General features: G+C 36.0%; 1 protein-coding gene across 5 annotated transcripts; it reads left to right on the top strand.

The window, feature by feature from the left end:
- Window positions 1-97,188: 97,188 nt before the first annotated feature.
- PCDH11X (protocadherin 11 X-linked) lies at window positions 97,189-537,027 on the top strand. Of its 5 annotated transcripts, XM_048959957.1 has the most exons (8): window positions 137,637-137,921; window positions 145,659-146,242; window positions 160,131-160,178; window positions 162,688-165,174; window positions 296,237-296,308; window positions 406,461-406,659; window positions 534,199-534,438; window positions 535,427-537,027. In XM_048959957.1, the coding sequence occupies exons 1-8, from the start codon at window positions 137,831-137,833 to the stop codon at window positions 535,456-535,458; spliced, it is 3,753 nt and encodes a 1,250-aa protein (XP_048815914.1). In that variant the 5' UTR covers window positions 137,637-137,830; the 3' UTR covers window positions 535,459-537,027. The 5 variants fall into 5 exon arrangements, with proteins under 5 accessions (XP_048815915.1, XP_048815916.1, XP_048815914.1 ...); XM_048959958.1 differs by lacking the exon at window positions 137,637-137,921 and adding an exon at window positions 97,189-97,698 and having other exon boundaries at window positions 534,199-537,027; XM_048959959.1 differs by lacking the exon at window positions 137,637-137,921 and adding an exon at window positions 137,376-137,613 and having other exon boundaries at window positions 534,199-537,027.
- The last annotated feature ends 39,689 nt before the right edge of the window (window positions 537,028-576,716 follow it).

Genomic DNA, 576,716 nt, shown 5'->3' with positions numbered 1-576,716 from the left:
TGAATAATCCCCTTTGTGGTCAGTTATTCATTTTGCATGATACTGTTCCGAAGCAGCACCAAATGAATGATATTACATCCTAATATATGCTGGACTGAAGAACACTGGCTGCTAGAATTAGAGGAGATAATGACATAAAGCAGAAACCTATGCGGGTGGAATAGAAGCCAGAAGCTCAGGAAAACTCCATCTGAATTCCAACACTAGAGTTAAGAAACTGAAACACAGAATATCAAACATATAGGGGATTTCTTTTGCCATTCCACATAAGTGCTTCTTTTATTGCATACATTCATATCCCTCTTGTTCTGCCTTAAGTGAGGGATGAATGGTACAGCAGACTGCCTCACGGATTTAGTTTTTACGCAGCCCGGAAAATGACAGACTCCTAAAGGACCACTTTCAAGTGAACTCACCCACTTCAGATTGCTTCTGTCCTAGCTGGGCGACGAAATGAGCACAGGCCATGGCTAACAGGACAGACTGCTACTGCTAAACACACAAGGTTTGACAGGTCATAACCCTCAGATGCATTAGTGCCCTCTGCTTCTGGAAACTGAAAAAAGGAAATTCAATCTTCTATGAATGTTCTATAAGTGATTAACTTTTTTTCATGCAATTAGATATTCTGCCCTGATATTTTAAGGTTAAGTAGGTGTACCAGGCTATAGATCTGACTAGAAGTAGCCTTAACTGTGTTGGCATCAAACTCTGTTTTCCTTCAAAGTGAACTGCATTGCATAAAAATATATTAACTTTAGAATTCAATACGAAATTGAAAAAAGACATGCTAAAGTTGCAAAACATTCTGCCAGTGACTCCACACGGAAGTAACGCAAGCACTTTTCTTGTTCCTACTGTAAGTAGGAACAAAAAATATAAGCCTTTTTTTCCTTCAAACTTCTTCCCCCACGGCCACAGAGATGTTCAGACTGCAAGTAACTGTATGGCATCCTTCTCTTTGATTGTTCCTTGTTAGGCACTCCTGTAAGCCTAACTCTCCCCCTGCTACAAGTAATCTTTACAGCCCTTTCTTTGGTTATACGGCACTTGTGTATTTCAGTAGATAGTTGAGGCGCATGAGGAGCCTCCTGGAACCAAGCAGAACTCACCAGGGCTTGCATAAATGCAAATATTGAATTGGAACATCTCAAAGATATGAATCCAAGCCCTTACAGAAAAACTAATTGGAAAACATCATTATATTTTCATATTTCATTAGGAATAGCTTATAAAAAGATGTAACAACAAGAGAATTGATGATTCCCTTATCAGAATTGCTGTGTTCATCTATACATATCAGTTCCAATCACATTCAAAGCATTGCAAAACTGCTGTCCACAACTGGCAGGTGGTACCTAGCAGGGTAAAGCGATAAACATAGCTGTTATTCAGGTGGATTTCAACATATTGAGAAACAGGCCACAGGGAAAAACTCACAAAATGTAACAGAGCTAAGTGCAAAGTTATGTTTTGCATCTCAAATGGAACAACCCCATGCAGGAGTACAGGCTGGGCAATGCTGGGCAAACAAAGGTACAGCCATCCTGGGGAGCAATGACTTATTCGCTCAATCTTTATCAGTCTGCAGTGCCACATAACATCTGAATTTTCTCTGCAGGACACTTTTTGTGAGCGCTTTGTTGCCTCTAACACTGGTAATACTTTGCTTTCCAAGTTGCTTCATTTAACAACCAGACACTGGCTTATAAACGTGAGTTGCTTACAGCCCCAGGGCACCTGGTACCATCCTGTGCTCAGTAATGGTCGGCCTAGAGAGTTCTATACTAAATGTCAAGGTAAATGTGGCATCCATGCCCTTAGACAACCATAGAGCAGAAATAAACTTACCAACCTACAATTTCAAGTGCTTTCACCAATTTGAAATTACATGTACATCTCTTATCTCTGTCGAACCTCAAAGAGTTTTGGTGAGTCTCTCCAATTAATAGGGAAATACAAACTTTCTCCTTGTGAATAAAAGTGCTTTACCCCTTTTTCAGAAGATCTCTAACCTAATCATTTTAAATAAACAATTAAACTTACCAGCAAATTTTTTTCAACTTATCATTTTTTGCATATTTCTCCCACAGCAACTCCAAAAGTAAAAATGGAAATGCACCAGGTTCCTTACTGCATAATCTTGCAACTTTCCCTGCAGAATACTGCTTTTTGATGTTTGAATTAAAAACAGGCTTTTTTTCTTGACTAACAGGTTTCTCATTTTGTATTATGTTCACATTGGCATATATATAATTCTTAAACTTGATCACAGAAGTATATATTCAGCAAGTGATCCCCTTCTGTGTTTTCTATACGGTGTAAAAATACAGAGATGGTTGGTTTTTGTTTTTTTAAATACTTTTTTTTGTGTGTGTGTGTGAAACCTCTATAAAATACTCTCATATTATTCCCTGCTCTTGTAAGTATCAGCCTTAGAAGGAGGAGGAAGAAGCCAAGGGCTGGTCAGTTCTATCATTTCCAATATTGCCACAGCATATTTATATGAACGACTTTCAACCCATCCTCCCAGGCAGTCTCTATCAGCACCTCAAGAAAGGCTGGAAGCAATTTTTTTGGAGCATCTCCAAATTCAGGCTTAAGCAATGGAAGTACAGTCAGCCTCTAACAAAAGTTTCTCAGCCGAAAAAAATCAAATAGTTTATCATATGAGAGGTGAAACAATAATCATTCTTTTCCCTGTATAATATGTGCCTGATTACAAAGGTTTGATTGCAAGGATGAGGGAGAATTGAGGGTATTCCCTACACCCATAGGCCACAGCCAAAGATCTCTTCTAAATATAAGTCTATCAAGGCGAATGATGTACAAATACTGGGTGAGGCTGGCTCATCTACGTTAGATTGTGAGGATGCAGTTTGCCTTATTTTATTATAAGTATTTACAGGAGCAAAAAGTAATGAAATGCTTGTAAAAGTAATGAAACGTAGAAATGTTGCAAAAACAGTATCAAAAGCAAATCACCATTGTTAAAAAGGTGTGGTCTTTGTTTTGTTTTGTTTTTCACTTTGTTTTCTCCAGTTTTATCCAGAACTGAGAATCCAAAGGGTACAAACTACTCCTACAGAAAACCTTCATCATAAATACAATATTTTATTGCAGGTGATGCTATCTGTAAGATTGTTTCCTCCGGCCAGCCTTGGATTTAAAATTTATATGAAGAAGAGATTTATGTACTGATCTGGGATCTTAATTCACTACAGTGTTTTTAGAAGCATTGCAAGTCTTAAGGACAGGGCCAGGTTCTCCACGTGCTTGGGTTAATTTCATATTGCCTTTACAATCTCTAGAATATAAGGTCTTCCTGCAATATAAGGCAAAGTTATTTTCAGTCTTCCTCTAACAAAACGTTGCTGGTATCACCAATGTTACATCTGTGGAAACGTGTGCACTGGCATATATGTGCACAGGTATGTGAAGTACAGGTAAAGGCCTGATTGTCATCAGCAGCCATCAGACTTCCAGAGTCATCAGCAGCCACTGACTACAAAAGTTAACTGATGATCTGACTGAAGGGGGAAACCCCAGCTCTGACCTCGAGCTTCTTTTGCAAGAGCTGTTTGCCATGAAGAGTCAATATAAAATATTACACATTTTATCTTTTAGGCCTTATTATAAACAAGATCCTCATTTCACCAAATAATAACAACTCACTTCTTATATTTGAAATTGTAGAATAGAGTATTATGCTAAATAATCTGGTTTTTTAGAAGTTTTTAGAAACACATAAAAGCATTCATTTTTAATCTACCCCTACACAGTGACCAGACAGTTGGCCACTCCACATTCATAGAGGGAAAAGCAGAGAAGTCATTTTCACTGTCTCAATTACTGATCCTTTTTAAAAGGACAAAGGATGTGTGCCTCGAAAACACACAGAATCCAGAATCCACAAAGTGAAGTCAGGTGTAAGGCTTCTGTCAATGCCTGCTGAACAGTTCTTTACTGCTTCATCAGTAAAGAGGCATCTTCCCTACCCCAACAGCTTGTTAAACCCCCTTACAGTGTCCTGCATTATCGTACAGAGCGCTTCTTGCAGCATGGTTAGCATGTAATAACTGCAATTTGAGCAAGTTAAAATTCGTTTCTCCCTTCATATTTCTATGAAGACTGGACAAACACTAAATGAAATTCCATAGTAAGAAACTATTCCATAAATAGCTTCCAAATCTCACCGTTTTTGTTCTTCAGCACACTGCGTTTCTTCCATAAATACAGAACTTTCTCACAATTTGTGTCAAATGCAATATTTCAAAGCCCTTTTGCAGAGCAAAGCTCAAAATGGAAAGCACACTTCCCTGTGCAGAGGGAAAATCAGGCTGCCTTGCATAGATGGATCTTTACTTTGATGCTGCTTTATGCACTCCTTTCCATTTCATTTATCTGAAGCTAACTAGCTGATAAACAGAAAAACGTATCTTAGAAACCAAAGATTATTCACTGGGGAGAACAAATTACAAAACTGTTCCTCATGACCGGTAATCACTTAAATCACAAACCATTAGCAGCAATCGCACTGACTGCATAAAACAACCAGCTAACTGTAATCCTTCAGAATGCAGACTATTTTTGCGACCATATGATCTAGTATTGCTAATAGATAATGATTTGAAAAGGCTATTAAAGGACTATAAAACCTCTTCACTATGAAGCTTTGACCTTTGAATACTGAATACAGTAGTGCTTTAACCAAATCATTCCAGTGAAGCTCTTCTCATATAATCACTGTTAAGAATGTAGTACAAAGACATAGCATGGTGTTTGGAAAAAAATATCGAGCAATGAAAACACTCAAATAACAATCTGTAAATGAAAAATTTCCGCCAGACACTGTAAGATATTACTGATCAAATCACTAATTAATTTACAAACCTACATGAACTTATTATATACGTGAAATTTCAAATTACTTTCAGAATCCCAGAAAGCCATGGGACATATTCATCGCTATTCATTTCTGCTATAAAGAATTTTCTTGGGATTTTGAAGAGTATCCAATGAGATCATCCCCAAATATCACTGCAAAATTCAGTTTTATTGCATAACTGACATATCTTTCACATCCTTCAAGCTGCTTCAACACAGAATATATAAAAGATCCAAAAAGATATTAGAATTCTTAACATAAAAGCAAAGAGTACTTGTCTATTCCCTATTTCATTCCCTTATTCTGGGTGTTGATAGCATCCATCCCTGCAGTAGGTATCTGTTCAAGCACTCTAACTTAAAAGCAACACACTTGATCAAAAAGGAAGGGAAAAAAAACAGGCTCAGGATGAGCCACCATAAATAAATGTGTCTAAAATTGAAAAATCGGGAAAAAAAAATCCAAAAGAGAAAATAGCAATGACAAATAAGCAACATAGCAACTGAAACCAGCTGGTATAACTGCATGAAACGTGGTAATTGCCATTATGCATCTTTGAATACTTTCAAGTACTTTAAATTAAGATCTAGCTTTCCTGCAACATGCCAGATAAAACAGACATGAATGATTTTACATCATTTACTAATAAGGTATTTCAGTACTACAGTCAGACATATCTGGATGTGAAAAAAATCAAGATAACACATAAAGATGGTAAACCATAAATAATATTCGACTGCAAAAAACTGCAAGCAAGAGGTAGATATAAGAAATTCTACAAGGTCATAAATTATAATCATAAGAGTTCAAGTTTAATTTACTATCTTTGATGTTTTCATTATCTGATCCCTGTCCTAGCATGTTCTACGCAAAATAATATTTAATATTAACAATAAAACTAATAGCCTCCTATTACATAACTATATTAAGTCAAACTAAATTGATATTCATGTACTGCCTGGTATGAGGCCATTTGGAACCGTAAACAATTATAAATTCGCGTGGCTGAACACAGAGCATTCCTTGCCTTTGAAATGCATGGAGAACAAACTTACGACTGTAAGTACAGTCAGCCATTAGAGATGAACTACTATATGTTTACTTTACTAACTACCCTTATGATTCTGTAATCCTCAACTTTTCCACATCTCAGTCCTCTATTCTCCTAACCATCAGCCTTTTTAGCTCATCCTTGTAAGATTGCATTCTCCACCCTCTTGGTTATTTTATATGTCCTTTTCTATATCCTATCTCTACTGGGTCTTTCCCAGAATATTCAAAACACAGTAATAATTTTTAAAATAACATTAATCTTCTTACTACTTTACCTGATAATGCCAAAGACATTCCTATCTTCCTTGAGAATAGGTATTACTGAATCAGTGGTTTCAAAAATCTGTTAGAAATAACTCCAAGTTTTATTATCTGAAATCTGTCATGTCTAGGTCACTTTTCTCCTGATTCATTACTTCAGAAATTATCTACATCAAAATTCATACGGTACTTTTCTTCATTCATTACAGTTTGGGTAGTACATCTGGTACAGAGGGAAGACTACCCAAAAGAGCTTGTTCATTTGCAACCTTGGAGAATTCAATGCATACCAAATCACAACTCATCACAAATTGCAGTCCATTTCTCTGCTAATTTTTATGAAAGGAGCCCACTGAACAGTTGGCAACATTTCCAATAATTATGAGACTAGAAATGGCATTTCAGCCACTTACATATTGTATAGACTAATAAAACTAGCTGTAACTTGCTATCGGCTAACACCAAGTGCACTACAGATAACCAGGATATTTTAGAAGAAATCTCCCAGTTCCTAATTAAAACCTCAAACAAGGAAGAGTAATAAAGTGATGACACAAACCAATTCCCTGTGGGCATTTTGTGGCTGAACTCCAGTGACAGTGAAGCCTCAGAACTCTCCGAGGTTTGGTGAAGGCAGAATCTCATTACGGGACTACAGATACATGAGCACACAGGGAATGACAGAACTGAGCTTACCAATAATTAATTACATAAATATTCAGATGATCAAAGTTTGATGACAATGTTAGGTGACTATTAACTTATTTATATTAATTCTTAATGAATAGATGCACAACAGGATGCATCTCTTAAAAGAGAACATGCATACTTTCTATCTTCAGTTGGCAAATTCACAACAAAGCTTGTTGTGAATCACAGGCAGACAGCAAGAAGACTTGTACACTAGGAACAACTCTCTTGATGAAAAACAAAGTAGCAAAAAGTTCCTTACATTACAGCAAATCACATCTTCCCAGAAAGTATTTTTCATCTTTTAGATGCTGTAAGCTCTCCTGTGTAGAGCAATACGCCCTAAAGCCCCCAAATTCTAGCAGTGATTCATTCATGTGGTACAGCTTTGTTGTCTGTGACTGTAGAATCAACCAGTGATCACCACTGCAGACAGGAGTTCTTATTGTTATTTCTTTTTACAGGGAAAGAGGCTTATCTGCTGTTAGAAAATGCTCATCTCTCAAGCTCCCTCTTTAAGAGATTACATTTTATGTTAGCACTCTGTTTTTCTAATAGAATGTAATCATCCCTCATTTCAGTAATTTAGCTGGGTTGCTACTGATGAAGCTAAATAAATACAAATATGTATGCATACATTAAAATAAAAACAATTTCTTAACTATGTAATGCACTGTTATACATATCTGTATTTTGGCAAATTTTCGTTTAACATTGCTGATTATTAACTTCCTATAGGAGCAATTAGCAGACAATAAAAATGTATCACTCGTATCTCTTCATAGTTGCACAGATTTGTACAACTTTACATTTCTTCTCTAGACAAGAAATACTGTTCCATGTCATGATGCCATTCAGCAAACAGTCCCTCTCACTCAGTAGTGACAGAAGAGTAGGACTGGGTCTCTTCCAAGTCACGCTAAAGATTGGTGCACCAAGCAATAAAAAGTCCACCAAAGTAATTGGGCCATTTCCACCCCGGTGCCAGACTGAAATGCTGCCTAAATCCTCAAAATCAGGATTAGCTTTCATGATGTCATAGCAAACTACCACGTTCTGGCAAAATGTCTAACATTAGATTTAAATTTATAAAATCAGCAAGATAAAGATAATATTTACCAAGTAATAATAATAATAATAAAATGTGTATTAACCACATAAACAGGGCAAGAATAATTATTCTTAAATGAAAAATACACCAGAGAAGGCTGAGAGGAAATTAATTTCCCCAGAATCTAATGCACTAAATCACTGAACTGCATTTTGGCTCAGGGCTAAATTGTAGTGTAGGTGGACACTGCAACACTAATTCTGTCTTGACTTCTTTTCTCCTATTTAAAGACAATATAAAAACGTAAAGCAGAAGTTCTAGAAATCTGAAGAAAAATTAAGTAAATCTCACCTAACTTCAAACAAAGCTCAGAGACACTGTACTGAAGGGAAAAAACATGGTCTGTTGGAAGACTTCAGCGTATGTGCACCAGAACATTTCTAACTATAGTTGAGACAAATGGTAGAGAACGCTAGTTGAGATAAATGCCAGCAACTCAGAAGTCAGGCTTATATTTATGGACATCCCTCAAGGACTGCTCATGGCATAACATCTTAACACACCATAAAAAGATGTCAGTGCTAGAAAGAAACACTTAAAGCTATGCAAGCAGTCAGCTCTAACTTCTGCTTCCTTTTTTATGTTCTGCTTCACAGTGAAGCCCTTCCCTACACAAAAGAGAGCTAGCTGTGAAGGCCCAAGAGTTCCTCTGCTCCTGCACACTGCTGCAGCCACAACTTAAAAGCAAAAAGCAGAGCACACAGGAAAAATAGCTATCAGTCAATATTTAACTCTGATCAACTGTTTATATTACAAAAGTATCTTTCAGAACAGATTTTGGCACCACTGAAAGCTGGCAGTACCATTTCCTAGTGTCTCTCTAGATTACAGATCCCGTACCACAAAAGCGTTACCACTTAATCCAAATAAAGTTCAAACCTAAACAGGTTTCCACAGACTTCAATGTGAAATGACTAAGACAATATATTTCAAATTGCTCCTATGCATACTTTCATCTCATTTTCAAAGATGAAATTCCAGGCAGAAATTTATAAAGAGCACTTTGGTGCAGAACCAGGAGGAAAAAAAAAAAAAAAAAGCTTTAGAGAAAAGACCCTTCAGGCTTCGAAAAACTTGAGCTTAATGTCAAGCTGTTACTTTGGATGAATTGCAATGAATTTTTTCGTTGGGCAAACCTTAAGTGATAAGAGAAACAGAACTTGCAGTACTAAGCCTTCAAACTGCAGACAACTGCTTTACCACCTTCTCTTTTGGCTTTCCCCACTCCCCACCCCCACCCCAAAAAAGAAGCTTTACAATCTTTTTCATTTTTTCATTTTTTATTCCTTGTGTATTACTTTACATTCATGACAAAAAAAATCATTTATAAAGCTACAAGGGTCCATATAAGCCTACTGAAGCCAATTTTTCATCTTTAGGAAGTGTTAAATGCATTGAACGTTAATTGTTTCATAGATAAGATCTTATTGTCTGCTTCCTAAGAAATATAACTGAGTACCAGTGATGGGCTAACTGACATCATAAAAAAAACAACAACAACAAAAAAAAATCCCTGAAATCTGTGCAAGAGAAATAATTCACAAAAAGGTAATAGTTATGTTTTTGGTGATCTATAAAAACAGAAGAAAATAATAGAATTCTCTGTGTAATAAATTCAATATGATATTTTAAAAACCATCCTATGATTCTAAGAACAGCAGGTAGTAACACAGACAAGGAAAAAGCATCGTTGGGCAGACAGACAGCTTGGTAGCCTACATCATGCAATGCAGCTGAAGCTCTTGGCCAGGTGAAGGCAGTCCAGTCATTGATTCTCTCTCCTTTGCCTCCATGTTTGCATTTAACCCCCTCTACTTGAATTCTGCAGCACATTGCCCTGTACTGTACTGTAGTAGAGGTGGACTGATTTAGGCCTCAAGCAGCTAAAAAGGAGAGGCAAAAAATTACTTTTGGAAAAATTCAAAATTCAAGTCACACAATTCATGTCTCTTCAGAAGGTTTATATATACTATATGAGTATGCAACATTGTTTTCAGGTTTTTATCGGTTTTGTTAGTGCTGGTAGAGTGAGGTTTATGGGCCTTGGATCAAAAATGCCACAAGCAAATCCCACATCCTACAGTCAAAGCTGGTTTAGAACCACCATATCATTGAGTAGAAGTCAAAGAGTACCAACAGCAGCACAGACTAGACAGCCATGAAATAATTAATGAGGTCTAGGTAACTTTCCAGACCTTGTTAAGAGCCTACTTGAAGACAGAAGAAGCAAGATTAACGTCCATCGTTGTTATTGCAGATCTTGCATCCTTTTAAATCTCATCATTAAAATCAGGCAAGGAACATGAAAAGGACTATTGCATAAAACCCAATCAGAGGAAGAAAAAAAGCACACTGCCTTTGTAAAGCACTCCTCTCCAGCTGTCTTCCCTTCTGTGGTGCTATAGTGTGACAGCACAAGACTCCCCAGGACGGGAGATTAAAAAAGAAACGTGAAAGGCTCAATTCAGAAGATTATAATGGTACTTGGGAGAAAAATATGCAAGAAGGAAGGTAAGGAGAAGACTTCATAATATTATTCAGAGACTAATTTAATCCTCTCAGAATCAGGAAGAATCTCCTCACCATGAAGAAAGGAAAGCAGCTACTATGAAGATAGAGGGGCATTTGATGAGAATCCTTCATCAAGACAAAAAACACACTTTCACCTGAAATTAAGAATTAGGACACTAACAAAGATCACAAACCAATCCACACAACTGTAAAAAGCACCAAAGAGTAACACCACGTGTTGCAAAGCAGAGATCAAATAAAGACTCTTGTAACCTTGATTTGAATGTTAATATTAGCATAATGCTGAAGCTCTTCTTAAAACGTTTAAAGAAAAACAAACAAACAAACAGGCCCTGCATAGATCATTTGTGTCACTCTTGCTTCCCATGCTGGGACCAAATGCTATACAGAATTAGTTTCACAACAATGCAATTCATAAGGCAGACAGTCCAACTGTGATCCATCTCCTGCACAGTGATTATTTGAAAGTCAAAGTGGCTCTGCTGTGACGTAATGCAAGAACCAGACCTCCACCAAAATCGTTCTAAAATTGGAAGAGAAGGATAAACAAACATTGAATTGTGGTCTGGGGAATATTATTTTTTAATTTGTGAGGTATGGAATAGTACAGGTTTGTACTGACTCCCATAAGTCACTCATAATGACCAAACAATGAAAATAAAGCCAAACAGCCTCAGTGAGCTTTATGAATGCACACTCCTCTTCCCTTCTCTGAGCCCTGTTTAATATGCAACTGGACTATAATGTTTCTTGTTAGGCAGACAGCTTAAAATTAGAACTGTGGGAGAAGTGATTGATGACCTGTGTTCCCACAGCCCTTTCAATGAAACATATTCCATTTCCAAATACGTTTATTATAAACTATTGGTTTGTCACTGGACTTGATGAAAGTAAATTTGCATGACTAACTCAGACCTCTGCAGAGGAAGCACTTTAATCAGGCAACCTTCCCTCAGTCTTTTTCATATATAGAATCAGACACGCTAGCTAGAATTTTACTCTTTGCATCCAGAACCAGTTTGAGCAGTGTTCCTTAGTTTGGAAGCCACTTAATCAAAGTCAAAAAATGTTTTGACCTCAACCCTTTATTCTCAGAATAAATCATTAACATCACTGTCTCAGGCAAAGCTTCATACCGTTTCTAAAAGCAATGAAAAAGCATCTTCGCAGTGGATTAGAGAACAAACATCTTCTTTAAATGACTATATAGTAACAAAATTGTCAAGAGGAACAGTCTTTGTAGTACAAGTTGATGGAATTTGTTATATTTTTGTTTATTTAGATGCCTCTACTAAGTACACAATCATACTACAGGTTGCCTCTGCTTAAACAACTAGCATTCCCTGGAGTTCAAGGATTCTCATCACTCACATTACAGTTGTTAAACTGCCTGTGTTAAGGAAACTGAAACCTAGTTGAATTTGGGTATCGGCATCACCTCTCCGTCACAAGAAGTAGCATTTTGTCAACAAAAAGTGCTATGGAAATGCTTCTTCCCATCTTACACAGGAGTGATTATGAAGGCAGGATTTACCTTACTGAAGGAGCAATAGCTCTCACTGTGTTCCTGCAAAAGAAACTAACTCTCTGAGGACGCTGAATGATGAAGCAGTTACATGTTCAATACACAAGAACAACTGTAGGCACTGCCTTCAAACTCCTCGAATTCCCTGGCATCAACTGTTAAGTCAGCAGTCCAGCTGACCACAGGTCTCATTTAAAACAGATACCAATCATTTCCAGAGTGGGATGAAACGTTTGCAAGGCCTGTAGCAAAGGATGAATTAGATTGCAATTATAAGCATATAGGAATCAGTAAAATGTACCCTATGGAGAAATTAAAGGAGTTTTAAAGTTTCAGGTCACTGCATAGTGTTTAATGTTGGCTGAAGATCCATGTCAGCACAAATGACATCCACAATTTCCCTGTATTTTAACATATGCTTCTAGAACCTTCGAATTGACTTTTCACATTTATCAGAAGGAAAAATAAATCCCCAGGTTTGCAGTAGTTTTTTGGGTTTTTTTAGGTTTTCTTTGTTATTAAAACAAAGCACTACACTATCATCTTCATCATGCTAAACATTTCCTATACACCTCACCTACAATGAAAACCACTTGCAGTTGGAAGTTTAATTCTTGAGTCACTGATGTTCCCCACTCTTAAGAAAGGGAAAAAAAAAAAAAAAAAAAAAAAAAAAAAAAAAAAAAAAACACAACACCCCAGAATCAGGATAAATTCCTCAGTATCTTTTACATGCAGGGAATACAATTTACATCTCTTTAACAGTATTATCAATACTTTCTTTCTAGGTTAGATTTCAAAGCCCAGTGGCGGAGGAGAAGGCAGCAGGACTGGATTAGATCTGTTATAGAGAAAAAAACCCTCAGTGCTGCAATTAATATATCTCATTGATAACTGCAAAGTTTCTCAATCTGGTCCACCTACATTCAACTACACCTTCAAGCACAGCAACATCTTGAAGCTTCCTCAAGTTGGTCAGTAAAAATATACTACCTTCCACCCTAACAGTGAGTTCAATGTAACATAAGTTGGATGTCTGTGTATTTTATTATTTTTATGTTAAATTATAAAGTGATTTATACAAACTATGAATTATGTATCTCAGCCTGGGTATTTCAACATGCTGAACTCCAGCAGTAAAAGTGATCTCAGCAAAGCTGACTGTTTCCTTACTGTAAAATTGATAATGCAACAGATGCAACAATACCAGAGAAAAAAAGGCAACAAACACCAGATATGAAACTCACCACTCTACTTTGTTGTTGCTGTTGTGATCACCATATCCAAATGTCCTACCTCATTTCCTGGTTTGTTTCACTGAGCAAGACAGTAACTACGGTGCACCAAGGCAATATATTCACTGATTCCAAACAAGGTGTTGCACACCTGATCTATATCCACACGTATTCTAAGCAAACAATGTATTAGCCTATCTCTAGTCAGAATCCCAAGAAAGAGGAGGTAAGTTAGGATAAGTAAGGGTAAATTAGGTTAGGTAAGGTTATACAAATTCTGGGAAAGGTAAACTAGGGTAGGAAAGGTGATATGACCTGTGTAGTCAATGCATCCATCGTGTGCTGGGGTCTGAAGGGAAGGGGGGATCATGCGTGCTGAGGAGGTCTCAGGCCAGCTGAGGGGGGCTCCAAAAGCTGCCTCCAGCATCCTGAGTTTACATCCCTTCTACTTATCATTTACCATGATAAGCAAGGGGGGGGAGGGGAGGGGGGGCAAACTGTTACAAACTGTGCCAACTGAGATATATACAGATATCTAAAGAGATACATGAAAAACACAGACTTTAAAAAAAGAAAAAATCAGAGAAACTTCTGTTCTTCAGCAGGCCATGTTTGGGCCATCTGCCACACCAAGGCGATTTAACATGAATCAGCATTCTTGAACTGGAATTCTAGTTCTGAATTCCATCTCTGTCTGCATTTAATTTACACGTAACAGGGACACCTTCCTCTTTTTGTAAGACATCCTTCAAACTACAGACCAAAACCACATCTATTTCTTTCATTTTATGTACTTTCAGTTAATCCCTAGATAAGACTGTCTACAGAAATGTACTGTTACATATAATAAATTCAGTACAATTAGAGTAGGACAATACCAGATGTTCATTTTCATCGATAAGAAATGCTCCAGAATAATGCTGCAGGAAAGAATACATCTATGATACAGAAACAGCAGCAATATCTGACTTCCTAACAATAGAGATTTTTCTAAGGAGTTAATTTGGATTTTGGTTTCATTAGGACTGCATATTACAGCTCCTGCTTACAGCTGATTTGCTTAAGCATACACCAGAGAATAGCCAAACCAAAGAATGTTATTGAGAGATCTGCTAAGCAGTCCGGCAGCAGTCTGAATACTAGCAAAGTGGATGTGATGGATAGTAAATAGCAAAACACTTATTCCACAAACAGCATGACTTCAGTTTTAAAAATCATAATCTAATATGAAAAGAATAAGCATCCTCATTCACTGGTGAACAGCTGCTCTCAATTAGCTCAACAAGTACATAGTATGCATGAGCTGTCCTCTCCTTCAATGAGGTATAAACATATAATCAGAATGATATTTCATGTAAATCTGCACCTTTCCTAAAAATGCTGCACGTGGCTTCCCTTTTCCCACTTCACTGAAAGCAAACTTCACGGTGCTGAATTTTGTCCAGATGAAGCACATTCAATATGGGGTAGTGAGAAGAAAAAGAAATGGGAAACACTGGAAGCTTGCTCCGAAAGTAATGCCTCCTATCTATTTCCATGAAAACTACAGCAGATACAAAAAGCTCAATCACACTATTTGCCAAAGAAAATTCCCCAGCTACAAAACACTGTTTTTCATCATACCACCAAGAGCTATGCATTTTCACCAGCAATAAACAAGACCCTGCATGCTGTGCTTGTAAAAGCCTGCATCAGTGGATGTGAACCAACACTGCCACTGTCACTGCTGAAACACACCACCCATTACCTCACTGCTCACATCCACTGTTTGGTCTCCATGAATGTTCAGCAAGCATCGATGAATGTCACTGGATGCCATTTTTTTCTGCATGGAGGAATTCAATTCCACTCCTTTGCTTCATACTTCCATGTTAGACACCAATCTGTCAGACTGCCCCTCTGCTGCCACCCGTCACAGAAACATGTTACAGAATACTGGTGGAAGATTCAACTTTTGTTGCCATACTACCAACATCCACCTAGCATGATAAAACAGGAGGTATCACTTGCAGAACAGCTCTTGTATAATAAGAGAGGTAGCCATATTTTTTTTTCTGTAGTTATTCATCTGATTAAAAACAACATATATATATATGTATATAAATGTATATATATAAATATATATATATATATATAAATGTAAGTAATTTTGAGCAAGTATTCTTTCTATACTACAGGCAAAGTATAGAATTTAAGATTCTCTCTGGTTCTGAACTGCTATTTACCACTAACATGTCTGATTTCAGTCTTACTCTCTCTCTTGGGTTTCCAGCCAGACAGAGCTTGTAATCTGATTCACTCCAGAAGGCAGTTTGTCAGCAGCTGATTTTATTTCTTCATCTAAAAATTGTAGAGTGTGTAATTTTACCTTCTATATTGTATGCCAGTGGACATAGAACTGACATGATATTCCATCCCAGTATGCAAGATCTGAAATTTGTTAAAATATTACGTGCACAAATAAATACTTGTTCATTAGAGCTCAGATGACCTTAGTTTTAAGGACTATCTTCTCATAATTTGACCATGAGAGAACCATGAGCATTAAATTCAAATCATTAAATCTAAACCCAATTCATTTTTTATATCTGTAAGCACATATCTAGATGGCTTCCAACTTAAAATTCCAAAAGATTGGTTTGACTTTAGTTTAGTTATTTGTTTCTAGCAAACATGTTTTTCTCCAGATACTTAGAAGACCAGATGAGCTAGAGGTGCAGAATACAAGGGAGCTTTGACATTCATGAGAGCAGTACCAATGGAATAAGGAAGACACATTCTGCCTCCCTGTTTTTTCCCCTCTTCAGCACAGCAGTATGGCTATTAAACAGATTTATTGATGATATGTGTGATTATTTCAGCAGAAATGGGAGGGAGCAATGGATCAGCATTCACACCTCATTTCCCATCTCATCCCACCAGAACTGATGACCTCTCGCAGTACACCCAGCTGATGGATAGTACCACAGAATGTGAGAGAATAGATGTCCAAAACAGAGTTACTATTTGTCTGGCTTTGTCACAGGTAAGAGCATGAATTATACCCCCTATGTGGAGACATGTTTGTTTGCTTTGAATGTACAAAGCAGAGTTGCAACATAATTGCCATCTGCCACATCATCAAGGGAGAAAAATAGCTTTTAGTTTTTTCCACTTTCTTCAGGTTTGCAACCTTTTTTAATGGTTTTAACATAACCAAGACTTACACTACACAATCACTATGAACTAATACTGAGAGGTTTTTTAAGTAACATTGAGCAACACTTGTAAAAGTTGTTTGATACTAGCATTTATGCTCCAAAGCCTGCAGAGCTAATCAGAAGAGTTGAAAAATGCACTGTCATTTCTGTTCAGCCAGGACGCATCACCAGTTGTCACAAGTTAAAGCATGCTTGCAGCATGTTTTAAATACTTCATATCAACGTAGTCTCATCCTATATATTTTATACTTCCCTTGCAGCATGACAATTCTGCAAGTATTGTAAAGGTTTTGTCCACTTTGTTCATTCCTTCCTCCTTTCCTCTGAAGCAGTGTTCTTGTGAGATGCTGCAGGGGATGTGAGGCAGCATCCCACCTGTAGCAGCTATTAGATGTTTCTAGACAACACACACGCATTAACATATAGAAACTGCACTTCCCGGTGCTTCAAGAATGTTACTTTTCTTCAGGCTTCTATTTCAAGCATTGTTAAATTCTCTGAGTCATCACCAGCCTCAGTCCTGCACTGTTTTTTCAGTCAATGGAGGGAGGGATGTTTATCCCCCTCTATGCCCTATGAGGAACATTTGGAACAACATGTTCTGTATCAGCATAGTCTGTTCAAGATGGTATTTTAATTATATGGATTTCTCTCCTTAACATTTTTATTTCAGGAACTGCAAACGTATGTATGTCACAGTCCTAAAACTAAACTAAAATGCAGTGAACCCAATTCTTCCTTCCAACCTCCAGACTTCCCAGCATTAGGGAAAGTTAAAACTCAAGATCTTTGAATATGTCTTCCCAACAGGAACTGTAACAATGGAGATGACTGATGTAAACCATATGTTTGTAGACAGATCAAAGTAACTGCATCACTGGGCACCAGCCTACGCATTCAAAACATAACAAATCAAAGAGCCGGTAATTCTTGTTTCTTTCATACATAACTAGCATCAGTGCATTGAATTATTTCATTTAGATAAGCTTTCAGGAAGAACTATCTCCGATCAGAATAACATCTGTCTGCTAGGAGCCCCCAGAGAAACAAAAGGACGCTTTTAGGAGAAGATGTAATATTTCCCTGCAAGTTGTACCAGCCACAGCTCTACATTTAACCCACAAGAACTGTGAAACTTCAGAATACAGTTTGCATCATCCCAGCCTTCTGCAAGAGACTGAAGACAAAAATCTTCACTTTGCCCAAACATAAGTAATGTCGTTCTTACATCCATCCTAATCACAAGAGTGAGAGCAAAGTAATTTTGAATTTTTCGAATAGTTGCTACTCATGATAGGTTTTTTCTGACAAATTTTTCCGTGAATAAGAATGTAGAATTTCTCCAGAGGGAAAAGATCAGACATTCACTACAATACCAGGTTCATCTACATACTCTTCATCTACACACTTAGGTAACCCAACACATGCATTTCTTTCATATATAAACACTTCTGTAGTATATCTCTCTCGTTAATGAAATCTCATCCCAATTATGACTTAGTGATAAGAATAACCTGATATAGACTATTATTCAGTAAGGATACAACCACTACAATAAAAACAGCTTAAAGTCAGCATTTGGAAGTGGCTATCAAATCCAGCTTGTTACACAGTGTTACCATCGTTTGTAGAAGTGCACTCTAATTAAGGTAAATGAGACAGCAAGAACACAGTGACATTGTTAGCTTAATGACCCACAGCCAAATTATTTAAAACTTCTTTGAAGTTCAACTTAATTGTAATGGATATAATATTGAAGAATTTAAAGAAGCTCCAGATGACTTAATGGATAACCTTAATGATCTTTCTCTTCTTTCCCTTTAATTTTGGTGCCTATATTTACGTTCAGAACACCGCTTATAAACCATGTATTTAGAATGGTTATGAATTCCACTGTATATTTGGTGCCATTCTCAAAACTAATTGACATCCCTGCTCCCCAAAACATGTTTTAAATTAGTAAGGTACAAGAGCTTGGCAGTTTCAATGACAGTTTTGATCAGACTGTTCTGTCAAGTGAGATACTGTCAATATCACAAAGCATACTTTTACAGATTCTAATGGTACTTCAACATTTCAAACAAAAAGGATACAAAAACCACTTTAAATTAATTATCATTATAAATGTATTTTGCCTTGTTCTAGAATGCAGCCTCAGATGCACTGGAGAGCATTGCAGGATTCCAACCAAAACAAAACCTATTAAAAAATGCAGCTTTACTGCAAATGGCAAGTTTAAGTTACTCTGGAGACTCGTAGTGAAATCCAATGTACTTATTTTTCTTACCTAAATTATGAGTGCATTGTTTTCATCTGCACAGCAAGAATGGATATTTTAAATGAATTTGCTGTAAAGCAGAAATAGGAAGAACATTTTATTCATTTCTTTTAAATTATTTGATTATGAGTTCCAGAGGGAGAATTATTTTAGACCTCCCACGTAAGGCAGAACAATCGGATCTGTTTAAGCTCATTGGTACAACTCATGGAAAAAATCTGGAGCATTCAGGCATGTGCATTTCCATACCAGTTGTTATGGAGTAAGGAAACAGACAAGAGTGCAATTACAGAGGGGAAACAAAAAAACCACAGCTTAGGCTGCAGTCTTTTGGTGCTGAACTGCATACAGCCTGTCTGTCCACTAATGAAGGGTACTGTTAAATCACTCATATTACTGTTAGGGAGAGTTTCTGGATGCCCTTAATACATTTATAATGATCTCATTTCACACAGAACAATAAAAAGACCCACTAATATTCACAGAATCCCTCTGTTAATGCCTTAAACCATAAACGCAAAAGGTATTAGTCTACCCTCTTTGTAAGTCACCCCCTCACCACAGGATTGTGGGTGGCAATTTCTCAGGTTGCACAGCTGCACTACCTGAGCTCTCCACGCTTTGGATCTCAGCATGCAAAGCACAACTGGGGGCTTCAGCTTGTATTCTGTAAGCCTGCCCATGCAAGGCAGAGTGCTGACCAAGCTGCATTTTAGAACTCTTTAGATCTCTTCGCCTCTCACATTTCTGTTAACTCTTATTCCAGAATGTCTTTAATTAAGATTATCTTCTCACATGATAGATTTTGTTTTTTATTTCAGTCCTAGCCTAGAGCCACAATTTAAGTACAAGCAACACATGCATAGAGGAAACAGCAGTGAAGATTCCAGTGTAGCCTGTAAAACACATCAAGACTCTGGATTTGCACCTGGGTCACTGGAGTTTCCATTGCTCTCATCACATATTTACTAATGCTACTCACAGTGACATTTGTTTGAATTTGCTTGCTTATACCTTTCTTTAATAGAACAGATATAAAACCAAACCTTTTCAAATGTATGTTTTACTGTAAATACATATCCAAAGAACATGGACTGTTCAACCAATGGTACTGACTATAATGTCCGCAGCAAAGCCACTTATTCTCAAGATTTGACTATGGCTGACCACAAGCTTCACTTCAAGCTCCTCCAATGCTTTCCTGGTTGTAAATCCTTTCTCATGTGGACTGTCAGCTAGCCAACCAAATTTAAGTTCCAGCTTAGGCTTCACCCTCATTTTTCCGAGTTTCTTCTACAACAAAAAGTTATTTTAATGAGATCTGAAGGAATCTCAAACCCCAGAGATCTCTATTCCTCTGCTGAAAGTTCACAACTTCAAGTTACTAGAAGTTCTTCTTTTACTCCCACACACAAGTTAAACAAGCATTCTCATCTTAGAGATCTAATCTGAAAACAGAATGTTGGAAATACCAAGTTTAGAAATAACACAGACAATTCCAGTACAGAAGACTAGCAGTCAAGGGAAGAGAACTAATTCTAACAGTTCATATCCTCCAATTAGCTACCTTTTAAAAATAACTTCCCCAAAATCAGATGTAACAAACAGACACTTCCCACTGTTATGAATTTTCTCACTTCACTGCTTTATAAAACCTGACTCTAAATCCAAAATAGTGCCATTTGAAGAATGACACAAACAGTAACACGTATTTATGTTGCATTTTAATAAATAAATAAACAACTAAACATTGTTTTTTTGTTAAGAATTTTTGGTTTTTAAAATGCATCACTTTCAGTCTCTGAGCAGTGAATTCAGCAGCACAACAGAGTCTTACCACCAGTCTTGGAAATGTCTTTTTTTCTCTCCAGTCAGACCAGGTGAATTATCTAAAATTTCTCCTTTGTAAGAAATATACTTTTACAAAGCAGCTTCAGAAATTTCATGGTGACAAAGTATTTTCTCTACAGAGAAATTCACTCAAGGTGAAAAACATGACAGCCTAATAATACATTGAAGCTGCAAAGACAAAAAAAAAAGCTCAAAAACAAGTACTGGAAATTGGATTATTTAACTTCCACATTTTCAGCACCGGTGGAAAGGCGTTGTCCTGCTAGGTGGCCCCATTCTCTTTTCAGTCATTTCAATATTATTTGAGAAATAAGTATTTGCCTTTTTAAAGCATTCCCAGCACAGTGCTGTCAGCTCCCTTCTTACTGCCTTTGACACAGTATTTGCACTTCAGCATTAAAAAGCGCTATCTCTTTAAATACCAACTTTTCTGTTACCGTAAGTATGAACTCTAAAGATTGGTTTTATTTACACAAGAAACTGCTTGTGAGTAAACAGACAACAGAGTGGAACTCCAACTTCTGCCCAAGGGATAGCAACTCTAACTGAAGAATCAATAACTAGTATTTGAAAGTACTTCTCTCCAGGTTAGAGCCACTGAAACCCTCCATCCTAGAACTATGCATCTCAGAAGTACTACTGTTGCATTGCCTACTACAACATAATACTCCAAAGAAATAAAAAAAGTACATGCAGATGTAATCTGCATTACTGAAAGCCTCCCTCTCCCTAAGGCTAAATCCTGTCCATTTACTTATAGGTGTGGATGTGGACGTAATACAGCAATAGCACAACAGGATGTTAGAAATAAATAAATAAATAAATAAAAAAGTCAAGTGGTGAAGAAGGAAAGATGAGTTTCCACTAAAACTGCTCCTGGCCATTCTTTCCTTACAAAGCAGCAGCACACAGAGACCTGAGGAAAGATTTGAAGAGTTCGCTATAGTAACACATCAGTCACTACAACCAATGCTAAGTATTTATTTAGAGTCAGAACTTTCCCAAACCATTAGGTTGACATTCAGTTTTAAGAATCATAACAAAGAATTGAGATAATTCTTAAACAGTCTTATCTACTTTTGTCACTGACAAATGAAAAATAAAACTTAATTGAAGACTGTCACTGATAGCCCACATGCCTTTTGCACAACAGCACTGGTTTTTCAGTAAATTCAACTCCCAGATTTTCTTCAGATAAGTATGTCAAAATTCATTAATATTAATTTCTAGCAAGCCTTGGAGAATCTGAGAAATTCTAGAAGGCAGGAATATTATGACAAAAAAGTATTAATATTCAACACAGAAACCCAATGAAATTGAAGATTTGAAGCATTTAACTTCTGTGCATATAATATTGTCAGTAACCACAAGTCATAACTTTATGCAGTTACTATAGGGGAAAAATCATTGCACTTCATCTTCTCTTCTTCTATTCACAGAGAACATTACAGTGTGCCAAACATACACCATGGCAAGTGATTCCATCATGACAACTGTCAACCTTTCCACATTCGTTAGAACAAAACTGGTATGAATCAGAGCTATTTGTTAGTTCTAAAATGCTTGCTGTTGCAATGCCTCTTAGGATTTCATACTGTATAGCAAAATTTATTTCATTTTCTATGATCTAACTACTCCTTCTGCCTCATGATTCATTTTCTTAAGCAAGCCAGTTCCCACTCCCATTGCTTTATTATTTTAAAACTCTAAAACTCTATTGAAACATATTGTAGAAATCTGAAGAGTTACCACTGCACAATCACTTGCACTGCACAGCTAGCATCAGCCTGTACTGGATTTAGATGGGATAGAGTTAATCTTCTTCAGAGAAATCAGTATGGTGCCACGTTTTGGATTTGTGACCAAAGTAGCTTAGGACTTAACCCATTTGTTTCCCAAGTTACACTTACATATAGTGAAGCCCTGCTTTTCTGGTGTTTTCTTACTTCTGCCCTTTTCATTCCATATGGGGCTGAGCTGCCTGTGGCAGATAATTCACAACAAAACCTTACAGACTTTTCTGAAACATTTATTTTGACTCAATGAATCTGTATTAGATAATGCACGTGAAAATTGATGACAAAAAACATTTTGAAAAAATGAAATGTACAAGATTCTGAAAGATATTTGCTTCACAGCTGCTTCTTCAATCCATTGATTTTGTCTTAAAAACCCATATGGACCTAACAGAATAAAATCAAGCAGAAGTATTATGAGCGTATGTACTGACTTTTCTATCCCAATATCCCAGAGCAGAAGGAAGCAAAGGGTTCCTGATGAATGAGTAAAATTTACAGAGCATTCATGATAACACATACGCATTTGCACTCTGATTTGTAACATCACATTCTATTCCTGCTTGAAAACTCTCACCTTGAGTACTCCATGGATTTGTTTTCCTTTTTCACTGTGCTGGTATAAATCAGAGTCATTTGTTCATTCTGAACACTCTGTTTTAATACATGTCAGTGTTTCATACTGCATAGCAACATTTATTTCATATTCCAAAATCTGCCTACTTATTCCACATCATGATTAATTTTGATCAGCAAGCCAGTTCCAGCACCTATTCCTGGATCATACTATAATTTCTTCTTCTTTAAATTGTAATATTCCTTTGCACAACACATCTCTGCACCCAACACATTCTGTTCGTTTAGACAGAAGATACATTTGGGGTGATTCTCCTCATTAACGAAAGGCCTAAACAAACTTTGTTCTGTTTCCACAGAAAAAAAAAAAAAAAGAAAAAGAAAAAAAAAAAAAAAAGAAATTGGAGTTTAGAGACAGAAATGCATATGGATAACTAAAATAGAAAGGGTAAAATGTAATCAATGCTTACTAGCTTTCATATAGGATCCAGAGACTTTTACTTTAAATTTGTTTTACACTGACATTATAATTGGCTTCATTAGTCTTGAAAATTGTCGCTGCAAGTCAGACAGGCTGACTGCCTGGCTCCTGCAGTTAGAAAATAACATTAGAAAATGCTAATTGCTAAATGAAATTTCAGGCTAAAATATCCTACATGGAAACACATTGCACTTTGAGCACACAGATACAGTGCTTTCAAGCAAACAAGCAGAAGAGAAATTTTGAAATACTAATTGAAATCATCACCAAACTGGGAAATGGGATGCATTACAAGTTTTAAGATTCAGCTAATTTGGGCAAGTACACGTAAAATACCCAGGAAACACCAAGGCCTCCCATACATTCATAGAGTAACAAACCCTGCATGCTACGTTAAACTGCTCATTTTTCACTTCCCATCTTTTATAAATTTCTACAGAAAAAATATATATATATATTTATGTCAAAGAAAAATATTGTTAAACAACAAAAATGTGGAAAAAAAAGCTTTTTTATATTCTTTGTTTAACATACACTTACATTCCTGAAGTATTTATTAATAAATTGCACCAACACTTTTATACAAGGCAAGTGATTCAATGGGAAAAATGTGAAGGAAGCAATTGCAAAACCTAACTTACATAAAATGGTTCATTTTGCATGTTTGTTTGTTTTGTTGTTGCTGTTTTTAAGCCCCAGTAGACTTTCAGAGCTCTGTCTCAAGTTCCAGATGTAAAAACCCTGATATATAAAACATTGTGTGGAGCAGGATTTTCTTTAGAGTTGAAATGTAGAAAGTTTCAGGAGAAATTAGTGTAAGTAATATTGTTATTTTTAATTAAAATACCCTAGAAGCATTTTAAGAAATTGCAATTAAAAAGGAAGAATTCCAATAAATTCCACTCTTCCGCATAGAGCCAAATCTATTTCTGGGCCCTGCACTTCTTGTTAGCAAACCCAGTAACAGAGCTCCTGTCCCTAAACACAGAATATTTAGAAAAGCAGATGTTCACATTAGAAGTTTTCTTGAAGTCGCTTCATCTGGACATTCTATCATCAGCTGAAAGTAATGGTAAGATTATTTGCATACACATAGATGTTGTATGTAGTTACTGCTTTGGCTTGAATATAATCACAATGCATTTGTTTGCCAACAAAAGCTAACATTAAGCAGCACCTCTGACACTTCAGAAACATTCTGTGTTTAAAAGATCATAAAGAAATTCGCATTTATACATTATGTAAGAAAATAATCCCGCAAGATGCATTTTCTGTTTCCCCATGTGCTTTGTAAGAGATAACAATTACAAATGTTATTTTCTCTTGTAAAGCTAATGTAGTTTTTAAAGTAATGTTTATGTATCACCACAAAATATGTTTTCCTGCAATTGCTGATAGCTGGTGGAGACAAAAAGTAAGTTTTGCTTATTCCAAGACTCCTGCTTTAAAAATAAATATATAAATAGGTTAGCAGCAGACCATTATGATATGTAAAGGAAACATCTTTTTTCTGCCTAGCACTGTGAAAATAACTACAGAGCTCTCTGTTATTTCACCAAACCCAAGTTCATTTGAGCACTGTGGTCTGCAGTGCTGTAATCACTTTTTTCTTCCACAGTAACAAAAAGTTGATGCCTACAGAAGAGTCTTAGGACAAAGCAAGGAATACAGTACTTATCCTTCTCAGCTTCTGTACTCACAGATTCCAAGCCAGAAATGGCCCACTTAACTGCCCTCATTTCATGAACCTGCCCAGTCTCTCACTGAACCCACACATCCTGCAGCATCTACAACATCCTACAGCAAGGAATTCCAAAGTCTGCAGATTCTCAGAGCATCCATGGATTCAAATACTGAGTTACTATCATTAAGTGAATAACAGATGGATCATTACTAGTCCTTCTGCAGAACTTTTTGACTTTATGCTCTGAAACTGTTAACGATATGGGCTGTATCAAATATTGTGTGTTCACTGACACAGATCATTGCTCTGTATCTGCAAGGCCCTGACAGAAGTAACTTATATTCAAGGAAAACTGCTGAAGACACAAATACAATGATTAAACATTTCCATGGCACAAGGACTTCAGCAGCTGGTACCATTACTCCTGAACAAGGCTCACCAAGTTTAGTTAGTTGAGAATGGAGAGTACTGCATAAAAAGGAGATTAAGAAAAATAAAAGGACGGCAAATCTTCATTTACCTCTCATAACCGTTAACTGCCTAATGTGCTTGCAGAGCCACGTGTTCCCTAAATGGGCTTTCTTTCATCTTCCACATATCAATAGGAGATTCATAACCCTGAGCCCAGCAATGGTTCAACTTGACAAAATATGAAATTCTACTATTCACATTCACATCAAATAATACACTTCTTTGAAGAGATCAAAGTTGCATCATACAGAGAGCTCTGAATCTGATTAAGAGCACTTGGTTCTAGAATGACAATAAACAAACAGGAGTTTATTTTGCACTTAGAACAAAAATATCATCCAGTGATAGGCAGAGACAAAAGGCATTCAACTTCAACTTAAAAAAAAATAAAAATCATTTTAGAAAATAAGCAAGCAGCTGGAACCATACAGTTCACATTACATTTTTCAACTTTTCTCCATGACATAGATGTTTCAATGGAACAAAACAAGTAAAGCAACAGGGAATACATTAAGAACAAAATTGGGCTGGTAGATACAGTCAGCACAGTTCAGTCGGTAGTTACAAACTCAGTATGCTTTCAGGGATTATTATTCTTACTTTAGCATTCTGTTTATTGTTTTAGCCCATCTGCAAAGCATGAACACTTGGAAGTATGCTATTCTTTTCTATCACAGATTTTGTCTGCACTTAAACGTTGCCACAATTCAACAGGTGCGCACTCTCATATCTACTCTAGATCATGGAATTTCTCCTACAAACGGCTAATCCCTGTGAAGGAAACACAGTAATTCAAGTTTGTATTTTCTGTCCTTCATACTGAGTCTGCTACACCAACAGCGTGGATTTCCAATTCAGAAATTGCCCATTTCTATGTATAGCAATCAAAAGAACGCTCTGCACTCCGTTTTTAGTTTTAAAAGACAAAGTAGAAGTTACCGTAATACCTAATGAGGATCTAGGGGAATACATTTCTCACTGCTGCAAGCACAATGCAGTTCTCTGGTTGAAAGCAACCACTGGCACCGAGTCTGCAGGGTTCCCAGTTACTCTATCGCTCACATGATGCCTGGTCATACAGTGTGGTACTCAGAAATTTCACCCAGTGCTGCCGGTAGTCACATCACTTACAAACACATCTGATGCTTGCAGATACAGAGCAATGATCTGTGTCGATGAACACACAATATTTGATACAAAATCGCTTGATCATGAAAACCCCAGAGGTTTAAAAGTTTTATCTGCGCCAACCTTGTAGTTCTGCCACAGATCTTTCCGTTTAATAAGAATGCTATATGATAAAAGGAGAATGCCAAAGAGAATTACGTTTTCTTTTAGTGCAGAAGATCAAACACCATTAATTTTTCAGATCTGGTCACTTTCAGGTTCAAAAAAACAACACTGTAGCAAAATATCCTACCATAGTTCAGCTTCTCCTTAGGCCTTCAACAGCTTCGTGGATATCAGCATCACTATCAGGCATGTGTTACCATGGCTTGTCTCAAAGGCAAGATTAAATTCATATGGTATCTACTGGACCAAAAAGGTTGTTGAGAAGCAAACAGGCGGAGCAACTCTGCCCCACCTCTCACCTTAAGCCAACTTATCAATGCTAACTGTCGAGGCACCACAGGAGGTCCTTTGTTGTTTGCTTTTTAGTTTGTCTTCTAAACTCTCACCTCCTGCCTCTAACTTTAAATCTACTGCTCAGTACATGACAAAGAAGTCTGATAGCAGGTGGTTTTGAGACTTGCTATTAAAAGAAAAAAAGGCAGTTTGATTGTTAATTATTATGTATTAAGAACACAGAACTTCTCCAGAAGTCTTTCAGCAACTGAATCTTTTATTTTAGGCACCATTTGTATGTAAAAATCAAGGTAAGAACTAAAGCTACCATCTGAACTACAGCTGAAAATCTCTGCAGTGCTGGACTACATAATTACCTCAGAATTCCTGTCATTGAAGCTGAAGATAATCAATGCACAGTGCAAGTCCTCCTGCTCTGGCAACTGGAACAATAGTACCTTTGTTAATGGCAGAAATCATAATCTGCTACTCCAGCAACAACTGTGATGACACAGATCAAAGATAAACAGTAACTGACAAGGAACTGGAAATTAAAAAAAAAAAAAAAAAAAGGCTACTTCAGATGTAACACTGTATTCCATAGTGAGCACTAAGCAGAGCTCAGAGAAGGGAAAATTCTGTACAAAAAGGCAGATCAAACCTGCTTTCCAAAGACTCTTCAAACATGAATCCTGAAGCTGTAAGGGTAAATCACAACCTGTTGTTTTGAATTAACTGCTCAAAATACATATTTAATTTTACTCTTTTCTTTTTCCTCAATAACAAAGAAATTGCACTGTGCTCTTGGCTTATATAAGGAAAGAATTACTTGACCTGATCTGAATCCTCCACTCCTTTGAGAAGATAGAAGCCCTATTTTATTTACAGAGTAGTCGTACTCTGTGGTCTTGTCACATACCAGTGATGCAAAACAAGCGACAGAACTGTCTGGGGCACTACAGAATAACTCAACAGAGATCTCAACTGTGCCAGCATCCCATTACCCCTCAGCTGTTCAGCATGGGGTGGCTACCACACAAGGAGCATGTTTCAGGGTAAAAGCAAACACAGCCCTGCTGGCTGCACATGCTTGCAGACACTTCAGACTATTCTTCCATTGCTACAGCAGGCACACATAACATTAACATACTCCCAATACAGCTTCTACAAGAGGCAAAAATGCACCTGCACAAGATAGGCCAAAGAAAAATTAAACCTAGATTACTCAGAAGTGTAAGAATACGAAATTGCAAATGGTGCAGACACTAATGACTTTAGCTTGAGCAACAATCAATTTTGGTCCAGAAAAATCAAGATGCTCTAAATAAGCAATTAACAAATACTAATCTATGCAGCTTTTCAATGGCTATAGCCCTTGTCAGCCACTAGAATGGATGTAAGAACCTGAATACACTTATTTCTCATTTTGGGACATAATCACAGAGACGATGCTTACTTTTAGTCTCATTATCTGTAACCAATATTTACAGTGTGTATGTATAAAGAAGGAATCCTCCGTATTCCAGGAGGCTAACAGAACTGCAATGTAGCTGAGGTATCTATTAGATCAATATATTTGCAGCGGAAAACGAGATCACAAACAGCACAAAGCATCAGAATCTACATGTAAACAGTACCTTCACTTTGAGCAAAAAAACCCTACAGGTGAAGACTGGACTCTTCAAGCTGCGTGCACTGATTGGAAATTCAAGTGAAGAAGCTATCAGATGCAACTACAGCAAAATATCAGTCCAGTAGCTGCAGTAAAATAGTTCCCCTAGTTCAGCCTTGAAATTGCAATCGTGTAATTGTGCTTGCTCTGTCAGTCGGTTCTTTATGGGGTATTGTGCTTTATGTATTTATTTATATTTAAATAGTTATGTTACTATGTCTCCACACTTAATTATGCAGAATTCAAAACAAGGAAAGTAGAAACCTCACAGGATATAAACAATGTTACATTAATTTGAGCTGAGGACCTAATCCCAGATGTTAGCATCACTGCAACTAAACCTAAGCAGAATTACCTCCCAAGAATACCAAAAATAAACTGCAAGCCTGAGTCCTTTTACCTTCAAAGTCAATTAAATGAATTTTGCAAACAGATCCTATCTGGTATATTTTTACACAGAGTAAAAATTAAAGAATAAATAAATAAATACAATTAAATTGATTTAAACATTTCAGTTACCACTTTGTCTCTCTAATTAAAAAGTTTGTGTCTCAAGTTGGTCTGGACCTTGGGATTTTCTTAGAGCGACAACAAAGGGGGTGCTGGGAGGGACAGTTCTCCCATATTTATAGATAGCACTTTAAAATAATTTCTAATAAAGGGACAGGACTAGATACTGCGTGTCATAGCTGTCCCACTCACTGCAACTACCTTCTTTGTTTTAGAAATAATGATTTAACCACCAGGTGTTTCTTCCACCCACAGTAAGCATATGAAAGGAATAAGCCTCTATATAACAAAGAAAATAATTTCATGTTCTTTGGGATTCATTTGAAAGGGTAAAAGATGCTTCTGAAAAATAAATCGTATTTCTCCTTTCCAATGAAATCTAAAATTGATTCTAAACTGATTTACCCAAATAATTACAAAGATTTTTATTTGGCTCAAATCTCAGCTTAAGGCCTATAGACAGAATAATGCCTTGCACAAAAATCAGACCTTGGAAGAAATGAAGCCATCATGCTTCAGAAAACCAAAATCATACTTCAAAGTTTTTGGTTTTTTTTTTTTTGTCCTTGCTTTTCCCAGAGTGAATGTATTTTGTGTTGATATTCTTATGTAAAACAGTAAATGGTTTACTGTTTTCATTTCATTACTAAGGGCTTCTGCAAAGCTCAAAGAAAACAGTAACAAAAATACTGCTCTCTGTAATGTGGGACTGGCTTTTCAGTCATTTTTTACATTATTACACTGGCATACCAACTGAACAGTAAATTGTCAAATTGCTAGGTGGATAAATCTACAGGAGATCAAACGAGAAAAACCTAAGCATACACTATAAAATAATATACAGCAATGTATGTAACACAGCTTGTAGAAATTACATAACATTTCTTCATGAAAAACTAATGTTTTTTTGTTTTTGTTTTTTAATTTACTCATTCCTTTCTAATGCCACTTACATAGTTACATGTAGGATCCAGCTACATTCTGCTCTTTCTTCAGATTTGAGAATGCTGTTCCTGCAAGTTTCAATACTCAGGACTGCCAAGGACACGTTCATTTCCCAGAGCTGCTCTGATCCACGCCAGCTCATTATGAGCCCCACAAACCATTTGTTTGCACACAGGTAGCACTGCAGTACGGCCGCACAGTTACGGAAGCAGTTGCCCTGCTTCCCTTCCTCATTACATGGAAAACTCACAGCACAGTGAATCTGTGTGTCCTGCTGGGTCTCGTGATACAACAATTATCACTGAACACCAAGACTGGTAGCATCTTGTGCCACTAGAGCCTTGTAATGGAGCTGTGCTGGAAAATCTGTTGTCCACCCTTCAACACACACACAGCAAGGCATTCAGTGGTCACCTAAAGTACATTCCATGCACAGTTTTGTGCATGTTTACTCCAAAACAAAGAAGACTTGCTCCATATTATAGGAGCACAACTGCTTTTTAGAGATGAAAAACATGACTAATAGAGCTATTGTACACAATATGCATCAGAATACTAACTTCAATGCAAACAAAAACCAGCATCAAGCACCAGGAGTTCAATGTGTTCAGCCTTGCAGTGATTTTGCAGTCATTTTCGAGCTCAGCAAAAGCTATGGGTGTTCCAGTGGACAACAGGTTGGCAATGAGCCAGAAGTGGGCCCCTGTGGCCAAGAAAGCCAATGGTATACTGGGATGCATTAACAAGAGTGTGGCCAGCAGGTCAAGGGAGGCGACCCTCCCCCGTGAATCAGCCCTGGTGAGCCCACATTTAGATTACTGTGTCCTGTTCTGTGCTCTCCAGTTTAAAAAAAAAAAAAAAAAAAAAAAAAAAAAAAAAAAAAAAAAGAAAAATCACCCAGGTTTCTCCTAGAAAAAGTCCAGTGGAGGGCCACAGAGATGATAAGGGGCTGGAGCATCTCCCATATGTGGAAAGGCTGAGTTCAGTCCGGGAAAAGAAACCAAGAAGGGTTGATAATATTATTGTTTATAAATACCTAAAGGGAGATAGAAAGCAAATGGATGAAGCCAGGTACATCTTGGTGGCGTGCAGTGATAGGACAAGGAGAAATGGCCTAAAATTTGAACATAGAAAGTTCCTTTAAAAAATGCAGAACTTCACAGTAGGGGTGACAGAGCACTGGAACAGGTTGCCCAGAGAGGTTGCGGAGTCTCTTTCCATAGAGTTATCCAAAACCCATCTGGACACCTGCCTGTGTGAACTACTGCTACTGTAGGAAACCTGCTTTAGTAGAGGAGTTGGACCCAGTGACCTCCTGTGGTTCCTTTCAGACTCCCTGATTCTGTGATTCCTCAATTTCTGACCATACTGCAGAAGGCTGCATGGCAGTAGGGCATGAGGGAAGTGGAAGCCCCTACCAGCTACAATTCATCAGAATGGGGCTGCCCAGAGCCACTGATGGTGCTTCTGCTGAGCAGAACTCCCACCCAGAGAGACCAGCATAACCACAGAGGAATTCAGAACATGGAAGAAAAACTGGAGAAGGCAAGGGACAGGGAAGATTATAACATTTCTATGAAGTAAAGCCTTTCACCAAAAACTTGAGAAGACAACGCTAAAGATAGGACATTCAATTCTACAAGGCGTGGCTTAGTTGTTTGTCTAAAAACATTCAAATTAAGGTAGAAAAAAAATCATTACTTTAACTTGACAGTATTTTTTGCAGGACACCTTTTGTCAGAGAATGCTAGCTGATCCTGGTTGTTGTACAAATCCACTTCTGGGATCCAGTATACACAGGTAAGTAGATGGCAAGGATGTTCAAAGTATCACCAAGGCAGCAATTCATATGGCTGATAAGGGTTACCGGCTGTCTCCCACTGTTCTCCTTTCTGCTCTCCTATTACTCAAGTCTCTTAACTAATTTTATTTCTCTCTAGCGAAGAGAATGCTTCTCATTGCATACAAAATTGTAACAGCAATACTGTTTTCCTTCTTTTGGCAATGTAAATTAGTTGACACCTGTATTTGGCAAACACCATGAAAGGCTCTTAAACATCCTGTTAGTGGCCACCTTACTGCTCTGATCCCTTCAAGCTGGTAGTCAACTGCTGCTGCCATGGTCTCTCAAGACTTTTTACTCAGCATTAGAGATGAAAGGAAACAGATTGTATTTCTTTTGTTACTTGCCTCTTAGATGTATGCTTATATTGGAGATCTTTCTCTGAATATCACATTACATAGCTAACTGTTAGTCAGAGGGAAAAATATAATCTTGAATCTTTTCCCTATCCCTGAAAGGAATTATCAAACACTGTCAAATGGTACAAAACACATGGCTGAGTTTCAAAGCAAACAGTGGACTTGTTTTAAATATAAATACTCTGGGCTAGATTTCCTACTGATAGAACCACCAATCTTTGTAAGAACAGTGCATGCATAAAGCACTATTGAAGAGCAATACATGCACTGCCCAGAAATTTGGAATCCACAACTTGGTGCTTCATTCTGCCCTGAAGAATGATCCAGCAGCTAGCACAGCTGATGGATGGCACACTGGGTAGCTTGAACATAGGCATTACTGCAATTAATCAGTAAAACTGTCTGATCGAATCATAGACAACAGTTAGAATTTTATTTGAATACTTAAAAAAAAAAAAACAAAAACAAAAACAAAAAAACTATGAAGTTTCCCTTTAAACCTGAAAACAACATTCAATTGTCATCAAAGTTTTTACCACCAACCACGACAGCATATGCAGTTCCTACCCTCTGGGCCATTCTTTGCTTATCATCTTTTCCTTGTAGTTGATAACAAACAGTGTATAATTGGACTCTGATTTTGTGCAAACTCGTTAAGATATAGCCAATGGGTGAGTCAGTCACAATGTTTTTAATTCTTTGTAATGTTCTGAACCATGAAAACCTTCTATTCAATGAGAAAAACAGGTCAATAAGAGGGGAACAGAAACAAAACTCTTAATGTGCTTAAAAGGAATGCTTGAAACAAACTAGAATTTAAGGATGACCAAGAAAACAATCTAACAATCATGAAGAACGATTCCTCCTATAATATACCTTAACCACTAGTAGGAGGAATGTAAGAGTAGAATTAATTGCCTGCCTGCTCCATGAGGGGAGGTTAAGACATTGCAGCTACTGAAACAGTCCAGTCACATCATACAACAAGAAAAACAAAGTCCTTGGTGATTTACAAGTCTCATTCTCACCCTGCCCCAACCACCCCATTTGACAAATGTGACAAAGGTAGGTAAAAGTCTGTTAAGCATGAAAATTGTGGTATGAATGCAGTGATCAAACTATGGACAGGGATCTTGAAGACAAAATAAATAAAAAACAGAAACTCATCAAAGTAAGGAACTGAAGTAAAAAGAATGTGCAGTTTATTTCATCACCACCAGTAGCTCCTGGGATAAATAGCAAGACTAAAAGATAAGGCTGCTAGCACCTGCACAAACCAGGTTGACTTGCAAATAGCTGTCCACTGCTAGCTGCTGCCACCTGGCAGTTGTGTGAACCGCATCCTAGGGATCTGTGTTCTTAAAATGGCAGCTAGCTTTTTTCACTGATGTTGCAAAAATTTGAGTTGATTTATAGTTGTGTCACCCATCTACAGTGTTGTTTCAATTTTGACAAGGTTAAGGGTGTGGTGAGGTTGCATGCTTTGTTGTGCTTTTCTTTTTTGTTTGGGTTACTTGGGGTTTTTTTTGGTCTGTTGGTTTGTTTTTTTTTTAAGAGAAGTTGAAGCTTTTCTTCTTATTCTGAGATGTGATTCAGCAGCACACTATGCAGATCTTTTCAACAAGGAAGTCAGAATTCTTCCATCCATTTTTAGCAAAAGAAAGGGGCTGTGTGGGAAGGTATGTCGAAATTGAGGGAGTTCAGAGAACATTCATTATGCAACTCAGCAGGGAAGAGGAATTCAAGAAGCAGAGGAGAAGCCAGCAGAGTGAGCAGTCAAGTCAGCAGTACGTAAGAGCAAGCGACTGCACCTTCAGAGCCTTTAAGACAGGTGTCCTCCCTTTTCTTAACAAAGCTGTCACTTCTTCAGATTCAAAGCCAAAAAGGATCCTTAAAAATCTTTAAGCCACCACTGGAAAGTTCATAGTGGCCAAACATCAGAAGTATAAAATAACTTTGAATATCTAGAAGCTTTTAAAGTAATCTACACTTCTCTGTGCTGCCTGTTCATCTTGAATTCATTTTAGCTGGATATGCATTTATTCTAAATCTGGCATATTCAAAAATCTGAAGACGGTTTCACAGAATCACAGAATCACCCGGGTTGGAAGGGACCCCAAGGATCATGTAGTTCCAACCCCCCTGCCTAGCAGGGCCACCAAACATACACATTCAGATCAGGTTGCCCAGGACCCCGTCCAACCTGGCCTTAAACACGTCCAAGGACGGGGCATCCACAACCTCCCTGGGCAGCCCGTTCCAGGGCCTAACCACTCTCCTTGTAAAGAACTTAAAAAAAGAAAAATCTTGATAATCTGAACTGCTTTAACTACAGCAAAGTACAGTGAAGTTAGAATGTACATGGAACCTTCCCTAGCTGGGAAGCTGTGTCAAATAAAAAAGCAGCTGTTGCCTAACCTCACATGTAGTGAAAGACAAATCTATTTCTGCTCTGGAACATCTACAGCGAACCCAGCAACGCTCCTGGATTAACAGACTGAAAGCATGGCGGATTGATCTGGATGAACCCAGTACCCTGTGGCCACTCAGACATCAAGTATTCTACACCTGGGCACATGAAAGCTTCAATGTGATAAAAACATGAACCAAACAAAACCTAACTTTCTCCAGAACCACAGTGTTCAGTGTAAACATGGTGTATTTTATAGCTGCAATTAAATACTTTCTCAATCATATATTCCTGATCACCCACAGGAATGCAATTCCAGCAAACAAAAAACAAAACCCAACACAGAATAGATCATAAAAATTCCTCAATAATTCCTGCCTGTAATCTTGGAGGCTCCATAAAACATTTCAGTCATCTCATCAAGAGCATGTGTACATGTTACTTCTGTGACTTGAACAGGAAAGAAAAAGTTTCTCTTTTGAAAATGGAAGTGACAGTTTATACAGAAGCAAGCTGAAATGTAAAAGTCAAAATATAGTGCCTCTTTTCTGGGGCATCTTGTGCTAGAAAGGCTCCTGACAACACTTTTTTCCCCTTGTTGGTGCTTAGACCACATCTATGTAATATACTGTGGGGATTTCAAAGATATCTCTACATTTTTAACTGTTTTCTGTTAACTTCAGTACATTCTTGTAGAAAAGCACCAGCACCTCATGAGTACATGAAAATTCCTGAAGCCAGCTGTTTTTTGTATGATAGGACAGGCAAAACTGTAGGCATCTCTTAATATATGACCAAAATTACCTAAAGGGAGAGGTAAAGATTACTGGCACAAGCTCATGCATGACATTCCACATTTAGAGGGCATATTAAAAGTTTAGGTTGATGATGGGACTGCCTTGTTTATGCATTTAGATTGGAAAGAGTAAAAATGTCCTTTAGTGAATAAATACCCAGTTTCTTCGCTGTTCATACATCTTTGCTTCTTGGATTAGTTTTGACCTGTTGCCTATTCATTCTCTTTCCTGCCCCCGCACACTGACAGCTGCCTCCTTCCATTCTTCCTAACCTCTTCCTGCATGAATGTTTAAAAGGGTAGAGAGCCTTCAATTTCTTACTAATCTGTCCTCCACTGTCACAGTAGTTTGCACACAACAAGGAGGAAGCTTCGTAACAATCAATTAGTTGTTGTCTTTTCCTATTGCTAAGGAGATTAATACACTGCATCAGTCATGTTTCTCTGATGGCTTCCAAAGACTCACAGAACACATTATAGAAGCAATAATCATTTTGTGTTTCAGCCACATGGGTTTCATGGTCACTACTGCTCTCCCAACTCCTAACAGAAGCACATTAGCACCAGGACAGTTTATTTGCCCTCTGGCAAACCGTAAAGCTTCAGCTGGAGCAGAGCACAACTCATGTTGGTGTGATGCAGTGCTCTACAACTGATTGCAGTGCTCTACAGTTAAAGACACTCAAGTGCCAGCTAAGTTCTTCCCAACAGGGTTTCTGCCTTCTGTAGATCTTTATATAGAAACCATTCCATTAGTGGTACATGTGTGATCTCAGTGGACAACAATAACAGAAAACAACACTGTACAAGAAACAAACTAAACATAACTGAGAAGGAAATCACACACAATAGTCTCATTTACTGTACAAGGAATTCTTGGTGAAAACTCTATGGGCTTTAGCTGTGGGTTTTTGCATTTGTTTTTTAAGGGAGGTTGTTTTAATTTTTCTCTTTTTGCTTCTGACTTTTTTTTTTTTTTTTTTTTTTTTTTTTTTTAATCACCATGCAGTTATGTTTCTGTTCAGTCTGGGTTGCAAGCGAATGGCCTAATTATCCAATCACTCCAATCACTGTTTTTCAGCTTTATCACGAGAGGAACAGCAGGATGACAGGAAAGCTATTCTGCCTTTCGTGACAGGCTGCTGTTTGGACAACTGTTCCACGAAACCAATAAACTGCTGCTTCCTTTTAAGCAGTTACGCCACTCATTAAAGAGAGGCTTATTTCTAAGAAACTGAGGGTTGTACCCTGACTCATCCTAGTGGTTAGAGAGTTTTAAGAATTCAGACAAGTTTAATTCCATCACTGTGAGTCTGGTGTCTGACGACGATAACGAAGTTTCTAAGTACGTGGCAAGAACAGCTCGTAAATTCAAATTGCTATTTTCAGCAGTTCACACATCCAATATATTTATTAAATACTTCAGAAGGAACATTGTGCTTTTCTGGTAAAATGAATCATTATCTTACAAATGACTGAACAGAGTTACTTACCTCGGTAGTGGAGCTTCTTTTACATTTCTGCTCAATACAAGTAAAGCATACCTGAAACTCAGTAATCCATTTACCTTTGAAAACGTAAAAGGCAAAATCCTGTAATATTTATTCTGTAATTTCATTTTAACCTTCTTTTTTTTTCTTTCCCCGGCAGTATGGGCAGTAAAGGAAAGCTGCAATTTAAGAACATCACTGCTGCCTACACTGTGTCACACAGACTGGATGAACTCTACAGAAGCAGATGAACTCTTGGTCAAGTGCAATTATTTCCATTCTGTGTAATGAACACTTTTTATTTAAGATTGTAGGGGAAGTTTCCTTGCTATAGAGATGCACATATGATGAGGTGGTTTTTTTTGTTTGTTTGGGTTTTGGTTTAGTTTGTCTGGTGTTTTTGTTATTATTATTCAATTTTATTTTGTTTCGATTTATATAAAATGGTTAAACATCATCAGCAGTTATGTGCTGCTCAGCCATTTGATTCCTTTTGATCACAATAATGTTGTGATCAGAATTTTTTTTCTTAGCTGATTCAGACATGAGTATGAATTACCTCAAGCTGAAGGCTGAATCCGAGTCTTCAATATTCTGGCTAAGATACATGGAAAAGGACACTTCTCTCTTTCTGCAGCAGCAGTTGGCTGTTGTACCTGCTAAGGCTGTCACAGTAGGTGAGTATTTCACAAAGCAAGGAGAATTACTTTCTTTATTGACCCAAGGAGGAAGAACATACTAGCAGCATTACAAACACCAATAACTGCTTACTTCTGAGTATGTGACAACAATAAAAGTAGCTAAATCACACAGTAATGAAAGTCATCTCCAGCCACCACGCTTAGCTGGCTTAAAATTAGATGTTGTGACTAACTCCATTTATGGTCTCAACACTCCACAGAAACTCTTCTTAACTATTATTTTTTGTGCCTGTGCGTTGCCCTGACTCTAAATTAAAGTATTTTGAGTATTTGAATTGTTTCCCTATAAGACAACAGCGAAAGATAACTGTTTATCTGAATTATAGTAACGATCTCAGGTGCCAAGACACTATGATATCAAATTTTATGGAAGTATTATTCTGTTACGTGCAAAGATGAGTCAGCCTGAGCTTTTTACTTGTCTCTGTTAAGCATTTATTGCATTATCTTTAGCTATTTGCCTATACAAAAGTATATTCATTCATTATGAACACTCTGTTCACCCTTTCATCTAGAGTAAAACTGAAATCACAATTTCAGTTAAAAAAAAATCTGAAGTTCGTGAAGTTGAACCCTGTCTTTGGACAAGCCTAAACCTGCTTCAATGGAAATGCTTTCATGTATGTCAGTGCAAGCAGATCTGGATCACAGTCTTTCACCATACAGACATTTTTTAATTGAATTTCCTAATAGAATATGTCTGAATGCATCTGAATGAGACTGAATCAGCAATCTAGAAGGCATAATGTGAAGAATACTATGAAGTGCAAATAGCTGCAAGGCAGAAGCAGTGATACTTTGCTGTGAATCCATTTCTGGACAATACTTTACTAGACAGCTGATTTTGAAAGTTCAACTTACATTCTGTAACTGTTCATTGTTCACTGTTCACTGGCAAGCCACAAAATGTGTCTACAAAACAAAATACTTAAGAAGAAATCCTTATAAATTAATAACAGCGAAAGGCAATTATCTGTACTGTGCTTTTTGGGAAGGGAAGGTTCAAAGAAGAGAAATTTAATATGGAGGTGCAGAACAACTGGCTGTTCTCTGAAGAACAGAATTTTATCCACCCACTACAAAAAGAACAAATTGTACACTACGTTGCACTCTCTGCTTATACTTGTTCAAGACCAATATATCCTTTCTGATATTTGAGAGCTGTGTTCTTCTGTCATCGTTAAAGTGCCCTAGCATTTAGGCAGCTATCTCAATTGGCTTAAGAAACAGTTATTGATGTAGTCCCTCTTTTCAGCTTCAGGAAGCCTTCTTACTTCATCTTAGAGATAAGCTCCAATTTGAGCTTGCAGTCTTTCCTGTTCCTTACACTTTTGCGACTACCATGCTACATGGTGTTCTCCATCTTACTCCTTCCTGTTAATTCTTTTATACATGGCATGAACAAATGCTTACTGGTGAACACTGCTTACCAGTGAATATCTGAGTCATCAGAAAAATCATACACCCTTCATTATTATTATTCCACAAATATATGCATATTTTAATACAAAGTGAAGCAGTGGTTTTCCATTAGCAGACAGGAGTCTCCCATCATCATGCTCCAGAGCCTGCCACGATGAGGTCATTTCAGCATATTTCAGCACCTGATTGCCTATTTCAGAAATGCTGATTGAAATCTTTGCAATTAAGAAGGCAAAGTAAGAAAAGACAGATTTAGCTCACATTTGGACGGGTCCAAACTACAGTTTCATCAATGGAGTTACTCCACCCATTCATTGTTCCAGTAATTATCTCTACTTCTGCATTTTCTTTGCTTTTTAAATGCTGAAAGAGAATTGTTCCAGTTCAAACATAGCATTTTGCCTCTACTAACTATTGGTCATTTTCACAAAACAAGAAACATTAATCTGGTTCATTAAGTGTTATGACTTCTATATGCTGTTTGCAACTCAAACAGACAATCTGTTACTAGATGTCATTTGCTATCAACAAAAAAGGAATACATACATGTTCTGGCATCACATGGTGCCAAAAGGAGAACAAAGAAATACCAGGTAGATGGCAACAGAAGGATTTTGCTTTTGCATGCTGTTACCATTGGTAGTACAGTTACAGAAGAGTAGGGTTTGGGGGAGTGTTGGTTGTTTGTTTGTAAGGCTGATTTCCATATAGGACACAGTAAAATAATATTACACGCTGCAGTTAACAGATTGGAGTACAGTTTTTCTACTCATCTTTAGAAGTTAGTGAAAGACATGAGGAACAAGGCAAGGCAACATACAGCACAATTTAGTGCAACTCTGAGGTGCTCTGCTGCCATGCACTTGCTGCTTTGCTTCCTCTTTACCTCAACCCATGAATTTTCTCACTTCCACCCTTCTGGCTGTCTTTCCCATCCCATCAGGAAGGTAACAGAAAGTGGATGAATGGGCCTTAGCTGCATACCGGGATTTAATTACAACAGAGCAAAATATCCCTATTCAACTTATCTACTGAAAAATGACAGTGTTAACAGCTCTTCTCAAAGACAATAATTAGATATGCAGAATAAGGAGCAGGAAAAGTGAACAGAAAAAAATGCGTATTATAATGAGAATGACGTCTCAAGCCACAATTTTTCATCAATATCCATTTTTCATGCAGTAATTATAATGTTAATCTGTTCTTTTGTGACAAAAAGGCACCTCCAAGTTATTAATGACAACTAATATCTGTAATATTAATTTTAAAATAAATAATTAATGCAATAATTTATATACTAATAATGTAATTAAACCAAGGTTATGATCTCTGAGCAGTAGATCAGTACTCAGTTCATATTGGTGTCTACTTTATTCCAGCACAATGTTTCTTGAGGCTTAATTAAGGCCTGCAGCATGTTTCAGCATTTATTCCGTATATAAATATTCTCTAGTCTATTCTTCTATCTGTTAAAATGACTGCATTTAACTTCAGTGCTGCACAATTTGTAATAAGGTAGAAAAGCAGGTACAAGCCAGAGTTACACAGAACACGAATCTCTGTTGCGTGTTAACAAGCTTTTTTCCCCAACAATTCTTCACTTTGTGTAGAATGCATACTACAGACTAAATGTTAAGCCCACCATGAAGTTACCTGAGGAACTGATAACCTAAGATCAGACAAGTACCTACAGTTATTCTAGAAAGAAACAACTTCTGCGTCCTTCATTTAATAACTTTCACCAGTGCCCGCTCCTAGTACCAGTATGATGTGATCAGGGTGAGGGAGGTGATCCTGCCCCTTTGCTCTGCACTGCTGAGCCCTCACCTGGAATACTGCATCCAGATGTGGAGTCCTCAGTGCAGGACAGATGTGGATCTGTTAGAGCAAGCCCAGAGGAGGGCCATAAAAATGATTTAAGGGCTAGAACATCTCCCTGTAAGGACAGATGGAGAGAGCTGGGGCTGTTCAGCCTGGAGAAGTAAAAGCTCCAGGGAGACCTGATAGTTTTCCATTAGTATCTAAACGGGGCTGTAAGAAAGGAGGAGACAGACTCTGTAACAGTCTGTTGTGACAGGACAAGGGGAAATAGTTTCAAAATAAAGAGGGGAGATTTAGACTGGATAGAAGGAAAAAGGGTTCTTTTTTTTTGTTTTTTGGGGGTTTTTTTTTTGTTCTGTTAGTTGTGTTTTGTTTTTACAATAAGGGCAGTGAGACTCTGGAACAGGTTGCCCAGATAGGTGGCGAGTGCCTCTTGGAAACAGGCTGGACCACGCTCTGAGCAACCTAGCTGTAGATGCCCCCATTCACTGCAGGCAAGTTGGATTAGGTAACCTTTATAGGCTTCCTCCAACTCAAATGATTCCATGATTCTACTGCTAGAGTGCCGGTACCAGGAAGACATTTTAGTACCTGTGCTTTGGATGGACATAAAAGCAACTCAGAACACTTACAGCAGAGCTATAGCAAGTAAGGAAACGGGATAGATAATGGAGGTACTCCTCACCATCACCCTAATAGAAAAGCTGAAGCTAATGGCAGAACTGAAAGGAAAATACACGACTACAGGTGGGTTTGGTTAACATATCGCAAATTACAGGTAGACAGTTCCACCTTAAAAGGAACACCATGCAGTAACTGTTAGCTAAGGATGGACATTTTTAAGCCTACAAACACAATTAGTTTTTCATCCTCATCTGTGCTGTTATGTAGAGTGCATAACTTACTGTCCTGAATCCAGAACACGTTTTCTTTTTGGCCCTATTTCATTGAATGAGGAGTTAGCCTGCCCACATGGCAGATATCCCAAATTCAATCTATCCTGTAAAGTTCCACAAAACCATAAAAATGTTACGTATTCAAAATGTACTTAGCAGGATTTGAAAAGCATCTTGTGAGCTCTGTATATTTTTCTTTTGGCTGCTAATAAATGCCGCCTTACACAAGAGCAAGTTTAAATAAACCTAATCATGCAGACTAAAAAGTACAAGAACTACAAATGGGAAAAGATATACCAGAAACAATGATGAAGTCCAACAAATTAATTCCACCATTCATGTTCCCCATTTACCTCTTTCCTGCATAGCAGGGTTCTGTGAATAAACAAACTGTTAAACAAGAATCACTGCAACCTTATGATGGTTCCCAGAGGCCCACAGGTGTCTGTGCAAAAATCTGTGTGGCTCTTCACTGACCAAATGACCACTCCCACTTTGTAAAGTGAGGGGGGAAAGAAAGCAGTAAGTTCCTGCTTTTCATGCTTTTGAAATGCCACCTCATTTCCAAAACATCAGAAGGAGATGGACACAGGTTAACACTGGTTAACACTGGTTAACAGCTACAACTGGACACCTAAAAAGCACTTTAAATTTTTCTCTGCTCAATGCCAGTATCTATACTTACCTACATTCGTCCTATGGGCAAACCACGCATCTACTTAATTAATTCAGATTATGTTTAGACACCGCCAGCATTGTAATGAAATGTTTTCTCAGTGGGCCATAATGACTGCTGTTCAATTCCCAGCCTGGTTTGCGTATCATACACTCTATTTATCAGGACCCACCTATGCAACTCAGACTGCAATAAGCGTAAATGAGATGGAAAAATACTGTTCTGTTTTCCATCCTTATCTGTGTATCATTCACATGCTTTCTGGATAGCTCTTGGCTGATTATTCTTGTCCTGGTTCCCATCAACAGGAACCAGATAATGCATCTGCTTTTCACCCTATGGACTGACTGGGAAAAAAGGTATTCTTGATTGGCTGAGAGTATCCCATCTCAGTCTAATAATACAGTCATTTAGATTAATCTGAAAACATGCTTTCTATTTCAGAGCTCCAATTTCCTAGAAGAAATCTCTTAAATATATTAGCAATATGCTGTTCAAGTCTGCTTGGCACAGATTTTGTCTTCTTTCTACAGCTATTATATGAATTTATGAGGGACATTTGGAAGATATTTCATCTTTATAAAACAGTGAAACCTAAATAGTAAAACCAGAAATATTTCCAGAGTTGCCACTTCTCATCTAGTACTGAAGGACAATTTCACCGCAGTGGCTGAACCACACTGTATAGAAAATTGTTTCAGTCAGGACCCCCTGCAGTAAGGAAACTTCTGAATCACTTTAAGTCACTAGTCTTAGAAATTTTCAATATATGCTATGTCTTCTTTCAAATAAAACTTCTCTGGACTATTAGCCTCTGGTGACCATTTCTAGCAAACAGATGGATGTTCAAGAGCACTATTCATTCCAAAATACTGTACATGGGTAAAGTCCTGATGTTAGTACTGATTAAAAAAAAAAAAAAAAAAAAAAAAGATGTCAGTGTTTCCAAAAGCTGCATGACAGTCTACAGCTGGGAATTAAATTGTTCATTTTTCCTCAGGATGGAGAGTAAGAAAACAGAACAAGCAAGCACTGAAGGACGGTTCTGACACGCCAAGGGACAGTGATGGAACTGGTCACTTCATCAATGACAATTACTGATGCCATGTCCTGCCAGGTCACTACAAGATATTAGCCCCCTGCCTGCAACCTGAGATCAGCTCTTTCCTACTGAGCTATAGAAAGCAGAATCAGAGAGAAGGGGGGAAAAAAAAAAAAAAAAAAAACAACACAGCAAGCTGGAATAGAAAGATAATCACTGTGTACTAGAGATTTACTGAGTCACCGAACGAATACCGAGTGTACAGTGAAAACCCCAGACCTCTGAAATCCTGCCTGAGTAGGCTGTGATGGAAGGCAGCTGACAGAAGTGTTGAGCAGAATGCTCTGTCTCATCAGATGCGTGTCAAATCTGAAGCCTCTTACAACACTGCTCTGATGGCTGTGCGATCCACTGTGATCTACGCTAATACGGCAGTTGCTCATAATAACACGATACTCCTCAGACCAGCAAGTGAAAATGAAGCAACATTACAGCGAACCACAGTTACACTAACATTGCTGCGTATCTTAAAGTTAATAAACTAAGTTTATAAGCTCGAATACACTACTCGTGTTGATTAGGAAACTGCCTGACTCAAAACCAAACAACAACAACGAAGACTTGATGCAACTTTGGGGTAAAGCTTACACTAAGATTTGGGAGCCCAAAGGCATAACGCTTTGGATGATTCCATACCAGAATGAGATTCTGGAGTTTAAAGACCCTTATTGTAACAGAAACTGACATCATGGGAATGACAAAGTGAACGAGAAATCAGTGCAAGATACCTTGTGCATGACTCATCCAGGCTAACTGTTGATGCCACTAATGTCCACATCTCTTTCATGAGCAGGTAGTTGAAGTGTTAGGAGTTTCCCACTAGCATTCATTTAATCCATTTAATTAGCAGAGCTCCCACAAATAGACCTGAACTTGTACTTATTTCAAAGAAGTTCTCAATCTCAGCCAGATGGTACGGCTGTTTATTCCACAGTACTTGTTGCTCAGGCCCTTTGCTAACTCAGACCACCTTCAGATAATCCAACACATCTGTACTTTTACAATGCTGCCCTTCAAACTATTTAGTTTGTTGTGTTCTCAGCTTAGTCTGGTACTATACTATACACCAGGCACTGGCTATGAAAATCCATAACTAAATGCTTAATTCCTCCAGTATTTATCTTTTATACTCTGAATATTAGCAAACAGAAGAAAAAGAAAAAAATTGTAACACTTTAAAATTTTGCAATCCAAACACGTTGCCATGGCCTGCATGGCAGTCTCTTTCCCAACATGCACAGTACACAGGAAAACATTTTCCTAGGAATTGTGTCATTGTTCAAATAGAATACTATAATCCCAAGAAGAAAATTTTGGTAGCTTAGTAAGAGATCAACAATGCTAATCTACAAAAATTAGGTGACTAATATTAATATTACTTTTAATATTTTAAATATAGTATATTAATATAACTTTTTCCTCCGTTAGCTGAAGTATTTAAAAAGGCAGTGAACAAAGACAGATTCAGGACAGTCCAGTCTTCCAAGGCACATAAACGCACTCCTGTAAAGGTACCTTTCGAGTAAAACACTGCTTTTCTCATCGTCTTAGAATTAGCGTCTACTATAACCAAAATCATAGTATGATTTGGAACAAGGAGCTAAATATTAAGCTACTCACTGAAGAAAAATCAGACTTCTAAGAAGCATTTTTGATCATAGCCAATTCTCATCATTTAGCTAATAATGTTCTTTTGCACTAAGACTCAATCTGTTAATACTTTGAATTCTATTTTTGCTTGCTTATATTGCATGAAAGGTCCCTTCTACAGTTGTGGCCTTAGGTTTCTGTTTCAGATACATCCAAAACACCATGCATGCAGACCCAGACCTCTTTTCGGAGAGAACTCATCAAGGAAAAGAAGGGACCTGCCACTCATCCCCCTGCAGCTTCCCTAATTGCTTACAACTGAGGGCACACTGGAGAATGCGTCTACCCAGCAGCACACAGAAAGCTCTGACCCTGGAGGGATCAAATCTTACACAGCTTGATGGTAGATCTCAGTCAAAGCTGCTGGTTGCGCTTACCATCCATCACCTCATGTCATTAGATAAATGCTGCTCCATTTTTCTTAGTTTGAGCCAAGAACCAGATGCACTGCAGAGTAAGCAGGTTCCATCCAGCAGCTACTTTTCTTCCCTTTCAGTAGCATTTAATTTTTAATGTCAGAATGTATTTGTCTTTCTCTGTTCAAGCAATATGTAACCCTTTATCTCCCTTCAGAATCCTACCACCGTTTTTCTCAACTCAAATAAAAATAGCTTCCATCTAACAATACTGGTTTTAGGTAACTTTTATTCCTGTTTTCCATTGCTATTAAACACATTCAAGCAGTTCCATCAGTAAAGAGTTATGCTCCATCAACAAATATGTCAAATTGTTTAAATTCTAAAGGGCTGGTAGAAGAGTGAATGTGTACATATATATATGTATACACACACACACACATACACATGCACGTGTGATTAAGGCATAGGCACAGTTTGAAATATAAACTCTATTATTAGAATATTAAGAATTCATACTAAGTTATCCTCAACAAACAGCCAAGGAACAAACTGAAATGTCCTAAGGTAAATGACTCAGACATCTGTAGAAAATGTGCATGGTCTCAGTGACGGCCTGTTCCTGTCCTGCTGCACAAGGCACAACAGAGGCTGCAAGCAGCTCAGGGGCTGTGGCACATCCCTATTCTGCAGCTACAGTGGATATCTGAATGTCTGACAGTCATCCCTACCAACAAAATTTTTCACACGCTGATAAAAGCAGCTCAGCATGATGTAATAAACAGATAGAGGAAAATACTCTGATAAGCGATAACCCAATTCCTCCTGTCTTCCGCTCCAAAAAGAACATAAACAAGATTTTTATATATACATAATATATACATTGTAACAGGTATGTGTTTCTTCCACAAAAACACACAATTGGCAAGATGAATGCTTTCCCAAACATTATATATAGCTAAAGCAACCAAATGTATTCTCTAATTGATCCTTTCTTACCATGAAGTTATTCAGTAGGTTCTTATATGTGCAAGCTGAGTTTTGTTAATTACAGAATTGAACAGAAGGAGGAGGAAATAACACTCAACTTCAGGAAACTATGCACAGATTTTATTCCTAAAGCTCTTGTCCATTGTTTTTTTCTCATCATAATATTCTTACGCATTTTATGTAAACATTCCAAGGAGTCAACAAATTGCTGATTCATTATTTAGTTTTCATTTATGCTCTTAGCAAAAAGCCTGAATTCAGTGTTCTTTATGAAAGCTGATATTCAATCCTTAAATCACTCTTTAATAGAGAACACTGAAAAAAAATCACATCAAACAGAACAAAGATCATATATGGCAGGATGAGAAAATCCCAGTTACAAGACTGGTTACATGGTTAATACACCAGGACATTGTGTTAGGATTATTTGATTTTTAAGAGTGTGGAAGTTAAAAATTTAGAATAGTGAATTATGTTGCCTGATTAATTATAGTTTAAACATGGCTTCAGAAAGGATGCAGAAGTCATCCCTGCACAGGTTTACATATATAGCTACATATTTCTCTTCATATAAGAAAGCTTTCACATCCAATTTCACTTAGGAAAATACCAATAAGAAAACAGGCCAATTGGGCAACATGACATCTAGCAACAAATACAGTAAGGGCAAAATGTTAAATTTTTAAGAAAAATGAGTAATCACTGCACACTTCTTTTTAACCTACACTTGAGAACCAGGTGAATAAGAGATCTCCTCTAGCTAAAACACCCATCAGCCTAATTTACAAATACCAACGCAGTAGAAACAAAACTGCTCAAGAAAAAAAAAAAAAAGACTAGTGATGGTTTACATGAAACCAATATTCACATTACAGTACAGATTACAATGGTCAAACGTACAATCTAGTCAAAGAAAAACAGCTGCAATAATGAAAAATCAGTCTTCTAGTAATTACTAGTTTTTACCAGATATTTTAAACAGAGAATAAAAGGTTAAAAAGAATGACAGAACACCATCCTATTCTGCTTTTAAAGGGGGGCTGAGAAAATGTAAATGTTCTCTTGATTCCTAGTAGTTCAGTAAACATATGGGATATATTTATAGCATAGTTTTGCACAAGGAACTACTTACAGAAATGTTTTTGAATAAAATTTCTTATGAGATGTTTTGAGGAAAAAAAAAAATATTGACTTAAACTTCAAGTTCTTTTGCATTTTTGCCTTTATAGAAAAATCTAAATCAATCTAAATCAGACCCTATTTGGTGAAGGTAAACTAATGACATTTTCCTACTCCCTACTTTTTATGATTTGCTTATTGTGATACAAACTGATAAATGTGTTTCCCGCTTGAAAGCAGTGATGTTTTCTAATCACCTATGGTGAGATAAAGTGACCAAATATATCATGTTAATGCAAATGAACATTATTAGATATGCTCATACTTCACATCAGTTCTTCAATAGAAGAAAAAAAGAAATTACGACTTATTTCTGCTCCTATCAGGATCGCAGTGGCATCAAGGATCTCCTTGCAAAGCTATGGCTATAGCAACAACCACATCAGGCAGTCAGTACTGCACATACTCTACGACCATGTAGAAAAGATAGCTGCATAGTTCCTATAGTTTACTCTATACACATACTACAAATAATTTTTAACAGTGAAGAACTGTTTAAAATTTATTTTTAATATTTACTGAAAGTTTACTTCCCTTTCCACTAAAAAGGGAAAAAAACTCTCACTTTTTTCCTTTTTTTATACATCCTCTTTATATTCTCCATACCTTACTTGGCTTCTTTTCCTCAGCTCAGTAGAATAATTTTTTTCCTAATTGTTCTCAAAGCAGATAAATGGTTAAATAAATATTCTGATCTTTGCTAACAATAAATAAATTCTCAGCCCTGTGGCTATCTTCCATTCTCAGGACCATAGCCCTCAACAGATTCATTGATCCTTAAAAATATACCATTCTGGGAAGTCATTAGCACAAAGAGATACTTACAAACACCTGCTACCTACTACACAATTAACATCTAATTGTTGACTCAACATTGTAGGAAGTGAGAACATCCCAGCTGAAATCACTACAGTTAGTCAACCCAGTTAAGATACATATCAATTAATTTATGATCGTAGTCAGCATTAAAGCACTACTGACCATCCTAATACACACAAGCAACACTCGGGATTTTCTGGACTACCTCTTTTGGACTTAGACTGTAATATGGAATATTTATGCTGCAGGAATAATTCTAATCTTATTTTGCTTCACTTTTTGTACAGAAGTTACTCCAGCTTCCAACCCCCATGGATTTCAACTGAAGACTTTTTTCCTATAAATTTCAGACAAATTATACTACCTAAACAAATTTCAGATAAAAACAAGTTTTGTTTTAAAACATAACAGAATTGTCGTTGGATTATAAAGAATTTTATGTTCATTGAATAGTCCTGCTTAGAAGTGATCATTCATAGGTTTACTCTGTGATGTTCAGCAGCAGTCACACTACTTTATCTTCCCTATACTTTTGACAGCGATTTTGATCAAGTAAATACAATAACCACACAGTTGTTCTCTTCAAAGAAATTTTGCATGAGCTCTAAAAATTGAATAAATGAAAACAGATGTGTTGTTTTTCTCATCCAATTCAACTTGAACATTATTTCATTTCTATACATTCCAGGGATTAATTCCTTGAGGTTTGGAAGAAAGAATCAACATGAAAGGAAATCCTTTCCATCTCTTAAAGGCATACCAAATTCCATTTAAACAACTTAGTTCAAAATGTTATCACTGAATATCAAGACATCCAGAAAGGATAACATAGATAAATTTAGATTGATATATCATCATAGCCAGGCATCTGGTAATTGTCTGACAGACCAAAGTAGCTGAAAGGAATGCACAGCTTTCTCAGTGGAAAAAAAAAAAAGCCAAAAAACAACACACACCTTGATTTCTTCTGAAAACATCAGTAACATCTAAAAGGATTTTTAATGTACCATAACAGGCATTAGTATGTTAAACACAGTGAGATGTTTATAATCAAGATATTATCATTCCTGGGGTCCAGAACAGTAGCGGAAGTTTGCACACATGCAATGTTCCAGGACACTTAATGTAAATTTACAGCTCTGTTAGCTTCAACTATTTGTCTCCAATGAATTGCACCTGTACAAAGCTGTGCTGCTGGTTGAATATAAAATTCTTAGTACACACCTGCCATGAGAATTACTGAAAATATGTAACTTATAACAGCTTATCACATCAGATGGCTAAAACCTACGGCAAAATGCTAAAGATGAATGCAGTGCAAGAATTCAAGTTTCTGCTAAAAGAAAGAGAAATAGTGGCCAATGTCAGACACACTACTCTAGAAACAATGATTTTGTAAAAAGGATTAAGACACACACATAGAAAGGCAGATGCAAGGTCAGACCCATGCTTTGTTATTTTAGTCACCCCGTGCTCCACAATTAAGCTGCAATAGTCAAGCAATATTTTTAGCAGTTCTGAATGGGCTGCTGTTGCTATTTTCACAAGTGCCATCATTAGCCTGCTAAAAGTGTTGGTATACAAAATGCATTTCTACTTCCACTACTTGGGGCTTCCTCTTCAAATTACTCAAGGAAAACAAAGCAATTGGTATTAGAGACCATCTTCTGGTATTTGCAATTTCCTTTCATTACATTTGTTCATTTAAAGACATAAAGCTGAAAACAAACAAAAGGAACCACTTTCAAAATCATTCTGGGAGAGGCAACACAAGCAATTATTAGATCTGGAAAAAACTTGTCCTTTGCCTAAAGGCAGAAATTTCAAGGTGTGATATATTCTAGGAAGCTGCGACTCCAACAGATACTATCTGCTAACTAACATGAATGCAAAACAAAACTGTACCAACTAAGAAGCAAGACCATATGACACCAAAGATGCCACATTTGGTGTTTCTATTATGCCTGTTATTTTAGAGTATTCACCATGATCCTCCCTCCTTGTATTGAACAGCCTTTTCCACTCTACAGTCTTTTCAACTGCTTTAGTCTGTTGGCCTGAGCTTTTTCCTCTCCATTCTCCTGCTGAATTTCCAGGTGCTGATATATACCTTGTGAAAGCAGCATCCCCTCTTGTATCTATCTCTCCCAACGGATTTCTTGTTTCTTGTGAGCTCTCTCTCACCCAAACTTAGATTCCTGGACTTTCAGATTAGGGTGGTGTTAGATAGAAAACCAAAGGATCTTGCTTGATCTCTAAACACTAACAAATAAAAAAGAACAAAAAAAAAACCTCAGCACATTAGATAGGGGAAGAACATAGGACTTTCTCAATACATGAAGTTCTAACACAGATTTTAACTTATTACGGTGGCCCTCACCAAACAGCGATGGCTGTATTTCCCTCAGGTCACTGAGGTTTTACTGTAATGCTAAGGTGAGGTATTAGTCACTTCTCTCTTTGCAAGCCACAGTATAATATTATTAGATGAAAATATTTTTATTCCCTAAGACCCTGTCTGCATCTTGAATTTCTTTCTACTTACTGTGGTTACTAGAAATGAAAATTTCTATCTACAGTATATAAAACCATCCATCATAACACAGGGTTATGCCCTTAATTTGTTGCTTCATCTAGCCACTCTACTTAAGGATGTTATTCACAGCCTGCAATAATTATTTTCATACGCTCTGACAGTGTTTGTAACGTTTCATGAGCTGTTCCAAATTCAAAATCACACCAGGAATCCTTGCTTGTATTTCCAGAGATAGAACTTGAAGACATGCAAGGTTTTTACTGTCAAAATGTGTAATGTAACAGTTACTGGATTCTGGAAATTAAATAAAGCAAGACTTCATCATTTACTTCATGCATGGTGAGTATTTTCATGAATGGCACACAGCTGAAGAATCATACTTTGTTTTGGTTGACTTATACAACACTTCAGGTGTTCATCTACGTACAGCTTAGCTTATTTTCAAAAGAATGATCAACAATAGTCCTAGAAGCTGAAATCTGTGCCAAAATGCCCAGTTGATCACACCCAAGGAAACTCTCCTACAAACACTATTTGTCACAGCCACAACTCAGTGAAGGTTTTATAACTAGGATACAGAAATATATAAGAATAAACAAACTTCAGAAAAACTGTTTAAGTACTTCATACTTGAGTGGCGTGAGACCAACATTAACTGTTCTGAAATACAGCCTGCGCTTTGCTGCAATAGTAGTTCAGCCTTCATTTCCTAGCACTTTCACAAAGTGAAAAACAAAACTACAGCTGAGTCTTCTAAGATCATTGCTTTCACATAAAAATGAGTTTCCAAGTTTGGGTGGTGCATCTACCAGATGTACATTGGTCTAAAATCCTGTTAGTGTAACTATTAGCAATGAAAACCAATCCTTTATTTTTGCTAACTGGCAATGAAGTTTGACAGACTGAATGCCTTCCTTGAAGTTATATTACTCATGCACATCATACCACAGAATCAGATTTTTCAGGACTACATACACTATGTTAACTTTCCAGCAAGTCAGGTTATCGACAACATTTATTGGGAGTCTTGAATTAATAGCAAATGCTGCTGAAAAGAGCACCTAGAATGTGCGTCTGCACCAAAGTCCTGGTAGGAAGAGTTATGTTCATCCAAAGAAGGAAGGAAGGAAGGAAGGAATTGGCAGTCTGACACCGAAGTCCCTAATTAAAAAGAAAGCCACTGCTAACTAGTGACTAGAATCACAAACTATCACCTGTAAAGGTATAGAAAAAGATTGCAACACGTAACGATGTTTAAAACGTTTTCATAAGTAGTTTACAAGAAACAAACAATCCAAAAGTTACCTTACTCAAACTAGATTACCATCATCTTGTTTCAAATATTTATTATTATAATCAAGTTTAAGACTTTGTTAATTAACAGCTATAGATTCAATAAATGCCATGGTTGTCATCTTCTAAATGTTCTTACTGCTAAGACAGCAACTTCTAAGTATGCTAGATCTAAAATACAAAAGGTTACAGAAGCAGAACACAATAAGTCCTCCAGACTGTTTTAAAACAAAGTGGTTTTTCTGCAGTGCCCCCACTTTTATCACATGCACTTACTGATTTTATTGAACCACCTCTTTTGGGAAGCACATGCAAGACTTCTCACTTCACCTACTGCCTGTAAAGTAACAAGATACTATTCCTAACAAAGACACCAAGAACTCAGATGGAGTTTTGGAACCTGTAACAAAGTTTAGATGAATTTCTACTACTACAGCCTTAACTTTCATTTTATGTAGTAAAAATTACACACATTGTTCACATTTACTGAGCCTGATGAGGTTTCTCTTGGCTTTTTCTCACTGACAGTGGATGCCAAGGCTGCTTTTTAATATAAAGCTTCCTTAGGTTCAAATTCCTGAAGTTTGCTTTATCTCAGCATACAGTCATTCCCATCTGTTCCTCATATACCATGAACAGCTTCTTGCTTTATACTCATTAGGGCAGCAAAAAGAAGGGTTTATCTGTTGTCAAGATAAATTCTCTTCCCTTTTATCAGCAAAGGTCTGTCAAAAGGAAACAGATGCCAGTGATTCAACTCTTTATTTTAACAAGCAAAAAGCTTAATGTATGCTAGTGACCCAAACACAGTCAACTCAGCAGATTTCTGGCTGCTACTCGAGTTGGAATCCTTAATCACGTAGTTTAAATATAGCTTAGATACGTTAACATGAGCTACAGACCCTTCCATTCCAAGAGTTTTTTGCATATAGAAGCGTCCCATTAACAGTTTCCTAGACTCTTCCATCTCTCAGAATGACTTTAAAACAAGATACACTGTACCTCATTTTAAACTGGACATGAAAGTTAAAGACAAACTAATCTTAATGTACCCTCCAGAAACTATTACAATTCTCTCCACCCAATCCAAAATGATGTATTACAGCTGCACAAGTAAAGTAACTTGTCCAAGACTGAACAAGATCCAAAGATAATCATCAGGTGACAGAAAAGACAGACTGTTCATCGTATCATTCTCACAGACATCTCTCTTCAAAAAGAAAAGGTATAAACTCATTTACTTCTGTACAACTACAAAAGGATCAGATCAGCTGCACCTGTCAAAAGAAACACATTTTCTCCCAGATTTTCAAGAGTTTATTAGCTCTGGAAATTTTTTTTGCACGCTGCAGATAGATGATACTGTAATTAGTTATGACAGTTTGGGCAGAAGGGTCAGGCAGACCACTCACAAGAAAGCAGACTTCTGACAAAAGAGACAGAGATTAAGGACCAGGGAGAAAAATAAAAGCCCCCACAAGGATCTTCTAAAGCACCCAACCGATCCCAGAACGCAAACCCATTTTATTTCTCACTAATGTTCTGGGAAATAACCTATTTCTTCATTTCTACAGAATTAAAATTGGTTAAACAAATTTAAGCTGAAAGAGATTTAGCTGCTTAAAAATAAATAAATAAACAGTCTATAGTTGAAACAAATGTGTATGTGTTCACTGAAGATCTTAAGATGATGGTATGACCAAACACTCTACTGCTGCTTCACCCTAAGCTGTCACTTGCTGCTCTATTTCTTCCCATTAGTGAATATACAGGTTTTCATCATGGAATAACTGCAAAATAATGCCAGAGAGTACAACAGAAAATTAAAAAAAAATAAATGTAATTGCAGTGCAATTTAAAGTTTGATAATGGATAATTAAAGTAATGAACATATAACTTAACAGTGTTTCATAATTATCTTCCTTACTAGAATGTTTGCCATAGGAACCACTTAATGTAATCAATATATTTTTAAGCCATTGAAATTAATTTTAGCAGTGTATAGATACACTATGCAATTATTAAATACATGTATACTACTAGCACATCCCACTAAACATAAAAGGCTAAGTGAGACATACAGAAAACTTGTTAATTTTCATTTGAACTCATCTATCGACAGGTCAAAGGCATTTCATAGTCCTCATAAGGACAGCTGTCTGCAACAGCAGTGGAGTGAGCAGTACAGATCTGCTTCTACAGCAGTCCCTATAAATAAAGGAATACTGGAGGACAAACAGGATCTCAATCACCTCACAGGGTGATTGAGCTGTCAGTGCAACATGTACTATTTCTGCTTTAGCGACCACATGTCTCCACACTGGAACAATGCCAAACAGGTTGTGGAATGTCTCTAAGAGCATCACAAGCCAAGAGACCTGGTTATACTGCCCTGAGAGACTCTTACAGGAATTCTGTAAATACCACACTGCTGGACCAGGGTCGTGACATCAAAATGATTTATTTCAATTCCATCTCTTCTTTTTTGATATGTGCTTGGGAACTACTTTAATTTATTTCCAAGTTAAGCAGTTCTGTTTCTAGAGATATATCTACCATTGTTCTGATCATACCTATACATATTACATGGTTATTCAAAGTAACATCATGATGTAGACACTCTATATTTAGAAAATACACAGAGAGTAGGTCTGCAACTGGCTTACAGATTCTAAGTCTTGGTAGGAATTAGGATGTTTAATATAAAAGCCCCATTTCTACTCTGCACGGAAGTCAAGAAGGTTAACAAAAGCTATACTGAAAAGTATTTGTCACAACATCACTATTATGGCTAGTAGATTGAAAACGCATTCAAACACATCATTTCCTTTTCAATGAAAAGATGCACGAAGGCCGAAGTTTTTAAAATTCTAGTGCTCAAAGTCAAGGGGAAACCTATCCACTCTCTTCATTAGTAATAGATCATCCTCCCAAATCTCTGTAACTATACTTACTCAATCTGTTCAATCCTCTATTCATTTACATTCATTATACATTTCTAGTCATTCCCTTTAAATCCAAAATTCACCCTTCTTAGTACTGCCATGAATTAAGAATGTGGGCTGGGGGGTCCTTAGGTAACACTAAAGACTGTAATAAAATGCAGGGGAGAAAAACTTCAGTCAACAGGAGATACACAGACACACATACAATAAAATAATATTGTGACCTATACAGAATTTTAATTTTGTTCACCTGCAGAAAGAGTTATCAACATAATAAGCAATCATCCCCTTTGATTAAATTTTGTATTGCATGCCTCCTTTAATCTCTATTAGGTAATTAACTGATCAGTTGCACAGCAGCACCCAAAGAAATACCAACATTTTACATTAAAATGCTGCAAAGCTAATTTGAGTTTCTAATGGGCAAATATCTGAGGCAAAACAACATTGAAGGGGAGAGTCAGTGTTGGTGAGACAGTAATTAGTTCTGCTAAATGGCAACGTCATGTTCAAAACATATATTTAATCAAATTTCACCGAGTCAATGCAAATTTTATCATGAAGTCTGCATAGAGTCACAGCTGTAAAGTATAGGATTTGTAAGTCTATTGAAAACAAATTAATATGTAAGTCAAACTTAATTGAAGTCTTATAGTCTTAAGTTCCCTCTTAGGTACAAGGTATGAGGCACCTATGAAGTATTTCAAGAAGAAAAAAAGGCAGAAGGAAAGCATCTTCCTGGTTGTCAGAAAGTAAGAACACAAAGGAAAAAAAGGAAAATTTACTTCTGATTGAAGTCTAATAAATGTATCTGAAACATTTGACAACAGCAATTAGAAACCCAAGCCTGTTTTGTTTACCTGGATAGTTGCCATAGATATTATTCTACGGACTGCTCACCATGGTCTTACAGAGCCACTTCTTATGTGGCTATAAAATATACACAACTAATATTAAAACTTTAAATATTAATCCACATTCTGCTCTCAAAATCCTCATTCTAAGCTGGCTCCTCTCCAGACAGACAAGCCAATTCACTTCAAAACAAAACAAAGAACTCTAGAACAAATGCAGATTTATTGGGGAAACTATAGTTGGGTCACCCAAGACGGAAGTTCCCATTTTCTTCACAGTCTTATCTCCACTAGGAATAGCTTAGTATTCCTTTATGCAGCCTCATAAAGAATAATAATAATAAAAACTTCTAAACCCTGACTCATTTGTTGAAATAGCTTCACACAGCTCTCTCAGGATCACAAGGAGACAGTACAGCTTGAATACCAGCACAGCTGAACCATCTACTCCTCATCCTCTTTGCACCAAAAAGGCCTGCAGATCTGGCAGGCATTAGATGTGACAATCTGCATCACTACTTCCAGCCTTTTTTCCTCTCTGTCCTTGCTTCTCAGACTTTCACCTTCCATGAATTATCGTTTTTTAAATCTTTTCATATACTTCTGATGCTGTTAGTATAGCATGAAAATGTCACCATATAGCCATAAATTAATACTTTAATATATAACTGATGTTTGTCACTTTATAGCTGTGCCCTACAACTTGCTATTTCTAAGAACACCCTTTTAAGATTTTTAATTTTTGTCTCCATTGTTACAGCATGCTTTTTAGGTGGAATAACCTGTACCTCTCAATTAGTGCACTGGTGTAACAATTATCTTTAACTTCTAATATGAATAGTAAATTCTTTGTCACTACTTGAGTAGACACGAGTCCTTATCAGACCGACCCCTACAAAAAGAAGTATTCCACTTTATAGAAAAGGTTGAGTGAGAGAAAAATTAAAGGTGACCTCAGCTAGCTTTCCACTTTACTTGCTAAAAAAATACTAAGCACCAACACAAAAGATTTTTATAAAGGCAAAATTCAAAATTACAAAAATGGTACCAAAGATGAGTAAAGAAGTCACTAACATTAACAACATTCACCACTGTTATAGCTGCAACCACAGGCAGAAAGTTTTGCGCATGATAGCTGACAAGTTACTTGGTAATTCTGACTCCCTTGCTCATCGACCTTGATACTTTAATTCTGACAGCTTGAAGAACATTTCTATGCATACAAAAATACCTTAGAGAAGACACATTTGAGAGTTTTACATTAAAAATATGAATACCTGCTAACAAGAACAGTTAGAGAATTTAAGCTTTAAAGTGATATTTTACTTAATATTGTCTAGAACCCTGTCCTACTGTCAGATAATTATTCTGTTGTGCACTTTCATTACTTGGGGCACACCAGGATTTGCAGTGTGGTGGGCAGTAAGCAGATGTGGTCTTCCTAATGGCTCTGCTTGTCTTTTTTTTTTTTAACCTTGCTTCAGACACATAGCTGCAACTGTATGGTATTATCAAAAAATTAAATCAAGAATTAAAACTTCGGGGAGACTGAATGTCTGGTTCTAGTGACATAACATCTAGTCAATACCTATCTTTCCAATTTTCTAGCAAGCTTGCCTTTACCTTAGCATTTAATAGCTTCCATGTTGAATTATACTGAAGTACATAAGGGCCAGTACAATAGGGCTGCTTTGCATCTCCACAGCCCTTTCTCCATGCCGATCAATTTGACAATCAATAATCTAAACTAATAATGTATTAACTTATCTTTCTTCATTAAAATACTTCAAGGAAGGATTTGCATTTCTATTTATTCCATGTTTTCAGTGATTCAGAAAACCATGGCCATATTGACTGTTGGGAACTACCAATTCCTACACCGGCTTGGACAAATGAAAGTTTTCCTTGTTCTTCGATATGCAGTGAAATGATGCGTATCAGACAGACACATTAATATCCAGTGATGAAAATATCACAGAAGACTAAGGTCTTCCTATCTGTTTAACTAACGTACTTTAAGGCAATGATGATGAACTGTCATGGAAACAGAAAGGTGAGTAAAAGCAGAAGGGAAAGAGGTGTCACCCAGTTTAGCCTGACTTACTGACGCCAAATGGTTCAAATCATCTTGAATAATCCCAATCTAAGAAGAAAAGCAATCAAATCAAAACACAGAAACATCAGTCCACAGAACAGCAATAAGAAAAAAATCATTAGCTGAATTTTGAATGTCTTGCTTTTGTTGATTATTCAAGTGCAGAAGGTTTTTCTTTCATTATCTTTTTTTTTTTTTTTTTTTCACTAGGTATGATGACACATTGCTTAAAAAGGAGGAGGTCTGTAAAGTGCAATAAAGTAATATCAAATACTTACATACACATTTAAATGTACTTCTTCCAGTACAGAATGAAGGTACTCAAACATCAGCTATAACTCATAGAAGAGGAGTATTTCCCACAGTTCTGTGCAATTACGACTACTGCCTGATGTTAACAGAGGACCAGACCTTCTCAACAGACTTGGGTTGGTTTGGGTGAATTTTTGTTTCATTTCAGCAAAGCAGTTTGTTGGTTTTGGTTTGTTTTTGAAACAAGAAATGGCTGTGACCTTCAGCAAGAAGGCTTTCTGACACAATCTGCTCAAGGGCTTTATCACTTACACCAATGTCAGAATTGTAAGTCTACTGTAGATTTGCCACTTTTCTAAGACTCTCTTTAAAAAAGTTAGTTCAAAATTTCTTCAGAACTTCTTAGTTTAGTACCCACACACACCTGCTTAACAGAAAGTTACTCAAGAATGTGAGAGTGAGAACTATGAATCACCTTTTGAAAAGCCACCAGCAAAGCTACAATGAGATGCAAAGGGTACGTGCTGATACACAAATTATTATTAAATCAGCACATTATCAGTAAAAAGAAAAACCAAAGACTATAAGAAAACAGGTATTAAAGAAAGATTATTCTCCTTTATATTAACAGGCAAAAATAATCTTGGCAAAGTTTATTAAAAAATATGGGTTTTTTTTTTTTTTTTTTTTTGTTTTTTTTAATTTATGGCATATTTTGCCTAACCTTGGCTATGTCTAGAAGTATTTAAGTTTGTAGAAAAAAAAAAATAGATTAAAACAATTACGAATTCAGTTTCTTAAACAGAATAACTCCAATGCTATTAAGTAGTAATAATAAAATACGTTTTTTGGTCTTCCTGCCGGTTAGAATCTACTTAGCCTTTACGCTCTTTTGGCTCTTTTCTTTTCTGTCTGAATTTGTTATTTATAGGAATACAGAAAAAAAAAAGCTCCTCTATTTCTCCCCTGCTTTTTACAGATGGGCTGCAACTTTTCAGTTTTACAGAACGCTATCTTCTGCAGCTACATATTTTTCAAGCACTTTGCACATTTTAAGTCACACCAGCTCTTCTGTTCAGCTGCTGCTTCTTTGTGGAAAAAGATCATTAAGCAACTTCACTCTTTGCTGCTTACTCTTCATCATTTCTAAGAACATAGCACAATTTTTCACACCATCTGAGAAAGGAAGAAAATCCTTTCACTATGCTTTCTCAATCTGCACCCAGAATACTCTTAGTAAAAACCTTATGACAACTTATGTTACTTGGGTTGCCTAAAGAATCCTTGAAAAACAAGCTGTTTTCAGGAAAAAAAACAAAAACCAACAAACAAACCACATGATTAACTGCTTAAAGAAAACCCAGAGAAGCCAATCATACATCCCAGATTAGAACAAATAGAGTCCAGATGCTGAAGGTTTATCTTCCAGACAAACTCAGCTGGCACCCACTGACTTGCTACTTTAAGGCATTTTATGAATATTACAAAACATGCATAAAGGCAACAAGATATGTGGGGCTTTTCTTTTCTTCCCCTTTCTTCATGTTTCTTCAAGTAAGGGAAATGAACCAACCCAGCAGTACCTAGATACTATGCCATTATTTCCTTGAACAAACCGCTACTTCCATGCTACTATACTTTAAATGCTTTGATGTTTTTTGTTTTTTTTTCATTCCTACCCGTCATGGATTTTAAATGTATATTCAGAGAAGTGAAATTTTTCATGCACAACCAAACAGTAATTCTCCTGAGTTATACTAAGGTTTCACTTGTTTCAAAGGCTATTATACTTGATACAAACTACTTTTTAAATGGCAATATAAATTAAACAAATATTCAGTATGCTGTGCAAGGTGGCCTTTTCAGTTTTTCTTCACAAAGCAAAGCAAATCAAAGGTATACAAAGAAGATTTGGTTGTTTTTAGTTTAATCAAAATTTTTGTCCTGGTTATTTAACTGACTTTCAATAGTTAAATCACCAGAGCATTTTGGAGTGTCTGCAACATCTATCCTGGAAAAATCAAGAGTTTTGCACATAGGTAACAGATTTCATTAAAGCCAGACTTAAAATCTTGAGATCAAAAATTCTAAAGCATAACAAATTAGAAAGTGTACAGAGTGCCCAGCTGAATAGTTTTGTTACATTACCTGGTATTTTGTCCATGAAAAACAGTACTTCTGATTAATCCCATAGGACTGAAATTGAATATTGATCTTGAGTATCACATAATGTTGAGATTAATAAACCTAAGAACTTCTGTTATCCCACCTCATTTATTTGCTTTTTCTTCCAAAATGGTATATCAACACTTCTGGAGTAACCTCAAAAACATAAATAAGTTGTATATTTTGAGTTAATCATACTTACTAGAAGAGAGCAAAAAACGTTAAAAAGGAAGGCCAAAATATTAATCCATAAATAATCTGATTTTCTCTTAAATGTGAATAGCAATTATATTTTAATGCTTCTGCACAATATTTCATTCCTTGGAAAACATAAGGAAAGTGCTGCAATTCAGTATTACTTCATTCCCTTTATGGAATGGGGATTAGGAAAAAGGAAAGCTGGGGATTGCAAAAAAGGAAAAGTGGAGAGGTATACCTAACAAAACTCCTGCAACGTTAAGACAACCCCTGGAACTAAGATTGTAGCAGTTTTTAACAAGCCAGATGACTCATGAATGGGGAAACCTTGCCACATTCCCTTCCTCTTACTGGTCCTACACTGTATAAAATTTACTTGTAATATTAATCTGCCCATGTGATTGTCCAAAATAAAGCACTACTACGATGAAAATTCATCTGAGCAGTTAAATGCACATTTAATGCACACGTGTATCTGTAGTGAACAGGTTTCAAATACCTTGTATTGGTGGAAGTTGCCTTAGATAATAAAAAAGGACACCACTAGGTACTGATTAATAAGCAGGTTATCATTTAAGAGGCCCATTTCCAGAGAGCCAGCAATTGAAGCTAATTGAAATTGGTTCCCTAGGTTCTAGCTGGAGTTCCTAAATTTCCTCTTTACTACAGTGGCATCATGGTAAAGTGATTAAGAGCATGCCACAGCAGACAGCAATTCACTTAGTCTTTCTCTACTAGTGAGACTATTTCACTGTTACTCTTGGTAATACCTTACTCAGCAAGAACTGTCACCATAATCAGCACAGAGGTCAGCAGAATGGGCCTAACAGCACCAGATTCTTGTTGCAAGTGAGCACTGACAAGGAGTCATGGAATTCAAGACTGAGCCGTGTTCAGTTCTCCTCATCCCTCACCCCATGAGCATGCCTGCCTCTCATTACAGTCTCAAGGAATTACGAGCACCCACACTGAAAATGGAATGTGCCCCAAAGTCTATAAATTCTTTGAGTAATGAACTGTAATGTGAAACGGGGGCAACAAAAGGAAAAGGTAGAAGCTGGCAGCGATTGGACAGAAGTTTCCCATAACAACCCCTGGTTTGCAAAGTCTGCCAAGCAATTTATATCCTCAAGAGGTACATTCCATTCCCTTAGCCTCCAGTGTCTTTTAAAGTTAAAACTTCTTTCTTGCTGCAGTTTATAGTACATTTTTACTATGTGTACTTAGGAAGCAAGCAAGGCTGACTAAACAGATTTCCTTCATGACCTTTACTACTGTCGGCTGAAAACAATTTAGTCCATTTTAAGTCATTTGAGAGCACTGTAAACATTATCCAAGGGGCTTAGAAATGACTGCCTAATCCATGACCTTTTGAGCTGACAGATGACAAAAAATTCTCCACTTTAAACCATTTTTAAAATATATGATAAAGGTTTCTTGCCCTGCTGAAACAGTAAGGAATCTTCCTTTTACCACTACAGAGGAAAGATGCTTTTTGTTCCATTTAAGAAACCTTCTTTGAGAGAAGCGTGGAAAAATGAGGGAAATAACCTCAAGTACTCAGGTCCTTTTTCCTCTTGATTAAAACCTCAATCCATGCAATTAATACAAACTTTATTTTGTATTAAACAATACAATTTATTTTGTTTTGTATTAAATAATACAATAATACAAATTAACTAATACAAAGTTGGTAAGAGGTAAGCAAGCAAGGAACTTAGGCCCCGCATAGAAGAAAAACCTTACAGTCAAAGTACTTCAGCTGGAAAATGGAAAAAGAGAGCAGCTATCCAAGCCAATTTTACTGAAGTTTTGCATTCTCACTGCGCATTCCCATTTTTCAAGTGACTCATATGCAAAGATAAACATAATTTTATTTCTTGTCATTCTTACTCACACTGCAAGTCAAGACATTAGTCATCAATAAACCCAGGGTCACAATACAAGATCTGCTATACTGTGCTATATTTTAAAAATAAAAGTCAGAAAATTTTACAATTTTGGCTCTGAGTCTCTTAGGCTCCTAATAGCACCCCTGGCTCCAGTAACTCTTTTGTTCTAAGAGGACTGCAGCTCTCACTGATAAACAAAGCACTCACTTGGCACACTTTTTGGGCAATGACTACATTTTAAACTCCTGTGAAAGTGTGATCAGTACGCAAGATCCCAGATGTAGTGCTCTGTGGGCTTCATGGCTGCTTAAACACATTCTGCCCTAGAATTTCAGTTACACAGATGGTTCGAGTCTACAGTTTCTTTCTTTGTTCTGCACCTTGGCTAGTCCTAAAGTTCCAGGTAAGGCCATTAAGACATACAAATTCACACACGCCTAAACCCAGCAGAATGCTGCAACAGTTTTCAGTAGGAAATTAAATACTGTCATAGACGCAAACCTAGTATGGCATTAAGGCAAATTCCACAGAATTTTTCAACTGCTGCTGCTTATTGCTTGAATTCATTCATTCTACTAATACAAGATTAGTCCAGTTACTTTCACCAATACTAAGTAGAAACAGATCACTTAATCAAGGTATAAACTAAACTGTTGTACTCATTACTATAACAAGTATCTTATTAAGGTATTTTTGAGATAGAAAACTTAAATGCTGACAAAAGCCAGAAATTTAGCTTTATGAATCTTTCACTGGTATAACAAATACAGTCATAAATGAGGACTGCCTTTTTCTAATGAGCACAGTTTGTTGTAGCTGTGGAATATGATGCTGATACTTTGGAACATAAAACATGTAGAACACAGATTCTACACTTCATGGCAAAGTGGGAGAAAGAAGCTCAAGACATCTGAGTTAACCAAAATATAACTCCAAGTACTACTAGGTGCTGATGGTTCCAAATTCTTAGTTTTGAATTCATAAACTATCCTCACAATGGTTATCAAAACAAGCCACACAACAGATTATTGAGAGCTACAGAAATAGTGTTTTTCAGGAATCTCTCCTGCATTTCACCAGGAAACTGTTTCCATGCAATCACTGGCAGGTACTGATTTCAGGCAGCATGGAGCTATCCCTTAGAAAACAACAGGACTATGCCTTCCTAATTTGACTATTACTGTGATAGCCTGAACACGTCTTCGGTTTTTCACCTTTCAGTTCCTGCCTAGTTCAAATTGCCATTCTCTACTTCGGATACAGGCTTCTGGATAGCACCCTACATTTTATATTATTTTTTCTTTTACCCTTTTCTTCATAAGCGTAGACTGCTCTCTTCAAAATGGACATATTTAATACATAAGCCAAGTAAAAACTGAGTACATTTATTCCCATCACTTCATTATACATACACAACAATAGTTCGGTACAATAATTTTCATCTTCGCTGGGAGAAATGTTTGTATTACTTGCCTCTGGTTTGCATCAAACCACTACTAAGTGGACAATAACCCTGAGACCAATCTCACTCTCATTAAAAACAGAAGTATTACAAGAACAAATGAGTTATTGAATTCCACAGCAGAGCTATTCGATCTACCAGGAATTAGTCTGTCAAAGTTTGACCTTCTTTTGACTTCTGGCATGTAATAAATAAGCTATTTTATCACTTGGGCCACAGTTTTCTGTGACTGGATCCAGGAGAATCAGAATTGCACTGTGGATCTAATCACTGAAGAGATGTTTTTCAAGTCAAAGGAGAAAAAATCCAGAAGCTCTTCAGTCCAGAAGTGACACCTAGCCAGATCTTCAATAAGCCCTCAAAGAACTGAAACCAAATTAGAAAAATCACAGAGAGAGATATCCAATCTGTATTCCCAATAAGTTACATAAACAACGTGTCTGATTCTGACATCAAACAGCCAGATAACGAGACACAAGATTTGTTAATAAAGATCTGACTTTGTAAGAAAATGCAAGTGGTCAGCAGAATCAAAAATACCACTGGTGTTACTACAAAGCTAGTGGTTCCACACATAGCAAGTTTCATAATGTTTCCCCAAAAAATAATCAGAAATCCCAAGAAAAGGGATTCTGAAAGAAAGCTCTCTTTTAAGAAGTCCCAAACTAAACTACTTTGGTATGATCCAACAGAAAAAATTGCTATAATTATGGCCCCCAAAGTGCAGCTCCATCTTTGCATATGACAACATTTTACTCTTTTGTTTTCTTCTGTTTCATGGAGCAAGCTTGCTAGCACAAATGAAGAGAAAAGGAACTCAGGCTTCCAAATACAGTGAAAAGTCTTTAGCATTTGTTTGGACTTCATACCTCACAGGGACAGTACTGAGAAATTCTTATGTGGGATACATTCTAGCATTAATTTTAAAACTATATGAACTCCAAGACAATCAGTTTATAGTCACCCCACCTTCTATTAAAACAAATAAATAAATTGCAGCCAGTGACAACCCTGAATTGTAATCACTGACTTTTTTTTTCTTATGTAAAGTAGAGAAATTCTGCTATGTAGATTTACTTGGTACTCTGTGCTACCACATAGTTGAACATTATAAAAACCCTAAGGGAAAGCAGAAAAAAAATCCCTATTTAAATCATCTTGTTACTTTTAATGTCACTTAGCTTGATACTGCAACGGTCTTTGTAGTAGCACCCTGTTGTGTGTGCTGTCTAAAATATTCTGCTGTAGCCTAATCAGCTAAACATTCTTTGTTTAACTCCTAATCTTTTCCAACTTTCTCCTAACTGCAGAACACCTGCGGAGAGCTCCCATAGTTATCTTTGTAATACAGATGAAACATGGTGCGTGCAAGAGAAAACTATGCATACATGACAAAAAAACTCAAAGTATCGCCAGACTGTCCATTTACCATGGGATTCTTCTTGTAGCTCCTCTTTTGCGCAAGACTCACTTAAACTCACTAAATAGCAGTGAGTAGTTGTTTTATTAAACAATGAGTGAATAAAATCCTGTCCCCACCGCTCAAACACTGAATGTCACTTACTTAGTAGTTAAAATGAAGGAAAGTAGGAATACAAATCTACACCACCTACCTGACCTTCACTTCCTCCTTTATTTAAATTATATTACGTCACTTATTTTATCAGGTCTTAATTTCATTACCTGTCTCATAGTGGACACTGTTCCTTCCTCTGCTGAGACACAGCTTTTTGAGTAAAAGCAGAATGTAAACATACACTTATGCAGAAGAGCTCTATCTTGCACATTCTCCACATTGCATGAGATTTTAGCAATCTGCCTCGTTACAAAACATTCAGTTGCATCAGGACTTTCAAAAGCATGTTCTTTGGTGCTTTCATGCCATTTAGAATCATTCACTTTTCCCCTCCTTAGATGTATTAACACAACCAGATTCTGCTTTTCCCACCCCCAGGATGAGTGTGGTGCCCTGAACTGCTCTTCACACTAGAGCAGAAAGCAAGAGAAAAACCACAGGCATGCACTGAAACCAATCTTAAGAGCACCAACACACAAAAAAACTGTAAAAAATTGAATACACCAAACAGTTCTGTGCCCTATTCTAGAAAATAGCACCGTTTTCTAAAACAGATTAAGACTGGCTTAATTCCACATAAGGGAATTGGAAACAGTTTAAAGAATTACGGTTCCTTCACTAAGAACAGATTCAGAAATTACAATTGAATGCGTATTTATTTTTATTTAAGAAGAAATATTCCCTTTGCTTGGCCTAATTTCTTCAAAAAGAACCAAAGACCAGAGCCAAGCCATTCACAACACAGGTGTAAGGTCTGTCCAGGAAAGCAGTAAATCAAGAGAGCAGGGCACACAGCTGGATACAGGTACACCTATGATAGGCTCCGGCAAGGCCAGAGCGTCCTGGATCAGCATGCAGACTATACAGCGTATTGCAGTGCAAAGCCGCAGCCGTCAGAGCAATTAAATAGCCCTGACACAAACCAGCCTGCAGCCTCTAGGAGAAAGTGTTGTATACTTCACTGGCTCACATACTAACATCTGTTTCAGTTTAAGTCCGTATCAGTTTCCATTTTAAGGATTTTAACTTGAAACCTTTTGGTAGGGCTCAGCAGTCAGAAATACATAAGAAAATTCTCAGCATTGTTTTAGGAATAGATAATCAGAAAAATAAAAGTACAGGACTAGGAAAAAAAATCTGTGCTATTATAAAGTGATAAAGTATCAACTCCAGTAGAATAGTTATGATGTTGCTTGCCAAAAAATATGGTACTAGCTTTTCTACAGTATTTTCCATTGAATAAATATCTGCATCTATCACATACATCTATCTGCAACAAGAAATAAAGATTAAATGCAGTAGCATACAGGTTTGCATCCTGTCACAATAGCCATGAGATATGCAAATCATGGAACTTCCCTCTCTTCTCAGGCAAAACGGGTACACGACCACTTGAAAGTATATTTACTACAGTGAAACAAGAAAAAAAGCAACTATGTCATGAACATATCTGGGTACAAATAACCAACATTGGATAAATCAAAACACACAACATTAATTAGCAGCTGGCTTCTGAGTCTTCTCAGCAGAGTAGGTTGGTGACTAAGTGGGCTCCTCATCACAGCACAGCTGTGAAAACACACAACGTGAAAACAGTCAAACTCTAAGGTTCCCAGCCAGGATCCTTTGTCTCAGATCCTCGCTGTTCAATTAACATGGTAACCTATGTCTTAACATAAAACAAACTCTGAGTTTAGTGAAGCAGGAGAAGCTTCTATGCTGAAGCCCAGCTCCCTTAGCAAAGCCTTTCCCAGAACACGTTTTGTTTCTGTACCTTTACAGCATACTGTAGGATGCAAGAATACAATAGCCTTTCCTCACAAAACTGTCTAATTTATTCAGTCATTAATAAAGAAAAATTATAAAGCTATTTCGGGCACTTAAGAAAAACATATTTTACAAAAAAGATGCAAGAGAACATAGTCTGTACGCATTTTCGCAAAGCTTTAGAAAAAACTGTATAAAGATCAAATCTACAAAGTTACTTTACAATATATGAATTACTGGAGTAGATTAATAAAAGCAGATTTCAAATCAAAGGAGACTTGCAAGTGGGAATAGTTTTGAAAGAGTGCAGCAAGTATAGGACTGTCACAAGAATCAATATTATGATGAATACTGTTCTTTTCACAATCTTTTAAGATTTATACAATGCCACACAGACTGTAATGACAATATTCATTTAAACTACAAAGCAGGGGCAGTCAGCATTAAGCACAAAGGTTAGGAAATTCACATGCATAAAGGGTTCATGCTACTACGAAGGGGACAGTGATGGAAAACAAAAAGAAACATAACATTTTAATGAGTTATATCCTACAGAGATGTGCAGGAACAGCCTATTCTCAGAAACAATTGTGTTTTCTTTGCTCTCACGTTAGATATTTGGTACAATTACCACCAAAGGAAAAGAATGATACATTTGCGAAGTTGCAGTTATACAACCAGTTTCTTTTTTTTTATTAAAAAAAAGCAATGAAATCAGAATAGCTTAGTACAAGAACAATGGGAAGTATTTTGTACAAGTACCAAAGCTCTCTGAAGACAAGGAGTATTCCTAATAGCAATGTCATTTATTTGTTAACTCAGATGAGAAAACAGAATGTATGGACAGAATCCCCATGTCTTGCCAAACGTTACACCTTGGGTTTAATAAAGTTTGACTAATAGGATCATTCCAGTCAAAATCCTGCTTCACATTCACTGTCTCTGGGAGGTCTCCATCACTATATACATCTCACTTTCTGCCATGTTTTCTTTCACTTTCATTAAATGTTGCTCATAATGTTAATCAATCTCAGGATAAAACAATGACAAATGTCAGCTCTATCATAAAGATGTACCTAACATTACAGACATCTAAAACTTCACAAAACACATAACAAAACCTTAACTTCTAAACTTACTGGTCAGTAAACTCTCTCCAGTTTCTCTTTGTTACAGATGTAATTTCAGTGGGCAAGGCTTCCCACTTCATCATCGAATTTCAATGAACTATCAGCCATTACTGAGATAAGCCAGGCACACAAGTTTATCTGCAAGCACGTGTTTCAAGTCCACCAAATTGATGAGCATTGAAATACGCAAAAAATGACACATACACAGGCATACAAAAACTCATAGACAAATCAGTAATATTACTACTTAAAAATATGTATATGTTTGGCACACAATGTAAATGCAAGATAATTTCAGTTCAGACATTTTGATTATGGGAAATATTAAAAAAAAAAACAAAACATTACTACCTAAACAATCTTTCAGAAGAGAAAAATAAAAATTCTAATTAAAAATTGCCAACTCCCATTTCAACCAATCTAATCCCTTAATTTGTCAACCTTTCAAACACTGCTATCAGCCAAAAATGACGCCTAAGCTCAGGAGAAAGCTGTAATTACTGCAGTGATTTTGTCAGTGTTACAAAATGCAAGTATTTCAGCTCTCAATTACAACTGAAGGAAAATGACAATACTCGTACAACAAGCTGTTGATCACAACACGAATCTTCGGGTGGCTTTTTTTTCTGTTCCCTGACACATTTTCAACTGGTACGCTAGGGGTGATGAGTGAAACAGAGCAGGCACCTTCCCCTCTCTGAATGCGCAATGTAGCTGTAGCACAGAAGCGATCCCACTGAACAAGAGACAAGCACACCGCCATCGTGCGCTTTGCAAACCCAAGTGGGCCAGAGCCACCTCACAATCTTCCGCAATGAAAATAAAGGCTGATTTTCGGAACCTCACACTGAAGAATCTTTAGTGTTCCATTGCTCTCTAACCCAAAGCATTCCACGGCTTTACGTGCCCTAAGCAAGGCAGACAGAAGCGCACACCCCTGCAGCTGCGTGGGCACCAGCCCTGCTCCGCCTGGTTCTGCCTCATACAACCTAACGGAGACACCAGCTTCAGGTTAGCAACGTGCACAACCATATCACTGGAAATACCTAAATATAAGCAACCATATTAGGAATCTCCTGAAATTAAGTCGCGGCACCCAAAAGACACAGCATTCTTTTTCCTTGCACAATCCCGAGGAAACAAAGTCAGAAGACTTCGTGGAACCACGGAATAACTGCTTCCTCTTAGACTGGCTAAACACGGGTGGTTCAAACACTTTCAAACCGGTCTACGCTGGCCATCTTCAAACAGAGCTGAGGTAGGCATGAAAACCTCCAACACCGCGTGCCACGACCACCGCCAGACCGGTCGAGCCGCCCCTCGCAGCACCACGCGGCCCCGCCACCGGGTCCTCACCTCTACCCGAATCCCGGGGCCGCTGCCAGCCAGAAATTCTGCTTCCTCCTTCGCTTGAAGGGTCAGCCTCGAAAGGAAGGGCAGCCCATCCTGCTGCTCGCTTCAGCTCGCTAACCACCGCGGGCAGCGCAGCACAGCGCACCTCAGCACCCAGCGCCCGCGCGGTACTCGCGCTGCGCCTGGAAGCTTCGCTCAGTTGGGCGGGAACGGAGCGGCGCAACCCGATCGCACGGCCCGGCAGCGGCGCAGGGCAGGTGCGTTCGGCGGCTTCCACACGTGCCCTCAGCCGCCTCAGTGAGGAGGGGCATAAACGGGCCCCAGGCCGGCGGCACGCAGAGCTTGTGCGAACCTTCAGGTTTTACAGCGCCGAGCCGCCGGGTAACTGCTGCGTTCTCTCTTCTGAGCCTCCTGTGATCGCACGGAGAAGACCTCCACTTCTCCTGATCTTTTACTTGGCAAAACAGGATGACAGAGAATAATTAAACGTGTGTGTTTAGGATCAGTAAGCTTCCTGTCAATTACATGCAACCACCGGGAGCTTTTCTAGTGGTAGGCCTTATGTTTTTTCATTATTTATTAAGTAGAGACGAGCAAAGTAACCCAGATATTAATGAGGCTCAGAGTTTGTGAACTGTGATACATGCCGTGCTGTGAGCATCCCACGAACCGCACTACCTCCACACAGCAGTGTTTCTCACACATTCGCTCTTGTGCTCACGACGCTGGCCTCACGGGGCAGCAGACATCACATGCTGGCTTCTCCATGGACCAACCGCATTAGGGTCTTCACTGGACAGCCTCTGATGTGGTCACTGCTCTGCTCACCCCAGCCCTCAGGGACTGCAGCTCGAGGTGAGGGCTGCTGGCGGTGTGGGGCAGCCCCCCGCAGTGACCCCAACCTCCCTCTTCAGCCAGCTTAACAACACTGCCTCACGTTCACGTCCGCCCACAGAGATGCTGTGTGCTGTTTGTCCTGTAAGTACTGCCTGCATTTGGGGGGCTAGATGTTTTATACCTTTACATGAATACATAGTGTTTTTTTTAATTCATCTCAGCAATCTGGATCAGTGGCCGTGCCTCTGTGGTATTTGTCTTAATGTAATTCATGGTAATTGTCATAGATGATTTCATGTTTTCTTCTAGCTCATTGAGAAAAGCTGTGAAGGACAAAGAACATTAGGATCCTATCAGACAGATGTCAGCTGGATGACTTTCCTTCTGACTTCTCAGTTATTAATCCCTTAAATGTAAAATTTTAAGTTCCTAATACATAATCTTCTAGAACATCACATTCCTTGTTAGATCTGGGGTTTTCTTGTGTTTATCTGTTCTTATTATATTACTGTTTATTCATCTAATAGTTTTGCATTACTGACACAAGGGCATGATCTTAAGTAAAGACAAGCAGTAAGGTGGGCCACAGCTCTTTTCTTATCAAGGTATTTGGCCTCAAGTTGTATGTGAATAAAAATACCCCTAAATTCATTGCTTAAGGATTGTTTAAGGATATTTCTGCTAGCCTGAAAGAGTCTGCTGGTGTTTTTATAGAAGAAACAATGATTAAATCCAAGATCTTTTGTAGAGACAGAAATGTAGAAGAGAGCACATAGGAAATCCCAAACACACAGGGACAAGGGATGACTATAAACACACCAAATAGCTTCACATTAGAGTAACGAAGAATCTTCAGCGTAACAAAACTTTAGGATGATAATTATTTTTTTATGTATTTATTTATACTGCACTTATGAAATTAAAGAATGGGTTCTTGACTATTAGACTTGTTTTTTTGTGTATGTATTTTTGTTTGTTTGTTTGTTTTTAACTTTAGTTTATTCTGTGGTACTTTCCTGAATATATGCTCTATATCACCTCTAAAATATCTTTATTACTTTTTATTTATTTATTTGTTTGTTTATTTAATAGTAAACTGGGAAAAGTTGTGAAGTATTTTTTGTTTGGTTGTTTTTGGGGGAGGTTTTCTTTCTTTTTTTTTTTTTTTTTTTTTAATTGAGCCATACCAGTTAAATGGAAGGGAAGGGAGGAAGGGAGGAAGGGAGAAAGGGAGGGCCATTGAGCCATACCAGTTAAATGCTTCAAAATATATTTCACACTGTTCAGGATATATATAATTTAAACAGAGTTGAATAACTTGCTATCTTAAAAACAAAAAATATCTAGACAAAAAGCATGAAACTGATTTCTGTTCTGTGAAGTGTGCAATTCAAGCTAGTAACAACAACAAAAAAAAAAAAAAAAAAAAGAACTGTGTGTCTGTTCATAGCAGGAGGCAGGACTCCTCTGATGGACTGAAGCTGTTGCTCATCACCTTACACAGTGATGATATGTGGAATTCTATGTAACTGAAGAACAGTAAGAGCAGTTTCTAAACTAGTCATCTTTATCTCAGATATTCATACCTTGAATCCACGCATCGATAATCTTCTATTATAGACCAGTTCCTACAGTAAGATAGGCAATGTACAAGTGGGTAAAAAGACTGTTAGTAATGAGCCATCAAGTGCAAAAACGTAACTACTTTTCTATTGACATTTCATTTTATTTCTTTGTCACTCAAAAATTAAAAGGAAAAGAGAAACATTGAAATTAACAACAACAACAACAACAACAAAAAGCATGCTAAATATCGCAACTTTCAGGTTTTAGCCAGCTGTTAATTTCACTCTAGCTTGTGTACAAATGTTAGGCATAGTATCTGTATCCCCCATCAGCTGTTTTCTTATCCGCTTCCCCATGGAAACCACTCTGCAGATTTTCAGTGGTGTGGGTAGGTATTTCTTCAGGTCTAAAAAGCCTGAAGGATCAGGCCTGTTGTCTGCTCAAAAATGCCACTTGGTTTTTCATTACAGGAACAAACTGTCATGCAAATAGTAGGAGATAGAAACACACCTCTGTGCAGTACCTTCAGTTGTTCACTGCAGGCACTAAAGACAGAGCAAAAGTTGGGCAACTCGTGTCCTTTCCACGTTTCTCAGGCACAGAGCAAAGAGGAGTGTGAATTTGTTTCCTACCCAAATGTCTCACCCAACAGAGAAGGGAATTAATACAAATTTAATATGCTCCTGCTCAAAGTTCAGCACAGAATCTTGTTCTTTTCTGCTGACTAATACACACTGATCTCAGGTAACTCAGCTGTGTAAAAGAGAGAAAGAAGAAATTAAAAGTACAAAGTGTTACAGCTTTGTCCTTTGTTCAGGTACCTGCAGTAATTTCTGAACTAATTTCAGTGTCTTTTTCACAGTAGCATCATATTTCAGTTTGATTCTGCATTCTCCTTGAAATTAAGTGTTAACCAAATTACTTCTAAATAAACAATGATTTTGATAGAGTATTCCCTTCAAAATCCATTATAATTCACTCTCTTCTTCTCTGAAGACTATATATATATTAGTATTTACTTTTTTTCTCCTGCAAACAGGCAGCAATATTTGTAATAATCAACATACTTTTCTTCACATTTCAAAATGAAAAAATACAGAGTGCAGTCACAAAGTAACAATCACCTTATTCCAAAAGAGTGATGGTGAACCACCTTGCATTTATTTCTTGCTGCTACAAGCAATGCAAATTGCAGGTGTTTGTACTGACATTTGTTTAATATGAAAACATATTTCCAAGGAAATACATACTACATGGCATCTCTAGCAGTCATTCTCGCCATTCTCTGTCAGACTGTAAACATGTGGGTGCAGACAAAGGAAGCGTAATTGAAGTAATATTAGTAATCATTTCAAAATGTTTGTAAATGTTGATGATGTTCTTTCACCTTTTTTCTAGAATAGGTTGTTCAGTAAAAAAACAAAAAACCCTCAAACAATGATGTTCACAGCTGGCTTCTCTCTCTGCTTCTGTTTTCTTTATTCTTCTGCTCCCTGCACACCTTTTACACAGCCCCACGGCAGTGCTTCTTCACACCAATATGAAGCGCCAACGTTCTCTCTTTGTTTTACAGCGCACAACCTGTCGTTCTGCTGCACAGTCTACTATAGCCTCCTCATTTCCCACACAGGCTGAGATTCAGGTCTCAAATGAGATAAAATCCCAAAACATTCCCCCACCAGTTTCATGCAGTATGCAGCACTTCAGACAGGTGTTTATGTGGAAAGCCAAAGCTTGCAGTTTGCAACAAGATTTAATGTCTTTGCAAACAGAAAAACTTGAGTTTTCTACCCATGTCATGATTAAAATTAAGCTTTGTGTAATGGCATGTCTAAGTAGTAGCCCATGTATTCTTATACTGCAAACAGGTATACCCATATGATCAGAATTGTAAGAAAAATTCTTGGCAAACATAGAAAATTTTCTTGTTTTCCTTTGTCATGCTTTTGTTTATGTACATTTTTTGAAAGATTACTAAATGAAAGACTATACCAAAAAAAGCTGCCACCACTGACAATGGAAGTCATATTTTGTTGTGAAGGATTGTCTGTTTCTTCTTCTTTAGTATTATTAGTCATGAACAATTTAAGCAATTCCATATTCATGGGATTTTTTTAGGGTATGTGTCAAAAAAAGGTACAATTTAATACAATTAGTAGTTTATCTTCAGCTGATCTAAGCCAAACTCTGAGAAATCCATACACTTGTGTTTAAGTCAGGCATTTCTTGCCCGTCCTTCTCAACGAACTCTCCATAATGACAACCAATAAAAACAAACTCCTTGTTGCCATTATCTTTTAAGATCCCTCTCTGTAATGGAGTTTTAGTTGATTTTTTTTCACCGAGATAGTGGTGTGTTAGCAACAAGCAGACCTTTATTGGGGGGAGGAGAAGTTGTGGCTGGTATATGTGATTTGGAGAACTGGTATATGTGATTTGGAGAACTCAGTGCTGCTTCCACAGGAATGGAGGCTGATAAAGATGAAGGGACCTGTGAGGGGCTCGAGAACCACGGATACCTCTTATTTTATGTTATTCTAATAAAAGCATAGTAGCTTCTACAATTCAGCTGTCTAGTTCTGTTGGCAAGAACTATATTTTTCAATAAATCATTTTCAGGCCTTTTTTGATATCTGTTCCCTTGTGTCAATGATATGTTTCCGAAAACGCAAAAGCAAGAAAAACAACTCTCCTCGGCTTTTTTTCAGTGTTAAGTACTAGAGGAAATGGATCCCCAGCGCTGCCATACACTTATAAACAGTTGTAACTATATGGTGTGTTTACAGTAACAAAGCTCCCAGTAATGTCTTGGATAATATTTGAGGTACTAGTTGAAGCCTGAAGGCATGAATTTTGTTATCAGTTGTTGCTCTCTTTCTCTCCTGTCTGATTCAAACATGTCACTCTGGGCCTCTTTCCCATCCTGTTCCTGGTCTGCTTCCTTTGCAAATTCTTACAAGAAGACAAGATCTCTCTTTCATGACAGTCCTACCAAAGTGAGGTGTCAGTATTATTTGAGAATTGTGTACTACAACGTTCCTAAGTGGATAGTAATAGATAATTAGTTGCTCGTGTGTAACGTATCCTTATTGCTTAGCAAACAGCACAAAATGAAACTTGCAGTTGGCCGGTTGCCAACCTTACTGCATAACTCCATTCCCTCCCAGCTCCCCAACCCCCCCAAAAGTCTGCTTTGTTACAAAGTTTACAGTCTGCCCAAAGCGTGGCAACTCTGATGACACTTCTGACATTTGTCACTGCCATGAACCTCCTTTATTGTCAGTGATAATAGAGCTCAGGTGTGGTGAATGTCTACCTGAATCATAGCATCGTAGAATTATAGAATGGCTTGGGTTGGAAGGGACCCCAAGGATCATCAAGTTCCAATCCCCTGCCCCAGACAGGGCCACCAACCTCCGGGCTGCCCAGGGCCCCATCCAAACTGGTCTTGAACATCTTCAGGGACAGATCTTCCACAGCCTCTCTGGACAGCCTGTTCCAGCACCTCACCACTCTCTCTGCAGAACTTATCCCTGACATCTAAACTAAACCTTCCCTCCTTGAGCTTAAAGTTATTTTGAAGTTAATCTGAAGTTATTTTGAATCTGATACAATTCTTCTTCCTAACTTTGGAAAGAGAAGGTAATACTGAGAGACTCTTTAATAAATAATAGGATTTGCTTAGCTTGAACACTTTTGTCATATGTGATATCATAGCTGGAAGTATGACCTAAGATACAGAGACCCTGATCAGCTTACTTCAAACCTTTTCTATCTACCCATATGTAGAACATCTATCATATTATGTCTCTTCCCAGACTGTTGCAAACCTTAGTAAATCATAAACTTTCAAATTAAAAAAACACCTGTAATTATCATAATTGATAATTAGTTTACCTGGTCTTGTAATGTCATTTATCTGTCCAATTTCTAGAAGTTCTGTTAAATCTAAATGTAATTGACACAGACTCATGGCTTAGTAAATTACTTCACTTTGGAATGAAGAGAATACAAGTAACTAGACTGTCTAAAGAAGAGAATGTAGATACAAGTATATGATATTTTATATTTAAAATAACATAAATATGATGTCATCTCACTAGTCAACTTGGTATTCATATACATTTCACACGTAAACTTTAATGTGTTAGGCATTTTGCTATGTCCCACGCTGACCAAGGACTACTTTCTCATGCACTACATTGCAAACCATATTCACATTCATTGCAAACCAATGCAGTATACAAAATTGTATCTATTTTTTTTGAGGAAATATTTACATTTGTTTGAGGATTTAATAACAGATATCCCAAATGGCTGCATTTTCTAATTTATGCTTTTTTGCAGTAATTGCTTCACTCACTATGTAATCTTTGATGATTTTCCAATTAATTGCCAACCCACATGGCCACCTTTACTCAGTCTTTTATTTCTGGCTTATAACAATTTTTAGCAGATGTAAAAAACATCATTGTAATGCTTTTGACTGCTTATGATCTGAAAATGCTATGCAGTCATTAATTAACTCACATAATGCTATTTATCACATGCTGTCATTGATGCAAATACGCTATAGAGTGCATGTATATAAGCAATTTAAAGCACAGTCGTGGGGATTTCCAAAGCAGGGTTTCATTGGTCAAGTCCTCTTGTTAATTAGTGGCAAATTTAACTCTCAATTTCAACAACATGACATAGAACTTAAAAAAAAAATGTTGCAGAAAATAACAGCAGCCTAAAGAATACTAAATGGAACTGAAATTGCTCATTTCTTTGGGTCTTCACACATTTTGTATTCACACAGACCTCGCAGTACAGAGACTGTAGAACTACTTTTCTCTCCAGAGAACAGGATAAGGAAGGGTGTCTTGTGCCACAGTGCCTTGCTGAAGGAAATAACAAGTACCACAGAAAAGAGAAAATGTTACAAAACATAGCTGTATGGGCTCCTTTGAGCAGTTTCTTTTTAGGCCTTAATTGCAGGAACAAGGTCTGTTCTAAATTGTTTGCATTTGCTTCTGAATGTCTGGAAATTTGCTCGTTAAGTGTTCAGGTGGAGGAAAAAGCTTTCTCAGGTGCAGAAAGAAGTAATGCTGTGCAGTCAGTGGAAAGGAACATTCAAACAATTATACACCCTACTGCTTCAAGTCATATTAAAACAATCTATAAGCTAATTTAATGCTAACACAATGTCTCATAAATGGTAAACGGGCCGGATGAACATCCTGGCTGAGCAGGATGGATGAACACCCTTCCAAGTTAAGAAATATGGTATCACTGCGTTGTTCAACAAGCTTTTAACTGCTAGCTCTGCTTCTAAACCTGGTTTATATAATCAGAGTTTCTGGCAGAGATCTGTATCTGAAATGCGTCAGACAACTCAGAAAGGATTATATTCTCCAGTACTTCAAGCAATTTCCACAGTGGTTCTTTAATTTATGTAAAATGTACTTTTGGGGTACCTGTGCCTCAGAACAGACTTGCAGCCCATAGACTGTAAAGCAGTGCAAGGTGTAGGAACTCAACTGAGACTGAGATTTAATCTTCAGTTTTTCTAAGAAAGGCATTCTTGATTTACTTTCTCTTTCTCCTCAAAGCACAAGAGAACAGTTATGTGAACATTTGAAGGGCTGTCTTTGAGTAAGAATATCTCTATATTTGGAGGGAAAAGAATGAAAAAGTGAACCTGAGATCTCAAATAAAAATAAATTAAGTTGTAGTCTCTTAATTTGGTAACATTCAGGGCTCTAAAATATTAGTTTGATTCTTTGGCTATGCCTCTGCGATGTTGAACAACCTGTCACAGGAAGGGCTGGCTAGGAGTTTAGCAAAGGGCTAATACAAAGGTCTATTAAAAGTACCAGGGTAAATCAAATAGCTGCAAACTCTACTAATATTTTCTCCTGTTTTTCTGATTGCCTAATTTCTTCATCTCCAAGTGCCCATTTTCAGCTCACATCTGCCTTTTGTAATGTAATCATGCTACTATGTGCACAAATTGTTCAGTATCAGAGAGACAGAAAGACTGTTTTTGTAACTGGCAAATCTTTGAACTGATCTTGGAATGTGAAAAGCACACTGAGCTTTTTTTTGGTACATTTAGTGCTTTGTTATCTCTAATATGAGAATAGCCAACGTGTCTCATGAAGTATAGTTAAAAATGTGACTATACTTACTATTTCCACATACCTCAAACTAAATATTCTGCTATGAACTCACTGATTCTTCTGTTTAACACTGGTTAAATACAATGTCTTCTCATGACTGTCTTGATTCTTCAGGGTGAGTAGGGGTAAATAAGTATTACCATCTTTCTACTTTTGTTGTTTGTTTCCTTGCTTTGAAGCAAAAATGTTTGCTCTGAAGTTAAAAAAAAAAAAAGTACTTAAAGAAAAATCAAGAACATCACAGCAATTGTCTTAGAAAACTGAGGGGACAATGAAATTTGTGGATGATGCTTAATGAAGCCTTGAAGGCTTCAGTGGAAAATTCAGCTGGCTGGTTAGACCATGAGATATTTGAAAAAAATAAAAAATAAAAAACAAACAAACAAAACAAAAAAAAACTTGCAAACACTTTTTTTCATAAAATTTCATAGTGTTTCCATTTGATGAAAAAAAGTAAAGTGAAACAAGGAAACCTGTACAGATAAACATGAGAGTCATGAATGCTAGAAAATCGGGGAGTATCAGTAAGGAATCTTCATGTAGATGGAATGAAAACATCATCTTTCATATCCTGGACTATCAGTAGCATTGACTTTATTATTTATTAGCTGGAATATATAAAGAGAAACACTTGGAGTAATGCTTATGGTACTAGCATGAAATTTATAGCCTCATGTTTGTAAAAGTGGGGTGTTGTTATTATAGAGTTAAAACCTACAGATCTAATAAATGAGAAAAAAAAAAAACCAAAACACTTAAAGTTAGAAGTATCTTTAAATATTATAAGCAACTTCCTGTTTTTTCTGGTTACTCTCTGCTCACCAAAGTAAGTTCATTTATCTTTTTCCCAAAAAATAATTTTAGATCTGGAATATATCTGGAAAAGTCAAGACAAGAAGAGACTGCCCCAAAAGACAAGGTGGTACCTTCCATCTGTCAGGCATCCCCAAACGTTAATGACTTGCGAGTAAGATTGAAGATTAAAATGAACATGATCTTGAAAGAGTAACTGAAGAAGCATGGCTATAATTCAGATGTCTGTATGATTTGATCCTTTTTTTTCCTAACACTTCAGTCAAAGTGTGATTCTTCTTTTTACAGACTATATCTTTCAGCATATACTACTCATCTGGTACAACTTTCAGTAGCTCTAAGGAGCAGTGCCTATATGCAATGAATATTACAGGAAATCACATTTATACAAGGGTCAGGTTGCAATTGGAGATATTTAAACAGGCACTGCTGGTACTATTTAAAAAGAAACAACAGCTAATTTCTTCATATTTCACTGATATTTTTAAACCTACAGAATGCTTGGGATAGAAGAAGACAAAACTGTTAACCTAATTTTGAGCCTAGAAAAGTGAAGTGATGGATCCAAAGCAGCCCAGCAATTCTGGTTCTAAGTTGCAACCCAAACTGAACAAAATGTATTATTTTACCCTAAGATATGGAAGAGTTTTTATAATAACTTCTGTTTGCTCAAGATTTTGCCCTGGGAGGAACAAAGACTGCACAAAAATATATAATCTTCAGAGGCTTCTCTGCTTTACAACAAAAAATTCCTGCACAGACAATAATCTCTCAAGAAGAACTTATTTACTCAGCCCTCAGGTAGAGGAGTTTATGCACACACAAAAAATCCAGATAGTGTTTTAAACTGTCTTGTAGACCTCACATACAGCCTCTATTCACTGCTCTGAAAATGAGTAACAGAGCTTCAGAGCAGCTCAGTGCAGGCATCTCTCTGGAAAGAGCTGAAGCTAAGCATATCTATAAAATGCTTCCCAAAAAGCCTAATAACGTTTTATAATAGAAAAAGGACTGTTTCTATGTATCCGCTGCTCGGAAAAGGCAAACTGGCTGCTCAAAGCCCCTTGTTTTGCTTAGGAATGTTTTTGTTGTTACTGCCCCACAGTGGCTCATTGGAATATGTATGCAGGGCGGTTGTTTTTTTCTGCTTGAGCAGGCATTTGAAGAGGGGGAGGGTTGCCAGGGAATCTTTTATTTTTCACTGTCTGCCTTGCTAATGATCTACAGGCAATACAGCTATAATCCAAGATCACATTTTCTTTCAAGTCCTTATTAAAGAGCTAATGTATTCCTCTTTTCGAGGTATAGATTATATTTTCCACTTGCAAATAGTTCTTTAGGTTGGATGTAATAGAAGGATTTAGTAGCTAAATGGAGGACTGATTCCGAGAACAGGCATTTCATTGAGTGCTAATAGTGACAGAGAATCCTGCAGGATGTCCTGAATGGTAAAAACCTCAATGAGTTTATCACACATCCGTGTGTGTAAGTACTCTTGTTCACACACTGTTCCTCTGTGTATACTTTTCTTTAATATGACTTATTCTGAGGAAGAAGAAAAAAAAAAAGTATCTTACAATCTCAACAAATGTAGTTCTGTGCTGTATATTTAAGACATACATTCAACAGTCAGGACCACATTTTTAGCAGTTAGGTTAGCGGTCTGATAGTTTCACTAATAATTTTATTTGGCATGGCTAACACTTTGCACAATGGATCAAATTCTCCTGTGCACTGTGGCTTTGGACGGTTCTGCGAGTGCCATCCATCTTCTGAAGCAATGAGGAGGCTTCAGTCACATGCAATCTCATACCACTACAACTCTTTGCTGTGACAGTAGTGAGTAAAAAGAAGGGTTAGCCAAGAACATTACATTGCCAATTTAATGTCCTGGTCCTCTTAGCAGCGAACACGGTACCTTAATTCTGTGTGGAGATACTGGCCTGTGTGCGCTCAGCAGCATCAGCATTATGTAAGAACAACAATAACATACACATTTTTAATTATTTTCCTTCTACTTCTTGCACATTTGTGTTTAGGTACAATTAGTTCAATAGTCAAGTACATGTTCGAATTGAAATCAGATTAAAACAGGAAAAAGTATCCTGGAATTCATGACCGTTTTCACACAGTGAAGCAGAGAGACTGTTACAGAATTCTGAGTCACCCTTCATTCTGACCTTGATTTGCAATATATAATTTAGTGAATCTCACATCACATCAGATGTTCACTGGGTTAAAAAGATCAGTGAGCTTACCTGCCATTACATATGTAGCTTACCTCTTTGTTTTGAGTTTTGCTTGTCAGCATACCAGTGATCTGTGCTCCATCTGCACATGGAGGGAGAAACGTTTCTCATAGTACATAGGCTAGCTCTGCACTGTTTGTTCCCTTTTCAGCTGAAGAATCTTTGTGTGTCTGAGCATACTTCTGCTGTCATCCTAATTTTTCTGCATTTCTTGTTGTACTAGCACAAAGTTCTTAAAATGTGATGTTTAAAATGCTGGTTGCTCAGCAAATAATCTAATGCACACAGCAATGTAATAATACAGAAATCTGCATGTTGAATTTCAATTATGCTTTAAAGCTTTCTAAGCAGACTGCTTGTGCTTTCTTTTCAACATGCAATGAAGTGTTAGTTTGGTTTGTGTGGTGTTTCTTTGTTGTTGTTTGTTTCATTGTTTTGTTTTGTTTTCTTTTTCCAGAAACATCAGCATAGCAGGGCACTGAAGAGCTTCCTTCTGTTTAAGTGATTGTTTACTGTAGCTCCTGTACCCTGTGGAAAGCCTGCCTAGTGAGTGACCACATTATAAAAGAAACTCACTCTGTTTTCAAATCAGTTAATGCATTATATCTCTCTCATGAAAGAGAAGAAATTAATTCTGTGAAATGCTTTGTACTTTGTGTTTACCCAGTGTTTAAACAGTGCAGTAATGCATTTTGGGGTTGGTACAGAGTAGAAGTATGCCCTATTACACAATTTGTTTGCAGATATTTGTCACTGATGCATACAGACAGCACTTGATAGGGATTGACTATATAAATCATGAAAAAAGAATCCTTATTTACTACTCCAGACTGAGACTTGCAACTCACTAGCAATTACTGGTTTTGTTATGGGAAACATTTGGATGCAACCACTCTCTGCCAGGCTGGATTTAATTGCCATTCTCATAGGGCAAAAGTATTTTTAATAAATTTAATAAAACAGAAAGGAGAAATAATAGTGCAAGGTTTGGTTCAGCCATGATGGCAGGGAAGAAAGAACAGAGTTTTGTAGCAGACTGTTACAAAACATGGTCACTTTTTAACCAATTTAACACTGGAATGCAGTAAGTTTTCACTAAGACAAGTCACCAAGGAAGGAGATGGGCCTGAATGCCATAATGCAGCAGTGTGCAGAAATATAGACATAAAGTCTAAAAGTGATATAATCATATTAGTGTGGCTGAATAAGATTGTATTAGCCCAGTTTGAAAGGCAGAACTAACCTGTCCAGCATCAAATTGCTCCCATGAAGCCTCAGGGATCTCTGCACTCTACTGCGGTGATCTGTGCAGTAACTGCATGATCTCCCAGAGGAAGGTGAAGCAAGTTGGGTTAGGGTAATTGCATCATCCTCTTTAGTAGCAACTATATAGGCTGAGAAATAAAAACAGAGCCTTATCGAAGTTGAAGCTTATTAAAGGAAAAGCTAGAACGATTTAAAGATAAAAAAATGTAAAATACGAAAGACTAGAAGCTTATGTCCCCTCTGTAGGATTCTACCTAACACTGTGTGCTTCTTGAAACTAATGGCCAGGGGAACAATGAGAAACAAAGTTCTCACTAACAACATTCAAGCACTTCAATAACCTTACTTACAGGAGGTTATATAAAAATATTCTTGCAGATAATTCTAAGAATAAATAAATACCGTGCAAAGCTGGTAGCCAATAAGACAAGCTGGAGGAGGAGGAAAAAGTAAAGGAAGTAAGATTTTAACTTGCTTCTTGTGGAACATAAATTAAAAATGTTATTACTATAGTACAAAAAAAGGTTGTCAGTATATTTCAAGGGCCCTGGTGGCAGAACAAACAACTTTAATCCTTTTTTTTTTTTTTTTTTTTTTTTTTTCCAGTTTAGCACAGTGTCATCAAAGTCCATTGCTGTGAATAGCTTTATACCACAGAAACCTGCAACATTAATTCTAATGCGTGTCTGCATGAATTCTGCTTGTATGAAGTGAAAAAAAAATGAAAGCAGAACTAGAAATTCAGATTTTTCGTAAGAAATGAATCCAAGAGTAATCTTGAAACACCACAATATTCTTTTGTTTCAAATTTTGGATGTAATCTGTTTAAAGCACTTTACATTATGCATCTTGTTCTTTTAAAAATGTACTTGAGGGGATTACTCAAAAAAAAAAAATCAGTAATAAAACTTCATTATTTATGCCCAGATTAAGTTTTATATTTGTAATAGTTTAATAACAAAAATAATTATCCATTAACTCATCTCTGAAGATGATAAAAGGAAAGGAACTGCATTTTGGTGCAGTACCCCAGTTTCACAAGGCAAGGCATTCAGAATTTAAAGCTGAATTGTGATAAAGCATCTTCTCACTGCCTAGAAGACAAACTCAGTACAGAAATCATAACTCCAGTCTTCACCTCACAGTCTTCTCCAGGCTGAACAGCCCCAGTTCTCTCAGCCTGTCCTCATAGGGGAGGTATTCCACTCCTTGGATCACATTTGTGGCCTTTCTCTGGATGCACTCCAACAGGTCTTTGTCTCTCCCATACTGAGGACTCCACGTCTGGATGCAGTACTCCAGGTGAGGCCTCAGTAGTGTGGAGTAGAGGGGCAAAATTCAGCATATTAATTTTTGTTGATCCCATTCTGCAAGTATAACTCCTACCAAAAAACTATGTAAGAAGCCTAGGCTTAACTTTGTCCTTTACTTTCTTTTTCATTTTTTGTCCTATTAGAGATAAAATTAGGTAATACTTTTTAGTGTTCTGTGCTATCCTAACAATACAAATCTGCTTGAAATTTGCTCACTGTTAAGCCAGATCTGGGTCTGTTTGAAGCAGTTGAACAACTTAGAGCAGCCAGAGCTGGTAGGGCTGATCTGTAGACTGTTTTCTTCTGGGACATAACTATTTTTCCATTTCTGTTTAATATGTATGAATATATTTAAATGCATTATGATATTACATTTTTTATTTTTTAATAATTAAGATTAAGAAAAATATCTGTAAAAACATGGTATTTTTGTGACCAACTCTTCCAGGTTTTACCGTTGTGAGAGGTTAAAATGGTTGGGGACACCTGAAGTAGACTAATTCTGACTAATTTCCTTTTGTCACTACTACATGCATATGTGCCAGTGGTTAGTGATTCATTTCTGAGGAAATGACTGGCAAATACCAGTCTAAATTGTTACAGGAAGTAGTGGATAGACAGAAGGATAGTGATTTCTCATGTATTACAGGGTTATAAAAGCAAGTTAATGTTAGGGTTCTTTGAGTGCTGGAAAATACTGTGATAGAAAAAGGCAAGTATTTGTTTTTCTCTTACTCACAGGCAAACACCAAAAGCATTTCAGAACCTACTAAAATAACTGTAGAGAAAACTTAACACTAGTCTGAAAAACACTCAGCTTCACTTTCATTTCTTATTAGTCATTGTGAGAACTGTCTTCTGAGATACTGAAGGTATTATCATGGTTGACTACATTACACTTAAAACCCTCAGGGTAGCACTACACTTACCTGTGCATAACCTGCAATCAAATATGAAAAATAAATATTAAGGAGCATTTTGGAGTCCCTGAGGCCTTGTTTGAGTGGCTTATGCTGTCAACTTTAGTTTATATCATGTTTTAAATTTGGCAGATATATCAGCAGCAATGCATACTTTATTTTCAGTTCAGATAAAGCATTTTGTTTAACTATGGATAAGAATATGACCTGAATTACATGGCAGTACAGATTACAAGCTGAGATTTTTTTTTCTTTCATAGACTGAAGTGAGACAGTTTTAGTTCAGGTCTAATACAGATCACAGCTTCTGCTCTTCATTTACAACACATTGCAAGGAAATGTGTTGTAAGAAGCAGAAGTGGAGAAAAACTACAGTAGTATTTCACATTTGCCTTCTAGTATATTGACCCATGGCTTTGGTCAGCAGAAAATCATAGTGTCTAAGGAGATCTGTGCTCTGTTTCTCTGTTCCACATAGCAAAAGAATGCAGAACTCATTGGGAATTGTAATACACAACAGTATATAGTTATAGACAGAAAGTGCCATAATGTATATGTATATGCTCTGGTGGTAGTCATAAATTTGGCATTTATTGCTGCCATGCGTGTGGTTTTGGGTTAGGACACCACTGTCTACAGCATAGCTAGGGATGGATGTCTCTGACTTTCATTAAATGTGCATGAGGGAAGTTTTACTAAATCACCTTCTGGTCATACTCTGCTCTCATGCCCAGTAGGCCTGGCACATTACATTCATTGCCATTGTCAGAGGTGGATAAGATTTAAGCTTGATCTCATTTAAATTTTGTCAGCATGTTGATCGGATGTTGTTATTCACACATCTATCCTGATTCTAGAGTTATGTGTTTAACTGCTGTTGTACTGATGCCAGGGTATGCCAATAGAAAGACTCTTATACCTGTGTAATTGGATCTACACTGAAGTGATTGAAATAATGATAAAAGCAAAAGCTGGTCTTGTCTGTGGAGGGAATCACAGAATACTATGAGCGGAAGTATTTTGCTATAAGCAGGGGTTCAGGCACACCACTGACTGTAACAGCAATGCATTAAAGCATAGGATAAGCTTATCCATGGCAACTGCTAGCTGTTTGGTCAAAGCCGTTCTAAGTGCAGCATGGGAGAGTGTTGTTACAAAGCTAAGCTAACATATTTTACCAGGCCTTTGCTGTGGGCAGAGGGCAATGACTTGGTCAGTTACTTAAGGTCAGCTGATGAATTATGTTTGTTTAGCTTCAATAACTTGTAAGTAAATCAGAGCTCTCTCTTGATATAGTTAAAGCAATTCAAGTCACTCAGTGGTAATGTTATGAAGAAAGAGCAGCTTTCTCCTAGTTTGCCTTGTCTTGACTTTACATTTCTTCAAGGTATGCAAAACAAACCATCAAAAACATGACAGTGATTTCTTTTAGATTCTTCTTCTTCTCAAATTACAGTCATATTCTATATGCTTTAGGCTGAGACTGTTCAGCCAGGAGAAGAGACTCAGGGGGATCTTATCATTGTGTACAAATAGTGAAGGGAGAGGGCAAAGAGAGAGGTTGTGGAGACTCCACCTTGGAGACCTTCAGACACTGCCTACACATGGTGCTGGGCAGCGTGCTCTAAGTGCCCTGCTGGAACAGGGGTTGGAGCAGCTGCATGCAGAGATCCCTTCCCACTTCAGTTAGGGTAGTGTGGTGAGGTTGCAGCTGGTCTTTTCCAGCCTGAGCAATTCTGTGATTCTATGGTTTTGTGAAAAGATTCCAAATACCACAGCTAAGAATATGAGAAAAACTCATCAACATTTAATCCAAATTAAAAGCAAAAGGTTTCTCTCTAGGAATTGGCCTCATGTCGTATATGGGATTAAAATTTAAATCTCTGATCTAATCCACTGAACACGAATACAAGAGCTGAGAAATGTCTTGATATCTATTTTTTTGTCCAACAGCTCTTAACACCACTTGCACTACTCTGAACACCACTTCCTAACAGTCTGTAGACCTGTTCTTATTTCCAGTTACTTTTTAGATTTTTATGAAAATTAACTGCTTAGAGTAAAATCAGTTGCTCGAGTCTGGCAATGTATATTGATACAGCTAAAATAACAGAGAATAGAAATATTTGATTAACATCAATCTTAAAATAGTTTAAATTCAGGAGTTCAGATGAATCCTTTTTGCACCAGGTCAACCGCTAGGGCTTTTATTACCATGATTATGTCTAAAAAAACATCACAACCATAAATGCCATTGGGGTACAGCTAATTGCACATATTTTTAAGCTGTATACCTATGACACTTAAGAAAATCGTCACCAGTACGTTTTTTGTCTCATGTTCTTTTCAAACAATGGGCATAAGTAGCTATCTTTTGAGAGCAAGCTGTGCTTTGGTGTTATTAAGTATCACAAATACACAGTTGCTTGTTTCTTTAAACTGCATTTATTATTAGACTCCAAAAAGAAGTACACCCTGGATGAGAGCTAACTTAAGATCTTCAGGCTATGTTGGTAGCTACCAGTTATAGAATCATAGAATCATTTAAGTTGGGAGAGACCTTTACAAGTCATCAAGTCCAATTTCCCTGCAAATAACAGGGCGATCTATCGCTATATGAAGTTGCTCGGAACACCATCCAACCTGTCCATGAATGTCTCCATGAACAGGACACTCACAACCTCTCTGGGCAGCCTGTTCCAGTACTTCACTAATCTTATTGTAAAAAACTTTTTTTCCGTATATCCAATTTAAATCTTCTCTCTTTTAGTTTGAAACATATCCCCTTGTCCTGTTACAACAGACTCTGTAATCTGTCCCTTTCTTTCTTATAGCACCCTTTAGATACTCAATGGTCGCTATCAGCTCTCCCTGGAGCCTTCTATTTTCCAGGCTGAACAGCCCCAGCTCTCTTAGTCCTCATAGGGGAGGTGTTCTATCCTTCAGATTATTTTTGTGGCACTCCTCTGGATGTTCTCCAGCAGGTCCATATTCCTCCTGTATTGAGGACTTCTCATCTGGATGCAGCACTCCAGGTGAGGTCTCACACCACAGAGTAGAGGGGCAGGATCACCTTCCTCACCCTGCTGATCACAGTGCTGTTGGTGCAGCCCAGGATATGGTTGGCTTTCTGGGCTGTGAGGGCACACTGCTGGCTCATGTCCAGCTTATCATTAGCCAGTGTCCTAAGTCCTTTTCACAGGGCTGGGCTGTGCTCCATCCTTGCATTCCCCGGCTTGTATTGATAGTGGGGGGTTGCCAAGATCTAAGTACAAGACCTTGCACCTGGATTTGTTGAACCTCATAAGATTCTCTTGGGCTCACTGTTCAAGCTTCTCTAGGTTTCCCTGGTTAGCATCACATCCCTCAGGAGTGTTGACTGCACCACATAGCTTGAGGCCATAAACTTTGTTAAGAAATCTTACGTTAAAAATAATAATAATAATAATATATATATATACACATTATATTTTTTTTTATGATTATCTTATTATAAATCAAATGTGTTATCTACAAACTATGACCGTAGATGAGCGTATTATTTCATTGCATTCAAAACTTGCTAGGATTAAGGACAAGAGCAATATTCTTTCTCCTAGTTCTCCTAGTTGTGAGAAATTTTGTGAACTCACAACTTGAATTCAACATGGAAATTGTCTAGGACAGCAAAAATTCAATGTATGTATATATGTTTCCCAGTGAGCCTTTTTGTCCTACTGCTACATAAAACTTGAATAAAACTAGTTTTGTTCTACTGCACTGAAATCTACATTTTAGACATAAAAGCAAAGGAGGCCCTGGGCTAAATGTAATTAGACAAAGGTGCAGAAATCTTGGTAAAAATGACTGACAAATACACTTTTAACTGAGTTCTATTTATGTTTGATTTTTCTTTTGCTATTTGCTCTAAAATTCCTGTGAGCACATTCTAAGCACTGCACCCACATTAACATTAACTGAGAAATATGTTAAAGTCTTATGTGGGACATCTATCTTGCTGGTTTGTTGTGGTTGTTATGCAAAATCATGATTTGTTATAGGTATCTTCTGAGACTAAACTAGTTTCATTAATAATCAGTAACTAGGCAGTGAAATTAAATTACAGATACTGCAATTATCTTTGTTGTTGTTGTTGTTGTTTTTGGTTTTTGTTTTTTCTTTTCTTTTCTTTTTTTTTTTTTTTTTTTTTTTGCTAAATATTACCTAAAATTCTTTTATAATTTTTCAGTTGCAAACCTGTTCGAGATCCTGAAGGAGTATCATTGCCTATGACTCCCTCTAGCGATTCTGCTATGAGAAATGCAGCCGTCTGCAGATAGCCATACAAAATCACCTCAAATTCTTCATTCAATAAATTATTTACATCTTGCATAATGTTTTGAATAATGGCAGTCAAATTTTCAATAAATTAAACTGGTTTTGCAGGGGGTTAAAATATTCTTCAATGCACACTGTTTGGGGAAACATATTGTGCAGCAGTTTCATATGCAAGAAGCCTTTCTTCCTGCTCTTAAATGGAAAACTGATAAGCCAAAAGAAGTACGAGATCTGATGTTAAAAATGAACAGTGCATCCCTTGCTTGATATTGTTAAAGGCACTTGATTTTCAAAAAAATGCTGAGCATTCTTTGTGGGATGATTGGGAAACCTCCATGCACAAATCACTCTAAATTATTTACTGCATGATATTGTATATCACTTTTTATATTCATTTGTGATGCAGTAAGACACAATGTCCTGATATGATCAACACACAGCCTCTTTACTGGGTGCACCTGTTGGGTACTGGGAGAACTTACATTCTCTCTATCATTATGATTCCAAAGTCTTCTATCCAGTTCTAATAGTTGCCAACCATTACCTCTCATTGGTATCTTCACACTATCCCTAAAACTTTTTACAAGCATGTCTTTAATTTTCATAAGCATTTTAACAGTGTGAGTTTTATTAACTTGTTATATTACATTTGTTCCATATAAACTGGTATAGAGAAAGCTGACGTTTCACCCGGTCATAACTGGATGTCACATTTGTGGTCAGGTTTGGAAACACCACCAGTCAGTTCTTAACAAACAGGAGCCTGCATTCAGTTTGCCATGTGCTCTCTGGGAGAGCTCAAAGCATCTGGCAATAGCAAATGTTAGCCTGCTTTTCTCTGCATTCAGGAGGATAACAAATATAGATATTTGTTCAGCAGTTACAAAAACATTCTAGAAACAAGAGGAAGTTACCATCAAAAAATTATTTGCTGTGTATCATAATAAATAATGATTTTTGTTCTGAATAGGAATTTTCTGCCTGCATGTATCTCATGATTTAATTTTTATGGATATTTCACAGAAGTACAGGTGATGTCTTGATGAAAAACAAAAAGCACACATAAAGGCAATTTCAGATTTTGTTTGACAAAACTATTTTTTCAGCAGGTAGATACAGTGTCCACCAGTAATAGCCAAGACTTAAATGACAGAACATAATGTCCTATGAGGTCAAACAAAAGCCAGGTAAGAGTGATACGTTAATCTACCAGTGTAGATTAAATGCAGACTGAATCCTTAGTTTTCTTGTCAATAAACCTCTTCATGCTCTTGTTTTGAAAGGCATGTTACATAATCCTGTGGAAAACTTAGTAATAAACATCTTGCTATATAAATTGAAGGAAAGGAATCCATCTCTCAGTGCCATGCATTTCTGCATAACTCTGTCTTCCAAAACAATCCCAAGCATTTTCCAATTGAACAACCTCACTCACTACTATTACACAGCAATCTCTGGAATGGGAATTATTAAGCACTTTGTAGCAGTACACAGCCAGAACTATTTGTACAGATTCTCGACCAGTGTGCCTGCCTCAGACTTTTATTCACCATGTCCTATCAATTTTGGTTCCTCAGAAGTTTTCAGCACTGCCATAGTCTATTAGGTTGTAGGTAGAAGGAAATAATCCTGCAGAAACTCAGCTATAAACCTGCAGTACTGTGAAGTATGCAGATATACCGTAGTCCTGTAGATTCCGTGATTCGTTTTCTTTCATTTATTTTTCCATTCACTTACTTATTATCCTGAAGAGAAGAACACAGCTTAGTCCTCTATGCTTGGTGTTCCATACATGCTAATTTTAGTCAGCAAAATTAAAAAAAAAAAAAAAAAAAGAAAGAACATAAATACAATGAAAATTACTCTGAGCTTAACACAGATTCCAGTTTGATTTAGATGAGGTCTTGAGTCTCTGGAATTTATTCTGCTTCAAGGAAAAATTAGATGAAATCTTCATGACAAATATTATTCTTCAACGGCACACAAAACTCAGCTGAAACTAGAAAGAGAAAATACTTAAGACCAACCGATATTTGAAGACCTGTAATGAATATTAAATAGTATTTAATTTTGTTTATATGTTGAAATGATTAAACAACAAACTACAATATGGGAAAAAAAAAAAAGAGAAACACCCAGAGTGTGACTTTTCATAATCCTAAATTAAATATCCTGAAGTTGTTTGGAAATAAAGTTATTATTTCTTTTTTCTTTTATAGGAAATCACTGGTAATTGCATTAACTCTGAAGGGATTTTATATTTATAACAGCAGGTAATATAATTGCCTCTTAGTATCTTTTGTTTTGAATACTTGAAAAGGTACACAATCCTTCTAGTGAACATCATTCTGAAATTTATAGCTTTCCTGTACAAACTAATTTAAAATAATGAAAAAAATATTGTTTATTCTAGCATTTTTACATGTCTAGACTGCTTCTTAAACACAAGCTGTGCTGTAAAGTACAGCAAAAGACACAATATATTTCAGTTTTCCTAGTTTGTTTCTATTTTACAAGACATAAATCCCCAAACACTCTTAAAAATGCAGAGAACACTGAGTAACACTTGTTAAGTTTATAAAATTAATTTAAATGAGTGCTTTGAGCAGTTTTTTATTAATAAAATAATTTACTGTTCTCAAAGACATGGCAAATATGCATTGTACGAAAGGTATGCAGGAATTCCTAAGCTGGAGACTCAGCCTGATTTTTATCTCATCTAAGTCAGCTAAAATAGCAGTGGTACTGTTGCTGGCATGGCTCCTGACCGGCTCTTGTGTAATTAAGCAGGGAGCTGGGTTCACAAACTCCTTTGTGTGCACTGTGTTCCGCTTTGAATCTTTCTAGCTTGTCGTCTTGCATTCCCATCCCAAAGCCCTTCTGGGGTGGGTGCGTGAACTCTCAAAATGTTCACTATAAAGAATAAGTTGTTTTATACATTATTCATGACATTTATAAAACATTGTCACTTGACAACTGGGATGATGAAGTCTGTGTGTTCTACCTGCTGCTGTTAGGGACTGGACTTCTTAAGTTCCATATTGTAACCATTTTGGCAACAACCCCGCCAGACAATAACCACCTCTGGTACCTGGCTCTCACCCAGCGAGGGATGCTTCAGGAAATCGTAACGCTTCTAAAGCCATCCAGTCTGAACTTCCTACACATTGGCTGTAGATGCATGGTGTCTCCAGCTCTTGGAATGACAGTGATGTGTACATGTTGCCACATGGCAGTGGTTCATCTAGATTTGTGGCTGTAGCCATCTCTGTTTGATATTTCTAATTTATACTGTATTCGTTTGATAACAGATAGCAATATTTTTAGTGGTGTAAAAATATGATTGCAGCAGAACGTTTTATGGCAGTTCTGCTCCAGCTCCTCTGAAGTCAGGTTTTCAATTAGCTCGCATTTCAGGTATGAATCTGAGTGGGAAAAAAAAGTGATTTGTAAATTTCTTGGCAAAAATAGTTTTTCTACGAATATTTTTTAAAAGTTAATCAGCCATTATAAATTACAGTTCACTGCAGTGGAGGAAACTGTAAAAGAACCACTGTATTCAGTGTTAAGTCCAGATAGAGTATCAACTGACATTTATGAAGTATGGTGCAATGTAGGTAAGGATTGCTCCTACAAAAGGTAAAACTAGGGAATATTTATTATCAAAAAGGAGAAGTGAAAACAGTTCTAGAGTTCAGGGATCCCAAGTGAAATTTATTTTACATTTCCATTAAATGAGCATGATGGAAAAAGGAGAAAATGGAAACTAATTTTCAAATATGTGCACAGAGAATAACTTGGGACTGAGGCAAAATCCTATTAAAAGATGTAGTAAAATGCAGTTACAATTTGTTTTCTGCATTCTTCTGTTGCTCTGAAGAGAAACAAAAAGAAACAAAGCAAAGCTACGCAAGGCCTTCAGCAGAAAGACCTCCAACCTTATCTGTCACTCCTGCAAGAGCAGCTCCCTTTCGTTCCCTATGCCAGTCTCCACATGTATCCCCTCCCCAGTAGTCAAGGGAAGGCTTTGTCTCTTATTTTCCTGCATAGAAACGTAAAAGTGAATTACAGTATTTCCTGAAGACCGTCATCTGCTGTGGTCTCCCTGTGACTTATCTGAGTGGCCAAAGTACAGCCGCTCAAGCAATATATTTTGTACGACCTCTGCAAAAATGCTGAGAATTCACCGCAGGGCCAGTGCATTTTTTGAAGGGGTTATTCTATAACAGCTCTAAAGCCAACAGTTGTATAATATCTATGAGGCTTTTCTCCTTTTGTTCTGGGAAGTTTACAAAAAGTCAGTGTGAACAGAAAACATAGAAACGATCCGGGAAAGGCAGGGACAGCGCCCAGAGCTGCAAGGCAGCGCCTGGAGCCAGCCAGCACCGTAGTCACAGGGCCAGAATTACACAAACTGCTCTAAATCAGCCACAGCACATAGAGCATCCTGGCCGACGACTGAAGGAGAAGAATCAGCTGAAGTTTCTGTATGGAAACCATATTTCGGAGAGTTTTTCTCTAAAGTGCAAGTCTTACAAAGGAAACAAGCTTGACCTTCACAGTATGCAAAACTTTGGCTCTGGTCCTAGCTCTTTTCACATGTGAATAGTTCCTGTGGGGCCTCCTCATGTGCTTAGAGTAACAAGCAATTTCAGGATTTAGACCTTGATCTGAATCAAGGGTAGCAGCAATACATTCCAGTATGAGGAAATATTTTTGTCCTTAGTAAAGTGATGCTACGTGGACACAGTTAATCCTATCCTGCCTTTGACTCCTCATAAAAATGAGAAACGTGTTTTGTGGAGAGTTTTTGCCCTTTTTAGAGGTAACAGCTTGCTTCCCAATTCAGTTATGTGAGCCATCAATGCCTTGAGCTATTTTTTAGTTACTTTTAAGTGAAATAACTTTGTTATTCACTTAATATACTCAAAAACTTTGAGTTTTGGCCATGTGTTTCAACATAGTTCAAACAGAACTGTGGGATCGATTGCAGCTCATCCTCAAGTAGCTCTGTGAGGCACCCACCAGCCCAGCACACCGCCTGCTTCCCTTCTGAGAACGGCTCAGGACAAACCACCATGTAGGTCAGTATGTCTCCCACTAACATTCAAACTTCTTTCAGGTAAACATATGTTCAACTACCAATTTTTATCATATTCTTAGGCAAGGTGGGCATGTTTCCAGATATCTCTTGACTCTTTATAAATGCAAAACTGTGGTCTGGTAGAATGTGCCTTCATGGATTCGACTGGTTTAGAAATCATTGTAATGACAGCCAAGTGAAACAGGTATTAGCAGGACTGACAACCACTCTTAATGCGTGTGCCATCATCACAGCGTACACCAAACATAGCTGCACACTTCTTTCATATTGTGACCTTTTGTTGTTGTTCCCATATGTTTATTTCACACAGTATTGAAGAAAATCAGAAACGTCGATAAATAAGTGGAAGCGGCTTGTAGGCACTCAGCACTGTGCTGCACTGCAGCTGGGACACTAACTCTTAGCTGTGGGTAATGTTCTGTTCGTGCATAATGAGGCACCTCTGCTCCCTATATATATGGCACCAAAAAAATGAAGCGACAGCCGATTCATTGCATTCACAGAATTTAGCACCCAATATGGTAAAATACCATGGGCGTTCGGTCAAACTCAGGCAACTGAAATACAACAGGGAAATATAACCTAGAAGAAAAGGAATTACGTCTGTTCTGTAGTAGTTTAGCACGGTTAATGGCCATGCAATTGTTCATTCCAGGTCCATATTCAAGGAATCTCATTGAATGTATGAGTTAACAAGTAAAAATGGATACAATTCACTGAATGACTGGGGAGTTTTACAAACTGCTTTTAGAGCTCTCCTTCTCTCTCTTATCTCTCTCAGATACTTTTTCTTTTTTTTCTTTTTTTCTTTCTTTTTTTTTTTTTTCCTCTAGAGAAATTGTGTTGTTGAAGCCATATTTAGCGATAAATTGAGACATTACCTACATGCTGCTTTGGTGAACAAGGTGAATTAAAGCTCTCGTGTACATTTCCACACCACTTTATAGAAGGACGTGTAAAATTTTGTGCTGGTAGGGTAAATGCAATTTCTTTTCTTGTTCATCAAAAAAGAGTTCAAACCCAGTTGCAAAGTACAGAGAAGACGCTAAATTAGTTACAAATAATTACTGTGTTTGCAAGAAGCGCCTACTGTAAGCATTTGGCAAAATACTGCAAATACTTCAAAATACTGAAATTATTAAAACAGATGCCGCAAATTAAGTATTAATTCAAATGTACGTTCACGCTAGCACTCATAAACGGCAGAACTCACCGACACACTCACACGTGGCACTTTCCGCACACAGACCCTACGGCTTTGGCACGGCCGGCGGTTCCCGAGCGCGGGGCGGCGGTGCCGGGGCCGGGGCCGCGCCTCCCGGGAGAGCTGCGAGACGCGCTGCTCGGGCGGCTCCGAGTCCGCGGGAGGCGATGCGGGGCTTCTGCGCCCCAGTTCCGCCTCCCCGGCGCCCGCTCCCGGGTGGAGGTTGCGGCACGACCGCGCTCCTCGCGCCCCCTCGTTTCTCCCCGAGACCGCGACCCGCGCCGCCTCCCCGCGCCCTCGGCCCCCCGGCGCCATCCCGCCGCTCCCCCCGGCCCCTCGCGCTCCGCGGCTCCTCGGCCTCCGCTCGGCGCCCCCCGCCCGGCCCCGCGGCAGCACCCGCTGCGCCGTGGGGCTCGACCGACGGCTCCGCCGCCCGCCTCTCGGCTCCCTGGTCTCGGGGCCGGGCGCGGAGCCGGGCGCGCGGCCGCGGATCGGCGGGTGGTGCGGGGCGGCCGGGCGCGGGACCGCCTCCGCGGGTACGGCCGCTCGCTCAGCGGGCTCCGCAGGGCGCTGCCGCCCGCCGCCCCCCGCCGGCAGCGCCACGCTCCGCTCCGAGACCTCGCGCGGGTCAGGGGGCCGGTCCCGCCCGGCGGCCCCGACCCCGGGGCGGCCCCTCGCCCCCTCGCTCGGCCCGAGGGGCGGCGGCGGAGCCGGGGGCTGCCCCCTGCCGAGGCGGCGGAGCGACCGTACCGCCGCTTTCGGGGGATTCTCCGAGAGGAGAAGGCAGGGCGGCGCCGGGAGGGGGAACCCCCCTCGGCTCGGCTATTCGCATCCCCGGCGTCGCTCCTCCTCCTGGCGCTGATGTCAGCCGCGGGGAGGGCCGGCTGGCAGCGGCAGAGCGGGGCGCGGGCGGCCGCGGCAGTGCCGAGCCGGAGCCGCCGCCGCCGCCGCCGCCGGGACAGCGCGGGCTCCGGGCGCCGCCGGCAGCGCGGCTCAGCGCCCCCAGGGGCGCCGCAGCGGCCGCGCCGGGCCCGCAGCCCGCCCCGCCGGGAGGAGGCGAGCGCCCAGTGGCGGCGGCTGCCCTGCGGCGGGACCCGGCTCCGCGCTCCCCCAGCCCACGGCCGGGCGCTGCCGGCTGCGCTGCCCGGCGGCACGGAGTTCAAAGTCTCCCCGCGCAACTTAGGTTAGGCGGCAGGACCTCTGTGGACCGGTGCGGGGCTTCCAGGGCGCGATCGCGTTTCCGGCCTTTTGCCAGCTGCAAAAGCAAATGATTCACAAAACCCAACAAAAATAAAACAAACTCGGGCTTACCTAAAAGTTAGGAAATCTTTTTTTCTTTTTTTTCTTTCCGCCCCCCCCCCCCCTTCCCCCCTTTCTTTTACTATTTTGTTCCCTATGTGGAAGTCGCTTATGAATCGTGCTCGGTTCACTGCACGGGAAGAAGCAGCTTGTGTTCTGGATCGAGGATTTGCTGTTGCAAAGCACTCCAACTTGCATGCAGTGGGGCAGCCTTCGCTATTCTAACCGCCGTGGTGATGTGCTGAGGAGCCCGTGCATAGGGATATCTTTTGCAGCCACGGCACCGAAGGTAAGAAGGGGCTTGGGGAAAAGAGGGATTTTTGCATCCTTTCATATTAGAGCTCATGCACAGTATCCCCCTCCAGCAGGGCATCAGCAGTTCGTTCACAGCAGTATGAATAGGATGGAACCGATCGAGTAAAATGTTCTTGTGGAAAGCACATGGAGCTGGCAAGTGATTGCAAATATATATTTATTTTTAGTCTGGTAACATAATGTTTTACGATCTGTGCTCAACAGCGAGGACAGAGCTAACTTGCATAGCTCAGGAATGAGGAGATCTGTGGGCTCAGCCTCTGATGGGCAGTTTGCGTTGGCTGTTACATTGTGTTGAATGTGTACCCCCCACAGCCTCCCTAGAGCATCCTATCATCCTGTTGGATTTGGTGGGGTGTTTTTTTTGTGGTATTTTTTTTTCCTTTCTGTTTTTTTCTTTTTTCTTTTTATTTTTTTTTTTTCTAGATGGAGTGGCTGGTATTAATGAGAGAGGGAGAGGGATGAAAAAAAAAAAAAACAACCAAAAATAAAAACCATATGGAGCATTTTATTGATGTGATCATAATCCTGTAATGGAGATTGCATTAAATGAGGATTGCATCAAAATGTCTAGCTGCTGTGGGGAGACAAGAAAGCAGAAACTATGCTGGATTGTAAATGAAGTTCTTAGATTGAAGGATTTTCTTGAACCATGGAGGGATATCTGTGAGCTTAAAGTTGCTGTGTATGTGGAGTACTGGAATGGGATAAAGCAGAGATCAAGCTGAAATATATTTTAAATTACTCAAGCTCCGTATGCAGTTAGAATTGGTTAGAGAAGCATTGCAGTGATGTCCAATGAATACTTGGTTTCAGCTATGGAGACCACAGAAAGGCAAGGAAAGAGAACACAGAAAGGCAAGGATAAAATATTTCTTACCATTCAGGGAAGGGAAGGATGGTTCATTTATGAGTTTTGCCATAATGGCACAAAGCCTACAGCCTGCTGGTCACACACAGAAGCCCTGTAGGCTGTAGAAAGGAGAGGATTTGTCTTCTATTCCTTTTGCAACCTTGGTGTAGTTGCCTTTAAGAAGTAGCTCTGAATTCAGTGACAAGAGGCAAACAGGGACTTATTTGCCCCCCTCGGACATGAAAAACAGCTGTAAGCTTGAGAAAGGTGGACCCAACTCATCTGATCCTGTCTTTTTGAGCTTGAGTTGATAATGCATTTTGAGTAATTGTTGCTGCTTATCACAATTGGCAAAGGAGGGGGAAGATGTTCAAGTTTATTGAACCGAAGCAGAGCTGAGGACAACAGTGGATAACAGCTTACCCTTGCCTTCTTTTTTGCTGAATTTTATTCTGGCAAAGACAACTTTGTGGCATGAGCCACAGAGAGCACCTTCTTTGAGTCTTTTTGAAAGGAAACCCAAAGAGAACAGAAAGATTAAGCCAAAGATAAATGTTCAGTTTTTGCTTGTCAGCAGTGGAAGCAGTGTTGATCTGTCAGACTGCACAGGTCAAAAGAGGTAAGACAGGAGAAAAGTTTGTCATTTATTTACAAACTTCTTCACACACAATGGAAGTTGTTATACAAATAGGCAGCATAGACTGGGAATGACCCATTTCTTAGAACCACCTACACTGTAATTTAAATAAACAATAGAGAAATTTCCTCTAAAGATACTCATTAGTATCTTTGTATAACTGCAAAAGAGTTGGTTAATTATAAAATTATGTAGATTAAAACAAAACAAAATATCCCAGGTTGTCACAAATAATTTGTTTTCCCATTTGAGTTGTGTACAAAATCAGAGGTAATAGCTCCACTGTTGAGTGTCTCTCCTGCTGTATATTTAGCATAAAGTTTAGACAGAAATTATTCATTTAAAATAATCAAAGGAAGTGAGGAAAAGCAGCTTAAGAGTATTGAATTCCTCTTAAGTGTTTTATTTTGGCAAACGGAGACTTCTTGTGATTTGTAAGAGATGAGTTTAGAATATTCATGGCTAAGCTCCAGGGAGCTTAGTGTAGGCTCAGTAGGCAGACGGTTCTTCTGAGGAGATATCTGGAAAAGATGTGCTTAGATTTCAAGCCATGTTCAATTGAGACTGTTGATATCCACCTTCCAAAACAACTGTTATGATGCTGAGGGGAACGATGCTGAGTCTGGAAAATAAGGCAAGCATTCCTGCCTCACTTTTTAATGGAAAAAGTAAGCGGTGTTCATTAATTATACTTCTGTATGTACAAATGTTCCAAAATTGACTCCAATTTTTATCAAGTTACAGCTGAGACAAAATTTATCTTCTGAAAACATGGTTATCCATGCAGATCTGGGTCTGTAATTTTTCTGCAGAAGAACTCTTTATTGCTTCATGGCTGCATTGTTCATCCTTGCAGCATTTCTTTGAGTGTAAGCCTTGCTGTAGTTAAAGGATAATTTATATTCAGTGTAGTACTGTCTGCTCAGTGGAATTGGCTTTATACATCACAGCCTCTGCGAAAAAGGAGATCAAAGATCTGAACCTGCGGTCCTGTATTGCATTTGTAGTCTTACTCTGTAGTCTTTCACACTTCCATAGTTAAGATATGTCAATCATTCTATTAGAACACCCATTTATTTAGTAATTTAACATTTAGTTTTGCAGATGGGATCTAAGCTTAATGCATTCATATGGTATAAAAGAAGTTATCCTAAGTAATGAAGTGTAATAACAATTGACATTTGCTAATATAGCACTGTAAAGTTGGATTTATAGAAAGCTTGGTAGAAAATAATTCCAGCCTGAGCAATTTAGAGAAGAAAAACAACAACAACAACAAAATAATTTATTTCCAATCTGGAAAGCCTTATGGAGCCAGGTGGGTGTTTATAGCGGGCTTTAAAGGGGCCTGGGATTATTAAGGAGGCAGTAGGACTCTCCTTAAAGTAGAATAGCCCTGTCTTACCACGGGAATTAGTCAGATCTCGATTTACTGGTTCAATCTGAGGCTGTTTTAGATGCCCTTGGCATTATTCTAGATATTTCTTCTAAGGGCAGAGTTACAAAAACCGAGCACAGCCCCCTGTCTGTGTCTGAACCCTTTAAGTTATCCTTATCTCAAGAAGCTAACAGGGACCACACTTTTTGATTAACATTGAGTGTCAGACACAGGTGTTAAAAGGATTTTGGGGATGCAGTGGCTGAAGCACGCTCACCAGATAGTTCACTTGAGAACAGCAGTGTAGAAACCAAGTCCTTCTGTCACAGGTGCAGGGGTGGTACTAATGGTTAGTGTACACTTTGAGACCTTTCTTCTAAAGCATCCCCAGACCTTTTCCAATTGCCTGTCTGTTAGTCAGCTGCCTCCAAAGAGCGAGGTCGTTGCTCCCAGGCTCGTAACCTCTTCATGGGTATTGCAGGCTAGAAGTTACAAACTGGAAATACATGTGCAATCAGTGCTTCAGCTGCATGTCCTACACGGTGCCTGTGACTGGGCACAGGCCCCAGATATCACATGCTGTTTTCCCAAGCACATTGCAATAGAATAAATGGGTGTCCAATTCAACGAAAGTTTTGCCCCTTAAATAAAAATTGATAAGGAGGATTAACAGTCTGCTGTCTCAATTGCCTCCTTCTGCAGTGAGATCACTGAGGGAATTTATAGCAGTTGTTAGTCTTCAGCGTGGCAAAGGAGCGATGAGCGTTTCTTGTCTCTTCTGAAAATTCATGCTCCCTGCGTATATAAAGGCAAGTAATATGAAGTGGGAAATTTACTGTGGAAATGGGAATTTGATTATCTCATAAGATCTGAAGGGAGACTCCCATTCTCATTATCCAATGGTAAAATAAGGAAAATAGATTTAAAAGGCAGTCTTTTTCAATTACGGGCTCTGAATTAGCAGAGTGACTTGCCAGGAAGCATAAAAGCTTCTGTAGCTTTTGCACTTCTAAAAGCTTCGCTGTAAGAGGAGTTTAAACTGTCCTTAAAATTATCTTAAAGGTGTCACACTGTGACTAATAGTTGAATACAAGGAAAATATATTCTGAGTATTGCTGCTTGTTACCCCTGGCGCAAGTGAAAGAATTTTTAATTCTCATAAAACTTTTTAGAACAAAACCCACGTCCAAATGAGGATGACAAACAATATTTTTCACAGTAAGATTTTATACTTGAATGGAAAGAAAAAGCCCACCCCAGTTGCAGGGAAGGTTTCATTAAGGTCCAGGGAAAGTGAATGTAAAAAACAATATTGCTATAAAAGACCATGGAATTTAAACATGCAGATAAAATCAAATCATGGTTCTGACAGTAAACAAGGAACTGTAAAGAGTCGTGTCAGTGCTTTTAATAAATGGCCTGTTGAACATCAAGTATTTCAGATACTCTTAGAAAATAAATGTTCTTCCACAGATAATGTAAGACTTCTTGATCCAACACAGTGAGGGCCAAAGATTCTTGTCTGCAAAAGCATTTCTATTGGAACAGAGCCTTGAATAATTTTTGCATTATGAAACATAGATACCTTAACACCTGACACTTATTTAGGAGCTAAACATGCTAACATGGTATCAAAGGTATTGTTGTATAGAAGTTTTGCTTGAGAATGGCAGAACTTAGGCTACTGAACAGCAAGTGCTTTTAACTTTGCAAGGGAAGTTCTTTTGAAATTAATGTTGTTTTCCTTTACATAAGTTGTGATATACAACTAGGACTGTATCATGGCAAGCAAATCTACGTAACCAGCTCAGCAGAGCTGAATATGTTCTCAGAGAGACAAATGAACCTTGAAATTAATGGTGACTTCCAAATTTAATAGTGAAATTATAAACCGAGGTGGTCCATTGTATTTAAAACCCATCTCTGTGGGGTTAGATAGAGGAGTTCTCTGTGCTAGGAAACTTTGCCTGCTTCATTTACCTGGCAGAACATCTTGCATTGTATAAGGCTTTGATTTGATAGGGCTGTTTAAGGGAATGCTTTTCTGCTGGTGTAGAAATAATATGTCACTGGTGATGTAGTCAGCAGTGTTTACATGTTACATCCTTAAGGACGTGGTTTTATTATTTTTGTAAGAATTTAATTTGTAATTTTTGAGCTTTCTGCTGTCTACATATATATACATACCAAATTAAAAAAAAATCAAGTAAAAGTTTGCAAAGTCTAGGCACAGTGTATTTCATTTACTTACACCATCAGTATTACAGTTCCATGTGAGCTCATTAAATTAATGAATGTGTACACATGGAAATCTACAGTCTACCAGATCACAACCCTGGAAAGCCACACACAGGCTTCTTTTAGCTTTAGTTCCTGGCAAATATACGTAGATGTCTACTGAAGGGAATGTGAATGCTATTTGGAGAATGACACTATTACAGATTCCATTAAAATGTGAAGTAAGAAAAAACTATTAGCAGAAAGTCACCTGCCTGCTTCTTGCCTGTACCTGGAGTTTCACTAGAAAGTCACATTTTTTGATGGTCCTTCTGAGAAAGGAAGTTTCCTGACTTTGAGCAGAAATTGAGTTTAATTTCTGCTACTGGAAGTCATAGTTTAAGCTCTTGTTTAGTCAATTGTGTGGATCTGTGATTGCTTTGTAATTTTATAAGCACATTTCATCCTGTTTCTTGACAAACAAGTATGGAACTGTGTTCTAGCAGGCACACGGTCATTTGGATCACTGGTTTGACTTAGGTGTACTGCAAGGTTATTTTTTCTTGAAAGGGAGGGGAAGCATTATGTCGAGGAGCAGGTTGGATTCAGATACTGGAAGATTTTCACCCAACAGTTATTATGTTTGTGATGAAATGCTGATGTTAAATATAGGAAGGATGTGCCACAACCTTCCCTAATCTGCGTAGGGAAAAATGCAGAACTCCAGTGGTTTGAAACGCCCCCATTAAATAGTGATGTAAGAGCATCTGTACTGTGTATAGGAACACTGGGCTCAAATGATAGAAAATCTGAACTATAGCCCAGAGTAGCAGCTTTTTCAAATTATAGTTGATGCAAGTGGTTTATAAATATATTCAAGATGTAGGTAATGAAACAAAAGTTACAATTAAATGGACTAACCATCTCGCTTTGTCCGTCATTTTACTGACCCTTGGAAAATGTATGTGGCAACGTGTTTTAAATTAAGATCAAGAACACAAGGTAACAAAGTAATAATTTGGGAGATGAAAAGTGGGAATTAAATGCGTAAAATTCATTTTCTGTTCATCTTTCTGCCTTGTTCACATGTGAGACTTTATCAGAATAAATGGATTCCTATAAGGGTTTTGTAATAGTTTCCTGTTCTCTGAGAAGTGTATTCAGAACCATGAGGTTAAGTGCTTGCCAGATTAGTGTACGTGCATGTCCAATTATCAAGGAATTCCTCCTAAAATTAATGTTCAAGAGATCCACATCTTCATGACTAATGTACAACTGTTTATGTTAGTTCTATCTGAGGAATGCAAATTACAGAGGGGACTTTAGATATTCCTGATGATAACACTCTGAAGGACACTCCTAAATACCCTTAAGTGCACTTAAATTGTATATAATCCAAAATAACGATGACTGAAAAATGGAACTGTCGTAACATTCTTTGTGTTCACAGATTTTTACCTAATTCATTTTTCATGTACAAGCCCCTTAAAAAAACAATACATCTAGGAGAACAGCGTTAACTATGCTTTCTTAGCAAAGCTTATCTTTAAAATACCTTTAAGACATTTACATTTACCGAGTGGTGAACCATTAGTCAGATATTTCTGACATTTTGGCTATCAGTGCATGTCTTTAAGAGCTAAGTTTTACTTACATATTTGCAGAACTTTTACAAGTTTTGAAGAACTGCTCTGAAGGAACTCTAAGGCATTATACAGAGTAGGTCTGAGATGAGTTCATGGAACATTAACTCAGTGTGTTCCAAATTAGAAAGGAGAGGGAAAAAAAGTCGTTAAAAAAAATCAGCTTGCAAAAATATTTGGCAATTCAGGGGAAATAAAGATGGTCACTTCCTGAACGCGTCTCAGAAAGAAAACACACTGATATTTCATGTCGAAGAAATGAATTACTGTTGTGAAGTCAGAAAATGTTGTTTTCCTAACTGGAGTTTAGGGACATGTCAAACATTCGTAGCCTTACGATGAGAAATGAACTAGCAACACCTTCTGTAGTTCTGTAGTTCTGAGACACGTGAGTGTCACTGCACAATCTGAATCTCTTGTGCTAAAGGAAGAGATGATCTTGGTGACTAAATACCACTGATTTTCAAGAGTTTGGGAGTTGCTTGCTTGTTTTTGAATGTTTTAATGGAAAAGTTTTGCTTTAAAATGATCACTTTCTTCTCTGAAAACAAAGAAAATTGTACTTACATGATGTCACATTGAAATGAAAAAGAATAGACTGAATTGTTTCTTAAAGCAAAATATTGTAGAATTGAAGGATATTTTCTTATAGAAATAATAGTGTCATTTTAATGTGCAGGTGAAAGCTTCTAAATAACATCAGACTTTTTAAAAACAATGAGGAAAATAAGTATAAAATAATAAAGAATTCATATTCTTCCTTAATGAAAAAGACACTTTGTTTGGGTCGTTTGAGAGCGATATGTCTTTGAAATAACTTCGTTAATTGAAGTTAGAAATCAGTAAACAAGTAATGTTTATCATGCAGCTGTGGAAGTCCATTTGAAAGGATTTCCACAGTTTGGATGAGTGTGTAATAGGACTCGGATGTTCAAAGCGAGTTGAACTTTGAAAGAGCCTGAAGCTTGTCTGTTGTCAAGAAATATACACATATATACAGCACAAGCGTTGTTAAAGACTATTGATAATAACACTTTGTACCTTATTCATGTTTTCTAATTTTTCTTTAATATTGGAAACACTAAAACTAAAAGTCACCATCTGATATTCGAAAAATATTGCAGCTCAAGTGCAATTATGCTACCAATAATGGGTGATCACATTCTTTTCACTGAACCTTTTCTATTGAAGATTTTAAATACTTAAGTACTTTACATACTTAAACAGAGAAGAAGGAGGAGCAGAAGAATTAGAAAAGCTGTGACAGAAAATGAATCCATTCTAGTAAGACTGTATGGTATCACAATTTGTGTTCAGTTTGGGGCCTATTGTGTCTTATTTTACTTTCTGCATTTTGTGTCACTAAACAGGTAAGTTTAGGCATCAACCAGCCTGTTAAGTTTCGTCAGAGTTGAATGAAGATGATTCTGATTAAACAGAGACAGTTTTAATTAACACTTTTACCTTCTATCTTCTGCTTCCATTCACTGGGTGCTTTATTTCAAAGTTTGGGGCACAGAAATGTATTTGTGTGGATCTTGACTAAGTTTAGAAATGCTGCTGAATTCAGAATAGCTTCTCTGTGTGTATTGCTTCTCTTAATGTCAGTGCGAGTGATGGAAAGATGTGTGGTACAGAAGGCTCACCCTGACTGTTGCTAAGCTGAATAGCCAGCACTGGAAAAAGTCCTGGTTGTATTTTGAGGCAGTCATAGTAAGCACGTATTCCAGTCAGAAAAAGAGATCTCTTCTACTTTCTGTCACTCTAAACTTTGAAATCCAGTTAGACAAACTGACACAAATAAGCATAAGAGAAAGATTTCATTTATTAAAGGAAAAAAAAAAAAAAAAAAGAATGAAATTTCTGAAATTTCTGTGAATTTCTGATAGCTGAACTTGTTTTTTATTCATTAGAATAAAAATTCATATGGCAGACTAAACCTGAGATCTTTTTTACTATCTCTTAAGTCGGAGAAAAAAGGTAAACGTGCTGGAACCTTAGTTGCAATAGGACAGTGCTTCAGAGATTGTATCTCTTTGCTGAGCTCAAATTCAGTAAGAGGTTTATAAAAATACAAAATGAATTTCTTTCCAGTTTTGTGTCTGAGTGGTGTTTTTCTGAATTACTGTGTAGGGTATTTCAAAATTACTCCCTAAATCTTAATTGACAAAATATTACTGCTATTTCAGACTGTTTATCTTCATACAAGATATATAATTTGTTCAGCGATTGCTTGCTGCATGTGCTTTTCATCTTGGTAACTTAAAGCAGGTTTAAGTTTTGGTTACTGTTATTTAACATCAGTGGAAAAACATACACAAATGGAATGTTTTCCTTCTGAGTTTCATAAAAGCTTGATCTGGCCTCAAATAAGTGCCTTCTTTTTTTTTTTTTTTTGTTATGAGTCCCCTTTACACTTAATGACTGTATTTTCACTGAGATACACTGAACAAAAACGAGTATTTAAAAAATCATGGCTGAATCAAAAAATAGCGAAACATCAGTCCGCAAAAAAACATTCACGGTCTCAGTTACTTATATGTAATTCATTCTGACAGGTGCAGTACTTTCATGTTTTATTGTGCTATAAACGTTAAAAAAAACATATTGAAAAAAGTTTAGAGTAAGTGATTGAGATGAAGCTGGTTGGTGGTGCAGTACAGCGACTGCGAGGTAACTGCATGCTAAAAACTCAGTCACTTCTGCGAAGGATCTGTGCCTTGACTTTGTCAGTGCCAACCAAACCGCAAGGCAGTGATTGATGGATGCAGCAAACAATCAACAGAAGCTACTTTTGAACAGTTTAGGATACTTTGGTGATTTTGGATCAGAAAATCTCTTCAATTGCCACCCGTGTGGTTATGTGTATATGTAAGGAATATGCATCAGCACGACCCTACAAACAGTTCTGACTGGGAAGACAGACAAATAACGAAGAGGGATGTTAAAATTTCAAAATACTCTTGGAAACGGCTTCAGTAAGCTATTATGGGAATAAAACACCTCTGATAAATCTAACACCAGTTAGACATGCTCAGATATTCTTTAGTCACATCACCAGGGGAATTACCATTTTAAAGAGATTAAGGATACCACTGTCTTTTGGAACACTGTTGTGTCATTTTCTTCTCTTTCAATAAATTTAGCTTCAACTGATGCAACTCTTACAACCCTGGCTGTAAATGTTTTGGAGGGAGAAATATTTGAAGTCCTTTCTGGGTTGGATAATTTCTTTCTCATATTTTGGAGGTGTTAGGTCTACGAAGGATCCTCTAAAAGGCAGCCCCAGTTGTAGTGAATAGTTCTGTCAAGATGGAGAGTTGACAGCTGTATGATTTTAGGCTATGTTTTGAATGCCAGTTAGCACTAAGTCAGATTCCTTTTCCCTTTTCCTTATACTGAGTTTCTTAGCAATAAAATTCAGCCCTGGATAAGTGTGAATTATTTGAAGCTCAAAGGTAAGATGATGTTGGCAGTAAGATAAAATACTTCAAGAGGTTTCTGCTTTGGTTTTGCATAATACAAAGTGCTCATTTAATATTCAGAGGAATCCTTGGAAAATTTCTAGACTTGGCTCTTAGCAACCTGCTGTAACTTAGAAACTTCAGGCAAGTTTGGCTAGACTGCTTCTGCAAACATGTCTTCTAATGTGAACTTTCCTATGATTCTGTGAAAAAGCCAGGGACTCCTCCATATAGGTGATACATTTTCACTGTGCTTTGGGTGGGATTTTTTGTTCCAGTTCAGGAGCTTGCTATATCCTTGTGGCTCTGGTTGTTCAAAGGATAATAAAGAAGTGACCAGGACAGGAATGGTGAACAGGAGAGAGCAGCTATTTTTGTTCTTGGACTTGGATCTCCATTTTGTTTGCTATTTCTGTCTCAGTGTGTGCTATCTCATGTAATTTTTGGAGGCCTCCTTGAACTGAGGTTATAAAGACAGATCTACACTTCTACAAGTCATCTGTTCACTGCTTTTGTGCAATGCTGTTCTAAATACAGTTTAAAGTACTGCTTTTGATCTTGGAAGCACTTTTTAGTTTTATTTCAATTTCTGAGTAAAACTTGCTGCATGATTTAGTTCTTCTGTAAAAGATAAAAGTAAAGCAGAAGTCTCAGCTTTATAAACATTGAAGCCCAGGGGAAGAAAACCTGAGACTAATTCTTTTCCTGTGGTCCTGAAAGACCGAAGTTAGTTGACATTCAGAGCTGTAAGACAGATCTGTTAATCCATGTTTTCCTGAGGGTTTTCTGGAGTGGACACATTAGGTGGAGTGTAATTTTGTTTGTATTTATGAAGAGCATTCTGCTGATGCTTCATATTGATGGTTAAGTGCTCTTTACTCCAGGAGTGTCTGGAGGTTGATTGACATTACATGTCCACTGCAGAAATGCAAAAGTGAAGTTTCTGAAAAGAGACTTAACATATTGTATGAGCTGAATGGATATGAGAAAATAAGGAAGGCTTAGAAGAGACAATAGGTTTATGGACAGAAATGTAAGTATTGGAAGAAAAAAACCACTGTAAATTAATCTAAAGTTCTTAAAAATTCCTATAAAACCAATAATTTTTAAATTACTCAAAGGACTGCCATCTTCTAGACACTCCAAAAATGAACAGTTTTGTTCAGTTTCCTCATTCTGCTAATTATCATTAACTCACTGTGTCATTGTTTCTAAATAGTATTCAGTGATGGTAATGAAATGAGTGATCTAGGTTCACCAAGTAAAGAAAAGCAACTGGAACAAGTTGTGTAGGGAGAATGTGCTGTCCTTGTTCTTGGAGCTTTTTAGGATCAGACTGAATAAAAAGTTCAGCAGCCTGCTCATACTTCATAGTTGACCTTGCTTTGAGCAGGAGGTTGGGTAGTTCATTTATATAGGCCCCTTCCAGTTTGGATTATCCTGTGATTCCACGTCTTATTAGCTCATAATGTAGGTAGGATGTACTAGAAGGTGTAACAAGCCTTCCAGTTTGTTCCTTAAGAGCATGCAAATTCTGAATTTTCTCATCTGACTGTATAAAGCCAGGTATTTTTGAAGAATCTCTACTGTTAATAAGCCTTTTATTTATTCTTTGTCTCATCATGGAATTATTTGGCAAAGCAGTCAAATAAACCAAAATTGTGCACTGAAAAGTAGTTAGGAAGATATTCTGAGTCTGCACTACATTTCTTTCTTTCTTTTTTTGTTAAATCTAGATAAGACTCCTTTTCATTTAGGTACTTCCACTTATTTTCTCGCTATCTGTATCATATGAAGCCATTGGTACATTTTTTAAATCTCTACAAGAAATACAATACTGCATGTACTAACTGTAACTGAAATTTAGAAACTTCCATGCTTGTTTATTTTGGCCAATTTTATCTGAAACTCAGCAGAATACTGAATGCACGTATTTAGCATTTTCCACCCGTGATTCTTCTCGTACCATTTAATTATCCATTTTGTTTCTTCTATCTGAACGAGAACTTTCTCTTAGAACTTTCTCTTAAAAAATACTTAGATTTTACTGAAATATTTCAATACATCTCTGCTGTCTGCAGTTTATTTGTAGCTGTTTGATGGTTAAACACAGTTGTTACACAACAATGGACTGTTTCCTGTTATACTAAGGAAAACCTCTTAACCTAATTATATGTTTATCTTAATAAATGGGTGTAAAGGAATGTATTGCATTTGAACCAGAGACCATCTCAAGCTGATATTGTGAGATTCCTTGGATTTTAAATAGGCAATAACAGCAGATGGAATACAGGCAAGTGTCTGCAAGGCCACTAGGATAAATCAAAGTTTTCTTGAGTTCCAAGAAGGTCCTAGTTGGTTTTCCATCAATGGGAATTTAATCATGAAGTGCTAATGTAGAGTATGCTTTAAAACTCCCTAAAAACCCAGAATATTCCATAGGAAAACTGTATTCCATAAAAATAGACCTGTGACATTCACTATATGCTTTTTAGCATGTACTTTAGACGTGGGGCTTAGGCTTGCTTCAAGATGATCAACTCTGATAGTGCTGAATATAAAAATGTCAATATAATTATTCAGCTTCAGCAGAAAATCATTTCTGCTGTTTTTTTCACTGTGTGGAGGAAGGGATGAACTGGTTTTCTATTACTCTTTATCATTGAGGTTTTCTATTTTTGCCATCAACTGGGAACATTTCCCAATTACTTTCTTTCCATCTTGTATTCAGGGATGGGCTATTTTGTAAGACAAATCTTAATGAAAGAGATGCCCTGATGTGCTGGTATGAAATAGTGGTAATTCAGCAAGAGCTGTTCCTTGACTGATGATCAGAAACATGGTCAGCTTTGGATATAAAGTGAGCTACTTACACTATTCTAATGCTAATCCAGCCTGCCTCTATAAAGGTATTACATGTATTCCACTGTAGAAACTTAATAGTAAATGTTCTCAATAAGGCACATGCATATGAACAGATTCTGTTTATTTTACATTAGTAAAAGAAAATAGTGTTATGCAAATATAAGTTGGTATCCACAGACACAGAACCCTGGCAGTTGTTCTGATCCTTCCTTCGTTTGTTTCAGCAAATTTTGTTTCAAAAGATACTTCACTGCAATCCCAGCTAAGCAAAACAGTGTGATTTAACTGTATAGTTGGCATCATGGATGATATGTTTATGAGGTGTATAACCGGGGGGAAATCACAGATTTTCAATTTCTCATGGAATATATTCATTATTAGAAGGCATCAGGAACAATACCAGGGTATTGTTTCCTGTAAGAGAAGAAAGTCCTGTTCAAGTTTTTAATGAATCTCTTGGGAGGATGATCAGATGTCCAGGTTAAAAAAGCTGTAAGCATTCTACTGGGAGTAGTCATTAAAGACAAGATGAATGGGAGCTATCTGTACTTATGAAAGAGAAATACGGAAGATAATTTACAAGCCAAAAATCTCTTTATCTTTAAATGGTCTCCAGTGCTGCAGTATATAAGGAAATACAAAGTAAGGGTACAAGTAAGTCTTGTTTGTGAGGTGAGATGTGGTTACCTAAAAGAATCTCCAAACAAAATACTGAGAAACAGCACTGACCTGATTTTTTTATGAAAGAAGCCTGCAAAGATTATTTCCTTGGTTTCTAAGTTAGAAAAAGCATTAGAGTTGAAAGAAAACCTAAAGTTATTGCACGGTTAATCAACTTGGAGGGCCTTATGTTGAAAATCTGATTTTCTAAGTTAAATAAATATGAATTAATAAAAGATCTTAGATGAAACAAATGAATTCTGTGAAAACAGCTTAATCCTCTGGTGAGTCACTTTTTTAGTAAATCAAAAAGTGTCAGCACAGGAGTGCTAAAAGGCTTTCCTTTCCAAAAGGCACTTCATACCTTTGATTATTCACTCAGGCTTGACCAAGCCAGAAGCCTACTTGTTAGACCCAGAATTGGTGATGAAATCATTTGTTTAACTGTTGCTTTTTCCTCTGAAGTGTTACAGATGCAGAATTTGGAATGCATTGTGAACAGCAACAACGTAAATAAACATTTCTAAATTAATTCCTCAAAATTTGTTGTTCAGACTTTCAAATTGGTCATCCAAGATGCACGTAAACATTTTATTGCCATGAAAAAGCCAATTTGTTTGTTGTTTGGGTGAATTTTGGCTGTAGTTTTGTTTTGTTAGTGTAACTCTTGAATGGAGTACAAATGTAGTGAAAACTTGGATAACAACAAAACATGAACTGTGTTCTAACCGCATCTGTTGAACATAACGACGGTAGTTTTGCATTCATTCAGCTTTTGGAGAGGTCACACCCTTTGCAAATAATATGCATGAAAAACTGCTGTATTCACAGTGCCTCATCATTATGAATAGTGTGTATTGCAGCTGACACAGCCATTCACAATGCTCTGTGCATGATGTGAATCTGGGCTTTTTGTCATACGGGAAATATTCCGGAGTCCAAAATAAAAACACGACAACAGCAGGACGATGGAAGCTTCTCTTAGTACACATTTCTCAGTATTTTGTAAAGATTGCCTGCAACTTTTTTCTTTCTCATTTTTCAAGATATGTGTAAGTGCCTTTCTCTTTCTGTATTAAAATCATGCGTGTGTTTCTTTTATGTATGCATGAACATGCTGTTGTTGTGGAAGTCATTACTTACATCCTTGGTCTAAGTTACACACTGGGCTTATGGGTTTTGAGAAGGCTTCTTCGTGAAGCTTTCCCAGCAAAATTCATCTCTGACTGGAAATACCCATGTGTAGAATCCTCTTGAGCAGACTGCCAGTCATGGCATTTTTAAATGTGTGACAGTGAATGTAAACCAGGACAAGAATAAGGACATCAAGTCTGTTCTGGCTTAAGACTGAAATATCACAAAATGTAAAGGAACGTGCTCATGCATGTACAACTATTTTTGTGATGTAGAAAGTTACTAAAAGATGATTAATGATCATGTGTTTTCTAGTGGCTTTGTCTTTGGGTGTATCTTAAAAAGCAGTGTCACTGTTGCAACTTGTTAAATGCTCATGTTTCTTTTTTTATATGACAAAAAGCATTTTGCTGATTCTCATGTACCCACTATCCCCTACCTTTCTCTGCCTGTTTGTCTCACACTGACTCCTTCTTTTCTGTGAGTATAGGCCCTAGAAGCAACATAACATTTCTTGTTATGAAGGCAGTAGGTACTAAAAAGTTATTTGAAGCCCTGTGACTGTTTCCTTTACAAAGGCTTGCAAGTATTTTAGGAAAAATGCCAGCTAGTGCACAGACAGTTTGGCTCTCAGAACATAGTGTTAAGGTTAACAAGTTGTAAATAGCTGCATGTTGCCATTATCTCAAAACCCCGCTGTTTTTAGGACACAGTGAGGAGTCTAATAAGAATGTATTGCTTTTTTAAAAATTTCTTTTCTTCTTTTTCTCCTGCTTCTTTTGTACAGCACTTACAGAAGCATAAGTTTTAAAATTTAGATGGGCAGTGATGAGGTCTTACAGTTTTGATGAAATTCTTTCATCTTTCTGACCAGTATGACAATCATTGAACTGAGATGGGAGAAAACCACAGCCCAAAACTGCTGCTGTCCCTTACAGAACTATATATACTAAGGAATCCAATTGTAGAGTAATTTATTTTTCTACAAAATTAAATTCAGCGTTAAGAGTGCTGAATATATTTATATGTGCAAACATTCATATGCATAAGACTTTTTACAGCAGCATAAATGTGCTCATCTCGATTGATGTCTGCTAAGTTTTGCTGACATAAAAAGCAGGTCTTCTCTATTACATATCATTCAAAGTTGCAGGATCTGTTTTTCAAACACACAAAATCTGCGTAGCGCATTAAGTGAAACAAGATAGTTTCAGTGCTTAAGAGCTGTTTGCTCTCTTCTGAGATGATCTGATGTGTTAGCTTTTGGATGTTTTGCTCACTGAAGTGGCCAACTTTGGAAAAAAGATTGGTAAATGTCTCCTTATTAGTATATTCTTGTCATTAAACAATCAGTATGAACTTGACACTGATCCAGGAATAGTTAGTGTACTATATATGTGCATATATATATATACACACATAGTTCTCCCTGATCATTTCTTTTCAAAAGCAAGCACCAACACTGAGCATTAAAAAAACCATTAAACTTATGTGTACTGGGAAAAGAATTGAAGCTTGATGATTTTCAAACTATTAGTGTTTTATACCTGAAGGTGTAGAAAACCATCGCATAATTTGATTTGAAAAAAGAATGAGAATAGTTGAAGTAGCCATAGAATAGTAATAGTAGTAATAATAGTACTATAAGAGTGACCAATCTAACAGACTACCTAACCAGCAGTAACAAAGTTCCCATGATAATTCTCTTTGCAGGAGATTGTGATGTGTCAGAATAAGAAAAAGGAAACAAACGGAGCAGAACTTACTGCTTAATGTTCTGTGTCAGGAGCTGATGCTCAGTCAGTAATTAGATCTTGCCCATTTTAGGTGGGAAAAGGATTAGTTCAGGAAAAAAAAAAAGTAAGAGAGTACATTGCATTACTCAGGAACACCATGATAGGCCATTGTCTGGGATATGCTGGACCCTGCCTTAAGTCTGGAAGATTTAGAGCTGAAATGAACCAACTATAGAAAGAAAGAGTTAGAGCAAAGTCCTGCCTGAAAATTTCATAAAGACAGGGCAGAAGATACACATGGTCTGAACACCAAAGAACTGAAATTAATGTGCTGCAATACCAAGGCAAAGTGCCAAGATGAAGCATAAGTTTTCAAGGAAACTATGACATTGAATCTTCATAATAAAGAGAAGCTTTGAGGCAAGACATGCAAATACTGAGAAAAAATATACAAAACCCTGATACACTTTGCTAAGCTATCAGACAGCAAGAAACAAGGCAAAACATTAAATTCTCAAGGAAAAGCACCCAGTGTTGAAGGAAAATGCTAAGATGCTGACGAAAACATTGATGGCTCTAATGCAGAGTACTTAACTGGCAAAAATGAGCTGTAGAATAGCTTCAAACTGAATGGCAGAACTGTGAAAGTGACTGCCAGGTTAGTTCTCCTCTGTGGTACTACGTTTTGGGTGAAGCTGTTACAGCTCTGGTATTACATGTGTCCTATGCTTTGGCGAAAACAGCATTATTATAAAGTATTGAGTTTTTACTAAAAAGAAGAGGTGTGTGAAGGGCACAGAAGATCTATTTGCTGTGTATGAGATTCTAAGGGAGAAATAATTCTGGTAAAAATTCTCCTTGAGAGGCTTGTAGTCCACAGAGTACAACCCAATGTCACCAATGTGCCTTAGGATCAAAGGCATCAAAAGCTTGTTTAATAGCTAAATGACCTGTTGGCAATTTTACAGGATGTGGATACTGCTGTTAACAGATCTTCAGGAAAGGTTACCCTAACTTACACCCATTCAATTTCATTTATGTAAAGGAAGTGCATGGTAATACAATAAAAAGGGCTTTTTTTTTAATATAGCAGAAATGTACAGTTTAATTAATATTTATCTCATTGAATACTCTTGGTTTTTTTTGTTTGCATTTATTTAAGAAGTAGCAAGGAGACTATCAAATAAATGGTGTCCTGTAGCTGATGTGAAAATCTGGTGAGGCAAGAACAGAATTCACTGCCCTTATTTTCAGGCAGAATGTTATAAAACTGCAGAAGGAGGGATCTGGGTATAAACTATCCTAAAGTCAACTCAACCTGAAGTAGACTCGTCTCACTACAATAGTGCTTGAAGAACCAGAGTGGTGACAATTTATGTTGGAAAATGCATCAATGTAAAGTAATGTATAGTTGCTATGGTTCAGTGCACCCTGAAAGAGAACATGAACTATATACATGCTGTCGTCCATAGAGCTGCTAAACTGCTATTTGTCTATGCATTTGTTTTCATTAGAAACTGCTGTGTTGCCAACTGAATAGATTATAAACTATCACTTTATGCAGGGACTGACTTGGACTGCCAGATATACTTCTTAGATAGCTGCAGAGCTGTTCATAAAGAATTTAACTTTATGTCAGAAGAGACAGTTTATTCTTCCCTTTTTCTTTAATTTAAGGGTTTTTACACTTCTGATTATTGTGTCAATTATCACTAAGACATAAATACTACCTAACCTGATAAAGACCAGTGTTGTTTCACTTATCTTCATGTGTTTTTTCAGACAGCAAATGACCTACACTTCCATAGTATACAGCATCTTGTGTTCCGTGTGGATTCTGACAGATTGATTGCAGCAGAGTATATATATATGTGTTTTGCTCACAGATTCAACATGAAATATGGAAAAAGGATTTTGATTACCATCTTCCAGAACATCCTTTTCATGGAAGGAGAGATGTTGAGTGCAAGGTTTTAAAATCTTCAGAGCCTAAATCACACAGATGCTTTAGGAAAGATCCCTCACATTGGAAAACAATGATTTTGTTGCAGTTGGAATTTCTCTTTACCCTTCAAGTGTTTGCAACATTGGTCTGCAGCACTGAACACATTATAATTTTATAGGCTTTTGAAATTTGTGGGAGAGTTACTGGAAATACAGAACAGAATTTGTACGTGATGAAAGTGTCTCATGGGCAAATACAGCATGCCGGAAACTTGGGAAGAGGATAAATGATGTAAAGACCAGATTTAGAAAGAAAGACATTTAGCTTCCCAAAATGAGAGCTGGTGAAAGAAATTTTGTCTTGACCAAATTCTCAGCCCTTGCAGTTTATATTCAGCTGTGCTGCAGTCAAGCGCCTCTTTCTGCTCCATCCCATTCTGCCCAAACAATTCAAGCAGTGTATTTTTTATTTTTTATTTTTATTTTTATTTTTTTTCTGAACTGGCACGTGGGTTGACCCTGACAATTAAAATTATTTTTTAAAATCATTTATGCAAGATTTGGCATATTGTAAAAACATAGAAACAAGTAAAAAAAATACTTCAGTGATGAATTTGTGCTGTAACAGACAGCTGCAGAATGGAGTATAAATGGAGTATGTTAAACTATTCAAATATTCCAAATATTATGTACAACAGATCTTGTACTAATTCATTATGAAAACAGCAATTTTCTTTAATCATTTATTAGCTATTTATAAGGTGTCTGCATATTAAACACATACAGATTATTGTTCAACACAACAGCCAGTATAATGATTGCGTAAGTGTCACCTATGTGTAATCACTAACACATTTTTCTTTGGCGATCACGGTTTTCAGCTACTAGAGTTCCTAGAGTGAACTACAGGTCATGGTTCTCAAGCATGTGTAACAGAGTCAGTGAGTCTGACCTCCTAAAAAAAGAATTTTCTAAATGGTACTCAAATTTTAACGTAAGTTTGTTATTGATTTATACCACTTTCCTAATAGAGGCAGTGAAGCAGGTTGCCCAGCAACCCTGCAGAATCTCTGTCCTTGGAGGTATTCAAGGTCCAACTGCCCACAGCCTGAGAAACATCTGGTTGGAGCCCAGCTGACAAATACCTGTGCAGGAGATTAGTCCAGAGCCCTTTCAAAGGACTCTTCCAACATGAGCTGCTCTGTGACTTGCCACGGAGTCACCATGGGACACCAAGCAGAATGCTGTTTGCTTGCTAGGTGGCTGAACTTAATTTTATTGTGGGATATGGTATTAAATGATAATTTAGAAGAAAACAAGTCCAAAGGAAGAAAATACCCTGTTTTCTACATTGGTTTATCTTAATCATTGGTACTTCTAACAATTTTTTTCAATGCTTTTGTTTTTCACATGAATGACATTTGGGTTTCAGCTTCCCTTTCGTGATAATGAGTTTCTTTTCTAGGCCTCACTGTAGATGTAGGTTACTGTAGAATCCAGTTCTTATCAGCAGCATACGAGTTGTTACATATCTTGCATAAGTATCTGAATAAACCTACTTATCTGAAGATTAAAGCTTTGTGAACTTTAATCAACAATCTTTTACTGAAGTTAAAAATATAAAAGGATTTGTGTTACCAAATTGTAGAGCACAATTCCAATCTGTCCCATAAATATTTACCATTTGGGAAATCATAGTGTGTATCTTACACAAATTGCAATAATCTTAGTGTAAGCTCCAAATAGCTTTAGAACATAATATAAAATGCAAATACTGATGATAAATGTAAAAATGTTCAAAATCAAACATATAGCCATAGTGATAAAATTCAGCTGATCATGTCAAAATAATTATCTTCCAAGCCTGGTCCCATGCCTATCCTCCTCCTTCATAGACCAATATGCTCATTAAATAATGTGCAGATTGAGTACGACTCTTAAAATTCTTTGAGAGTTCTAAGAGGATTATTTATCACATGTATTTTCACTCCTGTAATGAGTATGTGAAGACAGAATTGAGTTTGTGGGTCTTAGCAGACTTGGACTTTGCTACTGCAAATACCATATCATGTAGTCCTTTTTGTATTTGTGCATACAGATTATTTATATCTTACTAAAAAAAGTGGGAAGGGGTTAAAATTTGATGAACAGAATCCCTTTATTACATGCTTTAGAACTTCCATTGTTTATTTTTTCCTTCCTAAGTAGATTAATATAAACATTTCTCTTGCTAGCAAAGAACTGACAAATTTCAAAATTCCATCAAAATCCCATGGAGACCTGTCCTTTTGTTATATCAAATTTAAACTCTCAGATGCAAGAATTCACAGCTGACATATTTGACATTAACTACACTGCGCATTTCTTGTGAGGCGAACTGTTTCTAGAAGATAATGTGAGTGTGAAATATGAACACAGAGTTGCTGTTGATTTGTGATGCTACATGCAAGTGCACCTGCGCTAATTTCAATCTTTTAAATCCCTGTGTGGTTCCCATATAGCTGAAACTAAGTTTATGATTTAAGTGCCTATATTGGTAGGTTCCTGTTTTGATTTATTTTGGGGTCATTTTCAAGGGTGAGAAAGAATTCTCCCTCTTCAAACTGCTTGTTCAATGGAAGGACAACAACAATTGGTGAAATGCAGTGGGAGATAATGGCAGAAAACTGTGAAAAGCCAGAATCTTAAGTCACACATGACTACCTGTGGGCATTGAATAACGTGGCACAATATGGCACTAAGTCAAAATGAGTATAGCTTAAGCAATAGCAATTAACGTAAAGTTTTGGGGGATTAATGACACATTGAAAGAAGCTGATAGTTTGCAGTAATCAAGAGAGCTCATCTAGCTATTAATTGCTAGGAAGCCCTGCACTGCAGTCCTCTTCATTGCTATTAGAAACCAAAATTGATAGAGCAAATGATTCTTCTTCTGTTTATCTTTTTTTTTCAGAGTTTGTTCCTATCACCTGAGTATGTTTCCTCATAGCAGTGTAATTTGTAGTGTTCTGGATGGGAAAATGGACTTTTGTAGGGGCATTTCGTTTATGGTAGCTTTGCATAGACAGGCATGACAATAAGAAGGGTCTAATATCTCAGATATTGTATATTATTATAATTCCAAAGGCTTAATGCCTCTCTTACATCAGTGAAAGACTTGGCCCTTGCTACAAAATCAGTTAAATTATTAGAGCTTTCCAGAAAACATATCACTTTGGAAAAGCAGATACAGAAGGGAATATCTAGTGGGAACATGGACCATCCTTTTCTTTAAGGAACTTTGAAAGATAATTGCATTACAGTTAATGGGTTTGCATTTATTTATTTATTTTTACACCAAATTCTGTCATTTCTAAAATAATGTGTTTTTGTTCATAAAAATGTTTCCATATCATCTTGCTCAGCATCCCCAAGTGAGCTCTTCTCTTTACATACATTTTGGTACTCTGAAAATATAGTTTGATGTGAAAAGACATAGCCTATATGTCCTTCTTTTGACACCTCTGCACTTACGCTGACTTAAATGAACTTACATCCTGAGGAAATATGAAATTATATTGTCTGTGGTGATAATTTGTATAAGATTAACTTCCAAAAGCCCATTACCTGAAGTTTAGAATGAACTATTCCTTGAATGTATGACTGCAGTGCATTGTAAAGCTCTGTCACCAAAATTATGTAATGCAAAGCGCCGAATGCTGAATGCTCAGCACTGAGTAGTGAGGACCTAGAAGTGGATTATGTGACAGACCATTTATGAGTAGCAGAAGTGGCAACCAGTGTGTAATTCAGTTTCAGTAAGCAAGGAATCCAATAAGTTAAGTTATGATCTTGTATTCTTTACAAAGCAAATCAAAGAGAAGAAAAATCACATTTGTTAGTTTAACAGAACTTGGAAGCCTCTCACTCTATAGCACTGCCCATATGTCAGGTGAATATCCTTTTATTTGCCACTAACAAATAATCCTTAGATTCCTTGTCAGTTTATACTTAGCCATATATCTGAATGCACACAGAATAGGAAATGATACATTTTAACCCAAAATGTATTTATCTATATTCTTAGAATTTGATATCTTTCTTTATTTTTTTTTCATGGAATTTCCATCACAATTAGTGGCAGAATTACATCCTGTGAAAGTGATTGAATTCCCAAGGTTTCATGAGAAATAAGAAAACTGTATCTTGCTATCTTTTCCATCATCAGTTAATGCTAATGAGATAGGCATGTGCAACTACACCCTTGTGTGTTCAAACTGACTGAAAGACTTGCATGAAACTGGACTGAAAGCTAGAGTTGGATGAGATTCCATGAGTAATTCATGTCTCAAAGGAAATACTTTTTGTTTGACTTCTGCTTCAGCTGCTGAATAATTTTTAATGTTTTACTGTTTTTTGTGGGATTACTGCCTTTAATAAGAATGTGAATGCATCTGAATGTTGTGTAAATTAGATTAATTGCATAAGTATTAGCTCTGTGAGTAACTAAAATTAGCATCATGCTTCCTAAATAAAATGTAACCGTGTAGATAATGAGTTTGTTTCTTTAAAGGCTACTCTTAAGTTTGAGGAGTTACACCTGTTAGAACTATCAGTCAATCTGAGTATGGTTTCAGGTGCATCAGTGCAAGCAATATACAAAAATCTTCACTCTCATTTAAATTAAAATATACTGCAGCTTCAACTCACCCAGTTTCAAAATGTACCACAACCTAATTTCATTTTCTGTTTCTAAGGTAGAAGCATGGAATATTTTATGTTTTTTACGTGGCTCTCTAACCTGTGGTAAACATTTGGTGCCTCATTTTGCCAGATATACCAGGCAATTTGAATTAATAGAGGCGTCTTATTCTGCAGGGGATGAAAAACCCAAAGAAAGATCTGCTTATTTAGTCTGAGCTGCTATACAGTAATACACTGTGTGCTATACACTGCGCAGCTGTTTAAATCTATATGGTGAACTGAAGCAAGTGCAGAAGGAACAAAAATGGAAGAATACTGAGCTACACTTATTGAGATTGCAGTTCTGAACTTTGAATGGCTGTATTTTATCTGGGAGAATTAGGGGAAACTGTTGTGTCCTGCATGTTTTCCTCTTCATGCTGCTTGAATTTTGAGTCCTGTAGAATAACTCTCAAGACAAATTTTCCAGGAATGACAAAAAATGTGAATGAAGAAGAAAGTTACATCTGAAAAAGTATTTACTTTTTTGCAGTTGTTGTTTAGGTGAATTGAATTCTATGACTAAAAACATTTTTATTCCATTTATTTATTTTCTTTTCATAGTCATGATTCTCAGTATTGAGAATATTCTCTCTGACATAAATAACAGTGGGGTAAAATAAATCCTTTGGAAATGAAAGTAATTGGAGCTTTAAAATTAAGATTCTGGAGAACTGAAAAGTTCTAATCAGGATTGATTGCTGAGGGTAAATACACAACCCTCATGAGGAGAATCTAGGAATATAAAGTGGGTGTAATAAATATATTTATTCCTGAATAACTGGAATGAAATAAAAATAGATACTTTATAAACTTTATTTCTGGTCCTGGCATGAGAAGAGTTGCTATGAATTTCATAATTCTGTCCTATTACATTCTTAGTAAATTGGAAAGGAAAAAATAAAGGTGTTTTTTAAAAAAATCAGGTGATACTTAGATCTTTATATTTATGTAATGATTTTCAAGTTGTGGTAATAGATTAAAAAACAAGAGGAAAATAAAGATCTTATAGTTTTGACCTTTTTCTTAAATTACACACGCCTTTCCAAATTGAAAATGCTATCCCATAAATCTGCAGATTTAGATTTTCCTTCGTATAAAAGCACTTGCTACTTTAGTATCAAAGATATTTCTCTGAGCTATGAGTACTAAGCATACAAGGCAAACATCAGCCAGGGTGAGTGTACCTGTGTGAATATTGAAATGCTCATTGCAAAGAGACCATGAAGGAACGTGCCATCCACATCAGTTGTCAACTGACTAATAAACCACCTTTAGGATATTATTTTTTAGAAGTTGAAGATAACTTCCATTAAATGTCATGTTTCTGACTTTGTGTTGTTCATATTTTAAAAGAACAGACATAAAGATATTTTGCTATTTCAGGATTTTTGGTACCGTATTCAGCTTCAGTGTGTTCTGAAAGTGTTTAACAAACCTTTTTTACACAGTTTTTACTACTTCCATTCAAGCAACAGATTTGCAAGAAGAGAACTTTCTGATATCTAGAAAGCTCTTAGGTTCTTTCCAGAGTTCAGATTCATAGCACAGCTTCCTTTTAGATTACTGCGCAGATCCACCAGGGTAGTGTAGATGACAGTGACACCCAGGGATACTTTTATCTTTCTTTTGTGACACATCAGAATACCTTCATCCAAAATTTCTCAGGCAACTGAGCATTGAGGGGTGTTGTCAAGAATTGTATCTACTTGTTGGTGGAGAGTTTGTTCATTAGAACATCTTTATTTTCATCTTCTGATTAATGCATAACGTCTCCTGCTTGTACTTTCTTGACTTCTTTTAGACTATAAATGAAGGATTGGGCCATTAAATACGCAGCAAAAACCACTCCAAATTAACAAGAAAAAAATAGGAGAAAATAGAATTGGTGTAAAAGTTGTGTAAATGAAGTTTCTTAGTATTTTTCTTTAAATAGTAAATTATTCAGTATTTTGGTGTTAATAATTAAACAGAACCAAAAGTAAGATATCAGCAGGACATATGTGGGATGGGTGGTAGTTCAAGTTTGATCTAAAAGGCTTGCCTTTGTATCGAGGTTGGGCTGAAGCTTTGATCTATTTATAATGAGTATTCTAAGGGTTTACTAATTATTTTAAACCTGAAGAGAATCTCATAGTCCATTTTTTCACTTGGAAAGGAACCAAAAATAAACCTTGCTGGAAGATAAAGACAGAAAGTCATAAAGTTCAGGCATGTTTTTTAAAGTTAAAGCCTACTGGCTATAATTTCAGATAAGTTCAGAATATTTTCTCTCTCTCATTCTGTAGTACAAGAAAAATTTCTGAAGTACTTCTAACTTCAATGATATGGCATCCTTTATTTATCATGCCCATTTAAAAAGTTTGCAGTCATAAAGCTGAAATCATGAATTTTCTTTTTGTCTTCCTTGGAATTGTACGTAGACAGAAACATGAATCGGTTTCATTACCCACCATATTTAACCTTATAACACACTAAATTAAGTAGCATACTTGTTTATGAGAAACAGCAGGATTGTAAATCATTTATACAAGAAAATTGTATATAATATGTTAATGACTGCACAAATACATCTTGAAAGATAAATCTGAATTTATCTCTGCTTAGAACATTGCTCCTGATTTGAGAAGCCTGAATGTTTAATTCCATCTATAAAGGCAGAAGACTTATTCCTCTTCATTACAGTTTATCTGTAGAATAATTTTGTCATTTCTCAGTGGACAAACTTTAACGTCTGCAGATGCACAGTACACAAATATCATTTCCTGAAGTGATTATTATGATATGGCAGTGAAAGGAATCAGGTGGACCTAACAATCTCCTCTAGCTTTCTAACTATAAGCACAGCGGTTTTTAAGCTGCACAGCTGTAACAGCTGGACATTTTCATTGTGTTTGTCATATAAATATTCCTCATAACACTAGTAACCAGGCTAGAGACCTGACACACACTGCCATCACAGCTAGCAGAAATTCATTTAGAGCAGTTATGTACATTCTAGCTTTGAATCAGACATTTCAAAATCTGGAATACTACGTAAGGTAACTTGTTCTGATTATGGAGCAAGTAGATTTTTTTTTTGTTTTTTTTACAGAGACTGTTATTTTAACTTACTGGATGATAAGCATGAATTGTTTTCCTTGCTGAAAATGTACAGTTATAACAGTGAAGCATTGTTTTTGAACTGAACAGAAAATGGAGTGCTTAACTTTGGTAATAAGAGCTACTTACAGCATGGGAGAAATATTTTTTTCCATTTGCTAGGAAATTTTCCAGTTTTCAAGGTATTCTGACTAGTTTAATAAATCCATAATACTTTTTTTCCCCTTGAATCAGTATTTCAAATTAAAGATGAACCTATTTTCATGGTTCAAATAATTTTCATTAGCAGAAAGGAAAAATATGCCCAATAAGTCTTGTAGAGCTAAGAATTATTTAAAATAGTTCTGAGAAGCAGTTTTTGCTTTTTCAGTTGTGCAGAATGCTCAGCAAGTTTTTGTCTTTGATAACCTCTGGCTGATATTAAAAAAACTGACACGGGTTCTTTGACTAGACACAAATGTGATAGCAGGGAAGGTTGTTTTTTTTTACCTTTATCCTGGCACAAGATTAAAGAAATGAAAGTACTTCTACCTACACATCAAGCTCATATTTACACCTGTACCTTATCCTTGCGATTAAATTTTTATAGAATCGTAGAATAATTCACAGTGGAAGGAACCTTGGGAGTCTCTAGACCAATATTCACTTGCTCAGAGACATGTCAGCAATGAATTCAGAACTGGATGCTCCAGGCTTTATCCAGGCAGGCCTTGAAAACATCCACAGACAGATTCCACATCATCCCTGGCAACCTGCTCCAGTGCTTCATTATCCAGAGTGATACTTGTATCTATTTGCCTTAATATTCAGTAAGAACTTTTCCTGTTTCAGTTTATGGCTGTTTCTTGTTCTTCTACCGTGTACCTCAGTATAGGGCCTTGCTCTGTCCTCCTGCCAGTAGTTCTTTTCGTCCTTGAAGCCTGTCCTTAGGCACAAAGACCTTTTCCATAAAGACAGAGGCAGAAAGGTGAGGTCTTTTCTATGTCTCCTTTGATGTCTGTCTCCACTTTCATATCCTGTGTATGTCATTTTTGTACTGGAGTTCAGACATGTATTCCCTCTGAAACCAAGCATGTCTCCTGCTGTGTCTGCTCATTTTCCTGGCTTATTAGAATGGAGCGTTCTTCTTCTTGCAGGTTGCCCTTAGAAGTCTGCCAGCTCTCTTGAGACCCTCTTCTTTTCAGAGCTGCCTCACACAGGATCTCACCCACCTGAGCTTCCCACCTAAGCTGAAGTCTGCCACTTTTAAGTCCAGTGTCTATACTACACTACTTGTCTTCCTTTGACCTCCATGCCTTAACTGAATGTTGACAAGGTAATGTGATTTCAATGGCACCATAGAAAAGTTCCCACTGAATGTAGCATCCCTGGCCTTGTTTGTCCACCTGCTGTGTCTGATAATTCTGTGCCACGGTCTCTGGTTCAGCCACAAATACACTGAAGAGTCAGAATCTAAAGAGGGAATATAAGGAAGAAGGGGACAGACTCTCACATGATCTGTTGTGATAGGACAAGGGGAAATGGTTTCAAACTAAAAGAGGGAGATTTGGATTGGAGATAAGGAAAAAGTTTATTACAAAATGGCGAGGCACTGGAACAGGTCTGTCTGGAGAGGTGGTGGATGCCCCATTGCTGGAGACATTCAAGCTGGATGGGGCCTGAGCAATCTGATCATTGCAGGGAAGTTGAACTAGATGACCTTTAGGGTTCTGTTCCAATTCAAATGGTTCTACAATTCTATGATTCTGTGGCAATATTCTTACATTATTTCCTCATGGGCTAAGCACAAGCCCAATAATACATCCATCTTTTGAAAGAGCAACTCACATATTTAGTGAACCTAGTTCTAAGAAGGTCAGCTGTCCACACTGTAGAAGAGCTGGATATGATCCTTCTGCTTAACCACCATTGCTGAAGTAGTGTATTTTAAAAGTCAGAGTGACCTTACTTACAAAAGAAAAATGGAAAAAAGGTTAACTTTTCAGAGAAACTGAGAACATCAAATCAATCAAAGAACATGCAGTAATCTGTCTTTTAATTAACATTCTTGTGTTACTAGCCACACCTTTACCAAATTCAGAAAGGTGTAGCTATTGTCTGCTAATTAACTACCACTTGACCACATAAGGATTTGTCAAGGGGATCTTCCTGGATTTAATAAAGAGACAATTTGTTACAAATTCAAATGAATCTAGATGTAAGTGGTAAGTGCATAACCCAAAAATATTAGAGATAGAGCTAACCAATTTCTTAGCTGCACCAAAAAAAATTTGATAACCAAAAAGATCTGTGACTGTTCACTTACAGGATTTCACATAGGTGCTGTGTTTTAAAACAATGTAACGCATATGCTGGGCCCAGGAAAGTAGAGTTATCCAGTGTCATCAAATCTAGCATTTAGAGAATAATATTTATAATGCCAAAATATTAGAGATGGTTTATGTCAAAGACCTGGAATGCTGTAACAGTGAATCTCTCACTCAGCACACCAAAATCAGCATTGACTCCAACTGAACAACACCAATGGGAATCTTACCCAAGTCAATGGAACATCAATACACATCAGAAGAATATAGTACAGGGCCGTACTGCTCTTTGAAATTAATTACATCTGTGTAACATTAGCTTTATAAGGTGGGCTTTCGTTCGCGTTATTTAAAATACTTTCATTTAAAAGTCAAGTAGGAAATTGAAAGAAGTGGGCCATACTTTTCTGTAATGTATTTATTTTAATTTCTGTTTTACTAATGTCAGTACAAAAGGAGTTATTAAAAGCTCCTAGCATCCTGTCTGACTGACATGCAACTAGAAACCATATATGATACACTACAGTACTGAGAAGTCATAGTTTACTGAACAAAAAGCATACTTAATTCTAATTTATTCTGATTAATTCTACAACTTATTGATGAATTCAGACGTGCTGTAGTAATCCACTAGAAATGGAATATACAATAAAACTGATGTCTTGCTTCTCTGCTCTGTATTTTGCCAACATAGCTAAAGAGACAAACATATGGCTTGTAGCTTATGCACATTTTCCTTGGGGTTGTGGTAATTTCTGTCTCAACAACAATTAAATACATTGCATATAAAAGACAACAGTAGCTTGGATATATGTAGAATCCTTATTAAATTTTTGTTGTTGTTGTTCTCAATGTTTAACTTCAGTCTTTTAAGCCAGTCTTTTTTTTTTCATCATATGTTGTGTTCTAGTATAATGGCAATTTTACATAGTTATATCAGAAAAATATTTCATTAATTATTATTTATCTCAGTATAAGAACACACTAACTCACATTAAAGAAAAAAAGTTTTGCCGTGGCTTAAATATACACTGATAACATAGGATATACCAGCTTTTGTAGCTGATAAAAACAAGATTTCACAGATTCATTCAAGAAGCACAGAGATATTCTCTGTTCATAAGAAGAAGAGTTTTTTAAACACTGAAAAGCAGGCAATTTAGAAGAACTGAGGTCTATTTCTCATAATTACTGTCCTTTTGTAACATAAAAATATATTTGTTTTTAAAAATGAAATGGAAAAAAAAAACACATTTACATACCAGTGACAACTGAATAAGAAATGTATACAAATAACTTTCAAAAACTTAGGCTTATTTAACTCAGTATTTACCATGTTTAAACTCCCTAAAGACTACTGTAATTAGTTTTCTGCCTTACAAGTAATTATGAGCACCTGTAAGTTTAAAAAAAATATTTGTGTCTGAGATACGATCCCTTGAGTATTTTTATTTTAGAACTTTCCTCATTTGCTCTTCGAAGTTTTTTCCACTAAATTCTACTCTGGGGATACTTTAAATGGAAGGAAATCCTTCTCTTTAATTGCTTTTAAAACCAGATGAGACCTGAAATTATACTAAGAATGTTTTTCCTTCCCATGATCACTTCAGAGTGAATGTCATACAGTCAAGATAGTTAAATATTGCCTGATAAGACAGTGAGATAAGCAAGGCTACACAGGTTATATTCAGACAAGCATAGCCTTAAAATGGTTTCACATTCCTTGCATTTAAGTTCTCTGAACATTTCATAGCAGATAGCAACAACATATGGGTCCATTTTAATTGCTCTACATAGTTCACTCCACAGTGTCCATATCTTTTGAAATAATTATTAAGTAAGCAGGAATGTTGCAAGACAGCTGCACAAAATCTGCCTTGCTGTGGATCCCTGAATGCCATGGGATACCTAACTGATGTCTTGATGTCCTACTGTATGAACAGGATGGTGGCTCATCAGTCTTACTAGCTATATAGTGACAGAAGTGTGAAATTTACAAGTAGGTGGATCTTAAGGAAGATCTCTGTTAAGGAACGGTAAGTCAACACTTCATTTTTTCCTCACTGTTTCTTTCACCCTTTCAAAATAGACTCTTTGGGAATTATGCAATACCACAAATAAGAACATGCTTTTGACATTGAAAACCCAGCTATTATGTGTCTATACTCTTTTTTATTTTTAGATTTGTAGTAAATCAAAGCCTGAAGAAATAGTTCTTCCATACATGTATGTTGGCTTTTATCTTTAGGCTGAAAAATTTCCTCAGTAAGAGAATTTTCTTGATCTGAGAAACAGACACAATAAGGCATAAAGCCTACAAAGAATTATCCATTAATTTGGCAAGCCTAAAACACTGACTTTTGTTTTGTTTTGTTTTTCCACTGCATTGATCATAAAATGACTTTGGCATTCATTTAAGCATAGTAGAACCAGGGAATAATATTTTCTTAAGATATCTTCCGATTTCTGTGCATTGAACTACCAATCCAATCTGATAGAACTACTTCATGCAAGCAAATTCCCAGTGACAGATAAAAATCACTAGAAGTGATTTGGTTTAAAAAGAACTTTGGATTAATGACTATCATACATGCTCCTAAAACACACTCCTCTAATTTCACACGACGGTCAGTAAGTGTCCTTAGAATATGGAGATGTGTAGCCTTAAGATTTTAAATCTACGATTAATTTAAAAAAAGACAAAATGACCACCATGAGAATCTTCACCAGTTTGTGGTGGTGAGGAATTCAGACTTTTTCACTTCTCTATTCTGCTTCTTTAGAAAGAAATACCAATTTCACAAGCTTTATGAAGAAACATACTGGCCCAGTCTTCAGCTTGGCTGACTGAGAAAGCAGGGAACAACTCCTGTTATACAGCTCAGTAAAAGCCTACCTGGCTTTAATTTTCATTTTTGCTCCTCCTTTAATCTCTGTTAAAGACACTATGTACTCTATTCTTGGAGGAAAAAACATCCACTGTTTTTAAGCTATAGCAGTTTCAGAATTTTTCTGGCTTCTGTAGAAGTTCAACACTAAACTAAGAAAAGGTTAATTAATACCAGATCAAGAAGCATAGTTTGCTTCAGAATGCTTTTCCTGTGTCTTGTCATGCAAATACTTAAAAAGAACAGGAACGGTATAAAGCTATTTATCAGCCCAATTCTTGCCTCAGAAATTCCCCATAGAAGAAGGTCTTCTTGAGGAGCCCTCAATATTGCCAGAGTATCAGCTCCCCCTTGTAACATTCAACCTAGTTAAAGACTGCATTCAAAGGGGAACTAATCTAGATTTCTCAGAAAGAGTAGAAATGAAAGTGGTTGCTGTTTTTTCAAAACTTGCAGTGGTCCTGGCTAGGTATATTCACCTTGCAATTGTATTTTCCAAGAGTCTTTCTCCCCAGGAAGAGGCTGGGACTCTATTGTAATGTCAAATCTGACTCACTGTTACTATTAAAAGTTACCAGCTGTAATTAGTGGAGAAGTTTAAAGCTGCAGTGTTGTATTGTCAGTTGTAACAGCTTTTAATTATCTTATTTTTTTCCTTAAAGTGATCAGCTTTGCAGAAGTTGAATATGCTTTTATCATTTTTTACTTGAGAAATGAGCTGACACATTTAATATAATTTAGATAGAAATACTGTTACTTCGGAAAACAATTGGAATCTGTTAACTTGTTAGAGGATTTTGAATACAGGAGGCAGCCATAGTACTTAGAGGGATTTTGCCATCATCCAATTAAAATAGTCCTCCATTCTCTCTAATACCATTCTATCTGGTCTTAAAATGCATAAGACTAATTACATTAGTGTACAGAGGCTTGCGTGGCTAATACTATTGGCCGTTTCCTCAAATAGAAGAATTATAAATAATTAACCACTTTGCAAACAACACCAGTGTTTCTCCTCCCGGACTAGATTTGATACATAGATATGCTGTCACTTCTGCACTGCTTGCAGCAGCATACAATACTTAAGCTTAGACCAGATGCCAATGTTGAAACTACAACTGCCCGTTCTATTCTCCCTCCAGCTTACTTAACTCATCAGAAAACCAAAACCTTTTGTTGCTATTTCTAATCTGGTCTTATGCTGAGGATAGAAAGAATAAAGACTGAGCCTTATAGATTAGCCTGGTAATAGGACAAGCCTTGTTATGCATGACTTGACTCTCTTGAAGACCCTTCCCTCCCTATCAGAAAAAAAAAGAAAGAAAGAAAGAAAAAAGCTTAAGATTTCCAGGGAAAGGCCACTGGTGAAAAAGCCTGAGTTAGCAGACTGTTCTGGTGCATGCAGCAATCTAGGAGGCTGGATACAGTTGTACTATGTAGTATTGTCATTTTGGGCAGGCATCGTACTTGTCAATGTGCACAAGCACTCCGATAAATGAGAGAACCCATCACCCAAGGGATGTCACAGCGACAACACGGTCACAGGTCCTCTACTTCAGACATATATAGTTAAATCAAGGAAGTTCTTTAACAGTTGTCACTCTTAAGGAAGGAAAACTGCTAGGCAGAAAAGGATGGGCTGCATTGATAGCGCAGCCATCCCTGCAACCATTACTGATAGTTTCACTTCCTGGATTCAGCTCCACAGTTGATTGCTCAAGACTGGAAAAAGTAAAATTTGTCAGCTTCTTGAGCCCACACACACATACACATGTATACACAAAGATATGCCTGAAGTAAGTTTACAAATTGAACCAGAAAGAGAAGATTCAGAGTATTATGCTTCCAAAATAAATAAGATTTTGAAACAGTACTTGACCTGAACTTCAAGAGCACTGGATGAGCTATCCAGCACTGGTATGTATTTCCCAGTGCCGTGGGAACCTGAGTCCTGCTAAAGCTTAGGAGGGCTGATTCTGATTAAATCATTTCCAGTTTCACTTACTTTCACACTGACATATCCAATTAGAGCATTTGAAAACTAGTTGATAGAATTTGAATAATAAGGTAACAGTATTTTCAGGTTCAGTATTTTCTTGTAACTTTGAACACAGCCTTACCACAAGTCTCACTGTACCAAGGAAAGCACGAAGGGTAATTTATAATTGAGTAGAGAAATGGAGTAGTCTTCTTTACTTTGAGGGACTATTGGCTTCTTCTTGAGATGATTAAATTTTCACTCCAATGTACAAGAAAGCAGTATATCACCAAGATGAAATGGAAAGCTTAATAAGCACTGTATCTCTTGATGTTTACAGAAACCTTGCCAACTATTTTAGAAGAAGCTCAACTGAACTCTAAAATACAGACACAAATGAAATTAAGAGGAAATAGCCCTTGCAATGGTAATATCAGATATACCAAATTCACACTATTAAAAATCTACACTGTTCTCCAATCTACTAGATGAAATGAGAATTTACCTGTCTGGGACTATTAGAAAATCCAAGTTGCAGAAAAAGACTGGCATTTATTTTTTTCAGAAAAATGTAGAAACCATACAAGCAGTTTAATTACTTACAAAAGAAGCTTTTAAAGAAAAGTAACTGTTTTTTTCTTAACAAGAAAAAGCTGGGTATCTCATATTCAAAAACTTTACAGGAAATTGTCAAAATCCCACTCTACAGAAAAAAAATCTCCTATTTTTGCAGATTTGTAACAGGATAATTATTTTGAAATCCAGTCAAACAAGCAAACTGTTCTTGTAGAACTTTTAAGATCATTATAGAGTACTTGTTATTGTTAGGCACTAGGTGGCCTGCTTGCTAAAACATAATAATATAGACCTACACAAAGACAATTTGCAAAAGCTCTGGATGAAAATGAATAAATAAAAATGCATCTTTCATTTCCAAGGGAGGATGTTGCATTTAAATTATCATATGCAAAGTAACGTATGATGAGAATCTTTTGACAGTACAACCTGCCTAAACACAACTTAGTGCATGTTTATTTTGCTCTTCTCTTGCAGATAATTAATATTTAGTTCATTTCTGTATGTCATTCATATTTGCATTGAAAATATTCTTCTCTTGCCCTGCAGTGTCTTACCAGTGCTGACATCACTGAGACATCACCTACATGTCACTTTTTTCCTCCCTACTTCCACAAAAGGTTGAAGTTGCCCACAAACAGAAACGATACTGATGTGTTTATTCTCAAAGCAAAAGCTCTTGCTTCTCCTGTGAAAAACACAACGTAGTGGTAACATTTGTCTTAGGAACCTGCTTGGGTTACTTAATTATGCTCAGAAACTTAAAAAGGGTCAGTATTATTTATGATTTCTGAAGAGCAGATGTAAAAACTAACAGTTGTTCACATATACTCTATCTGATGCCAAAGTAGCGGTGTACGAAACAACATCAACAACAACAAAAGAAAATTAAACAGACTACACAGTGCAACATCTCACATCACCTTTATACATATATATGCATATATATATATATATATTTCAGCAACTGAAGGAAAGAAGTTACCAGTACTCCTTAACTCTTGCAACCTGAGTCCTGTGCTGGAATAAAATGTGATCAACTCTTAAGCAATTTTAACATTTTCATATGTGGTGACTCTCACTAGTATCAGTAAAGATACTGACTTGAAATGGCCAGCTTTGGGGCATTTTAAAATTAAACAACAAATGGTATATTTTTCTTTATTTAAAATTTTATGAAATAAATGTTTTGGTGACAAGCTACCGATAAACAAAAATAGCTGCGTTGCTCAACTGAATGGTGAAAAACTTAACTACAATTTTATTTCAATATATTTATTCATATCTTTCTTTTCAAGTCAAATACAAGATTAATGAAATAGCTGTTTTTCTAATGATTTTTTTATCTATCTCTGATGGAATTCTAAGTTATTAGTAGTCAAGGAGATTGCAAAGCTCTTACTGTTTTCCAGAGAGCATGTTAAAAGCATACATCTGAGCATAATCTGCATTCCAGACAGCACTATTTTGGTCATCAGCTTGGAAATTCATCATATTTTTTTTTTTTTAACTGCATTCTCCTAATGTCTCTGTGATAAAACTAACAAATAACAGACAGCCCATGCATTGATGTCTAATAGTATAAGAAAGGAAACTGTGTGAGCAGCATAGCTACTTGTTTCATTTTTCTCCTGAAATCTTCTTGAAATCATATGAATTTAAACAATTCTGGTGACTGAATGTATTTTTCTAGGACAAAATAAGTGGATTTCAAGGTGATTTTTGTATTAATCAGAGTAAAAGTAGAACACATCAGCAAATCTTTGGTAAAACATGCTTGACACGTTATGTTTCATGAAGAGTTCTCATTTCTTCTGTAACAAGAAAGCATTGCATGCTGACAGCAGAACTACAAGTATTTGTATTTGTGTGATTTGATCAAAAATTGTATGCCTCCGTATTCCAGCCAAGTCTGAACATAAACCTCTTGAACTGATTTGAAAAAATCAGACTTGGCAGTATTCCTTGGATTACAGAGAATGATTTTCCATTTGAAACAATGCAGCATTCATCCACTGTGCACTGAGGGATAATATATCTCCTCAAGCTGTCAGAAAAAGAAAAAAAAAAAGTGATATGTGGCATACAACCAAATAAATAAATAAATCTCCTCACTAATGCTGTGTTGGCAGTAGTCAGCAAATAGATGATATGCATACTTCTACTGATGCATAGAAACACATCACTGTGAGACACTGCGCTGCCTCTAGGAAACCATCACCTCTAGTTACGAGAAAATAGGTGTCATGTGCAGAGTCATGTAAAATACAGCAGAGTTGTGTTGGACAAATAGGGCTGCACATCCCATGGAGATGTAAGACAATACATCACTCTTTTTAATAGTCTCAGCTTTAAGAATGTTCAAAATACATCGTAATACTTTGCCGGGTAAATGGGACTAAAGTCATTAAATTCCAGCAAAGTATTCCAGCAGTCTTGTTAAGCCATCTGATGTTTTAGTCCTAATAATTATGTTGTTACAGAAACTGTGGCTACTTTTAAATACAATAATACCATAATACTTGCAATCCCTGTAGCTGAACTCCTCTCTGGGAAATTTGCTGTATTGCATTTAATACATATCAAAGTTGATACAACATTGTAACCCTGATAGATTTTGGTAACATAACAGCAAATTTTCTTTACTAAACACTCTGGGTTTGAATTTTGAAAATTCTGAGCACCTGTAATTTTGCTGGAAGTCATTAGGAGATCTGACTGACAGTTACATAAGCACTGTTGGGGTTAAAGATTTAAAATATGATTTTCTCTATTCACTTAATCACAAATCAATATTTCTAATTCCATCACCACAAATTGATGGAGCAGTAAATCTTGGCATTGTTCTTATCCCTTGTGAAGCAACATATAATTATGTCCTTATGTCATTTGTGTTGATCTTACTTAAGTCATTCACAACAGCTTCTCAGTATGAAGAAAAACATCAGTTTTCTTGGTAGGTCTTAGATTTGGAGGCATAATTAGCTGATGAAAAGGAATAATGTATCTGCTGTGTTTTCATGACATCGATATTACAACTCTAATAAAAACATCTAATCTCCAGAAATAACTGAAAAGTATTTGGTCATTTTTTGTGAAACAGTGAGTGTTATCATAATGAGAAGCAGGATGAAACTTACTAATGATACCAGCATTTAATACAATCCCATGTTATTTGAAGATCTTATGTGTTGTGATTGCTTCAGCTAATTGGCCAGTATGTGTTTTTGGGGGTTTTGGGTTTGTTTGTTTGTTTGTTTGTTTTTTACACATTCAAAAAATAAGCTTTATTCAAGGGTTGAAGTAACTTTGTTTATATGCAGAACCAGCTTTTTCACACGTGTTTGTGGAGCACTGGCATGACCACCACTTGTGTCTAAATTCTGTGATTCTGTGGTCATTGGTAGTAGATTGGCGACACCGAGCCAATGAACATGTGTATTTGTACACAGGAAATCTTTGTACACATTCAAAAAACTTTTATTTCATTGTAATTGTTGACAATTCTCAGTGAGAAGGGAGTGACAAAATGCAACTAGCACAATTTCCATTGCTTCAGTACAATTTCATAGAAAGGAGCCTCAGTGTCTTCAAAAACTTACAGAACTTGGCAAAACCTCTATTTTTTATTTATTTATATAATTTTTTTTGAGACTTTGTTAAGCATCTGGTTTACCATGGCAGGCTATAGTTGAATGTATAGCTTGTTCAGATCTGGCCTAACATTTGTATTAGAATGTAAAATGAAGTATTCAATGCAGACGCATAACAATATGTAAATATTTCATAAAGTTCTGTTGCTGAGACGTGTGGGCTCTCTCACATTACATTTGAGATAATCCATTCCATTTCCAAAGCTACAGTTCTGGCACATTTTGTAAATCTTGCAGAAGAAGCCGCTGATTTCAGTGGATTTGAATCGATTTAGGAAATCTGAATCAACAGGAAACTCTCTGCCACTTTTTATAGCACATTGACTATGCAGGTTAAAAGAAAACTTAAAATAGGGAATCAAGCCCAGCACATCAAATTACTACAATAGATTTTATAGGTATTTTTATAATAATGTTCCATCCTGTGACTTTTTCCTGAGTATTTTTAAGACAAGTGTTTTTGGCATCTGCCTTCTTCCATGTCTAAAGTGCTACACTCTGCCACTTCCACTGGATAAGCTAGTTTTCAATCCCTTTTCCAGAACCACTTTACTCTAGTGCTCCTGGCACAGAATTTCAGTGCTTTGAGAAGCAATCCGTGTGTCTGCAATCTCTAGAGCAGTTTGGGTCTCTGTCAGGTTGAGAGGAGCTATGCACTAGAGCCATATATGCACTAGAAAGTATTTTCCCAAGAGAGTGAGAGGATTATAGTGGTGTTTTGTTTTTTTTTTTTATTTTTACTTTAATAACGGGAAAATATTTTTTAATTGTATCTATAGAAACTACATAATTTTAGACTTTTTTTCTTATGTAACAAAAATGCATTATACATTTTACTAATAAAAGAAACAATTCTCAAAAATTTATACTAATTCACCTGTCAAAAGTTGGCATATCTTTATTAGTCATGCATATGGTAATACTGAGTCATTAACAGTTCAGTCCTACGCTGTTAATATACGAAGTATTAAACAAAACTTTGTTGCAATTCCAGCATATTTTCCAATGCCTTTTCTGATTAAAAGCTACATCAAACATTAAGAAAACACAATTTTGCAGCAATCGGAGTATAAAATAGCCATTACAGTTACTGCTGGCTTTGATTACAGTTGTGGAATCAATGTGTTGAAGTAAAGGTTGCTGTATGGTACAAGGGTACAGCAAGGAGAGAATTCCTCCTTAGACCAGGAAGAACAAATAGCTACAGAGTTGTGCCAGATGGAAGTAAGGGCATTATTTAATGTGATTGGTGGAAGAGCATGAGAGACAAATGTGTGTTGTTGATAATGTAAGATAGGAATACGTGAGGCTTGACCTTAATCCTGCTAACTCTAACAAACTCTGCTCAAATTCAGACACTCTCATTACAAGCAGCTTTTCATTTCCTTTTAGATACTTTTATTTTCTGCAGTTATTAGGAGAAGGGTGGTTCATTTTCTCCTCATAGGTTTTTCTCAAACTGCACAGCGCTGCAGCCGCTATCGCTGACCCCTTCTGTGCATTTAGCACCTCTCATCTTGAAAGATCCCCAAAGTGCTTCACAGACTCTAAACATGGAGATAATGTCTTGAAAATCCGCACCAAAACCATCGTGCTGAAGGAGCTCTGGGGAAGGGGGCACAGAACAATTTACGCCGTGGATGCTATGGAACTCAGACTACTTGGGCCAGAATGCGTAGAGGGCCACAGTGTAAGCACTTATTCATGTAACAACTTTCGAAGCCCTCTAGCCTAGCTTTCTTCATCAGCTGTGTGCAAAAAATGGTGCACAAACATGCACCAGTTCAACCGAACAGCTTTGCTCCACTGCAGGCAAGCGGTGCCTCAGTGTTTTACATTAGCGCTGCTGTACTCATACCTGCTTTACTCCCACGCTCTCAGCAGACAGTGACGGGACGGAGCGGGCCGCCTCGGCCGCCAGGTGCGGCGCGCAGCGGGAAGCTTGAGGCCCCCGGCGAACGTTCTCGAAGGCGGGCGCAGAGGCGGCTGTTCCCGTGGCGCCGCTGCCCGCCCTCAGCCTGGCGGAGCGGTGAGCGCGGAGCCTGGTGAATTCAGGGCGGGAAGGAGCCGACCTGGACGGCGAGTGAGGAGCGCCTGCCTAACGCTTCTGTTTTGCTTTCTCTCCTGTGAAAGGTCCGTGGTTCTGACTTAGGTTCTTATCGGCAGGCGGTTGGTTTATCCTTGCAAAACCCGTGCTCACGTGTTCTCTCTGAATCTTTTGCCTTTTGCCCTGCCATGTTTTATTGCTGCTGGGGAAGTAGTGAACAAGCTGCTGTGCCCATCCGTAACTTCAGAGTCTGTTTCTTCCGCTGTGCAATTTGTGCCTGGTATTCTTACAGCTTCTAGGCTTATGTTTACATTTATTATTTATAAATATTTATTCTTTTGTGCTGTATCCGCATGGCAGATTCGGACAAAAATGCTGATTTGGCTGTTAATTGGTGAGAATTATACACTGAACTATGGAAAACCTCCTTTGTGTTTTCAACTCTTGACCGGTACCTTCTAGTTTGAATCTCATTTCCATTTAAGCAATCTGTAAAAAGGACCAAAAAATCCCCTATGAGAACTGGTAGCTGTGCGGCCAGTCAGTGAGGAATGTGTTCTTGTGACCGAAGTGATTCTGCAGGATCTGAGGCAGCATTAAAGTTTGCTTTCTTTCTGTATTGTGTAAACTTCTGCTTAAAGGCAGTGGTTGCATAAGGAGCCATTTTGCTTCTTGTGAAGTTCTTTTCAAGTGAATTTAAAACTACCTAAACTATTCTGTTTTACTGGGAAATAAGAAAATAAGCAGAAGGTCTTCGATTCTTAGTTACTTGTTAATTATAATTTTGAGTAATGAATTATTTTAATGAAGACTGTGTAAATATATGAAGATTGTATGTTGGAATGTGGTCATTCCTGAGCCTATCAGCATCAGAAATGGAAGTGTCCATTTTTAGACAGTTTGATGGGAGACTGGAATAAACAAATATTACAATTTATTTTATAAATGCTTTCTTAATGCAGTATACTGGTCTTCCATCATGATAGCACACTGATTACTTGCTGAGCAGGCAATATTTAGAAAGTTCAGCAGTCTTTTCCTTTTTGGCTTGTGGGAATACTCTAAGAACACATTAAAAAATCTGAGAGTGACTTCACAGGAAGCTTATGCTTTTGGGAATGTATCATGAGAGAGTAACTGATGGAAATATGAAAGTTTAACCAATTGAAAAAGTAATTTGTAGAAAAAAGGTTAGGCTCTGATTTTAATCGAAATTTAATACATGAGTACTGCTGCCCAGGAGAGCATTTACATTTTCATTTCTTTTCAGAAATGGTTCAGCTGTTGCAAAATTTCATATATCTTGAATTTAGCAAGAATTTCAGAACATAAGTAGTTTTTCTTTTTGAACAACAGCTCTTTACTAAAAGAAAAAGAGGCATATGTATATGTGTATTTATTTCTAAAGTGTTTGGAACAGTGTTTTCTCAAAACATCCAAAAAGTGGATCTTTTGAGAGGCTTATGTTAATGCAACCAGGTCACTTCAATGTCTTGAACTGAAAGGTGTTGAGGTAAGAAAGAGGCTGTTTTCTGCTAGTCTACAATGAAGAAATGTCATTATGTGCGTGCCTGGGCTCTCTCATCAGAGTTGTATTTGCTGTGAGTAGGTAATAGAAAGTACAGCATTCAGCTGTAAGCAGTATTCCTGTCTTTATTTAGAAATGCTTGAATTGTTTGTAGATACTGTGAAGTGTATTTTCCTACTATGCAATAATGAACGTTATGAACTGGCAGTAAGTCAATAAGGCAGAATGCATTATGTATGAAACAGGTGATCTTGACAATCACTATTTCGAAGGATTTGACACAAATGACTAAAATCAGGTTTACTTTCCTTTTTGAATAAATAAAACATGCTTGAAGTTGAAATACATCCAGCAATCACATGTCTGTGTAATTTCTTATTGTGATAGCATGTGCTTTTGTTACTGGCTCATGGATGATGCTTTTGCTTGCTTTAGTAGACGTCTGAGATTTGAGTCACGAAAAGATTTTCAAGGAGCAACTCTAATGCAGATTTCACTTAATGTGAAGAGGTGTTCTTGTGTTGAAATGCAAATAAAAAAAGCAGTGACATTGTGTATCATGCTATTGATAACTTGGGGTTTTTTTGCAAGTAAATGAGTTTTAGTGAATATGTATACATACATACTCGAACTTGTAGAGCGATGTTTTGGCATGGGAGTTGTGGCACTCAGACCTTTATACGTTTATTTGTTTTCTTAGATAGAGACACTGATATGTTTAAGATAAAGTTATCCATACTTACCATCAGGGAGATCTTTTCCACTATTTCTGACCTCTACCATTAGCTTTCTGTTCAGCTCTAGATCAAAACTGTTTCTGATGCTAACATCAGGAGCAGCTGCTTCCTAATGCTGATGGTATATAAATAAACTTTGTACTTCTTACTCTCACAGGTTTGAAATTAAAGGATATTTTAAAAGTCTTTGCTGAGTAGTTGGTACATGCATTCTCCCAAATGTGGTCCGTGGTTACCATTTTAGTAAAACAGCTTTACAGGGATTCATTTGGAACAATTAGAAGAAATTACTATTTATGCCAGATACCAATGTGATTGAGTACAGTTTGTCCATGTGGCGTGATTATTGCCTGTTGTGTTTGTAGTTCTGCCCGCTGTTTCCAGCATCTTGAGACAAGTTGTAATAAGCACTCTTGCTTTTAGTTGCAGATTAGTATCAGGAACATAGAATTCTGTTTCGGTAGGAATCTAAGAATTTCTTCTTTTGCACACCTGGGCAGCTTCCTCATGGAGCTGCAGGAATCTGCCTTTTTCTCCTCAACTTTGTTTAAGGAAGGAGTGTTTCTAACTTCCTATAACGGTGGGGGTGGAGAGGTAAAAAGTAAAATAAATGGGGGGAAAAAAAGACAAATACTGTCTTTTGAACAGTGAAAACTGTCCATAGGACAGTAAGCAAGTTGTGGTTTATGCTCATTTAATTCTTTTGTTGCCTTCAGTGGCTGTGTATTTTGCTTGGTGAGACAAATTTCCAGTTCATCACTGGATAAGAATCAAATTAAAGTAACCTCACTGAAGTCAGTACCATCACGCTAATAAAAGATAGATCAAAGAATAAATCAGTCCCATAGCGGGTTTAGAGTAAAATCATATAAGGGAATGAATTGGAAAGCCCTGAGAATATAACAAACTGTCTATTTCTCTGTGAGGCAGGTTTCACTCTTTGAATATGATCACAAAATGAATTATGTGGGGAGTGTATTATGTGGGTAAATAGTAAGGGCTGGAAAATAATTTCTCTTTCAGTTCGGAGCATGAAAGAAAGTTAAGGATGTTTGTTACCGTTTGTTTATCATTATCTTGGCATTATAAAGAAGAGGGGAATTCTTGTCAGGCTAAAGCTTTATGTTATTTTTTTCTTGTCATCAAAGATGATAAGAAATAAAATAAGGGCTGCTACCTGTCATAAAAATCAGTGAGTTTTTTAAACACAGCATGATATGTGTGATGAGGAAGGCAGGTGTTACCTAATCAGTTATATTGGTGACTTATGGCAAAAATAGCATTCCTGGCAATCCAGCAGCTGAGGTTTACCAAATAAAGTTGTAATCCATACCAACATCAAACAGGATTCAAAAACTGACTAGTGTGGGACTTTTTTATTCAGAGGGAGCCTTTGTGAACTGGAATACTTACAAATTGCTCAGCCTTTAGTTAAACAGCATTATAATCATGGAACTGCCTGAAAGAGAGTTGGTGTTACAGGTGTTGTGCTTTGAGCACAAACTGTTTTAACAAAGCCATTTAATTGCGCCTATTTAAGGGGTCCCAAGTTGATTAGAAGCAAATGAAAGGAATGTTATATTGAAAACAAGTGATATACTAACACAGTTTGTCCATGTGATTAATGTGAATATGATAATTTTTCGATATTTAGGTACTGTAGGAGTTTGGGATTTCAGTGTAATGTTCCTAAAGCAATCTATGGTGCATTTATCTTCAAACTTGTAGTTGCTACAAGGTATCATCAGATCATATTTATTCATCAAATCTGACCCTAGATATCAAGAAATAGTGCTCCCTTTACAGCCTGTTTGCTGCGTTTGCTACCGATCTGTGATTTTCCTCAGCAACATCCATTATTCCAGTCCTATATTAAGCTTTGGGAATCCTTACTGGAAGGGAGCAGGTAGAGTCTTGTGTGTAAAGGTTGAGTTTAGTTCTACCTTCAAGTCTTACTCCATGAGGTAGCTGTAATATTTACATTCTCATTACTTCTCAAGGTATGATTTGATGGCTGCTATAATAATATTTAGATTATGACATGAATATTTAGTGTATTGAACAAAACAACAACAGCCTAACAGCTGTATTTATGAACATAGATGCTCAGATGTTAGAGTAGATTAGTAATTGTTTTTTCCCCTCCTGCTTTCCATCAGAATTCAGCATACAGAGACAACAGTGAATTCTTTTAAAAGCTAGGAAAATAGCTTGGAAAGCTCAAGGTTAGCTCCTGCTAATCAGTTTTTAAACATTACCTCTTTCAGTTCTATTTCTTATTTTTTCACCTTAGAAGTGTAGATGTTGGAGCTTACAGAAAGTGCTTCAGAGTTGGACTACTCTGCTTGGCCTCTATATTTCAGTCATCAGGAGACCCTGTTTCCCCACATGTACTGTCACTGACTTTCTGCTCTGTTCCTTTTTTTTTTCCTTTTTGTATTTTTATCTTGCCTGATAACTCTTTCTGAGTTCATGTCTTTTTCCACCATCTGTTACCATTCACATGCTCTCTTTTGACAATTTCTCTTAATGTCCCATTTTATGTGGCTCCGTTGTCTCCATTTGTAATTCCTTTTGCCTTCCTTTTCTTCTAAGATTTGAGAATTTTGGAAGTACTTTGATTTTTTTTTTAAAGGTCTTTCAGAAATGTGCTTGGTTGATAGCAAATACCTCCTGCTCCTCTCTTTGCATTGCTGTTGCCATAGTATTCCCATCAGTGCTATGACATAAATGACAGGCAACATACAGCTATGACTATATAAATAGGTTGCTTAAAGAACAACACTCTTCCCATGGCATAAGATGTTCCATCATATGTCTAAACTGAAAACTTGACTAATCTTTTTTTGCCACTTTAAAGGGCTGTAACTGTAGAACAGTTCTTAAGGGTCCAAAACTGTTCCTAGAACTGATTAGAAAGACAGGTAAAAAGTATTAAAATGTAGTACATTCTCCAAAACTTTAAGAATTATGAATTATGAGGTTTTATATGTGTGTGTGTGTGTGTGTGTGTATTCGTGTCTTAAGGCCAGGCAGGTTTTGTTTTGTTTTGTTTTGTTTTCTAGGAGTTTTAACTCTTTAACATTGTGTACTTCATGTCTTTACCATTTTGTTTTTCAGGAAAATGTATGGGAATAACAAACACAGTGACATTACTATTTATGTCATGGTTACAGTAATAGTGCCCTCCTGTTTCAGTGTTTTACTATATTTCTTCCAAAACAAAAATAGCTTTAATGGCACGATTCAACATTGTATCCTAAAATACAGTGGGGAAAAATATATGTTGTAATGTAAGGAGTGGAAGTTCCACTTCACAGTTTCCTGACTAACCTACTTACGTATTACAGTCTCTTGCAGCCCCATATCTGTCACTCAGTATCCCATACAGGTTTTTGTTGTTGTTTTGTGTGAAAACAAAGTAAATTTATTTCTTTTTTAAACAATCATGTATACCAAAAAGTAGATTTCTGAAACAAGGTCCTTTTGCAGCTCGAGTATACATGTGCAATTCCTTTAGCAGGTGTGATGTTTGTTAGAGAGTTGGGGACAAATACAGCAAACGTAGCTTAGAACTATTTTAACTAGCTTGGTATATTTGTGCAGTTTCACCACAGTTCTTTCATTAAATTCATGCTGCTACCGTAGTGTTACTGTCAATGATAACCAGTATCTGCTGATGACTTGCTCATTTACATATGTAAATGAGCAATATTGTAATGGATTTATAGAATGGCTGTTTATAGTATGTTGTTTCTTCATTCTTGAATACGTTTTTAGTGTTGTGTTATGCCTGATGTTGAACTACTGAATACTGCAGGTAATGCAGTACCTGTGCCACGTAAATTGCATATCCAGTTTTCACCCATGTCTGTAATCTTGTTCAGGTTAATTGAATAACTCTTGTTGGTAATGACTTTTTTCATAAGTGAGGACTTGCAGAATTGGATTTTTCTTACGTGTTGCTCCTTACGTGTAATCACAAAGCCAGAAAATGCTTTGCAGTTAAATCATGTTGATGTAGAAAGATAACACCTTGGAATGTTAGAAGTTGCTTTCTTTATCTGCTACTTACTCCCACTGAAAAGCAGGTTGCAGAGTTGAAATGGAATAATTAAATTTGTGTTCCTAATCTGTTTCACTGCCAAGTCAAATGTTTTAATTTAAATTGCTTTGGAAGTGATACTGCTGAAAGGCAGTAACTAAAGGGTGAAGATAAATACTGGCTTTAAGAATTCCTTAAACCAATGCAGCTTGACCCACAGTTGTAAATCACTTTGTACTATGACAGGGAGAGTAGAGAATAACGTCAGGAAAGAGAGGGAAAAAGTTAATGGTTTTAACCCAAGCAGTGAAAATAATATAAATAGGCAAATAAAGCTGTATTTGAAAAAGACACTGAGCTGGTAGGATCTGAAATTTCATTAACTATGAAAATAAATTCAGACCGAACTCTTGAAAGTTATCTTACTTAAATAGTATTCAGGATTATCCTGCATTATGTGAAGGCAGATTGATGTAAAGATTAGGCAAAGCAGCATATTCTATGCGTGGAACTAAACAGTGTTTTTTCTCTAAATGTTGTCAGCTGAAGGTATTTATCTGTATATACCTATAAGTCATTCCATTCTTCAGTCCTTCAGTAAATTTAGTTCAGTTGCTAATGATCTTGAAAGGAGAAAATATGGTTATTCAGAAATTAGAATGTAAAGTACATAATGTTCTTTTACTCAACCCTAATCAAACCTGTGTTTCACTTTAAAGGTGTTGGTGTCTCAGAGTGCTTTGCTCATGTATAAGTAGACTTCACCAGATTTAGAGTTGCATTAAATTTCTTTCAATTGATTCTCCAGAAGACACATTAAATACAGAGGGGAAATCCTTCCTGCACAGTCTCTCTCTCTCTAGGTTTGTTTTTTTGTTTTTGTTTTTGTTTTTTAATCAAAGAAAGCACAATACATCCCACTGTATTGGAGATTAATGGCAAGAATCCGAGGTAGAGATTGTTTGCTGGCCTGGTGAGCTATTGGATAGCTGAGGCCGCTACAAGATTATGCTTGCTGGTAGGAAAAATGTTTTAGCTTTAGTGCTAGATTGAAAAGTTTCAGTGTTTTGTTCTTCTCCTTATTTTATGTTGGAATTTGTCCACTCTTGTCATGGGTTTTGGTAACAAACATAAATTTGACTGAATTGAGTAGCAGTTTATTTTTCAAAGACCAAATCAAACCTTCTCTCCTTGGAGAGTGCTGTATTACGATTTGTTTGCTGGAAAGTCTTCAGCCTGAAGAACTCTGCACTATCTGCTAGTTTTTCTTGCTAGTTTAAGTTCTTTTATTAAAAACAAGAGCAAATAAATTTGGTCAACAAATATATAACTTTATAAGCCCCAAACCGGGAGGCAAGGTAAATGCATGTTCTTAGTTTCCCACCTCAAAGCAGAAGGTATAAAAAGCTCCTGTTCCCGGCAGATGGTTGCTTCCAAATTCCTTGCATATACTTTTACTGGAGACAAAAATTGAGGACAGATGGCAGGGGGTTCAAGGGAAAGGATTTTCTTCAAAAAGAAAAATCTGAAGCTGGATATAGAAATAATTATTTGTCTTTGTTGTTATTTGTGCTTGTTAACTCTGGTTCAGTTCCAGGATTCTTTCCTCAAGTTAAGTAAGTAGTTGTAAGTAAAAATACATGCAAGACATTTTATGAGTTTTCTGAAGGACTGTTGAGTCAAATACCATTTTATTAGATGGGTTTTCAATCACTGCAGCTTGTTTGCTATGGGAAAGGCAGTCCTTTCATGCCTTCACCACTTACAAACCACAATATTCTGTATATTCTTAACATTTTTTCTCTTTTCCTTTTTTTCCAGCTACTCCTGGTGTTCTGCATGAACCTTCATTAGTCAATTTGGAAATGGACTTGCTGTCTGGAACCTACCTCTTGGCAGTCTTATTAGCCTGTATTGTATTTCAATCTGGAGCGCAGGAGAAGAACTACACAGTGCGGGAAGAACTGCCTGAAAATGTCCTCATTGGCAATTTGCTCAAGGATCTTAATTTAACACTGGATCCAGATGTCCCCCTTTCCTCGCCACTACAGTTCAAGCTTGTGTATAAGACTGGGGATGTACCACTAGTACGAGTGGAGGAGAACACTGGTGAGATATTTACAACTGCAAACCGCATAGACCGAGAGAAGCTGTGCTCTGGCATCTTTAGTGAGAATCGCTGCTTTTATGAGGTGGAGGTTGCCGTTTTGCCTGATGAAGTCTTCAGACTGGTCAAGATCAGATTCCTAATAGAGGATATAAATGACAATGCCCCCCTCTTCCCATCTACAGTTATTAACATCTCTATCCCTGAAAACACAGCGATTAATTCTCGCTATTCTGTTCCATCTGCCATTGATCCAGACATTGGTGTGAATGGTATTCAGCATTATGAACTACTTAAGGTGAGTTTCTTCTCTTCTAATGTGTTGTTGTTTGTCTTTGCTGACCCGCAACTATTGTCAGTTCTCATCAAATCATTAGAAATATGAAACTGTGAATTGTGGTAGTGGTACACTGCAGATAGCTTTTGAAATCTTATCCTATACACCTGAGAGCATTGTAGTTCATCTTCTTGGAGAAAGCTGCTTGTGTGTGTGTGCCTGTGTAACTGAAACACGCACGTCTTCCTTAACAGTCCACTGACATTCAAATTATTTGTACAGCTTTGGCTGATAATCTTCTTGCACCATCAAGGATGTGCTCTCATCACCACCAATATAATAATATAACAATATGTTGCAGTGGGTTTGTGCCTCCCTGTTGCATGACTGTTATATTTGAGCAGTAGTGCTTAGCCCAGGAGATTAAGTAATGTGCTCTCTTATAGAGAAGCCATGAAATAGTAAGACAGACTATTCTGTTCTGTAATAGCTGTTCTGTCTATGCTTTAATTACATTTTTCTCTTGTGTGCTTTCTTATCAGGTAATTTTCAAGTTATGGTTTTACTGTCTTTAAATAAGACAGAGATTTCACGTAGCTTGGAAAGTATCTGTATATTGCCAAAACAGTTTTCATCAGACAGACACTGTATGGAATAGTAGCATCAATGTATTACTCTACTCAATTCCTGGTAGTTTTTACAGTGTTAGTATCAAAAGTGATCAAAAAAGAAGGAGAAGGAAGTGGTAGAAATGAAAGATGCTGTTGAGCAGGCAGGACAGAGCGTATAAACAAAGATCCATCGTTCACTGTGGAAGATAAGGGAGATGAATGGGGAAGGGAAGAGGTGCATGAGAATTTTTTCCCATGGGTTAACAGTGTTAGGAGGGAGAATGAACACAAAATGGTGTTGCTTGCATTTTCTTCCAAAATGCATCTCATACATTACTCTGTGCCTCTTGCTGGGGGTACGCTGTGAAGTTACTGATGTCTTCTGATGTGTTAATATTTTCCTTCACTATTTAAGCAGCATACAGAAATGTGACAGCATATACAAATGCACAGGATGAATTTAGCAGGGGTAATGTAACAGTGTTGTGGGGATTTGGGGTAAGCAGCGGATGTGAAGGCAGGGCAGTGAGCGTGGAGGTGGGAGGTGATTAGATATGCATATCATGTCACTTCACGGAAGCACAAAAGCTGAAGCTTTAATATGCATGCAGCAACAGAGTGAATATGTTGCTACATACTTTAGAGAAAGTAATGGCAAATTAACAAGCTGTTCAATGAAGGGAAATCTCTTTAGTTGCATTTCACTTGTAAAAAAATTTAGCTAAAATACTCTACTGTCTGTACAGAGCCAGGCCTATTTCTCAGAAAAGGTAAAGAGATTTCTGACATAACAATTTTCTAAAGACACCAAGCTGTTAACTACAAACTCATCTGTGTAGCTTAGAGGTCGTTAGCACATTTTCAGCAACTCTGTACTTTATTTGAAATAATCAAATGTTACAGTATTTCCTGTATGGGATAAAGGTTGCATTTAATTGTTGTATTCAGTTTTTTTGCAAAACAGATAATTAATGCATTACAAAGTCATTTAATTAGGTGACTCACTTTATTTGAAACTCCTACCTCTTTCTAAAAAGAAAACAGAACATCTTAAAATGTTATTCTTTTGTTTTGGGTTCAGACTTACTAGCAAGTTTTGTAACACAAGGTTTGATTTGTCTAATGGAACACTCACAGTTTTGTACAATTTAAATTACCACTCAAATTAGCATTTGCATATTTTTTCCTTCCTGCATTTTCTCAAAACATCTGAATAGAAGAAGACTTTTTTTGTAACTGATTCATGGTATGAGAAGCTCAGACCTTCCCAGGTGTCTGTGATTGAACGATATAATGTCTGAAAACTGTGAACTCTGAGAAAATAACAGTTGTTGATAACCTCTGTGTTTGTTCCTGTCCTACTCAGGAGTCATATGGAGGACAATTCTAAGGAAAACAGTGTTTCTAGTTTTCATCTCAGTGTTTGTAAGAAAACCCAAATATGGTCTGTAGGATTCCTTTTGAATTGTTTTCTTATTTAGAAAAGCAGTTGCAACATTTTTGAAGATGTGATAGCAGTGTGATAGTTCTAGCAACTGACCAAGTCATTCGAGTTGAAGTTTACAAATACTGAATGACCTAAAAATAGTCATATTCCAACAATACGTGAAGCTTTCTTTTTTGCCACAATAAAGAAGATTTCAGGAAACAGTCATGCAGTACACCTTGCTGTTAGCCAAAGAAATTGTGCATAGAGCTATAAATGTTCATGATGCTCTACTGCAGTGCCCAAACTGTGGATAGGATAACATGAAGTGTTCAAATAGCAGATGCTGTGTAGTGTTTACTGTGGACAAGGCAAGGGAGGGTGAACTTAATTAAAAGTAATTTTAAAAAGAAAATTATTTACAGTGAACAACTGCCTTAAGTCTAGAGAGGGAGGAAGGATGGCATAACATTGATAGTAGGAGGTGATGGAGAAGAAAGCTACGACAGATGGTGAAGCAGTTCAGGAGGGAAATGGCCAGATAAGAAAGCAGTGATTTTTGTCTTAGTTGAGCATAAAGTGGGAGTTGACAGTGCATGTTTTATTCTTCTTGCATCACGTGGTTGCCTCCCTGAGCAACTACATGGTCCACGGGTCTTTGCTTCTTCGGGTGGTCAGGCTGCTCACAAATGTACATAAAATGTTTACGCGTTGTGTCTGGTAATACCATCAGTGTGTTAAAAATGCATGCATGCTGTTGTTGATTACAGCACATGTTTGAGTTCAAGGCAAGCTAATATTTAGTATAACCTGATCAGTAGACTTGGAATTTACACAGGCCTGTGCTTTAGCTTTGAGGATTGCCATGTGAAGCATTTTGTTATTCTCTTGACTGTTAAAAATGAGAGCTGTTTCAGAGCAGTTTTTTAAACAGGATCTCAGAACACTGTTGTGGAGAGTCAGCTTTGTTCTTCCAAATGGATTCATATCTGTGCCTGCTTAAATTAAATCCTATTATTGACTCCTTAGCATTTCTTGTCAACCAGCACAACCACATAAACTACACGGTGCGTATTTACAACGTGCAATTAGCAATGGACTAGAGTGAAAGCAGAGCTCTGCTCTTACAGGAGCAGAGCATTTTCTAATGTGAGCTAATCCTTTGTTCTGATAGTTTGTTGCTTGTTTAATCTGTGTCAGTTTGGGGGAAATTAGGTTGGTGTTACTGCTATAGTTCCATTACTCTTACTTGTCAGAATATTATTCCTGTATTTACCTATCATCAGAAGCAGCTGGTGGATTCCTTCTAGATTTATATAATAATCTCTTTGTAGCTGTCAGTTCATACATCTGTAATCTGACAAAATAGATTCTTACTCAGTCTCACAACATGTCAGTCTTGCCTCTGATGGGGAGAGTTACCTCTTGGTACTGTAAATCATCTCTTGCAATGTCTTTCAGTCTAAGCTTTTCCCTGCTTTCTGATACAATTTATCAATTCCTTGACTTATGGAAGATGGAGATTACAAATCTTCATCAGATTTCTAGACTTCTCTTGAAACTAGTTTCTTTTCTGAGCCTTGCAGGAGTTTGGGATCAAGTAACTAACATCACTGCTTGTCTGTGAAAATTGGGAATGTAAGAAGATATATTTTATGTAAAATGAAAGCAAGGAAGGCAGTTAAAATTACAAAGTGTGACTAGATTTGCAGTTAAATAAGAACAGAATAGTTAGATTTATGAAATCAGTATTGAAAATCATATCATAGACAGAATTACAAATTTGATAGCAAAAAGACTGATGCTGAAGGTGGGAAAATGGAAATTCCCTATGACCTGCTTGCTTTTTAGTGTGATACCAGTATGATCTTAGTAGTTGAGTACATTAGACAGAAGGGAAGGAAGCACCCTGCAAACAAGTTGCATGGTGACACAAACAGAGGCTGTGGATGCTCATCCACTTGGAACGATCTCAGCATAGGTGTTCACCAGAATGTCTACATTGACCCAATCATCAGCTGCTTAAACCTCCTGTCTTTGTGCTCCTGATTTGTTTTTCTTACTTCACAGTCCCTTAATTGAGTTAACATAGGGACTTTATTAAGTGTAACATTGCAGGACAAGTTAACTTCCATTATCACTGTAATAGCTCTTATGCATTATACTTCATGTATTTGGGGAACACTGCTTTGTTTTCTCTCTTACTTCACGTGCCAGCAAAGGTGGGAAAGATAATAGATTTAGGGGGCTCTAAAGTAGATTTAGGAAATTTTTTGCTCTAGAGGTGCGCTCCTGCCAAGCTCTAAAGTCACCCTCTAGTGCCTGTAATTTAATAAATATGGAGAGTTGGATGTGTTGCCTTTCTAAGGTAACTTTTAGCTGCCCTTCAGCAGAGAAAGGTTTGCTAGGACACTGGGTCTGTATTTTGAAGGATGCAGAGTAATTCTTTTGAAGTCTGCAGTACTTATAAGGAATAGGTCAAAATTGAAACATCTTGCACTTTCTCTGTTGCAGCTATGGATCTATGTATTTCTTTGATGTTACAGTGTAGCTTCATTTAGTCCACATAGGTCGTTACCATTGTAAAGCCGTGTAAGTCCTAGAAGTAATGCCTCCTCTTTATTTCCATAGAAACTACAACAGATATAAAGAGCACAATAACACCATTTAATATAAAAAGTCTTGCTATAAAACTCTATCAGTGCCAGTAGTTGATTCATGTGGATGAGTTGATCAAAATGCTCTTCATTTTGTGTTGTGAGAGTTGTGCTTGGCTGTCAGGAATGTGGCTTATCTTCCATGTAGCTTTTTCTGCTGCTGAAACTTTCCATCCACTGTGATGTGGATGCTCACATCCACTGTTTGGTCTTCATAAATATTCAGCAGGTATCAATGAATGTCAATGGGGCAATTACTTCTGTATAGATGAATTCAGTTTTACCTGTACTTCATACACTGATCCACGTCAGATGCCATTCTGTCAGACTGCCCCTCTGCTGGCATCTTATGCATAGCCTGAATATTGCCTGGAAGACTCAACCTCTACTGCCATCCAACACCCTCCTCTGGCATCATGGGCCAACATAATAAAACCGGAGGTATTACTTTTGGAGCAATTCTCGTACCCTTTAACACAAATTGTGCAGAGTTTTCCTGTTAAGTTTCCTTACGAGGTATAAAATATTCTGAAATAATGAGAAATAGTTCAAACAGAGTAGAGAGTTTATGCAGCTTTCAGCTTAGGTGAAAAGTTTTGAGTGGGTGGATGACATGACATGAGCTGAAGTTAGCTATAAAATGAGATGTGGAAACTTGAGGCATGTTTAAGATTGTTAAGTGACATCCTAAAGTCTCAAAAAGCTCCTCTTCTAATATATGAAAGGGAGAAATAACTTTCATTTGATCTTATTTTCTATTAATAATCATAGGAAGATTGGAGAAATTTGTATTATAAATAGATAGAATTCTTATCCTTCCTGTTTGTCCTTACTCTTGGAAATCTAGCAAAACGTATTTTTATTCTCCCTGTTTTCCCATTGCTTAACTTCAGCTATGTAAGCAAATTTCACACAATAATAGATTTGTTGTCTTCCCTCTATATAGCTCCCTTTCTTCAAAATATTTTAACTTCAACTTTCCATCAAAACCATATTGTCACTATTTTATTATATAATTCAACGTTTGCCTTCCTACAAAACCCTTAATTTGTCAATTTTTCTTATTATATGAAGTATTAAAGTATATTTCATTGTGAAAAGGTTTGTGGTAGAATACAAATATTGCTCAATAGTAATTTGTTCAGAGAGATCTTGGAAGGTTAAGTGGTCATCTATGAGCTTTTTTTTTTAAATAGTCACTGTCTTATTTTTAAGGGGGAAAATAATCTGATTTACATTCTTACAGTTGTGAATTACTGTCTCTAAGTAGATAGAACTCTGCTAATGACCGATGGTAGTTTGAATCCAGTGAGTCAAGAGTCAAGGTAATTGTTTCTTGTTGGTTGATACAAGGCTCCTTTAGGGTGGTTTATGGCATCATTACTGTAAAACTGTCAGGTTCCGTTATCCTGACATCCCTTTCAGGGGTTGACTGAAGACTGGAGGAGAAAGTCTTGCTTCCAGGCACAGTAAGTTCAGTGAGTTAGGGTGAGGGACAAGTTGGTGTATCTTTTTGCATTCAAGGCTCTGATTTTCACACTAGCTGTCATGAAACAATAATATATAACTTAGCATGTCTCTGTGTGGGCAAGATGATAGACTCAAGCTAGAAGGCACAAATCTGTCAAATGGAGATCTTCAGTTCATCCATCTTATGTGAATATTATCATTTGCTGATGTCCAGACAGATCAGTATGTTAACACAGATGTGGTGATGCTGAGCATAATTGACTTGGGATATCCTTACATAGTCCTTTGAATCCAACTGCATAGGAAACACACTTAGGGATAAACACTTTTTTAAGCTCTTCCAAAAGATATTGAATAAAAACCTCACTTTCACTTGTACGGGCAAATTGACAATTTAAGAATTATTTGTAGTTTTCTCAATGGTAAATCACATAGAAGTAGAAACAACAACAAAAAATGTTTACTAGTAATTCCTTAAACAGATAAACACTACTCCAGGTACAATGTATTAAGCAGTTGTAAAGTTTAGTTGATAGCTTTCTATCTTATTTTGGAGCTACTGAATCTACATTTCTAGTGAAATAGATCTTCAGGTAGCAGGACGTGCCTTGATTTTGCAGCCATTCAAGGGATCAGGTGAGGCCTGCAGGTTTCCAGTTATTGTCTATCCTCAGATCTGCTAGCTGAGAAATATGTGTAACAAGTTACCTCTTCTGTTACAAGTTACCTCCTTCCAGAGGAACATGTGATGACTGAACAGTAAAATTAGGAAGTCAAACTTCAGGAAAGCTAACTTCCAGGTTTTCAGGGGGTTAGTTAACAGAACACCCTGGGAGACAGTCCTCATGATCAAGGGTGTGTGGAGCTAGTGGAGCTGACAGATCTTTAAGGAGACTTTTTTCAGGGTGTAAGAGCTCTCCATCCCTGGGTATAGCAAGTCAGGAAAGGAAGGCACGAAACCAGTGTGGCTGAACTGGAACCTGCTGGTCAAACTGAAGGGCAAGAGAAAATGCACAGACAGTGGAAACAGGGACAGGTACCATGAGAAGAGTGTAAGGAGGCTGCAAGGTTTTGTAGGGATGAGGTCAGGAAAGCCAAGGCCCAACTTGAACTGTACTTGGCTAGGGATGCCAGAAAGAACAAGAAAGGCTTGTACGGGTACTTCAACCAGAAAAGGAAAGTCCAGGAGGACATACTCCTCCTAATAAGAGACAGAGGCAGACTGGTAACAAGAGACAAGAAGAAGGCTGAGGTACTTAATTTTTTTTGCCTCAGTCTTCCCTGATAACTGCTTGCCACACAGCCCTCATACATTTGGTGTGGCAGGAGGAGATAGGGTCCCTCTCAGTGTAAGTGACGAATCATAGAATGGCTTGGGTCAAAAGGGACCTGAAGGATCATCAAGCTCCAAACACTGTGCTGCTGGCAGGGCTGCCAACCTCCACATTTAATACAAGACCAGGCTGCCCAGGGCCCCATCCAGCCTGGCCTTGAACACCTCCAGGACAGGGCATCCACGGTCTCCCTTGGCAGTCCATTGCAGCACCTCACCACTCTCTCTGTGAAGAACTTCCCCTGATATCCAGTCTAAATCTCCCCTCTTTCAACTTTAAACTCTTTCCCCCTGTCCTGCTATCAACCCATTTTTTAAAAAGGTAAAAAGGGTGACAGTGAGAACTACTGACCTGTCAGTTTCACCTCTGTGCTGGGGAAGAGCATGGAACAGATCCTCCTGGAAGCCATGCTAAGGCACATGGAAGACAGGGAGGTGATACAGGAGAGCTAGCGTGGTTTCACTGAGGGCAAATTCTATTTGACCTACCTAGTGGCCTTCTATGATGGTGTTACTGCATCAGTGGACAAGGGAACAGCTATTGATTGGAAACATGGATTTGATGAGTGGACTGTTCAGTTAATGAAGAACTGGATGCAGGATTGAGTCCAGAGAGTGGTCGTCAGTGGCTCAATGTCTGGATGGAGATCATTGACAAGTGATGTCTCACAGGGGTCAGTGCTGGGGCCAATACTCTTTAATATCTTAATCAGTGACATCAACATTGGGGTCAAGTGCTCCCTCATCAGGTTTATTGATGACCTCAAGCTATTGGATTCAGTTGACACACCAGAGGAGTAGGATGCCATCTACACAGACTTGAGCAGTGAGCCCAGGTAAACATCCAGAGAAGGGCCACAAAAGTGGTCCACGGAATGGAACACCTCTCCTTCAAGGACGGGCTGAGAGAGCTGAGGCTGAGAGAAGGCTCCAAGATAGCAGCCTTTGAGTGTCTATAGGGGAGCTACAGGAAGGTAAGGGGGACAACTCTTTAGCAGAATTTGTGGTGATAAAGCATGGGGAAATGGTTTCATACTCAAAGAGGGTAGATTTAGATTGGACAGAAGGGAAAAATCTTTTACAGTGGGAGTGGTGAGGCACTGGAACAGGTTACATCAGAGATGTGGTTGATGCCCCATCCCTGGAGACTTCCAAGGCGAGGCTGGGCAACCTAATCTAGCTGTGGTGTCTCTGTTCATTGTAGGGGAGTTGGACTTGATGTCTTTCAGAGGTTCTTTCCATCTTTGAGGATTCTGTATCTTGTACTACTTGTATGTAGAAGAGGAAGTGACTGCGGCTTAGACAATATATTTATAGCTAGGAATTTATATTTTGACCATCTTTTATTCTGGAAGGTTGCAAACAGTGCACTTAGGACATGCTATACCTGTAGTTTCTACTATTATCTAGTAATCTAAAGTGTTCTAGATTGAGATGGTGATACTAACTTTGATTTTCTGTTTGATGTGTTACTCTTCACCAGTGTATCCAGCAGCGGTTGTGGTTTTTTTTGTATTTTTCATACTTCAGATGTTTGTGACTAAACTCATTGTTGCTAAATAAGAACCTTATTACTAAAGCAAGCAACAGCTGTCTCCATCAGGAACAATTTCACTTGAATACCATTGTTTTTTGACCGAGTTAAAAATTGTTCTCGCAAATTTTGATGGGAAGTGACTAATCACGCTTGTATTGCTGCAAGGAATCTGCAAGTTCTCAATCCATTCTAATTTTAGTTTCAGAATAACATTGTGAATATTATTTTCTGCTCCTTTTATTTATTGTGGGTGCAGCAATAAAAATTTTCCTCAAAACTTGGATATCTGTCTTGAGAAAGCTTGAATTATTTTTCCAATGGGGTTCATATGAATCCTAGTAATATTCCAAATCTATTATTAAAAATTCTGAGTTACTTCATGGCTAGATGTCTTCTCTACACCTGTGAGTTTTTTCTTTTGGCCCAAATCATTTTTCCATAAGCCCTGTTTTTGGGGTGATAAAGATTTCCTGTTTATAAGATATGTTTTGAATATGGTAGAGGGAATTACAGTTTCTCCTAGATTTAGATGTCATTAATTAGATAATTCAAATATTAAAGAAGCTTATACAATTATAGTGTTCTTGATTTTTAGTTCTAGCTTTCAGATCTTTGATAGTGATAGAGAATTAAATAATTCCTGTAGTTGTTACTCTAAATACACAGAATGAATGTTTTTCTTCTTTTCAGGAGGAAACACAGGGAAGAAAAATGCTAAGTCCAAAATTATAAACTTATAAATATCAAAGAATACTTTTAAATCCACTGTCAACTGTAGATTGTGGCACTTGACTGCATTAGCATGGTTATTTTTATTCCCGAAAGAAAGGTTTATTGCAAAGTAATTTATATTCCCTAGCCCAGAAATATAATGGGTCTGAACACTGAAGTCCTGTAGAGCTTTTGATGCTGGGACGTGTAGCAAAGAGCATTTCAGACAATTTTAAGGAAACAAAAAAGAAACATTGGTGAAAGGAAAAAATTCTGAATCATCAGCTGTCAGTGTTGAAATACATTTTTATCACACTGTGCTATAATTGCTGTCTCTATTAATGTGATGTGTATTATTGCCATGGTTATTGCTGATGTTCCAAAGTCAAATTATTGTAATTTTTTTTTCTCTCTGCCTTATCAAGCATATTGTCTTTCTTTTCTTTTCTTTTTTCTTTTTTTTGAGTCAAGATGTTCTATGTTTTTAAGAATGGAATATTATATGACTCTCTTTGAGGTTTTCCACTTCATTTTAACCCTAGCTGTATAATATTATCCTCATTTCCATTATGCATCTTTAAATACTATTTGTTGTAGCACATTCTAAACTACAAACAAATCAGTATTTTCATTTTTCCTCTCCATCCCGTTTCCCATGGAACCTCAAAACCAATTTGCTGCCTGTTATGTATTAGTGGAATAAGTTTATTTATCAGAAAAGGTTTTAAGGTATTAAGTTTTATTGTGATTATCAGGATTTTCTGACATTGTTTTCATTTTGAATATTTGGTATCACTTTCAAAGCAAAAGGTGCCAGCTCTAACTGTAGTGCAATATGTACCTGCCCCTGAAATGAGTGAAAACTAAATGCAAAGAAGTATGTTAATATGTATATTGCTGTGGAATGATTGGTTGGCTTTTCCTGCTGGGCAGCTGTTAAAACTAATCAGATTGTGCTTAAGAGCATAATAAGGAATAACTTTAATGCTGCTTAACCATCATGGAAGCTCTGCATTCCAGCTATCATTCTTGCTTTTGGTAAATCAGTCTAGGTTTTGCTGATTTGTTAAAAGCCATAATACTGAATTTCAAAACTGATTTCATTTAATTTTCCAGTTTACAGTGGGTTTTTCGTATATATCCATGTGTGCCTCTTCTTACAGTAACAGTAAAGTTAATTGAGGGTGGAAGTAGAATAAAAAATCTGTAGGTAGAATGCATGACATATCTAGCAACTAGTTTTATTGTGTGACCTTAAGATTTTGAGATACTAATCTAATCCTTGTAACAACTGAAAATGACTTTGTTGTAGTGAGTGGTCCTTCACATTTCTGTGAAATAATTGACTCAATCCTAGATGTTATTCTGTCGTTTTAGAGAGTTTTGTCTTCTTTCAGTATCTTTGACTTTGCTTACATGTTCATACATGCAGTTGATAGAAGTCTTTGTATTGCTGTAATATAATAAATTATTTCTCTTTCTGTGCAGTTTTATTGAACTGCATTGAAGGTAGGAAATAAATAGAATAATAATTTCCATCTGTAGTACCATCTTGAATATGAATACTTGTAAATGTGTGTATCAGATACATTTTAAAGATTTTTTTTATTCCAAACAACTTGCAGAGAAGGCATTTTTAGGAATATAACTCGTAGTCAAAAGTCATGGTGGCTTATAATGTGAAATTTTCAGTGCACACAAGTATTACAGGGTTTCAGAGGTGGGTCTCAAAATGGGATTGCTACCATACTGTAACACAGTATTCTCATTTTTTTCTTTTGCTGCTGTTCTACTGAGTCACACAAATGGGAATCAGTAATACTGGAGGAGGAAGAAGACAAATTGGCTTTCTGATGAAATCCAGCACCAAAAAATACATTTTTGGTTTATCCCCAGCATTCCCTGATGAACATAATCAAAAGATTTCTATTTAATGAGTATTAGAATTTAGTCTCTGTGGAACTACTTTCAGTACTCTGTTACTACTTCTGAGCAGCTGTCTCTGATTTATTAATCTGAAATTGCAGTGTAATTTATTACCTTCCAGTATGTAGAGAAGGGGCATCTTGCACTTGTGTTTCATCATATATTTTTACAGTTCTATTTGCTAGCTCCACTGTTTTCTCAGAATAATGTAAAAAGGATGAGTTTCATTGTTCGAAAAGCACAGCTTCGTGTCTGTAAAAACCAGGAAGTGGTTGTTACACCTCCCACATAAACTTCCTCTTTTGAGTTTTGGAAAACTTTCCAAGGAGTGAAGGCCCTGAGAAGGCCTTACGGTCATCTTCAGTTCACCAGTATTTGTTCCAGACCGACAAGCCCAAAAAGCTGTGTGTTAGTGTTGGGAAAAATGTGTCCATGTGAAAGAATGGCTTTCTGATATTAATCTGGAGGACATCGGATTTTGTTCATTTATTTTCTTTTTTATTTTTGGATACCTGAGGAGAGGTGTATCATGACATTCAAATGAAAAATTTTATCAACATTTTGTCCTCAAACATAAACATAAGAGGAGGATACAGTGGTTTCGCTTGTAGCCAAACTTTCAGTTTAGATGGGCCTCCGATCAAATAAGTTACTCATGCTAAATAACTTTCTGCTAAAAGCACGGCTATGGATTTGGTGCAATGAAGTTACCACCTGTTTATAGAAATCAGGCACCTTTTCAAATGAAATTATCTTGAAAATAACAGAGAACAAAATAATTCAATGAACCTTAACTTACATTTAGTACTTGTTTAGTTGCTTACTTGTTTAACAAGTCCTGTCAAAGGTTTTTTTTTTTCTATTTAATTTTATTTTTTCCACTTGTCATGAGCCAAATCTATAAATGTCCATCATGATAAATTTGAACTAAAAGTACTAGAAGCTGAGGATCCTGGGCAATCTCTGCTTTAGGGTAATTTTCAGAAATATCTCAGTTGTTTCTATTTTCTTGTATACAAGTGACTGTCAGTTTGAATCCCCTTCTGCCTGAGAGTACTGATATGGTTATAGTGCAGGTAGTGAATAGGGGGGCATTACGGATTCACACTGCTCCAACACCCAGTCAGCATTCATCTGAGAGCTCTAAAATGCGGGATTATGAGCCTAAGGTGTCTTGTTTGGCTGTCAAACAAGATGAGGTTGTGATTTAGGAGCTGGTTCAGAACTGTTACTTGTTACGTCCAAAAACACAGTGATGTGTTAGGGAATTACATGGCTAAAATACAGTCATTTCTTTCGCTTAGTTCTTAGATTTTTGGAGCAAATCTGTAATTCTCACACACATGTAATGTGAACATAAAAATTATCTTTCTAAATATATTAATGCCTAACAACTCCTGTTTTTTCCTTGTTTTTATATCTAGAGATATAAATATAGTGTTTACTTGAAGTGCAAAGTGCATATTGGAGGACAGGGAATTTATAGCATATCTCAGACATAAATATGATATCCCTTTAACTGTCCTTCAGGTTTTGTATCAGCTTCCTGTCTAATAGGATGCATGTGAATGTCTCAAAAATTGTTATGGAGAAGGTTAAGAGGCAGGCTTACTTAGCTAATTGCCTTACTGGCAGCTGTTAACTTTCCTTCTTTTGGAAGGAGTGTTTCTAAAAGAAAAGGGCTTTGAATTTTGTTTTTGTTTAGTTGAAATGAAATGATTAGTAATTTGGTAGAAGTGTCTGTCACTTTCAGACCAGCTTTTGTAGAGCCACTTTTGTTATTGGAAGCTGAAAAATAGTGAATTATTATGTAGATGTTGGTAATACATCGTGTCCTTATCTTCTGTGTATGGGTGAAGCATGTTAGGTTTATGACTACACAGATTTTAGTTTAGATTGGTGTATAACTTCCGAGTTTTTTTTACTGTGGATTTGAACATTTAGAGCAAAAACAAACAAGCAAAAAACAGTCGTTACAAAGCAAATGTAGGCAACAACTAATGAATTCAATCACATATTGTGAAGAGAGAGTGTAATAGTGCCTTGTGCATGTCTAGAGGCAAGTTAGGTGTAGACTATGTACTATGTACACCTTGCTACATGCAGTCCTGATTGTAATACTTTGACTTTTGTAGGTTATCACATTAGATATCTATGTTTAATTGATTATGTATTTATTAACTTACCTAAATGTTACAATTGTTTTAAAACTCTCTAATTTTTTATTTTACATGACAGCCCAAAACAGCTCCGAAAAGGACATTTGGATCAATTACAAATGATCAGGTAAATATATGGCAAGGAGTGTTCAGCAAGTATACCAGTTTCATCATTTCAAATATTACCTTAGGCATGAATCAACTGAAAAGGATGTTATGAAAATCCAGTAAGGTTACAAGTTGCTTAAACCACTGGTAAATAATATTGTGATCAGAACTCAGAGCTTCTTAAAGTTGATGTTGGCTCTGAAACCTTGTTCTGCTTGAAGTAGTTAGATTACATCATTTAAACTGTCTTTTTAGATTGAAAATTCAGCGTTTTATTTTTCACTCTCTAATACAGCCATGGAAAAAAAACTAACAGGTTATTTCTAAAATTAATTTAATGGTGAAAGGTACTACATAAGTGTTAATTACCTATTATACCACTTCTAAAGATTTATAGCAGTACTCTAGCGTGGGTGAAACCTTCAGATCACTGAGATAATGAGATGATTGAGGTTCAGTTCAAAACCAATTTTATTGTAGGAAATTTTGATTTCACTGAGGTTTTGGTGATGATAGATCCATTTGCTTCAACAGTAAAAAATTTGCACTGAAGGTTTTTTTTTCCTGTTTCTCTTTTTAACTCTTAGTTTCTTTTCTCACGAGGGAGAGAATTATATATTTGTAATCTTCAAAATACGCTACTTGAATGTGTCATCATTTTGGGAATGTTTGGGATGGGAGCACTCTCTCAGAAAATTCATTTGATAAAATGTGGCGTATGGCTGTATTTAACTCTATCCCAATGTGAATTAAGTTAGGAAAAAAAAATTAAAAAAAAAAATCCCTTTATTTTAGTAGTTTAAAAAGATGCATGATCCTCTAATGAACAGCAAGAAATTTTCTTAAGTAACCTTTTTTTTTTTTTCTTTCTTTCTTTTTTTTTTTTTCATAAAAATTACTCAAATGGTAATAATTGACCTGGAATTGTTCTTTGCATTCTTTTCTGTTTCTCCCTTAGTTTATGGTAGTTATGGAGAATCAAATCTATTAATTTTATGATATAATGAAGAATTGCGTTTGACTTGGTAGTTGAAGAAATGCAGAGATGTGTATTCATTTGTATAATTGAACCTATTGAAAGTCTATGAGAAATTTTGTTGTAGTTGTGAGATACAATGATAGAATAATTACTGCCCATCTGTCAATTTGTGTACAAATAAAGCAGTAAAAGATAGCTGATATGTCCGCCCCCCTCCACCAGCTTGTTACATTTATTTTTTTTTTTTCTGGAATTCTATATTAAAACATATATAATTCATTATTTCTTAGTAGTTATGCAATTTATTACAACTAACTGCTAGGCTGATTGAAGATGAATAGGAAACCCACACTTTCTCTCAATAGAGAGATAAATGTAGAATTGCTATTTGAGAAGACATTTCTTTTAAAACTAATATTTTCATGTCTTCTACTGAATAAGTAAAAGCTGTGTTCTTATTTATTGTTTCAGAATGTGCTCCACTTCACTTTAGACTGCCCCTGGTTGCAATATAATGTTACAAATACTGTGCAAGTTGCTCAGTTATGCTTGAAATGGGGATGGATAGTTCTTTTCCATGAAAGAAATGTTTGTTTATGTCAAATTCTGACTGGCAAAACACTTAAACAAAACAGTCCATTCTTACACAGAATTTGTTTTGTTTCATTGTATTTATTTTAGCATGCTCTTTTCAACGCAAGGCTTCTGAAGGAAGCCATGTTTGTCAAATATATATAGTATTTCTTTTCCATTACAGGAGTGTTATGTGTTCAACAATCCCTGTGAAAAGAAGTAATTATTTTCAAAGTGAATGTCACAGTTCTGTGATTTTTTTTTTTAATGAAAAAAAAAACAAAACAAAACAATCCAAGTGAAAAAAGAAGATAAATATAAAGCAAATCATGAGGAATAATGGAATAATTTTCAGGTGTTTTTTATGTATTTCTAATAAACTGTTATGGCTGTATAGTAAACGATTTATTTTTGTTTTTTTAAATTATGATGGCTTCAGATCATGTCCGGAGTTGTTCCACGAGGCAGTCCCTTTAACTTTCTTGTTTTCCTTCAAATTGAAGATTTGTTTAAGTCCTTTAGTGCATGCATATTACCTTACGTTTGGACACTTTGAACTTTGGCTACATTGCTCTTCTCCACACTCAATGGTACAGTATAGAAAGCAAATCACATCTGTCCCAAGGATTTTCTCTTTTCTTTAGGAGGAGAGCAGTTGGTTTAAAGAGCAAACGCAGCACCAAGAAACCAGCAAACAAATCACGTGTACCCCTGCCCCCCCCAAAAAAAAAACAAAAAAAAACCCTCATAACCTGTTATTCTGAAGTATAAGTTCATTTCCATGTATGTTCTGAAGCTTTTTTTAAGGTCCCTGGGTGGCTTAGAGCAAAATTAAATATTGCAAACAAGGAGTAAATATGAAAAGTGTTAATTCCTGTATAATGCTTATATATTTTGTGATAATTTCAGAACATTGAGATGATTCTCTGCTTAAATGTACTACTATGCTAAAGTATCTTCTTTCTGTGTCTTGTAGGGTCAGAATGTATTTGGTCTTGATATAATTGAGACACCTGAGGGAGATAAGTGGCCTCAACTGATTGTCCAGCAGATCCTGGATAGAGAGCAGAAAGATACCTATGTGATGAAAATTAAAGTTGAAGATGGTGGAAGTCCTCCAAGATCTAGCACTGCAATCCTGCAAGTCACAGTGACTGATGTGAATGATAATCGTCCAGTCTTTAAAGAGAATGACGTTGAAGTTAGTATTCCAGAAAATGCTCCAGTGGGCACCTCTGTTTCTCAGCTCCATGCCACTGATGCAGACCTGGGCTCAAATGCACAAATCCACTTCTATTTCAGCAATCAGATCTCCAGCTTGGCCAAAAAGCTGTTTGCTATTGATAATGCCACTGGTCTCATCACCATAAGAGAGCCACTAGACAGGGAAGAATCTCCAGTACACAAACTAACTGTTTTGGCAAGTGATGGCAGTTCGACTCCATCGAGAGCAACAGTGACTGTTAATGTCACAGATATTAATGACAATGTCCCATCAATTGACACAAGGTACATCATCAATCCAGTGAATGGGACAGTGCTCTTGTCTGAGAAAGCTCCACTTAATACAAAAATTGCATTGATAACAGTAATGGACAAGGACGCTGATCTGAATGGAAAAGTTACTTGTTTTACAGATCATGATGTCCCTTTTAGACTAAAGCCAGTGTTTGATAATCAGTTTCTTCTGGAGACAGCTACATTTCTAGATTATGAATCCACACGGGAATATGCTATTAAAATAGTAGCTTCAGATTCAGGTAAACCTCCCTTAAACCAATCTGCAATGCTCTTGATCAAAATTAAAGATGAAAATGACAATGCCCCAGTTTTCACACAGCCTATCATAGGTCTTTCCATCCCTGAAAACAATGCTCCTGGTACTCAGCTAACCAAGATAAGTGCTACAGATGCCGACAGTGGGCGCAATGCTGAGATCAGCTATATTCTAGGTTCTGATGCACCCCCTATTTTCAATCTTGACCGCCGTACAGGCATTCTGACAGCAGTGAGAAAGCTGGATAGAGAAAAACAAGACAGGTACTCCTTCACTGTACTGGCTAAGGATAATGGGATGCCACCCTTGCAGACCAATGCTACTGTGACAGTGTCAGTCCTGGACCAGAATGATAACAGCCCTGCTTTCACACACAATGAATATAATTTCTATGTTCCAGAAAACTTACCCATGTATGGCACAGTAGGGCTTATCACAGTAACAGATGCTGATTCTGGAGAGAATGCTGCAGTCACTCTGTCTATATTAAATGGTCGAGATAATTTCATTATCGATCCACTTACTGGTGTAATAAGACCTAATATTACTTTTGATAGAGAACAGCAGGGGTCATACACTTTTCAGGTGAAAGCGGTAGATGGAGGAAGACTGCAGCGTTCCTCAACGGCCAAAGTGACGATCAATGTTGTTGATGTAAATGACAACAGGCCTGTTTTTGTAATTCCTTCATCAAATTATTCATACGAGTTGGTTCCAACATCATCCAGTCCAGGTTCTGTTGTTACTAAAGTCTTTGCAGTTGATAATGACACAGGAATGAATGCAGAGCTCCGTTACAGCATTATAGGAGGGAATTCAAGGGGCTTGTTTGCAATTGACCAGTTAACAGGCAATATTACATTGAAAGAGAAGGTAATCACATCAGATCATGGCTTGCACAGACTGGTGATAAAAGTCAATGACCTGGGTCAGCCAGAGTCTCTTTATACTATAGCTCTTGTGCATTTGTTTGTGAATGAGACGGTCACCAATAGTTCCTACATACAAGAGCTAGTGCGCAGGAATATGGAAACTCCAGTTGGCCAGAACATTGGGGATGGTGAGATAACCCCACAAACCAATGATTATGTCAAGATCATAATTGCGATTATTGCAGGCACAATGACAGTTATTCTGGTAATTTTTGTTACTGCGTTAGTACGATGCCGCCAGACTCCCAGGCACAAAGTTGTCCAGAAAAATAAGCAGAGTGGTGAGTGGGTTTCCCCAAACCAAGAGAATAGGCAGATCAAGAAGAAGAAGAAGAAGAAGAAACGCTCTCCAAAAAGTCTTCTTCTCAATTTTGTGACTATTGAAGAATCTAAGCCTGATGATCCTGGCCATGAGCACATAAATGGCACTTTAGACATTCCTGTAGAACTAGAAGAACAGACTATGGGAAAATATAACTGGGCCACTACACCAACCACATTTAAGCCTGATAGCCCAGATTTAGCAAAGCACTACAAGTCTGCTTCTCCACAGCCAACCTTTCAAATTAAACCTGAGACTCCTGTACCCCCCAAGAAGCACCATGTCATTCAGGAACTGCCTCTGGATAACACCTTTGTGGTGGGCTGTGATTCACTCTCCAAGTGCTCATCAAGCAGCTCGGATCCTTACAGTGTTTCCGAATGCAGCTGTCAAGGAGGCTTCAAGACCCCAGGCCCCATTCACACCAGACAGGTAATGGAAATTTTAAGGTTCTCTCTTTCTCCTTCGCCTCTTTCTTTTCCATTAATTTAGCTCTAATTCTAAGCACTGCAAAATAAATTTTTCCACAATGATTAAAAGTTACGAAAAGTCATGTTTGATAGAAGCATAAAAAAAAGGTAAACAATTTGAGATTCTTCAGTGTTAAGAAAAAAATTAAAATGCTGCAAGGAAATTGAGCTGTGAATTATTACACTGGTGGGTATTCTGGACTGCAGATGGCAGTATGGCACTTCCTGCATTACCTCTGTACGCTGTGCAGCTGTGTGAAACAAAGAGGGTTTATGGTACTGTCCTCTGTAGTATTGTGTGCTCAAGAGTTGAAGCAATCTAGGCCAGGTGGAAAACAATAAAGCTTTACAGGACCTCATAAGTGGTTCTTAATATTAATGGTGTCTGGAATTGCAGCCATCATTTGGGCATAGCTTTACTTCAAAGTCACTAAAAGCAGGCAAGGATTTTCATTGGAGAGATTCAGTGCCATTTTCCAAAGTAGCAGACTACTTGAGTAGAATGGCACTGTGAGTAGGCAGAGCTGTAGGAAAATAAGAAGCATTGGTATAATTGTTTTCACATTTTTGCTCCTATGCTTGGTAAACCAGATACTAACTTCTCAAAAATTCAGTACAGCATAATGTCTAAAGACTTAGCTTAAAATTAAAAATAAGATAAGAATCTACAGGACACTACAGAAACACTGCAAGTAACTGAAAATCAAATATAATTTTTATATATATTTTTGAAGGTTTCGTAAGTAATAAATTTTGTCTACTTGTCTGTTTTATTTAAGAATATCACAGTGTTTTCAGTGACAACAGTTTTCTAGTCAAATTTTAAAAGAATCAATTATTAAATATTTCAGAAGAGCTTATTATCTCATTGATGCTACATTTTAGTATTATTTTTTGGGAACAAATCCTCAGCAAGAGTTAGTCTGTTAGACTTTTTGTTCAGTTGAGGTTTTAAATTTTCTGTGAGCTTTGTTTTGTGAGCAACATTGATAACAAAATGTACATGAAAACTGCATGATGGCCTGCTTGTTCTACTTAATTTTTTCCCCCTTAACAGCACTGATTTCTTTGATAACCCATGTAGCTGTGTATTACAAAATGGAGTTTTGAGTTCCACTAACAGTTAAGGAAAAAATAATAGAATTTCTTATTTTTATGACAGCAGTAGAAAATGTGTACTTTTCCAGATTTGAATATTTTGTATCAAAGGTATTTAATTGTGTTAATTTAAATTGGGCATTAGAAAAGTTTCTTGCTAGTTTGTTCATCTGTTATATTTTTCCTTATGGTGAGGTGGGTGGTGTTGTTTTCAGCATCTCAGTAGGCCTGATCTAAGTGCTCTGTAGGCCTGATCTAAGTGATTTTTCAGTTGAGTTCAGGGACTCCAGTATACCTCCTCCAAGCCAAAAAGATTCTTTCACTGTCTGCTCAAAAGCAGACTTTGTAACGCACTAATTCTACTAAAAAAAGAAGGTAAGCTCATGACACTCCAGATTTTTATAAACTTAGTTCTTCCATCAGAAGGGACATTTAAAGTAGAATGGAAAGCAATTATCTTCTACAGAAGTCTTTTGGGAAAAAATCTTTTAACTATACCTAAAAAGTCATTCACAGGGTTTTCCTGTCGTTGAGAGAAGAATAGAACTGTTTTTTTGTTTGTTTATTTTCATATACTCATTACCTGATATAACTGTACCAGAAATTGCATTAGTATGGCACGTAAAAGGTTAATTTTTTCATACAGAAAAGTGACCACATTATTGGAGAAATTGCAACTCCTCTCTGACACTGGCCCTTTCCACTAGTTGGAAAACAACATTTGCCTTTAACCGTTACTTAATTTTGTTTTATTTAAATGAGTAATAAAATATTAATGCATTTATTTACATAAGTTGGGCAAGAGAAGCCATTTGAGTTTAATCCTTTGTGTTGGATTGTAATTACAGCGTTGTGTTTTATGATAAGCAAAACAAACTATATTTCTTTAATCTCAGTATTTTTTGTAAAAACGAGTCTTACTCATAACCTGTTTTTTTGTATAATTATAGTCTGTGTGGTTTTATCTCCTGTGAATGTACACTCAGGACAGGCTGCCTTAGAGTTGTCACTCTTAGCCAGTAAAGAGATGAAACAAAAGAAACTCTACTCAGTCTTTCAGATGTCATGTTGCCCTCAATTCACCAACCTTATAGACAGGTGGGATCTTTGTGGTTAGTGATACCTTCATGTTGTGCGCTCTGAATTTTCAGAAAATGCAGGACAGCAAGGAGAAGTGGGATAGTTTCAGTTAAAAAGGCAGATGTGCTAGTTTGAGAAATGAAAATAAGAAATGAAAATAAGAAAATACATTATTCTACTATGAATAATATGAATAATGTGAAAAACATTATTCTACTGCAATCATTACTGTAATACTTCCCTATTACAAGCCAAAATCTCTCTGAAGGAGAAAACTAAAGATTATGCTTGCTGTGAGTTTATTTTCGTTTTCAATTAGTTATTGATATTAACAAGCCTCACATCTCAATAGCTCTTAGCTTTGTCTATGCAAGACATTTGAATTACTGATTTAAAGATAAAAAGTTACGGGATTTTTTGAAGCTTTAAATCAGAATGATATCAATTGTCTTTAAATTGAAAAAAAAAAATCTTATGTTAAATTTGTAGAAGCGATGTACAAAATGACAAAGTCATTATAACAGTTGTACTCAAAAAAATTGCAAAAGAGAATCACAGGGTTGGGAGGAACCTCAAGGATCGTGAATCTCCAACCCCCCTGCCACATGCAGGGCCACCAACCTCCTCATTTAATACCAGACCAGGCTGCCCAGGGCCCCATCCAATCTGGCCTTGAAAACCTTCAGGGACGGGGCATCCACAACCTCTCTGGGCAGCTGTTCCAGTACCTCACCACTCTGTCTGTAAACAATTTCCCCATGACATCCAGAACGTAAAGGATTTTCTACTAAAAAGCCCAAAGAATGTCTATGTGGGCTATGTGGGCTAATAAATACTGGAGTAGCAAAGCTCAGAGTTTTGTGGGAAAGGAATCAGAAGCAACTGAGGACACATTGGATTGTTGACTGCGGGAAGCTGAAGAGGGAAAAGTGTGGTGCTAATATAATGCAAACAAGGAGAGACAGTAAGCTTCTCTAGTTCTTCTGTGTGGGAAAGGGTAATAGAAAGAGATATTAATATTATTTTGAAGTCACATGTTAGGTGCTAATACTAGTGAGAGTAAATTGGTACCTTCAGAATAGCGTGCTTTCCTTTGGGATGCTGTAGGTAAATGTATTAAGGAAGTTCTATCATATGCTAAACTGTGAAGGGGCTTCTTGTTCATGATATGTTTGGGTTTGTTTTGTTTTGTTTTTTTTTTTTTAAAGTAAGGTATATAAAATCAAGCTAACTTTCATTGTCTTCAGAAGAATGTATTTTTTTGGAGAGAAACATATACACATTTACAGCTTGTCTGTCCACAAGCTTTGTAAAAACTCAATTGCTTTTGACATTCACCTTAGTGAGAGAAGGCTGTATGAAATATATACTCTCAAAAATCTTTTTTTCATTTGCATTGGAAAGTTGAAAAGGATGTTTTTGGTTTTTTCAATCCATTATTCATATAATATGTAACACAATATTTAAAATCTGGAATCTTTGCTCAGGTGTTTCAAACAACATTCAGACAATTCGAATGCCTGCCGAGGGATCAACATATTTAATCAAAACATTCATAGTTATAGTATACATAGTATACATATATACATATATGCATATTTATACAATGTTACCTCTGGCAGCTGGGTTCTGAGAAACTACTGCAAAGATTGATTAAAACTTCACATCTCCTCCTCCTTGTCTCTTTCTTTCAGTTAATACTGCTTGTGACATTCGTTCATTTGAAAAAACAGTACTGCACACTATAGGAACAGTATAAATATCCTAAAATAAACAGCTGTTGACTAAGGAAGGGTACCATTAACTTTTTTATTATCACTTTTTCTGGCCTTTTGTTAGTGAAAAAGTATGACTGCATGAAAGCAGCGATGGCAGGACTTGGTTTAGTTTCAGTTCACTCCTTCAGCTGGTACAGCTGGAATATGTAGTCATTCTCTGAACTGTTTGAATATATATATAAACATACTGTTTGAATGACAAATGTATAATCATGCTCTGTTTCTGTGCTTGGTGGTGGTTATGCCTGCTTTGCAGTGGACTCCCATCTATATGTTAACATTTCCACTGTTAGTACACTATGCCATCTTCAGAAAAAAATGGTGGGAATGAACAGGTATGAAGATTGATTTTCTCATGTTCACTACTGTAAAGCTTCATTAATTCATTTATTTGCAAGAATTCTATCATGTTTGAATGTACCTGTGTGTATGAATGGAGATTTCAAATAACACTGTGATCTGAACTGTGAACTTGTTTATTGGAAAGTAATCAGAGATAGACATTAATTTTATATTAGAAAGTAGACCCTATTTATGGTGCGTTGCCTTTTTGGGGGCCACTTTCTTACTACCAACTGCTTACGCAGGCTTACAGTTATGATACATATGGTTTTCTGTTTCTGATTTGAAATGTGAAATGCCATTACTGTTTTTCACTCAGTATGAGAGCAGTGTGCTTAGAATGCAAATTAAAAGAATATTGCACTTTCCTGAAACAAAAAGCTCTGAAAACTCATGTGATATGCAGATCTTTAGATGCGTGATTTAGGTAATTTGGGGTAATAAGTGAGAGTAGTGAGTTTAATCCAGTATCCTGTAATTATCAATAGGCTTCTGATGTGTGAAAGGGTGTATAGGTAACGCTGTGTTTTGCATTGACAAATACAGAGTAAATTACACTCAAGAAACTAAATGTCAGACAAATAGCTGTTGGTATAACCCTTCCCAAAAGCTGTCTCAGAAGTGATCACTACAACTCTGACTATTCTTGTTATTTTCTCTTAATTTTCTAGCTGGTAATTTAGCTGGCAATTCTGGTATGATTCTGTGTATGAACATTTCAGTAAGAACTGAAATTTGTATCTGGAGAAAAAGATGTTACTGAAGGATAAGTGAAATTTGCAGACTCTTATGTTAGTGAGCAGTTAATTAGATATGTAGTACTACTAAAGCAAAACCGGTCAAGGAAATGTTTTTCCTCTATGGAATTCTTTGTGGAAGGAAAAGTCAATTTTTATTTCATAGATGTGTTCTTTACTGAAAAAACATGGGGAAGGAAGTCTGGAATTGATATTCTGCACTTCATGGTAGAAAACAAATACCAAGCACAAGTTAAAAAAATAAAAAAACAAAAAATAAATTCACTTGTCTTTTAGGAAAAAAACGAGAACGATTTTAAATGTGGCTTTTAAGTAGAATCATAAAATCACCAAATTACCAAGGTTGGAAAAGACCTCTGAAATAACGCAGTCCACCTGTCTACCTACCACAGTATTTCCCCACTAAAGCATGTCCCTCAGTATAGCATCTCCATTTTTCTTGAGCAGTAAAAAGTGCTTTGGAGAAAACAAAGGTTGGGTGTTTTTTTTTTTTTGGTTTTTTTTTTTTGTTTGTTTGTTTTTGTTTTTGTTCTTGTTTTTTGTTATTTATCCCAGTAAAACCTATTTGACTGAGTTTGTCCTGAAGTTGGTAGGCAATGTTCCAGCATTACCATTTGGTGATTGTTTTTCAGGCTACAATGATTCTCAATTCTCTATCCAATAGCAGCTTGTTTTGGGATAGTAGCAGTATAAATACATATGATTTTCCCCAAACATGAAGCATGTTTCACCTTCATGCGTGGTGAAGCTGAAATGTTTACTACTTTCTTCTCAATTCCTTTTTTTTTTCTTTTCTTTTCTTTTTTTTTTTTTTTAATAGAAACTAATGGCTACCAACCATTTGTCAACAATGAAATCTGATTTATCTTTAGTTTAATTTTCACACTTATTTCTTTTCCTATTTTCTCACAGAAGGTATTACACTCAATGATCTTCAGTTGATAGCAATTTCCTGACCAGTGAGTGGCTTGTGTCTTGGTGACTGCTATTGATAGTGGGTTTTTTTCCTTGAAATAATTGATCTGAATGGCTTTATTTCAGTGAATTTTCAAGACTCTAACTCTGTTGATAATAAGTACAACTTCAGGAAGCAAAATAACTTCAAAATATTTTATGCTCTTAGGAACTATGCTCTTGAATGAAGTCTACTAAAGCCCTGTAGAATGTATTTTAAGTAGTGTGGTAGTTTTCTGATAGCTGTATGTTTGATACAGCACTTGGAGTTTTGAGCTGATAAAGAAAAAAAATATTAAAAACCTAGAATAACATACATAGAAGCCATTTTTGTGGCTCCCATTTTAACACTTCTGTTGTGTGTGTATGTAGATGTGTGCAGGTCTTTCTGTGTATATAGGGCCCTGCAAACACACACACTCACCAAAGGTGGTTGGTTACATAGAAATGCAGTAGTTTGGTACTTCTCAAACTATGTGGTTGGCATGGTTGAAAGTTGGAAGCAAACTTTACAATATATGGGGAAAATTATGTAGGAAAGGGCTTTTCTCATGCTGTTTCTCTGTTTGCCAGCTCTGAACGCCATCGCATCTGATGTTATATACTGAAGTCGTACGTGTACACAATGATGTTAAGCCAGCAAACATGAAAACAAGGAAATAGCACGAGAAAGCCCTTTGTCCTCTCTCTGATTGCCGAAGAAATTTATCGTCTGATCTCCAGAGGGGTTTGGAAGTGATGATGAACTGTTCAAGCTGCCCTACTGAAAGGTATCAAGGGCAAGAATTTTTTAAAATGAAAAGACAACAAAATTTTAGTACGTTGTGCTACAGTGTTCTATAATGTAGTTTTGCTAAGAAAAAAGTAATGTGACCCATCATTCATCGCAGTTGGCGATTATGATAAATCTATTGTTTTCTAATTTTGCTTGTAACCAACTTCTTGTCCCAGATTTTTTCCTTATTTATTTTAGTTGAACAAGTAGAAGTTTTGATTATATAAGTATAATAAAAGGGAGCAATAAATTTTATTCATACACTGAAAGGAGAATGTAAAGTTCTTTATACTCCCTGCATTAAAAAGAAAAAAAATTGTTGTCACAATATAGCATTGTTACATGTATTAAGAATCAAGTGTTATTTATATCTATTCCATAATATTTTTAATGATAATATTGCTGCTGTGGTTCATAAATGGAATTGATCAAATCACTGCTTTCTCATTTCATAGGCACAATATTAGTTGTGAACAATGAATACTTTCTTACCCACAAAATTTTGTAATAAATGATCACGTTTTAAATAACTCAAAAATATTCACTTCCTAAAACAGAATCTAATTTGCATTTTGCTTGCTGAAATCTAGATAACACATAACAGGTGCTATACACCTAATCTTTTGAAATACTTTCTTTTTTAATTATTTTTTTAAATCACAGATCCAGTGTCTTGCTTTTCACTGTAATAAAATAGGAAATGATAAATATTTGTTGCAACCTAGACTTTTTTGCACTGTAACCTAGCACACAGGGGAAAATATGGCCTTCTGTTTTTTGTTTCTCTCCAAATTATTATTATTATTACCTTTCTTATTTTAATTTCAATTTGTTTATGTAATGTTTTTTTAATTTAGTATGACTCATTTAACAAATGCAGTTTGAGTATCATTGCTTGGTTTGCAGCCTGGTTGTAAGTTTCTGTATATTTTAGGGAATAACGCTTAATATGTATCATCTATAATATTAGCATTTCACATGCAATAGAAAATCTCTTAGGAAGCAAAGGAGTATAAAGAACCCTGTTTTCTGCACTTATGTGAAGACATGTAATATTAGTTTGCTAGAATAAAATGAATAACACTTCTAACTCGGATGTATACCGTATATATACTTAAAGAGAAAGTTATTAATGATTGATCAATTAGACTACAACATGACATTCTTACACCTTCCTGTATGTTTGATGTAAAGATATTTATAGGCTTGTACTTAATATTCACGTTGCCTCAGTTCTTAGACTGCAGAATGTCTACCATGACTGTTGCCTATAGTATTCTCCACATTGCTATCTGGCTCTTTCAAAATTGTGTATTTGGCTATTTGATCTGTAAAATAAATTCTATTAATAATGAAGTACGTATTGTAATTTAGCATATTGTATTGCATAATTATAGATATGACTGTTACAGGAAAAATTTCCTTCCTATACTGAGATGATTTTCTTGGAAAGATGTTTATGTATCTGTAAGACAGTTTTGCTGTTCCTATTACCATACCATACCCTTGCAGCATTTATGATTCAAATTAAACTACACATTCAGTGGTTAGACATATAGTAACAATATTTATTGATTCAGTGCCACAACTTAGCCAGTTGCTTTGGTTTTATACTCCATTCCAGACATAGTAAAAAGGTTATTCAAGAAGTATTGTTTAGCATAACTAAAGATGGGTACTGCCTATTGCTATTACAGTTGTTTGCTTAGGTGCCTCATAGTTGGGTGATGGGAAGCATGCAAGGATATTTGTTAAGAGTAATTAACTTTTGGCCTAGTAGAGTTGTTCAAAATAGTAGGATTTCACAGACTTATTTACTATGTTTTGTTTTTTCATTGAATCTTTGGATTTCTGTTCTTGCAGCAGTTAGGTTTGATTTCCTTGATGAGAAACCTTGTACATGTAAAATTCATGTTTGGTTAGGAGGAAAAGCACCAAATAATAGGAATGCTTATCTTGAGATTTTTTTTTTCTTTTAATTGATGAATACTGAGCTGAGGTACTGTACTTGGTTCATCTACGTGCTAGAGGGCTGCATGCTCTCTACAAGTGCCTACTTTTTACAATGAGTATGAAAAGAACCTTTGATAACTTGTGCTTGTAGTTTCTTGAGATGAATGTTGATTGTTTGTGAGAAAAATATTTCTCAGGAGACTTCTGTTTCTTTTTCTTTTAGCCAAGCTGAAGATCTGTCATTTTCTTGGTATTTCATTGGTCATATCATTCTATTCTAGAAGAATCTAGTCTGATTTTTAACCTTAGAAGAGACACACGTATGAAATAGAGGCTCATCAATTGGTTGGATTATTGGTTTAAATCGATAATCCCTCTTCTAGTTCTCTTGTGAGCTAGGTCAGCCAAATATGGTAACTCTTCAAATGCACTATTGGAAAAACCAGCAACCTCTTAAGTAATTCGGTTTCATATGTTTTTCTGTTGCCATTTTTGTTTTCTTATATCTAAATATCACTTTTTAAAGAGTGGTTTCATAGGCCTAAGACTTGTCAGAGAGCTTATTTCCTTCTGATGATTAAGTGCATTCATGAAAGTCTCATGAAAGCCTGATGTGTACTTACCAAATGTATATGTGCTGAATATTAATTTCTACACTTTTAAAAAAGGTAACGGATAAGTGGAGATCAGTCAAAAAATTCCATATTTAGATTTTTTAATGAATATTAGAATCGTGAATCAAAGCCAGGCCTACTTCAGTGTTTAATATAATTTCTTTCTTGTGCTTTCACCTAAGTAAATGATTTTTCTGACTGCATGGAAGTGAGGGAAAATGAAGAGCAAGAATTAGTGACTTGTCAAAATGCTGCTTTCAAAATCGAAAATTCATTATATTTTTCTTGGAAATAGCAGTCACACTTTCTATGTTGTTTTCTAGTGATTTAGACCATAATTATTACTACTCACTATGATCTCAGTAAACTTATTTAGAGATTTATGCTTTTGTTTGGTGCACATCATTGTCCTTGTCACCAATGCAGAAAAATCTGTGCCTATAGAAGTTCTAGAGTTTGTTTTTGGTTATTTACAGTGCAGTGTCTGGCTTAGCATAAAGAACAGTTCTTTATTTGTTGGTAGTTTTACAGTGTGCATTAGTTGCTTAACATCTTTTAGATCTGCAGTGCCAGCAGCCAAAGATGGCTCTCATATTTGCCATTTTGCATCCCGTGTCATACTGTCAATGCCTGGATTTCATATGAATATGTGTCTACCAAAGCTCAGTGCCACTTGATCTCAAACAATCTAATGTCAAACGAGGATCTTTGAAGAAAAACTATGGCACACAATTACAGTTTGTATGCAAGCTGCCTGTCATATCAGAAAGTACATTGGACTTTGGAGGATATCTCTATATCCTTCTGAATCTCAATGAATACTGCTAAATGGCAGTAGAGTACTGTCAAAAATGAAACAGTTTGTGATGTAAACAGAATTATTTTTTTAACGTAAACTGTAAAGCAGTTTGGTTTTGTTGTTGTTATTGTTGTTGTTACAGATTTTTAGTGATTTCCTCTTTTATCATAGTGTGAATATTTATGGCATAGCCTGATGTTATTATTTGTAAAATCTTTTTAACAAGACTTTTTGAGCATATATTTTTGATTTCATATTGAATTATCAAGCACTGTTTCTTTATGTCTTAATCATCTATTTCTAAAATAAATTTTGTTTAAAGTTTATATTTATATATCTTTTGAAGAAGCACTGTTTTTAAACACACCTTCGATCTTTTTTGGCAGTGCATGCACTGTCAATTCTATATATATACCAGTGTTTTTTTTACAGTGGTTGTAGTCTATAATTATTAAACTAAATTTACCACACAGATTACTGGCAAGCATATTCCTTACCAGTACATACATTTTGTCTTCATTTTCTTCAACTACATGTGCTTTAAGCGGGACTTTCCAAGAACTGCACATCCTCTAAGAATGTTTACATATATGTGTGAGTGTTTATATAGTGTTTATAGAGAGATATATAGTATGTCTTTACATATATATATGTCTGTGTATGTATGTATTCTCTGTGCATGTGTATGTAAAGAGAGCATGAGGATGAATGAATACACATATATCTTATGTTCAGTTAACGCAGTTTACAGGCAATATATTACATTAAAAAAACCGTAGCTATATGCCTGTCCCAGTACACAATATATCCTGCAATGAAAGATAGTCAAGCACTAGGATTTCACTTTACGCATTATTTTGACGTTGGTCTTCCCTTTGAGAGTGTACTGTGTTCTAACTGTATTAGAAAATGACTCTTGTTTAACTTCGAGGTTATGATACAATATGATAAATACAGTTTTCAGTTTCTGTTCTCTTTCTTCAAGTATTTCACTCATTCCAGTACTAAGTTTACTGGAATGTGTTGTGGAAAATCTCTCTTGCTATTCTAAATTAATATATTTTTCTGTTGCATAGGCTCTCTTAAATCTTGCCACTGAAAATATCATGAAAATGATGCTTCTGTATTTTCTCCAATGTAAAAATCTGCCTCTGCAGATTTAATGAAGAGACATATGTAAATCAAATTCAGTTATTTAAATTAATATAGATAGATATAAAGTAATTGTGTTACCATGAATTTTCCAGGAGTATTTCTGGCTTCAACAACCTTTTAAACAACCTTTATTCATTTGTATTTATTATTTATTTATTTTTAAATTGAAGTTGTTCATTAAAGCTCAGTCAACTTATTTCCAATAAAAGCTAAATGATGATTATCACAGATTTGAGGTTTGATTTCCCATTACTGAAGAGCACCTCAGAGTTATCAACTGAATTCCAGTCTTTTTTATGGTTTTCATCTTTTTCTCCTATGAGATGTTCATAGTTGTCAAATGGATGAACTTACCTTGGCTTATGTACTAGGCTGTGATGTTGTCTGTCTTTGTTAATGATCTGATCACCAGAGTTTGACGTGAAACTTGAATCTAACATCTTTCTTCAAAAATATTTCTTCCTTTTTAGTGTCTGACAGTTCAAAAATTCCCCTTTTATCTAGGTGCGTAAACCACAAATAAGTTTCAGGCATGTAGACAACTTCACTCTGAAACACTCAACAGGCGTACTTTTCTTAGATCCTTACCTAAATCATTGATAGGCGGATCCATTGTTGCTTCCTCCTTTCTTTCTCTCCAACCTTCTCCCAGCAAGACAAGGACGGATGACGCTAGAGTGCACATATATTTCAGATAAGCAAATGAGCAACAAACAGGCGTACTTCACACTTCGAACTTTTAAAGTACTTGAATGACTAGAAGATGCATTTTCCTGAATATTTCTACTACTTGGACATACTTTATGGGGAAAAAAGCAATTCAGGGAAAGAAAATCTTATTCTCACCAAATAGCAAGGATCACAAATTCTATCTGTGGAACATTGCCTTCTAACTTGTATGCGAAGACTTGGATTTGTGTTCACACATGATTCTAACGTTTGGTTTGTGTCAGGCTTACCACGTGATTGGAAAGTAAGACATCTTAATTGTATTACATGACAAATTTTTATTGATTTTTAGGAATGTTTTTCCCACCCTTGGAAAATTAACGTATTTCAAACTGAAAGTGAAAAAGTGATACAACTTAGACTTGAATGCTGTATAGTACAGATTTCACTGTTATTTTAACTGGATGAAATTATTTAATTGTTAATGATAGTACAGAAGAAATTGTTGTATGACTTACCTTTCTTCCATTTTTAAACTTACCTGCGTTATAGTTAATATGTAGAATAAATATATGAAAGAAATAGACTGTAATAATAATATTGACCCTTGCAACTGTCTTGTGTCTTTTTTACATTTCACTTGTCTAAATGTATTTTTTAAAAGTAAAAACATATTCTCAACCAGTTGTATGAATGTATAAGTATACATATTTAGAACGTATACTATAAAAGCGTAAGCTTTTTCTATCTTGTTTCAAAAGCATCTGTTTCGGGGATTCAACAGAGACAATTTATCAGTGGATCAAACTGAAGCTGTGAAAATGTTTTTCAATCTAGAATAAGTATATTTGTAAACAAATCTTCAAGAGAAGAGAAAAATATTGGGTTATGTTCTCAAGCTTAGCAGAAAGGAGGTAATGACTTCTACAACCTGCTGAGATTTTGATTGCTATTGATTTCGAAGTTAGAATCCTGAACCACTGCAATTTAAAGGAGAAATCTCTTTCCCAACTCATGCTATACTCAAAACTCAGAAAGAGCTGCAGCTGAGAGTTGCTGCTGCTTGTAAAGGTCTGTCTGAGACTGTTATTATCAGCAGTAATCGGCATTGCTGTATTTACTGTCTTACAGTTCATGCAGAGTCAGCTAGATCTATAATATTTTTAGAATTGAGTGGGAACAATGGTTTTATGAGAAATCCTACGGGAAAACTCTACTTTCCTCCCTCAAAATACATTAGGCTAATCTTCCAAATACAAATATCTAATACTTTTCAGAGGTATGTCCCATAAGACACACTGAAGTAAGATAAATAGTTTCTGTGAGTTTTATTCCTCACAGAAAATATTTACGCTATTAACTCCTATTTTACACATTATAGAGCTATAGAAGCTTGTATACAGACACACAAAAGCAAGTACAAAATTACCTTTCTGGTAATTTTGCATGTCTAATTTCTATGTCAGAAAGTTTTCTAAGATATTTCTTGCTCAAATATTGACTGGTCGGCTCTGGACCTCGTACAGTCTATCCTTGACTAATAGTAAGGGTGGAGATTCCTGAACCTTTCTGAAACACTGGTTCCTATTTGACTACTTCTCATGGCAAAAAAATGTTTCCTTATCTTAATTGGAATTTCTCTTGCTGTGTTTAAGTTCTATTGAAAAAGCATGCAGCTATTTTAGAGATAGATATGAAGTACTTGAGTACCTGTGAAACTTTTTCAGGGCCACTGGAGACAATCCATCAAAGTCTGTTTTGAACATGAGAAGTCATTAAAGCTGATCACAATCATTCATTTTCTTTGAATTATATCTCTATTTTTTCCTTTGACAAAGATGTGTGTTGTATCCCAGAAACTGTACATGCTCAACCGTACTTTGAGTCTTCTGTTGTGAAACTGAGAGCTTGCTCTCCCTGGTTTCATGGTTGAAAATGTCTTAGTGGGATAAGATTAAAATTTCACTTCAGCTCTAATGAAGCCCTCACGTGTTCAGGTGACCTTTCTTTCTTAATTCCTTCCAGTTTCAAATGCTTCTTTCTGAATGAGAAAACAAAACGACTTCACGTCAAGAAGATGCAAAATAAGTTGGTTCCTTACTCACAATCTGGCTTTTGTCAGTAGCTCTACCATTCTCTTCACTTTTGGATCTTGAGCCATCTTCAACTTTCTCATAGTGCTTCACCAAACTTGTCTTCCATCTTTTTCATCTTCATGTCTGTCTCATGCAGTGCATGTTGTATTATGTTACCACTCTTCATATTATGATGACACATTTTTACCCAGTCATTACCCAGTTGTGGTAATATAGTCTCTATTAATATGTACACACACTATTTTATATTAATGCAGTAAATTCTATTTGTGCAAATTTGGCTCCTTGCCATTGTTTTCAAGGAAGTACTTTTTCCTGTTCATCCTATTTCTGAGGTTCTACTTCCTCGGGAAGCAGTATTTAGTATCAAAGACTCAAATACTATGACTCTTTTGGAGTTTTACCTCATATTGGAACTTAGCATAGCGTAAAATTATCCCAAAAGAACGTAGCATCCCATTTTACAAAAATACATACTTGAAATGTTTAAGTTTTTCCACTAACATGATTGTTTTGTTTGTATTATCATTTACTGATAATACAAATTTTCTTTAATACAAATTTTTTTAATACAAATTTTCCATTTTCTGACATCCAAAGGGATATTTTCTCTTTTGGGCTTCAAGTTTCATGTATTTTTCAGCTACATATATGGTTCACGTAAAAGGACAAAAATATAAAACTAAGAACAGCTGCCACGACCCTAAGTCTCTTCCAGAATTCTCTAAAAGTAATATATTTCTATGTCAGTTCAAATTCTTAGTGTTTCTGTACCATCAAGTACATGTAGATGTTTTAGTAGAACTCAGAATCTCATCTGTTTTTATGGATAAATGCCAAATAAATTTAATTTACTTATATTTGAAATATATCTATTCATATGCATTTTCAGAGTACAGTCCAGTGAAACATTTTTTGCTTGCTTGTGTCACTCACCGGCTTTTATGTTTAATTTATAAAAATATTGAAAGTTTTCACTTGAATTCCATCTTGTTCTACTAATGTGAACATTGGTAAATTGACATAACATCATTTCTTTGCTCATAAAAAAGTGGATCAAACCTTTTCAGAAACTTATCATGAAAGTTGAATGTTAAAAGCAGATAGACTAGTGCATTCAATTTGAAAAACAATGGGAAAAAGAAAACTTAATTGGAAGGAGAAATATTCTTTTGATATGTTCTGTACATGAGACACACAATGGTGCAATTACATGCTCTCAATCAGCTACCAAGAATGATTTATTAGTTACAGTATTTTGGCTTTGAAACGCTAAACATGGATAAGACAGCACGTGCTCAGTTGTGTAAGGGTTCCAACATCTGTCCTGAAAATCCTCTTACAGAAAGTCCTTCTGGAATTAGTAAATGACAATGTGAATTCTGAAATGGATATGAAAGAAAAAAATGAGTGTTTGAGGGAACTGGAAGGAAATATTTCATTATGTCATTGCCCCCTTTTAACACATTAGCTGCTTGAACTGTTTGTTTTTATGATTCCAGATGGTAACAAGATGCATATAGAAGAATAAAATGAAATAGAACAAATCAAATGCTTGGCTGCTATTCAAGAGCAGCTAAGGCTAAGCTTTATTAAATTCACATGAGGGTATGATAACTGTGGAATTTCACAGAGTGAACTGTAGTAATCTTAGTTGTGAAGAACATCATTCTTCTTGAGATAGATGAGAGAATGTAAAATTTTACCATTAAAATGAGCTCTTTTGAAGTTTTATTTTCCAAGAACGTTTACTACTTGTGTGAAATGCACCACAAGCAATAGCAACATGTACAATCTATTTTTACATATTGAATATTCTAAGAATTTGTTCATTCTCAGCAACAAATAAGAGAATTCTGCAGAGAAAGTTAATTTAACGTGCTTCACTCTGTCATAAAAAGCCATAGGGATAAGCATATTTATATTAAAAAGGGAAAAATATTGGATTTTAAAATTATTTTAGACATATTAGGAAAGGAAAAAGTACAAAGCTGACTAAAGAAAACTTTTTTTCTTTCTTTTTTTTTTTTTTTTTTTAATTCTGGTTTTAAATTCTCCTTACATTTCCTTGGCTAGTTAGTCCAGCATGGTTACAGTGCAGTATGTTCTGTACTAGATGAAAGGATGATCATAGCATGGGTGGAAATGAATGGAGAAATCTACACACCACTTTGTAGCATCTGAGATCCTCAGAGGAATTTTTCTACAGTGGACAGCCAGCTTTATTTAGTGGGTTTTTTATCAGTCAAATAATGATATTGAGCCTGCCTCAATATTGTCTTAGTTTCTAGCTGTATATTTATAAGGTATTTACTCTCTGTTATAAACAAATGTTTAATTTATTGTTTTCCCCCTTTAACAACATAGAAAATAAGCCAGTAGTATATATGTAAAGAGATTAATGTCACAGCCGAAGCTTAGTTACTTAAGTACAAATTTCAAAATACAAAAGTGCAAAAAACCAAACAAGTCCAAATGTGTCAACTGTTTGTCTTCTGGTAAGCCCTTTGAAAATGAAGTAAAAGACACAGTCTGGGTGATGATAGATTGAAAGTATTCACCAAAGCTACAAATGCATAGCTTACTTGAGGTCTGTCTTGACTTACTGATGAAAATAATAGTCTTATCATCTATATAAAAAATAATGGCCAGAAAAAATCTGTCATAACAGATAGATAACCTTTTCTCCTTGTGAAGCTGGCCCAAATAAAAACTCTTGGATTTAATCAGAACTGTTTTTTTTCTCTTCTTGTGTCAATCAAACCCTTCCTCTTGATAATCAGAACAAAATAGGGTTGAGAACACAAAGTCTGCTTTTGCCTTATTAAGATGAAAAGATTCTGCCAGGGTTTGATAACATTTGAGATGCAGAGGCTGTTACAAGAACATAATGAATATCAAATATATCTGCAAGAAAGACTTTTTGTCAAGATAAAATCCTGATGAAAAATGTCATTTATTCTTTATTTTCCATCAGACAGGTTTAAAGCCTGCAAATCAAGAATGTAAATCTTTATTTAATGAAAGTATTTAGTTTAGTATTATGTGTGCTGAAATATGAGCCTTCAATTCAGTCAGTTCTCATCTCATCCAATAAATCAAAATTAGAAGATGTTCTTCTATATTCAAATACAGAATATTCTATTAATAAATCTGAATTTACCAATAGATGTCTGAATCTTATGGGTAAATCTTTACAAGCCTTTGTTCCTAAGGAATGCTGTAATATTTGGTCTAGTTTCAGTATAAATATTTATTCTGTGTATTGTTTCCAGAGGAAAAAGGATCTAAGAAGTAATTTATAATTTATGCACCTCCATAGTATTAAGTTCCATGGGAGAAGAAATCAGATTGGATGTAACGCACCAAAAGTTGTCGTATTTCATATAATAGTTCAAGGCCATCCTTATTTTATTTGAAGATAGAAGACAAGGGTTATTAGCTTTTTGATAAGTGTTTAATTATTCTCTGTTTATTTCTGCTTTTATCTAGCAGTACAATACATCTGATACTTCATTAAGGGTGTTATTCAAGACTGGATGTGGGAAGCTGAAACAGTATGTTCCACTACTGGTCAAAGAAAGTACTGCGTGGTGGGAATTTGCAAGTAAACGTATTGTAATCTTCCATGGGGATTGTGGAAGATTGTCTTGTGCTGTTTCCATTCCATGATTTGTATGTGGTTTTAGGCTTTGTATGGATTTTCTTTTTGTAATTGTTTTTGCCTTGGCCATATTGTGGCTGGAGATTGAAAGAAAACAAACAAAAAAAGGTCAGAGAAGCTTGATAGTAATTTGGTTTTTAAAAGGAAGAGACCAGTTGATCCAGCTTAAATGTTTACAGCTGGATCAACCAATAACCTCTGAATTAAAGTGGCAAGTGCAAACTGCAGAACCATACAGGGAAGCAGTACACAGACTGTAAGTGAGAAGAATATAGTTAGGAGGAAAGGTGAATAAATAGGGCATATTGTGACAGTTTTTTGAGAAGGTATCTTAAAACAGATGGACAACAATTTAAGTAAATGCCTAACAGATAATAAAATAAAATTGAATTTCAGTGCTAATGATGTTTTTGAGGAGGAGTGGAGTTCTCTTGTATGAGTTCTAGTTTGCAAAATTATAAAGATGGGAAAGCCTTTACAGAACAGTATGCAAAGGGAATAGATCGTATTCAGATCTTGATAAGACTTCACCAAAGCAATGGACATAGTGATGTCCTTAGCCTTATACAAGTGAATGTTCTGAATCTTTTTGTGGGAAAAATATGATAAGGTATGAGGTAATGTTTTCTGTTTCTTTTTACTGTCTTTGAGTTGCTTAATTCTGTTCTGCAAATAAGAACAGATTGACTGACACGCTGGATCAGAAAATAGGTTGTATCATGCCTAGGTACTGGATTTCAGTGAGCTGAGGCACAAGCTTAAGAAAGGGAGAATAAGAATAGAATAAGCAGAGCTTGGAGCTGTATCATTCACTTAGTATTACATAATGGTTGGTGGTGAAGAAATACATCAGAATTTCATTGTGATTTCTTCCAAGCGATAATACTTTTTCTTCTGAATGGCTCTAGAGGTAACAGAAATACGTCTATGAAGGATTTAGGTTTGAAGTGAAGGAAGAGAGACACACCTAGAAAGTCACCCACTGTAGCTGTGTCATACCTAGAAAAAGCTGAAATGAGTCACTCTCGGTAACACTTTTCTCCATATATTGTAGGAGGAAATTGTATGAGCACTTCATTTTCAGACAGCTAAAGAGGGGTAGGATGATTTCTGAAATCTAACACAAAAATGATTTTAAAATGTAGGGCTCAAAAAGCTGAGTATTTTTAGGAGCTATGACTTTTGGTGCTAGAGGCATACATACTGACTCTGGTAGAAACAGCGGAAGCAATCAATAGTGGATAATCAATGCAAAAAGAAGTTTCTAATGTGAATAGAAGTATTTTACTCAGAAATTTTCATTTCCATTTAATGTAATTGTAGGCTGATTATTCCACTATTACTGTATGTTTTTTTAGAAGTTGCTTATAACATTACTAAAATTTACTACATATACGTGAACAGAAATTAAATTATACAATAATTTTGCTCATACTTAAATAACAAATATTTTGTATGCTAGATTATAACACTGATATTTGTTAATTTTTAAATATTTTGTCTTCATTACTCTACTTTTGTATGCTTATTTCCAGCAGTCTGGTTCACTTCCTCTGTTTTTTTGCCATAAGCTGATATTAGTCACAGTATTTTCATTATGTTTGTTATTTAAGCGTTTAATTTGTCAGGATATTTACAAATCAAAAGCAAAGAAGAAGGATTTTGGAGAACACGTATTTAGTAGATCAGCACACACCTCCATACTGCCATCAGATAGTCTGCAATGGATCCCAGTCCATTCCAGTAATCCAAAAAACATGTCTTAGTAGAAAGTGAGACCTGTTGTGCTCAGCTTGCATTGATAGTGTAATCACTTACTTGATTGCAAAGTTCACAGGTGTCAACATGCATGTTTTTGTTTCTTTTGATGGCATTTAACCTTTGCAAAAATGTCATTCACTCTGATTTCTGACAGTCATCACTATGAAATTCAGTCAATGAATCATTGGGCAGTTTTGTGAGTTTCTCTGGCAACACATCATTACAAGATAAAGTTCATGTCACATTGCAAGAGTGAAGTCAGTCAGAGTCTTTTTGAGGGTTTTTTTTTCCCTATACTGCTTTTAGTAACTTGCAGCAGAACATTCTGGGGAAAGTTCAGCTTGTTTTCAGGAAATGTTAGGTGTTTTACTGTGTAAATACTATCTAAGTCTAAAAGATGTTTATAGCTATAAAGAGTTCACATTACTTTTAGACAATGCCACCAAGACTGCTTTTGGAAAAACTGGACTAAGAATAATAATTCACTGGTATAATAATTGTGAGTTAAGACATAATTTAGATAAAATTCTGTATCCCATTTCCTTCTCCCACCAACCTTTGGAAACTGCAGCAAATTTAAACTTTATGTGAAAGTGTAGGACTAAAAGTTGGAAATAGAGTAATAGGAAATAGAGTAATAGGAAGACACAGAGTAAACGCTGTGAAGTGGAAGGATTTTATCATAATTACTTTATTTAAATTCTAGAAAGTCCTAAAACATCACAAGAACCTTTGAAGCGAAATGAACTTATTACTTTACGCAGCTTTTGGTAAAGTCCAGGAATTTTGATGTGTGTTAAGCAGTTTTTTATTTTGTCACTCATTTGGAAGAAGTACTGTTCAGGGTGAAAGAAACCTCATGATGTGGGGAAACTGAAATTAATCTCCACTGTAATACAATTCTGCCTTTTATCAAAAAAGTCTTAATATTCTTTTACTGTTTCCAGAGATATACATCCCAAAGCTCAGAAGCTGCCATCCCATGTCACATTAATTAACACTTTTATTGTGATGCCCACAAGGATTTCAAAGTGTAATTAGCATCTGACAGCTGAATGATCTTTTCAGCATAAGTATGGCTCCCATCGTGTAAGCATTTACATGTGCTGCAGTGCCATGATAATGCTGCTGATACACTGTGGTGTATTTTCAGACTGGAGAGTTTTCTTGGACCTTTACATGGGTGATATAAGAAATAGAAAAAAAGTAAAACTGTGTTGTAACCTGGTTTCTGTTAAGGTAATTAAAAGTAAAAAATGAACTTCCATTACTGTTCATTATATGTTAATTTTGATTTCATCAAGGCCGTATCTTACATTGATTTTAATGGAAAATCAATAAGCACCATTTTTATTTGATGCTCCATCTCTTTTGCTTTCTGTTTGTTGGTAGAAATAACTTACTTTTATTCATACAATAAAAGTCAAGAAAATATATATAATAATGAAAAAGTAAAATGATACTCCTTACAATACCATGCATTGTATTGCATTACATGTGTTCATAACTTTGCACAGTAAAAAGAAAACTATAAGGGCGTGAAACTTCAAGAGAAAGAGAGCTTTGAAATAAGAGCAAATGTTACCAGAGCATAAGGTGTCTTCCCAACCTTTAAAAATTTGGTGCAGTCTCATGCAATTTTCTTCATTCTTCATTCAGGCAATCTGTGGCTCTTTAGCACTAAATGAGGCAATTGGGTTCTCACTTTATAAAGTGAGTTGAAATGTAATATTAATATGGGTTAATTTTCAGTATTTGCATTTTTCTTTCGTTAACTATGGATGTGGATTCTTTGACATGTATATGAGTAACTACATGAATATTTCTACCCCTGCTCCCTTCTGGTGTTTTTTTTTTGTTTTTTTTTTCTATTTTTCTATGTTGTTGGCTTTTTTTTTTCATATGCTTTGAAATCAGTTTGGTAATCTCTGCTACTCTTTTCTTCCATCCTATTTTGCAGTATTAATATGAGCTACATATTTTTATGGGTTAAAAGTTTAGAATCATCTGTCCTTCACTACACTTTCATGTTATATTTTATTTCTTTGTTCAGTGATGAAAGATTGCTATTACTTGATAGGAAAGGACTTATTTGGAGTTTTATATGAAACAAAGCATCTTTGCGTGATCTCAAATACCAAATAACAAATAGCAAGTGCACGAAACTAGTAGTGAAACTATTTTAATAAGTGAATTATTGAAGTTCAGGATCTAGGGTCATGATCTGCGTTTAGGTCATATCTGCTTTCAGAGACTCAAAGCACTGTCACTTGATTATCATAGGGAATGAGTATTCATACTTTACAGTGAATTAGAGGAAAGTACACTTGCTTAGTAGATGAAACTGCTGAGTGTCACAGGTAGAGTATGAGATCATTCCTATTCTTCAGAAAATTGCTCTCCTGTACGTGCTTAAGACAGGCTTTTGAAAGCTGTGCAGGCTAATAATTCTGCTTTCACTAAAGAAGCATAACCATCTGGGGTAGCAGTGTAAGGTCAACGCACAGAGCTTTACAAAATTCCATCTATCCATTTTCCTTTCAGGTTATCATTAACAAAGTAGGGCAATATGAAGCAGGGAGGTTAACTGTGAATGCAGGTGTCATTGAAATGGCGAGAATTACATATGACTCCATTACTGTCAGTCTTTCATCTAATATCACATTGATTTAATTTTAAAATAATTACTTCTTCTTCAGTGTTCTCTGCAGTTTAGAGATCCATCCTTTTAGCCATATGCCGATCTGGTGTGGAGTACACTGAAAATTACATGTATCATTTATGACATTATATCAAATCAGATAATTCTATATGTGTCTGTATAAAGCAGCATTACATTAACTTAGACATAAAATTAAACTCTAATTCTGAAATTGGAAGCAGAAATTACTTCAGTTTCGAGTAATCAGAGAGATTGTCTGTATATTTATCCCACTGGTTGTTTAGAAACACCTCTGGTAAAATAAGTAAGAATAATTGGGATTTAAGCTTTCAAGAATAGAGAACAGAAAAACCTTCTGTTTATGTATTTACTGCTACTTACATTTATTTACTGGATATCTTTTTTAGTAACAGATTAAACTGGATGAAACTAAGATTAAGCAAGACGTCTCTAGCTTGATAGGAGAGTGAGACGATGGACCTTGCTATTTGAAGAGGGAAGGAATTGTCAGCATAGAAATGACTATCTGCTTTTTTTCATAATGGAGAGATTACTAACAAGCAGTAGAAGGAGGAAAAAAAATGACTTCCATTTTGGTAGTGCAAGTTACAGTGTATACAGATTTGAATGGTACAGACAGATGATCAGTGTGATGCTAAATTCTGCTGGTCACCCTCACCAACTGTCTTTCTAATGGGCATTTTGTGGTAAATTTTAGACTTACCTAAAAAGAAACGTTATTCTAACAAACAAAAATAACAGGGGTTCATTCAAGGTATTGCCTATTATTTTATATACTGAAAAATGTGGGAACAAGATTTAGATAATTTGGATGATAGAGACGTTAAATGTAAGATGATATTTCTCGATCTGTTTTTGAAGAGAACTTGTGCACTGCATTGCTGAAGAATGCACCCTGTCCTACGTCTCTTTACATTTTGCAATCTTAAATCTAAGGACATGCCAGAATCAGACAGTAATTAAAAAGAAACTAGAAATGACTAATCAGTTTATCTGTAATGTGCTAAATAAACCAATAGAGTGGTGTTCATTTGTGGAACTATTTGTTCAACCCTAACACCAGATACTTTCTCATGAATGATCTCTAGCAGAAAGGCTAAGTCATGGCTTGAAATGGTGATTGAGCACCTGAGAGCAATGCAGGATCAATCCAGGGGAGCTCAGGTGCATGCAGTGCACCTGAGTGACCAAAAGGGGTGGATCCTGGCTCCACCATTGAAGGGAGTCTTTCTGGAGGCAAGGGAGTCTTTCTGGAGATCTGTGTGCCTGAGGCCTATTGAAGGTAAGCAGCTTCTTTCCTTTATTTCTGTGTCTTTAGCTGTTGCATTTGAGCAAATCCTTACTTGCTGTAACCTAGGACTTTGCTACTCTGCTGTCATTGCCGTGCTTTCTATCGTGTAAAGATCACCAACCTGTTCACAGAAGAGCCTAGCCGTATATATATATATATATATATATATATATATATATATATATATATATATATATATATAAAAATTAGTGTATTTCCCTGCAGTCTAAAGTACAGTCATATGTTTTCCTAGTTCAGATATCTTAACAACTCACCATTTGGAAACCTGGTGTTATTTTGACTACGTCTAGAACGCTCTGAGGCTTAATAGCCTTCAGTCTCCCTTAGCTGTATTATGTATCAAGGATACTTCAAAAGGCACTGCAGGCCTTTTGAAGATGATTTTACAATAATTCCTCTTGTTAAGTTAGCTAGTTTTATATAATGGGGGACTTGTTACCCATTTTATCTATTATTTAAATGAACTGCATCATTTAAGAAAGAGCATCCTTAGGTGTCCAACAGAAAGATTTTAAGTTGAAGGAAGCTTTGTTAATTATCACTTGACAATTGGGTTTAGAAAAAAAAAAGTAGTGTTGAAATCTACTTTATCATATTTGGACTTATTAATGAATTATGCTAATAACTGTATGATCTTTAAAAGTTTTTGTTAAATGCATCCTGAAATTCTTCCCAGCCAAGTGGAGTATATGAAGTTTGAAGTTCTTCTGTTACAGTGCTTTCCTTATGTTTTGCTTCTCATAAATCTGTAATCCCCCATTTCCAAATTATGCCTGTCTGCATCTAAATGCATAGTAAGAACTTGAGAATCCTGAAGTCTATATTATTACATTCACCTGGCTTGAACTAGAAAGGGCTTATTTAAAACTGTTAGGCTAACATTCAAATAAATCCCGATAAAGGATTTACGCACCGAGCGTATGAAACTGTTTCTATGCCCTTCAAAACAGACATCTAGAAACCAAATCTAAGACCTCCTCTTCAGTATTAAATGATGCTTGCTTGAATTAACTTATTTATAGAAGCTGTCCTGAGGTAAAACTGCAGTAAAAGACCATATTACTTTTACCACAGTGGAAGGTGGATGAGGTCAACCATATGCTGAGGCATATTACTGGCCTGGTCTAATTTCACTCAGAATTAAGTGACAGGGTATTGTTTTCTTAGTTTGGTGGGTTTTTGTTGTTGTTGTTTTGCTATGCTAGTTTTTTTTTCCTTAGAACCGCAAGTTGTCATGCACACTAACTGCACAAAAGCAAGCTTTATCAGTGAAACCATGTGAAATGTATACCTTAATTTCCCAGTTTCTCCAAATTAGGAAAGCGTCAGGAAAAGGATGTTGCTAATAGCTTTGCTTGGCGTCATTGGTCAATGTGAGATTCCAATCGCACAGATATTTTCTGAAATTTTTAAGCTTTGCTGAACTCCATACTTTTAATCCTTTAGTGGTTAATTATGTTTTTCTCTCAGTTTCCTTAAAAGGATCAAATGTATAATTTCTTGTTGTCTGGCTGGAAGCTGCTCAACTCTTATTCTCCTAACCGTCCTTCATACTCACAGTAAGGATTTAACATAGCCTAGTTCTTTTTTTTTTTTTTTTTTTTTTTTTTTTTTAGTCAGAACAGTGCCACAGGGAGTAAATCCAATCCACTACTTGATTATCCAGACAATAAAGTAGCTTGAGTTTCGTAAAAATGGTAAAACTGGTGTCCTTAAATGCTCAAAATGAAGAAGTTAATATGCATATGTAGATATTGGTATGCCTTGGTTATTCATTCATTCTGCTGTAACAAAAGTAATTCAAAAGAAATTGAAATGCTGATTTGACAATATGTGGACATTAAAAACCATTTTCCACCTGTGAAACTGTAGACAATGGTGTATAAACACGAATGTAGTAACTTGCTATGTAAAATATCATTGAAGTATAAAGCAATTGAATATCATACTTATTTCTAGTTTGGGAACAATGATCAAGGAACTGTAAAAGGTGTGCGCTATAAAACATTCCTTTCATGTAGGCAGAAGTTCCTTTGTTGAACAGACTGGAAAAAGTCATCAGACAAAGGAAGTATGGGTTTTAATTTTATGGCTTAAAGAACTGCAATAAATTCATTAAAAGAAGCAGCAGAATTTTGAGATATGCTAATCTTAAATAACAAATTTTTTAAAACCTGTTGACTGTGTTAAATGTAAGTTCCATTTTTTTTTTCCCATAGATGTTGAAGCTTGGTATTTATTGAAATCTGCCGTTATTTAGAATGAAGTGACAACCAAAAAAAGATGGGATCTGAGTATCTTTCCCATTTTCCTATATGTAATAGAAATTCCTGTGAAACAGAAATACAAAATCTGGCCATTTGAAAGGTTCCAGATGAAAGTCTGAATCTTCATTAAGACAAGTCTATCTTAGATTTCCAGACTTATTTGCACTCACTGTCAGATATTATCTGTCAAATTTTCATAATTAAGATAAATCTAAGGAGTTCAATCTCAGCTGAGTGATGTTCTCCAGGTTCTGGTTTTATCTACCTGCTTATAAAATAAAGATGATGAATGGATACTGTCCACATCTTTATAATAAGTACACGGCGGCTGAATAGATTAATCTTCATCTTTGCTTTTATTTCATGAAGTTCATCCACTCCTGTTCTGATAACTTTGATAGTATCTATGCAATAGCATTTTAAGGCTTTATAATTCACAAAAACTGCAGCTGTACACAACCTTAATTATAAGTAGGGAGAAAAAAGTTTTTCTTTGTGCTTTTCTGTACAAGTAGTCACACAGAATCAAGTACCCCAAGCCATACTTAAGGTATATAAAGTAAGTGCAAGTGCACACCATGTAATTGATGACATTTAGAATAGGCAGTGTGGTTGTGGCACTTCCTAAAGACATTTGACAAAATGTAGTTGTTAGATCCACTTGCATGATGGTTACCTCATTATTTATTTATTTTTTTCTCTGCATTGAGCAGAATGCAGGGAATGCACAATTTGAATGATGTACTGAAACAATCCACCAGCATAAATTAACACAGCTGAGCAGTTATTTTAATTCAAAGTAAGTAGCTGTGTAGCGACATTACATGGTGATTACAGAATCAGGAATGTCTCTTAGACTGGCCTTGTATTCTGCTAACCCAGAAAAATGTGTCTCAACCACTCAAGTGAGAAACCTCTAGATCAGTTTTTATTTCAGCTGCAAATAAAAGAATAGTTCAGTTGTGCTCAATGAACAAGTGACTGACATTCAGGTTAGGCAGACACACACTTGAGTTAAGGGAGCACATCTCTGTGTCTTAGTGAACAGTGTAGCTGAGGCTTGGTCCTTAATGTTACAGGTAGGCTGATAAAAGAAAACTGATAAATTCCTTACCACCAGATAGTCTTCAAAACAATAGCTGTACTGTATAACTAATTGCTTCAGTTATAAGTCTGCTTTCTAGGGATATGTGATGGGAAGCGCATATCCATTACTTGGCCAGCAGTCCTTGCATAATTTCATGTGAGGTTTTAAAGCTTTGTTAATCTTAATACACCATCTTAGAGATGAAACACAATAGCTACCATCTAATATTTGTAATTTATATACAACAGTGTATTTTGTTTTATGTCTCTATTTGCAGGGAAATCATCTGGCAAGTTTCAAAACACTAATGTGCGTGTGAGTTCTGTAAATGTACACACCATTTTGCATGGTGTCAGTAAAAAATTACGGAATATCAGTATTATTTAACTACTTTCAGAACCGAGTAACGTACTTGATCATCTGCAGTCTAGAAAATATAGTTGGAACTTAGCAGCTGATGGCTGGAAAACTGTAAGTGAAGTGACTGTACTAAGGTTAAGAATAACCTAATGATGTTTTAATGGTCTTACTGAAATTGGAAATCAACTGCTAGTTTTACTGTCAGAATGAATCATTTAACCAAGACTTGATTGAGCAGAGGAACTGACCATATATTTTCAAAGCTAGTTTATGTATCAGTTTTATTTTGAATTGCATTTTGTTTATCTGCCTGCATTCTATGAATATATCTTGCCATAATGATTGCAGAGGCATCCCTAGTTAAGAATGTAAGTGTATGCCTATGTATTACAGCATTCCAGGGAGAAATATTTTGATATCATGAATCAATATGCACAAACATGCTAACACTGTTTGTGTATTCCATTGGAAATTCACTCACTGCTTTCCTACCAATCATGTTGGTGCTGCTCAGAGAATGAATGGAGCTTAGTTCACAGCATGAAGATTCCAAATGCTTGTCTGGCACTGTTGTTCCAGAGAACAAGAATCAGAATCCCTCTTGCGGATTTTCTTCAGTGCTATTGTGCTTCACTTAAAAATCTCACTTAAGCTGTGGTTTAGTGTTTCTTTCTTAACTTTTCAAGTAATTTCCTCAAGAACATTGTGTCTCAGCACAATCTGCATTTAAAAGTTATTTTAAGGATGTACAATATTAAGTTTTCTTGCATTTCCACAGTAACAGGTCCCAATAATCACCTTGGTTTACCCTGTACTCCTTCAGGCAAAGTTCTCAGGGAAGTGTGACTTGGGTGAGGTTATGAGTAAGAAGTTCTGAACAGGGTTCATTATGATTAAGCATATATTTTGAAAAAGTTTTCAATGATAAGCTGTGCAGTTGCTGTATTGCTACTTTATTTTATGTTTAAAGAAGACCAATGATGTGTAAGGTCATCTGAAAGAGGAAGCACTGTTAATAAGAATTATGTTCTCTTGCAGTTTTCCTGAAGGCACTCTTTTGTCTAACTCTGTCATGCTCAAAAAAGTGTAAAATACATTGTTGGAAACTAAGTGAAAAATTCTACAAGGAGAATCTGTTTTTTTTGTCAGTGTAATATAAGATGTAGTCTTCTGAGAATTTATAAGAAATATAGTGGACTGAAGATTAAGAAGCTAGCAATAGTACAAACAAATAAAAGATTAAATGGGGTTATCATGCACACAGACAATGAATAATTCATATGAGTGTCACCTCCAGAGCTGAAATAGTTGAAAAAGTGTAGAATCATGGTATACTGAACGATGGTAATAGCACAGATTATGAATGACCAATATAGCCATTATGTTGATTAGCTAACACAAATTAATGAGCTCAGTGCTTATGACTTCTAGGGAGTAAAGGTGGTAGGAGGAAGCATGGAGCATGGCATCAGGTACACAACTCAGCAGTCTAGCTATGTGTCTTGCATTGGAGCTCAGAGTCTGGTTTATAAAACTAAATCAGACACTTAATACTTCTATTTTTCTTTGTTTGTATAATAATTGGTCTTCTCTGTGGCGCATGAGATGGAGGACATTAAATAGCAGTTGGAAGTGAAACAATGCTAGGCAGACACTGGATAAGTAGATAGGAGTGACAATGATTCTCTCTAGGGAATCATGTACAGGGTGTCACCTGCTGGCTGCAGCACAAAGGAGTGCCACAAGGAGACTGATAGGAAATAAAAAGCATACAATTAGGAAATAAAAAAAGTGAAAATTACTTTGAAACTCAGTAGGGGTGCCCAGCAATCCACTGCTCAGAAGCAGATGAAAACTACCTAGGTCAGAATCAAGTCATCCAAGTTCCACATGGCACTACTGATAATGAGTCCGTTGCCAGTGAATCAGTCAGTGCAAAACTATTTAAAGTGTCAGAACTGTCAAGGACATTTTGACTCATCTCATGACAGTGTTGAACTCATGTCAGTTAGAGGCAATCAGCAAATTAAGTTTGAAATCTCAAAAAGATTATCTCAATTTAAGAGACGATGTGTGAATCAATATCCTTTTGGATCTTTTAGTAGAAGAGGGATGTACGTTGATTCAAGCTTACAAGCTGCAGACAATGGCCTGTTAAAGCGATTATAGTCAAATGTCTGGCTGGTTGAAATCAATATCTGCAAATGTGAGATATTTGCATTTCTTTCTGCACAGTTTTATTTAAAATAAACTAATCACTTTTTCCCACTCCAGGCTTTGAGTTACTGCTGTTTAAAATGTTGTCCATTCTACATTCAGTATTCTTAGAATCGGGTAATGCTATTAAAAATGGTGTAGGAAGAAATTAATGCCAGACTCTGATTATAATTGCTATCATGTACGTCATAGGAAAGAACTTGAATATTCTGTGAAAAGAACTTGATTTACTGTCACTTGTCTTCACTTAGCTTTCAGGTAGATTTCAAGAACATCAATACAGTGATGCTAGCTTATTTTAGATTTACTTAGCCACACTTTCAGCAATCTTGATGGAATATTTTGATTCCTTTAGTCCTTTCTCAGAGTAATTTTGAAGAAACACTAATTAAAGCTTTTCTTTTGAATAATGCATGTGCTTCACACTCAGAAGTTTAGCTTAGGGGACTTGGATTGACAAAAATACATTATATTCATTTCACTTAATTTCATTAGTGGGATTTCTCTTTGACTTTGTGGGAACATACGGATTTTCCTTCAGAGCATGTTAGAGCACAGAACGATTAGCAGAGCATTAGGAGTAACCACAGCTCAGGAACAATGTCAGTGAGCCCTATGCAGTTCATTGAGTTCTAGGGCGATTTGTAGATGTTCTGTTCAATGGTGTATGAAACAGGATACACTGTATTGTACTTGAGGCAATTTCTCTAGAATTCCAGTGGAGACTGCTACACTAAATAATTCATACTTGTAATTTCTCATGTAACAAGTAATATACTTCATATACTTTATTTACAATGGAAGAACTTAAAAACCTAACTTAAAAGGGATTTTTTTGTATGCAAACCTAGGAAAGATTACTTCGTTCTTATGTTTTTGCTACTCAAATTCAAAAGTTCTTCTAAAAATCTAGAGATTAGGGTAAAGAAGAGGAGAATCATGCTCTCATGAGGGAAAGGGTAACAGTAGAATATCATTGGTATTCTTCTGTGAAACTAAGCTTCCTGCAATAATGAGTGCATAGCAGAGGCCAAACAAAGCAATACGTTTGGGTTCAATATCACATTCACCTTTTGTGGTCTGAGAGCACATGGGAACAAAAGAGAATACGAGCAGTGGTTTCAAATATTTCTTGTTATCTTTTTATTTCTTTACTGCTTTCTCTTCCATTCTGTCAGTTATCAGTGATCATCATTTTAAAACTACTTGTAGTTCTGGGAACAGCTCATACTCCTTTGTTGAGGCATCTACGATTGTCAGTAAAACTTTTCAGGCAATCATTTTATTTAATGTAAGCCAGTTTTACTCTCTTCTAGGCTACCAGAAGATTTTCCTGCTTCATCAGTCAGTCAGGGTTCCTGGCTGGGTCATATGTGTGAAGAATTCTGAATTGCTCTGCATTCGTTCTCATTTTAGAGGAGATACTGCTCTTTGTTCTTGGTGTTGTGTATCTGCTTACCATCTACACACAATTTGTCAATGTTGATAGAATTGAGATATTTTCTTCCAGTGCGAAGTTTAAACAAGTGAAGAAATGTGAAAAAAAGATTCAGGACCATCCATTTGAATGTTGGTTTTGTCTAGTGCAATTCACAAAGTTTACGTTACACAGATATGAACTAGTAATAAGGCAGATATTTTAAGATTCTCTTCCAACAAGAAGAAACAAAGGAGTTAAGAGTTGGCTGATATTCCACCACTGAGTTACTTAGTGAGTATCTGAAATTACAGCTGCTGTTTTACAGATTTGAAATTACAGTTTCAAAACCTTTGCAGTGCTGTCATGACTTCCCTCACCTACTCTTTCTCTTCTTCTGATTCTCTGATCATTCCTTTATTGTGTCATCCAGCTGAACATCATCTCCTCTTTCATCCTCCACTACACTTTCAGTGCAGTTTTGTCACTTCCTTTTTTGTCTCTCTGAAGATAATATGTCTCAATATGGTGAATTTAAAGGCCATCACAGTACCTATGATTCTCAATTCTACGTTTGTACTCTACATCCAATATCTCCTATAGACATCTAGTTGAAATGTAATGGTCAGAATTATGCTTCTGATTTATTTATTTATTTTTTTATTTTTTGTAGCCTTGACTACCACTGTATGTTGCTGGGCTGCATCCAAATTTGTCATCCTTGAAGATAGGATAATAGACTAAACTGAAACAGTGGAGTATTAACTCATACACAAGCTATTACTTTCCCTTCAAGGGGAGGTTGGGGAGTGGGGGGAGGAAAGTACTTATGTATGTAGCAATACAAGTTCCTAGAAGGATCAGCTCTTCCTATTCTAATGTGAAATGAGGGAATGATGGAACTAGTGTTTTTTGTTGTTGTTGTAGTCTTAGGCATGCAGTCAAAAGACAAGCCTACTCATGCTATCCGGTTGTTATAAAGCAAGTGTGACCCTTCACAATAGCTAGAGTTCATATTACAGAACAAGTTCCTATTATTTCTTGCAATCCCTCAAGACGAGAAATTTTCAAGAGTTTCATTTCTACCTCCACTGTTTGGACACAGCTTTCTGATAGCATAAGTAATGTCTTCATGAAACACAATTAAGCTGTCCATGCAACCTTGTTTTTGTCATGGGTTTTGTTATGCCCTGAGGCAAGTCCTTCCAATGTTGCATACCTTATTTATCCACAAGTAGTCATCTCCATTTGTATTCCTGTGGCTTCTGGTTTCATCCCCTGATTGCTCACTTGCTGTGCCACATTATTAAAGGCTCACTGACAGCTCTGTAAGATAATGGTTTCTTAAGTGTGTGTATGTATGTATGCATGTATATATATATATACACATATATATATAAATATATATATTTTTATATATTTATATAATATATATATATTGCATATATTTATATGCAATCTCAACATGATATTTTTGAGACTTTTCTTTGATTCTCTTCAGGTTACAGTATCTCTAAAGTGCCTGCTTCTCACCTGGTGCTCATATTGTACTTGAATCTTCTAAGCTTTTCTGGTGCCTGCATCTTTCCTTGCAAGATAAAATCCAAGACTGGGGATGATTATTGTTTCAGATCTAAGGTGGGGGGAAATGATCTTCCTCTTTAGAAAGAGGATCATTAAAACTTGTGCAGCAGATGTGCCATTTTGAAGGGGCACTACTATAATTGATGAGTACAGTTTTGATATGAAGGTAGCTCATCTCTTCATATCTCCTCAGGCACTTGTTGTCTTTGTAGTCAGGATTTTTAAGTAACTTCTTGTTTAGTATTTTTTGAAACTATAGAATGTTCTTCCTTTTTCCAAGGCAAAAGCCCAAAGTAAATGGTGCTACTCAGATGCTGTCCAAATTTTAACAATAGCAGGGTGATCCTATAGAAGACAATAGATTTGAAAAAAAATTATTTAAAAATACCTGTCTTCTAAAAAATTGTACAGCTTTTGAGAGTCGCTGTGTTAATTTTAGACATATAAATGTGACTAGCTGTTGTACATCAGGGTATTAGTATAAATAATTATGTTCTATAGGGGAACTATACCTTTATAAAGCCGAGTGCTTTGGCTGTATTCGAGGAACAGTTTTCAGCTGTTCTTAATGTCTGTCTTCTGAAAAGAGTCTTACTTCTGTGTACATCTGTGGAAGTGAGTCTCAGTGTGTATGTATACTGCATTCATATATACTATGAACTGTACTATATACTATACATATATACTGTATTCAAGATATACAAGTTTAAACAGTACAACTTTACTGAGTTGCCATTAAACTGTGCTGCTGCTAGATGTAACAGCTTTTTCCTTTTTTAAGTACAGAAAAACTCAGTTATATCTACATGGAAATGTTGTTCCAACTAATAAAGAAAATTTCCACAGTTCCATTCCATGCTTGGAATGTAGGAAAGTGGAATAGGATGTAGCACATCACCGTTCCTGCAAGCTTATGAAAGTCAAATTTTAGTCTGTCCTATTACTGTGCTGAAACATTTACACCTGTGTTTAGTTGCACTCAAATGTGTTCAAATTCTGTGTGGTAGTGTTTAGAAACATTTTGCACACTTCAAGTAGGTATAAGCAGGCACAGAGAAAGCTGGAAGCAGTGGACAGTCAGGCCAGATGTGTTTGTCCTAAAAGAAGCAATAGTCATTTGTACTGAATAAATATACAACTAGTATGTGAAATCTGAATTAAAAATAAGCAGTTATTATTCTGTCCTTTTTGTATATTGTGGATACTTCATTCCCAATCATGATATCTAGATTTCTTCTCCACAGTCAGAGTTCCTTCATCACTATATTTGCTTTGTTTTTTTAATCTTATTTCTTTCTATTGCAAAGGCTATGCTTTGGAAAACATGTAGCTTTTAGATCTTTTCCCCTTGAAACAAACACTGTGTTACTTGAAAATGTAAATGGAAAATGGATACTCTACTATCTTCCAATTCAAATACTCCATTACGTAACAATTTCTGTTAGTCTGTGACCTTTTTTCTGATGGTTATGGGATAGCCTTAAGAACCAGTCTTAAGAGACTTAAACTGAGCTTTCTCCCCTGAACATCTAAAAAGGAGATCCAGTCTCCGTAGTAAGTGCTTCCCCTTCCCTCTCACTGAAATCCACTGTTTTAAAACTGCAAATTCTCTTCAATAACTGTCTTAATTTTAGTCTGGTTTATTATAACTTTGTTATAACTATTATAACTCTTATTATAAATGTTTCTTTGTCACTGTTAGACATAAAATGTACCGGTCATTATAACTGAATACCATTAAAAGGCAGTTCTTATTGGATTCCTGGCCTTTGTTTTCATCTTCCCCCAGATCTACTGTGCTGGTGAACTAAAAACAAGCAGCAACAACAAAAGCAATCTCACAGATGTCTCAAGATTAGAATGCTCAAGTTTTATGTTTTATTTCTTGATTTAAAAAAAAAAAAAAAAAAAAGAGCAATAGATTATAATCAACATTGTTTATTTCACTGCTTGATTTCTTAAATACTAAGGACTGGATTATGAGCTTGTCTGTGGATAATCAGGAAAGGCCAAGAACTGCCTATTTTGAAAATCCTTTCTAACCATTGGGCAGGAATCTGTATGTAGCAAAGCTGCTGGTAGCTTTTAATTCCTGATTAGTGCCATTTGAAAAGCTGTAGAATTTAACTGGCTGGACAGTAATCAGAAAGCAGAAACAAACAAGCTGGGAATGCTTAGTGGATAAACGTCATGATTATTAGCCTGACACTGGAAACCTCGCTGCAGTACTCAAAGAAAACAAGGATTTTTATCTTAAAGAAGTAATGTGCACTTTTAGTTAAAAAATAGTTGAAGCAACTTGTAATGTTAGTAAGACTTTTTCTTGCTATTTATGTAACTATGTACGTATAGTGGAATGAATTCCCATAGCAATAGGATTGTCAGTTCTTACTTCTGCTGGCCCTTGAATACTTGGCCTGAAGCATATGTTCAGCTGCTTGGCTTGGTTACACTTGAGTCTCAGATTAACCTCTAGATGCTTCAATATGTGAATGCCCTCTGCTTGCTTGCATTGCAGACCCACAAACAAGAAGGGAACAGTAGATATCTAAAGGTGTTCTCAGAATAAGATGTATTTCTTTTCTGCAGCTCTTGAAAGGATTAATTAACATTTATGCCCATGAAGGATAGGAGATACCACACTCTTTACTTTACACTTCACATTTTTAATGTATATTTATGCTTCCACATGTTAACCAGGTTTCTGACAGGCCGAATATCACATATGTATACATTACAGAACGAGTGGTTTTCATGCAGCAAGTATAAGAGCAGGAAGTTTAAGTTTATGATTTAAAACTTCTTCTGTCATATTTATCATACAGTTGTTAATACCTCAACATAATCTGGATTTTTTTGTACATCTCTTGTTCAGCCGCAAATAAATTAACTACCATAGTACCAATCAGTCTAGTTGTCTTCTCTTCAGACTTGAAATACTGAATGCAAGATATGTTTGGCTCTTAACAAAGCAAAAAGAGTAAAAATAAATGAAAGACTGAAATTTGATGTAAAATATAATGGGCTGAACAACGTCAGAGCTTACAGAGGTGATGAAGATGGGAGAAGTAGTAGCTTTTGTCAAACTGAAAGATATGTCAAAGCACAGAAGCAACAAGCAGATTAAATTATAAATTACAGTTACAGGCAAAATAAGGCTTACTTACAAGAATCATATGAACATTACTCATTTAGAATTAATTTAGAGAAATGATTGTTTACATTCATTTAAAACATTAATGCCTATGTGAAAAAGAAACTTCCTGGAATGGTAACCTAGCATATTAAGTTTAAAAAAGTAATAATCAGAAAAACTGACAGAAGGAATAATGAAATTAAATTGAAATTAATGTGGATGTCTTTGAAGGTTTTGTTTTTTTTTTCATTTAGAATATTTCTGTGATAACTAAGACTTGCATGTCGTACTGTGTAAAATCAAATCATGTTCTGTATCTTAGTTTGCAGAAGTTTTTTATTGGAATAGTGGTGATCTGATTCAAATGACAATAAACCTATTTTGATGAGATTGTCTAATTTTTATTAAGTGTGGTTAGAAACTCCTGCAGAAAATGAGAAATAGCAAGAGGTGTATTTGTGATCTTGTGATTATTTGAGACTTGTCTATGAATTATTGAATTGTGATGAGTATTTCATTAATATAGCTTTGACATATGCTACTATAATAATGATTTTGTGCATGTTAACCAGTAAACTGAATTTCAACAAGTTAGTTAATGAAGAAATATGTTTAAGGAGTGGAGAGCTCATTTTAATACAGTTGGGAGCATTTTATAAGGCTCCAATTGGAAACAACGCATAACGTGATCAGAGCACTTCTGAAGTGTTTCAGTTATTTCCTTGTTAAGAAATTGGTCGCTCTTTGGGCTGTTGATATGAGGGAGACTGTTGTTTTTCATTAAATGGTCCATCCATCTGCAGGCTAAGAGATAAGAGGATCACAGAAATAACTCTAATATCTATTAAACTCCATGGGTTTTATTTTTTTTTTTTCTTCTTTCTCTGAATGGAGAGAGGTATATTTCTATTAGAGTTTTTCTCATTAGGATGAGATTTTCTCCCTGTTATCAAGTAAATTAAGTAAATGGTAGGACTTGATCATTCTCAACCTAATTTTCTGGGTCAATTTGGGACATAAATGTGTCCAGGCTAAGGTGTAATTTACCCACTGGATCTGTGCGTAAGTATTGTTAGTATGGTCATAGAGGGATATGTTAAATGTGCAAAGTGGATTCTTTATACAATAAATGAGAAATTGTCTGCTTTTGATTAATATAGTTCAGTTTGAGAGTATGAGGAAGAGGCAATTTATGGAAGTTCTAGTGATCTTGTTTTGCATCCATCTTACACAGACTTTGAAAGAGAAAATAGCAAAATAAAATAAGCCTTCTTAAGATAGAATAATTATAGGCAAACAGTCTTGTTTTTAATGTGAATTTTGACTGGCAATATTTGACACAGTTATCCAGAGAAGTGCACTTTCAAAAAGTGTTACTAAAAGTAACTTTAGCTTCTGTTTGTGGTAATGTTTAGTAAACTTTGTTTACTCTCCTGTCTGTAGTTTCGGTTCAAATGCAATAGCTTATTTCTTCTAACAGCTCATCTCATTGATTTTCTTGTGCAAATATGTTCTTTCATTTTCTTTAATTAAATTATGAGCTTGTCTGGCCTTTTAGGAAAGGCAAAACATTATCTGAGGAGATGCAGACCTGTAGATTCTTTCACTGCTTATTGGTTGGCTTTTTCAAGAAACAAATACATGTTTTTCTTACTTTTTCATCTCATCATTTGGCCAAAAGTAGTTTGCAAATGTACTCGTTGCTACTAGCCCAGCTTCTTAGAATGCTTTGTTATAATACCATTAATTTTCAAGAGAGACTGACAGGCACCCTGGAATTAAGATACTGCTGACTATTAATCAACACTAGCTATGCCACATTTTCCCCCCATGTTGGGCAGTCCATTTCCTTACTGTAAAAAGACCCACTTCAAGATCCTAGCAATGTTTCCCATATGCCATGGCCACTATTGTTGGTGTACTAAATAAAATGGAAAAAAAAGGTGCATTTTCCAACAAAGCATCCAGTTGAAGCAGTTGATCAGGATAAAAAAAAATAAAAGGGAACAAGCAGATATTTACTGTGTTCTATTTTATTTTCAGAATTATCTCTTCATCAGTTAGCACTGAAGACAAACTGCAAGCATCACAAATAACAGTGTAGTAATATGTGGCATTACTAAAGGAAGAGCTGTTAAGTCCTTGTAGTTGCAATGCCCACAGTTGTTTCCTTTTTTTGTTTTTTTTATTTAGTGCAGTCTTATACTTTTATCTGTGTCAATGCTGGATGTGCTGAAGCACTGAAAAATATAGGTACGATTTTCGTTTTATTTGGTGCAACCATTTTGGATTATATTTTTATGAGTTTTTTAAGCTCCTTACTTTTAAAATAAAGATCAAAGCTGTTGGCATTATTCATCACATTTTTTCCAAAGCCAGATAAATCACAGAAGTGAAAGTCACGCAGAAGATGCAGTGTATCTACTCACAGTAAGATTGAAAACTGAGAGTAAAGCTTTTACATAAAACACACACAAAAAAAAAAACTTGACAACAACAAAAATCAATCCTGCAAAGTTTAAATATTGCACTCCTTAATAGATTGTAGAGGATTTGAGAGGAACATTTATTTATGACTTGTGTTCGCTGTTGCTATTAAATACACATGATCTCAGTAACTCTGGATTGGTGAGACCCTCTCATGTCCATGCACAGAAATAAAATGCTTGAGTTGGAGAAAAACTTCTGCTGATGTTCTTGAAGTTGTTTTATGCCAATTCAGAGCTTTGTGTCTGATACTTATCACATCTACCTGAATCTGTGTTTCTGCAATGCTTTTCAAAATTGCTTATCAATTTCTCTAATGCATTGTAGAGAAAGCGAGGGTATTTTTTTTTACTGTGTGCTATTTTCTATGCTTGAATCACCATGCTTGCTTTAATTTAGTGAGTATTTGTTCATGTTTCTATGTGTTGTAGAAAAATCTTAAGTAGCTCAAATACTATGTTGTTTATTCATCAATTATCATGTTTTACATGTTTGATTGAATTTCATGTATGGGAGAATAAAGCATGGGTTGTTTTCTAGTGTAGCCATTCCTTTTTTCTTATTTTATAACAAGATGCATCATTCATAACATTCTGTAAGAGTTTGTTTATCCCTCTGCAAGCATCCAGATTGCTCATGCATTTTACTTGTGCTTGGAGTCGTCCGGTTCTATATTACCACCATGGCATGTGCTTAAAACATTTGTGTAATCTCATTTGAAGATCAGCAGGTAGTGATTTCTAATTCTTTTTGTAATCTGAAGTTTATTTGCATTGTAAACCTGCAAAACATCATGCTATGTCTAGAATTAAACCTTAAAAAAAAAAAAAGCTTCTTTGATTGTAACATAAATAGAAAAGGAAGAGTCTGTGGAGGTAGTTTTGGAGTAATTTCTAAGTTGTAATGAAAGACTTTTTGGGCTTGTTAATTATATAAGGCATTCTGGAAATGTTAGCAGTACTGTTTCTGACTAGGCAGTCTTTCTCACCTGATCATAATTAAATAGTTTTGTTCTCTGAAATCCCCTTCTTGTTCAGAGAGCTGTGATTCATGTAGCATACAAGTTGATAACCTGGCTGTAAGCTGCTGTAAGCACCAGACAGATGTGAGCTTTGTAACCCCCTTTGTAACTGGGAGGAGAAATAATGTTGTTTGTCCTTCACTTGCTAAGTTCAGATTAATTTTATTTCTGATGAAGCTATTAATTTAGATGTGGCAATAAATGAATAAAGTAGTTCTGTCCAGAATATAATGCATGAAATCTATTGAAAAATGATTCTTTGCTAAGTTTTTTTTTTTTTAAAGCTTTTTATCACATCTTGTTGTTTGTTATTCTTTTCTAAAGCCCCTGTACTGCACAAAATTCTGTGAGAAGTTTTACTGAAGCCCTTGCTTCAAACACAAGGTTTAAAAGAAAGGGGAAAACAAAAGAAAATGAAGATGAAGAAAGCGGTATTGATTCTCCCTAAGTGAGGATTAATCAGTCAGTGATTGGCTGGAACAAAGTCACTTGTCCCATCATGCTGGAGTTTGCCTCTTGTTCATTGCTTTGAGACCTGGGTGCACAAGCCTCTCACAGTGAGTGCTCAGAGCTCCACCTGTCCTGGGGTGCCCATTACTGCAGTCCACGGCAGTAAGAACAGCCATCTAGACTTTATTTTTCTTGATAAAAATCAATGTACCACAAGCTAATTTTTATTTTTTATATCCCCTTGGTATGTAAAAGAATGTGCCATATCTGGCAGTATGTGCAGAAGATTTTCAATAGTTCTCTTTAACAAACAAGCAGTCCTTCATTTTTCAGCGTTCAGAGACCTTTTAAAATGGCTGGAGAAAGTAACGTATTCTGTAAAACTATGAAATTCAGCTGAGAATGTAATGCTTGTAGCAACAGCAGTGAGCCTGAGTACCAGCATTTTAATGTACTGAATACTACACCCATCTTTTGCAAAGATTTTATATTGCTTTTGCTATTAAAGCTATTGAAACACCATTTGTTAGAGAAGTGGTTTTCACTTTCCGTTTTTCATATATATCACTGTTTTGAAATAAGGCTGTAGTATGCTTGTAGTGTATATCCATAGAGCACTTCTTTGCTGCTGGTGTAATCAGCTTCAAGTTATACTGCCTCAAGGAGAATTAATCTTTGGCAGGTTGGTTGAAGAAAAAAAAAAAAAAAAAAAAACAACCCAAAAACCAAAAAAACAAGAACAGCCAGATGGTAAAGGAAAATAATATATGATGCTCTGTTTTACAAATTGTGATTAATTTCAATTTCATTTTATAATCCTTGAAGACTAAGGCTTTTAAAGTCCAAAACCTTGTTTGAGGAAGTATGGTGACACTTAGAAACTTAAACTGAAATACAGCATCAACTGATTCATTCTACCATGTACATAAATTTTAAATTAATTTGGAAGGCTTTAATTGGCAGAGAGGAAATACAATAATGCATATGGAAGAGAAGATTTATTGTTAAATGGAAATGAGACTATTTTAGCTTCCAGTCAAAGCTATGATTGGTTAGTAGTTTTGATAAGCTAGTTCAGTTTTTCCTGCAAATATTAATTTCAGCAAACATTATTAGCTTGCTCCCACCTTCTTTCACATGCTTCTTTGGTCTTCCACAATGAAAAGAAATTCTTCAGAATGGGAGAACTTGGGCATGCTGCGAATTTATCAGTTTGGAAACTTTGCTTAGACCAGGTCACGTAAGTATATACATGAAGAAGGACAACTTAAGAACAAACAAACATGTAAGTGAAAATTAAATCTTGTACTCATTGTACCCCAGTTCACAGAATAGGTTTTTTTTTAAGTTTCTTCTTCAATACTGAGGGGCATTGCTTTAGTGGGTTCTTAGGTATAAAAGGGACCTGTTCAGCTGCTTCAGCAGTAGTTAGTAGTTGACCTCCTTTTCACAGTATTTTTTCTTTAAAAAAGAGGAAGAAAACATAGAAGTTGAGATTGGTGGAGTATGGCGATAGCAACACAACAAATTATATGCAAAATCTGCCGTTTGGACAAAGTGTGCATGAAGAAAGTAATGAATGCTGATGCATCTCTTATAAAAGAATAAGTATAGCTGAACTCTTAAGTTAAATTTGCTTGTTTTCCTACAAAACTGTGAGCTGCATTACTCTGTTTTAAGGCACTGTTTTATCAATGGATGTTGATGTCTGAGATGAATATTGAATTATTAAATTATTATTCTTTTCATAGTTTGCTTACTAATAATTCCATTATTTTGCTTAAACCTAACTGGAAAATTGGCTTCCTGAAACTATTAGAATTTAATAGTGGGTATGCTTGAATACTCAACTTTCTGATCTTCAAATTTTCTTAGCTTTTGGAGAACAGAATCTCTACAGCCGCGTCACAGTAGCAGATAATGTAGAAACTTACTTTAAATGCTATGTATCTTTAAATGAAAATAGTTTCAAAAAACTACTAAAAATATGTAAAGGGGGTTACACACAAAACATGTTTTAGATGCAAGTTGTCACACAAAAATAAAGAAAATAAGGAAAAAAGTAAGACTTTTTCAAGAAGCTTTTTCTTCTTGTTGCCATAAAAATATTGTCTGAATATTGTGCTTTGCAAATTGTTGTCATGGAATAAAACAATACGAGCTGTCACCAAGTTGGCAGCAAAGAAGTAGAGTCTTGCACAAATATAAGAAATGTTTTATTTGCTAGCATTTGTTATACATAAAAACTTACAGATGTATATAAGCACACATGTATTTTTATTAAAATTTAATCTAAGCATAGCAGTGATTGAGATATAAATACAGAAGCCCAATTATGATACCTATTTCCCATACTGAATGCATTAGGAAAACAAATTTGATTTGTGTGTTGGCATATTGTGTTGCAATGTCTGAATTAGTAGATACATTGATAACAATAGGAAATTGGTGTAGATGACCTTTAAAGGTTCCTTCCAACTCCAAGGATTCCAAGATTCTGATAGAGTAATGGAAGTACTTCCCTGAGAGCACAGGAAGAAAACTGCTGCTCAAGTGAGTTTAATTTTATTTAGAGATGTTGGGAGTTTTTGGTGTCTTTGAATCCTTGGTGCCATCTTCACTATATTCTAAATTACAAACGTGATCAGCCATTGATTATGATGTTCTCTTCAAAACATGTAAGCTATTCTTTTGCTTGGATCCATTTGGATTCAGATATGCACAATAACAGGAAAAGGAAATATTCAAGAAGCACACTGAAGATTTAATGGCATTAGTATCTCATGGTGTAAGATGCTTTCTTTTCTCCTTTCTTTTGTGATTATTTATGCACATATATGCGGGTGTGTGAATAATTCTGCCTGGGATGTGACTTTGAATTCTGAAAAAGTTGAAAAAGAGTAGATTGATGATAAATTTATGCTTTGAGCTGCTTCTTGCTAAATCAAGTATGTTATTCTTTTGCAATCTTGATATCTACAGTTCAAGTCAATTTATACAAATAATGATTTTTTTGTTTGCTTTCTGGTTTGTTTTATTATACAAGTTTTTGAGTTTAGGAAATGGGTTTAGGAGTGTGGGAAATATTCAAATCTTAAAACCAGATTTTGTGGTAAGTGGGTAAGTGTTGGTAGCATCAAAGACTGAGGCATATATTTTCCTGATAGTTATTATTAATACTTAACAGGTTTTCCGACTTGTCATAAAATCAGAATGAAAATGAAGATGCTTCAATATGAAAAAGTCATCTTCTACTGATTCATTTTATTCTTCCCTCAGGACAGATGACTTGCTACACAGCTAAATGCTAAGTATCATGCGCTACAGTCTTGTACAACTGATGCCTCTCCACTCTGTGATACACAACACTTAATTACGTACTTAATTTCAGTGTATGTTGGTCCATTTTGTCAACTAATTAGATTGTTTGAAATGCCATTTGGTAGAAACAATCCAATCTGCTTTGCCATTTGGTACTTTGTTAATTTACTTTCAATGGTTTGTTTTTATTGAAAATGAAAGAAAAGAAGAGAAAAAGAGAAAAAGGTGGTGTTTTTTTTGTTACAAGATAGCTAAAATATCAATACGAAAACAAACTGAAGAATGCGCACAAGTTTTTGGTAGGTCAGCTCTGCACTCCATTCAGGACTGCTGTATATGTTCACCCGTCCAGAACTCTTCTTCATTTCAGCTCTGTGTGAGAGAGAGCTGATGGTCTCGTAAGGAATCACTTTGTTTTTTTCAACTTGTGTACAAAGACAAGCTTCCTTCCAAGCTTCCAGAACAGTAGATATCTGCAGCCTGTGATTGTCTGCAATAGTGTTTGATAACTGAAAATATTCCGTAATGAAAGAAAGCTCCTCCTTCAACTTTTTGGTTTCCAATGCTGATTGCCTGTGGCATGATTGTTTTACCTGTGTTTGAGCAAGAGACAGTGCTTACTCAGTGCTTTAAGTCAGGGAACCAGCCTTGAATAAAGAATAAAAGGTTGCCTTCACTCACAGAGCATTTTGGGCTCTGGGCACTTTGGACTACATATGTGTGTAATGTGAAGTATGTTTAGCACCCATCAATTTCTTTTTGCTAGAACATGTAATAAAGCTTCATTTTGTCTAGAATTTCTAACATTTCTGCTCAGAGGGAAAAGACAAATTCTATTTGTAGGTCACTTGACCTTCCTTTTTGATCTCAGCAGTGTGTGAGCTCCCTATATCGCCTCACCTCACATTAGAGCAAGGCCTTTAGCTTTTGGACACTCATTTTATTTGATTTATTAGCTTCAATTCTAACAGTATTGTATTATAGTGTGTTATCTTGCTTGCTCGCGGAACTGGGCCAAAGCAGCCCATAAACCATTGACAGACTAGAGGGGAAAATCTTGGATTTTGTGGATGCCTCTTCCTTCGAGACATTCAATGCCAGGCTGGGTGGAGCTTTGAGCAACTTGTTCTATACCCCCCCTTCCTATAGCAGGGGGGTTGGAAATAGATGATCTTAAAGGTCCCTTCCAACCCAAACCATTCTATGATATTTGTGATCGATTTTTCACATAAAGTAAAACAGACTTATTCTGAGGTCTGAATTTATAGAAAGTGGTCAATTAAAGCACATCTTGTTGGTTCTCTGCAGAAGTCTTTCACAATACTCGGAGTAGGGAAAAAATCTTTGTTTTTAATAGCTCTTCCTTCTCACAGGCTGTTCAAACACACATTTCTTTCTTCTGTTTGAAGGCTGTTGCTTATATCAAAACGTGTGTTAGGATTCATCAACCTTGAGGTATGTCACATCACCATGAAGAAAAATGCAAGTTGTGTGTTTGTCTTCTGAGGAACTATGCTTTTGGGATGTCCCTTCACTACCCTGTTAAGAATCTGAAAAACTGAATGGACATAAAATCCAAGTCAGTTCCTTCCTTGTGATTGGCATACACAGAGTCAAACAACAGTATGCACTGATGAGATGGCATGGAAGGTAATTCTACACAAATTTTTATACATACAGTGATTTTGTGTGCATGTGTGGTTATACTGAACACTGACTAATGGAAGAAATGAAAGATTTGATGATTTTTTATTCTGGAGTTTGTGTAACGTTCAGGAATGCTGCTTTATGTTAACATTAGACTCTTTCCCAAATAAATGCATGAATGGAAAGAAAGCTTTCTGCAAATATAAAAGATGACACTCATGCTTGTCTAAAAGAGTAATTTTGGAAAACAGACGAATTTTTAGCTACCCTTCGTTAGTACCCTGCAAGTTGCTTTCATCTTAATATTTCAATTCCTAGGAGTGCTTGGGCGCTGTTTCCTATAGAAAGTGTATTTATCTTGCTCCTTTCCCAGATCAAGTAATTCTCATGCTCTTAGCTCTCCAAAGGATAGGCACAGCTAACAACAGCTCTAGCCTGAGTCTTCAGTGCAACTTATCTCCTTCTGAAATGAGCTGGTGTATCTTGGGCAGGAATGGAGAAAGCAAAGTGAGGGATATTGGGAAAGCAAAAAGAAGGAATTTTGCTTTGTAAGACAGCATTGCTACTTGGAGCTCTATTTTATCTACTACTGAACCTCCCAGATGTGTATCCCTACCAAATCCATTATTTTGCAAATAAGTTAAAAGTATTTAGCAAATACAGTGGTTTTTTTTTTTTGTTTGTTTGTTTTGTTTTTTTTTAATTTATTTTTATTTTTATTTTTTTAGCATATGGGAGGCTAATCCAGGATTTTTTGCTAGTTAGTGTTTATATACAAATATATAAAAAACACCACTGATTCAAATTTTGTTGAAGGCAATACCAAATTGAGCTCAGGGGGCTGAAAGCCTGAAGGCTGGCTCTTTAACATTTTGAAGTATGTGTTGTAATGTGAGTTTCCCATCAACTCATCTGCTAGTAGAAGTGAGATGTGGCTGTTTGTAGCTAGAGGCAGCAAGAGTTTTGTCTGAGAATTGTTAATGTAAACTAAACAAAAAGCTGTGAATAATATCTTTACTAGTGATTTAAATGAGATTTTTTTTCAGATTAGACTAGTACAAACTCTAAAATCTAAAAGCTCTAAAAATATCACAGTCTTCATAATACAGTACAGTTTAAAGTAATTAAAGTAATACATACTTATTAATTATTGATACTTCCTCTCACTCTACAAAGCAGCAGTTCTTCCTATGTGAATATCTGTATTTTTAGATGACTCACGCATAGTATTTAACAACTCTCATCTCAGCAAGTATCTGAGAGATTGGCTCTGTTATTTGGGGATTGACAGAAAACTATCAGTTTCTGTAAATAGCCTATTTATTTATGGAAATGTCAAGATCTTTCTAAAAGCTTTAGTCAAGGAAAAATAGCATTGAAAATTATATGAATTAGATTATATTATTATATGAATTATATTAAGCTATGTTAACCAGGAATTATATATATTTTTTGTATTAGTTATCTTTAAATGGTTGCACCAACATATAGTAGATATAGATATAGTAGTTACATGTTGGAGAAGACTGTAAAATCAATTTTTTTCTTTAACATAGATGCTTTTTTTTTTTTTTTTTTTTTTTTTTAAGTGTTTCTGTTATGTAAAGAGAAGGGTTTTAGTGTTTGTTTGTTTTTTTTTGTTTGTTTTTGTTTTTTGCTTTTGGAGTTACAGATGTAACCATCAATCTTTTGAAATCTGCACTGCAAATCTCTGGGGTTGGGTACCTTGACCTCTCTTCTCTCCCTCATTTTTTTTGGAGGCCAATCTCTGACGAGCTTACTGGGAGATACAGGACATCGATACAATATTTTAAAATTATATAAGATCTTCTATGGAGAAGGTGTTTTTGTTCCCAGTGTTCTCTTCCATAAGCTTTCAGCTGAGAACTTGTCCTCTCGTTACAGAGTAGAGATACACTCTCTGTTTCTATGAACAGTGAAAATAGGGTAAAATCTAACACATTTTCATAACTGAAGCACAAAGGGAGTTCTCTTACCTAGAAGATGACTTTAAATTCTGGTCCTGAGTTTTCAGGTATGTGTTTCTTAATTAGTGAACTCCACCTGTTAGCTTGTAATGTCTCTCATTATAACCTAAAGGTGTGCCCATTCTTGTTTTTGCCATGTGGATTGTGGGGGGATGTGAGAACTTAGGGTGTTTTGTGTTGACTGAAATGTGGCTACAATTAGAAAAAGCTGTTTCTTTGCCTGAGATTTACTTTAATCTGGGGAGGATCTCTTTTGAAGCCTGTGGGCATTTGCAAATATTTCCACATGTCAAGACAGTTTAAGTTGTGGAAGAGTCTGGGGCTGTGAAATGAGTGACTAAGTGCAGAGACCTGGTTTGTTTTAAAGTGTTCATCTCAGTAATGATGCGTTGGCAACTTAGAAATCATTCTTCATTAGTTTCAACTGAATGCAAGCCAGAATGCATAGCTCAAGAGAAAAAGTATCTTGTGTCAACAAACTAACCACAGGAGGCTCTGGCTTCATGGTGATGCACAAAAATGTGCTAAAATGTTATAAGAGTATGGGAAGCCAAAAAATAGAACCTCCTCTTATGTGATCTGACACATAAATAAGAGCATTGATCTGACTTAAACAAGTGGATTAATCTGAGTTCTGATGGTCTACAGTCGTCAATACACTTTTATGATAAACTGGTACTTTTGGGGGCAAGAAAAACCCTTTACCTGCCCTTCACTGATTCTTATCATAAAAGAAAACATTAAAGGAACAGCAGGACAAGTTGTATATTTCAAGCAAACCAGAAGAGGTTTTCTTTTCTGTTTGATTTTGCACTTGGGGAATTTTACTTCATCTCTCCCTTCAAAGGTACCAGTGAATTCATTTACTATAGCCTGAGGTTACAATAGCAAAATAAAGGCTTACAGCTTAACATTCTTCAGAAAAAAAACCCACCAAAATAATTCAATTAGGCTAACTGACTTAGTCTTAGGCACTTGTGAAGTTGGGAAGGACATGTAACTTCTGATTTTAAAGGAGGTAGTCAGTAAACTGAAAACAGAAGAGATTGGAAGAGAGCACTTGGACAAAAAATGTCATTTGGCTTTCAGTTCTTTACCTGGTGAGCAAAGCTTTGAAGTGCAAGACCAAGAGGTCATATGGGTAAGACTTGTTAGTTCTGCAGGTAGTGAATTTAGTCAGGAAGATAAGATGTTCATTAAAGTGGAGGTAGCTGAATATTTTATACAGGTGACCATACGATCATGAGAAATTTGTCCTAACGATAATACAGCTGTTTCTTCTCTAAAGTAAGTTACCTAACCTTAAGTGAATAATTTGTCTTCAAGACTTGATGTATTATTTTTTTTTAAGTGTCTTTTTCTGGTTTTCTGAAATTTCATTTGATGAATTTAGGAGGTGAACGTATGTCAGACAAACCTTCATTATTTCTAGATTATTTTGATCAGATGTATTGGAGATATTTAAGGCCTTAATATGTCTGAATATCAAACATGTAAATTTGTCTTCATAATGTCATTTAGGAGTCTGCTAATTTTTATATTTTAATATTTTTGTAAAATCTTGTTTCTGTGCACAAATCTGGTAGAATTTTGAAGTAAATCAGATTTATGGTCATCTGGATTAAATCTCATTGATAGACCTTTCCTAGTGATTTGTCTTGTATTTCTTTGAACAGCACTATCCTTCAGTTCCAAGACTTCAATAGCCAAAGCAAGTTCTACCTATCTATCTATCTATCATATTCTTCTAGCCGACATCCCATTGTGCAATATTTCTGAATGCTAATGGCAAGTTTCATTTCTTGGCACCCCTATCTAATCAAGTTTTCTTAGGTTTCCTAATTCACCGGTATATTTTTATCTCTGTTACAGGGTGAAAAATATCAGTGAATGAAAACTCAAATTCATAGTAGGGAATAGACATCAGAAATGTATACAAATACAATACACGCCACTTAAATTCGTATTTGTGGGTCTTTGCAGAAAGTGTGTTGGCAGCCTTGTGCACGGTTTCCTCCCTACATTCTCAGTATTATTTTCCTGAAAAGAAACCTTATGCATTCTTGAGCTTACATGTGGACGCTCAAATCAGGATTTATAAGTGTGTGGTGTGATCCTTAGGATGCTTGTGCAAATGGGCAGTTCCTTCTGCCTTCTTTGCCAACTCCTTCTTGTCTTGCTGGATACTTTCCTGCTGCTGCACTTGTCACCTTTCTGTGACTAAACTTAGAGATTCTTCAGAGAGTGAAGGGGAATGAGCTTTGGCTCATCTTCTCAACTGTGATATTTTTCAGGCTAACAATTTAAATAGGCTTGACACAAGTTGTTCCTTAACTTTTATATAAAAATAAATGTAATGGGAAAAATATTTTCCCCTTCTTTCCATGCTGTTTCATTTTCTTTCATACGTAGCCACCACCCTAGTGATTTGAGATATCTTTTTTTAAAGCAGAACCAGATACAAGTAGAATTCCTGCTCTTCCTGTTTCCCTGTGGGTTTCTTTTTAATCCGCTAGTTTCTGTGATGCTCAAAATCAGTTTTTAATCTCCCCAGTTAAAAATAGAGTTGAGTTCAATAAACAAGAAGATGAAATCAATTTATAAATTTATTTTCTGGGACAGGTAAATATATCCCTCCCTAATTGTATGTATGTATTCAATTCCTCCCCAAATCTTCACAAGTAATCCTGCTTTCACAAACATATTTAGTTTCCTTTTTGGAGATGAGTGTTGCAGATGGTGAGATTTTTGTTTAAAAGAAAAAAGAAATTAATCTGGAAATAAACCAAAGAGGATTTATAACTATGATGGGAGAAAACCGATGAAGAAAGGAAACTTGAAGTTATCTAGGTTATTTAAAAGACATTTGAAGTCTGTTATAACTGTTAGATTGTATTTATCTTCCATACAGAACTGTCAATTTAAATTTTAGAACTTCTTGTGAGGTCATCATATATATCATATATATTTTGTGGCATGTTTTAATACTTAAAAATTCTTTTTTTTTTTTTTAATCTTTCTGTTATTTTTGTTCCTTAAAAGCTACAAGGCAATTTATTTTTCTTTTTAATACAAACACATACTTTCCTGATTACTATAATCAGTTCACATGCAATAATAGCATTAGCTGTGGTAATTATATGCATCACCTGGACTTCCATTTGGCTTGATGGAAAAAAATCAATAATTCAAGCAAGCGGGAGTGTGAAGCTGATTATTTGTTTAAGTGATCAGTGATAAGATTGCATTTGATCAAATTCATCTGTTAACAAATTTTAGTAATTATTATACTTTTTTAAAATACAAAAAACTCCTAAATAAAGGTGTATGCTCTTTTTGCTGGGCACAACAAAAGGATCAAGTTCTGAGGATAAACCTGTTGAAAATTGCTGGCTTTACAGTATCCATAGTAACTGATGTGTTAGAGTGTTCTGAAGCCCAAAGAGTTAAAGCACCTGAAAAATACTGAATGCTATCAGTTTGTGTTAAAATAAGTCCAGAATACAATTTCTAAAATAGTGAAGATACTCATTAAACAGTCACTGTATATCCAAATTGTGACAGGACATTCTGTGTCAGTGGTGTTCTATTAGGGCACGCTGTAAGGAAGAATATGAATAAGCCTATGAATAAGCCTATGAAAGATTTGTCATCTCTGTCTTGGAGAAAGTAAGGAAGTGGTGAAGAAAAAGAGGTCTCATGACCTTATGACATAAAAACAAGCAGATGAAGAAGGAGACCACTGAGATTAATTATGCCACATATTAAATAATGTGTCTGTCAAGTATCAGCTCTGCGTGTGCTAGACAGTTAAGAGAAATGTGAGGAAAAGTCAGCAAAGCAGTAAGTTCTTTCATCACAGGGCCAGTTATTTGCTGAACATTGCTGAAGGCCTAGCTCTGCATCCCCCAAAAGAGTTTCTGGGATAAAAGGAGGCACCTTGTAGTTGCGTTCCATGATGAGCACATCCATGACCAAAGAGAATCTGTAAAGAAGCATCCAAATACTGGGTAAGAATGGAATAGGGATTGAGAAAATACTGGACAAGGTATTCAAGATTGTTAGTTCTGTAAAGTAACTTCATGAATTTACACTCACTCTGCTCAGCAAAACTAGATTACATGAAAGTGCTGCTTTGCTAATTACACATCATTCTAAAACAGCACTAACTTGAAAAAAAACAGCCTGAGGTGCTTGTTGCTGTTGTTTCCATAGATGTGAAAAGCGCAGTAGAATGAGAGGTTGCTGGCAAGTGGAGAGAATGACCAGAGATCATTGGAGATGCTTCTCTCTGAGGGGTGGCTGCAAGATACAGAACTCCTCAAAGAGCAAAAAGGACACTTGGGTGCGAGATGGGATGTGATAGAGCTCTAAACCTTCAAGTCAAATGAGAAAAGGATATAGAGCAGCTAGTCATTGGTTTCCAAAACAAGACCTGGAAGGCTTCAAGTGAAGTTAGCATCTGGAAGGTTGAGAAAGATTAAAATTCCCAGTTATAGTTAAGCTCTGGCATTACTTCCCACACAGCACTGCACTCTTTTTCCTTTCCTGCTACATTTTTTTTTCCTCTGCCATGCGCGTAATGAATACTAATTTAATGTTATGCAACTTCCAGATCTCCCAACAGTATACAAATTTAATCCATATCAATATAAATCAGATGAGTGATTACTTCAAGACTACAGTTTTTAACATTGCTTTCATTCTGCTTACTATCTCTTAAATTATCATAAAGAAAGGAGTATTTTAACAGCAAGTTCACTGCAGATGCTTTGTTTATTTTGTGTGTTCTGGGGGTTTTTTTTTCTTGTTTAAAAGAAACCAATTTCTCCTATTTACTATTAGCAGAGGAATTCTTTGGATTCACTTAACAAGTGGTTCCTTTCAGTCATTCCCTGTTGGAAAAGCTTTTGAAGCCACTATCTTTAGCCTATTAAAGCTGTAATATTAAGTCCTTCAGAAAGCCATTTCATATTCTAAATTTTATAGGATGAATCACTAAGAGTTGTCTTGTTCTGTCACGTTTTCATCCATAAGTAGCAATTTTGTGGCAGATATTTCTGAATCTCAGAAAGATTCTTGCTCTGAATATTAGTGCTACATCTCAAAACTTTTCATTAACTCCACTGTAATTTTCATGGAGTTCACTAGACTTCACAGTGCCTTTAAAGACTGTAACAGTTGACCCTGATGCAACAAAATCTGCACTCACAGAAGGTTCAAATGTGCTGAGCATCGCTGACTGAAGAAGTAATCGTGATTTAGGAAATCAGATCAAACATGGTTTTGGTGGCATATGCTTAGTAGCTTTTTTGTGACTAGTAATTAAAACACATGTCACTGGCATAAACTGCTGTATCTGAACAGAGAACAGAGAAATTATGCTAGTGCACAAAGACTCATAAATTAGTTTGAAATGAGGAGGTGAGGTTCAGCATCCTATCTGCTGGAGAAAAATGCAGGTAATTTTTAGATATAAATAAGCATTCTTTATCTATAATCTGTGCATTTAGATAGTCTCCGTACGGATATTCAGACAGTGGATGATAACAGCAGAGGTCCTTTAACTGCTCATTTTGCTTGCATGTTGAAGAAAATGAATAATGGTTCTTGAATTTGATATAAGAGGTCGGCAGTAATGGAAGCTTTAGACGGTACCAAGTTTGTGGATCTTCTTGAGATTTTTTTCCTTTTTTACAGTTTTGCTGTTGTGAAGCAGTTTATCTCTAAAATCTGCTTCTTTTAATATATCTCCTTATCTAGGCTAAGAAGTTTCTGCATATGCAAATCTAGTTTCTATCTTCTCACCTTTGCTGGAATCTAGTTCAGCTACAATTAGCACCTGTGAAATTTTTCTCAACTTTTTTTAACACCAAAGAGAGAAAGAGAATCTAAGTGAATGAATTATGTTGGACAACCTTACAGCTATCCCCCAGATGGGGAAGGCTGGCTATCCATACTCCCTGGGACAAGCCAATGGATAGAGCTGCCAGTTTTCAGGTCTGCTTTCCTCCACTCCTGGGCTTTCCAGATTTTATAGCTTTTTAAATCAGTGTTTTTCCTCTTAAATCCTTGAGCCAGTAGCTACTAGCACCTCACTCTTCACTATTCTTTTCTTGGCTCTAGCCTATTTTTTCACACTTTCTTTCTAGTAACTTATCACCTTTCTCAGTAACCGCAGCCAGGGTCATACAGCCATTCTGCTTCAAAGCTAAGCCTTGGATCACAGGCAGCTGAACCCTGGGTTGAGAGTTACATCTCCAGGATAAATGAAGTGCAACAGGTCTAGGAAATAAATTTTCTGGACAGATCAGCCTGGATTGACACTTCAGTGAGTATTTAAACATTTTCTTTGGTTTATGAAATGGAAATGGAAATGTCATAATCTTTTTTCTAAATAGGCATAGAGTTTGAAGAATTTGGAAATCTGAAATTATCTATCAGAAACATTGTTAATACCTTAAGTTTTATTTCCTTGATCAACATGCGTTAAAGATCAGTAGTGAATTTCTTGTTGAAAATGTTCCAAGAAGCCATGTTTTTCAGGGAGCTGTGTCTGGGGAGAGTTTCTTATAAATCTGCGTAATTCATAGCAGTTTATCAGTATTTGTTTAAAAAATTCTTGGAAGATTTTTAATCTGTGGTTGTCTTTATTGGAGAATCCCTACTCCTGTTTCAAAAGGTCAGGGACTGTGCAAAAAGTTGATGACAAGGAGTGACTCATAAGAAGGAGCTGCTTAACTTGACAGCTGTTGTTTCTGTTCAAAATGGCCTATTTTCATCCGCTACTTCATTTAACATTCCCGTGTTTGTGAATCAGCTGCTTAACCACTGTGATTCATTTCATACTGTTAAGCTATCACTGATTTTTGGTTTTCATTAATAAATTTTCTTGCAGTTTTCAATGATTCAGTGAATAGTAAATGAGCATTGGAGCCTACAAAATGGAGGTTTTATAGAAATCGCATTTGGTTATACCTGCATGTAAATCAGAGTCTAAACGATGGTGAAAAAAAAAAAAAAAAAAAGAAAGGTATTTCTGTCATACAGTAATATACAAAGCTTCTTCATACATATTTCCTAGCTATTTCTGGGTAATAAATGATCTTGCAGTCCTTGACCAGAATAAAATGACAGCTTAGTAAGGTCCATATGAACGATGACAGGAGAGAGATACATGTAAAAATTGTATATATTTGGTTGCAAGTGTGTGCTAGCTTTTATTATTATAAATATTTAGAATAAGTGTAAGTTGTAAACCATTAGATCCTCATCTGCTGCGGCATTATACTTAGCCTTGTGAGCTTATCCAAAAGGAAAGTGATGGTTCTTCATTTCCATTTGATCTTTTTTTTTTCCCTCCAACATAATGAAGAATGATGATACTTTTAGGTGTTGACATTTTAGAAAGCTGAGACGGTATGTAGTAGACTACAAATGATGAAAGCTTAATGAAAGTTATTTTCTCATAATAGCTCAAAATTGGCTATTTTTGCAGAGTGGAGTGGGACCAGTGGATTGTGTTTGAACTTTTTACCCCTCTGTAATCTTGTAGTTACCAAAAGTAATGTGGAATGACTTTAAATGTTTAACTTTTTGAAATCCAGAGTTAAAATAACTGATTCAATTTCAATTTTATTTTTATTCTTATATGTAGGATTTTTATTTCCTAACATACTGTTCAAAATGTTTTTATGTCAAAGACTCAGTCCTCCTTTAATCATTATCAATAGAAAAAGTTTGTTTTGAGACTTGGGTATAAGCAGCCAGTTTTGCAAAAGGCTAATTAATACACATCTTTGTTTTTGAATTTGCTCAACTGTATTACTTTAAATGGCTCTGTAGGTGCCATCATTTAAAAAAAACAAAACAAAAACCAGTAGCACTTGTTCACACTGTTGTGCATACATGTGAATCTCGTCAACATTCATTCATGGAAGCTATGAATGAAAAGCAAGAAGATTTTTCTGAATTTTTTTTTTTTTTTTTTTAATTGCACAATTTTGTCTTTTGGAAAGCCTGGAGAATACTTAGAAGATAGCAGAGAAGCAGGGAAAGAATATGATGCTACGTATATGTCACTTATGCATAATATTAATAATACACTGTTTTTATTAAAAACTATCACAGTCTTCAGGAAAACAACACCATGTAGAGTAGGATTTTTCACAAAGGTAAAAAAATCACTCAGACAAAGATGATTAATCCAGTAAGTTCTCTTTCAAAGATTATCGGCTTTGATTTTTTTATTGAGTAATGTTTAAGAGAAAAAAAGCAGTAGAACACTATCAACAAATACCCAGCAGTTGCTTTCTGTTTCTTTCTCAGACGGTTTGTGTAAGTATGTATTATATAGTCTGACTGAAAGTTTGAAGGGCCATGCTCCTCTTTCTCAGTTATATGTAAGCACCTTTGAGAAGGTTTTAGTTGTACTTATTTTAGTGTAAATTTCTTTGCATTCAGCAATTAGATGTAAGTCTGTTTTCTCCTAATTACATCAATTTGAGTAAATAGTATTTTGGGGAAATTCAGTAAATAAGATTATAATCATTTAATGGATGTACAGATTGGATGTGCCTAAATGTTGTTTCTATCTGGAGAGTTAGGAAAATTGTTCCCCAAAACATAATAAAATGAAAAATTTCCAATAGTGTCTCATTAAAAAAAAAAAAAAAAAAAAAAAAAAAAAAAAAAAAAAAGGCACAAAACCCTTATTTCAGCAGAACCCTTTTTTAATATCTGGAATTCTTGGGGATTATGTCATCTTCATTTCCACAGACATTCTCAGGGCAAAATGATGTCTCTTGTTTATGCTATAGTGGGCAGTAGATCCTAGATAATAAACCTGAGATACATTAATGAATTTCCCAAAAGAAGCTGTGACTTCTCTGTTCTCAGATGTTATTATTTAGATACAAATCTGTATTATCTAATTGATATATTAATATGTAATACATTTGTATACATATATGCATTTATAAGAAAGGTTGACAATCTTACATTTGTCTCAGTGTGCAAATAATTTTCTAAAATTTCAAAATTCTTAAAACATCATCAGCATCCTGGGTAAGCACATAATCAGAAATGGAAATACTTTTAGACCTAATGAAACTATCAATTTATTATTAGTTTCTATTTGTAGGTGATTGATGGAATTAGTTAGAAAAACTATGCTTTTTTAAGCCTTCATTTTTCAAGCCTGAAATTCTTAGTAAACTATTTATCCTACCAATTTAATAGAAGTATGTAGCTGAACTTCCTAAAGATACATTCCAGTTGCTTGGCAATGAGTTGTGGAACAATTCATTTAAAGTTCAATGAACGTAGAACTAGAGTAATTTATTCAAATCCACCACTTATTAAATCAGGATTTGACTTCTTTTTTTTTTTTTTTTTCTGACTAATGAAATGGACTTGAAAAGAATTAGCTAACCCTCTCTGGAATTGCAACAAAGTAATTCTGATGATTGTGTTGTCTATTAAAGTTTTGCTTCCTCTAAGTAAACCAAATGAAGATGAATACATTTTCCATTGTTTTGTGGATTGTCAGAAACGGATTTATTTTTAAACAGTTTATTGTCTCAACATCATCCTCCTTTCAAGATAAGAAATCTACTTTCAACACTGAAATAATATACCTGCCTTTTTAGTAGGCATCTGAAGCATCTGAATATTTCAAAAGATGTGATATTTACTTCCTCTATCGCTACTAAACTGAGTGTTGAAATACAAAGACTTTGTATGTTTTCTGATACTTTCTGAAAGACTTGATAATGTTTGATGGGCATGAATAGTCTAGTTGCTTGAGTTTTAAATCTTATAACAATAAATAGATTTTATTTTAAGTACCAATTCTGGCCAAATTTATAAATACATTTATTTACAGTTGGCTGGTTGATACTTCTTTGATCTAAACCTACACAGACACATAATATGACAGATGCAAGTCGTAAATATAAAACAGTCACTAAATTGTAGATCTCTGGAGACTTGTAGTCAAATGTATAAAGCATATTTTATTTCTCATTTGGACCCAAAATGTGGGTCCAGCATGGGATTCTGAAAGGATGGGAGGCATGGGATTCTGAAGGTTGTGTTGCTATTATAGCAGTAATCTCACTGTACCAACAAACCTAATCTGTGGATGAAGGAACCGTAGCCCTCTGCCCACTAGGAGAGAACAAAGCAATTCAGATCCAGGAGCTAGAAACAACTGATGAAACAGAAATGGATTAACTAACTGCTTATCCTTCCTGAACTTGATTCACTTTTATAGATTAATTCACAACTAAAGCGTATAAAATATTAGAGGAATCAATCAGTTTTGTTTCTTAGTCAGACGCATTCAGTCTCTGAAGAGCTGATGACCACTTCTGACACTTAGCAGTTTTATATACCAGATTCTTAGCTAACAAATAGATTAGTAAATCATTTAACAGATATGTACACCTTCCTTTCTGACAAGGCTGAACTTAAAGATCCTTAAAAATTCATACAAGACCTTGATTATTATTTTGACACTGCTCAAGTGCTACCTCATTAATGATAGAGTATCTTTATAAGAAGAAGATTCCGTCTCTAGTGTCTCAGTGTTGAAAGTCCCATAAGCGTGGATTCGTTTATGAAATTTCCTCCAAATGTGACCAGATACAAAAAATGGATTAGGTAATCATGACTAAATTCTGTGCTGTAAAGTATGCTAGCAGTATTCCTCTGAGTGCTGTTTCATTTTCTCTTTTTATAGACATCAATAATTTACTTCTCTTCCCGCTTTATATATCTAAGGAATCATTGATTAAACTGTATGTTATACTCATTGAATATTATTTCCAGGTCAGAATTTGGTAAGTCAGCTTAGGGAAACCCACGCAAAATTATTTAAAAGAAAATTCATTCTAAAAGCATGGAGGAGAATATGATGAGTGAAATCTAAAAATTGAGGCAACATGGATGTTCTGTATTTTCTTACCTGGACTGTAAGCACTTCTGAAAAGAGCTTCCTTGAAAATGACAACACAACAAAATCTATTAAATCCATAGTGAAGTCTTTAAAGTATGTGTGCATAGTAAAATCTATTAACATCCTGGAATAAAAATCAATGCCATGAATCAAAGCAGACTGTGGTAACTCAGAACGTGTTAGAAGGAGGTGAGTTGAACTGGGTGTGAAGTGGTGGATATTTACTGAACACATTATGTTTCATCTTAGTATGATTTTTATAACTGATTAATTACAGTTCTTCATCATTTCTAGTTGACACTGAAAGAATACCAGGATCATTTTCTATTGATATGGCTTCTGACTTATGCCTGATATAAAATAATGATGGTAACATGAATTTTAGGGGAATGGTCAGGCAGCAATACACTGTGTTGTGTCTGACTGTGTAGGAACAAGGAAATTTCTGAATTTGAAAGGATGTTCATGTTGCTCTCTATCTAGTAGCCTAGTGACACCACCATATATTCTGGTACTTATTGTGCTATTCTCTTTCTATGTACATTCTATTATTATTCATCAGCAACTTCTTTTTTTGGAAGTAAACACCAGCTCTGAGAAAATACACGTGAAGGAACATTTGCTCCTCTTTGGGTAGATAGAGAGTGAAAATCCAACAGGAACCACAAATCAACAAGAATGCTACCAGAAGGCAGTTTTGGTACATTCAGATGTACAGAGTAAAATACATAAAATCAAACTGTAATTATGGAAAGAATGCTAGAAAGAAAATGTCTGTACTCCATGCAGATACAGTCTCAGTTGTTGTGCTGTATCTGTACAGAGTAGGAATGAACACAGATCAAACTCAAGTATAACAAAACATAAATCTACCTTTACATTTAGTGTAAGCTATTATGAACTGTGTCCAAGTGGTGGTGTAATTCTCTGACTATCCAGGTAATTGGGGAACAGCCTTAACCATCAATTTACTAATTGCTTGGAATGATAGTGTAAAGAAAGATGCAGAAATATGTTCAAATTTTATTTCAATCTTAATAGTTTTTCTGTGCTACAAGTTCACGTTTTGCTGAGAGTGGAAGGAAGAATCTTTGCAAGGAAATGACGCAGCTTTTATTACTTGCAATGAGTTTAAAAATGGATGTGTTGTACTGAATGGAGTGGATATAGAAAAAGATTTGTTCTTTCTCTGACTTATTGTGGTTTTTAAGGTGAATTTAGGTGGTGTTTGGAGCTCTTGCAGAGGTGTAAGTAAAATAACCATGACAATTATGGAGGTTATTCAAATGAGCCATTTTGATTGAGTGATTGAATGGATAATGATAGAAATGTGATTCTAACTAGAAAAAGTTTATTTCAGAATTATAACATAAAATTAACATTCATAATTAAAATTAAGATTCATAATTCTGTCGATTGTAAAATCGACATGGGTTTAATACGTCCCTGTGATCTTGCACTCATTAACTCCTGTAGAAAACTCTTCAAATACAACATTATTTATTGTTTTTTCTTTCTGTTAAAGCTGCCTAATGGTCTCCTGTATTTCAGAGATGACTTTTTGCTGAGGTGTCCTTAATAAGATAAAAGAGCTTCCTGTTTTCCTTAGTAGTCCTACAGACTTAGCCAACTCTGACTACTAAAAAAACACTACTCACTCACGGATTCCAGACTTCAGACTCTCCAGCTTTTGTAGAATCTGGTCAAAAAGTATCAGTGTATCAGGGTCTCCACCAGGCGAAGTGCAGCTCTGCAGTCGTCCAGTCTTTGTGCAGCTGCTCATTCAAATCTGGAACAGTACCTTGTGCTTTATTATGTTTCTAGTGCCTAACACCATGAGGCATGGAAACTACTGGCTGAAAGCGGTTGCAAAATGCAGGAAGATCAATGGGCTTGTTCATCTTGCAGACATCAGCAGGAGTATTACCATCTCCTTTCTTTTTTACGAACTCTTTGTATGTATGTGACTTCTTTAAGCATTAGCTTGAAAGTCTGAGCTCAAATTGTTCTGTTACACTGCCTTGCATTGTCTGTAATTTAGATATTTAAGTAATAGAAAAGACATCTTCTGTTTTTAAAAGAGTGTTTAAAGAATATGTGACCGTATTTGTAGCATAATAGGGATAACAACTTCTAAAGCTTAATGACAGAAGAGTGCCAATTAAAAAGTTGTTTTAACTTTTCATATCAGTGAGAATATAGGCAGGTCTTCTTTAGAAGAACAGCAACTAAAGAGCTTTAAGAAGAAGAAATATGTTTTGTTCTGTGTTTCTGCAGACAGTTTTATTAGAAATTTAACTACTTATATACAAAGGACAGCATTTCTTACCAAGAAAATGAGATTTAAAAATAACTCACATCAGTGGTCAATCCTTGTTATGTATGTTTGAGTTCTAACAGCTGTAATGATTTGTTTTAAAGAGGCCATGTCAACCTGTGCTGATTTTTAAGCCTTTGCTGATTGATTTGGCTTGTTTGATGTATTATAAATCACACAGCTATAAAGTCACAGTAAAAATTCCATTAAACTTTTGAGGTAAGAAAAATATCCATAAATAAAACACTATGAAATGCAAGACAGCAGCAAATGTGGTATTTCTTCTTTTTCAAATTGAGGTTTAAGTTTACAGCCAAGGCCATTTTCATGTGAAGAAAAACAATGGCAACAAATAAAAAATCTTCAGTAGAGTCTAGCTCTGTAGGCACCTGAACTGGAAATACAGCAATATTTCTATTTCCTTCACATTGACACTGTAAAGGTGGTTTTTGTAATTTAATTGATCAGAACTGGCATTACTTGTTTTCAGACTAAGACTTTTGACCTAGAAAGTTGTTATAAAAAAATATTTAGAATAGGCTACTAGAGGTGAGGACTTTTAAAGATAGCCTATCTTCCTTTCAGTTCCTTAATTCTTTTATTTCTAGCCTAGTGTCATCTAGACTGACAAGCCAGCGACTATGATGCATCTTGTACCAGCCTCTATTCTTAGCATCATTTCTTGTTGCTTTATATTTTGTCTTGTGAATCATCCCTTTACATTTCCACATTTAGGCTGATCTGATAATTACTGAAGTAACTCTTTAGAGTGACAAACATTTTATGGTTAAGGACTCAAAAAAAAAAAAAAAAGTCTTTTAAAAAATAGAGTGAGTTGTTCCAACTTAGCAGAATCCTTGCTGTTATCTTCACAAACCAACCAACCAGAAAAAGCTTGGCCTAAATTTAAATTTAAATGATTTTTCAGTTAAGTGGGGAAATAACGTTTGAATTAAATGTGTTTTGTTTAATTTTCTTCTTCTTATATCCATAAATTCAGGATACATTCAGGTTATTTCCTTGTATCGTAGCAGTTTCATAGATCCAAGTCATAAAGCTGAAGATACAAGATTCTCGTTCTGAGTTCTGTTGTAAAAGTGAATTATGGCAGTATATGTTCTGCTTGTTAGTTAAGCTGCTCTTGTTCTGTAAGGCTAAAGGTTATGTGTTTGTGTATGTGTGAAAATGTGTTGTCTGGTTATAGAACATCTCCTGAAATATTTTAAAGCCAGTAACTACGTCTGTTCATCTGCAGGCTACATTTTTATAAGTAATGATACCAGTGGTGACGGTCCATCTGTCTTTTTATTAAATCAGTTGGTGAGATGTAGCTGAAGAGCGTATTTTCTGAGAAACAGGATACATTGTGTTTTATCTGCAAGCACCACCAGGTGCACAGTAACCTCAGATTGTTCCACCCTGTTGTGCTCGCTCTGCCTCCTGCTGTTTGAGTTGTTAGCACTCCACTGTCAGTGCAGTTTGCTGCATCAGCCCAAGCCTCTGCCATGGTGCAGTTTGATCAGACAAACAGGAGAGCCTCTGAAAAATGTCAACACGGTGTTTGGGAAAGTCCGTGTTTGGCACAGTGGTCAGTGAAGTTTGTGAGTCATTTAATGGAGGTTGTCTCCAGAGTTGAAAGCAACATACGTATTCCCATAATAATTGCAGGAATTGAATAGAGGATGTTTCCAAGCTGCTTGCAGAGATACACAAATATCCTACGTATATTATTCAAAGCAAGTAAGTTTAGGAAAAAATACTTTTCCTACTATACAGACCTTTAGAGGCATGCCTGTAGAATTCTTAAGGCATTCACTGGTAGTTGAAGCAGGCATAGGAAAAAGAGGACAGAGATGTCCTGTGCACCTCCTTTTTCATGTGACCAGCAATGAGAGTTGTAAAGAAGAGTCGATTCCTGTGGAAAGCCCAGCCTGTGACAGCCCAGTATTCACTCTCTTCTCTTTCTGAGTAATCTTCATGCTGAGAGAGCTGCATGCCAGCAGGTCAGCAACATGTTTAAATGTAAACTGAGCATGTAAGTGTTGGCATTGCTCTTAGGTGATGTGTAGCATGCTACACTACATGGTTGTGGCACGCCATATAAATCAATGTAATGAGAAATCAAGGGGGAAGAGAAGAACGTAGTCACATAGTCATTATCATTGTTCCAGGACAGAATTTGCTTTTAGAAATCAACAGATATAACTGACAGATGTATTACCTGGCAGGTGGGGATGCCTGCTTAGCTGGTTGGCAGGTATATGAAAATGTATGATTGATTGCATATTTGGACTGGTGCTTTCTGTGCAGATGAAAATGTTGATAGTTTTAAAATAGTGGATATAGAGCTGCCTTGAATTAGTTTAGTTCAAAACAAATATAGTGAGTACCTCAAGTATTGTGTAACATTGTAGCTTGTGAGTATGTGAGGATAAATACACAAATTCAGTGTATTCCCATTCTCTGCTTTGTCTGTTGAAGACAGACAAAAGACAAATGCAGAAGTAGTTTCTGCATTTTCTTTTCATAAAATTCTGCATCTCACTCATTTTTCACAGGATCATAGGATCTGATTAGAAGTCTCAGAAGCACTCCTTTATCTCCACTGTTGTTCCTGTCTATTTTCTTTAACATTTCCTTATTCCCAATTTCAAGCATATTCATGAATATGTGGAGTATATCTTATTAATCTGTTATTAGATTCCCTTTATTGCTCTACTGTCATTTTGTCCACAGCTTCAGAACCCTGACGTCAACTCTATTTTTGACAGGTCTAGTATTTTTTCCAGAAAGAAAACTTGGTTTGGTATGTTTTTCTGGCATTTGGAGGCACTATTGCAATTAAATAGTAATGAATTTTTTTGGTTGTTTTATTCAAATGACATTTCTTCATTCTGCATGTACGTATACACTGAGGTTATTATCAAAGAAGGAATAGTTGAATAATTCTACCTTTTACCATTCAAATAATCTTTGCAGCTACTGCAGTTTTACAAGGTGTGATGCTTAGATACTGCAGTGTAAGAGAGACCATTTATTTCATGCACTGGGTCTGAAACCACCTGGTTTTGCTGAAGAATTTTTTTGTATGTCTTTTGACAGTTTAACCGATAAATAACCAAATGGGAATTGCAAGTAGCAGTGGTAGCAATGTGAGGTCTGTCATGCCAAGAAATCTGAGAGACCACCTGGAATTACCACTGAATGGGAAAAAAATAAAAATAAAATTATTACTCCTGAGTACCCTTCCTTTAATCACTTTATCTTTCCTGTACACTGATGTCTAGCATCCTTATCTGATGTTCTTCCTGCAGCTTCTTACAAACGCTTTGTTCAGTATTCTTCTTTTTTGAAGTCGTGGGTTTTACTCATGTCAGCCACAAACTGCTATAAGATTATGACTCTGAGATTAGCATGAATCTATACAAACTTCTGGACAGGATTAGTAGGGGCCATTGCTGTTTCAGATAATGAGGACAGTCTAGACTGCTGAAACTGCAAGCATGGTTTCATGGAGGTATGAATACTAATCAGTAAAATGTTAAGACAGTCTATTTACTGCCTGAAAGTAGAGCACGAAAATGGCAAAACAGTGTAGATGTAAATGCAGTATGTTTGGGGAAATGTGGGAGGGAATTGAGATACCTGCATTTATTTCAGTTACCCTGGCTGCATGTACTCTCTTCCATATATATTTGCATTTAAAAACTCTTCAATAACCACAGCAGTGCTTACTTCTGAATGTACTGGATAGTGAGATGTGGGTAGATATTTGTGTGTGTGTCAGATTAACATAGAAAAGAAGTTTCAGCGTAAAGAATCTCTGTGGTGAAATCATGACCCTTGCTGAAATAACTGCTGCATGGCAGAGGCATCATTTGTTGTCTCCAGCAGAGCTTCCCTAGTAACCCAGGGGCTATTGGCTCTGCAGAGATATGTGCAGAGTGCAGGAAAATGTTCTGCATTTGTTTTGTTTTTCTTTTAGATTTCTGATGCTAGAATGGCCAGAAGAAGCCTGGGTGGGTGAATACTTCTTGCTGAGCTGAGTAGAGGATGGCAGGCAGCATTTTCTCTTTGATGTCTGCTGCATTTGACAGAGTTTCCCGGGTGGCTAGGCTTCTTTCAGGATGATGTTCCTGTTAGAAATAGCTAAATTGGGAGACATCAAATGGTTCCCAATTTAGCTTATTTTAAAGGAACTCAATATTGAAAGCAAAGCAGATACCAGTGAGATTGTAGTGAGAGCAGCAGGTGGGTAAATGTATGTGGGGTGAATAAGTAAAGGAGCCACTTCAGAGTACTAAAAAAAAATCCATTTGCCTTATGCTGATTTGGCTTCAGAAGTATATCTTCTTGTTTCGTAGGTGTAAGGAATAAAGGTGGGGAGGCTGATACCCTTCATTCAAATACTAAGTATGGCTGTGAGAACATCAGTCACAGGATATGGCTCTTAGAGAAGTGATAGAATGCAGAGTCCAGTTTTGAGCTAGAATGTGACACCTCTCCTGGCTAGAAGAAAGCCTTGAAGACAGTTCCAGTCTCTGAGGAAATTTTCCCAACTGGTGATACATAGCATATATCAGGTCCGTGGGTACAGTCTTACCTGCAGCCTTTTCCTTTCCTAATGCCCTTTGATGTTATTGAAGTGTCTAATCTTAATACACCAACTGGTTACTAATTTTTAGCTCCTTTTTAGAGATGCATTTGCCTGTGGTGACAATAGAAGTGGTGATCTGGGAAGAGTACTCTTCCTGATCTGTTCATCCAGCTCACGGCTCACTCCTTAGACAACAAGACAGGCTGGAACTGACTTAACCTGGAATTGGATTCTCTCAGTTGTGTGCTCTTCCCTGGCCCATTGGATGCTCAAAGAGAGCAGATGCCTCTTGCTCAAGCAGAGTGCAGGTAATTTATTCCTGTGACATCCTGATGCTTTTGTAATGTGCCTGACCAGCTGCAGATTTGCCAGTTACCTGTGTTCTGCATGAGAATAAGTACCTTGCTGCAGTATGAAGGTACTTTATACATCCAGAATTTCTGAGATCTTGGAATGTTTTCTTTGTTGTACTCTATATTATCTCCTTCAACAGAATTTCTGAGAAGTTAAAGACTTTAGTATTGCAAAATGTGCTTGTTGGGCAGATAAAGCTTTCTTACCAGCAGTTGCTCTCAGAGTAAAGATCTTCGTTGATCTTTGACACTGAAAACTTGGTGATAAATGAATAAATGAGGCACTGCCCACTGAGGCAGTTATTTAGCATTAAAACTGTGACAAACCTAAATAAGAATATATTTAAGATTAACTAACATAATCAGTTTTTAATGCATGTAAAGCAATAAGCATATCCAAGCAATAATAATTTTGTGTGTGTTTCCTTATACAGTTTTGCAGTTAAAAAGCCAAAAGCCTTTTTGACATTAGAGAATGTTATTATTTCCTATACACAATATGCTATGTTTTATTCAATTTCTGTTCAGTCTTATTTTATTTATTTTCCCTTTTCATTAATCTGGAGTTGGATTCTGAAATGTATTTATTTTCCCTTACGCAGGCATATGCTGAACCTGATTAGATCTTTGGTCACATCATCCATTCTTTGGCATAAAGTCAAAAGGCAAAGTTTTCTGAGCTGGGCAGCAGTGTTCAAAAGAATGCAAAAGAACTTCAGACCACACTGTCTTTACTAGTAGTCCATATTTAAGTGGAAAGAGAACCTTCTCATAGTAAGAAAATGAAAAGACAATATTGTGAGGACAGAGTGTGGGCCTTAGAAAATAAAAATAAAAAATCCAGATAGCAAGCCTTGCCTACTCCCTGCAACATTCAGCTGTCATCTGGCTGCAGAAATTGGGAATTTTTCTCAAGTGTCAATGATTTAACCATCTAGCTCTTTTTGTAACTGCGATGGTACTCAATGTGGGGCACTGAAGGAAAGAGATGTGAGCAGTCCTTAACATTGATGTCATGTAGATCTTTGTGAAATTTTTGTAATCCTTATAATTAGACACATTTTTCAGGCGAGTATTTTGTGCCAATCTCTTGAATCACTAGATAGGATTCACTATATATTTAATAGAACATCAGTAGTTTATCTTCTATTTGTTTTCTTTATTGGAGGAGGCTTAACCTAAATACACTAACAATAACTGTAGTTCAGAAACGGTGGCTATGAGTGGCTATAGGATCTTATGAGAGTTAGTATTTTCCAGTGACTTACTATCTAGATTTTTTTTCAAACTCGTTTGTCTTTCTGCTGTGTAGGTGCAGACCTACATTCATAGGTCTAAGTGCCTTCTACTTACAGCCTTGCTGAATATTGCGTGGTTATGGCGAGTCGTAAGTCTACACGTTTACACTGATGTTATACTGATATGAAGAGGTGCTTGATAACATATTTGAGAAGTTCTAATAATAAATGAAATGAGAAATACAGGATTTTTTTTATCACAGAGATATTTAGCATAACAGAATTCAAAATGGAATGAAAAATAACTTCTATTATTTTAAGCCAAATTTATGTTGAAATCTGTCGTGAGTTGGTGGAGGAACATCAGAAAGAGCTCATCTGTATCTGAAGTTCTCCATTAATGAAGAGCTATCATTTAATCCAAACTTACTGTGACTGCTGGAAGAAGATCTTACTTTAATGATTTTGCACATACTTAAGGGTATCTTCAGTATAACACCATGATCTGGCTTTACCATTGATTTGAGGTAAAACATACCAGAATCCCAAAGAGCCGAAACACCGCTGTACCCAGGAAAATAGCACAATGCAGTTTATGGACTGTAAAAATGTGAAATGTTTCTTTTTTTTTTTTTTTTTTTCTTTTTTACATTATGAAATCTATAAGTAGCTGGGAAGTGTTTCCAGATAAGCTTACAATCTCACCTGGAAATTTATGTTACAATCTGGAGCAGAAAAAAACTGAGTCCAAGTACAAATTGAAAGGATCCAGTATAGCTATGTATGCAAGTAAAATTGCTCTTTTCCTTTTGTTCACATGTTCGAAGAAGGGAATAAAATCCTTATAATGTTCTTTGATGGCAATATTATTGAAATTTCTACAACTCATTCGGTTGAAAAGCTCAGGCCAAAAAACTTACGGAGTGCTTTATTCCTTGCTTTCATGGGGTCTCTAAGACATCAGCTCATCAACTTGAATGCTTTATACACAGACAGAAAATACTTCTCAGGGCTCAAGAATCAATTATTTTTATAGTTTCACTACCTGTTGGCACACTTGAGAAATGAAACAGAAAATTAAACATGTGGTAGATATTTCCATGAATACCTTCAGATACTGCTTTCAAGAAATATTCCAGCTTTAAATTACATTTTGAAGAGGTACTGGGAATGCTACGCTTCTCATGTATGATATTCTGAAGATTTTTCTGGAAGAATATCTGATTGTACTCTAACTGAGATGTTAGAACTTGTTTGCTAAACACTCTATTAATAAAATCTCTGTAACACGAACTCCTGTTCTGCATTCAGTAGGGTAGAATTTCTGTGTACTTTAATCATAGTAGCAGTTTGTGAGATAATCAAGGTAGTCTTAAATTATTTAGACAGCTGCTACTGTCTAATTGTATCTGAGTTTTTTCTTTTCCTTTTTTTTTTTCATTTGTGATATTGTGATGCATCTGCATTGCATTCAAACATTTGTCTTCGTTTTGGAAGAACTGCTTTATTGAAGAGAGATTGGATCAGGTTTTTAGCTTGTGTGAGCTACCATCCCCTTCATCACACTCATCATTCCTAAGTGATAACATGAGAAGTTTCAATTCTTCAAGAGAAAAAATCTCCCTTTCTCAGTTGCAGTTAAAAAACAGTGAATAATGAAGACCACATAATGCAGATTCTATTATCAAACTTGCAATCTTGTTCTTTTCACTTGAGGAGGCTGTCATGCTTCCTGATGTCAACTGATGTTTTGTCATTGAAATCAATAACGTGAAATTGTTTTCTCCCTTTGTTTCAGAAGTTAGGAGTCCTGTTTTGTCCCAAAATCCCTTCTTCAGAGAGACAGTTACTTTCACTGCCTGTTGGAATATAGTCAAAGTTATCTCAGATGTACTACCAATATTGTCTATCATTGTTCTGAAATGTAAAAAAAAACACAAATGGGCTGGTGAAAGGCCAATGAACTGGTTTGGAATAAGGTAAACTTTTTTTTATATGTAGCATTTTATTTTATGTGCTTTTCATATTTTCAGTCTACATTCTGTGAAACTTTCTGTCATAATGTAGCTCTGTGAGAGTGGCTGTATTATATTTTTATTCTGCATCTACTTTATAGTTGCTAAGTTTGACTTCACACTAGCATGGTAAGGATGACAAAATGAACAACAAAAAAATTGTGTTCTCTCCCAGCACCATCATGCGTGTGGCTCTGAAAAGCAGCTGTCAGGTAACCGAAAAGCACCACTCAGTTTCTGTGTTAAATTTTGTCTTTCACTTGGAGAGCAGTTGGTTGGTGGAAGAAACGGACAACTATATATTTGCATTTCAGCTGTCTCTTTCCTAAAAGTTTATTTGTAATTTTTTAAAAAATATAGAATTGTAAAAATAAATAAAAATTGCAGTATATAAATTACAGCTTTCTCATTGGAGGTATTTAATGTCAGCCTAGCAAATTTTCCTTTTTCTGACGTAATTTTTTGTCTTTGTATAGTTACAAATATAATAAATTAATCAGTAAACCTTTATTTTTTAGGAGTACAGTGTCTTCACAGATAAAATGACCTATAGATTCCACATTTAGTATGTATCTTTAAGTGAGCAGCTTTATTGAGCATGACTATGGAAGACAAACCTGTAAAATTGTGAAGCACAGACTTTATCAAAGCAATCTGTAATATTTAAGCAGAATGAAATTAGCTTTGTAAGAATGAGATCAAAGCCTTAAGTGAGGTTTGGAGGGTAAAGAAAAGACTGCATTGGTGAATAGCAATTGCTTGTAGTTAATTTAAACTTACTGAAAGATTTTAGGGATCAAAGTTGGGTCTTTTGAGGAAAGGAATTAATTCATTTTCCTCTTCATATTTTTCCAACCTAAATTAATCTTGGTAAAGTTTATGAGCCGCTTACAGTTTTGTAGGAGCAGAAGCACTTCAACTATCATCTATCGAAACTCTTCAGCTTTTGCTTATTCAAAAGACAGGAGTTTCTCTACCACCTTCTTTGAGCTTCCAGGCTCTAGACCTTCCCCATAGCAAAACACAAGAGTGCAGGCTCAGAACTGTGCTGTTAAACAGGGCTGTCTCACATCCAGATAAACGTGAATGCTCGAGGTTTGGATTTTCCTTTCTGAGTACCCTTTGATACTTAGATGCCTTTGATATTCAGATATTCAGGTTCCTTTATGTAATTTGATTTTTTTTTTTTACAATAAAAATTATGTTCTATAACATTTTTTCACTATATGTGATTTCTCAGAATGCAGATTAAAGAAATAGAAGTTATCCACTGCAGTGCTGTTTCTAGTTTAAAGTAGCAAAGCTCAGTATATGAAGTAAAGGAAAAAAACCAACCAAACAAAAAAACCCAGAACATTTCTTACTGTATTTCTCACTTCTGGAAGCATAAAGCTATCTGATATCTTAAGTATACAGCATGGCCAAAAATGTAAATGTTGTTTTCTCACCTTAATTTAATTGAAGTGCTATTTAACATAACAGCACATTGTCAAGTTTTTGCTTATTTTCTGCTTAGCTTTTAATGCCTCAAAAAGTCATTGTGACCAGTTATTTTATTTTTAAAACCTATTTTTGTGATAGTAATAAGAATAGATCTTAACCTGCTACTGGTTGGATATTGTATATCTAAAAACCCCTTTTTAATGAGATAATTATAAATAGAGTTCCATATTTGAAACCTAATACATAATACATCTTCAGAATACATTTACTGTACACTGGTGTAAAGACTTATGAAAGTCTTACCTCTGAAAAATCTTTTTAGCCTGTTCTTCATTTTCTTTTTCCTTTGAATCAGAACCATGTTTAAAATTTTATCCTTAATTATAAAAATCACAATTGTTATATCTTCGATTCATGAGCTTCTTCCACTTTCTAGTAGTTACATCCTGGGGAATAGAAACTTGTTAGGCTAAAATAGGAAGTCAGGAGTTTGTACAATACTTGAATGAAAGCAGTGCCATGCTGCTTTTAGTTCTGTCCACAAGACTGCTAGTCATTTCCAAAAAACAAGGAATGATTCTTAAGGCTGTACGTTACTCCGTAGGAATTATGCTAAGATACTTCATCACTCATGCATTAATCCATGTACTGTGTGAAAGAAGTGACCTTGACAAGAAGACTGAAAAAACAGCTTCTGGTCAATATTTGTAGAATGTGCAATTTTGTAGTTCTAAAAATCCAAATATCACATAAATGTCTACTTTTTAAAAGAAAAGTATTAAAAATTCATATGAAAGACTGGGATAACATGACTGTACATAGATAGCCTAAAACCTGATACCTTTTTACATTGTCACAGTAGGTTGGAGATTTAGATTTTGGAAGGGATGCAGGGAGTTGCATCTCTGAGTTGATGGTATCTGTTGACTTTAAAAACATGAAAGTGTGCATTTTCACTGAAGGTTTCTGATGATGATATTACAGTCTCCTCGAAGAGAGTCATATTCTGAAACTGAGTCTTTAAAGTGAATTCTCATTTCCATATCTAGTTTCAGTAAGCCACATGGCATAAAATATACTTAATCTTTGTTGGAGTTTTTATAAAGGATTCTATGTGTGGATTGATTAAAAATTGAAGTGTAGTAGATACACACAGTTTTTCCTATCAGTTACTTGCAGATTCTGTCTATCTGCAGGTTTTTGTTTATCAGATGAGTAGAGGAGAAGATCTTACTATGTAACTTCTTACTGGTCATTCATGTAAAGAAAGCTTGCCTGGTCAAGGAAAACAGTCTTTACATCTCAGTGAAGTAATAAGATACGTAAAATTTTGATACATTTCATAATTGTTTCATAATTTATGTAAATAAATGAGAAATAAACATATCTGAGGTAAGATAACATCCTTGGATGGGAGGAATGTGTTAAATCTGTTCCTCTCAGCGAGGAACTCAAAATGGAGATTATCTATAAAAGCAAACATGCTCCGCTTTGAAATAGGCTTCTCTAGCTAAAGAAACCTGAGGAAGTCAGAATCTCTGAGGAGATTTTATCAGGAAATCATCTATAATAAGTAAGTCAGCTGGATAGAGGAAGAGAGAGGCCTTAGAGATAAGTCCTAGTTTGAAAGTTGTTTTTTTTTTTTTTCTCTGTACTATGAGCACCAGTAATGTCTACTTTTGGATATTGCATAAGCTGCTTTTGTTTTCAATTTACTTTTGACCAAGGTTAAGGTTAATGTTAAGGTTTTTCTGCTCAAAATCAAGCTGTCCACCAAAGGGTATTATGTGTATGAAGAGGTTATGGAAACCTGAATAATACTTAACAATCATTAACACTTTACTCTGAAGTATTTAAAAAATAATGATGTGTATCCTCTTAGAAATTTCAATTTATTAATGAGATTTTCAGGTATGAAAGAAGTGTCTTTTAGTGAGAAAATTTAGCTTAGATGTGTCTCTGGAAAACAAAATGATAATAATGCTTGTGGTCAGCAAGATATCATGATGGTCTTCAGAATCTAGGTGTGTTGTTTGACGGAAAATTTAATGTCCATGCATAATAAAATGGAATACAAAAATCTTAGGACCCAAGACAATTTCCCAAGTGATTTTTGGCTTGTGAACAGAGTGCACTGCTTTACAGCAGCGTAGAGTAATGTTCTCTGTTTGGAAAGATGTCCACGAAAAGAAGGAAATTCCTTTAGTTTGAAAATGCCAGACTATTTACTTGCTAAATAAAATATAGAGAAAGCTGTAAATATGCTTCATTACAACACAGCCTGGTCTTTAGAGGATTTTGAGTAGCTGTTGTGCACAGTGGAAGACAAATTAATCTCTCTGAATCTCTCTCAGTTGAAACATTCTAATGTTAACTAACAGTTTCTGGTGATCAAAGTGATTTAGTTAAATTATTTATTTACGTATGCATTTAAAAGTTTTTATTGTTTTAGCTCAAGGGAAGAGAAAAGAAGGGGAAGAGTCTTTAGATAATTACCTGAGATTTAAGAGCAACTGCCCCTGCCTTGTCCTACTTCAAAGGATAGAGATGCAGTGTTTTTTGGCTACCTGAGTTCTGGTTTCCAAATGCTCTTTGTTTTGACAGTTAAAAGTGCAGTCATATTTGCCTTTTCTCCTTTTAACTGATCATCAAGGTAATCAATAATCAATATTTTCAGCCATCAAAAAACAAGTTATCTTATATTCTATTCTAGTCAAAATGCTTACTTAAATTGCAAATCTCTTCTTTCCTGCAGATTACATTGTTGCTTTATATATTTTATTTTATTTTTTGTTCTCCCTATTGATCTCTTTGTTAGGAAAATTAAAATTTAAAATCAGGACCAGGTTCTATTTGGCACACAAGAAATCAGTGGAAGATTAAGACTGTAACATTGCTATATGTTGTGGGTTTTTTTCCTTCAAGTTAATTACTTAAAAATGCATATTGCTGCTTTCAGATAGTTTAACTGGTGTCTGCTGTGTGGGTAGTGTACTGCCCCAGGAAACAAACCGATAAATGCCAGCTAATTGGGATGCAAATTTGTTTGTATTGGCGTTTGAAGCCTGAAATCAATGCTATATAACAAACAAAGCAACTAAACTATCAAATCTTTTATAGCTGAGCTTCAAAAAGGCATCAGTTTTTTGGTTATTAAAATTATAAAAAATGATGCAGAGAGAAAATTGCTAGTTCTTAGTACTTTGAGCATCATTCCTATTTCATTTTTAGTTTTAACGTGTTTGAAAGTTAGATAAAGTAAAATTAAAAAAAGCAAAACACAGCAAAACAAAGCAAAGAGGGAAAACATTTAAAAATGTCAAGTGGAATCCCTTTTCCTACCACCTTAGCAACTATTAAGATAGTTATTGTCAGAACTGATAGGAGAAATATACTATTTTGGATTTTAAAAAATGAAATGAATGTAAAAAGAATACCATTCTGCATATCCTCAGAAGGAGGAGGCATCAATCTACGCTTTGTCAGTCTATACTTCTGTTATCTTTGGGACAAAGGTTTTAAATGATTGTCTGGCATACATATGCAATAAAAAAAATACATGAAAAGAGGGCCAAAACTGTATTTAACCTGATTTTTTTTTTTTTTTTTTTTTTTTTTTGCTCCTATAGAAGTTCTTTATTAAAAAGTTACTGCAGCTCCACGTTTCGATTTTCAGCTATTGTTCAAAAAGAGGAGTTCCACAAAGAATTCTAGGAAATAGCCACGTATATATTGTAAGGCCCTCTTATCACTTTTTCATTTCTTATAAACTTCAAAATAGAAGGATGAAGTATTTTGTGACCATTTGGTTATTCTTCATTTGTGACCCATTCCTGAAGTGTTTTCTCCTTGCCCTGTGAAAAACTTGGCTATGTTCAGAAAAACACTCACTTCTTTCCTCTTCGTGTAACTCTGTTTCTTGTCTTTCTTTCTAGATGCAATTAATTCCATATCTATATATTATGTATTTGATCTTGAGGTACATATTCATTCCACTGAATTGAAACTCTGAATTACCCTAACGTGATAACTATAAATTATTCAAATTTCCAATCATAAATTTTAATTTGATTCTGAGCAACATACTAATCTAAGGAGATGTTAAGTAACCTTTGCAAGAAATGTTGACATATAAATAGTGGCGTTAGTGCCTCTAAAGATCTTGGTAAGTGTTTTATGGCATCATATAAACTCCATCTTTCTGTTCTAGAAGCTGTTGCTAGTATTCGTAATTTTGAGGGGTTTTTTTAGAGGCTGATTCCTTGTAGAGCTGCTCTTAAACTGTTTTTCATTGGTTTTCTTCATGTGAATAGAATTGTTAGTGAAGAGTTTAATAAACCACTTATCCAGTTATCATCAAAGAGCTACAGAAGGATCGAGGCAATGAAGAATCTTTGGATATCTTGTAGTTCAGACTCCACTCAAAGCTGAGCAAACTTTGATGTTTCATTAGATTTCTCGGGAACTTTTCCAGTCATTTAAAAGTGCTTCTGAGCATGGTGATCCCATAAATGCTGGGCAACTTGTTTCAGGTTCTGTTCTTGAACATTACAGGATCAAAGACAAAAAAGTTTTGCAGTATGATGATCAACATACCTGTCCTTTAACTTCAAGAGGAGCCATTTGTTACCATAATGAATTCTTCTATGTGCCATGAAAACAGTAGTAAATGCATGTTTTTATCAATTGAATTTCAGTATTAATTATTACTATTTCCTGTTGATCTTATCATTTAAGAATGCCCTTACAAGTAACTTCCAGCAAGATGCTGTATAGAAAAAGCAGAAATATTTTTATTTTTAGTAAGAAAGGCTCTTATTTTAGTTAAGAATCAAACAATACTTTCTTGTGAATCACCGTAAACTATAAGGCATTGTTTGGTATTAGTAGCACAGGATTATTTGTAGCAAAAGAATTGAACCACAGAAAACAGTGCCAGGAAGAAGAAAAAAACTGAATGTTTTATATTTTGGATATTTCCTAAAGTAATTCTTAACCATGATAAAGTAGAGGCAGATTTTATAGCACTGCAGTATACCTGACAGGAAGTATGTAACAAACAGTTTCAATTGCTAATGCACTGGCATTAAGAGAGCAATCCATGAAGATTGTTCTATCAATAATTACTGAGACATGGTAAAAAATAGTGTACATGGCTTGATGTAGCCAGCCAAATGGAAGCCCAGTAATTGTCTGCTGTATCAAACTGTAAAATATAATGACTTTTGAAGGTTGAAGTTTATGACAGCAGTTCATTATGTGTTCCAAACAATGCTTTATTTTGCTATTGTTTCTTCATTATGTGGATAGGAAGCACTGTAACAGAAATTGGGCTCAAGGGATCCACTGTCTACCAGTTGTTTAACCTTGTGACTTTCCACTAAAAAGCACAGATTCTTTACAAATACATAATACATGAACTTCTCTGACTGCTTAGCATTGATCAGTACTCAAGTAAATTGCATTACTATCTTATTAACATGAACAGCAAGGCTTTAGTGATCCTCGTCACCCTCCCATGGTATATCAAGTGGCTTAGATATTTCTACATCTTTAAAACTGAAATTCAATTGTTAAGAATCAAATCAAAACAAAACAAAAAAGCCAACAAAGTAACAACAAGGAATTGTTAAAAAGTGCTTTAGCAAAGGCAGAAAGGTATTTGAAGCAGCATCTTTCTGATTGCAGATGAACCCATTTTAACCTCAATATTCAGTTTCCAGCATCTCAGACTTCTCAGACTTCTTGTCTTCTCTTGTCAGGTCTGTCTGTCGTCACATTTTTCTCTCTCTCCGAAACAATACAGATATTGTGGTCTTCTATATAAACATGAGTAGCCTGTTGCAGTGCTGAAGTTAGCAAAAATTCTCCCCTTTATGTCCTCATGAAGCAGAACATTATAAACATTTGCCTTACTCAGAGAGAAACAATGAAAACATGTTTTAGAAGCATGTTATCCTTTTTTTTTGTTTGTTTGGAGTGTGACAGTTGAGATACTTTGCTTTACTATGTTAATTTTTAATCTTTCCTTCACCTTTCAAGTTGCAGAAAGCAAATTGGTCAAAATGGGTGGAATGTTTTTAATGTAGAGTAGACTGTTAGAGTCTACTTTTATCGTCAGTTGTACATAATTATAATTGTCAGCTTTTATTTTTATCTCTCAGCAAAAGGTCAAGATGAAATAATATGTTGAATCAAGGGAACATTCAAGATTAAGGCTAACCATGTAACCAAGAGCATTTCAACTCTGAGGGAGGCATTTCTGCCTAAATTAAAATTTGATGTTGTGAAACCTGACTTTGATTTCGTAAGGTTTTGAGCCAGTCATCCGAATTATCAAAGGCAGTTTCCTTATAAGAGGTTGAGAAAATATCAAAAAGAAATCGTTCCAAGACTAGCCCCTAGATACTTGATTGTTTGGCATCTCTTACAGTTTTGAATCCCACTTTACTTGTCAAACATCATCTCGGCTTTTTCAGATAATGTTCAGATCTTTAGAATTGCTGTGACAAAGGAATTGTAGGGAATATGCCAGGTAGCATAATCCCAGCTTTTGTGGCTGCTCTTTTGCAATCTGATGATGCTGAAGCTTATTTCTGAGAAACAGCAAGATAAGTATCTCATAGATAAGTGGAATTGTGACATAAATATATGCTATCACTATTTCAGAATGCAAATTTAAACTTTTGTATGAAAAAAAGAAAAAACATTGCCAGAACTTATAAGACACTGTGTGTGTACATGTGTGACAAAAGTTAGGGAATATCAAATCAGGGAAATTGGTGTCTTCATCTTTGTTTGGTTATCCTTTCAGTCCTTTTCTCCTTCAGTTCATAAGTGTCTTGTGTTTGATAAATATCTTTATTTCTTCTATTCATGTACAGACATTCCAAAAGTGAGATAATCAGCAATGGGATACTGATTTCTGGATGCACAAAGCCTCCTTGATGGTTCTGTGAGATGAGCTGGTATTGTAGATCATTTTGGAGCTCTCTGAAGTTAATGTTTATTTGCAGTATCTGTAAATTTAAGCTGTCATCTAGGCACAAGAAATTGAGAAACTAATCATGAGCTGGTTGCTCTTAGACTTCAACTGGGTAAGGTTATCACAGGCTTCAAGAGGTCTTGGGAATGAGTTACTTGAGTGAGGTGCAGCTGTAAGTAAAGAGTTCTGTGCCTTCAAGGGTTGTGATAGGCACTTATACTATTTGGTAAGGCAGTGACGTAAGGATGCTCTCACCAGTGTATTACTATTAAGTACTCTGTACTCTTTACTGTGTGTCAACTCTGAGAGCTCCTTAACAGATGGATATGCCAGAAGTTTTCACACTCATTGTATACTAAATGTAAATGTCTGTGCAAACATTGTGCATTGCAATGAATTCAGTCTCAGGTCAGGCAGTGGCACGAAGTGGTTCTGTGAATTTGAATTTTTTACTCAGAAGAAACTTCTGGATTGACTGAATTGGCTCACTGTAGTAAAGAATGTGAGTGTACTTGTGTAAAAGCTTCTTTCGTTAGTGTTTGCAAGGTTAATGTTGTTTGCTGGACCAGAGTTTCAGGAGTTAAATTTCTAATCTAACACACAGAATATTTTCCCTTCCAAATGATGAAACAGCAGTTATTCCTCTATAGTATCCTTTTCCTCTGGGATACAATATCTGATTTATCTGTATAGCATCTATCCACAAGCTCCATTTGTTTTGTTTTGGCCTAGCACCTCTATTGTTCAGTATCAAGCATCATGTCATGTAGTTCATACTTCTGCCTAATATTTATTGGTCAGAATATACTAGGGTATATTATGACTGAGGATAATAGCACCAATTTCTGAATTTCAGTAGTTCTGACTTGAGGTGAAAGGTTAAATTACTGCTTCTACAGTTTGTTTTCAGACTGGCTGAAGCATTTCAATTCAGCAAATACAATTTGTTTAGATATATTTTGTTCTCAATATGTAAAGAAACTAAGTCATAGTAATTCCACTGCAGTAGATGTCTTAGCCTGTGCTTATTGGTCACCCATCTTTCTCCATTGTATTTTTGACAGACTACTTAAATGAGAATAGGTGAATCTGTGGTTAAGAAATATGAGATAACTAGATATAATGAAACAAAGAATTCCCGAAACATTTTTGATCCTTTTTTTAATTATTATTTTTTGACAAATCAATACTGTGAATTGATCTCAAAACTTAGTTTCTTGAGTTCTATTATGCATTTATGCAACTATTTGGACTTTTGGCTGATTAAGTCTATAGTGGCATGTCTATGATAGAAATACATTGTATTTCCTTTTAAATAGATTGATCTCAGGACTCACCTATTCCATTTGGAAGCGCAAATAAACAAAACGGTGAAGAATCAGATGCTTATTATATTCTTCCTTTGTACAATTTAAAATTACTTTATAACAGATTAATTTCAATGGACTTAGTTATGAATATAGTTTAAAGCACAAGACACTTAACAAAGGGAAGTTGCTGATTTCATTTTGTGTAAATTGTATGAGATTTACAGATGAGCTCTGACAGGTGAGTCAGAAAATAAAAACAGTCACTGGGAATGTGTTAATAACAGCTTACAGTCCATGTGGTAATATTCTTCCCATCTGTACAGAGGAAATAATCAGGCTCATTAACGGAGTAAAGTTTATCAGAACAACTGACAATTTTGTAATTACATTTTCATAGAAAATGATGAGAAATGCTAGTGAATTGGTTAGGAAGCTCAAAAGGACTTGTTGAAGAATCATGTTTTTGTTATTTCTTTACCTGAGATCCCAGGTAACTCATTCTATAAAATTTTTCGTAGGAGGTCTGATATCAAACATTTTGACTTTCTAATTTGACTAAATTACTCTTACTACTGTCATTTGAAAAAGAATTCTAAAATGTCATTTTAAACAACTGATCATTAGATCTGTTTTGTGAAGTTGGAGTGAAACTCTTGGCTTCTGAAGATTTTTATCCACCATTTAAGAGTGTGGTTTTCTAAATATTAAACTAGAAGATGAAGAAACGTTTCTGTGCTTTTTTGTGTTATTTGTATCTGTAGTATTTTATTAGAGATGAGTCTCCTTAGATTTGGACGATGTGCCACTTGAATTCTGAGTACAAACTTAAAATCTGAGATGGTTTTGAATCACTTAATAGATTAATTTTATTTTAATCATTTTTTTCCCCAAAATGCTTAAGTCAGCAGTCCTTGCTCAGCAGATAAGGATATTTTTCAGAGAGAAATATCAATAAAAAGTGGTCTGACAAATCCATATTCATCTCTTTTTTTTTTTTTTTTTTTCTGTCAATTTGCAAACAAATATCCTTAGAGTGAAATAGAATTATTACCGGTCTGCTGATAAGTTTCTCATCAAAGCCACACAAATTAAATTCAAGCATCCCTTCTAGGGTTCTTACTCTTTCATTCCTTGTACCATACTTATTTGAAATTCTCACCTAGTTTATGCAGAACATTTTTGGTAACTTTATATTTTTAGACCTGATTAGTACTGCATTTTCAGTGGATGAGTTTTCATCAAAGTTTCTGCTGTCTTTGTTTCCTTCTGCCCTTTTAAAGGAGATTCATTCTTTTTTTTTTTTTTTGGCCAGAACTTGTCTCCCACAAAATTATAACTTTTTTAAAAGAAAATCTTCCTCATATTTTTGCGTATTATAAGTACAATGAGAAATTGTCTTGGCAAAAAAAAAGCATTTACTTATTTTCCTACATTTTGACAAGAACAGTTAGTTCTTGACTGGAATTTAAAAAAGCTGGCCTAAACTGCAGGCTCTGCTACAAAGTGAAAGAATAAATAAATCATCTCTTTTATTATTAGGGTTATTAATTCTTAACGTTTTTTTTCAGACAGTTTTAATAAGTAAACTGAACACACTAAGGTGTACAGATACATGCATATACACTTATTTAGGTAAAAAAATTCTCAGAAGTTGAAGTATTCTCTTCTTACAGGAAATGACTGAAAAATTTTGGTTTTACTTACATTAGAAGAGAAGACATTATTAATTTTGACCAGACTGTACTTGTTATATGAAGACATTTATTGAAAAAAATGTCTGAGCAAAACATGAGAGAGCTGTCAGCCTCTTTTCTATCTGAAGATTGGGTTGGAAAAATATTCAGTGGATGATGATCATACTGTCAGGAAGGCGTTTGTCAGATATCCTGGAGTTTTTTAGTGCCATTTTAAGTTTCAATGAGGTTTTGTCTGTTGATCTTTTTTATGTCATTATACTTAAATTGGTATAGTATTTCATAATTATTCCTTTCAAAACTGTGGTTTTCATGCCCTCATGGCAGTGCTTTTTGGGAATAAGTCATTGTTTCTGAATGGTGAATGAGAAAGCATTTTTTAATTGATTTTACAGAGCTGCCTTTCACTACTTGCACCCAAGAAGTAGAATTTTAACATTTTCTTCTGATTATTGCTGAAAATTGCTGAGGTTTTTTTTTTTCTTTTTTTTAATTCAAGATACTTTCAGAAGCTTCAACTATAGGAGAGATACTAATATGAGTGATCTTTCAGCACAGATTGTTAGCTGATTTATTGATGGTAACAGACCATATAGTTTCAATTATATTGAAGTGTTATCTGCTTAGACTTTCATCAGATTGAAATTATGAAGGCTTTAATGGACCTCTTCTGTTCTGTAACTAGGGAAATACTGGTTGCAACACTACACTCGATGTGTAATGTACTTTTTAGCAGCAGATGCCATCACTGAAAAAAAAAATACAAAACACCAGGTAAAGTAGGAATAGGAAAAAAATATGGTGTATGTGAAGAATTCAAAGCCTAAAAAATATTAATTGTAATGACCAGAACTTTTTGGCAAAATAAAGATGCCCAAATGGCAAAAATTCTGCCTTCCATTTTGTTGTTATGGAGTTTGTGAAGAGGCTTACTAAAATATCTAGTTCTCCTGCAAGGAATATATTTTGTAATATTATCTTGTAATGTTTGCTGGAGATGGATTCATTCAGTAAGGAATGCATTTATTAATTTAACAACAAACAGATTAAACTGATACGTTTTTCAATTTCACCAGTGAATAAGAAGTCCTCTTAAGTCAATCAGCAGAAAAATAATGAACTCAGATGCTTTGAAATGGTTACGTATTTAAGTTTCCAGTATTAATTCAGAGTTGTTCTAATGATAAGTTCAGTGATAATATCTCTGTAAAAGAAGAATTTATTTATTGGCTAAAGTAATATATAACTTCAGCTATTAAATAGTTACCAGTGGTTGGTCTTTGTCTGTAGGGACACGTGTTCAAATGGAAGTCCTCAGTGATCAACTACTAGTGTATGTGAATGGTACTTACAGATGTGTGGGTATAAATGAGTCTACATCATGTGCATATTCAGGCCAGTGTAATGATCTGAAATAATTCCTGCTGGTTTTGTGTTCCTTAATAAATAAGTTTAACTATGATTCGCATAACTTGATAAAGATTATTTCAGCTTGCATTCCAAATATAGGATGTATATCACTGAAAAATAACATTGATTTCTGATAAGTAAGGGAGCATACATTTTCTTTGTGCATTTTGTTTTAGTCTGTTTTGTTCTTCAAACTTCTTTCACTAAGTCTGATAATTTTAATTATCAAGATTTCTCCTTACCTACTTTATATACCCCCTTTATTTTCTGTCAGTGAGTTCAACCCAGGTATACATCTGGCACTTTTACTCTGTAATGAGCATTGATATTATCCCCAGACTCCTGATAAAAAAGTGACACCTTCAAAAGACTGTCCCTAAATCAGTGCTCACTGTGATTCCTGAGGAGCGAGGAAGGTGAGAGATCTATTTGCTCTTTGTTTGTTCCCTAAAAATTCACCTGGTCAGCTTATAGTGTTGATGTCAGCATGGTAGCTTGTATTCTGAAAAGATACATCACTGCACAGAGTATGTGGTGCCTGATCAGTGCTGGTGCTGCATTTAGTAACTGAAACACAGAATTTTATCACTTTAAACAAGTATTTTTTTTCGAGGCTTATTGTTTAGCTTAGATGGAGAAGCCTATTGTAAATGATTAGAAGGGTAGTTGAACGCTTGATACCTGTTTTCTATAGTATATGTCTAAGCCACTCCATTCCTGCATGGAATTTGATTGCTGAGCATAAGACTTGCAGCATTCTTTAAAATAATTATTTACAATAATATGATTTCTGTACATTTTCAGCATTTGCTTTTGAAGGTATTAAATACAGAACAGAATTGTGTTGAAAAAATATTCTGTAGTTAGACAGGACAAAACTTGTTGTATTGATAGTTAGGGAATTGTACATCTTTGGTGGCACCACTTCAAACAATCATCTCTGAAGTGTAGTCTTGATGTGCTGAAATTCCTAACAAAAAGGATAGCAAATTGTTGGGATGCTTTCAAAGTACTTGTCCTACCAGAAGGGTTCCTTAGGAAAGACATAATTAGTAACAGGAAGAAAGAACAGATGAAGAAAATTAACTCAACAAATACTGCATGGAGAAAAGAGTCTCTATCAGTATCTGTTACTCTAAGTAGTAACATTTCTGTCTTCATTAGGTCAGAGGCTTAATGAAATACTTGAGGAAAAGGTTTATTTTCTTAGTGTTGAAAAAACTGGTGCAACTGAACCACCTCATCTCATGGGTAAATTTTTACTCCTCTGCTCCTACAGTGTGAATGTCTCTCCAAAGTCTTAGAACTTTTACAGCGAGATAAAGGACTCATTATTTTTATCTCAATGTTCTAAGTGGAACAAAGACCAAGTTGTATCAGGAAGCTACATTGACTCTTCTTCCTTACCTTAGGTTGACCGTACCTCATTTGTCTCATCATGAAGTAGAGATATTAAATCTATTATGACTTTATGATTCTAAGTAGTAGATAAATTAGTTAGCTCATAGTAGAGAAACACACCTTTTTATTTCTTTTTTCTTTAATTTCCCAGTAGTAAGTTCAGCTGCTTTTTTTGCACTAAAGATAGGATATTGTTCCACATTTTAAGGTTGTAGTCTGTTGCGTGGCCATTAGATATAAATTGTTTAAATAACTTATATAACTTCTGTTGGCAAATTATTCAATCTGTCTTACAGTACACAGAATTAGTTGGCCTAAGCATTCATATTTGGTGGGATTTGTTGTAATGCCTCTTGAAGCTTAAATTTATTCAAACCTGAAATGACTCAAAAGGCTAATACCTTGACTGTAAGTTCATCTTATTAGTTACTGGTGACTTTTATAAACAGCATCAGAAAAAGATAGATTTCTCTGCACTTTTGCAAACCTTGAGAGAGAGGGGAAAAAAAAAAAAAAGAAAGAAAAAAAAGAAAAAAAAGAAAAGAATTAAATATGCAGTAGCACAGGATAAGCTAGCATCAGATTTATCTGAACAATTTAGGAGGAATTTATGCTGAATCCCTTGGACTTCCAATATACCGTGAAGTTCTTCAGTATTTGAGTGTTGTGGTTACATGGTATTTTTCTGTATCCTCCTTTAAGTACTGTACCGCTATTATGAATCACTAAAGTTCTGGAAGTAACTTTTTAGTTCTTAAAAACCAGGGAAGTTTTATAATTAGTTTCAGAGAGGAGCATGGCTGGAAAGCAGCAGATAATTAGTTACAAAGAATATGTCCCCCATTAGCAGATGAAGAATTTGGTAGAGTTCTGATTGCAAATAACATTGGCTGCTGCACGCCAGCTCTGATACAAATTATGCTTCTGAAAAAGGAAAACTCTGGCAAGTGATTTCCATAAAACAGCCAACTTCAGAACCAGCTTAGTCCAGCAGGGTCATATGAAACCACAAGTAGTGATGATGGCCCAACTTCACTCTCCCGTTTCTTTTCAATCCATATGGTATTGGTAGAAGCCAGGCACCAGCAGAACCTGTGTGTTCATTTTGGTATTAAGCATAACTGTGCTTGGAGAAAGAAACTACCTGAGGCATCATTGAATCTTAAGAGCTTTTCAACAAGTCACTGAAATGATTCCTTGGAGATCAGTGCTTTTGAAGTGGCTGGAGTTGCATTCTTGGCTTGGCAAGTTCTAGAACAGGGTAATGGTTTAAACAGTGCAATCGTGCATTCCTTCTGACTCCTAAAAATAATGCATCTTTTTCTTCCTAGCGTATCTATAGCTAGTCATATGTGCTGTTGTTACCATTCTTGTGTAAATTGTGTAATATGTGTCATGAAAAATTTTATTCCCCTCAAATTGGAAGATACTGGTCTACAACATCCAGCTTATTAAACTTCTGTGCGTGCTGGAAAAGTGAGAAAAGTGATTTTTTTACATTATTTTAGATCAAAATTACATGTTGATAAGGCATGAAATTGCCACTCTGAACTCTCAAGTTACATGTTCACAGTATGAGATTTTCGGAAATCAGAAGGCATTTGTCTCATCTTAAATGGAACATAATTTTGCAGTGTATGTCAGATAAAGGGGTTATATGCTGTCTCAGGCAATCAAGTATGCTACTTTTTGTTTCTGCTGCTTGTATTTTACCTTCTTGTAAACAATATTATATCTCTTTTCTAAAAAATAATGCTACTTAATTGCTGTAATGGACAAAAGAGCAGATGTCATTTTTCTTAATTTCCAATTCATCTCTTCTGCAGGAAGTAGCCTAGCAGAAGAAGCATTTAGAAAGTGTTAGCTATTACTGGCTGCATCTTTGCTGTTTCATACAGAAGTTTTCAGAAAAAACAGGATTCTAAATTTACTTATACATATTTTCAATCTAAAGGCAATTTTTGGAGTTGTATCTAGAATGATCATGTGGATTTTTTTCTGAAAAGAATCCTCATTTCTCCACCTGCTGTACAGTGCACTCAGAGATAGGGTACCTGCTATTACATCTGTCTTTACAGAAATAATGCTGAAAAAGAGGAAGGAGAATTTGTGGGAGTATTTTGTATAGGGGCCCTGGCATCAGTGAATGTGGAATTTCCAAGCAGACACACTGGTGAGAGTGTGTGGAAGACAAGAGGGATATTTGCTTTCTTCAGCTTAGGATAAATCTGAAAGTGCAGGCATCTCGTCAAACAAAAATGGCGATTAAGGGTTTGTAAAAACTTAGAAGATGTTCTGGGTTAAATGGCTGGATATACTGGGTTGTGATTCTAAATAAATCTTGCTGGTTTAGCCTAATCTCCAATGGAATATTAACTGTTTTATTCTTGTGAGCTGTTCTTCATGGCTCTGAAACTGTGATTTTAAGAAGTGTGTGCTATGAAAATTTCAGTGAATTCAAGAAAAAACAAAGATCAGAGAAACTGTGGCCTCTGAAAATCAGTCTAATTAGAATATCAGTAGCTGCACTTTCAGTGTAACTGCAGTAAACATCATGGGAAATAAGCAAGATAATTATGGGAATTGTTGCTCGATGAACTTGACTGCTTATTTGGCAAATAGTCCATTTGCACTGAGATGCTTTGTGCTATGGGAAAGACATTCTACAATTCTCTTTGAAAATACTCTTAGATTCTGCTGTATACTTAATCCCCAAAATACTTCTGCCTTTTTTAAGCTCTTAGTTAAAGAGATAAAGTGTAAGGTTCATTTTTAAGAAAGTAATGTTTTTATTTAAGACAGGGTACAAGATTTTAGGCTCTAATTTTATTATAACTAAGTAAATAAATATTGTGCATGTTTTTTCTTTTAGTCCTGGTGTTTTTGGTGTGCTTTTGATTTTACAGTTGCTGTCAATACAGTTCTTCCTGCTTTCTCTCTCATGCCAAGAGATGATTAATAGTGCATGTAAGAAAATAAAAGAGTTACTGTACAGAGTTTGACTCTCAAAAGAAGTATTATAAACCATGAGCTCTGACAGAAGCATGCAGTTATTGCTATTGTTTGGCATTTATTTAAGAGCTACCAGTCTGCCAGTATGTTTGATACCATCCCTGTAGAAGAGAAGCTTTATGCTATTGCCAAATAGCATCTATGTGATTAAACACATTAATTAATTCTGCTGTAACCTAGCAAAATGGGGTCCCTTTCACTTTAACCTTTGTTAATGTGGCATGTCTGTTGCAGACAGGAATGTTTTAAATTGATGAAATAACACTGTTCATACTAAGGAGTGCTAATTTTTGTGTGGGGTAGACCTTAACTAATCACCTATATCTCCATCTCTCCATGTAGTATGGTGTGTGTTTAGGTAGCACCATTAGCCAGTGACTTGTAATTATTGTGGACAGCCAGTATTGTTTTCAGCAGTTGCAGGGCTCAAAGCCTGCAGTTTTGGGGGTATTTTGAGACTCACAGTAAATCTGCAAGAACAGTATGGTTCAGCCCGGCTTTCAGTTACATTCTACCAAGCTACAATTTTCTTGTGCTTTAATCTGCGGAGTTTCACTTTGTATAATCCATCTTTGCACCACTGCTGGCAGGGAAGATGTGGCAATTTATGCAGGATATCAAAGCTCTGCTGTAAAGCATTCCTTTGTCCACGGATTGCATGTATACGATGGACTTGCAAATGCTAAGAAGTTGCTACACAATTCCCTTAATTTCTGTGGTATCTGAAGCAATCCTAAGGAAATGGCCCTGTTCCTCGAAGTTCTGAAATCCATCAGTAAGTAAGGTGTAGTATCTATGGGCCTTCTTTAACCGTTGTAGATTCATAATTAAGGGATAGGAAAATATTGTGGCATTTCTCTTTTTCATCTAAGCCAGTTTTCCAATAAAGTCGAGTAATTACTTGAAAGCAGAGAGAATTAATGAATAACAGACATCTTGAAATTTATAAAACTGTGTTAATTTTCTTGTTTCCTCCTTCATACAAATTTCTTGTTTGTTTTTCTGTTTCTTGTTTGCTTTTCACTAGGCTTCCCTATAGACAGTGCTATGACTCTCATCTCTTTCAGATTATCATGTATAGCTCACTGCTTCCGTCTGAGTTTGTACAAATGTGCAAATCTCACTGATGAAGTAACAGAAAAATGCTCATGATTTCTGCTTTTGCTGAAAATGAAGCTCAGAGTGAACATCTGTCTGACTTCATTTTCAATTTTTTTTTCTTGTAAAGCCACTCAAAATCCTACATTTATAAATCAGAGAACAATGTCATATAATGAAAAGTGTGTAATCCCATCATATAGATTTTAGATGTTTTATAAATTCTGGTGATTGGTTTATGAAGATGCCTACTGTTCCCCCACCCCCACTTTTAATTTGGTCATGGTTATATATTCCAGCCCTGAGTTTTAACCAGGAATTCATGATGAATTAACGTTTTAGCCAGTAAGGTAGGTTAAGCTTCTCACACATGAGGTTTATTGAAATTTTTGCTCTTCTAATAAATGCTGCAGTGCATTTGGTTTAAACACAAATTATTTTTTAATAATCATATACTTCTGTGTGAAGACTTAATCTGCAGAATCTGTGATGTGCTTTTTATGGTACATACGGGGAAGATGTGCCAGCAAGAGACACAGAGTTGCCTGTTCCTTTTTTGATGTTTTATCTGTACTAAAAGGCCATACGCACATTGGGAGTGAAAAGTCTGAGTCTAAAAATTGCTTGAGAATTGAAACTGGTTTTAAACTGGGTTGGAAAGGCTCTTTATTTCTCCATGGAACTGACAAATAATGAGTTAAATGCTGATAGTGCAGAGACTTGGCAGGCAGAGGTACAAATATAGTATGCTAAAGAAGAACTCACTGCCTTGGACATTAACTATACTGTTAAGAAAAGATGTGTTGGCTAGTGGGATTCTCATTTTAGCACAGAGGCCAAAACATGATCTTTTGTGAGTTAGAAAATGAGTATATAGTTTGAGCAGATTTAGGCCTCTATATACAGATTATAAGCAATTTGGAAATGGTTTTCCTTTTTTTTTTTTTCTTTTTTTTTTTCCCTCTTGTTATTTAGCTTTAAATTTTCTATTTTCTTTCAAATTGATTAAGCTTGTAATGTTGAAGGTCTTCAGCTGTTCTGTAGTATGTTCATTTGCTGTTTTCTGCTTTTTACTAAACTGATACACATCCACATTTAGTATTCCTCCCTTATTAATGTTAAATATACAAAAAAAAAAAAAAAAAAAAAAAAAAAAAACGCTTGACTGGGACAAGTTTTGAATGAAATCGAGGCTCTACCAAGCATGGATAAGAAATTATGCTCTGGCATGTCCTGAGTTCTGGTGTTGAACCCACAGAATTCTGATATTTACTGCTGAGAGATAGTCTCATCTGATGAATACTTCAATTACTTTTTATGCCAGCTCAAGACATTTGTCATTAACCTTTTTCAGTTTTTATTCTTAAAGTTTGTAGAAGGTTTTAAGTAGTCTGATATGTTGCATAATGGTAATCCTTTGTTGCATAAAAGGTTGTAATCCTTTGTTGCATAAAAATGAACAAAATTGTTCAAACGAGAATAAGAAAAAAGCAATTGGATAGTGTAAGTAGAAGTTCAGTTAAGTGAGTCAGGTTGCTTCTTTTACCTCCTCTAATAGTTAGGTGATCATTTTATGAGCAGTGATTTGTGAAGACAAAGGTGCAATTGCTGCCTTCAAAAATGAATGACCAATTCTGGGAGGTCAGTTGATCATCTCTTGGATTTAGGATTCCCACTGGTAACTTATAGAAGAAAGAACATTTTTCTGTTTTCCCTCTAAAGGAAGGCATATTGACTTAGTCCCCAGTGCTTACTCTCCATGATTTTAACAAGGCATATAATTACAACCCATCACCAGTGAGATATCACAACTCTGAGTGCTGTAAACACTGAGCAAGAAGGCTTGTTTAGTATGTTGTATGTTGAGTACCTAGAAATGGTGACTGGTATCTGTAGCAACAAAAAAATACCTGTGTGATATTTTGTCCAAGAAGAAGTGATAATACGTGAAACAGAACAGATGGAGTAGTGTTGCATTGCACTAGTGAGATGATTTATGAATTCTTCCTGAGAATTTTCTCAATCCTAATTCCAGAATAAAATAAATGGATCCAAGGTCTCATGCTTCACTGTGGTTGGAAATAGAAAGGAATTCATAGCAGTGCCAAAAATCCCGTGTAGTACGACTAACCTAAGGGCGAAAAAAAGAAGAATGTTAACTAACCCAATATAGAGTGTGAAGTGTTAAAAGGTCCTTTCTGCCCTACTCTGTGTTTCAAACAGTGAAATGCTGGAAAAGATAATATTGCCCAGATTTTATCACAAGAAGACTTAGTACATAAGCCTGCACATTTTCTTTGTAACAGCAACTTGATTTTCTGTCAATCTGCAGAGCACACATGAAAATTCTGCAGGCCTGTAACTGTATTCCTGTAGATTATTACAAAATACTCAAAAATTAAATGGAATTGCTCCCCAATTGATTCAAATGCTGCTCAGAATAAGAACTGTCCTTTTCGTGACTTTGATGAAAAATTGTACATTACATCTTGTGTTTACTGAAGACAATAGCCAGATAACTGCTTCTACCTTTCAGGTCAACTTGACATCTCGTGGCTTTATTATAAATTTACCTTGAGGCATTGGCTCTTTCATTTTGCTTGATTTAGAATAACAGAATTTGTTTTGATTAAAAGAACCAGTCAAAGCTAACTTCAGTGTTTACCCTGAAGCATGATCCCTGTTGAACACATGGGGTTTATTCATCCAACCATTACAGAAAATGGTTTAAAAAAATTACTCTTATATTCACTGATTTCATTGTAAATGAAGGCCCACAGCCTTCCCTGAGGGCCTGCCATTACAAGAAAAGGTATAGATTGAAGAAGAGGGGAAGACTTGTATGTCTAACTCAAGCATGTCAAGCGTTCACTTCTTTGCTGAAGAATAATGCATTTAATTAGACTATCATTATGACAAATTGGTTGTGATGAGGCCGTCTATCTCAGGAGAGAGATGCTAATCTTTCCTGTAGTTTAAAGGCTCTCCTGTGTTGGCACAAGATATATTACTGTTCTTTTGGGGGGCTGTGGGAGAGCAAGACATTTTTCCTATTACAAATAATTCAACACTTCAATTGCCTTGTATATATATTTATTAAAATGAAGAATGTTTGTGAGGATATAACAGTTTTGCAGGACTAGATCCCATTAATAACTTAAGCAGTACATAACTCACTTTGTGAATGCTTAAAATCTCTATTCTGGAATCCTAAAGCTACAGTTTAACCTTCCTATGCAGCAAGGAGGGAATTACTCACCTGTAGAAGCTGATCCAGGAAGCTACTTTCTGACTAAAGGATCACTGTGAAGGAGCTGAAAAGAACTGCCGAGCATCATGGCCTGTGCTTCACAACAGAGGCATTTTGTGCAGTGTTGCTATCTTTGCTCTGCAAAGCCAAGAAACCTTTCCTAAAGAAGAATCAACAAATTTCTTTCTCAGTATTAAGCATGCCTGTTTTCATTTCAGCATGTGCCTTATACTGCATCACTTCCAAAATTCAACAATGAAAAAAACCTTCACTAATCTTTATAAGCTTTTATTATTATGGGGCTTTGCATAAAGAGAAATGAAGTATTATTCTGCAGTGCTTGATGCAAATTTTGAATGAATGCTTTAACTTGATAGGAGTGATCCTTTAGGATCTTCTGAAGTTCAGTAAGAGTAAACAATACTGTCAAGACTATTGTAGATAATGTTGAATTGATAGAATTCGTCATAAAAGGCAGACGATCAAATAGGTCATCAGTCTTTGGTGAAAAACTTAAACACTCCTGACACAATACTGTAACCTAAGGACAAATATTCTACCATATCTAATGCTCAGTCTTAGCCTTCTGTAAATGATCTCTGCATTCTGAACTTTTTTTTCCTCTGGCTTCAAAGTACAATGAGCAAATGCTGTTCTACCTGAAGCCTCACTGGAGTCAAGTGAAGTAATAGTTTTCTGTCTTTCTCATATAATATTTCCAAAAAGAAATAGTATTTAAGAGCCTCTCTGTTGTATGTAATTACAACTTAAATTTTTGGCACCTGTATTAATCTCTAACTTTCAGTGAATTTACCTAGTTTTCACAAAAATAGGTGGCAACTTCTTGTCTTGTGACCTGACTGCCCCTGCTAAGCTTCTCTGAGCAGGCAGCTGCAGAAAATCAACTGGAAAATTGAAATAGTAGAAGCATATCAAAGTTGGCATTGACTAACAATTGTCAGCCCAACACATTGGCTGTTGCTCCAAAAAGATCAAATAGACTGGGAGGAGATTTGGGATGTGGAAATAGTTTGTTGCTAACACCTTGGAATGCATAGGAATGCTCTGAAGTGACTAGACTTACCATTCAAGGCATTCTGGGTAGCATGTAGTTATTGACTGTCTTTCATTTATTTATTACAAGATGCAAACACCTGTATGGTACAGCTGGGATGCATGAAGATGGATATACTTTATTGGAATGTTAATTAACTCTTTTAAGTAGCTAAACTCAATTGAACTGACAGCTACAGTGTTAAAGCATTAAAGGTCATGGGAGTCTGTTGGATGTGTGGTAATTATTTCCTACTGTTATGTACTGAACTGCTGTCAGCTGTACCAATAGAGTCAATGAGATTACACTTTTAGAAAGAGCTGTTCCGTCTCTTCCTGTAGGTTTACCCACAGAAGAGTAACAAAATCTGCAAAGACTTCCTCCTGTTTTCAAAGTGACTATATATTGCTTTAATTCTCTTATTAAAATGATTCTTATAAAACTGAAGCTTATATTGATATATTAATCAAGCGAGTAGTGCTATTGAATAAAGGCTTCAGGTAACCAACTTATGTGGAAAACATTATCCATCTAGACAGTTGGTATCACAAAAGGAATCTTGTTATTTATTTGTACTGTAATTGCAATAGTACCAGGGTATTCTGTAGTTAAGAATGCTTGTGTGAGCTGATCTTTATGCGTCTAACTAATTGTCACTTTAATTTGTCCATGCAAAATTGCAGATGTGGAGGTTCCAGTAGAAGCATTCCATACTGTTGGACCTTCCAGTGAGCTGCTGGAAGAAATAGACGAGAAGTTCTCATGCTTACAAGAGCAGTGATTAATCTAAGCTGGGTTGTTTGTAACAGGGAAATGGTGTCATCTTGTTTTGGTCTATGTTTGTTAAGTATGACATCTGCTTTGAAAAGCAGGAAAAAAAAAAAAAGAAAGAGTAAGACTGTGTTTTTCTGTGTGTGTGTGAGAATAATCTGCTTGGAACACCTTGTTATTCCTACTGAAGAATATTTGTTTTTTCTCAAAGATCAGATTCAGGGGCTTGAATAGCTCTGCTGCCTGCCTAGCACAATATCATTAGCTCTAGCAGCCAATGGAATGCATGTGCTTGTGAGATAACTTATAATAAAACAATTCTATTTTCCAGTGATAGTTTCAGAAATCATAATGTGTTTACATCTAATACCTTTAAAGGAACTTTGCCATATTGTTTCCCTCAACACACGTTGGGATTTTGTACACTTACAAAATGTTCATTTGCTGGAGTCAGAGTGGTTGATTTTCATGAATGTGTGAACATCTGCTTAATGAGATTTGATTGCTTCTATACTATTTAAAAGCCTGACCTTTGTCAACATTTTTATGCTGTGGTATATATTGATATTAATTTAGTTATGACTGAAGACACACATCAATTTTTCTAGGAAATAATATCATTATCTAATAAAAGACAGCTATTCTTCTTCTACCCTTCCCCTGTTCCAGATCTTTTGGCATTCCTGGTATATCGAAATAGGAGAACAAAATCCAAAATCAGTGGAAAGCAATGAAGCAAGTCTCAGAGGAAATAAAAGAGAAATAAGTGGTTTATCAGAGACTGATCTGTAACTTGAGATGTATTTTATTTAGAAATAGTGATTTCTAAATAAATAATAATTTGGGTGCACCTATCAACAAATTTTCCTTGCAGACAAAAGCAGATATCAAAGAAAGAAACCGGGGACATTCTGGCAAGAATGTCAAGTACATAGAAAGTGGGGAAGCATAATGGAGTTTTGCAAAGATTAAAACCCAAAAACAATAACAAAACAACCGTAAAGACCCCAAAGCCAAAGAAAATATGTCTTTGGGACTTGCTTCATGAGATGAACAAAAATAGGGTTTGGCAGCTGCAAGCATTTGTGTAATGCATTTGCTGATTGTTTCCCTGATTGATTTCATGTATTATCTGTCAGATCGGGTGGATAGTTATCCGTCCTACCACAGAAGCACATCAGATGATGTGCTAGATTCCAGTACGTATGAAGGAAGTTGTAGTGCTTCTCTGGGAGTTATTCACATGGTCTGCCTGTGAATATCCCTACATCTCTGACTGCAATGTGCTGCTGCAGATACGAATGAACTGGACAGGCATCTTATAGCAGTGCAGCAGTTTCTGTGCAGTTTCTTTATGTGACACAGTTGGAGACTCTTGTTAATGAAGTCTGTTTCAGTAAACAGTACTTGCTTTAAGAGAAGACAAAGAAAGATGCACATAAAATGCAATCCTAAATATTTAAAGCGGTTTCATGACTGCTTGTCTATTTATTCAATTTTAACTGAATAATTGAAATTGTGTATGAAACTAATATTTGACTTCTTGAAAGGAATGTCTGAGGACTCTCTTAAGCATGGCACCAGAAATTAACATACTGTGTGTCACAGCAGCAAAGAACTTACAGTATGGATTGCTGTGTGAAAGCATCATCTGTTAAGCTTTTTCTCTGTTGTTCTACAGTTTTGAAAGCCCATTCTTGCAGGCTGTTTGTGAGGTGCACAGTAAATTTCAGTCAATTATTTCTGACGGGTCAGATTTTTGCACTTTTGCAAATAAATACTGTGGGAAATCCTCTTTGTATATCAGATAGTATTCATGGATTTTTATACCAATAGAGAAGATTTAAACCCTATCTAAAAAAGTAGATGAGAACTGTATGTATGGTCCTACACAAACAAGAAATTATTCTAATTTATGGATAGAATTTGATATACGTGGTATAATAGCAAAGCCTAGTCTTCTGCAGGAGTTAGAACTGTGCTCCCAGAGGTATATCCTGAATCTTTCCTATCTGGCCAATGATTTCCTTTCTACCGAAGGTCATATTTGTGTTATATTTACTGCTATGTAGGGAAGGGAGGCTGGGCATATTTTCCCTGCAATTTTGAATGATTGATGTCATGAATAGGCACAACTCTAACAAAAAATATTCTGTTGAGTGTTTTGCATTAACTTTCTTAGGTTTTAAGTGCTACTGGTCTTGCCTGTAGCTTACAACTCTGGTGAGAGTTTTTTTTTTAAATGGTATTCTATAATGTGAACATTTTGTACTGCTTGCTGTGAGTTTCTCAAGCATGGCTGAAGTCCTTGAGACTTGAAGCGTCCTTCGTCTAGGAGGAACTGCTGCAAGTCAAATGGTTTGTGACCCAGCAGCTTACCAGTTGGTTCAGCTGCACTTGATTCTAGTAAAAATTTTAGTCATTCATTATGTTAGGTAGTAGGCTTTTGGTGTTAGTTTGCTTTTCTAAAAGTCAGTCTTGGGAGCCCATATAAATTCAGTAGCGAGCCACTTCCCTGAAGCCATGAGAAATACTTCAGAAGAGGTTTTCTGATAGTTTAGAAGCACTGTCATGATGTAAAACCTGCACAGCTATTTTTCAAGAGCTCCTAATATAAACCTAATGTGCAAGTGAGTATTGTATGTTGCATTAGTTTCTTGGAATTGCTACCTCTGTGATGGCTTAAGAGCTGTTGTAAGATTGAGGCTTTAAGTATTTTGTTTTGTGGTGTTTATGGATTCTGCAGCTGTTGTTATAGATGCATTAGATGTGTTCAGCTGTTTGAGTACAGTGTGACAAAGCAGCACTGCTAAAATTAGACATTGGCATTTTGAAGCAGAAAGTCAAAGGTTGGGTGACAAATGGGTACCTGTAGGAATTCCCAGTAAAGTGTGTTTTTCTGTTTGCTTGCTGTATTTAGTCTATTGACTTGGCTCCTTTTATGTTAGAGATAAGTTTGTGTTTTATGAATACAATAGATGTATTTTTTTTTTTCTGATATTTGCTGAGTTTTTACTTTTATCCCTAGGGAAGCTGATTTTATTAATGTTTCTTGGTTTCATAGACTTTTTCTCAACATTTAATTCTGATGGAGATTTCTAACCAGTTTTGCTTACATATTAAGTTTCTCAATACTGAATTCTGGAAGTAGGGACTAGGTTTGTACATATTACTAACGCATTTGTTAAATGAGTATCTAATATTGGGCAAACCTCAGGCTTGAGCTGTTTCTTCAGCTTTTTTTCATTTCTTAATCAAAGACTTGTATATTTTCTTTTTTTGGAGTGGCAGGGTGAGATTTGTATTACCCAGAAAGAAAACTGCAATTCTTGGTGGAGCCTGACTACGAGCTGGAAGCTGAAGGAGTTAAGGAGAAAATGTCAGAACTTTTGTATACTTTGCTAGCTTGTAACCGAGTTAAATTCATGGAAAAACCTTACTGTTGGTCTTAGCTTCATTGTGATCCTATGCTTTAAAGCTATTCCTTGTTCCCGTAAAGCCCAGCTGGTGAGAGAGGTTACAGTGCATTTAGCATGGTGAGTTCTGCATTTCAGTTTTTCCTCAATAGTTCCTTTTCTTTAAACAAACAAGAAAAACACACATAAAAAAACCCACTCTTATTTTTTTTTTTTTTTCCTTTGGTTGTTACTGACAAGTCCTGTTCCTAGGTCTTCCCTTACATTTCTCATGGGCAAAGTGAACTTTGGCAAGGTTTGTCTGAGGACTTAATATGGTGTAAAAGTTACTTGTGCTGAAGTCTCCAGCCAATTAAAGGTTAATTGGTAAGAAAGGGGCAAAAGCTGCAGTAACAGGTTTAATGCACGTAGCATGCCTGTATTGCTGGCCTGTATTAAAGGACATAGAAATACTAGTAGCAGCTAATTTAAATAAAAAGATTTTAAGATTTTGCTGGGGCATTTCAGAATCCAGGGCATGGTAATTCTTGGCAGATGATGGACTTTGAAAAGATAGCTGTTTGTTCCATTCATTCTGAACAACTATCATCTAGGGAACAGAAAATCATCCAGAGAGAAGAATTACTGTAATTTTCTTGACCTGCATCAGGTCAGGGTCCAGCAGAGAAGTTGTCAGAGGTTCAGTTTGTTAGAAGGTTGTTTCACTTCTCACAGGGGAGATGCAAAGGAAAGATTTCAATCAAAGCAGGTTAAAACTGTCACTGTGACTCCATGCTAGTGGATGGCCCAAGTTTTACTTTTACTTTTTCTTTTCCTATTTGTTTTTAATGAATGCTAAGCACCTACTTCTCAAATAAATAATCTCGTTAAACAATATATTTTTAATTATTTGCTTTCATCTGATCATGAACGTTTAAATTAATTTAAATAAATATAACATTTTTTCTGTTGATACGAAATTTTTAGAATAATTTCCGCTTCTCCCAATTAGCTTCAGCACAGTATCTTTTCTTTTTCAAACACTTGATATAATCACATCAGAAACATAAATCTCCTTTCTTTTCTTTAACCTTGTGCATTGTTTTGCCAAGTAGACTATCAGGAATTGTCAGACTTGCTTTCAGATTTATAGTGCTTTTTGGATTGTGCTACTTGATACACTGCTTGTATCATATGTGTTGATTAAGTGTCTGCATACAGACTTAGCTTAAAAACTTTTAACCGACTTAAAAAACACAAAATTCCAAGGATTAGATTCACTAGAAGCACTGCAAAAACACTGGACCAGTGGTAAAATTCAGTCCTTTCATTGTATGGAAAAGAACAATTTGATTCAAATCCTGAGGAAGACTATCAAATAAATATGTCACACGAGTATTCATCTCAAAAGCTAAATAAATGAAATGTGTCACCAATATCTGTCCTCATATTTTAAAATGACCCAAACTCCCAGCTTCAATCCCAGAGCACTTCTAAGGCTGTTCTTGTTCTTTGTAGTCTACAGGCCTCAATTTGCCTTTGCTGTCAGTTCTTTTCTCTTTTTCTACTCATCAAGTATAGAATTTTAAAATGCAAATGTTATCCACTTCTCTTCAGAGCTTCTCCTGAGGGATGAAAATATGAGATTTCTTGTGATAAACAGCTCCTCATTCATCCTTAATATTCTGACAGGTCACCAGCATGAACTGAGAAAGTTTGAGATTGCCACTCATTTTCCAGATTACTTTCTGGAGTGGCATACAACTGTACGTCATCAGTAATCTGAGGATATATATTTAAGTAATCAGCACAAGTAATCATAGAATCATAGAATCATAGAATCACCAAGGTTGGAAAAGACCTAAAAGATCACCCAGTCCAACCGTTCACCTATTCCCATGTATTCCTATGTAATAAATACATAAAGGTTTGTTTTACGAGAAAATTAACTTAATTATTCAAGAAATTTATGAGAGCACAATAGCTGTGGAGAATTATTTCTCTGTTTTTGCAAAAAAATAATATGGGTTGGCCAGTCTGCACCAAGAGAGGGGTTTTTTTGTTCTCTTAGTGCAGGGAAAGCTGTCTTGTGTGATTCCAGGACTTAAATGGGAAGCAAACTTAAGAGCATTTTGATATGTCATTGTATCCCATACCTTAATTTATATTTACTTTATGGTCTATCTGTGAATTTACTGAAAAATCAGTTATTAAAATACTGTAGTTGACTTTAGTGGTTACTTTGTCTTCATTAACTTGTATGTTGTCAAAATTTACTTGCGTTTGTCCATTTTTACATCTGCATTTTTACATCTGCATTTTATTTTAAATTGATGATCTTATTACTGTATCTCTGGAATTAGCTGACATAGAAATGCCTGTTGCTGTGATGTGCCCTGTCACTGTTCCGCTCTGTCGATGAATACTTTAAGCCTAGGGTAAGTTTTATCCCTAATAAGCAGAAATCCTGCACGAAATTAAAAGCCACCATTAAATTCAAATAGACAAAGCACTGCTAATAATTTGAATGGAATGGTTTACTGAATTGGGGCACTGGCTCAAGGCCAAATGGATGGTTATCCGAGCATAAAACAACACGGCAGGTTGAAATCACTGTCAGTCCTTATCGACTGATAAAACATGTGGGGGTACTTGCTTGTGTGTCTGGTCACGCAGTTCTTTGGAAACTGGGAGTTTTAGCACATTTTTCCTGCCTGCAACAAAATGCAGCAAAAATGTCTGCAAAACATCTTTTAAAATTTAATGTATTGCATTTAAACGCAGTAACAATGAGCATCATAGCCCTTACGAACCAGAGAATGCATTTTTCTTCTGTCAAGCTGTGGCTTAACAGAGCACTGGATTGTCAAACTTAGACAAGATACTTTAGTTCTTCTTCCCTAAGCTTTTTTTCATTATTTTTATAAGGTAAGATAATATCAAGGCCTCATCTGAGCGGAAGGATGGTGTGTTAATAGACCAAAAATGAACCTGTCAGCCATATTCAAAGACAATTCTTTACTCCGAACTAATTAAATTGTCTGCATGTGTAATGTTTGGGGGCTATAACTTCAAAATACACAGTCAAATGTTCCAGAACAATTTACACACGTACTGTATCCAGTTGTCAGCGGGATAGATTTTATTTCTCTGCTCTGCTTAAGTATTGCAATGTGGAAAATTCTAATGTTTCAATTAAATACTGTATTTTTGTAATTGTTTTCTTAACTTTATCCTTTCAGATTTTATAAACAATAGTTGTTCTGTTTACTTCCCCCCAACCCTTCTGGCTTTGGAAGTCAATATGATTTGAGCATTTCAATAAATTCTTCAATTCCTCCTGGATTTGTCTTTGCCTATGTCAGTCATATTGGAGAAGTTGACATGCACATAAATCACATTCAAATCAAACAGAAGCTAAACATCGTTCAGATTATGCCATAGTTTAATTAGAGCAAGTTCTGATATTTCAGGTAAACGGTGAGTACATCATTCACAACTTAAGGAAGGATGTATCACTTTCCTTATGGAAAACTGTGTTTAAAATTAGGGGAGATTTTTGTGTGCTGATATTAAGCTTCTAGAATCACTTAACAAACGCTGCCGAGACTGATCTAGAACTGTATTTATTTTATTGTTGTGTGGGAGTTTTAGATCTTATTATATTTATCCAAGTTTCCATGTTGTTTGAGCAAGGAGCCGTAAGTCAGACAGCAGCAGTTAACAGGCCTGGGACTGCAAGAGCTGCAGTGTTCTCAGGACTTCTAGCAGAAGTCCTGCCAATTCTCCCATGTCAAACAAAACGTGCAAGAAGAAAACAGGGCTGATAGTAAACATCCGCTTACTGAGGTAGGAAAGCTTAGGTGTTGTGAAACATCCCGCTACTTTTGTGGAGATAATCAGCAATTTTATAAAAGCCTTTTTTCCTCTAAACTTTATTAAAATACATACAAATTTGTCAAAGAAATGTAAGAAAACATGTGTGCATTACCGTTCCATACTACAGAATAACAAAAACCAGAATAAGACTTAATGTTGAGTTTCTATCTGTATAACAGTATGCGCTCTTTTTCAATGTCTTGAAGTCAATCTTAATAATAATTTATATTCAAGGTTTTTGTTGATTAATGTTGTGCATTTTTTCTTAGTTCATTATTTTGCAACAGCTTTATAATTTACAAAACTTGGAAAACTTCACTACACATACCCTTAAGGCATTACCTTCTTAAGGATCTGCATTTACACTGAATTTTCTGGTTTATGAAAATGGACATCTTAGTGTTTCACTGTATGAACGTGTTTGTACATTGACATAAATTTCTGCTTATATGTGTAGTTTCATCAGAAGTGTTTCTGGATTCAGCTGTGTGTCCCTAAAAGTAAAAGCTAGACACTTTGCCTACACTGCTCTCATTACTGAGTACATTCACACTAAAACAAGAAAATTACAGTACCTTCTACTTTCAGTAGATCCCCCACATACTATTAATTGGATACGACCTCCTTGATTTTATTTTGTGAACAGTTATGTAGCTTGCTTTCCAATGTTAAATAGTTTGTGTTTCACCCAAGAAATGCATGAAGTGATTCATAAATATGAAAGGGGGTCATAAGATCACTTTGCTGGTATGAAATTGCAGATGGTGAAAATCAATCCAGAAGCACTGTGTACCAGCACAGGTGGTTGAGAAGGTGAGTGCTTGTGGGAGAGGGAGGGAGCTGCGCTGAGCAGAGCAGGGGATTCATCTAATAGAGTGTTCCTCTAGCCATCCCTCCTGACCTCTGCTCACGCCCATGGTGTGAAAGGAGCTTCCCTGGTAACTGCAGAATATCGTTTGCAGATTTCAGAAGATATGTAAGGAGGCTAATAATGAGCTAATAATGTTCTGCAGAGCTAGTGCTTATCCGTGGTTTGTTTTTTTTAATTATGCTGACTGTGTAGATTTGTGGTATCTTAAAACTCTGAAGGTTCTGCTGGTGTCTTGCAGGACAGACATAATGCGTTGTGTCACTCTCAGTTGCTTTGTCCAACTGTTGTTGCTTTTTCTTTGTTCTCATTCATTTCTTCACAATGCGGAGCTTAGAGTTAGCACATTAAATGCTCTTAGTATCTTAAACAGAGCACTCTGCAAGCACTTTAAATATGCTCACAGAGCTAGAGAAGCCTCCCTTGTTTTTTTGGGTTTTTTTGCCCCCATTCTTTCTGAGCATTTCCTGTGCATCTAGCCAATCTCATGTGTCACTCTGCATTTTCCCTGCTAGATATGTGTCTACTTCATTGTACGTTTTACTTTCTTCTATATTTTTCTTTTTTTCTTTCTGTCAGTGGTTACTGGCAACATGCAGTAGAAATCAAGCTTGTACAAAAACAGTGGTTTTAATGCAGCAGCCAATTTATGGCTTTGCCTGAAATCTTACTTTGGTGTTAAGCCAAGCTAAACCTGGTTCTAATATCTCCTGTCCCTGTTGCTCATTCCTTTTTCTTGCACATGGATTCCATGTCTCTCTTGAGAGCATAGTTGTTTCAAATATACCAGTCCTGTTGTGATCACAACTGGCATTCATATATTTCATCCAGGGAGAGAAAAAAAAAAAAGCTTCTCATACATTTTTGCCATACTTAACAGCATTCAGAACAGTTGAAAAGGGGTGTTACCTTGAGGCCTAAGTAGAGTTGAAAATATGAGCAGAATCCTGCCTCCTTAACGTAAATTGTTTTCTGGAATAGACACACAAATTTCATATTAGTTCCTGATAAATATTCATTTCAGGCTAGGCTCAGTTCAGCTATGTATATTATGGTGTAAGGAAGCAATGTGCTTGCTATTTCACCAGACATGCCACAGAAATCTTCTCCTTTCGTTGTACAGCAGAACAGTATCTTGCAGCCCAGTCAGATACCAGTCACTTTAAAACGGCTAGTCTATAAAAACCAGGGAGTTATTCCATTTAATTCCCATCTAGAATAGGATAGCTTTTCTGAATGAAGATTTGATTAGAGCTGGAAGAGCTAAGCCTACATCTGAACCCAGACATTTGTTTTCTTTGATAGTAGCCAGTCTTAACCATAACAGCTGAACGTTCACAAAGATTATTATGCTTTCATTTTCAAATAAGTTTGTGGGTTTTTTTTCATCAGGTCCTAAGGAGCAGATGCGGTCCTCGAATCCAGTTAGTTTGTACTCTTATACTTTGTTACATACATCTAACAGCTTTTTCATGCATTTTGATGTTTGGGTTTTTAATTTTTAAACCAAGTTCTCTATTACTGATGAAAAGTCAACATCAAAGATACTAATTTGGAGGCAGGTCTTCTCCTTGTCTAAAAGAGAAACAGAAACATTCTACCTGTCTGATTTCCAAGGGAATGCTTAATTTCATTATGACAAATGCAGGTGCTACATATTAAAAAATAAAACTCAGCTAGCAACAGTCACTCAAAATTAGAAGGCCATGTATAATTTAATTTTAAAATGGGAATGTGGGGTTTATGCATATGGAAAAGGATAATAAAAATTCTTGATTTTTTGTATTGCCATTTGCATAGTTCAGAAACAGAATGTCCCTAGTCTGTAGTTGACTGGAAGGTCAGAGGGTTTCTGGATTTAATGAGTTGAAAATCTTTTTGTTATGATAAATCTTACTTCTTTGAGCAAATATATTTTCATTTTGCCATGGCTACAGTCATTCATGTTGGATATAAAATGTCATGTACTACTTCAGCAATCCTAATGCTGCTATATAGTTGGGCATGACATCCTTCTTTATTTTCTTGGTTCAAAGGCATGGTGTCCATACTCAGACCATCGTAAGGACACCAGTATAAGTATGACATTAGATCAGATAAAAAGCTGTCTACGTATGAATATTGCGGCTGATTTACTGTATTTATACCGTCACTCAGGCCTTCACATCCAGACTTGGAAATAGAACTTGGAAAGAAGTTGTAGACTATTGTGTAGTCTGCATCTGACAGTATGCCTTGGTAGGTGTAAAGATTGGTGTCTTGTTCTTCCCCAGTTGACAGGTAAATCCATAACAAAGTGGTATTGTTACATATCTGTGCAAGTGTTGTGGTTTTATGAGTGGGAGAAGCACTATTTAAGCTAACAAGAATGAAACAAGTTTAAAAACCTAAAAAAGAAAGATGGAGAATGTACAATCAATGGATATCAAGATGTTACAATCACAAAATAAACAAGAGAGTTAGGCGAAGTAGATTATGATAACAAAAGAGAATAAATAGAAGGCTTACCCTTAGTTGGGCTCACCACAGAACACCAGAAGGAGGGATCTCTAGGCAAGATCCTTCCCCACTGGCAGCCAGCTCTTAAATAGGTCTAGGAGGGGTGGAGCCTGGCTGAATTGCCTTCACCTGTGCTCCTCTGGCTGACTCATGGCTCACCTCAGGTGATCAATCAGAGGTTCAGGCTGTGACTCAGCAGTTCCCATACAGAGAATAACAAGCATTTGTCTAGGGCAAGAAGCGCTGCAGAAGATGGGGAGGCTGATGTTTTTTGTTTTTTTTTTTTGAATAATATAACATCTAAGATCAATACAGAATCTAATTGTTAAATGTTTTCTTTCACTCAACGTGTTGTATTTAACTTTTTTTTTTCTTATTTGTTTCTAGATTTTGTAATATTGAAATCACTAATATACTTGTTGAGTAAACTCAAATATGAAAGGAGATTTTTCTTTTTTCCCTACAACCTTGTCTGTTGGCAAGATTGATTTCTGAAAACTCTAGCATGCTCAGTACCTGTAGCTTTTAAAGAGAAAATCGTTCTGTGATTGTAACTGCAGAATGTTTGCAACCAGGAAATGTCAGGAATCTCCAGTGTTGGGACTTCATAAGTGAGTTAGCTGTGCAGATCTTGGGGAGGGCTAATTGACTGTAGTAATGGAACAGTGAGAAACAGGCAGCCACAGCTAGGGAATGTTCTCCAAAAGTGTATATTAAAAAATTGAATGATCAATCATTTTTTTATTTTTTTAATACTTCAGTAGTACAGTAGTAGCAACTTGTGCTATTTATCTTAGTATTATCTGCTCGTTGGCTCTTTAAATCATTGTACCTTAAGAATCTCAAGCAGAATAAGTGATTTTTCCCCAAGGTTGTTAAACATTATAGCAGATTTATGTTTGCTTATGTAGCTTCTGTTACGCTTCATGAACAGTTCATGAATGCTTTGAATGCTGAAAATGTCTCAGACAATTTAGGGAAAGCTAAAAACCATCATTAGAGTTTGGGATTCTTTTTCCCCCCCCTATGGTGTTTTGCTTTAGATATTGTGGCATTTGGATTGTTTACTTACCTAAAATAAAATTGTCACAGTTCTTCCCAATCGTAGATTTGCTTTTTATCAATCAAAGTGTACACTGCTGAAATAGAGAACTAAAATGCTTTAGACAAGTTTTGAGTAAGTTTATTTTGGTTAAAATTTATTCTAATTCTGCAAAGCAGATTTCTAAATCTTGGCTTTCTTTTCAGTAGCAATTATCTTTGCTGTTTCATTGAGCAGCAGTTTTCTTTGGTACAAGAGAAAGATGTGTTGCGCTGAGAAGTTCCGGGTTGATACTGGGAATCATCATTTTGTATAAATGGCCTGGGAGTTCTTTAGCCACCCAGGGAATTCATGGGCAGGTGTTCTGTCAGTGCTTATACCCAGCAGCACCACATTTGTAACTCAGAGGCAACCTTGGTTTTGATACTTAGATCTTTATACCTTAAATTACACAGTTCTTGCTACAAGAGCTAAAGACTTCCCAAGTAGAAATTAGAAGTTTTTGGAGCTGATGAAGTGCGCCTTTAGTGTTGCTGTGTTTTCTTGTTTTTCTTTTTCTTTTTTTTTTTTTTTTTAGTCAGATATTATCTATTTCTTTGAAGACTTTGGTCAATGTGATAGCTATTGCAGTATCCACATTATGTAAATCAGTACAGATTTTTTCTTGTTACGCCTGTACGATATAAATGTAATTATCTTTGAGGAGGGGCAGAATATGGAATTTGTTGAACTGTGGAATTCCTTACACCTTGAAGAACAGTAACAAAATTTAAGTGCTGGCTGAAGAATGTTATTAATTAAATGTTGATATAGGGGCAGATAAAAATACTCTATTAAATGCATGCTCTTTAATTAGGTCTTCCCTTTAGAGTCATGCAAAACTCATATAAATTATTATGCTAAGCATTGTACTCTCGCGCTATAGAAATATGACTTTGTATTTAATATTCCTTCATGTTAACAAGTCCAGTAAGTTGTTTAACAGTTTTAACCCTTAAGAATGCTGCTGTACTTGCATCATTCAGTACAGCAACATACTGTTGAGTGTGTGAGCAAAACAATTGTCAGATGCCTTGTTCAGTGGAAGAAAGAAAAGTATCATTTTTGTCTTCTAAGCTGTGTAGTTCACAGCTATAATGTAAACTCTTACGGATTTCCAAGGCGTTTCACAGCATTTTTAATATTCATTCTACACCACAAATAAATCGCCCTTGGGTTACATTATCGCCTATGTCAGAATATTGCTGCATTAATTTTGTCTTGAAAAAACCATGGGCTAAAGGCTAAAATGTTCATGCATGTACAGGCAGAGTACGTTATTCTGTTTATGTAGTTGCATGTAAATGTAATACAGGGCAAATTGCTTGTATTATTTTGCTAGTGCATTCATTTATGTACTTATATTAGTTGTACACTTACACACGTCTCTTGTAGCAGTATTCTTTAGTATACTAAATGCAGCACTTTCTGGTTGGGCTTTCAAAATACTTCCTGGCTCTTATTTGAGTGTCCTCACATCTATTATTTCTGGGGACTTTAATATCTGTCATGAATACCCTATGAGAGGCAATAAGTGTTTGACTTCTATAAATAATTTAGAACATTTCAAACCTCATTAGTTAAGTAGGATTTTTTTATTTTATTTTATTTTATTTTATTTTGTAACATCTAGCATATCTGCTAAGGAGAAACTGCTTTTAGCATTTTGTTTGATCATAATTACTCCCTATTCAAGAACTTAATCAGTGTTCCTGTTATAAACCTGCTTCATTCACACCAGTTCCTGTGTTTTCATCAACCAATTTGTCTTTTTTTTTTTTTTAATGTCTTAAAATACCAAATTTTTAATGATAAAAATGTCTGTGTCCTGGGGGGATACTGATAATGATGATTAATTATAGTTAAGGCAGGAAAAGACTTCTTGTGCATTGGTGACTGGAATGTCATAAGGATACTTATACATATTTTATACATATTATCAGAATGTTAAAGTATTTCTGTGTTGAAATATAATAAAATGTACAGAGAAGAATATAGAGAGGCTTCAATTTCTAAGGCTGCAAAACGTCGTATGTGAAGCTTTATGCACGCATACCTTAGCTGGGCCTCAATAAAAATAACTCACACTGTGCTCAGAAGCTTTGCAAAGGTATCTAGTGAAGTTATGTTTCTAACTTCATGTAAACAAGTAATCCATTTGAAATCACAAGGATGATTGTTTGGTGCTATAAGGCACGTGAGCAGGAAAGACAGAAGCTGTTCCAATATTGGAACTCATTATTCTTCAGTAAGATCTGAGGTAGTCAAAACTACCATCTTGATATTTTTAAATTGGAGTGTTTAAATATTCTTGATGAACAACTGACAGAATGCAGGCTTTGTTTGGCACTGGACATCTCATAGCACAGAGTGAGTAGCCCAGCATGCAAGTGGATACTCCAGCCAGGGCTGGATACTGCTGTGGGCACTGGAGAGGAGCTTGATCAACAGTGATGAAACCAGAAAAATATTTACTTGTTCTCATAATATCAGTATCATCATGCTCATTGTAGTCACAATATGAGTGTGTGAAAATGGAGAGGAATTGTCTCTTTTAATTGCATCAAAAACATCCCTGTCCAGAGAAAATGATTCCTAAATACTCCTCCTATTGAAAGCATCTCATAGATTTGTCACAGCTACTGTGCTGTCTATCCTTTGAGATAAGAATGGAAGCAAAACAACCTTTCCCTCTCACATTAACTGTGTCTAAATTAGGGCACATTGTGTACACTGACAAATTGTTTTGGTTTTTTTTTTTACATTTGAAGCCTTCTGATCAAGTAGTGCTTGGAAATGGCTTAAGCTGTGAAGGGAGTTCAGCAAAGAAATGCAGTGAAGTGTAAAGTGACAGCAGAAAGAATAAAATACGCTGCATGTGTGTTTGGAAATAGTGAAAACAAAAGTTGTTAACTATTTTTGTACCGTGTTTTGGTAAATGCTGTGTAAACACAGTTAGACGAAACTGTGTTGTGCTAGTAACTACTAACAAGTGGTAAATCACTGGTGATTTAAGTAAGTTCCTGGAAACCTGTGTCATAATTTGATGTATTTCATGGGCAATTTATTAAAAACGGAGGGCTTTTTTTAGTACTAAGGCAGTAATATTCCTAAGGGAGCCTATAAGAGCTGCTATGTTAGCCCTTATTTGGGATAATACCTCATTAGCGTCAAGTCATAACAAGTTTATTTTGAACATATACACAAGTGGCAAATGGATGACATTTTTGTGATAAAACATATATTTCTCAAATAATTCAACCGAAATTTAACTCTCCAAAACACCAGTAGATAGATGCTAACATAAAACAGACACTAAAAGTTAAAATACATCCTTCTTCACAGGGAAACAAAAGCACGAGAAACACTGCTTAGTTTCCTCTGGTAGATTTCCATGACTTTAAAAATGCAGAATACATTATTAGCTTGTGAATTGTAACAGAAAATGAGAAGGTAAACACAACCGCAGTGAGTTAGACGTTTGTGCTTTTGTGACACATTGACTGGCAATGTGTAATCTGTTCTACTGTGTGCTCATATGTGCTACTGCAGTGTTACAGTATCACAGAGTATTATTGGATAGATATGATGCATTACTACAGGTATTCTTACTGCTTTTAAGTGACTGAGTAGTGGCTCACATCGTAGTTCTGATCTCCCAGTTAACTGTCATTACTGGTAACGGCACATAAGCATTGTGAATAGAAGTGGTAACCACTAATGTGCTCAGCCACTTTGCCTTCTGAACTCTTATCTTCTGGAAAGGCACTTTTTCTTGGGTCTGAAACTTATGTTTGCAAAGTTACAAATACTCAGTCTAATAGGAGTTCTGTGCATGATCTTTTTTTTTTTTTTTTTTTTTTTTTTTTTTTTTTTTTTCCAAACAATTGCATATGTGGTACCTATGTACAATGCTTTGTAATGATGCTATATTGGTTTTTGTGTGACAAAAAGCAGTGCAGAGCTGTTGTGCTATATGAGGTAGGCTCCAGTGCTATGCTGAGGTGTTACATTCTTGAGAAATATTTTTTCAGCAAATGCAAGTCTCAAATTAAGTCTGTTTTTCATGAGTACATCAGCTGTTTTAAGTAAAGCCTTTTCAGTCTGATACAATTCCTATTTACTGGTAGATATTGTGATTCATAGGCTGATAGTGCAAAATAAGTAAATCGTGATGGCTATGTATAATTATATTCAGCCTGATCATTCAGGATTGATCCCACAAAGTGCTTTCTTGAATACCTACAAAAACTCAAGAAGGTAGAGACACTCTTTGCAGAACTGTACACATCTTCTGAACACAGGCTGTTAGAGTTAAGAAGAATTATGTGCGTACCACATTTTTGGACTGAGTGATGTTACTCAGCAAAGAGTTGATTCACAAAGGAGGCATTGCAAAGCTAGGGAAGTTTGCAAAATTCTGCATAATGGAACCTGTATATTTGCTAACATTTCCACTCATTCAATAGCAGCTTCAATTCTGGAAACATAAAACACTTTTTCATTGTGATTTATAGGGAGATGCTTCAAGTAATTCAGTTTGATAAGTAGGTCTTTCAGAAATGATTAAATGCTTCCTGTTCTCTAAAGAAGAAATAGATACATGCTTTAGGTTATTATATACAGGCTGGCAAATTGCTTCATAATGCTTTCTGTCTTATTTCTATGCTGTGCTCTGAAAAGCAAGTACCCAATAACTCCTCAGACATCAGCATAAATGATAAACAAACTTGAAAAGGAACTTTAATAAACAGAAGCCTTTAGAAATCAGAGTATCTTCTTGGCCAGGCCCCATTGTCTTTAACATCTCTGCTAAAAGAAATTCGTACCTGACAAAAGAGGCAATTAGTTTGCTGAATGACAACAAGAGATGTCACCACTGGTAGTAAACTGATGACTCTATTCTTTATTCTGTTGGCAGGTCGTATTATTATGAACATTAAAGTAATCAGTTCCCTGTCACTTAAAATCCTTACCTGTGTTGCAGTTGCCTGCTACATACCTGCCTCTTTCTCTCCTCAAATTCAGTTGCTGGCACTATTGTGGCATTTATGTACTGTTTTTACTAATCCTTGCTGGCCTGAAACATTACAGTCATCTTGCAGTCTGAGTAGAAATTTGTCCTTTAATGGGCACGAGGAAAAATGACAATGCTGGCATATAATCATTGCTGAAGTGCTGTTTATAGCTTTGTAATGACACAGGGGACTTCCACTGATTTAAAGATGAAAAGAAAGAGGATATAATTTTAAAATACAATAGTTGGAAAAATTTATTTCCTAATGAAATGTAAATGAGGTGGATTTTTTTTTCCCAGTTGTCTACAGCAGCTCAATCCCTTCTTTCATGAACTACTTTCTGTCAGTGCATTATTTTCTCCCAGCTTGACAATGGTTTTGCTCCTCATTCCAGTTTACTTTCTGAGACTGCTTTTCTAAAACCAGTAATTCCAAAACTGCAACCAGATGACTTTAACTGATCTTACATTAAAGGTCAGTTTACTGTAAATTAGGAGTTATCAGCTAAAATAAATTAGGCCGATGATCCTGAATTTACCAGTTTTCTAAATGTGGAAGGTTAAGTTAGCATTTTTGTTGGGATAAAGTGGTCTCTAATTAATCTACTGACCTTCACTTTGTGAAATGGTTTTGAAGTATGCAAACTGGATTTAGTTCTAGTTGAAACTCTGTCCTTCACTTAAGAGGACCCTTTCTGTGCTTTGGTTTAAAGTCACTTAACAGTGAGGCTGGACTAGAGCAAGACAGAAACTGCTAAAACACACACAAGGCAAATATCCAATGTGGGCCCTGGACCACTTCCCAATGCAGATTTCACTCCACAGCAGACTCCAGTCTCTTCTGGGATTTGGTCTTTCTCCTCTGTCTTGATATTGTGGTTTAAGCTCTAGCTCTTCCAATTGTTACTTTGAAATATTACGCTCAGTTGAAATGTATCAACTTAAGTGTCAAGAATGATCTGGCTGGTCTTTTCTTATCTTTTGCTGTGCATGTTGCACATTGTTTGCCCTCAGCCATAGAGTTGCGTCCGAGCAGTAGTTGGTTCTGCTAATGCTTATTGAACTCTGAGCATTTTCTCCCACTGTAAAATGTTAAGGCTGTGCTCTGGTTATCATTTTTAAGTAGGTTCAGGGAAGGATGTAAAAATAAGCCAATATATAAAGAAATAAAGATTGATGGTTGCAAAAATTGTTTGCCTAACCTGTGAATTTAAAGAACAAAACCCCTGTATTTCACCTCTTGAGTTCTGTGGAAAGCACTTTAAAAGCTGTACTGTTGCTCTGGCTCTTCTGCCGCAAGATATGTTAGTATGGAGAGAGAATCTTAAGTTAATGACATGATTCATGGCAGTTTCAATTTTGAAATCCGTCACTGCTATAGCACACTAATGACTTACCATAACGTCGCTTATCCAGTGAGCATGCAGTTCTGTTGTCGAGGCTGTATATGTCTGTGGCTGCTGGCCATATAAACAGTCTGCAGAGCGATTAGCTAAATACTTTGATGATAACTTTCAAAAAACAGTCACAAGGTAAATGGTGTAACTCCTTTTGGCAGTTGGTGATTTACAGGAACATTAACTTTCAAGCTCAATTGACAGCCTCGGAGCTATGTTTCATATAAAGTATCTGCAGTTTGGAAAGAAAGTCACAGAGGCAAAGAAGTCATCTATTCCATTAGAGGAAGTACACTTTTAAAAATAACTTTAGCATTATCTAAAGGAGATATTAATGAACTATTATTCTTCTAACTTTTTCTTAATCTAAGCAAAAGCTAGACTTGCTATTGTAGACACTGCAAAATGATTGAGAGTTTGGGAAATCTGTCACAGAATAATCAAAAGCAAAAAGAAGAGGAAAAAAAACCCACAGCACAACAAAACACATCAAAAAGCATTGCAAGTGTTGGAAACTTTAGTAACACTTAAAATGGTCTTCAGAATAGAGGATGACCATTCTGAAAGTGTGTATGCTACACAAAGAGATATTGAACTGTGGAAAACACTCTTCTAAGATTAAGCATCTCTTCACAAATACTTCAGAGAGTTTCTAACCTTCTAATTTAGATCTTTTTTTTTTTTCATTAAGAGACTTCCACTTTTTTTTTTTTTTTTTTTTTTTTTTTTCCTGATTGGATTAACACTTCCAAGATGAGTACCTCATTACATTTCCTTAGCTTGATCCTATTTGCTTCTTTCTAGTTTGGTCTGTATTTTGTACTTCAGAGAGAGAAGAGGTTTTTGCCCAACTTCTTACTACTTTGGTGAAATCAAGTGATCTTCAGTAGATTAAATAATTGTTTGTGTCAAAAGAATATAACTGCAATTTTTGAAGTTATTTTCTCTTGAATTAGAAAATAAGGTAATATATGGTGTAAATGTTTCACTTTTGTGTCTGTAATATCTAAAACTGGCATAAAAATCAAGTAATGGTTCTTGCTAATAAAAGTTATCATCTGAACTTGCTTCACATGTTTTCAGGCACATCTCAGTGCTAAAGCGTGTGCTCTAGAAAAATGTATTCCTGTCTGAATAAAATAATTGATGGGAATGAACTGCACAGTTTCATCCTACTGTTCCAATAGCTGGCATTGTGCGATAGCTGGCTTTGTTGTCTTAAGAGGAGTCATTAGGAGTTGTTGCAATGTTACTTATTGTCTGAAACGATGTGTTCCTGACACTCTGCAGAAGGGCTGTCGTATCTTTCATCTTGCGTATTTTTCAGTCTGCTAAACTAGCTCTAGGTTTTGATGCTAGAAACTGCTCCTTCCATTAAGTCTGTTTCTGTTTATTACTCAACGTACCACCTTGGACAACTCATTTAATCTCTCAATTTTTCTTTTTCTCATTGCAAAAAACAGGATAGTAGTCTTTACACAGAGTAAGAATTATTTGATTATCTGAAATCTCCATAGCCTTTGTGCTTTGAATAATTAATTAAACAAATTCAGAAGGGCTATAAAATATTGCCAAGCATATTTGTTCTTCAAAAAAATTCATCTACCTGATAGGAACCCCAAAGAAATCAGTAGATTTATCAGGACTGGTCAGTTAATATTGCAGGTGCATTCATTTTGCTCTGACTGAGCATAAAATATCTAAAGCTCAAATTCAAATAATATTCGAAGTGCTTACTAAGATTTGGAATGACAATTTTCTTTCAAGAAATAACAAAGTCAGCTTCTGTGACAATGTTACTTGATCTGCATATCATATGCAAGGTCGTGCTTGCCTTTTCTCATGGTGATACTTGAAGTTTCTTGCATGGTGACATATAAGAACATTAGCAGAAATCTCTACTTCACATTTAGAATACCTGTTGACCCCGTAGTTAAAAATACTCATATCAAATTACCTGGGGAAAAAAAAAAAAAAAGCTGCCTTTTTCTATTATTTAATAATCTGTTTAAATTAAAATAGTTGTATGCACACACTCATATTGCTCTAATTTGATCTCTCTGCTTTTTTTCCAAAGAAATATTCCTGTGTTTAGAAGAGAAGCACACGTTATTTGTCTACAAGGATGAATGAGCTCTGTAGCCAAAGTGCGTAAAGAGAAAAGAAAGATGAAAAAGAGATTTCACATAAAAGCAGACCTGTAAGGAAACCAGGCTGAGTCTGTCACTTCCACAGCATTGTGCTTCTAAGTCTATGAAGTCTTTGTGTTTTGGAGATGTGAGCAGTGGAGAGGAAGAGGGTATAAGACAAAGCTTTCAAGACAAAAGAGGAGTTCACATTTTTGTCTTCCAACTCCTGGAATGTATTTACTGGAGTAATTCATTCTGGCACTCGCTAAAAGTGCTTTCTGTAGGTTTCCAGTTGCCTTGAAAGTTTTCAGGGTAGAACTGTTGTACTAGCTTAGTAATCATATGTTCTTAGTAATCACGTGTTCTCTCCAGTCGAATTTCAGAAGGCTGTATCTCACTGGTTACTCCATCCAAAGATCCAGGAGATTGTTGCTTTATAATTCAGTTGTGTTGTGAATTCTCCTGTGTCTGATTCATGGGTTGGCTGAAATACAGCTCTGGGTCTCTGGGGAAAAATCTGGCATTACATTTTCTGCCACGTGGAATGAAATGCCTGCAGGGAAGCAGTGATGGTGAGAGAAGCTCTGTGGTGATCGGGGGGTGCCTGGAGCCATCCCTGGTGAGAGCTTTTGTAGAAAGGGATGAGGAATGGTGCCAACATCTTTGTTTATTCTTCTGTGCATTTGTGCCCTGCTGGAGGGTGCTGTTCTATGGTGTATTTTGGAGTTTGGGATGAGCATATTCTTGGGTATCTAGTCAGTAGTTGTGAGTGGAGCCCACATTCCTTACATCGAAAGAGCAAAGTACATATAACAGTATTCACTGTTGTAATTATTTCAGTTTAGGCTATAAATTACAGCTTATGTATGTGGATGTTAAGTGTTTCACACTGTTGTAATTGTGTATCTGTGTAACTAGAAGTACAGTCTTTTCAAGATGCTGACCCCCATCTAACAGCAAAAATCAATGTTTTTCTGATAGTGGAAATCCAGATGTTACTTACAGATAACTAAATGCATAGAGGAACAAGTGAAATAATAAACATTTTACGTTCAATTCTTAGAGCAAAGTTTAGTTAAGTAATTAATATGTTCATTAGAGGTCCTGTTTGTGGTTTTGTACTTGAAATGGTGAAGAAGTTTGTCAGCTTAGAAAAGAGAAAATCTGAAAGTATTTGAACATGTCTTTAAAAAAAAGCAAACAATTGCAACTGTAATTTCTGAGAAAAAAAAAAAAGCAAACAAACTAGAAAACACGAAGTCACAGAAAGCTTTTCATCCCTTCTTAAAATACAGTTACTCCCACAAGGGCTGATAGTGCCACATCAGCCCTAATGGATTTTTATAGTTAGTGATTTCTGCAATTATATTGTACCTACAACGCTTTAAAATACTTTTGAGAGACCGGAAAGGACTCTGATTGAAAAAGGTCTCCTCCAAAAAAACCCAACAACACACCATCAAAACTAGTTACTTTGAAAGCTGTTAAAGTTCGCAACGGTTGCATAATTGAAAGAAATGAAGTGGCTATTGTACGCATACATATTTTAGTAAATTATTTTGATTTGCTTATTTACTTTTAAGTGATACTGCACTGCACTATCTCAACAGATATATATACATAAATCCAAAGAATACGAAAGTGAGATAAGTGTTAATTGTGACTCACGTTTTTATTCATACACTAACTATAAAAAATGATAAAATACTTGATAAAATGATAAAATAAGTTGATATGCAGCACACTACGCGTTGTATTATTTCCCCTAAGAAAATAGGCTGTTAATATTTTATGGCATGCTGAAGGCTGGTGACAGTTAACATAATGTAAATAAACCCTTGCACAGACATCTATGGTCCTTTGATTCTTCATAAACATAGAGGGCACAAAAGACAAGCTTTTAGAGTTCCTTGGAAGGGGGGATCTAAGCTTTGGTTTTATTCCAACATTAACAAAAGTGGAGACTAGGGAATTTAGATGGATTTCAGCTAGGTTGAAAGAATTGCTTTCTGACCACAATTGTTATGAAGTACAGACAAATTATGCTGATTCATACTGGTGGGACATTCCTACGCATACCAATTTTTGGCAATCAAATTTATTCTGAATAGGGCAAGTCTCTTGCTGATATCTTCTATGCAGTTTTCTGCCAGATACTACAGGGTGTGTCCCATGAAAATGGACATATGTTCCTGTTTTTCCATAGTAACATGATATTTATGGGTATGGAATATCACAGGATTATTCTTCACGGATAGGAATCTTAATAATAATAATAATAATAATAAAAAAAGCCTTTGTACAACCTTACTAGAAAAGTCTGGAAGACTCTCCCTCACCCATGCTTTTTATCATGGGGTGGTAACTATAAATAGTCATCTTTAAATGAGAGAAATCTAAGCACAAGTGCCTCTATGTGTTTATGTATATAAACTATGACTTAGCAGATCTCCAGATTCTGAAGCCAAGGCCATCTCTGTGTGTTGGCAGCTGTGCAGGGTGATAATAAAAGGGATGCCTTACGAATGTCAAGGGCATGATTGGAAGGGACCTGTTGACATCTACAAGCAGAAGAGTGCAAGCTGAACCTCTGAAAACCTTTTTCTTCCAGTGAGTGCTTACTGTGCATTAGGGAGCTGACCTTAATGGCCCACAACATTTATTTATTTTTCTTTTAAAATCCCTGAAACACTCTTTTTTAAAAAAGCAGACAAAAATACAACAACAACAACAAACCAAAGAAATAGTTCTCCATGTTAAAACGATTCTAACCAATGTCTTGCTCTCCTTACCCTTGTGCTTGATTTCCGTGAAAGTCAGAAATACAGCCCAGGATTGGAAACCAACTGTCACAATGCACTGGAAAATGCAGAGCAGTGTATCTCCCATGGCTACCTTATAATTTTTTCCATGAAGACAAAATAGTCGTGATAAAAAATAATTTTTATTATTGCTGAAGCTCCATTTACCAAAGTGTGTAACTAACTGAAAAGGTCCTTGAACATGCCTCTTGGAAAAAGTTTACTTAGATTTTAAACTGGCTTATGAAATTCACAGATTTTCCATTTCTTCCTGCTCTTTTCTGTCTTGTATGACAAGTTACAATTTCCTAACTGTGCTTCTGTACCAAGAACTTCTGTTTTTCTAGCAAATTGATATAAATATTTTGATACTGCTTAAAACATTTACTTTCTAGGCGAATTACTGTGTGTCCTTTATGGTTATAGATCTAACATTCCTTTGAACTCTCAAATACAGTTAATTTAACTAAGCTTTCAGGAATATTCCAGGTTATGAATTTATCCAGTATACGTTAGTATGTTTTTACTAACAAAAGAAAATATTTTGCATGTTTTACAGACCACTGCGTTAGGAACTGCGTATGTGGTTATGAAATCTGTTCTCTATATATGTTTAGAGACTGCTGATGTGCTGTGCTTGAAAGTTTGAAACACTCTGCTCTAAGACAGTAATTCTGCTCTAAGACAAATATTCTTTGTACATATTGCTTGCTTCCTTAACCCTCTTATTCCCAGGTAATAGCCTTTTATGTGAAGTGTGATTTGAAAAAATCTGTTGGTATAATATAAAGTAGAGGTTTTGCTGGTGCTACAGTCTTGTGATCTGTCATGATTTTGAAGTGGGCTGGGATGAGAACCATGAAATGGGCAGCTTCTGTCCTCAGAGCTCTGATTTGTAGGTACTGAAATTAAGTCGTCAGAGCGCACACACAGTGACACCTTGGCATCGCCTGCTTGTCAGCAAGAGAGCTCGTGTTGTTCAGGGGGTTGTTTCACTCTGGAGACAAGCTATGGTTTGCCAGCTTATATCAAACGTGTGTGGACAAATGCAAATCTGCAGAAACAGGAAAAACATTGTGTTGCTAAAACTGTAAAGCACATCAGAGCTAACAGGGGCAAATGCGAGTTACTTATGAAAAATGTGTGAGAAGTGCCAGAGGGTGGAATTATCACTTATAAAGATCTCACTCCCACAACTTAGAAAGGCTTAGAGGTACTGGAAAAGGAGATTCTACACTGCACTCTGGTGATTGTGTCTATTTTGTCTGTGTTGTTGCAGCACTGAATATTGCTACTCTTAAATGTCATGTTGTCAAATCCATGGTCTTGCTGGTGATGTCTCAGTACTCTAACCGTAGATTAAACAAGGTATTTTGTCTTATTCCCTTAAAATCCAATATGTTAATTAGATCTCTGCCCTTAAAACTACTGTTTTGCGAGCAGTTCCCATGGAATTTACTTGATCTGCAAATACATACCTGTGTGTATCAGTACAGCCTGCTACAGCATGACTTTCTTTTCTTTTTTTCTTTCTTTTTTAACTTGGAAGATGAGAAATGCCATTTGCTTGAGTACTTCTGTAGGAGTGGTTTGTTTACCTCATCTTTATCCATTTTCTTCCTTCTTCACCAAACTATTTAATGTGTTGTTCTTTCCTAGATAGAAAAATGTCATACATGCAAGTGAGTTATTAATTTCCTCCAGGATGTCTGAAAATTGAAAGCGAAAGAAGTATTCCCAGAAAGCAAAGCTGTAAAGACATTATCCTAAGAGAAATTCTTTCATGCATTTTTGTGTATGTGATAGTGTGGAGAATCCTTAGTGGTTGAAGCAAGTTTTTTTATTAGTGGAGTGTATTTGCAGTGCTCCTGCATCTTCCAGCACTGATGGACACTAAGTCTGGGAGTGCTGACTGGCTCATTGGTTCTCTGAACTCAAATGTGATGGCAAATGCTTAATATCCAATGATAATGTGCAGTGAATCTTTCTCCAGTGACACAGAGAATTGCAGAAAAATAGAAGGATGATTCCAGTTTTTCTCTTGCAGTCAAGAGATAAACCTTCAGAAAAACCGGAGGAGTCAAAGAATTGATTTGATGGGAAGGACAGTTAGAGGAGGACTTACTGAAGTGAGAAGTTTGTGGGAGGGTCTGCTGGAACTGCGACTGGGGAGGACCAGGTTAAGTGATGCCCCGAAGTAAAACGGTGTATATCCATTCTGAACTGAATGGAAGGAATGAAGAATTAAATGCTAATTTCAAGGCAGCCAAGAATGTGCTGTCGTGGTGGGGAATTTATGATAGAGGAAAACAAAAGAGGTCAATTATTGACAGAAAAATGTTTGAAGAAGTTTTACGAATGAGAGACATTTTAATAAAGCTTCAGAAGGATGACAATAGAAGGAAAACAAAAGTCAAATCTCAATACGTATCTGGTAGACAAGTATCACAATTTTTTAAAGTGAGTCTAAGTTCTGGTTGTGATATATTATTAAGTTTTGTTAGATGACTATTTAACAATTTACTTGAGCTGTGTAATTTTCTTCATAGTCATTTTAGCTTTTCACGATGAGATTCTTCTGCACTACATTTTGCTGAAACAAACTGGTTTTCTTAAAATGAACCATTGGAGTTTTCTGCTCTGGTAGAATATTTCTTTAAAGTCAGAGATAAATATAGGAAAGCCTTGGAAACAAGGAAGTGGAAAAATGATTTCCACAGTGTAAATCTTGTAATTTTGTAGTAGTTGATGCATTTATAGCTATATTTTGATGGGAAGTGTCAGTATTCTGTATTATTTTCTCTAGTGTTTTATTCTAGAGTGATTCTAGATTCTAAGTTTTCTGTGTCTCTGGTGGTAGGGGTGGGTCACGTAATAAGAGTGCATGATACTTTGCCATTTTATGTCTATTGCTATTGATCTTTGAGATTATTTAACGAGTCTAAAAGTATATAATATAGCGTAGTTCTTTGAAAATTTCCATGAAACAAAATTCTGAAGTCCCAAATTTCTTTCCTCTTTTCTCTTTCCTCTTTCCCTGACTTGTTCTGTTTATTTCTAATGTGTTTCTATTTCTTTCCCAGTCCCCAGTTCTCCCAGTAATCAGAGATTTGTGAGGACACACTTGTTTGTTGCCTTGTAGTTACTGTCTGTGGAAGGAGAGCAACAATCCCATGTGTGACAACCTAAAAAACAGCTGGAATATGAAAGAAGGTGGATAAGTTGGAAAGCAAACTAACTTAAAAATAAGTTGCAGATATCCCTACTGTATATCTTATTTTCTCTCTATAGAGGAAGGCTTCATTTATAGTCTTAAACTTTTGTTCAAGTTTAATTGGTACATTGTTATCATCTATTATTTGAGTAACAAATGATGAACTAATTGTATGGCTTTACCATCTACAATTTAGCTGAGATTGCCCCTTACATTATGCCTGTTTGTTCTCTTTATGGTTTTTTTCCTAATCCCCTCAGAGAAACTGTTACTAACTTCAGTTTTTCAACTGCAGGGCTGGGGCTGGCACTTCAGCTGGAAGTAAGCCGATATTACAGTTTTCTGTGACTTTCTTCAGTCTATTTGAGTAGCTTGAAAATATGTAGCTTTTTTCAGTTTTTGAAAGGACTGTTTCGGAACACTGAACAACACAAGCAGTAGTCCTCTGGCAGGTAATAGTGGACAAATGTGTCTGCTGAGGATTTAATGTATCCTTTGTTGATCTGTCGGCACAGAGCGTTCTGTTACTTAAACAGAGAAATTGCTGTCACATGGCATAAAGCCTTTGGCACCACTGTATCACTGCAGGAAAGTGCATGAACTGGCAGTTACTGATGATAAAAAAAAAAGATAAATGCTGAATAGTCATTAATAAGCTCGCTATATTTTATTAGAAAGGATGAAAGCATAATCTGATTGTTATAAGGAACAATTTTTAAAATAAATTCCCAAGGTTTAAAACTGATAATTTCTCTAAAACTTAATCTTCTGAACAATGTATTAATTTTAATATGGCATTCTCGTTTTGGGTTGTTTTTACTTCCTGTTATTTTTACTTAACTTTCAGTCAGTTGGGAACCATGCCTGTGACTGACCACAAGACTGCATTTAACATGTATCTGTCATTGCAAAAATAAACCCACAAAAATCCAGCATTGCTGTTTTATAAAGCTAAAGATAAAATACTGTCCAAATTTCGTACTCATTCACAGTGAAGAAAGGTCATATAAAATTTCTCACTCAGAGGATTCAGGACAATGGAGGATTAGGTCTGTTGTTCCAGGATTTTTATTTATCATACATAGGAAACAGTTTTGTATTTTTTTTAATTTGATATTCAGCACTCCACGCGTCTTCCTCCATCCCTGCCCATATGTCTTTTGTCTAACATCAGTTGCATGACACCTCCTCATTTTGCTATATATCAAAAGCATCTTTGTTTGAAGGAACTCTTTTGTTATTTTCTTTGTATGTCATTTATAATTTTTATTAATTATTTTATCTGTGATTTACATATTTCCAGCGGGTAAATTTTCTTTGTATAATCAGTGTTTGTCTAAAAATGAGAACAAATGTCTTTTCACTCCCCCCTTAAAAAATATTCATCACTGGGGGCTTTTCATTTCTCTGTATTTTAATCTGCAGTGTCTCTTAGCATCCAGTGAATGAGCAGAAGTGGCATTTTCGTTTTTCTTCTTTTCATGTTTATTTGAAATTATTATTTGCTGAAGAAAGAGAAATGGATGATTGTTTCAAGATGCTGTCAGAACAGACTCTCTGGGCTGACCGGTGTCAGTCTGGCTGGGTGTACTGAGCAGCCTGAGTTGCTCAGTACTGCTGCACCAGAATTGAGCACAGACATTTTGAAGGACGTGAAAAGTTTGACGTTTGCTTTCTGACTTCCACTTCACTAATATTGAAATGCAGCATTTGTTCTCAACTATATAGAGAAGGAAGGAGAAGTTGCTGCATTAGTATAGTCAGCCTGTATGTACTGCGTATTCTTACCTGGAAAATTCTATTTGGTTCAGTCAACAAGTTTTATGTGACATCTTCTTTCCTTCTTACTGCTCCCTTTGAGATAAGTTTAGAATAATAAAGAAAAGAAAGATATATTTTACTTTGGCAAGCGAAGCTGCCTATCTCTGTGTATACAGATAGTAATAGCTTTGCATTCTTGTAATAGCGGTGTTGTATCTTTACTTAGGTACAATGGGAATAACAGAAATATTTAAAGTATTGAGGGAGGAAGAGATTTTTATTTCCCTACTTCAGAAAAAGACCATTTAAATCATCTTTATTTGGTTTTTCTGGTCAATAGGTGTTTTAATTTACACAGAATAAACTATAATTGCATTTGCACAATCAAATATTCTGTAAAAATAAAAAACTTTAGACTAAGATCTTTTCTGTTTGTTTTGGTTTTTTGTAGTAAGCCTCACACTAGAATTGCTCCTATAGAAGTCACATTGAGTGAGTTCAGACCTCTCATTTTAGTTACACTACATAGGGTGCTGGAATCTGAACAGTAAAATGTGACCTGAAAGGGTCTAAGGAGCACTGTCATGTGAGAGTGTTTCTTATAGTTAGGATTTTGAACTTACACCAACAAGTCTACCACAGTACTCATGAGATAATTGAATGTATATTTCTGAAACACATAAATAATGTGTAATACAGAAGATCACAGAAGACTTGCTTTTAGAAAATTGTCTTTTATAAGTGAAGTTATTCTCAGTCTGCTGTGTATAGATAAAGTGCATATATGTATTTCATAATACATTAATAAAAGTGGCTACTGTGTCTGATTTCACTGCCATATATTATTTTACTGAAAGTGGGCTTGGTGTAAGACAAACAGCAATTCAGTGTAAAGACTTCAGAAATCTAGTGATGATAATTTCCTATGTTTTTGCCTTTCCAAATGCTTATTTGCAAATCTCTTCTGTTAAATGAGATAAGAAAATCCCTCAGATTCCATCAGAATGATGCTCTAGTGATTCTTATCTTAATAAATTGAGCTTTTAGAAATAGTTATTCCTGGAATACATCCTGTGAAAGAATTAAAGCAGTGCCCCTTAATAATCAATCTGCCTCTTACTTTAGTGTGTAAGAGCTCAGTGTACAAAATAGTAGCTTCTCTGATTGTGTTTTTCTTAATCCTTTGTGATGTATATCTTTCTAAAAATAACAAAAAACATGTTTTTGCACTGTCTTCTAAAACTATGTGGAGTTTTCAGAAAAGAGCAGGACTTATGCAGTGTGTTGTCTAGTAAGAATATCCTCTGCAATATAGTAATCTATTTTATCAAAGTGCTTAACAAGAATATATTACAATTTCATGTAGCACACCCAAAATGTTTGAATTTTGGAGCGGTTCAGGAACTCTGAGGTGTGTTAAAGACAGAGCAAGCATGTGTGAATATGTACCTGTTTGAAAGGTGTCTTTTGTCAAATTCTTGTGTTCTGCATTATGAAATTTGCGTGCAGTGCTTTGTTACTTTGTGACAAGTTTTCTTCCCAATCTTATCAAAGATCTTTGTCTCTCATCTAGGCAAAATTGAGGGAGATAGGTTGTCTGCTGCTTTAGAAATGACTTTTTGGCACTTCTAAAAAAAGGATGATGATGCTTTCAGAGGAGTGGTATTAATAACAGTTCTTTATGTGCTAATACAGAAGGTCTGTGTTCAAAAATTTTTCAAGAACAAGGCTTATTAGCAGAAAGGGACATGCATAAACTAAGTTAATCCTATAATTGTGGAACATTTCATTTCATGTGGAGTGTTTTGGAATTTCTTTTTTCTTTTCCACCTGCCCTGCCCGAAGGGGAAAAACGATTTTTCCTCCAGTAATTCGTGAATAACAGAAATTAAATGATGAAACATGGAAAGCGTCAGGAGAATTATTTGAGAAACTGTATGTGTCAGAGTTAAACTTTAAACTAGAAGGTGAGAATGTACTCCGACCTAGGTACAACACTGTAGGAGGCATTCAGAAAGTTAAGTGAAGACACCTCACAGAATTAAGTTCAGACATCCTTAACACCACCCTAGCACCCATCTGTAGTGTTCTTCAGTATTTCTGAAATACTGTTCCTGCTTTCCCATTATTTAAAAGACTCAAATCTAACCTGATCCTTGTGCATTCTCCATTCTCACCTCATTTAAAAAACCTATGGAGAGCACGGCTTTTATTTCTACTTGTGTTCACTGTATTACCTTCTAAGCTCGAGTTAACTGTCTTCAATCAGAATAGCAATCCCATTTTGCAGCAGCGTGGGCAGCTGGTGCCACTCTTGTGCTGGGTGCAGGTGGGAGAAGCTGGGCTCTGTCTTTGCTGTCTGCCTCGCCTCAGAGCAGATTTCTGATCTGAGTATGGTTAGGATATAGCAGTTGCACCACAGTGCTTCTCAGCCTTCCTGCTTTTCACTCTAGCCACCAAAAGATCTACCATAAATACAGAGGCACTTAAATATCAGGGAAGTTCTGGTGGCATCATGCCATGGGCTTCTTTCCCTCCTTCCAGGAGGACAGTGTAGCAGACAGAATTATATAGGTCAGCAAGAGAAGTAATTTCATACTGTCATTCTTTATTATGTTTGGCTGAAAAAAAAAGAAGTTAAAATTTTAGAATCCTTCCTGAAGTAGAATGTTTATTACCTTGACAGCAAACACTATTAGCACAGCTAAGTGAATAATATCAAAATAGTTTCTTTCTTGTAACTTTTGGAGGCATTCCTGATATAGGGTGAGGGTAAGGTTTGTGTCTGTGGATAGTAGACTTGCCATTGGAAGAAGTAAATAAGTAAGTATTTGCCTGGTGCTTATCTTAATGGAAAGCTGATGTGCATAGTTGTCCAGGGGAAGAAGCTACAGAGGCAGACAGGCACCGGTTTATTTTGGTTGACAAGAGTGTAATAGAACTTTAAATTGATTTTACTATCATAATATTGAGATTTCAAACTCCCAACTAAATAACAAAGGACAGGAGAATGTGATTACAGAAGTTTATGCTTACAAAAAGACTGGTATATACTTTTTCTGCTGGTATAGCCTGCAGGCATTCCTGACTTCAGCAGGGTGATGGATCCACCTTGCATCTATCTGCTGGAGAAGAAGATGGATGTATATTGCCTGTACTTAGCCTTGGTGACTCCTATATGATTTTCCCTTCTCCTCTCTGTTTTAAAAGTTACACTGTGTATATTCAATCCGAATTCTGGGTCCCAGGTTAGGAAACACGCTGAATAATTTACACAGACTAGATAAGAGAAAAAAATTCCAAACACACACACAGACACATACATCTATATGTACGTATGTATATATATTTCTTGAGAGATTTTGCCCAGAACAGACACACCATAAATACTTTGCTACCTGAAGTCTGAAGTCTGCTTATTTTACTTCATATACTAAGAACTACAATAGGCACTAGAAAAATCAAACACTTTTTAAAGACAAATAGTCGCAGCTGGGGATAAGGAATATAAATAGGATGACATCAAATGAAAAAAGCTGATGATCCAACAAGGCTTCTATAGATCATGTTGTCTCTAATGTCAAGAGAATTGCAGATTAGTCCTGCTGTTCTTCATGAGTAAGCCTATTTATCAACTTTCTGGAAAAATCTAATTTAAGGTGGCACATCTTCCTTAGTTCTGCCACACTTCAAAGCTTAAAGTGCAGAAGTTTGTCAGCCATTCTCTCTGGCTGTAATTGGCATGTGAGATTCTCATTCAGGCCTTTCTCCACCCGCTAGGCCCTAGCCAGTCCTGGCTGCCTGTGATAATGTAATTTTAGTTTGCTTGATTAGTAAAGTAAAAAACCTAGGAAGTCTTAGCATTTAACACCTTTATCCAATTCAGACTTAATGTTGAGAGAGAAAGCAATTTAAATTGCAAATATTTGCTATAAGAAGCTGGATTTCTGTAATGTTCAACTCAGTCACAGCATAGATCAAGAGGATGACAGGCCCAAGGAAAAAAAAAAACCAACATTTGGACAAGGTGGATGCTGGCAGAGGTTATGCTGTATTTTCTGGGTAACCCACAGAAAGAGAAACACTTTTTCCAAAGGATATCACAGGAAATGTCTGGAAAAAATATGCACTAACATAAAAATTCATACTCTTGCTACTATGTATTACGTTTTTAACATGATGCTTTATATCTGAGTCAGGAAACAGACTTGAGTACATTTATATTTACTCTTTAAAAGCTAAGTAGAGACCAGGCAGCTAAAACAAGTTGTTTGATACTACGCTTTTTTTTTCACATTTCACTTGATGACAGAATACCTTAACATATAATATCACGTTAGTTTTATATATGTAAATACTTTCAAGTCAAAACATGCAGTGTGAGCATATTTTATCAGCTATTTCCACTGAGATTTTTACATGTACGATCTAAAAAACTGTTTCATGTTGATAAAAATTTAAAGTAACTTTTCTCTGTTAGGATTATCTGAATTTGTGAGAATACATTTGTTCTTACAGTCAGCGGGAATTGCAGCAATTAAGAAATTCTTAATTTTTCTGATACTGTGGAAGGTTGTTTTAGAATGTTAGCGAAGAAGAGCAAGATAAAACAGATGTGAAACAATCTTAAATTTACTTAAATGTAAATCTTAAAGTTACTTAAATGTAATAAATTCAGTTGAAAAATGAAGTCTTGAGTAGCATAATACAGATAGGAAGTTTTCTTAGGCATTGCAGAATGCTGATGTTCTTACTGAGAGCTTTAGGATAAATCCGAATAATTCCTATGTGCGACATTTTGAAAAGCCCAGAGCTGTGAATATCACACCTGATTGCTTTTAAGTCAAAAGCTTTCATGTGCAGGAAATAATGCTTCAATTAAAAAGGGAGAGAAAGGGGAAGTTATTTGACTTTGCTCTATTGCATTCAAAATCATGTACAGAAAATGAAAATGAGAGCAAATTCAATAGGCTGCAGATTCAGAACAGACTAACATATTTGTATCAGCTGTTCGTAGGATTGTTAGGTCACAAGTGTAATGACATTACTGCGTCAAGTTTTTGAACACAATGGTTTCATTCTCTTGATTATTGAAGTTTTTCTGTCAGTCGTCACCAAATACTTTTATTTCTCCTCACTTCAACTTTGTCAGCGCCTAGTGCCTAAAATATCTAAATTCTCTCTCCCATTTGTAGCAGTACAATCGTGAAGACTGTGTAATGTTACAAATACTGACAGCAGGTAGAAAGATTTTCTACCCCTTACTGTTCTGACATTGCTTTGTTCTCTTCCATATGGAGTGTATTTGATTTACAATTAAAAGTATATATGTGCACTTGTAAGATTAGTGAGCATTTTAATTTTTAATACCACATACAGTATCTGACATTTCACAGGGGATTCAGAGGAAATCCTTTCTCCTTGCATAAAACCAATAAGGATGCATTTACCCTAAAATTGCCCTTGAAATAGATACTTTTTCTAGTAATGTTTGGAATAATTTCTCCCCAATGACATCTTCTTTCCTGTAAGATGTTGAAATATAGATCTGGCTTTGGCTTATGGTTGGGTTTCTTGACAGAGCCACTAAGAAAAGGAATTTGCCATGTGAAAATTCCCCATGTATGGATTTGCTAGCTGTATAAAAAGCATTGTTCTTGTATGGATGACCTCCTTGTGCAGAATGATAGTTTTATCCTTCTCTACATCATTATGTTTGCTGTACAAAAATCCTGCTGTGCTACATCATAATAACATGTAATCTTCTTGCTCAGTTTAGCTGAGATTTAAGGAGCTGCTGCTCATGGAAGCAGTTTTCTAAAGTCTGATCTATAATTTACCCGAATCAACCAGGCAAAAGAGCAAGAGGCTTTATAAGAGGGATACAGCCCTTAAAACTCTTAAATGAAGATTAGTTTAAAGTTTTACAATCCGATACAGAACCATCTGGCAAATCTCATGTCAGGCTTTGTTAAACCTCTGAGCTCTCCTAGTAGCTGCACCACTCCTCCCCCTCAGCCCCACAGCTGGCCCTGGTCTCCCATCCCCCAACTCCCACCGGACACCCGCTGTGTCTGAGGGCACCTTTCAGCAAAAGGAGGTCAGAAGTGCAGGAGGAGCCGCTTCTTCTAGAGTAGTAGTGTAACAGCTCTAAATGATGGAGGCTGCGCAGCACCTCTGGAAATCCTGCCCTTATAATTGCTGCCTGACTGTATATGCACTAAGTGATTTATTGCATCTTTGAAGAGGTAATTGCAAGATAAAGCTGCCTGTTGGCAGAACCATTACAGACTTGCTGGGTTAAATTGTTGCAGTTGAGGCCAAGGAATCACTGGAGGACATGCTGCAACATCACAAGGCATTCTGGTACTTCCAGCAAGGGAGTTGTGGTTGCTGCAGCCAAAGCAGTATTGTGTAAATGGTGATGCCAGGTGGCTGTTTGGCATGGATAGCCAGTTGTTCTCATCGTTCCTAAATCACATTTCAGGGGTCTAGACTGTGGGTTCCCTACTGACAACTCCACAAAGGGTTTAATCTGTGAGCTCTAAATTGTCTTTTTGTTCTTTGGCAAAAGGCGGACCTGATGTGTTTCTCAAATAGAAAACAAAAGCGTTCCCATATGAATCTCTTCTAACATCTTGATTTCAGCTATCCTAATGGCTTTCCCATAGGAAAACTTACTTTATACAGATTTATTTTCATATTTATCTAAAGCTTGGAGGTATGGAAAAAAAATCTTTTTTTTTTTTTTTCTTTTTCCCCAGCAGTCTGTTACATAAAATTAACCTTTTTTCACTCAAAGTGATCACCTTTCACCTGAGGGATTGCAGAAGCAGACTGCAGGAATCCAATTACCTGAAATCAACTTACAGGCAAGAAGGAGGCATTGTTCATGGAGATAATCTCTTTCTCAGGCTATAGAGATTCTCTGGCTCAGTGTGATGATAAAGATGTTCTCTCTGGACAGTGAAATTAGTACACATGATTTTGTAATTATAGCATGGGATACAAGAACAATAAATGCTGCAGGTCTAAAAAGTGTAATTTTTGGCTGTTTAAAAATAAGCGCAAAAGACAAAAGCAGACCGAAACAAACAGATGCAATCCTGGCCAGACTTCGTACTAATATACTGCTTACAGAATGTCTTTTGCTGTTTGTTTCCTAAATCTCACTTTAAGCAATACAGTATTTTGGCTTGAAAGACAATTCAATAAAGTCCTTTTTCTTTTTTTTCTCCTTCTTGTATAGTGTGGAGTGGAACACTTTCGAGTCAGACAATCTTAATGCTGCCATAGCAATTTTGTAAGGCACCAGAGAAAAATGCATCATATTATCTTTGGATTTCAGTCTGCTTTTGCTTCTCACAGCAATCAATAACCATTAGTATTATTGGTGGTAATATCCTTCTAGATAATTTTAGGGCTTTTCCAGAAATCAAAATACATAAAACAAAATTGTCACATCGTAACTTTTTCTCTTCTTCTTAACTTTAATAAATCTTGATTTCCTTTGAGGAAAAGCAAAAACCCGCCAATAGGGAGGTGGGATAAAGAGGCGATGACTCCTAGCTGAACAAATCCAGTATTTAGTACTGGAACAGAGAGCTTAAGGGCCAGAACAAATTGCCTTTGTGGTCTGGAAAAGTGATAGTCATTGAAAAATTGGTCATACCCATGGGTCAAGTTACTGTATATTTTTATGATTACTTTAATAGCCCAGCTCATGAAGCTCAGGCCAACCAGTTGAACATAATTTCACAAAAAGGGAGGAACTTTCCCACGGTTTCAGAGTATGAGTTCTGCATTAAAGGCTGCTAGAGCTCGGGAGCCCGGCCAGAGGAAGCCAAGAGCCAGCACTGTGGCTCAGCAGAAGATGAGCGTGGGCAGCCACCAGCCTCCAACAGCTCCCAGCACTGATGCCAGTGCAAGTGGGCAGCTTGCTCTGTTGGCTGTAATGCACTGTGGAGAGAGAGGCAAAAGGGAGAGCTTGACAGGTAGCTGTCAGACAGGGTCACAGGGAATGGGTATTCCTCTTCCTCAGTCAGCCATATCTCCTCTTCCTGACCTGCCTCTCCAAGTCACAGGGAGCAGTCTTAGGGCAGAGAGCTGAGCCTGCTCAGGAAATAGGCTGAGCAGATGAGCAGTATTTTGTTATGGATCAGCCCAACCTGAACAGCTACCTGGAGCTGAGTAGTGTTGGGACAGGATGCTCTCAGAAGGGAGATCTCTGCATATGCAATTGTGGTAAGATTAGTTTGAATAGTCTCAATTGCACAAGAGATTTCCCCCTTATATTTCAGAATGGAGATAGCAGTGTGGCAACTTAAAGATAAAAATGAAACCTGACTTAAAAATGATGACTTTCATAACTGTTAGAATCCATTTTACAATTTATTTTCTCTTGTAGATTTTGGAAGTGTGGATATTACCTGCCAAACTGTCATAAGTAATTATATGTTTATTAACTCATTGCACCTAATAAGCAACAGGAAATTTTCATGATGAATTTCATTTTTGCCTAAAAAAATTGATGACTACTTTGATTAAATACTAAAGTTTTGTTTTGCTGTTACACTAGACAGAAAATTCCAAATATCAGCAAAATGCTTTACTCCCAGTAATTTCAGTATTTCAAACCTTTGTGCTGGACTTTATTGATTGCTGACATAGTAGTTCAGGGTACTTTCTAGGGGGTCGGGCAGAAGATGATGGATGTCACTTCTTAAATGAGAAAATACCTGAAAGCTGGACTTTCTGTGGGTAGGCAGGATTGCCTGGGCTTGGGGAATCGCTGCTAGAAATAGTGCATTTTCCACTGGGATCTCCAAGATAAAGGAAACTTTTAAAGTCAGTAAAAGCTCGGTGTTTTTTCTGCTTTGACTGCTGCCTGCACCAGAACAGCTGTATAAGACAGAACAGTGGGAACTGAATCAGTTGTCCAGAAATGCCCTGTGCTTGTGGGGTCGTTGGCTGTACCAGAACTGACAGACATTTCATCAGAAATGGAGGGAACCTCATTTATTCTAGAAGTCTCACCTGCCTGCTGGAAAGAATCTAATCTGTGCATGTACAAGAGCTAAGGGAGCTCTAATGGCACTGCTGAAACCATAATATAATATCCAGGTTGAAATCATTCCATCTTTATCTCATTATGACTACAATTTTCTTCTATGTGCGAAACTTAAATGTCAAATTGAGGAAGTAGAGAGAACGTAAACAAAAGACTGTGGGCATATTCCTATTGTTTCTTTAGAGAAATTGTACAAACTGCAGAAACTTGTAGGATGATGCTCCAAGCAAAATGGGGGGATAAAGTCTTCCAGAAGCTCCCTGCCTTTAGTAAAGAGCTTTTTATCTATGTTGGAAGAAAGATGCTCACAGGAGTATTGTCTGTCATTACCACGTTCCTCTTCTTTTAAAAATAAAATAAAAAATAAAAAAAATAAAAAAGGAATAGAGAACTTGTGGATAAGTGTATCTCAGCATGCTGTAAGTAGGCAGCGTACAGACTAGAAGTACAATTGCTGGTTCAGAACAGTTATTTGCACAATCTTAGTTTTGTAACATGCTGAGTTTGAAGTTGCAGCAGATGTGCTGCTTGTAAGCAGTCCAAGTGCTGGTATTTGAGAGCTACCTTGCGTGCAGTCACAGCTCACAGAGATGTTGTGTGTCTTTTTTATTCTGCAATTAAAAAAAAAAAGTCAGTGACTTCTAGGTTCTTCAGTACTTTTTTTAAGCTTTCTTCCATGTGTTACAGCATGCAGAATAACTAGTAGTTGCCCCAAGATCTGCTCTGTGTGTCACTCTTTTAGTGTTATGTCACCGATGCTCCCCTTTGGAGGGGGAAAGGTACTCATGGTTTCTGGGTAGTGGGAGCAGTAGCTAGCAAATGAGTAACCCAAGATGCTAGTCAATGGGAAGCTCAGCATTAAGATGTGACTCAGTCATCATACCTAAAAGGCAGAGTGTTGTTTTAAAGTGATACTCCAAAGTTTTGAGTGCTATCTCACCCAAATGTACTTTTGTATCCTTTATGCTTTATGATCTCATACACATTGTTTTTGCTTTTTGCTTTTCCTCTGCTCTGCAACACTAATTGGATCAATGTTGTATAAAAAAAAAAGATGTGAAATTCAAAGGAAAACTACTTATAAAGAAATACTCAGATTTTTAATGTCACTTCCTGACAGGTTATCCCATATGGAGTTATTACGGTATCTTAGTACCACAATTGATATGTTTAATAATTTTCAGTATGTGTTTGGGTCCTTTTGATGCTTGATTACTACATTTAAAGAAAGATTACAAGGTAGAATACAGTTGCTTTTGAACATATGGAAAACACAGCCTTCCCTTTCCAGATGCATTCATTTTAACTCTTTTTAGCGTTCACTGTATCTATGGTTATTTCTTTTTTCTTTTGAAATGCATTTATTGTTCTATTTCAAGAATGAATCATATTCAGTTGCCACCCCAAAATATAGCAACAAAAATGGTACAAATGATTGTCTGTAATCTATTATTACAGACAATCTAACCTGCCAAAACAAAATTTCCATTTAATAAGGTGTTTTTTTGAAATGAGCCTTGTGAATGTTCCGTGCTAACTGAAGTTGTTCACAAGTTCTGTATTTCAAAAAATTGTTTTATTTCAAGAGATCATATTTTACTGCATATGACAGAAAATCCAATGGCATATGACTTCCACTTTGACAGTCTTTGCAGTCTCCACTGGCATTTAGATCTCTCTAATATGATATCCAGATAAGATGATATTTATATTGCATATTGTTCAAAGGCCTTGTCCAAAGAGTAACATAATAGAGGTACTGTATTTCAGAAAGGGGAAGATTCTGGCACCTAAATGCAGCATATATCAACAGAAGATCTGTTTTGTGAAAACCATTTTTTTCATTTTACAACCTAAAGGAATTAGGCAGAAAAAAATGAAGGAGACTGGTTTGTATCTCTGCAGCAGAGCTTCTTCCTTTGGAAATTCATATGGAGAAAATTAAAAGGAGCTGGCATCCTATTCAGTACTTAGTCCCAGTGCTTACTACTCTCATGTATTTATTTCTGAAGCAGAACAATTACAGAAAATAACAATTATTTGCAGCATGTTTCAATAATATTAAAAAATGGAAGCGAAAGTGTGAAGGGTCAGCAAATCTAATTCTCTGAAGACTATTTTAATCTGTTTGATTACACAGACACTTGCTTTGAGGCAGTCAATCTTGAAAAATTCCAGGGTAGTGAAAAGCTGGAGAACACAAGTGATTCTCTTGTAAATTCTGCTGCTGGACCTCACTGTGATGGCAAATAATTTCAGGCTTTTGTTTGAGGTTTTTCACCTGCACACACAGATGGAGGTGTGCACCCCCACACCTGGAAGGTTAAAGCCACTCTATGAAAGCTAGATTACTTGGCAGCAAAAATATCCAACCTGCAGTCTACTCTAAATGCATGCAGTCATCATATATTTTGATTATTTTGTATGAATTTTGTGCATGAGTATTGTTTCATTCCCTCAAGGGAAATTAATGCTGAATACTGATAGAGTGGTTGCACGTATAACCTGAAGCATACTTTTCTCTCCTTAAAGCACACAAAAGAAATGGGAAGGCCACAAACTCCTTTAAAAGAATCAACGCTGGAGCCATGGACTCAGCCACAGGTAGGGTGGAATGATTTTTCTCATAATGCTTTTTTTCTAATGGTGGTTTTTCTCAGTCTTAATAAAATCAATCTAAGGCTCTAAAGAAACATTGCTTTTAGGGTAGCTCTGTGGTTCTTACCATCATATGTCAAAATGATTTGTTTTGTTGTTTGGCTATCTGGATGATTGCTAGTGTTTTTTAGTTAAACTCTCAGGATCTGATTCAGCTTTTTTCTAGTGTAGAAATGCCACAATTATCTTTCCTTCAGCTTGTGTTCCTGACATGCTTGAAAGACTGCAAAACCTTACGAAGCCAAACCACTTTCTGAATGGAATGTCAAGAAACTGTGAGCGTCTTCTGGCATAGAAATGGAATTTGTGGAGTGTTATTTTGAAAGGAAGGTTTGAGGTTCAGCCTATTGTGTAATAGGATTTCTCTGAAAAGGAGGCAATACTTAATTACACAAAAAAGATAAAGAAAAGGAGAGATTAATGTGCAGTACTTATGTTTCTTTACACAGAGGGGTTTGGATTTTTTGGTCTTGCATTTCTGTGTTTTCTGTAGCAAATCGTTATAAATTTCTGACATGCGGAAGTTCAGATGCATTTTTGCTGTTTATTTCCTGTGTATCAGTGCACTGTACTGCATTTTGAAATATGTGGCTTCTGAGTGATGGGAGGGAAGGAAAGAGACAGTTCATTGTGCAGATGAAACTAGATGTTGTTCTGGGAAAAGCTTTGGGTCCTAAAAGAGGAGATGGAGCAGGGGTAGAGATGAAGTGGGGAGCTGGAAGGCCCCACCTGGAAAACCAGATTGCTTCTAAATTTCCAGGGGAAGAGAGCTGCTGCTTTTATGGATGTGGGGGCATTTTTTCCTTCAGCAGCAGGTTTGTAATTTGTTTGGTACAGTGCTTCTTCTTGACACAAGAACCTTCCTCGACTCTGCAGTGCTCACTTGTTGCTAAAGGTAGTAGTGAATCTATATGTGTAATGTCAAAGTGGAGAATTTACTGGCAGAGATTGAGAGAACCAGGAAGAGGTAGCAACCTTTGCTCTATAATTACAGCATCACTGTAGTCTAGAGCAGGCTCTGCCTTGTATTTTTAAGCTGTAAGCAATCCACCCAAAACAAAAATTATCTTGTTTAGTTTTAAAAACTAAGGAATGAGAGAATCACCAAGGTTGGAAAAAACCTTCAAGATCATCCTGTCCAACAGTCCACCTACAACCAGTATTTCCCCAGTAAGGAATGTCCCTTAGTACAACAACTAAACATTTCTGTAACACCTCCAGAAATGGTGACTCAACCACCTCCCTGGGCAGCCCATTCCAATGCCTAACCACTCTTCAGGAGAATAAATTTTTCCTGATATCCAGCCTGAACTTCCCTTGGCACAACGTGAGGCTGTTCACTCTCATGCTATCACTAGTTATGCAGGAGAAGACGCCAACCGCCACCTCACCACAACCTCCCTTCATGCAGTTGTAGAGAGTGATAAGATCTTCTCTTATCTCCCCTTCTCTTCTGCAGACTGAACAATCACATTTCCTTATAAGATCCCTCACCAGCCTCCTTGCCCTTCTCTGGATATGCTCCAGGGCTTTGACATCTGTATTGTAGTGAGGGACCTAAAACTGGACGTAATACTCAAGATGTGGCCTCACCAGAGCAGAGTATAGGAGAAAGATTACCTCCTGCTCCTGCTGGCAGCACTGTTCCTGCTACAAGCCAGGATGCCCTTGGGCTTCTTGGCCACTTGGGCTTGCTGGTGGCTCATGACAGCGTAGCCAAGAGTTGATCAACAGTCTCAGGTCCATTTCTTCCATAATTTATAAAGATACATGATCTAGAGCTTAGGCTTGTTTTAGAGTCTTGTTGACTCCAAAAGCATGTGACAAACAGTATAGGGATTTGGAAATAGAAAGAACCATGCGTCTTTACTATTGCTTATTTTGTTCGTGCTTTAGTATGTTTGCTTTAAAATTAATTGTGATGCTAACTGTGCAGGCTTTTGTGGGATGATCTGTACAGCTGATTCCAATTTGGTAGCATTGCTGGTAGTTCATTAAAGGTAAGTTCTTCACTGTAATCACACGAGGTATTTGTGCCTCTCTCCATGCAGAAAGAAGGCTATTATGTGCAGTCACAGAAACTTTGTACTGCAGGGAAATCCCTCAAATGTTACTCTCCTCTACTACTTCCTTACTATGGAAGTTGTTACTGTGCCTACATGCAGCATGCACCCAACCTGTTTCTAGGTACTGCATAGCCAAAATTCCATGGCCAAGACTCCAAGCGCCTCTATCCAGACAGTTGCTAATCACAATCATTAGGAGTGCATTGATCTGTGTCTGCAATCAATAATGTTTATGCACAAGACCACAGGAGCTTGCAATGTTCTATAGTTGCTAATAGGCAGTAGCTTCTTATGTGCAGGCACGAAAATATTGAGGAAAGTGTTTTGTTAAAGCAGTTACTGCTGAACAGCTAATGAATCGTTATGGAAGGATAGCAGATTCCTCCTGCTCCCTTGCTTGCACAACGTGCTGCAGGGAGGCGAAGATCCTGATGTTGGGGCTGAATTTCAGCTTGTTGGCACTCAAGGGAGAAGCTGAATTTCTGAGCTGTGAGGATGTTGGAAGCAGTGTGATGCAATGATCACAGTGTGCTGTGGTTTGGTGCATGAATGTGGGTGAGAGAGGTGATCTTGCGCAGCCTGTTCTCCAGTGGCTTGTGCAACTGCTGCCTGTGTTGGTGAAGAAATATTCTGTTGGACTGTAGCAGTGCAAAAAACAATATCTGTTTTTCCATGTTCTTTCACTGTGTTACATGATCACTTCTGAAAACTGTGTTTGCCACTGCTCTGCTTAATAGGTACATGGATTAAAACGTCAACTGCTTTTGTCATTCCTGTTCATTTTTGGGAAAAAAAATCCTGCCTTTAAAAAAAGTATGCACAAAGAAGCTAACACCCATATGCCTTTCTGTTTCATGGAGAGAAGAAATGTAATCAACAAAATCAGAAACTGCTGGAGCCATTATTGTTGCACAAAATTAAATTAGTTGTTAATTCTTTCACGGATGTAATTCTGGCCCTTGCAAATCCCTCCTTAGATATTTTGTATAAAGTGAGTAAAAATTCATGGCATGAATAAAAGCTTTGTCTATTTTATGAGCGACAGGCAAATGTTCCAAATGGTACTCATAAAGCAAATGGTTCCCAGCTCTAAAAGGAGGAGGAATATATTTAAAAGCCACCAGAATGAGTCGTGAGTAAAACCAACTCCTATTTACAAGATGGTATTATTTACATGAAAGTTTTTTGATTTTTATTTCTTCTCCCCCCTCCCCCCCCCCCCCGAAGGGAAGGACTCACTACTTTTGTCTACTTAATAATAACAGTAAAAAATCATTACATTTTCTTGGGCTATTTACTGCATTTTCTATGTTCAGAGTTGCTGTGGGATACGTTTTATCAACAGAGTGAGTGAAAAAAAAATAGCTGAGAGCACAGCTTCGGTGTTCGGGGCCAAACAGTCAGTGAAGCAGAAAGCACCACATCTGTCCCCTAATACCAAGAGGTGAGAAGCTGATCCATATTAGTGGTTGGACAATTTCACGCAGAGTCTGACAGAAACAAACACAGTGCTTTCTGCGTGCAAGGAGGGAAGGCTGCGTGTTTCATACTCTGTCACGGTTGTTTTTCTTTATTTGCTCAAGGATTCACCTCAGATGTAGCTGCTTAGTTGAAAAAAATTTGGAACTGAACTGCTCAATTGTTCTTCGAAATGAAGAACTATGGTGCTTTGTCAGATTGACTTCTTTAGGGTAGGGGTTTTTTGTTTGCTTATGTTTTGGGTTTGGTTTCTTCTTTTTTTTTGTTTTTTTTAATAAATTCTTAGAGCAATGTGTCATTGCCGAAATGGCAGTTCTTTTTCAAGGCCGTGCCCTTTAACTTGTGTTTTTCTGCATCTTTTTCTGTGAACTCAGTGAATGGAAACTGATGTCCCTACCTGAAAAGTGCAAAACTCATTGTAATAAATGTAGGACAAACCCTTTGCACATAAAGAATGTGTGCTAGTAGTTGACCAAATAGACTTGTCATTGGTTTACAAGCTTTATTTAAATGCTAAGTACCATGTATTCCTCTGGTTATATTTTTGCCACTTTGTCTGATTAAACATTTAGCTGATAAACACTGCCAAGGCTGTTTACAGCTACTGCAGTTGAGAATACCTGCTTATAGCAGGTATGATTATGGCAGTTATACAAAGGGCAATTTAACATCAAACCAATCTGTGAGGTTTAAGTTATTGAACTTAGCAGGTACTATTTTAAAATCTGAATTTTGTATGGCAAAGCTAAAGAATATACTGATTGGGATTATTCAAATTCAGAAGCAGTTTTATGCTGACAAATTACTAATTGGATAAAACTAGAAAGAGAGAATATGGATTTACCAAAATAAAGAAAAAGAGCAATGATTAAGATTACCTGGCTTAAAACTGTTTAGTAGCAGAGTATTTTGATTTTAACTTTGTTGTTGTTGTTGTTGTTGTTGTTGTTGTTAGATTCTTTCATGACACTCTGTTCTGCATCTAGATAATGTCTGCAAGTGATTCCAGGAGGTGTTTCACACAGTGCAATATGAGAAGACAGTGTTACTAATGCTGGAGCTTTTCTTTACTAATTCTAACAGCTCCAGTTGCTCTTAGTAAAAAGCCAGGGTGAAGTTGCATTAATTTTCTTGGCCTAAATGTAGTGTAATTACCTTAATGAACACTTTTGTCCTCGTTCCTCATGCTCTTCCTTTTCCACAGTGCTGCATGAAAATGCAATCCATGAAGGTTTATAGTTCCCCCAGGAGTTCTCAGGGAAGGATGAATATCTGGGGATTAGAGATCTGTCAGTCTCAGGTAGCATACATCCACATGTGCCTCGTAAATAAGCACGATCCAGCACCAACATGGCTTTATTACCACCTGGTGTCTTACCGCAGCAGTGAGTGTGACCAGCAGGAGCAATAAGGTGCAGGCTCAGGGAAACATTTGTCTCTCAAAAGCAAAGGGGGAAAATGAGTTGCAACTCTGGCTTTCTAGTTTTGCTTTATCTCTCTTGGTGTGCAGTGCACATTCTTTTTTTTTTTTTCCTTTTTTGTTTCTTTTTTGAAACAATTACTTCTTGTGGAAAGGCAAAAACCCCTCAGACTGAAATCTAATTACAAATGATAGAGTGCAGTATTTTTCTGCTCAATTTTAAAGAATCACTTTATAATCTCGGAACAGTGGATAACAACATCACTAATCCAATATTTTAACAGTAAATACGTTTGATGATGGGAATTGCTACACTAATCTTATATCCCTCCACAGTATAGTTAAGAAATCCACAGGGGGTTTTACTAATCAGTTTTTGTGAAGTAAATCAAGTCATGTAATTCTCGTTCACTCTAAATGCCCTGCAACTGCCAGCAGAGCTATGTGCATTATTTTTTATTCTTTTCCCAGCTTTGTACTCCCATTTGCAGCCAAGCTTTCCCTTTCAATATGCAGAAAAGAGACTTTGGAAGAGAGGTCTCCAAGCATCCTCTGTAAGATAAGGTTTGTCTCACAGAGAGCTGGCCATGCACGATGCTACAATTCCTGCTGGGGGGGAAGGGAGTCCTGGGATGGAAGGGTTTTCCATAACCACCGCAGTCTGACCATACACACCGCTGCATTTCCGAGGCATACAGTTTTGGTTACTTAGATCCTCATTTTACCGAGCAGAGTTTTTTGCAGTATGACATCTTGTGCTCCTCTTCAAAGAGACTGTCAAAACTAAATCAAAAGTTTTTCTACTTTTTTATAAACAACAGAGCATTTTACATAGGGAGAAATATTAACTATTGTGGTTAGGTATTTGAAGAGAAGCAACCAATGAGAATTCTATGCCTATTTTCTCCCACAGTTTGTGGGAACAGAATTATTCTCCATAACATCCTGGTGTGCTGTTTGCTTGGCTCACAGCTTCAGCTTTTAGGATTTTAAATCAGCAAAAAATCAAAATTAAAGTAAAGCTTATTTCTGACTCAGTGTCTTTAGCCTAGATACAAATTAGTCACCTAAATATATCTACACAGCCTAGCTATACCCAAGCTATACTTAGTATTTAGGAGCTGTATGCTTAAAATAATCCCGTTTTATTTGATGCCTTAATAAATTTACATATGCCTCAACTACATTTTTTTTTGTTTGAATGGAACTTCAATTATAATCCTTGATTCTGACACAAAAGACAGTAATTAAAAAAGAGAGAGAGGAAGATCAGTGCAGAAAGTGTTAGTCTTCTAAATGCAATTAGAATTGCCCACAAAGCTGTTTTCGAGCACTACAGACCTGCTTTTTTGTCTCTTAAAATGGAGGCTTCACAAACTAGAAGCTAACTGATAGCAGCCAGTTGTTTTGATCTGACTTGAGTACCGATAGGGTTGAAATAGTCTTTTATTATGAAACTTGAGAGAAAAACACACTAATTTTTGCAATTTAAAAGTAATTATAGAGGGTATCCTAATAAACATTGAATCTTTCTGGTATGGGCTGGTGCAATACCTGGCTACCCAAAAGTACAAAGCTGACTTCTTGCAGCTAACAGTGCTATTTCATTTTAGCTGTGACTCTAGGCTATGTTGTGTGTAGCATTCCTGACGTTCTATGGAAACAATGCATCCAGAAATCAGGCTGTAGTTCTAAAAGGAAGTTCATTAATTGGAAATGAGCAGTAACTATTTCTTGTCTAGTGAGCATTTTCCCTGACTGGAATAGAAGAATACCAATATACCATATATAAAATACTATATCAATATAATGATGTGTGGTTGAATTAGGCCACTAGGGCTATTGAATTGCAAATGTAATAAGCTGATATATTTTTAAAATGTTTATCAAAAGTAAAAAATGCAGTTATTTCTAGAATTATAAATAAAAGAATACTTCTTAGTGTTCCTGATTTGTATATTGTTTCTTTGCAAGAGACCCAGGAGATTGTTGATTGCATTGGTTACCCCATAGCTGAAGGGCCACTGAAGTTTATCTGGAAAACTGTCCAAGATTTATGTATTTCTGAGAGCTAGTGAGAGTAGTATGTCTTGGAAAAGAGTGAGCTTTTGAATTTTTTTGATGTCTTGAAGGTTGAAAACCTTTTTTTAGTGACAATAAATAAAGAAGAATAGATTTCCTTAAAGTGGTGCCTCAAAGCGTGATAGGCGATATAAATATTGTGGAGCTTTGTATTTTTTGTATGCTATTACAAATCAAAACTAAGAAGATGGCAAAATTTGCAAATAAAATCTAATTTATTTGAAGAACTATTCAAAATCTAAATAAACACTTCCTCTGCCATGGAGCAGTGTTGCTTAGATAACCTGGGCAACAATAATTCTCTTTTTAATTAATATAGTAGGATTAATTTGATGTGCTTTCTCTGTGTATATACTTATACAATTTATACAATTTATATGTATGTAAGTATGAATATATGTATGTGCATAATTTTTTTCAAGATCTACTTTTTTTGCTATAGCATTTGAATGTTGGAGGTTAGTAGCTGATGTAGCTAGAAAGTCTCTCAGAGAAAATAAGAAAAAAAAAACAGAAGATACAGAGCCTTGCAAGCACTGGATTTGCATTGATTTCAGCAGGGGACACCATTATAGAGGCAGAAAAAATTCCCATTTCATTTTTAAGTTTATCTGTCTGTTTTCCACATCAGAGTACGATTCTGTGATTAAAAACTCTTGGTTTGATCTAAGCTGCTGTTCTCTTATGAGTTAATTAAAATAAATGAGAACTCAAAAGACAGTTTCCATACTTGCCTTGTTGTATTTTCAGATGTTCAGATCTGTAAAAGCAGAAAGCCTGTCACTTTATGGTTTGTATCTCTGTGGACAGACACTTGCATGTTTGTCTGTGTCAGACTGTTCCATGTACTTTCAGTTCCCAAATGTCAAAACTGCTGGGTCGAAAAGTGAGGGATAATGAAGGTTTCAGGTCCTTACTACTTTTAAATATTTAAATCTTTTTAAACTCATTCACTCAGACACTGAAGAACATCTTTTCCTTTTTCACCCACTGCAGCAGCAATGTTCTGTGTCTGGTTTCTTTGGCTCACACTGCTAAATCTTTTCCTTCCTCTTGCTTGTCACATGTCTGAATTGTTGTTACAGACTTGAACAGCGGTGGAAATGGGGAAAGAGTTGTTAACAAGGGAAGGGAGCTCAGCTGCAGAGCATTACCCACAAGTGCAGTCACTGTGCATGAAAACAGGTAACCCAGAAAGCATGCTGCCAACCTGCTTCTCACTGGATCCGTAGGAGGGGAGAAGACTGCTTATAACAGGCAGCTGATTTATTCTCCTTTGCTGTATGCTGAGGTGGATGAGATGGGGCACTCAGTAGTGAAATATCCAGTGAAGGTGTTTAAAAAGGGTGGGTAGACAGCTACTCCTTCATCTTGTAAGGTGCTGGAAAGCCCTGTCAGTGCTTAAGTAAATCACCTCAGAGCAGCTTTCAGAAAATGTAGATGAGATCTTCAAGGTGCTTAGTTATCTATTGGGACTGTCAGAACGGCTTTCCTTTCCACAGTATTTTTTCTGGCATCTCTCCTTTTTGACAAGAAAGCAGAGACGGCCCCATTATGCAGGCGAAAGCGTTAAGAGAATCACTAAGTTGCATTGGACTGTAACTTACATGCTCTGAGCTGTGTTCAACATGCATAAATCTTAAAACAGAAAACATAAACTGGGCATATTCACAGAGGTGTCAGTTTTTCCGGTGTCCGGTTCAGTGTCCCTCACAGAGCAGTCAGTGGTACCACAAGGCTGAGTTGTGCTCAGGAACAAAAACATCCCTCTGATTGCTGCTGCTGATGGTGCATCCTGGTGCATCTCAGAATGGAGGGAGTTGGCTGAAAAGCTTTAGGAAAGCATGTACATAATAACAGCATTCTTGTGTTATGTTTTAAACCTTAAAATTGGCATCAGAGAGGACCTTTGCTTGGCTGAGTGCGTAAGGGAATGACTTTGGACTTGTTGGGCTTTTAACTGTCAGCTTCCTGAGGTTTTTCTCTCTCTGTGGTTTTGAGAAACTTAACCACGTTTTCTTGGAGGTGGCTTTTTTTTTTAAATTGTGATTTATTGTTTTTTACTAGGTTTAATAAGAATTTTAAGCCTTCCCTCCTGATGCATTAGCTATGCAAATTTTATTTTCCAGGAGAGCAAACACAGACTGCCATAAAATCTTGTCACATGAGGTACTAGATATGTCATGTCATAGAATGGCCTAGGTTGAAAAGGACAACAATGCTCATCCAGTTTCAGCCCCCTGCTATGTGCAGGTCACCAACCACCAGACCAGGCTGCCCAGAGCCACATCCAGCCTGGCCTTGAATGCCTCCAGGGATGGGGCATCCACAACCTCCTTGGGCAACCTGTGCCAGTTCATCACCACCCTCTGATGTGATGCACACTGGTCCTGATCCTGTAATGCTGAACATTTTCTATTGATGATAATGGAAAAAGAACAAAACCCGATGCGAGCATTTATTTAAAATGCAAATATCAACAATTATTCACAAACTCAGTGAGGGCCCTCTCTGTACATAGATCAAACTGTAGTTCGTGCATCTTCAGTGCTGGAAACTGGTGTTTAACTGAATTTTGTGAGATGAAATAAGATATTTCTTCAGTCCGTTAACTTATATTATTATTGTCGTGCGTCCCTTGTGTAGTCTGTGCCTCTCCTGATTGCTGTTGCCAGGTCACTTCCCCTCGCAGTCATTTTCTCGGCTACAAAATCAGTTGTTTTTCTTGAAGGATGTTTTATGGACTGATTAATTTTTTGGCTGCGAATTATTGTGTATAAAGCAGATACACTCCAACTTGGTTCGCCAGTGGCAATCCAGTAATGGATATTACGTATCCATTGAAAACCCAAATGAGATTAACACCACTGCTCTCTCCATCTGCCTTTGAGAAAGAATTCAATAAATAACGAGTTATATAAGGGAAGATTATCACATTGTATTCAGCATTTACAGTTGCTTAATTGTAAATTGTATAAATTAGTATAGTTTGTGCATTAATTCTGGCGAGGAGACAGGAGCCCACTGGGAGCAGGCAGGCACTGTACCTGTGCTGAGCTCCTCACCCAGCCCAGCCTTGCAGGTAGCCGTTGTCACCCATCTCAGTTCCTCAGGCTGGGCCTCTGCTCCTCAGGCCAGGCCTTGTAGGCTTGCAGAAAGCAAAGTGTCAGGTGAATTTTGCATGCGTCTTCCCAACGTCCTGTGCTGCAGAGCCTGGACAACTTCTTAAAAGCTCATGTTAAGTTTTTATTGGTTGTCTTGATCTGCAGGGGACTGCAAAGTAGGGAGAGGATTGAATAAAAAACAACATTATAGAGATTTTGCCTGTTCTGATTGCTTTGGGCTGCAGATTCTGATGCTGTGCTGGGAGTGCAGAGTCTGGCCTGACCACATGGCTGCCTTACAGGCGCCCCCTGATCTACAGCCAAGTGCCTGTGCAGTGTGCACAGAGGATGTGTATCCTCTCAGAATTTAAGAAATAAGACCTTCTTCCATCTTTCTTTCATCCTGTGTCGTGTTATCGCATTGCACCTCAGCAGCAACTACTGATTTTCATGCAGGCCATCAAAATGAGTAGCTGTAATACATACTCAGGAAGACTTTCATCTGAAAGGGGAGATTGCTCGGGTGGCAGCTGGAAGATGATTTCAAGCCATTTCTGTCAATCTGTCTGAGCCCACTTCTGTCTTCTAGCATCACAAGTTTTTGTACAAGTACTTGTCTTCTCTTAGAAACTAAAATATTTTTATTTAGTAACCAACCAGGAGATGCATGCAAAAAATTAATTCCATCATCTATCATTGCAGTCATATTTTTTCCTAAATAATTGAATGAGCTGCATTCCAATATAATTTATAGCTTTTCATGAGGTTTTACTTAAGTAGAATCTTCAAATTTTTCTTAGCAATTCAAAATCCATAGTTATTTACAAGATAAAAAAATAGCATAAAATCTGAAAACTCCATAAAGAAGAAAGTAATCAGGGAGATACTTTGGGTATACATGGATAACATTGATAGTAGAAATGCAAATTTTATTTTGAATATACTAATAACATTTGCTTTGAGAGGAGGTATTTCCCATTAAATATAACTTGCATCTGAACACCATGTTTTTCACACTGTTATAAGGTAACTAAATTCTCCTGGCCATATGTTGTATTCCATTTAGGAGCCATGCACTCTGCTTTGTTGTCTGGAGGTAGCTTTTCAGTACATATTATTCTTTTTATATGTGAACTGTTATTTGCAAGGCTCACACAACCTTCCTTACTATGTATAGGAATGTTACTAGTTAATTTTAATTGGTTTATTTATAAAGCTGGGTTAAAGAAATGCTTAGAAAAGCATGTCACATTCCAGCTATTAGATTCTGGTGCTGTAGACCAAAACTATAGTCTGAAAATGATGACAACAACAATTTTCTGTTTTGAATTTATTTTGACGTGCCTCTGTGCTGTCCCAAATACCACATAAGGATAGTAAATATATTTATTGTGTATTATACTGTTTTTTTCTAATTCTAATACATTGTAGAAGTAGATCAGACACAGAAAGGAATTAATGTTTCAAGCACTGTGACAGCCATCGGTGTTTGTAGTAGAATCCATCATCCCTGAAAAGATGCATATTCTACTGTTTTGTTTTTAAATCCATAAATTTTCACTAGTGACAGAGTACTTGGTAATGTGATGAATTTCACTGTATGATAGCAGTATGTACGGTGTAAGCCACAAAGCAAAGGAGAAATTGTACCTTATTTGTCATGATGCCATGACTTCTTTCTTGAGGTGCCCACTATTACTATGAGGGCCGAGATTATTTTATTGTTTTACACTTTAGGTTTTCAGGGCTGTGTCTTCTTAAAACTGAAGTACTAACATTTCCATAAGTATCTGCAATTTGGGGATATTTTTAGCACTGGATTGTTTATCTGATAATATTCTGCACTTAAATTTGTTATTTTTGCTTGGAATTTACTCTCCAGATTGCTGTAGTTTTATTCTACAGTGTACATCTGTTCAAAGATGAATGAGAAAGTTCTTCCTTGTCTATACTCATGTTTTTTCCTTTGCTTTATCTTGTCATTTCTGCATGTGTGAGTTGTGATATTCTCCTTCTGGATCTCATTTTTGAATGCTGTTGATCATTTGTCAATATCTGTACAACTTCTATTATTCAAAATAGATACTTATGATTTGTATCCGCTGACTTTACTTTTGTCTTCATCACCTTGCATATGAAATGATGGGACAAAGCAGTCTGGTCTGGTTGAGAACAAAGCTCTTGGTCCTTCTGAATTCAGATCTCTTTTTTCTTTAATTGTTTTCTATGTCAAACACAGATCTTTGTGCAAACAAAAGTAATGATGCTTTGTAATCCATTTTCTCCATTTCAGGATTTACTTTGTTGCAACTCAAGAAATACCTTAACTTTCTTCTAAAGAGGAAAAACAAGAGGGGCCAGGTTGCTTTATTTATTTATTTTTCAGAAAATTGCTGTAATGGTAGGCTTCTAGGCTTGGCAGTTTCACAACAACTTGATAAAATAAAAATAAGCGTGCCATCACTATTTTATCTTGCTTCTTTCAGATGTGCTTCCTTCAGAATTGCTTCTTTCTTTCATAAATGTGGAACTCTGCTCGTCAGAGCTGCAGTCTGTTCACAAGCTCTGCCAAGTTGAGGATTTGAGAGAAAGTAAACAACTCAGTTGGAAACATGGATAGCAAGCACTGCACATACTCTAAGAAGCAGAGATATGCTGCTGTATTATACAAGAGTTCACTTAATGGAAAAATACTGTTTTCCTTGTAGAAGGAATGAATAATTCTTGCTAACCATTGTAAAGTAAGCCAATCATGCTTGACAACTGCACTCTGCTTAGGCAACTTTTCTATGAAGTTTTTTATAGCATCTTTGTTGAATAAGAAAAAGAGATTTTTGGCTCTCAGTTGTAATATAAAGCAATATTTATATGAAATAAATCATGCTAGAAATACCTAGGAAAAAAAAGAAAGAGCTTGGAAATGGGTAATTATTGAAGTCTTTCATTACATATGAACTTGTTGCTCTTCATATATCCCTAGAATATTTATTTGTTTGTTCTAACCTCCCTGATATGGGCAGGGAAACATCCCACTAGGTCAGCTGGCCAAAAGCCCCATCCTGGCCTTCAGCACTTCAGGGATTAGATATCCACAGCTTCTCTAGGCAGTCTGTGCCAGGGCATCACCACGCTCTGAGTAAAGAATTCCTCCCTAATGTCCAATCTAAATCTCACGTTCTAGTTTAAAGCTGTTATCCCGTGTCCTATCACTACACTCCCTGACAAAGTCCCTCTCCAGCTTTCCTACAGGTCCCCTTTAAGTACCAGAAGGTCTCCCCAAAGCTTTCTTTTCTCCAGGCTGAGTAACCCACAGTTCTCACAGATTGTCCTCGTGGAAGAGGTGCTGCCCTCTGAGCATCCTAATGGCCTCCCCTGTGCCCACTCCAACAGCTCCTCCTTCCTGTGCTGGGGCCCCGGAGCTGCTCCAGGTGGGATCTGACTAAAGAAGAGCAGAGGGAGAGAATCACCTCTTCACCCTGCTGGTTATGCAGATATCTTGCAAAATAGTGCTCAGACTCTGATAGATTTTGGTTTCTGCAACCAGGCATTATTTAACTCATGCTTCTCAAGTAATTCCTTATGGCTCCTGTCTTCGCCAAACTTCCAGACAGCAGTAAGCTGAAAGGCAGTTCATAAAATTATCTTTGTAAAAAGAAGGTGGGACTTCACTTTAAGAAGCACCTTAAAAACACTGCCTAAAACTGTTTTCCTGAAGCAGAACTGCTGTTAGATTTCCCCCTTTTTTTCTGCCTTGTTCCTGGGCAGACTTACTCTCCCACTTTTGTATTTCCACAATTAGAGATAGCTGAAGATCAGAGCAGACCCCAAAATTACTGTTTTCTTTTACATCAGTCCCATAGGTTTGTGAGGCCTTTTGACATTGATATCAGCTTAAGAGACTGTATGTTTTACTGAATTACATCACGCCTCACAACAGCAGACTTTAGGGCTTAAGGGATATATTTTAGCTATAGTAGAAGTTGCCCTTAATAAGCTTCTTTCTGTCATATAGCTTTTCTTTAGAAACCTTGGAATGGCAGTGACACAATACATTTAAAATAATATTTTGATTGCACTCGAATCAGAATTATCAGAGGGTGTAATTTAAGTTGCTGGGAAATATAACAGCCTCTTTTTTATACAGTAAAACTCCCGTTCTGCTTAAGTAGCGTCTTGCTGGAGGAGACATCATATTTTCTAATGAAATGAGCATAGGAATATTTTAAATGTTTTTTAGTGACTGCTGAAACTCTTATATGCTCCTTGTGTGGTGATCATTCTGCATGCAAACCAAGATCGCTTACAAGGCACTGGAAGCAGGAGTGGTGATATAGAGAAATACTCAGAATGAGGAGGAGGCACAAAACAGGATCGGTCATACTGTAAGCAGAAGCAAACTTGTGTTCCTTGAGAGGGAACAAAAACCCAACCTATATAGCAGAAGATGAAGCAAATATAGCTTTAGAAAATAAATGCTTCTGAATAAGATTGTTTGGGTATGATAGATGCATTGTCAACCTGCTGCAGCTAAAAGCTAAATACCTGAGTTGAGGAGGAAAAAAAACCCACAATTGAACAAAATCAATCATTGGGGTGTAGGCTATTAAATGTTGACAAGTGGTAAAGGCAGGTTATACTGCTCTAAAACTTTGGGGGATAGCAAAGCACCTTTGAGTAAACTTACACTCTTTAAATCAAAAATGAAAGTTCATTGTTTTCTTTCATAGCATTATATGTCAGGGGCCAGTATTCTCAGAGACTGTTTCACAGCATGAAATTACTGTTTTACTTGGTTCTTTATATTTTTGACCTTGAGATCTTGATCATTACAGTCTATCTACCTGACAACTGCAGAGTTCAGAAAAAGTTTAGATTCTGCAAAGATCTCTTTTTTTTCTTTTTAGTCAAATAATGAGCAATGCTGGTTATGCAAAGTGAAGGTCAAAAAAGCGTATTCATTACTTTCTGTAGAGAACATTACACAGAAAACCCACACAAATCATTCGTTTTTCTTCTACAGCCAAAGAATTCACCACAGAATTGCATGAAAATGCAAACTGAAGTCTTAAGGAGGCAATGTTTCAGACTAGTTAGAATTGCTTTCTTAAAATAACAAAGCTTCCATTGATTTCTACTTCTTTAATATACTTTAGACTGCAAGATTTAGATCAAATTTATGTAGAAATTAGGGGGAATAGATAAAATGTGCTAACACTGTGCAGACAGTCACGGGACTTCTCTTGCATATGCATTGATCTGACTTTGGTATTTTGTGATTCGGTCAGTTTCTGAGGCCTGAGCACCAATTACCAAAACTGTGAGACAATGAAGGGGAGCTAGTAATCAGATTTAATGGTGACATCCTGCTGCCCTCTTGTCTTATTAATGGCTAGGAAATTCACTTCTTTGTTATGCCAGTTTGTGCAGAGTAAGTGGAGGAATACTGGGTGATGAATAGTAGTCATAACTTGAAGGTTTAGTTTCGTAGATCTACAAGGAAGTTACACTAAAACTAAAAATAAAAAAGTCTCATCAGCTACTAGCATTGCTGATTTTTTCAAAAAGATAATTGAATCTCCCTTGTAATTTGTGTTCTATTACTCTTTTTCTCAGAGTTATAAGATGTGATGCATACGTTATTTCTTACACACAGTTGTGTCAAACTGACTGAACGAAATGTCAGGTCTAGAATGCTGAAGGAAAGCAGCCTTTGGTCACTTCTTAGCCTTTTCTGATATTTCAGTCAGCTGTTACAGGGGACAGTAGGTGGAGAAAGATTACTTGCTTAAAATCATTACATTACATAATTACATTGCATTCTTCTGAATATTCCTCTGTAGGGGTAGCTAACTGTCTTACTAAATGTTAGCTACTCTTTCCTAATACGAAGAAGAAATTGCCTGAGAAGAAAAGCATACTGGAAATTACAAATCTTCCATAGTTGCCATAAGATATTGGAACTGAAAGGAAAAAGTAATATTGTGTGTTAGATAGCCTATTACTGATTTATAGGCATTATTACATAGCAGTCAAGGCTTCTCTATGGAGTGGAAGGAACTGAATGTATAACTGCTAATTAAGCCCAGACAAAATAAATTTTATGTGCTGTTTCCTATAGGTAACATCGTATGGATGTGGAAGACTTTACAGTAAAATAAATGCAAAATGAAGAAATTGCTCTGCTGCTGTGCATGTATTAGTTTTCCTTAGAAACAAATTTCAAGAAACAATTTTCTGATGACCTTTTCTGCTGCAGTGGGGTGTGAAGCTAGAAGGAATTTTTCAAGTGCTACTTGTGTCACCTAAGCGAGTGATAGCAGCCTATTTTATGTCATATTTGCAAGCCCTGTGTGCTGAATGGAACCTAGGATAATTTACTAGATTACTTAGAAAATCTTTATTTTAGATCATTTTATTAGATTTTGTGTTTATTTGAATTGTTTTCATCTGATAATTTTTTGTTAACATGAGTACTTTTTCTTATAGTAACTTTCTTTCGAAAATGCTGCATTATATTGTCCTCTTACAGTGAGTTTGGACACTCAAAAAGAGTAAGGAGACATTTGCTGCTCAGAAGTTTCCAGAAGGCAAAGACAGCAATAGAAACTCCACAGGTTCCTTAAGTGCCTCAGAAATTTTTACACCACCTTCTTTAAATTACGGGAAATGTGAAAGTTTAAGAGTTTGTTTTACTGGTAAAATCTTTACTTTAAAATAGTCCCTTGATGTAATGCATAAGATAAATCATTGCTCTGGTTGTTTTGACACTCTGGAGTGTAGTTATATTATGCACTGGTTTCCCAAGAGATCTTAAAATTTAACAAGCAGAGGCCAGCGTGAGTGATGAAATGAGGCAGCAGCAGAGCCATTTCAATTATACTTTTATTACATGGCCATTCTTTGTGGAGCACTTCATACTTTTTGTAATGCTTACTAGAGTATGAAGTGCTTCATGTGAAGAAGAGGTAGCTCTGATTTTATGAGTAAGTGGGCAGTGTGATTTCAACTTGCTCTGACAGCAGTGCTTTGGTTGTAGCAGCAGGAGTAGCGCAGGAGAGAGCAGGGAAAAAAGGCTGCTCCGTTCAGCTGTAATGGCTGAGGCTCTCTATGGAGAATTGTAAGTTTTGAAAATTTAGAAATAATCTAGTGAACTGAGATACATGTATCTTATATTTTTTTTTCACAGCTTGTTGCGTAGTTATCTTTTTGTACGGTGAATTCTTTCTGAACATTTATTTTTAATGTAGGTTGTCATCTAGAAAGCCTGTTAAATATTTTGAAAGTGTTAGAAGTGTAACTTACACATTAGATTTCTCACTGTAAGTTCCTGTTTCATGTGAAAACAATAGCAGGTATGTTACACTGGTTACATGTGTAAGTATCTAAAGGTCTGGAAGTTTAAACCATCTTTCTCACTTGCTACGTTTTAAGGAGCAATTTACAGTAATCATAAGGAATTAATATTAAAGTAACTTCCCATTCAAGACTGCAGTAACAGCACCAGGCAGTGAAAATCCTGTTAGGTTACAGAGTTTTTCTTTCTATTGTAAATTTGTCTTGTGCTTTCTACTTGCTTTAGGGTATGTAACTTTTTGTGTTGTTTGATGTACCCCTTGAACCCTCAGCATGGTCAAATTCACTGCACTAAATGCACAACCAATGCAAATGTAACCCAAGCGGAGAGATTCACTAGGCATTTGTAGGACAGCAGTTCAGGAGGGAGAGAAAAATCACAGCTGATTCTATTGTGATCAAGCTGTTGTACATATTCTCGTAAGGCTACAGTTGATGGTGGTTATTAGGTTCCCATCAGAATATACTAACTTCCATTCTAATACAGTGTTATTAGAAATCTCCTTCGATGTCTAACGTAATTGTTAATTTAGACCACTTGTGTCTTTCTGAGATGAGTGAGAAGGGAATCTATTTTTTCTCCCTTTACAAGCAGTCCTGTTAAATCCTTTGGCTGAATGGATAACGATTACAAGTCTCAACTGACAAGCTGCAATTTTTTCAATTCCTGAAAGGTCGTTTATAATAACAGAAATGACTAGCATAGCACACCTACAATATCTGTGTTGTGAGGGAACTCTGATTAGAATTTCATCTGGAACCAAGGGATACACTTTTTGTATGCAGAGGGAGGCTGTTAGACTGTTATTCATGTCCACAGCTACTCTGGCCAGCAACAAATGCTCACACTCCTTTCTTATGAATAATAATAAGAAAAAAAAGTGATGATATAAATGCAAACTGCCTCGATTGTTGGAATGGTATGAAGTTCTGATTAGAAACAGATGTGCAACTTTTCCTATTACAGAAAGAATTGTGTAGTATAGGCTAATGCAAGAGTGCTATATGAGCATATAGAAGAAGAAGGAAAACTCAATTTCAAAATAAGCAAAGGAAAAGGATTTATTTTTTTTTTCTTTTGTGTTGTATTAGTGCTCTAAATAAAAGGCTAGTGCTTGAGAGCAGAGCTGTACCTCTTTGCCAGTGTTTGGAGAGGGTCTTTCTTTTGTGGCTTCCTTTTCTACTCCTGCTACAAAACTCTTAACCGTTTCAGATGTGGTTGGAATTTTAGGGTTAGATTGAATAGGTCTGATATAATTGTAACTTTCTCTAAAATTCAGGAAGTTGTGAACACCACCATTGAATATCAGACTATGAAGTGTCTACTGTTGTGCTTTAGAATTTCTTTGCAGGTCATAGTGAAATTTGCAGTGTTCATGTTTTCATGCTCCTTCTCTTGAATCTTCAGCTCCCAAATTCAAGTTTTCTAATCCAGGTGTTCTATTATTTACCTGTAGCTCCACATATTTTAGTATCTATTATCAATTCTTATTTTTACTTGTAATATCTGTGATCTGAAGTTAGCCACTTATTATTCACTCGTTTTTACTTTGCTTCTGAGGTGAAATAGAAGCATTTTGTTGGAGAAAATGAAGCGAACATCTTGATGCAAAGATGTTCAATCAGAATTGCTTCTCAGCAATTCAGCCATCTATTTTGTTCAATTTTGGATGAATGATGTACTTCTCTGTTTCATTTTACTTCTTTTTTTTAATCCTTCCCATATAATAGACTGGTGCAGTATAAAGAATGTTCCATCTCACAATACGCGCACATATTTTCCAGGAATGAATTAGAACATTTCCCAGTGCTCCAGCACATCACTGTTTAATATAGGCCAATAGATCAAAGACAACTGCGGTAGTTTCCCTCCTGGGTCTGTTAAAGCCATTATAAATGTGACCCTTTATAACATGTGCTGTATTATTTAGAAAGCTGCTGTTTCCCTAGAGTTAATCTATTCAAGAAGTTATTGAATTTGGGCTTCTTTTTAAGTACATCTTTCTATGGCACATCCACTTACATATCTAGTTAGCTAGCTAGCTTATGTTATGTATCCGTTGCACCAACCATACCATGTTGCATTTAGACTGAACCAGTGGCCACAAATGTGTTCTCCAACTAGTGACTTCTCATTTCTGAATGATATAGACAATTACCAATTTTTTAAGGAATCCAGAGAGGAGTATTCTGAGATAATCTTCGATTCTTGTTTTTACATATGTGTTTAACCTATGCAAAATAAGTTCTACTTGTTAAGATTAAATTACATCATATGAAATCTGTGAGAAAGTTCTGCTATTCTTGTGAACTAAATCAAAGTGATTTTCCCTCTCGATATCGAACAAGTAAAATTGCTCTGTGCGTGTGAGAGAGATAAAGAGGACAGCATATCTATGTGATGTATGTGAAATGTTTATATGACTGAAGTATATACACTTGTCTTTGAGAGATTCCTGTTTAGTATGTTACTTAGCACATTAAGCAGTAATAGCATCATCTCAAGAGCAAGAATATTTGTGGACTTTACTAGAAAAGAAATTCTTCAAAATGCTGCATCATTGAGCTAAATATTAGCAGAAAGAAATGTCATCTCAACAATAGGAATGAGTGATCACTAGCTTAAAATGACTTTAAAATCTTTCCTAGCATTTAGCTGATGCTGTATTACTTTACTGTGAAATTACTATTAAGCCACAACTGTGGAAAAAAAGGAACAAGATATTTTGTTATCCTGTGGAAATCAGAATGAAGAATAAAAAAAGCTTGTCAGTTTTTTAATGCAACTCAAGGATTAAAAAGACAAAATCATTTTAGCATCTACTCGGTATTTAGTTATCAGATTGCAAAATGATGAAAGGCAACTTTTTTATAATTTGCAGGAGGAGGGGTCCACTGTCAAAAAGATGCCAAATTTTTAGGTACCAAATTTGTAACCCAATTTATGGTCATGTTAGTTAGCTTCTAGATAGAAATAATAGATGTTAGGATTTAAATTCCTGATCAGACTTTGTAATAGTATTTAGGAAATGGTGTTAGTAACATGAATAGAATTTACTCCTGGTTTATACAGAGTAAATGGGGTAAGATGACTGATAGTATTGCTTATTTCTGTAAATTTCTGAGATGTTTTTGTTTTCATCCTCACCCAGCTGAGGAACTGTGAGTCCCTAGGGGTGCACGTGCTGGATGTCCCGACAGCTGACAAGATTGATATTCCAGCCTTGAGCTCATGCATTAACTGACCCAACTGTCTGACTGAGCAGTGCAGTACAACTCTGCGGTGTTTTATTCCCACTCTGTCATGCACTGTAGTTATTTATTATCCTCTCTTACACAATTTGGCACACTTTGGCATATGCTCAGATGAATTACATCAAAGATCGGTTAAGGTCTTTTTATTTTCCCTTGGAGACCGCAACTTAATATGAAAATTAACGAGCATTATTTTCACCACCCTGCCCAACTCACAGGATGAAAGTTGAGAATTATTTGCTTAAATTGACACTGAAAAAAGGTACATGCAGTTGGAATTTCAGATATATTAAAAAATGGCTGATCTTAGAAATCATTACTTTCTGCAGGTAGACACAGTAAGTAGTTTGTATGCTTTGGATGTTAATACAGTGAGGGTATACGTGGCAGACTTGCTTTTTCTGAATTAGTGAGACATGGTCTTACAAGTGATTTGTTATTTAATGAAATTTCAAGTAGCTGAGATAAAGCATCAAGTTCGCTATAAACAAATCTTTTATTATATAAACAAATGAGATTTAAATTACAGTGATTTTTCACCTGATATAGATCATTGCAAAGTAAATAGTCATTTACATTACACCTTGTAGCTGTGGTGTATGAATATGTATTGCGGCGCTGATGAGCAGAGGCTGTTCAGGAGGAAGGGCTGCAGCTTTGCTCCTTATTCTGGGGGTTCTGTCTGGGGCAGGGGATTGAACAGGGCTGGGTGCAACCAGAGCAGCCTCATTTCTCCTCCTGCAGTCTGTGTGGGGGGGTGGTGGCAGTTGAGCCCTTACATATTAAAGATTTTGTGTCAAAGGAGATAAAGGGTCCTCAGTTGTTATCTTCAGTCCCATTTCCTCTCCTTTCTTTGCACAGGATTTTGATCTGGGAGAAACAAATTATTCTTTCTGTAAAACCTCAGAAACCATCAGTCAAGAAGGGGAAAACCATCTTGGATCTGACCTTTCCTTACATTAATGCTACAGGGCTAAAGCAGTTCGAATTACTATTTTTTAACAACTGTGTATTTTATAGACAAGATAATTACTCGTTTAACTCCTACTCATTTATAATAATAAATTATATAATATAATTAATAACTCACTTAAATTCCTGTTGGAACCACATAGACCACTTTGAGCTGTCTTTGGGAAATGCCGGAAAACATGGTGCAAAAAACATGGCTGGTGTGGGCTGGATGCGTGTTGTAGGGGAAACGTCCACCATGCAAGACTGGCTGCAAGCAGACATGCATGAACTATGGATATGGTTTTAATATTGCATTTCTTTTTAGGTGAAAAAATCTTAATACCCAGAAAAGAATTCTCTTTTTTGGTTTGATCATTACATTAATTGACTGATTAGCTACAAACAAATTTTTCTACCTTCTTGGACAAACAGTCTTTGTTTATCTCTCAGGTGCAGAGTAAGGTGGTACCTGAGGTTATCATCGGGCAGAAAAGTGATTCCTACTAGTAAGTTCAGCCTTCATTCAAGCTGTCACTACAGCTGAGTTGTTGGAAATGCACATTTGTTCTAACCTGGTGCATTGGAGAACATCTTCCTGACCCATTTGTGCTTCTCCCTTATACCCATAGCATACCACTTGTAAATTATTTTCCTTTCTCTCGTGCTTTCAACCTAATGATTAATAGTAAACCTAGTGATGAACGTGAACTGAAGGGTAGCAATTATAATTTCATTAATCACCTAATAATTGGGGTCCAGGGCTCAACTGTGACTTTAGACTTTTACATCCTAAGGAATTAAAGAGAAATTTCTATTAATCACTGTCCTAGCTGCTGACAAGGCCTGCTCTAACAATAGATATAATCACTTTAAGATAGGCTACAATTAGAATGAAGATGATAAAGGAGTTCATCGTCTGATCCCGGGAGGTAACAGGAAGGAACCTCTCTATTACACCAGTGATATGACTTTAAATGCTAGGTATTAAAGTCATGTTTCCCTGGTGATTTATAAATGTTTAAAGCTTTTAATAAACTTAACCTGACTGCAGGAGTATATTCAAAGCCAGATGGTTTGTTATAGTTTGATCTCTGTGTGGTGATTTGGCATCCCAGTTGCTGGATCATGAGCCCACACCCCAGCCTCCTCCCTGGAAAAAAAGTTATTGAAATTAAGGATATGTTTATTTATTTTTTCATCGAAAAAATGAAGTTTGAACCAATGTGTGATACAATGGTAAACTGGAAGAGAGTTTGCATACCTGATTTTGTATAACCGAATAGAAACTTTGCTCTAGAATGAAAAGCAAGTATGTCAGGCTACTGAAAATAGTGAATGTATTGTATGCTGTGTATTTCAGACCTCCAGCTGGGAAGATCATATTTCATATAAATCCTCTGGAGATATTCTTCAGGTTCACTTTCTCTCTGTTATCGGAATTAAATGAAGCCACCAATGTGCAAGCAGCATTCAAAGAATAAAGACTCCATGCATAGAAAACTGAAGAATTTTCTAAAATCTTTATGTAGAGATAAGCTACAGGTATCTGCATGCTAGATACTGAAATGATGTAACTGAAGCAACTGGAATAATAATTTGACATCACAAGGAGGCTGGTATAAATGGGATACAAATGGCAAAAGTAGCATGTCAGAAACATGGAAATATGTTACCATATATATGATATAGAATTATCAACACTTTTATCAATCATGAGTGCTTGAGATGGTAAATCTCTGCATTTCTTTGTTTTAGTCAAACACAAGTAATTTCCTAAAAACAAACATAGGTTTTAAAGTATTTGCAAATTAAACCTTCTAAGGCACAAATAGTACAAGATTTTGTAAGTCTTTCCTAGTTAGTGTATTCATAGGATATCACATAGTCATTGCAAGTACCAGGATATAAAGCTGCCTGCCCCACACAGAAAAATTCAGCTAAGACCTCTCTGGTGGCAAGATTATTGAAAGTATTATTAAAGGCAAATGAATTCTGGACGCTGATTTGAATTTTGAAGCATAATCATACATGGGGTAATTCATCTTGTAGAACAATGTAACTACTTTCTATGTACATAAAATACTGCTTGGATCAAATTGTTCATTTCAAGGCAGTATTAGAGCTGTACACTTTCTAAATTGCACCATTGTACTAAAGAGTGGATGGCTTCCTGTTCGTAGCAGCTATCTAAAACAAGTGTAGGAAGTAAACTGAGATGGAACCAGCCTAATGAAATGTTTTTCTATTGAAATAGAGATTTGCAAATAATCGGATTGTAATTTTCTTAGTGAACTTATCTTCCTTTTCAACTCAAAGTTTGTCTGAAACAAGTTTTGGTTTCCTTCATGATGTTTGTTGTCCTCTTCATTTAACTCTGTGAGGCAGTGAACTATTTGCCTTGGTTATTTGCTTCATCACTATCAGATCTGAGTCGTTCAGCTCAGTTGGTGAGGCTTCCTGCACTGTTTGGTGAAGCATATGACTCAAAGCGAGGATTTGATGCAACTAAGGAAGCTTTATTTGCTTAGTCTAAACTAACAGAATCTAAGTTCAGTAGAGTTAAAAGGGGCTATACCTCTTGTGGTATATACCACTTACATCCCTGCTTCTCCTGGATGGGTTTTAAGACCTTTTCCCTTCTCATGTGTAAAACCATATTCCTTCTCCTTCAATTATGCTTGCACTGAAAGGAGAGTTTGGAGATAGATAGTTTTCCATGAGAATTTGTACTCAAAGAAGTCACTGCTTGGCAGTGTGGAGAGAGGAACAGGTTTGAAGAATGGAAACTTTTAAATTCAGGTGAATTGGAGTTCATGTGGCATTAGCTCATTTTTCCATAAAAATTCTTAACAATAGAGGGAAAATCGATAATCTTTCAGGAGCAAAGGAACTGAACTGCAAAGCGATTTGTTGGTGTAATACTAACAGACTGAGTTATGTGACTTTATTATTATGTAGAGGAAAGTCACCTTTCCTCCGTGTAACCTTTTAAAAACATGCATACTATATGTAGCAATGGAAATAATTTGAAGATCATAAATTTAAACCTCAATTGCTGTTATTGTACTCCTTTTTTCCTTTCTTTATGAGGTTTGAAATCTGTCAGTTATGTTACGTTGAGTACATACTTTGAGCAGTAATGTAAGGAAATATTATAAATGTGAAGGAATGTTGATGTTGACTGAAAAGGTTTTTTTGCTTCACTAGCTATAAAACATATTTTGCATTCTTGCTATTCATCATAAAGTGATTGCACACAGAATTTTGAGAATTCTAAGTGGAGTTCAAAATTAGTAGTCTGAGAAGAGTACACTCTGGGACGATGTGCTCATTTCAAGCGATAGTGTAAACAATGGAAGTCTCAGCACAGACCAAATGAATAAAGTAATATGAATTTATATAACAGCATGGAAACAGAACATGAGGAACAGAAATACTGAGATGAAATATTTACAGAAAAGAAATTACTTTTTAAAGTCTTCGCTAACTATTACTATTACTGTTTGCTAAATTTTTCACAGTGCTGCAAGTTCCTGAAAGGCTTATATAACACTTTTTTACAAATACTTTTTTGTCTCCTTTTTCACAGTGTTGATAGCACTTTGCTGCACAGGAGGAACTAACTACAGCAAGTAGTTTAGGATTGAAAATAATCATCATCTTCACACTTGCTACCAAATTGCCATCTTTTATGTTTGAATAGTTAAACTTTATAATCTTTTGTCTAAAGTTTGCCACAAATTTTGTCTGTGCATGTTTGGATGCAGTCCCAGTTTGTCAGAATGGAATTGAAATGGCATATAGCATTTTTTGTTACCAAGCACTTATATTGAGTAGTACCTGACGGTGTGGACTTTATATATCATCCTCAATTAACATTCATGACTATGATTTTTTATATATGTGAACTCTGTTATTGTATTTTGATATATAAATAATTCATAATTTCGTATAAAACAAATCTGAAAACAGTGATCTCACTTTGCTGATCACATTGAGAAGCAGAGCGTGAACAGTAAAGAAATGAAAAGAGCTGTTTTGAATAACTGATTTCTTCCCTCTTCTATTATTATTTTCTTCATTCTTTCCTTCATACTTGCACAGATTTTTATATATGCATTATAAGTAGTAAAATAGTGAGATGCTACAAATTCAGATGAGAATATTGAAGATTAACATACTTCAGAACTACTCTGGAATGAAGTTTCTCTACACTGTAGTGAATGTTTGTGTATGTGGTTTTTTGGGGGTGCATTGAGATGGGATATCTCATCTCAGGGCAGCCAATTTCTACTATTCTGTGGGTTATGAGGAAAGACTTCTTGTGTTCTCATCCATGAGGACTACAAATAATAGAACTTCCTTATTTGTGCCCTGCTTGTAAGGACTGAGAATACCAGCAGCAACTGTATTATGACAAGTATAGCCATTTGGGATCCTGCTATCACATAATACAGTGTAGCAAAAAGGTGTCATAATGATGACTCGTTTCACCCAGATTGTGAAAGGCTGTGATTCATTAATGACAAATACATGCTCCAGATCATGACATCTACTGCAGATTGAAATCTTATGATAATGGAAATGGAAAGAATGAAAAAAAAAAAAAAAAAGAGGGCAAAAGGAAATCCCCCTGCCATCAGCTGAATGTATTCATTTTCACTTGATATTGATAAAATGAGTAAGTAATAAAAATAAAAAAATAAAAACAGTAAAAGAAGTGGTGAAACAGAATCTATGTAAAATCAAAATATGGAAGAATATAGCAACAGGGAATATTCACACGCTCTTGCATAGCGTCCTTTTATGTCCTTCATCATTTTTCTTTCACTCTGTCTTTCCAGGCACAGGAATCTTGGTTTAGAAGATGGTACAATGTACAGTTTATTTGATATATTTAAGATTCTCCAAAGATCTGTATGTTGTTCTTTATTTTTTGTGTGAGAATACTTTGCTTTAAGACTTGTTCCTTGAAAACAATTACAGATGATTTAACTAGATTCCATAAAACCACTATCGTAAGTCTTGTTGCAAAATTAGCATGTAAGGCTTTTCATATAAATTCTGTGAGGAAACTTTATTCAACTTTACATCAATCCTTTAAATCCCTCAAACTTTTCTTAACAAAGGGCAGAAGAATAATAATTACTTTTTACGTGGAGTTTTTGTTTAAACAGAGTATGTTTTTGTACTCTGTATCTTACATTTAAATTAACTTCAGAGCTTTCTCAGTTTTTCAGCATATTTAATTTGTTCTTTCAGTAAATTTTGTTGGCACTTTTTTTGCCTCCTGTAACTTATGGCTTTAAATTCACCTTGAACTTAGCTACATACTATCTGAGGAAATCTTTCCATTTGTTTCAATTTTTGGCTAAAGGCGTATATTTGCAAATACGTGTAGGGTGTTTGTGTATGATATCAGCTCTGCAGCACTGCGCATGAAATGTTTAATGATTTTTAGCAATAAATGTTTGCTTTTTCATTTTTCCCTCATGGTACTTCGCTCTATTGTTGAAGTTGTCTTACAGGGTTTGTTTTCATTATAGATGCCATCTGTAGAACTTGGCTTCAGATTATGTTGGAGAATATATAACCATTTCAATAAAAGTAATTCTTATGTCAAGACATGGGCATGTTATGGATTGTAAATTTTGTTTTTACTGCCAGCCTCTACCAGATTTTCCTTGTTGCTCTGTGCAATTCTGTGTTGTATTTCCATTGTTATTTTCTGAACAGTTAAGGACTTAATTTCAGGGTTAGAAGTGAAAAGGTATCTCAGTGTTGTTTCCTTCTTAGGCTTTTTGGTTTGTTCAGCTTGGTGGTGTTTTTTACTCATTGTGGAACAAACGAGGCACGGTAGCTTATTAGTAGTCTCACTAAGATTCATTTGTTAATATTTTGAAATTCAAGTATCAGAGGAAGCACCTTTCATACTCATTGCTAACCATTGCTATTCTGCTTTGAAGTGTTTTATATGTAAGGTTGTTCAGGTAGAACAATTGTGTATCTGAATCTGAGCACCTTGTAGCAAAACATTTCCATGGTGAAAGCGTATGTCAAGTACCCGTGAAACTGAAGGTGAAGAGCTTGGAGTTGTTGACGGGCAGAGATCCGCTTCTGTTCCCACACAGATGGACTTGAGCTGCACTATATCTCTGTCCCATAGCCAAGCAGCAAGGGCAGGGTCTTTTCACTCAAATTTTCCTGCGTTTGTTTGCAGATTTGTATTACAGAGCACCATGCTACAGCATTGAGCCACACTTGAAGCATCTGAAGCATGAGGATAAATTGGCCACTCCTATGGTGTTATTTCCTTAGATGCTCTTGCATCCTCCTTCATGTCCTAGTGGCAACAGAAGAGATGTGGCCAGATGGTAATGCTTTATTGATGTACTGCTGCACTCTGAAATGATAGTTAGGTGACCTCTACTGCACAGTGAATGCTTCAGCTGCCTGAAGTCTGCTCTAACTTAGCTAGGTGACAGAAATCTATTTTCTAACTTTCTTTACTGCGTTCTCGTAGCCTTATATATAGAACAGTGCAAAGATGATTCTGCTGGTTTTTTGCTCCATTTAATCTTCTGCTGAGTGACAGCAAAGGTGAATGACAAGCTCGATGCCTGGATTCCTTGCATAGGGATAGATAGTAATGTCACTTATTGTGTCTTAATGTTTATGAGAAAGTGTTTTCATCTCCTTACTGTTGATCATCTTTGTAAATCTTTGAAAAGCGAAGATTTTGGAAATGTATTTCCAATTATACTGCTGAAATGGTACTACAAATGCATTGCGAGTGCCTGCTTTACTGAATTATGATAATAAGTGGAAATATTTAAACTCTGAATTGTTAACATATTACTGACTAGGAGGTATTGAGAATTACTTGCTTGCATTCGTCACATTAGCTTGCTGAACAGAAGTAGATATGCTACATGATTTCAGTGTATGACCCAACCTTTGTAGTGCTTATGTTTCAAATGGTCCCATACTGCTTATTTACCAAATAATGTGGTACTTTGGAGTAAGTGCCAAGACTCTGAGATTTTTCTGCTGGTCACCCTTCATGTTGTAATTGTGGTCAAATTGCTAAGTAAGCAAATATTTCCAGTGATGTCTGCAAGAAATTTTGATGCACAACTATTTATTTTTGGTGAATCAGACTGATCTGAAACCAACATTTCTGTTCTATATTTTGTTTTTTAAGCCACTATTATGATGAGCTCAAACAACTTTTTTTTTTAATCCCCTAGTAATTCTTTCTGTAGATTTTCAAAATTAAAATACCATCAAAAGCTACTCAGGTGGAGACCTTACCGAGCCTTACTTTAGATATTTGACGTAAGGACCCTCCGTGCTTTCATTTTCAATTTCCTTACATTTAGGAATAGCGCAGTTCAAGGAAGGGTAGAATGATATTTTATCTCTACAGGAAACTCTGCAGATACAGTGGAGTTTTCTTGTTAGGCTTAACTAGCTGGTATTGTTAAATAAAATGTTACAGCATTCTGATGATAACAATAAACAGCATTTCTTGAGAACATAAATACACAGTATGCAGCACAAAAGAACGCAATGTGAATTAATCTGTAACTCTGTATGCCAGTGAACAGAGGGCATGTGTAAATAAATGTAAATGGTTGACAAACTTCTTTGGTATAAAAGGGTTTTTTTAGGGGAATCGTAAGGATTGCAGTTTTTCTCCCAAGCATAAAACCTGCTTGGTCTGTTTCAGATGACAGTTCTATCATCTTGCAAAACATAGTAAAAACAGGTCTTCAGTGATTTAAAAATGGCTTAGGATGGGTGTGCAGAAGCTCTGTGAAGTGTATCAAACCATCAATTTATATTTATAAAATTAGTAGCTTAGTGCAATCAGTTGCACATGAAACTTTGTTTATCTTTGGCATTCACTGGAGACTCTGTTAGGCTAAGTGCAAAGGATTATGAGAGGAAAAGGTTGAACTTTCCTCTTACCCACCGGCCTGCAACAGTGTTGTAAATATGCATTACAAGTAAAGTATTATTGAAGCCAAGAAGGTGAACTAAGGCAGACGAGATGTTCAAACAAGGATGTCAGTCAGTGTGATCACTGCGGCTCATCATGCTTCACTCCCAGCAGATGGTCTGATAGCACACTTTTAATTTATTAGCTAATGTGAGACACCGTATTGATTTAATACTTTGTTATACTGGCTTACTGCTATGTTGTGCCTTTTTTTTTTTTTTTTGGAGCATGACCTCAGTGAAATCAGCTTTACGTCTGTAACAGCACTAAAATAAATCATGAGTTTCACCAAAACACTCCTAAGTGTTGACTAGTAAAATTTGCATGGAGATGAGTGTATATGTGTGTATCTTGTCATTGACGTGAACTGTATTTCATAGCTTTTCATGTTTTGAATATATTCATTAATTAAACTTCAAGCTCTTTGTCTATCTTTGTAAGGGTGCATGCAGTCTTCATTTGAATACATAAGAATCCATATTTCAGGCATATTTTCAGAATCATTTGACTCTTACGTTTAACTGTTTTCAGCAGAGAGGTAAATGTCCAGATGCCTTTGAGGATTTGAGAAGATTTTGCATCTTTATTTTTGCTGAAAGAGTTTTGTTGCTTTTATGAAAATTCAGAACTTGCTTGAATTTTTCTCTTGAGCTAAGAAAGTCACAAGATATTTTTTTTAAATTGAAGAAAAAGTTAGGAAGGCACTTTTTCCATTACCTTAGAATTAATATTTTATTTATATTACTGGCTTGAAGTGTATCTCCATCAGTTTGAGGTATGTGGTCAAGTGTATTCTTTTCATTCAACTGCAAGTTTTCAAGGTTCTCTGGGGATGTGGTATCCAATATTTCTATTAAAAGAGAGCACACAGAATACAGTTTGACTTCCCTAAGGGAAACAGAATGAAGTTGGCACAGATTGCTCTATAGATTCATAAGCAAAAAGGGCAAGAGTAGGAAGATGTGAGATCTGTGTTCAGTTAGCAGCATGACTTGGTTGCATTGGTGACATTCAGTGCTGGGTCACTAGTCTTAGGAACGTCACTGGTATAGGTGAACGATTTCACAACTTGTAACAGCAAAGAGTCACATAGGTCCTTGGATTTCCAGCCTGCATAGACTGGGAATTTTATGACTGTGCTTTGACTTTTGCTCTTCATCATACTCTTGTAAAGACATAGTGTTGCTTCTTACTACGCCTTTATTTCCATGTGTGTAGACACGACACAGTATTTTGTCTCTCAGTAATTCATCTGATTAGATAACTGCCTTTGAGTTACGCTGCACATGAAAGCTATGTAAAATTTCAAAGACATAAGGACTGGTCTTCTGTATAAAATCTAACAATAGATACTAGATAGTAATTCCCCCCTAACATTTAAAATAATGTGTTTGTAATCTTTGTACTGCATCAGAATTTATCAAAGATGTGGAGAAGTATATTTTTGTAACTGAAGATTCCAGTTAGTCTCTCCAGCACTCTCTTAAGTTTCTGGCCTTTAGATGGGAGTAAGCAGTATGTATATGAATAGCATTCTGTTATTTCTTATGCTGATCAGGCAGTTATGATTTTCTCTTTGTTTGAAAAGGAGATTTTCTTCTGAAACTGGGATCGTGCAAAAGGTATAGAAGCTTTTCAAGATGAAACTCATTAGAAAAAGAAAATTAAGCGTTAGCTGAATGTTGATGAAGATGAGAATTTTTTTCCTGAAATGCTTTTGCTTCATATAGAAATGTTGATTTCTGTGAAAGAAGTGTTTTAAAATACTAATGTCCGATACTCATCTTATAAGCAATTTTCAGCCTGTCTTTATTTTCCCACCAATAATGTATTTCCCGCTGTTTGGAAACTACTTACAGCTGGCAATATCACTTTGAAATATTCTTATATTAAAATGTAACACACTGTGATAAAGTGAACTACACTGATGTTAATTTTCAGTATAACCATGTCAAAAAATTAGTGACTAGGAGCTATAAGGTAATGAGAGGGATTCTGAAACAAATGTGATAAAATGGTTATGAGGTTGGCCTTTGCTGTAAGGGTAGCTAGAATATCTGTGTTGACGCTGCCACTGAAAAGACTTGATCAGTCCTAAATTAATTTTGTCTTGAATAGGTCCACAGGCTGATGCCCTTATTTTTTTTTATGAAGAACAAAGGTTTTACAGTACAGGCAGTTTTTCAAATCCATGACAAATAGCATGTCACTAGCACATGTTCCTTAACTGGGGAACTGAGAGAAAATTTCAAGTAAAATGTCACTAAGATCTTAATACAAAGCAATCTACTTTTCACATTTTTTCAGTAATGGGCTAAGTGGACATGGCCATAAGAGATCAAACGGAACTGTTAACATCTGGTGATGTCTTTATAAACAAATATAAGGAAGGCATAACCCAGAAACTGTTAGGCAACATCAGTAATTCCCAGCCTGACCAGCTCACCTTGCTTCAGCTCTCTTGGAGTTATCTATAGACAAAAAGAACCAGATCAAAATGTGCCTGACATTATCACAGCCTCAGGTGTGCCCTTGCAAGTAAAATGAAGATGTTTGGTAAAGACCCAGTAGTCAAAACCTGAGCTTAAAATAAATGAACTCATCTGGCTGACAGTGATTAAGGAAGGCGCAGATCTGAAGGGGGTTTATCAGTGGGGACTGGGCTAATTTGGTGGAAAGACGACTTCTTCTTCGGCAGGCACTGCTGGAGTCAGCAGAGGGCACAGCCTAATGCTTCCAAATTAATAAAGTCTGAAAACATTTGAAATCCCAGGTGGTTTCTTATATCGGTCTTTTGCTTTAATATGATAAAATAATGTATTTTTATATGACAGCTGACCATTACAGATTTAGAATAAAGAAAAATACTCTTAAAATGATGCACGTCTGTATTGCAAAATATTTTTAAAAATTACTGCACAGGGAGATAAATTGTGACTTGATTTCAGAATGCTGATTAATTTGGTCCTGAGTGTACTTTTCCCAAAAAAGGTTAATGAATCTGTTGAACTAATGAACTTTTCTTAATTAATACAAGTTTCAATTTTCTCAGAGCAAGGGCATTAGAGAAGAGAGCAATGAATACCAGGCAAATAAGCACATATTCACTGTGCTTTTGTCAACTCTGTATACTACCCATGCATAGATGATGAGTTGTTTTGCTGCCTCTGTACAAAACACCCAAGGAATGAATCTGTGCATGCATATGTAAATATAAGTAGATAATTCAGGCTCTGTCTGGAATATATTTATAGGTAGAGGTTTTGTCCCTCAGAGACTCTTTTTCTTTGTTTAGCTGTTTCAAAGAGATGAAATTCCTACAAGCAGAAATCAGTTCTTGCAGTTAAACTGCCCTATAGATCCTAAGGTGGAAAGGCTTCTGCTCAATGTGGCGGCATTTTTTCCTTACTAATGTCTAAAATTAAATCGCCCTGAGGCCCTGAGCAAATGGCCAGCCTTGTAAAGGAGTGTGTTCACCAAAGTGCTAAACGAGAGGTGGCAGGAACTGAACTGATGGGGATTCTCGGCGGAGCACATTACGTACTGCTGCGTGCTTGCCTGAGGTGAAGTTACAAAGTGGTTTCCATCCGTCGAGGCAGGCAGGTAACTGAAATAGGAGCTTGGGAGCTGGCAATGTAAAAGTCGCTGCCTGCCCCTGGCCAGTTGCCTTTAAAGCAGCTGTCACCACACAGTCGGTGTGTTCAGACCGACATGAAGGTGTGCGGAACCGTTGGAGGGTTTGGGAGAACATATGTTCCAACGCCAACTTCCCTGTTTGCCTGCAAGCATCACACTGTACCTTTTCATCCTGAAGTAGCCAGCTAGCCACTTCATATCTCTATATAACAACCAGACACTATTTCCTGTACTGATCTCCTTCAGTTTTTGACAGTTTCTCCTGGTCTAGTATTAACTAGGGAAGCTGGTGGCCCTGCCTGTGGCAGGGGGGTTGAAGATTCAGGATCCTTGAGGTCCCTTCCAACGCTGGCCATTCTGTGATTCTGTGATTCTGTCACTCTGTGCCTTGAGAGCACTGCTCTCGTTTGCTCTTTGGGCTCGGCACCTCTGTTCTCCTCAGCTGGAGGCTGGGCAGTAGCTGGTGATCAGCGGAGCAGATCCCTCAGACCCAGCGTTGTGGTGGCAGAACAAGAGAAGTCAGATTTTTCAGTGCACAGGCAGCACAGCTGGCTTCAAATTAGGGAAATTTATTTCCTCTATAATTATATTAAATACCTTAATAAAGGAAAAGGTATTAAATAGATCATTCCTATTTATAAAAGTAATATTTATGCTGTTATTCTGCTAAGTAGCTATTAAGGATTGTCAAAGATGATTTGTAAAATAGGAAGTTAGATCTTAATTATATAGACTTTTGTGGTTAGCAAGGCTCCCTGTTACATCCTCTTTCTGTACTGGAGAAATTTACTGAGCTAATACCCTCAAGTGAGGTAACTAGGTGTGAGGGAAGGGAGGAGACACAGCAGTTGTGAAGGGCCTTTCAGCTGCATCTTTTTCTGAGAAATACCCCAAGATGCCTGGTGTTTGTGTAACACTGGCTGCCATTTCAGTAGTCCCTCTTTATTTTAGTTCATGGATGCAGCAGCTGAAATATCCCTCGCAGTTTTTCTATCCTTAAATTAGTTTCCAGTGTTTTGGAAAGAGCTCTGAAGGAAATCAGTGATGCTTTACATTGCTTCTGTATCCTTATGCAGTCCTACAAAGGAGTTACCCTTACTGATGTGTAGGGTTATGCTGAATATGAAAATAAATCCCTGTCTCTTTGTACTTGCTTGCTTGTCTGGTCAGAACCAATCAGTTCTGGCAGGAGAGGGAGTAAGCTACTGTCAATGCAGGGCTCAAAAAGAACTTGCAAGGAGGAATGGAACTGTGAAACTACATCTGCTTCAATTCCAAGGGTAGGCAGGCTTCTGTGATTCAGTTCAAACTAAAATGATAAGAAATGGTCCTCTAAATCATTGAATTTGTTTTGGGATAGAAGGTGCCTTCTTGCTTCTAGTATAATGCAGATAAATATTTTATAATTGCTTCTATATGTTTTAGTATTTTAGTACTCAAAAAAAAATTTACTTTTTAACATTAATAAATTGTTTTGTAATAAAAACAAATTACTAATTATTTTACAAATATGTTAATCAGTTCTTCAAGTTATGTAAAAACCATTAACCAAACACACTTTTGTGAGTTCTTACTGTGTTGTCGCCTATATTTTCTTTCAAACTAGTTTTATTACTTTCTAAAGTGCCAATGGACCTGCTGTATGAATTAAATTCTTCAATTAAGAAACAATTTAAACTATATCTTTTGTGCTTTTCTGTAACTCTCAGTATTACACATGGCTTTTAAAGCCCCATTTGAGAAGTTTAAAAGTTAAAATAACTTTGGAGAAAGGAAATTCAAATTGTCTAAAAGGCAATGTGTAAAACTGTCCTTTCTAAAAATGATTGCCTTTAGATTTCATAGATATATTTAAAATCTCAAGTGGTAGTTCAGCAAAATAATACTAGTTAACAGTGTGTTTGTGACAAAGTATAGAAAATGGAATTGACTTCTTTGCTTTTCATTTATCAGTAATGTTCTTCTATTACCAGTTCCAGGAATTATATTCTTGATGATGTTACATGACTCAGATTAACCTTACAAAGGTATGCAGAACAGGGAGATGAAAACATTAGATTTGTGTATTTTTAATAATTTACACCTCAAAGGTTTTAATGTATGTTGCTTTAATGTACAGCCATTAAAGGTGTAATCACTACTCCTTCAAAAATACTAACAGCATAGATCCATCTATGTTGATATTCACTTAGCAGTATAGACTGAACAGCTGCTAGATGAGCAATATACACTTGCAAACAATAATCAAATACTTCCTTTCAGATGGAAGCTGTAAAAGAAAGCATCTTTAGAGTAAGAATGCTTTAAAAAGGGAATTTGTGTTTATAACATGAACAATGAAAATAAGTAAGATCAATGCCAGGAAACAGGTTTATGCCCCCAGATCCTTTCATACTGCATTTAAGATATGTAGGTGGATACTTACTAGTAAAAAGATAAAATGTTTTCTGCTCCTTGCGAGGCCCGTGTGTCTTAAGATGTTAAAAAACACAGCGTCTGGGGGGGCTGAAAGGGGTCTTCTTACAAGTCCCTGTTCTCCTCCCTAGCATTTACAGGAAATCAGTCATACAAGTATGATGATTAATTCTTATGTTACACTGATTGAACTGTTTGTACAAAACCAGCTCTGTAAATATACAGCTCCATCTGTAGATAATACAGAAAGCTCAGATACTATAATGGAACAATTAAGAAAAGCAGTTCGCATTCTTCCTGGGAGAATGCTAAGATAATACAACACAAAAAAACCCACAAATGAAAATATTACCTAAATATTGAATGACAGCATTCCTTTAGTGTTTATGTAAGACTTTGTTTGAAAGTCTGTTCTCTCGAATACTCAGCAAGCTTATCTGTGTTTTGAAAATAAAATTTGGTTTGCTACACTCATTCTTAACTTGTATAAATATTTGCTTATATTTTCATATTTAACATCATTGTGTTTCTTTTTTTTTCACTGTCACAGATGTAGGCAATTTTCTATTTCTTCCCCCCAGCATTCTTTTGGCAGCTAATGAATGTAGCCCTTTGGATCTCATCTGATCTTTGGCAGGATATCTGGAATTGATGTCCTAGGATGTGCATAGCTAGCTCAGTAATGATGTTACAGGAAAGCTAAACACTCCAAGCTACAAAGCTCTATTCAGAAATTTTATCTCTGATCCAGAGGCAAACTCTAAAATGCTGTAGTCCCGTGAATCACACAATGAATATTCAATAATGCACTGACATAGCCAAGGGAATGAAAGGGTAATCCTCTAAGGAAAGCATAATACTAGCAAGTCAGAGTGCTCGGACTCCTTGTAGGAGTAATGTGATGTATTCTTGAGCAAATTGCTTAATTGTTTCTCCATTGTCTTCAGAAAGAAATTTAATGATGCAGTACAAACTATTGTTAGTGTATGGCTTTCTATCCATATTCAGTATGAAGATTGTACCTTCTAAAGTCAGCACGCATTTCACGTGCTTGAAACTAATTCCCAGTTCTATGGAAGTAACTGAGCAATCCCATCTAGGATTTATTCAGAATGCTAACAGGTGAGAATAGCTATCAAAAGGTACCTGAGCTGATGTGAGACAGGTGGAGTACTCTGTCACTCTTCTCATCTCTTTGGAATAATTCATTAAATACTTCTACCTGTGTCAGTTGTAGGTAAAACCCATAGTGGAATTACTTGTCTCTGTTCTTGTTAATCCCTTGGCTGTCAGCTCTCATCAGGCATTACATTCTGCCTGTCTTAGCAATTTCTAACATGCAAATTCTGTGACTGTTGAAATGCTGCTAGACCTCCTCATATAGGTGTATATTATGGATTTGGGTGTCATATATTAATCTTACATTAATATTTCACTTTGTAGTTTGAATACTTTCTAGCTTAGTTTTTAAGAGCAAATAATTGAAATCCTTTAAATTTTTTCCTGCAAGTAGACATTTCTTTTATTTATTGGCTTCCCCTGAAACATCAAACAGACAGAGTTTCAGTTTCAGTGGATGAAAATGTACACCAGTACATCTTGTTAGAAGTATAATGCTCTAATAAATTTTACATGATGGTGATTACATTAACAATAGCAGCCCTAATGCTTTAGTGAAATCTAGCTACCTGGACACTGGGCACAAGCAGTCATTTAAATTTTAAATCTTTGGGTAGCATAGCACATCAACAGCTGAAGTTTTATGTATATCCATATAACTTCTGAAAGAGGATTGAGAGATTTTAGTTATGTCTTTATATTTCAGAAAGGGTACATTAACTTTCCAAGAAGCATCCTGATCAAGATCCTTTTTGAATGTTTGAATACTTACACAGTATTTGGCTGTGTCTTGGTACACTGTATGGCCTAAGAAAAAGGCCAACTCATCACCTCAATTTTCTTGTGTCTTAACGACTGTAAAATACTGCCAAACAGTACCTTGTATATATTATATATAAAATCACAGAATCATAGAATGGCTTTGATTGAAAAGGTTGCAGAGTAGAATATGAGGAATTATGGTCTTTCTTAAGAAGCTGCTAAATTTGTCTGTGAATGGAGAATGCATATCCTTGTATACTATGCACTGTAACAAAAACATACTGTTTTTCTGGGTGTATGAATGTGAACATAACACTAAGAAGGAAAACACTTGGTTACAACAATTGTGTTACCAGAGAATATATTTTTTTTCTAGTGCGCTTGTAGGTGTGTGGTGTGAATGAGTGTGTTTGCTGAACACTAAGACCACCACTTACAAACTCTCTTCTTGAGAGAGGTTGAGAAACAGTAAACAATAAATAGGATTATTGACCCAGTTTAATAAATGGCGTATTGAAATAGTTTATTTTGTATAGGAGTCTATGCTACATAAAAATCTCTGATGTAGGCTTGAAAGATTCATTCAAAGAAAATATTTATTATACAGTGATCTATGTAGTGTCTTGATTATTGATGTTTGCTGTTTCCTGACAGAGAAAGATTTTGTTACAGTTGAAATATGCATATATATTTCGTGGTGTTATTCTTAACATCAAAGAACCAACCAGGAATTCTGCACCCTCATTACACTGCTTCACATACCATACTGTCTGTTGTGTGCGTCCATTATAACCTACTGAATACTGACTGTAATTCTTCTCAATACACCCAAAATTGTAATGTGCTTTTTTCTTCCCATTTTTTAAGGGGAAAAAAAAAAAGAAAAAAGAAAGATGGAATTTGTGACTTAAATGAGTCTTTTATCATTATAGTTTATATGGAGTTTAGACAGCTTAACAACATTCTTGGGGTCAGCTAGTTGATGTGGAGGCAGCATAAAACTTTTCTGTGGCAGTTCCCTTAATTAATGGGGATCTCAAGTGCTTTCTGTGAAGTCCTCTACCAAATTCAGGGAAAGTTCCCTGATTCTTCAACCTTTCTCATCAGAACGGTATTACTGGAGGAAAACAACAACTTAAAATGAAAGACACAATGGGTTAACCCTTCCAAAATTTAACTTTTTGGATGGTTAGAATACGAACCAATACGAGTTATTTTAGAACTGGAAATACAGGGAGAAGAGGAAGCTCAATATACATTCTGTTCTGCTTAGGGGTCTAAGCTTAAACAGGAACAAGTTGATTCGACATTTTTTTGTATTTTCTTAAGGAACAAATATATCTCTTGTCTGTGTCGTTGTCTGTTAAGAAAATGCTACTGAGAGTAATATTTGATGCAATATATTCATATTTGTTTATATCTGTATGACATTTTGTTAAACATAAAAGTAAATGGGAAAATAAGGTGCATCAGGGGGATGTTATGGCTGAGAGGGAAGTTTATCACCAAGCTGTCATTGAAGACTGAAGGAATTCAAAGACCCAAGTGTCAAAAGATAACTCAATTGCTAACAGCAACTTATCTAAGAATATTATTCTGAATTTAATCTATGTGCTACCTTCAAGGTTAGTAGCTAGAGGATACTTGGGATCAAAGAAGACAGAGTATAAAAGAATCTATTACAGTCTAAACCAAGTGCTCAACTTATTAGATGTTAAAATGGATTTATCACCTGAATCCAGATCAATGAATGTGTCTTTCACACTGAGTCTGTTGTAGTGTTTTTGTTGTCCAGAAAATGATTCTGTCCTTGAGGACAAGGCATCATGTGTAGCCTGATCTTCATCAAAATGATGCATGAAGTCAGCTGACTTTTGTCTTCAAGAACAATTGAATCCCAAGAACCCTTGTCTGTGATTGTTCACACCACAGTGTTAGATGAGACATTTTAGGGAGAAATGAATTTCTAGCAACTATAAGACACCTATTTCAGCAAACAAAAGAGTTTATACAATTATGAAAACAACAACAACAACAAAACCTGCCCATCAGAGGGATATTATTTACTCCCTTATAAGACCATGATTCAAGATGTGGGTTACAATGTGCTGTGTGGTCAAAGAATGTCTCTGAGGAGCAGCGTTGTTTATAAGAATGTCATGAATTGTCCAAGAGGGAGCAGCAAGGGATGTGGAAGAACCTGAGGGAAAGATTGTGTTTGTATGCTGAGTTGTGATTTGCACAAATCCATTTGCATTAGTAGCTTGAAATGTTTGGGATAATTAAACTAGTTGCTTCTTAGTTGAAGGTCAATGTGTGGTGTGGAGAGAGTTCTCTGCAGAAGAGAGAAGGTGCTAATGGCAGATCACTATCACAGTGAGCAGGCATTCTTGTCCTGCCACTTCCAGTAATCCTGAGCCTTCATTTTGAGAGGACTTCTAGCTGTCTCTTCTGAAATAAAGACATCTAAGTTGAAAGGCTGGTGTCAAAAGCATGGAGTCGCTCAGTTAACACGCTGCCTCTCACCTGAATCACCATACCTTTACTCTGGGACCTGTTTCATACTACCACCCACCAAGATGGAATCTGTGCTTCCAAATGCATTTTTCGCCTTTTACAGCTTTTGATGCAGTGCCTAGAGCTTGATTTGTCGCTTCAGGATGATTCCATATCAAGTGCCATGAATCAAATTATTTTCTAACACAATGGGGTTAGCACCTCTCCTGCTGTGACGAATGGTTTTGTGGAGATACCAAAATAAATGCTCCTCAGCAGTGAGGTTTATCCCATATTTCGAATGAAATCTGCCCACTTGTCTACTCTTCAGTTAGTTGGAGAGCAGTACAGGAAATTGTTTTCCTTTGAGATAAATGCACATCAGTATACATCACGGCCTCTTTGGAATTAATTGTTCCTGGTAGACAGATTTCCCTGAACATGTGCAGCAGAGCCAGCTACAGAACAGTACTGTGATTGCATTCCAGTACCCTGGCAATGTGAAAGAAAACAAAACTACAAAAACTGAAAATTGTTGGTCTAAGTCTATGTGCAGTATGTGCTTTTTAAAATTATTTAAATAGGAAACAATGTGTATGGCATTTCTTATAGCCCTTGCAAACTAATGCTATTTTTGAGAAAGAATGCAAGTTGATTTCGAGCATCTTTGCTGATGTGTGTATTCTGACTCTTCAGTGAAAGACAGATTAGCCTACCTATGTTTTTGGTTTTTTTTTTTCTTTATCTATTTAAAAATTGGAAAAGTAAGAATACTACAGCTTTCTTTAAGACTTTCCAGTTAAGTATCTTAAGCATACAACAAAATACGTATTATTTTATTTTTCTGTTCATCATATGCTAGCAGAACATTATGATTTTCTTCTGTTTGTGGAATTACCAACTCACATTACAGTATTAAGGAGAATGTAGATCAGGATGGAGAGAAAAAAAGCAAAACATGATGACGACATTTTAGAGACAAAGGGACATTATACATTTTACTGAACATGAACACACACATGTGAAGACACCTATGTGTGTAAGCAGATTTTTAAATAACAGTACCTGTATTAGCTTTCAGAATGTTTTATAGTCTTATTCCCAATACCATACTTTGACATTCAGATGTTGTTTTCATCATTGTAAAATGTTAGAATTTAAAACCCAGGGCTATATTGGCATTAAACTATGCTTGCTTTTTAAGCCCTTCTTTGACTGCAGCAAACACTAGCGTATTATTGACAGAACAGTTTTACTTCAGGTGCAGCTACACCTTCATCTAGAACTGCACAGCAAATAGTTTTGTACCTGCTATTTTAGTGCATCAGAAATGTTTTAGTTCTCTGAATTGCAAGTTCTAATGAAACTGCTGCACAGAAAAAGATTATACCTATTTTTAATTAACTTTGGATTCTTCATATACCTTGGATATCCGCATTATAAAGTCATTTAACATGAATCAGAGACTGTAGTCTATATGTCTGTAAATATCTATAACTGTATATATGGAAAGAATAATTATATTAATGTGCACTGTTTCTGACGTAGAAGTATTTGCATCATTGGTAGACTAGTTCTTCTCAGTGCATTGTACTCTGATTAACTGAAGGATGCTTAAAGACAAAGTGCTAAATTATTATTTTTGGGTAATTATAGAATATGTAGTCTTCCCTGATCTTCACAGCGGGAGGAGAAGGATATTACTTTTGGTCTGTAGTACAAACTATTTTCTTAAATGTGAAATTGGATTATCTGTAGCTGATATGTTTTTGAGTAATTCTTCAGAATTCTCTTGCATCTGATACCTCTTCAGTAATGTAAATCTTTTCAGTCTTTCTGCCAAACTTTTTATTTAGTTAATGATCTTTCTCCTAAATGTGTATTTAAAACCACAGATAATCTCAGTCTAATGTGACTTTTAACTTCTTAAAATCTCATTATTTTATAGGTTCTTTCTTTTATGTCATTAAACAATACACAAGGACGCATACATTCTATTATTCTATTATTATTAGGTTGATACCATGGCAGAAAGGCTCCATAGTGAGCTAGGGAACTAAACGATGTTAGAGCATGAAAATGTGGCTTAGATAACAGAAAACAGATGGATGCTAATGTGTAATGTGTAATATGTAGGAATTAAATATAATATTGTATCATCATAGGTTTTTTGATATCATTGAATAAAAGGCAGCAGCTTGGAGCTATCTTAAGGTTGAAGTGGGATCAACCAGAAAACATGAGTTAGTCTGTTTCAAGTGTTGTTTGTACCGTGTAAATATGCAGTGGAAAAATAGCTAAAGCAAAGTCAGAATTTTGTTTTAATCTAAATAGAAATGAAAACATTGTTTGGTTTGCAATAAATTTTGCTTGTATTACTTCCATGTTGCTGTTGTCTATAGGAAAGAACTACACTCACGCATGCACACATTTTCTGAAAAAATACTACAACAAAAATTTTGAAATGAATAAGTGTCTGAGATAGAAATATCATACTTCATGTAGCATTCATAATAGTACAGCTGAAGAAACAAATTAAGGGGATGACTTATTAACAAAAAATTACTTGGATGCACTGTAATAGCAATAGTTTAAGTATCTATAAGTGCTCTGTCAAATAATGGACAGGAAAATGATCATTTAACCTCATGAACTCATCTGTTATTTGGTTTTGGCACCTGTGTCTGGCTTTTTGAGCAACTGTTATAAAAATGCTATCAAAGTCTATTTGAGACATAAACATTTTGTGTGGAAACATCTATGAACAGGGAAACAACAATTTAAAACATTTTTTTAATATGAATTGTGGCATCTGCCAATTTATTTTTGTCCAGAGAAAGTCATGAATACTGCTTGCAATCCATTTTAAGAGACATATTAAGAGATGATGCATTTTGAGGTGACCTACATGACTTCCCTGTACAGAGCTGAATTCCTCATTTATTTTAACTATTGTACTGTAACTGTTCTGTAATTGTGAAATTTAAATAGAGCTGAAGTCTCCATCTTCTATGATTTAAAATGCATTTGACTACAACCAAATACCTCTATTTAGTAAAAAAAACCTCTGGGTTATTATCTGGAATTTCTAATTCATTGGTGGGGCTTTTATTTGGTTTGGTTGGCTCAGTTGATTCATGGTCAAGTGGTTGGCAATGTGCATATGGCAGGGTAGTTGAAACTAGATGTCATTGTGGTCCTTTTCAACCCAGGCCATTTTATGAGTCTATGATTCTATGATTTTGGTGGTTTTTTCTAACCTCCATCACAAAAACTAATGTGGGATTTGATTTTATTTCTAGCAAAATCATACCAATATTAATTTAACAAGGTAGATTCCATATCATGTAGTTCATTGCATAGACAAGTAGAAGTATGTTCCACGGAGGTGATTTTTTTAAGTCTGATACCACTTTCAAAATATTAATTCTGTATACTCTATAAACATGAGCAACAGCTGCTAGACTGTTAACTCCTACGAGAGCAATAGAACGTAACTATATTAATAAAGTCCTTAAAATGATGATAATCATGGTAATGAGCAAAATTCTTCTATGTTCATTAGTCACAGAAGAGTATATTTTTATTATGGAACTAATTTCTGTAGAAGACGTTCATAGTGTGATTGAAGTCTGAAGAATCATTTGTATTAAATATGACAAAATTATAAAGCAGGTACATGAGTCATGATTCAGAGTTTTACAGCTTTTTGACTTCCAATCAAAACTGCATTGTTGCTGGTAATTTACTGAAACTGACTTTTTGTGGTAGCAACTTCAGCAACGTGGCACTGTCTGCTGTTAGTGAGTGAGAGTATGATTATATTTCAGTCAGGAAATAAAACCAACATTGATGTAATTTCAGTAAATGAAATAGGAACATATTAATGATGAAAAGAAAATCAAACGCACTTCACTTTTGTGAGCAGAATTCTGAGCCTGAATGAGTAATTTAAAAAAAAATTTGGCAAATAAAAATCCATGATCTGAATAAGAGGACCAAGTCAGACTCAATGGGTGAAAAAATGTCAGATTAGTCCTTGTTTGAGAAGTAGAACTTTGTACTTTAAAAAATTACTTTTCTGTATTTGCAATTACTTTATTTTCATTTCCGTTTCATTTTTCTTGTTTCAACATGAGACTGTGCATGCCTCTATTTGCATTCATTGGTTCTGCAAGTGGATGGAGAGTTCTTACCAGAAAAGATTAAAACTACATTTCCTCATTTTTACGTTCTTTGGTCTCATTATCTTCACTTGAGGAAGACTGCTAAAAGCCATATACAGATTTTTTATATTGGACTCATCTTTGGAACCAAATCATTGTAACACTTATAAAGCATTAGGGATGCTTATCATTAAAGGTGCTGGTGCTTTGCTTCTTCCACTAGGAGATGTTCCTAATAGGGAAGAAGTTCTTGTGTTACCCATACAAGTGAGGACTTGAAGCCAGAAGGTACAGTATGACAAACAAATAAGAGCTTTAGCACTGCCATAGGTGTGAGTAGAGACCCTACACAGCAGTCTGTGTGTACTGAGACTTCCTAGGCAGCTGGAATCCTCTGGAAAGAGCTGAAGTGGCAAATCATCCAATTTTCCTCTTTTCTAGCTAACGTAAATGTGCCCGGATGACTTGACTCTCTGCTTATGAATGAGAGCTTTCAATTTAAATATAATCACTCCTGATAAGAAAAAGAAGATTAGGAGACAATGACATCTGCTGGCTTTGGAAAGAGAAGACACGAAACTGGCATATCTAGACTGGGCAAGGACTTTTCTTTTTTAGAAGTCCTTCATTTTACTTTTTTTCTGAAGCTGTGAACTTTATACAATGTGGAACAGGATACATGGACCATCATGCCATCAAGAACTGACACCCTGTGGTGGAAACTGGCTGCTGGCTCTACTGTGGTCCTGAGCCTGTGTAAGAGGGCACTTTAGGGAGAAGTAACGTTCTGATCATAAACTTGATGACAGTATTTGCTTCTTTAGGATACCCTTGTAGACCTTCTGGAGAGACACTTCTGGTGTACTTATTTTTTGCTTCAGATAAGAAGAATCATAGCTAACTATCCTTCAAGGAAGATACTGTCTTAGAAAATGAGCAAAAAGAAATAATGTGAGGAGAAATATTTGTTTTATTTCTTCTTTGGGGTGTTCTCACAGATACTCTGCCAGATTTTTGTGCTAGACTTCTTAATTAGTACTGTGCTACATGAAGTGTATAGCCTATCTCACCTGGTAATGTCAGAAATCCTTAAAAAATAAGTTAAAAAAAGATGCATATTCTTTTGGTAAAGTTGGGAACTTTTTATCCAACATTTCCAGTCTCATTTGTTTGGGGATCATAAGATTGTATTGGAAATCATAAAATTCGCATTGAATATTTTAGGGAGGTTTTTTTACATTTGCCTTTCAGCTTTGTTTGATTAAGGTTCATATACTGAATCCTTCTGCAGTCTCTTAAATCTCTGAGTATCATATAATCACATCTCTCCAGAAGCAGAGCTCTGTGTGGGTTTTGATTTGGTCACTCAGACTCAGTACAAAGGGAAAGCTGATTGCAGTACACACAGGGGATCACAGTACTTATTTACACTATATTGTCATTTTCTGTTGTTCATTTTTACTGTAGCATCTCTCTTGCCTTCTAGCACTCAAACTCCCAAATTTGACTTACTAGCTAAAGTCTAGTAAAAGTCAGCCCAGTGGCTTTTTGTTCACTTTTCTAAACAGACTTTGAATACCCTTTGTCAAACTGCTTTTTCAGTACTAAACTGTGCACTAATAAGAAAAGTGCATCTGTTTTCAATAGGATATAATACCACAGATTTGAAGTCAAATGGATATATTATGATTATGGAAACAATTGTGCTGCATCATCACGATGGTTTTGTATGTGAAATAAAATTTACTTTTTTGAGTTGGGGACGTGTGAAAGTATTTCTGGGATTCTCTGTCTACCAGCTGTCATTCAGTTCCCTCTGCAGAGGTGAACTATTAGTTTTTGGTGTTGTTTTTGCTCTTTCTGTTTTGTTTTGCTCTGCTTTTTTTTTCTTTAAATCAAGCCTGATCATCTAGTGGGCACACTATAGCTGGATTTATACAAGAAATGTGTAGAAGTATCACAGAAAGAAATTAAAAGAGGTGAATTCTTTGAGTCCAGACAGGTATGTTCAAAAATTCCTCCATGTACAAGAAAAAAATTGTTAGCATTCACAACACACCTCATAGAAATACATTATGTATTGTTACCACGCCAGCTTGTAATATTGGTACATGGCTTCAGTGCCTTGCTTGTGTTTGTAATCACATTTAAATAATTTAACTCCCTTACAGTACAATGACTAGTATAAATGCATGATTCTTTAGGAAGACATTTCCTTTCAGACTGATCTAATGACTTCAGGAAATGTCACCATTATTATAGCTTGCTAACTGTGGATATGCAAAAATAAAATTACAGGTGCAGTCGTTAACAAACATGCTCCCTTTGAAAACATTTCTCCTCTTGAGTTATTTTGTTACTCATTATTTGATTTGGGTTATTGTGTCAGATATCCTTAATGGCCTGACTAGTTATGTTTTGCAGACCATCAATAGACTTTATCAAACTCAAGCTAACAGTATTACAGTGATTGAGTGATTGAAGTATTCTAGTATAATATAATAATTATTTTAGAATAATGCAATACCCAACTAAATTCTTGGCTGGAATTAAGATTCCTTGGACTGCAACTTTTTATTAATTTTCCATCAGTGGATTCTTGTGGGGAACTCAAACGTTCATCTCAGGCTTGCAATGTTCAAGGTATGTGATATGTTTTGGCACTGAGGCAGCAGCTTTCCATACTGCAGCAGCTCAGTGCCAGAAGAGAATCAGATTTGTGTAACTACAGAAAAAATGTAGAAAAAAAAAAGCGTCTGGATCAAGTTTTCCAGCCCATTTATGATCAAAGAGGTTTCCTTCTTAAAAGGCTCCTACGGAGTAAGAAAAATCAGGCATATATGAACATAAGTAGAAGAGATCTGAATTTAATGTCAAAACTCTTTTATTTTCCAAATTCTTTTTCTAGCTTTGACGCTAGTGATAAAAGTAATGGATAAATGTAAGGTTTTTTGCGTGCTAATGTCCATGGCTGAAACATAGTAACAGATGTTTTTTGAGCATACAGTTTTAAATGTCTCTGTGTAAACTACCTTTTAGTTTGGTTGTTTTTAAGCTAAATGACAATCATCTCAATTACTGACCTTGTATTTTCATACTGAACTAAGTGCTTTGATCTATCTTAATGTAATCAAATACAGAATGAAACTGATTTACAGAAAAACAGATGAGTGTTTTTGCAAAATAGGAACAAATAGCCATCTCTCATTCTTGTCAAACACATTTCTTTTTGCTTGAGAGTACAGATATTTTCATTGTACATTGACTGTACTCCTTAATGAAATGAACTGATTGTCACAGCTCAAAACTATATATAAATTACATATTATTATAGTTGCTATGGCAAATAATTACCTTTATTTAATAGTGGCTTATGAAACCATTGAATAAAAAGGGGATTGTAGTTCTGAAATTCAAAATGCTGTTTCTCTGGGGAATGTATTCAATATCAGATCTGAATTTATATTCTTTTAATATCGTCTGGCCTCAGAGTTATTTTGAATTGTGTACCATTTAAGTAGGTACACAAAGAAGGCAATTTGACTTTGGACATGCGGTACTGTTGAATGTACTCTACAATCCCATTTGTTGTACCTCTGGTTTTAGGGATGTTTCTCAGTCATTCTCCAACCTTTTCTCTTTCTCATCTAGTGTCAAGAAACAGCGCCATTACCATCTCATAAATTAGTCGTAGACCGCCTTTACATCTGCGGCTCACCTCAGTAAGATATTACCTTTTAATATCAAGGGGATTTGGATATTTGTCATAAATGACATTTTGAATTACAGCCAAGAAGGTATTATTAATATAAGTGCTTGATTCTGGGCTCTTCAAAGAATTAAATTTTCTATCGTGCATGAACCTTATGGAATTGTTCATGAAAACCAACAAACATTCCTCTGCAGAAATCTTCTAACTAGAAGGTGAATGGTTGTGATTGACTCAGGAGGGGAACAGATGCAACTACACGAATAACTAAGAAGAAATTCTGGAAGCTCAACATATTCCAAAGACAAAGATAGGAACAAATCCTGTGTGTACATTATACTGTCAAACTCAGCAGTAATTTCAATATTTGTTTGCCTCCCCGTTATTGATATGTGCCAGGTATATAATTAAAGAGTTGTGGATCTGGATCTATTAAGATCCACAATTTGTATACAAGTAAACAATACTGGGAATGATTACAGATTAGGCACAGCTCTAAAAAATCTGTGGCAACTAAAATAAAAATCTAGATGTGTTTGTGAGTGTTGCCAATGTCATTCTTTCTTCCTGATGAGTAATTTACAGTATCTCACTCTGGTAAAGCTTTGTCGAACTCGGTCATTGCTGTGTTTTTCAGGTACTGCTTGTTACACTACTTAATTTTTTTTTTTTGTAGAGTGTGTGTTACTGCTGGGAAAACTTGTAACAAAACAAGATAATGCAAACTTACAGCAGATTCTCTGAGCACCAAGTTCAGATTCTGTCACACACATTGTGGACCGTCTGGCTTTTCCAGGTTGACTTCTGTTTTCAAGGGGCTAGACAGAAATGATGGATATGGTTTTAATTTTGCAGAAGTGGCTTTGGCTCGTATCTCATTAGTGCACTTTGTTCATATCTCAAATACCAGAAGGAAGAAAAATCAAAACTATATTCTGAAATGTAACATTTAACACAGCATAACTTCATTGATTAAATAGCTTAGATTTGGAAAGGATTTACAGCATGTAAATAAAATTATTAATTACAAAAGATATTGTTTACTAAGATTCTTAATCTTCCTGCTTCAGGGTGTAAACTAATTAGTAAGGAGTGCTGTGAAAATGCGTCACTTCATAGTGAGAGTTCATGAAAATCTGTGGAGGAACAAAATGAAAACCACCACATGGTCTTAATAGACCAGCAGAGACATTGTTGGCTTCTGACAGGAGATTGTAAATGCAGAATGATGGGAGAAGCTAGCTGTAGAGCTGAAGTGGGTATGGCAGGAACCCTTCAAGAGGAAGGAAAGCTTGAAATAACTTATTCAACTTTGTTTGAAAACAGTATCTGAATGAGTGTGCAATAATTAGATTTATATCTGAAGTAGACCTTTCTCAGCAGAGACCACACCATGACTGTTTTAAGCACAAGTGGTGCATTAATCTTTCTGAAATGTGGAAATCTTTCTTTAGTTTTTTAGCCGCCAGAGTAACAGCTTACAAGAGCCTAGTTCAATGGCACAGTTAAATCAGCACTGTCTTAGTTTGTGGCAGCGCTGTTAGCCTGTGGTCTAGCAGCACTTTGGCAGGCTTTGTGGTCCTGTCGGTAATGAGGGTTAGGAATGGGCGCTAGCTAACAGAGGTCAGATCCCTCTAACAATTCACCTGCTTCCTAGAAACGTATAAAAGTAAAAATAAACCAACATTTTACACTTTGAGCAGTACAGATTTCTCCAGCCTACACAGAACCCTGTGCATCTTTGAGCTGCTGTAGATCCTTTCTCTTACTTGTTTGTAGCCTGAAGAATTCACTAATAGTTTTATGAGAAGTCCAGAGTCCTGACCCCAGTACACTTATCTTCTCTGTCCTATTCACAGAAATACGTAACAGAGAGAAGCTCGGTTCTTGCACAGTTCTGCACTGCGAGCACGCCAGAGAGCCTCTGTAGTTATCCTTCTTTCCACAGCTTAATTAGTAATCCATGGATGGAATGGTAGTGTAGGGAAAGATTTGCCAGTGTTAAACTAATTAAAAACTATGGACAATACCTGTGGACTTCTATACATGTGCATAGATGTTTGTGGAGGTTTGTGTGTGAATTCAGACAGAGTGTGCATGTACATTGATCCTAATCAGAAGAATGGATTTTGCAGAAACAGAAAACAATATTTTCTAATTGTTTTGTTATTTTGTTAAATAACTGGTTTAATAAAGCTTCCCAAGGCTTTCTAGATAACTAAGAAGCATTCAATGACATATTTCAATTCCACAGTATCATTTTTGAAAGTTCCTGGCCCAGACTTTCAACAAATTTTTATTTTTTAAATAGTGAGTTTATGAACACAGTCTTGAGTTCAGAACTGCACAAGCATCTGTTTATGTAATTTGCTCTTAATTGGAATTGCCTGCCTTGTCAATAGGCTGTTAGACCCTCAGCTTGTGGAACATTGGCTTGGATTCTGTTGCTGCTCTCTCTTTCTGCTGTTGGTTCTGACTGAGTCTTTCATTTGGCAAATTGCTTGAAGCCAAGCAGTGACTTTTTTTATATGAGTTTTAAGGTTGACTGGTCCTGTTTTTCTTCTTTTTTTTTTCTCTTTGTATGGCTGAGACCTGTGCAAGTAATAGTGAAAAGGTAATGGGAGAGAACTGTTAGTCATAATTGCAATTGACTCTGATTCCTGAACCCTCAAGGATAGGCTGCTGTTAAATCCCAGCATATCTGCAGTCAGCAAATAAAATCCTTATGAGAAATTAGCAGTAGTGTTGAAATGATTTTGAATTTGGCATTTCCATGAAACTTTAAACTCGTGCTTCTCTGATATCCAGATGAAGATACTAAGATTAAAAAATCTGTAGAACTGTTTTAATTTAGCACTTAAATACAGTTTTGTTTAATTAGATATTTAGCTTCAGCTACTCAGGTAGTTTAAATCTTTCCAAGCGATTAAGTGCAAGTGCTTTATTTAGATCTGAATGCTATTTTTCCATATATCATTACATTCTGGTCAAGCAGAATATTGAATATTCCTTGATAAGTTACAGCAGATTTTACAGCCTTTGCTTTCTACTGAAGGAAATTGGAGGGAAGTGGAGTTATGCCTTCCTGTGCCTTCCCGCGCTAACAGTATGAATTATCTTATGTTTGCTGTTTAATTACATTAATCTTACAGTAATTCACTGTTTTTCTGCATAACTTTTCATTCTTCAAATGTTTTTATTGGTATAGAATCTTTGTGTTTTTGTGTGCATGATTAAACCTTAAAGCTCATAGGGGGAATCATGAGTAACATATAGAAGAGGAATTCAATTTCATTCCCAGAAAGACTAGAGGGAAATATGACTTCAGTCTATATAGATGAATTAAGATAGAAAGTATTTTAATATTCTTTAGGGCTTGCAAAGTGCTTTGTATTTGCAGAGGGCTGTGCTAATGTTGCTGAACGGTTGCCTGCAGACTCCTGAGTGCTTGTGTCCCCTTTGATTTATCCCATAGACTGGAGTTCTTTAAAGGTAACACAATAGTCGGAAAGAACTGTTATAAAGTGTGACAAACCCAGTTTCTTTTGAAGAGTTCAGCTGCCATGATGCATATTTTACATCTTTCTCTGATGTAATGAAAGGTGCAAGTTCCGTTCTGATGTGTGCTTTTGGAGCTGGCAATAACAGATTTAGACTTGCCTGGAGCCAGAAGATGTCCATCAATATAAAATACTTTGTTTCAGGTGAAGGGGCAACAAATCTTTTGCAACCAGAAAGGAGCCAGTTTTCCAATACACTCAACCTTGACTCAGGAATGTAGGGAAGGTTTGGTGCGTGTGCTGCTAATTTTGCAACATCCCGTGTAGGTTGATAAATATTCTGACTTAAAGTATTATAATGAAGTCAATTAATAGTTTCAGGAAATATTTCAGGAATGTGGAAGAAAATAGAAAATGAGCTGAAAGTGTCTGCAGAGGTAGAATTAAATCCAATGAAAGCATGCCTCCCAGGAAGTTTAGCTGAACTGAGAAATAGTTAGGGAATGAAATGGTGAGACAAAATTAAGTATTTTTTAAGGATGAAGCAGAAAGGATACAGAAAAGTGTAAGGACAACAAATCTGTCAATGTAGAGAAGGAATTAATCCTGCTGTATATTAAATCAAGAGTCAAATCTTCAAGATTTCAATGTCACCAAGTTCTCTGCCAACCCTTTGGCTATTTTTGTATTTAGCAATGTGTCTGTTTAATTTTAAAAGCAACAAACAAATAAAAACTTATCCGTGATCCATCAAGAGGCTGTTTGGATTGCAGCATTAAACAGAGAAAAGCTACAAAATGTCCCCCTTGGACTAAATCAAGCCAAAAAAAAAAAAAAAAAAATGAAGAAGAAAAAGAAAAAAGAAAGATACTGTTGATCTTCTGGGTGTTGATCTTTTGGGGGCATATCTAGCCTGCTCTTTGTGTTGAAGAGTACATCTGCTCTTTATTTCAGTAAAGCTGGCATCGTTTATAGACTGAGGGACAAATGTACATGGGCTCCCGAATGTAGATGAAAGAACAGAAATATGAGATTGCCTACTTAGGTTTTGTTATTTTTCTTTTTACTTTGCAAATGGTAAAATAAATACACTTTTCCAAATAATCCAACAAGGACATCATTTGGAGAGAAGAAACTAAGCAAAATATTAATCCTTTGCACAATGGGATACAACTAGCTGAAATTTCTTCAGTTGTGAAATTTGATTGTAATAACAGAGAAAGACCACTTTGAAAAGCTCTTGTGATATAAGGTTGTAAGGATCTGGCAATGCTAACCTACCTGAAAGATGTTTATGTACATAAAGCCTGAAGAGAAATTATTATAATCAATTGTATTGTTTTTCTTCACATTTTGGAATGGGATACAACATCCATAATATTGCAGAAATAAAGTGAGGAGAAAGGGATGTCATTTAAATTCATCTAACTAAATTCTAATTTTCAGGCCCTTTGTTTGACTGGGGAATAGCACTGGCAGGGTAGTCACTGCTGGCAGAGAAGTTCATTTCTTTCCCAGAAGAAAAGAAATCAAAACAGCTTTACACTGATCAGCTGGCACAGACTGCTGGATCAATGGTTGGCAATTTGCAAGGCTGTGCTGTAGATAAGGCTGTCACATTTTGGCAGTCTCATCACTACCAGTCAGCCACATAATAGCTGATAGGTCCCTTTCAGATAAAGACGAGAAGACGGCAGAAAACTGAAGAGAAAGGGGAGTGAAAAGGGGATAGAGGAGGAAGGGAGGATTGCAAATCAGTGTTTTCAACTTCACATTGTATATACATTCCTTTGGTCCCCAGTCCATTTAAATATATGTTACTATTACTGTTAATTCTTACTGCTTTCTACTAATAAACAGTGACCCTCATCAATTTAATTTTTGAGCATGTTTTATCCTTCTGAAAATTGGCAGATGTCTCCTGAAAGCTTAAGTCCAGCATTCCCCTCCTCTAACCCCTAAATCAAATGCATCGGTTGAAGGTATGTGCTTGAGATGTCAAAAATCTACCTGTTTTATGTCTTAAGATTATTGCCTTTCACTTTCTTTAGTGTAAGTATGACATAGACTGTGGTCTATGATCCACTGTGGACATAGATCTACTCCTGGTCTGTTATTTATTGCAGCTTAGCTCTTGATGGTCTTGCGGTTTCTTTCCACAGCACTTGTGTCCTGGGGAAGGCAAGCTTGTTCAGAATGAGAAGAAGGGGAAAAAAAGACACTGAAGCAGCAGCTGAATTACTTTCAGATCTTTTTGCTTTTTAGAAGATTCTGAAAAATAGCAGCTTCCTCTGAATTCTGCTTCTTTATATTTTCCTAGCAGTTCATTGCAGGTCATAAGGAAATCTGTTAGTGACTGGATGACAGCACAGTGAAAAGAGGTGTAGGAACCATTACATTAATACTGATAAAGCTGCTAAATATGCTTAGGGAGATTCAGACCTTTCCAGAAACCTGAGAACACACAGAGTAAAGGATTCATTAGTTAAAAGTGCCCTAACTGCTCTTAATCATCTTGAATCTGAGCTTATATTAGATACTCTGAACTACAGAGAATGTTCTCTAATTCTGATGTCTTGTGTTATGCAGCCTTCCAAAATCAGTTACATACAGCATCAGGAATGAGTAGCATTATACTTTTTTCTTTCTTTCAAATTTCCTGATTGAGAGAGAAATGTTTATTTGTACAGTACATTTATTTAGACTTTATATATTTATTTATTCCCCCACAGAAGCAGTTTTTAAGTGTTTTTTGTCAAAGCAATTTAGTGTAACTCATTTTGGAAACCTCCATACAAATCATCTTTGCTGCTTTTCCCTTTCATCCTTGTAAACAGAGAAAAAGAACAATTTTGATCCATTGCAGAGAAGCTGATGATACTGCATGTTTCTGCGTTAGGTAGAAGAACTCTCCCTAAAGTCCAAAAGGATTTGCAGTGTAGTCAGCCAAGTCTTTCAGACTATTTTCCAACTTGATTTAGTCAATTCTTATGGTGCATTGCAGCACTTTGTTGTGATTTGATGTCAGAAATGCTTAAAAAAAAAAAAAAAAAAAAAAAAAAAGGAGGGAAAAAATCCCTTTCCTTATTGGCATTCTGGGGAATTAAAGACCAGGAATGAGAGAACGACAGTGGCAGGCTGACATGGATTGTTTATTTAATTCTACCAATTTGTTCACCTTAATGAAACACCAAAAGATTTGAGTGAGCGGTAATTAACAAGAGAGAGCCTGCCTAATGAAACCAGTACAGGATGATATTTGTTTCAAGGATCAATAAAAGACTGTGAGTGAAGATCATACCGGCATCATTCAGGAAAACAAATCACCTCCTGCCAATCAATTGTCACGCTACACACGCATGAATCTGGGTGAAGCATTTTAAATATGCATCAGTAGAAAGACAGGAAAGGGGAAGGTTGGTAAATTTGGAGGTATCTAGTACTTAATTTGTTGGTCTGTCAGGTAGTATAATTATAGCTGTAGCATTCTTCTTCTGTGCCTTCAATAGTCATTACTAAGCAATTCTAGTGACATAATCAAATTAAAGTGTGCTTCTCTTAGAGTGCAGAGTCCATTGCACAGAGTTTCTTTGTATTCTATCACTGCTTACATGTTTTCAAGGAAACAACACAGGCTTCATTCCCAGGAAGAAAGAAAGGAAGTGAAAAAAGCAGCTGATAAAGAAGACACTGCCCTGAAAATCCATTTGCCCCTCCAGAGACAGCAGTTGCATTCCCTGTTGCCACTAGTTGACTTAACAATTAATAATGCAGCAATTAGCAGAGAGATCTTCCAGATCTCAGTGCAGACAGCATGATTTTGTTTCTAAAGAAAATCTGCTGATAATAGCAGTATAAAATGAAACGGTAAAAAATTTGTATCTCAAAATAAGTAATCAAACTGATTATGGAAGAAATGGAGATAGTGTCAAAGGAAGGTAAATACGTGCTACACAAAATTATTCAGACAATTCTGAAGCCAGTGTGAAGTCTGTTTACACAAGAACATGCAAACAGTTGAAATTACATTCCTGAAATAATATTATTCAGAATGTTTTTGTCTGCATGGGAATATACAGATTACAGATAAATGTTTAAGGACTGCATTATACAGCTATCTTTAATTTAAAACAGAAGAGAAAATCTTAGTTTGAAAAATGGCAGAAAGAAATGTAGAGAGTTCTAAAAAGGTTAATTATAATAATGATTTTTAAAAAGGTTAAAAAATGTGTAGAGACACAGCTCTCTGAAAAGAAGAACATTAAACTTAAGCTCAATTTTGAGTTAGGACAAGGAAGAGTCATAGAACTAATGTGCTGCTGGAACTAAAATAGCTGTCTTAACAGAAATTAGTAGACTTGAGATGCACAGAGTACTGTGGCATATCTGAGGTTCATTTCCTTGGCTGAAGGACATTCGAAAGCTTTACATTTTTTAATCCCTGTAGACTCAAAAGATGACTTACAATTTCATTAGACTTGTTGGTAGATTTCCATGATTATGTTCTAGAGTACTTTCCTCTTTTTATTCTCATGTATAGAATAATTAGGAAAAAAAAATCATTACAACTCCATCTATTGTGTACTTTGCTAGGTATTTAGACAAACTCAGTTGAATTACTGGAATGCATTTTTAACACAAATTCAGCTATTAGGTATAGAAAAAACTATAAACTGTAAAATTTGAAATTGAACTTTTGTCTGTCTCTTTAATCCAGTGAGTTATATTTGCAATGGGCTTTTGGCCTACTTATAATTTTAGACTACAGTTATACCCTTCTGTTTTTCACATCAATTTTCTTGACTTTCCCAAAGACGTATGCTTAGCATAGAATTTATGGGTAATTTATGCATTTGATTAGTTCAGTAATTTCATATATAACATTAGAACAATTGAGAATAGTGTCTTGTCCTAAGATTCATGGTTATTAGAAATATATCATCTAAGTTGTGAATTTTACTTGTCTGCTGCCAAAGTCTATACATATGTATGGGCATATATAATTCTGTTTTCATAAAAGTTTTTGATTGACTAGAATTGGAACCAGGAAGCTTGGGAGCTTGAAATTTGTACAGTTGACTAGAAATTTAAACCCTCATGTAAATTTTATGAGCCTCATTGAATCCTACAAGAATCATATTCAGAATTACCTTTGCAAGTGACAATCAGGTGGATCTGTATTTCTGAAAATTCTCAATTCCTATAGAGTTGCAAGTAGCTCTTCATTCCTAGGGTCACATGGGATCCAATGGAGAAAATGCCTTTAGGAAGCGGAATTTGTGTTGATGAATCAACCACCAGCAGCCACAAACAGGAGAGAAGGCAGCTGGAAGACAGTAACTGTGCTTTTTGTCAAGGTACCAAAAACAAGATGATCCACAAGTTGCACAAGATGACAAGAGTTATAGACCAGAAGCTGCAACAGATTAACAAGAGGAAATTGTCTTTGGGCATTAAAAACATTTGTTTTATTTATAGGGATACTGTCTTGTCAGACTACTGGAAGATACATGGAATAGCATGAGCAACTGGCGATTGCTTCAGTGACTGCTCAGAAATATTATTTCGTATTATTTCCCCCATGACTATGTATGTTGATGGCGTGTGTCTAAAAATATGCCTAAATATGTGATGGCACAGTCAATTTTAATCAACTTATCATTGATAAAAAATGTGTAACAGATTTTAGCTTTTACAACAAAACTGTCTTCCTACAATCACCAACTTGGAAGCAACTGAAATATTACAAAAGATAATTAAAAAAAAATCTCTTTGAGAATATTTTAAGAAAAATCTAGATTTTGTTAATGAAAATGCGATGCAAGATATAAAAAACATTGAGCTGCAGAAGAGGTGGATTAATACAGTTATTTAAGATCCAACCTAGGCTTCTCTACAATACTGACTGTTTTGTGCTGCATGTCAGATAAATACATCAGTTATTGTGAGTTCTTAAAATTCTCGAGCATAACAATTGGGAAACATGAGTTGTACAAGGCTTGACTGGTAAAAATTGCAATTTATTTTTTCAGTAGCCAGAATGTGAATCATGAGAAAGAAATGCTGCTGACAGGAAGATAATTGAAATCTTTGAGGTGCGGTGCTGGCAGAATTTCAGAAAAGGAGACAAAGGCTCACATTAGGAAAATTTACTATAGGACTGTTTGATCACAGCTGCCATTGGAATGACTATTGTCTTAAAGGTTCAATTACATGGAAGGTCACAGTAACAAAGGGCAGCCATGGTCACATGGATGGGAGGTCTCTGCTCACCAGGCAGGGCCCAGGTGCTCAACGCTTTCAGCAGCTCAGAATAGCTCCTCAAAATTCTGTTATGCAAAGGATATGAATGATTTGTACTTTTTTAAGCTGTTTTGCCTTTGTCATGTTTATTTTAACACCATGTCTGACAATGTTGTTAGGCTACTTCTGGAAGAGGAATTGATCCTCCTGCATATATTGCATATTTTACAAGTGGTAGAGAGTGGGTGCTAGTGGGTGCTAGATTGAACGGGTATTACCCCTGCAGTAGTCTATTGTTAAAACCATGACACTGACTGACAAAAAAAAAAAGGCAAGATACAAATAGGTGTGTATTAATGAACAAGAAAAAGGAAAGGAAGCATGCTCACAGTAAGTTCTGCTTAAGTGTGCCAGTGCCAATCTTGTGCTATGTGTGTGTCTGAAAGTTATTAAAGTCACACGTTAAGAAATAATGTCACATTTGCTTCACCCTTGTGGATATGCATGGAATTTTTCCCAAAGAAGTCAGGTACCTAAATATCTATGAAGTATTTTCTTTTCAAATGCTGAAAGGACAGATTTTTATCTTCAATTCCCTGTAATCTCTCTCTCTCTCTCTCTCATGTATGTCTCATGTATTATTTTTATTCTGAGAGTCTGTCTTTATTGTTGTGGACGCTTCATGTTTGACATTTCAGCCATCTCTTGTTTGCAGCCTTACCATTCATGTTGGTGAAAATTTTGTTCAAGAATATCTGCATATCTATGCAATTAAATCTATTTAAAAGCAGCACGAGGAAAAAGTGATTAGTTCTTATGTTGTGTCAATATTCATTGCACTTACAATTGCTGCTGCAGCTGTGAAGAGAAAAAGGGGAACCTACTATACAGATAAATATGTCATGTGTCTGAATTGTGAAAACAATGTGTTTAGCACCTAGTTCTGCTGCTGTTGGAAAGGCTTAGGACTATTTCATTCTAAAATTTTTCAGATGGTTAATGTTACTCATATTTATTTATTTAGAGCAAAGTGGATTCCTTTGTTTTGAAGGGTACAGGCAATTAGATACGTGTTCTTTCTTTACTCTTTGATAAATAGGAAGGGATAGATGTCAGCACAAACTATTGTATCACACAGACTGGAGGATTTGCCAGAGACTTGCTTTCCTCTCTGATACTTTGAAACTGTTTCTCACTGTTGTGTGAACTGAGTATATGACAGGTAGAGCAACATCTACTTGCTTAGGATAGAAAAATACAGCTGTAAAGACTCCAGGTGTTTGGTCTGATTTAGACACATTTGCAGTTGTGTAAGGGAGAGAATAAACCCTAGGGAAAGTTATAGTACGGTGATGTATTGTGCTACAAGGACTGCATTAGAGCCCCTGTCTGGTTGTGTAAATAAAGACTTTTATATTTTCATTTATTGATTGTAACTCTAAGAAAGCTTCACATTGTCCAGAGTGGCTGAAAAATAATGTATGGAAAATCTATAGGAGACATAGAGGCATTTTAGAAAGTAGAGAACAATTAGCTTCATCATCAGAGACAAAAGCATTGTTACATACCTGCTGCTTTGAATCTCTAAGAAGCTATTGGTATTTCCCCTTGTCTTCAACTGTTAACAATACTTTCAGTAGAAAAGGCAAAATCTTTTCCTACCTAAAGGGAGGTGGTGCTTTTCAGTCCGTTTATGTTTTCTTGAATGCCAATATTTCATGATAAGATTGGATCCAATCCATCTGTCATTGGTGTTATTGGATTTTTCTCTTTCACTACCTTCAGTGTGGGTAGAAAAATCTACCCAGTCTCAGCTCCAGGTTCTGTAGAAATACAGGAGTATTGTGTGGAGGGGGGAAAGACACTGACAGTGAAACAAGCTCAACCTGGAATCTCCAGCTTAGCTCCATTTTTAACTAAGGTATGAGAAAACAGTACAGCAAAGACTGTGAAAATAATTCCATTACTGCTATATTCATATTACTTTTTATAGGCTTTTGTATCACTGAATGTATAGGGGTTATGACATAGCGTGTACTATCTTCAATATTTTAATAGAAGTGACTGATTAATGCTTTCCAAAGCATTAAAATTCACTAGCCACTTAATTAGCTAGTGAAAATTGGTTCTTTTCAACAGAGCATATGTACATTGTGCTGCTTTTCTGCTTTCTCTCTGAAATAAGTATATTTAATATATACAGCAGTGAGAATCTCCCTCAAGGTTTTTAACCGTCAAAATATGAATGCTTCTGTAGGCTGCAAACATTGGCCTGAGTTGTACCCCTTCCATGATTCTTGAAATCATGAATCATCCTTGTGGCTCCGATACCATTGTTAAAGTGAAAATAAACATTAACAGAAAAAAAGGTATGGAAGAGATCAGAGCTCACATTAGTCAATCTAAAGCTGTCTTTGTATAGTTTACCTTGCAATCAAAACCTGTTTTTACTAACATAAATAACAAAGAAGAAAAACAATGATCATGATCTAAAAATTCCCCAGGTGTGTCTGAAGGGATGTTTGTAGTCATCTCTTATTTATACCAACTTGATGAAAGAAGGAAATGGCATCAGGGTATGGAGTCTGTCACTTAGTCTTTGATCAGCACCTCTATAGGAAATGCTACTTAGTAGGGGAAATGTGCTGCACGATCATCAAGTTGCAGTGTCTGTGTGTCCTGAGCCCTAGTGAACAGTGGGAAGTGATGCTCTGAAGGAAAGGGAGTGTTAAGATTTAGCTGGGAGCTTGGCTACATGTAATAAATGCAAATCATATTCAGATCAAATATTTGTATTCTTCCACCTACCATTAAGGCATAAGAGAGCTAATGTCCTGAATTGAGGAAAAGAAGTGAAGGTGTTCAAGAAACAGCTGAATCAATGACACAGAAACAACGCCAACGGTTCTACGGAAGCACTTGGCAAAGATGTGCCTTTATTTCTCCATAACTGCAAAATAACTGTTGTTTTCAGTCATATTCTTCTGGATTCACACAACAGAGGAGACTGTTATGTAAATCTCTTCAGTGCCTGATTACCTGTCCAAGATATTTCCCTCAGAGCACCAACTACTAGTGTTGGTAATGAAATAGCTGCTAAATTCTCTAACTTGATTTTGCACCTCACTAATCCTCACATGGCAAATTCAAATACTTTAGAGAGAAGATAAATGCCAGTTGACTGCAAATATAGAAATTCTTACTAAATGTATCAGCTACCATATAGACTGCAACATTTTTATTCTTGATATGCTGTTGGAGAAAACATCTACAGAAAATATAGACTTTTGTAATTTGAAATTTGGTCACTATATATGCATTAAAATGTCTTAAACCTTTCAATGTAGCTGTTTATTTTAAATGCACATTTTAAATACCAGATTTATTATGAGGAATTGCCAAAACATTCTACCAATATGTGAGCTGAGGAAACGCAGTGAGACTAATAATATAGAAATAGCACAGGGTCTGCAAATACCATTCAGCCTGTTCTCATGTCTGAGCCCATCTCACTAGCACCAATAGCAGTTCCTTTTTCCTGAGACAGGAAGAAAGACCTGGAAGTTGTGCAGAGTTCGGAGGCAGTTGGATGGCCATCCCTCTGCTTCCACAGGTTTCGGTTCCATGCACTACAGAATGCATCAGTCAAACTTTGCCCAGAGCCAAGGTGCTCACCAACCTGAAGAGCTCCCTGACGGCCTAGACAGCCATCAGGCCCCCTTGGCTGCATTTAAAGAAATGTAAAAATGAATATAAGTGAAAGTAAGCAAAAACTAAAGGTGAAAGTCTTTAGTGTACACTGATAGCAATCACTAAATCCTGTAAGTGTTAAAATCTCAGTTTACATCTTCCAAACCAATGGTGTTGAATTATGTTTTTAACATGTTTTATTTTTCTCTGATTACAATTTACACACAAACATATCTGGTTACATAAAATATAGTCCAGTGCATCTGTGAGACACCCATGCTACTTACAAGTGGGGCTCTGCTACAAAACTAGCTTATCCTGTGGACTGCAGCTAAGCACATAACTAGAAACTAGTCCAAGTCTGTGATAGGAATCTCACAGGCAGCTTTCAGTGCATGTCCCAGGTTCCCTCGCTGGTCAGGTGGTGCAGATTGGACAGCTGCAGCTTTTCAAAAGCTGAAGAAGTTCTGTATGCAAACTTGGCAGTTGTTTTTGAAGAATTTAGCACGTTAACGGACATTGCTCTTTAAATCCTAAGGTTTAACATTTTACTGTCACATAAGCATTACAGTAATACTAAAAGGAAAGTAATGGATATTTTTCTCCATATTTGAAGGGGTTTTGAAGAATTTGCTTGTCACAGTGCGCTGCTTTGCTAATAGGCTACATGCTTGCTTAAGCCAGAAAATAACATGGGCAGGATTGTGCCTTTACTCTGCAAGTAAATGGAGTGGCAGTAAAACCTCTGCCAATTTTTGGCTAACAGTTTTTTTTTCCTGTGACCCCAGTGAATGGGCAGTCTGCAACCTAAGGGACAAAGGAGAACCTGTGTGACAGATCTGGAGGCCAAGAATTCACCAAAACACAGCCAAGGCTCTGTCAGGCTCCAACTGTTAGAAGCAGCATGAGTTTCATAATTTCAGTGTTCCTGCGGCTTCTCTGTTTTAGTCTATTTTTCTGTATTCTATTTTAGCTGGATTCTCCCTAATTTCACAACTCCCCCATTGTGTATAGGATTTTTTATAACTGTAAGGATTGTGAATTGTTGCCTTGGAAACACAGTTGTGCATGCAGCTGTTGTAACTGTACTTGTTACTTCTGTGTTATCACAAAAGGTTTCAAAGCTTTTCTGTATTTGTCTGACATTTTTTGATTCTGTAGCTCTTTATAACAGTATGTTTGACAAATTACCAGAGGAGGAAATAAAACCTCAACCTCACAATGAACAGAATGCCCCCGAGATCCTGACTGAATCAGCTGTTTTCTTGGCCTTGGAAGCCTCCAAAGCCACATTCAAACCCCTGCCTGCCTGTTTGGAAAAATATTGAAAAATAAGAAAGTTTTGCAACGAAAACTTTTGATATACTCCATCAGAGCTTCTACCTGCAGGTGCTTAGGGACAGGCTGGGCCTGCAGCTCCTCCTCATTTGTGCCTGTGAGCAGACATCTGCAGGAATGCATCCAGGCTCTGGCCTATGGGCTGCTGGAGGGATCCAGCAGGAACACAGCACTGCAGCTGGCGCTTGAATACTTTGCCCAAGCAGAGCAAAAGCTCTTCTCATAAAGAATGCTTTGGTACCACAGAAGGGTTGATGTCCATGCATGCTGCCTTCCTTACCAGTCCTTAATCCTTCCTCTGGTACCTGCTGCTCAAGATCAACTCCCTCCAGTAGGAGGTGTTTGCCCCCATTCAGCACCACCACACACTGTTAGCAGACATGTGAGAAATGAGGGCCCTTCCAGGGCCAATTCTCCTTTCTTGCCAGTTGCTGGCTAATGCCAGAGCTCAAAGTCTGCTGAAATGTGTAGACAGCAGCACAGTTTGAAAGTTGTATATGTTTGCTTTTTTTTTTTTTTTTTTTTTTTTTTTTTTTCTCCAGTCAACGCTTCTAATTGCCAGCATATTTTCAATCCATATACCTGTCAACTACACCCTTTTAGCTGGCACTGCACTGCCTTTATATTGTCTTCTGCTTTTATAGCAATATAAAAAATAGTTCAGTTTTTGTATGTCGCTCCCTCACTGGCGCTCAAACTGCTGAGCTTTCCCGTTTCCCCTGTGTGTAAGATAAGTGTAAAAGGTGCAGAGGAGGACAGGTGGGTACTATTGCTGTTACAGCCTCAGAAAGAGGAAAAGAGTCCTGCATGAATAAATAGAAAAGCTGCTAGCTGCGATAAAGTATTGTTGTGTTTTTGTTTCCTAGCATCTACTTGCTTTCATGGACTTCGCTCCATCGAGATGCATAAGTCTCGTGCTGTGCATTGTTTGTATCTAAAGATTTTGCAGATAGCTTTTAATGTGAAGAATTGAGTGAAGTAAGCAACTGAAATTGCTGTCTTACCTGTTCTTGATGACCAACCTGCAGTTTGATTAGAGCTTCTACAGAGAAAAGTAACTTCAACATACCAAGTAATGCTTACAATAGTACAACACAGTGCAACTTTCATTTTCAGTTTTGTTTCTCTAGCTGATTTAAGCTTCATAAGGTTATAGTCTGTTTTGTTTGTTTGTTTTTTGTTTGTTTGTTTTTGGTTGTGTGGGTGGTTTTGTTTTGTTTTGTTTGTTTTTTGTTTTGTAAGGATTTTGTTAAGAAAGCCACTAAAAAGCAGACAAAACCTGAAACATGGTATGACAAAATGTGCAGCTAAAGTACACAGTGATGAAGCAGAGAAGGAATAGTTGTTTGTTCTTACTTGTAAACAATTTTTTATAAACCCAGTGAAAGCTGTAACAATTCTTTTTTCCCTAAAAAATACTTATTTTAAATAATCATTAATCTGATGAAAAGATAAGTTAATGGTAAAATTGCATTCCAATTGCAATCGAATGACTCTGGTGGCCAGTTCTGGAGCTTCTTGAGGTCTTGTAGGGAAGTACAAAGAATCTCCTGAGAGTGATCATAATCAACAGGGCCACTTTACCCCTTTCTTTCTGATGGGTCACTCTTATGAAGAAGAGACGAGTTTGCAGAGAATCACAAATCTTCTCTTCTTTTTCATATTACTTTCATTAAGTTGACTGGGCTGATACTGGAGCGGCTGTTTTACAACAGTTTTTCACTCTATGGAGAAAGGACTTACAAAGCTTTTGATCCTTTTTTCTGGGCAACTGCAAAAAAGTGAGTTCAGTGAAATTGGGAATTAGAGCATTAATTTCAAGTAAATGTTTCAGAGCAGCAGCCCTGTAATAGTTTATATAATAGAATATAATTGAATATTAAAATAAATTTGGTCTAGGTTGTTAGAATCTTGGCACCTAAACTGATCTGTGTTTTCACTGTTTTTGCCACAATATCTGAAGTACTTGCTTTTTCTGTCTCTGTTAAGTACAGAAAATGTTGTATTTGACTCTGCAAAGTTCATACACTATCAGATACAGTGTTCTGGAGGTTAGATATTAATGGTCTGTGAACATCTGTAGTTCAAGCATTTGTAGACTTATTAAGAATTTATTGAGGTTATGCCTTTGGTTGCTGATTGGAGTGAGCTGTGAAGAGCATTGCACAGTGCATTCTATTGTGTTCTCAGATTTTTTCCTCTGTCAGCTCTTCCTGGGAGAACACTATTTTAATATACTAACATTTACAATGGAAGTTTCCAGAACCTGAACTCTAGAAACAACATGATTTGGACTTGCATGTGTTTGTCTTTTTTTGTTTTGTTTTTCTTGACTTAGAGAATCCTGTGGATGGAAAAGGGATTTTCAATGCCAAAATGCTACATATATAGCAATACAAATACATAGTGCGCTGTATTAGCAAGAGTGCAGTTAGTAGATCCAAAGAAATTATTATTCCCCTCCATTCAGCACATCAGACATGTTTGATGTGTTGTTTCCAGGCTTGGGCTCTTAGATACTGACGTGCTGAAGGGAGCTGAGCAGAGGCCACTAAGATAGGCAGTGAGTTGATGTACTTGTCTTGTGAGGCTGAGACAATTGGATTTGTTTTGCTTGGAGAAGAGGAGGTGAATGTTTTGTTGCAAACTGCAGTTTTCTGATAAGAGGATGGAGAAAAGATGGAGTCTTTTCTCAAAGATGCACAGTCGTAGAATGAAAGGCAAGAGAAACAGGTTACAAAATAGGAAATTCAGTTAGATTACAGGAGAATTATTTTCACTATGGGTGTGTTCAAACAGTCAGACCAATTTCCCAGAGATGCTGGCATCCCAATCCTTGGAGACAGTCAGAATCCAACTGAGCATTGCATGAGACAACCTGTTCTAGGAGGACATGGTCTGAGCAGGGGGTTGGACTAGCTGAGCTCCAGAGGTTGTTTCCAACCAAAATGACTGACTGATTTTTTTCTTCTCAACCTCTTCAGAAACGTATTCAGCATCTACAAAAGTAGTTAAGGGGAAAATAAAAGAACTTTACATCTGAGGATTCTTTTTACTGTTTGTTCCTGCAGATATTCATACAAATTGACTAATATTTACCATTGTGGAAAAAAGCATTTGGATGAGAAAAAAAAAGCCAGAAAAACCCTCATAAAGGTTGTTGAGATCTCAGAACTCCCTCAGAGAAACTCAAGAAATAAACTCTTTTAACTTATCCTTGTAGTAATGGGGTGACATTGGAAATGAGTGTTGCATTTGCTGCAAATGATAGCATGGTAATCTATGCACTTGGTATTTCCTCAACTCTGCTCTCTATCGTATTTCAAACGTCGAACTGCAAAGTCAAAAAGCTAACAGCTTTGCGGATGAAGTTCTGCTTTCCCATTCCTAACTGCAATTGGTTCTGACAGCCTGTGTTTGCCTATCTCTGAGATTCACACAGATTAATTTCCATCTTGGCACTGAGGACTTGCATCAGGCTATTAAATGTACAAGGACGCAGTGAGTGAATACCTATCAATGTCCTGAAAACACTCTGGGTTTTGAGAGTCTTCAGTGACTTTATAAACTGGCTTGTGCAGATAAGGAGATACCTCAGTGATACCTCAGATACCTTTGGCAGCAATTGCAACGGCCTTGTGAACTGAAGCAAGATTTAGTAGGTTTACTTATTGCTTTGTTCCTGATTCTACTAATAGAAAACCTCTATAAGGAAAGGGTTTTAGATAGCACCCCTCATGAAAAGGACTGTAGAAAAGTAGTGTTACAGAATTATTATTCACTGTCACTATTCATGGATCACAACACTTCTTCAAAAGACCAAACAACAAAGCAGGATTTATTAGTATTTTGTGTTCTGAAGACCAGAGATGTATATCATCCAGTGAGGAGAGGCAGTGCAAGCATGTAGCTATCAAGATAAATTTCCCTTTTTTACCTCCTTTAGTTATTTTCTTTTACCAAAATAACCTTGTTACCAGATGTTATCTTTTGGTGTCACACATTCATATCATTACAATTTGACATGTCAACAACCTTCTGATGACTGGGGAAGTCTGAAGGGAAAGAATGTTAGAATAATGAGGATTCACCTGCTCTTAAAACTTGCAGGTGATTGCCATTTGCTGCCTTATGTGGCACAAAGTTTATTATTTTTTAAGAACTGCTTGTACGGTATAATATAACTTGTCTTTGTAAATAAATGATTTTATTTTATTTTTTTATGGAAAGCATGAAGTGGCTTCTATAAAATTCTGAGTTCTCTAACATAAAGTTCAGTAAAAGTGTTGGGACAGCACTATTACACTTCAGTCCATTCTTCAATGTGTTGCTGAAAAAGAAACTCCTGTGGTTGCTGTTAGGCATCTGCATAAGGTAGCAAGTTGTTTACTTCAAATGGCAAAGATGTGCCAAAATTCTACAATTTCTATCTCTAAATGGTGACCTCTCCTTCCTTACATACTGAATTGCCAAGTTCTGCGAAAGGTACAGTGCACTGACAGCATTCTGTTACACAAGTAAAAATTAACTGATCTTAAAAGCATGGAGTATGTGGCAAACCCATTCTGCAGTCAAAGCAAGGGGAAAAACCTTGTTAATAAAACATGCTCTGTTATTTCAGAAATAACCATCATTGGTTACAGAAAAAAGAAACAAGATGGTTTCTTTAACGTAGTTAATTTCTGAGGAGGGAAGCATGGAGACTGTGCTGAAACAAAACTGGAATGTGTCACTTTTTGTTAGCTGCCATGCCTGGGGATATAATAATTAGCTATTGACCACAGCAAGAGTTTAATGCAAAGACAGTGTCCTTAAAACACCCTATACTAACAAATGGCTCAGTTGGAATAGCTGGTTGGTAAAAGCAGTAGATGTGATATTTGTTATTTAGCACCTCAACTTCAGGTATAAAAATCCAAAAGAAAAATAAGAATCTATCAGTGAGTATGTGTATGCTGTTCTGGAAACTGTGATAGGCAAACTGTAAGAAACTCGAAGACAGTGTTTTGTAATTCTCCCTCCCATAGTCACGCTTTTATTTCAAAACTGAGGACAGTCAGCTGATGGTGATCCTGCTCTTCAGTTTATCCCTTTTGCCCAGAGAGATTGTGGATGCCTCTTCCCTGGAAGTGTTCAAGGCCAGACTGGATGGGGTTGTGAGCAACCTGGTCTAGTGGGAGGTGTTCCTGCCTAGAACAGGGGGGGTTGGAACTAAGTGATCTTAAAGATCCTTTCCAACTCAAACCACCCTATGATGCCATGATTCTTTCTCCTGCAAGAAAAGGTCAGGGGAAGATAATGGTTTCAATTTCTTTAAGATAATCTGAGTTCTGAAGCTAGATTTGGTGGGGTTATTTTGCATTCTTGAGACATCAGTTGCCCTTACCAGGTGGAATGGTTCTAAAATTCAGCGATGTTTTTCTCTTCTGATACATGTTTTCTTTTATAGTGTGCCAACAGGTTGATTAGTACATTCAAGCTATGCACACGTGTATGTATGTACAGCTACACATACTGCATATAAATATAAAAAAAATAGCTAAGAACTCACAGCAGTAGCTATGCCACAGGTGAAAGGGTGAATTTTTAGGGCCATTGAACACTGTAAATGTGTTCATTGTATCAGTGCTTCAGAAATAGCCATTCTAAATGACTTTGTGTTGATCCACTGTGAAAATTCATTGTGCTCAATTGCCCTCAAAATTTCTCATTTCTCATCTGTGATGTTGCAGTCTGCTGACTGCACACTGGACTGCTGTACAAAGCATGTATGCACCCTGCTGCAGCATGTCCTAAAATGCTTTATATTGCCATCAAGGTTTCCCAATGTTACTTAATAACTGAATAAATCTGTGTCTAGGGCTTGTATTTCTGAGACTTTGAAAGATGTGAACAGATTTCACAGAGTAAGTTTCTAAACTAAGAGGCACGTGAACACAGCAAAACAAGTTTTGCATAGGTCACGTATCACATGCATCTGAAAGAGAAAGGTGGAAAATGGAACTTTGGCTGTAATTTTCTATTATTGGATCATGTCTTTGAGTCAGAGAAATCATGCCACATAATGCCACATAATTTCTACTCTATTCATAAATGTAGGTAAGAAAAAATTCTGTGGCAATAATAACATGCATAGTTCTTGCAAGTTTGGCAAGAATTTGAGTCATAAAATGATTGATGCATTGTTTTTCTAATTTTTTTTTTAGTTTTAAAAAAGGAACTTTTTAATATGTTTTTGATGCGATCCAAAGATACTATAGTTTACTATATTTTTTACTATACTATTTATTTAACTTTATTTAACTATTTACTATACATTGCTGCTTTCTTATAAACACTTATGCGTATCAGTATTTCAAGTTAAGGAGAAACAAACATCTGTTTTAGAATAAAAGACAGGTGACACTTAAAGATCTTTCCAGAATGTAGACTTGTCTCATTTGGACCTTCCTGCATTACAACAGGTTGATACAACAGCCTGTGGATGCTCTCAAGCGTAGGAATTGTATTGTTATGAAAACCTGATTGGATTGACAAGACATTGGCCAGCAAAGGTATATCTAAGATAAAGAGAACTTTGCATTCAAATTAGACATGGTGGAAAGTGTTTGGAGGAGAGCAATTTGGCAAGTGTAAAATAAACACTTTTTTTTGTTCATCTTATTATTTTATGCTTGTAAGTTTAGAAGACATAATCTTGCCTGTAATTTAGATGTTGGACGCTTTAAAAAAAATGGGGGACAGGAGAAACTTAATCATTTTAGAAGACTGATTATTCTTCTAGTTTTTCTTCTAGTCTAGGAACTGTAATCATGTAGTTGTACTAAAATCTGGCAGGGGTAATGGTTTTGAATTACTGAGAAGGGGACTTTCTCCAAGAGCATGGTACAAACTGCTCCTCCAAGCAAGATAGTGAGAGTGAACTGGGCAATGCCAAGGTGCCTCATTTACAATCTACCAAACTAGTGAATTCTCTAGTAACTATTTAATGTAAATTTCATGACAGATTAAAACTGTGTGTTACTTACAGTCTGCAGATTTTTAATCTTTACCACTGAAATTGGGGACAAATATAAATAGATTAATGTATGCATGTATGTATTTATTTATTTATTTATTGTAATTAACTATCAGGACAATCCGTTTACTTTCCATCTGCAGTCTGTTCTGATATTTGTTTTTCAAACAGACTATATGTAAACAGGTGAAAGCTGTCTTCTAGGGATATAAATATCAGTCGTATTTTCTTCAAGAAAAACAGTGTTTGCAAGCACATTGCATTTCTTGTCTTGAATGTTAGGTATACAACAAATTATAATCTTGGCAAACATATAAAGTGCTTTCATGTCCCTGTATGTCTCTACATTCCTCTCTGACTACCAGTAACAATACTCTGGGTAGGAAAGAAGTACTAACACATACAGACAGTGGGATAAAATGCCATAATTCATCTATTTTTCAGATTTAAGGGGAAAAAAAAGGAAGAAAAAAAAAAAGTATTTAAAAGAAGAACTGTGGAATCACAGCATGGCCTGGGTTGAAAAGGAGCTCAAAGATCATCTAGTTTCAACCCCTTGCTGTGTGCAGGTCGCCAACCACCAGACCAGGCTGCCCAGAGCCACATCCAGCCTGGCCTTGAATGCCTCCAGGGATGGGGCATCCACAGCCTCCTTGGGCAACCTGTTCCAGTGCGTTACCATCCTCTGAGTGAAAAACTTCCTCCTAATATCTAACCTAAATCTCCCCTATCTCTGTTTAAAACCATTCCCCCTTGTCCTGGCCCTATCAACCCATGTAAACAGTTGTTCTATCTACCCATGTAAACAGTGATTACAAAAATAGAAAAATATTGACTGATTTGATTTTATTAATAACTTTATTATTTGGAATTCTTGGGAGTTAAAGGAAATATGATCTTCATTTCAATGCTACTTTTTTTTTATTCAAATTCATAACATGAATAGAGGCATTCGTGTGAAAAATATAAAACATCAGAGTAATTTTCTCCCGACTCAGCTTCCAAAAGCTGGCTATTGTGTAAATTATTTGCTGACTTCAATCATCCATTTCACAGGAAAAATAAATAAAATCCAGGTACTATATCACATAATCTCAGCAGGTCCCTCAATAGAAGATAATGGCTTGCTTGAGTTTATTGTTTAGACTCAACTGTTCAGTACTCAACATCTTTATTCTTTTTATTCTTATGCCTGAAAGTAGTTTTAAAATGGCAAAAGATAATAGGAATAGTTGCATGAGAGTGATATCTCTGGCAAATATGACTTTCTATAGAAAAGTGTCTCTTCTGTTAAAAAGCTTTAATTTTCGTCTACTTGCTTTACTGCATTTCTTCAGCATTCCAATGTTGTCTTCATGATCACAACTATTTCAGAAAACACTCGCTTTCATAGTAAAAGATTATATTTACATAGTGTGAATTTACACTTTTACATAGTTACAATTACTTCTTTTGTTTCAGTAAAGCAGTAAACTGCTTTTGCATTGCAGTAGCATTTTGTTTCAGAATTAAATCCTTTTCAGTCTAAACAAGTAGAGGAAGATGCTTAGATGTATAAGCCTGCTAACAAAGTGAAGGGTAACCCAATTCTCATTTGCACATCTTTTCATTTGCTACACATCTGAGGATTAACTTTGATAGAACGTCTTGCAGAAAATAGCATTAATATTCAGTTTGGTTGAGGACTTGCAATAAACAGATAGAATTAATAAAACTATTGAATAACTGTCTCCAGTGACCAGATTCCATATGCACTGTAAGTGGTTTAATTTTTAAGCAGACCTGCATGGAACCACAAGTTGGACTGGATGATCCTTGTGGGTGCCTTCCAACTCAGAACGTTCTGTGATTCTATGAACTCTTGTAAACCTTTTTCAAATGTAGGCAGATGAAAATGGTTTATCTCAGTGATTTTCTTGCATCTTGTGGAGTATCTGGGTATTTTCCATTGCAAGTTACTATGTATTTGAATTTGTCTAACATATTTTTTAGTCTGCCAAAGCCAGGTGAAAAATAATGCTTTGTTACAAGCTCAGTTATCAGCTCTCTCAAAGTACATTATTTCATTTTCCATTTGTCTAGGTTTTGGTGTATTTGCATCTGAACAAGATAGCCTTTTCTCACCAGGTTTGAAATTATTATTTTAAAGATGAATGCTTTGTTAAATTGTGCCCTTATCTTGAATTTATTTTTTTTTAATGACTCGATATGTGAGGAATACATTCGTTATATGTTCTGGAATAGCTTCTACAGCTCTAAGTTAAAGTATTGGTATTAAAAACCAGCTCATCTAAAGTAAACCTGGAAATCATTTTAGACTTATATTAACTTTTGAAAAATTTGGAATTTGAATGAAGGAGTACAGGTATAGAGAAGAATTTTTATTTTCATTATCCCTTGGAAAATAAGCTGTGCTATTTAAGTCTTGGCAACATGGCTTTGATTTTGTGTGGAGACTTTTAGCTGGTTTTACAGTGGCATGAATTCACTTTACTGGTACAGCTTGCTATTACATACAGAATTGTAAATCCAAAACATTATCTCACAACTTTTCCTCATAGATTATTATTGACAATCCATAATTAATTCTATATTAGCAAAGATTTTGCCAAGAAAAGTAAGATTACTCCACATTTTTTAGTTTTGGAACCCTTTGAAAGCATTCATTTAAAATTTACCACATTTGGCTAGGAGAGATAATGAACTCCAGCATCTGTAAAGTGAATAATGTGAGCATTTCTCTCTCAGCCTTAACCAGAGGCAGCTGAATGCCTTTTGTGAAAGTGACACCCCTGCAGAAGTTGCAGGCACTCAAGCATCTCTCTTGGAGTCTAGCTGGGTAAAAAAAGCAGAACTGCTTCCTTTAAGCCACTGGCCTGTGAGCTGCATTAGCAGAGGCTCCTCAGTGATCTTGCAGTGGGGCTGCAGAGCAGCATCCTCTAGGAGGAGGTTTGGACAGGCTGCTAGTGAAAGTCATTTCCTAGTTGTCCCAGTACAATTTGCTGCTGATTTGATTTAAGCTCCTGCTACTGAGTTAAATGTGTTGAAGTGCTACAGGTGGTCTCAGTCTGTGTCATCTTCAACTACATTGCAGTGGATGGCCAGCTACTCAGAGCAGGATTTTGCATATGTACAGGTTCCTCTGCCATTTCCCTTGCACTTTGCTCCATGCTGGACCTTCTTAATATTTACAGTGTTAAATCTTGTGAGTAAGTTATCACTATTTCACAGTGTGACTGTCAAAAGAAATTGAAGAATATTTCAGAAGAATTTTTCTTGTGACTTTTTTGTAGCTTTGAATATAGAATTTCCTTTGTAATTTGCCTACATTTTTGTAGCAGTTCAGGTACTTTCTTCCATGTGGTCTACTGTAGTCTTATCTGTCATTAATTTTGATTTGTTTGTTTACTGCAACGACTTCTGGTATCTGATCCAGTTATAAAACAGCATTTAGGCTGCATTCTTATTTGTGCACCCAGTTATTGGCAACAAGGTACATGAATGTGAGCTAATTTTGGATAGACTTAAAAAACTCCTAATGTATTTGTTCTGAGCTTTCATATTATTGTTGAACATTACATATACAGAATGTATAGAAAGAAATGTCAATGCATTTATTATATGTAATTGCTGTGTGTTAATACCTGTAGGCATCAAAGCCAGACTCCATCCAGGAAGGTTTAGTTCTAAGAATCATATATATGTTGCGGTAACTAGTATGAAACAAACCTCAGAAAAGTAACATAAACATATAGGTGCAAAACTGTTTATGTCTCTTTTTCACCATCATTTCACTACCCCATTATTGGTGAAAAACAGAGAACTGACTTTTGTTCTCTGATTTCTTCTTTTATGATCAATAGTAAATACCATGCTCACTTTGTAGGCCAGGGCAAAAGCCACATAAGAGATATCATTTCTTGTTGTAACAAAGATTTAATTGTTTAGTGTAAAATGTTTGCTCATCATGTCTTGGTGTCCTGCATGGCTGAATGCTCAGAATGCTGATATGAATAGCTAATCCAATGAAATAGCACAAGTTGTTATTGTCTGAGGCATTGCACGCTGTCAGCAGGAAGGATCCAGCGAGTGCCTCACCACCATCCACAGGGAGCTCGTTAAGCTCCATGATGTTTGTCACTGTTAATTTAATATGGCATTGCTTACAAGACTGGCCCAAAGTCCAGACTGCAGTTTATGGAGAAATATTGACATGATAAGATTTTCTTCTTGTTTGTTACAGGTTTTCTTTCACCTCTGAATTTCAAATTATTTGAGGATTAAATGCAAAGCAGCAATGTAGAGCTGATATGCACCTTGCTTTCATTCCTTAAATTACACAGCCGTAAAATGCACCTATACATGGCACTACTTTCACATTTTCTAACTTACCAGTTAGATGGCCTTTTACCAGGAGCAAATGGATTGAAGCCTGGGCTTTATGTGAGAGCTGGGAGCAGGCCATGCTTCTCTGCCAGCTTCCCCACCTTCCATTCTGTAAGGCGAGCGACCCACATTAGCCTTGTCTCTGTTGCAGTAACCCAATACCTCTGTCTATCATGCTGAAAGAATGATTGCTGGTGCATCTGCTGCTTAGCATAAGCATGGAGAAAATGAAAAAGTCTCTCTGAAAAAAGGTTCTTGTGTTATGAAGGTTATTACTGCTTAGCTATGATAGTATGACAACTTCTTAACCAATCTAATGGAACTTTTTCAAGCAGGGATACATACTATATATTAAGGTACCCAGGAGGAAACCGTTCACGCGTTGATCTATTGAGTTCTCATGAGAAATTAAATAAATAATAAAGTGTACAGACATGATAAATTTTGAGGAAGCCTTTAATCAATTATTAATTGATTACTCACATGAGCACAACGCTTGTAAAGATCAAAACCTAATTTTGACAACATATGCAAAGTTTTCCTTTTGAATTTAATAATATATTCTCAATCTGTTGTTCATTAAGGTGAACATCTGTGAATTCATTAATTTTCCTCCAAGCTTGCTGCACCACAAACTTCATTTCTTTAACGAATTTTCCAAAGAATAATCCCATTACAAGCTTAGTTTATAACACATACAATGACAGCTTCGTTAGCATGCTTATCTCTTTTTTTTTTTGCTAATAAGTCTTTATAACAAAATCTATTTCAAGCTGGCATAGGGCAGTAGGGCCAGGAAGAGTGTATGAAACTGAGGAAACTGCTTGCAGAGCTTGAGATTTTATCTGAGCTCATAGGCATGATGTCATAGGTTTTTTAAATACACATTTTATCCAACATGATATCGTTTATGTTGTTTTCCAAAATGACCGAAAAACAAACATAACAGCAACAACAAAACAGTAAGCCACTGTTGTAAATTCCCTCTTCTCCTAATCTTACATTATTAATTAAAAGAAATGATTGTAGTCCTTGATTAGATTTCAAAATATTGTGGGAAGAAGGAAGAAATTGACTCATAATTCCTTGTGCAAAAATAGATTGTGAACTTTTCAAAGGCAATATGTTAGCATTCAATGATAATTCCCATAGATCTTTCTTTACACACTTTCCAGACCATGTAAACCTGACAAAGTATAATAATAACTGAAATCTGCATGTCAAGTAAGTAGATAGAGATAGCTACCTCTTCTTTGTTAATATTTTTCACAAAGTTAATGGTAAATGTCTTAGAGAAGATGAGTTCCATACTCTGTTAGTCTGACCAGTCCATGGTAGGATAACACTGTGCAGAATTTGCAACTATAGAAGATTGTCACTGTGCTGCTATGTTTAATGGAATAATTTAAGCATAGCAACAGAAAGAAGTCTATACTAAAATGAGTACAAGCACTTTTAAGTAGAAAAGCTGTAGCTGATTTTCAATACTGTAATTGAATTTGCAGGATGGCACATAAATAAACCAGGCTTTTTTAAAAGTTGGATGCCTTCCACTGCATAACAATGTTTTACTGGTCTGTAATGCTTTTCCATGTACTGTGCTATTATGTCACTGTGCTGCATGCCTGAAAGCTTCACCTATGAAGTAGCCTGGTACAGCATTGCATCAGGAAAGCTTCAGAAATCAGTTGACACTTGACTGTTCACAAATCATTGACAGCCTGCTCAATACGAGTTGTTAATTTCTAGTCCGTTATAGCATAGTTAGGCATTATGTCATGGTCTCTGCTGTCTTGCATCTTAAAAAGGTGTAAAGCTGCTTCTTTGAAGGGTTTTTGTATTATGTATTGCTTCCACTAAAAGTTAGAGCAATACCTAAGAGTCTCAGTTCCATGTCCAAGCTTTGAACAGTTTCAAAAGAAATTTGAAAAGAAGAGGATTAAATTAGGCTATGAAATACAGAATTTTCTTTATATCTTTCTCTGATGTTATTGAATTGCTTGCATTTGGTAATTAAGCTGAAGAGTTTGCAAGTTAATGAGAAAAGGGGTGTTAAAAAGTTGATGTGTGATGTGTGAGATTAAGTAGTCATGTCCTTGAACTCTACTACTTCACAAATTTGTGGTCGATTATGTACATTTGAGATGCAATCTTAGAAATTACTGAGCTCTCTCAACCTTTCTTAAAGTCATTGGAAGATAGGACTGCCTGAGTTGAAGCAGAGGACATTACACTTACTGCAAGATTGAGTCTTCACTATAACTTACGCTTTTAACATTTTAGATAATGCATTGATCCATCTTGAACAGGTAGTACCTGTAATAATGCCACATTTCTACATCATTTGAAGCCAATTAAAATACTTCTATTATAGCTATATTTTAATCAAGACTTACTGGGAAATGAAAGTGAAGAATTCTACTTTTCTTAATAGTACCATTTCCAAAAGAAAATCCAACTAGAAAATCAAATGAATTATCTGTCCTTTATACATCTTTATATGTCCACTTTCTCCCCAAAATGAATTTAAATTACTTCTATCCTAAAGAAGAAAGTATTTCAAAGTCATGAGAAAATGCAGAAGGATCTTTCCAGACCGTGCATGTGGAGGGTTGAAGTAAAATTCTTTAAATTTGACTGCATAAATAGGAACTCAGCAAAGTACAGGCTGTCATTAAGAGATGATAAACAAACAAGTTTAATATATTCCAGTTCTGTCTAGTTATAAGGCTTAGATTAGAGGGAATGCACCTTTTTTATAATATAAGACATGGAAGAAGAAAGGTTTTATATAGAGGAAGTTCATGGGACTGGACATGCTGTGATTTTTTTCCTTCACTTCCAGTCTGCAAACTGGACTGGTTCATATGTCTATAAGCACCCTGCCATTCAATCAGCAGCAAGTACCTGCCTTTAGAATCTCATTCTGGGAAGAACTAATAGACTGTAGTATTCATTCTGAACTGATGAGTATTAGTTCTGATTGCTGTCTACTCCTCTGTTAAATTGTAAAGGATTTCAGAGCCGCAGTCAAGAAGCATTTGCTACTTTTTTGATAAAACATGAGTGCAAAACATATAGTAAAAAAATCACAGTCTTCCTAGTTGAGTCATTTCATCTAAAACACGATGCTTTTTCAAATAAAGTAGCTTATTGCATGCATACGCTAGAGCTGGTAGGATGATCATAGATAGTTAAACTTGTTTTGAAAGCCTAAAAAAAATGTAAATATACAGTTTATCTAATACTCTTATTTACATTCTGTACTTTTATGGAGGGTAAACTCAAGAGCTTATTTAATTAGGATAGCAAAGGTTGATTTGCTATTTATCACATGTTAAAAATGGGGAAAAAAAGATACTGTATTGGCAGTGTATCTATTGGTACCGTGACACGTTTCAGATTAAGTCCTTGCACTTCCATGACATTTTGAAGTAGACCATTTTTGTTGAGGAAAAGAGAGAGGAAAAGGAAAGGTCATGTCTCTCTTATCAGGCAGTCATAGTCTCCTGTAAAATAGAAATGTCTGTTTAATGTCAGAGAACAGCCCAGATGGAGATTCATGTTGGAGCAAAACATCTATGCTTTATCTTATACCACAAAGTTTAAACTACTTAAACCTTGTGATAACAGAATCCTAAGTCATTTTCAGATGAGATTCCTCTAACGTTGCACCATGATCCTTCTTTCACGCAGTTTGCCTTTCTCCTGTTCTCCTCCAAATTCAGCCTCTCTTGACTCCTAATTCCTGACAAAATAATCCCTTGTATCACATATCTAAACATAATAAAAGACTCATTGAGGCCAGATTGATGTTACTATGTGAAAATATTTCATGGCTTTTACTCAGAGTGGATTTTGCAAGTTCTTTTTCCTTTCTGGCAGAACGTACAGCCTGAGAAGCCAAGCAAATCATTGACCAAAGTGATTAAGAGCAGTGGTGCAGTAAGTAGTGCTTATAAGGCACAAAGGAAAGGATTGTAAATAAAAGCATATTACCTACATAAAGTTTGACTGCACAATTCCTTTGAGCTCTGTATAAGAAACAACTTCATTTCTGTACTGCTTTAATTTTAATTTCATCTCTACTCTGTCTTCTAAATCTATTTCTGCCATGTGTATATTTACCTAAATGATTTATTTGAATAAATTATAGCTTTAAAGCTTTCCTTTACCTATAAAACAAGATTCTGTTCTTCTTTTTAACCTTTACGGGCTATATAAAAATAGAAAAAAATATTGTTGGCAGTCATGATAGTTTAATTATAGTAATAAGAGCAATAGCTTTTCCTTTATTGCTCTATGGAGTTATGTTCAGAAACATAACTTCATACCCCAGCTTAAAATAAAAAGGATTTAAATGCAGTCTACCTTTAGGTTAAGTGTGTGTATGTGCATTTGGATGCTTTGTACACATGGAGACTTGGCATAAAATGAGGTAAAATTTTCCCACCTGCAAATTAATAAGCTTGAAGGAAGTTTTGATATTTCTGGAATATAGAATAAAATCATTTGAGAAGATGAGTGTCTTTTTTTCCTCTGTGTACCTTTGTATGCGTGCATGGAGTTTTAATCAGCTTTGTAGCTTTTTTTCTTACTGTGCCCTTTTACATAAGGAATATCCTTCAAAGAAAGATAAATTTTTTAATAGCTAACACTTTCACATTTTTTCTGGTAATAATTGGTGAATATTATTTAATAAGTAATGAATAAAATAATTCTTTCACAGAAATTACCTATTAAGGAATTTCAGAAGTGATGGAAAAATATATTGCATTGCATATTCATGCAGTTTGATTTAATACTATATTTAATACAAAAGATGACATGAATTGCTTATAAATAGTTTCTTATTCTCCAGATGCAGCTTTTTAAAATCCTTCACTATCAGAAATAATGACATGACATTATACTTCAATTGGTCAATGTCTTTGTTAACATTAGGTATGTTGGAATACCTGCAACCATTTGAAAAATATGGAAACTTGGTTATTTACTCAAACAGGGAATTTAATTCCGAGTCTTCTAAGGCTGATATAAATAAGCAGATGAGGGCAAGATTTGGTTTTGGTGAATGTTTTGGCAGCTAAGATCCCATTTTTCTTCCCCTGATCCTTACTCCTGGTGTTCCCTTTCCCCTTCCATTTCACGTTCCCCCTTCCTTTTCCTCATTTCCTTTTGTTTTCTCCAGTAGCTTCCTGTTTTTGGAGTGCTGGCTCCACTTTTTGCCTATAGTAGTATTTTCTTTGTTTGTTTTCTTTTTCAGGCCCAGTTCTCTTCTTAGTCCTTCCCCTCTACTTTCTGGACTTGAATTTCATTTTTCATCCTCAAAACTTTATTCTTCTTGACATTTCTTTCCTTGGAAACCTTTTTGGCTGGAAACAAGGCTGGCACAAATTCTTAGTCCTAACAAGCCACAAAGCACAACTATCCTGTTTGTTGAGCACAGTTTACAATAAAAAAGAAGTCAAATGTATGTACATAGTTTTGTCCTAGATTTCAGGAGTTACCTTTGATGGGCAGAGCTTTGTATGCCAGTTTCTCTATTTCATTCGATACTCTCTCTTTAGAGACTGAGATGTTGGTATGTGCTGTGATTTGCTGTCGTTAGTATTGTTTTACCTTTCTTTTCAGATCAAAACACATAAATGTCTCTGAGTCTCTTGGAAATCTTTAATCTTTTTAAGTAGGTTTTATTGAAGAGTTGTTTTGTTGTTGGTGGGTTTTTTTTTCTTTTTGCATTCCTGATAAGTTTGATAATTACATTAATAATATTCTTTTATGTTTTCTGTTTATGATCAACAAAGTATCTTATTTTGGATCTCAAGGAGAATTCAAAATTTTGATTGCATCAAAGCTATAGCAAATACAGTTTATATTGGAATGAAGCAGTTGAGTGTGAAGAGGAACAAGAAGTTCTGGACAGTTCTCTGCTGGTACACTCACACGGTAAAGGTGTGAGTTTCAGCTATGACAGAGCAAAATCCTGGAGCACAATTGGATTTCCTATTATCCTAGGTAACCATGACATCTAACTTTCTTGCATAAACTAATCAATTGCTGCCCTAAATCCCTTGAGCAGCCATTTAAATAACTGGGAGCTCAATGTGTCCTATGTTTTCAATTTACAAAATTTATCACTTCACCTCTGAGTTTATAGTGTGGATGTGCTGAATCTGTACACCTCAAAGGAAATTTAACAGTTGGAGTTTCTAATAAATCCTTAGCTCACCCATCTGTATAATTTGTATTAACGTGTCCATTAAAGTTTTGCTTACAGCATGGAAATTCTTTTCAGAAGTGCATAAGTAAATTGAAACAAAGGGGAAGCAGACAGTAATAGTATTTTTAAATGTTTATATATTAAAAGCTAAGACAACATTTAAACAAACAAACAAACAAAAATGCCATTTCTTTCTGCTCTCATAATTAACCAAGTGCTTTACAACTCAGCTTTACTTTGCATCTCAGTCTGTCAAGCTGTGAAGTATTGGACTCTGTCCATGTCTTTTTCCTTTCAGTTATTTGCAGTTTGGAAGTCATAATATCAGGTCTGCTCATATTTTTTGTATTAGTATTCTGTTAGATCATGATAAATTGTTCTCATGAGTACAAAGAAACAGGCTCTGACTGTCTCTTGCTTATTTCAGTTACAGAAAGGTAATCTTGTAAAGGCTTCCATTGGGATATTCAAAATATATGTGTATGTGTATGTGGGGGCAGTGGTGTAAATTTTCTTATGTACTTTATATTCTGTCCTTTTACCATATTATTAAAATGTTTCCTTGTTCTCTTCAACCACCTTGATTATTTTCTGTTTTGTCATAAAATATTTGCTTAGTAACAGGCATGGGAAATTGGCACTCATCTCTGCATTTTTGCCTTTGATTGTTTGAAGCTTTGAACCTATACAGAACATTTCACAATTCAGAGGGGAAAAGTAAGCCTGCCAGTTGATTTGCAGCTTTTAAAGAACATACAAAGCAAAATATTTATTTACAGTGATCACAGTTCCATTGTTCTGCAGACTATAGAAAACAATAATGCCTAATCAGATACTTCTCTATTCAGAACGTAAAATAATCTTGACTTTACAAGATTGGCTTTAACCTCCATTGTACTGATTGTCTTTCTACTATTTTCCTCAGATTGGCAGAAGTAGCTGAAAAAATGAAGACAGTTTTGCATTTGTTCTGACTTCAGATTACAAGTCAGAAGGTTTTATAACCAATCTGTCTGCCCAAGTTAATGAGAATACGTATAGACTCTATGGAAGATATTATCAATATTTGTTAAAAAGTTCATTTTTGACATGAATATAACATTATTCTTGACACATCTGCTGGAATTCCTCTAAATTCAGGAACATAAGGGGATTCACTAGAAAAAATTGCCCCAGTAGCAGTGTGTCGGAGGATAATGTGAGATGGAACAGGAATGCATCTTAGTCATTCCCGAGAGAGTAGGATCCTTTGTGTTTTTGAGTAAAGACAACGTCTCATTCCTGAAGCAACTGTATATGCAAATTGCAGGGTTTTAAACAATGTTTAGATCTGAAAGACAATTGACTGGAGAGGATGGGAAATGAAGGAATTTAGGGATGATTTATTCAGACTGTGTTTGTGCCTCATTGTTCCTAATGAGATGAAGCGCACCTTGTATTTCAGTCCATTTCTGATTTGATTGGGTCACTGAACCCAAGTGTAATGCAACAAATAAAGGGTTTGAGATTTGTAATTTTTTCGGTGATATGAATGAGATTAAAGTTGCTTTAAGCTAGGAAATTACAGAAAAGGGAAATAAATCACAAAGTTAATGAAAAATCAAAAAGTACTAGAAATGCAGTGTCAGTGAAGCTGTCAATACTATTATGCATATGCATTATAATGTAATTATGTATTATTCTGCCTTGGAGAGTATGAATCAGGTTCATGGTGTGAAGTTCCAGATGCAATGATACTTCATGCCCAGAGGATTCTGGGGAATCCCTGTATATTTATCATCATATATTAAGCATGGAAGAGTAAGGGATGGCAGGAGAATGGGTGTACATTCTCATTGTGTATGAGAACTGTCTATAGAGCTCTCAAAATTTGTCTTTTCTCTGTATAAATCTACTATTACTACAAAAAAAAAAAGTTTGAAGTATTTTACTGTTACTATTTGAATAGTAAATAGCATTTCTGAATCACTAACAGGCTACACTAATGGACAACGTATAAAAAATTATTAAGAAGATTAATAATGAAATATTAATAAGAAATATGAGAAAATCTTTGAAAAATATACAGAAATACTGTATGCTTCTTGGCACTAAGCATAGAGAACGAAATAGTGAAAAGCTGCTTATCTGTGGAGCACTATCTGCCCTCTATGTGAATGAGCCTTCAGTCCTGCGGGAAAGATCCTATGTGACCATGTTCTTAATTAAGGACAGCCTCATGGTGTATCTGTGACAGTGAACAAACTAAAGCACCAATAGTGTCCTTAATTCACTGATTTCTGTATGCTTGCTTTTGGAACTTAATTATTTAATTTACTTGAACAAAATAATTTGGAAGTTACACTTTATAGTTTTCTAGAACATGGAAACTTATTCTTTGCAGGTACATTGAGTTAAGGCTGTGAAGGAATTGTGAGATCAATGCCTACATTTGGCAGACATTTCCCAAAAATTCCCTAGCTTCTGATTATGAGTCTAATTTAGCATATGCTTCTCTCCATAAGCTTCTAGATATGGACATCAATGGGATATGTACTAATATTTCTACGTGCCTTTCACTTTTCTATTTCAAAATGTAGTTTCCCAATTCAAGGTAGCTTGTCAGAGGTGAACAAGACTAAGGTAAGTGTTGTCCATCGCCAGGAAATCCCTAAATACTTTCTTTCGGTGAATTCCTCTAAATTCGGTGAAACAGTTAACTAATACAATTTTATTTATAAGGAAATAATGTAAATTTCTATCTTTAAAATTCAAGTTGCAAAATATTTTGACCGTTTCTACTTTTTAGACAAGCTCAACATGGTCAACGATTTACCCAAATACATGGAAGGAATCTCTGTGATATCTCTTTTAAATTTTTATATATCTGAAAGTGAGCATCGTGAATAGACCGTCTTGTCTGAGAAGAAAATTAGGTGGCCACTGATGTAATAATCAGCTAATTCTGATCATCATTTTCTGTGTTTTCAGGTCACATCAAGTAAGCATATATTTTTTACAAACAGCCTTGAGTTACTGCATACTCATGTGCCCCTTTTTGCCATAGACGTGCCGAATTTATTTGCTCCTAAATACTTATCTCACAGGGCTGCCTGACATGTGGCTGTCCCTGATAATGGTTCAGGCACACTCAGAAAAACTGGTTCTTTTAGCAGTGACCAATAAAATGATTGGATCGGCTCTGTAAGTGCTGTGTGGTAATCTCTGCTTTCACAATAAATCCCACAGGCTTTGAGCATATCCAAATTGCTGAGTATCTACTGGCTATGCTTTGGAGATTTGGAGGTTTGACAGTTAGGGAATGGTGGGCCCAGACTGCATATTCTGTATATAGTCCTATTATGTGGAAATCTTGGTGAATAAATGTGATACCTTTGCATCCTAAGTGTTTTCCTGGAAGAATATACCAAGATTGAATAAATATTAAAATAAATAAATAAATAAGAGAGTTTTTCAAACTTTTGAGCAGTTTGAAATAGAAAAGGTAGAATTTTCTGCTTTTTGCTTTGCAAATATATTTAAAATCTATTGCAGAAGTTACTTTTCTTCTCAATTAGAACACTGAACAAAATTTTTTAGCTTAATTGACACATAACTTTATCTTCATTCTATTCATGCAAAATGCTTTCAAAAACTTGATTACAGAATATAAAAAAGCCTTGAAATACAGTTTTCAAATTTACCACTAGCTGTACTGAAGTCTGAATGCCTTTTCACTGATTTGTACAGGGAAACTAGCCAAAATCTGGTTTCTCAGTGTGTTTGTACAGTTTAGGGCATAAATGCATCTATCGGTTGAGTTCTTACACATCTTGAGATCTGAAATTTCTTTGTCTTGAGCTCAGAAAAGCCTCATATATAAAGTCCTTTGGCTTCCGGAGGTCACATGGGATAACAGTGCAGATTTGGCTTCTCTATTTCCTTTCGGGTTTTTTTTTTTCCTTTTTTTTTTTTTTTTTTTTTTTTTTTTTTTGCAGGAGATCAATAAAAAGAAACATCTGCTTGCATGATTTCATACTAACCCTATGCCTAACAATGGAAAGACCAGTGTCACAAACCTGCTTACTGAGAGTTAAAAGCATAAGGTAGTAGTTTCTCCTACTCTGTAGTTACTAACAGGTGCAGTGTTCAATTCATGGATTGGCATTGAGACTTTTTAAAATGCAGTCCTGTGTTTCAGCATTTTGCACAATATGTTTCTTCAGCTTTGATTAAAAAGCTTATGTTAGTAAGGGAAGCATGAAGCACCATGTTTATTATGTTCCCACATTTGCCAACAGTGAAGCATTTAGCATACAGTGAAACTCCTTGATTACTTGCTAATCTGTAAGGATCTTTCTGGTTGCCTCATTACTGCATCAGCAAATTACAGGCTGCTTGTTTGCTCTGAGGTCTGAGGCACTGCCAATACGTTCCATAAAAAGAAATTGGGTTGTTCTGCATTAAAGCCTCCTTCAGATGTTGTGTAGGGTAGAGATCTGGCATGTTTGCCATCAGCTCTTGTAGCATAAACAATTGGAGATGCTGCTCAATGGTGTGTACCACATGATAATATATGTGAAGTTCTATTTATTACTTTCAACAAGAAATTAAAGCAGATAGTGACTGTATGATTGTGGAGATAGGAATATTTGCCTTGAGAAGTATTTGTGGATATGTTGTCAAGCTCTCCAGTGCAATAATCTGACACCCGAGTGTCTGTGCAGACATAACCTGTCGTTGTTATTCTCTGCTTAGTCCTCAAGAATGTCTAAATCTCAGACACTCAGCTTGTTTTAAGAGAAACCAAAGCACCACTGGGTTTGCTGACCTTCTTTACAAGTATCCTAGCAGAGCATTAAGGAAAGTTCTACTGTCTTACATGGTTGGGTGGTATAGATGGCAGATCTGCTATGTGCTCTAGGCAGGAGCAGAGTCTTTCTGCTCAGTATGAAAAGCAAAGGGTCAGAAGAGCACAAAGCCTCCACTTCTCCAACTTCACCTTTCTATGCTGTAAAAATATCCCGAGATGTTTTTCTGTTACTACTGCTACCAAGCAGCCACATTGCAATCCATGAGGGAAATAATCCCTGGCAGATAATCTAAATAGATGCTCTATAATTTTTTTTTCATTTGCTTTTCTGGGGGGGAGTGAGGATGCCATTAATGGTGTTTAAATGTTTCATGCCAATATCAATATAGAGTATCGATTAATCATTTTCCCTTTGAATTTTTTTTTTTTTTTTACTTATTCAAATTGAAGGAAGATCTCTTATGACTTGTTTAGTTTGGATTCACCTAAATTAAGTACTAATTTATTGCAAATCCTTTATCGAGTTATATTTTTCCAAATCATTTTTGGTATATATATGGCTTATTCTATTCTGCAGGTAGATGTTAACATTCTGGTGTCTTTGTATGACAGCGGTACAATATGCATGCCCAAAGGAGGCTGCTGCGTTTTCTAAAGCTCATCCTGTTTCACTATTCAGGTATCCCAAATTGTTGGAATAGCAGAGACAGAACTTTTTATCAGTAGGAATTCTGACGTTCATGTAAATGAAAGCCAATATATAGAAGGGAGTACATGAAATTAGATGTACAGAATGAAATTGCAATATTTTGGTTCCTCTACAAGTTTTGATGTAATTTTTCTAAATGTCATCCACTTGCAATGCCCATGCATCTCACAGGGACAGATTTGGTTTTGTGAAAATATGTATGGGAATGTCCCTTTAAACACATAATTAAAACAAACAAACAAACAAGGTTTTAAGTGCTTGTATAAAGCCCGAATCTCTGTTCTTCTCATTTGCAGTATGTCAGGCAGCTTTATTAAAAAATACATAAGAGTGGCATAGTGATATTAGTATTGAAACTTTAGTTCTGAACTAAAGCTTGTTTTCACCTGTGAATGGAAACTGCTGAATCACTGCCTGAACCTCTGATTGACCACCTGAGACAAGCAATGAGTCATCCCTGAGAGCACAGGTGAAGACAATTCTCCTGTCCTACTGGAAGGCTGGAGCCTGGCTCTACCTCTCTTAGACCCCATTTAACAGCTGACTACCAATAGAGAAGGATCTCCTTTGGAGATGGCTCCCCTTGGAGTCTTCTCATTGAGCCTGGGACAAGGGTAAGCTTTCCATCCATTCTTCTTTAGTGTTTTCTTTAGTGTAACCTGTTTAGCCTAAATTTCCTGTGTGTTTCTTAATGATAACATCTGTGTACTCATTATTACACAACCTCAAAGTAAATGAGGTTCAAACCAAACTTTTAAAGTTGACTATTGAAGGTTTTAGAAACTGTTCATTCTGTGATGTCCAACTAAGAGATGCCAAACAGATGCTGCCCATTAAGTTTTTACTCTATCAAATGATATTTGTATCTGTGCTGGGATTCTTTTCCAGAAATACTGGTTTTGTTGTGTTGTCTAATAAGGAAAAGTGGCATTCTTACTAATCTGGATTTTAGTTAGATCATTTGCTTAATGTGGAATACTAATATTTCTAAGCAGTAAATCCCCACACAGATTCTGCTGTCCATGGGTCAGAAATCCCTGCTTAGGGTAAAGTAGCTATTGGTCTCCAAGGGAGTTAATACTTCAGGCGCTACAGGCTCAGTAAAGCAAGTGCGTTAATATTTTCATCAATTCCAGCTAACTTACAGTATTTCACTGGTCAGATCTAATTTGTTTGATGAGACATCACTGAAAGATGTTATCTATAGTGTAAGCTTAGAAATTGATTGTAACACATAATTCAAGGGCACTGTTTTATGCCTAGGGCGAAAAAAAACTATTTTTCTCTTCATTTTATGTGCACTTTCCCAATAGCTTGCTACTGTCAAACTGTGTCCAGCAGATTTGTTTGTAGATCTGTAGAAAAGTAAGAAAACCACCACTGATAACAAAACCAACTAACCTCCTCCCGTCCAAAAACCCTAAGCTATGCATTTTTCAGTCAAACCACGTTGTAGAGTTACTTCTGGTCATTTTCGCCAATGTATGTCAGAAGGTAGGAATATGTCATACTATTCAGATCTGTCCATGCTTGCATTCCAAACTACTGTGGTTAATTTAATCATCACATTCTTCAGTCATTAAAATGAAGGAACTAGCTACTGGTTTTAACAATGTAATGAAATTCACCTCTTATGCAGACAATACTATTGCTTTATATATTTATACGGATATATAGAGAGATATAAGCATGAGTAGTCCAGTCTCAGACCGAAATTCTTACATTAAGTGCTGTAAATTTCCTCATTTTTCTGCTAGTTGCCTTTTATTGAAGTCTAGAGGCAGCCGTCTGCTTTTCAGTCAGAGATCTGGAGGTTTCATTAAGTATATCCCAGTATGTTGTGTATTTCAACTGTTTTGTTCAGTTTCTGGTTTATTCCCCCTTGTAATAAGGGAATGTAGTGTGATGAGTCAGCTGAATACTTCTGGTACAATTGAAATTTACTACTGCGTGCCTTTACCCTTATCACAGTAACTCCCCTGAGACTACAGGCATAAATACGTTTCTTTCTCTACAGCTGTCATTCTGACTTTCTTGGAAATGCTGACATCCAAAGTATTAAAATAAGCCTTCAGTAATTTTCCATAGTGCCTGTGGAAAAAATTCAGATTTCAGACAATTCAAGCATCACTGACCTTGAATGTATGTAATTTATTAAGATTTCTTTTTTTTCTTTTGAAAGTTGGATTGACTGTTTACTTTTACCATAATTGCTGATAACCCAGATGAGTATGTTTTCAGTAAATACTAAGCAATGTTAAAATACTCTGCTGTGTCACACGCTTCATCTGATGCAGGACATGGGAATAATTTGGGTTGTGCTGGACATAGGCTTTCTGAATTTCTGCAATTGAGCTCATTATCTGAGTTGATCAGGACAATATATTCAGTTCTCTTCTTTTAGTCAGAGCAGTGAGTAAGAGCATCCAGTCTTAAAAAATTGACTCTGTGTCCATCATGATGGCTCATCAATCTTATTGCTTGCAGTGAGGTTTGTGTTTCCCTACATTGCTGCTTTGTTTTATTCTGGTCAAGTTCTCTGTTGTGTAGTCACCATTGATGCTGTTTGTCCACCTGCCTTGGTTCCAAAATGTACTTGAGGCTTTTATGCATTAATTTATTGTTGCACTGGCAGTGCTAGTGATTTGTCTTTCACATTATGAAACTCCAAGTTGTGATTTAATTGCTAGTAAGACATCTATTAGTGGAGCAGCAGTAGTAAATGTAGTACAAAGTACTCCTTTCTTGATATTAATTTAACTTGTTAAAAAATTTGCTCCCAATATTTGGGAAGCCAAGTTACACCCTCATGCGGTCACTATCAGTCTCCCTTCCAGATTAAGACCTTGTGTTCCTTCAAGTCTTAGCTCCACCGCTGCGTTACCTAAGGTGGGGTGCGCTTTTGGTTTGAAATCTCTGATCCCTTCCTCATCTCACTCTGACACACCACAGTTTGACACTTCTTGGCATTTTTCTGACTTTTTCATGCATCCTTAGAATTGGTTATTGGACACTGGGATATGTTCAGTAGTCTCATCTATGTGATGACTTGAAATAGATGTACTGCTGCTCCCTCTCTACTGCTTGTGTATAATGTGATTGCTTATGACCTTAAGGGACTTGAATCACTGAAGAACTGGATGGTTCCAGTGCTTTGATTATGTTTAAACCCATCATTTTGTAGATCAAGTATTGTTTTTCAGTGTTCATTTCTCATTCAAGCATAATTGTCTAACTATTCATGTGAGGTTATTCACTGAATATATTTGATGCTGCTCATTCTGAGCATTGTCTTCTTAGGATTCAATGCTTCTGTTTGACTGAAATTATAGTGAAAGAAATTATAACAGTACAATTATAGGTGCTGTTGTCATAGCTCAAATTAATTTCCTGTTTAACAGGGATACTAACGAGCTACAATGACAAGAAGTGCAACAAGAACCTGCTCAGCTGGAAAGTGGAAAAAGCATAAAGCATTGGTCTTACATGTTCTCAGTGTTATTATTTCTTATTGGGGAGCCTCTACCATTCTCTTTTTAGTTGCATAGCTTGCATTATTGTTGTTCAGGCATACTTCGTTGAATGGCATTTGGCATGGATTCCATTCTGTCTTTTGCTGCTTAGCTGTACTTCGATCTATTTTTATTCTATATCTATATCCTTGAAGAAAATAGCTTAGTTTATAGCAAAATTTGACCTGTGCTTATTTCAGATATTTTCATGGATCAAGTACAGCATTCACTTTAGTTATAAATAAATAGATAAAGGCAGTCCACTTGAGTCTGCTCCTAAACTTTAGGCCTTATGTAGGAACTACTGTGCTGTATGGCAAAACGAGCAAGCTCTGGAGGAAATGAAAGACTTTTTTGACTGTGACCACCATTCTGAGCCCTCTAACAGTGAGAACAAACTTAAGAATGAGAAGGACATTCTCATATGAATGTCCACCTTCCAAACTAATTCCATGGAGGAATATTGAGGATTTGTTTTACATTATTGATTACACTTTTGGAAATGCATCCTGACAGCAAATTTAAAAGCGATGACATTAAAAAAAAAAAATCAGTAGTAATAACTTTCTACTTCTCTCAGGTGTTAGTTTATTAATTATAGGTTTCTGTAGTAAAATGTATTATTACAGAAATGTTTATAGAATGCTGTTTTGAAAAACTAGCAGCTATTTTGAGGTGAATACAAAGGTTTTTTTCCTTTGTAAAAGTGTTTGCAATCGAATATATTTTTTTCAAATGCTATTCACTCTTGTTATAATTGTTTACCAAGTAGCTGCATCAAAGCATACTTTTTTCTATTCAGAGTACTAACAGAGTGTTTTCTAATGTTTGTTAAGAAAAGGATTTTAAATACTGTTATAGAAAGGTAAGAAGACCCCTGATTGGTGAGCAATGTTTGTGTTGTTCTCCACCCTGAAGTCCCTGGCTAAACCTTTGGATTAGGTTCCACAGAAACAAAGCATATCTGAGTTTTAACTTGTAATCCTGTAATACTTTATCTTCCCAAAATATATCTTCTTTGGGATCACTGTGTTTTGCTGTCACTATATGGACTGACTTGGTGTCTGCTTTCTTAGTAACCACTTGTACCAAAGCAAGTGGGTGGAAATAAGAGAAGTGCAGTGTGCATTGCTGTGAGACAGAGCCTGTGGAATCGCAGAGTCATGTTTCAACACATATCAGACTGTTTCCCAAAAGACAGTTTACTTTGTCACTGCCTCACACAACCAATGAAGTGAAATTACTCAGACAACAAACAGCTGAAACAAAAACCAAGCTATAGTGAGCACCTGCAAAGACGGAAAGTCATGCATTGGCATACATCAACGAAAAGAACATTCCAAAGTAAACCTAGCAGAACTCAGCTTAATGAGCAAATCTACTTGACAAATTCTGTGTCTTTTTCTGCTCATTTGCAAGCTTTCATCATTACAATTTTCTGATTCTGAATTACCTGTTAAGTATTTCCTGCAGACAAATGTCAGCTTGTGAATTGCTCAGATGCTTAGTTGTTGTCATTACTAGAAATGTCTGATTGCCCACTTAGTTAAGTGTTCCAAATTTCCTACCTTCCAGGCAAAATAGATCTGCGAAGAGGAAGAACACAGTGAAGATTCTGTAGCATAAGTAAGATTATATCCAGAATTCTTATTTTCATTGGCATGGAATTAAATTCAACCTCCAAACTTTTGTGTTCAGGGTTACTAGTGAGTAAAAGTATTTGAAAAGATGGCACAGTTGTTCCATCATCATGTTGACGCTGACTTGGTGTAGCACTTAGACTTGTGCTCATATAATGTTACAGAAGATATGCAGACATTTCATTCACATTGTTACTGAATTTGCCTCCAGGCATAGGAGTATTACTAAGGTGCTGGTCCTTGTACAACAGGATATTAAGCATTTCAGTTGCATTTCAGTCCTGTAATTAATGGGGAAAATATTTAATTTTGATTCATCTTCTCTTATGATGACCTTTTGTTAAAAGTGGGGGGGAGGAGGGGAAGAAAAGGAAAATGTTCACAGGTGTGAAGGGAGTTTTCCTTGTGGATCCTGCTTACAATGCTGGAAAAGTGGCATCTCTTACAGTGTTTGTGTTGCTATTAAAAGAAATGATAGGTCAAGAATGGATATCCAATTATATTTCTGGGTTTCAACTTTCTATCAGCCTTTTCATTATAATTTTTATTTCCTTCTCACTTTAGCTCAAAAATAAAAAAAGACCATTGTAAGGAAGTCTGGTTTTGAGATGATACCTGTCTGTCTTAAGTATTAATACATGCTGGAAGTTTGGAGTTCTGTCATGCAAGCATGTGGATCACATCCCACTCCGTTTTTCAGTCATCTAAAGAAGACATGGCACAATGAAGGCATGCTGAGCTGGTGTGGTTTGTGTGTGTTAATTATTAATTAATTAATTAAGGGTATTAATTGGGAATGAAGACAAGTTTTGTTCTTCCTATATCCTGTACCCTGTAATTGTATCTGCATCAGTCCTGCAGAAGCTACCAATTTTCACAAAGCAAATGAAGTTTTCAAGTAGTTTTTCAACTTTCTTGGTATTAGGTTAAGTAGTGTAGAAGTAGAATGTAATGAAAACCCTAGACATGGATGTCTCTGTTCTTATTACAGAAACAAAAAAGAAATGAACTCAAGATTGCTCTGATGAGGTCTTCCCTATAGCTTAAAAGGTTGAAATGATTCCCCCTTGATTGTTGCACAGTGCTTTGGTCGTGGAACTCTTTCTCTGCTGGAGTTTCATCTCATTAGTTGTACCACCTCTTTAGCTCCAGTCTGTCAGGATGGCTTGAAAGGATATTGATTAAGGGCTTAACTCCCTTTTTCATCACAGCTCATTATAATTTTTTGGCCACATACTAGAGTTGGAAGTATTGCTTTTGGAGCGGCCTCTAACAAATGAAGATATGATTTGAACTTCAGTGAACTGTTTGCCAGAAGTTTTGACTATCAGCAATCCAAATTAATATTCATAAAAAGAGTTTGAAAAAGGAAATTTTTCCAGTTTTCTGAGGTATCTGTGTTAAGAACTCAGTTTATTTTCATCGTCAATGTGAGCTGCTTTTCATCTCACCTTAATTACACTATTGATTTTCAAAATTTTGTGTAGCTTTTCTGCAGAGTAAGCCACAAAAATTTTGCTTAGGAACTCTAAGAAAGCCATTGCATTTTTGAGTGAGCCATTGAGCCCACCTTTGAAAATGAGAGATGAATAATTAATCAATGTTAAGGTCTTGACGTATGAAATATAATTATGTCTGTACAAGTATCAGCTCAATTACCTCTATTTTTTGCTTTTTTTAAATATTTGCATCCTTATTCATTGTAGTGAGATGCTAGTGTATTTTCTTGTTATTACATTCTCATTTTTTTCTTTCTGAAGCTAAACAGTCATTTAGAATTGCATATTATCATTTCAAAATACATGATGTTTTAGTTAATCTGGAAAGCAGGTTAAGAACAAGCTATTTAGGAAGAAGGAACAGCACTAATTAGCTTTGTGAGGAATGAGATCAATAACATTCTTTTCAAGTTTCTCAATTCCATCTCTCCATTCCATTTTCTGAAAACAGAATTGATGTAGGGTTTGGTCACAGATTTTATAACCTCTCAAGTGAGTAAGCATCTCTCCTGATTTGCTATACAGGCATAGTTTTGTGTGCTGTAACAGTTACCAGTATTGCATCTGAATTGCAAAGCAGGTTGCTTGACTTCTCCAGTGAATTTGTAGTTCAAATCCTGTGGCAGGCAAAAAAAAACCCCGAGTTTCTGTGCCAAACCAAGCATTTTCTTAGTGTAATTGAAGTTCTAATTGTCCAAAAGAACTATTATTCATCCAGTTACACTGATACTTCCAATTATAACTGAAGTTATATATTGATAAAGTTTATATGTGCAAGCTTTCTAGTACCTTCCCCTATCTCAGGTGCTAAGTTACGTTTTGGTTGTCTCTCCTCTGGATGGCTTGCTCTAGAGGGAGATGATAATATGTCACATGTGAGTTTCAAGTCCTTTTCCAGAAGTGTGTGATGTTGATGTCAGTGGTTTCTTGTTCCTTGCCTTCCACTCCAGCTGGAGTCGTCTTTCTGCACAGCTGGTTGTTCTGCACCTTGCTCTTATAGGATTGTTTGCATATAAATTGATAATATATGGCGCTTTCTACGTGTTTTAGATCTTGTCTTGATCTTCCTTCTCTTTGTTAGCCCTAGAACTGGTTAGACCCATTTCCCAGCAGTGAATTCACAGCCTCCTGTATCATTATATGCCTGTACTTTAAGGACACTACCGTAATCCTATGCCTATATTCTCTGATGCTGTGTTTTATCTACGGTTGTAGATCACTTTAACTAGAGTAGCAGCATGTTATTGCTGTCTATTAGTTTCATGGTTTATATTTATATGTGTATATAAAAAAAAAAAAAAACAATAGATAGTTCACTATACCAGAAGTACAGAAACAATTGTCTGCTTTTTCTGATGCTTGCTGCTGGAAGCAAAGTAAGCTAAGAAGAAAAACACATCTCTGCGTGGCCAAGAAAAGACCAGACAGAGCCTGAGAACACCTGAGGTCTGTGCTGCAGGGCAGCAGCCTGTGACCTGTTTCAAGCAGAGGCAGCACTATATTTACTGGGCTATAGGGCTACATAACCAAGAAAAAGTCTGAGTTACCAGCAAGTTTATTTTCTGTGAACGTAACTGTAAACTAAACCTTTCACTTTTCTCTTTCATCACAGTGAAATAAAACTTATAACTGCCTTTTTCACAGTTACCTGTTTGCAAACTTGTTGCTCTCACAGTTCCTTCTACCCAAATTTCTACCTAGATTTTGTACACTTGTGTCATCCATACTCTGGGACTATGCTTATTTTTTATCTGTGAATGACTCCTGAAAGGTACCTAAAAAGTTCTGTGAGATATCTGGATACTGGAAAATGTTTGATTTCCCCCTTAACAAATAGTGAGGATAAAATATAAGCTTGTCTATATTCCCCTGGAGTTTTTTAGATTCTGAATTTCAGGCAGAGGGAATAGGGCTGTATCTGGCAGAGATGCTGAGTACTGAGCACACTGAGGGGGGGAAAAAAAAAACCAAGCTCACAGAAATTTGTAATAAGCATTCCAAGTACTTGTCCTATGATTTTCAACATCCATTTTTTCATTCTCTTCTTTAATTGCTAATCAAATAATACATAAAATTGCTTTTCTGATGAATCTCACTCAGTTTTGGAATCTGTGGATGGTCTCTTATGTGTGTATATCTTTTCCAGAACACATACTTTGTGTCATGTAGGTATTCAATAATCAGTTAATGTTTTCGGATACTTAAAAGAATCTTAAATATGCCAGAAGGCCATGAAGTGGGCTTGTTCCTCAAGTCTTAACAAACAAAGGGAGTGTTGATTTGGTAGTGTCTTGAGCACAACTTAAATAACCACAGTATCCCGTTTCATGAACTGTACAATCTAAGACTTTATATCAATTTTCCTGTTTGAGACTGTTACTGCGGGTTTTTGTAATCTTTTTTTTTTTTTAGTTGGTACTGAGAAGAAAACAAGCAAATAATGAGAAAAAGGGTAAGAAAATAGTTCTTGCTATACCTCTGTTTGTTTTTTTTTTCTTTTTTTCACATGTGACAAGTTCTCATGTATTTGTCCAAGATCTCAAGGATTTTTTATGGTAGATTAGTTTGGTTCAGAGATTCTGAAAATGTCAAATCTCATGGAATAATGAAAGTGACCGTGTGAGGAGGATATGGAACAAAAGCAGGCTGTTACTGCATTGCTCTGCCTGTATGCTTACAGTAATGCTATGCAATTGCATTAATGGAACCAAATGAATAATAAGCCTTTTTTGGGGGAGAGGGGAGGACAGGCAGGTTAAGCTGTGAGCCTATACCTAAAACACTCATCTGTCTGTCTTCCTGATGCTGTTTTTGTGCTTGTTGTGCAAGTTGAGTTGTCACACCAGCTTTGCTTTTGCAGAGGTCAGTATGTGAAGTTTTGTGCTTGACTTTAGAGTGTAATACTTGATGCTGCTCTAAGGTTAAATTATCTATTTAAGCAGTATATGAAATTAGTTATCCTTTGTTCACTGTGCTTTTGAGTCATACTATATAATAATGAATGCAAAAGAGAGGCGGCAGTTCAGTTACAAATTATTATTTGCAGAATTACTGCTGACCTCTCATTAGCACTTACAAATGTCAGCCCAGTTCTTCAAATATTAAGGAGATTACATAATGAAAATTCTTAATTTAAGATATATGGCTGGGCAGTAGACCAATAACTCATTCTTCTTTCGGTCGTTTTTAAAAGCTTTCCTTTCTTTGAAGAGAAGGTAACTTGTTTATTTCAAAAGCTGGATTTTTTTAATAGTCATCCAGTATACATTTCCTCTATTCAGTATTATTTTTTCATTACTTATTGTAAAGCAAACCATGATTTATCTACTTAGGCATACATAGCCTGTTCCACAGTTTACTGGTTTGGACAGGGAAATTATATAGGTATAAAGTGCAAATACAGTAGACAAACAATGTCTAAAATACTTTTATTCATAAGCATGCACTACAGTGTTACTAGATATCATCAAATCAAGGAGGACAAATATTTGAACTTGTGCAACTTGAAGGTATAAGGTAAAGTTGTGTTATGCTCTCCCTATTTTTGTCACTTGTTTTCTGCCAAACATCACCTGACCAGTAAGAGATAAATATGTACACATTGTTTAGGAATGACATATTTTCTTTTTGCTACTGTTGTTCTTGGCATGCAGTCACCTTGCTTCACACCTTCTTCCTCCTGGGAGAGGTAGAGAAATATGCTTGGTTTTGAAGTAGCAACTTAAAAATATCTCCAGGTGTAATCCAGGTCTTGTAAACAAAGGAACCAAGGATCTCCTGTGTGACACATCAGGGGCGTTCTGCCCTCCTGGTGTACTGCTGGAGCTCCAGCCTTCTAGCTGCTGTTTTATGGTAACAGTACTTCAGCATCTTAGCATTTTTATTGTGTATGGAAGAATCAATCTTCCTTACAAAATACCCTAGGGTGACTGAGTGTGCTTACGTAGCAAATAGTGCTCTATATGCCAGATTATAGCCACAATTCCAGTGTTGAAAGATATTGTGTGATCTGTCTGTAGAGATTTACTGGGTTTACATATGACTAAAGAACTAATAGCACAGTTATGCTGTAGCTCTGTGCTTAGCTGTCAGTGGCTGGGAGCCTGCTTCAAAGAGATGAGCATTAGTAGTGAGTTGAAGAGTAACAACCTTTGGAATTGTTTTCTGATGACAGAATACCGTACAAATAGAGTAATGTGGATTTAGAATATTTAAGCAAATATTTATTTGCTTGTCTGCTTTTAATTCACTTGAATGGAATTAAGACAGGATGAAATATGCTTTGTGCTTTAGATTTTCAGAATTTCTTGGTCCTGAGTTTTGTTTCAGTTTCATTCAGAAGTTCAGTATTGTTGTTTAGTCAGTTTGGATGTATCATTGTAGGGTCAGACAATTTTCTTTTGTGTGATTTCATTCTGGTGAACTTATATAAAAAGGAAAAAAAAAAAAAGAAAAAAAAAAAGCTACATGCCCAATGCTTAATTGTCACTTCTCTGACCTCCTGCTGAATGCAGCTCTGCTCCCAGAACCTTAAAATTAGATGAAACACTGTTGCAGAGGGCCTGAAGCTCTGTAGTTGTTTTTGTTTTTTTTTCTGCCTGGGTTTCCAAAATGAGTAACACTGAAATATTTTAGCATTCATGTAATACTGAAAAAAAAATATTGTGGTCACTTTCCATAGTATGTTTTTTCTTTGGATTTTTGGTGCAAATTGTGTCAGTTTTGAATTGCAAGACTGACAGAGGAAAATCACTGAATATTTGTCTACTGTTTCTTTTGTGAAGGGAAATGTACTGTTCAAAACAGCACCTGCTTTTCCTCTGAGGGCATCTAGTTTTGTTGGTGACAGCACCTAAAAACTCAAGGTTTAGCTCTCTTGTGTATCTTTCATGTCTTATTTTATCAGTATGGATCTTATTCAAACTTTTACCATTTATTTCACCCAGTAGTTATTTGGAGGGAGATAAACTGCTACACATAGCTAAAGCTTCTATCTGGGGTGTGATGGTACTGCCTGGAAGCGCTTTATGATGTCTGAGTGAGCAGACTGTAAGGCTAAACAGTGGAAAGAACACAGAGTTTCTAATTTAAATTCTTCAGTATACTGCTGAGATGTCATATGAGACAGAGTTCATTCTCTGTGCTCAGAGCCCTCCTCAGTGCTCTGGCAGTTCTGGAATGAGTGGCACATGCTGCCTGGAGCACTGTTGGCAGGTGCAGCTTCAACACAAAAGCTAGCCATGTTTTCAAGAGATATCAGATAATTATAATAGCTCAATCTTAAACTTCATGAACCATAGAGCTTTTAACAGGAACTTCACTTGTCAAGGCAGTCCTTTCCTAGCTTTGAGTTTGTTGGCTCTAATTGGAGCACTCCTATTAATGAACTGGTCTGTTATTCACAGATGGGATATTTGGCAGAATGCATCTTCTGCAGTCACCAGACTTCCAGTCTTGAGCAGTCATTACTGCTCTCTCACTTGTTCACAGAGGTTTTGGTTAGGAGGTATTGCTAATAGCATTTTTTTTTTTAATTTGTATAGCTCCACTGAAACAGACTGCATTAGCACTCACTTCAGTGAATACCTGTACATATTGGCCAGGCCGATCAGAAAGCAGTTCTATTGTGAATTTCTGAATTTGTGAAGAATTCTCTGGCTCTTATAAATTTTTAAGAAAGGCTTTACGTGAATTATTCTTATAAAAGAAGCATCCATAGTTCTCTAGGCAGTACAGCAGTATATTGTCATGTTTGACATCAGGTAAATACTTTTTTTTTTTTTTAATATATTGTTTGAGAAAAGAAAGCTTTTCCTCTGTGGAGGCATAGTAGATGGAAAACATAAAATGTAATTATATCTTGCATAGCAGTATCCATGATTCCTTATTTCATTTCTTGTTTCTGCCATTGAACTTAACTTTAACCTTCAATCTCAAGAATCAAGAGGGCATTGCTGTTTGTGCTTTGGTTTGTTGATTTGAAAACTGTTTAATAACTATCTTTTCTGTTCTGTTATTTTAAAACTGAATTCATTTTCCTGAAGCCCATTGGAGTAAAGGATGATATATATATCTGCAAAGCACTATTACACTATAGACGGTTTTTCAAATTTCTAACTTCTATTGTCAGTCTGTGGCGGTTATTGTATATTTGTATCACTGAGAGAGGGAGATTTACTGAAATGCAAAACCCATGGGATGCAAAAATGCTTAATGTCTACCCAGTAAGTGCAGAGTGCATCACTGATAAGGAACTTTGCAAAGTTATGCTGATACAGCGATGTGCTTGTGGAGCGACAAGCAAATTATTGATTGGAGCTAGAAAGTCATCTTCTTGTAGCTGTTGTTTGTCTTCTTTCTACTATGAGTCCCTAGGGACTCAGTGGGGAATTTGACTGCAGTCTCTACCGAGAGTGGATTTATAGTCTTTAACTGTGGAGAAAATGGGGCTTATCTTTTGAGGCAGGGTTGTAAACAATTACAGAAAGTGAATTTGTTGGCTGGGTTTAGATTGAGCCAATGCAAGGGCATATAACATGAGAGGAAATTATAGCTCCCCAGCTTAAGGAAGTTTCTTGCACGGTTGTGTGATCTCTATCATGAGGATCTCTTGGTATTAGACATGAATGATGATTTGTTTATTTCATAAAAACATTAAAGTCTAAAGGGCGACTCTACATAGCTGAAAGGGACTTGATCACTTCAGTTTTAATGCTAGTGATGGCACTTAGTATCTTGCCACCTTCCTATGTGAACCCTGGCTGAAACCTATGCTCAATTCTGATTGTGTTATTTTGAGATATGATTGTACACTTTTTCCAGTAAATATATGCCTGCATGTGCTTCAGCTACTGACGTCTTCACAGCACAAGGCTTTTGAACTTAGAGCAAAAGTTGTGTTTCAGCATTTCTGATTTCCTGATAAACTACTGTGAATCCAAAGCAATGCTGCCAAAGTTTATTCAGTCAATGAAACTGCCTCCACCTTATGAAATTATTCTGCTTAATTTTAGATAGATATTACCTTTTGGGGTTGGGAATTGGTTTTTTGGTTTTTGTTTTTAATATAGTGAATAAGATCAAAGTTAACTATAGTTAATATTTTGCATAAAGGCCTGAATCAAGTTTTCTGAGTGAAGCTTCATCTCCTGGGGTTTTGAATTCCCCCTTATGATTGCCATGTTTATCTGGGTTGGGTTTTTTTATTTTTTTTTTATTCTTTTTTTTTGTTTGTTTTTTGTTATATATGTTGAAATGCTTAGATGTGTTATACATATATTATTTCTACACCTTTGTTGACTACAGCATCAGTTCCACAACCACTACTCCTCTCCCCATTACACCTTCCTGTATTTGTCCAGCTTCTGTATAAAGGGATTTTTAAATAATGTGAACAAATAGCTTTAACAGTAGTTACAGATATTTTTGATTTCTCTGTACCATGTAAACCTGCCAAGTGACAGAGGAATTCACCTAGATGAAAGTCCTTGACTTCTGGCTTTCTGGTTGTACATTTCAAAATCTGCTTCAGTGGAAGTTGTTTAACAACAAGCATTTATGTTCCTTTTTTTTTTTTTTTTTTTTTTTTTTTTTCAAGCATCAATGTGACTTTAAAGAAAGTAAGGTTTATTTTATAGATGATTAATCCCTGGTAAATGGAGTGTCCTGAAAGTGTTTAATTAGGCAACAATAAAAGGTATGAAATGAGCAAGGCTGATTTTGTAGATAGCTGGTGATCATACTGAGAAGAATCCAAGTAGAGAAGCCTATTGCTTCAAATAGTTTAAGTACCTTGCACACCTACTGCATGCAGTGAGTACAATAAAATGTTCTATCACACATTCTCTCCATCATACCCAATATATGATCCATACTTCTGCCATAATAGCTGGGTAATTAATTCTGGCTTAAGTATTTAGATAGTTATTAAGTGCTGCAATTACAGGCTTTCTGAATCGCAGTATAGAGAAGCAGAAAGCTATTCTCTATACCTCCCTCCCCATCCTCCCGACCCCATATCTGAGTGTTCTGAAAAACTTCAATTCAGCTACATAAGGAAAAAAGACCCTGCAGGAGTGCATCTTAATGTAGTGTTAATTGCGTGAAGGAAGAACGTAGCTCAGGAACACAAGAGGGTGCATTTGGAACAGGACAAATAATCCAAAAAACAAGTATGATGAATTCACTTTGTGCTGTGGTTGTTGCAGCACGTTTGTTTATATTGATCTGAACGGAATGGAAATTTTCTTTCATCTGTCATTTACATTCATTTTACCTCTTGCAATTGCCTCTGCCAGTTTACATGCTTGTTTTCTGGTGGATCTATTAATAAGATTTCCAGTACATCAAAAGAATTTATTTTGTGCAAGGGTAGAATATAATATACCTAAGGTGTAGGAGGGTTCCTAGCTTCAATTTTACCTACTAAAAGTTATTAATGACTTCAGTGAAGTAAAGGAAAATTCAAAAGGATAACACTAATTGCATGCTATGGATTTTTTTCCATTGCTTACTCATTTAGTGGGTGAGTTGCAGCTCAGGATATTTACACAGTAGCTTTCTTCTGATTGCAATATGCCACCTGTATTGACAAAAAAAGACCAGATGTCAAATTCATTAAAAATAGTAGGCAAAGAAACATAACTAGTGCTGCAAATTTGTTTTTAAACACTTTGCCTAGAAAATATGTGAAGTGCAACTTTGTTTTGCGCAAAGCATGCCATGCTGTATGCCAATGAAAATAAGAAATACCTTAGTGTAGAATTAATATGACTTCTTTATTCAGACAAATTCTTGCATAGTAATAGCTTCAGGGTGAGCTAGCAAGGCAGTCACATGGGTAATCAGTAATGTTACTGATACAGGAGTTTGTCTGCACGTGCGTGGAGCATGCGTGTGGAAAATGCCCGTGCCCCCTGCGTTCACCAGTTGCCTACATGACTTTTACGTAAGCCCTGCTGATATTAATGCTAATAGTTTTCCCCCCAAAAGTTCTCTTTTCTTGCTGGTTTCTTTCAAAGGTGCTCTTTTGTTCTCAGCAATCTCGCTTCCTTCTCCTAAGCAGTAAGAACATAGTGTAGGCCCAAAGCCTTACATCTGTTTTTAAAGAACTTTATTTTACAAGGAAGAATCACTACTTTTTTGGGTCTCCTAGAGCAGGCATTCACCATTCTTGATTGTCTCCATGCTGTAAGAGTTCTTAGAGTATTGTAGGTTTATTAGCTATGTGTTCTGTGTGGCTTGTGTGGAGAGTATTTTCACAGCATTGCAGAATCATGGACTGGTTAAGGTTGGTACTCCAAGTATAGCAAGTTGAGTAGGGCATTTATTTACCTCTGATTATTTACCTTTGATCTTACTAAGATTTACATGACGTGAATAATTTTGAAGTAAAGATGGTAGAAGTATTAATCTTTTGTTGTGTCATATGAGCATATAGTAGCCACTGCATTCATTCAAGAAGTTGCTAGAAATGGCATTCACTGTTGTGCCCTTGTCCTCCTGCTCTGGACCCTTCTCCATTTCTCAGTTCTTTGGACGTCGTTCCTTAGGATTGTGTGATTTATGAGTATGCCAGTAATGTTATTTGTTATTATACAGTAAATGGTTGGAACTAGCTTGCTCTGAAGTAAAACAGCGGTGCGCTCAGTGCTGCCGCTCTGCACAGCAGGCCTGTGAGGAAAGTCTGGTGTTGGCCGTGCACCACAGCTGCACGGTCCTTGTGTGCATGCACTCTACCACTTCCACTTGGGGTGTTATGTTTTTTGCTTTAGTTTATTTCTCTGGACTTCTCTTCTGTTTTCTTACAGATTACTATGGCTTTAGTTTGTGTTTTCTTACTCATGCCAGTAAGAATATCTTCTAACAAAGGAACCCAGAGCTCTGAGCATTACTAAACCAGGTCTGTGGTGGCAGACCCAAACCTCACAAAACCAAGCCCAGAGTTACAGCTGCTTTCCACAGCTACATTCTGGTTGTGTTTTAAGATGACAAACCTTTTGCCTGAAGGCAGGGCTGATGCTGAGCAGGAGCAGCTATAGGCATAGGAGCCACAGGTACAGGTGGGTTGCATGCTCTTGGGCTGAGGGTGAACACTGCAGAAAGGGTTTTCCTCAGGTTACAGCCAGAACCTCTCTCTTCTCCCTGCCCAGAGCTGCATTATTTCTTTCTGCAAAGCAACATATGCTGCATTGTGTATTTTGCTGCCTGAAGAAGGATGAGTAATCTTAATAGTCATGAAGAATGGCTGCAGTGAGTGTAGAAATGAACTAGGAAGATTCAAGAAACAGGGGAAGGCTAATGGCTGTATATTTTGTTTTGCTGAAATCGTGCAAGTGGTGAATGCTGAAAGACAGTTATTTATTCTGATTACCTGAAAGGACAATTGCAGAGACATGGCTCTGTAGGAGCAAAGAATAGAATCAGTGATACAATGCAACACTTTAAATGAATAAACTGTTATAAATTTACAAATTCATATTTCAGATATCCATTTAAGAATGTTAATAGAATGTAGTTCAATTCATTTTAGTAATTTTGAATATTTCATATATTCTACTGTAAACAATTTAAAAACTTATTCATTTCCAACCTGATCATTTAACCATAGAAATGGGAGATTTCTGGTTTTAATCAATTAAAATGTAATGCTTTTCCTTAAGACAACTTGAGATTAAAATGAGTATTTTAGACATTTGGAATAACAAAGTGTTCACTCTGGCATATATTCCATAGCATCTCTCCTACTTACAATGATAATACTGAAACAAATGAATTTTTGACTGGTAGGCTTTGCTTTATGTCAATGCATGGAATAACTTCTTATATTAGGAGTAAAACTTTCATCTTGCAATTGGATTTTCAGGATGCACATTTTGATCTTGAAAACCATTCTTGAATTATTCTCAGTGGTATCACTTCTTGATTCAGGACAGATTATCCTGGACCACTGGACTTTAATGAATGTAATGCTGATAAAAGTTCCCATTCATAAATGCCAGAGTACAAAACAACTGCAGCCTGCAGATGTTCTTTATATTTTCCTGCCACTTCATTGACTATTTCACCCAAAGATGGGCTAAATATAACTGCCATCAGAATATACTTTGCGTTACCTCAGATGACAAAAACACTATACATTTATAACAACCAGCAAGCTAGGTGGCTGATGGGTATTTGCTGAAGGACACAAAGATAAGTGTTGCAAGGAAATATCGATGCAAAGAGCGGAAGAAGGAGTGATTTCGCTTCTGTCTTAGTAAGTCTTGATTTTTCTGAGAGCCCATTTGGAGTGAAAGGGTATCGTTCTTGTCATTCTTTTTCTCCTGGGAGAGCAACATGTTTGTTTTGACAACTACAAAATATATATGATACACTAATTTTATCTTTCCACTTGAACTATTTTTCTTTTCCATTCTAGCTGATAAAATAAGTGGTATGAAACATCATAGGCATACTGCTATAACAAATACTAATGTAATAAACATGCTGAGATAACTTTCCAGTCGGTAAAACGCTCTGAAATGCTACGTGTTCTTGTACCATAGGAAGATTGTAGCAATGTTGATAAAAAGGGAAAATGTGCCATGTTCAAAGCATTACTTCTAGAGAAGCAATCTAGCCTGGATATGCCAAAGCATTTATTTTCTTCTCCATTTAAAAAAGGTCCATTGCTTTCTTGAGAACTTCTGTGTTGAGTCTTGTTAGAGAGATGTGTCAGAAAGCCTGCTATTTTACTGTGTCAGGGTGCAGCAAAAGCTGGCTGTTCCTGGAGACCAGGAGTGACAGGGGTCCCCATGGCTTTTGAAGGCTACTGTGAAAGATGTCAAAATTGTTGGAAATGTAGTTTAAAAACCTCTGGAATCAAAAATATGTGGCTGTTTTCCAGAACAAATTGAGGATGTCTTTCTTTCTCTTTATTCTAGATATGTCTCAACCTCCTGAGGTTCCAAAACTTCTATTGCTGCTTGCTCTCTGCGAATGTACTTCTACCTTTTTTTTTTTTTTTTTTTTCCTCTTTTCTTCTTTCTTTCTTTCTCTTTATATTTTTTTTTTAAACTGTTGCAGAGCAAATTCATCTTCTACAAATATGTATGTGAATATTGTGCATCAGGTCTGTATCACATACAAACTTCTTGATAATATTCTCATCCAGCAGTACTGCAGGCACAAATTCTGCAGAACCTGGATTTTTGGAATGAACTACAGCTGAACTGATGGACAACTAATTGTTGTAGAATATTTAATGACAATGCTTCAGCATGCCTTAGTTTGTATGTGTATCTGTTTTTCTCCTGATTTCAGTATACTTTCAACTAAAAGAAGAACCAAAGGTAGATATAAATCCCTTTTTCAGAGAAACACTGTTTAAAAATAGCTCCATTTATTGGTTAGAAACGATGAGGGCACATTTTCAAGCTTCTTCAAGTGGATGTTTATGATGGCCTGTGAAGTTCTATGCATGTCTATTGCTGTACAAAGTTTTGATCTCTAAATGAAAACCTGAATAGGAGAAAATTATGCAAGGAAATTGAATCAAGTTCTTGAGATTTCTTCTAGGTCCCCAAAGCTTTACTAACCCATTCTGCTTGAACTTAGTGGCTTAGCCTTGACTGCCTACTTTTGCCTTGTGCCAAAGCGAGTAATTCATTTGAACATCGTTTATTATTCCATAAATCTATACCTATAGGTAAAATATACTTATCTGAAGCACAACTGAAATTAACAGAATGAAGATAGCACTCTAGCTCTATGTGCATGTATGAATGTATAAATTCTGCTCTATTCCAATGAAAACATGAAGAAAGTAGGAGGTAAGCAATACTATTGCTTTTAAAACAAATTCATGATTCTAGTAACATCTGATCAGTATCTCTGGGAGATCTATGCTGTTGGGTCAGCAGTCAGAAGTGATATGAAATGTTACAGAAATATTTCTACGTAATCTGTTGTGTTATTGTAACTGATATGGCTTTTTCTATTAGAAATGTGATATAACAATATCAAAGGTGATAACCTGGAAAGTGAAGAACATACCAAAAAAAAAAAAAAAAAAAAATCAGAATTTAGACTTCCCCAATCCTCAGCCTTAGCAACAGCCCGGCTTTAATGTTACTTTTGTGTGTAATTCTTATTTAATCACATGTCAAACTGAAGACTGACATGTATTATACTTTAAAAAGCATGCTTTCAGCTTTCATTTTGACATCTAGTTAGCATACAATAACTGCCTTTCAAAAGCAAAATAAAATGTTTGACAAGCTTTAAATGTTGTTTTCAGTTTTATTTGTTATTTCGGTTCTTCGTTATGTTGAGAAGCCAAAAAAAAAAAAAATTGTTAAATGTTACTGGAAAACGTATTAGGTAAAAGGAGGATTAGATTCTGAAAGTAAATACACATTGAGGTTCTGTCAGAAGTTTGTGAAGTTCCAGGTTCGTAACATTTTCTTCATCAATTATTGGTTTTAATGAGTGTTGAATGGCCTTTCTTCTGCAAGTGGAAGATGAGAGCATTGGTGTAACTCTGTTAAAGCATATGAACAAAATATAGCAGTTATGGAACAAAATGCAACAGTGTATAAAGATTTGAGCTGGAAGTTTCCTTTTGATGAGGAATTTTATTTAAGAACTATAAGAAGTTGTGGTCATAACTGAAGGCAGTTGTCAGATTACTTGAAGTTTTCCATTTTCTACTTTCCTAGCATTTAAAAGATCCAAGTAATAGAGAAAATGAATGCTAATAGCAAAAATAGATTCTAATATAAAAACAATTTTTTGAGTACTTGTATATAACTGGCTGCATATTAGTGGAGAAAAACATTGAAGTAATCCTTTTGTTTTCCTGCTACCCTAGAACATTTCCTAAAAAAAATTATATTTTAAATTAGAATTATCATCAAAATAATATAATTAATTCAACATAAACTAAACAGTATTTTTTTCTTTATGATCTCCTTTTAAAAGGATATTAATTTGCTTCAATGAATGAAGATAATAAGGTTAATAGTTTAATGTTCTTCAGTTGATATCTGCTGCTTTTTCTATTACCTTTTTTCAGTTTTTGATTATAAATTGGCTAACCCCTGGTGTATAATTCCAGAAATCATCCCTTCAGAGTATCCAAAGCTATTTACTCATCTTTTATTCTTCCCTCTGCCACAGCCTAATTATTGTAGTGAAAGATTGAACACATAATAGTTTTGGGGCTTTGATCAGTCTTCATATAAATTTCAATAATGAGAGTAAAAGGTTTGAGGTTTTCTGAGATAATTTGATCCCTCCAGACACAGGCTGCTTTTACTAAATGCATTTCATTTTGGGATGCCATATGAGACTTCTGACAGAACTTGTGACTGGGTTCATAACATCCCTGGAACCAGAATTTTGTGCTCAGAACAATAAAGATAATTTAATACTGTTTAATGTACCATATAATTCTGGATACTTTTTCTTATATTTTTTTCCTCTTTTTAACTAGTTGGTCAGATAGTATTACAAGTTTCTCAGCATTTTTAAAATGCAGTAAGAATACATAAAGGTTTTGCTCGCATTTGTCCCTTTTGGAAAAAAATAGAGAACTGTCATTCAAATAAATAAAATAAACCATAATCCTCATTATTCTATTGCTGTTGGTGTTAACTCCCTTTAGAAATAAATAGAAAAGCAGCTGGAGGCTGAGGATATTTTATAATCTTATCAATTGAAATTTTAATGCCTCAAGGAGAAAACTTCCAAAATAAATGTGACAGAAGATAAGTCCCAGCTTTTGGCAAAGTTTTATTAGAATGACTTGTTCCAGATCATTGTCTGATGTCGGCATGAATTAAGAGTATAGCAACACTTAGGTAGAGAAACAAATGTTCTTTTCATCTTGATAAATTTTTCAGAAGTGCTCTGCCCTGTCTTCGTGTTGTCAGGTGAGACAGAAGCAAGGCCACTGTCAAATTGTATGTGGTGAGCTTTTAGCTCATTCTGGTTAATTTTGCATCATCTGCTTTTCATCTTTCTTACAACTGACATCTCAATTTATACAACTAAATATTTACAGTTCTGTAGGTTTTTGTGGTAATTTTAGAGACATTTGGATTTCTCGTAGGTATGGTGAACAGCAGATTCATCTAAGGCAAAAGCAACTGTATGATCAGTTTCACATGCAGTGGAACTGATATAATGCAATGGACTCGCATGTATGTAAGGGCAGGTGCAGTTTTGTGTGCAGGGGTAAATCTGTATCATTGCAGGGATTTTTTTTCCTGTATCAACTCCACAAAACTTTAGTTTTTTAGTAGGAGGAGATTGCTGGTGTGAATAGGGCTCTGAGAGGCAGTTGCCAGTTAAGAAGTAGAATAGCGTGTTATTCTTTTCTTATAAATTGTATGAGTTATAAACTTTCATAAGCTATATATTAATTAGTTATTTCCAAAGAGTTAAATATTATTATTCTGATGACACCAATTTATTTTGAGTGGATTCTGATACTTCTATGGGCCCCGGTGTGATCTTCCCACCCCTTTCCATCCTGTGCGATGAAGAATTGTTCTGTGCTCAGGTTTCCAGATTTCTTGGCTTGATCTGTTCCAGGTTCCTTCAGCTGCCAAATGAGGAAAAATCTAGCACTAGAAATTTGGTAAGTGTACAGAACTGCTTCAGAAAGCAGGACTGGAACATACAGTGTACATGATTGACAGAGAAATCATCTGAAAGAACACAATGCCAGAAAGAATGAATCAGCAAAATGCCAGATCTTTATGATCTCCAGAATGAATGCCAGAAAGAAAGATCAGCAAACTGCTGATCTACACTGCATTAATCAGTGGTATGCAGCAGAAAGGAGGCAATTGGTAAAAGACCATTAGAGATGGAGCTGGACTCTAACCCGAGCCCTCACCCTAACTTAGGACAGACTTACCAGTTGGCAAAGAAAATGTACTCTTAAAAGACAAAGGCAGTGGAACCTGGTGGAGATGTGAAATAATCCTTCATCTCTTCTCTGCGCTTTGAAGAGATCCACTGAATCTCTGTAGCAAGTTTTAAGCAGTACACAAGGAATCATGTGTGAGTATGTGTGTAAGGGAGAGCAGTAAGAAATATCAGAAAACACAGTACAGACTGAAATAATATGATCTGAAATAGACTAATGTGCCAAATACCAGAAAGATGAGTGGGGATAAGCAGAGCATGATGAATGAGACAGAAGCAGTGATTTATTTTGTAACAGGAAAGAGTCAGATTTGACATTAGAAGAAAACCTATCTATTAGTAATGGTGAAGCACTCAAACCAGTTTTCTGGGAAAGCAATGAATTTCTTATTGGTAACTTCTAAGAACAGTTTTGACTCGCATCTGTCAGGAATTACATAAGTGAAGTTGATCTTGGCTGTGCTGTGCAGCAGCTGTCGTGTGGCATACATAGTATTGCCACAGTGCAAGACATTTTGAAGAAAAAGAGGAATTTTGTAGCAAAAATTTCGTATACTTCATTGCATTCAACTCTGTGACCTACAAGTGACCAAATACCTCAGCATAGTGTATACTTTTTTTTTATCATAGCATGAAAAATACTATCTTCAGCAATTCTGGAATTGGACAGTTTTGCATTCCCTTTCAGATGGAATTTTGATTGTTTGTCTTTGAAATAAAGTTTTTATTAAGAGCATTTCAGATTGCTGTTCAGTTATTTTTGTGGTTTTCTTTTTTAATGTTAACATTGTGAGTTTTCAAGATACTCCTAGTGGATTTGGTTATTTTTTGCTTCTGCATTTTTTCTTTCAATACAGTGGTAGGTTTACATTTCAGTAAGAATGAAAATGTTGTCCTGTGCCTGATGCGTTAAGTCTCTTACTCTCCTGGCCCTTCCTTCAAGTCATTATCTGTGCTCCTTCCTGTGTTTCCCAGCTTCCAGTCTTTTACTGTTGTGATGCAGATCTATGGTATAATGGAAATCAAAGGGGTTGTAATGAAATGTCTGAAGCAGAGTAGTGGAATCTGCTTTCAATTCATTAATTCTTTCAATTCATTAATTTAATGGATGTGTAAAATCTATTAAAATTGTTTTCAATACATAAGACATGTTATTGTTTGTTCTTTCTCTGGCTTGGAAGAATACAACAACATTAGAAGTGTGTCACATTTCTTTCCCATTAAAAGCTGCTTCACGCTTTTGGGCCTAAAGAAAATGTTTTCTGAAAACTAGAAAACTGAGCGGTGAAATAAATTGAGCCTCAAAAACTGATTGAAATCTCCAAGTCAATATACAAAAGGCATCCAAAGACTTGTGAAGTCTGACAGAATCTCCTTAGTGTTTGGTGTCTTTCATTTTGCATCAGGGCTTACTTTTTAGAAAAGTAGTAAAAAAATACAGTGCTGTCAGGTGAAGCAGGCTGCCTGTTCACAAAAGCCTGAAATTGTGCAGAACTGTAGATAATGCGTCTTCAGCAGATAACTGAAATAATACATTTCCTAAATTGGTTGCATTAAGCAATTACTGATACTGTAGCGGAAACCATATAATTTTCTTCCTTCCTCGTAGCCTCAGCGCCGTGTCACGTTTCACCTACCAGATGGCTCCCAGGAAAGCTGCAGTGACAGTGGACTTGGAGACCATGAGCCCAGCAGTGGTGCCAGCACATCGCACCCGCTGCCCCTCGGCTTCCCGCAGGAGGAGTACTATGAGCAAGCATCACCCAACAGCCGGACAGAAGGAGACGGAAACTCAGACCCTGAGTCCAGTAAGTGACAAACTCTGGTCATGTTGGTCATTAAATCGCTTGAATAGCAGAAGAGGGCTTCCTTTTAGTCACTGATCAAAACTGAATGTTGATCTGAACATAGCCAGAAAGGCCTGTATTTCTAACAATGCAGAGTAAGTTTGCCCACTTGAAAAGAAACGGTTTTGAGCTGTAAAGAGTTTATAGATTGCCTGGTATTTCTGTAAATCTGAGATGCTGTACACATAGGCACTTTCTGAAGATGTTAACACTGTTGCCTTTGCCGTTGAAAACACTGTTGTGAGAGACTTTATGCTGTCTTCTATGGTTTCATATCCAACATTTCTGCACACACTAGTTCGCTTCCAGAAGGAAGAACTTCTGGATGGCACTACAGTCTTTAAAAATAAGGGTTTTTTGATTTCTCTTTTGAGAGCGACTGTGGTATGTGGTAGATATCTCAAAGTTCTCTGCCATATGACTTAATTCAGCTGTTATCACAGGCTTTTTGTGACATGGAAAACAGGAAAAATCAAGGTTTGCAAGAGACTAGTCAGAGACCAATGTTGCTTTCTCCGACTTGACCTAATAGAAACTCTAGTGCACTTCGGGGAAACTGCTAATTATCCAGGGGCTCTTTATCTAGATTAAATTGAACTATGCTGTTGATGAAAAGACACCTGTAAGTATGGAAGCCTCTAAGGCCTTGTTAGAGACCTAGTAAGTGATTTGGAAATACATCTGTTCTGGGCAAAACTTGACCCAAAACGTGTATTACATCTGCTTTATTATATTTTGAAGGATGAATTAGTAAGTCCAGTGAGGTTGAAATAGCTCTGTGAAGTGTATCTCAGCAGTGGCAAACACAACATCCAACAGAGAGCATTACCTCTGACTCAGAGTTGCCTCTGACAAAGTCATCCTGGCTTTTGGAAATCATGCTGCTGTCCTTGTTGTGTGCTACTGGAGACCAGAATCTGAGGGATTTGTCTGCATGAACGATGACCTCTCTGTTTTACTTCTAGTTCAGTAACTATTAATTGCAGATCCTAATGTTAAGACTTGAAAAACTTTGCGAAATTATGATTCCTGAAGTAATGCCAGAATATTTTTTTTCTAAGTTGAGAGACAACTGACAAGAACAAGCAGAAGTAGTGAAGTTTTTGCTTCTGTTTCTGCTCACATATTTGAGGATGTAATATACCCATAAGAATGTTCTAGTCAGTCAAGCTGTATTTTTCACAAAATGAAAATCTAAGAGGCTACATATATATCCCAGAAGAAAGCAAGTTTCACATATGTATTGTTTGATGTCTTTTCTATGCATGCACATGATCTAAACTTCCTTTCCAGCTCCTTCTTCCTTTTATTCTTTGTAACTCTTATTTCTGATATGTAAAACATACAAAGAATCAGCATTTGGGTCATCTCATGCATAGCGTGGGGTGCGTGGGAATTGTTAGCAGAGGAATGTGGATCCTGTCTGGCTATATAAGAAGAGGCTTGGGTTTTGGATTTGCCAGTGTGTTGCAATTTCAGGAGAAATAGGGTTCACAACTCTTCTAAATCGTTGGCCTAAAACCAATACATCTGAATCTCATTGACACATCACTGTACAGGCACCTGGTATCTCTTCAAGTGTGAAAACTGAAGAAAGTTTAATCACCTGTCTAATTATCTGATAGCTTAGTTTCAGACTTGAAATCACAGTTTAATTAGCATTTCTTTTTCATGAAGATTTTTTTGCCTTTCTAACTTGCATCTTTTTGTATCAATTTAATTGCCACTATATAACATGATGCTTACAGTATGTGAAGTGTAGTTTTTAGTCCTTTTTTTTGTTTGTTTCTTGCTTATATTAATGGCAGCAACTAGTGGCAGAAAAACATGGATGTATAAATGGATATCTCTTATCTGCTTTCATAAATTTAACCAAGAGATAAAAGGAAGACCTGTGACATATTTATATTCTGTACACTACTGAAAATTGACATACTTTTACAAGGTAAGAGCATTAGCAATATTTTGTGTACCAGTCTGTGAAATTGTTCAGACTGAGCTTTGTTTCAATCATCAATGCATGTGTGGCAAATTTAGTCAGTAGTGGAAAAAATGAAAACGATTCTGACCTGATGTAGAGCTAAGGAGAGAATGGTCAAAAGACAAACTGATGCACCTTCTCTTGTGGTAGCCAAAGCATGTGTATACCTGTTTGGCAAACTGGATAGAAGAATTAGACTGAGTGCAACTTGATTTTGTGCAGAAAAAAAAATATTTTTTTAAGCAGATCAGTTCTTCAGTCACATTTGCTACAGGGGACCTTACATGTGGCCAGCAAACAAGGCTGAATGAAAAGCTGGGGCAAAGCTTATCCTGGCTTTAAATCATCAACAAAGTTCAAGAGAATCAGTCTTAATTCTTAACAGTGGTAATCTATGGTTATTTAGCCACATACAAATGAGGTCTGCAGCAGAAATGTATGTTGATTATTGAAGATGACATAGTTTTCCTCCAAAATACAAGAAGCATTTTACCTTGCTTTAATTTTTGTAGAGGTTGATGAGGTGAGGTGATTTTTGTTGAGGTGAGCGGCTGATGAAGAATTATGATAATGGAACTAAAAGTTCAAAGCAGATTCAGTGCCTTCATGTGGTGGAGAGATTATATTTCTACCAGGGTGTCAAAACTGATAGTGTTGTACTGATTTTTCTGGAATTCCAAGAGAGAATGCTTCAAGAAAAATCTGTGCTCCTGAGCAAGTGGTGACATGATATGGCTTCTCCATTGGAACATGTTTGCAAGAAAGAAATCAAGCGATGCATAAACAGAAGAGACTAAATGGTATCATAAATCTCCCAGTATGGTACTAGATTAGCTCTGTTATCTAATTTCACTTACCCTTTCCATATTGGAACAAATGTAGATTTAATCTATATAGATTTGAGACCTAATAACTATTATTATGACATTAAGGTAGAGCATTAGTAATTAAGGGAAAGACATATTAATGCAAGATTTGAAAAATGTTCATTCCTTGTTAATGAAATTGTCATTAAAAGATGGGAACATATCAATGAAATATTCTACTATTTCAAAGCCGAGCATCACTAAAAATTTGGAGAAGGAGGTGTATATGATATAAGAACTGGCTTTTGCTAAGGATTTGGAGTAATAGCAGTGGGATGAAGGCTAGTAGTTGAAAGTCTTTCTCATAGGAACTGGTGTATGTAACTAATATATAAATCTCCAGCTGAAAATGATAAAAACAACAGGGTATGACAAAGATAAACTATAAGTCACTAGTACCAAATGCACTGTGGAAAAAAAAATCCCAGTTTATTCCTAATACAACAAAAAGAAAGCAAAAGTGAAAAACAATAAAACCGACCAAGGCAATGATGATACCACAACTGGAGTATAACAAACAGAATTCCTTTCCAAGTTGAATAAAGGAGAACTCACTTGAGAAACAGGTATAAAGAATGATTTACTAGTAACAAGGGAATGGAACGTCTAGACACAGAAAAAGAAAATATTAGTTTGTTTAAATGGCAGAGTAAAATGTGGCTGAGAACCAGGACTGTTCTCAAATAATAGAGAATGGGGAAAGAGAGATTGTGGTGGCAGAATAAAGTACCTGTTTGCTCTATGGACTAATGGCACTGTCAGTAAGCCAGGATAGGTCAGACATTTTGAGATTTCATATTTGAGAACAGTAAGCAGAGAAAGAGAACACTAAGTGGATTCAAACAGGAGCTTGATAAATTTATGAGAGGAGCAAACAGAATGCCCTGTGTAACTGCAGCAAATGTATCCTGTTATCCAGGAGGTTCTCTTTTCTTTGTTCACAGTATAGAAGTTGTCAGCAAATGTTGGCCATCTCTGTTCAGCTCTACTCTGCTTCCAGCTCCTGGCTGCAAACCACAGTGTGCTGCTGGTGACCACACAGGCTGTTTGAGCCAAGCTGGTGGCCCTGTGGGAAGTTAGCCTTCATAATGATGTGCATGATCCAGTAAATCTCCCTGATGTTGTTATGAAGATGGGGCCAGCGCTGCTGCTGGCAGACAGCTGATGATAGGAAGCTTTCTATCCCTGGTGAAAATGGCAGCGTTTTTGGCTATACTGACTTGTCTGATAATCAGAAACACTGAAGTTGCTGAAATATGCTCTTTGAGCATCATGAGTAACTTTGCTCTGGCAGTTGGATTTGGGATCTTGTCCTGAGACACAAGAAAAAAAATAAAATTTCAGCATTTTAAGCATTTTGTTCCCTGCTTAAAAACTGACATAATTTTATGTTAGTTTGGGGGGGTTTTTTTGTTGCTTTCATGTGCTTTTCATTTCACAGTAAGGATGAAATCTAAGAGTATTTTAATTCCATCACTGCTAAACTGTAAACTCACTGTAGCACTTAACTGTAATTTGAGAAAAATAGTAAGACACTGTCATTAGTTAAGGATAATAAATTCTGGGCTAAAATAGATCCCAGTGTAGTAAATCTGCCCGCTGGGTGCCTCTACTTATGCTATATTGGGTTTTCCTATCCCTGTGGCTGTGTACTAATAATTAATTCTGAAAGTGCTGAGGTAATTAATCATTCTGAGGCAACAGAGTTTGATCCTCTACCTTTAATCAAATTAGCTTGTATGTAGATGGGAGTATGTAGTGGCTGACTAATTCTCTGCACCACTCTTTTGAAATGCCTACCTTTGTGATGACCTCCTGAGAGCACCACCATGAATCAGGTGCATGTCAGCCAATAGGATAGTCATCTGGTGAGCATTTGATTTAAAAGATGGGAAATGAGCAGAGATCAAAATCAGGATGTACTCAGCATTTACATTTTAAAGTGAAGTGCACCTTCATATAATTTTGGCATATCTTTGAAGGTACTAAATGTCTGAGGCTGACAACTGTGTATATTTTCCAGATGTTTTGGCAGTTTGTTCATAAAATCTCTATCTAATCATAATCACATACAATGGAGTAAGCCAACACCTGATCACAAGTGGTGTTTGCCAGGGTTTGCTATTAGAACCTGTCTCATTCAATAGATTTATTGATGACCTGGATGAGGATACTGAGTGCACCTTTAATAAGTTTGCAGGTGACACCAAGCTGGTAGGAAGTGTCAATATGCCTGGGGGTAGGAAGGCCTTACAGAGGAGTCTGGATCATTGTGCTGAGGCCAATGGGATGAAGTTCAACAAGACCAAGTGCCAAGTCCTGCACTGTGGCTACAACAACCCCATGCAACACTACAGGCTTGGGGCATAGTGACTGGAAGACTGTGTGGAGGAAATGGATCTGGAGTTTTTGGGCAATTAAACATGAATTGAATTTTGGTCAATTGAACATGAGCCAGCATTGTGCCCAGGTGGCCAAGAATGCCAATGGCATCCTGACATGTATCAGAAGTAGTGTTGCCAGCAGAAGCAAGGACGTGATCATCCCCTTTATTTGGCACTGGTGAGGCTGCACCTTGAGTACTGTGTACAGTTTTTGGCCCCTCACTACAAGAAAGACATTGAGGCCCTGGAACATGTCCAGTGAAGGACAACGAAGCTGGTGAGAGGTCTGTAACACAAGTCTCCAGGACTTGTGGAGGAGCAGCTAAGGGAATTGGGATTATTTAGCCTGGAGAAGAGGAGTCTCAGTGGAGAATTTACCACTCTCAACAGCTACCTGAAAGGAAGTGTGACGAGATGGGGGTCACCTTCTTCTGTATAACTCATGATAGAAAAAAGGGAATGACATCAAGTTGGCTCCAGGGGAGATTGAGCATTAAGAAAAGTTTCTTCTCTAAAAGAGCAGTCAGGCACTGGAATGGGCTGTCTAGGGAGGTGGTTGTCCAGGGAGGTGGTTGAGTCACCTTAGTGATTCTGTGATTCTAAAAATTTCTGTAGAACAAACTGTTATGAGATTCTTGATTTTTCTGATGACTGGAGATGGGAGGGGGGGGGGACAAGGTCACATTGTAGAAGTGAATTTACAGCAATGCAGGTGAGTGATTTTTTGCAAGTGGACTTTTACTTGTACCTAGAGACTGCATATTCAGAAATAATTCTACAATTTGGTAATTTGATCCCTGAGTGCCTGACTTAAGTATCATTAAAGCAGCTAGTGCAAAGGGGAGGAAATGGACAAAGTGAATGAAATAAAAATTACAATTGCAAAATATCCTGCAGCTCTAACTAACACACAGAGGACAACAGCACTATAAATACAGATAGTGATTTTTTTTTTTAAAAAAAAACCTTTTCATTCCAGTAAATAAGGAGCACTCTATATAAATTTTCTTTAAAAATAGTTATGGATGTTTTATTGATATCTGACTATGAAGAAAACCTTAATATACGTTTTCTACTTTGGGAAGATAAGGAAGATAAAATGCACATTTTCCTGGATGTGGTGTTTTCTTTCATGCAGAATCATGCAGTTGTTCTCTTTACGGCCTCACCAGCACTCTGTTGATCTTTTACACTACACACTGGGAAGAAGTAGTCCAGGCAGTAATGTTGTGTTTGTGAATGGCATCTAATAGCATTTATGATAGAAGTCAGCATAAAAGGATTAGAAAGAATAGCTCCACCTTACAGTTTAGAAATCAGTCATTTCTTGTGAAATAATAAAGAAGACTTTAAAACGTTTGGTTTTGTATTGTTGGTTTTTTGGTTTTTTCTATTTTAATAATAAATGAACTCTGACATCTGTAAATAGTGATGTAGTGGCAGACATTCTATAATACATATTTATGTTATCGCTCAAGCTGACATGGTAATGGGTAAGTCTATATATTTTTTTCTGTTTGAGGTTTATAAAAGTTTTAAAATACATTGCTGTGGCAGGCAGCCTGGCAGGACAGAGGTGGGTAGGGAAGTTTCTTCCCTCTACTTTTTCAAACTCTTCTTAAATCTGATTAGCTGTCACATTTGCAGTAAATAGAGGCCCTGAAGCTTGACTGGGTAAGTGGAATCTAATTTGGAGCACCCTGCATCTGGGAGTATATTAGGTGTTTGATGGTTATGATAGCTTGAAAAGTCACAAAGGGCACTGATTAAAATGGAAAGTTTATCTGTAATGTATGAAAGCTGAAGCCATTGATAGAGTTCCCTTCTGGTGACAGCTTTGAAGATGAGTGTATCCTACCTATCTTAAATCTAGTTATGGATGAGATAGAAGTTTATCACAGAGAAGCAGATCTCTGTGAGCAAAGCAATCCCTTATCTTGTCCACTGTGTTTGAAAATGACAAGTGAAGACCTGGCACAAGTGCCAAGTGACAACAGCAGTCATAGGGACTTCCATGTCACCCAGCTCGAGTGAGTGCTCCATCAGAGGGAAGAAGTGGTCTTCTTTTGATAAGCTTGCCTTTACTTCCAATTTTTCCTGGGCCACCCATACAGTAAAATAAGCTTAATATGACATCTGTGTTTCTCAGTTACATGAGACAATTCATTTCATGTCTTTCTGTCAGTCTTATTTTGTCTGATACTTTCACTGCTGCTTTTTTTTTTTTTTTTGAGACTACAGTGATGCAATCTGATTTCCTTTCTTTTTTTCAGTTTAAAGTGATCAGTAGCACCAAGAGGAGCATTTGGCTATATGAAGTGTTAAGACATTTGTTAGTGTTTAGTTCTTGTTTTAAAAATAGAAAAATAAAAAAAAATCCTTTTTTTTTTTACACTTTAAATTACTTAAACCATATGGAAAAAAAATGCACATTTATAATTGTGTTTGAAGTATGTTATTTTATTACTTGATTACAACTACTAATGTGCCTTAAAAATTAAGAGGAAGAAAGAAGATTTGCAATTGACTGTACTCTTGAAGTTGCAGTATTTGCTGAGACAAATCTCATCAATTCAGTCAATCTAGTGATTGTTGTCATTGTGTAGAGATGTGGTCCTGGATGAACATCCATTGATATATTTTTCTCTAAGTGGAATTTTGGTTACAAACTAAAAACAGTTAGAATTTTGTTTCAAAAAGCTCAGGTATACTCTCATTGCTGAATGAGTGAGATAATTTGCCTTTATTCTTCAAAGATCTTTTTGCCTGCTGGAAAAGCAGCATGTTTTTAACAAACTGCTGTTTTTGTATTTTTTGAGGTTATCTAATCTGCATTGTCATGCTTTTATTTTCTGGTTGCTTAGTAAACCTTAACCTTTCTACATTAAGGTCAAGAGAAGTACTTGTGCAAGCCCTGCATCAAGAGAACATAGGGCTGTTGGCAGTCTACGTACTGTTGATCCTGGTGTGATAATGCCAATTTTTCTTGAAGTCTCCTGGCCACTATTGTTATACACATTCTGAAAGATGAAATAAATGTCTGAGTTAAGCTGGAGAGATATAAACCAAATATTTATGGTGACAATTTTTGAGTGATTTTGCAAGATTTTTTTTTTTTTAATGGATTGTTTTACTCAGAATAAAATGTTATTCTATACTTATATTATGAAACCAAGTGACATTCTAATTGTTCACAGTTGGTTTTGGAGCTGTGTATATTCTCAATTTCAAAATAATTTCAGCCAGATGCTGATCTCTCACGTGTTCTTTTCATAACTTTCATCCTGCTTGCATGCTCTCTTGGTTATTTGTACATATCCATGTAAACTCACTGTATTACAGGCAGCGCTTTTGCTGTGTATTTGTGTGGCTCCGAGCACAATGCAGCTGCTACACTGATTTTTATGGTATAGTTGCAGTAAAAATGATCTCTAATACTTTCATAATATAAGTGGTGCTGATATATACAAACAACATATGCTATACTAGCAACACTTCTAAGTGCATATCAATTTTATTTTTTCTTATTTCATCATATGAAATTAGGTAGGTAGCTTGTTTTGTACTAGATCCCCTAAACCTAATCACGCTGTTAATAATGGTGTGGATTGGGTAACTCATCATGTTGTGGACAGGCAGGAGTGTTCTCTGAACGTGGAGATGTTAGCATGCACTAACAGTGCTGTGCAGTGCCATGGTGGGCCAGCATCATGCTGGTTTGATATGCAGTCACCTGTCTGTCAGATCAGCTGTTTCTCTCAGATTCTTGCAGTAGGAAGTTGGTTTAACCTTACCATGTAAAGTGTCTGGCAAATGTTCACCTGAATCTGTGCACATTACTAACACTGATTTGCTGATTTTATTTAAAAATTGTGTTATTTGTGTTATTTGTCTGCGATCTTAACTGTTGCAGCCTAAATCAAGTGATTTAGATGCGATAGTGAGATAGAACAGGAGCTCACAGCATCTTCCCTCTTTTTCTGCTTTGTGCTTTTAAATTTTTTTTCTGACATGTCCTGCTTTCAAACAGCAGTGCTGCAATGCTTCTTCAGAAACATTTTAAAGCTCTGCTTAAAGCCTTAGGTCCTCAAATTAAAATCCCCTCTAGATAGTCTTTGGAAACAACAAGTGATCCATTTGAAATGCTCCTTCCACACTTAAGGATTTGGATCTAATTCTGCCTTGTCTACTGTGTATTCCTCTTACGCAGAAAAACTCCGCTTCCTTGACATATCAGGAAGAACAATGGCACTGTTTCAGTAGTTGTTCTTTTGTCTGGTTATCTTGATTGACAGCCCAAAAATGTCCCAGAAGATGTGTCCTCTTTGGGATGAAATGTTATAAAATCCATCCCTCACTCACCTAATACTTTAACAGAAAGCAAACGTTTCTCTTACGAAGAAAAAGACTGTACTTGAGTCTCATACCAATCACACACTGAAGAACAGCTTGGAAAATGAAAGAACACCTCTGCCACTCTTCAGTAGTGTTACACATGAAGAAAAACAGTGGCAGTAAAGGGAGATTGGGTTGGTGAGAGAAAGCACTTTGAAAACTATAAAAGCAAAAACTGTTTTTATCATAATACAATTGATGTCAAAGCTCCTCTTTATTCACATGCTAATTTTTTTCACTGGGAATCAAATATCACTGATTACATATTCTGTTGGGGGTGGAGCTCCTATACATCTGTCTTTAAAATTAGCTTGTTAATTCTCTTTTTTGGGAAGATTGCAAGCATCTCTTTCCACAGGCCCCACTGACTGTCAGCATATCATCACTCTGACCTGCCTCCATACTGGAATGTATTCACATCATTGTGAAAAAGATCCGTGCCAGAGATCTGCAAATAAAGCTCATCCTTTACAATTCTTTGCTGAGTCGTGTGAATGGAAAGGCATTTAGATATGTCTCTATGTGGAATCTGAGTTGTATGATAATTATTTTAGCTGATTAAATTATGATTTGTATGTTCTAAAGGAGAGGAACAGTTGGACATCAGGTTGCATATCAAAATATCTAGTTTTCTGTTTAAGAATTCGTAATTGCAAGATAGCATTTTCCCAAAAATCTAACTAAGGTACTTTCTCTTCAATTCATTGTTATGCTTTTATATGACTCTACTAATCCACAGACTGATTTCAGAAGTGCAATGCTGTGAAGTGTTCTGGAGCTGGAAAAGGACAGTTCTTTTCTCTTTTTTTGTTTTCCCTTTTTTATTTTCCTGTACTCTTCTGATTGTTTGATAGAGTGAGGGCATTTCCGTGGAGGGAATTTGTGTCAGAATCATTGTGTGATTTCTGGCCCTTAATTTGTGTCAGAATGGAGTGGGTTGCCAGATTTGTGTCACAGCTTCAGAAATGATATTCTGTCATCCTGTAACTGGCACAATAAAAGAAAGGACTAAGGAAAGAGCTCTGACATTACTATGACTTACTTTTCTACTGGAATCAGCTATTATAATAGTTAGGAGGGCTCTAACATTAACACTTAACTGCCCAATAAACTTAATGAGTGCACTTGGTTTATGTGACAGTGTCTGCCTTTGTAACAAGAAAGCCAACTCACAAAATCTCGCTGCAAGCAGCAGGAGATATTCTATCTTTGAGCTAAGATGAGGCAAATACAGTGAGGCCTTTAAGGAGCATTTCAGAGTAGTGTTTGTTTCTCAGAGAGAGCATGCTGTGACAGGCATCTTGCAATCAGAGATCTTCTCACAGAGCCAAAGCAGTTGAAAGCAAAGGGAGAAAAGAGATTCACGTTACATAAAATTGCCGAGGAGACAGCTGTCCACATCATGATAATTCAGTGCACCAACACAAAAATCAACTACACTGCTTGACAATACTGGCAGAAATCCCAAGAAAAGCAAGATATCTGGGAGCAGGGAAAACAAGTAAATGCCCTAATCTGATTCAAGCTCCTGAGTTAGGAGTGAATCGTTATACTTACAGGAATTACAAAGCCTAAGATAACAGTGTAGTCAGTAGAGATTTCTTAATAGAAACTTTTAACTAGTTTTTTTTTTTTATATGTTTTTATAAATGCTGAATTCTAGGGTTTGTTTTGCTTCTGAAACGTACTTGCAGAAACTCAATCCTCCTTGGTACAATCTTCATTAACCTCTGCCATTAACTTTCTATTTCTAATCTGGTGGATTGAAGAGAAATTATCCCACTGTTAAGCAGATGTTTTCTGTTTTGTATAACAGCTATCCTTGCTGAATAAGGAGTGAGGACGCTATATATAATGGTACATTAATATTTCTTGTTAGAAAGTGCTTTACTGGCTGAAGAAACTCCTATACATAGTCACAGTCGAAAGTCGAGTAAAAATAGGAATCTGATAAACAGCTGTGCTGCACAGCTATTTGATGGAATGCTTTATCCAGTAACAGTTTCAGAGTGAATTTAAAAGAAATGGTAGCTGCTCATTCTATTTAACACTTAACAAGTCTGTGAAATGTGGATTGGTTCAGTCTTTATTCATGACCATGATAAAAAAAAGTGTTTAATTCTCTGACAGAGCTGCCATTTCTCCCATAATCTTTTTCTATAGCATCGTGGTGTGGTTGTGGTGTATTTTAATGCTACCGACTCTACCCTCACCATCTTAATGTTGTCTGAGAATTGTTAAAGAAATGCTGACCCCAAATAAGAATGTTGTTGTGATGTTCATGCTGTTGTTTATTTTTAATTTTTTTTTCCCAAGGTGGTCTTACAATCATTGCCCATTTCAGGAGGGCACCAGGCATGCAGCCTGAGGGGTTTGCCTGCCCCAGCCTGGTCCTTTGTACGCAGGCAGCATTGCAGACAGGGCATGTGATTGCCACTGACGTGTAGACACAGATTATCCACTGTATTATTCAACTGGAACTGGCATTACCTAAGTAGTTTTCTAGGTTATTTGGTTAGAATAGACTGTGTGTCAGAAAAGATCTTGGCTTTTTAGTCAAATGATTGGCAAGCTGAATTATAGGTGGCCTGATCCATGAATTTAGAAACCAGAAGCAGACAACTTCCTGCACTGGTAGACAGAAAGATTGTTCTCTTACCTGGAACACGGATGAAGCTCCAGAATATATAGTACAGTATTATGTTTCATTTATGCCTTAAAAATTGATTGCACTCTAAGCGTATACTGTAACTGTATCTTATTATTTACAGTGAATGAGAGAAACTGGATCAAACATCCTCTGCTAACCCTTCTGCTACTGCAGTGTAATTTTAAAATAAGCACATAAATTTTTATCCTTTGAAATAAGGAAAGGGGGATTCACAAAGAGACTTTTCTGGCCCAGAAGCTAGAAGGCAAATGGTGACCCAATCAGCCAGCATTTCTAATTCACAGCCACTCTGTCCTTTTCTCCTAGCAAATGCACTCTAATCCATAACCATGTAGCATGCTGAGGTAAGATGTTAAATACAAATAATTGCTTTTAAATAATAAGGCTAGAACACAATCCAACAGGAGCAGGTATCTCAAGATTAAAGATGGCATTTCTCCTTCAATATAGGCTATTTCAAAGGAAGAACAATATGTTTTTAAAAATAAAAAGCTATTAATACAGCATTAAAAAAATTGGAAATCTGATGTCATTGTGTACATTTCTAAATAAGACTTCTAAATAAGAATTCTGTGGGTGACCATTGCATTTTATTGAGAAAATTTGGCACATCTCTGATACAATTGGAAAAATCTGGCAAAATTTTAGCTTCTCAAATATACCTATGCTGGTAAGAATAATAACATAGAAAAGGACTAGCAAATTAAAAAGTACTCTTTTATATATATATTTGTGACAGTTTTTTACTAAATTATTTTTCTCAAATGCAGTGCAGTTAACATGCAGTGAGAATGTCCAGCTTCTTCAGTGACATTCATATCTGTTAGACTGGGCATATTTTCAACCTTCGGTTATGTTCATGACTACCTTCCGAAACTAAGCATGAGTTCACATTCTGATCTTGATCTTGAAAATACTTTAAAACTACTGACTCGCTTTACTGTCTTAATTCCTTGTTTGCTTTAGAGTCCAGACAGCTTCCTTTTTAGCTCCCATTGAGTGAGGCAGTATTTATGGCTATGTTCTCTTCTCTGTCCTTGATTTCCTAGAGGCTGCTCCTTGTGCTTGGGATGGGCTCACACGTTATTTTTTAAAATATCCCGCACCTACAAATGTTTCCACAACTCTTTTTTGGTAAATATATAAATAATGATTTCATACCACTTTCTGTACCACCAGTTAACTTCATAGCATTTGTGTGTTGTGTTTGCTATGTAAAGCCACATATTTAAGAGTGTGTGTATAAACACAGCTCTTGCTGTGAGGAGTGTTTATGCTACAGCACTGTACAGTTGCACAGTGAGTCATCTCTGTTCAGAGCTTATCTTTGGGCTGCTCATAGTCTGTCTGACTCTTGATATTGTACAAGAAATAACTTCAAATTTGGAAGAGAGAAATGAAAAATAGAAAGTCTGAGAGTGTAAGTATGTAAAGCTATCCGTAAGAAAGCACAGCATTGTGTTCAGCAGGCTTCATTCTAAAATCAGTAAGATAAAGGGCAAACTTTGCAGTTGTGTTTCCACAAGTTCTTTTTTTCCAGAAGAGAACTTCAGTTAACAAGTGGGATGCCACTTATCATTCATAGTTTGTGAGAATATGAAAACTTGCTTGCGAGTCCTTGGTTGAACTTGTATTTTCATTCCCATTGTGCCAGAAATTTATCTACCTTCTGTTCATGTCAGAAAATGCATTAGTTGTAAAATGTATTTGTAGATTACTATTTGAGAATCTTGAACTGAAAGACCTTCTGGTTTATTTGGTGAGAAAATAATTCTAGTTTGATGTCTAGGATGTATAACACATAATAGTAACATTGCATTGATTGTACTTGGTTAGTTTGGAAAAACGTTGAGCAACCCTGACTGAACTGGACAGTTTGCAGCCTTGATTAAATAGAGCCGACAGATGAATGGCTGAGAAGAGAAAAGAAAAGCTCTGAAAATTTCAACAGAGCTAGTGCAAGTTTTCTCTATTTTTTTATTTTCGTTTGCTTCAGCTTGTTCACGTGTTCAACATCAAGTGATAGGGTTGTAATATAGATTTTCCTAGTCATATTTAATAGAATTACCTTTCAGCAAAGCCCAGGTTTGTCATCCTGGCTCTTTTGGGCATATCTTATCTAAGTAATCATCTATCACTGAGTGGGTCTCAGGTACTGGTGTGATTCTAGTTATTGTTGCTCTGTCCGTTGCAATCTATTTGGGCTTTTGAGGGATGTTTTTTTCTAGTCTAATTTTGGGGTTAATATAGTTGATCAGGATTGAAGTTATATATGACAAAGACCTGTAGGGCAGATGTTCTGGCTTCAAATCAATGAAACTGTGAATAATAACAAGAACTGTCAGTCCATAAATCATTACAATTACTGTGCAATTTCAAATGTTAAGATCTAAGTTCAGTAACTCAAGGCACATGTAAGAGGCACAACCAAGGCCAAACTTCATTATGAAGTGGAATGAATAAAGTGATAGATCTGCATAAATCACTGCATAAATCACTACGAATAAAATGCAAACAAGTTAGACTATTTGGACTTGTGGAGATTACTTTTTTTTTTTAGCACTTAAAGCAATAAACAAAAGACCATTGCTAACAGACAGCCACATCTAAAAATTTGCTATATTTGCAGGAGGAGACACAGCAGAAGAAAAATTTTGATAGGACACAAAAGAGGTTTCATGTGTTTGTAAGGTGAACACTTTTAGGTGATTATTATTAGACTAAAAGACAGTAATATCTTTGTGGCTTTTTGTAAGAGATTATTCTGTTAACTTCTGTGTCTCAAAGCTTGCTGGGGACACAGATGGACTTGTTCAAGTCCCGAGCAAGGACCGTGAAAACTTTTGTCTTAAGGAGACAGATGGACAAGTGCAGGCAAGCCCTAGGCAAAGGTTGTGAGATCCTTTGCCTGGAGAACTTTGATGGACAAGGCCAGGGGCAACGAGAGCGAGATGAGCTGCAGCTAAATAGCTGTGAAGCGCTCCTTTGTGTGGACCTATCTCAGGATGATGGCCATCTCAGGGGGTACTCAATGACTCTTGCTCAAGGCCCATCCTTGTCAGGAGGCAGGAGAACAAGGAGGATAAAAGAGGAACTGAAAACCGTGAGGGTAGGTTTCTGACAACAGATTCCTCATGAAGAACTGAGGTTTCGGGACACTTTTCCGGTAGCGACCACGGCATGTTATGAATTTGAAGTGTGTGTATATTTAATATAACTAAGCCTTTAGCAGTGACTCATTTTGGAGATTGCCTGTCTTAAATTCACTGGTATTTTGAGAATTTGTAGCTCTTAAATGTGAGAGGTTGGGATTGTGACTAACTGACAAACTTGAGGGTTGAGCTTATCATCTACAACATACTAAATTACAGCAGCTCAACACTGATCCTAGACTGTATTTCCAAGGGATATTAGTATGCTTTACTTCAGACTTCTGAATATGTTACTAACTACCTGTCATGGGCTTCTGAAAGATGAGCATAACTCCGGTTTCCCTCTGGAAAATGGAGTAGAACTATCAAGGTAGTTTTCAAAGCAGATACCATTTGCTGGTAATGCAGCACACATTACTTACAGGTATGATATCAAATCAAAGAAATATCTAGTTAACATGCAGTCTCATATGGACCAGTTTCTTCAAGGGTCTGTATTCTTTAACTCTGAGGAGATGTATTAATGTAAATTTCAAATAACCTTTTACATTGTGATTCTGCAAGTCACTAGGAGCTACAAAGAGGGTTTTTTTTTGTCATCAGAAAAACAAACTATTCCTAGATTTAAATCCAGCTCATTTGATCACTGAAATTGTTTTGAAGTATATTATATTTCTGTTTTAACATTGAAACTTGTATGTGCTCAGAAAACTGAACAGTATGTCAGGCTTTAGCCTGTGCTCATTTATAATGAGTAATTATTGAACAATGGCAGTTTTAAGTATGCATGAGAGCTCTTGTAGCAGGATTTGGAATTTTAAGGAAATGCTGTAGATCAAATGATAGCATCTCATTTGTATTCTCTCAGTTCCCTAGCCACTATTACACTTGGTAAAGCAACTACAGAAATGGATTGCAAACATGCATCATCTTAGTGTGAGATGAGCTAAGACTCAATGATCCTTACATAGTAGCAGTAATGCCTTTCATATGCCTTATCAGATAGTACTGTACCAAGCAAGTCATGAAATGTGTTTTCAATCCTGTCTAGAATTGCACTGCTATTTAGAATTTTGAGGACAAACATGTTTAACTAAAAGGAGCATTAATTCTGCGTGAGTATGTGGACATGTAGGGAAATTTTTGTGGTTCAATTTTTATTGTCCTTCTCTTTACTGAAGGACCTGATGGTGCATTTTTAATACCTGTACTGTGCTGGAAAACTCACTTTAGAGTTTTCTATTTCTTGTCTGAGCGTTAGTACTATGGGATGTATGTACAAAGCCAGATTGCAATTGGAGTGGAAATTTCTACTTGCAGTCTAGTTATTCAAGGATGGTCTTACCATCTTCAGCATCAGGCTTTATAAAGTTGATTCATAATGCCACAATATTTCTCTGATTTATCATTGTATTAATCTGGATTCAGCTCAGATGTAATGGGGTGACAGGCAGCAGAGAAAGTGTCCATACTTAACTTGCCGAGGCTCTCCGGCCCTCTGCAGGGCCTCTCCAGAAGAATATGTAAGTGGAGAAAGTCTTACTTGTTGCTAATGTCACAAGCTTCTGCCCTACCCCATTGGGGGTAGAATGCCACTAGGAACAATTCAATGCTTTGTTTACACACTAGAAGATTAACTTTTTAGGAAATTCTTGGAGTATTCTTACTTACTCACTATACACTGAGAAACTTAGTATAGTTGAGTCATGACTGCAAGTCAAAACTTGCAGTAAAAAAACAACAACAACAAAAACAACAACAACAGAAAAACCTGTCTTTTTCTTGGAGATTCAAATTCTGGTCCAGAGGATCATATGGATAAGAAAGTATATGGCAGTAGGATGAACTTCTTTCATAATTTTATACTCCATTCCAAATGTTGCACATACAATTGGGTGTTGAATTTCAAAGTTACTTCTTTCATCTTGCAGCAACTTCTTTCTTCTTGATGTCTCCCCAGTGATAGCATAGATAATTTATCTGTATCTGTAGGTTTAAATCATGCACTATGTGGTACTTAACACTTGCTGTTGACAGAGTGGCTTTATCCCCTAGCCTTTCCCCAAAGCAGTATGGAACAAACCAGCTGATCTAGAAATTCTATGGCATATGTAGTAAAGTGTATGTCGTTCTGCTATTTCCTGGGATTTCTTATTGCTGTTACACAGATTATATGGTCTTCTGTTAGTGAAAATGCTCCATCATTAAAGCCAAAGTTGAGGCTAAGTGTTCTTTATCATGGGAAAGATTCAAATCCACATATAATTTAATGCAACTATCATATGCTAGTTTAAACCTATGAGTTTTTTACTAGCTGCAAAAGATTTCTATTGGAGAACTTCAAGTCTTGCATTAAGGCAGTTGGCATAAATAATGTAAGGCAGGGAAAGGAATGTACCAGTCTGAACCAGTGACTCCTTTTTGCTAATGGCATAGTTCCATAAACAACACAGTGAATCATAGGCAAATTCTCTGCTGAGTCAGATGCCCCTCTTTTAGTGTGCTTTTATATATCTAAATGAAAAATGTTACTTTTTGACTTATTGTAAATGTTTTGTTCAGCCTTTTGTTCTGTAGCTGTTCATTTAACGAAAACAGGATTTGCAGGAGTTCCACTTGAAGACTGAATTTACACCACTGTTGTCACTATGGCCATAATTTACATGTAGAGCTGTTTAAGATTTCCAAACCAAACATACACAAAAGAGTGAAATGAGAATTAACACCTATATATATGTATAGACATATATATGATCTTAGTTTGGTATTGTTTGCATATACTATATGATACTTACTTGATCTTTGACTCCAATCTTTTTCTACAACAAATCTTGCTTATTCAGTCATATGATAGACAGTGCAGTTTGAGTGGCCTCTTAATGTTTATCTCATCTTTAATGAATACTTTCTACCATGCAATTATTGTATCTTATTTCAAAATTGGTCTGAATAAAGACTAGTGTTCCTCTTGCTCCTCAGCACTTTTTTGATCCTAACAAAGAGAACTGGGGAGCACAACAGACAAAGTTGTAAATGCTCCAGTTGACACACTAGCATAATTGGCAGTCTTGATCTTTGGGATCACGGTCTGGTTTTGCTGGGCAGAGGAAAGGTTCTTGGACAGGTGATGGAATTTAGCTATGTATTTCTAACAAGCTTACAAAAGGGACCTGTATGCCCACTTGGCCAACCACTTCCTTCAGAGTCACTGCTTGACCTGCCAATAGTTGGGACAAGAAAATATGTTTAATATTTGCCAGCTGTTTGGACAACCAGCACATACGCAACCAGGCCAAAAATTAGAAATAAATGATAAAAATATGAGGAAGATGGAATATATCAGTGAAATAAAATTGTGGCATCTAGTGCCCTATGTCATCTCTTGAGTTAGGCTTTTTTTTCTTTAAAATATAGTAATTTAAGAAAGAGTGCTTATAAAAAGGAGTCCTGGTAATCTGTGCTTTTAAAAATTCTCTCTGTTTACATTTCTTATTTACATAAATGGAAATTTGTTTGGCAAAGTAAATGTGGAGTTTCTGCAGTTAAAATAAATGAACTAGAAATATTAGTTTTCTATTTTTTAAAAGTTATGGGTTTTCCACTGACATCAGAATAGAAGCTGAATTATAGTCTAAGTTCTCCTTTTTTTTTCGTCTATGCTTGTCTATGTGCACATTTGTGTAGATTTATCTGCCTTCATGAAGTGAACAAAATTGGACATGTGCATATATAGATACTTATTTCATATCCCACTTAGTCATGGCTTAGTTTTGCTTAATTCAGCATTTTAGTTTTGCTTAATTTAACATTTTATCAAAGAGATTATTAGGGAGCAATTCCACATATTTTTGGAGAAAGACAAATATTCTAATGGAAGAGCCTTTATGCTTTAAAGTCCTTCATTGATTTAAGTGTGCAAAATGGTGTTCACTGTTTGACTTTTAACCTGCGACAGTCTGTGTGCATTCTGTAGTTAAATTACATGCTCTGAACTGTTCCAAGAATTCAGTGAGTCTACTCTGAGTGAGCAAAGTTAAGTAGGTGCATAAGTGTTTTCAGGCTTTGGGCTTTATGAGCTTTCATAATTAGTACTCTAGACAACATTAATTAAAGAGTACTTTAGAAAGAATATAGCTGTTTAAACCTCTTCAGTGGTTTGCATCTTATTCAAGGATCCCAATCAATGCAACACATGGGTAATCCATTCAGAAAATGATGCTGTTAGTATGATTATAGTTAGATAAAAACTGCATACATGTTTGCAATTGTATATAACAAAAATAACTTCATAAAGTCACTTCAGTTCAAGAATAATTTAATATAAGATGGCAATAATGAAAAACAACATATATGTTCTATTTTATTATAGTTTCTTGCAAGTATTACTATCTGTGATAATTAGGTATGATGAAGAGTCAGTACTTCCTGAGGCAAGTATTATCTCTTATTTCCATTTTAGCCTTTGAACAGAGTTAGAATTTGTATCTATCTCACTCATTCTCCTGTTATTATATAATTGAGGGAGAATTAAATATTAAGCAATGATTAATAGCAGCAAAATGCTTCCATGAGTGAAAAGACTGATTGACATAGTAATTGTTATGTTTTTGTTTTGGAAAGTTGTCTTAATTTTTGTTCTACTGTGTGCTTTATATGTCTTCCTACTTCATGAAACCATTTCCTACCATGTGACAAATCTGTGTATGACTGAGAATTGTGTTGGACAGTACAGCATCCTCTGCAGCCAGTCTACTTAACGCTTAAATACATGTTTAAGTTTTGGACGCCACTTGCCTTTTATGCTATCTTTTCCTCATGTATTGAGATAATTTCCAAAAGTGCTGATGAAGAAAATTACTGATATAACAGAAAAGACCCAGTAAAAGTTGACATATCTTTCAGTTGGTGAGTGTGTCTTGATCAAAAATAGAATCACTCAGAGCAAATTATTTTGAACCCTAAAGTAGAAAGGATATAATAGTTAAGTATAATATTACCTCATGGGTCTTTAATCATCTGACATTTATAGAAGGAAAAATCTCTGTCCTTGACTGAAAGAGAAAAAAAAGACGAGGAATAGGAGCAGATACAGTGACAAACTAAACGTGAGGAGTTTATCTGTCTCCTGTACTGCTTAAATACTCAGTGCCCAATAGTGATGGGTAAAATGCTAAAAAGACCCTACAAAAAAGGGATATCTGCTTGTTTTCTTGTAGTACTTCTCTCACAATAACCATGGGTGAAGTCAGAGTTGTTGCAGGACTTGAACTGTGGAAAGAGATGTAAGGCAAGCCAGCAGACAGACCTGGACTGACAAAGGGAGCAGTACTGCAAAACATCTTTGTGTTAGGAGACAGAGTCACCCAAGACCACAGAAACTCGCATCTAAAAATAATGATAATATTCCTCCCATAAGGTGGACAGAGGCATAAAATTTTGTAGTTCTGCAAATATTCTTTCTGTGTGCATCTCTCTTTGAATTTTCCACTCCATCTCTATTTTGTTTCACATATTTGGCTTAGTTAAATGAGCCTCCACTATATCAGCATGATAATACAATAATTATTAAAGAGGTAAGGTAGAATCATCATTTTTTCCTCTGGCTTCGATTCCTTGCCAATGACTGCTGATTGTAAATACTATTAGTGAAACAGAAATCAGCACAGTGTACTCGAGTTACTTTTCAAATAAAAGGTTTTTTCAGCATTCAGCTTCCCCATAGGTTTTTAATCAAGGTTATGGGAAAGTCCATAAACTTTCTGCTGAACATTTAACAATCTGGAGGTCATAGCAGACATGAGATCCCAAGGACAAGTGAAATGAGATTGCAATCAGAGGAACAGAGGAGACCTGGAGATAAGTAAAGCTTTGTCCACAGATAATATCTTACAGAACAAATATCAGAGTCACGTTTTTAAGCTTCTTTTTGAGACTTAATTTTCCCAGTATAAACAGTCATAAAAAAGGGTAAATACAAATGGATGATTGCACTAGATTTTGTCACTGAATTTAATTGAAGTGATGGTTGAAATCCAGTCTGAAAAAAAATCTAAAACACTGAAGACATTTAATCATAATTAAACACATTCTTTTTAACAGACCTGATATCCTACTTCCCAAAGCCCTTTATAAAAACAAATTCTGTAAACGACTTATATTATGCTGAATTGTAATAACTGTATGTGTTTAGTAAAGAACTTTGCTAAATCTTTGTAAGTGCACTATTTTCAACAGTACAGTTGCTATATTACTTTTATATATACAAATGGGAAAGTAATCTTGTAAAAACTCTTATCCAGGACTGTACAGGAGCTATGCAAATACAAATATAACACTCCGCATAATGTAGAGATTGGATATTCAGAAAACTTATCAGTAATGCCAGCCTGTCACAGGCGTGCATACTTCTGCAGACTCATTGTAGGACCCTATAATTATCTTGCGCTTCCTCATCAAGAATTCTGCTAAAATTAATAAAGTGTCTCAAGCATGCATGCTTCGCTCCACAAAAGCATGGAGAGGGCACTGTTAGGGGTTATGATGAGTTTGTGCCATGGTTTGGCTTTACAGGAGCATTGTACAGACAGAGATGCTCTCTGGGGGGGCTGCAGGGGCTTAGTGAGCACCTGAGATGGTATCAGCTTGCAGAGTCTGCTTTTTTTTTTATATTCTTTGGAATTAGCAATATTCTCTCCCCATTAATTAGTAGAATTTTAACAGTGCATTTCCTGAAACAGATACATTGTTTATTCTTCCTTTGTTACAAAAATGACTGAAATTTTTAATGCTTGGCAATCTAGTTTCACAGCTTTCTCTGGTCACAAAAGCATTTGGTCTTTGAAAGAAGAGCGTAGGTATATAAATTCCTTTCATTAACCTAAGTTGTCCTATGGCTTTTTTATTTTATTTTTTTTTCCATTTGTGTGAAAATTATTAAAATAGGCACTCTCGAAAAAATCTCCTCAACTTCAAACTGGGATTTCTATGAATAGAGTAACAAGCTGTATGGCAGTATATCTGCCAGTATAAGGTAGTATTGATTTTATCTTCATTATCAACATTAAAAGAAAACTTGGTGCTAGTTACTCTGTGCTATTATTTTTCTTATACCAGATACTGTTAAAGAATCCAGATGGAAATCTGTAACATAGTAATTCTGAGCACGCTCTGATTTCTAAAATCCCTCTAATGAATGATGGCCATAATGGCTGGGTTCTTTCCCAGACATAGCATTGATACTGACATTCATGGCATCATTGATGAAAAAGTAATGTACTTCATGAGTAGATATTTTATTATGAGTTCTTTAAAAACACCTGAGAAAACACCTGTTTGTGTATTCTCCTTTGTTAGGTTGGCCTGATTTAATGAGATAAGGCTTCTGCATGTAGTCATGGGGGATGAAGATTACCTTTCCTCTGTAGGGTTGAGAGAATATTATCCATAGTCCTCTGGGTTTTGATCATGCTGTCATTAACAGATCTTTACCACTATATAAATAACTTCATATTGGAAAAAAAAAAGACATTATTTCTGATGTGTTATATCTTTAAAAAATACATTTGAATTGTGTAACTTTTAAGACTACTCATAAGATAATAATCAAACGTTGCAACAATGAAACATCTGTGTTATAAATACTGAAAACTTTGTAGAAAGATTGGTTAATAATGAATGTAATCTCAATGCTTTACTTGTAAGAAATTCATGTTTCACTTGAGATTGTACTTTTCAAGATGGAAGTGCTGAAAGTACATGTATTGTTAACATCTATTATATACACTTTGTGCACATAAGTTTTCCTTTGCCAATCTAATAACATGGTGTTATACTTTCAGCACAAGAAAAGATGTTCAGTTATTGATTAAAAAAAATCAGAAAATTTGTGTTTTGGATGACTCTTGACCCCACCACATTCAATCTGTTAGTGAACTTCTCAGAGAAAATGCTGATATTTTAACTGCATTGCTCAATGGAAATACCACAAGGCAAAAACCAAGAAAGGAAATGTTGTTTGTTTGATTGTTTGTTTGCTTTAAACAAAGCTTGTGAAAAATGTATCAACTCTCTAATAATACCAGGAAAACAAATAGAAGAGGAAAAATAAAGATTTTCTGATGCTAGTAATAAACTCACTAGCTGTCTTACCAGTCCACTGCAGGATATTTCAGAGTGTAGCTACTGAATTTAACGTCTCCATTTAACAAAACATAATAGTCTTCTTAGGTTTGATTAAATATGCTTTTCTAGCAGAGAACAGCAGGTAGATTAAAGATAAGGAAATACAGAAACTTCTCATCTCTTCTGATTTTTATTCAGCTTTACATGGGGGGGACCAAGGGTGCTAGTGGTTGTTTCTCACTCTCTTTAGAACGTGTTATCAATTTAAATATAAATTTAATTAATTAAATACATGTACTTAATTTTATATTTACATATATATAAATACAGAGCATATAGAACTTGAATTGTTTTAAAAATGAAGTATTTTGCAAAATTATAATAGAAAACAAGACTTTCAGTGTGTTTCATGGTATATAAATGCTACCAGCAGTGAATAGCAGTCCACCTTGATGCAGATGATGCCAACTCAATCTGGCTTTCTCCAGTAGCAACACAGTCACAAACTCAGGTCTTGCCTACTTTTGGAAAATACATGTTTGGGGTTGCCTATCTGGAAAAAAAACACAAACATCCATGGAGAAAGACATGATTCTTTAAGATCCAAGAAAATAGAAGAAAAGGAAGGAGAGACTGAGATTAGAAAACCCTCAGTTTGAAAACTTTATCAGTATCTCTGCAGAATGTTATGTGCTTATGAATAACACATACTCCTTGCAGAGATTTCATATATTCATATGGAAATACTGTTATGCAGTAAGTGCAAGAGATGCCATATGTATGTCTCATGTGAAGAGTGAAAGTGATCCTTCAAACATTGTGTGTGTTTTTCATTCTGCTTTCTCTGAAAATACAGAATAATTGTAAGAAATGTTTATGATTGAAGGATTTCTGGGAAATGATTTTGTGTTTTTTTTTTCAATATTAGGAAACATTAGTAAGTGAAATAATGGAAGATATAAAAAAGTACATAGATAAGACAATTACAGTATGAATCTAACTGAATAATTGTTCATCTTGGGAGAAATGGTAACTTACAACTTGCTTCTACAGATACTTTTTGTATTAGATATATATAATAATTAATACCGAAGAGAATATTAATATGTTGATAGAAATGATAGAGTGAAATACTTCCATTCCATTTTCAAAATACTAAAACTATATATTTATTTTCTAGTAATTGTTTAATCTAATAGAGAAGTAAACATTGTGCCTTCTGATAGAACAGACTATACATGCCAAATGAATTACACTATCTGAAAACCTGGCAAGGCTGTGACAGGCCTTCCTGATAGCTAAAAAGCAGTAATGAAGGAATGTGTAGTCTTGTCATATTATAAATGTTCATAAATCCTGCCTAATGTGACAATGAAAGGGTTTTCAGCAGGATTAAGCAAGGAAGTGCAAAATCATTTATTTTTGAGAAGATAAACTAGACTACAAAAATATGTAGGATGACATCCTATCAGCATCTTCGAGAACTTTATTTAGACCACAGTCTTCATATCTGATCAATGTTTATAAATAAGGATGGGTTTGAATTACAGAGGGTATGAAAACTTCCCCAGTACCTAAGGTTTTACACTGTGTTTTTACTTTATTGTAAATGCCCATTTAGCCCACTTACGAGAATACGTGGCTCAGAAGTTGGATTTTGTACTAGAAAATATGGTGGACATCTTCCTGTGTTCTCAGTCTGTACACAGATGGCATAGCCTCCCACAAGGTTTTCATCAATACGAATAATAACTTGAAATAATGTCTCTTTTTCAAGATAGGGAAGAGAAAATCATGATTTCTGTTTGCCCTTGGTTGTGTTCCATACTCAAATGTCTTGTTTTCTGTGTCTCAAATTAGAAATAACAAACAAGCAAACAAAACCTGTTTTTGCATAGGTAGTTAAAAATAGTCTGATATGCTTTCATTTTATTTTAAGAGGCAGTAAAAATATGTATCCAATTTGTAATGTGAAGAGGTTGTCTGATAAATGAGTCATGAGAGTATGAAAATGTGTGATACACAGTGGGAAAAATGGCTGGTAGTTTCTTGTAGTAGGGCAATCAAGCAATGGAAATAATAAGAATTTTCAGAAATGAATTCGAGAGTTCAGTAAATACATTTCTCAAGTATTTTCTTCGTGATAATATTTTTAAACATTCATCATAGCTGATAATTACAATTAAACAATTTTCTAGGTAGCCAAACACAAATGATGTTTACATCAAAGTAACATAAGAAAAGGTTTTTAAGGAGTTTTGTTTGATTTCTCTTGCCCTATTTACTAGTTGGATTTTTCTAGCAGTTGTGAGAAAGTTGTGAGAAAAAATGAATTTCTTTTGTTTCATGAAGAAAAGTTTTGTTTTAGAGGCAAATATTAAACAATTAATTAAAAAGCCACACCTCTGCAAATCTACTCTCACTAGTAGAATTTTTAAAAGATAATATAGAAGGCATGGAGATTTGAAGATCAAACCCCCAATTCCCACAAGTAGTAATAAGGTGAATGTCCTCAGAATAGTCCACACGCACAAAAGTAGAAAGAAATCTTCAAATGTATTTTTCAAAACTTTGCTGACATTTTTCATTTTCCCAATCTTTTGTTTGATGTCATTCATTCTCATTATTCTGAAACAGAAATCCAGCAGTAGCATCTCAGCCTTTGTAAACTTCGTGGAGAGACTGCTATGTGCTGTCACCGATGTCTGAGAGCAAAATAATAATTAAAAAAATAAAGTGACATATATAAAAATAAAAGGAGGAAAAGATGCCTTTCATAAAAATTCAGTTAAAAGATCGGCAAACCCACTCATCTGAAATGGTTAGAAATGCTTTTGGAATAACAGCCACAGAGAATATTTTCATGAGTTTTGGCAATAGATAATTGTGACTGACTGAACTTACTGTCCAACTGCAAGTGTTCGCTCGACACAGTATTACTGCCAGCATTAGAAAATCATTTACTGTGCTATCCGAGTAGTAAATGTGACAGTGGAAATTGGAGTTGAGAGCTATATGGCTTGCCAGGGACCCACAGCCAGTATTATCCTATGAATCTTAATTTGCTCAGTTTCTTTTGGGCTTAGGTATTTTTTTGGTGTGCTTTTGGTAGCTTCCTGTTCATTTTGGTAACTTTGTTCTCTCAGTTGCTGCCTGTCTTTTTCCCCTCCAGAAATCTCCCACAAAATGCATGTTCTTTATGACTTTTAAATATCAATGTTAATGACCTTTAAGCAGTTATGGGAGTTATTAATCTGACTAAACATAGAAATGTTTATTGGAGCATACAAACTCTTTTTCAAATGACAAAACAATCTTACTTTCAAATGAAGTATTCATTATTGTCTTCATAAACAAAAATGTCAATTACGTTAACTTCTTAAAAAGGAAAATTAACAACTTTTGGTATTAGCCAAAAGTAATCAGATTAGATATGTTAAATTGTACATACAAATAGAAAATAATATTGGCCGTTTATATGGCTGTAAACTTAAATTTCATGTTGTGCAACTTTGAACATATTTTTGAATTGTTAATTTAGGAAGTCCCAGTACCATAGGCTAATCTTCCTAATTAGGATGATTCAATTAATTAAATTAATTAAAATTAATTAATTTAAACTGAAAATCGAAAGATTTTTCACCATCATATAAAACTTCAGTTGAAGAGGAGATAGTCTTTTAGATCAACTTTTGCAGGAAAATAAATTATAATCCCCGCTAGGGAAACATGAAGCTCTTGGGTGATGTTGGGTAGAGGAGGAAAATATTCTTGAGGGACTGAGCTAAAAATTGATCCGTGTATATTATGCTTAAGGAAAAAAAGGAAACCCTTTAATAATTAAAGGTTGCCATTTTCTATCTTTGATTTTTACTTCCTATATATTGCATTTCCTCTTAAATCACTCTGAATTTTTCTCCAATGTGCTCACAGGCTCATAATGCTGCACTCTAACTCCTAATACTTAAAATTAATATGGTCTTGAAATAATGTGGAAAATATGGGTATACATTCCTGCTTTTTCGGAATGAGAAAATGCTCTTATTCATTCAGAACTGGCAATTAGCTGTATTGTAATTCTAGGTAAGTTCTCTGAATTCCAGCCTAGAGATGTGTGCCTACTGTCTATTTTAATGTTTTTTGTGCCCATGAAATGGTTGGTGTGTTAGACATATATTTAAGGATTTAAATTAATCTTTTGTCGTTACTTTACTTGAGTTTCAAGATGGGAAGAAAAAAAAAAAAAGGAAAAAAAGCTGTTACTTTTATGTCTTCTTGCTGGAATTCTAGAACTTGTGACTGTAATTTCAAGTCAGATTTTTCAAAAAAGAATGGGAAAAGAATGTGTGCATACCTATGTTGGAAGAGTTCCTGATTTTGTTAGCAGGAGTTAGAGAGCTCATTAATTATCTCCCATAATAACAAATTTGTATATAGCTTTTTATTTTCACCTGAACTCTGTGAAAACCCCACATGTCCTATACCTTCACTAATGTTTGGAAATCACATGGTCTTGTTACAGTTCCTCACAGGGAATTCAATTTTTGTTTTGTGAGTAAAGAGTAGTATGGGATTGGTTCTGTTTTCAGTTTCCCAGGTTTGTTAAGTGACACTTCCTTTGGAGTGCAGTTTTGCTTTATGATTACAGCTTTCGTAGCGTGGACTATTATTTCATCAGCAGAACAGAAATACAGTTAATTTATTTCAATGATGACAGTACCTGGTAGCTGACAATTAGGCCTTTTTAAGCAATTGTATCACTATTTGCTTTGGTGTAGCTTTCTGCTTTATGCTGTGAGTAGATGTCATCTGTAGACAAATTAATAAATTGTTATCATGTGCTGAAGGAAAAAAGAAGAGAGATGGCAATCAGCTAAATGAACAGAACCACTGCCATGGTAGAAAACAAACATCACTAACAGTAAATCCTTGAAATATATTGGTAGAATGCAAGCAAACTGAAATGGTTTTCCACAATAGTTTATTACCTGCAGTACATTAATAATAGATAAACATTCAATGATGCTTTCAAGTTATTTTTGTTCTTTCAGTGTGATTAGACAGAGTATCCATATTGAAGTAGAGCATATTTCCAAAGCCTTACCTTACATCAGGAGTCATCATTCATGTTACTGTGCATGTGAGAAAGCCTTTGTAGTCAATGAAGTAATTGGGATTAAGCCCCATTACTTACATACACAAGAGATTATTTAACATGTGCTCTAATTTCTAAAGAATAAGAGAATCTAAGGTAGCTTGTGTCCAGCATCCCTTGAACTTTTAAGTGAGTTTTTGTCTCTGTCTCTGTGGAAATACTCCCTTCCAAATGATCTGCATTGTAACATCACTTGCAGAGGCCAAGATATCCCTCTTTAAGGTGCTGAATCTTTTCAGAATGATCAACAAAGTTCTTGTTTCATCCTGGGTTCAACAGGATTTTGATCAGGGAGTTATTAGCAGAGGTAAAAGCTGCTCTTATCAGAAAGGACTTTGTATTCTGCGGAATTTGGTTTTGCCATGCAGAAGGACTTGGCATAGGGGACACAGTAAAGCTGTTTAGTTAGGTGTAGTTAGCTGTCTGACTGCTGCTTTTAATTAAATCAACCATAAGCCAAACAACTTGACTCATTTCCATAGCTTTGTTTCTCAGAGGTTTTTGTGTGTGTATTCATGTTCTTCCCCACTCCTCTCCCCCCTCAGTTTGCCAGAGGATAATCTGAATGCTACAGTTTGTGTTTTTTACTAAATAGCACACAACTTTACTTTTGTTAGTTTCGTTAACCATACATAATATCATAACCAATTTAGACATTGTCCCTTAATTTTGCTTTTTTTACAGTCCTTAATAAATGAAATCACTTGTTTAGTTGTTTAGGGGAAAAAAAAAATGAAGAGTGCAAACAGAAGTGGGTGGCCTGGGAAGAATATAGGGATGCTGTCCAGATGTGCAGGGATGGTGTCAGAAAAACCAGGGCGAAGGTGGAATTAAATTTGGTGAAGAATGTGAAAAACAACAAGAGATTATTTAGATACACTGGCAGAAGAGACAGACAAAGGAGAGTGTACCCCTTCTGATAAATGAAAAGAGAAAGCTGGCTTTCTCAGACATGGAGAAGTCTGGGATACTTAATGAGTTCTTTGCCTCAGTCTTCACAGCCAGTCAGGCTTCTCATGCCTCTTGTGTCCCTGAACTTCTAGGCAGGGACCAAGGGAGCAAAATTCCTCTCAGTGTAAGAGCAGAGCAAGCCTGAGGCTAACTATGAACAAGCTATGGGGCCAGAATATATGCGTCCTAGGATTCTGAAGGAGCTGGCTGTTGTGGTTGTCAGGCTGCTCTCCATCATATTTGAAAAATCATGGTTGTCAGGCGAAGTCCCAATTGACTAGACAAAGAAAAGCATCAATTCCCATTTTCAAGAAAGGTAGAAAGGAAGATCTGGGGAACCGCAGGCTGGTGAGCTTCACATCTATGCCTGGAAGGAATATGGAGCATGTCCTCCTGAAAGTGATGCTAAGGCACATGCTAAATATAGAGGTGATCTGAAACAGCCAGCATGGCTTTGCCAAGGGCAGATCCATGCCTAACCAATCTGGTGGCCTTCTGTGATGGAGTGGAAGCATCAGTGGACAAAAGAAGGACAACTGATGTTGTCTACCTAGATTTGTGCAACGCCTTTGATATGTTTCCATGCCATATTCATGTGTGGTGCAGTTGACGCAGCAGAAGGGAGGTACACCATCCAGAAGGATGTGTACATGCTTGGAAAGTGGGCGCATGAGAATCTGAGAATCTAATCTGCTTTAACAATCACGGAATCACAGAATTGTTGGGGCTGGAAGAGACCTCTAGAGATCATCTAGTCCAATCCCCCTGCCAAAGCAGGCTCTCTAGACCAGGTTGCACAGGTAGACATCCAGGTTGGTCTTGAATATCTCCAAAGAAGGAGACTCCACAACCCCCTGGGGCATCTCATTCAAATGCTTCGTCACTCCTACCGAGAACAAGTTCTTATGCACATTTGTGTGGAATTTCCTATGGTCCAGTTCGTGGCTGTTTCCCCTTGTCCTATTGCCACACCACTGACAAGAGTCTGGCCTCGTTCTTTTGTCTGCCTCATCTTAGATATTTAGAGACATTGATCAGAACCCCTCTCAGTTTTCTTTTCTCAAGGCCGGACAGACCCAGGTCACTCAGCCTTTCCTCATAAGAGAGATGCTCCAGGCCCTTTATCGTCTTCATGGGCCATCGCTAGACTCTTTCAAGGAAATCCCTGTCTTTTTTGGCCTCTCTAGAGCAGAGTAGAGGGAAAGGATCATCTCCCTTGACCTGCGGACCACACTGTTTTTAATGTACCCCAGGATGCCATTGGCCTTCTTGGCCACGAGGGCACACTGCTGGCTCATGGCCAATCTGTTGTCCACCAGGACACCGAGGTCCCTCTCTGCAGAGCTGCTCTCCAGCAGGTCATGTGTTGCAGTTGGGTCGAAGCAATCCTGGATATAAGTGTAGACCTGGGAGAAGAAGTTGCTGAGAGCAGATCTGCTGAGAAGGATTTGAGGGTCCAAATCAACAAAAAGCTGAACATGAACCAAAAATGTGCTGGTGTATTCTGGGCTGCATCAGAAGAGGAAGGGCGAGCAGGAGAGGGAGGTGATTGTTCCCCTCTGCTTGGCTCTTGTGAGAACCCATCTGTAGTACTGTGTCCAAATCTGGTCCACAGGAGGGATGTGGAGCTGTTGGGACAGTTCCAAAAGTTTTATCAGAAGGCCATGAAGGTGGTCAAAGGGATGGAACAACTTTCCTATGAGGGAAGATTAAGGGCACTGGACTTATTTAGCTTAAAGAAGAGAAGGTGCTGGGGAAACGTCATTGCAGTTTTCCAGTGCTTGAAGGGAGCTTACAAACAAGAGGGAGAACAATTTTTTCCACTGTCTGATAGCAACAGGACAAGGGAGAAAGACTTTAAACTGAAAGAGAGGAGATTTAGGCTAGATGTGAGGAAGAAAGTTTTTACTCGGAGGGTGGTGTGATGAATAGAACAGGTTGCTCAGAGTGGTTGTGGATGCCCCAGGTATTGAAGCATTCAAGGCCATATTGGATGAGATCCTGGGCAGCCTGGTGTAGTGGTTGGCACCCCTGCTCATGGCAGGGGGTTGGAACTAAATGATCTTTAAGGTCACCTCCACTATAAGTCATTCTATGATTAACCTTGAATACAACAACTTCAGTTAGTCTAATGAATTATTCATGCTATTATCCACCCTGAGAGTCATCAAATTGCTCTGTGCTGTCTGCAAAGTCCAGTTTACCAAAAAATGATAGCTCAGTAAATTATATTTGTATACTTGAACATTAAACTAAAGACAGTACTGTGCAAAGCTACTGATGAAAATACCTGTAAAATCCATGTAGAAACAAGGTCCTGCATGTCATTTTCTAATTCACTTGCAGTCATAATTCATTTAATAATTTGTTGGCAATGAATGGCCTGATAGGCAAAAATCATTTAATATGCAAAGATTTGTAAAGCAGCAATAGAAGAAATAATCACTACATGTGCTAATTTTATTCTTTTTTTTTACATTCTTTTTGATTTCTTGAATTTAGTACAATATCCTGAAGTATGAAGTATGATTTTTTTTTATTTTATTTTATTTTTTTTTAAGATAGAATCCAAAATGTTACTTGCTCTTCACTGTGCAAACTATCTAATTCTGGAAGGAAAGTGACTATTTGAAAATCTTGGTTGAGCCTAGTACTGACATTTTCATTGACAATAACATTTTCTCTCTTCAAACTATTTTTCTCAGCCTTAGATTTTCAGATAAATCCTCTTCACAAAGATTTCTTGCTTTTTTTGAATAGGCTGCTTTTTACCAGGATAGGCCTAACGTGTAATAAGTCAAGACCTGAGTACAGAATTGTACAGAACTCTTTTTTCAGTAGCTGAAAGAGATGTCTATGTACAAATATGTACAGTCTTTGCTTTCTCTGTGATCTGTTCACTGTCTAGACCTTAGCACAGAATTAATTCACCATGACTGTCCAGTATGAATTTGCCTTTTTGTTTTATGCTTCATCTTAGAGATCTTCTTTCATACAGCTTGCTCTAAGAAATTAAGATGTTTTTTTACCATACAGTAATCAGTTGCTTTGGGATTCTTAAAAAAAAAAGAGAGAAAAAAAATACAACTCAAAGAAGGTCTTAAGCAAGGGCAACCAGAGTTGGGAATTTACTCTTCATTGTGTATTCCAACTTTATATTTTTGTTTTTCTGTAATTTGATGTAAGAGAGATTCAATAGCATGTTCAGCTGGATCTTTTTTTGAAAGAGCAACTGGGCTATCAATAATTGTCATCCAAATAAAGAAATGATGTCTGGAAAAAAATTAAGAAATAATGATTTTATTGTATTAAAGAGGATTTTTAAATCTCCTTTTACAATGAAAGGTTCAAATCTTCAACTCTATTTTCATATGGAAAACTAACGAGTTATTGCAATAATGATCAGTTATTGTCAGCTGTATGCTGGTCTACATCAAAGGCAGGTTAAGTGAGGTGATTCTCCCTCTCTACTCTGCTCTTGTGAGACTTCACCTGAAGTACCATATTTAGGTCTGGAGCCCCCAAACGGACGTGGATCTATTAGAGCAAGTCCAGAGGAGGCCATGAGAATGCTTAGAAGGCTATGGAAAACCTCTCCTAGTAAGACAGTCTGAGGGAGTTGGAGTTTTTCACCCTGGAGAACAGAAGGCTGCAGGGAGGCCTTGTAGCAGCGTTCCTTTACCTAGAGGAAGCCTGCAGAAAAGCTGAGGATGAAGCCATTCATTACAAGGGGAAATAGTTTTAAACTAAAAGATGGTAGATTTACATAAGATATCAGGGAAACATTCTGCATTGTGAGGGTAGTGAGGCACTGGAACAGCTGTCCAGAAAAGCTATGGATGCCCCATCCCTGGAATATTTAAGGGCAGATTGAATGAGGCCTTAGGGAGCTTAGTCTAGTGGATGGTGTTCCTACCTATGCTGGGGGGTTGGAACATTATAAGCTGTAAGGTCTCTTCCAAACCATTCTGTGATTCTATGAGTGGTAGTGAGGTATTAGACTGCCCCATATAACCTGAAGTTCCCATGATTTTGTAAGGATTTTACTTGACATTACTGGTGTGCTGTCCAAGACCACATCTTGAAGGGCATCTCGGTAATGTTGAATATGCTAATTCTACTTTAATCTGTTGACCTAGTTGCAGTTATTTATATAACTTCATTGATGTATTTATTACTAATATTTTAAAATTATATTTCCTAATTGTAGTAACTATCCATAATGTTTAGAAAGAATGAGGGAAATGGAGAAGGGAGCTGTTGGAGAAGGACACAGACATAATTTTGCTGCCTGATATACGTAGATGAAAAACTCCTGCAGAAAAAGATTTATCATTAACTAAAATTTGAAACATCAGAAAGATTCAAATTGAACCCTCTGGCATCTTCAGAGCCACATCAAGATGGTATTACCCATTTCCAAACATACTCTCTAATTGCTTTTGTCTGTGAAATGTCTTTTAACCCATTAAAAATGCTCGGGGCAAAACCCATGTATTTTATGGATTTAGTTCCTAATACTTCATAACTCACAGTATCTCATAATTATGATAAATCTCTAAAGACTCCCATGATCTGAGTCACATCTTTTCCTTGTGCACTATGCTTGCAGCATTAATTATGATTTTCATATATCTAATACAACAATGCACTAATTTTGAAATAGTCAAATGATTTAAAGACAAATGCTCATGAAGAGCTGATTGTCTGTTTGAACATCCAAGTACAAGTGAAGCTTTCTAGTTCTAGAGGTGCCAAAATTAAACAAAATAGATAGAATGTTGTAGATAACGAACAATAATTTTTTTTGTGTGTGTCAGTTTGCCAAGAGGCTTCTAAGTGCTGTAGCCACTGTCTGGACTGGAAGGAAGATGGGACTACAGAAATAAATAGTATATTTCCAACTTTAATTAATATCACTATATGGACTCAAAGGGTAAATGCAGCACATTCTATTTTGCAGCAAACTGGAGTGTCCAGTGGGTTATTTAAGAAAATGTGTTCCATTAGGTGTTTTTGAAGTCTGCCATTAGGGAGTAGTTTTTATTTGCTTTTTCTTTGTAGAGCTAATTTCAGTCCTGTGTTTTGACTACTTGGTGTTTTTAGAACATTTTCTGACTGATTTCAGAGCCTATAATTTTAAAATTATATTGTCTGGAATATAGAAGGCTCAGTATGATATCTGACAGTTGAGTATCTCTACAAAGAAAACCGATTTTTTTTTCAAATGCTTTAAATAAAACTGTTTCCTCCAAAGTACTGACTTAACCTTTTTGTCAGTGGAAATTTTGCTCGTCTTAAAAATGTTACGTAATGGGAGGAAGTATCTTAGTAGCAAAAGAAATAATCTACAGAAATGATTTATTTAATTCTTTGGTTTTGTTGTTTCTTTTGTGTATATGTTTGTTTGTTTTTTTATTTCACTTGAATGAGGTAACCCAGGTAAACCTTTGTTGAGCTCCAAAGGTGATATGGTGATATTCTGAAAATTAGCAGTGCAATAGAATTGCAGATGGAGAATTAGTACATTAGGACTTGCAAGGTGATCATGGGTAGAAAAGAACAAGACTATATAAAATAATAGCCTTTACATTTTGCAGTTTTGATTATATTCATAAATTTGGATGAATCCATTTAACACTTGAATATGATATTGCTGACTACATGAATTAGAATAAATGATTACACTTCCGCCCACCAATCACACTTTTAAAAAGTATTATATCATCTTAATGCTTTTGTCTTATTTCTAGCCTGGACAGGGAATTCTTTCATATTGACTTCAGTAGAAAAGTTTATATTTGTGTGTGGAGCATATAGCGCTGTATCTCGATGTGTACGTCTATGTACATTCAACAGTTGACATCTCAGTTTCTTTTATTAATGACTCCTTTTCTGGCTTAGTCCTTTTCCAATTCACCTTCCAATTCTATTTAATTTTGCTTTGCAAGTGGTCTTGAGATAACAATTTCTTGCAGATACACAGATACCTCATCATATTGAGAAATGGATAATTGCTGCACTTATCCCATTACTTTGGAATTAGCTAATCTATAACATATGCAATATACATAGTAGATATGTTATTAAAAAACTACTGCTAAAATTGCTTATAATTTATATTGCATGTTTTAACCAATTTTGAAATATCATTGATAATTATTTGGTAAATGAGATCACTAACATAAAGTAACAAAGATAAAACTCCATCAGTTTTTGGGGCATGGTAGGAAAAATATAGTCAGAAGATGTCTGTAGACATGTTTGTGGACTGCAGTATAAACCATGCTCAACAAGCTGATGGACATATTCAGTCACGTACAACTGCCTGGTATATGGTTGTCAAAGGCCGTGGTCTGTGCTGGAAGCAGACATATTTACCTCTCACATTTACAGATGGGTCAGGACTGAGGTCACTAACAACAGAGTGAAAGAAATCTCAGACTTTGCCTGCTAGCATTGTATCCTGGGAGGCAGCTCTGTTCTGCCTGCATTCAGTTTCTAATGCTCCTTGACCCTTATTCTGTTATAAATAATCAGAAATATTCATTAAAGAATGGCAGTAGCTTTGGAGAAGTGATGTAGTGTATATTATAAAAGGAAAAATACATCCAATTTTCATAACTCCTTGCAAATTGTATTGGAAAGCCTTCAGCTGAATATATTCACATCCTGCTTTAAGAAATGCCACAAATAATGTGATGAGCTGAACTACCCTCAAATAATTCAGCTCATGTAGATACTTCAGAGTGCAAAAGGTTATCATTTCTATTTTCAAATGGATAGAGCATATTGAAATGTTTGAAAAAAAAACCAACACTTTAAGGTCAGATATCACTATTAAAGTCATAAAGTCATATAGATTGAGGAGTGCTAATGTGGTATTACTTTGTTTTTTCTATTTCTGTGCCTTTCTGGTTTTTTTGTGCAAGTTTGAATCATTATTAACAGCATGGAAAATTTTACTTTTCCAGATAGTTGATGAAAAAAATGTGACTCCCCAGCTCTGATATCACAGCACAGTCACTTGCTACAGATTCTAAAGAACAATGCATTATTCCATTTGTGTGTATTCACATTTAATAAAGAGAGCTTTAGGAAGGATTCCAAGTATTAATGTTGAATTTTGAATTTTGGAGGTGACTGTTTCAGATATTTTCCATTTATTCTTGTAAAACTTGTTACATTTCCTGTTCTTTTATTTATTTAGTTTGTTTTCTCAGCAGCCATAAACGAAAGAAACACTTGGTTTTGGATCTCCTACTAATACTTCTTTTTTTTTTTCCACATTCCCATAACACATTTGCAAGCTAATAGTTTAATAAAACAAATAAATTGAGGCAGAGCAAGGAATACAAGATTCAGAGGCTTATTCAGGCTATGTTATGGTCTATAAAACAGCATACAAGCTGAAGTTCTCATAGGAACTCTATGTAAAATTCTCTTTTCTGTCCAGGGCAAAGTAACTATTAATTTTTATCTAACAAATCTCTTCCTTCAATTTCTAGCTTCAGCCTTTGCTTTTGTATAAGACCACAAAAATCTGCTAAGTTGTAACATTTGCAAGTGCTCAACTTTCCACTGAAAAGAATAAAAACCAAATGTTGTAGCTTCCAGCAGCAGTATAATGCAAAACCTCGGAACACACAGTAATTGCAACGAAGATCACATTTCATGCTTGAGCTCTTAAAACTTCTGTTTTTTTAGCACTGTTACTATTAATTGTAGGAACAAGTCATATGCAGAGTTAATGGGGATGGCACTGTAGTAGGCATGCAGTGTTTTCTAAGACATTGAAGCACAACTTAATGTAGCTCAAAAGGCACTATTTTCATATTTTGCAATTATTCTTACTGTTTATGCTTATGTTTACTTCTGTACTGAACTATATTTCCTTTAATTCTTTATTATAAAGAGGAACAATTCTGACATCTACAGTAGAGTGAAATCTAATCATATTATCTGTGGTTAATCATATTACAGTGGTTAATGGGGGCTCCCAGGATAAGGAAATTTGAGCAAGAGATTCTATAGTAAGTGTTCTCACACATAAAGATTGAAATTTACGGTGCTTTCTGCATAAATAACTTTGTATTTGAAAGGGGTACCTATAATGGGGAAGCTACATCACATTTAGTGATCCGTGCTACTTCCCCACATATATTCTCTATGTTTACTGTTACTGGGTTTTGAAAAGGAAGAGCAAACTCTGACAGTATGGTAGTAGAGTCTACAAGTGTAGCAAGTGTAAAGTGCCCTATAAATTAACAGCCTTATTTCCTGCATAATAAGTTCCCAAGGGAGATGATCTCTCAAATGCAATGATTGTAGTGACTAAGAAGACACTGGAGGCAAAAGAACCTCACCGACATTCTTCAACTGGTAACTCAGAAACCTTGAAAAAATAACATTTTTAACTCCAAAGCAGCCTAATTTTAGCCAAACAATTTACTGTTTTGACTCCTTATCCTAGAAATCTTCGTGTACTGCACTGACCATTTAAAATAAACAAAAATCTGTTTTATACTTAACCCTTTCTGATTACATTTTTCCCATCTCTTTAATAATAATGTTGAGCCTTTTCCAGTTCCTGGCTGGTACATCCAAGCCACATTCTTTATTGCAATGTTTAGTATATTGTTAGGAGATTGGCCTGTTTATGCTAACTTAATGATTCATCTTCATAGTGATGTGTATCACTAAGAACACTGATATTAGATTCCCATAATCAGAAACAGCTACGAAGAAATAATCTTCACCTCATTCTTCACCAAGTAACTTCACCAAGTAACTCCAGAATATTGTTGCTCTAACCAGCCCAATTTGTTTAACAGAAGGTAAGCCACTTCATGCCCGAAGTAATGCATTTTGCATTTGTGTATATTTTTTTGCTTTTTTTTTTTAACATTTCTTAAAAGGGTTGCCTTTTGGCCCTGTTTTTAAGGCAAATGTATATAACTTCTGCCTGACATATCTTATGTGTTGTAAAAGCCTTCTACAAACCAAGAGAGAATGCCTCCAAAACAAAATAGTAAAGCAACAAAGTAGCTGGCAACAAACTAGACTTTTCTTAAGACCTTAGCAAAAGCACTGCGTCAGCTTATGATTCACTGCAGGTTTACTGTTAATTCTTAATCTGCAGTAATGGTTTGCCTCTTATGCAATGAAATAAGCTACTCTCTTACAGTGGAAACAGAACTCGACATGTACATTTAATGAACAAGATATGTACATGGAAGATATAGGTGCATGTGACATGGTTGATGTGAAAGATGAACTTGGCCTCTGTAATTACAACTTCCAGTCACATGAGTTGATGATTATTTATCACTTGTTTGTTTTCATGTTTAAGGAGGGCTAATTTTTAATCAGCTTTTATTCTGAAGTGTCTTATTACTCTTAATAGTCAAGTACTATTATGCTTTTATATGTTTAAAATATTTAATACTTTTTAACATATTAAACGTACAATTTTGAACATTCCTCACAAAACCCAGTGTCCAAAACTCCTGGAACTTGTAGTTTTCAATTAACGTTTCATACTGAAATATGCATCAGCCCTTATACGTGTGCTGTCAAATATTCTGAGGAGTTGTTCATTTGTCACAGTAGCTCATATTTTTCAAGACCAGTTAAGCCATGACAGAAAAGGATTTGAGGTGTTCAAATAACTTATACATAGCTAAATAAAAATTCTGAAAATTTGTTTTTAAAAGCAAAAGCTAGAGTTGAATTAAAATAATACTTGTGGATGCAATCCCATAATTTGTTGTTGAGTTTTCAAGATTTTTTTTTTTTTAATTGAAAGAAATGCGGTTTGAAATTATGTTAAGGGAAAGTTTTGTTTCCTAAACGTCAAAATCTTCAGTCTTCTGGAGATGTTTTGGTTTTGACAGCTGAATGCAATCAGTGAAATAGCTGCTACTACTTATATTTTGAGTAAAGAATAGTAAAAAAAATGTTTTTAAAACAAGTGGAAAAGAATAGGGATGGCTTTTCTTTAGATCAAGTAGTCTGTTCTCTGACAGGACATATGGCATGGATCAGAACTGAATGCATGATAGTATAGATATTATTCAATGTGACTACATGAGAAATCAAAAATCAAACCATGTTTCTAGTTGCTTTCATGTGTTGTGCCTGCTCATGAGGAAAGTGGTTGGTTAATTAGTAACAGAGTGGAGTATCTGTAAATGCAGATTAAAGTCACTGTTATTTATATTAAAGTGGAAAGCTGAACTCAAAAACTTGACGTTTCATTGTCCTTTATATGCAAATTTCTCTTATAGATACTTTTTTATTCTTATGCTAGGGAAATCAATGCTTTTGTTTTGTGTACTTTATTTCTGCAGAATATAAGTCATAGAATACATCACACAATATACCTTATAAAACTTTCTGATCTGTAGGGGTGTGACTGAGTACGATTAACAATGGGATATTAGCTAATGAGATTTGGGTATCTGAGTTGAAGTAGATATGGTTCAGCAGCTATTGTTTGCTCTAGGATACATGGGGAGAAATACTAAATTTCTGTCCTTACTTTTTGCATTTTACTGTTGTACAAGTAACATCAAATGGTAAAAACAACATTACCATTTTCTGAATTTGCTCCGTGCCCACTGCTCCTTTCCAGTGAGAGGGAAATTTTCTCTCTGATCTTTTCTTTTCAGTCTCAATTGTAAACACATTTTACTGTGGTTTCTCAACTGCTATGTTTTATTTTCATCTTTTAGGAAGACGAATATGCAGATTTCAGAGCCACCAATCTAGCATAAAATGAGGAAATGCTTTGTAACATTGTATCAGTGTTTTTTCTTGTATTCATAGTGCAGCGAATTAGCTTGTTCAAAGAAACACTCAAAGAAAAGCTTGATAAATTTTCTTCTTGACCTTTTTCCTGACATTATCTAAGTACTTCATCAACACTGTTCAGTTCATCTCTGTAAAGCTTCTTCTGTAGGCCTTCTGTTTTAAAGGTGGAAACTCAGGCAGAAAAAGACTTAATAAAACATTTTTATCCCCTAGAATATCTGTGATGGACAGGAAATGACGATAAATTATTCTTACCATATTCTGGTTCCTTATTCACAAGACTTTTCATATCATTTTGATTGACCAAAATAACATGTAATGACTATGGTAGCTCTACAATTAAAGAGTCAATATAAATAACCTATTATTAGGCTGTTTACTTCATTTGAAATGCCTTCTTCGTGGGTGTGTATTTTTTCTTTAAATAAAAGAACTATTCATTAATATATCTATGTAAGAACTATTCATTAATATATCTATGTATTTTTATTTATTTCTGTGAACAGCTCATCATTATGGTGTTCTCACCATAAACTTAAGTATTAGCTACAAAATGCTTTACAATGCTACTGGAAACTGATGATTTTCAATAGCACGGTTGGTTTCAAATAAAAATATTATTGTCTAGTTTCAAGACCTGATCAACATGTTCTGGTTTTTTTTTTTTCATGTGGAAGATATTTATAAGTAAATGAGTGCATTTTTTTATTCATTTGAAGAGACAGTAGACAATATAGCATGCTAAGGATTTGATTTAGATGATACTTTCAGCAAAAGAAGTGAGCATCAGAGTTATTGTGCTTTAGTAGCACTTTGCATTAAACAGAATCAATTCTAAAACAGTCTGTGTGAACAAACATTGCAAAACCATTCTCAAAAAACCCTTTTCTATTTATACATTTTGTTTTGTGACCCATCATTGAATAATTCAGTTTATATAAACTGAATACATTTTAGTACTCTGTTGAAACTAAATGAAAATCCTAATGGACCTAACCTATTGTTTTCTTATTTTTTTTATTTGTTCATTTGTTAAATGTAGGTAAATATGAACTTGTAAAATAATATTTTTTATGATAACAAATTATAAAACTGTGATAAACATCTGAAAATTAAAAATGCTCGTAATTGAGTTTTGTAATCAGCATTGCAGGTTTCTGGGGAAAACCCACCTAGAGAGTAAGATCTTATACTTCAGTAACTCCTATAACAAGTTCCAATTTCATTTCAAATCACTGCAGTGGTAAACTAAAGCGAACTTTGATGTGGCTGCTTACTCAGCCATAGAACAAGAAAACAATTTGTAGAGGCTCTTGTTCAAACAGCTATCTGCTATGTGTGTTAATTTTTCTGGGCTATAAATTGTCATACAGTTCATAAACAATTTCTAACTCCTCCTCTCTAACTGTATGGAGACTGATTCAATCATTTGCATGTAATGAAATCCCTAGAAGTTCAAGTATTGCATCACTGCTTGTGGTGAGTCGGTCTACTACATTCAGTCAGCACTTATAAACATCCCTTAGATTTCAAACATAATTCTAAGTGAAATCTACAATTTGGACACTCAGATGCCAGTAGGTTGATCATTCCCTCAGAGCACACCAACTTAAAGAACACCTCCATATGAGAAAGCATTGAGCATGTTGACTTGGGTACTGGGAGCACTGTTACCCCTCTTATAGGTAGCCCAATCCGTCAACCAAATTTGCCCAGTTATCTTTTTGCTCAGGTGAGATGTTTTTAAAATGCCCAAATTGTATATAATCTACCCTTAAGTCATTTTTAAAATGAACTTTCTTTGCATTGAAATACAAAGGGATTATTTCACCTTTAGTTGTGTGATAGTATAGGCAGCAACACAATTTTGTATATTGAAAATCAGCTGTAAATAATGTTATCTTAATAGCAATTCTCTTTCTAGATCTACCAAGGCAAAATTTGTTGATCATTATAATGAGCCTGTTAGGCCTAGTCATGAGTTTAGCTCTATCAGGAAAAGTTTTAGATCATTTTTTCATCTCTTACATTCTGCTGAGAATAATTAGTAGAATGATAATCTTTTTACCTAAAAGAAGAAAAATTATTTTCTAATCCCAGTACAGTGTGTGATTTAAAATAAGGCCATTACAGTTCTGAGTGTTTTTGTTGATATTTGTTTGCTATTGTTTGTTCCTGTAAACTGACGGTGATACAGTCAGTTAAGCTTTTTTGGGTTACTTTGCATTAGCACAGTGCCATGGAGCTTGCTTGACTCTAGTGTCTAATAAGGCTACAAAAAGTTCTGAAGGCTCCCAGATAGGATAGATTTTCAGCTGCAATTACAAAGTCACCAGCAAGATGGCTATTCAGGTATTTGCTTAAGATGGCATTACACTGTGATACGTAGCAGTAGCCTTACCCTTCTTATTGTGATTGCAACTGAAGTATGTAGAAGCAGACAGCAAGGACACTTCCAGGACTCTGATTCCAAAGTGAATAATCTGCTGCATTAACAGAAGCATTATGTGTTTGCTGAAGGTACAGCGATGCCTTGTAATCTTTATGACTAGCAATGTCTGCCGTCTAATGCTTGAGTTGCTTTATACATGTTAAAATCAATAATGGTCTTGGACAGTTTTATACTTCTGTGTATTTCAGATACCCATGCTGGTGCAGAAGCTTGTTGTTTCTGAGGAAGGATGCTATGTGCTTGGTGTCTTCATTATAAACGCTATAAGCTAATCTTTCTCTTAACAGCAAAAGAAGATATACATGCAGAAAAAAAAAAAAATCTGAGGTCTTGTGACTAGAAAGACAAAAACAGAAAGGCTAATTCCTAAATTTGTTCCTACAGATTTTTTAGATGACTTCATGACAGCTCTTGGTGATCAGTGGCACAGTGATTTCTGTGTGGTTCCAAAAGTGTTTGGAGTTTATTTGAATAACTCTTATAAATCAAATTTTCTGGTGCTTTCTCAAAAACTGTACTAATCTAAATCACTTAAGACAATAATTACTTAAAAATATGAAGGTTTTTAGGGTAATTTCTCCTGTTGCTCAAGAAAGATATTGAGGCAGTATTGACTACAGTGCTGGTGTGCACATTGAAAGTGTTTAAAGCATGACATCTCCATCCTCAAGTTGTACTTGAGGTTCTCAATCATTCAAATCCTATTTGAATTTTGATAGAATGATGAGAAATGACTTTTTCTACTCCAGAGCGCTAAGCAGGATCTTTGCTTAGTTTCTTATATTCTCTGGCAATAATCTGTCATTTAGTATTGCACTGGAAAAGATATAAATAAAAGGACTTGTACCACCCTGCTGCTATCTGAGAAAAAATGATTATTTCTTACTCTAAGTACCCCAAAAGTAAAAGGTAACTTGGGATTAAAAGCTAAAGGCTGTGAGTGGGTAACAAAGGTTATAATAACAAAGCAGACATTTTGACTGGTTTACATATATATATAAAACTCAGCATTAATTGTGAAAAAAGATACTGACAAATCTCCATGTCGTACTTAATACTTTATGTTTCAAAAAGAACTAAACATCGATACTTATTCTCCTCCTGTGAATAGTAAATATAATATTTTTTGTGATGATATTAGAATAACATTTCTAGTCAAGGTTTAATGCCTCTTTTCTGCTTCACTTTCTGCTTAATATATGAAGAACAGCAGCAAAATTGTTAATAAAGGAGAAACAGTTCACAGTGTAATGCTTAAGCAAGTACTATTGATAGAACAAACAGTGATCTAGCCCTGTAAAGCACTGCCTCCTAACCAAAGAAGCTTGCTGGTTTTATGTAAATTTTCACAGGGAAGCAGACCATAAAATTTGTTCTCTACAGAATACTTCTGCTGAGGCTGGAGTATGTGCTTGCTGAGAAATGGATGGCTGAGACTGCCATGAAGATGCCTTCTTTATTTCTTAGTAGGCTGTTCACAAGAACTCTTCAAAAAAAAAAAAACCACCACAAAGGCATTTCATGTTACCCAGTGAAAAGCTATGTTACCTTTGTCTGCTTCACCTAACTGCTTTTTAAGAGCTGTGTGTGTATAGGTATAGAGTAGTTTTAGGTTTTAATGTGTTGACAAGTCAGACAATAGAGCCATTTCTCTAAAGTATTGTAGATACAGTCTTGTTTTGTATTCACTCACTTGTGTATCATATTAATGTTCTTGTTATTTCAACATCTGTACAAGCCAGAGAGATCTGAGGTTATATTAAGGCAGTTTGTCTCCAGCAAAAGTTACAAAACAAAAATGATTACATACTGAAAAACTAGTTGTATCTAATTGCAAGAATACTGTACTCCCAAAATCAATATCCTTGGGGAAAAAAAAAAAAAAAAAAAGAATTAAAAGAATTAAAAGCAATAATAAAATCTATTAGGAGTTAAATTGCTATGATATATTAGGATATGCTACTAAAAGGCTTCCTATGTTTTCCATGGGGCACTGAAAAGTAAAGTAGAGTGGATGGATGAGTCATAATAACCATTATTAAAAAATAGTTAGAACTCACCAATATCCTAGGATCATTAGATAGCTTAATGGGAAATAGTTATAGATACAGAAAAAGACTCGATCCATATAATCTCACAATTAGGTGGAGTATCTATAGCAATGCCTGTTTGTACTCCAAAGTGAACACAGTTTATGTATCATTCTCCTTAAGATAATGTAAAATGCTTTCCTGAAGGAAATAAAATAGAAATAGGGCTTTCAAGAAATGAGTAGAACAGCTGTCATGCATGCAGAAATGCAAAAATGGAGTACTGAGAAATCAAAAACAGCAAGCAACTATTCTGGCAAACTTCTTAAAGCCTGTGTAAGTGTAAACTTGTTCTACCTTTTTTTTTAAGAGTTTAAATGGAAAGTATATTGTTTATTAGTGCTATAAGTACTCTGAACTAACAGGTTCTAACTGCCTCAGTCTGATAATCAGAATTTTGAGAGTACCTTTAATCTTATTTCTCTTCACATTAATTTCCATAGTTCTAGTCTGTCACATATTTCATCTCACAAAAACTCTGCCCAAGTAGATACATTAATATTAGTGAAGTCAGATACCTCAGTGATGAATGTTATAGAAGAGGTAGTAGAGAGATGAATGTTTCTCCCGAGAAGAGGTGAACAGGTCCGTCCTGAGAGCTGAGCCTGACGTGTGCAATAAAAAGAAATCAGTCATTCACTAATGAAGACACACCAACAAAATGAACAAGTTAAATGAATACTTGGCAATAAAGACATTAGAATCAAAAACTGCATCATGCTACAGACATAGAAAGGCCTCAAAGGTTGCAAAGACAAGCTTAACTGAGACACATCATCTCTCTGAGTCCTTGACTCTTTCAGTCTTAACAATCCCCTGTCTGAAATTAGTGACATCATGAGTGCACACATGATTCCTACTGATTGATCAAAGGTTGCACATTTCTGCAGCTTATGGAAGACAGTGAATACCATAATTCATGTTATCTTCAAGTACATTTTAAAGCTTGTAAGAAATAGAAAGTGCAAAAAGAGGCAATGATAGCAATTAAAATCCATTGTGTCAATATCAGTGTTTCTATGATTTGATTCTATCAAACACTGCTATAGTGTGCTTATGACTCTTCATTTCCCATATCTTTTTGGACTATTGGCTTCTCAGTAACTACAAAGTGGTTGAGAACTATCTTGGAAATAAAGATCTGGAAAAAATGAACCACTTTGGACTCTCCCGATGGTAAGCACAAGCAGGTTGATAATGACATTATGAGGGCAATGGCAAAAGCTACTTAGCACTTGCTTTGTCTTAGCAATCACCTTGGATTGAGGCTGTTTTCTTTTTACATCACAATAAATAATACTGCATTTAAATAAGAAAGCAAAAATGAGATGAGAATGCATAAAAGAGTAAATTGCGTATGACCAGGCAATGAACAGTGCAGACAGTACATGTTTGGAATAAAAGTTGAGGTAGTTAGCTCCTCCTGAAAACTAATGTGGGGCTTATGAATAACTCCTGGGAATGAACAATGGCAGATAAATGGTTGTTTCTGCTATAGCAGTTTAGATTCTTAACTCTCTGAAAAGAAAGACAAATTACATACAGGATTTTTAAAAGCCTTGATGGAATTATCCTCATGTTTCTCTTAATATTCCTTGAGGTAATCATCACATAACTCATTTTTAAAAGAGCAAAATTCTATCCTCTTTCTAGAAATACTTTCAGCATGAGATGCAGAAGAGACAGTCTTACAAAAAACATTTCTTCTTTTTCTGTCTTTACTGAATTAGAAATGGGTATATTTAAAGTGCTTCTCTGGTTCTGCATATTATGCTATCAAAAAGTGTGAGTCTGCTGAGGCGTGAGGTGCATTAGAGTGATATAATTTACAGGATCGCCGTGGATGTGTAATTTGTATTCCTGGCTGAGTAGTTCTGAACCAGGAAGTTCAGATAAGAATAAGTTCAACACTTGTCTGTCTGTGCTCCACCTGAATGGGCAGCAATGATGGAAATAAAGAATCAATATTCAGTTATTCTATAAAGGGGAAACATGAGCAATAGAAAATGAAAATGAAAGAAAACAGAAGCAGACATAAAGAATCTGGAGCACTTGCAGACAATCGGGATGTGCCCAAGCACTCTGCTTTAAAATGGCAATTTAACCTTGCATCTTTCTGACATAAGAGGTCCTTCAGATATTGCACAAATACCTTGGGTGCAGCAAGTATCTCACAAATGTACCTTAGATGGGATTGTAAAAGAAAGACTATTTCACTTACTGTAGTGCTTCTAATTTAACATCTTGGTGCTGCACACCTGACCTGCAGGTTAATGATTTTTTTTTTTTTTTTTTAATGTTTACATAGTGTAATCTCAGTGTTTTGCATTGCTGTGCATTTATGCAGGCTAGAATAAGCAACATGTACTTACTGTTGAGCTATGTGATTGTTGGTTAATATTGCATAGATCTTACTGTGAATGATGTTCCAGAAAAATCAAAGGTAGGCTCCACTCAGCATTGTAGCCTGAATTGGAATTTACTTTGATGTCTGCTACTTGCCTCATATAAGCTAACAGAGATGTCCATTAACTGCATCTCATGAGCATGCAGTTTACATGCTGTCTTTACTGGAGATCCTGCTCATTCACAGTTATTGTATGGTTCAGAAGCAAACTCAACTTTTGCTGTTACAAATAGAGGAAATGATAGGAAAAGTGACAGGACTTTCAAAAAATGCTTTTTACCTTTCTAATGCATCTCGGGACATAAAATGTTATAACTTACCATAAATTGAATTTAGAATGCTTTCCTCTTTTTGGCAACGTTTCCTTGAATTGAGTACATCTGGAAAATAACTTTTTGAGAAAGTCATCATTAGTCACTTTGAAAAGTGCCAAACTCAAAGACATAGTTTATTGTCTGGAGAAGATTTTCAGAGAGGTTTTTGTTATTGCCCTCAGTTATAGAAGCTTTTACTATAAATTTGTTTCCTAATGAGTTGACTTTTTAAATGTTTCCTTTAAAATATTTTAAGAAGTCTCAAAAAAAAATTATATTAGATATTATGAAAGAAGAAGTATGTACTGCCAATTCTTTTTTTTTTTTTTTTTGAAAGTTTAGTTAAAAGCCACCTTCTGAGGTAAGAACATGAAAGAGAATATGTTTGCACACAAAGAATGAGTGTCAGTTCAAAGATACCTGTGACCTTCCTATTTAATGAACACAAACTAGTCATAGTTCTGTCTTATAATTGCAGTCAGACCAGCAGCAATATGAACTAATGTTATTCTTTCTTCTCTCAGTGCTCTGATTATGGTGAAAAGGCAGCAAATGCTTTGCCAAAGCTGTGAGCCTGAGATGAGGAGGAATAACAGCAGTTGAAAACTACATTATAAATTGTGTGTAGTTATAAGATGCAAAACATAACTGAGAAACCTTCGAGCCTGACAGAGATCTAAAAGAAAACTTTGCATTCTGATTCTTTTCAAATCTGTCTTTTAACTCCTGACTGATCTTCCTCCACTATCTTTAACAAATTCATTTGTCACGTAAGGACTGTGGGGTTTTTCAGCCATTCTCCCATTCTTTGACAGAGCAACTGAGCGCTGTGCTGAGCCTATCTTTGAAAAGCTGGGGGTTTTTTTGTTTTGTTTTGTTTTTTTCTTTGTTGTTTTTTCTTTTAAAAAATCTTATGGTCTAACAATAATAAAAATCTTATTCAACAGCATGAAACTTTATCACATCTCTTTTTAGTTTTATGTATAACAAAGACAACCAAATACAGCTGAAAAATTGAGGAAAGGAGATAGGTACCTACGAGATTGTGTGTTTAGATACACATAGAAAACTTGAAGTAGATTTAGAAGCAGTCCTGGTTTGTCCTGATTCCTGTCCCTTACAACACTTCATCCTTGTTTACAGTGTTACCACAATTATACTGCTTCATCATGGAAGTGTTCAGGAAGCTGTATAGAATCATAGAATCACCAAGGTTGGAAAAGACCTAAAAGATCATCCAGTCCAACCGTTCACCTATTCCCAGTAGCTCCCACTAAACCATGTCCCTCAACACAACATCCAGTCCTTCCTTGAACACCCCCAGGCTCGGTGACTCCACCACCTCCCTGGGCAGTCCATTCCAGTGCCTGACCACCCTTTCTGAAAAGTAATACTTCGTCATGTCCAGCCTGAATCTCCCCTGCTGTAGCTTGAAACCATTCCCTCTGGTCCTATCACTAATGACACGAGAGAAGAGGCCGACCCCCAGCTCACTACAACCTCCCTTCAGGAAGTTATAGAGAGCAATGAGGTCTCCCCTGAGCCTCCTCTTCTCCAGGCTGAACATTCCCAGCTCCTTCAGCCTCTCCTCATATGGCCTGTGTTCCAGACCCCTCACCAGCTTTGTTGCCCTTCTTTGAACACGTTCCAGGGCCTCAATATCTTTCTTGCAGTGAGGGTCCCAAAACTGGACACAGTACTCGAGGTGCGGCCTCACTAGTGCTGAATATAGGGGAACAATCACCTGTCTGCTCCTGCTTGCAACGCTGTTTCTGATGCAAGCCAGGATGCCATTGGCCTTCTTGGCCACCTGGGCACACTGTCGGCTCATGTTCAGCCGAGCATCAATCAATACCCCCAGGTCCATTTCCTCTACGCAGTCCTCCAGCCACACCGCCCCAAGCCTGTAGCGTCACCTGGGGTTGTTGTAGCCGAAGTGCAGGACCCGGCATTTGGCCTTGTTGAAACTCATCCCATTATCTTTGCACAGGTCATGAGACAGTCAGAAAACCATAAGAAAAGAACATTTTGAAGGTGGATTGTTTAAAACTGTGATCTAAGATATACCTAATATATCAAAACTTTAAGAAATATTGTTTCTTTTAAGAAAAATTATTTTTATCTACTAACATGAAATACATCTCCTCTGATGGTTTTTCTATCCATAATTAATAAGATATAGTCATTAGAGTGGTACAGTGCAATTTGTATTTTATTGATGAAAATCCTTCTAATTACTGTACTATAATTCTGGGAATGCAATGCACTGCTCCTTTAATAGTGTTATTCACTAAGAGTTAATTTGCTAATTGTATAAAAATCTCTTGTTTCCTCTGGACCATTTTCTCACACAGGAAGCATTTCAGCAGCTCTCTCATGAATATATTTTTGCCAGTTTATGTATTACTCTACTATGATAAAGAAAAGAAAAAAAGGAATTTCTACTAGAAGCAACATTCTCATTAGTTTTCTTAAGTATTTTTGTTACAGTTGTTAGACTATTGTTTGTTTTGCAATAATATGAGTTAAACTGCCTTTGACAGTGCATTCAGACTTCTTTTTTACCACATATCCAGTGTTTTACTCAGAATTCCTTAGTTATGTACATAGGTTTCATTAAAATCTCTTACTCATCTTCTATTTTCTGAATAATCTCAATGAATAGTCTGCCATCATTTATCAGGGCTGCTCAAAAATTATTTTATCTTCTGAGGTGCAGAATTCCATATTTTCCCATGTGTTTTAGGCTCATCGATTTTAAAGAAGCATGGTAATCAGAGGATGTGGGTTTTTTTGTATGTGAAATACTTCTGCAAACTCCTGTCTTCATTTTCAAAGATGAAATATGTGTAAATTAGGATGTTTATAATTTGCCATTTGCTCTCCCCCTCTTACAAGTACCATTGTGTAGAAAGTTCTTCTGTTAAAGAAATTTCTGCTTTTACAGAAAGACTTTTAAAAATTTACAAAGCTCATAGATTGTGATCATCCTACATGATGTCAATGTGAAGAACTTGTGTTTGAAAACCAGTCTTCCAGTTCTGATACGTTGTTGATATGCTTAATGAAACTAAATGAGGTTTTAGGATCTTGGTGCTTGTTTACACATGTATACACAGGAAAATTAATGCAAATGAGTTTTGAAATTATCTTAATTCATTTTATCTTTAGTTTAAGAGTGAAATAAGCTAAGCTAAATTAAGATCATTTTAATTTTAAATAGGAATATCTGCACCAGGACTTAGGATAATGTAATTAATTCACTTCAAAGTTCATCTATTTTAGATAATTCCAATTAACCTTCTTGAGGATGGCAACACTGGTAAATTCCTGCAAGCAAGGCTATCTCTAAGGTAGTAATGTAGATGAATAGGAGTAGTTTTGGCAACTCTGTCCAGAATGAGAGCAGAGAATGACTTTCTTATAGATTGCTTCTTTCTTCTGGGAAATGCTTCTCAACTTTGTCTAACCATGCTCACTTTCTGAGTAGTATTACAGCATTTTATCAGATTTACTGATCAGATCTTTAGAAAAAAGATGAGTACCCCAAATGCTGCTTTATTTCCATAACTGAAAGCGTAGTGCAAAACACTGTAATTTCAAGAACATCTTCAAGACTTGTAAGACTTGTAAGCATCTGCATTCAGAAAAATGTGCAGTTTGCTCACCAATTCATTGAAATCACATTCCTTTATCATCTGATCACATATATCCAATTTTGTTAACTTTGTTTTTTTAATTAAATATTGAGAGCTAGTTATGTAAATTTTAGTGAAACCATCAACTTTCGAAGACTGTTAGCCCTCATGATTTATCCTGAGTATCCTCATTGTAGATAGTGGGTTCTGATCTAAATGAAAGCATTTGCCTACATTATCACTTGTAAATCTTCCGCTGCTTTAGCTGGTGGATTTAAATCACTTCCACTGTAAGATGTTTTGAGACAGGTAAGTTCTGATACAGATCTCAGGCAAATCTGCAGTGATGACATAATCTAAATGATTAAATGTTCTGAGAAACACAGAAGGAGGCCCTTTGAAATTTCTGGCTTTCTGCTCAGATATTGGATCAGCAGTGCATCAAGTTGTACCTCAAGTGTACTTACTAGTTATATTATCTGATCTTATCAGATTGAGAATTTTATCCTTTATCCTGTCTTTTACCTTCATGCCACGTACAAACTACAAGGCACTTATTCATGATCACTTGCAGTATGCAAACTTATTTGCACAGAAAATAGATCACAGTGATCACAAAGCACATATAAAAGAAAAATGAAAACATTTTGTCCTGTATTCCTTTCAAACTGAATTAACATTTAATTGCACAGTGCTTTCATAACACTGCACTTAATATGTAATTGATTAGTTCTGTAGCAAGTGTAGGTAGGATAGAAATATATGCAAAAAGTGGGGTTAATCCTTTGGTCTATTTCCCTAAAAACTTTTAAAGACCTCTTTATCCAAAAGGAGTAAAATTCAAATTTATAAGAAAATTCCTTCACAACCTGTAACTTTCAACCTCCGGAATCTTTTTCTTTACTATGGTCTGCCCAAACATATTTCTGAATAGTCTCTAAAATAAAATAACCAGTGATCTGTTCTTAAGTTTAAATGGAAAACCAGGCTGAACCAGGCCGAACCATGACAAGTAGGTATCGGACAGGTTCTATTTACACACTCCATTTGAAATACTTCAGTTTCTAAAAGTTTGGGGTTTTTTTGTTTTTTTTTTTTTCCTCTTCCCATGGTTTCTCTTTCCCAGAGTGATGCTGCAGACAGCTTCTATTTTTCTTGCTCTAACTTACTGACATTTGCTCTTCAATCAGCTCTTCCCATTAGCAGCAGCAGATTTCCACCTGGTTCTCTGTTTTTCTCCCTGTGATATTCTGCCTTCATTCTGGATGTTTCAGCGTTCAGGTTTATCACCAATTTCTTTTGAGCTGTGTATTTCCTTGTTCACATTTTCATTTAATCTGTGCCCCTACTTCATGAGTTCTCTCTTTCAAAATAGCTTTTCTTTCCTACTTTATTGAGCACTTTTTTCTTTGAGGCATGTTGTTTCTCCTTTTCAGTGGATGCATTCAATACTGCCATCAGCCTCTTCATGTATATTGCATCCTACATTTTTTGGACTTGTTTTAAACTTCTTTCAAATCTGTGCTTCCTTCTTCTCCTTCTTGCTTCCATCAAATTTTTTACATCTCTGCATAATATCTTGTCACTTTCTTCTGAAAATAAAACTGAAAAAATGAGGTGTTTATGTATGCCTTCGTGTTGTTTTGACATTCTTTTCTCCATCACAAACATCCTTCATTACAAAGAAGCACAAGTTTCTCATCTATTTCCTATCCTACTAATCCTATCACATTCTCTTATACTTTTTTCTCTGTTTTTATCTTTCACTTTCTTTATTTTCCTTGAAAATAAAAACATGATAAGATATTAAACATCTCAGCCCTAAAAAAAAAAAAAAAAAAAAAGACCTAAAACACTTCTTCCATTCTCTCTATTCTCTTTGTTATATTCAGTATTCTCATTAAGGTTGTCTGGAACTCTTTTCCTCTGTCTCACTCCATCTTCTGCACTCAATTGAAACTACTGTTACTAAACTTTTAATCACACATTTTTAGTCATTCCCATCTTATATGAGCAATCAGATGCTTTTAACAGTCAGCCATGCACTTTTTTGATATCTTGTCATTCCTCATGTTTTCTTATTCCATTCTGTTAAGTAATCTGTCTGCATCTGTCTCCCATCTGTTTTATTTTATTTTGTTAAAGAGCACACCACTTTTTTTGTTTTGCTTCAACGTATAGGGTTTCTATTTTTGTAATAATACAAATGGTAACATTATAAATTAGTTTACTTTTTTTTTTTTCCTGAAATCATATTGTTTTATCTTCTTCTCTAAAGAGCAGTCAGGTTTGGAATGGGCAGCCCAGAGAGGTGCTTGTGTCACGATCCCTGGAAATGTTCAAGAAATGTTTAGATGTCGTATTAAGGAACATGGTTTAATGGGCAACATTAGTAGTATGTGAACGGTTGGACTAAATGATCTCAGAAGTCTTTTTCAACCATAGTGATTCTGTGATTCAAATAAACTAGTAAAGTTTAAGTAATGATTTAGAAAAAAACATTGAAAACTTGTGGAAAAGGCTTATTTAACTAAAGTGGTTAAAATTTAACATGATGTCAACCATTAACATTTGCAGCCACTTAAAAATCCCCAAGAAAATACTTAAAATTCTTCTAAGCCACAAAAGATCCAAGACAGTATCTGAAAGTGTAAGCTCAGTAGCAATATACTAGTATATGTGAGTATATATGTACTCATACTGAGTGATTCTCCTCGGTTTCCGTATAACCGGTCAGGTGTGCAGGGACTGTAATAGCTATAAATCTGTAAGTTAATTTGCTTTTATGTACATTTCTACTGACATAAACTAAAAAAAAAAAAAAAAGAAAAAAAAATTCTTGGCTCAATGTATTTATCTTATTTTTGAATCCTACATTATTAAACATATTGTTTATTTTTTTTCTCCTCAATGTGGTAACTTGAAAGAACAAAGTTGTCACTTCAGAAAATGACATTTTGCACCACGTCATGTGCAATTACAATACCAATTATGGTACTGTAATAATATAGCTGTAGTAGAGCCATATACGTACTGTCTCAGTACTGGAAAGGAAGAATGTTCAGAGTGAAATTGTTTCCTTTTATTTTTTAGGTTTGGCAGCAGCTTTGTTTTAAATTTATTATCCACAGCAACAAAACAGGGTTACAGACAATAAACTTACTTTATCCTGAGCTGCGGACAAGCTAAACTTGACTTCATTTATAAATTAGGCCTAGCTGTAGGCCTAATATCTCCACAACTACCTGGAGGCACCATAATTATTTTATCCAGTAGTTGCAGCTCTACATTTATATATATATATGTGTGTGTGTGTGTGTGTGTGTTTTAATTTATATATAGAAGAGATGTTCTATCACATAAGCAAAAACAGGAGAGTAGAAAAAAAAAATACCATTGTTCTACACTATTTATAGTAAATCAGTCCAGCTAATTGCATTGCATTTTACAGTGACTGTTAAAAAGGAGCAACAACAACAAATACTTTCACTCCATGAATAAAAACCCAAAATTTTAAAAATTGCTTGAAACTGCTGGAGCATGGATATTTTTCAGCAATGCCTTTGAGAATTGTTCAGCAAAATCCAGCAGATGTCCTTGAAAAACTACCATGGAATATCATGCAATATCATACATCAAAACCTCACTGTATAAACAAAATGTTTCCAAAACTCTTAATGATGGGGAGGAATTAAATGGCTTGTAAAACATGAACTTCTGTTGTTGAATGGATTAAGCTGTTTTAACAAGAACAGTTTAGTGCAATCCTCTGGTTTTCAGTAACGTTATTAGAGCAGTGGTGTTTTGTGGGTAATCTGAGAGGTTTGACACTACTTAGAAGTATCGTAAATTCTATTGGTGTTGTGGTCAAAGTAGGTCATTTTTACATAGGCTCATACAACTTTTAAGTGACACCAGTCTTCTAAGCATCTTTTGTTTGCAATAATATTTTTAAACTGGTTTTCCTGGTGTTTCTTTTCTTTGTTTGTTTCTTTCTTTCTTTCTTATTTTCATTAGTTGTGCAAGCCAAATGACCGAAAATTGACAACAGGAAAGACTGACTATTTCTGCATCTTTTAGTAATGTTAGAAAATTATTAAAATAAATACTACTTGATGGAAAGACAGATACAGAATCACTATGGCATTGCATGTTCCAAGCATGCTGTTTTTCACTTGCACTTTTTCACATAATTTGACCTTCAGAACAGTAAATTTTGTTCTTGAACACTAAGTAAAAATGTTCTAAGGTTAGTCCATAATAAAAGAGACTATAATTTAGAAGTATACTCAGGGCTCATTAGAGATTCTCTGCAGTGGGAATTTGCATATGAGACTTTTTATATAAAGTTAGAAAAAGAAAACAGCTTTGCAATACATATTCATAAAGCTATCTCCATAAAGCTAACTCTGAAGTGTAGGATCATTGCATTACAGTAATTCAACTTTTCAGCAAGAATGCCCTTAAACATCAAATCATCGTTTTTATTATTGTCCATACATGATTTAATAATATTTTTCTCAGAGTCTGCGATAAAACTCATGAATCAATAATATCAAGTATTCTATTTTTCATGCAACCTCAGAAAATATCCAATAATCTACTTTTCATTGAATTTTAGATAAAAAACTAACCAATTATCTTCTCTTACAACTAATACTGATTTAGAAATGAAAACAGCAGGAAAAGCCCATCCTTTAGTGCTGAAGATTCACTATATGATCTGGAGGAGTAACAAGAACAATAAAGGAAATACTTTGATTATAAGTGCAATCAGACAAAATAGATACTTTGAACATTTTGCTTCTTCAGAATTCACTTTCTCTTCAAAATTCTCTTCCAATAAGATCTTTGCTGTGGCAGGAGCATGGAGTAGGGAGTCAAATGCAGGGGCATGTGGGCTAGGAGGGAGCTCAGGGAAGAGAGCCTTGAGGTAGGGTAGGTGAAGTGACTGTCAATGACACGGCACTTTCTGATCCAACCTGTTCACCGGCCTTAAGTTTGGATCAGTTAGTTATAGGACTAAAGTTGGCTATGAGAGATTTTTAGGGGGAGATTCAGATTGTGAATGGCCAGTTACTGTTCAGTGGTGAAATGTATGTCTTTTAACTATTTCATAGCGAAAAGAAAACAAAAAGGGAAAATTAAAAAAAAAAAAAAAAGAAGATACTCAGTCCTTAACAAAGCACACAAACAGAAGAACAGAAAGAAATGATGGGCTCCAACGTTGTCTCTTTTCCAAGAGAAGACACATCTGCTTATCTGCAGCAGTGATATTTGTTTTGCCATTCAGTACAGATTGTTACTGCAGAATCAGTCATTGTTTGAAAAGTACTGACTTTTATTTTATGATTGGGTTAGGTAAATCAGAGCTTTTAATAGCTGTGTCTGTCTGTATATATGTGTGTTTTCTGTTCCAGACTTTCCACATGATGAAATGATTGATGGCTCAGCACTAAGTCAGAATAAACTTGGAAGTAGAAACCATTATTCCATGTGTGAATTTGGTTAATCTTTTCTAATTTAAGAATATGTACCAGTGTTGCAAATGGCCACTTCTCATTAAATTTACAGAATCAAGAGAGTACTGTAGGAATATAAACAGGTGTCCCTTCAGACTGGCACGATGTAGCACATGTATTTCTTCTTGGATTTTCCATTTGATTTATTCTGAGGATTTTCTAAAGGCAAAGTTTCATTAAGGAAAAATTAAGCTGCTGTAAAATGGAAATAAGAAAAGGCTTTTATGCTGAAAATCTGAATTTTTACACCAATAAAATAAGAAAAATATGATTTTCATATCAGTGATGCAATTTAATTTGAACTTGAAACGCTTTTTAATCAGTTCTCAAGAATGCAGAGCTGCTGGTCTACTAGCCTGCTTCTCTCAGCTGCTGTGACAAGCTGCACTTCAGGTCATATTTTCTCTGAGCAGGCAACAGGAAGACTACAGTTTCCCTCAAAACAAGATGAGTCTCTAAAAGGCAAACTGCAGAGTATGTTTGAAAGCCTAAAATGAAACTATGCAAAAATATTTCTGCTCCTTAGGTGAGAGGATGCCACAATGGGAGATAAGTCTGCACAAGGGATACTGAGTTTTCTGTAGCTCTTTGGAAATAGTGTACCTGTCAGAAATGCTCTTTAATATCAAATAATATCAAAACAGTGAGCTGAATTCAAATGAAACAACACATGCTGCCTTCAAAAGTGCCAAAATATTTGTGGAAAATATTTTGACATTTATTAAAAAAATAATCTTGAAATGTGTGTGCTGACAATGCTAAGAAATTTCTTACAAGACAGAACTTCTCGATTGTCTCCTGATCTTGTTTAGTATAAGATTTTAGTATGCCAGAGGAACTGAATGTTAGCCTGCACCATAACTCAGGTCAGAAGGATAAGTGGATTGTTATGAGGTTGTCAGTGGGGAAATTGTTATGATATTACTATCATGCTTAGTAAAGAGAGCATGCCTTATTTGTGTTTTTGTGTTCTTGATGGTGATTTGTTGTTTTGTGGGTTTTTTTTTCTTATTTTGCATCTGCAATGATTTACATTTTAGAGAGGAAAATGAGTTCCTCTTACTCCCATGGGTCAAAAATAATCACTATTTCTACTTCTGAAAAGTTGCAGCATAGGCTAAAATGCGATCATGCAGCGATCTTCCTGTGGTCTGTGAGCCATGTGGGAAATCATTTTCATAAGCCAGTCATTTGAAATGTGGTTCCAGAGCTTTCTATCTCACTGCAATGTAAAAAACAAAAAACCAACAACAAAAAAAAAAACAACCCACAAAAAGAGCTAGATCATCTGCAGATGTAAATTACTGTGTCTGAAGTCAGCTCAGGATCTGCTACCAGAATTTTGTGCAGAAATTTACACATAGCCAGAAGGCTTGCTTTGCAGAAGCAGTTCAGGCTTTATTTTATATCACTGCTTGGGAGAATATGTAAATTGTAGAGGCACCAGACACTTTCCTTCTTGCCTCCAGATGTACAATTTCAATTCTCATATTGCTAGTTTTTCTAAACGAGGTTGCATTAGGTCAATACTTCATACCATTCCTGAAACAACCTTCTTTTCCTTAGAGTCTTTTCATTGAATAAATTGCACTGTAAGTCAATACTGATCAAATCACTGTGTTTGGAAGACACTGTTACAAACTGTGCCATTCAAGTATCTCTTTAATTTGAAACTTCTTGTGGGTAAGATTCAACCAAGAAATAAGCAGTGGAAAAATGTGTCAAAAATACTTTTTTTCTTAAACTATGTAAATATACAAAAACTGCCTGTACAGTAAATGTGTTTTGGTGTTGTTTTTTTTTTTTTTAATGAATATATAGAATATCTTAAAACATACTTGTGTGCAGTGGCATTGTTCAGCAGCCCCTACAAGAAGTTGTGAATATTCTCCAACTCACCATAAAGTCTCAAAAAGTGAGTGAACACAGGGGACAATTAGAATGGATGCTGTTTTCTGAGACATTGCTGTAGAATGACATCTATTGTTAGTTCACACTTTACACATCATCAAAGGATGCTATGAATTTCCTACTATGCACAACATGAAGCACCATTATAAGGTCACTGTTGAGCAAGTAGGCCCACAACAGGTTAAGACTGACGGCTTAAACACTGTTGCTAAAAGCACTGTTGATTTAAAAAAAAATAGAGTAAGCCCACATTTTGGTGCATGTCAGAGATAGATCAGCTCTCACTAGTGCAGAAGTGTGAAATGACTGTTGTTTTTTTTTCATTTGTCATTGTCCGTGCCACCAGGCTAAAACTTCACACAGTAAAAGTAAATACATACCATATGAAGGAGCAATAGTATCGGTAATTCAAACCAAGGGATGAAAGGAGACCAACTCTTAGAAGAATCTGTAAACCAATTTCCAAACTGTCATCTTTCACAGTTGTTAAGATCAGGAGGAGTCTCAACTTGAAAGCAAAGTATATGTTTGTCTCAATTAGTCTCAAATCTGCCATAAGCTAGAGGTTACTAGAGATTTAAAGATCAGATGCTTTTCCCTTGGAAGGCCTCAAGGTTGAGAAAGCTCAAGACTGACCTTGTTGCAGAAATATGAGGCTGACAGCTGCAGTAGTGTTAGAGCTTTCTGACTTTAAGTCAGTGCTGGAGGTGGCTAAGAAATGGCATAAAGATTCCTTGACAGTGCTAGAAGACACATGTCAGGACACACTTCTGGAATTACTAAGCAGCTATTTTAAAATACTTTGGTTGGTTCCACTACCGATGTTGTCATCCATGTCATATTTTAGTACATCAAACACCATGTTACATAAAATACATTTCTAATTCAGTAATAGGCCTTGAAGGATTTGCATTTATAACAAATCTGTCCTGTCATGACAAATATAATCGTTCTGTCCATCTGTGATCCTCAGAGTACACTGAAAAGTTTTCTCTCAGCTTAGGTACCACAGCAAAGGAGATGTATGGTAAAAAGAGTGATGTGATTTACACTGTATATTGTGGCAGGCTTGTGAAGTTCTGAAATAAATCATTTTAACCAATTATTCGTCTCTGAGAAGACAGGAGGGCCAAGGGGTAAGACTTTAAAAAAGCTCAGTTTATATTAAATATTTCCTCGGGTCTCAAAGACTCGGTCAAAAACTGGTTTGTTAAGAATTTCATAAAAGTTGTCTCAAGAAAACTTGTCTGTTAGAAGCTTATTCACAGCTTATTACACAGCTAAACACTGAACATTTGCCAAACCATACCAATTCTACTGAACAGTTACACAAGGCTGCTTTATCAACAACTCCTTCAGTATGCAAGAGGTTCTGTGCAATGATCAAAGCGTAGTGACAGTGCTTTTACTACCTAATTATTTTGCTTCTATTTTTAGCAAACACTTTTGTACCCTCTTTTTAAAATGCCAATAGTACTATAAATGCAGTATTAAATCTCAATAATGGTATAAGTACTTCTTTTGCTACTGTACTCTCTTGCCTGTTGTTGTGCAAGAGAGACTCAATAGTAAACAAAAAGACAACCTGTAAGATAACACCACTTCTTCCTTGGGGAAAGAGAAGAATATTCAAATAATATACAGCACAGGTGAAGAGATCTCATTAAAAGCCTTTACCCTCTAATGCTTTGTCAGATAAACTGTGGAAGTATCAGGGAGAAACGACTAGACTGCAGAAAATTTGGGAAGCAGAACCAAGAGACAAATAGTGAAAGAGGATGAAAATTTGAGTTTATAGAAAATGTCAGCATTTTTAAGTGTCTTTTTTTGTCTTTACTAATTTCTATAGCGTTCTATACAACTTTTTTCCTATGAGGATTTAACAGGGAGAAATGGGGAAAACTGTGCAATAGGACTGTGAGACAGAGCCTTGAGGTATATGTTTTAAATGCAAACTCTGGGTTTCAACAGTAGGGTTACAGAAACTTCCAGTTGTTTTGGCACATTCAAAAAAGAAAACCTGGAAACCTAATCAGGAAACAATCTATGTAACAGTTTTCATTTGTGCTCCAATCATAAGGGACAGGTTCTCCAGTAGATTGTGAATTTTCTGGCATTGCTTTGATTCAAATCTATGAACAAACCAATAAATGAGGTATTTTTCATCATTTTTTGCTGTTTTTAAACAGGTCAGGACTACAGTATGTTCAGCAAATAGTACGTTATGTGCTTCTTGACATCTATATCAAATAATCTCAATGATTTTGTATAATTATATTTTAATGAAAGAACAATGAATTGGGTAACGGATCATGACAATGCTATGAAAAAAAAAAGAAGAGAGGACTTACAGCTTGGGAAAGCACACAAGCAAAAACAACTACACACACCAAAAACCTCACAAAAACCTCTGCACACAGAGAACAACCTCTGCACACCACAAACGACAAAGGAAGTCCTATTCCAAATAATAAATTTATTGGAATTTTTATAGGGAACATCTTTAAATGTGGTCAGAGGGAAAATACTGTGATTTACTACAGGTATGCAAAATCAGTGAGAATCTACACAACCAGAACTGGTTCTTCACAGTTCAGATACACAAAATGCTCCTAATACCATTCAAAAAGCAGAAGAGATTGAAAAGCAAACTGAAAAAAGAACAGTTAGGCTTAACACTGAATATCAAATTTGAACTGAAGCATACCAGATGATACCCTATTAATAGAAAGTATTTGCATTCCAACAAATAAGTGCATTTAAGTGGTAAAAATGTATGGAATTTGTTTTGCCACCATTTTGATTTTTATAAGAGAAATGGCAGTCAGTGATAATACGAATAGTTAAAATGCTAGAGGCTTGAGAAATGGAACTATCAACAATGCCTGGAAAAATGTCGTTTCCCTACTGTATGTGCTATCCAAATCCTTTTCCAACACAGGCTGTATACAAATAGCATTTCTTTGCACTTTTTTTGAGTTACTAGAATTCAGTGGATACCAGATCACCTGCTAAGCTATGTATAAAAGAAAAACATTCCACAGGAGCTTTGGCTATAAATTGGTAAAAATGAGTTCTTAATGGTAGGTTATTTCATGGGATGCAAACTTGCTGTATCATGACCTTGCTGCCGCTAGATACACTGTTCATGCCTGGATGGCGTTTCTGACAAAATCAGCATGTAATCATGAGCATTTTATCAAAAGTTCAGAGAGAAGATACAGTCACTATAAGTCTGACAGGGTCACTTTGAGAATGCATTCAGCGTGCACTCTTGCATACCTGCTGTAGGAATGCAGTTCAATCAAAGGCATTTCAAAAAATGACTCCGTCACTAGATGCTTCAGCTGTGGCAATGTATCTGGATCCTATTTCCTTGGAAAGTTAACAAAGCATACTCTTAGGATAGATGCCATTGGCTGCAATGAGTAAGTCAATTCATAATTAACATGTAATTATGTATTTCTAAGCTATTGAGGGCCACTGTTAAATAAGTTTCTTAATATAAGATATACTGAAAAGCAATGTCAGAGAAAAAGAACCTAAGGCTGAATTTATTAAAACTGTTTCATGTATTTCAATCACTTTTGATAAGTTGTGTTCTTCAGCTTGTCAGATATAAGCCAAATAGACAATAACGAATGAATAGAAAACTAAAGGCTAAAATGAAAGTGGGTTCTAATCATATCCAATGCTCAGTCTGCCTCCTTATGAATTAAGTGAAAAAAGAAATAGTACCTTGCCATCTTGCTGAAAAAGGCATCCAACCTGGATTACTAAAATCTTCATTTCTGGTGTCCCCGTAAGACACATGACAATGAGGGTAGATTGTAGCCTCATGTCCAGTATATTCTGGGTTCATATGATCTCTGCTCAGCGCCTGAAGACTTTGGAGTGAAGGAATCTCCAGAACACACCTGCTTAGCATCAGATTTGACGAGAAAGTACATCTTTTCATGCAGACATGTTGTGCATGCAAAATAGACCTGCTGTTGAACATGTCAAATTGATTGTGTTTGCACAGAATGTTTGCATGTCACATGCATCACAAATCTAAGAGGCACATAAAGATACCTAAATATCGCTATGCCAAAACTGTGATGACAGCTACAAATTTGTATGCAGAAGATGTTTTATAGTTGTGCCATGCTGACAGAACTAGAGACCAATACATATTTTAGGAGTTTTTCTCACAGAGGCAGAGAAATCAATATTAAGAAGTTCTCACCCAGCAAGCAAGGTCTCAACCATGAGACAAGAAGAAGGAATGAGGTGTGGGCCCAGAGTGTATTTTCACTTTAAAGTGGCTCACTGATGTGTTTTATCATATTAGTACTCTGTGATCATAACAGACAAGAGTATTTCAGAGTAAGAAAATCTTACATTTATATAGTTTGATTTGGCCTAATAGTAACTGCCTTGACAGTAAGGTGTTCCTATTCAGTTATTTCAGTTGTACTGTAGCATAAATAATCCCTGAGGCATGAGTCATTTTTCAATTTTAGGATGCTTCCATAGAAGAAAGCAGTGCACACTAACAGCTTACTTGCATACCAGTCACGCTGTATATGAAAAGTAATCTCCATATCTGTCATTGGATATGTGGTAATAGTTACAAAACTGATTTTAAAATTTCATTCTCCTTGTTCTCCAAGATGACGTGGCTCTACTGCTCACATTTGTAGAAAATTCTTTTCATGCTTTCATTTATGCTTATTCACTAACAAGCTGGTACCACTGTCAATAGGTTTACTCTCACAACATTGTATTTGTTTTTTACCAGCTTGTTAAACTTCTCCAGTACGGGAGGAAATATTCCAAATATGATCCTAGAAGCACAGAAACGCGTGCTTCTAGAAGTTTAAAGACCCTCTGGAGGGCATCTAGAGCTTAAATTGAAAGGGCGTTGGGAAAGCAGCACAACACTGCTTCTAAGTAAATAATTCTTGATCTTTACATAGTAAATCCAAGAAAAAATCTTGTTGTTCTTCTCAGTAGAATGACAAAAGTACTAAGTATTTCTGTCTGCCTCAGGAAAGACTATCTTCACCACAACCTGAAAAGGGTAAGCTGTGTGAAATGGTCTGATAAAGTAATAGGTGTCCCATAATATTGCTACTGAAGCCAATATTTCAAGGAGTGATATAGGTCACTCCTTGCATTAGCTGCTCGATTGTATTCCTAAAAATCTTTGAAACTAGTTAATTCTTAGTTCAGAAAATTTATTTTCCTGGAAATAGACTTTGAGAATAGTGAAACTTTAATAAAATTAAAATGTCATACTCAGTGATGTTATTTATGACAGGGCACTCTTTGTGAACCTAGACCATCATATGGATGCTGATGAATGCTGGAATTTAGCATGATAAATACATTTGTTTTAAAGTACTTTTCTGCTGGGCAGCAGTGTGTTTGTTAATCATATCATTTAGTTCAATTGAGGTTAAAGGTCATAAAATGCCAAATTTAAAGTAAATATAGCATTAAATTTAAGTTAGAGTGGATTTTTCATATGAATTTTATATTGCTGTTTCTACCCACAGTTTTATTTACAAATAATTCAATACTAGCCTAACAGAATAAACCATTCTCACTGCTTAAACTTAATTAAGAATGCATCCCTGATAATTGATTATGTTAATGCTTTCATACAGATTACTCCCTAATGGCTATCTCAGGATATTTTCTGCTAATTAATTAGCAAATTCCTTTACTGTCTTACCTTGTTACTAACACTAATAACAATCTGAACCCTACCTTTGTACTGCAACACAAATAATCATTTTCCTAGAAGTTCTAGAACTTCTAAACTGAATATCCTTACTGTTTTTACTGTTTGTTTTTTCAGAGTTGTTAGCCATATATTCTTCAAGTTTGTATTTTTTTCTTTTAAATTAACTGATTTACCAAAATCCAATTTGCAAAGTACAGCATATTTCCTACTGCATGGAAAAAGGGGCCAGACTAAATCAAGGCCAACTAAGCTAGCTTATATTTGATTCATAGCTGCCATGGGGCATTCAATATTGCGGAAACTCCCTCAAGAGAAAAATTCTTGGGACAAAAAAGAAGTGGCTTAGTGCTGTACAGAGGGGCAAATCAGTAGGGTACAAAATGATTGAATGTGTGTGAAACAGTGAAACTTGTTGCATATACTTGATTAAATGATTATTTCCTGGAAGTCCGAATCTGACATATGTCTGAATCACTCATTAATGAGCACCTAGTCTAACCAAGGAAGTGTTCAAGTTTGTCATTGGATTATATCCTCTGATGTTCATATGTGGTAATATTCAGTGAAACATCCACCTTGCTCATGCTTGCAGATTTAGGAAGATATCATGAAACCTATTGCAGTGCTTTTAGCAGCACCATTCATCCTGTCAAGACCAAGCGTATAACGAAAACAGGACAACAATAATAAATTAATTTCTAAGGCATATTTATGGTTTTCATAAGTATGTATTTCTCATTAGTCCCTAATTCTGATGTAAAAACTGACTGAAGTGGACTACATCCAGCAACAGTTATAAGTAGGTTGCTGAATGTGAATTTGAATTGAATTTTTGAATGTAGCTTTGCTCTTGAGACAGATGAAAAGTGGCCCTAAGAGTGGATACCCTCCATCAAAATAAAAACCTATGCCTGTGCACTCTGAGCAGCAAAACGTGCCTGAGAGCAAGTTCCGATGAACTTTGCTGCTAGATTAAGTTCAGTTTTTAGACTTCACACTGCAGTACTGAAGATGCACGCAGACATTCCCTTTTCTCAACTGCTGTGGGTGTGAGAATCTATGGAGCCACCAGCTGTTCTCACCATTCTTCCCCCAGCTCCTTTGTGTGTGTTAACATCCAGGGGAAGTACTGCAGGAGCAGCTGCTAACTCCTTAGTTATCATAGGCGACCTGCCAGAACTTCTCCTTCAGCAGCCTCCTTACAGCTCAGGTTTTATGCCATGTGTTGACTCTGGCGATTTCTTCTAACAGAAGTTTGAATATCTCCACATGTATAATTATGAACACTTTTGATAGCTGCAACACTAACTGAAATAGTCTATTCAAATGAATCCAGTACAATGAGCCATAAAGAACTCATACTTTTACTTGAAGTTTAAAGCAAATTGAGTATAGTTCTCCCTATTACTTCGGAACTAACTGTCTCGGGGCTTGCAAGTATTTACCATATATATCTGGTGATTTGCTATGTGTCATAAGGTTGTAAGAAGTTCTGTGTTTCATACTGTGGCCCTTTCTATCAGCTGTTAATGATAGCTGCACAAGATGAACCTCTGAAAAGTATCAGAGAAATAGCTGTTTGTGAGTTTACAAAAAAGATGATGTTTTTAGAACATACTAAGGTGGGCAAACTATGAAAAAAAAGAAGCACACCAAAACAAGTGTTTGACATTCAGCAAATATTTCTTTGGTAATTTTGTTCAGAACAGTCTGTATCTTCCTGTAAGTGCACTGCCTTTCTGATTTGATTTTTTCCCCTCTCTTGCATTTATCTTTGACATTTAATTTCCAGATGGGTGCTTAGTATGACGGATGCTTTTTTTTTTTTTTTTTTTTTTTTTTGTAATCCAATCATGATTTCATTTTCAATGTTGCAGAAAAGCTGATGGCTGCCAGTTAGGTTCAAGTATTTTTTGAACACAGAACTGTAATTGGATTAATTGATAAATACAAATTAACATACCAAGGACTATATAGGTTTTGAGGTCTCATCATTTCTATTTCACCTGTTCTGTTCTTCATTGACATTACTGTCACCATAGTTACCACCAAGACAAGTTATAAAAATGCCTCAGTAAAAACAAAGGAGAAAATATCATCAGTGTAGGGTCTAAGACAGCAAAAGATTGATAGTAGACAGATTTTTTTTGCATTCTGAGGTTGCAACAGACATGTCTTGTTTAAAGTTGATGGACAGGAATTTTATATAAGTGTTTGCAATTTCAGCATGAGAGTAGCCATCACCATGGCTAAAATGTGAGCATTTGAGATGAACAAAACCAGAAGAAAATCTTTCAGAAGATTTTGAATGAGTGAGGAGAGATTTTATTTGCTTTTTAAAGAACAGCCACTTAAGAATTGAATATGAGGAAAAGAATTCAGCAATTGATTAGGCAGAATAAAGTTTAGAAGAAGTTCATTTTCAAAAGTTGATTAATATTAATACTGAATAAAACAAAGAAACTATTTTATTTGCAATAGTTTTGTAACTTGGGAGGTCTTAGTTATCTACATCAGTGAATGCAGCTTTTTTCTACTTCCTTCTCTGACTTTTTATTAAATAAAGACTGCATGGTTTATGGGAGCATTACACACAGAGCATGCCAGAGAAAGAAAGCACATAAGCACATACATCCTTTATCTCAATGGTTTACAATTTCTCTATATTGCAAAATGAAATCCTTAGAGATACTCAGATCCTAATAGGACTCAACTCTGAGCAGCCTGTTCTACTTGGCCCTCCTCTGAGCAGAGGGTAAGACACAGAATCACAGAATCACCCGGGTTGGAAGGGACCCCAAGGATCATGTAGTTCCAACCCCCCTGCCTAGCAGGGCCACCAAACATACACATTCAGATCAGGTTGCCCAGGACCCCGTCCAACCTGGCCTTAAACACGTCCAAGGACGGGGCATCCACAACCTCCCTGGGCAGCCCGTTCCAGGGCCTAACCACTCTCCTAGTAAAGAACTTCCCCCTAACATCCAACCTAAATCTTCCCTCCTTCAACTTGGATCCATTTCCCCTAGTCCTGCTGTTGTCAGCCCTTTTGAAGAGTTTACTCCCCTCCTGGGTGTAGGTTCCCTTCAGGTATTGATAGGCTGCAATGAGGTCACCCCGCAGCCTTCTCTTCTCCAGGCTGAACAAGCCCAACTCCCTCAGCCTGTCCTCATAGGGGAGGTGCTCCAGCCCCTTGATCATCTTAGTCGCCCTCCTCTGGACCCTTTCCAAAATCTCAATGTCTTTCTTGTACTGAGGGCTCCACACCTGGACACGGTACTCCACACCTGGACACAGTACTCCACACCTGGACACAGTACTCATGATGGTCTCCAGAGAAGGTCCTGCCAGCCTTAGCCATTTTATGGAAGTGCTCTCACTGATACCTTGCTTGCAGGGTAAAATCATTCAAAGTTGTGTCACAACTGGTCTGAATATTTGGAAAAAAAAAAAATCTAATAGAGTAAAAAAATAAAGTGACTTTTGTGTTGTTGGCAACTCTATGGACATTTCATTTTCTAGTGATTAAGAATTAGAATATTGTAATTTGGAAAGTTCACTGTTTATTTGTATTTAATAGTTAGTAGATGTTGTATATAAGATAGTTAATGATGGAGTGGCTCTGCTCTTTTGGATAACGTTGAGCAGCATTGCTGTCAAATTATCAAAGGTTATTTCACTTTCATGGATAATTCAGCAGTCCCTCTCCAGTCTAGATGGATAAAAAATTAAATATGACATTTTATATCTCTTAAAGGATCTGACTTGAAATTATTTTTTGCTTCTTAATTTTATTTTTATTTTTTACTCTTGTGTTATATATTTTATACTGACTGGTTCCATTTAATCCTTTATTTTGATTAAGTATTCCTTTGAAATTGATATGAATGTGAAATTAGCATTGCATTCAAAATGCAAAAATGAAAGGGATTGTTTTATATAATAAGGTTTATATTTTAGAAATGGATGATTGTATTAAGATTCTGCACTCGGTATCAGATGAAAACTATTCATACTAAAAGTGATTGTGCATATAGAATGGATAAATACATACATTCATATTCAGTGTGAAAGTAAGAATGAAAGTAAAAATAGGCATGAAAGCGATTAATGCTGTAGATTCTATAAATCTGGCATTTAGAGATGTAAAGAAAAACCTCTAGTTGGTTTTGTTGTCCCTCTAACCTTCCTCTTCTGATCTGAGGGAATAACAATGCTTAGGTGCATGCTTAGTGAAATCTAGATATTTTCATTCATAGATCTCAGTGATAGATATTATCAAGTTTCCCTAAATATCTATCTTATATCTTATATATCTATAAGCTTGTTTTGTTGCTAATGTTCAATATTCTTTAAATTGCAAGAAACCAGATTTTTTATCCCATGAATTGTTTATTTATCTCTTGAAATTTGGCAACAGAAATCCAAAGCACAATTTCTTGGCAGCTGCAGATGAACAATGTAAACTACAGTTAAAAACTTGAGGTTTAGTATTTCTAAATATGTAACTGTAGCTAACCAGCCCTCAAGACTGCCAGATATAACAAGACCTTTGTCTTAGTGAATTACAGCATACATGTACATAAAATTATGCATGGATGTCAGTTACGTTAGATTTTCCTGCTATATATAAGAAGTCTAATATTCTTTGGCTAAAATCAAACAATTGGTGATAAGCAGAAGAGGTGTCTCAAAGTAGTAGCTTTCCAGAACATGAACAGTAAGTCATTAGTGGTCATGTATACTCCTGAGGAGTCTCTGTGATTCTGTTAAATTTGTTAAAAAAATCAGATTAACTTTTATATTTTAATCAGACTTTTAATGTAGAGTCTGTGATAAATATATCAATAACTCTGTTTTGGATCTAATTACGTTACCTTTTTAACAAGGACAGTGGTTTCTGCTCACTGATGTTACAAAAACTTTTATTCTTTGTTCACACTAATTTATTCAGTTATAATGAGACATTGTTTGTTATTACAATACAGAAAGTCATAAATGGTTTTATTATCTATGTAATCATCAACTCTTACATCATCTTTCATGTTTATAAAGCTACTAGTTAGGCTGATATTATGCCTTTTTTCAATCAGCTTATTTGGGATATCTAATGATTACAAAATCAAGTTCAAAGTATAGGGTTTGTTTTTAAGTAGTCTGTTTCTTGGATTTTTGGTTGGTTTTTTTTTTCCCCCTTTAACAAATATATGTAATGCAAGGAGAATCTAGGCTTCATTGTGCTTGTAGGCATATATACACAACAAACCACTGTGATAAAATAACTAAATATCTTTCATTTTGCTTCATCTTGTTGAACACCTTTGGAAACAGATCTGATAATGAAACAGTATAATAATAATAGCTTCAGCAGTGATTTGTTCTTTGGCATGCAGTTACGACAAAAAAAAAATATTTTGTTGACTTCCTTTTAAAATGCATAACCCAATATTAATAGCAGTACAAGTTAGAGCTCGTGTCATGTTTTTAGCACTACATGATTATTTTTATGGCTGAGTCACAAACCCCATAGAGACTGGAGTTAAAAATGCTGATAATTGTCTAAATCTACTGTCATTACAGGGCTTGCGAGATCAGCAAGGTCTTTCAAGACTGCAAAACTGTCACCATCTCTGACCTGCAGTGGTGGTGAGAGTGCAGGACTGAGTAACTCACTGAATTACGAGGCTTAGAAATGGCAAAGACAACAATACTGCCAGAGCAGGAGAAAATATAGGCACACTTAGTGAAAATGATGTTTTTCTACTTTGAAAACTCTGATAGTTTTACAAATTGTTACTGGGGAAAAAGAATTCAGAAACAGCCAGTTTCCTGTTAACACAATTACAACTCAAATGGCCGACTAGAATTTTGTTATGTGACAGGAATCTGATATCCTGCCACAGTATATTATGCATGGGAATTTCTAACCACAACCCATTAGAAAAAAACACGGTGCTGCTCTTTTGAATTCCTAGCTGCAATTAGGCAGCAGTGGGACACTGATGTGAAGCTTTTATGAATAGAAACCAGCATGCCCCTGGGCTAGAGAAGTGAAGGGATGGCTCAGCAGCAGCAGGAGACAAACTCACATTTTGAGCAACATTGCATATTGCATCAGAAATGGGTTTTAATGTGAACAGGCATCTACATTCACCTGGGTATTATAGGAGAGTTAACTCCCTAACAACATCAGCATTGCCATTCACGGACTTGAGCAACTAGCAAGTATGGCTCTTAAACAGCAAGGTGCCAGATTCTGTTTATGTATGTTTTCCCACAAGTTAACCTTATAAACAGAGCTAGTAACACAACTGATTCTTACTGGATAGTAATTCCATTCAGAGCTCTCTTCGGGGTAGTTAAAAAATAGAGGAAAAACTAAGGTAAACCTACTTTAAAAAGATAACAGTTGATTCTTTTTGCAAAGTTTGCCCACTAAGTTTTCTATTTAGTTACCTAAGGGCTTTGATTTGTGGTAATTTCTTTCCTAGAAGATTGAGAGTGATTGTCTTGTACAGCTACATTTGGGCAGATAAGAGTAAACCATCAAGAGCTGTCAACATAGGAATGTACTTAACTAAGATAAATCAATGAAGGACCTTGGTAAATGTCAAAAGATGCAGAGCTTGAAACAACTAAATTATCAGGTTACAGAGACAAGGTGTCTGCAAGCAGGGTGAGGAGAAATATCAAGAATAAGGTATGAGGCTGTATACTAATACAGTCGCTGTTTCCATTGTAGTTTAACAATTCCTAACCCTTGGCATTTTTGGGTATGTGTTTAAAGAATTCTATGCAGTCCCAAACATCATCTGGTTGCAGAGGCAAAAGAAGTAGTCACATGCCAAGTTCTACTTAAATTTTATTGTGTCAGTTATCAACAGCGTAAGGTGGTCAAGTCAGAATTTGTTAAACCTGTCTGTATCTACCAGAGTGTATTGTCGCTTCCAACAATCACTTCTCTTATGTATCAGTTCATTAATCTATTGCAGAATTGCTCAGAGCACAGCAGTGTTCTTTCTCTCTTATGACTTGTATCAAAAAGATCTGTAAGTTAACATTTGTCCTGTGAGTGAGCTGGAGCTGGCCAATGTACAGACAAGCTCTGCTGCACTGTGAAGTTTAACAAAGAGCTGTGTGCAGGCAGATCTCAGACAAAATTCTTTGTGGAGGTGGTGTGTTTAACCAGATCAACACTAAACAGTCTCCTAAATTTCCACTCAGATGCGCAAACATTCAGCTAAACATGCATATTTGTGCTCTTAAAATATTAAAACGTAAGTGAAACTGCCAAAATGGGTAGCAGTATTACTCCAGAAAAGCAGAAGCTGCATAAAATACAAGAAAAAGACACAAAAAGTCTGTTCTCCAATTTTGAAATGTTTTAGATTCGCTCTAACGATAATTTAAGACTTCTTTCATAAAAGCAGCCAGTGAAGTTACAAAACTGGAGCATATTCCCTGCCTCAGGTTCCTGAAGTTCTACTAAACATTTTGAAAGAAAGTTGAAATGGTTAGCCCAATCAAGAGTATTCAATATGCAGGAAGCATTTATTAGGAAAATATTCTTAAAATCCATCGTTTTCAAAAATGCTTTTTTTTTTTTTTTTTTTTCTGTCACCATAGAAAAAATTGAAACTATGTAAAAAGCCTCATTATCCCATAAATGCAGATCTGAAAGCCTTGTCAGGCTGCCTATTGAATTAACAAATACAAAAGTTGAGCACTCTGATTGATGCTGCCTTGCCAAAGCAGCAGCCAAGAGGATTTAGGTAGCTTTATTAAAGCTGGGTTGTACGGAAAGACTAAGTATTAATTCTTAATATGGTCGAACACAAGGTTGGAGCACGTCTGCTGAGACTGCTTTTTTCTTCTGTTAGATTACCAGATTCAAGCTTACTGTCAAAATGCAGAACAGAGGTTTAGATGTAAAGAACTGTATTCCCGGAAAAAAAAAGAAAAAAAAGAAAAAAGAAAAAAAAGAAAAAAAACCTTTCAGCATTAACTGTATGACAGTTTTGAGGAAATAGAGAAGATGTAAGAAAATGTCCTACTTTCAACTTTTTTTGGAGGAACTTGAATCTTCAGGAAAGGAGAACATAACAGAGTCCATTCTAAACACTAAGAGAACAAGCAGAGAAGTAGTTGTGCCCATACTGTCTTGTTTATGGCAGAGCTTCAGACAACTGTGCCTTCTGCAACTGCTACATCAGCAAAGTTGTGCTAGGGTCCTGACTGCTATGGTTGCCTCTGCAGTAAGAAAGATCTGCATTCCCACACACTACCATTGGCAGGAGAAAACAAAACCACCAGAAACTAGGACTAGTTACTAGTTGTTTCTTTTCTGCTTGGATGGTGAGATTGTATTTATCTTCCATTCAGAAGCCTTGGGGTAGTACTTACGTAGGATTCATTTGTCTGCAGCGCATTCAGATAAATGGGAGTTAACCTATTTCTGCTAGAAAAAAGAAGTCTGTAACAAAAAAAGGGAATCATACTTAACTTGCTCATTGTTAACTGCTGCAGATGGATCAAAAATTGAATAGGATGGAATTATCAATTCTGAAGACATTTCTCATGCTGCTACTGTCATGCCTTTAACATGGGTTAAATAGAAACTGCTTACAACTAGTCTACTCATATTTTTTCATCAAATGCTAGGTTTATTGCCTATGTGTTTTTGTTCCCAGAAAGTGGTAAACATAAGAGTGATGTTCAAGCAAGAACCACTCTTCAACACCAAGGCTGTGTGTGAACTATTAAATTGTTTGAAAAGATACATCTCTGTAAATGTATTTGATTGTATACTGTCATGTTCCTTCCCAGAGCTTATGATACTGTGTTTGTGTCCTTTATGTATAAAGCCAACTACCTGGTGTTGGAGTGCCACAAGCACAGCTAGAGTTGGAGTTGTAGTGCATTGTAGAACAAAATTAATATTTTTTACTATTTTTTAAGCCCCACTGTCATTTTCAGAATAACTGTCAACCAGTTTGGTATTCATAATGTGGCCAGCAGTTGTTTCATCTTATGTGTGGTACCTAAAGGTAGATCTACTGCAAAATTTCAGATCCTTGGTTGTCTGAGGCTTTCCCCACTTTTTTCTTTTTTAGAGGTTACTGTCCTGGTTTTAACAAAATACATTTTCACACTAATTGCTTTTCTACCAGGGATTTTTTTTATCATTTTCCCATTGTGCACAAGCTGGACTTACCTTGCGAAGTGTTTTTTTATTTGTTCACATTTTGTTTTGCAATCTTGTTTTAAAAAGGTGTGGTTATACGCTGCTGTTTGTATGGATCTCTTGACTGCAAACTAGGTCATGTAGCAAGAAGGGTAGAGAGGAGTAAGTCTTCCATATCTCCTCCTAATTGAAGAGGTCAACTGATCAAACTCTCAGGTTTTCTAATGCATGAAGGAGAGAAAAGACTGACAGTGAGAGGCAACCAGCAGTGAGCTGACATACAGACAGATGTGGAGGCCTTGGATGCAGCAGACAGAAACATCTTAGGGACTTAGAGCAGAACGAATGAAGTTTGTAACAATGTCAGAATTGCTAGACTGAGAGCAAGTCTGAAATGAAAGCATTTTCAATGTCCTGTTAAAACATGATGACAAAGGGGGCATCCTGCTTATAAATCTTTTGGTTTTATTGTCTCATCCTGATTTTGAACTATTTTAGAAGTTAATAGCTCCAGATTCTAATCAAACTTGGCTTTTGAGTTTGAAAGACCTTTTCTTATGGTCCTCATTATGAATAGAAAATAAACAGAAATCCAGGCTCTCAAAGCCTGGTTGAATTGGAACCTTGCATAATCTCAAGCTTAAAACATTCAAATAAGCATTGCATTGTTGGGACATTATTGCAGCACAGTGGCAGCACTTTTGTAACTAATGAAACAGCCATTTCTTACCACTTTGAGTATTTTAAATAGAAAGTAGGATTCCCTACTCTAGTTTGCAGGTCTGAGAAGAATTAAAGGATCTGATTCATGCTGAGAAAACCTTGCTAGAGGTTTTGGTAGTTCATTTCAAAGCAATTAAATGCTTACCTCAGATTCTGGAACTTGTGAGCACATTTGAGTATATTTAAAATTGAGTGATTATCAGAAATGTCACAAAATAAAGGGGCAATCAGGATCTAGAAGGACTTTTTACAAATTCAAAACAAAGAAAAAAAAAAAAAAAAAGCAACCTCCACTGGTGCAAAAGAAAACAATTATTGTGCAACTGGTCTTTCAGAATTGTAACTAGAATCCATATCCTAATGTACATCTGAAGAGTGTAAAAATCTCAATGACAATGAGAAAGGACACTTACATTAAGAAGTGTATGGTGTCCAAATTCATATGAACTAACCAAAACTGAAAGCATCTGTCTTAAGCCCTGAGGCACACCAGTAATCTACGAGCTGATCTTTGAAGAGAAGCATATTGTAAAATCAGCAGAGTACATAAGTAAAACTCAGCTCATATGGCTTATAGCTGATTTTTGCCTGGCAAACAAGGATACAAATTTGATGAGCTTTAACATACAAGATAATAAGAGTAGTCCCATGATAGGGAACACTATACAAAAAGAAACAGAAAGAAACATGAAAAGCTAATTGCTTTAAATTCTCTGCAGCTGTAATGAAATACAGTAAGAAACATCCCCAAGCCATACTACATTAGATTCACTTGCATAGAAATCAAGAACTAGTTAAACAAGCAAAACTGAGACTGAACACTCCCTAGCTCAATGGCTCCAATTTCAACACAATTTTTACAAGAAAATGCATGCTGTTTACCCAGCATGTACAAATTAAAATTAAGCTAAAAATGCTTTTCTTTGTCCTTTTCTACTTTACTTTCCAATGAGCAATTTTTCTTGCACAAACACTGAGCAAAGCAAATAACAAGCTCATTGAAAATATGTGTTGAGAACAAGTAGTTGATTTCTTCTCTTTGCACTGCAAATTGGGCATTCAGATCAAGTATAGCATTGTCCTTCTTGAAATGCATCTTGGTAGTGCAAGGCAATTCAGTGTTTTTAGACCTGTATAAGCAATGTTAGAGATAACAACAGTTCTCAGAACAGAGAAAGGCTATGGAAAGTTAATGTACATGAGAGTTACAGTCTGTCATTATATGATCAAAATTTCAGCTTATTTCAGGTCATCTGATATATGAAAATCTCATACTTTTCACTCTAGCATTTTAACCATGAGAATAAAGAAATATTTTTTTCTTGCTCATCTGAAATTACTACATAACAAGCTTCTGGAAAAATCTGTGAGGCAAGAGTCCTGAACTCTCCTACAGTGCCACTACTAAAACTAAATTTGCAATTATTACTACTTCTTACTCCAGAAAATAGGTAGCAAATGAGACTCCCAGAAGTATCTTGTAATAGCTGATATTTGTGCAAATCAAGTATAATCAGGTACACTTTGCCTCTCTATTGCTGCCTGATCACTCTAGGAAAGCAAAACCAATATGTTTTAATGCCCTTCCTCTCTTGGGTAAGTTTTACATTCTACCCACAGAAATCTCAACTTGTGCACCAAGAGTCACGCTACAAAGTCGTCTTCCTTTAGGAACTTCCTTTAGGAATTTGGAGAAAACTGTTAATATTTCATAGCTAATTCATTTCTGCTTTTTCAGTTGAATTGAAATTGTAGGGATTTATTAAACAAAAAGCTTGTGGGTGTTAATTTTGATACTCCCCATTCTGACTGCACTTGACTAACACGTTGAGCAACTACGTCTTTTTTTTTCCAAAACAACATTACTCATTTTCCACTTGAATATCAGGAGTCAATCAAATGTTTGTCTCATAATTACTGTATTGCAGTAATTTTCATTAATTAAAATTATATGCATAACATTGTTTCTAAATTCCTCTTCATAAAAACAGCATTTCACTTTTTAAATCTGTAGTTTATTTTAAAGGCTAAGCTTCGGCTTTACAGCAAAAATTACATTGCACCAAATATAAAGCCCTGTTTGTTACGACTTACACTAAAAAAAATCTTGTTAATTTTATTCTGACACATCTTATTCTGTACATGATTTTTGATAAGTTGAATATATTTAGTGCTGAAGTGCTTTGAATGTTCTTAGCTTGACAGACCAATAAATAAAACAGTATGTAGAAAAAAATGTTTAGTGCTGCCAGGAACTGCTTTCATTGTAAGGAAAAAAAGTGTTTTAAAGTTTCTTTTTCCAGTCCAGAAAATAATTCTTTGCTGTATTATACTAAATTGGCATAAAATTGTTTTATCTTGTAATATTTGCACACTATATAGCATATACTGCACAAACATTTTAACCTTTAGTAACTAGAAGTAACTAAACTATAATTAACCTCAAACACAGAGAGGTTATATTTTGTGTTTTTTTGTTTGTTTGTTTAGTTGGTTGGTTGGTTTCATTATTCTTTTGTTTATTTTTTTGAACAGTATTGCTGGCTGTGCTAACAGAGTGAGTTTCTAGCTCAGGCTGGTATGCTCTTTGAGCAGCTAAAGTGAAGTTCTGCTTTTTACTTAAGAATTTCATTTCTGCCATCATTGTTGCAGAAGTAAATTCATATTCATCTTTAGATAGTGCTGGGTTGATTATGTATGATATTTCTTGGCTGTCACAATGGAAAACCAATGCCTATTGACAGTGCCTATTCTCTTACGTAGTAGGGGAAATGCTTTAAAAACATGCCTGGTGGCAACAAGTTCTTCTGTTTGGAGTTTCTTCAGTCTCTGTACAGCCCAGCAGACCTATTTCACAGGTCTTGACTGGGAGATGCAAGTGCATGTTGTTTCCTGGTTTCCTGTTTTGTGCACTGACAGGATCACTAGTTTACTGTTCTGCCAGATGCTTCATAGAGGCTTAAGATGTCTTTTTATTTTTTTTTCCTTTTTTTTTTTAATGACAAAGCAATGTGTGTTCGATCTGCAATTGCTACCTATTCAGCATAACATTCAGCATAAGACGAAGTTTGAAATGTACAGACTTTAGTCTTATTAAACCGCCATTTGGGAAAACAACAAATAATTTTAAGCATTCAGCCTGACTTTAATTCTAAGCAGTAGGCCACACAGTAGTCTTATTGCATGAAGATGTCTGACAGCAAGGAGCTTTCAGTAAAAAACAGACTTGCTCAAAATAGGAAAATTAGCTTTGTCCATTAGTATGTGAAATAAGTGTAATAACTTCTGTGTTTCTTAAACTTAGTGGACAGGTTGATTTTACTTATACTAATTACATGCTTAGTGAACCCAACAATGTCAGCAATTCAATAGTTACAGAGGAGTATTGTAAGTATCCAGCTGTGCAATAGGACTTCCAAGTAATGCACAAACCTAAATCTTTGTATTTGGCTGACATGCAATAATGGACCTTTCAAGAAAAGAATACCACAATCCTTTAATTGCCACACATTAGGAAAGCCACTTTATCAAAGAATCAATGGGAAAGTCATTTAGGCAATTTACATCATTTCTGCAGGTTTCACACCTGTGAATAAGCTTTTGCCTTAACATGAGCTAAGAACTGATCTTCCTAAAGTTAAATGCTTCAATGTTAACTTTAAAAAAACCCACGAAAACAAAGAACAAAAACAAACAAACAAACACAAATAACCAACAACCTTTCCTAATGATTCTTAAGATCCTGGAAACACTTCAGATTGCTAGTTCCAAGGGTAATGTTCCCTAGCTACAAATCAGGTAGAGCAGCGATATTGTGCGTTATGGGCATATATATATGTAAATTTTTTCAATACAAAAACACTACTACAGGAATGTGCTTTCACCCTGTTCTGGTGAAAAGATTTCTGACAAGCGTGGCCCATTCAGTCATTGGCTGCTTTCTTTTCCTGAGGCTGCCAACAAAAGTGCCAATTAGTAGCAATTGTGATGGTGATTTCTGAAGTGCAGTTTAAAGGATTTCTGAGTTGGAGCTGCTGTCAGTTGACTGACTGGAATAATAATAAAAAAGCTCGCTGCTTCAACAGAAGCTTGTTAGACTTTCCTGTATGATCTGCTATGGATAGCATGAACTGCAACAGCTTGTGCATTCAAAAGAGGGATTTTCCTAAAAGCATCAGTGAGCACTTGAGTGTTTTATCTGTTCTAAAAAAAAAATTTAATTTTAAATTCTGTTAAAAACAAAAATAAATGGGGATCCAGAAATAGGAGGAAAAAGTAAAATACCCTGTGGGGCATGCATAACTGTTTGAATACACTAGGATCCCTGAAGTGTAGTCTTATCAAGCAGAAAAAAAATTGTGCATATTTTCCATGTACAGACTTACTGTGATAGAATCGTATGTGCTAAATGGGTTAAAACACAGGGGACCTGATATACTGAGGTTTGTGTTGATGTTTTACCCTAAATATCACAAACCAATATACTGACAAGCTATCTAAAGAAAGAAATATTTATTGTTTGCACAGAAAGGAATTCTTGAAATACACATCAACAGTATGAAACCAACCATTTGAGCATTAAGCTTTGTTTAAAGGATTTTTCTTTATGGAAACATACATAATTAGCTTTCCAATTCTTTTCTGTACTAGTTTGTTAAAGCACGGTAAGCACCTAGTCTAAGGCTTAATGAACTCACCCTAGTCACTTAAAAACAAATAACATTGTGAAGTTTCAGAACTATATATATTAGTTGCATTAAAACTTATTTTAGAATTCCCTGGCAGCTTTTTAGTTTAAAAGAAAAAAAAAATCCTCATGCACGAACCTGACTGAGCTGTGGGAGCACAGGTCAGCCTCGGGGCAGGCCTAGATATAAGCAAAGAGCAGGCAAGCCTGGACCTCATCCTGCCCCTCTCTGGAGAGCTTCCAGTTGCTCTGAAGTGCAGAGCAGCTCTCCTTCACTCCTGAGAGTTGCTCCTGAGCCACGTTCTTCTTAGAGAAAGGGGATGTGACTGAGAAAACACAAAACAAATCTCACATCCAACACTGCAGTACTGCCTCTCCCTGGGAGAGCAGCACCTGGGTAGGAACTCCTAACCTCCATGTCAGGTCCTAGTCTTTGTATCCTGCTTTTATGAGCAAGGTAGTAAAACCAGATACTGGGGGAGCATGGTAGAAAATCACACATGTGCTGTGAATTAATGATTCCTTGCAGTTTGGATATTAGGAAAAGCTTCTTCTCAGAAAGAGTTGCAGTGCATTGCGCTGGCTGCACAGGGAGGTGATGGAATCACTGTTCCTGGAGGTGTTCAAGAGCCATGGAGATATGGCACTGAGGGTTGTGGTTATGGGCATAGTGGGAGTGGGCTGGAGTTCGGGTTGGTTATCTCAGTGGTCTTTTCCAACCTCAGTGATTCTATGATTCTGTGATTTGTGAGTGGGCCTTGCAAGGTGTTGATGCACACATCTGGGTCGGTACCCAGTGGTGGGCTGCAGCTGTGTGGGCTGAGCTTGCTGAAGTCAGCCTGCGAGTAAAAATGTACTTTTTGAGTTGCTTTATAGCATTTAAACTGACTATTTAATAAATGCAGTGTGGTTTATAATATTTTGTATGTTTTCAAAGAAGCAAATCCTGATGTGTGTGATATGTTACATTTCACTTGCATGGCGATTCCAGAATACGAGTCCAAAAAGATCTGTGAGATGCCACCATGAGACAGTAAATGCTTCAAAGATTTGTTTTAGCAAATTAGAGTATTGCCTGTGCTATTGCATAGCATAACTTATACTCAGAGGATAAAAAATGATTTTTGCTATATATATTTGTTTCAAAATGGAGTTTAAGCAGATATAAATTAAGAAGAGTTTTATACTGCTTTATGTGGTACCACTCCCATTTCCATAATTATGAGTTAAAACTCCTAATACTGTACTAGTTACTTTATTCACTTTTAAGATGCGCTTTGCACACAAAATTAGATTCTGGTTATGTAACTGGCAAGTACCTCAGAGGCTGAGGTTGTTCTGAAGTGTAGAGTACCTATCCTTTGGCTAGAACTGCTGATCACAAAATCACAAACATAGGGTTTTCCCCTACATCCATTTCCAGTGAGCAGTGCAGAACAATAATAAAAATCTCTTTTTTAACTTTTAATTTAAAAAAAGTGGCTTATTCTTTAAATAATCAGCTTTTATGTATTTAAAAAAATGTGGCTCAAGTATTTTTTGTAGAGTGAATTTTCAAACTGTGAGATATAGTACAGGGTTTCACTAGAAATGTTTACAGGCCTTCAACTCTTGGCAAAAATATCATAGCTTGGATAAGTCATCCTAACTGATAGTTCACTGAAGTACTGCTATTGTTTTATTTCATGTTCATAGTTACAGTAACAAACACTTTTTGTTAACGGCATCAGTGGGCCCTAAATTACAGAAATCTCTGTAGTTATTTTCCAAATATATGTATACAAAATATGTAGATATACACATGTATGTTTGCATCTTTGTGCACAAAAAGTACATACAATTGAAGGAAATGTACTTCTTTTCTCATAAAACAATAGCAATATAATGTTATTTAGGTAAAATTAGTCACGCGTGGATCTAGGCTTTTCTCTGACTAAAACCTATTTGAATATTTTCATATTTTAAATGTCTCATGTGACTATTCTTACATTTCAAGACAGATTCCTGTGATTTAAGTACATCTCAATTTAGGCACAGGCAGATTACTAAATGACCATAGAATACAACTGAATACAAATTCAGCTTCTGTCTCTGGCAACCATATCACATAATGTCTTTTATGTCAAGCTCTCATTTAAAAATTACCCTTAGGACTGCTTGGAGCTATCAAATTCCTGTAACAGTCTTAAGTTTTCTAATTTCCATGGAAGTTTACTAAAATTTTGCTTTTAATGACTTCTGATCTTTTGATCTTTATTGTTTGGAAATAAATTACAATTGCACTTTGGAATTCATTTTAGTAAGCAAAAGAGCAAGCATCCTTTAGTCCATTCTTGATGAGAGATTTCACCATTCATCATTTGACCATTCATCTCTATGCCCATTTTAACATCTCTCTTTCACTGCTGGTTACAAGAATTCTAGAAAACCTAGATGTGACCTTAATGTACTGACATAGAGCTTGGGTTTTTCCTCATATCTACAGAAAGTTACCAAAAATGTTATTAGAGAAATGCAATATACATGTATATTTTTTCACAGTTATGATAACTAGGGATGCTTAGAAAGAGGAGTAGCTGAAGCACTTCTGCAGAAACCCATTTTCTTCCAGGTCTTCTTGCAGAAACACCTTTGTAAATCTTTAGATATACGTAATGTAAAGAAAAAAGGGATATCTCTAAACAGAGATGGGAAGATTGAGGCATTTAAAGAGTTATGGAGGAATAATGGGAATTGCTAGCGTGGAAGAATTTTGGGACACAGTCATTCCGTGTTCAATTAATATTCAAAGGATATTTTTATCTTGTAACATTTCGTATGAACTACCCCCTGGGCTACCATTTCCTGTTATTAGTACACTTAAAATTTAATAGTCTGAAATTTCATTCTATCATCATCCTCAAGGTCATCTTGGTCATCATCATGGTTGATATTCTACTGCCCTTCAAGGTGATGACTTCCAACTTCCTGTTACAAGAAAACCCCACCATCACCTCCTGATTTTTTTTTGCTTGTTTGTTTGTTTTTTTAAAGGGAAGTCATTAACATTAGATAAAAAGCCTCCAGCCCAGTTGCTTTTTTTTTCTTTTGCTAAGTACCTTTATCTTATAGGCAGCAATAACCTTAATCAATAACCTTAAGTCAGTAACCTTATCAGGTTCCTTATTTACCTTTACAATTTTTTATTGCAAGTTCCTACAGATTAACTAAATGCTAACTATATGTGTCAAATAATTAATGCTGTAGTTCGGAAAGATTAGTTCTACCACATTTCCTTTATTTATAATTTCGTTTATGATTCTGACATACAAAGCTGTGGCTAAAGCCATGCTATATGACTATTTACTATTTGTCTTTACAAGGAAAGGAGTGTCTCACAACTTCCCTAACTTCATGGGGAAAGGAAACTCACCACAGAAGAGCTAAACACTGAAAGATAGCTTGTTTATTTCTAAGCCTAGTTTATAAAGCAAGTAAGTCAAGTCTCTTTTGTGGAATCATAATGTTCACTGAGAGTTGCCTTTTTGTCTTGTTCCTCTCACTCAAACTGTCTGAAATCAAATTCTCTGAGCCTCCCCTGGTGTAACTTCATGCTCCCCCTCATATATTTTCCACTCTAGACCATCGCTGTTCTTGCAGCCCCAAGGCACACAACATATTTTCTTTAGCTGTAGATCTGGTTTGCAAAGGTCCTGCCCTATTTCCCTAATTCTGCCTGCCCTTCTCACTCCTGCAGCCTCCTCTACCCCATTTGTACTGATGCATTCACTTGTGAACCCTAAAAATGTTCTAGGTGAGTAAACAAACACCTCTCTATAATCCCAACCCTCAAAATCTTTTCAACTGCTGTTTTCAATTTGATTTATAGCGAAGACCTGCAAATAGCTGTACTGGGCCAGTTTGGAGGGCCAGTAAAGTGAGTGAGAAGAATGATTGTCTGGGCTGGGTGTGTTAAACCAGTTTTGATGAAAATGTTGTGTATAATTACATCCTGTGTCAGCTTTTCAGAAACGAACTGAAACTGAAATGCATACTGTCTTGCATTTCATATTTATTTTGAAAATTGTGTAGTTACCTATACTTTAGTGTAGTTGTTTTTTCAGTAATCCTAAATTAGCAGTATTGTATAATGTGGTAGAAGCTAATTTTTGTTGTGTACAAACTATCCATACACCTATTAGCACTTAATCTGTGCAAATTGCATTTGGATGCTAACATTCTATCCAGATAAATGAGGGATGTTCACGCTTTGGTAAGTGCCTCATTGTTTCAATTTGGTTGTGAGCAAACAAGATAAGGGTACATTCTTGTGCTGTTGTGTTTTCTTTGGAAACAGAGAGAGAAATTCTTAGTTAAAATGTTCCAGTTTTTACCGTGTAATACATAACCTGCCGAATGTTCTGAAACTCATAAACTTAATATTTCAATTCCAAATTTCATTTTCATGAAAAGCTAATTTTGTTTTATGCCATCAAAACAACGTGTTGTGGGGAACCAGTATTATTTGTATTAATTTGCATTTACGATTCTTAGCTTCCTGGATCCCATACAGGACAATGAAAATCTGAAGTTTCCCTTTCTTCAGTGTCTGTGAATGTATGTATTTCCCCACTTGTTTTCCAGGAATTAAGGTAAAGATGTGAATATGGCAGAAATTCTTTTTGTGGTCCTTATCAAACCCTCCTTTCTTTGCTCCACAAAATTAAAAATTCAAATATGAGCATTTGTCCTTAATTCATTGGATATATGGGTTGTATGTTCCAGAGGCAAACCATGAGAAATTTTGCACCTGAAATTTAAGGATATTCAACCTTCTTTTTAAAGCAGTGTATTTAAATATGATGAATCTGAATCATGAGTTGATTTGAGAAATATAGTGATTATACCCTTGCCTATAAATAGCTAAGTTGTAAAATCCTGTTCTATTGTTTATTAAAAGGTGAGACTTTATTTTGCCCTGATCTAGCTATTGTGTTCTATCCTGGTTTTGTATCTAAGCTGTTTTCCATTGATTTGAAGATCCGTCCCCATTTTAAGTGTCACTGTCAGTTTTTTCTGTGAAAAATGAAGTTTATTTGATGTAGTTGTTGTTGTACTTGTATAAGCAATGCACCTAACACTTTTCTGTAAAGAAAAACTGACAAGAGTATGTAGTCAGACTTGTTTTCTGCAGTGACTTTTGCAGAGCAAAACTGCAGTAATGCATACTTTCTTTACTCAGATAATGTATAGAATATATAAACATGTAATAGTGAAAAGAAAAAAGCACAGGCAGAATATACCTTAAGCAGTGTGATGTACTCTATGCAGATCCATACGGCTGGTTATACTGTGAGGAAACAGATGTATACCATACACCTATAGTAAAAATAGTTGTGAGGGCTAATATGAAAATATACCTTAGCATTTATATAGACTTCTTACATTGTTTCTTTCATAAGGGTAAAGGGTAACAGTGACCATTTACTTAGTGAACAATTAATTACTAATGAGGACAGTCAAGATGTGAGCCATCAGCCCAGTCATGCTACAGAGTACTGAGGGGAAGTGACGAACCCAAAAGCTATTCCATGTTAATAGGGAATTCTCCTTTAGGGTGAGGGAACTCCAATGGAAACAGGACTGTGAAAGTCCATTTGGCTTTCAAGATATGGCATACGTAGCAATGAATTCCTACAGCAGTGAGTTTGGCTGTTGCTTAAGTCCATGAGGACATTGGAAAGCCAAATGCTTTGCTCTGTTTTGATATTAATTATCTGTTTGTTCATACTTCCCCTAAAATACCAATATTAGGTGTTTTTAACCAGTTGACAGTATACACTATGGGCACTGTGAATGGAACTGTGTTTCTAGCAAATGACTTGTCATTCTGCCACAAGGTACATGAATGTGACCAATCAATCCTACATTGTCTTCATGTGATGAATTTGCATTTTAAAAGCAGTTCCTCAGGTGATTTTCCAGTCTTGCCTATGGCATCCTAAGGCAGTCCTCCAAACCACCTGTGATATCAGGCATAAGTCTTAATTAAATTCTTTGAGCATGACTGTGTCTCTAAGGGTGCACCTATGGACTTTACTGAAATTTGTCTCCCACACAGGTGTTAACACTGCCCTTAATTATGACATGACCCAAGTCACCTGTCACCAGTGATGAGAAAATCAAGCATTTATTGATTCATGTCACAGCCAAAAAGCAAATCCCACACCTAACCTTAGTTTAGATATAAACTTCTTAATGAAAGTTCAAAGTTGTCGTGAATTAATTGAGATTTGGTGTATTAATTAACCAACTTTCCTAATTTAGGAAGTCTAACTTAAAATGTTAAGCTTTGGCGTGCACTGACCTATTTGTATGCTTGTAAGTTGAGATACCATTTTAGTGACTATTTTCAACTGTCAAACTTGCCTGAGCAGTTATAATAAATGTAAAAAGTAATAAAAAAACATTTGCAAGTCTAGCTGGATTATATATTATTAATAATAGCCTCTCAGACATAGTAGGCACTGTACAAAAACATAGCATTAGCTATGATGCCAAAGGGCTTACACAATAAATAGATAAGAGGCAAGGATGTTTCCAGAAACCTGCAGTTTTTCCTTTCAGTCACTGTAATTTTCCCTCATTAGAAAAAGAAGGGGAAAGAAGGCACTGTTCATCTTTCCATCTTTTCTAAGTTTCTTTTATTTTCACTTTTAGAGTGCAGTTCTCAGTCACTACAATACTACAGGACTCATTTCTTTATCCTTATAATCACACTTAGGTGTTCCTGCTTGAATTTGTATTTGAGCACTTCAAAATCCTTCTGAAACTCATCAAGGAATTTTGAGGTGAATATTTATTATATGGGAGAAGTAATAAATAATATTAAGGTCATGCGGATGGTACAACTGGAGTCTTCAAATTTGGACAGCTCTCCAGCTATTTGGTGGTCTACTCCAAATACAGCTTTCATGTTCTTTTTCTTTATGTCCCTGCCATCTCTTAACATTATGAAGCATTGATTCTTTTTCCTAATGTTTAACACATCCTCAAAAAACAATGCCCTGTTAATTTTTCAGCAACCCAGTTGAGTCTCCATTGTTGTCATTTGAGCTCCCCTAGTAAAGGGGAGATAATTTTGTAAGAGATGTGATAAAGCTGTGATACTGAATCATGGAAGGTGTGGAAAGGATAGTTTTGAAGTTTTTAAATTCTTCATGTTCTAAGAAGGAAGGGCACCAAAGCCCTTGGAAAGCTGGCCTGTCAAAAACCAACACAGAAATGCTGTTTTTCCTTTGGGGCTAATGATTAATCTGCATCACACATTGCCATATGGCATCTTGGACTGAACATTAATAAGAGTAAGATAATGTGCTACTTTGAAATGATTAGTATTTAAAAGCATGTGAAGAGTATAGAAAGCATTACAAATCTTCATATTTTCTTGCATAAATGGTCTTGCGGTGCATGTGGTAGAAAGGACGTTTTTTAAGCGGTAGATTTGTCTCCTAAATTAAGAGTTTGGTTCTTTTTCCTGTATAGTATCACTGTTCAAGACAGGATTTGGGATTAGATGGATGACTGCTTTGATCTGTGCTGGCCATTCCTCTGACGCTTCAGTGAAGGAGTTCTAGGAGTGAAACTTGTCGCCTTACCGGTTTTTGATCATCTGACTGCCTTGGGAGATGGAGGGTTGCTCCCTGATCTGAGGAAGGACTGTGATGGCTTGAGAATTTCAGTCAAGCTTTAGCCACAGTGAATATTCACTAACTATGGCCTACTCAAAAGTAGTTGATGGTGATGAAAATGAGAAGGAGCTGTTAACACCAAGTAATCTGTGCTACTGTAATTAAAAGGGGCACCAGATAATACTCTAGAGATTATATTATAATCTGCTAAACATTTTGGATTTTCTTTGTTTCACATCTTCAGTGGTTAGAGTAAAAAATGCCCTTATTTGGATTGGAAAAGGTTTGAGAGTGGAATAAACAGATGTTTGAAGTTATTCCCCGAATACCAGCATTTTACAGCTCTTTAGAAGCATTGTTACTGTTAATGAAGGTCAGTGTGCCTCTGACAATTAGATAATGTCATAAACAGGGCTGGTACTTCTGGTGAAAATACTATGTTTAAGGAGTACATACTTGAAGAATTGCAGTATTATGGTTACCTAAGTGATGAAGTAGGATCCTTTTTTGTTCCTAGAAGTGACATTATTTTACTTTATTAACTGGATTCATTGCTCACTGAACTGTGCATGCTTGTGTGCATATACTCCTTCCCTCTGCTTTACTGCTCTTCTTTATGAAAGAATAATCTAAGTATATGTGTATATATGTATATATATGTATATATATATATATATGTATATATATATATAAATAACACAAAACACTACATAGTTTCTAAAAGAGGCCAGCTTCACAGTACATGTGGAACGCAAAGTTTCCAGGCTCATTTGCCTGTTGTACTGTCTGGTAGCTAATGGTTCCTAACTGTGACCATCCTGGCTTAGAATTTTTAAAATAAATGTTAAGCAGCTCCTATTGTGCAAATTCAGTTGGTGGATTGCTTGCCTGATCCTTACTGTTTTATAGTCTCTAGGATCTCATTATAGGACTTTAAGGAAGGCTTTTTCAGGGATGTACTCTAGGTCAGAATCACAGAACTGTTTCATTCCTGGAAGTGGTCATGAAGATTTTCACAGAAGTCCCACGTGGTGCTGATAAGGCTAGGATAGTATGAGGCCTGCTATCACAAGTTTGTCATCCATCTGCCTCAGTGTCATCAGTGGATGCTCCAAGTAATTCTTGGAGCCTGAAACTTGTTAAAGAGTTAATTTAAGAAGTAAAGTGTATTAATAGTTTATTCAGCATAATCACAGAGAGCTGTGTATATATTTTTATAGCAGGGCACTGTGAAGCATGTAGACGGTGCTTGAGAGTGGTTCTGAAAGACAGTTTGGAAAGCTGAGTTAGACAGGGGGAGTGATGGCACCTTCTGCCTTAATACCTCATATAGTAGTCAGTGGATCAAAGCCCCAGGTTTCATCTAGTGGAATATTTATTGTTTCTGTTTCAAAAGAAATTTTGTAAATGAGATAGCATGTGCATATGCTGAGCAGAAACCTCAGGGCAAGGTCTAAGGGTGATTCACATTGACAGAATTACTATTCTCTCATCCAGCTGTACACAATTTGCAATGTGACTTAATTGATCTGGTAAGCTTTGTGCTTTTCCCTTTCCTCATGTAATGTACCAAAAGCCCTTCCACTGACTTTCAGTAGATACTGGATTGAAATCTCAGGCTCTAGTAGCCAAGGCTAAAAAGATTTTAATTTTACAGTAGACTTAGTAGCTCAGATTCAGTAAAAATACTAATGATTTAAATTTTGTTGCTGTTCTTTATAGTGTATTAAATTGTGTATTAATCTGATAAAATATGATCCACAATCACATTTGTTTAACAATGAAACATTATGTCCATCTTTTTGAGTGGTGTAGAAATACAAAATTTGACAAAAACCTTAAGAATCCCTTTCATTGAAGATGCTTATAATGCAGAGTTAATTAAAATGCACAATGCTCACCTTTTCTTTTCCAGCATCTGAGTGTGTACTAAGTATTGACCACTTCTACCTAGTCTAGCAGTTATCCCAGGCCTTTCTTTGTGAGTGGCAGAGAAGAGATAGGAACAGAAGAGGAGTCAAGATGTATCTCCATAGTACAATCAGATTGTTGTTTTATTTTGTGTTGCTACTGTTAGTAAATTACAGCTGGATTATTTAAATGCATGTGTTTGGAAAGATTTGCGACTAGGAAATATTATAAGAAAATAAATAGCTCTAAAATAAAAATGCTTCCAGTTGTAAGTGTTCTGAAAATGTGCTTTTGTTGCTTCTTTCAAATATGCAAAAATGGCATGATATGGTATGATGTAATAATGGATTTAAGTATGATTCAATAACACAGGATTCCAACATACAGGCTGTTTTGATACTTTATGAAGAATTCAGCAAACAAGTCTAACCTTTTTTTTTCCTGTTTGTTTATTTAAAAAAAAAAAAAAAAAAGAAAAAGCTCTAAAACTGTTCTGAGCAATCTTATAACCTTGACAGGGATTAATTAACTTGTGTTTCATTCACATCTGTTCTAATGATGGATGTTTAAGCTGTTTAAGCATCACTACAAACAATTTGGTTCATTTGAAAAGTAGATACCTTTAGTATGTTAAAAGCCTGACTATATGCATTAACAAAACTCACCCTGTTTGTAGAGTCTCCAGCTAAGTACAGGCTTGATATGACAAGGATTGAGCACTTTATATCCTACAATTAATTGTTTGTATTACCTTTATTTTAGAAATGGATAAATTAAAATCAGTTATAATAGTTATATCAGTTGTGTTCTCACTGACTTCTTTGACAGTTGAGGCAGGCAGAATTTTTACTAGAGGGAAAAACCTATAAGTATTAGCAATTATGCATATAAAGCACTGTGTGCGGGTGGGAGTATATGCAGAATGCTGTGAGAATAGTAAATGAATATGAACACTCATTTGGAGTTTTCAATTCTCATGAACACCACTCCTCCGGAGCTTCAGACAGCTCCTGATTCTTCAATTACAGCAGGTTGGTACAGCAAAGTCATCTATTTGGCCATTGCTGGAGTCATGATGCTGAGGCAGATGATCTTTTATCATGACCCACTGTCAATGTCTTCATACAGTGGCAATGTCCTCATATAGTGAGGTTAAGGTGGTTCTAAGGGAGAGTTCTTTGACCTTGAAATGTATGCATGTGCGTCTTTATAACTACAGAAGAAGAGAGAGAGAAGTTTTTCTCATGTATGGATTCACATTAGCATGTACACATATGAACACATTTAAATTACGAAATGTTGAATATTAAAATGCTCGTATTACAGATAATTATTTTTCTTCAATATTTGTATACATGCATACATGTGAACATGTTATGTATGTATATAGGCTTCTTGCTTATTTGTAACTATTTCCAAATTTAAATGCACATATGAATAAATATATGAGTATGTGGAAATATGCTTAAATGTAGTTCTTCTCAGGCAGATTTCACTGATGTTATTGCATCCATTGCTGTGTAAGTTGAATCCTTTTAGTTATCTACCTAATCAGTGTCGTAATGTCCAAGAGTACAGGATGGACCCCTGTTAATTCATCATTTTCAACACAAGTTCTTTAAACCAATACAGGGAAGCTTGTCTAAAGAGAAGACAAATTTATGAAATTGTAAAGATTGATTTGAAGTCGTTTGGGTCTTGTATTTTCAAATTACTTTTGTAGTATTTTTCCTTTGGCTGGTTGATTTATGAATGTTAGAAATTCAAGTTACATTTATGATTTCTTTTAGACATTGCATTTTACTGATATCTTGTAATGTTAATATGACATTAAGACTGGAAAGATTGTAAAGAGAAGAGGTAATTATGTCTCTTATTCTTGCTATATAATCTTAAAATAATAGGCAGTACTTACAAATGACTAGGAATTTTGTAAACTGTCAAGACCTTGAACTGAAGTACAGAATGTACTGAAATTCCCTTGTAAAAAATTGGCATAAAACTTTCAAAACTTCTTGCTCCTGTTTGCCCTTTCCACCTTATTTAAAGTAGCACATTTCTGTACTGTAAATACTTAGCTGTAACTGCAGTGTAACTCAACCAAGGTAGTTTTACATGGGCAATTTTATTTCAGTAGCAGTCTGACCCCAGCACTCAGCCTAAATTAAAAAGGCTCCTTTGAATAGATAGTATAGTCAGATCTGTAGCATTAGATACTTTTCCAAGTGAACAATTTAGGCATTCATGTGCAGAGACCAGACCTATGTCAAATATCTGCACTCTGTTCTTCCTTGTACATACATTAGGTGGAAAATGATGCACTGTAAACAGAGTATTTTACATCAACTTATTTTTTTATTCACTTTCTTGGCAACCTCCTGAGGAAACGAGACATATCAAAATTCAAACAGTGGGGAAAAAAAAAAGAATGCAACAACAGCAACAAAAAAAGTTACTGAGGTGAAGTTGAGAAAAGCAAAAATGACAGCAGTTATATGAAGAAGCGCTTGCTCTTGAAGTTAAGCTGCTCTGTCACATACCATCAATTGGACTATTATCTGGCACAGGAGGACTGTAATAAATTGTCAGATTTTCTTCTTAGCTGAAATGATGGGATGGAAATTGTGCTGTGTATTTTTGGATAGGAATGGGGAAAAAATCCAGCATGTAGCTGATTTCCTCGCATGCCAGACCTGCCATGATACACAAACCCAATTTCCAGAATGTAGCTCTTAGAAATCTTGTATGATAAAAGCTGAGATGGTTAGTAAATCCCATCTCTTAAGAAAATAAGGTCAAGGAGGAGAAAAGTCACTAATGAGAGACAAATGACTTTTTCCTAAAATCAGTAAAATTTTGTCTCGTTATTTTCTTTTCCTTTTATTTTATTTAATTTTATTTTATTTTATTTTTTTCTCCTTGTCATTATGAGGGTAGCACGCTTTGTTAAATCAGTCTTTTGTGTAGTGTTTTTATCTGAAGAAAACTTTTAGAGAATTGCAGAATCTGAATATTTTGTTCCCTAATAGCTGCTTTTGTGTACGTAAAGATATGTAAAAGATGTATAAGGTTATGGAGATATATAAGGAAATACTTTATGGGATTTAGATGATCTGATTTAGACCACATGTGATATTTTTGGAAACCAGCTGATAGTACGTGATGAGTAGCGTAGTGATCAGTAGTATAGTGATCAGTAGATAAAAATCTTTCAAAGTGTTCCATAATTTCAGAAGTAATTTTTTAAAATTTCAGGGGAATTATTACAAATGTGTATGATATGCGTGGTAGTAGGGTATTGATAACCCCTTTTAAAATCTGAGCTGAGTCGCAATGTAAATGGCGTAGTTAATACACAGGTTATTTTGTATGACCAACATTCTTAAATTATGGCAAACATTTCAAGGATCTTCCACAGTACCACAGTATTCTGAAATATTTATAAAGTTGTTAACAAGTTCTTAATAACTGCTCTGAATAGAAATAGATACAATTGCAACAATAGGTTGAAATTAGACGCGACTGAATTTAGGAGATAGTAAGGTCAATGCCTGCCAATTTTATTTCTGTACTTTGTTATGCAACAAGTCTGGTCTATCACTTCCCCTGTTTTCGGTCAGCTGTAGCAGTAGTTCAGTTGTGTAAAAGCTTGCTTATGAGTCTTTTCAGTGAACTTAAGGAGGTCTGTGTACAGCAGAAGAGAATGTGAAAACCTTTCCTTTTGTGAGTCTTCGCAAGTCATTTACTATGGAAGGTTCAAGCTATGAACTGGAACAAGAACTCATTCCTCAGTATACTTCATCAGGTATTCTGTGTATAATATTAACATCATTAGATATGCAGTAAAATGTGCACGTTGTATTTAGATTTCTTGGGAAAAAAAAACAGTCATTAGTATTATTGGTATGTTTTTAAAAAATATTTTATTGGTTAATTCAAAGATTTTGATGGTAGAGACTGACATAAATTTTTCAAATAGGAAGTGGGAAATTAATTATGTGAATAGAAAATCATAAAAGCTAGAGTAAGAACGTGGAACAACTGGACAAATTATGAGAAGGAAATGGAAAACAATGTACTGAATGAATTGGTAATATGAAGATTGTGAAAGAATCAGAAGATGTCAAAATACCAGGAGATAGAAAGCTTAGTTGAGAATCATGATTGTGAAAAATTAAGATTTACTTTCATTATTTTACTGCCATTAGAAATTGAGCAAGAACCTGAAAAAGCATAAATTGTACCTAATAATAAATGATCAATGAATTTTGAGGGTGCATATAACATGAGCAAGCTCACAAAAGTGGGTAGTTTGCATCTAAATAAAGAATGATAGAAGGAAAAAGATAGCAGCTTTCTTTTTTTCTTTCTTAATGCTAGAAATGATTTGGGGATCATTAAAAATTGGAAAACTTTCCAAGAAAGTGTTTCAGAATAATCTGAAACCTCCAGTTACTTTGAAAATAATTCTGAAAACCTGAATTGTTAGTATAGCTTCTGTATGAGCACATTTTACTTCCTGATTCTTTAGAATTTCCTTGGCTTGTTGATTGAATAATAGATAAGCTAGAACGTATTGGAATAATTCCTTGCTGCACTAAAAGATTAAAGCCTCTGACAGATTAATAGAAAAGAAGTTGTCATGAATTGTCACGTAAATTATTGCTTTGGATTAGAAACTTGATAAGATACCAAAAATAGAGTAGGAATAAGTAAACAATTTAGAAGATGGCAAAGCATTAAATAGGATTGCCTCAAGGTTCTACTGTGCTATATTTAATAAAAACAACTTCCATATAGTATGTTGTTTCAATGTCCTTATAGTAAGGTATAATATGAACATTCCCATTGCTTTATACATTACAACCCTTGAGACACCATTTTGTAAAGATTGCTTTGTTTTTAACTGCATTCATCAAGTCTGATACAGCTTCTTGGCTTTCACTAAATGTGTCTGAATTAGACTAGGGCTTTACATTTAGAAATTACAAACATGAAAATATATTTTATAATTAAATTTCAGTAATATTTAAACAGTGGTTAACAATTTATCTAGTACTTGACACTGCCATTAATGGCAGAAGATTCTTTTTAAAATGAGATATTCATCTAGATTTCTTCTCTGTCTGAGGCATGAGTATGATGTGCACATTATGATCAAGTGAATTTGTCCTGATGTTCCTATGAAGTGCTGTGGCAGTGTATGTTTTAAATCCTTTTGAAAGTTGTAAATATCTGTTCCTACTTAAGTTAATTGATTTATTTTTGTAATTGGAAAGTGTGGCTTCAGAGAAATACAAGCATAGCTTTTTCATTTTGGGGTGCAAAATTTCTTAGTCTGTCAAAGCCATGATTTAACTGAAACTAATGACTATTTCTTTTAGTTTATGAAAAACCTGCATTGTTTTATGAGATTATACCATTACAATTGATTTTTTTCTTAATGTTTTTGGTGTAGGTATATATCTTCATTTTCTGGCTAAAGCAGCAGGGAACAAATCTTTACAAGCCTTTACAAGGCTTACCAACCATGAAACAGATTTCACATACCATCTGCTGTGTGAAGGACACGTTAGAGTAGTCCCCCATTTCTTCAGAGCATCAGCACATTCATGCAAATCCCTATTCTCTTACCTGTACTTTTGAAAGTGATGGAGTATACTATCTACACAGTCCATTGAATCATATTTCAATTGTACAGTCTTGTTCACAGGCAGACTAGGTAGCTAGATACACCTAAAATGCAGCACACTCAACATTTTAAGTTGAAGCAGAGGCAGTCAGCTACTTATTATGGATAATTACTCTGAGAATTAATTTTATACAAAGTCTCATTAAGGGTTTAACAAAATTTTATAAAAGCAGTTAATACTTCTGGAGGAGGGTAAACTCATGACATTCAATGCTGAATTAATAGTAGTTCCTCAAAGAATTAATCTGTTATTTGTCACAGTTCAAGTTACTTTATTGAAAGTCTATTTGAACAATGAAACAAAATCCAGAAATGAAAATGCATAAATGAGTTAAATGTTTTTTGTTCATATTACTAAGCAAATAAGATCATTAAGCCCACTAAAATCAGGTGTAAAGACTTTCCATCTAAATGTATTATAATGACTTCTGTACAGCAGAAGAAATTTTTCTTATAAAACAATCTAGTTGTATTGTAACAAATGTAGATCGTGACCTTACAATAGGCTTTTACTTGTCATTCACTGTTCAGATGTTGAAAGGGCTAACACACTGGAAGCTTTTGTGACAATCATTGTCTTCTAGTTATGTGCAGAAAAACACTGAAGTATTATTAATCGTCAACAAAAAACGTGGTAGTCAGCAAAATCAAAAAATATTTAACAGTTCATTGAAATCATTAGAAAACACCAGCTACCTGGAGAGACTTCTGACCTATAGAAATAGAATAAACAGAGTAGGCTGTAATATATCACTTTTAAAATGCTTCATACTCACTCCCGAGCACTTGAGTATATTTTCGTGCTGATTTATGTGTATTGCTTCTATTCTACTTTGATGCTCACATAACTCTTCTATGCAGTTGTATCATTTTAATGTGACTCAAAGCAAACCATTGCCACGCCACTTCCCAAAGTATTAATTCCTTTGTTTGGCCATGAGGATCCAGACATTCCCCCTTCCATATGACAGGAAAGTCAATCTTGAGCTTTGTGTCATGGATTCTTTGCTATAAAAATATGTCCTTGGAACTCAGCTAAGTGTTTGGCAGATATATCAACTTGATTGCTTTGCTTAGAACTTTAATTTTGGCTTCTTGTTTAAGGGCTAAGGGAGGCATGTGCCATTTAAAACTTTCATTTTACTGGTAGGATTTTTCTCTCCTTTTTTGTCTTTGTTGATGTTGAGTAATGAGGTAAGTTGAAAAGAAATTAAATTAAATTCTGTAACTGGAATGTCTGAGTTTACTACAGATTGAAGTGGGAAGTTTCATTGTGTGAAAAAGTTTTCCTTTTTATTCACATTTTATAGCTCAGAGCTATCCCTATCATATAATAAAAGAAAACAGCTAGGTAACAAAAAAGAAGCAAGAGACACAGATTTTCAGGGTTAGCTATGGGGTTTTCTTGTCCTTCAACATTGATTTTACTAAATGCCACAGGCGTAATTCTGTTCATTCTTGGGAAGCGATTCCCTGAACTACAATATAAAACTTGGCTTATCACCTTAAAGACAATCTTTAGTCATTCTGGAAATCTCATAGTGGAATCTCATAGGAAACATTCATTTTCTGGTTGAGTTTCTTATCATGCAATCCAAACACTCGTTTTCATTCGTTCTTGCCCCTATTCTATTCATAAAAAAGCCTTTAAAAGGCCTTGTGGTGCCTCAAGTACATTTCAAGCTATATTTTAAAACAGTAATAAGAAACAATACATTTATAATCCATTCAAAATTTTAAGGCAGAACATGTCTGCTTCAAATCAGTGTCTTGTCTTCTGTTAGCACATGTTTATAATCTTGCAAATATATCATGCTTCATTCCAGGATAAATTAATCCAGGAATTGATTCAAAATATACTAAATGTGCTGGTGCAGGTAAACTTTGCATCAGGCAGTTGTTTTTCAGAAATGTACTGTGAGAAGGAGTTTCAGAGGAATTAAATTTGCATATATTGTTGGAAAGTTTAGGAAGTTAATTCAGCATAATCACTGTCAACAGCATGAGTAGTTTGTGATAATGTCCTGTACCCATGTCATTTGTCTACTCTGTATTGATTTATGAAGATTTGAAGTGTAAAGCTAGGAAAACACAAGAAAAATCAGAGAAACAGCAGATGAATCTCTCTGTAGCTGCATAAGCATAATTCTATATATTGAATTGAGGGTTTGCTAATCCCTTACAGTCATGTTTCTTCCAATTAAGTTGCAAGGCTTTAAATAGTTTCCATCACAAGAGGCTGAAGAAGCAAATGCAATGTCAGGAAGAGGAGGAGGGTAGTAATCCTAAATGAAAGTAATTTTACTAGGAGAGAAAGCAAGTAGCAAACAGAAGTTCTGAAGTGGATAAGTTCGGAAAATAAAAGATTCTGCAAAATGCTCTGACCCCCTAGGGAAGTGAAGAAAGAAAATTGGGATTTTCAGCTTGATTAAAGTTTGATTTATGAGCTCCTTTTTGTTAACGGCAGTGGAACAGGAGGAGGAGAAAAAGTATTTAACTTGTAAGGGAGAAAATTCTTTTGGAAATTACCTTCAAGTTCGTAAAGTTAAAAAAAAAAAAAAGTGACAAATGAAACAGATGCAAGTACTCTCCTTCAAGCCTGTACATTGTTCTGTACTCTATCCTCTTCCCACTCATTTCACACACACACACAAATGTATGTATATCCCTAGTTAGATTACTTCCTCACAATAAATTATTTCTAAAACGTAGCAGATTTTGATGTTATATTATTGTTCAAGAGTATATATCTTAATATTGCAACATATCTCCTCTGTTTATTTTGTGTGCAATCTTACTCAGATGCTGTAAAAATGCATCAAATGATCTGAAAGGAAATCACCAGCTTTGCTTCCATAAATGGGGTTCTTTTGCACAGAGGTTATTATATACAAAGATCAGGATATGGAAAAAAAAAAAATTGCAAGAATTCTGCCCAGGATCTCTGTGCAGAAAGATCTTCATTTAAAAACTAGAAATAAAATAAGGAAGGTATGAAAAAATGAAGTGTTTTTTATGTTGCTTTTTTTTTCTTTTTTTTCCTATGGGTAGAAGCATGGCTAAAGCTAACAGGAAGTATGAGATGGTACAGCTTTCTTCTTGGAAAGATTTCACAACTCATGTTTCATGAGGCTCTCAGCTCTGTTTCATGGTTGGTGATCTGAGCTGCAAATGCAACGTAAACCCTTGTTTCATATTGCTGCCCCTTCCTATGTTAAACATTATGTAAGTGACTCACAGGCCCAAAAACTTAAGGCAGTAGGCTTAACTTTCCACAAGTCTAGTTCTCCAATACGGAGCCATGGTGACATCTTCTCTTAGATACAAAGATACATAATATAATGCACACACATAGTATTGGGTTGGATACAGCAACAGTAAGTACTAGTGTTTGGAAATTTACAAATATCAATTGTTACGAGATTAGAAAATACAGTTTAGTATATTTGTGTTGTCTTTTTTTCAGTATATGGTGTAAATGGCTTTTCTGTATAGAGATTTTCCCTACAATTGCTGTACTTTTAAGAATGTCTTCTTGTCACTTTGGTGTTTTTATGCTCTATCTTTAATTCTTAAAGAACCTGGACTATCACCACATTCCTGGCTGCCACTGTTGAGCTTTTGGAAGAGAAGTGGGCTTAAGTACAGCTGATAAGGGTTATCCATAATTTACACAGAAAGTAGAAATATTCAGGGTAAAAATTCTGCCCTCTCCAATCTTCTTCTGGTGCTATTTTATTTTTAATGTACTCCTAGGAGATAGCTTTGAACTCTAGATTTGTATAAAAGAGCCTCCAGCCCTATGTCCTACAAAAAGCACATAGAACTCATTTAATCATTCTTTTTATTCCTCTGACTGGAGTGTGATCTCTATTCCGCTCTCACTGATGGAACTGGAACTGTAACTTCACCCAAATTTATTCTTGATCTAATTCAGTAGAACACACAGCAGAACAAATTTCTGGAGTAGAGTAATAGCCACTTAAATATTAAGCCTACCACATACAGAAGAAACAGTTTCCGTTTCTTCCAAATTATTTTTCATCTGCAAAAAAAATATTCTCCCTGCTTATTAAGGTACTATCTAATTTGCAGCATGTCCATCATAGGCTAGATGTTACTTTATGTTACTGTTATTATACCTTTTGTGTTGGAAATTCTTTTTAAAGTGCCTGCTGCTGATGCAGAAGGTTTTTTTTTTTTTCATTTTCTTGAAGCAGAAACTCAGATGGTTCTGCTGGGAACATATGCTACTGAGCATGGAGCTTCTCTTACACATTCTTATTAACATTGGGATTTACCATTTAACATGGGATTTACCATTACCTTTCATATCACATAACTGGTTGCCAGGTCACAGTAGTAAGAATTCCTGAACCTATTGTCATCAGATTGAATAGATCAATAAGCAGAAATACATTTATTTTCTGCCTTCTCAGAAATAGTATTTTTATCAACCTGAAGAAAAAATAATGTTTTGAAATTTATTATTGTCTTGAAAATTTTTGTCAGGTTGGAATTATTACCTTTTCCCATCCACTTTATCTCTTCACAAGTAGAAGTGTAGGTCAGTTGAACTGGAATTTGGTTTAAAAGCTGGGACATATTTTCTTGCTAGCCAAGTACATAAAGTGGCAAATGGACTTCCATTGCGTGGGTTCTTGTGTTTGTGCATCTGTGTCAAATAACATTTTAAGAAACTTTTAGTTCAGGAGCACCTCTTTCCATTCTTCATTAAAGGGATTCCTAGGCAGGAAAAATAAAATCAAGGCAAAGACAAAGTGTGTCCTGCATCTATCAAAATTATTCTCATCCTCTGGTAGTGTTTCTTGGAGTGCTCTTTGCAAGGAAGGGCAATATTTACTATTTTTAATATCAGTCCAAAAAAATGAAAGGGATCCCCATCAAACTTTTGCCATGCTAAAGCTATATACTTAATTTAGTTGTCCTAACATGTAGATGCCCAAGCTTTCAGAATGGTAAATATAAATGATATTTTATCTTTTAAGGATCCACTGCACAAGCTGGCAAACTCATATACAGGCCTGGAATGCTCCATCCACCAGCCTTTGATTTGGTATATGGAAAAGAGACAATTCATAAATTGCAATACTACTGTCACAATTCTGCCATGATTGTGACAGATAATTTCCTCACTGTATTGACTGCTTTTCCAGAAACCTATTTTTCAGTAGAACAAAATGGAACAATTAAGTTTCCCTTATACTTTGCTTAGTTCATCGTGACCGTAGATTTCATTCTGTCTGATCCAAATTGGTTAAATGTTAAAACAATTTGGTGTCTTTTCAGCTCAAATTTCTACTTTCAGAACCTGAAGACTGTGAACTCTGTCTTACTAAAGGGTAAAGTCAATTTTATTTTCCATTATATGAGCTAATTTGTGAGGGGTTCTTACAATGTCATGTCTTCAAGGAGATTGCAATGAGTGTCCTAAAGTTCAGGCCAAACATGAATTTGCTGTTCATGTTATAGTGTTAATTAGAACTCACTTGGATCTTTTCAAAATGCCCAAACTCTACAACTCAAAAAGCAGGGAGTGTAATCTGTAAGTGACCTGAGACTTTAGACAAATTTCATCAGAAGTGTATTGAGAGGAGAAACTGGGATTTCTATTGAATGTCTGGCAGTTCCATTGATTTGTTATTTTTCACTTAACCTTTCATTCTGCCTTCATTAGTGGTTATCATATTGCTTACATTTTTCTGGGGGCATGGCGCCTAGTTGTTTATTACATTTGGCATACTCTGGCACAGCAGAATGTCTTCTGATATTTAATACAAGTTATTACTTGAATGAAAACAGCTCATATTTTCATTAGTGTTTGCACTGTGGTTGCACTAAGTCTCAACAGCCAGTCCTCAAAGGTGTATAACTGGACCGATCAGACAACAAAATTACCCTTAAGCCAGATCCTAAGAAGGCTATCAAAATGATTAATTTTTCTTATCTCAATGCTAAAGAAAAAGGGTATCTGTACAGCTGAACAAGTTTTGTTGTATGTGATTTATCTGTGGTCACATGTCTATATTTATGGTCAATTTTGATTCTCCATTTTAAGTAGCACCATTACTGTAAAGGGTTAATTCCTTCAAAGGGTTTGTGTTTTCCTTAATTTTCTAATGCATCCATTCTTAGGACCATCCATCAGATTATGTTTTCTCAGGTGGTAACCTGTTTGTCTTGAGGGCCATATTTTCTCATATAAATGTAGTCATCTGTGAAACATCTATCAGGATATGTTTTTCTTTCAGTAACAGATTAACCATTTTTTAGTGTTTTGAACCATTTTTTAGACATTTTATGTCAAGCAAGGTTTGAGATCACCTTAATATATTCTCAGTCATCCAAGCATTATTACTCTGGGGTTTCCAAATTTCTCAGGCTTCCTGAAAACTGAAGTTATATAGAATAGTAAAAGAATATATATATATATATATATACGTGTGTGTGTGTGTATAACACCTTTCCAACACCTTGTTACTAACAACATTTCACGTTAATGGTAGCTCTCAAAGTTATTTTCTTAAAATGTTCATTTATTTTCAGGGGACAACAGAACATACTGTCATACTGTTGTTTTTATTTTTATTTCTTAACAAGTCTTTCAGATACAGAGCAAGTAAAATGGTGTATTCTGTTTTGTCCAATTGGAGGGATTAAAGACAATGACACATGACTTTGCCATGATCATTCACATAAGAAAAAAATTCAATTTCTTTATTTTGTATGGCTAGTTCATGCAAGATCTATCTGAGTTAGCATTTCCAACACCAGTTTCAATTTAGTCCAGGGTTGTTAGTGCTTTTCTAACAAAATAACACAGCAGCAATTCCCTATAGCGTGATGGTAACCACCAATCACTGCATTTGCTGGTTAATACAGTAACTGTTCCTCTGACATGTCAGGTTAATCCCATGTAACTCTTTATGATGGATGCTGATTTGTTTCTTTGCATTTTACTGTATTGGTACTTTATGCTACTATTTTTTGTAAGAGCATGGCTCAGCAGAAAACAGGAAGGCTTACTGCTTTATCAGGGCTGCTGTATGTTATGTATGTGGCTGTCATGGGTGGAGGAAGAGCATACCAGGGCATGGCACAGGTAGCTGGCAGCGGTCTAACATAGGTTCTCCTCAAAGCTCTCGTCATTTAGGATAGATCATGTATTTATTTTATTACCGTTGTTATATTTTGATGAATGACAGCTGTCACGGACACTCTAGTAAAAACTTTAATTAGATTCTTGATCACTGTCATGACTCGTGGCCCTGCAATTATAAAATGCTATTACATTAGCTATTGTGTCTTTAATTGCCATTGGCTTGTAAGTGAGTGCAGAGTAGATTTACAGCTGAAGTATCACACATATATGTGAGCAGCCATTTGCAAAGTTGGTGCTTGTATCATCTGAGCTAAACAAGTACATGTGTAACACTCAAAAAAACAAAAGCCTTTCAAACAGGAAAATATGAGTTTAAAAGACTCACCTGTTTTCCAAAAGCAAGAATCAAAGTGAAATTCTGTGCTTTCAGGTATTTCAGATGCAATTTTGCCACTGAGGAAAATATTTCCATCTACGTCTTTATGTAATCAGTAAGTCGTACTATGGAGATATTCTTGTGTATTTTTTAGTTCATTTCTAGCTAAATACTGTAGAAGAGTAGCCCCTACTGAAAAACAACAACAACAAAAATACAAAATTAAGGAGAAAGTTGCTCCTAATCTATTTGTGCAAATTATAAGAACAAAGAACTAGTCTTAATTAAGCAGATATCAACTGGATTACATAATAACATTGTCTATGCAGTTCTCTTTTAAATTTTGTAACTTAAAGTTTGGAGTTCAGTGGAGCGTTGTGAAACTGCTCCATCTGGGAATTTATAAATGGAATAGATGGCCAAGGGATTCTTCTTCAAGGGCCTCAGCTATTCAGGAATTGTTGATTTCTATAGAATGCAGATCTAAGCACATGAATGCTTAGAGAAACTCTAACTTTAGTTAAAATGAACAAAAATATAGCTCCTTTTTTTCCTGATATTTCTGGAAGAATTGAATACAATAACAAACTATGCTGTGTAATAGCGACCATTGGGGAAGCACAGATCAAATGGTTAGGCTGGTTTCCCATTGTTGTTCACAAATATCTAGCCTTCTTTTCAATTACCTGAATAATACCTCTGCAGACCTGTAACATAGAAGCAAATCCCTGCCCATAGTAAAAAGGCTGAGGAAAACCTATACTTCTGAACATTCTTTAATTAGTGTAGATATTGAGAAAAGGCAATTCAGGGCAAAACAAGAACAGTTCTGAACGTGATTTGTTCTATATACTTTCTCTCAGACACCAGACTTTCTGGCAGAAACCAGACGTACATGTTTTGGAAAAGAAGCTTTAATTGATTACAGAATCTTCTGAAGTATTCTCTTTGTGTGACTCAGGATGTGAGATGGGTCTGCAATGGCTTAGTACTGAGAGATGGTTTGGTGTCTTGGATCTTAGCTTGCAGGATCTTGGCCTCGCTCTTCTTTTTACCTTGGTCTTGTGTTCCTACCCCATCCATGTGTTTTCTCTGATCATCAGGTTGCTTGGTTTGTTTTCAAGCAATTATTCATTTTTAAGCATCTGTTCTACTTAAATCTACATCTATTTTAAATCTACCGCTATTTTAGCATTCACAATCCAAGTTATTTTATACTAATTGACCTGAAAACCTCACTTGTGCCCATAAATAACATAAATTAAAACAGAATCTGAGTTTTAAGTCTATTTTCTGACAGTTATTCACTAACATTGAAGGTAATGTAATTACTCAGCTTTTTAAGAGAGCCGTGATGCTGATCTTTACATAGTTACATAGGAAAAGCAATATGTGATTGTTCTGTAATTTCTGGATTTCTATTAAAAAAAAAAAAAAGAAAGAAAATAAAAGCTATTATATAATTACTTGTACTATTAAGCCATGGCTATGAGGTGATTGCAGATCTCTGGATTTACAGATAGCAATCCTTTCATCACTCAGTTGTGTGTTTTATGAGCGTAGGATTCGTACATTGTGATAGTTGCTATGGTATCCACATGTGTACTAGGAAGATTGTAGGAGAAGTGTGATTTATGTTAACAACAAACAGAATTTTAAAAAAGTCTGTGTTCAGAGGTGGCTGGTAAAGTCTTAGTGGTTCCTCAAAATAAAGAAAATGCTTTAAGGCCAAAATTCTGATTATTCTGATTATTTTTTTTCCCACTGAGGATAATGCTAACTTGGAGGTACTCTGATAATTTGGTTGTGTCTGTGGTACTGGGGTTGGCACTGCTTAATACAACTCAATCTTTCGTTCTGTCACCTGACTCCAAAATGCTCTCCCATTATCTTTCAATCTATCTCAACTGCTCCAGTTTCTCATGGTGAAACTTAATTTCATGACAGGGAGGTGCAAGTTTGCTAATAACTATTCTAAGAAATACTGCAAAGTACCTTGTTTTTTGGAGTGGCTACTGGACCAGTACTTACCTTTTTGTTTCCATCTCATCCATTGGGGTGGGCCATCAGTAACTTAGTAAGAAACCAGCATGCTCAGCTCCCTAAGGATGGGGAGTGCTGGCACTACGTGTTCAGCAGCAGTGTCCTTTTCCTCCAGCTGCTCAGTCAGAGCTCTTATGTATGAATTCTACTTTCCTTCCAGTTAAGAGAGTTGACCTCTTAATTCCATCTAATTAGAAGGGTTTTTTAAATCCATTCTCTGTTAGTGCCACTGTACATGCAGGATCAGCATCTTACCTTTGCTGTGAACTATAATGGATTAATCATTTATATTGCATGGTCTAATTACTGCAGTTCAACACTTATTTACTTTTGACTTCTAATTGACTTTATGAATGTAATTATTTGTATTGTATGGCTCCTAAAGGAAAACCTCTGACAACATATATATTTTTTTTTTTTTCAGAAAAAAACGAAAACAAAAAACAAAATACTTACAGGAAACATAATTCAAAGAAACATTACACAGACAAATTTGTTTTCTAGCAGATTATAATTCAGGGAACTTAAGTATTCTTTATAAGTAGGCCAGAAACTAGAAGCCTTTTCAGTGGAGTGGTGAGACATTAAGCCTCCAGCCGTAGTTAATATATTCCTGATATATTTTATGTAACAGTCTCTGGATACACAGCACTTGTGATGATGAAAAGTATATTATTATTATTCGCTCTGCAATAAATACTTTATTTATCCATAAATAATGAATGAATTATATATATATATATGTTTTTCTTTCTTGAACTTGCTATCATGAATTGTAAAGTGGAAAGTCTTTTTTCTCTCATCCAGACTTTTCTTCATAGAACCACTTTGTCTTCAGCTGAACAGTTTACTCAGTGACCATCTCCTACCTTGAAGACCAAATGTTTTCTGCTTTAAATAAAAGAAAGACTGATTGTCACACTGCTTTAGTTCATAAGTTCATTCTATAAGGAGAATGTTTCCTTGAGAGAGTAATTGTTAGTTTGTTTTTCCTGATTACTAAAGAAGCTTATCAAGCCTTTTAAGGGATCCTTAATAATCTTGTTTTAATTTCCTGAATGTGAATAAATGCTACAGACAAACTGGAGGAGAACTGATTCCTTAGTTATCTCTTTCTTGATATAAAAAAGTAAATAAAAATCACAAATTGGGTTATAACTCTGTTTTCAGGAAAAAAAAAAAAAAAAGTACATTGCTGAGGCCTGTAAACAAAATTATTACAGTGCCTGCCTGGCACTGCAAACTGTCGGTTCAAAGACAGACAGGTCTGCATTGCCCTGTAAAGAAAGAACCCATTTCAAACGCATCTAATAATCCAGTAGTTATAGGTCAGATTTGTTGGGCTGCAGAATGAGAAAATATTTTGTAGGATAATGTGCTGATTGCCTGTCAATATTAGGAATAAAGTGGGACTCGGGTAGAAAAAAAAAAAAGAAAAAAAGCATGCATTTGTCTAATTAGAAGTAGCATTTATTAATGTAAAGCAGTCTGAATTAAATTAGTTTTTGCTCATCTGGCACTAGCGTTCTTGCTAGCTAAGAATTCGGTAAATCTCATCTAGTATGCTAATTCAGTCCTTCAGTCTTTTTCTTTGAGGCATCTTCTCACTCAATAATAGCTTTCTCATTTAGGACAGAGGTCTTTTTTCAGGCCATCTTTTAGTTTCTGCACTGAAATGCATAAACATTATTTTCAAAGACAAAGCAGTAGGTGAGGTGGGTGCTCAGAAGTAAAATCAGATCTATTGCCTTTAAACAGAATAATATACTCTGCTGGTGTAAGAAGGCAGAATCTAAAAAAATAATTCTTCCTACTTCAAAATATTTTTAAAAGTATTTTCTAGTGTTCAATATCCTCCTATTTGAGACTTAAATTTCTCATTTTGGGAAATACTACACTGCAGCTGTTTTTCATTTCTTCATGTAGGTTCTCTTCTACAGCCTCAAGAAGAAGCAAAGTCATAGCCAGAGTATGAAAATGTAGCCCACGCTTCTCACTCTTTAGGTTAATCATTTCTCCTTGGTTTTATAAAGGAGATTCTACCTCTTTGCCTTGAGTTGCTGAACAGCCAAAGTTCTAACAGTTTTAGGTTCAGTTTTGAAAAAAACTGAGGAAAGGCAAAGTTACTATTGTTCCTGTGAACTCAGCTGCCAAGATGCCTTGATAAACTGGTAAGAAAATGAATATACAAGGGTAGAAAGAATTACAGATAGAGATAGAAGGATTAGGCTGTGAACTAGCAGCAAGACTTGCTGTAAAAATGTTGCTTCAGGCTTTTGTTTATTATTTGGAAAAATTCTATTTAAATGCAGATTAGATTTTCTACCCAAAAGTACAACTTATTCTTTGTTTAGGAACTCTACAAAGAAGAATGAATACAGGGTGTTTTTGTTTTCATTTCTACGTGTACTTTGGCAGTCTCGTCGTTTATCCTGTTATCTGGATTAGATATGCAAGCTGTGAATATAGGAGTTTTAGCAGTTTGCCTTGAGACCCTAGTTTAATTAATCAGTGTAAGATTACCAAATTCCCTTGTGATGAAAAACTGCACCTGAGAAGCTGTAATTGGCTATAGACTAAACAGAAGAGCCCACCTCTGCATAGGGCATAATGGAAAAAAAGAGGCAGAGGAAAGAAAGAGAGGTATGAAAGAAAGAGAAAGGTGAAGAAACGATGTTAGATAAATATTTAGTCCTTTGTGAACTGAAATCTTTTTCTTCTGTCATAGTTCGGCCTGGCTTGGCCTAGTTCTGTGACAAAGGGGGCAAAGGGACCCACGGACCCATACCCTGGGAAAGGAATTGAAGCTAATAAATAAAATGAGAGAGAGAGTGTTTCTGAAACCAAAGTTCTTACTCTAATGCTATCGTTGAGACAGCCAGGGAGCACAGAGAGCAAGGAGTGCAGTCTCATGACTCCCAGTCAGTTTTATCTTGCCCTCTGGAAAGAACACGGAAACAGAAAAATGAAGTCTTCTGGGAGTTACAGTTCATTCTTCTCTTCTGAGACCAGGTAACCAGAACTATCGACCATCCACAGAACAGCAGCGTTAACTCTTTAACTCCCAGTGCACTGCATGATGTTATGATATGGAATGACCAATCAAAAATCATAAAAGCACAACATATTTTATTTGCAGCAAATTAACTGTTTGTAGTTGCTATATATTCTGTACTCAATCACTTGTTAAAATACCATTTTATTTCTTCAGAAACAAAATCGATAAATAAAATTAAAGCAATTCTTTATCAATTATTGGATTTATGAAAGCTACTCTGAAAAGTCTTCATTTAAAATAGACTTCCAAATGCCTGAAGATTTTTTCCCCTGCAACATAGGCTTACTTACCATAGCAATATTACATTGTAGTCAAGAGAAAAATCCCTATCATTTCCTATAGGTATATTTTTATTATTTTATTCATTCTTCTTGAATCATCACCAGCAATGCTTCTCAAAATTTGATAACATGATGCATACTCCTTAAAAGAATTAACTGTCTGTAATAAGGAGAATACATTCCAATTTCAAAATGGTGATTTGAAGAATATTTTTTCTTTTCACCTTTTTTTTAATTCTCAACGAGATTTGTGAGCAATTCTCCACGCTTTATGGCAGAAACTCCACAGAACGCTTGGCATGAGCTGTCACTGGGACTCATGTACAGAAATACTGAAATGCAACTGTGTTTCAGAATCTGAGATTTTGATGAAATTTTAGAAATTTAAAAGTAGTTTGGATTCTTCAGATGTAATGATGACTTCTGTTGTTTTTTCCAATGTCTTATATGAGAGGAAGGGCACACCTGGCTGACCTAGAAATCAAGTATGTCATCTAAGAAGATGTATTTTACCAGCCATTTGCCATGATCAGTAATTTTTTATTGGTCATTTTGCATGGAAATAACACGCTAATGTAATAGATTTAATGTGATGTTATGGTAATGGCATACTATTTAGCATGGTAATGTTTTAGCAGGCTCTTAAGAGCTTGACTATTGAGAGTATAATAAAGATTTCCTAAAGTATCGCCTAACTTTGTTATGAAGGGGAGGAAATAAAATGATCATGTCTTGGCTTTGGGGAAGCTAATGAAATTTTGCATCATGCCAGCTGCATTTTAGGTGCTCTGTGCTTTTTTGTATTTGTCTTTTTGATGGAGAAGCGAACACAGTAAATAGGATGAGCTGTATTTAAACTGAGTCAGAAAAAATGGAGTCTGTATTGAACAATGCATGATTGGTGAGTGACAAAAGGTATATATTTAGGAGAAGAAAGTAAAAAGTCATATTGTTTCATACGTCAATGTTGTCATATGATTCTATTTTGATATATATTTATATATTTGATTTTGATACATAGTGTCAGTGACAACCTGAAAGGCGGTTAGTACAAGTTAATTTTCCCTTAATGTATAATATCCCATTTACTTGTACTCTTAGCCTACATCAGATATACTCTATTTCAAGAGTTTCTTGTTCTATTGTTTGACTGGAATACCATTCTTACTAGCTTTGATTGTAATATAAACGTGAAATTTTTTTTTAGTATTTATTTTTTCTTGGGCATATCTACATGTGTGCGTTACAATTCTGGGCTGGTTGGCAGGATCAGTAAAAGTTATCTTTGCTGTGTTCAGAAGGTTCTGGAGAAGGTTATTGTGTTGGTTTTTTTCCCTTTCCTCCTGGAAGAGGAGAGACTTACATTCAAGATGCTTGCTGTGAATTAGTGGAATTGGAAGCACAACTGTATCTGAAAATCTTTGGGCAAAAAATGTTTCTAGTGGATACTTGAGGCTCAAATTAGAAAATGGTTTTCTGAACAGACCTGGCCAGCAAATTGTTGCTTCTGAAAGAGAAACCTTATAATGACAAGTCTAGCATTGAAGCTTGATAGAGCAGAGCCCTGCTAGAGTTATTGCATTCCCCACTTTACTTTTTTGTTGTTGTTGTTTCATGGAAGGAAAGATGGTCCTGTTATTTTTCTTCTTTTTTTGGATTACAGGAATATAGCTGTTCAGAGCTTTTAATCTTCAAGTTGACATATGTGTAGGACCCAACGTGAAGAAGCTTTTGTGTTACAGAATAAGTTAGATGCCTTTTCTTCTCCCTCATCCTTTGTGGTTGTCCTCAACTCTATTTATACACTGTTATATAAATTACATTGATACAATCTGTACAAATCAGCAAATTTTAACCTGTTTATATGTGTTTCTTAATTCCTCTGTAACTGCAGCACAGTAATCATAGCATATGCAGGTGCAAGTTGCAGTAACATGGATGTAGTTCAAGTGTTTCCACAGAAAAGCTGCACAGTTGTAACTGAGCTCCCTGGTGCCGTTGCCGTAAAGTTAGTTATGCCTGAGATGACTTGAGTTTAACTAATTAAAATGAGCATATTGTGCTGTCTGTTGAATAGACCCCTGTATATAACTGTACACAGCTCTTCTGAATCACTTCTGAACTTTCTGCCATCTGTATGATAACAATTTATAAGATTTACACAGATGATGATTGCATTGCAACTTGAAGGGGAGAACAGACTTTCAGCGCTCAAAAATTTTAACTTTCTTTCTGAAATTTTTCCTTCACATTATCTGTGCTTGTATCTGTATTGTTCACTGAGGACAGAAGTTATTAACTTCATTGTACAGAAACTGTATCCTGTCTGTAGCAGTTAAGAAGGAAAGTTTACAGCTCATGTCAGAAATATACACCAAAAATGTTTCAAAATAAAATACTAATCAGTAAATATAACACCATAGTTTTGAGCACTGAAGATACATGTGTAATTTTAATTGCATGAGGCAAAATCTAATTTTAAACTACATAGAGAAATGATAAAAGCTTTATATATTAAGAATTACAATTTATTAAATTAGAGTCAATTATATATATATATATATTGTCGTTACTAATGATGATGGAAGATAAATCATTAATACGTCTACTTTAAGCATGGGGAAAAATAAAACAACAGCTGTGAATAATTCAAGTAACATTTCAAGCAGATCTTAAATAGGAAAAGAGGCCATTCTTTGCTTTCAAATGCATAAAACTCAGAGTTTTGACCCCGGAAGACCTTGCCCCAGAAAATTCAGGGTTACAATACAGATTTCACCACTTGAATATAGTATTGTCATACACATGGTTAACTTTATGTGAATAGACTTGCTGAAGAAAAATTAGAATTACTCTAGATATTTGGAATGGAGTGGAATTGTAAGCTTCACAAAATTCAGATCTTGAAACTGGTGCATTTAATCTGTTCTTAACTAAATGTCTCAAGCAATGTCAGAAACATTACTTTCTTGCTTTCAATGAGTTTTAAAATATAAATTCTATTTACAATTATTATTTTAAAGTAAGTCAATAAATTCACAATGTTCTAGGAGAAGGTTGTTGGCAAAAATAAGTTTTGATGGTTGTACTATTGAATCTGGTAAAAAAACCACAGTGGTTTCTTAAATGGATACAAAAGGGAACCATACTCTTTTATGCTGCAAAATTCTTTAAAATATGTGTAACACAGCACTTTGGTAGAGAGAGAACTAATTTTTTTTGCTAAAAAGTGGGTGCATCCAGAGGGACCTGAACATGTTTGAGACTACACAAACCACACCAGATTCTAGGCAATCCCAAACACCAGTATAGACTGTGGGATGAATGGATTGATAACAGCCTTGTGGAAGATTTGAAGGCACTGATGGATGAACAATCGTACATGAGCTGGCAGTGTGCACTTGCAGGCCAGAAAGCCATATATGTCCTGGGCTGCATAGAATGAAGTGTGGCCAGTAGGATGGTGGAGGTGATTCTCCCCTCCTACAATGTCCTTGAGACCCCATCTGAAGTCAGCTCTGAAGCCCTGAGCCAAAGAGAGACATGGATTTTCTTTATGCCTCAGCTTCCTCCCATCAAAGAGCCTCAGTAAAACAAATACTCCAAGTGGAATGTCGTTCGTGTTCATGAAAATTTTGGTTGTGCTGTGAAAACAAAATAAAAAATGAAATCTACATTCATGACAAGGCTTTGAAAGTGTTAATTGAAAAGGTGTATGGCCACATGCTGATTAAAGTAGATAAAGAGAAATATCGAATAACTATTTACTATCTGAATTGGGCCCAAGGGTCCTCTGACAAAAATAGTTTATGATAATTTAATTAAAATTTTCATCAAAACGTATTTACACAAGGGAGTTGAATTAATTCTGCAGAATTTGCACTTCCTAACTTTTTGGTGCTTCATAGGGAAAAATGTTAACTCCTTTTCAGTAGTAGTTCTTCAGCATGCCATCATGTACCAGTCAGACACTTGACTGGTACATATTCACCCCACTGATTTTTTTCAGATTGACAGCATTAATATAATAAGTATATATCTTATATATCTTCAATCTAAATAGGAATGCCAAAATGTTGAAATCACAATTCCATTTGATTCTGGAATGCAGCATAAAGAAGGGGGAAGAGAACTAGGATGTGTGTTCTGATTGAATCAGACAGATAAACTTACATATATACACTGATATTCAAATTTACTCCCATTTGCAAATAGTTATCATAATACACATTTAAGATAATCTGTAAAATATCTAGGCCTGGTAAGTTTCGTATTTCTTGAGCAAGTCTGATGTATTTGCTGCTAGCTTTTTGGTTTTATTGTTTTCCCTTCCCTAGGGAAATTAAGTTCCTCAAGTCCTGAAGTTGCATAATTACTCATACTATGACAAGACAAGAAACAGAAAAGTGGCTCCGATTCATAGAGAATTAGAGTATAAGTCTATAAAGTGATAGATAAATGGAGTAACAACTCTGTAGGGAAATGGCCATGTCCCGTATACAGCAGCTTCTAGTACAGGTGAGGGAAAATTCCCCCTTTGCTACAGCAGAGGGTAAGAACAGTAGCTAGGTGAAACAGCACTGGCTAGTGTATTGACTGAAATATTGTGATTAATCAAATGTGTCCAGGCCTTAAAATAAATTTGCACAAGTCATATTCCATATGCATGATAGTATCTCAATGCTTTCCAGTTCTACTATATTATGGACTGGAAATGGAAAAAAAAAAAAAAAAAAAAAAGACAGGCCCAAAACAACATTGGGAATAAGCAATTTATTAGCACCTAAGACATGTTATAAATGCTGTTATATCCAGCTGTTCTATGTATCTACACATAAACCGTGTTTAGAAAATATTGTATAAAACTTAGAGCAGTAGATTACTCAATACTAATTACCATTATATGTGATAATTACAACAAAACAATTTTCTAAAAAATATTGGTACATTATGCAGCATTACTGTGAAGACTTTTGCTTCATGGATCTATTGATTAACAATTTGTGACCCTCAAGTATAAGTAATGTTTCTGTACAGCTTTGAAAGTCACTGTCAGTGTCACTCCTGTCCTTGTGTGATGGTGCCTGTCTGTGTGTCACAGGCTCTGTGGTATGCAAATGGACAGCAGAGCCTTAATGATTACTTCTGCCTCAAGGCAGTACAGAAGGTGAGAGAAAGGACCAGTGAGTGAGTGCAAAAATAAAAGAGAATCCATGTCAGGAACCTACATTTTTTGGCAGTAGGGCCTGCGTTGAATTTTTTGTTTGTTTGTTTTCTCCTTGAGACTTTAATATCCTTTTCTGCAGAGGTTCTGCAGAACAGTTTCATCTTCCAGCATTCATAAAGCCCAGTTGGTGGGAGGCTTTTACCCAGCCATGATAAATTATTCTCTGTCAGAATCCAAATCTTCCTTTTCAAGTCAGACCATTTTTCATGAATTTATTCTGTTAACATGAGCTTGAATAGAAGCAATAGATGATAATGAGTTAACTTTGAGCATATTAATGACATCTCTAGGAGACTAAAGATGAATTAAGGAATAAATAGTTGAAGAGATTCAATAACAGTCTAGTGAACACTTGGTCAGCAATTGACTGGTAGCTTTTCATTTAGGTCTTTTTGTATTCTATGGTTAATTGAAAACAGAAAGATTTCAAAGCAACCATTTGGAATACAGACATAAAGTTCTCTTGCCAGCCATACTTGCTGTAGAAAAGATGATTGTCATATTATTCTACTGAAGCCTAAGTAACATTAGCTCCTGAAATTCAGGTTTGAACCCTTTTAAAAAGAAATTTGTGTGCCAAACATGCTGAGAGCTTTTGACATACATCTGCCAGAGCAGCACTTACCCTAGACTTAAAAAAATCCTTTCTGTAAAGCTTATGAAAAAAAGAAAGAAACATAAAGCATGTGCTTTTTTGTATCTGCTTCTATAAACTACATTTAAGGGCAGTATATGGACTGCCATTTCTAACAAGAATTGTTCTGATGTTATTTTATTTAACGCATGTCTGCTACATCCCAGATTTACAAACTAAACTTCTAAAAGTGCTAAATGCTACCTTTTAGTGACTTCATACAAATTGAGCATTTCTAAGCCTTGTTTCTATGGGATCCTCTTCCAAATTCAATAGAGAAATGGCTAATTAAATCTCACATATTAAGGAAAGTGGGAAGTTCCTTGACAAATCAGAATGCTAATTTTTAACTCCATTTTTTAATAGATATTACATTTTTATTAGCATAAATATATCAAATATTATCAAATAGGAGTGAAAATCACTTTAGTAAAGAAAGCCATGGTGTATTAAATGTATATAAATAAAATTACTGTCTGATCTTAGGACATCTTGTTATTAAAAAGAGCTGAGTGAAAACTTAACACCTACACTCTGAAATTCAAAGCTCCACAAATAGATCTCTAGAATCCTCAATTTAGACAGTTTGTGGTGATAAGAGAAAGATACTTGTATAACTAAGTTCAAGAAAGCATAATTTAGAGATTAATCAGCATTGTGCTCCAATTATAAAAGTTGTTTTTTTTTTTTAATAATGACTTTTTTTTTCCTGACGAATTGGATACCTGACTTTATACTCCTACACTTGGTGTGCTCAAAAGTATTTCTAAAAGAACAAACAAAATCAACAGCAAGTAAAAAAAAAACCACTTTCCTCCAACAGTTAAAGTAATCCTTGTGGATGTCCTGGCAGCTATCGAAATGGGCTGAAAAAAATCACGTCAGCAGATGCTTATTCACATTTCCAAGGATGATATTGCTCACTCTAAATTCTTCCAAATAATCATAGCTATAATTGTTCCCTAAAACTGTCTTTTTTAAAATTATGAGTAATCTCTTACTTTAAAAAATTGTGTTAAACACAGATATGACCTAGATTATTCCCATCACATGTCAGTTGTCCAGCTGTTGAGAAAATTATCTGATTCAGAAATACAAACTACTCACATATTACCCTTGTTTATTAGAGTATTTTTATATTTTAATCATAAAATGCTTTGGAGAAGTGAGAAGAATGTCAAAGAAAATCTGAAAGCCACTGCGGGAATTTGTTCAATGGAAGCTAAATGAGAATTAAAACTCAGCAGTGTATTTTCTGAGAGTTTTTTTCAACAAAGAAAAAGATAAAATAATGCACATTCCTGTCGTACCAACAGAAGTCCTCAATGTGCCAAAAATTTCTTAACAGTTGGAAAAGGCTTATGTGAAGTGATATGAGAAACTTAAAACCAAACAGCTCCACTTCAGTGGAGTAACTGGTCACAACTGATTACCTAAAGAGAGAACTTTGAGAAGTATTACCGCAGCAGAATCATGCCAAAATTTCTGAAGGTGCTAGCAGTGCCAGAAAAATCCCAGTTAGGAAGTAGGAAACATCACAGTCAGTAAGTGGTTCTGTACTCATCAGATGGAAACTCTGGTCAAGTATCCCTTCATTTCTTTCAAATGTTTATTCTGAATGAGGCTCTGAGCTACTGTATAGAGATTGCTCCTAATCGCTCAGAGCCACTCTCACTTCTATGCCTGACTGGAGTACAATGAGTTTGGATTATGCTGTTTTAAATTATCACCCATTTGAAGTAATTTTCTTTATAAAACAAGATTAAAATGACTGTAATTCAAAACATTTTACCTCGAATTGATGTGAAAATTGTAGTGTTCATATTATTTCCATTTTTCAATTTGACAAAACATTTCACTCCATGTATAAGCTTTTCTGTGTTGTCACTATCTTGAGTGAAAATATGCATTTTACTCCGTGCATTTTACTCCTTCCTGATGTGCCTTATTTTTTAACACTACTTATTTAACTTTCTTAAAGAATGTCTTTATATAGCCTATTGTGGTACCTAGGGAAAATACAAACAGATTTAGGAGGTTTGCTTACCTCCTTTTTGCCCGTCACAATAACAGTTTATAACTTAGTACTGTTAAAATTTGTTCGCTGTTTTTTCCAGATGCCTGATGGTCAAATAAGTGCTGATCATAAAGCAAAAAAGAATTTGTAGTTCTTCCTGGAGGAGCTGAAACTCAGATTGTAGTGATTTTTATTTACATGAAACTTCCTTTCAATTGTTTTTATAATAATATCACAGTAAAAGTTTCTTGTGTTTTAATTCAAGGTTTCACATCTGAACAAATTATTTAGGGGAAGAATAGCCTCATCTCTTTCTCGGAATTTTAGTTCACAGACAGGCAGTCCCATCTGTGATTGTTTTTAAAAGACATGAATTCTGAGTTACTGACACGAGTTTCCTATGAATAATGGCATTTGTATCATCTAATAGAGAATGCTTCACACACAGTTCTTGTAGTGAAGTTCAGAATAATACTGAAAAACTGCAAAACTGAGCAACTTGCAAAGGTCCTTGGCTGAATTAATACCAGTAGAAACTATAACTAAAGATCCTGGCTTAAAGAATTCAAATGTGCAAATGTACTTAAATATAAGTCAAGCTGTATTCAACCATAAGTGAAATAGAATGCCAAACCTTATCACTTAAAGTAACAGTAATACATATGTCAGTTGTCAAACCCTCAGATCTTGGAGAGAGCTGCTTTTGTGACTAAATCTGCAAAGGATAATTCATTCCTTACTAGGGGGTATGATTTCATGAGCAGAAAGCTCTAACTAGTACATATGTATAGGATAGATTTAAAGTGATTATGGAAATGTCACCGCAGGACAATGCATTATTAGTAGCCCCTCATATGTTGTGTGCTGTTCCCTTATGTTTGCTGATAATTAAAAGCAGATTGGGATGTCATGGTAAGAATGAGTGCAAAATGTCCCTTTTATCATTTGCAATAAATATGAAATAGTGTTCTTTCTGTATCCTTCAGTGATTGTTCTATTTGTGTAGGTGACAAATGACATCTTTCTCCTTGTAATGTGCCTGCAGGGTTAAATGACTTTATTATTATTAATGAGTCATTGCTCCAGCTGCCCAGAAAGAGGGAGAACAGAAGACATAAGAGATTTAGACCTAAGTAATTACAAGTGTAATTATTACCTTTCAAATTTCATTTTTACAGCAATCAGAAAGTTGTTAATCAAACATGGCCCTTTCACATTTTTTGGGAGTCTCTATCGAAGGGATGAGTAGCTACATGGTTCCACAGAGGGCAATCTGTGGCAGATTGACAAAGTGGTAGTGACAGAAAACTGCTGTGAAAAATTGGTTAGAAAATGCTGTCTAGCTATCAAGGAGCCTGCAATTCAGAGGGTTTTCCAAGAAACAAACCCACCTGGGCTTCAGCCATATGGAGGAGAGTGTCGTCTAGAGGAGGACAGAAGCTGCAGGAGGGGAATCCTTTTGTCCTGTGGAGAGATGAAATGTCAGAGTTTTACATCTCTTGTCTGTCTTTGCACAAGGTTGTACATTGTGAGTAAGGAGTTTAATAAGCACAAGAGATCTGACAAGCTACTGGTCAGTACAGGGGAACGAAAGGGTGTGACTTACTGACTCTGCTGTAGTTATTTTTAAAATATTTCTAAAATAATTATTCATAAAATCTTGAAAATCCTCCAAAACAGAATTTGGTGGAGCATAAAGCTTGTCCTGTAGTAATGGTAAGGGAGTCATAGGAAATTTAGAAAATGGAAATGAACGTGGATTGTGCTAAGGCCGTGTTGCAGGTGCAGTTAACTGGAAGTAATACTGTTTTTCAGAATCATAAGCTGAACATGACATTGTGAAATGAAAAATCTGAGGAAAAGCTTTGGTGAAATTAGAACATTTCCTTTCAATAATGTCCTTACTGCATAATGTTGGACTAGCAGATATTCTCATATTTGAAAAATCCACATGGAAATAAGGAGGAAAAATGGAAACTATTAGTTCCTATACTTTGTACCCCAAAATTTCATTTGAATCAATGTTGTCACAGAACAGGTGAACTTGAAAAAACAACTTTGATGGAAAACTGCTTTGCCAGAAAAGCTTCAGCCAGCTTTACTTGCATACTGAACTCAAGTAGATAGTTTTAATACTGTTGATCAATCAAATGCAGTATCTAACAGCACTCTGTACTATGTAAGCAGTATTACATAGGTATTTATATTTGAACATCGTGAAAATATCTAGAAATATTCACAGTCTGAGTAATATTCAAAATAAAAACAAAACCTTGTTATGGTTTGTTTTGCATTCTAACAAAGGAAATGTTTTGTTTTCTTGAAATGCAATTGGGCTCACAGCATAAAAGCACAGAATATTTGAAGAATGTTGTAAGGGTTTTTGTTTGCTGCTCTACTGGTCTTTGACTTCAAATTTCTGTTTGTTTATGCCTGATGAAAGCAAAATTTTTTAGAACACATTTTCATTACCTATCTCTTAGGATGGCACAGGAAAAATCCACTTACTGATTTACTTAGCATCTGTTTTTTTATGAATTCCTTTTGAAAATAAAGATTTCGTTAATACGTCTGAACTATGAACAATTGCAAACAATTGTTCAGTTACTTTATATAACTGCTTAGAATTCTATCTTGATTACTTTTACTGTAAATTCAATACTATTGAAAATAATAGATCTTTGAACTTTCTGAAAACAGAGCCCCAGTTTGGTAAATGCATTAAGAAACTTATTAAAGTGAATTAAGAGTGTAAATACTGAAAACTGAAGCAGAAATGTAGTTATTGTTTCCCACACCAATCCCTTGATGCTGCGTGTGAGGTATCTCAAATATACCTGAAGAGGAACTTCTTGTCCTCTTCATCATCCTACACTCTGCTGAGGATGACTTGCTGGCCTGATCTCCTTAATTCATGAGTGTTAGAATTCATTATTAGAGTAGTATGAGTATACACTAATATTTTGATGGAGGTCATTTATCAAGAATAAACGCTACTGACCCTATTCTACCTAGAAATTCTATTCCCTTATCTCTTTGAAGTTCATCTATTTTCCTGTCTCCAAGGATAGATCTTTGTTCTCTAGCCAGAGAACCACAAAAGGTAATTGATTTTTTTGATTGCAGTGTTCACAGCCTAAGCTTAAAGAATGTATTTTCTGCTGTTTCCATAGTAAATGAGTTTATGTAGATTTAGTGATTCTTAGTTCTCTCTATGAATCTTCATGCTTTAAGTATTTAGTGATTTGTAAAAAAGAAAACAACTTAAAACAACACAAAAACACTGACCTATTTCTCTGTACCCTTGCTTGTCTCTCTCATACTTCTCTTTCTCCCCCACCCCCCTGGCCTTAAAAAACTGAGCATGGTGTAATCTTCCCTGTATACTTAAAGTCCAGGTATCGTAAACAATAATTGTCTTCTTTTCTGAATCTTAAATATATATATGTATGTGTGTGTTTGTGAATGAATGCAAGAATGGAAGTATGAATGAAAAAGGGAGAAATCTCTTTGGAAAGGTTGGAAGAAGAGAAAAAAACATGTTATGAATTATCAGCAGAAATGACTGCTAAATAAATTTCATTTTCAAATTACGAGCTTAAAAAGCTGCGTTTTGAGGAGTGCTGTACAAACAAAACCTCAAGTTCTTCGTATGACATTAATATAGGGTTTTTTTTCCCCTGTTTTTTGAAGAGAAAATATAGCAATGCACATATTTCCTTTGTATAATACCCTCTCTTTTTCCATTCAGTGCCTCTCAAAATAATGTTGATACACTACCAAATCCCACAGCAAACCCACATGCAAAAGCTTCTTCTTATTGAATTAAATGAGAGAACATATCATGTTGAACTGACTCTTGATTAAATAAATAAATGAACTTAAGCAAAACACATCTGTTTAATTGGTAAGGGCTCTTCATGTGCATTCCTAATGAGGCATTTGGATAAGTATTTGATCACAAAAAAGGAGACATAAATGCTACTTCAGAGTGTCTACTATTACCCAGTATTGGTTAAATGAATTTTCTGTCAATCGGCCCCTCTTCTGTTTTAACGTGTTCTTACTTTTTCTAAGGTAACAAACATGTCTGTGGTTCTAATAAAGAGAAAATAAATATGCAGGTATTTTTATTCCAGATTTTATCTTTTTAATTGTTTTATTTTAGAACTTTTTTCTAATATTATTTGGCATAGATAGTTAAATGTTAGATGTAACTTCTTAGTGGAAATATCCAAAGGGGGTTAATTGTCAAAAAAGCAGCAGGAAACAAGAGACAACTTGTATAACATTAAGGGGTGACTTCCACTATAACTATGGAAAATAATTTTTACAACACATTTGCAATCTAATCTCTTGAAGTTGATAAGAGTTATACTAATCCTCGTAGAACTTCTGCATCACATATTTCAAGTAATGTTTAAGGATATTTAAGAAAGCATTAAACTAGTTTTTATATATGAATACACATATTTTTGGGCAGTAAGGCCTTAGAAACATCATCATATTAGAGAGTACTTAGTGAAATAAGTATTGTATCTATTGCTTCAGACTCTCTACAAACACTTGAGGATATACTAGCATTACTATGCCTTCCATTTTGTGATCACTGTAAAAAATGGCTTTGATGAGAGAAGCAGAGTATGATATAAGGTTTTCACTGCACTCAATCCTGCTGGGATTGCTGGAGTGAGTGAGCCACTGTGTGTCACTTAGTTGTTGGCTGAGGTCAGCCCACCACATTAAGATAAAAACAATACTTAGGACAGTGATTCCAAGTGAAGACAGTGAGACAGTTATTCCAAGATGATAATTGCTGGGTATCTACAACTTTAAATAGACTCTTCTTTTCCTTCCCGCAAACAATAATTTTATCTGTAGAGGCTTAAAATGAAGTTTGACACATCAAGAGGAAGAAAAATTTGCTGTGTTACAAATGTCTTTCAGAAAACTGGTACTGGAAGTGTTTTCTCTTCCAGGGGCCGGCTGTAAAATCACTGCTGAAACTCTTTTTCATCCAGCATATTTTTGCGGGATATTGGGTTTACTGCAGAAATTCTACATCAGTAGAAAAGCTTGATATATACCACTGAAGATGTATGTGTGGGGGAAGAGGTACAGATTTCACTCTTTGTCTCCAGGTCGAAGGTTATTGCTGCAGGAAAAAACATTCTTCATTGTGTAGTTTCACCTTATCTAATTGATTCGAATTTAAATTTATATTCTGTGTTAAATAATGAACTCTGTATTAATAATTAAAAAGCTTCAGCACAAATGTAAAGCAGTTAATTAAATATTAAATAAAGAACATTGTATTACTCACTGTTTTAATCAATAGACTAGATTTTAGGCTATTCATTTTAGATGTTCATTATACTTTACAAGTTATGGTTAAAATTCTCATTGATAACTCAATATAAGAAACACATGCCTTTGCAAATTAGAATATTTGTTTTGCTGTAAACAAGGCCCATACATTAAAGATCAATAATACAGTTGGGCTGCTGAAAGAAGAGAGGTCAATACCATGCACTCTGCAATATTCTCACATGCATGTTCATTAGCATTGAGCAAAAGAGTTTGCAGGTGTTTGAGGAGCTCAGTTTTTTTTCAGAAGCTTATTTTTTTCAGTGAAATATCTTTCTGTGGAAAACAGCAATTACTGAAAACCAAACTTCTTATGAGATTGTTGCTTTTAAACAGTTTCTTGGTTTTGATTAATACAAGATTGGAATTCCAGTCAGAATAACAATGAGAAGCTTAATGAAAGAGTAATGTGCTTCGTTTTTGTTTTTTTTTTCTTCTAAGGCTATTATTTGTGAAGGAAAGATTCACTTCACTTCACAAGTGTAGTTAATTATACAGGAATTACCATATGTTCTCTCTTTTTGCCCTGATTCATCCTCCCTTCTCTGTCTTCTTCTTCACCAGCTTTCCCTATCCATCTTTAATAATGTTTGTTAGACTAGTTGAAGCCAGATGCAAAATATCCACATTTCACACCAGTGGGATTTTATAATAAAAAGCTTCACTCAGGACAGCTTTTAGGATTAAATTCAAATTAAAAACATGGATGTTAGGATGTGTAACTGTGATGACTGGAATGGAAGAATATTCTAGCAATTCTATTGAGCACAAGATGGCCACAGAGAGATATGTTATTTCCAGCATGCCTCTTGATTGCATATTCAGAATGTCTGGAGAATCAGCCTTCCACGGAGTGTAATTTAACATGGGATATGAGAGAGGAAAGCCCTGTATGGAAGGCTGAAGAGTAAAGGCAGTGGTGTGTCCTACTTGTTCTTTGGATAAAAAGGTTGAAAGGCTAAAACCTCAGTAATTTATTTAGGTTTTTGAGTTACCAAGATATATATGGGAAATAAAATATTCATAGGAAGCTTCTCCTAAAGGGATTCTATTATAAAAGCTAAAAAAGATGTATTATAGCAGCAGTTATTTAAGGTTTCTACATTCAAGCTTCTTCCTCCTGAACTTACTAAAACAGCCCAGTTTATACTAACAAACTATTCTGCCCTTCCTTTCTTATTGTTAATGTCATTTTAGTTCTCTTAACATAGCAGAGACTGCTAAATGATGTTGCCCAAGTGGCAGCTTTTGGTCACCAGGGTGATTCTGGGCTATTATTTCCCTATATTATGCTTGAATTCTTGCTTAGATTGAGTACCACTTTTAGTACATACACATGGGCAAAAGAAGGAGGGGGAGAAGGGAAGGGGGAGAGTGCAGCAGGGAACACAACCCATTCCTTAGGAGCCGTTGGCTGAGAAGAGCAGTATAAGATTGTCATCTTCATCACTCTGGTGAGTTCCTGCTGAGCAGAGAGCACTGAAAGTGCAATGGGAGCTGTTTAATATGAAACGCTTCAGTAAATGAGAGGTACTTCTGGATACTGACAGAATAGCATTGGCACTGCAAGCCATGTATTCATATATGTGCTGTGTTGTGAAAATATGAAAAATAGCTCAGCAATGGCATAATTATGGGCAATTTGCTTAATTGCTTGCTAATTGTTGCTTGCTTTATTATGAAACAAGAGTGCTTTAAATGCAACACTGGATGGTTTGCATCCAAAATGTATCATATTCAATACTGGCTTTTCATTAAGACTTCAGCATTAAATTCAAGCACTCTGTCTATATTCCATTTTTAATTTTTTTTTTGAAATTGTTTTTGAAATTTTTAAATATAATTTATAAGCTCCTAAACCTGGAATATGAATACTTTGCTAATGAAAATTTACCAATTCCTTTTGATTATTATTACATTTAATGTGGATAAAGATGGGGACATTTTAAGGATTCTCCAGAAAATCACACTGTTCATTGGTCAGCTTTAAGAATGTGCAGCTCCTTTTTGAAATGTGTTAAGAAATCTTTCAGGGGAGGTGTAAGGCAATAAGGCAGTTGTTAAAGTTTGGCCTAAACTTCTGGAAAAACACCATATACCTTGATCAAGTTAGCCTGTTTTGAGCAGTAATTTTGACCAGGTATCTTCAAAAGTCCCTTCCAACCTAAGCCTGCATGATTCCATAATGCAAGTAATGAATTTTGTGATCTTATCTTAGTAGTACACCTCCTGTTTGGTATGGACATATGGGTATAGGGGTAGAAAAGAAAGTGTGTCTTATATACAGCAATGTACACAGCATTATGAGAATGCTGGTAACACAGTCGTATTAACAGCTTGTCTTCCTTTGAGAATTCTCGATGAGGAATAGTCTTAAACTTCCAATATTGATCTGGAAGCTTCAAAGCGTGCAGCATTATTCTATGTATTTTGTAGACTGATAGTGCAAAAAGCATTATAGAATTCTTCAGCTTTATTTCATATGCAAGAAGAATACTCAGCATTTGTATTTTCATCTATACCATACATGGACTTTGTAATCATAGAAAGGTACAACCAAAAACAAACACAAAACTAGTAAGTAGTATTTTTTATAACTGCTTTTACTGAAGGGTAGCTACCTGACAAAGTTGAAACTCAATGTTTTAAGTGAAAATAATTGTTCTTACTGAAAAGTGTTTTGACCTATAAATGATAAAGACTGCAGAACAATGAAGAAAGCCTTTTAACTATTGTGCTTTTAGTTATATTTGACAGTTCTGATCTAAACATTTCATAAGAACTGACATACATTTTCTTTAAAAAACGTTCTTAGTTCTGAGGCAGACAGTTTAAATAACAGCTTCATTCCTAAAACAATCTGGAGTTCAAACAACACTGGTAAATTCACATGTGTATGAGTGTGATCTGTTGCATGAATTAAAAATTCTTTCATATTACTTGTATGTCGTAGTTGATGATTCTCTTACATGAGAAGATGTTACTAGGCAATTTCTGTACAGAAATTCTGTATTCTGAAAATACTCAGAAATGGCAGAAACCTTCTTTAACTTGATTGTTAGAGGCAGACTCCATAGATTTTTCTTACCAGAATACTTATGGGACTGAAAGAATAATTACCAATATTACCATTTTTGAATGAGAGAAAGGCTCAAAAGTTTTTCTTTTCACCTATATTTAGCAGTGACTTGCATAAAGTAACTATTACAAACAGTTGCCTGCATAAAAAGACGCAAAGCAAAAAGAAGCTTTAAGAGTAGCATCCAGCAAATTCAGTGGTCAATTTACACAGCATTGGATAAACGGCCTGTTGAGCACTGAACCTGACTCTCGCCCAGCAGTGCTTGCATTCCTCTTCATATTGTCCTCTGGGATGCTCTGTGGAGCCAGCCTGACTCCCTCCTTTTAAGTGAGCAGCAAATGGAGGAGGGGGAGCCAGGCTCAGTGCTAGTTACATTGACTCCTTTCTTTCTAAGTTGGTAACAGAATTTTGGAAATCAGCAGCATTGTATTGTAAGTTGGCACCGTTAGCAGTACACTTTACTGCTGATAAAAAGCAGGAATTGTTAAAAGTAACATTTTTATAACTAAAGTATAGTTTAGATGGCAATAGACTGCCAGGGCCCGGAAGCAAGTGAGAAAGATTTCAAGTGCTAATGAAGAAGAATGATATCTTAGGAGAATGGAGAATGAATTTGAAGGACTGAAAGAAGCTATATTTCATGACCTAGAAGAACAAGCAAAAAAAAAGATAATGTCTGGTGAATATTCATGAAGAAAAAAATCCTATGTTTTGTGCTGGTTCATTGAAAAACAGAATTATGCTCCAATGGTCATTTTTACTTCATTTTGCTAAAAAAAATAATGGTTTTGTTTATTTATTTCTAATTCACGCCAAATAGAAGTTGTTTTGCATCCTGATTGTCCTTGCTAGTAGTTCTTACTGCAACAAATCAGTTGCTGAGATTTTCTAAGATTCCTTTAAATGTAAATAGTGAGAACCTTGCCTGTCTCACAATATATGCATGGTCACACCCTTAGTTAATTTGGTTTCCTACAGCATACCCAATCTCCTAAAAGGTGCCTTAGGGCTGCAGTAATGCTATGGCCTATATGCAGATGTTTTAAATTAAAAACAAAACAAAACTCTTCTATTCATTTTATAAAACATGTTCTTCTTTTGAAGTTACAGTAGAGGTTGATAATTTTTTTTTAAGTGCAGTGCATTATAAACAAAACTTGACTGTTACTGTTGGAAAAAAAAATGAGTCAGACAGAAAAGTACTTGTATGTCCTAAATACTTTTTTATTTGCTGTTCTCTTGCAGCACTGCAGAGCTGCTCAGTAGAAAATGGAAGTAACTCTTCAAAATTAATGAGAACTGTATATTTTGCATATACTAATTATAAACAGTGATGAAAAATAGAATTATTTTGACAATCAAGATTACATTTTACAAATACCTACACTGACAGATTATGATTGCTACAAAAAAATGTATCTTCTCAACAGTCTGTAAGTGCAGGATTGTTATATAATTAAACTCAAACCTCAAAGCCAAAAATTTGTACTCATATCATAGGATTGTGCCCAGAGTTGTACTAACAATTTGATAGCGTCTTTGCGTAATATTTTTGCTAAAACTAAAACTCATGTGCAAATCCTTTATTAAGATAATAAATGAGACTGGCATCCTGAGAACATTGTTGTTCTTTGCACACTAGCATGTTTCAAGTCTGCATGCAGTCTGACAACTCATGACACAAAGTTACTGTCGTACTGATCTGTCCAGATGGTGTTAAGAATGTTTTTTAAGTGATCTTTTATTTCTGTAGTTGCCTTGTCTAAAGCTTAAATGTTATGTTTTTATTGCCAAATGCTGATTTTAATTGTTTAATTTTATTTTTTTATTCGAGCATTAGATAATACTACGAGTATTGTAACTACTTGCTATGTGGAGCTAGTAATACATAAGAATTATTATTTCCAAACAAATAACTGTATTTTTCCAGCTGAATTAATTAAAAGAATTTTAGGTGATATCTTGAAATAAAAGGAACACTGAGGGATTGAGTATCAAAGATGTTTTGTTAATAAATGCAAAAATATCAGTTTGTGCATAAGTAAGGGGTTACTCAACTCTTAGTCAAGGATGTACCTGATTTCAGTGAATTGTCTTGATCAGAAGAGAAGGAAACTTGGATAATTAAAGAGCTTTAAGACCTTGTATATACTCAGATTTATTTTTCTAATAGCACATAGTAGGACACAAAGAGATTAGACTAATCTAGCAGTAGTAACTTTTTTTGAGTGAACTGTTTTCTCTACTGAATTATTTTCATATTTATATATCCCACTACCCATCAAAACTGGATTAGTATTTCAACAGGAAGGTGCCAACGCTTTGTCAGGATTACATTCAGACATATGGAGACAACATGACAGTAGACATGTTGAAATGCTAATACTAGGGCAAAACAACATTTATAAACACTAATTTCCCTAACAGGCAGATGCAATGTACAGTGTCCTTCAGGAGAAATTATCAAGAATATAACATTAATGAAACAGCAAGAAACCAATTGACTACTTATAAGTGGTAGACTTTAAAAAAAGATGCATCCTGTATGTTGGACAGCAGCATTATGTATTTTAATGTCTGAAGGAAAAACTAAATCCGTTTGTATTTAGATGTAGTATGGAAATATGTACTTATGCTTCGTAGTTTATACAGATTTCAACATTCAAAGTAAAAAGAGAACATTAAATTAAAGCAGAAATAAAGCATCTGTTTACAAACAAAGCTCAAAAGATGAGAGGCTCCTACTTAGAACTCATATTGCAATAAGTAATTTGTAACAGCATAATTTCTGTGCTAGTTGCGAGCCAGAACCCATTTCTAAAGATTATCTTCTTGAAGCTAGATATTAAAAATACATACATAGCTTTTATCATAAAAAAGAATAGTGTTGAAGTTTTGTGAAAAGACACAGTGAAATATCTGAATGGAGACTTTTCCTCTCTTCTGACATATTTTAACTCTGTTCATAGTAAGATAATATAAAATTATTATTATATATAATATGAAAAGCATTTCAAGGGATGATTTTTGGAATTTTAATTACGTTAATTTGAATCTACACTACCTAGTAAAACCACAGTCATTTAAATGAAATTGATCAAGATTTTTTATGTACTGAAAACTATGTGTTTCTCAGTTAGTAGTTGGCCTTTGAACACATTATCATTTCTGTAATCCTTTTCAAGAGCACAAACCTTGCATCTACTCAAGAGCTCTGGTTCGATTACTTGTAAACTACAGAGGTTACAGCTTTTCTTGCTATTACCCTTTGATTTTTTCAAGGTTTCCAGTATTGAATGCATCAAGAAATCAATCCTCTTTAAAATAACTGTAATGCTGTCTTTCATTCTTAAAGTTCTTGAGTGCATCTTTGTAACCAATGTACCACCTTTGACTATATCCAAATTAAATTTGTTTTTTGCCTTAAACAGAGAAAAAAAAAAAAATCCAGCATTAACAGCATATTTTTAAAATCTAATTTTAATCTTATTTTTTCATGAATGCAAAAAAGTATTGTATTGCTAGATTATTGTAAAGCTTTTAGCTTTATTACTAAAGGGACAATTTTAGAAAGTGAAAACATCATTATATGTAGGCTGTGTAAGGGCTTTAGTTACTTGGGCTGTAGTGGTGTTATCATCTGTTCTTAATGCTAATGTTTTTTCTGATGCTTGCCAATGTCACCACTGTGAGCCTCCAAATTGAAAGCATCTGTATGTTCACTTAAGTCGTATTACTGCAGGTATTTTCTTTCCAAAATACATCCTTTGTTTTAGAACTGGGATTGCTTACTTAACCTTCATTCTCTACGTACATCGTTGTTTAAATCTTTTGGTAATTTTTTTTATCTTGTTCTGTCTTCCCAGCTATTGAAGTAAATCTCCAGAAAGCCCTGGCTGAGGCCTCTGAAACCTGCACGCAGGAGTGTCTCATCCTGGGCCATTCTGACAACTGCTGGATGCCACCTTCTTTGACACAGTATCAACAATCCAACACACCTTTGCCATCATTTGGCTTCCAGCAAAGCTGGGGCCGAGGAGCCAGGTCTGATGGACGACACACTCTTGGGAGGCCCCTTCCAAAGGATGACACTGACAAAGGCCAAGGTGGGCCCAGGCCCCAGTTCTACAACACCTGTGAAAGACAGTGCACCAGCGAAGATCCTGTCAAAGTCATCCCTCTGGCAAATTTTGCCATGTCCCACCAGGCAGCAGTGTCTGGGAGTAGCACTACGTTTATCCATGAGCACCAGCTATAAATGCGTATCTGACAAATTGGCTATTTCAGGCTTTAAGGTGTTACTGTATATAGTCACAGCCTAACACTGTTCTTAGTGCATATACAAATTTGTTAGGCTTGTGAATATTTATGTATATAGAATCCTAAATTTAACTTGAAAAGCTAAATCCTTAGGACTTAGTTAAAGAAAATTCACCCCAATTCTTAGTAAAATATATAAAATAGGGAAGAAAACTCAAAATCCAGAGCCAATCAAAAGAAAACCTTAAAAACCTGCTTATTTTCTAATATGGGTCTATATGGTACAAATATCTGCTAGCAGGTCTTCCTCCCTGTTGAAAGCAATTTCTTAATACAGCTTAGGAAACATTGCAGTAACATAACTTACCAATTTTTTTCTGTCTTCATTGTTATAATTTATAAAGTATTCATAGATTTCACCTTCATTTGCTTACCAATAGAGATCAAGTGGTCAATTTCTTTTTTGGTTACCTTACACAATATAAAAAGACATACTTTGGAAGGATGGTGTACATTCCTACCAAAACTTACTTTTCATGTAATTGAGAAGAATGTACTCAAAGACATGACAGCTGCTTTTGATTTTAATTTTCAGTGGTTGAATCTACAGGTATTTATTCTTTGAAAGAATGCAGTAGATGAAATAGAAAGCTCTTACTAGGCTTTTCTGTGTGAAATAGACAACAGGACAGGATGCAATATAGATCTAAAAGTATTACAAGATTTTTTTTTTTTTTTTTTAAGATTTTCCTTTCTGCAATAATAAAAGCAACAGTATAATGCATATGCTTTTCAGGCTATGAGTCTAATTTTTTTTATTTTTTTATCTTGCAGAGCTTGCTTTGGCTACTGTTCCTGTTAGTTGAAAATTACATGGGCACTGCTGAAATCAGTAGGAAACTGGGGTAGTTTTTTGGCTGATGTCTTATTGTGGCTTTAAGCTACTGGTGTTTAAAATATTATAGTGATGTATATGTTTGTTTTACAGCTATAATCAATCACCTATTGCAAGTGTTCAGTAAAAGGTTAGCGATAATATTAGTTACTTCACCCCAAACTTAGAAGATAAAGGAGTAGTTGTCATTGTAGCTTAGTTTATTATTAGAGAATCACAGACATTTCTCAGCAAAGAAAGAGGAATCCAGGTAATGAGTGCTGGATAACTATAATTACAAACACACTCCAATCATATTATTTGACAAAGTCTCAGTATGATTCTCTGTAAAGATGAGGATTTTTTTTTTAGTGTTTTGTGAACTGGATGGTATAATAGTAGCAGAAATAAAACTAGTAAATTCTGTAGTGGTTAAAATGGAGATTCCTTTCTTCAGTGAAAAAAAGAAAAAACACCACATTTTCCTTTTAGCATTCTGTTGCTGTTTAGCCATCATCATTTACAGTGTGTACATACCAAGATCTTTTTCCTTAACAAACTGCATAATTTTGTTTAGTTTATTACTACATTAGATGAGACAATTGAAGTTGTGTGGAGGGAAATTTGAAAGTTTATGAATATTTCCCATGGACAGAATTCTATGTAAGCTTCATACTGTAACTTACGTGTAACATAAAAATGAAAATGAAATTTAAAAAAGGAGTGTAAAAATGCTGTAAAAAAGCTGCTTGTAAAATTTACAGAAGTTCAAGTTGTTGAGGGTTTCCAATGAATGCTAAAAGAGCTTCTATTTTGTGCCCAGCAGGTATAAGTAGCTTTATATATTGTTGTCCCCACTGTAAATCTATTCAAATCACATTTACATTTTATGTGCAAAATTAAACAAAAAAAAAAAGAAAAAAAAAGCATCACTTTTAATCTACTGGTAGGGTTTAATTAATAAACATCAGATTATCTGACGATGTACTTCTGGGTTTTTTTGTTTTTTTTTGTTAATGTAATTTTTTATAATGTTTAGAAAAGACATGGCACACTGCTTTCTGGTTGCATGTAAATCCTGGGAGAAAAAAAACAAAACAGTCCTTTGGCTACTGACACACAACGGTTGATACAGCTCATTTTCAGTTCCAGGACAACTAAAAATTTGACAAATTAATTTACACCTAATATATACAGAGCCATTTGTTGTTTGCTTTGGAGACATCATAGTTAGAAAAATTCAGCAGTCCTTTTCAGGATATACAAAAAAGCTTATCTGTAGTTTACACAGCCTTACCAAACACATTAATTGTGCAAATTTAGAATAAGGCTGGCATATAATACTTCCTATTGTAAGCAGTGGACTTCAGTTTTTATTATACAAGTCTGCTATATTGTGTGTATATAGAATTGGCAGCTGCACTTGAAAACTCATTTTTTTCCTCTCAACAGTCCTTTCTGACAGAATATTGTAATTGAAATTTATTGGCAAAGCAATCCATTCCTACAGTTTTGCTATTTTCACAGGAAAAGATAAAGACACTAGAATTATATTTTTTTTCAGAGGCAGAAGAACAAAAGAAAACAAAAAAGTTTAGCAAATTATTTCTAAAAAGAAAACAAACAAAAGAAAAAAAAACACCTAGACAAATGAACAAAAAAACAACAAAAACCCGAAGAACAACTGCTTAAGCAAGATGAATTGCAAAGATGAATGTGGTAATAGGAAGTGTTAAATGTCATATCCAGGAAATTGTGTTATAGTATTGTAAAATTCAGTCATCAAGATACATAACACTTAATTGTAAATACATACTGTATCAGGAGTTAAATGTTGCTTTCATTTTTGCATATTATATATCTAATATGTAAAATTATGCATTGGAGGCAACATTTTTTTTCTGTGGTCTGTTCAAGTGTCATGTCAGTATCCAGAGGAATAACGTTACTATAGACTCATTACACATCTTGCCATATATATAAGTAATTTATCTAGTGCATAGGCTGTATATTTTTGTGTAATTTTTTTAGTCACTTAACTTATTTTATCTTACTTGTGTGAATTTGTGAAGAAAACGATCCTATATACAATATGCAGTAAAATGGTAGTTACATGATTAGATTTGTTTCATACAGTGTAACAATAAATGAAAACCTTTGCCTTCAAAGTAATGTGTCACACAGTCTAGCCTAGATTTTTTTTCCCAAGCTCAGTACATGCTTGTTGCACTTCCAACTACTGCATTGAGAAAATAAGTGGTAGCAGCAGAAAGAGTTTTTTGATGATGTCAAATAGCCAAGTGTAAAAAATGGAGATGAATTGAAGTCAAACTGTTCATTGTAAAAATAATTAAAAAATAATAATAAACAAAAGCCAGTTCTTTGTTTTGCTAAACTGTGCTGTATAACTTAATTCTAAAGGAAGAATATTTAGGCCCTATCTGCTTGACCAAACAGAGGCTACAGAGCACCTGCTCTCTCAGGGCTATGAGGCAGTCAGATGCAGGTCATTTAGCTAATTATCATGGCAGTGAGCCCATGCTAATAGGATCTGAGGGCTTAAGAATGTTAGTGTGATGCCTTGGTTTGAGGAAAAGTTAGTTAGGTAGTTCTGAATACAACCAAGTCTTTTTGTATCAGGTGGTATCAGGTATTTATGTACCCCTTGTATGCACATATGCGGGTTTTCAGTTTTTGTGGTGTTTTTTTTTCCCCCTGGGAGAAGTGATACATTGCTCTGCTGTGTTCTGGGCAAGCTCTAATCCAGTGAGGAACCACTTCAGCCTCAAATTATCATTGTTATGCCCGCTTCTAGCATGGTTGAGTGAGATAGTTGACTTAAATAATTAAGTCATTAATGGTTGATTAGTGCAAGGTCGTTTGATTCAAGCTTATGAAGTTTGAGAAAGTTGAGAAGTTTGATCATTTACACTTGATTTTGTTCTTAACAATTCTAGCTCAAGTTTTGCTTTTGCAGCTTTGAAGCTGCTCCTTATTAAATAATCATTTATTATATGATTACACTGCAGTTTACTACCATTATTTAATTAGGTAAGTGAAAAGGGAGGGATCGGTTTGTGCAGACACAGAGCAAAGTTGAAGGCAAAGATTTTATTTGGTATATGTAGGAAATTGTGTATAACATGTTATCCCTAGTGAAGAAAAGAGACTGACGGTTTCTTGTAAATATCTGGGTTTGTATTTCTGGGAAATATCCCTGCTCTATGGCATACTACAGGATCTGAGAGTGAGCAGTATATGTCTGTGTATTGAAGCAGCCCTAACCATGCTTTACAAATCGTGCAGTTGGACACCATATATCATTGTCCAGCAGCTTTTGAAGTCCAGTAAATTTACAGTAATTCTATTTCAGGTTTATGTACAGCATGTTGTCTTGTTAATTACAATGTTTATTAATAAACTAGATCCACAAAAGCAGTTTTCTCCTTTGCACTGTCTTCTTTGAGTTTCTGAAACACAGATGTAATTTTTTTTTTTTAATATTCCTCCATCTCTGCTTCCTTCATTCCCTGCTTCTCATAACTCATTTATTTGTAAACCCCCAGACTGTGAAGAAGGAAAAGTTGATTACCTTGCAGTTGCTTCACAGAAGTGAGCAGCAGGCTTTTGATAGGCAGTAGAAATATTCACAATTCAATGTGTACAGCAGTCTAGCTTTCTACTATCAGATATATTTTATGCCTCTCGGTTGCTTCTTTTTGCACAAACCTCCCACCTTCTACTATGCCTCCGGTACACTTACTGAAAATCATTACAAGCTGGAGTTTGGAATGTTTATAGGTTTTGTATTGTTAGAACGTGAGAAAATGAGCTATTTCTGATTGAGAGAGCATGATTAGTATGTTGTTGTTGAGGTAAAGGGATGAGCCTCTCACTATAGTTGTCATCTAATGACAGTCCACTAGCACTCAAATGAGAAACTAAGGAAATAATGTTTCATGCATTTTCTGTATTATTTAATATTCAAAAAGAGAACTTCTCTTGACATCAAGCAGTAGTATCTTATTCTTTGATGCAGTTATGACTTTGGAAGCACAGATTTCTTGTCTGTCTGCTGAACGTCTTTCAAGAAAAGAACATGCTCAGCCTACAAATTAAAACCAATGAAAACAAACTGGAAAAAAAAAAAAAATCCACGCCATATTAGAGAGAAGACATCCCTGGCTTGGATCATAAATTCTTAAGCAGTAGTGGTTTGGAAGGGCAAACTCAGGAAGCAATGAAACTCAAATTTCACAGAGCTATTATAAGCCAGTTTTAAGAATAATAGAGCAAGACAAAAATAAGCAGTATCTGAACATTTGCATAATTTTAGCATTGGTGTGTTGCAAAACTGCAGCAGGATTGCGGAAGTAATGTTCCCTGAGAATCATCTGTTTGCATTCCTTCCTGTGAGCACATAAGAATACATGGTGCTCTTCTCTGGCCGTGCTGAGAATAACTGAATCCCAGATACCTGTTGGGTAACTCTATAGGGTGCAGCATTTTCACCAAAGTGCTGCAGCACTAAGGGCTGATACAATGTTCACAGGCCTTTAAGACAGACTCCAAGGCTTCCTGCTAGGAAGTCTTCCAGCAAGGTAATTGCTTGTTAGAATGTACAAACGGATTTATTTAAAGAAAAACATGGGTTTACCAGTAGCATGCAGTATTGGAGATGTGCTGCCTATGTGATCATTTAGCACTTTCTTTGCCTTTTCTTCAAGTTTCTTTCAGGTGTGACTTTAGAATTGAGCTGCATTTGGATTGAAAAGCAGCTAGCTCCTCCTTAGAATGGATGGGTAAGTATCAAGTCGAAGAAGAAAATGAGCAAGAAGCTAGTTTCTGCAGTGAACAAAAAGCAGCTCTTCTCCTTTGTGTGGTGGTGAAAGTTGGACTTTCAGAAGATGCATGTAACACTACTTGCAAATAACAGGTATTTTTCTAAGATGTAATCTCTTTGTTCTGTCCTTGCATTCACGATCCAGCATGAAAATAAATCGTAACTGCAATGAGACTCGTGGTATATTTCCATTTTTTATTATTTCAGTGATATAAAGGTATTTTGATGGTGCTTAATTTCAGGCTTAAAGCAAAAGTTCTAATAATAAATGCATTGCTTATCTGAAATGTGTCTTCATATTTAGGTCTAAGTAATTATTTTTTCAGAAGTTTAAATCTGAAGGTGCAGGCTTTTTGGATAACTTTTGTTTATGACACTGACACAGCCTCTTCTTAAACAATTATTCTCTCATAGGAATTGTCTACAATTGTCTATAATACACCTATGAAAGAGACACAAATGAGATGTCTGGAAGCACTGTACTAGACTTCAACCCCTTAGCTTAAAGCCAACAGTAGTGATGTGCTTTAGAGCAGATGAGTAGGATGTGCAATCAAAAATACATTTTCTACGGCACCAAAATGAAGTTATTCTCTGCTACTGCAGCTGTTACATATGTAGTAAAATATCTGATTACATCAGTTTAAACTAAGACAAATTTTTCTTAACCTGTATTTAGCTTGAAGTTGTTGTTTAGTTATGGGAGATGATAAGACTGTGCCCAAAAGCTTGCCTACATTTTTTTGAGTTTCAGCTGTTCTATAAATACAATTTCTGCTGCTCTGCTGTGTAGAACAAACTGCATTGTACAGATGTGTGGAATTAAATAAACTGTTGTATAGTTCTCTGGAAGATAATCAGAAAAGTTAAAATCAGACTGAAAAAAAAATGTAGTGATTGTAAGTGGTAGAAAAAAAGGTGAATATTTTGAATAGGAGGAAATGCTATAAAGAAGGAGGCAAGTAGATAATATGGTCAACTTTTCCAGCTAACAAATATTCTAAGATCCGCTGGTCTGTACAAAAATATCCGTTAACTTCAACAGAATTAGCATCTTTATACCCTGACGCAATTAGAATGTGCTTAGGGCTATTTGGACCTTTGCACCAGGTAGGCCTACAGATTCATTTCTAGTGAATACGAAGTATCTCTTCCCATTGCTGTGCAAGAGCAAGGGCTTTCCAGTTACTCTAATGAAATACGGACCATAGAAATTTGAATGTTAAATGAGAAAATAAAGGTATGTAACTGATCGACACACAGATAAACACTCTCAATTTTATTTTATTTGCTTTTGAAGTTCTTCTATGTATATGGGTCAGATGCCATCACTGAGCATCTCACTGATTACTGTTTATATTCCAAGAATACTCATTATATTATGTAGGTGTGCACAAAGTCAAAGCTGCTTGTCTTGGCAGATACAAGTTGTTTGTTTTTAATTGCAGCAGAGACATTTAGCACTGTGCTTGCCTGGTAACATAGGAAACAATGCAAGACCTTGGCATCTAAAAAGATTAGACAGTCTGAGCTAACTGGCTCATAAAAACTATGCTGCAGAAACTGGCAAAGAAAACAAGTCTCTGAAATTCTAAACAAGTATTTTAAAGGCAGAAAAATAATATAAAGGGTCATATTTGCTGCTTACATGCTTCAAATAATGTATCATGCAGTTATACCCGTATAAAAAAAATTTGCACAGTGAAATGTGGTTAGAAAGCCTTTTTGTTAGTTGAATTTGCTCTCTTGCAATGGTTACGCACAATCGATCTACTAGGATTTTTAAATGCTTTTTATCAGATTTCATCCTATTGAATTACAAATGTATTTTTGTTAATGTAATGCTACTGAATATTACAGAAAAGATCAGATTTTCCTATATAAAAGCTGTCATTTCAGTTCACAAAAGGCAGTTATTTAAGCCTATTGTTGTTTTGGATGTACTTGTCTGCAATTCTTTCAAAACATGCTACTAAAATATGCAGAAAAGACCAAGAAAAATGCTAATATTGGAGATTTATGCTGTGAAATTTGGGTGAATTTGCATATAACGTTTCGTATGATACATGAAATGTGATGAAAATTCAGTAATGTTAATAATGCTTCCTGTACGAAGAACACTTGATGTTAGTAAAAAGAGTACATGACAGTAATTGCAACGAAAGTAAATCTAGGCAATAGGTTAAATACAAACAAAGATACAAATATATGCATTTGCCTATTAGATACAGGGAAAATGTATTTTTCATAATACTTATAATTAGGCATAATAACTGAGACAGACACATCACCCCGATTGTAGGGATGTGTTTTGTTTAATAGATTTCTAAGCTGGATTTTGGGAAAAATGTACCTGCAAGGGTAATTCCTTCAACTCTGGAATTTCAGAATCCCTGTGTACTCAGTTGATGAAGGAAGCAAGTTAGAAAATTAAGATGATACGCCTTTTATATTACTAAGCTCATGTGTTTCTAAGGTCTAGTATTTACATAAAAGTTGTACTCCATATTCTAGGTATGAAAATTGGAATGACTGATTGGTGGCAAACAAAACAAATCTAGCCCCCCTCTTCTCCCACCAAACAGGGCTACTAAGCTCTTCAGAATAGTTTTTGCTTGCCAGGATGCACCTGGTTGTGTTTTGTCTTTCATGCCAGCTTCCTGTCAGAGGGGTATAGAGAGGCTGACATTTGATGTATGCAAAAGAACAAAGAATAGGTTTTGCATTAAAGCCAAGTTGGCAAATATTTTTGTTTCCTGTGACAAGTTTTGCTTAACTAGCACAAGAGCCAGCCATGCAGAGAAGTGTGCTCCTATAGTGCAAAACAGAATCTATTTAAGAAGGTAAGAACAATTGCTGGGTTTTCACTTCCCTTTCTTCACTCTTTTGCTAAATGCTGCATTGGCACGTCACTTTCTTTTCTGTGACAAGTCTTTTGGAAAGCTAGCAGGGAGCCAACTGTGCTTAGGCATGTGCACCTGTACCGTAGAGAAACCAAATGAAAACATTAAATAATGTTTCCCTTTATGCAGGAGAAACATCAACAGCAAAAAGATGCTGCAAGGAGCACTGCCACAGTACAGAAAAAATGATAGATTTGTCTCTTCATGAGAAAATTCTTATGAACTGGGAAGAGGTGTCTTGGTTTTGTTGGGGGGGGTGTGTGTGTGTGTGTGTGTGTTTACCTATTTAAATGCTTATATCTGAATAACCTCTAACTGCAACAAACCAAAAAACAATTATGTCAGCTTGTCCTCGGCATTGGCTGGTCACATGAAGGAAGGCTATGTGCAGGGAACTAGCACTTCAGTGTGAAGGACGTACTGGACTGACCTTGGTGACATCCCTGGGTCTCTTACTTGAAAACCTCCTGCAACTTGATCATCCACATTGTACAATCACACAAACCTTGCAGTGACATTTCTAAAAGGAAAAGTGATAAAACCTATTTTCCAGTAAATTCTTTCAGTATTCAGCAGGTCCTACGCATATTTCAACCTCATTCACAAGTTTTCTCCAATGTGCACCACTGGTTTTGACAGTTTATTCCCCATTTTTAATTCATTCTATGCTGGACTTTGCCAACATTTTGTATGCTCTCCCTGTCTTCAAGACTAAGTTGCCACATGTCTGTAACTTAATAGCTGGCTTAGTTTGCCTGACATGCTTAAAAGGCTAAAATCAGGATGTCTTTTCCAGGTTTGTCAACTTTCTGCTTTCTAGAAAGGCCTTCAAGTCAGGAAATTTCCTGAAACATTCTAAAAGATCATGGGTGGCTGTAGTTGGAAGCAACTTAAAGAAATAGCAACTTTAATAATGCCATTGGTAGAAATTTATGAGAAACTTACACAGCCAGAAAGTTTGAGGCAGGTACAATGGGGATTTCAGACTATGACAAATAAGCATCTTTAGTAGAATTCTTCAAACTAGGTGACCTCAGAAGTACATTCAAACATTAGGAATGTGCACAGGTAATTAGCAGCATGGATGTTGGCAAGCAGTAAAGTGGCTATTTCAGTTGCATATGATTATGCATAGTAGTGTAAATAGGAATTGTGGGTTGTTTTATTTATTTGGTATTTCTACATCATTTACTCTACGTTTTCTCCTCAGCTTTAGTCTTTGTATCACGAACATTTTAAAAATCCTGGAACATACTCCTGGTACTATGACTTTGTTAACCTCTTTTTCTAAGTTCTCTCAGTTTTTTCTTCTTATTGTATTCTACAGTCATTTACCTGCAATGACATAAATGAACCTAGAAAATATAATGGAGTTTTCCTAATTTTCCAAAATTTGCCTTTGGATTCAATTATCATGTAGGTCTCTTGAAGTGACCACAGATCCAGACACACTTCTGGTCTCCCCAGGTAGGGCATTTCTCATGTTCTTGGGCAGGCAGTCAGGGACACCTGGTCAATTAACAATGCTCACAGCTCACTGGGACTGATCATGTCCCACTACTTTAATATGTCTGTAGACATATGGCATCTCTTCAAAAGAGTTTCTACACAAGCATATGTTTTTTTAACAATTTTTCTCCTTTGAATGCAAGCTTTAAAATCTTCAGACATTTCAGCTGGGATTTATTTTTCATTTGCCCTAACTAATATTACTTGTGGTCCCAGAGATTTTCTTTGGCCTTTGCCCACTTCAATTTTCACACAGTTTTTCAGAATCCAGAGATATTTCATAAAAGTACACAAAATTGTTCTCCAAACACAAAGTCATCACGGTGAAGACATAGAATACTACTGCCACTTTGTCTTTTACAGTATGGAAGTCAATGCTGCTTTTTTCTGGCATTGCAACCATCTGTTCCACACAGGTTACTCACCCTTCTGCATTATCAAGATTGTATTTTTCTTCCCTGAGAAATAGCAGTTATAATAGGCTATTTTCAAAATGACAGCTTAAGTGGCTTTGTGGTTCCTTAATATCTATTCAGAAATCTTGTCTCCCTGCATATTTTTGCTTTCTTTAGAAAGCAGCTTGTGAGAAAAGTAATACATTATTAATGCTACATGTCATCAAATAAAATAAATACTCACTTTTTGAAGAACCTGATCTACTAATCAAGATTAAATGAATGCATCTGAATTATTCAAAGAATCTCAAATAGTGCAACTTGTACTCAAATTGAATATAGTGAAGAGAATATTCACAATATAACAAAAAGAATCCCTACTCAATTTTCACAACAGGAAATGGGACTGTTATATTTATTTTTAATCAGTGCAAATATTTTACCCTTATTGAAGGGCAAAAAGGTCCATGGCTAGGTTTCTGCACTTTCATATGTTTACCATAATGAAATAGCCTTCTAAATAAATATCTCTGTTCGTAAGAACAGAGTTATCCAACACAGAAGAGATTCTGATTTTGTTCCTTGCTGTTTCTGTGATCTAATGTTTAATTCTTAGGATAATCAATTATTCCTCCTCAATTTCATTTTGCACCCTCAACGTGTACGCGGTTTCCTAGTATTTTGCCAACAGTGAAATCTTTTCAAAGGAGAAAGAGGAAGAAGTGATCAAGAAGGCATAAATATTATCTTTCAAAGTATGAGAAGTAAGAGCATGGTACTCCAGGCATATTCATAGTTACTGACTTCACGTAACTGAGGCTGATAAGCTAATGTCATCTTTATGAAATTAGAATTTTGATTATGCAAACCTAAAAGCTAATGTTGAAGAAGCATATTGTAGACATCCGAGTATGACTTATTTCCATATGCTACAATATAGATCATGTAGCTACTTTTTAATGAAAACATCAACCCGGAAGTTGTATACTTCTAAATGTGCTTTGAAGACTGCATATCCAGTTGGGAGCCTGAGATTTGGCAGACATGTCTAAATCCACGATCCTATGCAGAGGTGCCACATTTATGCTCACATCTACTAGTAAGTTTGAGAACTCAAAACTGATCCAATTCTGATTGAAATCAATGGGTTGTTTCCACTGAATTTAGTGACCATATGTTCAAACCAAATGTGGTTTGTATTTTGTGACAAAAAGAAAGATAATTTTTTCATCTCAGATACTGTTTTCCCAAGTGGAAAGCTACAAGCTGGAGCTATGGGATTTACACATTCACCCCTTTTGTTTAGTCCTGAAAGAACAAAATTTCTCCAAATATGCCTGTGCTCTCATTTGCTTTATGTGCTGCATCTCTGGAATAAAGTTGTCTTATCTGCTTGTATTTCAAAACATTGAAGAAGTCTGCAATATGTTGAAGAAAGGCATGTTCTTTCTGGAGTATATGCAAATTTTCTTCAGCGCTTACTCTGGAAAATTGAAGTCTTTCTATATTGCTTAACTGAAATGTAAGAAAGAACCACGCAAGTATTAATCCATTTTTCTACCTGGTTTTGATAATGTTGAAATGCATTTTTTGGTATATTTTATTTAAAATATTTTCAGTTAACGGTAGGTAAGTGATACCTGTTTATCCATATACATACACAAAAGTACATTTTCATTATAGTGTAAGCCAGTCAAAGCAAAGCCAGAGAGAATGTATTCGTCATACCTTGTATTCAATCTAATCTGTTTTTCCACTGATGCGTATTCATCATAAATCTAGCAAAACATGCTGAAATGCATTGGAAGGACAACCTCAATAATGTCAGTAGATTTATGTGGTAACAAGGCTAGATTTTAACAGCAGCATTACTTTCCATTTCAAACCTGTGATAAAACTTCGGCTGCAGTTTGAGAGAGTTATTTGAGAAAATATTTTCTTGTTTCAAATATGGCAGGCAATGAATGATTAAATTGGTGGAATACTATAGATAAAATGTTAGGTACATTCTTTACCCAGATGATTTTTCTTAATGTATCCTTGAAAGAAATACAGATCATCCAATTAAATCTTAAGTCCTTGCTCCGTGTACTTTTGCTTGGGGCTGGAATTTACAGGAGCTGAGACATCAGAACAAAACCTCATTGAAATACACCAAAAGATTTTCATTAACTTTTGTTGGGCCTTGAGTTACATACTAAATGATTAAGACTTCTTTCATAGAAGTGTAAAATGTATGACTTTTTCCTAATTATTTTTATAGGCATACCTGCTGTATCAATAGTTGTTGAAAAATGAAAGCACTATTTAGTAAAAGCTGTTTAGAATTAACATATACATTGAAGATTAGTTCTTTTTCTTCTTAACTTCAGTATTTGGAAGTATGTTGTTTGCCTTGCTGTTAGTACCCTACATATTCTCGTTTTCTTTTCAGACTATTATGCTGAAGATAAAATAAACAATTTATTTCCTCTGTATTTTTATGCAGAAATACATCTGCAGAAAAAAAATTACAAGCATAGTAAGTCTTTCAAAGTGTAATGGTACCTTCTTATGCAGTCATTTTGAGATCAGCATTCAGCAAATGCTTGTCGAATCCCTAGTAAAGGCTGGATATGGGAGCTATACAGAAGTAGCTCTGCCTGGAAGAAGGAATATCTGCCTGGGAGAGAACCATCTTCTGGAATGAATTTGGTGAATCCTGTGTCATGGTTCTGTGTTTTTTTTGTTTTTGTTTTTTTGTTTTTGGGTTTCAGTATTCCACATCAAAACATCATGTAGTGTACGGGGCATTAAAGTGTCACTGCCCCAATCCCAGCTACCTATCCCTGTACATTACAGAAGTCACGGGATCTGGCCCTTCCGGGTGGGGGGGGCGCTCTCTTGCTGCCTTGCAGTGGGTGCTGGAGGGTGCTTTCCTAGCCGTTCCAAGCTTTTCAGGTTTGACTTGGTCCCGGGAACTCTCTCTCTCTCTCATCTTGTCTGATTTATTAATCTCAATTTCAATTAAATTGTATCTATTGTGTTATCTTGTATTCCAATATTATAGTAAAATAAGTTTTCCTCCATAGATTGTTGCCGCTGCTCTTTTCCTCCCTTCCTTCCTTCCCATTTTTGTGGGACTGGGGTGGGGGGGGGAGGGCAGAGGCCTGTCGCCCCTGTCACGGACATAGATTGATCTGGTCAACTCCGTGACAATTCTGATTATGTGAAGGTTTTGGTAGGGATTCAAAACCTAATAGAAATCCTTTCTAAAAAACAATTTCTTTTAAAGTATAATATAGAGATCACAAAGCATTGATAGGGCGTAGGAAAGATATTTCAGCCTCCTGTCTTATCGGTCAATCATAAAGTATAATTGACCAAGCCGCACAACATGGCATGAATCATTAGGGTGACTTTATCTTGTCTTCACTCATTTCTTTCCTGTTATATCTCACAGGTCTGAGATGGGCAGCTATTTTTAATACTGAAAGCTCTCATATGTCAAGTCCCATGTGAACTAATACTGTTCACCATCTTATTCAACATCTGTCATATCAACAGTGGATAGCATGAGGTGTTCCAGATTCAAACACTAGTGACATCTGATGATAGAGCTCATCTATCAGGAGCAAACACAGCACCATTCAGGTCCTTGAGTGACTGGAATGCCTGCACAGATGAGAAGACATTGTCTCAGGACTCTCAGAAAACCTAATATTTGAACCTTTTTTCAGAAGCAGACATAGCTGCGGTACAGCTTTATCCAGCACAGCTTAGATCTCTTCAAGGCCCACATTTGTCCTGCAGTCATAGGTTTATTTGGTCCTGTCAGTCAGTAACAAGATTTAGTTTAAATTGGAATAAGCTCATGAGTAGAGTAAGAAGAAAATTATGAGGGGTCTCTAACAGGCAAAGAGGAATTAATTTCTCATCAAAGAAGTAGACCAAAACCAGCAAGAACTCAAGGCACACAAAAGGAGGTGGCTCTTCATGTGGTCCACATCTAGCATTTCCAGGCACTGCTTAGAGATTAATCAGTTCAGGAGACACAGTGAATTACCAGAAGAGAAATTCTCTGTGTTATTAAATGTCATTCCCGACCAACAATGTCAGCTCAGGAACAGCTGAATCTCCAAATGTCAGGAGAAAGCATTGCTACTTCAGCACTTTCCTGATATTATGCCAAGGTGTATGCCCAGTGAGCTCATCAGACCTTTGGCTTTACCAGCTATGAGCTCTCATAACATTCTTATTCAACGCCACTCCATTGTTTTATCTACTTGACTTTCTGCACTGCTGCTTTTGATTGCTTCTGGAAGCTTCTAGAAGCTTCCGTATTCTGTAGAGTATGTCAATGGTGATTGATTGTTAGCTGATTTCTAATGGGTGGTTCTTCAGTGAGAGATGTCTTCAGGCTGGTCATTTGCTGCTGGTCGCTTGCTTGGTTTGGTGGCAAGGTGTGGACTCCTCTCCAGCAATGAGCAGCAACCTGCACTGCAGGCACATGAGAGAGGGCTGGAAAGTGCCTTCCAGAGGGGCTGCTGAAGTGCTGGTGACCACTGAGCAGCTCAGCTCCCAGTACGGCTGAGGTCACACTGGGGAGGCAGAGAGGCTCAAGGTCTCCTCCCAGGCCTCTTGAATTGTCTTGAGCAGAGTTGCATGTTTTGGCCAAGTATGTGGGGATGAAAATGTATCTTTCAGACTTGAAGTTTACTATGGAAAACTTTGAAAAAATAAGACCACCTCTGTCCTGGTTATTTTTATGATTTGGACTTCTTTTTGTTCCCTATGATCAGGGCTGCTCCACATTACTCTTACAGAGCCTTGTTAAGGATTCAAGTCGTTCTGAAAAGGAAGATCACCCTGAAGGGCTGACACTTAATACTGGCTATGGGCTGATCTTTGGCTGCTGTGGCCTCTTTTCTTGTCTTTAGGAGAGTTAGAGAAATTGATTTTTTCAGCATTAGGAAATGAAGGCTAAGGGATGACCTTGTTACTGTCTACAGCTACCTTGTGTGAAGATGCAGAAAGGGCAGGGGCAGACTCTTCTTGGAAATACACAGGGAGGAGATTGAGAAAAAAATGGGAAAAAGTTGAAATACAGGATATTCCGGTAGGAATGAGGATTTATTTATCACCATATGATAACTACACGCATCGGTACAGGTTAGGAGATAACCTGTTAAAGAGAAACTCTGCGGAGAAGGATCTAGGGCTCCTGGTGGTCTACAGATTGGCCTTTAGCCAGCAGTGTGCCCTTGTGAGCCAGTGGTATTCTGGGGTGCATTAAAAAAAAGCGTAGCCAGCAGATAGAGAGATGGTCCTTGCCCTCTGCTCTGCCCTGGTGAGGCCAGGCATTTTCTTATTTATTTATGTATATTTTTCTCATGTTAAAATCTGCATTTTTTAATTGTTTGACAACAGAGCAAACCATTTTGTTCATATCCCTAAGCTACAGAGAGGGAGGTAAGATAACCAGTACAATAGGAAATTAGGAGTATGCTATGTATACAGCTATACGAGTAGTTAAGATCTTACTCTGTGTAGTTAGCCATAGCTTCTTACCTGGTGTAGGGAACCTGCTTTGGCAGGGGGGTTGGACTCGATGATCTCCAGAGGTCCCTTCCAACCCCTACAATTCTGTGAGTCTGTGATTCTGTGATTCTTTTTCAGATTTCATTCTTAAAATGTTTTCATAATAGCCACAGGTTCACTACCCTTTTTTGCATTCATTATTTAAAATATAAACTTCATACACGTGTCTGTACTATTTGAAAAAGATCTAGAAGATGTATCTTCCTATTACAATTGCAATGCTTAACTTACATTGCTATGCCTCTTTGGATTTCTGGAAAAGTAAACTAAGGTGTTGAAGAAAAAAAAAAAGAAACATCTTTCTGGTGCCCACTACTATTTAACTTGTGGGGAAGCAAGAAGTAGCAAGAACAACACACTTTGTGTTGTATACTATTGTATCCTATGCTGTTTTGGATGGAACATCCCACATGGTAAATACATACCGTGATTTAGAATTAGAGCTTTTAATAAACTAAGATCTTCTTCCTATGAGCGTCAGCACATCAGTTGAGCTGTGTAGTATCAAATTTCAAAATCACACTAGAAAGGCGACAGACTCAGTGGAGGAGCTTCGGAAAGACAAAGCATAGCCTCAGATCAGTATGAGTCTTCTGGGATTTTATATTTTTCCTGAGATGAATTTCATGCAATATATGTTGCTGCCTGAGAAAAGATCTTGAAATAGCGTAAATAATAGTCTCACAGAAGCAACTACCCACTCACAGTACAGGTGTTGTTAGAGGCTTATAGGGCAGTTTTATTGATTTGGTAACATCTCTTTGTCAAGCCTTTCTGCAAAGGGGTTGTCATAAGGAAAAAGAAATGGCCATTAGAATGTGTTTTTTTTACTTTATTATTTCATTAATCTTTGCTATCAGGCCCCAAGATATACAGAAACTCTCTTTTCTTCATCCTGTTGTAGTTCCCTGAATATTTCTGTATTTAGCAGAAAACAGAGACAATTATTATCAAAGGATACTGATTTTTATGATGTTCTTATTAGAGAAAAAAGGGGATATCAGTTTCTCTGGTAACACAGGATGTCTTTTCCATTTGTTATTACACTTTCTTGCATTGGTGTCAGGTCTAGAGCTTTGTTTAGGATTCCAGGATACCAAGTGTAATCCCTGATTAATATAGAATTTCTCTTCTGTGGGTTCATCCAGACTCTTACTGAACCCAGATACATTTCTGGCATCAATGATATTCAATAATATTCGTTAGCAAGGAGTTATATATCCTAATGACATATTGCGTTAATATTAGAATGATATAGGTTGGAACCTGAATCCTGGTTGTCTGCTTGATGCCATCTAGTTCTCATACAAAATAAATAAATAAATAAATAATTTTAAAACAATCAATGAACAAATTGATACAAAGCCACTTCAACACCAATCACAGTTACAGACTTGTATTGTTTCCTCTCTCAGTCTTCTCTTGAAGGCTCAAAAGCCTTCAGTTATTTGATCATTCCTCATGAGGAAGCCTTTTCATAAATTTAATAATGCTTAATGCTCTCCTCTGAACCTTTTCAAGGTCTATTTTTATTCCTTGAGAGGACCAGAATTGTACACAATATTCAAGATGTCAGGGAGCAGTGTATTACCATGTTTGCTTGGGCTGCTTTCTCTTCATTTCCTGATACAAATGGTTAAAATTTGCCTTGTCTTTTGGACTGCAGGTGTGCTAACATTTTCATGGAACTATGTATAATAACTACGAATGTCTTTGTCCTCAGTTCTAATAGTCCAACATGCATCACTTTGTATTTTTCCACTTTGAGTTTTTCTAGCTTTAGTGCCCAGCTGCTCCATCTTGAAGTCCTTCTGCAGTTCTTTGTAGTTACTCTTTGTCCTTAGTGCCTTGAATGACTTCATACTGTTGAACTTCTGTCACATAGGTGCTCATTCCCTTTTCTCTCTTTTGAATGTTCAGTAGTCACAATACAGATTCCTGCAGAATGCCATTAGTGACCTCTTTTCTTCATGAGGGCAGATCATTTACTCCTACATTTTGTTTCCTATCTTTTAACCAATCATTTATCTGTGACGTTCCCTCTTATGCCATGGCTTCTTAGTTTCCTTCAAAGACTTGATGGAAAATTTTGTTGAAAGCCTCTTTGAAGTACTTGAAGACTTTTATCACCTGGATCACTTTAACTGCATAGAGGTGACATTGTTGGAGACTTCCTTTAGGTTTATGAGGGGCAATTTCCTTTAATAGGAGGCAATGTTGACTCTCTAAAAGTACATTATTTTTATCCAGATGTCCTTTTTTTTTTTTTTTTTTTTTTTTTTTTTAATGATTTCTACAGATGTCAGACTTTCAGACACTATTTCTTATGTCTCTCCTGTCATCTTTCTAAAATTTGGTACCATATTCCACCCCCAAGTCCCAATATTCAGATGCCAAACTGATTTAAATGAAAGATTATTTGCTGCTGTGAATAATCTGGCTCTTGAAGTTGTGGATGAGTACCACTTAGTCCTTGTGACTTGATGCTATTCGTAATGTCAAAACATTCAGGAAACTCTTTGTAGTCACTTCAGTTTCAGGCAGATCCTTTGAGCCCTCCACAGAGAATGATTCTGGCACAAGTATCTCTTCTGTCTCTGCCACAGGGACCATATATGAAGAATACTGCTTCTCAGAAATAGTGTTATCTTCTCTGAATGTTTCTCTTGGAGTGTACATATTGACCTTACAGACTTGTTTCAAAAAGATTTCTGTTGTTGATGTATGTGGAAAAAAAAAACCAACATTGATTTTTATGCTTTCTTTTTCTCTTTTCTTTTGAATTCTTACTTGGTTGGCTAACAGTGTTTGCATGCTTAATATACCAAAGTTTAGCATCACTTCTGTATTCTTCATTTTTAAAGGGTTTCCTTAATACACTGTAAGGAGTGCTGCAACATTTTTAAGAACTCTAAGAAAATTGAAAGGTATTTGAATAAAATAAATATGTTTACTTCCACTTCAGTATTTAATTTGATTCTCTTTAAGGATCATTTTTTTTCAAAATTCCCTCTTTTTTATATATATATAAATTCACATATTATACATATATACTGTCGCCTTTGTTTCGGCGACCCTGACTGAAGTCTCCTTGTGAAAGTGTTCCGACAGCCCCGGCCAGTTTCGCACGCTTTTCATGACACCAATATGGTGAGCGGCAAAATGGCCTTAATTGCAAGGAGCACACCCTTCTTAAAACTTTCCCCATGCCTTAGGGCTACTACCATTATCTCTGACCAATGGACATGTGGCATACCTTGTTTCCTCCTTATTTGGTCTATCCTGTTCTTCTCTCTTATCTTCAGGTCATTTGTTGCCATGGTTTCCCAGGGGCCGAGGGGCCCCTGTCGACCCTGGTGACTGCCCCAGCCCATTCAGTTAACTACAATATACATATACATATATATATTTATATGTATAATGTCAGGCAATAAGTGAATATGTTCTTTGCTGAATAGGGAAGAATTCAATTAGATACTTAAGTATTTTGCTGAATAAGGGTCTAATAAATCTTAATTTCCTAACACTTTAAATGCCCCAATGCCTTGAAGATTCCACTTAAATCAAGTTGAATACATCAAAGCTCAATTTAACAGACTGGTGTTACTCATTTAACTAGTACTTAGAGTTAGGCACACTTTCTTCTTCTTTAAAATGTAGTATTCTGCAACCTAAAATTATCATGAAACCTGTTTTCCTTCAATTTCTATTGTGTTTTTAGCCTCACAAATCAAGGGATTTGAAGTGGTTATCATGTTCTTCTATTTGTTAATGTTCATTAACTGTAACACCACTGTTCAGATAGAGATTTATTGGTAAACTGAAACTCTCATTTCCATCTTGACTGACTAGTTTTAGATTTGCAGTAGCTTGTGTATGTCTCAGGTCTTTCCTTTCAATTAGTTTCCCTAGGGTTCTGAAGTATTATCAGATAGTGGAATAGTAAACAGTTGTTCAGACTTCAAGCCCTAATGCTTCTGATTAAAGCCACAAAGATTTGCTTTCCTGTCACAACTTACAATTGAAGTAAACATGCCAATTCAGGGGTTTATACATAAAGAGATTCTTCTTTGTATAAATCAAAAACAAAACCTTATATTTATTCAGCCTGCTTTCTTTAGAGATTAAATGAACTTGAAATATAAACTGCTTACTTCACAGCTATTTACTTGGTTTACTAGAATTTACCAAGGCTTTTTAACAATAAATTCCACATATCAGGCTAACTGCAAGATACCTCTTCAGACACGTAGCAACCAGTTACTTTGGTTAACATTAAATCTGAGTCTCAAACATTCTTACCTAGACAGAATTACTAGTTAAATGTTTTTAGTTCTGGCGTGATACACTAAAAATGAATGAATGAATAAATAAATAAGTGAAAGGATTTTAGAATCATCCTGAAGAGCTGAAATTCTGTTCTGCTTTGTTGAAACTTTTTATGCTGTTATTTTGGTAAAGATCTCAAGAACAAATGTGTTTAAAATGGGTCTTGCCTAAAATGTATAGTAGAGTCTGGGTCTGTAGCTTGTTTAGTTCTACAATGAAAAAAAAGTTGTACATTCAGTTTAATGTTTTTAACATTAAATTTTGTTTAGACTTTCATGTGGATGTACTTAAACGCAATATCAGGTTAGGTCATGGTTAATTATTGTGAAAAAACGTTTGTTTGTAGGGTCAATCCTTATTGTCTTCATAGTTCATTTGTGCAAAACCCAAATTAATGGTTTATTTTTTAATTTTGGTACAATGTGAATGCCTCTTCCAATGAGAGGCTGACAAGCGAAGTCTAATAGATAATCTTCCAGGTCTCGGAGAACAATGAATGGCTCACGTTGGCAGGAATCATTCAATATTCTTGAACTCCTCTTAGTGTCACTTTATCTTTGTACTCTGTGTATGTACATGCATATTTGTGCCAGTCTCTTTATTGTAATCAGGGAATTATCAAATGGAATATCCGTTACCCTATCTTAATTTTCAGCATAGCTTCATTGTCGGCTAATCTCACATGATCACTGATCAAAACAGTGGGAGGGTTTGGCCTCCAGGCTAGCTTTGGCAACTTCATTTAAGTGTTAAATTTTATTTTTCTTTTCTAAATTAGAGGTATTATATTCTCACTGTCTCCTGACTCCTCCTGAGTTTCCTTCTCAAGAATCAAGATGTTACTCATTTCTTCCTTAATGCCAAGGCAGATAGTGCTGATACACCCCTCTGATTGGCTAGGAATAGGGTGGAAACCAAATGTTACAAGGAGTTGCCTCTTATGGAACTATTGAGTGTGCCATGGCTACTGGCTCTCCCATCAGGCTTTCTATGGGCTGCTGAATTGAGATGAGTAATTGTCTTCCACAGTTAGAAGACATTTCTTATTGTCTCCAAGCTTTAATAGTTCTAACAAGAGGTTGGGAATTCTCATTTGTAGAGATATTTTCCATATAATGAATAAGAAAATCTAAGGCAATAAAATTAATGAGAGAAAAAATTGGTATGAAATCAATGACAAGTCAATGACAGCTGAATGCAATTCATATAAACGTGACTGGTTATAAAAGCCATCTCTGAAAGCTTCAACAAGAGAATCAATCAGAACTTCTTGACCTCTTCACTTTTATTTTTGCTTTATTTACTATTCCTGTTAGGAATTCTCTTCCAACAGTTTTACAGAAGATGATAAGAACTGCAGTTAACTATCAGATATGTACAGTAACTTACCTACAGTTTTTTATTATGTTTGTTTGCTTTTAATTGATGGTGCCATCTGGAGTCCTGGGAAGATCAAACAATTTGCTTTTGAAAAATGTGTTCTATTGTAAGTTTAAAGTTATTTACTTATACATATTATATTGAATCCAGTATGATCAAGCTGCAGCCAGAATAAGATAGCTTCAGCAAAGAAGTGGGTTTCAATTTATTGATTACTACAGGATTCAGGAGTACAGTTCTGTAAAGTGCAAAGTGTATTCCAGTGCTTTGGAATACGTGAACATTGTGCCGCAGAAAATCTTGCACGTCAGTGCATAACATTGTAGTGTCTTTAGTGACTTGAGTCTGATATTTCACTGTGACAGCAATTGTAGTCATTTTCTGTAACATGAATCTACAGCTCTGCTATCAAGTATACAACTTGCTTATAAACAGCACAGTAAGCTATAAGACATTAAATAAGCTTAAACATAACATGAGGAGTATTCAAGCGAGGAAATTTAGTGATACAGATGTAGTGATGTAACTTGGGATGTGAACACATCTTAGGATTTAGTGTTCTTTAGTGTATCCTTGGAAGTGGTTCAACTGTAACAAAAATGCCAAAAATAAGAAAACAAAAGAAAAAGAAATATCATAAATTTCAAAGACAAGTGAAAAACCTACGGTAACCTCAAGGGTGGTATAATTATATTGGTTTGAATATATCAATACATTCTCCTGGGCAGACATGCTTTAATCATATTTTGGAATTTCTATTGATTTTTCTTGTTAGCAGTGGTCAAAACATGATTGAGTGTAATATCTAGCTTATGCAACAGTGCCTTGAAATAGCACTTAGACACACCAGCTCAGTTCACGGTGACACACAATATCTAAGTAGGCATTTCCAGCAGCATAAAGTAAATAAGAAACCTTTCCTCTCTCAGGAAGTTAACAGGAGATCATCAGTCAATCCAGGACTATTTCTGTCCGTCAGGGTGGTGCCTCATGTTACACCTTTCCTTCACAGGGTCATCTTGGACTAGTTCAGTGGTATGTACTGTGAATTTAAAATATGTTAACAGTACAAATAATTGTGTTTGCATTTCTTTCACATAAACTTGTGACTACCTTTCTGTAGTTACATACATACATATGAAGCTGCGTAACTACTTGTAGAAATTTTAATGTGTACCAAATCCATTTCCTTACATCTGTCCATCTAGATTGTATTGTGGGGAGTCAGTATTAAAGTGTTTTATTCTAGATAAACATATACTCTATATTTTCATAGTATGTTTAAATAAATGAAAAAAATTATTTTGTTCCCCCTCCACGCTCTCCAAATCAGAAGAGCTCCTGATGGCTTTGATTAATCAAAGAAAGGATTAATATGTTATTAATATGGATAGGAATGAGAGGTGCTCTATATACCACTAGAAGTAAAACAAGAAACATTCTGAATTCAAACTGAAAAGTAGTAGGAAGTTAAAAATTTTAGGGAAGATATTAGTATTAGGCATGTCTTATATCTCAGTTATCTACTTTTGAAAAGTCTTGTATTAAGTTGGAGATTGTTTTATAATCCATGATGCCTATTAAAAAGATAGAGTTTCTTCCATTTAAAACTGGGGGATCTATATTTAAAACTGATATTTAAATGAACTATGGCAAGATATGGCAATACTCCTGAGGGGTTAATTTTCACTTGACTGTGAGGAGAAATGATCAATTATCAGGCTAGATCAGTGTGACTATCACAGTCCAACTCTGCAAAAGAGGGATAGATAATGAACCTGATTGAGGAAAAATATTTGCATATTTGGTCGTTACAGTTTCTCAGTATGCTTCTTGCATGTTCACTCTGGGACAGTGGCCCTCTGCTGTTCAGCCCTCTGCTGTTTCTGCAGTCCAAGGATAATGGTAGAGCAGCAAAGAAGACAAGTAGCAGTACGTACCTCATTGGTACTCTGCACCATGTGTTGTCTAAAAAAGCCACAAAAACCAGAGAACTTGTGGAAGGCTACAATTTGTGTACATCATTCATATTTTATGGATAACAACTCTGATCTTCGGTTGTGAAAGCAACAGCAAGTGATAGCTGGAAAGCTGTCAAAATCACTGAAGTGTTTAGCAGTGTTATTCCAGTGACTGTGCTGAAGACTATCTGTGGAATTCAGAGGCGTAAAACATAAACAAAGTCAGGTCCCTTGCTTATCTGTTAAAAATGGTGGAATTCTTTGTCTGAAGACAAATATGAAAGAAAAAATCAAAAGGGTATCTGTAGCAGAAACGCTAAGTCACAGCCTGAACCAGTGATTGAGCACCTGGTGGGAAGGCAGGGCCAATCCAAGGGAGCTCAGGTGCATGCAGTACACCTGGGTGACTGGAACGTGTGGAGCCAGGAGCCACCACTTCCCAGACCTCACTTAAGTTTTGGCAGTGGAGGAGAGGGTATCTTGCTGGCGATTCCTATCTGCTGCAGCCCTTCTAAAGGTAAGCAGTATTTCTTCATTTTTTTTCCTGTGTCCATAGCTGCTGCATTTGGATTTGTTCTTATTTGCTGTAGCTAAAGATTTTGCTGCCCTGCAATTATCGTTGTACTTTTTATCACGTTATAGCATTATATTATCTGAAGACTGGAGACAAATATGACTTCTTCATTCCACTGTTTATGACGTTAAATTTTGACATTAAATAACAGAATATTCAGAAAAAACAATCATGTAATGATGTTTGTCTGAAAGGGCTCAAAACAGTCACAAGGACCATGCTTTTTTTTTTTTTTTTTGTAAGCTATTACAACTGTCTGTATTGGCAGTCTGTTTCAGAATTTACCTGTTTCTAATTTTACAGTGCCTTTCATATTGTCTGACATGAGTCTGCTTTACTGTGATGTGATTCACTGCTGTTTTTTGTGCTTTGTGAACACTGAAAGCATGACCTTCCTCTTTCCAATAGTCTTTTACACCACCTGCACTGCTGTGACTTCTACTCAACTCAATTCTTCAGTCTATCTTCTTAGATAAGGAACAAGTACTAATACTCACAGAGGTAGAGACCTGCTCTCTCCTTTATACTAAGCAATATTCATATCCTTAACACCTAGGGCACTTCTAGATGAACTGTACAGGCTCACAGACCAGCTGTTAAAACAGAATTCTTGACAAGCTGAGAATGTTAATGTGGATGTTCCTTAATCAAATAAGATTGCTTTGTTCTGTGACAAAATGTAAGAGATTTTTCTGATACAATAACATTGAAGAGTGAGTGGTTTGCTGAATTTATCACAAAATAATCCGTTCCTAGGTCAGACTGTGTAATCCCAGGCATATAGTAATATCTCTTAAGGGAGAACACAGGAGGTGTCAATATCCTGAGTATATCCTGGAGGTGCATCAAATCCTCCCAGTTCAGCGTTATAATGCTCAGGATAAATATTTCTTAGGAGGAAAAAATAGAACTGGTAGAGAATTATAGTAGATGGATGCTCTTTCTAAACAGTTACATACCTAGTGGGCATAAATGAAGATCGTGATTAGGACATAAAGTAGTCATTAGTGGATAGTTTGGTGAATACTAAGCAAAAGGACAAGAAGCATTTAAATCATTACAGAAAAAAATGTTATTTCACAGCACAGTGATAGGACCAATAATCCTGTCTAGTTTAAGACCTTCACTGAACTTTTTGGTCTGTAAAACACCCAAAACAATTCTGGAACCATGACAAACTATGTGCTTAAAACATTTAACTATCCCAAGAATTCGAAGCGTGATGTAGCTAGGCTTTGGGAAGCACGAAATATGACAACGCTGTATTACCTTCTATTCGTACAATTTGTTGACCACCCTGTGATAGCAATGTTATTTGCTTTTACCTTACTGTATTATCAGATACCAATCAATTTTAACCTATGAATTTTGCAGTTGAGGTCAAATGCACTCTATTACAAATAGAATTTTATTTGCAGAATGTTTCTGAAGTTTTCTTTTGAGTGCAGGGAAGTAGATATTCCAGCTTTATACAAGAAAGATATAGAGAGGGAGGTGTTTTTTTTTTTTTTTTTTTTTTTTTTTTTTTTTTTTTTTTTAAGTGTGAGGAAGTATAATCAGTGTCTTGAATGGATGATTTCTGTCACGCTACTATGTCAGACACCCTTTTTTGATTTAACTGGTAGCCTATACGTGAGACTTCTTATAACCGATCTTCCAAACTGCTATAAGTGCTATAAGAAAACCTCAGAAGTTGAAAGGAAACAGCATGGGAAGGTGCATTCTGGGCCATGTCTCAATCAAATCTTGTAACTTAAGAGGAAGAAAATACTTAGAAGTTAAAACAGACCATTGCTACTTCGGGTAGTATAATTTAAAATTTCTCATTGTAACATCTGTGACCTAAGATGTGTATGTTATTATATTAGATTAAATTTAGAAGTTGAACACCGAATTGACAAGACCATAGTTTTATTGTACTTGTACAGGTGAAATTGTGAGGAAGTGAAGATCAGCGAAGTTTTTATGTTCAGAAAGCCTAACCAAAGACTTGACTCTCGTTCTTCAAGTGATATGTACATAGAAAGCAGAAAAAGCTCAAATAATATTAACTATTAAACTTAAAACAGAGAAGAAACCAAATGACCTTGAGGAAACATGCGTTGTTCCTCATTTTTAGCACCTGTTATTTGCATTTTTCCCTCTAAACAGACTTTGCCCTTATTCTAAACTGCTTACTAATTTAATCTGCATTTATGGCAGGCAGGTGGTATTAGGCCAAATAATCTTATTTCCTTAAGAGTGACCACATGATGGTGCTGCAAGGCCAAGTGGAAAAAAAAAATGAGCGCCAAACTGGATATAGAGCCCTATGGCCCAACCAAATATATCTTCTGAGCTCTCTGAGAAAAAGAAGGCCATCAGAGAAAATTTTGTATAAAAAAGTGAAATTCTTTATCTGAGGCTGACTGATGGAATAAGTATTTTCTGGTTCATTCGTACTCACCTATCTATTACATAACTGTCTTGTTTCATCTGTAATTTTGAGGGTGTAATAGTATTACCTGTGTGCTGGAAGAAAAATCATTCGGTAAGTAAATAGACAATGGCAAAATTCTCTTTGAACATATCTTTATACTGCTTTTACGGATCACTCCACTTTGAGCTGAAATACAGATAGCTCAATAGACACAAGAAATAGAGCAATTATACCTGTATAAAATACCACACATTAAAATCCTTCTATTTACCAAACTGATGAAGCTGATTTCATATTAGTTTTTCATGTTTTGTGAACACAATATAAAATCTTTATGCAGTCCTGCTAGTAGTGGCTTTCCTTGGCTTCAGTTTTTTACTCATTTTAGTTTGTGTGCTAAGTGTATTGCAGTGAAAGTAAAGCCATGTTATAGGTGCCAGAAATAAGTCAGATGACATCTGATGTGCAGCAATCGTACTAAAGACATGTGCTCTTCTTAGGTGTACTTCTGTACTAGAAAAAAATGCTCAGGAGATTTTGCAGTTAGCACACTGCTGCCCTTTAGAAATAAACTCTAACAGGCAAACACAGGCAAAACTACACACCTGTATTTTGGACAAATGATACATCTTAACAGGCTCATGACAAAAAGATTTTGCTTTCATGAAAGGAAAGTTGTTCCATCTATTTAGTAAAAAGTGGTGGAATCCACAACCAGATCAAAGAACTGTTTAAGAAGAACACACACACTGCTGTGTGTGTGAGTGTGTGTGCGCGCGCTCATCTTTTCCAACTTGGAATATTCTGTGATTAACCTGTAGCTCATCAACCTCAATATAAAATGTTGAGAAGTGTTTCCAGGTAGTGGAGCTGGGAGAAGAAATGAACTGAGAAATTTATCATCTTGATTTATTGTAACATTTAAGTGAAGACAATTTATTCTGTTTATTTTTGAATTTTAATCTGTAGTCTGAATTTTAATCTGTAGTCTGAAAACAAACAAACAAAAAAACAACATCAGCCCTCCTGTGTGTGTTGAGAATCACCCTTGATGTAGGACTACCCAACAATCCAGGACTCTGAGAGATAGTTTAGTAATGCTGGTAAGGGACCTAGGAAAAGTCTGCTATATTCACACAGCTGAGGTGATACAACATTTATATCCCAGTTTTGAGAAAGGGAAACGGAATGTGCTTGAAAAGTATGTCAGAAAGCTAAAAACATCAATGCTGGTCAGTGCAAGGGAAAATCAAACAGGTGCAATTTCAGCACAAGATCCGAGTGCAGAGTTTCAGCAAAGGGATTTTTGCATCCTGGGAGTTGTGCAGATGAAAATAAAGAGTAAAAATCGATGCATTCATGGGGAGTTACCCACAGTGGTTATAAACAGGAAAAAACCAGGAGGAAAAACTGGCTGTTACATTCCCTCTCCTGATACACGACAAATCTCTTCTTGCAAAATTTCCTTACCTTTCAGTGAGGAAAAAACCCTGCTAAAATCCTTCAGATTTCACTTAGGATTGTTTTGAATCTTTCCCATCCTCTTAGCTTTTCCTTTGTGGCAGTATGAGCTGTTGCTATCAAAGCAAACAGTCTGTATGTTAATGAGGAAAGATATTTCACAGGTTTAGCGTCATGCTACAAACAATTCAAGGGATGCTTTATCTGTCTAATTTTCTGTTGTCTAGAAATAAACTATAGGGCATGGTAAGGCGCTAGGTCATTCAGGAAGATATGTAGGTGGCAATGTCATCATGTCATTTTATTTCATCCAAAATCAGAGAGGAAGAGTTAGAAGTGATTAGTCAGAGCAGTGATTACTGTTACTCTGTCTTGGTTCTTTTTCTTCCTCCCAAATAAATTAATAACTGTAATTGAAATGTTGCTATTTTTGACAAGGATTATTTCACAATGTGTGGAGTAGCTTTGTCAGAGTGATGAGTGTATCTCTGCTTGATAACTGATGACAGGATGTGCAGAAATGGCACAACGGTATAGAGTTGGGCTCCTTTGTATTATTTCTTATAGTACATTATATTTATTGTTCTTAAGAGTGGGAGAAAAATGAGATTTCAGATCTTTTCTCACCTAGAGTTTGACATCAGCTGATCTTACATAAATTAAGGCAAGATTAGATGTAGAAGGTGAACTAGTGAAACTTACTGTCTGTCAGAAGGCATGCTTCCATAGCTGGTCTTAGCATCGACATTTAACCATCATTTCTATACTTGACAAGACAATTGTTACAGACAGCTGTCATGTATACAGTTTGCAACTTTAATCTGGGATTGTCATATCATGTATTTTATATTTGAATTTGAAATGCCAGGCTTTTGCAAGTTTTCTGTAACTGTGTAGCTGAGCAGGCCTAGGAGGATTTCTTTGCCAATAGTGAAAATGCATGAAAATTGAAAGGTTGAAAGTGCTAGTACAGACAGCATGTTGTATCGAGTCCTTCTGTCCAGTCGGAAGACTTTCTTAGTGATTTCTGATGAATTAAGCTGCAGCAGATTTCTTTATGTAATTGAAGTGGAATGCAAAGACAAATGCCATCCACTAATGACCTGCTGACTAAGCTCTATCATACACCTCATCAAATTTGCCTTCTCATTACAGTCTTTTGGGTAAATGTAGGTTGACTACACATGTAGATGTAATATTGTTTCATAGTAGTTCCATTCATCATCTGTGTTGCTTCCCTCTTTCTAGACGCTTTCTCCCTATTCCGTGAGTTAGAAATCTAGAGTTTAAATGGTGTTACAGATTGCAAGAAGCTACAGAGCTTTTGAGATGTTGCACAGCATAGGAAGAACCAAAGTTACAGGTTTGCTCCCAGCTTTCATTGTGTTTGTCCATCATTACTTGTTTTTTGTAGCTTCCAGTACCATTTGCATGAATCCTGGGAATTGTCTTGTATGTCATTAAAAGATATTGCAAATAGCAGTGTGGGGGGAAAAAAAAAACAACAACAATAACAAAAAAAACCCTAAAACCACCAAAAATAGTGGATTGGAGAGTGTGCATAACATCTGAATCATTCCTATTACAGTCAGCAGTCAAAAGGTTCACAGATAATTGTATATATATATATATATATTTTTTTTTTTTGGGGGGGGGGGGGGGTGGCAAAATTTACTTTTTTTTGTTTGATTACAGTACAGGAAAGATTAATGCTAACTGAGCTCTAGTGTGCTAAAGGAGACCATCTACCATGTTGTTCTATTAGGTGCAGGCTTGCTGATCTCTGAACCTGAGCACAAGACTGGGCAAATAAGTCACCAGCAGAATCACCTTCTGGCTAAGACAGTGTGATACAAAAACATTCCAGAATTTTCTTTGATTCCCAAACTAAAAGGTGCATTTTCAGGCAATCAAGAAGTGACTCATTATAGAAAACAGACTGGCCACTTGCCCCTGTTTAAAATGTTCCTGCATTTTAAGATACTCCTACTTGGAAGTAGTTTGAATATAACAGCTTTTTTTGGAGCTTATCTGGGATCTGCATGCTGTGTACAGCAAAAGAAAGCTCTTCTAGAATTTGTTTTCTTATGCTGCCCTGGGACTTTAGGGAGTCTGTTTAACCATCAGTGCTTTTTTCCTTCCCACTATGTTCTGTGTTAGAGACTGCTGCATTTTCTTCGTGTATTGTGTGCTTACTTCTGCATACATACCTGCTTGTTTATACTCAAGGTGCTGACCTCTGCATTGTGAAAGCTTGGCCCAGACTAGAAGCTTCACTGGGGATTTCAGGCTATCAGTATGTCTTATATTAAAAAAAAATTAAGCCTGCAGTCTACATCTTCCTCAGTACTCAAGGAGGATGGTGTTTGAGAAGACATGAGAGCCAGGAGAATAGTATGTGACTGGAATCACAGAATCACAGAATGGCATGGGTTGGAAGGGACCTTACAGTTCAGATCCAGCCCCTTGCCATGGGCAGGGACACCTTCCATGGGCAGGGACGTCTTTCACTTGCCTGAAGCCCCATCCAGCCTGGCCTTGAAAGCTTCCAGGGATGGAGCATCAGTAATGCATCCCAGTAGCAATGCCAGCGTGATTTTAGGCAGACTTTCCAGTACTGTCATCTCCCAACATCTTTAGCTCATCTGTGTATGGTAAGAATGAATGAGTTAAATGTCAGTGCTGTAAATATACGTCTATATATATGTTTCTAAGAGCTATAAACAAAATAGATGAATTCAGCTTTATTTATTAGAAGAAAATGTGCAGTTAGAAATTCTGTTCCTGAAGGTTAGAATGTATCTAGACTAAAAGAAGCAATTTTTAACCTGATGTCTGATGCCTTTATGTGTACAGGGCTTAATCTTCTAATACAGAGCTATACAGAACAATTACTTTTCTATAGATTATGATTACAGTCTAAGATGATTTATTGTGTGGTTCATATTACTCCTGAGAGTTGGGCTGTTAATTTTGCTGTTTGTTTTTGTTTGTTTTGCTGTTGTTTCAATGGTCTATCTTGCTCAGTTTCTCATTGTATTTTCTGCCTCCTAAAAATCCTTCATGCTTCCATGTCAGCTGGGTACTACAATTTGTAACTCAGCTATGTACTACAATTTGTTGAGGATGTAGCAGTAGAAAAAGCATTACCCCTTTCAAATGTGACATTTAGTGTATTACCTGCATGTGCAGTATTGTCAGGGGTGTAGTTTTTGACCTGCAATGCATTATCTGCTCTACTGACTGTTTATCACCAGTGACATATTTCTCTCCAGGAACCTGCCATTCTTCTTTTGCCTGCTTTAAAACACTAAATGCAGACATACGGTCTGAAACTAGGTGCAAATTTGAGAGTGGAATGCGAACAGATTTTTCTTCTTTTTAACAATTCCCTTCAACATTGTCAACTAAACATGGTGCCTAGTAAGCTGCTTTTACTACAGTAACAAATATCATGTTAAAGAGCAGAGGCTCTGCAAGGCTGAGATTAATTATGTATGCTTTATGCTTGTCCAACTAACCACTCTGTATTCCCAATGAAATACTTAACACATCTGTGCACTCCTGAAGTCAAATAACATCACTGTAATTTAAGACTTATTTTGAGCAGAGAAGAAAAGATTTTGTTACACCTACAGGAATGCTATTCTTTTTGAGGGTGCTTTTTTTCTTTGTATGCTCTGATTGTGCACTACTTAATTCAGTCAAAAATTCTAATTGAGCTTACTGGCAGACTGCCACAGCAGGAATCTTTAAGTCTGAACCTTTGGGGATATTTTCAGAGGAACGTATGTCTTCTATTTCATGCTTTATTGTGGCAGACTGACGAGAACTTTTAAAGCAAATGTTAAGACAGTTGACATAAAATAACTCGCTCTGGAGTTTGTTCTCCCATGTTGCTTTTTATTTGATAAATATCAAATATCCATTTCATTTGTAATATGTGAGTATATTATATGATGGCAATTCTGTTGGAATGGCAATTCAGTCATGACGCACGAGCGAGAAGAACACTTAACAAGACTGTTTTTTGACACAGCCCTAGTAGGCTCTGTAGCAATATTCAGTATCTGAAGGAGTTAAATAGGATAGGCATTATTTGACAGAGCAGAATGTGTCATGGCTTAAGCAGACATAATAGGATAAAATTAAGAAATATGAATATTTAGGTAACAGACAAGCCTACTTCCTGATAGTAAGATCTGTTCTAGTTTAAATGGTCTCAAAGAGGAAGCTCCTAGCAGGGAATATTTAACACCATCCTGAACAATATGCTAATCCTCACAGGAACATTACTGAATTGTCAGCAGGATGAACCAGCTGATCCCTTCCATCTCTGTTCTTTTTAATTTCAATCCCTCTTAAAGTTTCTGCTTAGGAGAATGTGTGCTTAGCTATTTCGTTTTCCTGAGAACTGTCATGTCTATAGCCTGAAGAGTGACCTACTGCTCTAGGACATCCTCTGCTTGTTTCTCATTGCCCTTGTTTTTCACAAGTAGATCTGTGAATGAACTGCTTTAACTGAAACACTTGAGCTCCATTTACCTAATTACATACTAAGTATCTGCGTTATCAACTGTATGCTTGCTTCTAAACTCTCTGAATGAACTCTCCAAAGCTTCAGGACTTGTGAAGATACCTACACAAACAAAAATTGTCCTTTGAAGACTTGTCATCGCCTCTATCCTGCTAGGTTGAAGCTGGAGGATTTACATAAATGTGTGGTCCCTTTTTGCTTCTGGAAACATGAGGATAATTCCATTTTAATCGAACTTGTGAGAAACATGAGACAAAGTCATGCTGAGAAAGGTTTTAAAAATGTTCTTAACTCTCAAAAGCATTTTAGGCAAGATAACAGCTTGCTAATTTTCAGTGGTCTTCTATGAGTCTAAGGTGTTGCATATGACTGTTTTTCAATTCTACTAACCACAACTCTATTCAGAAACTTATTTTAAAGTACTTCCATACACTATGTGGTAAAAAAAAAAAAAAAAACAGCAGCTACATTTTGAACTTAAAGTGAATGTCTAAATGAATGAAGTTATTTTTATTGATTACGTGAAAATATAGCTAGGGAAAGAAATGTAGAAATAGCCATTAGTAAACAAGTTAAAATCTAATTATCATGCATTGTGCTGCATTTTGCTTAAGGTCTGACAAGGACAATTGGCTTTTGAAGTTCTGTTGGTCTGTGGTCTTTTCCAATTTTCTGTTCTTGAACTCAGCAGCCTTTTGAAATGTGGAAAACCACTAAGATATGAAAAATCACTTGTATTGTCTGAAAGTGCCTGCTGTTAATGTTATCTATTCCTGGAGATTAACATGAATTTGGAAACTATCCCAGGTCATTTAAAAACTCTAAAAACATAATGGCTTTGGGTAAAATTCACTGTTCAGAAAAACAGAGGGGGGGGAAAAAAAGAAAACAAAAACGATCTAAATTAAGCAATCATAGATCTTGGGTATCTGCATATGCAAATGCATCTTAATACCCTTTTCCTTTTCCCCTAGACTGCTATGGCATGACTTTATATGCTAGTCATGGCATAGTTCTTGCGGATGGCAAACTTTTTTGTCAAAGTGAAATCTTGCAGCTTTCTTTCTTGTTATCGATCCAAATATTATAGATTCTCCTGGCCAACCTAATATAATGAAAAGTTAGTGAACCTTTTGATAGGTATGTTGTATAGTACATGTTTTCTGTAATTAAAAGCAAGCACTTCATAATTTCAAGTCGCACTATGTACTGTGGATCTGACTCAGAAAGGCTTCTGGTAAATCTGGTAGAACTTAGCTTTCTCAGAAAGTCTTTCTCTGAGTGTCAATATCTGAATTACTTTGAAGATTTTACAAGATTCTGATAACGTGGCAGTAAGAGACCAGGGAGAGAAGAGGCTTCTACATTGTGGGGAAAAGCATGGAGAGCTTTACAAGGCTTTTGATGTTGAATAGTGGATCAGCAGAATGAAGGCCCAAGGGGAAACCGAGAAGACCATACACACCAGAGAAAGCCATAAAACGCATATTCCCAAGCACTGCTGAGGAATAGGCACTTTCTCATTAAAAGCTTGTTACAGAGTGTGTGTGTGTGTGTGTGTGTGTACAGCCTCTTATTATAGGAATACAATCAATTTGTTTTATTTTAACAGGGCAACAGGTGCTTCACCTGATGTTTGAGGGCACTCTACTTAATTGAGATCAGCCACCTACAAACCTTGTACTCAAATAACTTTTCAGAAGGAGTCAATTGAACTTCATATACATTGGCATATACAAAATAGCGTAGAATAAAGTGTCATTTTCTCAATAATCATGAACTTTTCAATTAAATGTCTATATTATGTAATGATTAATATACTTCTGTAATTGTTGTGTCAATAATGAGAGCCACTTTATTCGAAATGAATAACAGCTTTGAAAGAGGAAATGACACAAAACTGTGCTGGCTGTAAAAGTATACGAAAAAAAGAGCAATACAAAAAGGTATTTACTTTATTCTCAGACAAACAGTGAAAATAGTGCTTTTTTTCCTCCACTTGTATTATAAAGCTATTTGCATTGCTCTAGTCTGATAAAATATACACTATATAATATAGACACTATATAATAGGAAACCAAAATGATGCAATTCAATCTGTAATTCTCTCATGTTTCCCGATAGTTCATATCTAAGTATAGTTTGAAGTCGATTATGTCCTGCAGTGCTCAGATTTCCCATGTCTCCTATGCATGTCTCTCTGGAGCTGCTTCTGTCTCTTCTGTCTGTTACTGCAGTGTCAGTCTGTCTCTGTTTAGGACTTCAAGCAGACTGTCAATGTGTAGCAGCTGGACCTCCACAGACAACGGTCTTTTGCAATCCCAAACATAAGCCTGATATTTCTTCGTGGTGTAGCACATAGATTTACTGAGGCAAAAGAAAAGTGGGCATCTGTTTATAAGGATCTAACCTTGATGCTCCACTGTGTTGCATGCTGCTACAAGTTTTCCAGGTGCTATCAATCATCAGATTTTCTTGGATATATTAGTATGATTAAATATACATGTCAAAGGCAAAATATGCTCATGTAAAATTCATATAGTTTAATGAGAATCTTCATTTCATTAACAGCTAGTGGGATACAGTTCCTTCATTTGGACACAGTATGAGAATAGAATAAATAGAATCATAAATAAACATTTCTAATAGCTTGACTATTTCTTAAAATGCACAGTCTCTATGGCTGGAGACTGGAAAAAAAAAAAAGCCCAAAACATTTGAGTTCTGTAACTCCATACATGTATTTGAGTATGTCAATTGCTACAGTATACTATAATGCACACAAAACCCATTATGCTCTATAAAGAAGTCCCATCTGTTTTAAATGTGATGATTACTGATCACAGCAGACGGCATACACAGTGTAAACAATTTGCTATATACAAACCAATATATTCTAATTACAAGTCAATAAATTCCATATACAATCCAATTAGTTTTCATACAGACTCTTGTATTTAACGTATGTAACTGATTTGTATCAGATTTCTAATTTAAGTAGACTATTATTTAATTGACAAGCCAATATATTTGGGGGTAGAAGGCATTATACAACAGAAATGATATAATAAAATGAAAACAGTACTTCAAAGTACTGTCTATTCAAGTTAGTTTGTTTCAGAAATCAATTTCATATGGGAGAGCATATCTTGTATGCTATCAAACTCATTAGTACTTCCATGGTACTTTATTTTGTAGGAATGTATCTCTAAATGTGTGATGGGTATAACCAGGACTTCACACGGCCACAAATTTAACTAGGAAACTTAGATCAGGATACAAAGACTTCATACTCAGATGAAGTTTCACAGTTGGTCATACTAGTGCCAGAACGACTTCAGAAAGTCTTATTCAGAGATGTGAAGGAAGAAAAAGAATTAAAATTATACACTGTGGTACTTGTGGTTCAAGAAACAGAATTTACACATCTATGGGAAAGGTAATGCATTTTCAGAAACACTGAATAACTACAAATTTAAAAAAGAAGAAAAACAAGATTCCACAGTGCTTTAGTCAAATGATCAATCTTAATCCAGAAGGAAAGTGGAAAAAATAGTTTTCCTCTTGTCTTGTTTGATACTAATTAAAATTTGATTTCTGAACTTACTAAATTCACAAGCAAAATTATATTGTTTGCAAGAGAAAGTGAATGAATTTGGGAATTCCTAGCACATAAACATTAAGACTACTTAGAATTATATCTATTTCCCATTTTCATTCAATTTCTGAAGAAGAGCAAAATGATCTGAAAAAACTCTTCACAAATAATTATTTCATTTATTCTAGATATGGATTAATCCTGCATGAAAATATTTTTGTGGAATACAGTTTGTAGGGCTGGAGGAATGAAGAATTTTCTTTAATACTCTATGATTCCCTCTGTTTTTCCTACCTGTATTGTGTGGCTTTGGAAAGGGAAGAAGTCTTAATACAAAAATACCTGATATTATTGATCTAGGGTGAATAATTTGAAATTGCATTGGCAATTTCTTTTTCCCAGATATTCACTTTTAGCTCATGATTTTAGCCACGATTAGGACCAGACAGTTCTGCAGAAGTAGAGATTTCAGATCTAATTCAATAAAATAGCTTTTTAATAAACTCCAGAGAGCGAGCTGTATTAATAGTGCCTTTGCACATTTCTGAAGGACAAGGAAGAACTCATTATTCGCTATGGAAAGAACAAATAGAATTAGTTTGCCTCTCCAGGGTAGAGATTCTGTAGCACAAAGTCCCTGATGATGTGCATCCACATACCTGTAAACCATGTCGAGAGTGATTATTTGCACAGGTCTCTACACCAGTAGAGTAACAACAGTGTCAGAGAAATCTTTAACCCACGTCCAAGCGTTATTTTAATGGAATCGCATCACCATTTTAACTCACAGAGTGTAGGAAGGAAAACCTGAGATGAGAATAGAACACTGAGATTAGGATTTTGTACTGATCTGTAGTTTTCTGCTGCCTTTCTGCCAACATGGATTGGTGTCTGGTATTACCTCTGGTCTACCTGGAGCTGTCAAAAAATACAAATCACAAAAGAAAATAATCTGCAGATGAAAAAGTTCAGGCTGAGATTTCTTTCTCATTTGTCATAGCAAAAACAAGAAACATTTTATTCAGGAAGTTGGAGAGCTTTTGATGTTAATCCTGCTGATGTGCAGGGAGAATAAATGAGGGATTTTTGTTGTTTGTGTTTTCATGTAGCATATTAATAATTCTGATAAGAACATGGGGATATCTAGCTACTGTCTAACATGTTAAATTAAACTTTTATGGCCTTAAGACTGTTTTTCTGTGCAATTTTTCAAGTTAAATTATAATGCCATATGACTGCTAAAGGAGTGGAAAACAAGATCAGATGTGGCTTGACCTATGGTAAAAAGAACCTCTGTAAGTAGTTTCATTAAATCTATTTAGCTTAATGATTGATGGAATGAAATACTTTTTTTTTTTTTTTTTTTTCCCTTCTGTATGGATAACTGGATCTGCAAATTCCTTTGAGTTCTGTGATACTTACGCATGACATGTGTGCAATAGTTATTGCATGGCATTGTTTTTGAAAGTGGATAATGCAGCATGCATACATGTTGGCACCAAACTTTTATCCTCTATCCTGAAAATTACATGGTAGAGAAAGAAGTGTTTTACAAGAAGTAAATAATTCAACTGAAATAATTTTGTATATTTTTTGACAGAAACCTGATTTAATCAGTATGTCACATAGTACATCAAATAACCATTACTCATAATAAATTTTGAATAGGAAAAAATAGTTTAAGATTTTACAGTTTTTATCGTTTTTTTTTTTTTAAATTGTATTTGTCATTCTAAACCCATTTTCCAACTTTTTATAAATGTTTCTTCACTTAAGCATGAAAAGTATTAGGAAGGGTGAGTGATAGAAAGATTGACCTGAAAATTGCTACTCCAGTGAACTTTCTCATTATTATTTTTTTTTTTTCCATTACTTGCATTTACATGTATTTCCGATGCTTTGCTTTTATTTCTTGGTATTACTGGAGGACAGGGTTAAGAAAAAGAGGAGGACTAGTTCAGATTGCAGAATATGAATTGCTGCAAGGAAGAAACATCCATCAGGCAAACATACGTTGCAGTGCTTATGTCAATCTGCATTTTCTCTGACATCTTATAATTTTTGTTCAGTTAAATTTAGTGTTTTCAGGCAAAGGTTGTGATTTCCTAATAGCCTCAGAGCTCAGCAAGAAGGTAGAAAAACACTTTTTGTTTGTTTTTCTACACTTTTTGTTTGTTTTATGCTATTGAAATAGTTTCCTCTAGAAGGTAAGGACAGTACAGAGACTACTGTGCATACTGTGCTCAAGATCTTGTTAGGGTCTAAAAGAAAATACTTTCTATGAAAAGAGGGTAATTTATTGTTGGTATTATTGAAATCTTAACTGTCTAATCAAAGAATTACTATTAGTCCGTAAGTAATTATGGGAAGTCTGGATGGCATTTCATTTAGAACATAAGTTCTTTTTCCAAGGGAATATGATGCTGATTGTGAGGGTTTCTTTTTCCTCCTTTCTTCCTCATCTTTCTATTCACTTTTTAATGCGCTTTTTTGTTTGTTTGTTTTGTTTTGTTTTCTTTTGTTAAGTTTTGTAGCATGCTTTTGTTGTAATGCGAAGAGTAGCTAAACTACTTGTTACTATTAGGCACTTAAAACCAAAGGATGTGCCATGTAAACACTGCCTAAAGAAATCACGTGTGGCCAGTGAGCCTTTAGAAGAACTACTGTTGCAGCTTTCCAAGTAAAATTAATTTCCAGTTAGTTTTAGTTCTGCCCTGAAGAGAGCCTGACCAACATCAGTCCTGACATCCCGAGTGCTCAGGACAAAGCATGAGTTATTAGTTTTATGTGTGGACTGGATGATTTTGGAGGTCTTTTCCAACTTCGGTGATCCTATGAACTTCCAAGTATGAACTCTTCCGACCATGCAGAAGTGAATAAAATGTTCATTTTCATGCTGTTGATTCAAGAACAACTCTTATAGCAACCATGAGTAGAAAATTAGTTTATGTAAAATAATGAGTCTTACAGCACTTTTGTCATGTAAAAGCAACAGATAAAGACTCACTCAAATCAAGATAATTACAATTTATTGCATTAACTTAGTAAATCCTTTTAGTGGCATTGACGCAGTAGATGCATCTTTCAATACTCACTGAAAGATGGTGACAACAGACAATGACTTATGTAGGTCTTCATTTTCCGTCCTGCTCCTGGGCATTTTCAGGCAGGGATAAGCAGTTCAAGAAGCAGATCAAGTATAAGAAAGTAAACTAGTACTATCATTTGGGGATGATTTTCCCTCCTGGCTTTTACAGCCCCATAGCATCTCTTTCAGCTTAGTTCACCTTCACTCAGGATGGGGCTGGTCAACCATTACAATTTGTGTTGGCTTTATTTCCCTAGCTTTATATACTTTTTTTTTTTTTTTTTTTTTCTCCTAAAACAGCAGGATTTCACTTGCGTTTTTCAGTGCTTAATTAGATCACAAACAATGTCCTTCTAATCAGCATGAAATAAATGAAGATACTGCTTGGTAATATTTTAAACTTGTTTAAGTATAAAATGTTGCAAGTGAAAACCACTTGATATACATAGTGCATAATAATTCACTAGTATTTATACCATGTGTACCATGTCAATTTTTCAGTTTTTGACTCCTTTTACAAACAGATTAGTTTGAGAGCCTTGAAAGAGGCATATCAGTCTGTGCTCTACAGCCTGTATTTTACACAAAACAATTTCATGTGTTTTACATAGAGCAGTAGGTGCTTTGGAACCTCCCATTTCTTTTTTAGTCATCAGGCTTCAGTGTCATGCTTAAACTAGCCTATGTTTAATCTTTAATCCTTAAACTGAAATCAAGTCACTTCAATAGGAAGTTGAAGCTCTTTATTATGCACTTTAAAATTGCTAAAATGCCTTGGATGGTGGCCTGAGGTTCCAAAAGTTATGTTCTGGAGGCCACAAAGTAATTTCAGCCATTGTTTTGAATGTAAAACAAGGGAAGAGGTATCTCAGTGGGAGATCTATGTTAAATATAGAACACTGAGGACAAAATACTGTGACCAAAATCTCCAAATTGTCATAAAGTACAAGTTGCTTATTAAATAATTACATCAGGCACTTACAAAATCTACATACTATTCAAGGTTAACTTTACATGCAGTGGGTAAAATTCATTCCATATGTTAAAGGCATGTGACTGCCACCAAGTATAGAAAAAGATTTGAGAAGATATGTTCAGTTCCCACTTGTTCTTCCATAGATCAATGTCATTGCTTCCTGTGATTTATTTATTTATTTATTTATTTTTTTCCTGCTACAATACATAACTTTAGACTTGAATATATAACTCACTGGCAAAGTTTACCCACTGAAACATGAGATCTGATACTACAAAAGAGAAAGTCATATAACAGAGTGCCTTTTTAACCAAAGCAAATTCTTTTTTGCTTCTTAGAGAGGGAGTTAGTATACTGAAGAAAGACTGCGCTTCTCCTACTCTAGAAGAACAGTTTATTCATTGTTCTGACAACATTTATTTGGATCTTAACAGAATAGACTCCTGGAAGTGTGGGAAAACACGATGTTTTCCATGATGTATCCTCCTTAGCAATCTGTGATATGCAATAATTTCAGTCACCCTCTGTCTTTTGAAGAACTATTCTGGCATTGGAACTAGGTATTAAGGGCATTTTTATCAGGAAAAATCAAAAGCCCCCTGGAAAAATAAACACTGGAATACAAGCACCTAAATCATCTCTAGCTGCAATATTCTAGAACCATGGAAATATAGAATATTTCTTCTTGGAAGTGATCTTTGGCCACCATCTTGACTCCCACTTTCAAAATATGGCTTAGCTGGCAAAGTTGCTCAGTAGCTTTTCCTCTCAAGTTTTGAGTATTTCCAACAATGGAGATTTCACAGCCTCAATGCACCCTCGTTCCAATGTTTGAACATATTCAATGGGAATTCATTTTTCATTCATTATCTAATCATAACTTTATTTTGCTACAGCTTATGTTTGTCACCACCAATCTTCCTTCTGTGCATCTTTGAGAAAGTGCTGTCTCTATCTTCCCTGTGAAACATTCAATAGGTACTTGAAAAAGTATTAGATGTTTCATTTTAAAAAGCTTGGCAAGGTACTGGGTACCCAGAACTGGGCAAAGTGTCCTAGATGTGATGCAAAAGATGCTGCAAAAAAGGGAAATAATTGCTTCTTTTGACCTATTGGCCATACTTTTGCAAATACTGCATAACGTTAGTCTTTATCCCTACAAGAACATATTCCTGTCTCATATTCAGCCTTTCCATCAGGATCTCAATATCCTTTTCTGCAAAAGGACTTCCTAGTCAGTTGATACATTCTCTGCCACTCCTCTCCAGAGTTGCATGGGGTTGTAATGTCCTGAGTGCAGACATTTGCTCTTGCTCCTGTTGAGCTTAGTTGGGTTTCTGTCAGTTCATTTTTTCAGTCTGTTGACATCCCTCTGTGTAGGCAGGGAGGACAGCCAGGGAGTCAGTTGTTCCCTATGAGCTTGCACAGAGTGCTGTCCACATCCATCCAGGACCCAACAAAGGTGAAAGGCATAAGTATAGGCCCTGGTAACCACCTCTTTGCCACTTTTAGTCAGCTGCCAGGCAGACTTCAAACAGCTGATTCACATTAGGTCTGAAATTTGCTCTTACTTTATTTTTAGGATAATTTCTTTATCTATTTAAGGAATTCTAGAAATTAATGGTAATTTCATTACTTGTTATATATGATAATAACGCTGATTCCTTACAGAGTTCATTGAAAATGCAGCTAAAACA

This window comes from Lagopus muta, chromosome 13, assembly GCF_023343835.1.
Source record: "Lagopus muta isolate bLagMut1 chromosome 13, bLagMut1 primary, whole genome shotgun sequence".
In the NCBI taxonomy this organism is placed as follows: Eukaryota; Metazoa; Chordata; class Aves; order Galliformes; family Phasianidae; genus Lagopus; species Lagopus muta.
Note: the sequence above shows the minus strand (reverse complement) of the source record. Positions and strands in the feature narration are given on the sequence as shown.

Excerpts from the sequence above, each read along its gene's own strand:
- PCDH11X (XM_048959956.1), top strand. The coding sequence starts at position 137,831 with ATGTTTACATTTATTATTTATAAATATTTATTCTTTTGTGCTGTATCC. Across the intron at positions 137,922-145,658 it reads GCTGATTTGGCTGTTAATTG|CTACTCCTGGTGTTCTGCAT; the intron begins GTGAGAATTATA and ends CTTTTTTTCCAG. Across the intron at positions 296,309-406,460 it reads AGCCATGGACTCAGCCACAG|CCTCAGCGCCGTGTCACGTT; the intron begins GTAGGGTGGAAT and ends CCTTCCTCGTAG.